Source organism: Ischnura elegans, chromosome 11, assembly GCF_921293095.1.
Source record: "Ischnura elegans chromosome 11, ioIscEleg1.1, whole genome shotgun sequence".
NCBI classification, from domain to species: Eukaryota; Metazoa; Arthropoda; class Insecta; order Odonata; family Coenagrionidae; genus Ischnura; species Ischnura elegans.
The window spans coordinates 59,699,128-60,215,757 of NC_060256.1; the positions used below are offsets into that span (position 1 = coordinate 59,699,128).

The following is a 516,630-nucleotide window of genomic DNA, read 5'->3' on the forward strand; positions in this document are numbered from 1 at the left end:
CTCAAAAGTTTGTCGAAAAAATGGAGACTACGTTGAAAAATAGGCTAAAGTGTAAGATTTTCAATGATGTGAAAATTAATAACAATTAACAAAATTTTCCATTTGTAAAAAATATGGGAACCTAACTTTTCGTACTACCCTCGTTATATGATATTGAAGCACAGAGTAGGTACTAGAATTTCTTCCACTTGAGGGCTTGTAGTTAAAGTAAGACAGGAGATGCAGAGAGAAAAAACAGCAAGCTGGGGATATGTGTCAATATAACATGGGCTGTTTATAACAAAATGGTATACATATTAAGCATTCCCAGTAAATGATGCCACATAGGATAGCCGTCAAAGAAGGAATAGGTGATAGTGAAGTTATCAGTCAGCAATGAGATAAAGAATGGTCACGACTAAAAATCTCATTTGTTTGCCAACCAGGAACCAAAAATCTTATTTATCATACAACTTTTTCAAAGATTCACAGGAAGCTTAGACATCCAGATCTCATTCTCCCCAGACATGGCAGAAATTTCAACGAAAAAAAGCTGCATTTTATAATAATTTGGAGATGGAGAACACGCTGAGCGATGTAAAAGGACGATTTTGCAATGTAGGCTTTAAATTTTGACTAAAGACACATAACGGAGAACAGAGAGGAAAATTAACACATCGCACACTTGGTGATTCACATACTTCCTTTAGGCAGACTTGCGCCGAGAAATTAAGAGCCGATAACACCAATATATAATCTCGTAGGTACGTACGCAGCTGTACACGGCGTCGTACAAAAATCCCTCTTACGCCACAGCGACAAGTCAATATGTATTACTTCACCGTATAATCAATTATGATGCTAACCACTTTTAATAATCATACGATAAGAAATGCGGATATAAAGGTGAAGAATAGAACACCATTATGTAATAGCACAATCACTTAACAGCGAACGAGGTGCACGGAAGCTATATTTTTCATAGCATTCCTATTGAAAGATAACGGAACAAAGACACACCACAATCATCTCCACGGAGTTAAACGACGGCAACTATTTACCGCGATTACAGATCAATCAATATCCACGGTAGGAAACATAGTATTCCGGAATGTCGCGGCCCAAAGTTCTGATCAGCAATGGTGAAATCCCCGAAAAGGGATTGAATTTACTCAAAGAAAAGTAAGTTGGATCGAGATGGCACCTCCACAACATCTGATAAATTTAAGGTTGTAAGAAATTTCATACGGTGCACTTACACTCTACAGGCACCTTACCTTCCATTTATAAAGTAAAATTTCTATGTAGACCACAAATTGGCGGTGTTCTTTACAATTTTCCAATTTCGCCCCTCTCCCCCTCTCTATCAATTAAACATCTGAATGCCGCTAGGCGCAAATTTTGTTCCCGCGTTTCTGACTCTCACTCAAATGACGAAACTTCGTCAAACAGTGAAATACAGTGAGTCCTCGTTTAACGTTGTTGATTCGTTCCTGAAAAAGTCGACGTTAAGCGAAACAACGTTAAGCGATGCAGTATTTCCCATAAGAAACAATGTAAAAAATTTAAATTGGTTCCTAGCCATGTTCCTAACAATCCATTTCTTCGTGAAGAATCCAGAATTTCCCGGGCGAGAATCCAAGGAGGCCAATTATCGGAGCCGTAACTTTAAGCAGACTTTGTGACCAATCGGGAGACACCTGAATCAGGCCAAAATGAAAAAAATCTGAATCTGACACTCGGAAGCACGAGGACGAAGGGCGAGTCAATTTTCGTGATGATATGAATTCTTTAACCCGGCGGAAATCGCGAGAAACATTCATTACCGATTTTTCACTTCAGCATGATAACGATTCATTCGAAACGAATTTTCATAACGAAAAGGTTGGGAAGAAGGCATTATTAAATGAAATATAAAAACTAAAAAGAAAGTATTTTTAATGGCGAAACATCGATATTTTCAGTAACAGAAGAAATTTTAACTGTAAAAACTCGACCTGCAAACCTAAAACTAGACCGATCTCTCCAGCAGTTGCACCTTCTTCAATTCTTTTAATAATACCAAGTTTTTATTCTAATATCGCCGTTTTTTCTTCACGTCTGAAGAACCACCAGGATAGCCACTCTTCTTCGTGGACATTTTTTTCGGTTGGCATCAGAAAAATATACGGATAATGGGTAAATGAGGCGATAATTATTCGCTCAGATGCATAGTTAACATACGCTACCCACGCCAACCTTTTCTGTCGAACGAAAATTACCAATCGCATTAATATGGTAATATTTACTATACATCAGATGCGCTTGCGTTCTATTCGCCATTCATTTTTTTTTCGCCGCGCATAATTTGAACAACGTTATCGCGAAGCAATAACGACGTTAAATGATGAAGGGTTTCAATTTTTGGACAACGTTATCGCGAAACAACGTTAAACGGGACGACGTTAAACGAGGACACACTGTATGTTGAGTAATCCCATGCCCGTGACGAGGAATTTGTAATCTTGAAATTTAAATATTTTCTAGGGCTGTTCATATACCCTGCTTCAATTTCCTCCTCCCTAAATTCGAGGGCGGATGCATGATTTTTTCCGGGGGGGGGGGTGAGAAAAAACTAAAGAGAACTTTCAAACTTTCCAAAAAAAATCTCAGTTAATGAAAAATGGGTGAGATAACGCATGGAAATGCAGAGTCCATATAGTAAAAAAATGTGCCCTAAATGGCGTCTGTATTCATATACAAATGCATTTGCTGCTGGGGAATAGAATGCTGTCCTTATGTCCGAAAGTCAGATATGTCTGTGAATAGAGGTTTTACCGAAATATTCTACAAAATGTGTACTTTCATTTGGGCTACACCTTGAAAGGATGCGGAGAGTTTTGTGTCTTCAATTGATTCTATCAGATGCACTGGTGGAAGGAATTCTCAGTTATTCTTGGTCATGTCACCCATGCCTGATAGGCAAAAGGTTGGAGATCAACGGAAGTTAATTCTCATTACAATTTGACAAAAGAGAACATTCTAAAATAAAAGTTAGGAAATCCTCCCAACTTAATATGTATTGTGGAAATAAAAAACACCTGAAAACATGGAGCGGAATTAAACGAGCCTTGGAATTTTTGATCCATCAATCCTGGCATTTAGGGGTGAGTGTGGTTCAAAGTAAGAAGGTCCTTGAGGTCACTTTCAGGCAAAATATTTTTGGAGGGTTATCAGCATCATCTGAGATACGGGAAAACGAGATCAAGAAAATTAAGATGGCAGCAAAGAATGTATGGATACAATATTAGGAAAAATAGATGAGGGTAGGTTAACTAGATCATACCAAAGATGAAAGGGAGAATAGATATTTTGGGACTGCCTGAGATGTAGAGATAGTTAGGACTACTGGAGTGATGGGTATATGATTATATATATAGTGGTGAGGAAAGTTAACTCGGGATAGATTTGGTATTAAGTAATATGCTTGAAAGAGAGTAGTAAGTATTGAGTTGAGGCATGACCCACCCACCTTGAATGCATGCCAATTAGAAATCATAGGGAGCATATGTGGATTTTGGGGGGGGGGGGGCACGTGCCCCTCCCAGACACTTGAAAAATAGACAAGATTTTTAATACGGTTATCATTACGTTCGATTTTTTTGTGTATTACGAAGCCTCAATCATTCAATTTCATATTAAAATAAAGAGAATATTTCGTACAGTATTAGGGTAGTTTCCTTCATCAAAGAAAACAAAAGGCACTGATTGCGATTCGTTGCTCACCATTAGTGCATTCATTATATACAAATTATTTGGTTTTAGAAATCCCAGTTTAGATGAATGCTAATGGTCAATTTTAACCTCATTTGAAAAAGGCCAGATTGGCACCCTTGCGATGCCCACTCCACGTGACGTCACAGGGACCTAGATTCTATACGATTAGTCAGGAATTATACATTATCTGAGATAACCAATGCATGCATTAGGCGAAGAGCTCAGGGAAACATTTCTTAATATTCACCTATTAAAATTGCATATGGTCAGAAAGTTTCCTTTGTTTGATAGGGGAATAATAATCCTTATTTAAGCCAAGCGCTACCTGCTAGCAGCCTGCATCATATCGGTGCTCAAAGCCTCACACCAAGGTGGCCTCACACGGTGGCAGCTGGAACCAGAATGACGTCACACAGGCTTTTCCCAGCATTCATACTTAGCTGTCACGTTTTCGTGGGCTTCAAAATTTTCACTTTTCATTTAATCGCAAAAAATAGATATCGTCCTTTAAAAATCAGAAGTGTAAAATATGTACTCCAGGAGTAATGATCTTTCGTTTTAGGCAATTAAAAAAAAGGAAACAACCCTATTGTTGTATGTTGTTTCTAATCTCACATATGAGAAGACCATTTGCCTGTCAGACCCTTGTGCTCCAGAAAGCTCCCCCCCGTATCCACCCTTGAGTGTAGATGATGAAGGATGTGAAGGAGATGGCTAATATGTAGTTGTTAAAATATCAGCTGCTAGGAGAGTTGAGGAAAGGGCTGCATCAAACCAATCTTAGCATTGATGACTGTTGGTGTCATCATCATCATCACTGGTCAACAATCCTAGGATTGGTTTGACGCAGCTCTCCACTCAGTTCTCCTATCAGCTAATCTTTTCACACCTACGTATTTCTTCTCTTTCACATCTCTCTTTACTTGTTCCATATATTTTGTTCGGGGTCTTCCTTTTCCATTCTTGCCTTCCACTTGTCCTTCGACGATTGTCTTCATCAGGCCATCATGTCTCAAGATGTGGCCTATAAGGTTTAATACTCTATTACCTTCATCTTGATGGAAAGAGTTTTAATTGACTATATATTAACATTTATCCTCAACCAAACTTTTCAGAGCATACCAAGACAATAACCATATTCAAGACAATTATTAGAAGCATGTTAAAATAATAAGTGAATCATCAAAAGTCATCCCTTTGAGAGTAGCTAGTAATAATATGCAAAACCATTTTATTTTAGGTGCGACCTTATCATATGCCCAGAGCTACCATATCCTTTGAGGGCAGATATTTTAAAACGTGTGAAAGGAGTTGACGCCATATTTTGGTTCACTAAGGTGAAGCTAGACAAGGAAATGATGGATGAAGCTGGTAAGATGAGATTTTCATTTTCAGGTCCCAACTTCGCCATCAACATCCTACTATCCACATATTCATGCTGTTGCCTGCACTCAGTTTTAAGTAATGGAAGTACATTCATAGTAGGTTTAAATTTTGATTAGAAGGATTGAGCAAATTTCATCAACATGTAAGTTAGAAGGCACCACTATATTTAATTAGCTTTTCTATATTTATATTATACCTCAGCTAGAATCTGATCTTTATCGGTTGTTCATTAGGCAAACAATGATTCCCATATTTCAGTCATGAGGTGACTTTAATTCTATCAAAAAAAAACAGAAACAGGGCTCAAAAGTTTGAACCTCCTATTTGAACAAAATATTAAATCTGACCTATTGTTTTAATTTCCATGCTCAGGGGAAACTCTGAAAGTAGTTGGGACTATGTCAGCTGGATATGACCACATTGACATTGCTGAGCTAAAGCGACGAGGGATCCTTGTTGGAAACACACCTAACGTCCTTGCCAGTGCTGTGGCAGAAATAGCTGTTGGTCTCATAATTGCTGCTGCTCGGAGATTTCATGAAGGTCAAATGGCACTTATGGCGTAGGTATCAAGGAACCATTCATTTTGAATTTTAATTTTGTCATTAGTCATATAAAGCTGTGGAAAACAGCCATTTATCTTCAGAGAAAATTGATGTTGATGAATATTCATACATGGTGACACAAAGCAGTGGTGCAGCGAGGGGGGGGGGGGGGGGTTAAAACCCCCCCAGAGCTCAGATAAATTTTTAATTTAAATCCATTTTACTTAATTGTATTGATATTACTAATATAATAGTGCAAGGATTAATAAAATATCCCTCAGAAAGCCGTAAAACTCACCATTTTCAACCATTTATCTTAAAATCTCGCACCTACCACTTATCCTGGTGGGTATACCATACCCCACACACCCTTGTATTAGGTAGTTTCACCTTAACCCCCCACAGCCTTAATTTCTAGCTGCACCCCTGACGCAAAGTATCACAAAAAAATCTTTTAGATGATAAGATGCAATTGAAGTTGTTGCTCACTCATACGGAGCCATACTTGAGTAAACCAAGAGACCCAAGGACAGCAGGTTTCACTGTTTAATCTTATCTATTAATGCATAATTAATATCTGTATTAAGAAATTCCTGGAATACTGGTGGCCCTCAATGGATGCTTGGGATGGAAGTCCGTGGGTCAACAGTCGGCATTGTTGGGCTTGGAGGAATTGGGCAAGCTGTTGCTCGCCGCCTCCAGTCATTCGAGGTCGGAAGGATTATTTACTGTGGACATTCTCCAAAAAAGGAGGGTAAGTATCATTTATGGATACATCCAGTGCTTATAGCCACATTCTTAATTAAGTGCCAAAAATAAGCTAAAATCACTAAACATAAACTTGCTTGAATTTAATGCAAGTTCTCATGGTTACATAACCAAATGAGGAAACATCACGTAAGGTATTTTTTAACAATCAATCAAACAACCAGATCAAGTTTTGTTCAACTACCTAATTGCCATAACCAATGAATGAACTAACTTGCCATGCCAACTCATGTACCAAAAAAAGCAAATCCTTCTTTATATAACAACATTTTCGCATAAACAAGCTCAGAAATGACTCCGAATGAATTAAAGGCACAGTAATTATTGAAATGATTCACAAAGACTAATCTTTTGGAGTAAAGCCTCACTTCAGTTTTTATAATTTTTGAACAGTATAGAGCAAGTAAATATGTTATTATATGATCTTAAATTGGATTGCATTCCTTATTTATTTCATCATCATCTCTACCCTTGCTAATAGGTTAAATTAAATTTAGCTATATACTGAGGTTTTCTTTGAAGTTATTGATTTCAATGTGATTTATTATGCGAACTTCCAATCCTGTGTTGAGGATAAATTTTCTGGTAATCATCGCCTGGCTTTTGTAGAGCTTTTGCAACACAAAAAAGGGTAGTAGGTTAACAGCAAAGATAGCCCAGTGGCAAACTTGAAAATCACATTTCAGAGAATTGAAATTCCTTACGTTGCCTTCCTTGTATATCCACTACATATATATGTATGCAAAGGATAATTTGAAACAACTCACAACCACGACAAAAAGAGAACACCATATTATAGCCCTCTATATTTCCAGGTCCAACAGAAGCGATAAACTAAGATATTTTGCCAAATACATAGATAGATATAGAAATTCGTTTTGCCCCAACACCATAAATACTGGTCGTAATTTTGTTAGAGCATTTGATTTTTATAAATAAACTGCTGGTGTCAAGGGTGGATCCAGGATTTTTTTCTGAGGTGGGCACAAGGGTCTGACACTCAAATGATCTTCTCATACTTGAGATTTAACACAAGATATGTACAGCAATTACTGTACGAAATATTCTCTTTATTTTAATATGAAAGTTATTAATATGAACTTAAATGATTGAGGCTCCACAATATACAAAATAAAACAAAAGAAACGATAACCATATTACAAATTTTGTTAATTTTATAAGCGTCTGGGGTTTGGGGAGGACACGTGCACCCGTGTAGTGATGGCTTAAACAACTCTTTTTGTGGAGCTGCCTCACTGCTCACAGCATACTCCAGAGAGCCGCTCGCACAGTGCGACTCAGCAAAGCGTTTCTGGGTTTTGGGGAGGGGGTTGGAGGGGAGTGGAAGAAAGGGGAAGAGGGGAAGGTGATGAGGGGGGAATTTCTGAACCAACATTTTAAATGCAACATTTCCTAGATCCCAATTTGAAATATTTACTTCAAATCAATCATATATTGAATAATCACAATGCTTAGCAGGACTAATTTCTGCCAATACGTTATACATATCTTTCATGGATGACAGAAAATGTATTCCGTCTCCTGTGCTTGGAGATGATGAAAATTTAAAAATTCTGTTGTAACAAAATATTCTCTCCGAAACTACATGATTATGTTAACAGTCCATAATTAATTTCCTTGATTAATCTTAGTTGTTTGTGTTAGAGCAAATTTTCATTTTTGTCTCGTATTACTTTCATAAATTTGCCGTTACTGAAAACTTTTATGTGAGCATCCACCATTTTTCTTTCACTATGCATGGAACATGCAGGAGAGAATAACGATAGGGATTATATGAGATTCTTTAGAGTAATGCCCAGACAATGAATCAGGAGAATCTTTCAAGCGGCGTGAAAAGATGAGCAGTGGGCTACCTGCAAAAAGCGCCATGTGCTCCCTTTGACCTGCCAAACGTGCAATGAGCCTCACACGGTAAATGTTTGTGGAAGGAGTCGTGTGCGTATGGAGTCCAACTTCCACCGCTCACGACTCCAACATGCAAGTGTGCCATGAGGGAGTCATGGGTGCCGGGAGTCTGACTTCGCCTCGCACAATTCCAGTGCACAGAGTGCGAATGAAGTCTGACTCCCGCCGCACACAACTCCAACGTCCACATTGTGGGCTGAGTAGGTCATAAGCGTCTTGACTTCGCCTCGCACAATTCCAGTGCACATTGAGGGGAGGGAGTCGCGACTCACTAAATAAGACTCTCTCGCCTCACAGCTCTATCTGCTGAGTCGCACATTTGAACTGACTCACTCGCACAGTGCCCATCACTAAACCCGTGCTCCCTCCCCAATTCGTCCCCCTATGGCTGGTGACTTAACCCCCCTGCCACTTGCCTTTTTAGTTGGCTTGGTAGTATGTAGTTGTAGATGCAAAATCCTGGGACCAATAAAATGCATCATTTCACTTGTCAGCAATCCTCCACTCAATTGCTCTGTCAGCTAATCTTTTCACGTATATAAATTTCTTCTCTTTCACCTTAATTAATTATTATCCATCCTAGAGAGGAAAAATTCCAACAAATCGACCATGATAACCTCTTCTAATGTCTATACTAAATAACTGCTCATATTATGGTGGATATGGTGATATCATTGTAAATATTTCAAATGCACCCTGCTTTCTCTAATAGGTGATGCCATTGGTGCTGAATTTGTGACCTTGGAAAAGCTACTGCAAGAGAGTGACTTTGTTATTGTATCTTGCCCACTCACCCCTGAAACCAAAGGGATGTTCAATGATGAAGCATTTTCAAAAATGAAGAAAACGGCAATTCTCATCAATGTTGCAAGAGGAGGTAAAATTACTTCTTTAACTAACAAATGTTAAGAGTGAAAATGGTTATGCACATTTGGCCAGTAAAGTCTTGTAGAATGAGTAAACACAACATCACCAATAACACATGGGCTATCAGACAAAAAGAGAAACTACTTTTTAACTCAACTAATGTTTTCAAACGAAAGGCATTGATTGCGGTTCTTTACACACCATTAGTGTATTCATAATGTACAAATTATTTGGTTTTAGAAATACCGGTTTAGACGAATGGCAAGGGTCAATTTTATCATCATTTGAAAAAGGCCAGATTGGCACCCATGCGATTCCACTCCACGTGACGTCACCAGGACCTAGTTTCTATAAGAGTAGATAGGAGTTTTACATAGTCTGAGATTACCAATGCATGCATATGGCACAGAGCTCAGGGAAACATCTCTTAATAATCATACCTATTAAAATTGCCTATGGTTGGAAAGTTTCCTTCGTTTGATAGGATATTAATAATCCTTATTTAAGCCAAGTGCTATCTGCTAGCTGGGTACTCTGCTACGTGCTAGCAGCCTGCATCGTAGCAGTGCTCATAGCCTCTCACCAAGGTGGCCTCACACGGTGGCAGGTAGAACCAGAATAACGTCGCATGGGCTTTTCCCAGCATTCATACTTAGCCGTCATGTTTTCGCGCGCTTGAAAATTTTCACTTTTCATTTAATCGCAAAAAATAGATATAGTCATTTAAAAATCTTAAAGCGTGAAATACGTACTCCAGGAGTAATAATCTTTCGATTTAGGCAATAAAAAAATAATAGGAAAATATAGGAAACCACCCTATTGATATCTGTATTTTCAAATTAATAATGTATGCATATTTATTTTTTTTTTTACAGATTTGGTTGATCAAGATGCATTAGTTCGAGCTCTGAGTGAAGGAAAAATCTGGGCAGCAGGACTTGATGTGATGAATCCTGAGCCTTTGCCCTCCAACCATCCCCTGACTTCCTTAAAAAACTGCTGTGAGTGATTTAAAATTCATTCTATTTTTCTCTACAATACTACTATGTACTTGAAAAGAATAGTATATTAAAATCTTCATTTTCCTTGCAATACATATTAAATCAAAATAAAATTTGCGTCGATACCTCCACTGTATAAGCGCTTACTGGATCAAACCCGCTTATCTAGAAGCCCAACAATACGCATGCACTCAGCTAGCAGTAGCTGGAGCACAAACGCTAACCTCCAAGTCTCCAAGCTTTGGAGGTGAGCGTTTGCACTCTGGCTACTGCCAGCTGAGCACATGGGTATTGTACCGGGCTTAATCCGATGGGTGATTGTTAAGCGCTTGTACAGTGGAGGTATTGGTATGGAGCACTCAGAGGTCAAAGTGATTCTAACTTCTCTCTCTTTTCTATTACAACATATTTCTCCATACTTATTCCAGTTCTCACCCCGCACCTTGGAAGTGCTACAGTGATAACAAGACAGGACATGGCAATGTTAACTGCAAGGAACATTCTATGCGGTTTGGAGGGAAAGCCACTTCCAGCTCCTCTATGAATACCAATTACGTATTCAATGCCTATGCATGTATTACCATCTACTTTTGTCAACACATTAAGTATTACTGAACAACTGATTGCACCTTGGATTCAAGAGAAATTAAAGTTTTAAAAATACATCTCCCTGTGTTTCATACAGCAGACTCCTGATTATCCGGCTGCGGTATGTCAGTGTTGCGGATTATCCATGCATAATTTTCACTCTCGCTAAATATTTTCCGCAATATTTATGAAAAATAAAATTGGACCCAAAATCACCGGAGTTACTGCATTAGAATGCTAGGATACACTGGACTTATTATTTCCATTAGATTCCCCTTCATTAAACGGAAGCAGTTGCGTGCTAGCTGCATTCACGGGAGCTTCGTGTTCCTCTTTCCAAAGCCTCACAGTGAGCGATCGCACTCCATGATCACGTATACACGTCCTGCAGCAGCTGCAACCTGGGCAACTTGTGCGAGATACGACTACGTGGCATGATGGCGTGGTGCCTGAAAGTTTTGTTTCCGACGTCGCGCAGTGGTTTTGAAGCATTTTTCCACTTTTCTGTATCCGTGATCATGCAGCCTCCGATGTGTAGTTTTTGAAACCATTACTTACGTGGAGCCGTAATAATACGAGTACAACCTTGTTATTGCCGCTAAAAAGATCGCATACAGGCGAAGAAAGCTCTCAATGAGACTGGGAAGCACTCCAAAATAACAGAATAACTGTATAAATAATAATATATTGTTTGTTTTACGTAAATTATGAATATGACAAGACATTAAAGTGAAAGTTTGGATTATCCGTATTTTCCGATTATTCGTGCCATCTCTCCCCATCATTAGCCCGGATAATCCGGAGTTTACAGCTGTATGTCATCAAATCTTTTATTGATGGCATTTGTTCATACATCTCATCATTTAAGGACAACATCCCTCAGATTCACCCCTGACAGTGGCATAGCCAAGGGGGTCCAGACCCCCCCAAAATATGAAACTACAATTATTTTCCTTCATAAAAGAAAACAAAATATTGAAAAATCATGAATTTACAAAATATTTTTTTAGCAAATGAAGATTTTTTGATTATGAAAAGTGTTAAAATTAGTAACTTAGTACCCTCCTTTTAAAAAATTTTCCTCCCAGGTTTTCGACCCTCCCTCCCCCCGAACAAAATTCCTTGCTAAGCCACTGACCCCTCTGAGGACTATGGAATTCGTAATACTGCAGTAGAAAATCTGCTGCTTTACCAATAGGGCAACTGACTCATCGATTCCAAAGGTGTTCCATTACAAGCTTTTCTAAGTCATGCAAGGGAACTAACAAGTCTTCTAGTGTCACTAAATCAAACTGAATTTTAACATGCAGAGGCACTATTTGCTGTCATATTGTGCCTGATATTTTATATATGTTATGTTCACTATCTCTCATCGAAAAACTTCAGCATTAATTGTAAAAAAATACTTCGGCCAATTTACGAGAGAAAGTAAATTGAAGTTCTGGAGATGGATTTATTATCTAGCATGAGCTGCACAAATTATGTGGAATTAAACATTGTACATATCCCGTATACATTACCCTTTCATGATGTTGTAATAAAAATATTGCAGGAGGTAGGAATGCTGTTCAAATTTCCCTCCCACTGGTACAATAGTAAATACCGAAACTCAATTTCCAAACTGTGGGAAAGTGGCGCCGCATCATTCGTTGCAATACTTTTGAATTAGACTGTTTATATAACTCATACTTTTTATGCTTTTCAGTTGATAACTAACTCCTTCATGCAGTGAGAGTTACTTACTAACAAGAGAAGGAAATCGAAATCTAGTAGCTTGGCAGTGATTGGTCAGGGCGATTCCATTCTGAATACCACTGTAGAGCATGTGTGTAGTGTGCTAGGACATGAAAGTGATTTTGAAGAGACTAAAATATAGGCCAAGTAGAGTCCTTACGATCCCATTTAAAACAGGGAAGATTTAGCCATGAATATAACAACAAAATTTATTAGCGTCAATGGCTGATCTCTCAGCAATTTATAGAAAAGAATTCTAACTAATCACTGTGCAGCAGGTTGAAGCTCAGTAAAATTAAAAAGGCAACAAAAATGATATTCTAATAAATACCTGAATAAAATAGTCAGACGAATCTCTGTTGTCCCTATAATTCAATGAATATGGATATTGAATCTCATGTAAGATGTCTCAAGATCAAGCTCCCCATACCTCAATCTTCATTAGAATCACTTCTGGACTTGGACAATTGCGAAGCACAACCCTTGGTAATGGATACTTAGGCCAAGGAGATCATGCACTGGGCTGCAGACTGGAGGAACCTAGGTCAGGATGGGAAAAGACTAAGAAAGCACACATCTAAACACCATTTGGCTCACATCCCAGGCTTCAGGGTTACAGCTATTACATAATGCATTTGTTTGTATGACAGTTTCATCAGCCCTCCAGCTGATGTCTTCGGGTGAAGAAGCACCAGTCAGGTGAAGAAAATGCCACGTAAACAAATTAAAAATGGATCATGTGTAGGACAAGCATCGCAGTGCAATGGCGCATTCAAAGAGAGGATCGGAACTCTTTCCACTCGTATGGGGCATTCAATGAAGCTATAATTTAAAATTTCGGATCCAGATCCGATGACTTCTGCGACCTAGGATCCGATGAAGGGCAATATCCGCGTATATTTGGATCCGAGGTATCCAATCCGACCATCCCTAATAATTATAAAAAACAAAGTTACAAGTCGACCATTTCGTCGGGTGGTAAAATAGATTGGTTTTACCCAAGTTAATAATTTGAGAATTTATTTATAAACCTTTGATGGAATACCAAGGGAGTCGTTATGTAAATACCTCTGTTGGTCAAAACCAGCCTTAAACGAAAACACTAATGTTTGATTGTGCATGAAGGCTTTGCATCCATGAGTTTTGGAGATATGTATTTATTTCTATTTGGTTTCTCGATCAATTCTAGCAGTCCATTTACACTTCAGAAATGCTTGTCTTTCCCTCTATCAAGGGTTGATACCTCCAGGAGATTACAATACCTGATACAGGCTCAAGTGTCAATTAAACCAAGGAAATCAGAATACCAGGCATAGACACAAATCCTACGTTAACTAAGCCTGTAAGTTTCTAACTATGTATGCATATAAAAATTTTCTGAGGAGTATGCATTGTCAAACATTCAGCAGAAGTAAAATAGCACCTTCCGCTGAAGGTAAAGGATCACCACTAATGCAATTAAACATTAACAGAACCATCCTGTATTCATCTGAAAATAAAAGCACAACGAGTCATATATAGATTACACTATTCATAGGATGATTTTTGATGCAACCAGATATCCTTAAACAAAATTTGATGATACAGTAGAATATCAATAACCTTATAAAACTAGAATTTAACCCCTAACTGATTATAAATGTGTCCAGATTTCGAACTGAACAAAAAAAAGGGTCAATAGACTTCCTCAATGTAGAAGTATCAGTCACAGTATGTGCCTGCCGTTTTTTGCAGTAAAAATTTCCGCTGCTGTACTTCTGTTGCATAACCCCTATGAGAGCTTTAAAACAAAATGATTCATGAGTAGGACAAGCATCGCAGTGCAACGGCGCATGCGAAGGTAGGATCGGAACTCTTTCCACTCCCTTGTATGGGACGCTGCATTCACTGAAGCATAAATTTAAAAATTCAGATCCAGATCTGATCCCTTCAGTGAATTTGGATCCGAAGTATCAGATGAAGGCCAATATCTGAGGATATTTTGACCCGAGGTATCCGATCCCACCATCGCTAGATATAATCCGAAGGAATAAAAGTAATTCACATCCCTTGTATGAATCACCAAACCAACCTTTAGGTTCATGCAGTGATCAAGAATAATAGTCACAATTTGCTAGTTGGTATTTGGAATTAAAGTTGAATACACAAAATTTTGAATGAAATAATTTATTACTTTTTCTTCACTGGATTAGGATTAAAATTCAAGTCCAGTTCATTCATAACTTCAGGAAGTTTTTCCATTAATTCTTCAGGAGAAGTTTTAAAATCATTTTCTATCCAATATTCCTTAAGTTTTGTTAGCACAGGACCCATTTTCTTCCCACCTGTGAAGTGCATACATAAATTAGTTGAGTGAGACACATCAGCGATGCTCATTTAATAAAGTAAACATTTTCGCAACATTCAAACCTGGGACTCCTTTCTCCAAAAGGATGTTGCCATTGATGGGGAACTTTGGCAATTTCCACTGATCAAATTCTTCTAGGGTAGGAATGTTTCCCTTATACTTCAGAAGTTCCCTTATCCACTCTCTGACATCATTTTGTTTAAATTTCGAAAGAGCAAGCAAAGTCTGATATTGCCTGCAATAGAAAAAGACTGCTAATGACACAAGTAATGCATTTTTAAAATATCAAAGTATAAAAATGTATGACTAGTACCTCAATGGGTTAGACTGCTCTTTGATGTCACGGTTGTTAACAATGAAAATTCCCAGATCACGTTCATATGCTGATAATTTGATACGTGCATGGAAGTTCATCATCTGTAAAATTATAATACCAAGTCATATAAAGCTAACTTCCAAAAAGTAAGATGAAAATTAAATGATAATTGAAATAATTAAAAACATATATATTAAGGAAAAATTATTATAAATGATCTCGCAGCTAGAAGAGTGGAGGCATACAGGAGTTAGAGTACATATGTATGTATAAGCCTGTCCATTACTGTAAAATTTGTAAGGTGGTATCAAAATATCCCCAACATTTTCAATGTTCTGTGGATCAGCCTCAGAACACTGCTGCCCCCTGGGTGTTCTTTACAAGTACTGTTCCTGACTAATAAAGCTTAGTTTTCGAATGAAGAGCATAATGGAGGGGAAGGTGGAAGGAGGAGTTGGTTGGTGTTTCTCAGTATTAACTGGTTACCAACTGCAGCTTATGCTGAGGCCAGTGCACTGGTTAAAATGGTTTGTATGACATTCGGAGGAAGCAATCGACAGCTGAGGTCATTTGTGCCACAAAGGAAGGGTAGGGATTGCAGAGTGGAGACCATCTGGCATCAGATTGGCCTGATCTTAACGAAATATAACGAGAATAATATCCGGGCTCACAGTGTGTGAAGCCAACAATCTAGCCACCACACCAACCTGATACAATGTTTACAGTCTTATTTTGTATCTCTATTGCTTCTGTGATAAGCCTAAGTCGGAAATATTTTATTTTGGTGAACATTGTTGTTTCCTACAGATAAATAGTGTGGTCTAGCCCAGTGTCCTGTCTTCCCTTAGGCAGCCACTTTCTCCTCTTCCCTCTACCACCTGATCTGGTTAAGTTATAGGTATAAATAAAAAAGGCCCACATTACCAGATTCTACAGAAAAAGCTGGAAAATGTTGGGGTCACTCAAACAATGTTGGGGAAACACATCGCATAAGTTTTTAACTGTAACCGTGGATACTGTTTGTCTGCCAATTTAATATGGTATATTGATATGGCAGTGGTTTTTCTCATTCCCAGCTCAGTTAATTCTCTCCCTACCTTGTTCATTCCACAACTTTTCTATTAAGGGCAACAGTAAATGAGAGCTAATGACACAAGCTCTAGTGAAACTTAGTTGACTTTTGTCTTTGTAAATATAAGAAAATACCTAACTTGTTTAATACAAATTTTAATAAAAAATAACTCAAATTTGTTGTCTGAGCATCATCATGAGGCCTGATCAGACGTTCAACCCTACAGCCTGACTGGCAAGAGTTGTGACAGCACAAAAAGAGGGGCAAAGAACCCTACGCCAGCACGTTTTGGAGCCAATCGCTGTCCCCCAAACGCACCTCACACCCTTGCCTAGTCATACAACGTTGTTACATGTCCATGAAGCACCAAAACAAGATTGTACCGCTAAAACAAGCCCTTTCTTTAGATCACCAAAACAAGGGATTCTTCCTTTGGGTCCTTCACGCTCGTCGTCCCTTCCGGCTCCTTTCTTCACAGAAGCCTTTTGTTCACATGTGACGTGGGCGTTTCCCTTTCTTGCCTGGCAACCTTGCCCCCTACCCCTAACTAGACCAGGGTTCCCACTCAATCTAAATTATAAAATTCACGGTTTTTTCCAGGTTTTCATGGTCTAAATGCCTTCAAATTCACGGTTTTGTAGATAAACCATTTTAGGCAGAAATATTGATCACGCAAAAATCATCAGCCGCACGTTAACTTAATTTAACAAACGAGAAAGACACCGTGAATGCAAACGCAGCAATGAAAGTGCCATCTTTCCTGACGTCACATTTCGTTTGCATAATTCACCTCCGGCTAAAGGTTGTGAGTGGGAGAATATAGGGACCAGGGTGCCAGGAAAGTTAAGAAGTGTCTGAATTTTCACCAGGGTTAGTGAACACTTTCGTTAACAGTCTTATGGCTATGGTACAGGCTTAAGGTCAATATGTCATCATGGAGCACTGACCAATAATTGTGCTTAGAATATACTTGTGCAGATAAATGCGTGGACAGTGTCGTGACTGACCTTGAAATATGGTCAACTAACACATTTTTCTTTTGATCTGTCAATCGTAGATCTAAAATCAAGTTTGAGAGTTCATGGTTAAATAAAAACACAGTACTATTCCACAACCTTATATTTTTGCAGTCTACTAGTTTCAACGTTACAACGTCATTATAATGATGTTGGATAATGATTGGATAATGACGTTGTAACGTTGAAACTAGTAGACTGCAAAAATATAAGGTTGTGGAATAGTACTGTGTTTTTATTTAACCATGAATATCTCATCGTTCCACCAAGTAACGCCTAAATCTGTTGATTTTATTCAAGTTTGAGAGATTTTTAAAAGATTTTATGACGACATTCACAGCTTTTTCCAGGTTATTTCACGGTAGACAAAATTCACGGCTTATTCGCGGTTTTAAGGTTCTCACGGTTGAGTGGGAGCCCTCCTAGACTCTTCTGCCTGTCATCAGAAAACTCTCGGCGGCCGGACTAGTCATTTTTTACTAAAACATGGATTGTAAAAGTTATTTCCATTCATAAACAAGAGCTGCTAAGGTCACCTGAATTCTCAGCATTGACCACATTTTGGAGAGACGTAAAATAAATGCATGCAAGGTATGGTGTGGAAAGAGTGAAGTCACTCATTAAGTATACCTAATATAAAAAATATGTATTGATTTAACAAACTCTGAAAATGCAGGAACACAGTTACCTCTTCTTCAGAGTGCAGAAGAGAAGCCACAATGGTCATAGGTTGCAATTTATAATTTTTGGACCTTTTCCACAGCTCAATCATCTCCACCTTGTTTGGTTCACTGGGAAGCCCTAGAAATGCATAACAGACTTAACAGTTAAAGAGTTTTTATGAATGTACCCAGAAATATATTTTACAAGAACATAGAAAGAGTAAAAGTCGGTTTGGGTATAAAGAGAATGGTCAGCCTTTTAATGAAATACGCAATTCCAATAAATATAAGATTTTTTTCGGCAAGTACCTATGAATGGTGCAATTCCTATTTCCAACATGGTATTAAATATTTCACCAGCGAAGTTCCCAGACAAAATTTTCTTTAACTCTGACCATATCCTTTCACCTGAGATCCTGTTTAATCCATCCAAATTTTCTTGAAGGGCCTTCAGAGTATCTTCCTCATGATCATTAGGGCCTTGAGCGATTCGCCCATAAAATCTGTGAGAATACATGCAAATAAATATTGCCATCACTACTTACACAAATAGAATGCTCAGAATTAGAATTAAAGACTTTAAAATAACATCCTACTAAATCTACTTTAAACTATATTTGATAGCATACTATTCTTAGGCAAATTCCAGTGGGAGTAATTCAAACAGTCCCACTATCTTCCTTTATTCACCTCTCTTTACTATACTCAGCCTCAGTAACGTTGGAAGTTAGAAACTGACTGACACAGTCCAAAGGTCCAGAGAATTTTATTTATACAATCCACTACAAAAGTACAGTAAGCTAAAGCTGTTAGAAACTTATTTATCTGGTTTAAACCTGAGGGAATTTCGTTGACACAATCTATCACATAAGTACAAAATCATATGTAAAGAAATAAACATTTCCTTTATTGGGAGAGTCAATTAAAAATTTTCAAAGGCATTAAATACTGATCATCTAATTCTCCAACGCTCAGGTGACCAGCACAAATTACACTCCGGGCAGGCAAGCAGCGGGTATCTGACTTATATGGTGAAAAGAGAAGGATCATGTAATGTGTTTGAATGAGGTTGATGAAGACCTTAAATCAAAATTTATTAAAATAATTCCATAAATGGTAGGGAAGATAAGTGACGTTAAAAAAGTCTTCCTCATTCACTGTTGTTCTCATAACTTCGAAATGAAAAAATATGAAAGTTGTCACCCACTATCCATGAGTTGGTGACATCAGTGACTTTATGACTCGTTCAGAGACCTATTCCTAGACGGAAAGAATCACTCACTTGAGAGTTAATAGCGACTAACCACATAAGATGGATGCATGAGGCTGAGGAGCAGTAGTGAGCCTTTTGGCCTAAGTCAGTACTTCATCATCTTATCAGCAAAAGGGTTACGGCCTTTAATTTTTCATCCCAAATAGCTCAATGCAACCACTTTACATTGGTTGATACCACTTGTGCAACTGGGATGCAATGCCTAGCTAATGATAGATTCATACTTTATAGGAGCATTTCAGATTTTACCTGAAATATCTCAAAATCCTTAGATAATCTTCCTGTATTCTTGTTCTTGCATCACCGACAAATGTAACCCGTTTCTTTTTCAAGTCTTCTGATCCATTGAAGTAATCATATACAGTCCCATCTAAACCTGTAAATATGCACAAAACTTTATTCTCAAAGATGTTCAAGGTGAGATGATGGTAAATATATCTTAAGTATGAGACTTTTTAAATTGACAGGGTTTCTATGTGAACTGACTTTTAAAAATTCTAGAACACCTAATTGCCACTTAAAAAATGTCAGTGCATAAGATTAGTCTTTCACTAAAAACTAAAAAAATTAATTACCCTCATAGGTATCAGGAGTATGAAATCTCAAAGATAACAGCCATAAAAATGGATATATTTTCAGCAATAAAATACAAACTATCAAAGCTTGTTTCAATCCCTGCAACCATTTTCGAACAATTAACACAACTAACTTTTAACTACAATTCAGTTATGCAAAAAAACCTATGAAACAAAGTAACATTGGCCACACACAAAATTAAACTTAACTTTTACTACGTAGATTTAAAGGAACACTCAACTAAATCTACACACTTCAGTACATAAAGAATAATTATCACGAAAGATTAGGGATGAAATACTTCATGACTGTTTACTTCCATACTATACTATGTATCCTTACATAGCATGTACTATCAGTCAAAAATGTTTCTCTATAAATGAAGTGAGCCACTTCCACTCCAAAATGAAATTTGACTTTCTCTACATGTAGATGTATTTTATTCAGCCACAACCATGACGATTGAAATGGAGGCACAATGACATACGATGTTTGCCAAGGGTTTGCACTGCATGACAAATTTTTGAATAGTGCACATTGAAAGCAGGCAAATGGGCTTGAAGGTAATAATAATAATAATTCTTCATTAATTCCAGGACATGTGGTCAACATGTATAGAACAGGTCAATTACACAAAAACAAATATAGACGATAAAAAGAAAAGTAAAATTAGATACTTGGATGTCATGACTGACAATTACAGCCCGTCATCATCCCCATTGACGTAAAAGTAAGTCAGGTTTTTTTCACCTGGCTCTTGAAGATGCAAACAGGGAAGCTCATGGATACCATATTTAATATGAATTCTCCAAATTAATGTGTGAGAAAGCAATGCTGACATTTTACACTAATCTGAGAATAACAGAATAGAGGCATATGCTTACTTTCAAGCCCATTTGCTTGCTTGCAAGTGCATAGCATGATTCAAAAAGGTGTCACGCCGCACCAAAACTCGGAAAAAATCAGATATTATGGTGCTTCTAGAGCGATTTCCATGTTCACGGACTTAGAATATCATACAAAAATATAGAGATTAAAACTTTGTTTAGGAGGAATGGCACCACTCCATTATTGAAGAAACTGTTTTGACCGATAGAACATACTTCCTTCAAATCATGGGCCATGGCCTACAGGAGCAAGAACTACTAGGAAGACTTAAGTCACTAATAATTGAAAGAAGATTTCATTTGTAATTGTCAACTTTTTAAAACAAAGAGAGAAATTAATTTTTAAATTGGAAAATAGAAATATTTAGACTGGATTTTCTTCTAAGAAGATGATATGAAACATTATAAAGTTATTACATCATCCTAAAATAACATTATAATAAGACATTTGCTTAGGGTTTTCAGGTATAATGCTAAAAACAGCAGAAAATATCAAACCAAATTTAACTTTAACTAACATTATATATGATTACTCAAAAAAACTATTAAAATTGATAACCGTTGATGCAGCATTCAAAAAAATTAAAATTTTTGGTACCTATTTGGAAAGAATTTACAAGATGGATGACCATGAGCAGGAAATGATAACTAAAGAGCAAAGAGCTTGACGTTATCTACTAAATTACCTAGAAACATAGAGTTGATTGTCAAATCCCTGCGATTAGCATCCAATTTCCAGTCAGTAGTAAATTTAACTTGAGCGTGTCTTCCATCTGTGACCTCATCAATTCTTAATGTGGTGACCTGAAATAAAAGAGGTTATCCTAAAAAGGATTGAGAACAAGAGATACCAACCATAATTTGATACTTACAAATTATTACTCTTGGAAACTACAGAAAACCAAAATATAGACCAGAAATACGTACAACATAATTCTCTGAGGACACTCGTAGGTATAACTAATAACTTCAGGCTTTACTTTGTGAAAACTATATTGGAAATAAAGAAATAAAAACTTTGTAAGGTTCACTGTTATTTAATTATGGGCACGACCCGGGTTTTGTAACTTGGTTACATCGTCAGGTGATCCCATTATCATCATTAACCCATACCACAGCCGGACTCAACGACCTTCCATAGACTATTGTGATTTAGAAAACTCAATGTACCCCGCTACCTTCTTTAGCTCTCGTCTCCTCACCCACTTTAACCCCGCCCTCCCCTTGCTGGTCAGATACCTATCCTCACAGGATATCCTTCCTCTCCTATTCCATTCCGTGCTTAACCCTCACCCCCACCCTTTCAACCAGTCCTTTTCCTTCCCGGTAGATGTCCTCACTGTCATTTGTGTACTTTGTGTATAAATATATGATGCATGCAAGATCAGTCACCTGACGATGTAACCAAGTTACGAAACCCGGGTCGTGCCCATAATTATATAACAGTGAACCTTACAAAGTTTTTATTTCTTTATTTCCGATACTCGTAGGGTTTGTAAGAAAAGGAGGGACAAGAAGTCAATCACCCACAAAGTAAAAAAATATTATAGCGAAACTGTTCAACTACATAAACCCTCCCTTGAACATTCCTCAAGGAAAGATTTACATTCTCTCAGAGCAAAGCTGTTTCCACTTGGATCACCATAATCCCCCCAAGAACATTGAAGTTCCCTAATGGAACATGGTGATCCCCCATTGCTACCTCTCTCGAACCTTATGTTCCCCCAGGAACAAAACTGTTCCCCCAGGAACAAAACTGTTCCCCCAGGAACAAAACTGTTCCCCCAGGAACAAAACTGTTCCCCCAGGAACAAAACTGTTCCCCCAGGAACAAAACTGTTCCCCCTGGAACACTGTGGTATCCTTTTGGGGAATGGTGGTGTAACACCTAATTTTGAGTGGTTTGTTTTGGTTGTTGGTGTGACGAAATAAAAGCAATAATAAGCAGCAGAGGTGGAGTGAGGTAATTGTTGGGATTGTTGAGGGCGCGGGAGGAGATGAAAAGGGGGGACTCGGATTGTGATAGTTATGGCGGACGGGTGTTCCCTTGCTCCCGAGTATGTATTATTTAAAGTGAAATAAAATATTTGTAAGTGACGTGTGAAAATAAGAGTAATTAATTGAAACGTTACAGTGGTAACAAGACATTTCCCTGGTATTGACAGAAATTACACTGGTTGATATTCGAAAAAAAAAAGAATTCCATCAAAACTGCCAATTTTGAGGATTGGATCTCCCAGTTTTCCCATGAATTATGTCTATTCCACAGATGGAAATGTAATACATCACTGATGGTAATTACTTTCTAATTTTAGCCGAGTAGTTAATTAATACGAATGTTTAACACTCATGAAAGGCAAACTTCAGATAGCAACTGACATGCGTTTGGGGAGACTAGTTGGTATGGAATAATGCTCTGCAGAATAAGAATAATTTCAGTAGGAGACCAGTAACGTCCAGTAGGTTACAGTTGAATGTACTACAAAACCTCTACCAAACCCAGTAGAAATTTCTGCCACAGAAGCCTTCCTTACTTGACCCTCGTACAGTTCTAACAGAGTTTAATGGCGCCAGGGGAAAACTTTTTTATTCGCCCAGCTTTTACCACAGAAAACAGGGAATTGATGAACTAGGATGAAAGTTAGCTTTCGTCCAATAGCCTATAGGTAGCCATGAACTATTAAATTTGAAGTGTAACCAGAAAGCAAGTCCAATGAGGGTTTTCATTGAGTAAAATTTAGATATTTAAACATCATTCACAATTGGCCCATAATGAAGCTTCCAAATAAAAATAATAATATAAGTATGTACCTTGAAAATAATATAAAATTCATACAACAGAATTTTTTACTTCAAGAGACAGAACGGTGGAGAGGGGAGACAAAATCCCTGGGCGTATCGAATGCAGATAATTGTTGTATACCTCAGGACCTCGTTTTAATCACGTATAGACAGCATAATCACGTAGGGAAATCAACTGGCTCAAATTTTCCGATAAAAATTCATTGAAGATACAAAAGCCGTATCTTGAAGAGGGCATCCTGCCTTGAGCATTCACCTTCTTCTGTAAATGATTATTTTGTGAGGGTCAAAAATAAAATGTTTGTACGATTAAAATTTTATTTACCTCGAAATTTTCCTTATCGTTGATCCTAGGCGTGATTGTGCCATGTTTTTCTCCGTTAGCATTAATTAATCTAACATTTTCAGCTGTAAACATTTCCTTCATTTCTTCTGGCGTAGCTGTAGTGGCAAAGTCGAGGTCATTGGGCACTTTACCGCTCAGCAAATCCCTGAAGACAGAAGAAAACTCGTTGAAAACATAATAAATATCTAATAAAAGGTATTGCGGAGTAGCTCATTAAAACAACAGCGCTACCTAACAGCACCACCGGCAATGCGAATTTCATAGCCATATTTGTCGAATATCTTGGCTAAATCTTCTAACTCCGGAGTGAATATAGCTTTGAATTCAGGTGAATCCAACTTCATTTTCACACAGCAATACCTCGAGTTGACGAAGAAGTATAAAGGGGTTTTTGAATTGTCTATTCTTCGAGGAGCATTACCCTGGAGATAAATTTATTACTTCAAGCATAAAAGCACAGTGTGTTACACAGCAATAAAGACTATTCACATACCAATAATTTAGGCTCCAAAAATCTGATGATTCTACATAGGGAGAGAGAACGAAAAAATGCAACCATAACCATCAATACCTAACGAGAGGGCAGAGAAGATAGATCTTAATTCAAAAATAAAGGGAACGAAGGCTACGTGAAATCTTCACGTTTACGACATGGCGCCGTCACTATACAAGCCGGAGAAAAAATTAAAATTCAGGGAAATAAAACGCTGCTGAAGTTAAATCTTAACTGCCACAGTCACTATCATTCACAACACATAAATAAATACAAAATCGACTTGACGAGCTCGAAATTCTTCCCCCCTTGCCGCAAATGACGAATTATGATTCGATATTGTTTTGAAGACAAAATAGCTACGAAATCGGGGAACAGAAAACATGCGAATAGCGAATGTCGAACTATCCGAAATACAGCTGTGTTTTGAGTTGAATGAATTATTCATAGTACGAACAATAGTATGGTCTACCGAAATACTTGGTGGTTATCACGTTCGGGGTTCTACTTCATAAGATAGTGTCGCCGGTATCTCAAGGCGCCTATTAAAATCGTAAGTCATGAGTTACTATCAACAAGTTTGATTGGGTTGTCATTCTTTGTCAACAGCAATCCTACTTTAAATACCTCTCCAATCCATGTTACTTGGCCATTTTGGGCTGTATTCATGAAATGCGTATGTAATTAAAAATTCGTTCCCTTAATTATATGTGTCCTATGCTTGGTGGATAATAATTATATTTTTTCGTGGTTGTGAAAGGCCGATGGAGTTCGAAAGTCCTGACGTCGAAAAGGATTTTCCAGGACTATATGCGTCTGAATCAGGGAAGAAAAGCAATGAGAGTGACTGTAAGTGACGATTGCATTGATAAGTCTTATTCATTAAACATATTTTTTCCTTTAAGGTAGCTGGTGAGTTGTTATTCTTTATGGGATTTACCTTGCTTGCGGTATATTATGTCTTCATAGTGGCGTTAAATTTCGTCCTTTGGAAGCAAATAACGCTATTTAGCATTAATTTTGGCCTAACTATTCTCACCTCAATAATTTTTACGAAAATAATGTAGAATCACTGGTTGCTCCATGCTCTGTACCCAACGTGTGGTAAACTTTGTGGTTGTAATACCGTCATGTTTTCATGGTTAGAATATATTGTATAAAATATTAAATATGATGTACCGGTAGTCATGTCCATACTGCCTGGCAGTTATGTAATATACTCCGTCCAGTTATATTTATCAGCAATATTGAAGTTAACTGAGGTATGAAATTATTTCACAATTTATGAATCTTTGAAATCAATACATGTGTGTTTCGCCATTTATTTATAATCTGCATGCTCTCCAGTTGTAAGCTCCTCCTCACTTGCACTTGATATCTTAACCTGTGCCTTGGCCCGAGGGATTAAGTTTGTAAATATAGGGCATTTGTTGGAGTGAGACATTTGGAGATTTGAGAAATTTAATTTTGTTGAGAATATTCATGCTCTTTCCTTGTGAAGTAATTTTTTCAGAGAAAATCATTCCAATAGTTCATCTGTATCTATAGTAGGAATCGTTTATGAAAATTCCACCTATGCCTGATATTTAAAACGTTTATACCTCAGAGAAAGTTATTTGCATGACAATGTTAGGTGAAAAGGCCAAAATAAATTAGATGATTCTCTCTAACTGGTAATAACTATAAGATCTCTGCAATTGAGTTTGCATGTTGTATTGGAGGCTGATTTAAAAAAAAGGTCAATATTTGCATCTGCTAGGCTTCAGTAGTTTTCAGTCTCTTGCTAACCACTCTTTTAATTGAGTTTACTTTGTTTACTTACCTTTGTTAACAAAATTTATAGCTACATAATGTTCCTATGTAGTGCCAAGATAATTTTTACTTTTATTGTATTGTGTACCCCAAAAAAAGAAAGGGGAAAAACATGGAGCTCTTTCATACACTAAGAATGCTGAATATCTGAAGGTAATTGATATAACAGGGCACTTTTGGTAGTGCTTCAGAAGAATGAAAGTCTTGAAACTGGACGAAAATATTTTTAGTTGAAAACCACCTTAAAAATAACCATCTTTCAATTTTTCCAGAAATCACCGGGGAACGGCTGCCCCACTCTCTATCCATCTTTGTTTTACCAATCAAATTTATTATCTCCTGTGTAAATTTTTACTATTGCCTAAATAAGAATATAAATCTTTTGATTCCTACATTTCCACCCTCCTTCGTGCACCAGTGGATGTGAAGCCGTGGATATAATCATACTTATTCTTGCTATGGCATTATTATAGTGTACTTAATAAGTGGTTCTCTGTCCTAGATAATTTATAAAGTATGGCTATTTTAAGCTTGTGGATATTATTGTTATTGCTTGCCATGAACTGAATTAGAAGCAAAATTTTTGCAGGAGTGGATGGAAAACCTAATTTAATGCCATGTTTAATTGAGATGATTTCACTATTTAACTCTTAATGTGCATAGTAAATAAGTCTAATGATTAATTGTCTATCTGTCCATATCTGATAATGAAATTGCCGTATGAATCATCATATTATTTGTAAGTTTTACCTACTAGCCATGCCTTTCATTTGATTTTTTTAAACCTGTTTTTCTTGATGCATTGCTTAATGGCATTTGATGGAACGTCATACTGTGTATCTATATGGTGATTTTCTCAACAGGTGTTGTTGGGTGCTTCAATTTTTTTAATTGTGTAAGCAAATATACAGGGTAGAAAAAAATTATGTCACAAAATTGTAACCCTGGATAGCTGATGCCAATGGGAGCCAAAATTACTAATGATGTTCAGGTCAAAAACTCACCATTTTTAAACTACAGAAACATTGAGCTAAGCTCTTGGATTGGCCTTGAGTTTGCCCTTTTGCCGAATGCTCTGGAAGACTCATGACTTTGATTGCTTTGCCTGCTGGAGATCCTGATTTATCCAAGGCATCCCGTAATAGGGCAAACTTGCAGCCAATCAGAGCGCTTAGCTCAAAGTTTCTATCATTTAAAATGGTGTATTTTTGAAGTAAACATCATTGGTAATTATGGTTCCTATTGGCATCAGCTATCCAGGGTTAAAATTTTGTGACATAATTTTTGTCCAACCTGTATATCTTTAGAAACTCATTGTGCACCTCAGAAGATTTCCGTTCATTAAAAATTTTCAATCATTTGCATTTTAGTCAGTGATGTTGAAGGCAAGGACAAACCATCCAAAAAGGAAATCCTCATTGGAAAGAGGAACAAGGAGAAGAAGGAGTCCAAAAAAGACCGGGGATATGCAGCGCTGGAAGGCGAGAGCTCCCCAGAGGAGGAGATAACAGATGCAGAATTGAAGTAGGTCGATGGCTATTTTTTTACAGAGTATTTTCCTTGGTTTGACTCAGTGGTGTATAGAGATCATCATTTGACCCTTTAACTGCGCAAATACGCTGAAATAGAGCTCCCCGCAGGCGCAAAAAAAATAATAATATTTTTTATTTTTGCATAGTTTTATTAATTATAACTTTTTACTTTAGGAAAAAATGTTTCAAAAATATTTAGGGCAATAAAAATAAAAAGAGGTCCAAAGGCTGTTTTACATGGTACACGGAATTGCACAATCTGACGTACATGCGAAGGCGCAATCAAAATTGCGTCGTGTAAAGCGGTGAATTGCTAGAACACATGCGAGAATGCGTGGATGCGAGACGGAAAAATAGCCCCTGATCTAATTTCGTTCATGCATTCGCGCAATTCCACGCCATTTTAGAAATTAATGCAGCTCTAACCTGCGGAATTCCGTGCCCCGTGTAAAACGGCCTTAAAAGATGTCCGCATGACATCTACTAGTCAAAGAAAGAACTTCTAAGCGCGCATAGACTAGGAGAGTAGAAGAATAGTTCAAATCGTCAATAGACGATGGGAGCAGTCTGCTAAGGCGATCGCTTATAGAGAATGGGAGCAGGTTAAGGGACCTAACCCCTTACATTTTTCCATGCATTGGCTACTATGTATTAGCTAATCTAAGCATTGAAAGTGCCCTGTAACCTTTGTGATGGGAGGCTATCACACCTTTCAGGACGCAGCAGGAATACTTGTCACACTCAGCGAGACAATTATGGTCCTATGGGTTTGCCATTCTCCACTTCTTGTGCGTCCCCTGCTTCGCTGTAACTTTTGATAAATGAATGGAAATAGTGGGGGAGGGGAACATTTAAAGTTAATTTAACTCATTTTAACCAAGGAAACTTCCAGATATTTTGTATTTAAATACAGCAGATTCCTGATTATCGGGCTGCGGTTTATACCTACATATTGCGACTTATCTGTGCATGAGTTTTACACTTCTTCGATGTTTTTCACGATCATTTAAAAAAAATAAATTGGACGCAAAGGACCCAGGATTTTTTACATTTCAATGAAAGGCTTCACGAGGCTTATTATTTCCATTATAATCCTCATCGTAAAAGGAAATTATTGTATTTAATTTTTGACAAGGAATGTTTCAAGTTTACTTGGACATCTGCTCTAGCATGCAGACAAAGATCAGCGGCAGAAAAATCTGTTGATTGAATTTAGAACATTCTTCAATGGTTAACCAATTGCAAATTAAGATAAATGTTGTCTACAATCTACAATTCTATATTTCATATTGCAAATGCACAATTATTGCCGTGGCCTCGCATTCAGTTGAATATGGCCCAAAGAAACCGAAGATTTCGTCGCACTCGGACATATTTATGCCGTGACTAGTCAAGGTCAAACTGGAGAGGAAAGGAATAGCAGAAGTGTAGCCAGCGGGGGAAGTGGAAGAAGAGATAGCATGATTCATAGCGAGGTACTCGCCTGGGTAGACAAATTACCAAAAGTCCAGGTTTCCTATAACTGCTGCTGCGCGATGAGGTGATCCTGTGCTAATTACCTTCAGCTCCGTGTTCATGTTATCTAAGCATCGCAGTGCGCAATCACGTTCAGCGGTCACAGAACTGCGTCCCGCAGCAGTTGCGTACTGGGCAACTTGCGAGAGACGCAACTACACAATGTGGTGCCTGACGTTGTAGTTTCCAATGTCGTGCGGTGGTTTTGAAGCATTTGTGCAAACCAATTTTCTGAATCCATGATCTCAGAGACAAAGGTGCGTGGTTTTTGGACATTTAACGGAGCAGTAGGAATACAAGTACAACCATTTTATCGCTGCTGAAAAGATCGTGGTCGGTAAAAGATAGCTGTGAATGATTCCGGAGAACAACCTAAAATAACAGACTATGTGCAACAATAATATTAAATTGGTTGCTTTAAATGAATTATGATAATTACATCAAATTTAAGTGAAAGTTTTGATTATTCGTGTTTTCTGATTATTCGTGCTGCCTCTCCACATCATTAGCCTGGGTAATCAGTAGTATGCTGTATATACAAATAATAACATTCATCGTGGAGTATCACTGTATACCGTGGCCATGTCCTCGTGCATGATTCATTAAACTTATACAGACCATGGTTCTTAATTTTTTCTTTATTTTTCCCATTTTTGATATGGGCGGAGCCTGCCCAGTCCCCTGCCTGTCACATATGCCCTTGGTTTGACATCTCACCTGATAGATTTTCGGAGGAAATTATGATTTAAAACCTGCTTCTTGCTGGAACGGAAACGAAATAGGAGAATTTGAATTTGGAATGCGAAATGACTGTGGGGAGAAAGTAGTAGAATTTTGCAGGAAAAAAAGAAGTTACTTATCACAAGCATATGGTTTAAATAACATTTTGGTTTGAGACATGCATGAAAGAGTTCTGGGAGAGACCAGCCCAGAACATAATGGTGAGGCAGAGGTTCAGAAACAGCACGAAAAACTCATGTAACTTCACTGCAGCAGATGCAATGTTAGGCCACAACTTAGATCTCTTGAAATGTGACGTCAAATCCAAAAGACAAAGGAAAACCAGAATGGTGAGATTATGGAACTTGGATACTCTGAAGGGGACCAAGAGAAGGTAATTAGTGGAGAAAAGTATCCAGGAGATAGGTGACTTGCAGACTGTGGACGGAGGGCATGATAGGATAAAAATGGGAATAGTGAATACAACAGTGAAGTCTGATTTTAGTAAACCAGGACTAGCCACGGCAATAACTTTGCAAAATCACCTGCATTGCACAAAGGTGCAAAATTCCACGGAGGTAGAAATAATTCACCATGAATTTCCGCAGTAGGGATTGAAGCCTTGGTAGCTTAACTGGCTAAAGCACTGGGCAGGAAATAGAGGATTCTGGGTTTGAATCCCGGTCAAGGCAAATGATTTCTCCTCTGTGGAATTTGGCACAGCAGAGAAGTCAATTAGATATGTATAGTCTACAAGGATAAAGAAACTCTGGTTCATAAGGTAAAGAAAATGAGGGAGAGAAAGATGTGGAAGTACATGGACAAAGAGTAAAGCAAAAGGATGTAAATGGAAATTACTTATAATTTGTAGCAGGTAACCAAGAAAGCAATGGAGGGTTGGTGGAAAAGGCAGAGTCAAGAAATGGAAAAGTTTGATGAGGAATGAGAGATTAGCATGCTGTATGCCAAGGTAAAGCCATTATTGGGAGACAAAAAGAGGGCAAACCATGTCTAATATAGGCCAAGAGTAGAAGGCTGCTTTCTAGAGCAGGAAGATATTGGACCAAGGATCTAGATGGGGAAATTGAGAGACCCCTTTGAGATATGAAGGCTAGGAAAGTGGTGGGGTTGAAAATATCCTGTAAGAGCATCTGAAAAATTTAGGGAAAAGTAGTTGGAGGTTTTCGGACTAGTACCCAGATGTATAATAAATTACTGTAGAGTATGCAAGTGGATCAGGTTCTCCATTGGAAAGAGGCTATAAAGGAGTTAACATTTCCCTCTCTGGTGCAACATAATGTACTAATCTTTACTTAGGCTATCATGAGTAGTAATTTTTTAAAGTTATATTCTAATGAATGGTAAAATAATTCTTGGAGTATAGGTCAAATGTATATGATGCAAAAAAGTTGTTAGCCAACGTTTCAGTTTATTTAAAACTATCATCAGGGCTTAGCTTTGCACATATTAATTGATAAAATTTATTGAATTTATTTATTGATTTATTTTATATCAATAAATATGTGCAAAGCTAAGCTCTGATGATAGTTTTAAATAAACTGAAACATTGGCTGACAACTTTTTTGCATCATATACATTTGACCTATACACCAAGAATTATTTTATCATTAATTAAATGAGGTCAAGATCAGAAGAAAAAAAAATGATTATATTCTAATGAATTTTATGGGGTGTATTTGAGGCTTAGGCCCTCTTAGAACTGCAGAAAATTCCACCTGTCTTTCAATTTTCACTCTATAATCTGATAAATTACAACAGGAATAAATTATGTACTTGTACAAATGTGTAATACTATTTTGTATTGTTAAATATTGCATTGCTTCTAATGAATATTTTGTACAAAATATGCTGACATCAGTGTTATCGACGATCAGATTTTCTTAAGTATGTATGTACTAGGATATGGTAACTTCTTAATTTTGTTTTGTTGATACTTAACTGTTCCAATTTAAATTCTAGAAGCCCTTCAAAATCAAAGAAGACCAAGTCCTTCAAATTCCCCAGTAAGAAGGACAAACAGAGGGATAAGCATAAAGAGAAAGAAAATAAGGAAAAGGAGCCCAAAGAATCTAAGGAGAAAGATGGAAAGACTAAATTAAAGCATAAAGAAAAGAAAAAATCAAAGCATTTAGTTGAAGAAGGAGTTGACATATCTGGTAAGGTTGTGACATTCAAGATATTTTCATAACTTTTTTCTGCATGAATTGTGTGAGTCGGATACTTGCAGTTTACTTTACTTGTCATTCAATAAACCTAAGAAACCTAAAAAGTTAAACCTTTATCCCTATTCCAAAAGGTGTCTCAGGTGATTTCTATTTTTGGTATTTGTAATGCTACTAATTTTTAAATGATGTTCTATTTACTAGCAGTTATACAGACTCAGCATTGTAAGGTAGCTGAGATAATTGGTAACAAGTTAAATAGAAGCGCATTTTAGTGAGTACAATATACCACGTTCATAACAAGTTAATTTGATTAGTAAACGGGGGGCACCCATTTCACCTGTGGCAACAAAAACAGTAACTCCAAAAATAGGTGTACAATGTCTATTTTTCCTGCCAGTAAGCATCTAAAGTTCAATTTATGCGACCACTCAGATTATATTTCTTGACACAACTCAACTGAAGGACTTTCTGCATTGCGGTAATGGGGTCTTAATGAAAGATCTGCAACATATATGCCATTGTTGTTGCATAAGGGGAGAAGACAGTTGGTGAACTGGGTTGCATGTCATTGATCTGGGACATTATTGAGAGCTCACGGAGGCCCCGTGCCAGACTGATAGGCACCACACTGGAGCTGGGCAGAAATCTCACCACAAACTAATGTATTTTCTTACAGTATTGTAATTCAACTATAAGTTAGAGTACAAGATGTGCCACATCTACATTACGTTTGGTCTGAGCATCGTCTTAGTATCAAAAATTCGTCTAAGCCACAATGCTAACTCTGAGTGTGATCCACAGTGTGACTGCCCCTTTGCGTTGTATTCAAATGCTTGCCTTGATGCTCTTTAAATGATCTCATCACTTTTTTTTGTTTTCATTTTGAATTTCTTGAAGAGGGTTCTAGGTTGTCAATCATTAATTCGTGCTGTATAAAATCCAGAGTGCAGTCTCAAGTGAGAAAAATACATCAACACTGACAGTTGATTCATTCACCAAATATTTATAGCCCCATCCACCATATTTTTCAAGAGATTATAGTGTTTTGTAGTACTTTTTCTTTAAACCGAATGCACAATGGCAGAGAAACAGTTTGCTAATTGAACTACAGCAGAGAGCGATGGTGTGGGTAGTAAGTGGAGTTAACTTGAAAATGTGCAGGATTTACCTGGGGTAGACTGGTCAGAAAATGTACGATTGGAGTACTATTTACTCAACATCAATCTAAGCAATCTCTGAACCACCGATTTCCGCCATCAATTGATTTTTTTTTCTGTCTTCTGTCTGTTCTTCTCCCAGATGAATTCAGCTCATGTCACCAATGAAACCAAATGAAACAGCAATTGTATCCTATCGGGCGTACCCATGGAGGGGCAGGAGGGGGCAGCGGCCCCTCCCCCCCTACAAGCAAAAATTGCAAATGTCTTTAAGGAAAATAATATTTTTTTAAGCAAATGATATTAAAAACTAATAAAGAGCTGTTACAGTTTCCATCAAATGTTGATTTCATTCCCCTTTTCCATGGTTAAATCTTACCTACAACTTGAACAACCATGGCTTGCCTCTCAACCACCCCTCCCCCCTAGTTTTGATCCTAGGTACGCCCTTGTTGGGAAATTAAGTTTTCAATTTTGAATTGAAGCGGGAAGTCCATGGGGGTAGGGGAGAATGCTTGAATGCTTCGTGAAGCTCCATGCAAACCTACCTTAATTGGTAGAATACTTGAATAAATTGCTGATGTTTTGAGAACTAGCCTTTATGTGTCACTGACTTATGCTTTTTTCATGAGGTATCCGGCAGTAGTGTTGAAGGATACTATTTTAATATTCTGATGTATGTATTTTCGTATAAATTTTGCAATGCACACACTCGTGAAAAGGTTACTTCATCCGAGACTCTACTACCTACATTATTATTTCATAATTAGTAATAAAAAATATTGTTACCAGTATTATTGCATTGGACAAAAATATTCATGTTAACATTATAAAGTGTATTAACTACATATATAGTATTTGCTATCCACCCCATGGTGTCTGATTTTTTTCTACTCTTCTTGTATTTGTAAGCCTCTTCAGGTATAGCCATCATCTCTGCAGTATGCTAGAATGTTAGCACTTATGGTATACCTTTGGTTATTTGTATTTTGATTCTACTCAAAGCTTAAAGATGTAAATGTGGGTAAACTTCTTGTATTATAGGGAAATTTGAGTTGTGAGGAAATTTTTAGGCAGTGAAAGAATTCTTTCACATTAATTTCATTTGTTACTAGGTGATGACTCTTTGAAACTCTTGAAAACTTCCTTTTGGAAGGAATAATTTAATGCTTCAGATGATGATCTTACGTTCCCAGGAAGTCACTGGTATTCATCATGTAGAAAGGGGACAAACCAATCAACTACACCATGGAAGAAATTGGAAGTTCTGAGTTGTTTAGGATCATACACTGGTATACTACTTGATTCTTGATATGGTTACGCTTGGAGTTTGTATTTTGGGTTTTTGTGCATTTGTTTATGGCTTAATATGCAATAGGTGCATATAAATTTTTTTTGTGGTCCCATCTTTGTAAATTTGTTCATTATTCAGTGGCATTGTTATGTCCCATCATGGCTAGAAATGTTTTTGCTTTTTGTCAATTGAGCACTTGTTTTTATTGAGATGCCCTCCTTTCAAGATGCCCTTACCCATCGGGATGTAGAATAAAATTATCTAATTTTGTGTAATTCTAAAATTAGTCCATAATTAGGTAAAGATATGTAGTATAAAAGATTGAGGGCATTACCTTTTAGTATCTGTACGCCAACCAGTGGTTTATCTTCATTTTGCAGTTGCTCCATTAAACAGTGGTAGTCCTAATTGTCAGGAAATAAAGCTTGAAAAACATTTATAGTGTTTGATTATGCATTTATAAAAATATTTACTAAAATCGTTGGTGGTATTGATAAACCTATCATGAAAATTTCACAGGAAATTAGTGTCTTGGGTTTTTTCAAAATGTTTATGTACCCATTCAAGCTTTATGGAAGGTAATATGTATTCCTGGAAATAATCCTTGCCAATATTTTTTCTAGGTGTTCAAGGGTTGGGGAAACCCTAGTGTTCTACTTAATGGAAAATAATTTGATCAAATCCTGTATAGAGCATTTACTTAAAGACAAAAATTCATTGTTATAGCTATCTTTTTGTTAGTGTGTTACATATTTAGAAAGTTATTTGAAGTACAATCTCAAGCCCATTATAAGGTTAACTTAAGTGATTTGAATACCCCTGAATTCCATTTTAAATGGTGCTCTATTAATGTAGGTTATGAATATTGTTAAATGAATAGAATCATTGGGTATTAAAAGTAACATACATTGAACATAGGGAAGTAGAAAAAGTTTGTTATTATTTTGACCTTTATTTTTCCATGTATAGTCTAAGAAATTTTTATGTTCTTATAAATAATTTTATGCACCATTCTAGTGGATTTGTGTATGCATAATAGGGTGGTTTCCTATTATTTTTTTATTGCCTAAATCGAAAGATTATTACTCCTGGAGTACGTATTTCACGCTTTTAGATTTTTAAATGACAATATCTATTTTTCGCGATTAAATGAAAAGGGAAAAATTTCAAGCACGCGAAAACGCGACGCGTAAGTAGGAATGATGGGAATAAGTCCGTGCGACGCATTTCTGGTTCCCCCTCCCGCCTTGTGAGGTGACCTTAATCGAGGCTCTGAGCGCTGATAGGACGCAGGATGCTAGCGGGTAGCGGAGTACCTTGCTGGCTGGTAGCGCTTGGCTTAAAAAAGGTTTATTAATACCTTATCAAACGAAGAAAACTTTCCGACCTTAGCCAGTTTTAATAGGTGATTATTAAGACATGTTTCCCTGAGCTCTGTGCCTCATGCATGCATTGGTAACCTCAGACGATGTATAACTCCTATTCTCTCGTGTAGAAACTAGGTCCCTGTGACGTCACGTGGAGTGGAATCGCATGGGCGCCAATCTGGCCTTTTTCAAATGAGGATAAAATTTGACCCTTGCCATTCGTCTAAACCCGTATTTCAAAAACCAAATAATTTGTGTATTATGAATACACTAATGGTGGGTAACGAATCGCAATCAATGCCTTTCGTTTTCTTTGATGAAGGAAACTACCCTATTAGTTGGGTGAATTCTCTAGCTGTTCACATGCAAATCCAAGGAGGAAGTGTATCTGTCAACAGGTGGAAATCTTGAGGATGATCGGAGACACTGAGAATACCCTAAGTGAATACATATGTGAAAGCGTATTGGTGTTGACTTTATGAAAATTAAAGATATCCATTATAATTGAAACAATCACCTGTATGATTTCCACTCCTTTAATCATCATGCTTCCGATTAAAAGAGGGTTCAGCGGGAATCTAAGCAATTCTCTTCCTACCCATCGAGGATATGTGATAGATTAATCATTTTCATTTCTTTATTTACACCACTGATGTGAACCACAGAAATCCGAGCAAGAATTATTTAAACTGTTATCTTATAGAATAATACTTTGCATCTTATAAGATGTTTACCTCTTCTTCTTTCAATTGATCCTAAATCATCCTCCTAATAATTCAAGTAATTAATGAATTTAAAGGCTACAACTTGATAGAAATAAAAAAAAAGGCTAAGTAATTATTATTTATTTAACTGCTTAAACAATTTTAATTTCATATGATTTTGCGATAAGAATTCCCCATTTTCTTAATTATGTCATTTGGACTATAAATATTATTTTTATGAATGAAATTAACTGTTAATGATTTACATATTTAATTTTAATAAGGGAAAATTTAATGAGAACTTACCTAAAATTCTGTGGCCATACATTGACGATTGGTTATTTTTCACCTGTATGCTGCCAAAATGTGCACAGTTTTTTTCAGAAGGCTTTCCCAATTGGCTGCATTATGCAATTGATGAGCTAGTAGTTCAAATAGCTGTTTTCAGGTTGGCTAATATGCTAACGGTGAAGTTCATTAATGGCATTCAAAGTACAATGTAAGTTGCTTTGAGCTATTTAAAATTGCTAGATTGAGAGTTAGGTAATTGGTACTTGTTTATGACCTCTATGATATTTGTCGATTATTCACTTAGTCGCAATGGCAATGTATGTATTTGTATTTACATTTACAGCATGAGGGTTGGAGGCAAACTGCCAAGACTTCTTTTGCTCCTCATTTTCAAGTTTCAGTCGGAAAAAAACTTTTTATTTTGGCTTTATTTCTTATCAGGAGAATTTTTTTTTGCTATCAACTTTGGCAGAAGATGCTCCCTTGTACTATCTCCTCATTTCCTGCTTGGAGAGTATTTGATGCTTTCATATGTCTGTCATGTTGGTTTGAAATTTCAGCGTTTTTTAAGCCATTCATTCCATGTCTTGTAGAATGCCAAAGTTGGTAAAAAAATCTGTTTCATGTTTCACGTCAAGTGGGGTTTTGTGTTTTCAGTGATGTGTGTGCATTATGTGAATTGTATTGTCTGCTTCATTGCTTCTTTAATTGGCAAGGCAGATAATTGTAAATGTATGCTGATAGCTCTCAAGAGATGAATGAATTGAAATTGGATGATAGCGAAACAAGTGTTTTTCAATCAGGTAATCTATCAACTACCTTGAATTTTCTATTCACGTGTAGAGAAAATTTATATCCTAGTTTGATATGGCATAAATAAATCTTTCATATGGTGATGGTTTTCCGGGTTTACACCGCGTTGATTCATGTTTTGCGGACGACAGTTTCAGGCGCGTTCCAGCTCCCGTCTTCGGGTCCAAATGATTTGCAGATCTGTGATCCTTATTTATTTATAACTAGTCAGGCGAATGTTGATTTTTAATTACATTGTTGGAAAAGCCGTTTGAAAGATGAGGATAAAGGATAGCCGTCTTCCCTATTGAAGTTCTTTGGGTGACTCGCTATTTCAATCGCCTCCCTTATCAGCCTAGGGAAATATTTACTTTCCCTGGCGATGATTTTCGATTCTTTGAAAAATATGACGTGCCCAGGTTCCGACCATGCATGCTCTGCAACCGCAGAAAGACGAAAATTTTTCTTTTCGGTTGCCTTAAGATGTTCATTTATTCTGCATTTGAGGGATCTAGATGTTTGCCCGATGTATGAAAAAACCCGGAAAACCATCACCAATCAACTAACCGCGGAAGCCTCCGTAATAATTTAAATCTTTCATATGTTGAGTATTCGTGAGATTGATAGCTGGCTGTACTTTGTGTATTGCAATCTTGCACAAATTAGTGGTAGCCTAGTGGGTAGAGTGCTTGGCTACTGATAAAGTATTCCTGGGTTCAAATCCCTGGGGAAGCCTTGGACACCCCAACACAAAAATCCTTGAAGTGCAAGGTGACCCAGGGAAAGGAGCTGCCCCCCCTACCCTGAATATGCAAAATTCTCTTGCTTGTGGCTTAATTTGAGGTGAGGTCTACCCTCACCAATCCAAACCAGCCTTTGGGTTGTATCTCTGAGTGAGTGATGCCATCGGAATGGCTTCACCATAGGAGGAACAATTACTTCTAATTTTAAATCAACTGATTTGGGTGTTACTTGTTGGAGCAATGAAATGTTCATGATGAAACAAAAACTAAGTACTGTTCCACATACTTATTTTATTATTTGCTGTCAACTAGTTTTGACGTCTATAACGTCATTATCAAGACAAACAGTTTGTCTTGTTAATGTTCGTCTTCAACTGTTTGTCTTGATAATGAGGGTATAGACGTTGAAACTAGTTGACAGCAAATAATTAAAGAAAAGTTTGTAGAACAGTTCTTAGTTTTTGTTTCACCATGAACTTCTAATTTAGTTGTTAACTTTCGGTGGCTTTAGTTGTGTTTGTTTTTTGGGTAGCTATGGGCACCAAGTGTTAATTAACACTCTTGTTATGAAAAAACACCTCCTGTTAGTTTTGGAAAGGAAATGATAAAATGTTTTTGTTAATTATTTAATTTATGCCTGTCATATTATTTATTCAATTATATTTTGGATTTAATCATGGTGAATTTTGTATCGATAATGAAAATTTGAGTCCATAATCATTAATGTATTTTATGAATGCTTGCCTGAATACAAAGAAAAGATGAAGTAATGCTATACATTTATGTCTCCGAAATGATATCATATACTTTTTTTATTGTTGAAATCCATTCAAACTTTTATTTCATTGCCCCTTATTGTTGTCTGTTTACTTCAGTGAGTATTATATTTTATGAATAATTACTTATCAGATTGACTGTTTTTGCATCTTAGTTCGAAGAGCAATGTGATGGAAAACAAAACAATCAGTTTGAAAAAAATAGATGTCTTAGTAAAATATGTATGCATTGACGTTCTTATGAGCATTATCACCAAAATTTTAATTGTGTGTTCGATCCCTTTGTTCTTCTCTGTAGAATTGGCTCCCGTTTTTGGTGTGAATCTTTCCATTGCCATTGAAAGAGGTGGATGTCATGATGGAGTTCAGCTGCCTGTTGTAGTGAGAGATTGCATTGATTATCTTGAAGAGCATGGTAAGTTAGCTCAGGTAGAAGTTTCTTTCCAAAATAAATAACTTCCATGGAACTTTGGCTTTCTTAACTTCTCCTCAGATCACTATGCTATTCACGTTCCTTGATTCTCTTGCTCAATTTCATAATGGTTCATGGTAATTGGACTTAGCAGTTCATCTAAAATGATAAAACTAGGTCTTCATAGAAGTCATCTTTAGTAATGAACCTAATGCCAGCACATAAGCCACAATTTGTGGGAAATGTGGTATATTTCCAGGGTATACACTAACCTGGAATAATTTCAAAATACTGCTCCGAAAAATGACCCAAAGGGAATGTCTAAAAGATTGAAATGGAATGTCTAAAAGGGCATCGTTTTGGTCTCTCATTTTGCATTTAATTGTAAAATACCTAATTATCAAGTTGGGAGTTAAGTTTTTAAGGTTTCCTTCAATAATAATATCGTATGAAACTTGAATTTTCAACCAATTCTCAAAGAGAATCAGATTTGACATTTTTCAGAATCATTGTTCAGGAGGTGATATGGAAATGAAGATCCTCATTTAGAAATTGTGGGTAGAAGAAGAAAGTGTAAAAAATATGAAATAATATTATGGCAACAAAACATATCATTTTCATGTTTACTGCATTGAAACTAAGACTTGTGCTCAAAGATATTTTAAGAAATGTCCTAATAGCAGGTGTAAATATTCCAAGTTTCGTATCAGTTCCATGTATGTATTACGTATGAATTTCCCAATGGTTACGCACCATTTCCTTGGAAAAATACTTCCTTTATTGTTAGGGCTGCTGTACACTGTGGCGCAGTGAGGGGAGGGGGGTATGGGGGATAAAACCTCCCCAGCGCTTAGAGAAATTTTTAAGTTAAATCTATTTTACTTAACTGGATTAATATTGCTTATAGAATAGTGTGAGGATTAATAAAATATCCCTCAGAAGGCCATAAAACTCATCATTTTAAAACATTTATCTTAAATTTTTTCTGGCAGAGGGCCCCCGCACCTCCCACTTACTCTGGTGGGTGTACCACACCCCCAGTCCCTCCAGTATTAGTTGCACCTGAAACCCCCCTTGCTGTAATTCCTAGGTGTAAAGCCCCAGGCTGTACATACATACTTTTCTTGGACGTATCTTACATTAATAATAAAACGTTATTGTACTTTTCCACATGGTTTAATTAATACGACCGGTTTCGTCGCAGAGGCGACATCATCAGGTACAGAATCCGTTATAATAACAGTTATTTTGTTCTTGTTTATCTGGTTGCTATTACGTTGGTAGGGGAGGGTTGCGTCGGGGTTGGAGCGTCACTCAGCTTCAGGGGAATCTCCAAGAGCGGGGAATAGTTTACAAAAATATTTTCATTTGCTAAAATTCCATTTTTTATATGCTTCCTTATCTCCAACTCCTCCAAGCAGTCCATCCTTCTTCCCTTTCCCTCAAGGTGGAGAATTTCCGGAACAAAATTGCTCCTGTGGTCACTCTCCCATAGATGTTTCGCAAAATGCGATTTTTCTAACTCCCCGTTTCTCAAATGCCTTCCGTGTTCCTCTGCTCTTACTCGGAATGAACGTCCAGTCTGGCCTATGTAATAGGTCTCACAGTCACTGCACTTGAGTCTGTAAATGCCACTTCTATCATTTAAGTCAATTTTATCTTTTGTATTGCATAATAACGCCCTTAAATTAGATGTGTTATAATATGCTATTTTAAAGTCTTCTCTGGGAAAAAGGTTTGCGGTTGCCTGTGAAATATTTCCATAATAACTCAGTTTGCACCAGCGTTTCTTATGCTCATTATGAATGGATGAATGGTATATCATTTTCTGTGCCCGGAGGTAGTATTTCTTCCTTAACAATTTATCTATGACACTTTCTTCGTATCTGTTTTTAACTGCAATGTTTTTGATGGTTTTGATTTCCATGTGTGGAAAAGTACAATAACGTTTTATTATTAAGAATGGATTTTCACAAAGTAAAGCCAGAAACAATCAAGTTTATTCGTATCTTACATATTTAAAGATGAATTGTCGATGAAGTGTGAATGGTCTATTGCTAGTGAAATTTAATTTCAATAATTAGACTGTTAGAGATAATATAAATACTCTTTAAATAGGACTGCATTTTTGAAATACTTACATCTGCTGAGAAATATGCCTGAGCCAACATTTTTCTGATAAGAAAATAAATTATTATTTTAGGTAATTATCTTTCATTTAGTCAGATTATTGCAAGTATTAGCTCATACCGTTAGGTACTGAAGCTTATCTCCATAAGATGTTGAAATAGCAACAAAATTTTAGTTGATCAACAACTTGTCCCACATTTTGCCACGTCCTGCATTTCAACCTTTTTTGTCTTCTTTTTGAAATGCAAATTTTTTCGTCATGATGGTGATTGCTGTATGTTTTTTGTTGGTTGTAGATAATGCTCATTTGTAGAGATGGGTCGAATAGCAGATTTCTCGAACTCGAATATTGAATTCGAATATTAAATCATTGCTCGAATATTCGAATACAGTGGAACCTCGTTAAAGCGAGTACGGGCTATAGCGACACCCCCGCTATTACGAGAGATAGCCGATGCACCGTCAATTGACCCTATAATAAGAGTGTTAAAAAATTCGTTTTTACGAGACCCTTTCGGTGTTGGCTCTCGCCATAGCGAGGGTTTCACCGCCGGAAGACTTTCATGAAGACTCCTTAACCTCTGTAATTGCTAGCGATCTGTTAGAAATGAAGTTAATGGAGTGCTCAGTCTCAAATTTATGTGGTAAACTGTCGTTCGATAAATATAATGATTGGCGAAACAATGCTTTCCATGATTTTTATTCAGTGCGGCGCTTATAAATTGTTTGAATAGTTAGTCGTTATTTGAGTAAGGAAATTTAGTGATGCAAAAAAACATCGCCTTTCGTCTGAATTTATGCTTACGTTTATCGGATAGATGTTTATCTGTCGCCGCACCACTCCTGTTCCTGTATATCTGTTTGCAACAGGTATATTGGCTATTATTTGCTCCACCTCCGGTAAAGCGACAATTCGCTATAGCGAGTGTTTATTAGTGCACCGTGGGGTGTCGTTATATCGAGGTTTCACTGTACTTTGAATACTAGAATTGTGAAAAGCATAATAAACGTATGTTTCTTCTTCTATTTCACTTGATGAATGTATAAATAAAGAGGTATACAGTGGAACCTCGATCTATTGTTTTTCAAGGGGATGGACGAAAAAAACGATGAATGTGGGAATGTTTGACTAGGTTGCCTATGCAGCAGGGAACCCAAGATTTTCGGAGGGATTCGGTGGGATTTTTGGATTTTTTCACCCGATCAGTTTTGGTTCCCGGTGTCGAACTCTTTTCACCAGTCAAATCCGTGAATTTGATGTAGTTTGTCAACTTGCCTAAAATGGCCCTGCATGCACAAAAATGACCTAGAGTTCTCTACATTTTTCCGAGTCAACTACCAACGACGTGCGTGCGACAGTGTATGGCGCGGAATTCAAAGTATTCGAGGTATTCGAAATTGTACCTTTAGCATAATTATTTGAGATCTCGATTATCGAATACTTTCTAGTATTCGATATATTCGAGTATTCAGGGTTACTATTCGCACCTCTCTACTAATTTGCTTTTCTCATATCATCATAGGTCTCAAAGTGGAAGGTATTCATCGTAGCCTGGGGATGAGGTCTAAGGTGCAGCAGTTGCGGAAATTGTACAATCAGAGAGAGGAAGTGTCCCTGTCTGGCCATGAAATATCTGTTGTTACTAGTCTGCTCAAACAGTTTTTCAGGTTAGTGACTATACTCTTGTGGTATATGTTGAAGACAAGATCTGCAGCTTTACCTGATGGAAGATCTGGATTTTTATAAAGGATGATATGGAGGTTCTTTCCTCATCAATGCCATTTTTTACCATTGCTCTAAGCACCCACACTGATCCACATTACACAGTAGTTACCTGTGAGGCATGTATTATGCAGCCAAAGACGTATACTTCTGGGAAGCCAGTGCTTCAATAATATTGTAATATTGGTACAGTGTGACTGTTTTCCTGGGTATTAAAATTTGCTGTGAAAAAATGCAAAATGAGGCTGTCCATTGAACTTGTGCAAGTGATACAGTTACTGGAGTGGTGGATTGTGAGTAGTGTGTTTAAATATGCCTCCATATTTTATTCAGAGTGTAAAAGAGGTTTAAATTTGGTTTTTTTTATCATTTCGAATTTTCTCATCAGTAAGCTTTAATTTTCTTTTCAAAACATAACTTTAGAGAAATTATTTAGCATATGATTATCTTCCCATTAGAGAGTTGCCTGAACCGATTGTCTCAAAGGCTGTGGAAGAGGCTGCTGCAGCTGTTGGTGGTTCGTCGGCAAGTAGTCAAAGTCTGGTTGAATTGAAGAATCTTGTACAGCAACTGCCATTGCCTAACAGGACTATTCTGGCCTGGATTCTCACCCATATGGAGCACATAGTTGATCAGGTGAATTGACACACTTATGAGTTCTTCAACTATCCTTAAACTATGTAAGGGTTTCACTTTCATAGGATTGCAAAAAATTCCCCTGGACCAGGAATCGATACACTGACCTTTGGCTTTTCAGGCCACTACCCAGACCTCTGAACTATCCAGTTTCCTTGATTTTTATTTGGTTTATATATTGTGTACTATAAGTTTATGTTACATTGGTTATTGCATAATGCATTACCTACCATGGATCGAATATATTTCTAAGAAATAAATTGAACCTCCATTCGTGTGGCTAGGAATTTTGTTCGGGGGTCCAAAACCAGGGGTGAAAATAAAAAAAAACAGTGTACCGAGTAGAGGGTTTTTAATTAATTTTATCACTTTTCATAATAAAAAAAACTTCATTTTACAAAATCTTATAACTCATGATACTGCAATATTTTGTTTTCTTTTATGAAGCAAAGTAATTGTATTCAATTATTTTTGGGGGGGGTCCAGACCCCCACCTTGCTATGCCACTGGCCCACTATGTAGTCAGTGGAGTAGCTTTTGAAGTCATCTGCTTGAGAACTCATGGTATGAAAGTGACTAAAGTTGTCCATAGGAGAAAAATCGTTATTCCTGATTATTGGGATTTGAGCATGATCCAGGGAATTGATATTTCTCCTGTGAAATTTTGGCACCAGTAGTTTAGGCGATATTTTCTAGTCTGTGTCTATCCAATGTTCTCTTCTCATTGCATTTTGGGAAACTGAGTAATGGCTTTGGGAAAGATAAAAATTTGATTAATAGGTTTTGCACTTAATTAGTGATCAGAAGATTTGGAGAACTTCTGCTATTGAATAATTACATTAATAGCTTTATGGGCAATACATATTAACTACTGTTAAAACATCTCATCATGTTATTACGTGCAGTTATTTAACCAACGAGTTCCTGTATTGACTCAAATCGAGATTAAAGAAGTTATCAAGTCAATTTTTGTCTTCAACTCTATATGACTGAAATTTCTATGTGGTAGCACATCTCATGTAATTATCCCTAGACTTTATTTAATAGATCTAAGCATTAAATCTCATATTGGGGGAAAGGCCATTACTCAATACTCTGCCGTGATTTTCCCAATTGTCGTTAAAGATACTCATTTGTAAAAAAGTTGCAACAATATTTTATTTATGCTTATCAATAGATATGTGCTTGCATTTTATCTTTTAATGTTAATGCTCTGATGGTAAAATTCACTTGGCAGGTTTTTTATGCCACTTGTCTGATTTATCATTTTAATTTTCATCAATTATGGCTTGTCATGAAGTTTAATCTTTGAATTTTCAGGAGAAGCACAACCGTATGGGTTTCCAAAATGTGTCCTTAATTGTCGGCCCTATGCTGATGGTTGGCCAACGTGCCTTGGCAGCTCTTTTTCATCATCGCCGTGCCCTTTTCGGAGAAGTCAACTTGTCAAAGTGAGTGGAGTTAAAATGCTTTGAGTTAACCTAGATGCAGACAGAATGTGTTATTTCACTTATACTTACAAGGGGAGCATGGGGTACCCAGCAAAGGGCAGGGGGGAGCAGGCCCCCCTCCCCCCTAGAAGCAAAAATTGGAAGTCTGTTTGCAAAAGCAGTACTGAATTGAAAAGAAAGCATTCAACAAATTTTCTTTAAACCCACGAAAAATGATATGTATTAGTATAAGATATGTAACTAACTAATATAAAACTATTCTTTCAAGGAAATAATCTCATAAACTAATGTCACAACTTGGTTAGCCCCCCCTCCCCCTAGACCATGGCTTGCGCCCCCTCCCCCCTAGTTTTGATCCTGGGTATGCCCTTGAAGGGGAGACCATGTACCTTCCTCCACCTTTTCCAATGCCATATTTTTTTATATAATGCGGCATGGCTTATGCCACAGGCATTCTCACTTGTTCAGGCCAGTTCCATTGCATGGGCCACCTAGTATTGGAGGATTCTGGACTGGGGTTTCTAAATACATACATACTTCCACTATATTTGGAATTGGGTCTCTTCGTTTCTTTTGACCAGTAAATCACCGCTGATAGCTGATGATGTTTTCATCTCTGGTAATGTGGGAAAAGTGCTATTCAATCTCGACGTTGACTGGAGATGTCTTTTGCAGGTACAAACCTCCCCTCAGTGCTGGATCGCCTTGTCCTGATTCTGTGGAAGGGATAGAGGAAGAGTTAGCCAAGCAGGAGTCGCTCCTTGGGCAGATACACAAAGAAATGAATGCTGGACTTGTGTCAAAGAAACGTGAGGAGCAGTTGTGGGAAGTTCAGCGATTTGTGACCAACCTCAAGGTGAGTCCGTTATTTTAGTGGAGCATTAGGTTTTTCTTTGTTTCAAATAGTTATAAATTTTATTTGTGTCAACATAATCACAAGTCAACAATCCTAAGATTTGTTTGGTGGTATACGGTAATACTGTATTTACGGTAAATACAGTATTTGTGTGATGAATAAATTAACGGGAAAGTTCTCCAGTGTTTCAATTATCGATTCCTTCCAGTACATGTAGCCTGACGCTGTCAATATTTCACAGTTGAAGCATGGTGTTTATTCTCATATGTTTTCCTTTCATCCAAACAGAGGAAACTTAGGCTGTTGCAGCGAGCTCATGGTAGTATGCAAAAAAGCCAAGAAGAAGAAGATAGTGGCCCAGAAAAGTCAGCGGAGGCTCCATTGAAAAGTTCTCGTGGTGATGAAAATGAAGACTTCAGGATAAACTTGAAACTTCAGAAGACCAAGCCCTCAATAGATGAAGAGCAGGAAGAGGTGGAGGGCAGAATGGAAGAGAGTGCAGATGGAGTTGGGACTGTGGTTAAATCAAATATCCAGTCAAAGCCTGAGCAAGATAAGGAAATGGTATCAGATACAACTGCCCCATCAACAAAGTCTAAGGATGAATCAGATGGCAGCAGAATTCAGACAAGGGGTGAAGATGATGAGGTTGATGGAAGGCCAGTAGTAGAGGAGCCAAGGAAAAATATAGGTAAAGAAATACTATTCATATCTATGCTATTCTATAAATACTTAACCTGGGGAATGTTCAATAAAGCAAATTGGAGAAATCATATTTTTTCATATGAAAAGTAATGCAACTAACTTATTTAAGGACAAAAAAATATGAGACCTCTCACAGAATTAATTTTCTTACTATCCTTGTAGACTTTGGCTATCAAAAGTCATTGATGTACTTGTCTCTTCATTTCTATGTATTGTGCTTTTTTCTTGATATCCTTTTCAATATTCCTACTCTGTAATAGAATTTAGATATTTATTAAAATTTAGAGGAGTAGAGCTCATCTCTGATACTTATTTATTTCCAAATTGTATAACAAATTACTCACCAAATGGCAGTATCAAAATGTTGCACTACTATCTTTCTCAAAGAAGTATATCATGCTACAGTACCACAATGCAGCAAAATGAAAATGAGCAGTGCTGAAAGGAATGGTATGGTAATTCCTAAAATGGTTGTAATGAAAAGCTATTTTTTGTCGTACTATCAGTCAATTCAGAAAGGTGAAACACATTCTGCATGTCTGTAAAGCAATGTATAGCCTAGAAACTCATTGAATTAGTCTTGATAGTGTAGAGCTAATAAAAAATTTCTTATTGTTGCTGAACAAAATGTGAAACATTTTTCTGGCAAACGTTTGGTACGAGCTGTATTATTTCCTTGTTACAATGTATTTCATTTTCATAGAATAATTGCCTCATGCTTTTAAGTCTTGGGGAGAAATCACTCCTTTGAATGAGAGGAATAACCCATGCAAGGTGTGTTCCATGCGGTCCTACTGGAAATCTGGCCGCAGAATTATTATTCTTATAAAAAAATCAATTCAAGCAATTCTGCATTAGATAGTCTCTTTCAATCTTTCTACCACTCATAATTTGTCAGGTACATACATACATGCTGATTTCTCTTCAGTATTATGCAACAGTGAACTTATTGTTACATGCTTATTTGCAGACAAAATTAAGGAAACAGTTACGAAGGAGAAAGATGTTATACCAAATGACTCCTCCAAGAGCAAAGAAGAAAAAGTTAGTCTCTCTGTTAAGGTATGTGCGATAACTATTTATTTACCTATAAATTAATTATGGAATTTTGAACAACAATGTGACATTGTATGATAAGTTTAAGTTTTATTTTTGAAACTTTATCAGTTTTTACATCAGAAAATGTTGTATATATTCGTAACGATTGATTTTTTCATGGATATCATATCGAGATTTGAGTTTCACTCTTTAATGTATTTTAAATGTTTCTGACTTAATTAAAAGATAATTTATTATACTCTGAAAATTTTTACTCAGTCTAATTAATAAAATAGAAATTTATAAAATAAAAATTTATGATGTACAAATTTATGAAAGGACAATTTATTGAATGGAATTCATTCATCGTGTATAGCTCAAGAATGTAGGTAATGAAAAAATATGGGTATCTTTATATGTAGTCCAAAGTCTACAATTTATTAAAGGTTTTATTACTTTTCTATGATAATGGAATTCCATGAAGTATTGTCTGCTCTCAGAAGAGAAAGGCTGAGTGGGAAACATTCTTTTTCAATTTTTAATTATCTTTCCCTTCCATCCACCAAATTCTGTTAGTGAAATTCAGTTTTGGACCTGAGTGAATGACATTGTTTTGGCTCTAAATCCTCCCTTTTTAAAAACTTTTTCTTGTCACTTTATTTTAGGCTCAGGTGCATAAGTACAGTGATTCGGTCACTAGAATTAGTGCTCTGGATCAGAAGCATGCTTATGTGGATCCACTTAGCAAATTTACAAAGGAGGAGCTGGAGAAAGCTGCTGCTCAGAGTGAAGAAATCTTGTACTTAAAGCTAGAGCATGAGGAGCTGTTGAAGTTGCGCGAGGAATTGCTTGGCCGCATTAAAACTGAAAGGTTGCTGGCACGGCGGCTGTCTGCCAAAGTGAATGTGCAGCGTTCCAGGAGGGGGGTCAAGTCGCAGCCATCTGGACCTCCCACTCATCCTCCTCCTCAGCTGATGAGGTGTGGTTTTTTTCTTTCCTCCATCTTATAACATACAGTACTGAGACTCAATATCCTGTCAGAAGTGCGTTCACACATTATGCATAGATTCCTTGCAGGAATATGACTTTATATTGGTTTGGACAGAATATACTATCTGCAGGCCCTACAGATTTACTATCTTTGATCCCTGAAGATAAAAAAAACTATATATATGATATCCAGTCTTTATTACCATCATTTTTTGAAAAATTTACTGGAATAGTCAAAAACAAAATGTTAACAGTGAAAATTTTTGTAAAAAGCTATAAGAAGTGCCTGGTGATGACACTACGGGAGATTCAAAAATTTTTAGGTGAAAATGACATGCAATACAAGGGGGGGACCCAAAAATAATTGGATGCAATTTTGAAAAATTCAAAATTTAATTTTTTGTGTTACAAACGGAAGTAACCTTTGAAGTACTTTCCATTTACACTGATGTGTTGATTCAAATGCCATGGGTGCAGTCCAAAACACACTACATTCGCTACCAGATGCTACAGATAGAAGTGCTCCAGAGCACTGGTCCATAGGCACTACGTTTGCTATGAGAATTTCTTTTCGGACCAGTCAGGAGTGAAGTCAAAATTGCGGAAATGAACGAGGGACCATAATCCACGACTTGGTTTCAATTTTCTTCCCCAATGATGACTTATCGTGGGGAAATCTCTCTGTAAAAAGCTCACAACCATGCTGTCGAAGTTTAGCGTGGGGGTTATTCTGATCGTTTACATCACGGATAACATCCTCGCAGAAACGAACTTTGTATATGTAGAGCTAGTGCAAACATGAGCACATGTTACCGATGAATGATTACCCTATGCTTTTCCACATCCAACACAAATATATCACTCGCTATAATGATACCCTCCCCATAGACCGTACTTGTTGTAATGGATTGTTGTTGTACTGTATTGACTTGTTACATTGAGAATTGGAAAAAGGTAAGGGGCAGAGATGAGCCGGTTGGGAAAAAGAAATTAAAATTTTGAGGCTTTAAGTGGTTGATGATTACTTATGAGATGATTCAGCATACATTCAGTGACATATAGAGCAGAGCAAAGTTAATGTGGTAAATGCTTCATGGTTTCCTTGTACATAATATGTTTATATGTATATTTTTGGCTTTTATTGTTCTATTAGCCATGAAATGTGAGGAAAGAAATACACATGCAAGTATTTTTCATACCTCCTGTTTTCTGAGCCCCTTAATGAACATTTATGTGAATATGTATGTATTGTTTGTAAAAAATAACACTCAAACTCTAACTAAAAAATTAGGAGCCACTATTTGATGGTAATTTTTTCTTTAATTTTTACTTAGCTGCTGTTGCATGTTTTCATAAAATTTCCATTAATATTTGCCATTGTAGTGAGGGGACAGTCAATAAAGATGGCTCTGGCAAAGAAGATGATGCCACAAAAATGGAGGAATCACTTAATCAAATGAAAAAAGAAAATGAAGCATTGGAGGTAAGTTCTTTGACTTTTATGACAATTCTCAATTTAACCTTGTTATTAGTGATGGGTCGGTTCGATTCCTCGATTCTTCGATTCCTCGATTCTCGGCCAAGAACCGGAATCGAAAACGAGTACTTGCCAAGGCGAAAAATCGATTCCGATTCCAGTAGTACTTCAAACAACAAAATAAACGACCGCGTTTCCAACAGTCATTTGAATTTTCGCGCCACGTAATCGTAATAACAAAACACATATCTTCTTGGGATGTGCGAGTACTCGAAAATTCAAGTCGATCGAGTAGTTGGTACTCGACTCGAGCATTCCGAGTCGCATTACGAATGTCGAGTCGAGTAGTTAAGGTTACAGTGCTTTCGAGGCTAGTAGGTCCAGCAATCTGGCGATAGGAAGCGCTATCATGAAACTCATGTAATAATGCAGTTTTTAAAGCCGATAAGTCATTCTAATGCCTTGGCCTGGTAGTTTCAGCTTGCCGAATACACTATAGTTGTCGACGTGGGCGCCGAATACCTTTACGCCAGCCGCAGCGGCCGATCGTCTTCCTACCCGGCGCACACTAGTCTGAAATCGGAAAAAGCTGGAATAAAGTCCAAAATGACCTTTTTGGGGATAGAGACTTGAAACTCAGCGTAAATACTCATAAATCATTACCAAATATTGCTTTATATGCCATTTCACATAAATACGAACCTTTAGTGAGATACAGAGGCCCAAGGATGACCAATTTTTCAATGCCACGCGAGATATCGTTTTTCCTCAAAAAATCTTTGAATTTATCCAAGTGGTTTTGCGTTGGTGTGAGTTTTATGGAATATAAAACGCAATATTCCTTTGATCTGGTGCTTTGCCTATACTTTCAATGACTTTCGAAGATTTTGGCTCTCATCTGTCGGGTTTTACAACGCAAAATGGCCGACCCGTTTTTCACGTGAAATTTGACATAAAGTAGACATTATCTTTCGTTTACGAAAAATATAACTCGGAAAATTTTAACCACAATATAAAGTTGAGATTTCTAAAGAGTACTAATAAGAAATCTTGAAAAAAAAGTTTGCGAAGAAGGAAATAAGAGCGATTTTTCAATCGCGCGTCAATGCTGAGCTACACGCTGCGGAACTTTAAGGCTCGGTAACAGGCCGATTTTTCAAGTTTTTTAAAACATTAGTCTTGAAAATCGTCATTTAAAGCATAGATAATCGTCTTCATTGACTTAAAACACTAAACTGAGGATGTTCGACGATAGGATGTTCGATGTATAGATCGACTTGACCATTTAGCGCATTACTCGAGTGAAAATACTAAAAGGATTGGATATTTTTTGGAACCATCCCACGCATAAGAAATATGCCTCGGGTATTGAAGTAAAGTGAAGAAATTAAGTCAGCATGCTTAAGAGAGAGAAAAAAGAACTATTTCCGTGAAAGACAACAACCGATACCCTTTTTCCCTTTCCACCTTCGCCGAGGTGAGTCGGGCGGTAGGGGGAGTTTTCACACCACAAGGCTCTTTTAGCCTTTTTTATTACTACGACCGTCCGATGTGATATTCATTTGTAGCGTTTAGTTTCTTTCTTGAACTTAAAGCAAGAGATTTTAAGGTTGATTAAATGACGTGAGAAGTATAGCATTTTTTTTGGCTCTACAAAACTAAAGTTTAGTTCTATAGTTGTTCGCTTCGACCACTTGAATTCCATGAAGATTCAAGATCCAAAAAATCGTTGATATAATTTTTAATAAAAATTCCAAAGTTTCCGAAATCTTGCAATTTTGGTGGGAAAGTACATGCCCAATAACACACATGTGTAGCAAAAGGCAATTTTCTGCAGGCAGTAATACTATAACATGGAGACATCAAAACCTGCTGGCTGAGCATGTAGAATAATTGGTTTTTCTGCTTGAGAATTTGAAAGGGCCAAATATTACATAGATTCATATACGTAGTATGTAATCTTTATTACAGCTATGAAAATTTCTGTACTCAGGTATATTCTGTTTTGAAATTTAGCTATTATATTTTAATTACATAGTAATTATTTGAAAGATGCTTTTGTCAACTGACTCTTTCACAGAGTAATATTTTTTAAAGTGGTTTTCTTGTTGCCTGGAATTAAGTGATATTTTTCTTGGAGCCTATGGCATCAGAATCGATGGAATCGGTATCGGTAGAATCGGAATCGAAATGTCAGAATCGGAATCGGGATCGGAATCGATAAAATTTTGGAATCGACCCATCACTACTTGTTATTATGTAAAACAAAATAATTTATTTCTGTTGTTGTGTCCATGTCAGTCTGATGTACAGAACCACTTAAATTCATGTGCTATTCCCTTCTGGCTTGTTAAAGCTTTTTCCATTACATTGATCCAAAAAAGAACTAGCCTGGTGGATATGAACTGTAGTTTGGAGTAGTTTAGGTTTGACCTCTCTTCTTAAATTGTGCATTTTGTTTGGAACCTTATTTTGCTTCAGTTTATGACCAGAAAGATAGTTGACCCATGTTAGAGCAATTTTAAAAGAGTGTACCTACTGTATGAAATACAATGGGAGAAAGTCACATAGTTGTGACAGTCCAGATGAGTAGGAGTCAGGATTAGCTATTATTATGAACTTAGTCCATATTTATAATTATAACACTGTTTAAAGTTGGCAGTTTTATTTTGTAGGACCTCGATATACAAAGGAGGATTCTCTTGGTACCCTCCCCACGGACACTTTACCACTGACCATAGTTTCAACACTGTTGTCTTTGATTATGACACCTGTATGTTGAATTTGCAGTGACTATGGTCTGTAATTACGTGTCAATTTGTAATGCATGAAGTGAATTTATTTTTAATTTAACCTTTTAACCTTCATTCTTGTTAAGGTTGTAATGGTGGAAATAATTTTTGCATTCATTGGTGTTTCAAAGTTTTAATTGGCACAGTCATACATTTGTAAATACAGTCAATTTATAGGATTAAATGTCGTGGAAAAACTTACCACAATCATTTTACACAAATTCCTCCCAATTATTGGTGAATGAATTTTCTACTGTTACTCAGCAACTTTGCTCAGTTTTAAATATGTATTTTAGTTGCAGTATGCTATGTTTTACTTGTAGATATAGGTAGTCTTATGTCATTATTTTGTAAAAGACCGAGTATACTACAACCACTGAAATACTTGAATTATCACCCATATATTTTATATTATTCTATTCCTTAGCCCTTCATCTTCGTAGCTCAAGAAAGGGTAAGGCTGTTATCCTTAAATTATGCTTTGTTTTCTTATGAAGATTTAAGGTGTTTTCGGTTCATGCCATTCCTTTTTTCTCCTGTGTCTAATCAGTGATTTCAAAATTGATATGTGAAGAGAAAAAGAGTTTGTAAGAAATAGGTATGGGGCTTAAATGATCACATCTGGAAGTTCACGTTACTGTAAGTAATTGAGAGGATCATGATATTGTAATCTTGTCGTACGCACATTAATTTATGTGAAAATTATGAATAAGTTATCAAGTTTTAAATGGTACAGTTGATATGAACACCACACCGATTTTTCCTACAAAATATGTATAGCTATTCCAAAATTATTTCTTTTAAAAACATGTAGCAAGTAGGAATTCATGTGTAGACATCTACCATCTTATTTATAGAATTTCGTTCTGTGATATTTCTCATGGCCTTCATATATACATTTCCTTAATCATGTGGCAGTGTGTTTAAATATTGCTAGCGGTACAAATCATATATGTGTTCATAAAATCATGCCTCATTTAGCTCAATAGTCTCATTCCTATAAGTGTTAGCCATATTCAAAATTGCGTCTAAACATGAAATTAATTCATCCTTATCATGTGCCTCATTCTTTAACAGCCAAGGGGAGTTTTTGAAGTTTCTTAGAAATTGCAAAGCATATTTCCAAATGATTGCATTTGTTTCTATTAAAAGCCATGAATTTGTAGTTGGCACTGTGAAATTTTTATCATTAAAATTAGCTATTACTGGAAATATTTCTTGAAATCATTTGCTTAAAAATTCTGTTTGGAGGGGAACTTTCTTGGGTTCTATTGGTTGATAATGTGGGTATGTGATAGAGTTATTTACCCACTTGACAGTTCTGCATGAAAAAATTGAAGTCATATTCTTTTCATGTATAAGTTCCAAGGCAGTATCTTTTCCAAAATGAGAGGAACAAATTGTTACCAAGTGGCTTGAAACTATGAATTTGATTGGAAAGGTAGTGCCAAAAATAGTGGTATCCTAATAATAAAATAAATGTAGTCCAAATTCTAATCTGTTCTTTCTTCTCACAGTATCTCATAAAATTACTAATCAGAAATATGCTAACTAAGGTATGGCTTATTGGACTTAATTTTTGGACTTTTATTTGTTTCCATATAACATTTGGAATTGGAAAATTTGTTTTGATTAAATATTAAAATTTGAGGATTCACATCAGATGCTTCTTTTAATGTAAATTTTTGATTCCAGGATGAGTTAGTATCAAATTTCTGTGTCAACTACTTTGAAGTCTATCCATCTTCTTGGACAGTTTATTTATGCCCCATCTGGCTACTCTACTACAGCAAATCTGGGGAAGCCATTTGGGGTATGAACAAAATGATGTCCAATAAGATGGATGATGACTGAAAGAAACCATTCACTGAGTATATGCAAGGAAAAATATGTATTTAAAAAATATTTTTAACAGCTTTTGAGATACTGTTTTGGATGATTGAAATCGAAATATTGTTTCCCTTGCACAACTACCTCTGTGCATTACTGAACTTCTGAGTGATCTTTCTATTGAAAAACTGCCAAATTTAACAGAGGAATACCTGTATGTTTTGAGTAAAAAATAGGTAAATTTATTTCATAATAGCACTTAACTTTCCATGATCATACTATTTTGGCAGGGCTAAAATGGCAGTCATACATTCATGAAGTTAGTCATTTTTGGTCTAGTATACCACATCCTCTTCTATATTTCTGGAACACTTTATGTCTCTTTCCCCTGCTTAAATTAATTCATCCTTATCATGTGCCTCATTCTTTAACAGCCAAAAAATTAGCTATCATGAAGAAAAAATGAAACTTATAAAATTTACATATTTATTGTAATTTTTTTATAAATTCTATAAGGAATTTATGTAGTTCCTTGTATTGACAGAGCATAAATTGTTTTTTTCCTATGAGTTGAATTATCTCAGCTGTATAGGATATTAAATATCATATACATATTTTACAAATATGTACTTATGTAATTATCTTCCTGTAAAATTTGGCATTAAAATATCATTATTGTGTTTCTCATACATTAAAATATGTAATAATGGATTGGAATGCATGGGAAAATGCATATTAGTTTTACTTACAAATTATTAATATTTTACTTTCTCTTTTCTATTGTTATTTTTGGTATGAAAAAGTGGTTCAGACACACTGGCTGTACAAATACCTTCAACCATGTGTATAGGGTAAATCAGATCTCTCCTTTGTTCTTTTGTCCCCTCCAGACTAAAGAAAACAACACTTAAGGCTTAACCACAAACCTGAAGGGGCAATAACTCTCACTTCAGGAGTTTCTCCTATAAATTTATTTCTTAATTTGACTATTATGAACCTTAGTGAAATGAGATGAAAACTTCCTCTGTTTAATTTGATGGCACTTTCTTTTGTTGAATTTATAATTTTTTACTAATTCATAGGTAAACATCATTGTGGTTGGTTAAGGAATCCCTTATTGCATATATTAGTTATATGTATCCGAATTGTTTATAAGCTATGTATGAGAATTCTTTTAATCTTCAGGGGACTAAATACATTACCATACAGAACCAGAAAAATCATAAATTATGTAGAAAAAGCTGGTGCTATGGGCAATGAATGAATACTTGTTGAAGTTGTTCCCATTTATACGTTTTCCCTATTTCAATCTCTTGTACACAGAAATTTAGAATTGAGTTTTCTCCTGGGGAAATTCCCATAATATTCGGGCTCTTCTAAATGATTTTAATTTAATTTGAAGTTGTATAAATAATATTTGACCATCAATGAATGATGATAAAATTGTTATTGAAGTGAGAAATATATAGTGTACACACATAACTGCCCCTAACATAGTTCATTATTTTTACGCGATCACACACATAATAGCAACTATAAATTGCTATTTAAAAATTATTCATAACATTCAACATAATATATGTTATCACATGAACAAATGGAAATTAGGCAATTTTTTGTTATCTCGGCAGATTGTTTTCATGATGTTTAATGGTAGATGATGAGATAAGGAAGTTTATGAATGACGGCAAAATCTGTATCATTAGAGATGCATCAAGTAATGAATTTCTGTGGCTGTATTAAATAAAGACATCTTAAACATGAAGGAAAACTTTGAAAGAGGCAACAAACTTCATACCTTCATACTTTGTTGCAAGGTTGTGAAAAATGCTTATAAATTGGATAATTTTGTCGGAATGATTTGATATACACTTAGTAAGATGTATAAAGAATGGGTTTGAAAGAATGTAGAAAAAAGAAACTAAGAATCTATTGAAAGACATGCATACACAATATTGAGTTTTTAAAAATTCATACCAAATAGCAAGGGAAACCCATGCAATAGAAAAAAATATGGTTGCAGAAAAAGAAATATGTAACGTGATAGGGAAAAATTTAATCAGAAGGAACACCTATTTCCGTTTTAATAGGAAATCACGTTGTCTGGATATGTAAAAAAGTGGCAGCTGGTGTAATGTATAAATTAAGGGTCAGATAGATCAGAAAGAACAAACATTATTGAGGAAAGGTAATAAAACAGCTAGTGTCTGCCTTGTGTGGAGAAAATACATGTTATGATGTACTTGAAAGGGCACTTAAATACATCAATACATATATATAGGTAAAAGCCAGAAATTAGAGGGTGAAAATGCTACCTGACTGGGACTCGAATCCAGAACCTCCTGGTTCCGGGAGGTTCTGGGTTCGAGTCCCAGTCAGGTAGCATTTTTACCCTCTGATTTCTGGCTTTTTCCATCTACCACAGCACCGTTGTCCTCGTCCTTTTTCTATTACGTGTTCCTATCCCTTTATTTCCTTGATTTCCTTTATTTGAATGTTTACGCTTAAGGTGTCGTGTGAATGAATGAAGTAGTCAATATATATAGGGATATTTACAAATGGAAATTAATATGTTTTATCACTTTTGCTGGACCATTTTGTATGTTCATTATGAGCATTTGAAACTAACTGCCCTTTTGTTATCTAATATATGAAATCAAATTTGAAAAAGAATTCAGGTAGAGGTCTAAGTAATGTTCTTATGCCTTATTACTTATTAGGAATGGAATTGGAATCATTCTTTGGAAAGAGACTAATACTTGATTGTAAGTCATTCAATCCTCATCAAATATATCTATAATGAACAGATAATTTAGTGAATCCTCAATTAAGTCATTCCATTTGATTTGATGCTAAGCTAAATGTAGTACATTTGAGGTTTAATGCTGAAGATGGGCTGACTGTAATCTTTATTATAATCAAAATTAAACTATGTCCTGTTGAAAAACCAATCAAATTGATGTTAGGTGAAAGAGAAAAATAGATATCCATATCAATGCATTGCAAAAATTGAGATTTAGTGGCCAGTAAAATTTGATTCTATTAATTTATTACAAAATTGGGGAACATGCATATGATTTTGTGTTTTAATCTTCCAGAAGCTACTTCAGTGGTTGAGTAAATATTTTGTTTGCTTCTGTTTGATTATTTTCAGCTATGATTAGTTGACACACAATTCATTTTTGGTGTTTAGAAAACATTGACTGCTTCTATGAATAATGTCCGCAATAGTTAGCTAATACTATGCCCTTACAATCACTCTTGTGAGTATTTTTTTAAGTGATTGGATTGCTCAGATAACTGTTGTCTTAGATAAACAATTTTATTGAGAGGACGGTAATTTTTGGACGCTTTAATTTTCAGTTTATTCTGGAGAGATACTGCTTATAAAAATGAAGTTTAGCTACACAGTATTGTAGTATTAGTCTGAAGTGAACTTGAATTCTATTGGGATTGTATTCAGGAAGGAAATACCTAATGCCAAAATCGGTGTTCTTAAATAATGGACTGACATTGTAATGTCGGGTTATAAATGTGTTCATTGAACTCATTCTTGAATTAAGAGAATAAGACTATTGCCGTATTGGTATTAATAAGTAATTCTTGGGTTTCTTGCCGAGTAAGAAAATTTGAAGCTAACGTTTCAATGGAACACGCTTCCATCGTCCGCTGAGCAGTAGTGAATTACAAGCCTTCTTTCCTGCGCTTAAACATCTCTTTAATCTTTGTGGCATTGTTCTCTCAAATTTTAGTGCTATGTTTAAAAATTTTGAAATATGATGACAAGAATTTGAAAGATTCATTACTGCCTCAAATTTTCTTACTCAGCTAGAAAGGTGAGAATAAGTTATTAGTATAATTCGCTGAGAAATGACAGGATCTTATAAGACTATATGGTAAATCATTTAATTATAAATTTAAAATGTGCTGGGACTAGTGATTGCTGAAGGTTATTTTAAATGACACTCGCACTTTTCTGTCTGAAATACTTATGCTGATTCAATTGTTATTTTTTTTCAGCAAAAGGCTGCCACATTAACACGACTGATTTTTGAGGAACGAGAGGCCTGCATTCGGACCAAAGTTCAGTTAAGCATTCTTCAAGCGCGTCAAGCTCAAGGTGCCCATGCTGGAGTGTGATATTTCTTGGTGAGCGTATTTTTATCCTGTTGATTGTCAGTCCAGTCAATCAAGTACTAGTCCGTGCTCATTTATCGAGGAATTTCATCTTCAAAAGTACTTCTATACTGTATCATATGAACTACTTTGCCTTATGGGAACATTATTTTGGGCATGCAGCTTATTTCTTGTGTAATATGAACATAGCATGAAAAGTACCAACTATGTCAAGCTTTCTCAGAAAATTATCTTTGCTTGAAAATGACTCGGTGGATACATAAATAATATTTTTATTGCTCTTGCTGCCTGGGGAAGGTTTCCCTAAATGCCATTGTAGTAAGGTTTGATGAATATTAAATTGGGGCATGACTAAAAATATATAAAACCTTATTGTTGCGGGGATTTGTGTGGCGTTTATTGTAATGATAAACATATCCCATGACCAGTGAGCATTTTAAAATCACTCTGTTGGACTTTCTTACGTGTGATTTAAGGTAAGAATATGACATAAATAATGTTTACTTTTTAGCTTTGTAAAACTAATTTAATATTTTTGAATGAATGGCTGTGTCCTAATGCACTTGTCATTAGCTACTTGTGGAAGAAGGTGATGTATTGTAAGTATGCATTGTTAAAATTCAACAGTTTATGGCGAATCTGTTAGTTGTGCTCATTACTTTTGGCAGCATATTTGTTGTAAATATTTCTCTTGTTGAAATTGTAAAAAAAAACTTAAGTGAACTATGAAAACATCACAATGTTGGACGATGGTTACGAAATTAAAGTTTATCTTTTAAAATATTTCCCAATGAGTCCTCTGCTATCACTGACAAAACAGTTTGTGGATTTTGCCTGGGAAATGAAAATGCTGATGGAATTAGGAACTGGCTTCGACCTTGGGGTCCCAGGAACTGCCAAGAAGACATCACAGCACCTCCGTCGGCATCATTCCTTATTTGAACCACTCTCAATCCAGCCGTGGAAGATACACACCTCCTTTGGCATGAGGAAAGTGAGGCGTATAAGTACACACCATAAAATAAAAATATCAATGTTCAGTTAATGAAAAAGAAGTGATTCAAATTCTGATTTGCACATGCACAATCACTGTTGCTAATGCTATGAAATAATCGGGGGCTGCTGAGTGTTTTTGATGGGATAGAAAATGACCATCGTTGCCAAGGAAGTGTTGACACACTAGGAAGTGAAGAAGTGATTAGTTGTGATACCAAAATGTAGCTAAAGTGCCTTTTAACTCTTGATTTGTCCATGTAAAATGTATGTGTGTCTGTGTTTTTGAGTGTGCACATGAGAACAAGTGTAGGTGGAGCTGTTGATGTTCATAAAAGACGAAAATGAAACATAAATTGTTTGGTATGGTCATTTCCATGGAAGGTTTCTTTTGAATCAATTTTTTATTTGTAAAAAAATTAACACTCAGGTCAATGTATTTGAAATGGTTCAGTCTCAGTATTCATGCTTTGACTTCACTTGGACAATTTCACTTCTGTGTGCTCTTTGGAATGGAAACATACCCTAGAACCATTACCATTCTCATGAGAGATTGGTACTGAATTTTGGAAGAAGCCACAATGCAATACGTAACTAAATGGCATATTTTACTGCTGCATTAGTAACTGGATCATGAAATAACTATAGAAGGAAAGAAAATGGAAAATCATATGAATAGTTGTTGTGAACAGTTCTCAGGTTTTTATCTGGGTTAGAACATCTCCATTGTTGTTGATGTTTCGATGAATAAGTAATTCATCAAAACATCGGCAAGGGTGGGTGTAGAGAATCTAACCCAGATAGAAACCCAAGAACTGTTTACGTCAGCCATTCGCCAGGAAAAAGTTAAATCTTTCATATATGAATAGCTCATCTCATTCGCTATACTTGCATATTTTCACATGCAAATTTGTCATCGAGGAGAATATAATAATGACGTGATAGGCATGTACAGATTTAATAATATACCTCAGAACTTAAAAGAGTGGAGAGCTCAGTAAATAATTTTTCTATTGCTCTTAATACAGTATTATCAATATTGTCTGAATAAATATTGTATGATAACTATTTCGCTTAACAGTAGCTACAATTCCCTCCACTTTTCAAAGTAATCTAAATTTTGAATTTTGAAATCTAAATGATCGTTATAAATTATTGATTGATTTTCACATCTTATTGGCTCCCTGGCTAAATGTAGTCATGGAAAAATCTTATTTTTCGTAAATCAGGGCTCTTTCTGAAGTTCATTCCCCTATGAAAAAATTGTATAAACCCGTTTCAAAATTTTATACAATTTATACAATTGCCATGGCAATGTATAAGATTGTATAAAATTTTGAAACAGGTTTATACAATTTTTTCATAAGGGTTCATATTCAGTTCATACCTTGAAGAAGAAGTTTTTCGTACGAAAACCCACATATTATGGGAAGGTATAACGTATAAAATGAAAAAGGCCTGTCATTTAAAATACCATACTTTTTATAGTCTGAATTATGTATATTTACTTTTATTCTGGTATCCATTCATTTCTGTACATTAAACCCATACCCTTTCCTACTACTCTTGTGTGGATTTTCTGGCAGCATTTACTTTAGAAAATCAATGAACAAAAATTGAGATACGTAACACATTTACATAAGCAATTATTTTGTATCACTGCTCAACTACCTATTTTTGGCAAAATGGTACGTTTCCATTTCATAAACTTAAAGCATAGATTTATGGTTGCCGTAAAGTGTCTTTGAGTGCAAGCTATTAACACCCTTGTCATAAAATCCAAGTATTAAACTGTTCTCACAGAGTAAAATTGTTTATGTGTAATGACTCTTGGAGCATACCATGGAGTAAAGCAAAGTATAGCTATGATTAGTAGAGAAACAGATACATCAGGAGTATATTATGGTAAAGTAAAGGAAACAAGTACGCAATTATAGTGAATTTTATGCATATTTTTTCCTTACTGTTGAGATAGCTTGTATTTTTGTGATGGTCCTATTAATGCTGCATACTGAATGAGTAAGAATAACCTCACTCAATGATAATAAGACTAAATGTATACTTACATTTGTTTATTATATGTAATCATTTCGGAAGTGTTGGCTTGGAATGGAAAGTCATTGAACCACCTGCAAAGAATTACATTTGTTTGTAAAATTGTGGAATAGATGTACATAAGTTGAAGAAATGATTGACTGACTTTCATTATTTAACTCCTAAACCAAACAGTAGTCTCCTAACTCCATTACCCATTTATAATCATATAATAATTTTATCAATAACATTTTCCAAGGTATTGGTTTTTCTGTGGTGATATGATCCACTCATCACCAAGTGTTCTGTGAAAATATCGACAAAGATTGGAAGCATGAAAGGAACAGAGAAATGGCACTTTTCCACAGGTTTATTGAGAGTATGACGCGTTTCAACCATTAGGTCATTATCAAGTACAGTACGACCTAACGTTCGAAACATGTCGTACTCTCAATAAACCTGTGGAAAAGTGCCATCTGTCTGTTCCTTTAATACTTACAGGATGCCATTCCACTATATTTTGCCTGCTTCTGTTACTTTTACATTGGTTTTGGATTGGAAATTAAAAATTGGCTAATTTTATTTTGAACATGAATTTATATCCTACAACACATCTGAGGTTTTCATATGAACCTCACAAATGTATAAGCTTCCATAGTATGACATTAATTATAACTTAAGTGGTAAGAATATATTTCAGAGTTCACCCTAATTACATCATTTGATAATACTGATGCAGCCATTTTGTGATATGATGCAAAGACACACAAATTAAATACTAAAAATTTTGCTGTCCATGTTTGTTAATATTAATGGCTTTTGGGGTAACCTTTGTCAAGACTTTAAAATGGCTAACGCTTCCTTTCCTAGAAGAGGAAATTTAGGCCATTTCAAACTATTGTCATGGGTTACCCCAAAAGCCATTAAAAATGATGCTTTCCACTTTTTAATTCTAAGTCTTAACTGCATATAATTACATTAAGTTCACAAGGCTATAGAAAGAAAAAAAATTGGGGAGAGGTTAATTCGAAGAGGGGTTACATTTTGGGGGATTCAAATGGAGGGGTACACATAAGACCATGTCTTTCAAATATTTCAGGGGGTTTGAAACCCAAGACCTTCCACTCGCTACAGCCTTCTTAAGTTCATTTATTTATGGCCACTGAGTGCATTACAGTGCAACCTCGATAAAACGAGGCCACATGGTGCTCCAATAAACACTCACTATAGCGAATTGTCACTTTACCGGGGGTGGAGCAAATAACAGCCAATATACCTGTTGTGAACAGTTATACAGGAACAGGAGTGGTGCGACGACAGATAAATTTATATTCGATAAACGTTAGTAAAAATCCAGACGAGAGGCGATGTTTTTTTTTGCATCACTAAAATTCCTTACTCAAACAACAACTAACTATTCAAACAATTTATAAGCGCCGCACTGAATAAAAATCATGCACAGCATTGGTTTTTGGTCATGGTGTCTGCCATCAAATGCTTTCTAATCACGCAACTCAAGGACGTGCGGGTATGCTGCTGTCTGCTTTCTGCCGCCCGAGGAACAAAAGAAAATCAAGCATTCGCAAATGTTAATGCCACAGTATTTTCACCAAAATGAACTACTTATTTATATCGAACGACAGTTTACTACATGAATTTGAGACTGAGACATGTTAACTTCATTTCTAACAGATCGCAAGAAATTACAGAGATAAGGGACTCTTGTTGAAGGTTTTCTGGCGATCTCTCCGGCAAAACATATGGCAAGTGCCAACACCAAAAGGGCCTCGTAAAAATGAACTTTTTAAACATGCTTATTATAGGGTCATTTGACGGTGCATCGGCTATCTCTCGTAATGGCAGGGGTCTCGCAATAGCCCGTACTTGCTTTAACGAGGTTCCACTGTAGTTCTAAAAATGCTAATAATTTACCAAATAATAGAAAACATGTAAATATTTTAAAGCACCTGTGAAATGCCAAAATTGCAGCGCATCCATTGGACCAAAAGGGGTATTCATCAGTTTTTGAAGGCTTTTTGCTGCCTGGAAGACCTCTCTGCATCCCTTTAACTTTCTTCTCCTTAGCCACAGTTGAAGTGGAAAATTCCTTCCTAGGTTGACTCCATGAGATGTTAATATCCGTGTTCAGTTGTGCAGTGGATGATATTGAAGAATTTTGCTTTTTAATTTCCATGGATGCATTATTGAGGATTAACTTTTCACTGCAATTCCTAAAGGCACGCAGAAGAAATGTATAAGGTGATAAACACAAGTATGCTTCTAATTATTCATCCCATTTAAATTTTCATTCATTAAATTCTGATTTGAAGTTAAATTGAACTGGTGGATACGAACACATTAGTCAATTTAGTTTTCATGGATATTTCTCTTACCTGTTCACGGGGGCAATCTCGTTATGATTGGGCAGGATGAATATCTTTTGAATGTGGTGAAAGCCTCTTCCCATGATGCCATTCTGGGTGTGACCCAAGTCAAAAGTATGCCCTAACTCATGGCAAACAGAACCAACTGCTGTGGCAAAGCACCCTCCGTAAGTCCCCCTAAAGAAATTTGACAAAACATCCAATGATACTCATATTTCATTTAGTTAGTATGAGACAAGTCTGGAGGCAGCATTAAATATATATCATATTGTATGCTAAGGTGTAAATTCAGGTTGTTCTTGGGGTGGTGGCTCATTACTTACTGCGGCGACTTGATTGAATGCATTACCTTGCAGCGAGAATGCGTATGAGGTCTGATATGCATAAGCAATTGGCTTTTTTATCTTCATCAATTATTTTTTAATATTCTCTATGAAGCTGGCAAAATTAAAACTTGCTTCAGAGAGCCACCTTAAAAATTGTAATATTTTAATTTTTCCAGAATTTAAGGGGCAGCCATCCCCTTCTACCTGACCCTTAATACATCACTGCGTCAGCTCATAATCATAGCAGACATCATAAAATCTCTACACATGACTCCCACATTACTATCTACTGGTTAATGTCTGGTCTATAAATGATTTGAAATGTAAGGCATTTCAAGCAAGGGAGCTAAAATACCATTCTACCATGGATATAAGCCGTAAGAAAGATAGTCAAGTACAATCCTTATACAAGCCAATCATAGCACGGCTGGTGTCAGTGCAGTATCTTGCAATGCAAGAAGTAGGTGTGGGGCAATGCAATTGACCATAGCCACATGTCCAAGAAGTGACAACTATGGGCAAGGCTTGGTGTATGTTAATAATAAATAAATACAGGAGTGAAATTTGAAACTAAATATTATTGGATGCTTAAATTTGATGTTAGCTGTCTCCTTAATAATAAAGAAATAATTCACGCCTACAAATAGGTGATACTGTCAATGCTAGTGGCTAACATCTCTGGATCTAGTTGAAAACATTGGAAATTATTGACAGGAACTAAAAGAGTATTACTGGATGTCATTTGGAGGTAAGACAAAACAATTCAAAAACGAGCTAGGGAAAATTCTTGGATAATCTGAAAGAACACGAGATGTGATGATGAGGCATGATAACAGAACTCAACTAATTCCACCTCCTCCATTCATAATTTTTGCCACTAGGCTTATGCCTCCCATTGAGGACATTTCTTACTGCTCTTATCTAACTGCACCCATATCATGGCTTTCTTCCACTGTCTATGTGGCTCAAGGCCGTATCCTATTATGCTTCTGCTACACATATATGGTGCCATGCAGTTCTACCAGCGTTCAGCCATGAGATGTGTGACTCCAAAGCACCACTGAGTTGCTTTGTATGGCCGGATCCAAAGAGTTATGAATATATGAGTTAACTAGGATGCGTAAGAAGTTTGCAAATTATTAACATTACAATTATCACAAGTAAAAAAGGAAATTCAGTAGAGGTATTCGTTATTAGGATAAATTTTATACAATTACATATCCACCCATCACTTCCCTATAGGGGTGCCGACTTACAAAAAATATTGGGGGGGCCCAAACCGGGGACCTTGCCCCGGTAAATTTTATAAGTAGTGAATTTTAAGTTTTTTAAGCATTTTAGAAGAGTCATATGATCAACATTAGAACACTGATCACTATAATCTCGACGTCTGGACACTCCGGGGAAAATCGACAAGCCTGACACATTTTTTCCTCCCATCTGTAACAAATTTTTGGGGGGGCTTGGGCCCCCTCAGGCCCCATGGAGTCAGCGCCACTGCTTCCCTACTTATCCACCTATCACTCCTCTCACACATTCCCTTAAAAGGATCTCAAGTTTTCGTAGAGAATTGATGGTGGGAAGAGTGCTCAAGTTTTCTGTATTTTGAAGGCGTAGTCTGCCATTGTGTACAGGGTGATGAACTTGGAAGGAGATGGCAGAGTAAAACTTCAAAACGTCCCTAACAATCAACCAATGGACCTGATAGGGAACCCACTTTTCCTACTCCCTTAAAATTCCTTGGTTACCCTTGTCTCTTATCCCTTACCAACACTTACTCTCCTAGTTTTCTAGGAACTTGTCTTAAAAGAATGAGCATTAAAGATAATGGGAAAGCATGGCACAAATTAAAAATTGAAGATCATCATGGCTTAGCCAAATTATGTGTTCATGGCATATTTTATCCTTGGTGTATGATCATGAATTTTTGTAAAAAATGTTTGGGCTTTCCTCTTCATTAGGATGGATATTTGACTCTCTCATCATATTTCCAAAATAACACCGGAAATAATATTTGAGACCGTTAAATACAGTACATATTAAAGAATATCATCACCTGTCATATGAAAAACTGAAATTCAACCATTTTATAGCTATGGCAATCACATACAAAGCCATTTATGGGGTTCATAGACATTTGATTTGGTGGAAATTACAGAGGAGAATTTACTCTATACTGCTCGTAGGTGCTTAACGTCCATGAGAAATACATAACCAGGCTTACCTGCGACAGCTATCATCAAAGTGCTTTTGGGTATCCACTGGGGTAGAATCTAGAAAATGTGGAAGAACTTCGGCAATAGTGCTGGGCCAGGTGTGAATTGATGCAGTTCCAAGCAGAGCAAGTCCTCCGGCCCCCAAGGCAATGTGGCCCTTGATGCGGCCTGCTCTTTTCTTACCACCAGCAGCATCATCAATTGGTGTTTCATAACTTTAAAATAAATAGCAAAGCATGATATCATAGTATCATCTGATATGTAGACATGTCAAGAGTTTAGGTATTGGAATTAGTCATTCAGGGCTACATGTGCCAAAATCTTTTCATTGGATGTTCACTGTAGTGTATTTCAAATATCTTGTAACCATAGTCAGACCTAGGGGCATATATGTATAATGCCTCGTTCACATTACGATTGTCCGAGCAATCGTCCTTACGATAGTTGGCCGAACTAGCCATGTGAATTCATGTCCTGACAATAGTTGATGTAGTTCCGAACATTGCCACTTTACGATGGTTAGGCGCTGGGAGACCGGAAACAGAAGCGACAAGAGAAAGATGAAAAGCTCGTGAAGCTTTATTTTTTTCATGGATTTGTCCTCTGAAGGAAGAATATGGGCGGAAGAAAAATTATTCAGTAAATACACGTTGAACACAGTAATATCTTGTCCCTGCATACCTCAACAGCTTTGCTGTCAATTTCCCGTTCACTTTAGATGTCAGCACTAGAGGGCAGCACAGGTTTTAACAATAGTCGTATGAATGCACGATAGTTCCGACAATCGCTCGGACAATCGTAATGTGAATGAGGCATAAGGGGGAGTGCTAAGGGGACCCAAGTCCACCCCTAAATGAGGATAATAAGGCATGGACATGGAATGCAGTGATACTCTATCTTATATATTATTCCATGAATGTAAATCTTGACCACTAAGATAAATAAGTATGTTTTTAATTTCTCTTGAGGGTTGGTCAATGAAAGAGTACACATTAGACCCTTTTTTTGCTACGGAGTCAATTTGCAATGGATTCAGCTTAAAATCTGAGCTGACTGCATACACTTTTTTTAAATTTAAAACTTTGCTAATTTTGTTTCCACTCGCACAACATATCACTAATTATTTAATTCTACACCAAATTTTTTTAAGGAAAAGCATTTCTGAAATGGCGACATATACCTGTGCTAATGCTCTTTTAATTGATTCCTGGTTCATAAATACCGTATATGTCTGAATATAGTCCCCCCTTTTTTTCCGAAATTGCCCGAGATAAAAGTAAAGGGGGGGACTATATTCAAACCCCTTTTTTTTTTACTTTTCCCGAAACTGAAGCCTCAAAATTAGGGGGGGGGGGACTATATTCGGAGAAATACGGTAATGCAGATTCAACATACAGCGGAATTCGCCTTGTGATCGGTCGTCCATGCTGTGGTGTAACTATGGGGGGGGGGATGAGGGGATAGATCCCCCCCCAAAGCCTCATTGAGTATTATAGTATTTTTTTCCCTCCAGTGATTATTTTCTGCGGAATGACGAGTGAAATGCAAATTTTAAGTGCGAAAATGATGTAAAATGTATTTCCAGGCATGCCATTTTTCAAAAATTTTTCTGTGGCCTGCGGGGATGTTCTGGGCGTGCTACGGCCAGACCCCTCCATTACCCAACCCCCAAAGCATATATCTAGTTATGCCACTGCATCCATGGATTAATATAAGACATGTCCATGGACATAATAATATATATAAATGCAAGGGTCTACTGAATTAGCTCCACACCAATTATATTGTCATCCTCTGGGCTTGAAACTTAATTATAATACACAGCGACAAAAATCAATCATTTAGTATTTGGCATGCATTTCCTATAGAAGTAATTCTCTTTGTTTGACCAAACTTTGATTGAAATTAAAACAATAACAGTACATTATTATTCAAACATATATAAGCATAAAATATTGAGTGGTGTGCTTATTTAAAAGGCATTAAGCTCCCTTTGGAATGAATTTGTACTGCTATTATTATGACTGTGTATTCTCTTTATATATTTGAGCTTTTAAAATTTGCCAAAGACAACCTTACAATTATGACTAGTAGGTCTGATGTACACACACACAACACCAGGCATAAAGAAGACCTTGAAACACCTTTCTATAGATTGTCAAAGTCCAAAAACAGTTTTAAAAACATGGCTATTAAGGCATTCAACATACTGCCAAGAGAGGTGAAACTAAAAGACACTAATAATTTTAAAAAAACGATCCAGAAATGGTTGCGTAGGAAACCCCTATATTCTTTTGAAGAATACATGTCTGGGGACTTCACAGGTCTTTGTGACTAATGGGCCAATTATTATTTTAATATGTGATCTTTATTTTCTTTCTCATGTAGTAATCCTTTTCATTGTTTGTAAGTGTATATTATATATATATATATATTTTATTTTTGACGATGTCTATTGTGATTTATATCATTTAACGACTAATAAATTGATTGATTGATTGATTGATATTATTGATCCATCATCTTAATTCATTGCTCAGCACTTCTAGCCTGGGTATGTGCAAGGAATCGAAGCAAGCCCGAATGGTGGAAATAACCAAATTGAATTTGTATCCTTAATGCTAATAATTAGCTTATCATTTTTTGTTTTAATAAAAAAATAATGAAGAAACAGTTCATCAATTAAATATGTCCTTACCGAGTGCATGAAAGGAAGGCTAAATATTTGGTCTGATGGCTGGCTAGGTTTGAGCTCATTAACTCTCGTGCCAAATGCTGCCATAAGGCTTCATGGTTCATACTAAGAGCACTGGAAGAAGTTAATTGACTTTTGAACACAGCAACTGTTGGATCCAAACAGAATATTGAAGAGCGGCCAAACCCCTTATCCTGAAGGCATTCCGATGTCACGCACTGAGCAAGATGAGCCATCAGCTGAACCCGCTTCAAGTTCTCCTGCTGAATTAAGATGACATGGATAGTGAGCAAGAGAAAATTTTTGCACAGGACTAAAATAATAAAAAAAGGTTATTCTGACTCAAGTGGGTAAATTTTGTACAAGGTAAAATTTGAAACAATGTAACCGTAAAATAATTGAAAATTGATAATAGGAGTTATATAGCCCACAAATAGCAATTAATGCTTGTGGTGCCTGTGAAGTTTACATAAGTAATTGACCAGCAAAATATGACACATCATCACCAAAATTTCCATGTCAATCCAAATTTTACAATCTAACCAAAAACAGAGCGAGTTCCTTGGTTGGAAAGTAAGTGAGCTATCCTGGCCTGTCAGATGCATCCGCTCGGTGTGTAATTGCATATCGAGCTATCCCAGTTCTGGCAGGTCTAGGCTTATGGTAGGCTCAAGCTAATCAGCTATATTAACTGTAACCTTTGAATTTGAATGGAGGCACGCTAACCAAAGCTTTAAAACCTTGTGGAGTAGAAGACTGCAGTTACCTGAAGCTAGCTCATATAAGACATGGATTTGGATACATGGTTAATATGTAAGCATTTACCTCCACATTTATTGACTTTAATACTGCTGTATTGATGCAATGCAATTTTATAAGAACCATCATCATATGGTGAGAATTCTACTAGTTATCAGCAATAATTCAAAATTTGTCATAATCATCAATTATGCCATTAACCACACACTTTCACTGAAGAGAAACTCGAGTAGATAAAATTTGTTCATAAAATTTTTCATTAATTCAGTGTGAGTCAACCAAAAATTCACAGTTAATTCAATGAGAGAAGTTAAAAATACTATACCAAATTTTTTTCTTCACTCTCTTCCTCAGAATCCTGGCAAGTGATCCACACAGGTAAGACCTTAAAACTAGTGTTCCTTTCCTCGTAGTAAATTTGAATTGCCAGTTGTGCATCATAGTGACATGTTGCACACTTCCAAAATATTTTTATTTGGTTTGGTCCGCGCTTCAAAGAGAAGAGAGACCTAAAATCACCCCACTCAGTCACTTCCCATTCTGAAGGCACCACAGATTCCTGGCAATCGTCACCTGTCTGGTGTAGTAATATTTTTCCTCCAGTACAGCGAGGATCTGCAGCAATGATCTGCCCTTTTAGAAGGCATATTGGATGCATAAACCTGTCTCCGTTGTTGACGTTGGAGAGCTGAATACAATGATGGTTCGAATTATCACCAACATTGGTGGTCATTATGGATAAGGAATTTCACAATGGCTATGAACCACACACTAAGAGGTATGGGAACTTGCATTTAATAAACCTCCGCTCAGTTACCATTGAGATGGCATTAAAATCACAAATTTCTGAGGTGTGAAATAAGTGAGTTGAAAAGATAACATTCCTCAGGTTTTGCCGGCGTTCCACATTTTAATCTATCGGGTTTTGAAATGGAAATAGTAAAGGAAGACTGCCCAATAAAATTGGACAAAAAATCACAAATACTGCAGTAATAACGTCACTTGCAGATGACCTACAAAAATAGACACAAAAGCTTCTGCTACACCAAAATGACTATCGCCAAGCGGCTTCCCAAAAGAAGCCGAGGTCGATATTTTCAGTTTCCGTCAGTAGAGTGCCCTAGTACCGTGTTGTGTATGTGACGTGAAAACGTAAACAGTGGCATTTGAATTGATATGTCTTTGAAGAATTTCAGATGGCTACTGAGGAGGTGACAGGAGGGAAAACATTTACCCTACTGGTTGATAGTTAAGGTCAGTATAATGCATGTTTCATTGATAATTTTCGTATCGGTTTATTCAGTATAAGTTTAGAGTTTGCGCACAAACCACCACCCTTTTCAAATGTTGTAAACTATTGTGAGACTCAGAAACCTTTAGTTTTAATCGAATTTGGACGTCTATTCATCTCACATATCGTATTGCACACTGGTGGCTCGTCATTTGACTTCACGAGCATAAAATGTGGAGTCTATTTATGAGGTGAATCATTTTGATACACCAATCACTTCACAAGGTGTTTTGGGATTTCAACTAACAAGCTGTGAATTGTGATTTCAAGGGATTGAAACGTGATAAAGCTTGCATACAGTTGTTTGTATGCGTTTTATAAAAATATATCTTTTTTTCTTTCTAGTTATTTTTCCCTTTTCTGCCATTGATACGTTGTTATATTTCAAGCACTTGAACACGAATCAAGGAGCCATTTTACGAACTCGTATGTAATTCCCTCGTATTTTATTGGAGGTTCTGAGGAAGTGTTAAGCTACCTTTGATTTTGTTTGCAATGTTTATTTTCTTGGTGAAACATACATGTGATGTCTGTGGGGGTTTGTTTTGGTAAAACATATAGAATCAACGTATCTCTACAAAGGGATATGTGCTAACTTTTTACGTTAACTGGCATCTAGATTATTGCTACTAGACTCTTGGCTTGCTGTGAAGTATCATGAAATGCTCTTCGTGACTGCAGTTTTTCCTGCTCCGTACACACGCGCTGAGTCTCAAAGCCTGATCGCCTGACGCTTTACTGCATTATCGATCGGCGGAGCAAGCATGATTCACATCATTTGCCGGGAAAAGAGCATTCAAGTCTGGCTGGAGGGAACTTGAGGTTCGATATTGACGCTAGAGTTGCAGGGTATGCTTGTTATCCGAAAGGACCACCAAAATCTGCCGACTTATGCTGTGATGCGGACTGTTTTTGTAGTTGAATAATGATGTTCTTTGAATCAATTGATGGCCTAGGAAGGAAGCACATCTCCATAATTCCCGAGGGGGTTCATTTGCATACGGTGCCGGCCGGTATCCATCCCTTTTTCCCTCCGCCCGCTGAGGCCGTGAATATTTATTTACAGACCATTAAGCTTTCTCGAGGAATTCTGAGCCTTTAGTGAGTAAATGTCCTCCTTACTTTTCTGTCGTATTTAGCCTTTGCTGCTCAAGATTTTGACCTTGGTGCAATTGGTTTAATGTAGTAGACCTTGAAGTTGAAACTTCGTAGCAAGATTGAGGCTAGTTTCCGTCAAATGAACCTTACGGGGAAATAAATGTGTGAGATTGTAGTGAGTGCCTGTATTTAAACTTTTTACGCATAGTCTATTCGCTATCTAAATCGTTTAGACTGTGGTCTATGTAATTTAACCGGTGTTTGCTTGTGAGAGTTCATTTGGGGAGAAATTTATACCATAACTAAAGTACCTCTCGCGTTGTTGATACGTATGGTTTTTAGGTGGCGAAACAGATTTTTACGCAGCAAATTATGTTCTAATGACGCAGTTCGCTTATTCTCTATCTCATTGTCAGTGTTGCGGGTTGTTTTCGACTAATATCGGGGAAGTAGCTGATTCAGTTCTGATGAAAGCATAGTTTTATTCTTGTGAGAATAATGAAGTAGTGGTGGTTTTATTCAGTTATTCGCCTCAATGAAACAACACGCATGGAATATATTATCGTAGATTTCCCGTAAAATTGATGTGGGAGTGTTCGTAACGATTGTTGATTTTGTACTCATCTCAAGTAAACACCTTGTGTCTTCTTATATTACAAACCATGATTATGTGTCATGCTATTTGTTGCGAATGAAAATAATTTGCTACTTTTTCACGTAGATTAAGTGATGTATTTTTATGGCCATGATGGGCGGACACTTGCCAAATACAGGCTCAATTGTTCGAATGTGGCGCCTTGTATCGGCGCCTGGCGCTTCGGGAAGCGGCTGTGGCTCGTTGTCTCGAAGTTGAGTAGTGTTTTTTCATGAGATTTTTTGAATTCCGCTTTAAAAATGCATTTTTGTTTTATAGTGATATTATTTTGCGAACTTACTTTTTATAAAGTTTACTCATTCGTAGGCTAAGGTTAACGTTTCTTACTTTTTTATTTAAACGGATAGGCGTGTGCGCTTGAAAACTGTAATGGAGGCAATTAAATGGTGAAAATCCGTATAAGGCAAGGAATTAAAACTTGATCAGCGGAAAGATACTGCAATATCGAAGTAAGATATGGAAAGATGAAATCGATCGAAAATATTTGCGATAATTCATCCTGACGAGGCTGATTAATCGTAGATTATCTCAAGGTGAATCGAATGTAAATTATTTACTGCGTATAATATCGCCGCGTCGTGGGGAATATTTCCATTTTGAACGGAGGCGCGGGTGGAGAAAAAAAATCGGTAATGCAAGAGAAAGGTCGATATCGATTATCATTGAATAATTGACGGTTCACTATATCTATCACAGTTTTCTATTAATTTTATTTTTTATTCATGTCCGACCTTGTTCAGGAAGCTAGTTGATTTAAAGCACTGAATTACCTCATTTTTACTTCAAAACTCAGGTTAGTTAAGGCCTGTTTACACGATACATTAACACGTACGAGTTAATGTAAGTACGTTTGCGTGAATGATTTTTGTGGACCGGAACGGAACATGTACGAATGCATGAACCAAATTAGAACAGGTTCTATTTTCCGTTCATGCATTCGCACAAGTTGGGTGGTTACACTGGTTACACGGTGCATTTTCGTGTTCATTCACGCGTTCATACATTTAGACATTAAGCCGTACGTGTTAATGTATCGTTTAGAAAAGTGTGAAGTACAAAATTCGAAGTTCATGTTGGCCGTGGCTTCGTCATTTAAAATAATTGGGGGGACGGTGCATTATGAGTCATCCTAATTGAGAGTGATAATTAAGAAAATGCAGGGAGGAATCGCTATTGAAATTCATAGAGGGGGAAAGATACGTGATGGGGTACCCTCTGAATGGAGGGGGGTACCCGACGGAGGGTTTCCGTTTGCGTCGTTGAAAATTTGGGGGGCTCTTAAAAATAAAGTAATCGGGACGTAGAGGAAAAATCAATAATTTAATTATCGGATGAAATTATCCGTGAATTTGGTCAACATTTTTGTATTTTTTTCAACCATACGTTTAATATTACAGCTCATTCAAGTTGCCTTCAAGATAGGCCTTCCGAGGGAAGTTTGGTTGTGATTTTAGTTAATATTCTCTTTTTTTGGTGCGAAGCGACTCTAAGGTTCTCTTTTTTCTTAGAACTCGGAATCTCCTCAAACCTAACTTGCCTGTCAAAATTAAGTGCATTTATTCATTAAATTTCGTACCCATCCCCACTCAGATGTTTTCTTCGGGGAATCAATTGGACTTAAGCGCCCTTTGAAAGTTTATTTGTAGGTCTCAGCAAAAAACCCAAAATAGATTACTTGGCTATAGTCTAAGCCTACGGTTGAAATATAGTTAGATATACATAGATATAGTTTTATGGATATTTAGTAATATAGTTATATAGAGAGATAGCTTTTGATGATTGATTCCTGTATTATATTAACTTTGCTTTTATGTAGATCATTTTAATTTAATATAATTATTAATAAATTATATCAACTCATTTCGAAAACGAATTTCCTCAGTTAAAACTCATACCGAATTAAAAGATCCTCTTTCTTCCTCCAACCCGCGCTAATTTGAATGCTTATTTTATCCTTTTTTATGTTTTTTTATGGTTAATATTTATTAAAGCTTCAGGTTACAAGTTTTATATTCAATGTAATGGCCGTATCGGCTGTTTTTGATTTATTAAATAAAAAAATGCGTGAACACCTATTAATAAATAACTGAAATTTCGATTTAAAACTTTTTCATGCCCTCAATCGTTTATAAATATCCATAGTGTTCAATATTTATGTATTTTTTTTCGTTTGGCACGATCTCTCGTTTTAAAGTATTTATGATGACAAGTTACGCGAGTGTGGCCCCACTATCTGCTGGATAGAAAGCTATTTGGTAACACGCGTATAATTGCGTTAGCCAGGATCATTATCGCGACTATCATTTCAAGCGTGTCCTGCATTGCGAAGAGCGATCTAACCGTTTGTTTTCATTCCTCTCAGGTGCGATATGCCTTCAAATTTATTTTGAACGAGTCCCGATTCCGTCGTCCAAGCAGTGCACGCGTCGTCCGCGAGTCGGCAGCACCGTCCAGATTAATCGGTGGTCTCTCGGTTTAAGGGACACACATCGGTTCGAAAGGGTACACGGTCATAATCAATGAACCCCCCATGACGGAGGGAAGTCCTCGGCGGAAAACCACGTGAGAGAGTTTTCGTGTTCCCCTGCGAAGCCAGTCTCCGACCGCTGTTGCTTCTGTGCGGGTCATTCAAAACCTTTCCTCCGCGAAGTCGAGTATCGTGCGCATCTCGGTTGTAAGCTCTTCTGAGTTGCGAAAATCATTGTTTTTTTTTAAACCTTACCGTTCGTATGTCAAGCGTTCTTCGCCGATTAAATGGGGACTATAGTGATGGGCCCGCAGGATATAAATTTTGGCAGCCGACTGCCGGTTCTGTTTAATGTTACGGGTGTGAAGAAGTTATCACCTGCTACGGGAGTGTGCTCCTGTTTCGGCGCTCTCGACTAGGTCAGAGGAGTGGGGGAAAGTCGGGAGGCAGGTGTTCCGTTGTAAAAAGTTCCGTGGTATATTCATCATGATGTTACTATCCTTCCTGGAGAAGCACTTCCACAAGCACCAGAAGGTGTTTCCTCTCGCCAAAAAAGGTAAACATTTACGCAAGAAAATATTATTATCGCACCTAAGTTCCAACTTAGTCTTTGTTTATCCAAGAGAATTGTGAAACACGTGTTTATTCTTTAGAAATTGCGCTCCAGCCTACGTTAGTATAAGCCATAAATTTCCATCCGTTAGTGTAAGCCATAAGTTTCCTTTAGTTTTCTTTGCCATCGCACGTGCGTATACATTTATAGCCGTTCATCGGGCAGAGAAGTTGCGTACCCACGCAATTTTTCACAATAGATTTGCATGGATTCAAACTTCCTCTGTGATTTTAAGTCCGCTTGTGCGTGAAAATTCATTTTATTTATGGCATTATCATGGTATTTTGCGCTGAGCGGCGAAGTGCTGCCTACCCACGTAATTTTTCGTCATAGATTTGCATAAAATAAGTTTTCTTTCGTGATTTTAATTTCCTCCGTGTGTGAAAGATTCATTAGCATTTTCATAACAGTTTTATGCTTATTGGTAAATTGTTGGCATTTGAAAGCCAGCAAAACAAAATTTTAATTTCAAACGTACCTCGCTTCTGAGAATGCCTGAATGAGCCTAAATTTATATTCAGTAATTCACGTGAGTACAACAGTATTGATTTCCATACGATTGTGAATGTTATCACATTAACCCTTACGCATATATAATAGTTTTTTGTGTTGTAAAAAATTCGAAAATGAATGTATGATATTCTCTGCGCAACTCTTTTCCTGTAGTAATTGTATTGGTATTTTAATATCTCTTGTATGTCATTGTTGTTATTTCCAGTGGATGATTCCCACTCGTCACCGTTTTTATATGAGCGTATAAACGGAGAATTTTTTCATGAAGTCCCGAATTTATGGCATATGGTACTTTGTATGCGCAAAATATTACATGTGCTGAAAATATACTGCGACGATTGGTAATAATTCCTTCACTCGTATAATTTTTCTCCAGATTCAGTATAGTTCACTTATTAATACAATGCATTAATTAGTAAGAATCCTTTGTTTTGCGTTAATTTAATAGAATTTATGTTGGCTGAAAAACGATTTCAAGTGACTCACCAATTGCCAACATTATATTCCAGTATATCTTTAAAAAATTTAGCGTGACAATGTGAACCAAAACTTCAGGCTTAGGAGTGATTGAAGGCTATCATACCAATGAGCATGTCTATCCAATGCACCTCCTACTTGCGTCTTTTTAACGAAGTTTATTTTTGATAATTTTGCGTTAACTTTTACGTTTCACTCACCCGTATTTATTGTTGTCATTAATCTGCGGTCAGGACTCTGCGTTACGTTTAACTTTGTGGCATATCCTTTTTCCCATGCGTTAAGACTTATCTTTCCAGATCTAGTTTTATTATGAAAATTTCCATCGGGAAGTATTGGAAAATGCTTAATGTCCATGTGTTTTGGGTAATTATGTCATATGATCATCTTACCTCTTGTTCACCTTAGGTCAGGGACGGACACATGCGGCCCACTTTTTAAAAAATGTGACTCAAAACTATTGACTTATTTTTTTCATTATTGTAGATGATGGGAGTTATGGAGGGAGTTTGGTACCTGAAGGTTAAAAGGACAAAAGTTATTGTGAATTAACCATTCAGTGAAAGTTCGGGTATTATATTTAATCAGTATAACACCTGAAGTTTCTGTAAATAATTAATAAGAAATTCTGTAAATACTACTACCGCGTGCAAAGAAGAGCTGCCAGGTATGTGAAAGGTCGTTACGATCGTGATGTTAGTGTAACTGACGTCTTAGATAAACTCGGATGTGAATCTCTGTCGGACCGAAGATTGAAAAATCGACTAAACCTTTTAGATAAATTCAGAGCAGTGTCTTTTCTAACGAAGTTAACCATATCTTAAGGACGCCAACATACTACGGAAGATCAGATCATATAAATAAAATAAGAGAGATAGATTGTAGAACAGACAGATTCAGAATGTCATTTTTTCCAAGATCAATAAGAGATTATAACGGCAGCGATATAACTCATAAGTAGATTGCATGACCTGTAGTGTAGCCTACTAACCTGTGTAAAACTTAATGCATGTTTCTTAATTTTATTATTATTTCTAACAGCATGTGGTAGTATGATTTGTTAGTATACGTGACGTTTTTTTGGACCGTGTGGTGTGCATGTGGTAGTCCAATTGCATACTGCATGCTGGTGATTGATCACCCCCTGCCAAACACCCTAGAGGTGGCTCGCAGGGTATTATGTATATGTAGGTGTATTCGCGTCCTACGTAGCCATTCCTCTTGATAAATGCAGCCTGCTTGTGTGAAAGGTTATCGATCCTTGCCGTGGATAATTATATTGTCGAAAGCTACCTTTGTGTACGGTCTCGAGGTGGGCGGAGAACAGCTATATTTATGTCCATATTTATTTCGCATAATTTTCGGTGCTTCTTTGCTGAGGTAAAATAAATTTCTACTTATTATGTCTCCGTTTTATTAATTTATGTGTGCATTTGATGGATTTGATGTTTTTTCTAAACTTTTAATTAATACTTATAATTTTTGTTGCTTTATGAACGTGTTGCGGATTATGGATTATGATAGGAAAAAATGGCCATTTAATTCAGGGAAATATGAATGAGTTTCTTTTCCTGATTCTTCAGACAATGTCGGAGACATTTCAATGTACGTTGCTGGGCTCACCGTAATCCGCATATTTCCCTCATCTTGTCGAAATATGTCGTCAAAATGTCATTTGACCTAAACTTTTTTTTAACCCTTCATTGCATTTTGTATCATATATGATACACTACACTCATTGAGGTATGATCTTATGTTTTCCCGGCGTATCAGTCGCAGAAAAGTTTCTCGGGTTTTGTTATTACTAGGGTTATTCTTCATCAAGGTCGGCATGGGCCATGAAATTAAAACCACGGTGAAAATTAAGATTTATCGAACGCATTTTAACGACACCATCCAAATATCATGCATTTTTCATAAAATCAAATTTGGCATATCTTGAAATGTTCGAAATTCGTAATAAAAATTATACCCATTGCCTAGAAATGACAGTGGCTGACCAACTAGTTAGTTTTAGTCCATTATTTGAAAGATAAATAATTGTTTCCCGGTTCTGAAGCTTCCTTAATGTTTACAAATACTAGTTCTAGAGTCCTCGACCGTAACGTTTAATAAATTGGTTATAAATATTTCTCTTTCTCTGCGCAAGGGATATTTTATTAACTTTATTTTATTTAAGCGAAGTTTTTATGCAAAAATAGGTAGCAACTTAGAGTTTGTACTTAAAACAGAAAGGGTGAAAAAGTTGTGTATCTTCACGTTATTTATTTCATTCTTTCGTCTTAGTATGATTGAAAGATACACGATTGTACACAATATTTTCCCTCGTGGTTCCTTTGGTGTGTTTTCTCGAGGTCATATCATTGGATAATTAGCAAAAATTTAATACTGGAGCAATTATATGATGATATATGAGGGAATGAGAAACCAATGGGTACAAGTGTTATTTTTGTTGTAGTTTCTTCGGGTTTCCCACTGGATGAGGTTCTCAGGGATGGAGAACCTCATCCGGTGGGAAACCCGAAACAACTTCAACATCATCATACGCCGGGAAAACCTCAGATCTTTTTTCAAGTGATATTTTTCTCAACATAGGAAGGTAAGAAAAGTTTCTCGGGTTTTCCACCGGTTGATGTCGTCCATGTCTCCCGACGTTTCGATCCGCGACTTGCCGATCATCCTCGGAAGACCCCCTGAGGATAATCAGCAAGTCGCGGATCGAAACGTCGGGAGACATGGACGACATCAACCGGTGGAAAACCCGAGAAACTTTTCTGCTACACTCATTGAGGTTTATTTATTTCTGAAGGGCACAATCTTTCCTCTCTAACCCATGGTGTATCTGATACGATACCACCCGTTGTTATACTATGTGTTTCTCGAAGCAGTCAGTAGGTGCTATAGGTGATCAGCTTCTCATTATGTAGAAGAAAGTCAGCTCACCCCACATGGCATACGAGTAAGAGAATTTACCCGTGTGATGTATTTATATGTAATTAGGAAGGAACGTGCGTCAATGAGAAGTGCTCGATGAGTATGTGAAATGAAAATCTTTTGTGGAAAATTTACAAGTCTATGAATAGCAACATTTCACATTTCTTACCACTGCTCCGATTCCCTTTAGTTATATGTACTTGTATTCTTTAACTTCAGGGATTTGATTTTCGGCATATTTTATTACCGTTATATTATATGTATATATATATATATATATATATAAGAAATAAATAAATAAGTAAATACTTATCCATTTAACGTAAAAGTTGTCCAAAACGATAATGTATTATATGAAATACATATTAAAATGTTTCCTTAAAAATTAAGGAAATACCAGAAAAAGTTATTAAAATGTAGTAGTTGAAGCATTTATAGATATATTTCATAAAGAAAAAATTTTTGACACGTATTTAGAAATTCATCCGGTTAAGGGGTAAATGCGTCCGGCTGTTATCCTTACATCTCCTGCCAAACGCCTATCAAGGTGGCTTGCAGGGCAGCATACATATAGATGTAGGCAGGCATATTGCCTATATTGGGGGGGCTTTGGTTTGCTCAAGGTGTCTCTTTCCTCTTTGCATCGATAACTTTTACATCTACATTGTACCCTGCGAGCCAACTCTAGGGTGTTTGGCAGGGGGTGACCAATCACCAACATGCAGCATGCAAGAGAACCGCCACATTCACACCGCACGGTCATAGAAATATTAAGCATGTCGACAAAATATACGTGCACATTTGAAGGAAAGACAACAATTGCTAATGGTTAGTTATTCCTATAGCAAATCCATGCAGGGGCGCTGCTACGAATTAAGGCTGGGGGGGGTTCAGGTGCAACTAATACCGGGGTCGTCTGGGGGTATGGAATACCCACCAGGATAAGCGGGAGGTGCGAAATTAATAAATTGCGGCTTTTCAAGATATATGGTTCAAAATGGTGAGTTTTACGGCTTTTGGGGGGATATTTTATTAATAATTACACTACTCTATTGGTAATATCAATCCAAGTAAAATGGATTAAACATAAACTTTAATTTCTCTGAGCTCTGGAGGGGGGGTTTATCCCCCAAACCTCCCCTCGCTACGCCACTGAATCCATGCAAGGTTAGAACTATGGAAGAAAAACAATTCGTGCAGTGAGTCGTCCTAGCAAGTGACGCCATTAATTCTATTAATCGGGACACCGTTGCTATCCTTATTAGTACGAGGGAAGAATTAAATTTTAAATCACTGTTGTGCAGTCTATTTCTTTTAGTTTCTTCTCGTGATCTTATCTGCCATAGTACGGCGGTAAACGCAGGATATGTTTCACGTCGCCTAATGTCACTTGTAGGTTCCTCATCGTGGTTAGTCAGTAGTATTTACAGAATTTCAGAAACACTGAAGAAACACACACGTAATTTTATGTAAAAGGGGATGAAAATATATAATCCCAATGGAGTAGGGTTACATCGCCCGCTTTTGTGAAATACCATTCGTTCTTCATCACTAAATTGAATGCCTAGGCCAACGAGGAACACTCCATTGTCTGCCAACCTATTACTCGTGTGATATTGCTTTTCCAAATGGCCTTAACCTCACGTGTCGCGCCGTGGAGACATAAGCGGCTTTCAGCCCGGCACCTACCGGCAATTACGACACATTCACAGCTTGCCAACTAGATAGAATAGAAAATAACATCCGAGGGAATTCAGCGCTGCGGAAGCAAATGGGATTATAGCTTAACTTCACTCCCGCCATCTCGTGCCATAATCAGAAAGTCCGTTTGACTCGGGGTGTGTATGCACTTGCACAGATTGGCGTACGTGTAAGGGGCACATTTCAAATTGCGCCGTGTAAAAGCGGTGAATTGCTGGTACGCATGGAAGAATATATGAACGCGAAATGGCATCTGTTCTAATTTTGTTCATGCATGCGCGCAATTGCACGCCATATTGAGAAAAAAAATTCAGTTACGAATTGTGCAATTAGGTACCCAGTGTAAAACAGCCTTAGAGCTGGACGGTATGAAAATTAATTTTTGCTTTTCTATAAGAAAAAAATACAATCTCCACTCATCATACTCAAAAGAATTCGATTCAGATTTAAGTTCTGAAAAGGCCCGCCTAGAGGAATCGCTGGTTATTTAAGCTTCGTCGTAACCGAAGTGCTCAAAATTAAATATTTGCCAATATTTTTAGTTTAAAATAGTTTTTCTTCGATTCATGGCTTTCAGCGACGTTAAATAGCAAAATGATAGCGCACATGATTATGAAAATCGAATATTTACGTTTCTAAACACGCTTTTATAGGCACATAGCGAATAGCAGTACCAAATGCATGTAACTGACGTTATTTGACTTCAGTTGCAACTTTCATTTCATACAACCTCGAAAAGTTGTATTTTGATGCAGCAACGTTTTATTTCTATCATAATTTTTCTTGGAACAAAGAAATTTACAGCAGTTTGTTTACAGAGCAACATCTACATTCAAGTTGCAATCAACATGTTCCGTTTGCTTTGATCGGTATCCCCATCATAGCCCGATCTCCAGAAGAAATTTGCAGAAATATAGCGTGGATATCCCGATGACATTTCCTTCATACATATATCTTGGTGTACCAAGGCCATTGGGATCGGTGGAAGGTCAAGGGAAACGCAACGCATCTCCTCGACCGATCGTGGTTTTTCATTTTTTCGTAACTTGCTCGCCTTGAACTCACTTTCAGCATGAAATTTTCATGAGTTGACTCTTGCCAACATTTTTTCTGCATCTTAAATGTGGTAATTTACCATTATAATTTCATCAGAGTTAAAATTTCGATACCCTAGGTTTATGTTGACGAATTTTGCCCTTAACACTTTCAGTAATTAATTAATTATTAAATTCTAATATTTAGCCGCTAGAGACTCGGAGGATGCGCGCTAGTCTTAGATTGCTGGAACAATTGGGAATAGATATCTTTAAAAGCGACACGGAGGAAATCATCTTGGAGCTCCACTATATTTCCAAGTCCGACAGAAGCGATATATTAAGAGAGATATTTTGCCGAACAGGTAGATATGGGAATTCGTCTTTCCCTCACATTAAACCATAAAGGACTTTGATAAATGCTTATCGTAATCTTGTTTGGGCATTTGCTTTTTATATGTAGACGGCTGGTGTCATAACATCCCCCTGCCACACGCCTTTTTAGCTGGCTTGCGGGGTTTGCTTGTATTTGGATGTAAATATTTCCATTGTGTTAGCTTTAGTGTTCAACGAATAATAAGTCACACAAAATAAAAAAAAAATACAACCTACCGAGCGGAAGTACTGTGTTCTCTGAAATAGTGTGAAGTTTAGAAAGCCCCAACCCCAAATGTTTGAATTTCATTTGGATGAGGTGAAATTCGACGACATCGGTGGCGGCTGGATACAATCCTTGCCTGGCACACCGAAGGTCGCGGGTTCGAGTACCGCGTGGTTTGCTTATCCCTGTACCGGGCATGGATGTCTGTTATAGTCCCTCTACGGAAAAATCTGTGGAATATTCTTAATCAGTGGCGTAACTATGGGGGGATAGATATTGGGGGATATATACCCCCCAAACCTCTGAGAAATAAAATAGTTATTTAAAACTATTGTCTAGTTTTCAACTTTAATAACTGCTCCTGCTTAAAGTTAAATTTTTAGTGCCAAAATTGTGAAAAATGTATATCCAGGCATGTAATTTTAAAAAATTCCCGAAAAAGCCGCCAGTCGCCACCCCTGGCCATTCCATCACATCCCCCCAAAGCATATTCGTAGTTACGCCACTGTTCTTAATTTTAGAATATTCTTTCATATTTGTAGGGACAGCAAGGCTTGGTTTCGCTGATGGTAGACTTCGTCGCCTTAATGACGTAGTTGGGATTTTTCCATCCTAATTCCTTCCTTCCCTATACCTGGAGGCGTCGCGACGCTTCACCCGGTTCCTGTCGCCCATATTAACGCTACTTATTGATACGGAGTTCTGGAATGTCTGGAATACCTCCGACATCTAGGTATTGCACGCCATCGCAAACATTTATCTCTTTGTTGCGCTCTTAAAATTCTCGTCAAGTGAATTTGGGATCTCGGCTGAACAGACTCACTTGGGCTGAAATTTAAAAAAAATTGAAAAGAACTGGGCTGGCTCAGACCTCAACATTATTTTATCATAACTTATGAACTATTTGGCATTGAGACATGTGCCTAGTGTCGGTGGAAAGGAAATTTAATTAAAAATTTCATTGAATTTTACGTGTCAGGGTAACGAAACTTGAAATTAATCCTCTCAAATTAATTTATCATCAAATTACGAATTTAATTTTTTAGTTTTCGATTCAAGAGAGATGGCAGTGTTTATGGGGTCAAAGTTGCGTCTACTTCACAAAGAAAACCGCCTTCGGGTTTCTCTAATTTTTCCAATTTCGAAATTAGATTACTTTAGAAATGTTTTTCTATTATAAACGTATTGGCTAACTTTTCAAAGTGTGTTGACATTCGCTCTTTCCTACCGAACTTGGCATTAAGGTTCCTTCCTTATTATACTAATATGGTTCAACTCGTTTAGCCTTTAATAGGTTTACCGTAAAGCGACGCCTCGTCACCTTCATTGCAAATATCCATTTACGCATACTTTACTTTCAAGGTCGTAGAGAGCGGGGGGGGGGGGGGGGGGGGGGGGGGGAGGGTAGTGGTTCTCCCTCGCCACCTCCAAAATACTTGGAAGTTACGGTTTTAAGCGTTCCTTGTCTAACTTGATCGTCCCCGAGATACACCCCTCCGCAGGTGAACTCACGCCCCCCCCCCCTAAAAGGGCAACGGCCTTATTTTCATGTTTCTAATGCATGGAAAAATTCTCTTCTAGGGCCAAATTTTGGCAGTGAAATGGCTCAATGGAGGGCCTTCGAGGCTCTATTATATTGTTATTGCATACTGTGGAGTAGAGATTAAGGCAAAATTTGTTCCCATTTAGTATGGTATTTGGAGGAGGCGACCGACAGCTGAGGTCATTTGCGCCATGAGAGAAGGGTAGGTAAGGAAGGCGTTGGCATTAGCCTGCTCTTAACGAGAGGCACCAAGGGGCCACGGCTAAACGTCCCATCCTACGGACAGAGTGTTGCGCTTGAAATGTCCTCCACACAACATTCAAGCAGGGATCGGGCAGTCTCTGAAAAATCTCTGCCGCAGCCGGGATTTGAACCCGTACCACCTGGGTGAGAACCCAACACTCTAGCAACCACACTAACCCGATCCTCTGTTCCCATTCAGTTGCAAAATTTAATAAAAAGACGTCATAATTACATAAATGCGAAGGAGGCACCTGTATAAAAAGGAGATCTTGGATAACGTAGGTTTATTTCGATATAACGATAGAGATGGTTATTTTTCATGCTTAGATAAAGAGATAACAAATAATTGTGAACCAGGCCAAGAGTGCACCCAGGATAAAAACTAGGGGGAGGGGGGCAAGCCATGGTCGTTTAAGTTATAACATTGTACATTTTAGCATGGAAAAGGTGAATGAAACTAACATTTTAAGACATTTATAACAGTGCTTCATTAGTATTTAAAATTATTTGCATCAAAAACATTTTAGTTACATGTCTTAATATAATATAGAAGAAAAATTGATGAAAACTTTCGATTCAATCCAGTCTGATTTTCCTTAAAGACTTAAGCGATTTTTGCTTCTAGGGGGGCAGCTGCCCCCTCCTGCCCCTCGCTGGTTACGCCCATGAACCAGGCTACAGTTTGAATGCTGTTCAGCGCCAGTCAGGGTTCATCACATCCTGTCACTAATTGTAAGTTTTCTTCGATGATCGCAGAGGCCATGACTTGGAGTTACTATTTTTTGTATTCTAAACTCAGCATTTTATCTTTAATAAAATAGCTATTCGAAACTTAAGGTGAAGTTATAACATTTCTGCGCTCGTATGTGGTATTTGTGTCTGAGTTTTACTATGATAAAAGTGTAAATTTTGGAAAAACTTCAGGACTGCATTCCGCTTTTACTGCAGAGTGTAAAAATTTAGAGGCACCAAGGGTGACCACTGCTTCCACTTCTCACCCTCGACCCCTGGCAACGGGGTCGAGGGTGAGAAGTAGCCTCGCCAAGGTTTTCCGCCAAAATTTGTGGTTGGCTTGCGTCATTTCAGTCTTGCTCCACCTCCGTTTTTTATGCTACCTTTGCGGGGGGAAGGTTTGTTTACTTACCTTTGTCCACTTTGATGTCCAGCCGGAATATTATTATTATTATTACATATTGGTGCAAGTAGGCTATTGCCTGGTGGCAGCATTAGATTTTCACACGTGAATAGTAAATCTACCTTTCTAATAACAATGTAAAAAACAGAAAAGACACCTATAGCAAAAAATAATGCATTCATTCTAATATCATACAACTAACAATTGAAGATTAGCCCAAATAACCCAATTTCAAACTGTCCATAAAATACATTAATTCTAATATCGTACTAATAACAAATAAATATTAACCTAATTAGCCCAATTTCAAACACTTCCTATTATACCACTATGTAAATAACCTATAAATGATGATCACTTATTCCTAAAAAAATTCCCATTTGCGGAGAAGATCTTAAAAATAACTTCAGGTAGGTCGTTCCACTCCTTTATTCCTCTAAACGAGGGCGGAAACTATCTTGCGTCTAAGGAAGTGAGGCGTGCTGTAGTTTGTTGCAGAAACGTAAGTTAATACTTAAATAAAATTTTAAACTATTCATCATTAATGAAAAATCCGAGGATTTGTTTGACCAAGGGTTAATTAGAATTCGTTACATAGGGCAACTGTCCTAGTTTTACGGCTTGATTATTGTTCGCTGACTTCATTGGAAACGGACGCGGACTTAACATATCAGCCAATTTTCGAAATTCAATATTATCGTATTTCGATATTGCCCATCCAGCATCTCCCATCCTTGGATGATCCCTCAACGTCATTATTAGCAGTCGACAATGTGACGATTGGTTTGAAAATAGCTCTCCATTCAGTTCCTCTCTAAGCTGATCTTTTTACACTTTCGTCACTCCTCTGCTTAACGTCTTTCATAACCAGTTCCATTCATCTCATTAGTGACCTTCCTTTGCCGTTCTTCCCGTCTACTTGTCTTTCAACGAATGTCTTCATCACAACACCATGTCTTACGGTGGTCGATGAAGTTATTCCATATATTTCTTAAGGTTGTTGAAAGGCAATTTTTCCCCTACTTTTGAAAGTACTTCATTAATTTTTGTAACCAGGAATAATGTTGATAAGTTTCATATTGCATTACCATTCCATTTTAGAAGTAAATTTTTTCAGGCCAAGAGCAGGCCAAGGTAAATTATTATATTTATCATTTCAGCTGCGGGTAAACTGACTATTTAACATTAGATAAATCTACGACTTATTCGTGCTGGTGAAAAATAAGCATTGTATTCGTGTTGGATGTATAATGTATATCTTATTATTTTAGAAATGTATTTATCATTTTTATGCAAGTTACTACTTAAATATTTTCGATACATGAATGATTTTTGAAATCGGGTAATAAGGATAATAATAGTCTGTGTGTGGAACGTTGCGTGATTAGTCGGAGAAAAGATATTGTTTCCAGAAACGTGCCGCTTTTTTGTGGCTTCCATGCATTTGAAGAGATATGGCATCAATGGGCGCAACAGAAAAAAATGGAATACGCACGTAATTTCATTTTCCTCCTTCGCTGCGTGAATTCCCCTCCCAAGAAGCCATCATGGTGCTGGTTGCCAACTTTCCGTGCAAAATGTTCGTAGCAAAGTCCTAAATTCGGTCACTTCTTGTTCTGGTGCTGGGATCCAAAAACGTTTGGCCTCTGTTAACTGTCGTTCTCCTAAGGGGTGGATAATTGAAGCTGAACTGAAAACACATATCTATCTTTGTCTTATCTACTCATTTCCCCGTGGCAATTAATTATGTTTTACCGACAGATATTTACTCCTAAAGGATCAGTGTCGAATCCGATAATATCGTGCTATCAGCGGCTCAAGGGCAACTACTTGGGATTGTTGCCTTAGAATGCGAAAGGTAAATCATGAAACCATGAATATCATGAAAAATCTGCATTGTGTCACCTTTCAATTTTTGGGCCTTTTTCGTTTTTCTGTCTCTTATAACTCCTATCCTCCTCTACCTCCTGTAACTTATATCCGCCTATAACTTATATCCGCCTATAACTTACATCCTCCTCTAAATACCTCCTTCATTGTACTTAAACGGCTGAACTTTTGTATAATCGTCCGTCAAAAACTTGCTTTGGAAGCTTTCAAAGGATTTAGTTTGTGAAAGTTATTAATTAATTAAGCTCGGATGCGGTGCATTCGCGAATGTTTCTTGTCTTGTAATAATTTTAGTTTTTTGAAAAATAGAGCGTAGTACGACTGGATTAGAGAGAGTGATGCGTAATCTTAACGGCTTTATGCTGGTTTTTATTCACCTCCTCAGTCTGGTCAATCCGAGTGTGACCTTACGCCTTATTCCTCCTTAGATGCGAAATCCATGCCTATTTATGATCGAACGGAGTCCCCCACTGGCCGCCTAGAGGACACAAGCGGTGAGCAAATCTGGCGTAAATTGCCATTTGCTCGAGTCGTGGCGCGTTGGTAAAGATCTGGGTCGCGATTCCGACTGCTTGAGCCTCCCGCAGTCCCCAATGACCATAATGGTGGTCACTGCCCAATAAAATTTCCTGCACGATTCTAGTTTCAATTTCTTTCTTTTTTTTCCTTTCGACCTTTTCATGGGAAAATGATCGGCGAGCGAATCGTGGCGCCACCGGCGCTATTGTCCGTAACGTTAGCGACACATTCGCTTGGCTTCATTAAGTTTTGCGATTGTTATACGGGTCAGATTACTTGCTTTTTTCTGAAATTTTATCGATTTCGCAATTTTTTTCTGTGGGTGCGGAAAAATAAATAGGTACACCTATTTTCCATAATTTCCGATTTTCTCTATTTTTCATGATCTCGTAATATTTTTTTCAGTGTTATATACAGGGTGGAGAAAATCACAAAAAGTAGCTGGTAAGCTATCACAAAAAGATAGCTGATTCCAGAAGGAAGCAAAATTACTCTTCATGTTTGTGTCGAAAGCGCAAATGTTTTTAACTACAGAAATTTTGAGCCAAGAGATCCGGTTGGGGAGTTTGCCCTGTCGCCAGATGTTCTGACAAAGGCAAAAGCAAATTTAGGCAAAATTAGAAAAATCGTCTCTTGGAAAATACCCTTGAAGTTTAACCCGCAGGGTTGTGAATATTAAAAGCGAGGCTGTTTTTTTTTTAAATTTGTGATGGTCATTAACGAATTGATCAGTTCATATTTGAATTGTTTTTTAGTATCGGGCAGTGGCGCCAACTCCATGGGGCCTGAGGGGGCCCGAGCCCCCTCAAAAATTCGTTATGGGTGAGAGGAATAAATGTGTCAGGCTTTTCGATTTTCCCCGGAGTGTCCAGATATCGAGATTCGAGTGGTCAGGGTTCTAATTTTGATCATAAGACTATTATAAAGTTCTTAAGAAACTTAAGACTCACTACTTAAAAAATTTCCCGGGGCAAGATCCCCGGTTTGGGCCCCCCCAATATTTTTTGTAAGTCGGCATCCCTGGTACCTACTGGGCATGGATTTGGTACTGCGACAGTGCCGATTAACAATGTTCAATACACTAATTATGGGAATCTTTGTGAAGGTTTGTGTTATCGCTTATGGATAGTCAGTGATTAGCTGTATATTATACTGAAACAATATTACAAGGTCATGAAAAATAGAAAATAACGAGAAATGGCATTTATGGACATTTTAGTTCTTATTTGAGGGAATTTTGGTTTTTGATCAAGTCTGCGTGTCAAACCTTTTATTTAATGTTCACACCCTCTTCACACATCCGCTTGTAGTCTACAATATATATTTTAGTACGGTTCAATGCAAAGGTTTGACTGAGTTTTGTTTTGGTGACTGTGGCGGTCAGAATTATTGTGGAAGTATCGCGCAGGTCGTTTCATTGGATTAAGTTGGGAAAGAAAAAAATGTATTTTATTATTTCATGAATTCACTCGATATTCTAGGATTTTGCTAAGCCCTTTACATATAAAAAAGTAACAGAAGCAGACGAGATATAGTGGAATGACATCCTATTAAATTGATGGTTTTAGGCGTAACTTTGTGAAGGCGATTCATTATGAAAAATGAAAAAGAAGAAACTTCGTGCTTTCACATGAATATTTACTCACACATTTACACGACTATGGTTTCAACGTTAGAGGTCACCTGATGATGACGTCTAACGTTGAAACCATGGTCGTGTAAGTGTGTGAATAAATATTCACGTGAAAGCACACAGTTTCTTCTTTTTCATGACGTCCTATTAGTATTGAAAGAACAGAGAGAGGGCACTTTTCCACAGGTTTATTATTCAAAGTACAAAGCGTTTCGGCCGTCAGGTCATTATCAAGAACAATGGCCGTGTTCCAATCTAGCGTAAATGCACTCTTGCGCTCTTACCAGCACTTTTCGATCGTCACATTTCGGAAGTGACGTCACGTAGTGCGATTCCAATCCGCTCAGGTTCTGCTCTGAAGAGCGCATAGTCGAAGAGCACGAGAGAGCGGAAGGATTCACCCTAACTCGCTCTTCAACCCGTCGTCTACGGCCGTTGAGGTGGAAGATTCGGATGGGATTTGATTCGGAGGAATGATTCGGTTCTTTAAATCGTTTATAAGGAATCGAGTGAATATCGAATCCGAATGAAACTTGAATAGATGTGAATGTAAAGGTGCCCAGCGACCGAGAAAGTTGGGAATTATGCATGAATTTTTAATTCGACCCGGAATTGTGGAAACTGTTACATCAAATTCATTTCACAGATATTTTTTTCCAGTTCCACACCCATTTTTGTATCTATCGCAGTGATCACGTAAGGTTAACCTGGGAAATTTCCCTGGAGAAGCTGGAATTATGCATGAATTTTTCTGCTTTAGCTGGACGCCCTAAATCTGTCAGCTTACTGTATTTCAAATATGATGACGGGTAGCTATTTACAGTGATTGTTATTTTTCATTTTAACGACATCTTTAATAATTTTTTTCAGATTTAAAAACCACTTCAATTTGTCTGAATGTTATGCTACACGAAATTAGTAGTCTAAAGTTAATAAATATGTCGCCTTTACCGTATTTTATTCGTTATAATTTCTGCAATTCCATTTGTACTTGATATTGACCAGACGGTCGAAAGGCGTCGTACTTTCAATAATAAATCCATGGAAAAGTGCCTTATCTGTGTTCTTTCAATGCCCTTTACATTTGATCAATGGCCGTAAAATTATTTATGTTTCCATTGTGACGATTTAATTTAATTAAATACATAGTCAACATACCGCTGTTTGATAAATGAAGGAGAATAAAATGAAAAAGGGGAAAAATCGAAAAGGGGTAATCCCCCTTTTTGATCTAATTGAATTCGAATTGCGTTTGTAAATATCCCTTCATCCGGAAATAATCGGATTTTAAGAGTTCCTGCGGTTTGTTTTGTTTTGTCTCACTTCTTGCACGATGGGCTGGGTGATTGCCTTTTTAATTCAAATTTATTTTTTTATTGGATTTTCTTTGGAAATTTGCATCTTTTTTTGTTTTTCTCGTATATAAAATTACATTCTATTGAGGTCAACTGATTCAGAGCCGTAAAAACCAATATCCTGTCGAATAGTCGTGACTGCGTGAGAACTCTGTGGCTTGATCGATTTCAGAGCCTGAAACCTCGATGTTTATGACCATCTTTTTGCTACGCAGTTGATGTTTGTTGGTATATGCAGGGTGTTCCATTTATCTTGACCACCCGAAATAACTTTTTGTCCAGATGCAAATTCAAAAATTTGTCAAGCAAATGTTCATTAGCCGTCAGGGGGACATTAATCAGCATGACTGCCTTCCTTGTAGAGTTGTTATTTACAAAGATATGAACAGAGGTTTGTCTTTTTTTAAATGGCACCCTATATTTTTTATTCGGAAATTCAACATTTGTTCACTGTCAACGTCAGCAAGGGGAGTAGTTCCAATACCCGCGTACCTGCACTAAGCGCTAGTGAGTCAGTCATTTTTCATAACACTGTGTTTATGCTAATGGTCCACTGTGCTACATTTTTGAATAAGTCTTCAGGAGAGGAAATGAATTGCCGAATAGAAAATGGATATTTGCTTGTCACATTTTTGAATTTACATCTGGACAAAAAGTTATTTCGGGTTGTCAAGATAAATGTGACACCCAGTATACATATACAATGATATTTTTAATATTGTATGTGACAGGTTACATAATTATTCAATCATCACGGTAGCATCAAGGATTTATACTTTTCACTTACGTTATTGAAAAAAGTTGTTCCATCATTGGCGACAATAAGGGAGGCTTATGATAGAAATTGCTGAACCCAAATTGTGCATAATGCCATACTTATATTTTTTTTAAGATATACTTTTTCCAGCAATTTGTACCAACCGTTTTACCGTTTACTTATAAATATCTTGATTTGACTTCAGTTGCGCCATTCATTTGGTAATTACTGAAAATGAAGTGAAATAACTATGTTGATGAGCCTGTAATTTATTTTTATTACGATCCTTGTGGTGTACGAACATTTTTTAATGCTGTCATGTCATGGTAAAATAAGCTTGTTAATTATTGCTCTGCAAAGAAAGCGTTTTTTTTTTACCTCCATCTTTTTGATTATTTTTTTATTTTCGCAAAGGTTGTAGTGACTGAAGTTTTTCCCTTAGCTTACGATTTATTCACCAAACTCGAATATTTTTTTTCGAATTGTCATTGCCATCCTCATTTCCTAGAATTGCAAATGTATGCATTGTCACACTTTGAAATTGCATTGGCACACTTAATACGGATTCAATTTTGCATTGCATGTAACTTCCTCTTTTCTATTCACCTATTTTTTCTTTAATTTCCTCTGTTGTCCTCGAGCGTGTATTGAATTGCACTCAGCAATCAGTACAGTCGCACCAATCCGTCGAATTGTGTCATGAATCGAATCTGTTTATCATCTAATTTTCGTATCCAGTTCACCGTCTATCCATTTGCAAATACGTCATCGCAGCTCGCTTGATATTCACCATTAAAAGTTCCTCGATGTTCCATTATAACATTACCGGTATATCGAGGGATCTAAGAAAATTTCTTTTGAACTGCACCTTCTTCGAATCCTCCATTTCTCCAGCATTTACCGTCTTGTACGACATCCTGATCACCAACGATAATGTTTCAGTTTTACCCGTGGGTATCACGTGCTTTTAGCGTGATATGCTTGCCCGTGCAAAGGAACATTTTTATCTTATGTCTTCAGGAAAATGGTCACGATTTCCTGGTTTAACCACAGATAAGTTCTCAGCACGTACCCATTTGAACGCGCTAGCTCAAAAAAAGCACACAGATATCTTTATCTGAACCTTTTTTCTCCGGAAAATTATTTGAAAGATGACTACTTCCCGTCTTATGATATTATCGGCCAACAAATGATATGACACGATAGTATGAAGAGGAAACAGAGGCATCCAAAAATTATCAATATTAACGTAAAGTGAAAGTTTTCTAACTGGGTAATGAAAGAGAAACAAATTAGCTACCTTCTGTCATCGGCCCATGACTTGATGACCAAAAAGTTTTCTTTTTTACGCCCAGACTGACATAGAAGGTCACTACCTCTTTAAAAAAAATTATGAAACCTCTATGAGCATTCCATGTACACCTTGATAATGATATTTATCGATCAAAATAATGGTAGTTACAAAAGTTTTGAAGTACGACTCGGTTACTATTTCCAAATTGGAGAAATGAAAACTATCTACTAACCGTCACTTTTCTGAATGGCTCTTTTCTCTGAAACGGCTTTTGTGAACGTGTCTGAAATATTATTTTTTACTTTTATGTCGCCTCTGCATACTTCGCTTATCTTTTCGAAAGTTGAATTGATGAAAGTTTTCATCTGTTGGGTACCTAGAAAAAAATTGGGCAGACATGCCTAATTTATCTGGGCCTACGAAACTAATCAATCTTAAATCAGAAAATTTACTTCCTATTACTCGGCACGAGTACTGTTACTTGTAATTTGGTCCACATAATTATGTTAGCTGTCCAGAAATTTTCTAGAAGAAGGTAAATATTTTTATAATGAGGAGTTTCAACCGCGAATTCTGTTCTCTAATAGTTTTCGCATGTCCCTACGGTCAAAAAATATCTTCTTTTAGATTGAAATCCTTCAAATCCAAGAGTAAAAATTATAGTACGTCGCTTGCCAATTAGTTAAATATTGCCTTTTCAGAGTATCATAATAAAAACTACCGAATATTGCAGTATGATTGTTAAACAAGGTAACATATTTTTCACTAACTCTTGCTTTACTTTGTGGTATTCCATTATAAGTTTTCCTGGATATACACAATTACTTATACCACTCGTAAATGTTCTTTAAAAATATGTTTTTATATGTTATATGTATTTTTATATTTTATATTTGCGCCTGAAGATGACGATAATTCATTGATACCCGGGTCGCGCTCTGATATAAAAAATAAGTGGTATAAGTAATTGTGTATATCCAGGAAAACTTAACATATTTTTACTTCAGTGACAGCAATCATTTGCAAATGAATCGCAAAAGAGATAGGATTTGAGGTATTTTTATATTAGCCTTGAGTCCACGAATTGTGGCACTCTGTAAATATTTCTCATAAAATTAATAGGGCGTGAAGACTTGAATGTTTTGCACACACATTTACTTTTATTGAACGAAGATTTGCCACGCGTATGTATACAGCTAATTTTCGAATGCAAATTTCAAAAATATTTCTTCTCTTGAGGATATTTTTAAAGTTGATAAATGCAATAAACTGTGTACTACAATAAAAAGGGCCCACCTTGAATTTTCCTGTTTTTTAAAACTGGCTTCTGCTCTTCGTTAAAAATTTCGCGGGTGCTCGTCACTATGATTAAAGAGCACGCCTAGAAGAGCACGCGAGAGCGATTCGACTGGGGCAAACAACAAAGTCCGCGGTAGCCGAACACGCAGCGCTTGGCCACACCATCGACCTCAAGGAAGTCAAAATCCTCGCCTAAGTAAAAGGTTTCAAGCAGAGATTCGTCAGAGAAGCCATTGAAATATCCAAAGAAGAAAAGAATAATTTTAACAGAGACACCGGTATTAAAATTAGCCGTACTTGGCAACCCGTAGTGAGAAAAAACAAGCAGCAACCCACCCCTCCGACCTCCGGCTCCCCTCCCCCCACCACCTGACGCAGATACCTATATAAAAGATTTTAAATTCCCAACACTTCATAATCCCTTGAAAAAGCGACCAGCATCGGTCGGGAAACGTTGGGGCCACCCAAGAATTGGCGCGGCGACATGGCTTCTGCTCTTCGCGCTGCTCACAATCAGAGATGAGGAAGTCATCGCGTGGGAGAGATCTTTTCCGATCTCGTCCAGGTGGCATCCACGCCTTCGACTACTGCGCACATGGGAGCGTTTATTTTCTCTGGCGATTGTTTCAGGAAAGCTCGTTTGAGGGTACGATAGATCACCTGCTTTATAGGATGCATAAGATAAAGTGACCATACGTCCCAGTTTACCCGGGGCAGTCCCGTTTTCAGAACGCTTGTCCCGGTGTCCCCGATGTTCCCCGGGACAGGCAAATGTCCTGGTTTTTGACTTGCATCTGTGTGGAATACTGAAACTTTTATTTTGCGTCCTTTTAGAAATTTTTTGCCCTGACAAAAAAACAACAATAAATTATAAATAATTATGCCACTAATGGTACTAGTGAGCTATCTTACTGTCTCTATCCCGATACTGAATCGAAAGAATATGGAGGGGGAAACACTGGTATCCGATATTCACGACGTTAGTGTCTTTTTTGTAATTTCTACATGTAGTTAACCGTAAACAACACAATTAAGTGGATGTTTGAAAGTCTCCCATAGTTAAATCACCTGACCATTTTAAAGGGCACTGTTTAAAATTTAAATACCTGCCCCAAAAATTTCGCGCGCGAAAATGCTTAGGTACGCTATGTGCCCCGCTTTGTCCCTTCCAAGATATGGTCACTTTACATAAGAGGAATCGGAACTCTGGGACAGGGTATACGTTCTGACGTAGGAATTTCACTTGCGGAAGACGGATATCGCTTTGAAAACGGCCTATAAGGACGTTATTTTTATGATCCAATTATATCCATTTTTTACCTTATAAGTGACACAGTGTGAACGAAACCCTTAGGGCGGGCTCGCGGGATACACTCCTGGGGCAGGGTCTATAAGCGCGAGCTTTTTACCTCTGCACCCAGAAGGGGGAGGACAGGAAGGAGAAGGGAAGTAGGCGCCGCCGCGATGGGAGCCCGACGACGCGACGCCTCCTGCGAGGGGATAGGGAAGGAAGGGAAGGGACGAGGAGTCTCGCACCGTCACAAGGCGGGCGGGCCCTACTAACAGCGAAACCAAGCTTACGCAATTAATATGCTACCAATCCTAGTAGATTTTCCTATGAGGAAGAAAAATCTATCGATCGAATCGGTAGATTTTATAAGTGACACACATTTCAAACAATTCGGGTAACAATTCTTTACCGAGAATCGAACCGCGGACCTTCGGATTTCCTGATCACTGCGCAGATCAGAACGCCGTCTCTGCTCATTTATTTCTGTGGCAATCAATGATCCATTGATAGCGCAGTGCCTGGAAAAGCAAAGGTCCGTGGTTCGATTCCCGATGCAAGGGAAGTTTTTAAATTAACGCTGCAGGGATGAAATATTCAACAGTTTGCTTTCATAGGCGAATGAAACCAGGTTTAAAAAATAAACTTAGTTACGGCCCATGTATTGAATTGGTAATGGTCAATGAATTAACTTGTGCGCTAGCTCATTAATTAGGCAAATACTCTGTCTGTGCATGGAAAAAGCAATTACATCCTTAGAAATTCTTTTCGGAAGATAAAATGAATGCTTTTATTTTGGAAGATATTCATTCATTACAATTGGCGTGCCTCGATGACAATATTACACTGGAACGTTTATGGATAATACCACGTTTTCACTCACTAATGGTTGTTAGAAAAGTCGGTGAAACGACTCTACCTTGAAGGACTAGATGCTGGTTGAAGTTTAATGCAGGATGAATCCATGCGAAAGCTGGTCATTCAACTCAAAACGATTACGCAGTCATTGTCGTTTTGGTCTGTTGCACTATCACATTTATCTTCACAATAATTCTCCTGGTCTTTCAACGTTTTTATGACTTTGTCCAGGAATATAACATCGTCATCCGTGAGTTTTGAGTTCAACCGCTGCACCCCGTATCCTCCATTTATACACGTATCACGGCGCACTTGGGAATTGTAGTGAACGTTGGAGATACCGAAATCTCCTTCGTCGATAATGGAGAGATCACCAACAGGTCCGTCTCCAGGGTAATGTCCCATGTCTCTCGAAACCCTTTGTTGGCGTGGTACTTGTTGATGCTGGAGGAATCCACAGGTGGCCCCTGATGTGTCTATCGGAAGAAAATAGGAGAAAGTGGAAGTTGAAAACGTGAGTTTTATTTTCCCCAAGTCGTTGAAGAAAATATATATCTTTAAAGAACCCTTCAATCAGCTTATGAGGATATAGTTTGTAGCACGTATTTGCTGACTCTTTCATATTTGTGTAGTAATTATAAGAAGTAATCCTATGAATAAATATAAATAGTTTAATGAAAAATAGAGACGGTAATTTTTCCATAAATTTGTTAAATGATGTACGATACGTTTCGATCGTCAGGTCATTTTCAAGTACAAAGTGCTTATACTTGAAAATTGTACGATATTGTACTTGAAATTGACCTGACGGACGAGACGCGTCCTACGCCATTAAATATATACGTGGCAAAATTGCCATCTCGCTTTTTCATTTTTATTTCAGGATGTCATTCCTCTACATCTCGCCTGCCTCCATTACTTTTAAATATAATAAAATATATATTGTTATGAATGCTAGGCTAATCGACTATGCCAATAATGCTAAAATATTGCGGTAGCTGTGAAATAAATTAACTCATATTTTTCATTGGCTTACGAGTACAATCATTGATGGATTAATACAATGCCTTGAGTCAATTTTTATAGCTTTAAAATGTCCATTAAACTTAAAATTGCGCCCTACTCGGATTCTTGTTGGCCATTTTTTGCTCACGAATTCTTTCGCAGTATTCCAGGTTGCGTTTAAATATAGTCCGTAGGTCTTTCGTCGATGATTTAATTTTTATAAATCTGAACTAGGCGTCATAGAACCACGGGTTAATAATTATTTCTATAATTTTCTTTAGCTTACTGAGTGGGTAGCTTTGTTACTGATTTCAGTAGCTACAATGAATTTTAAAATGGAACTGTTGGTAAAAAAACGATTGAAAAAGGTGAGGTCCTATTCTTTTTTAAAATTGAAGGAATGGAATTGCATATTATATCGGACGTAACTGATGCGTTAATGAGGAAGATCTTGGAAATTGGAAATGCTGCTTCAATATTTTCAAAGTAGGTATGAAGAATTCTGGGTATCCATGATACCCGTTGGTAATTATCGTGATTAACCAGTTACTGTTTGACCCATTTCTCTTTTCCTTGTGTTTAAAATGTTATGATTCTCAGCCATTACGTCAACTACTGAAACTTAAAATAAAATAAACTAGACGGGGATGAAAGCTACTGACAACGAGTGCTATTTACGTACTAGCTGCTCGGTTGCTGCAACGGGGGGCGAATGACAAAGAAGTGCTGGAAAATTTTGGCGTGAAGAAAATTTGACTAGGTTAGGTCAGTACAAAATATGTATGATGCAAATATTGAAAAAAAATCTGGGGAGGAATTTGTGGCAATTTTAAAGTATTTGACAATCTAAGAGTTTCCACTAAGAGATAGTAGGTATATTCGAGAGATTTCAAAAATTCATTGAATACTCATCAAATAATCGTAGACTTCGGGGAATTCTTCATTGTTATTGGGGACATTCACTCGCCTGCAGTTTTGTGCGGGGTGAGCTGTACCTCACCTGCCCATACAATAGGGTAGTTTAATTCATCAAAGAAAACGAAAGGCATTGATTGTAATTCATTCGTTTCCCCGTGGTACCTCTTCGAGGTGGTTCGTTCACTCACCGAAAGGCGTTGATGGCGATTCGCAATTGTTATTTCCGGAGTAGCAGCAAGGGCATGCGACGCCCAACTCCTCTTGCCACCGCCACGTCTGCTCCACAGTGTGGGTGACGCTGACCTCTTCCTCGCCTTCGGACGTGATGCATCGGGTGACTTCTGACCTCCTGACCTCGTAGTACAGCGCGCGTGTCCCCCTCTCAGCTTCGTGATTGATGGCGGAGATTTCCGAGGGAAACTGCGGCGACTCCAAATGCGAATTTGGACCTGTGGCAATCATGAGGAGAATCAGCATTTTTTATTGCGACTGTGCCATATCTGTGCCTAAAAACCTTTTAGATAAATTCAAGAGCAGTCTCTTTTCTAACGAAGTTAACCATATCTTACGGACGTCAACATACTACGGAGGATCTGATCATATAAATAAAATAATAGAGATAGATTGTAGAACAGACAGATTAAGAATGTCTTTTTTTCCACGATCAATAAGAGATTATAACGGCAGAGATAGAACTCATAAATAGGTTGCATGACTTGTAGTGCAGCCTACTAACCTATGTAAAACTTAAAGCATGTTTCTTAATTTTATTATTATTTCTAACAGCGTATGGTAGTATAATTTGTTAGTATACGTGACGTTTTATGTACCGTGTGGTGTGCATGTGGGAGTCCAATTGCATGCTGCATGCTGGTGATTGATCACCCCCTGCCAAACACCCTAGAGGTGGCTCGCAGGGCATTATGTAGATGTACCTTAATGAGTACTTCGCAAGTTTTACCTTTGTATGAATGTGATAGTATAATATGTAAGTATGCATAACATTTTTTTGTACCATGTGTTGTGCATGTGGGAATCCTGTTGCATGCTGTATGCTGGTGATTTGATCACCCCCTGCCAACACCCTAGAGGTGGCTCGCAAGGTATTTTGTAGATGTATACCTCCTCTAGACACTTCGCATTTCGGTATTACTTGTTTAAAAGTCCTGCTTTATTCTTGATGCTTAAGAGCGTAAAAAAGTAGACTTCACTCAACAATACTTGTCAAATATCGCATTAAAATTTTTAATTTGATAGAGTGAAATGATATTTTTGAAATTTGAGGTACAGGGAGGTGTTGGCAAGGTATTACTACGTACACCCTGAAAATTTTAAGGTTATAGCGTTAGTTATAAGCGAGCAATTAGTCACCACAAGATATCGGCCGAGAGAAAGAAAGGAACATGCGTCCTAGCGAGTATTACGTGTTTAATTACGCTAAAATTCTGAAAATTTCAAGAGATATACTGTAAAATACATTTCTTTTGAATTTAATCCTAGGTGTATATATAGCTTTGTGCCCGCATGCGTGAGTGCGCGCTCTTCCGCAAGTCGCTTGTTACATTCAGTGCTGTATTTTCAGGAAGTAAACGGTCAATGCCCTCCCATATCTCAGATATGAAATTTCACTTCAGGCTGCGTATAGGGGTACTTATTCAAGAAATTTTCATTTTAGAGATACAATGATGCTGTAAGCACTCTAAAAATATTAAGGCGATGGAGTTAAATTTTTAACTTGTAAGAAGTCAGGAAATCGAGAGAAAACGAGTGGTTGAACTGGAATGATGCGTTCTCGTATGTTTAAGTCGTTCCGCCTTGTTTTCTGTCATTGTGGAGATACCTTCGTGGATAGCTTCTCTGCAATCGTAACAATGACACATCTGTCTATCATTTTTTGAGATACGCAGTGATTTTTATCCTCTCTTGTTCGATAATTTTCACTGCTTCCTCAATGTTTACATATTTCCTTCCATCGAAAATCGAGCGTGGCGCTATGATCTCTCTTTGTGATCAATAGGCTGTGATTGACTAAATAAAGTTTTCGGGGATAGAATCCAGGTATATGCAACAGTGTTAAATGCAATGGGTCCATCCATAACTCGAAACTTGAAGCCATGACTTGGTGGAAGAGGTCCACAGTATAAGTAAAGAGACTATGTGACTTCCACAGTTTATTTAATACAGAATGACCCGTTTCGGCTGTCAAATCATTTTCAATTACTTAATGGCTTGAGAGCCGAAACCTGTATTCAAGAAATGGTGGAAGTCACATGGTCTAATTATTTCTATTAGGGACTATCCTTATCGCTGGAGCTGTTCCGGAAGAAGTTAATATAGCACGGTATTTATTTCGGAGATCTTTTAGTTATGAAGGAACTATTAATTTGCCTGTGTATTATCTGAATGTACTCCCATCTACATCTGCGTAATACCCTTCGAGCTAACTCTAAGGTGTGTGGCAGGGGGTGATCAATCACCAGAATTCTGTATAATCCCCGGCTCGTAAAATTAATAAGTCAAAGAAAAACATATCCAATCATTTGTCTCTGAAGTAGCTTTACAATTCATATTCTAAAAATTCGTTTCTACTCACTTGCAATTTTATTTGTTAGGGTCTGATTGAGAAATTATTGTGGGGAAAATAGCCAATGGATTAACAAATTAGCTTCGCTATATGATGCGGAACCAGGTTTTAAGTCGCAGTAATTACTCTTGTGATGAGATCGCTAATGTTTGGGCGTGGTAATGACAATATTACTAATAAGACTTAATTAGATATCTCTTCGGGGCGAAAATATTTTCTAACTAACTTAACGTTTCTAGCTAAACCGGCGTACTTCGTACCGCCTAATAATCAATGAAAAGTTCAGTTATATCATTTATAATTGAAGAGCAGCTTTGCTGATTTTAATAATTGTAGACTTATTTTAATAATATAAGGGAAAAATCAATAAAATTACAAAAATAAGTATGTGAATGGCTTGTAAGAATGACATTTTCTTAATGTAATCTACATAGGGTAGATCGGGACACGTATACACGGATTTTCTTCAATTAATTTTCCAATTTTTACGTTTTAACTTAAGAAATTTTAGACATTGTGGTCTTATAAAGCAGCTAATCAAGTCAAATTTATTTTCCATTATGTTGTTGGCCTATTAGTGTTTTAACAGTAAAAAAATGATTTTAAGTCCAAGTCTGATGGGTAAAATTGTCTACTTCTTCCCTCCGCCTTGATGTCCCATCCAAGGAACGAAGGGTTGAGCGTGAATCGTCCTCCGAACAACACTCAAGCAGGGTCTGAAAATTGTCTCTGAAAATTGTCTCCGGGATTTGAACCTGAGTCCACTAGGTGGAAAGCCAACACTCTGTCCACCATGTCAATCCGATCCCCTATATTTGGCTTCAATGAAGTAATTGACAACCTCGTTTATTTATTTACTCAAACTCAACCGTAGTCGTCCCTTCGACCGGTGACTAATCCTATTAAAAGAACGCATGCCTACCTTTCGGTAAAGCGGTCGTTATTGGTGACGGATTTTTTGCTTGAAACTCAAGCTGTCATTTTGATCTTTTCAGGATATGTGGAGTTGACCCTTATTAATTTTGAACGTTTTGTCTCAGTATTTTCTCAGATGCATTTTTTTATGGCTGAGAAAGAGGCAAATGTTGACAAATATCCACTGTGTATGCCTTGAAAATTTCAAAATTATAGCATATGCGTTTAGGAGCTGTACCTCAGCAAAAAATCTGAAAATACGACCGATGGTCGAGAGGCGGGAATAAGTCAGGGGAATGTAATAAGTCAGCAAGGTAATGAATCAGGGGTGGTCACCGGAGGCGTAAAATTTCGGGGGTAGGCCTATGCAGGGGCGCAGGCTAGGAATTAAGGCTGGGGGGGTTAGGCGCAACTAATACCGGGGTCGTCTGGGGGTATGGAATACCCACCAGGATAAGCGGTAGGTGCGAGATTAATAAATTGCGGAATATAAAGATAAATGGTTCAAAATTGCGAGTTTTACGGCTTTTTGGGGGATATTTTATTAATCCTTACACTATTCTATAAGTAATATCAATCCAATGAAGTTAGATGGATTTAACTAAAAAATTTCTCGAGCTCGGAGGGAAGGGTTTATCCCCCAAAACCCTCCCTCGCTGCGCCACTGGGCCTGTGTTCCCAAGAAGCCAACCCTTAAGTTGCGAGCCTGAGTCACCGTTAGGCCAGACCGACTTGGCCTCCTCCTGGGCCTGTGGAAACATACAGGCGCCTGGGATTTCGCTTTTTTTAGCTCCCTCAATGGTGGTGAGACGGTCTCGTGTGTCATTATACCTTGACTTTCTCTCCTCACCTTTGTAAAACTTCAGGGGGGGCGCCAAGGTGCCTTGGAGCTACTCCCTTGGATGCGCGCTTGAGAATAATGTTATCTGTGACGCCTATGGCTACGCTGTTTTAGTGTACAATTGTAGGTAGTTACAGTCCGGCCGCCGAGAGTCGTCCGTTGACAGCTAGAAGGGGTAGGGGGTAAGGTTTCCAGGTAAGAAAGGGAAACGCCCACATCACACGTAAACAAAAGGGTTCCGTGAGGAAAGCAGCCAGAAGGGACGACGAGCGTGAAGGATCCAAAGGAAGAATCCTTTGTTTTGGCGATTCGCAGAAAGGGCTTGTTTTGGTGGTTCAGACTTCTTTGGGTGCTTCATATGCATATGACAACGTTGTATGACTAGGCAAGGGTGTGAGGTGCATTTGGGGGACAGCGATTGGTTGCAAACCACATTGGGGCTGGGTTCTCCGCCCCTCCTTTTAAAGTGCCATCGAACAACTCTCGCCTTCTGGACTGTAATAATGAGCCTACGTACGCCGTACCCTTCTTAGCCTCCGGCCTCCTACTGGGCCTATGAGCACGTACTGGCGTCTTGGATTTCGCTGATGTCAACCTCAGACTGTTGACGCAAGTCCCTTTCCATTCGCTATATCCCCCCGCGCTAGCGAAGGTGCCTTGCATACTATTGAAGACCCATATCCGGTGAAGTTTTTGTGTAGGATTAAACTCGGTTGGCTCCGTCAATGGTAATGGAGATATTGTGTCATTAGCTGGGTTTTAATGTCTTTCATCATTCAGCCACTACTTCAGGACGATTTATCATCAGTCTCAACTTGCTGGCGTTGTTATATTTATCTTACGAGGGAGACTAATGTGTAAAATGTTTTTGATACTTAATTTTGATTAGGTGGGAGAGGAGCGGTTTGGCTGTAATGGCGAAAGGGTGGCGGAAATAGAGTACAATCTCTGTGGTGGCCTTGTGGTAATGCGACACGTCCAATAATCCTGTATGCACGGCTTGCGACCTCCATTCGGCTAGTATAATTTTGTCAGTTATAGATAAAATATTTTCAATAGATAGTATTTGTTTTATCATCATATATGTTTTTGTCAGTTCATAATTTTCTTGAAGTTTTGATTTCATGACCTACAGAATGTGGAAAAGAAATGTTCTTTGCAAATTCATAGGGATGTTTATTCTGCCTTAATCGACCATAATCGTTGTTATCATTTCAGTTATCTACCTTAACTCACACCCTAAGCAGTTGGGAGAGTTGGCGTAACTAAATATATTTAACTGCGAAATTGTACATTAGAAAGCTATTTATGCATTGTGCTTGCTTCCTGTTATTTTTCAATGACCCGGCATTTTCGATTTTCCGGCTAAGCCATGGCTGCTTTTTTATCGGATTACCAAGATGTCACTGTAGTTCTTTGATAAACACCTATTATTCTTTCAACTACCAATCTGTGTACTGTCTCGTGCTTTGATGGACTTCTAAAATGAAAATGGGTTCATTCATCATTTTAGTCACAGCCGCTCGTGATACAGTTTGAAAAATAATTAGACCCATTTCCATTTCTCGATCCGTCACTCACTTCTCGAGCGCAACACATTGACGAGCTTAATGTTTTCACAGGTAAGTTGATGTCACGTACTCCTGTTGATAGGGCAACCTCTTCTTAATTGCTACACCTCGGCCTTGCGCATTAGACTCGCATGCCTAATATAACTAATAACTTTAGTCATAACTATAATATGAAACCTTTCCATTATGGAAAATAAAAGATTTAAACTTTATTTAGTTCACTTGTATATTTTGATAGGCACGACCCGGGTTTCATAACGTAGTTACATCTTCATATCTAAAGATGTAACTTTATTAGATATTAAATCCGCTTCGTGCCTATTTAAATGTACAATTGAACTTTTTTTTGCTGTATATCGTACACTAAGTTGTTGTTTACACTCTTGTGAACCAGTCCTTCCATTCATGAGCGATTCTATACAAACGCTTTAATGAAGCGGAACTTTTATTACGTCACCAACTCAGCGTCAGCTTTCGTATATATTTTTTTACAATGAGACTTTGAGAGACTGGAAGAATTCTGAAGATCTTTTGTAGCCGTAACCTATCTTTCCTTTCTATACACCAATTATGTTTTTACTCAATGCAATTCCGGGTCTACGACCCAGTCGCCATCCCTGGAGGCGGAGGGGTGAAGTCCACATCTGCCTATCTGAAGGTCATGAGTTCGAGTCCTGCCTAGAGTTTTCCTATTGAGGGCACGGGTGTGTTTGAGCTTCCATTGTGTCACTATCACGAACTCTGATGTGAAATGCCCACCAGTAGCTGTTTTCGGGGATTTGAATGTATACTTTAAAAATAAAGAGCATTGTCTAAAACGTCTAGTATGCTATAAAAGAGGAATAACGTTACATTTTGCCTTACTGACCGCCAGGGCTGCTCGGAGAAAGGGCTGTTTAGTTTGCCTGTCCCTAGAAAGTCTTTTACACTCTGCTTTATGAAGGTTGGAGTGGTGGGAAAGAGAAAATAGCCCGAGGGTCCCCTAATCTCCTGGAGGCCTGGTTATAATAGCCCTATGGTGTTTGACTGACTGCCATGCTGGGTGCAGAACAATAGGAATATGCCTCGGACAGCAAGCGTCACTGCCAATTAGACTTCAAAGACGATGCACTTATGCTTTCTTCTTATGGGAGACGGCTTCTCTCTCAATAACGTTCCTATTTTGATTTACTGGAGATGTTGGGAGGAAAACACTGGAATTAGAATCCTATAAAACTGCGAAAATAAAATGTTGAAACTTAAAAAGCGCTACTGACAAAAATTGAAAATATTAAAAAATTTTTTTTTTCGAGTTTTTGACGCTTCATTTACGGGTTATTCGACTACGATATACGAGTACGGGGTAATTTTAAAACTGCGGCTATCTTCTCGCGAAAAAATATAGGAGTACTCCATGTCTTTTTGCCTTCGTTCCCTATTGTTTGATGCTGATAAACCCAATGGGCCTCAATTGTATTGCATGCTTTCCAAAAATATCGAACTCTACTCCAAGATAACGTATCACTACTGCTTGGTCGGTCGCATGTTGTTTGGTTTTCCTGAAGTATCACATATTTAAAACGTGGTATCGCTTTCAAATTTTTCAACGGGTATAGAAGAGAAACTTTTCTATAATCACTTGTACGCAATTATAGATTTAACTTAATACAAGTATTAATTTGATTAAAGATGATCAATTCGTCTGACAAGCTTTCAATCTCTGGAGGATCTAAATATTTATCCAGGAGGGGGGGGGGCTGAGGGGCCAATAAATGTTAAGAAGATACTTGAAGTGTATCATCTGCAAGTGAACATTCCCCCCGTATTTCCTCCTCCAAAATCCCCCGAAAAATGTTTCAGGCTACGGCATCGGAAAGATAGTTGGATGGATAACTTTTTTTCAAAGAAAACATACGATTAATGTGGTTAGCGTTTTTATCTGTAGTGCTTGGAAATGATATGATAAAGCAATTAATCACATAATTTAAGTAATTTAAGTATTACCTCATGGAATATCTCATCTTAAAATCTTATATTGTTATAACGATAAACATGGGGATGAATCCTTATACTACCAACGTGATACAGGGGAAGTAAACTTTAAAGAGCTTTGTGCCAAAAAGCGCATGTCGTTTGTGACGTAAGTTCAATAGCAAAGGATCTGAGATTGGCTGTCACCAAGTATGGAACAGTTTTATTTTTAAAGTGGTTGTCGCCCATTGAATTCGAATAAAATTTTGCTGATATCATCGTAAAACGCGAAAATAAATGTTTGGAGTGGTTGACTGACTACTAAGCTTAAATCACGACAATGCTTGTTTTGGTCTATAGAAATATGTTACGAAAAAATCAAGTTCTAACAATCAACTTGGGGAATTAATTCAGGCACTTAATGTTATGATCATTACCCTCTAAAGCAGAACATGAAACAGTGGCATTGCATCAGTTTGGCAGAACAATTATCCATGAAGGCATACAGAAATATATCGCACCCTTTTTCCCAAAACGTCCACTGCCATTGAAAGATTTTTGTCTTAATACTAGCCACAGCGGAAAGATAAAACATCCTGATTGCAGACATACGGATTATGAAAACCGGTGGGTCAATTGTATAAACGTCACAATCGTCAATCGCCTTATTGGGGCCGAATCATTCCTACGGCTATTCGTCAATTTATTGGTCGGCCGCGTCAAATCAACAACAGATTTGACGCCTTTGACATTTACATAAATGACCCGGTGACATATTCTTTTCACAGGTACAGTGCAGCACAGATGTCACTATGTATTCAAAGGAGGGAAAATGACTTTTCCAATGAAGCTATCCGTTCAGTCGACCTAGTGTTTGCAATGGAAACAGCAGCAGCTAGGGTACATCTACATAATATCTTGTGATCCACCTGTTAGTATGTTTGGCAGGGGCTGAATATATACCAACATACAACCATGCAGCATGGTTATGTTGACGTCTTCGTATAAAATAATGAATTAGCGATATCCTTACCTTCACAAAACTGATTTAACTCCAAAGGATCTTCGGTTCGTGTACTCCTCTGGTCTTGTCCTTGACCAAAGATATCTTTGCACAGCAAGTCGTCCAGGGAATCGAGCGTATCCTCCTCAAGGTACTTATAAGGTTTGTAGTCATCCCAGTCGATGTTATTACAGGGAAACGGAGCCATCTTCCCTGCGTTCCGTCACTTTCTCGAGCGTTTGGAAGGCTGTGGGAATGTTCGTCGGGAGAGTATCCTCGCTGATATGCCGCAGGAAGACTTGGTGGTTGTCACGCTGCCGGCCGGTATGTGCCGTGACCCGTTTTCGACGACGGAAACACTAGCTCTTCCCCTATTCTTCCTCTTGTCTGGGAAACCGGCTCCCAAATGCGAACTCGTCGCGCGCTATGACCATCTTAAAACTTGCTCGTTATCTGTCTCGGTGACGTCCTTGACGGAGAGAGAGAGTCGTCTAGTGGTGGGGGTATTCCTCTTTCTTCCCAACTCACCAGTTTTCCTCCTTTGCGCTATCAGCTGATATACTTCCCGGCATTGCGTTTATATCGCAGCCGGCATACCCATTCAAATGCGTCACGTTTGTATTTTTTCACCCTTCTTGGAGTACCCTTGTGGAAACTTTGCGGTTTCCATCGCGACCAAATTTATCCTCGTGGGGAAATCCTAGGCTTCTTGAATATCGAGTAGGATATAGATTAATCCAATAGCATATGCGTCGTATGCAGCGTATGTGTTGCATAGTGTATGTTTTTGTAAGTAAATTTTTAACCTATGGTGCATCTACATCTACACATTACCCTGCATCCACCTACAGGTGTGTTTGGCAGGGGGCGAAACATCACCAATATGCAACCATCACCAACATCCACCATGCACAAACCCATCACCATGGGGACTAGCTTTTGCTCATGGGGGGGGGGGGGTCTCTGTCCCCCCTTAAAAGGCCTTCGGCCTCTTATGTTCACTATGTAAGGTCATATACTTTTTGTCTGCCATTTGTTACTTGAGACTCATTTATTTTTCAGTTGGCTAGATTAGATATTAGGGCATTTCAATGAAAATGTCAACTTTATCTCTCAAATTAATATATAGGCTATAGATATTTTATCTTGATAAATCTACAGCTAAATGATTTTATTTAATGTAATATGTATTCGAAACATTATTCAGAGCCTAATTAAAAGTTTTCAAATTATGCTTCGATTCACAGTTTTGAAGATGCTTAAATATTACACAACTTAAGAGGTTGACCTGGTAGTAATTCAGTCACATGTTATAGGGTGGTTTCCTATTATTTTTTCATTGCCTAAATCGAAATATTATTACTCCTAGAGTACGTTTTTCACGCTTTTAGATTTTTAAATGACGATATATATTTTTCACGATTAAATGAAAAGTGAAAATTTTCAAGCGCGCGAAAACGCGACGCATAAGTATGAATGCCGGGAAATCTCTCCGTACGACGTATTTCTGGTTCTCGCTGCCGCCCTATGAGGTGACCTTGAGGCGAGGCTTAGCGCTGATACGACGCAGGCTGCTAGCGGGTAGCTGAGTACCCTGCTGGCTGGTAGCGCTTGGCTTAAATAAGGATTATTAATACCTTATCAAACGAGGAAAACTTTCCGACCTCAGCCAGTTTTAATAAGTGATTATTAAGACATGTTTCCCTTAGCTCTGCGCCTCGTGCATGCATTGGTAACCTCAGACGATGTATAACTCCTATCTTCTCCTATAGAAACTAGGTCCCTGTGACGTCACGTGGAGTGGCATCGCATTGGCGCCAATCTGGCCCTTTTCAAATGAGGATAAAAATGAACCATTGCCATTCGTCTAAACCGGTATTTCTATAAAACGAAATAATTTGTATATTATGAAGACACTAATGGTGGGCAACGAATCGCAATCATTGCCTTTCGTTTTCTTTGATGAAGGAAACTACCCTATTTTGGGCATATTTAGAAGGCATTTCGATTGGTAATTTATTTGGTTTCTGCATATGAAAATCACCTTTATAAATATTTTTTGATCGTGCGCAGTTAGAATTAGACATTTTTTTGTATTTTACAATTTTATCGAAATATCTTATGGCATAGTTTTCTATAAAGGTAATTCTGTCACAAATGGAATTGCCCATAAGCAATATTTCCACTTTCAAGTAACACGAGCGCATGGTACGTAGGTTACAATCTAAAAACAATTTTTTATAGAAGTGAAACGTGTTTCTGAAGGGCTTAAAAAATAAAATAAATTTCTACAAGTCAGACATAGTCCCTATATTATTCAATTCAATTACGAAAACGTTGATAGCATATTCCACTGTATCACTAAAAAACATGCTTAATATCTTAACATAACGACTTTACGAAATACAATAAACTGCAATTAACTACATTTTAATTGATAAATCATTACATAAAGCGAGTAAACACTGCAAAAAGTATAGTTTAAAATACCAGTTTCTGATTAAACTCATCCCAAAATGGATTCATATGGAGCATTGAATATTTCTGTTACTCTTACCAAACAAGTTTGATAAATTTAGTTCGGTATATACCATCAACATGGCACCCATTAGTTTGGTAAAACAACTGAGACCAAACGCATAATAAACCTGATGTAGCATGACCCGATGAAAGATTTTCCACGCAGAAAACCATTTTTCTGATTGAAAATCATAAAATTAGGAGTTAAGTGTAGGTTTCCTCAAAATAAATACAAAACAATCGGAGAAGAAATGTGCCTTTATAGTGTATTGAACACGGGCCCCCCACGCGTAATAACAGACTCTATCGACCAGGCTAATCGGTTGCCATGATAAATATTACAAGAACATTTCTTAATTATTTTTCACATTACTAGACCAATTTCTTGAAATGTGAATAAGTTGTGGCTGCGGTTTCCCTTCGTAAGCTTAAGAGAGGATAATACACACAATTGAATTACGTAAAAACTGACTATCGATATCTAGTGCTAATGCGCAAATTAGAGATCATTCGCATGAATTGGGGCTAGTAATACGAATTTTAGAAAAAGATTTTTTATCATAATCGCGAATGATACCACTTCAGGAATACCTCTCTTTAAAGTTTTAATGAGTCGGGATACACAAAAATCTCCAAACAGCTTTAATATCCAATATATTGCGCAATAAAATCGTCTGGTGAGTAGTATATGACAAGATAAAATTGCACATTAAAAAGGATATAAACGGAAAAAAACAACGTAAAAAATAAAACGTTATCGCTATCTCAATCAATGAAAAGAAAATCATTTTTGCCCACCTATCTTTTATGGAAGGTTTGTTTAGAAATCTTTCAACTGCAATCGTGTATCCACGATCATGCACTGCGTAACGTGTACAATGCATGCATGTTGGTGATGTGTCACCCTCTGCCAATCACCTCTGTTGGTGGCTCCCAGAGTATTAGGTAGAGGTAGGTGCGACTGTCCCGACTAAGTAAAGGGACTCTTATGAATGTTAGTTTCATTGGGGAAATGCGCTATAGAGCGATTTGCATATAAAATTATTGTTATTAATTACTTATATTTTGTGCGTGATCACTTGTATTTAATCTATTCGAATCGATTTCAGAAGTGCAAACTTTAAAAAACGATCGTCAAGTCATTTGTGGTAGTATAGGAGATTGTATAAATGATAGTAAAATTTTTGAAATGGTCTTTACATCGGGATGGCTTTGAAAATGTAAAAGTTATTCTTAATCTTTCTGGTGTATTGCGGCTAAAATGCATTTCTAAGTGGAAAATTTTAAAGAAATAACGTGCAAAACATATTTTTAGTGGTGCCTAAGTAAAGGAGGTGTGATGGACTACACTGAAATTAGGGAAATAGGTTCTAGAACTGTTTGAAAATAAAAGTACTATTTGAGAATTATGTTTTGTGTATGATGAATTTTATTCAATGATCGCGAACTTCTCTAGGTGTAAACTTTGTTAAACGAAGTATTCATTGCTTTGTGGTGGAAAATGGAGAATAGTTTAATGTTTATAGACCTCAAGAAAAGGGGTGGAACTTCTGTGTAACTTGCTTTTGGTCCCACTATCCACTTCAGTGGAGAATTTCGAAGCTTGTTTTGATCAACGATTATCATCTCGCCCATTTCTTAGCAATGAGTTGGATAGTAAATGGAGATTAAACTTTGAATTATTTCGAAAAGTTGATGATTCACTCTCGTAAGCTGATTGCATTTTTTAACTGCATGAGATTAGTTTAAAAATTTATACTTTTATCTCCGAGATAGAACCTAGAGTTGCATTATTTCCATGACTGCCATATCATATCGCTGAATTTTTGTAACTTCCTTAGTTGGGACCTTTGGTGTGTTGGGACGAACCACTATTTTGAAGCGGAAGTTGGATTGTGGAGGCTGGTGAGTGGTATGTCCCATTTGGTTTTATTTATTTATTTAAGGAGTTGCTCACATACAGCATTTCTGCCAATTTATAGTGACGCAGTAACAAGCATAAAATTTTAACATAAAAAATTTGAACAGAGAGCAGTGGCATAAGATAGTAAAGAACAAAATAGAAGGCACGAGGAAAGGGATGTGGAGAGGGAGGTTTATTTATTAGCCGAGGAATGGGACATGGCAAGTTTGATAAATGAGTTTAAGGGCAGAAAAAACGGGTCAATATTGTCTGGTAATGAATTGAGCAAGGAGCAAAGGCGGTGTTGGAGTGAGCGCTTAACGAGGGATAGTCTAGGGATAGGCGTATAGAGTAAGGAATGTGTACGAGTGGGTCGACAAGGCACTCTGAAATTTGTGGAGTTTTCACCGTAGAGAATATTGTTAGTTTCATTTTGAAACATTGTTTGATTTTGACTCCACGTATGGGTATAACTGAAGCAATATAATACGACTGATTCATTGCCCAGAAAACTGACGAAAAAGCTCAAACTTTCCATTGGCATTAGGTAACCATAATGACGATTTGGTTTTAGAAGAAATTAATTCAATTTCGTCTAAAGGGATAATGGTCGACAAGATTAATATTTCGTAGTTTATTTGCTGAAATAGAGGTGATTATATAGATATGATATATAATATTGATTGTATAGATATGATTATATTAGATATATTGATGATAGAGTAGGTATAATAATTGAGTAAATATTTCCACTTTTTAGCTTGGAATATTTCATTCATCGTTTTCTAGTCTCAGGTCCGTCTGCCGTGGCTAAGGGGATCCATGCGTGACATCAATGGACTACATACGTCCGTGATTACAGAATAACCCGGCCTAAGCTGGCCGTCAGCATTTGTATAATACCCCGAGAGCAACAGTACAGTCGGTGAAGTACAGTTAGGTGTTTACATTTTGAAATTGTCATGGAAATGATGCACGGTTGCTGTGGCGTAGCCAGGAATTTCGTTCGGAAAGCCAGAACCAGAGGGGAAATTTTTGGAAAAACAGAGTATTAAGTGGAAAGTTTTAAACTAATTATAACCTGTTTTAATAATCGAAAACAAACTTCAATAGTCAATGAAATATTTTGTAAATTCATTATTTTTAAATAGTTTATTTTCTTTTTTGATACAAAGTAACTGTTTTTTTATATTTCGGAGGACCCCCTGGACCTCTTACTTAACTATCCTGTTTTTGATTCCTCATTATATGCTCCAAATAGTTCATCCGAGGCTTCCCTTCAACGCATCCTTCAACGATTGTTTTCGTTTTCACGCTAAAATCACACCCCGTTGAAGTGCTGCTGTCTATAATGTAAATATCTACTCCTGCGTAACCTACACGAACATGCAGCATGCAATACGCGACGCCTTCGTGGTCATCGAAAAAAAAGAACGTTACACATATGTCAGCATGCGGTGTGAGATCTCACCGATAATGTATTGCTCCATACAAGTTGACACCGACCATGCAAAAAATGCAGTATTATTAACTGGATAAATTTTCATGCAGCTGCAGTAAAATATGTAGATTCCGAAAAGGAAAACAAAGGCGTATAAATCTACCTAGAAAGGGAAAAAATAAAAAATAAGTGCATTCGGTCGACCTAGAATAACTTTGATGGCACGTCTTTTAGTCTCCCTAATAGTCCTGGGAAAGAACGATATCTTAAATACCTAGTATAAATACTTTTTCGTATTGAACGACTTGTATTCCATCCATGGTCACTGGTAATTCCTTTGATGATGTTGTGAGGCTCGTCAAAGTCGTACAGCTTCCATCAAGCCATGTTTTCCTTCCACTCACCTTAGCTTTCAGGAAATTGCGTTTGAGCAGCATTGTTTACCTGAGAGGCGTTGCCCTAGTGATGGTATTGTCGCCGCTGACGCCTTCATGAGGTTCCTAGGTGCTATTCAGGAAGACCTCGAGACACTAGAGCGTCGACAGTGTCCGCACTATTGTCGGTTTAACGTCACTCGATTGCTGAAAATCAACACAAGTTCGGAATAGACCTGCCTATCTTCATTTTGTCCTAAAATCTCTGTATGGCCGACAGTAGCGCTATACTCACAAAAATGCTGCCCTGTGGTATTGTTGGGGGATCGGGTTGGTGTGGTGACCATATTGTTGGCTTTCCTACACGTGTGTTTGGTTTCTAATCTTGTGGGTGATAGAGATTTTTCATAGATTACTGTTACTGTGCTATGTGAAGGAGGTAGGCCTACATCGGTATGGAGCAAAACAAATTGTTTTCTTGAATGTTATTTAAAAAAGCTTAAAAAACAAAAATTGGGTGCATACGTTTTGGATTATTCAATCCTTATTTTTCAAGTCTACACTACTTTCTGATATTTGAGGAATTTTATTTTAATAACATGATATCACTTGATTCTTTTCAAATGATGTGAAAAATTTTTTTACGTCAGAAAATATTTCAGAAAATAACCCAGAATAATGCGAAAATTATACGCAAAGATTATATTAAGAAATACAGTATTCTTCAAAAAGCAAATCGCTGCGATGGAGGGCTGATATTATGCATTTCAGTAAAAGAAGGCAGCAGGAATGACGTCACGCGGGCTTTTCCCAGCATTCATACTTAGCCGTCGCGTTTTCGCACGCGTGAAAATTTTCACTTTTAATTTAATCGCTAAAAATAGGTATCGCAAATTAAACACCTAAAAGCGTAAAATAAAATCCTAAAAGCGTGAAATACGTACTCTATGAGTAATAATCTTTCGATGTAGGCAGTAAAAAAATAGGAAACCACCGTATTATATGATTAATGCAGTGCTGCATAGAACTTTCATATGAAAATACAGGATCAATCCCTTGTCTTGCTTTTCGAGCGTGATACAGTATAGAATAAAACAGTATGGTTAAAAATAATTGCTCTCATTTAGAGATTTAACATTGATGTTTGCATGGAGTTAATGGAAAAACTCAAAATTTGCGTTTGTTCATTCTGTATTTGACTTTGTTTAAAAGATGTTTTTTGTACGTAGTATGAAAGGTTTTTAAATTGTTACCCCAGTCATGCTTTATTTCAAAGACTTTGAAAAAGTTTTTGCAAAATGCACATTCTTGGCTTCTCACCTAAGAAAGTGCAGAACAAATATTGTTATAAAATATTGATGTAAATGAATTATAAATACTACTTTAGTTGTTTTTTTCATGTACGCACTTAAGCTTTGTTAGTATAGATTATCAAGGTAACACAAAATGAGCTACACTATATGTAAAGCATAATGTATTATTATTTTGGATGGTAGCCTCAAACAGGTTATCTTTCGCGGCTACCTAAAATTACTCAATTTTACTATTGTCATGTAATTTGTCTGTGGAGTAATAAAATTATTTATTATTATTATTGCACACTTACATTATAATGCAGTGCTTCATAGGACTTTCATACAAAAAATAGAGGAGCGATCCCTTAGGTATTGGCTTTTCGAGCGTGATACGCCCTCCGTCGAGGTAGTGCAGGTCGTCCCTTATAAGAGGGAGGAGGATTGATGGCGTGTGACGCGCGTCGTGACTGATGGAGAGGCGCGCTGTCTCGGTCGTTCCCTTTTTGGCAGCTCGTCCTGGTGGCCAGGTAGGACGCGCAGCCCTTTTCTGATGCACGCTGAGCTCGCTTGCTGATTCAGGGGGCGTGGTATCCCGGGGACCCCAGGCGAAACGGAAGTGTTGAGGAAGTGTTGGGGAAGCGTCGGACGGAGTGTTCGGGAAGTGGCGGGCAAGTGTTGGGGTAGCGTTGAGGAGGTGTCGCGGAAGTGTTCGGGAAGCAGATTATGGCCCACTTGGAACGCTTCCGCGGAAGTGTTTCGGAAGCGTTCGGGGAGTGTCGACAACGGTCGCGGTCGAGTGTCGGGGAAACGTCCAGCGAGCGTCGAGGAAGTGTTTCCCACGCTTCGGAAGCGTTCCGGGAGTGTCGGGGAAACGTCCGGGAAGTGTTTCAACCACGAAGTGGCGAGGAAGTGTTCGGCAAGCGAAGGGTCGACAGTCAGGTAGTGTTGAGGAAGTGTTCGGGAAGCTGCCGGGAAGCGTTCACGTACCGTTAAACGCTTCCTGAACACTCCCGCAACACTACCCGGACACTTCCCCGAACGCTTCCTTTTCGACAGGGACGGTCTTCTCTCACTCTGCCCACCCTCTCCCTCCACCTCCATGCGTCCATCTCCTTTAGGCTATCGCTCGAGGCAGGGTTGCTTTTTCTCCTCTCACGTAAACCTCACTTCATACCCAGGCTTACGAGAAGAAGTTGTTCTGATCGAGATATATATCCAGCTCAGCTCACTGTCAATAGAATACTGATTACCTAGCATCTTAGTACGCTCGAGACGACCGTTCTGAAGGAATCGTTGTGTTTAAGTGTTTACAGAATCGATGGCGGTAAGGAGCGTAGCGCTTTAGAGTGCGGAAACATGGATTCTACGTCTACTAATTACTCCGCCAGCTGCCTCAATAGGCGTGTGGCAGAGGGTGTTAGCCGAGAACAAATAATAAGGAAATACTTTAAATAAATTACGCCTAGCATTTATTAAAGTCCTTTATTGTTCGGGGAAAAACGAACTCTCATACGTATCCGTTTAATAAAATATCTCTCTTAATTTATCGTATATTTCGGACGTGGAAATATAATGGGGCTCTGTTATTGTGGTCTCCGAGTCGCGATATCAATTCCGTATCGCTCAAGCAATTTAACCCTCTATAACCCAATGTTGCTTCTAAGCAACATCAAAAATGTATACATTTTACGCTGTACTCAGGAATGTTTTAAACTACGTGTTCTTTTATGCTGTAAAGTTGAATGACGAAATATGTAGCTGCCACAAAAATTATGATTAAGGAGAAAATATTCACATTTTTACAATGAGAAGGCTTGAAAAATTTAATTTCTCTCAGAAGCAGCTCTGGGTCATTAAGGGTTAAGCCTAGCGCGCAGCCTCCGAGTCTCTAGCGGCTCCCAGCCTAATTCGTTTAACGTTTGTTTAACGCCCTCTGTACGCCCGTTGCAGTTTTTGACGAATGGCGCAGCTTTTCTATGTGTTTTATTAGGATCGCGGATTAAGTCTTTCTGCGTCGAAGTTGGAAGGGCATGATAAGACTAAGACGTTAGAGAAGTGGGACATGTGCTTTTCTATGAACAGCCGCCAGTGACTTATGGGTCCTGGAATCTCACGCTGTCCTCCCCGTGGATAATTTATTGATATTGTTTTCAACCGGCTTTTATGCAAAAGAATATCCTGCTGACGCGGAAAAGGGTAGTTTCCTTCATCAAAGAAAACGAAAGGCATTGATTGCGATTCGGTACCCACCATTCGTGTATACATAATATGCAAATTATTTGGTTTTAGAAATCCCAGTTTAGACGAATGGTAATGGTTAATTTTAACCGCATTTGAAAAAGGCCAGATTGGCGCCAATGCGATGCCACTCCACGTGACGGTTTCTATACAAGTAGATAGGAGTTTTAAATCGTCTGAGATTACCAATATATTGAGGCACAGAGCTCAGGGACACATCTCTAAATGATCACCAATTAAAACTGCCTATGGTCGGAAAGTTTCCTGCCTTTGATAATGTATTTACAATCCTTTTTTAAGCCAAGCGCTACCAGCTAGCAGAGTAGTCTGCTACCTGCTAGCAGCCTGCATCTCAGCGGCGCACATATTCTCGCCCCAAGGTCACCTCTCTTTGCGGCTGGGGGAACCAGAATGACGTCACACGGGTTTTTCCCATCATTCATACTTAGCCGTCGCGTTTTCGCGCTCTTGAAAATTTTCACTTTACATTTAATCGCGAAAAATAGATATCGTCATTTAAAAATCTATATGCGTGAAATGCGTACTCCATGAGTAATAATCTTTCGATGTAGGCAATAAAAAATTATAGGAAACCACCCTATTCTAATTTCAGAGGTGTTCGTCGGCAAAAGTTTTACTGTATTTGCGAATCGGAATACTTTTTCCTAACATATCGCTTGGCAACAGGGATGCCGACTTATAAAATATATTGGGGGGGCCCAAACCGGGGAGCTTGCTCCGGAAAATTTTATAAGTAGTGAGTTTTAAGTTTTTTAAAGCATTTTAGAAGAGTCATATGATAAAAATTAGAATTCTGATAACTCGAATATCGATATCTGTATACTCCGGGGAAAATCGACAAGTCTGACACATTTTTTCCTCTTACCCATAACGAATTTTTGAGGGGGCTCGGGTCCCCTTAAGCCCCATGGAGACGGCGCCACTGCTTGGTAAGGGTTCTTACTTATGTGTAATATTTAGAAGCCGTGTGAACGGCTGTGAACTATTCATGATTTGCCATGGGAAAAATTCCCCTCGACTGGGAATCGAACCAAGGACCTTTGGCGTTTCGGGTTACTGCGTAGAGCACTATGCTATCCAGGTTCTTGAATTCCAATTATAATTAACGTAGGAATTCGGGAATCGGATAGCGTAGTGGTCAACCCGGAAAGCCAAAGGTCCGTGATGAGATTCCCGGTCTAGAGGAATTTTTTCTCATGGCAATTAATGGATATTTCTTACTAATGTTTATATGATAGAAGATATCCTGTCATAAAAATTAATGGTTTTATTAATTTTTAGGAGCACAAGCGACACATTCCACTCAGTTTTTTTAGGGTGTGCTCTTTTGAGAATCAGTATTTTTTTTATGTTCATAGCTAGGGAGAATGTCATTCCATGCAACGCTTTAGGGAGAAATTCGTCATCATTGAAAGCCCTTTATTGAATCCTTTCTCGACTTTTATGTCGAAGAAGCAGCTTTAGTGGATTCAGATTTAATCTCTCCTGAAAGGGGAGCGTTCAGACGTATTTGCTGAACTCATTCCAGTGAGCTTCCTGCCTCGAGATGAGCGTTTCCTTCCGCGCTCTGTTAACTCGGGAGTGTCTCCTTTCAAATTCGTCCTGCTCTCGCGTTTGCCCTGCCACTCTTCGTCCGTCTCTGTATTCAGGAAACGCGTGAACGCAGCGAAATGTATATATCTAAAGAAGAGCCTTCGTTGGAAATGATTTTGTCGTGTCATTCTTCTTTTCCATGAAGAGGAATCATCACACTCTCACGGAAAGTCGTATTTTATCTTCATTTTATGATTTATTGCTTTGCTGAAACTTATAGTATCATCTTGAAATTTTTAGGATGTATAAAATAGATCCTAATTCGAAGAAGTAATCGGCGGAAAGTGAAAAACTTGATCAGGCAGCTCTACCACTGTCCTGGAGCCCTATCCAGTAACTACATCTCCTCGTTTCCGAAAATTCGGAATCGAACTTTCCGATTCCGTTTCTGTCACTCGGAAGCGCTTTTATGCTATCCGTTATGCCAAATGTACTGCATTGTTGAAAAGCGTTAATGCCTGTAGGCTTGTAAGCCATTAACGATTTTCAGCAACGCGTAGTTGCAACGCTATAAGGCGTTAACGCTGCTTTCGCCTGTAACTTTATTTAATTCCTAACTCCGTGCATAATCTCCCATTTCCCATAAGTTTTAGTATGCTTACCGTGCCAGTATTTGTAAATTACTTGTAACTTGTTACCAGCTTCTGCAGCACCACTTTCGCGGTAAAAATGTTCCATAAATTACCAGCTGGCACATCACTTTCCGATTTCGAGAGACGGAAAGTCATTTTCTGAGACTCTCAGTCATTTCGACCGCTCTCGTACGGGTTTCCGTGACGGAAAGTTCGGATAGACCTAAGTGGATAGCTCATTCCGAAATTATGACGTGTTTCCGAGAACCAACCACGAACTATCCTAGAGATTGCATTAGTGGACAGGGCTCCTGAACTCCTTTCTTTTCTATTTCTATTTCTTGTTCCACATTATCCCTTATCCCTAGATTATCACTCATGTCATGGAAATTTGATACCTTTTCTCTATACCTTAACGTCTTCACAAACTTTTCTTCGTCTCGCCTCTCTGACAATGAACAGCATCATTTCCTATACATTTTCTTACCGATTGTACATATTCTCTTTGCTTTATTTAATATATTTGATTTGTATTGTTATTGAGCCGCTGTAATTGGTAATATTTATGCATGTGGACATTTTCAATAAAACAAAAATAAAGTAAAAAAATGAGCTAAAGTAAATCATATTGAATGATGGCTATTACGCAACACGAAAAATAAAATTAGAATTAAGGAGTGAGAAACGACTTCATTCCATGCATGTTATTTTTTATAGGCAGTTTAAATGAGAGAAGCTCAAAATCTTAAAGAAGGCCCAAGGTATTTGCTGTGTGTGGACAATTCACTCCGCAATTCTTTCACATTTCATGCCACCTTTCCCATCGTCCCGTTCGCTCTTAAAAAATGCTCAAGAGAGAGATATTACCGGCCTGTTTAAGGGTTTCACTTAGCAAATGCCGCTGGCGTGCGGGAACCAAACGAAATAGGTCTAATTTCAGTCATGAATAGGGTGTATTCTGCGAATATTAGAGAATATACTGCGAATATTAGCTAGATGTGTGAAGAGCTGGTAACGGAGAGAGAGTTGTCTGTAATGTAATGAAAAGAGAAAAAAACATGAGCTGAAATTTATCAGTGAACTCGAGACAGGCTATTTTCAATGGGAGTTCTTTATATTCTAAAGCCAGGTTAACTCGTCTTAAGTTGTCTGCTGTGTTAGTAGACAATTAAGGTCAACTCATTGATGTGGAAGCGAAGCACGATGATGGCACTATTCTCTTCGCAGTACTTAGCAATCATTTTAGACACGTGCATGATTAATCAGTAAATTAGCTATCGAGAAATCAGTGGTCACTCTGACTTTGAAATTCCATCATCGGATTTAAACAGTGTACACGTGTAAAACTTTGTTCTTGATGATATTTGGATGTGTAATTCCGTTTGTGAAGTGATGAAGAAGTGCGTACACCATTCAAAGTTTTGTCATTTTCGTAATATATTAGTTAAATAGCACTATTTTGTAGTTTGCGAGTGATACACGATGTTATGCTAGTGATCGTAATGACTCCATTTTGCCTAACAGATCACTGATAGTAAAGAAAGAGTTCGAATGAATTTGCTTAGGCTTTTATTTATGGAAAGATATTAATGCAGAGTCTGACGGAAACTTTTTGATTACGCGAGATTCTTGTGATCTTCGTTTCCTCTTCATCGTAAAGAACGCTGATTAACGTCGAGCGGACAACATACTGTAGTCGCTCACTTAACCTTGATAATGACCGCTGGGTAGTATATGGCCTTTGCCGCTTATTATTGCGAGAAATCAGATCACGAATGAATTCCATTCACCGTGGGGGAGGATTCGCAATTGAAGCATAGGAGTATAAAAATAGTGACATAGAAGCTGGCAGTTTATTCTACCGGCTAAATGCTAGAGTATATTTTCATAAAAAACTATGGACAAAGGTATTGCGATTCAAATTAAATGTTTTATTTTGACGGCATATTCAATTAGTGGGCAGCATTATAATTTTATGTATAACCTTTAAGTTTCAATTTAAACAGTTTTAGAAATAATTCAGAACTTAGCTTTATGATGACAATTTCGTAAACTGTTAATTTTAGTACTTAACATAAATGATAACTTCAGGCTTTGATTTGTGTAACCTCTCCATATTGGAAATAAAGAAATAAAACTTTGTAAGGTTCAGTATTATTTTAATGCGGGCACGACCCGGGTTTCGTAGCGTGGTTACGACGATGTAACAACGTTACGAAACCCGGGTCGTGCCCATATTAAAATAATAGTGAACCTTACAAAGTTTTATTTCTTTATTTAATACTTAATGTTGTTATATATTGACATTTAGCTCGTGGTGCAAAAATATGATAGTATTTTTTTGAGAAATGTGCTTTATTGAAGCTCATTAGAAACACAAAATCCCGCTTGCAAATTTAGAAAATAGTCATCCAACATGATTTATGTAACATATTTTTAAGAACTGTATGGAAAATTTATTGAAAGGTATTTTAAAAATGTCCCTCCTGTACAGTATAACCTGTACACTATAATTATGGTAAATTGTTTACCTTTGCGAGATATGACTCGGCGTCTCGTTGTTTTAACTTAACAAATATTCTAGTGCTTGATGAATCGTTCGTGCATAGCTCACCTTAATTTTACGGCTGCTTTCTGAAGTTGATACTAAAGCGATAAAAAAGAAATATATTTGAATGCACAAGGAAGATTTTAGTGATCCTAGCAAAATATTCAGCTTCCTGATAAATTTTCTTTTAAATTTGCAAGATTGAAAGGAAATAACAAATGGTGCTATTCCACACATTTTTTAAAATTTTACATCTTCCCGCGCGTTGGTTTTCTTGTAACTGTCGCCATTATTCACGTTACTACTGTCATGCCACTACTACTTACTGCATTTGCATGTAAAAATGAAATGGTTGGGGATTTGAAGTTCAAAGTCATGCAAGCATAAAGGTTGTGTGCGAAACTTCGAACTCTTATAAGAGAATTTATATTACTGCGTCGTATTCCCTGGATCGAATGTCCGGCCTTGGGTATGCAAAGGTAATGCTCTTATCACCCAGCGACTTTGGCTTCCTAATCCTGTGGGAACTTTAATAGGGTTCAAGAAAGCGGGGCCTCTGCGGTCCATCAGGGATTTTTGAATTGGTGGAAAGGAGGCTCCAAAAATAGCATCTGATGAATTTTTAGAGAGAGTCGATTTTTTAAAAATCATGATCATTTTTATTCCGCCCAAAAATAATTTTCCTGAATTACAGGATATAATTACTAGGTATTTACCTACCGTTTATACACCTATGGAGGAAAAGTAACAAAACCACTGCTCCGAGTTGGTTATGGAATGATTTCACATGGATTGCTTTTAATTATTCATATGGCATGTAGCTAGATCCCCTCAATACCTATACTCACACTGACAATGAGTGTGTTAAGCTCTTATTATAATGAATGGGAAAGAAACTTATTTTTATATCTTGATTATATTCTATGATGTATTCGAGTCCTAATTCGAGTCATTTTTTGGAGTTTTTTTTAAATTATTTAATGATAGAATACTGTATTACTTTTACTCATACGGAGTCGATGCATGGGGTCGCAAAAAATGTCCAACGAAAGGAAAATGAGTGAAAGTTTTTAATTTATGTTGAAATATCGTTTCCAAATCATAAATATTGTCGGTGGATATCTCACTGATATTAAATAAATTTGCTATAAAAATATTTTTAATGCAATAGTTTCATTTTTACCGTGTGGTCTTCATTTCTACGTATACTAAAGTCTTCTGACTTCTTTTTCATCCTTGACGTATTAATATGACGCCCTTGCGTTCGTCATTTGTTTTTATTTATAGTTTATATGTTTAAGATTTGCTCTGGTCTTCGAAACTTATCTCTCAAGGTGTCTTTATATGTTAGTATTTCTTGAATAGCTTCGTTCTCTTTTTCCTCCAGTTCGTCAAAATACTTCTTAGCTATTTTTCGCACCACCTCTTTGGCTGCAGTTACTTGACTAATAGTGTACACCGCTCCATTACCCAAAAATTGTCTAATTTTAAATATAGAGCGCAGATGCCGTATCTCCATTCGATCGATTTTATCGATTTTTTCTTTTGTTAGTAAACCCCACCTCCTGCATACGGTAATATAATATTTATATATATAATATAATTTATTATCCCCAGTAGACAATATACAGAGTAGGTTATAAAATAGCCTACAATTAGTAATGTATAGGGTACGTCAAAATTTTGGCATACAAAAACAATGTCACTCAGTAATTATAACAAAGAGAAAAAAAACATAGGATACCATTAAAGGAAAAGGCACAGGAATGCAAATTAAAGGAAAAAAAACATATCTCAGTTTCAGGTTACGATAAACAAACAAAATTCATTTAGGCAACTTGTCTGTCAGAAATTCACTTAGTGTGTAAAAAGATTGCATTAACAAATATTTTTTCACCTTGTTTTTAAAACTAATAATACATCCAGTAGATTTGATGCTCTCCGGGAGTGAGTTGTATATTTTTGTCTCCTTTACAAATACACTGTTGCTGGATATCTTTGACATGTGGTGTTTTGCATGGATTGCATTTTTGTTTCTAGTACCATATGCATGTATGCTGTTATTGAACTTAAGAAGATGAAGATTATTTTTTACAACTACTGCAGTGCAGAAAATATACAAACTTGGGACAGTTAAGATGTTTAATTTTACAAATAGAGGTCTGCAGGGAGCGGTGTAATGGACTCCCATCATGCATCTTATCATCTTTTTCTGAATTAAGAAAACTATATTTAGTAGGCCCATAGATGCTCCCCAAAATATTATACCATAAGACACTTTGGAGTGAAAATTGGAGTAGTATATAGATTTTAGGGCACCTATGGAGAGAGAGTCTCGCAGAAATTTTGCTTGGTAAATAACAGAATTCAGCTTAGTAATTAAATTACTAACAGTTGCCATTGTATGATGATTGATATGAATGATTTGTATAGTATTGTTTTTGTTGCTACTGGCGTGGCGTTGCTTTTTAAGATGGGGTTTAGAGACACCCTCGCGCCTATGAATTTTGCTAATGTATTGTTTAGTTGGCGGCTCGTGTTTAATTTTCTGTCAAATTCTACGCCCAGATATGTTACGTGTTCTTCCCAGCACAAGGCTTGCTGTTTTATCCTGATTCTCTCTCGTCTTTCAGAGTTTCATTTTTAAGACCAAGGATGAAATTAATTCAGAATAAGCTACTTGATTTATCCGGGGTTGGAGAGCGGAAATCCAAATTCCGGTCAGGTTGTCTGCCTCTTACCCCTCCAAGCCTTCTTCCGCCATGGGTAATTTTAGGCTATGCTCCCCGAACAAGATGTTTGCATATCATGTCCGCATGTTAGTTTATTTTGGAAACGGTAGACTTGCTTATTGATGCTTCATTGCTGACCACTTCCGGATGCTTCATCGTTACTCAACGTCAGCCTAGTCCCAAAACACTCCAGTAAATACCTCTGTACTCAGTGCTCTCGCTGCAAGTAACTCTGTACGTAGGCACGCGCTTTGCCATAAAGTTTTGGATGCCGAGAGAAAAAAGTTTCCATGGTAAAAAGTTGCATTGGTAATGGCCGTTAATTAAGCAAATTCTAACTACTCTAAAAATTTGACTTTCAGTAGGTGCAGTGATTATGTGTCGAAACTAGACAATGGTTTTAAATAATTTTTTTGTTTCTCTGAGGCTTTGGGGGGATCTATCCCCTTACACCCCCCCCACATACGCACATACTAAAATAACTACTTTATATGCTAAATTGTTTTAGGAAAGGTTTATAGTCATTTAATGATACCGATATACGTTTTGAATGTACTGTCGTTAATGCTCTGTTGTCAGAAAGATTAGGATATTTGAACAAGTACTATTCATAATTTTCAGTATTAGGGAGGAAATGCGAAAGTATAACGCGTCAACGCAGTGCAACTCCTTGAGGGTTCTATTTGGCAATAGTTGCAGGTAAAAGTAAAAAATAATTATCTTACCAATTTTTGGCAATTCAATTCATGATTAAAACGTAGGCCTGAGGTTTTTTCATTGTAATTTCGTTCAAAAGAAGTGATGCAGCACCTTCGTCGCCCGACCTAATACAATTTCTACAAGAATATAATCCTGTTACGACAATTTCGTTCCATTAATCGTTCATTTTTACAAATTGTTATACAATGCCCGGCGAAAAATAGCAATGAATAAGTAAACCAAGCAATATCCAAACGAATGGCATATTGAGATTATATTAATGGGATTTTCTAGATAAATTTAAGGATAGGTAATTTTAATTAAGGGTTTTTCATGATATTTTATACTTAAAATAAATTTTATATTCGAATACTTAGGAAGGTTAGTTAGGTTAGGAAGGTTAATTTAGAGGACTATTGGGAGGGTAGGAAGTATGTACGAATTTAAATATGCTATTCTAAGTCGTTGGCGGTAGACATCTTAAATGCTAACAATTTTCGTTATTTCTGGGAGTCCAGGCCCTCTTATCAGCGTTGCATAAAAAATGCCGATTTTGATAGAATTTCGTGAGTAAGAACCTAGATCAATAGCAAAGAAATATGCTTATCTTTTTGCATGAATTGCAGTGAGAAAAAAGTCCCCTGGACCGGGAAGCGAATCACGCGGCAGTCTCAAAATATTACTTGTCTTCACCCACTCAGTGACTGAACAGGCTGTTTTGGGTAGTTTAAGGTATGGCTAAACCCATACTAATCCACAGAGGTGTGCAAAATCACTCATTCAGGACAGGGAGCTTCTCTTTGGATCACTCTTTTTTTATTCGGGACTTTCCAAAGCACGAATATCACAGTAGAGTATTCCCCGTTCGGCCACAGTTCGTGCTGTCTTCCGCCGCGCATTTCAATGGGGTAACGAAATACGCCACTCTAGTCGCTGACGGCGTAGCGATCCGATTTTCCCTGGAAAAATGCTGTAATTTGTATTTTTAACTGAAATTTATATTCATGGTGATATGATGTGTTTAAACAAAAAACGCAGTTAAACATTTACAGGCTTGTTATATTCCCTTGGAAATATAATGATATCAACTACGAGCGGTGGTCCGGCGGTTACGGTATTCGGCTCCGTCTATAATTACGATAGCATTTGTTTCGTGGCTTCAACTACTTTACGATATACTACTTCATGGACGCTGTCATTTATATGTATGAGCTCTCTGAGGTCCAGCGATTATCGCCTTTCCCACCATAGATGCCCAAATATTATCGAAATATGAGTGGAAATCCCAATAAGTAGGTAGCCCCAAAAAATATCTTAAATTAATAACCCTCCCTTAAAATTGAACAGTGCCCCATATTCTTTAATAAATGATGCCTTCAGAAGAAGTTAGTATCATTTATTTTAGCGTCAAGATGTTTTCTTAAATTCATCGAGTTTAAGGCCGTGAAAGCTTTAAGGACTTAGTTCTGTCTCAGTCAGATGAAAATATCCTTGAAAACGTAGAATTACCTTTCACTCGTCCGCGTTAAAAATATCTACTCTCTTAGCGTAGTATTTTTGTCTAACGGAGCTACTATATACGTGGTCAAAATCTTAAAATAATGGTGTAAGTTTTTCATCGAGTATAAGTCAGGAATTCAAGACGCAATGCGTAGTTTCCTGGTTGACCTTTTAGGAGAACGGATGAGACTCGGTCATTGACTGATGGTACAATTGCGTAACGCTTTGTGCACTTCGTTCTCCCGATATGATTCTGCTTTGATTCCTGTTTTCCTCGTTCTCCTATTCATTATCTCAGACCTCTTAGGATCTCTTTTCGTACTCGCTGTTTTCCGCCTCGCAGAAACTTGCAGTTTCCTTGTTTTAGTGACCCTTCAATTAAGTTGTTCCAAGTTTGCCGCTTAAGTGGGGGTGAAATTCACAATAATCTTCTGGGGAAAAAATCCATGGACCTAGTAGCAAACCGCGAGATCATTCAATTCTCAGTCCACGTAAGTGGTTCGAGGTTCGTTTCCTTTCAAGGGAACATTTTTCTCGCCGAAACTTATGGGAGTTTGGCCGATGTTCATGTAGAAAATTTGGAGTAGTACGGTAGTTCAACTGTAATTCTTTAAAAGAAATTATAAGATAAGCTAGAAAAGATAAGCTTTGGAAAAAAATTCTTATTCAGACATTACCTCATGAGTTTAAAACAAAAGCACCCGAATGTTGCCGTCCATTTTTCAGAAGTTGGTGACGCCATGAAAGTTCGGTTCATTATTTCGTTCAGTGAGAACCTTTCGTTGAGAGAAAGAATAAGATAAGCTAGAAAAGATAAGCTTTGGAAAAAAATTCTTATTCAGACATTACCTCATGAGTTTAAAACAAAAGCACCCGAATGTTGCCGTCCATTTTTCAGAAGTTGGTGACGCCATGAAAGTTCGGTTCATTATTTCGTTCAGTGAGAACCTTTCGTTGTGAGAAAGAATCGCTCGAAAGAGTGTAAACAATTGCGAACCACGCGACTCCATCACAAAAGGTTGAGAAGCGATGATAAGCTCGGCGAGAGTTGGCGATATTATCAACTCATCTGGGAATGGGTGCATTGCGTCGATTTTTCGTCGCGAATAAATCGAAGAGAAGGCGACGAATTGAAAATCGGAATCGGAAAATCGGCCTTAATTTTTATATTTCAAAAATTACCACTAACGGCGACAATACCAGCTTCGAAATCTAGTCCATTTGAAATAATTACATGTAAATGGTACTTAATGTTTCGAGTCCATTTGAAATAATTGGTATTTGGAGGAGGCGACCGACAGCTGAGGTCATTTGCGCGATGAGGGAAGGGTATGGAAGGAAGGGTGGAGAGAAACCCGGCGTCGGCATTAGCCTGCTCTAACCGATTGGCGCCAAGGGGACCACGGCTTAACGTCCCATCCGACGGACGGAGTGTTGCGCTTGAAATGTCCTCCACACAACACTCAAGCAGGGATCGGGCAGTCTCCGAAAATTCTCTGCCACTGCCGGGATTTGAACCCGAGCCCGCCGGGTGGGGAGCCAACACTCTAGCCACCACACCAACCCTATCCCCTTGAAATAATTACATGTCAGTGGTACTTAATGTTTGATGCTCAATTATATTTTTCGTATCCTTGCATTACTAATTCTTTTGCAATGCCGTCGTACATGCATCGCAAGAGGAGGACATGAATCAAAATGAAGCTCAATAAAATGTCTATAGAAAAAAAATATGGTCATTAAGCGTAGTGAAAAAAATGCTAAAAGTTCATTTGATTTTTTAAGTATACCGGGACTAGCCACGGTGATAACCTTTACGGAGGCTCCCGCAATGAATATTTTGAACAATGAATTTATGCATTTAATGCAATGAAAATGTGAACATTTTTCGCACAAGTTGATTTGATTGTTACGTTCCGGTGGCAGAAAATTTAACTTGTATTATTTCTCAACTGCCTTAGGCGCTTGGGCGTTTTTTTAATAGCTGAGCATGGCTTTCAAGCGGGATATTTTATGCCTCCACCTTTTGAAATGTCATTACCTCAGAAGAAAGATAATAAATGACGTTTATCAATCAGAACGCATTGAGCTTATGTGAGGGCGCTGAGTGCTCGGCGAAAGTTCTTGTGAATTTTCTTTTTTTGCGCTTTATTTTTTACGACCTCTTTTGATAGCGACGTATTGCCGAGGCAATCAAAACTTTTTCACGCCCGAGCTCTGCACGCGACTCCTTATCGACTTAGTCGTTTTTGACGCGAGATTTATTTCGTTTCTGAATGCCATGTGCTTAAACCAAGGGCATTTTGATGTGATATGATAAGGCATGGGATCAATATTTTCACTTTGTCCGCATAATCCAGTATTTTAAGATTTTTTCTTTCCAATTATAAAGGGTTTACTTGTAACGTTTTTTCTTTTCTCTTCAATGTTTCACAAATATTGGTTATTACGCTTTATAAACAAACTCGGAATGCAAAGAGACACCCGCACGCCACAACTATTACAATCCAACTCCCCACACACTCCATCCCGCGCCGTCAACAACAATTGCCCCACTCCACCTCTGCTGCTCATTATTGTCCGCTTCATTGTCCTCCTCCCATCAATCGTCACATCCAATCCAAAACAAAACAACTCAAAATTAAAATATGATTTAATGCTTTCCCGGCGAATAATGTGGGTAAACTTTTCTCGGGATTCCCACCGGGTTAATGTTTTAATATCGGCCAACGTTTCAAGTACCGTCTCGGCACTCATCTTCAGGGCTGAATATTGACCTGAAGATGAGTGCCGATACGGTACTTGAAACGTTGGCCGATATTAAAACATTAACCCGGTGGGAATCCCGAGAAAAGTTTACCGACAACTCGAAATTAGGTGTTACCCACTATGTAGGCTTGGGAAACTACTTACAAATATTCATTTTTATAGAAAGTATTGGAATTATATTGCATTCTCAGGAGTTGTCAACCGTAATGGCTGGCCAATGGACGGAGTTTGAGTACTATAAGTTTTGGTGTACGGTCGTTTATAACGCGGGGAAGAGGGCCTTCACGACCTTCTTCCCCGCGTTATATACGTCCCTACCCTGGGTCAACTATATAGTTCAAGTTCAACAAAAAAGAATCATGAAATATCAGATTCCTTCTATTATTCGTACTGTATCACGAATTTCAAACATATAAAAACGAGAAACATTAATTGATAACTAAACTAAGCCGTCTCCAAACCAATAGCATACATAATAGATCATATATAATGGTTGCCCTAGATCAATGCAAGGTTGGGTTAGGTAATTTTAGGTAAGGCCCCTTTAGGAATTTTAAGTAAGATCCCCTAAATAAATAGGGAAATTTTGAAATTTTAAGTTGTTTCCAGAACCCCTTAGGATACCGTAGTTGAAGGCATACATGTTTTCTATCCTCCCACTAGTCCTATCTTGCTTCCTAAGTTTTTAAGTATAACATTTATTTTCAATGGGAAATATAATTATATGAGGTGTCACTTACCCGTAGTGAAATTATGTAATCAAATTTGTACGTTACATTTTTAGGAATACAATATTAGTTATATACATATAAGGAGGTACGGTAGGAAGAAAAGGTTGGGGGGCCGTTGTCCTAGAGTGATTTGATATGCTAAATTTTTTTCTACCCATCTCAAAAGAGAAAGTTTTTAGTGAAGGCTTGCAATGAAATGTCCAGTTTTAATGGATGGCAAACATAGTTCTCAAGTTTTTCAGGTGTATAAATGATTAATTTGTCGCAATATTAAAATTTGTGGCCAATGTGGCGTACCATCGTGTAGCTCCCTCTCAAAACTAATTAAAGTATCTGGTATCTGGGTTCTTCTCAAAAGCCACCGGCCAGCGGAACAGAAAAGAAATGGGTGAGCAATATTGGGGAAAGGCGAGAGAATATCACTGGCTGTCTTTTTATTTTATGAATTTTTTGTCTCGGGTAGAAGTTTTGATCCTCTCTCATACTTCCGAGTAAATTTGACCGCAGAAATTTTTTTCTCAAATCAGTTGCAACCTCGCGTCGAAAGAATTTTTATCGTCCGAAACGTGTACTGTTGCCTTTATTCTTTCGGGCTATGGAGCTTGCGCTATTGCAATGAAGCTCTGTGCACCTATCGTAAATGCGGTGCACATAAATTTGTGGCAAGTGTTTGCTGAAATTTCATTCGCACCAAAGTTTTTATATGCTCATCAAAGTTCTGATATTTGCTGAATTTAGTCATGCTTGGTATTTGCGGCTGAACTATTTTTTGCTTAGAACCAGAATCGCAGAGAGACTGTGCCGGAATTCATTCCTCTAGATAAGGCTAGGAGTAGTAAAAATGTTAACTCTCCATTGGAAGGTCCAAAGATTGTGTGGTATTATTCAATAAGCCAGGCAGCTGTTGCACCATGGCTCCGGGTATTATTTTTTGAGGACTGCTTTCAATTGTTTCTGAGCTTATCATAAAGGTGATCATTTATTTAATTTAGTATTTCATCATTCGTTATTTAATTTTGTTATTAATTCATTCTTCATTTTTGCAAAGTTGGTATCAATTAATTTTTGTAAAAAATAATAAACTAGCCGTGATACTACTATATTAAGAGGATCGTTTAGGGAGTTATTATACAGTATGAGGAAAGGTTTTCCCTGTAGTAGAGTTCTCTTGAATGTCTTATTAAGTTTCTACATAATGTGGAATTAATCAATAAGCTAGGCAGATTTGAAAGTTTCTGGCCCAGAAATTTTCTAAAATGTCATTATGGCCCATGGATTTTTTTAAATGACTGCTTTCAGTCGTGTTTCTGCATATTATAAATGCGATTATTTATTTAATTTAGTATTTCATAATTCGTCATTCAATTTCGGTATTATTTCATTCTTTATTTTTTAAAATTTTGCATAAATTAATTTTTGTGAATAAATAGCCGTGGTACCACTTTAGTGAGGATCGTTCATGTAATCTGCAATATGAGGAAAGGTTTTCCCCTAAATAGAGGTCTCTTGAATGGCTTAAATCGAATAGTTTTACATTCTGTTCTCATTTGTGAATTCTCTCTTTTATAACCCATTATTCGGTTTCTGATCTGGAATCAATAGTCTCTTCTAAGCTTCTGAACACATATATGGCTTCACTTAATTACTCCAATCCTCTTAGTCCACATAACTTCAAGTATGTTTAATTATGCCCTGCAAGTTTTTTTTTAAAATTCCTTTCATCTCTAAGATCTTTCCTTTTCCTTAGCAGTGGTAATAATAGACAGTTCGTCCGAAACATTTATTAATTTCTATCTCATCTTGTATTCGGTATTATTCTTTTGTAGTAATTAATGGCGGAATATTGAATTCCTCGGTACAGGTGTTTCTAATTTATCGAAATTGTATCGAAAGTATTTCTTTATTAATATATTTTCCTATTTCTTCTTTATCACAGTATAAAGTTTTTGATATCAAAGATCAGTGACTTCTTTATGTTTGAGATCAAATTCGTATTCGCAATAAATCTACGGCGACTATTTTTATCAATCTCAAGTTTTAAAACATTATCCGGTATCGTTTGAAATACAGTTATTGATGAATAATTAACCTAATATTTATTAGCTTTTTCATGCGTCATTCTTAAAAAAAAGAAGAGATATGTTTATGTGGTGGTAGTTATATTGCTGAATTTACTTACGGTATTTGACGCGAATATGTGTGGTAGGGAAATATCTTTGTAATACGGAATATTATATGGTAATGCGTGAAGACATATGTCGGTTCTGCAAATATTGGAGAAATTTGTGAGATTCTGAACCTGTTGGCCTATTAGATCCGTTTTCAAGCGTTGCAGTAACGTGGTTTAAGATGAAGTTAGTCGTACATATAAAACAGCTCTAAATATCTTTTAAATATAATTAAGTTTTCGAAGGGGTATATTCTGCGTAATATTTCAATTAACGTAACATTTCGGCCATTTTAATAAAAAAATATCTTTATAAATATCTCTCAGTGATATTTTTTTTATTGGTGTCCAAATATTGGAAACCCGAATTATCCTAACACTTATTTATCATCTGGAATTTGCATTTGAGTTTTATACTTATTCAACGTATTATAAAACCCTGACGCTTGGAATTGGATGCCCAAAAATTGACTCGAAAAAACTTGTTATTGGCCTTTGTTGACCGAACAATCAACATCAAAGAGAAAAATAATTTAAAAGTACATGATAGTTCCTACCCCTGTTTTACAACAATCGCGGAGTCATATGAGGGGTTGCTCCTCTTGGTTTTCCATTTGTGTTCATATGCCTGCACGAGGGAATTGGTATTATCCTTTCGCATCTTTTAATGGTCTCTGAAGGAGGCATCGTGAAGCGTCGGGGCGGGAGGACCACAAAGGAGTGTTGAAGTGCACTTTCGTGCGCCTTTTCATATATTTTTGACCCATAGTAGGTCAAGCTTCACAATCGAGATCGCATGAGAGCGTATATAATTAATGAAGTTTGACGGCATTCTACGAGGTGAAAGTATTCATTAATGTTGTGGATTAATGAAGAAATAACAAAGCTATTCACACATTCTCAGTATACATTATGACATTTTGTTCACAAAACACATTTTTCAATGATTTTGATTGGAATTTTTTATTAAATTAGTTTATTTTCAAACCGTTTCCATGCACATGTGAATGCGCGAAAAATATGTGAGGAAAACCCGATTTTGCCATTGAATTACTTTTCAGCTAGATGACGAAGACATTTAAGACATGAGACAGTGATATAAAGGAGAGTATATGTGGAACTGCTGTACCACCGCCAAACTCTGAGCCATAGAGTGACTGATAAGAGAAAGAGAAATAGAATCTATTGCTTTGGGAACATATCCTCAGAGTACAAAAAATAATTTCAGATGAAGACAGATAATACAGCAGAAATATAAATATTATTACTCGTTTTGGTCAAAAGTTAGCTGCCTTACTTAAAGAGAAACTATTAAATGCATATAGCAATCGTTTAACTGAAAAGTCATAGCATAAAGATGCAATGTTAATTATCAAATATAGACACTATTAATGTTTTAAATACTTAATTGCTCTATTAATTTAATTAATCTTGTATATCTGCATGTTTTTAATATTTACAGTTTCTTTTACTACGGGAAACCGTGAAGAGAAATCGTTTAAAATTATTTAATTAATAAGACAGTGTACTAGAGAATAACTAACGGTCGAAACGCGTCGTTTATTACCTACTCAGTAAACTTGTTGAATTGTGCCATCTACGTTTCCATTGAATTCAAGAGACAGTTTTTTATATTATTTGATAATTATTAAATTAGTTATCCATGCATGTATCAATAGACGTAGGCTTCAAATCATCATATCGGGGAGGATGTAATGAAATTTAAACAAACTGGGTAAGCCGTTGTCTCAATACAAAATATTACACTGACAAAAACCGAGGAGCGATAAGAATAATTAAAGAAATTTGAAATGAGCATAAAAAGAGTGCTGACTTTGGTATTTGATTTATGCTCTTTTACGTTCGGGAATCGAATTAAATTTTTCGCATCTTTCAGAGTTTCCTTAAAGAGAAGACTCAAAATGTTTTGAAAAATCCCTGCAAGTCTCTCCTGTAGATTTTTGAACCTCTGAATATTCACTCACCTTTATTAAAATTCGCCTAAGGGCTCACACAATGAAAGTAGTTTGACGGAATTTTAATTAGCGTTAGAACTATTATTAATCATTGATAGAATAAAATAAAATTACTTTGTTTTATTCCACAATTTATTTTAAATAGCACGACCCGGGTTTCAGCATCTAATGCTGTCATACCTGACGATAGCATTAGATGCTGAAACCCGGGTCGTGCTGTTTAAAATAAAGTGTGGAATAAAACAAAGTAATTTTATTTTATTTTATTCTGTAATGAAGCGATTCCACAAAGTAGCGCCTGAGACGGTGTCTTATATTAATCATTGATTTGACAAATGAACAAGGTCGTCATCAAAATTTCATATTTCAATGCTTTTTATCGGTATCCACTTGGCATTTTTGAGACCCTGTCGATGCATAAATGAATGCAAAAAAATAAGTAATGAGGATCTAGGTATTGTCATTGATTCACTTTGAAACGAATTCTCGAAGCCTTTGAAAATAAGTGAGAACTCGAAGAAGAGTACGTTTCAAATTTAGATCCCATTCCTGGCCTTAATCAATTTCTGTGGCATTTTATGTCGAATGAGAGGATTCTGCGTTTTCATGCTATTTATATTCTACTTATACTTGGGTGGGGTAGTTGAACTCACCTGCACGCATCTTCGAGATTTCGATGAAGCAGAAGAAGATAGGGCGGGAGGGCCACAGAAGGGTCCTAAGAACACCTTTCAAGAACCCCCCGAAGATTTTTGAACCCCTGCCTACTCACGCACCACACTCGAGATGTGCCGTAGGGCTTATTTAATGAAAGAAGTTCGGCGGAATACTAGGGAGTGAAAAAATTTCAAGATCTCTGAATAGATTAGAGGAGAAAATTAAATTTTCATTTCGCTCTCCCTCCGCTTGATTTTTTTATCCTCGCATGAGGGGCGTGCTGGAGGCGTGGACGTTTTGAGTGACGCAGCTTTTTTCCGCCTTTGCCGATGTTCATTTTTTTCCCCTCTGCAGTCTCTTGAAACCATCAGGGTCCCCTTAACCTCCCACTTAATGCTGTGGGCGTCGGGAGAATGACCCTTCTCACTCCGTAGACTTACAGTTTGTCGAGACTTCAATATACCGAGACTTCAATATACCGAAACTTCAATATACCGCGACTCATCGACGTATGTATCGATATAAGAGGAGGCATCTGTCTGTATATGTCTTTATCGATGTAAGATAACGAATCACTCAACGTGGAATCGTTCGTAAATTTTTATTTTTTTATGCTTTATTACCTGACGTATTTTACGTCAACCTACCTCGATTCTAGATTGCTTGAGCAATTGAGAATCTGGATTGGATATCTGGAGCGACACAGAGAACATAATATTAGAGCCCCACTATATTTCCAGGTCCAATAGAAGCAATAAATTAAGAGAGATGTTTTGCCGAATGGATAGATATGGGAATTCGTTTTTCCCCCGAACCATGAAGGACTTTAATAAACGCTAGTCCTAACCTCGTTAGAGCGCTTCATTTTTTTTAAGCTGTAAACGGCTGGTGTCCTAACACCCCTTGCCACACGCCTTTAAGGAGGCTTGCGGGGTATTATGTTGATGTAGATAGATGTAGATTCATCGACTTATATCGGTCTGAATCGATATTAGTGGACACATCACTCAACATTAACAGTGCGTAATTTGTCTTTTATTTCCAGACGTATTACTCATGTACGATACTTAAAGTTAAGGCCTTCAATGAAGTCATATATCCGGGAGTTACGTAAAATTCAAACCTAATATAACTCAATTATTTTTCTTAATTATGCACTATGTTGTTGTCTCTTTTAACTTATTTATTCAACTGCCCTGGTAACTAGTCAACAACCTTTTTCTTACCCTTGACAACCCTTTGCTTATTTATAAACTTCAATCCTTAATGTTGTTGATTTAAATTAACATTTCGTTAAAATAATTACTATTAACTTCAACAAAACCTATTATGGGGAATAGAATAAATATATATTTGCGGCATAGCCCTCAGGTAGCTAAGATTAGTCAATGTTGGACGGTTTTCGGATTTGAAATTAAAAGAGACGTTTTGCTTCGCACTTGATAGGCCGCGCCGCGAAGACGTGGCGAGGTTATAGAATCCAGCGGAAAAAGATTTAATTCATTAACTAAATAAAATATGAAAGAAAGCTGGCCTATTCATTAAATACTGCTTCGTGCGAACGGATGGTAGTACACTTTTCTTACATGAATTCAATTGGGAGATTTCTTGGATATTACTCTATTACTTATACCACTGCTTTTTTACATAACGCGACCCGGGTTTCGATGAGTTATCTTCAGGCGTAAATTATGATGTATTTGTGTATCTATTTGTATGTATTTAATTTACGCCTGAAGATGATGATAGCTCAAGGAAACCAGGGGCTCGTTATGTAAAAAAGCAGTGGTATAAGTGATAGAGTAATACCCAAGAAAACTATAACGGAATACCACAAAGTTAAAAATGAGTTAGTGAATTCAATCGGGAGACACTGGAGACTCTGACTGGAGTGACGTGTAGAACATTATTTTTAGGGGTGGACGGATCCAGGATTTTTCTTGGATCCGGATTCGGATCGGATCCTTGATTTTCGGAGCCGGATCTTTTCGGATACAAATGCATTTTCAAAGTCCTGACGCTGAGATTCCCCCGATGATTGTTCAATGTCTTGGGAAGAGTCACACTATGTGCCAGTCGTATTTTGCCTTTTTTTATTTTCCGCGGCTGAAATTCTCCTACGTAACCTCTGCGAGAGCTTTCAAACAAAACAGTTCATGAGTAGGACAAGAATCGCATGCGACGGCGCATTTGAAGAGGGAATCGGAACTCTTTCCACTCATATTGCACTGAAGCTATTATTTAAAATTTCGGATCCAGATCCGATGTCTTCCGCGACTTTGTATCCGATGTAACCGATGAAGGGCAATATCCGCGGATATTTGGATCCGTAATTATTTTAGAACCGCATTACATTTTAAAGTCCGATTAAAATGCAAAACATGAGAGATAGATATTTTGGCGAACGGATATGCTTAAAAATTCGTTTTCCCCCCGAACAATACAAGGCTTAAGTAAATGCTTGGTGGATCGCAGTGGTCAAACCATTTCTTTTCTTTTTAAGCTGATGGAGTTTAACTGTGATGACCTTCCTTCCCGCGTCTATTTTGGCAGCTTTTAGGGTTGTACATAAATGTAATTACTTATTCAGCCCTTAATTTAGAAAATTTGAAATTATAAGCTTATTCAGAGGAGGCTTACCAGAATTCATAAAGGCATCAAATATTAAAAAAACGTCTCCGAAAAAAATTCTGATGTATAATTTACAAGTTTGAGGCAGAGGCCTAAAAGCCTACCTTCTATGGTCTGAAAAACGGCATTAGTTTTGAACAAGTATTTGTTTTTGTGTTGATTATTTCAGTTTGAAATTTTATATCCGTTTTCTTTAATTCTCAGTTTGAAGGAAAAAGAAATATTCAATGGAACATATCAGTAATTATTTCGTTTGCTAACTTTTTCGACTGCCCAAAATGGTACAGAAGTTGGGGGTTTAAATTTTGGAGATAGATTTTTGCTACTACGCTGCTATCTTGAGCGCACTTGCATGTAACTACTCGTAAATATTGTCGGCGCCAGAGCTCATGTAGTTGTTCTATTGGCAACTTAGAGACAAAATTGGCAACTTATGGCAAAGCCATGCTGTTGTTAAATAAAAACGTAACAGAATACCTGTATTTTTCAAAATCTAACAAAAAATAACATTTCAACATGGCAAACGAAACTATTGCATACTTTCTGTGAACATAGATATACGTATTTTGCTCTGGTAAACACTATTTTAAGCTTCTACTTCATTTGCTCGAAAAATATCACATGAAAGGTGATAGCAGAAAATAATAGTATAATTACTTTACTTGAATAAAAATACGTTGGTGGAGAATTTGTTTGCCAAAGCGATGTCGGGCTATAAAATTGACTTTTGAAACGCAGTTTCTTTAATTTGGCAGTATTTCGAAGAAATTCAACTATCTGCCCACCAATTTTTAAAAGTATTTTTTTCATCTCCCTTGAAATGTTCACGTTGTCGGACTCTGGCATAGTGGCGACCATTTCGCCGAAGCGTGCTTCCCTGTCATATTGTTCGATGAGGATTTTCTTGTGGTTGAAACTTGCTGAAAACTATCGCCAGCCTTTATTTTATTTAGTTGAAAATTAAACTTTTGTTTCAGAATTGCGTAAAGCGGAATCACTCCTCTAATTTTTTCCCTCGTATTAGTGTCTCCAAATTTTCTTTTTTATTTAAATTTTGAAGTAGTGATATCAATTTTTTATCGGAGTTGGCACGTCTGTGATGTGGTTCGATGCGAGGAATAGTTTGGCCTGGTGTCTTCATAAGGTATACCTGTGTGTGTTTTTTTATCTACCTTCCTCGGGCCTGGGAGAATAGATAAAAAAGGTGTTGCGGCTCCTGCTTTTGACGTCTTATGAAAATTACAAAAATTGTGGATATGAAACTGAAGAATTTTCGTTTCGTCCAATCACACTTTTCATTTCCCAGTTCCTAGTGGCCCAGAATGAAGTTCACCCATCGAAATAGTACCTATCTTGATTTTTTATTGTGGATTAATGATCTGAAAATTATTTTGGAATGCATAATTAATTAATATGTAAATTTGAATCCCTCCTTCGTGCTACACGCGGGAAAATGAATGCATGCTAATCGACCATCAGATTGGCCCTGTTTTTTTCGCTACCATTATTGATACCAAGGATTGATTATTAAAGTAGTTACATGGATTTCATAGTAAAATATGTTGTGAACTGTCATAATTATCAAAATATAAAAACTAGGATGCATGATACATTAAAATGATGTAGCACCCCTAACATCATGGATAAAACCTAAGATTTTTACTTTTTATTCCTTTTTATGTTAGAAAATTTTCATGATTGACATAAATGCACCTAGACATACACAGGCCGGGATGATTCGTGAAATCTTCTGTGTAAACCAATCATAACCGATCATTGGAGCCATCATTATTAATATCAATAACATTCGTGATTTCACTTTCTGCAGGTTATATTTGAATGGGAAATATTTTATACTCTTACTGTGAAAATCATGATTCTTTTTGGGATCCCTATAAACCCTATTATAAGCCCTATGGAAAACTCAATTATTTGTTTTATTATTTGCTAGCTATTAGACATTTCTTCCGCCCTTATTTTTGGTTTATAATCAAACTTCTTATTCATAGCCCAAATGCACATGTGTGGAAGTGCAACGCGAATTTTCTCTTCCGATTCTCTATATTGAATGAAATCTATTAAATTTCCTTTAATGAAATGGGAATTTGTTCAATTTTTCTCGCCAAAAACTGGAAATTTTAAATTTATTCATTTGAATAACATAATTTGTGCACCTGAAACTGTATCGAACCCACCCCGCCATTGATTTTTTAGCATTAATGTTGAACATTTTACAGCGATACTATGCATCTAATTATTGGTTCCCTCTTTTTCAACCCTTTTCGCTCCCCTCCTCCCTGACACTCAACCTCTCTCCTCCCTTCCCCACTCGACCAGGTGCGGCACCGACCATTGTAGCCGCCGGCAGTTCCTCCGCCTCCACCCGCGACAACAAGAGAGGCAGCGGAGGAGGAGGGGGAGGCGTCGCTATGGGCGACGACAGGCCCTACAAGGGGAGGGGGGCAGTTGGAGGAGGGCTATGGGAGAGGGACAGGGGAGGAGGAGGAGGCAAGAAGGCGGAGGGGGACGGAGGAGGGGCGGAGGAGGAGGAGGAGGGAGAAGTGGAGGAAGACTTTGAGGGGGGCGCGGCTGGCGGCAAGCGGAGTAGGGAGCGGGGACAACATCAACCAGCGTCCCCGGGAGAGGGGACGGCCATCGCCGGCGGCCGATCCAAAGGCAACCCCGAGGACCTGTCGGAGGCGGAGGCCGAGATGTTGCAGGTGAGACATGTGACATTTTTTATTCAGTCTAGCGCCCCGTTTTTTTCCGTACGCCTCGCCGTGCGTGGTGCTCTCCCAGCGTGTGCTGTTTGTATATGTGTGTGTGACTTGTAGTTTTTTCTGCGCCTGTTCGGAGTGGATCGCGTGCGCCTACTGGAATCACTGAGGTTTTTTATACACTCCTTCGCTGAAGCCCAAACTCCGTTTGATTTGCCGCAGTGGAGCGCTCCAATGGATGCAGCTGCATGGTACAGAATTCTATTGTTTTGAGGGGTGTGAAAGAGCGGTGTTGGAGAATTTGCGAATTGTGAGTGGGGAAAAAATGGTTATGTTCGCGAAAAATCGTAACGTTACTTTTTCCATGTGAGTTTCTTGCGGTACTTTGTCTGCTTGTCGGTGACTCACTGTGAAAGTGATAGCACTTTGGCTTTCGTAGCTATCGTTGGGTCCAACGGATAAAGATACGTTGTCGGAATGCAGTGGTTTGAGGTGTGATAAAAGACTGGTGTCAAATGTGTTGGTCCTAAGCTAGAGGAAAAAGAGTGTTCGCTAAAAAATCGGATTGTTTTGTTTTCATCCTGCATTTCACGCGTTATTTTCTGTGCTGGTTGAGCGCGCTGCAGTAATGTTTTGATTGTCGAAAATAACTTTTTAATTGTTGTTCTCGTTATTGGATTCTTGGTTTTTTCCATCGTTTTCTATCGCAAAAACGGGCAGCAATTCCGATTTTGAACTCTGTAAGATACTTGAGTTCCCGGAGCGGATATTGTGCGTTTTAAAGCGGTATTGTGTCTGTTTTTTCTGTGAGTTTGAAAACAGACACAATACACTGTCGCGCTTCTACCTGAAAGGGTTGACTTTCGGAGTTTCGACTCATTCATTGTTGGGTTCGTATGTTTCCATGGTGATACACGCTAAAGTTCATTCCTTTTTGAGTTTGCTGTCATTGTTGTTCTTGACTAACTGTCTCCGTCTCCCAATGCTACTCGTGCTGAAAAGTCTTTTGCAGTTGAGATATTACGTGTGATGTTTGCCATTCCTTTACTACAGCTGAAGCAATTCACAAGGGGAGGCATCCGGCTCGTGTGTGGTGAAAAATTTTATATTCTTGTTATTCGGAATGAATGCGAGTGAATACTGTTCTGCCGCTAGTGTCAATGGAAGCGGATTATGTTACGGACACAAAGAAAGCTGTAAATCGATCACATCAGGTTTGAAATCGAGCTCTGCCCACCAGTGCACGAAATACCGGTGCTAGCCTGCTTGTTAGGGCTTTGCCAATAGATTTAAAGAGAAAGGGGAACTTGCAAAAGGATATATATCTCAAAATATTTTTTAAAATGTATCCGCAATCGGAAATAATATCTGGTCGGCAGCAATTTATCCTTTTTCATGCGTGAGAATTCTTCTTTTTTTATACCGGGAGAATCTCCCACTTGAAAAAGCGGTCCTTCTCTGCAAATTATTGAGTAAGCACTAGCGACTTATTTAGTCCCTCATAGTGATGGCCTGAGCAATATGTTGATGGCCTCACTTTTTATTTACACCAAGAATGAAATTCGCCGTGAAAATTTTTTTTGGCTCAGCCGGGAATAGAACCCGTATCTTCCGATTGGCAATCAGGTATTCTACCAGGTTAAAGGCTTCATAATGGCCATTATGAAGCCTTTAACCCGGTGGGAAACCCGAGAGAAGTTTACTCTCATCATTCGCCGGGAAAGCATCAAATCTTTCTTCAGGTATTCTACCAGTTGGACCACCGAGCCATCTTCTCTCAAGGCGAATATCAGCTGATTTATCCAAATTAACTTTGCTCCCGTGCGCGTGACTGCGTACCAAGTTACTTATGTATCGCTTTTTTTGATTGCGATGTTTTATTTTCCGGTTATTTTTATTTTATGATTACCTGCCTGAACTTTTCTTGTCTCGTTTGAGTTTTTTTTATTGACATCTATGCTTTTTTGGTTGTAACGCACTGTTATTTTGCCGACTTTTGTGAAGTTAATGGCTTATGCTGACTAACCAAGTGATTGCGGTATAGCATTGTGAGAGTCGGCATAAGCTTCCTTCTAACAATACAAACAAAACGCACCAGAGCGCTTTTGGGGCATTACGATTCCATAATAGTGTGAAGGAAATTTCTTTTCCCTCTTATCTTGATGGGAAGTGCTGTTAGTTTTGATGCTGCATGACTTTTTCTGACGTCACCAATACCTCATTTGATGTGCTACCGATTTGATGTGCTTTCTTACGCTTGGAAATGGATTTTTAAGAAAGCGTTCGTAACTTTGAATCCCTACAGAATCGCCTCTAATAGCTTTGCTATTTTCTCTGCTTTTGGCATTTTTGTGACTGTTTTTACCAATATCACAATAACTTTAAATCCTAGTTCTCCAAGTTCAGTAGATGTGCAGCATTCGTTTTGTCTTGACGGAAATGTCTCGTATAAGTCCGGTTGAATCTATTTTTGTTTTTGAAGTTCAAGGTCGGAATTAACCATCATGCATTCGGAAAGAAAGAACGGAAGAGGTGGCTGTAAAAAAATATTCTTTGCGAAGGAATTAAAGAATCGATTATGACTCGAGTGAAAGCACTGAAAATTGCTCCATGTTTCTCTTTGAATTTCTATTTTGCCGGTTAGTATTTCACAATCTCTATCAATGGAAGAAATCTTGTCATTTACGATGGCCGTGAAAAAATTGGAAATTTCGTCTATGGCACCGACGAGTTGTGGGCTGAAATCGAAAAAAGTCGGGAAAAATTATGTTTTGTGAGGTAGAAATTTGAAACCTTGCAAAAATACTCACTAACGGTTGGCAATCAATGATTGGGATGCCAATTGCAATAAACATTCGCTCTCGTCTATATTCAGGCAGGAAAACATGACTCGCTTCCCATGGAACTGCTTCCTTCTATTATCTACCGATTTGATCGATAGATTTTTCTTCCTTATAGGAAAATCTACTAAAATTGGTAGCATATTAATTGCGTATTGCTTGGTTTCGTTAGTGGTAGGACCTGCCCGCCTTTGTGACGGTGCAGGATTCCTCGTCCCTTCCTTCCTTCCCCGTCCTTTCCTTGTAGGCGTCGTCGGGCTCCTATCGCGGCGGCGCCTCCTTTCCTTGTTCCCTCTCGTCCTTCCCCTTCTGGGGGCAGAGGAAAAAAGCTAATCGCTTATAGTCCTCGCCTCAGGAGTGTATCCCGCGAACCCGACCCAAGGGTTTCGTTACCATTGCTTCCTTCTATTGTTGTTGTAAATGGTACATTCTATTGGCGCTATGATTTTTTTAAATGTTAACTCCTTTTTATAGATTTTAATCTGAGTTGGTGTGCCTTGGCGTCAAAAATGTCAAACGTTAATTTTTACGCAATTTTTCAAAGGACGATTTTTTTAAGACCTACGGAAATATTCGTCTGACCGTGGTCTTAAAAGTTAACATTGCGGGTATGTGGGAAATTAAAATGACTGCAGTCTCGTGGAAAAAAGCGTTCAGAATTGATGAATTATTGAGGACGTTTCCTTCGGTGGGAGTTGGAAATTTTCCTGTCGCTCGGAAGGGTATTTTCTCGATGCAGTTGGTGTGGTTTAGTGTAGTGCGGGAAGCATGCATTTCAAGGCAAACCTTGAAATTATGGGTCCTCCATGAGCGGAGTAGCATGCCGTGACTACTGCCTTTCGCAAATAGCGGTTAAAAGCGGAGCGGAGACTTAATTATCCGGGGCTGTGTGTCTGGACGAAATCATTATGTGGGTCTCGTCGTGAGCCGAAGCCTGTGCACATGAAGATGATCGCAGCCGTGTGCAAGCTATTACTCCTGTACATGTTTGATTGAATTTCCTGGGTATTTATGTGGATTTCATAAAATTATTCTTGATGTAATACCGGATGTTTAATAAAGAATAGCGGGGTTATAACGCTTTATAACCCGTATTTAGCTAAACTTACGGCTATGAATCAAACATCAAATGAAAAAGCAACTCTAACAGTTTTGCATAAAAGGCTACAAGTGTTCATTGTGAGCAGTAGCTATAAGTTTAGCGTAATCAATATTATAAAATGATTTTTCTTCTTCTTATCTTGACTTCATTTAATTAATGGTAAAATAATTCTTGGATTATAGGCTATCTAATTTATAACACCAAGGAGTATGTATATGTATACTCCAGCAATTATTTTATCATTATTATGAAATGTTAAAACCTCGCTATTAATTTTGAATCACCCGTACATTTAGGCCGTTGTGACCATGCCCATCAGAATAATGTCGAATTAGATTAGAAAAAAGTGTTGTTGGGACAAAAAACTGATGTATGGTTTTGTATTGCATTAGAGCCTTGATATAAAATTAAGCGTTCGGTCATCAGCACACTAATTTTTTAGTTACTACCAGATTTATTCTACAAATGAAGTTAAATCACGTTGGATGTATGAGAATGTGCGTAAAATCTGAAAATGGATACGTTTTAAGAAGAGGGATTGAATTGTCCAGTTTTTTGTACCACTTATGCTTTTTAACGTCAGATTATGGGACCTGCAAGTTCTGGATGACCTGCAGAAAACCTGGGTGTGTGATTCCTGTACATCTCGGCAACGTGCTTCTCGCTCTGACTCCACGCCCTTAAAACCTGGCATAGGGAAATCTTCCGAAGAGCCTCTTGCTGACCTTGGTTAAGGAGCTACTTGATAGAGTAAAGCAACTTCAAGAGGGTTACTCGGACATAAAATCGTCTCTCTCCGACATCCAAAAGTGCATCACTGATCATGCGGATGCCCTCAAAGGTATTTCGGCTTCTCTCACTAGCCTTACCCAACGCCTTGACAACCTATCTGAAGACAACATCCAAATTTCAAATCGTGTTTCGAGTCTTCAAGTTCAGTTCAATAGGGCTGAGCAAGAGTGGCTACGAAATGTTGTTGAATTTCGTGGTGTTCCCTTCGTCGATGGTGAAACCCTTGACTCTATCGTCTGTAACGTAGGGCAAGCGCTTGGTGTGGACATCAGTGTGTCTGACCTTGATTATTGCTATCGCCTTAAATTGCATGGCAAAGGGTCTGATTCACCTAACCCAGTGATAGTCCGTTTTCTTCGGCATTCACTCGCCTCTAAGGTTGTCGCCGCCCGTAGTGGGAAGAGAAATTTCACTACCAAAGATATAGGCTTCAGCCTCTCTCCTGCGGCCCCAGTGTACGTAAATGAATCCCTTACGCCTTTCAATCGTAAACTGTACTCAGTGGTTCGCGACTTGAAGAAAAATGGCAAAATCAAGTATGTTTGGGTGCGCAATGGAAGGATTTACGTTCGCAAAGAAGACGGTTCCGAGCGCCTCACCATTTCTTCGACGGAGGATACTGATAAACTTTCTTCATTGGTGGATTAGCAACCAACTTGTCAACCCAAGGGCTGCCATCTGGTTCAAAGAGTTTTTCAATCTAACTGCATTAAGATATGTTGTGTTAATTGCCAATCTTTGTACGCCCACATTGACGAATTCAGACTTTACTTTTCCCAATGTTCTTTTGATATCATATGCCTCACTGAAACTTGGCTTAAACCCGACATCCCAGATGTCCTAGTGTCTTTGCCCAACTTCAATCTTCTGAGGCATGATCGTCTCGGTAAAGTGGGAGGTGGTGTTGGACTATTTATTCGCCAGGATCTTCAGGTCTCAGTCGTTGCCTCTTCTCCCTCAACTTACTGTTCCCGACCGGAGTATCTTTTTGTCGACATCATCAGCCCAAATACTTTAAAGCTATTATTATGTGTTGTTTATCGTCCTCCCAAAATTGGGTTCATGAGTGTTTTCGAAAATGACCTTCTTCGTTTTCTTCCCACCTACAACAACGTTGTGATAACTGGAGATTTTAACTCTGATCTCCTCCAAGTCAAATCTGATAGTCAGTATATTAGGAATTTTACCTTGTGTAACAATCTTCATTTAGTTCCGTTTACTGCAACTCATCATACAGCAACCAGTCATACTTTACTCGATCTGTTTATTGTTGATGACCCTGATAAGGTGATCTCATACTCTCAAATGCCTGTCCCCTTTTTGTCAGCTCATGATCTCATTCACATTTCCTATCGATTTAAACTCTATACCACACCCCCAAAGCCTTTTAAATTCCGTAAACTTAAAAACTTTGACGATTGTATTTTCCAGAATGAACTTGCGGCTTTGGATTGGAGCGATATCTTTAAGTCCGACTGTATTGACCTTAAGGGCGATTGCTTTAATTCTCATTTACTGAAATGTATCAATGCTCTGGCACCTCTAGTGACGTGCTATCCTAAGCGCGTTCACGCTCCGTGGTTTAATGAAGAAATCCGTAATCTAATAAGCGAACGTAATCATCTTCGTAGAATATATATTCGCACCAGAAGGCCTGCAGACTTCCAATCATTTAAGGATTATCGCAATATGGTCAAAGCCCGCATAACGGAAGTCAAACACCATTACTATACATCAAAACTCTCGAAACTCGGTGACCAAAAATCCATATGGCGTGAATTGAGGAACCTCGGATTAGTACGTCAGCGTTCCAATGCCCTGCCAGGTCATATTGACATTGATCAAATAAATCAATTTTTTACCTCTATGTCGAGTAGTACCAGCAACACTGCAACAGATGCACCGACCATTGACGACCTTCATGTTCCGTTTGATGCCAATAATTTCTTTTTTCAATACATCACTCCGGATGTTGCCCTGAAGCACCTTAAGAAGACGAAATCTAATTCCCCAGGTCATGATAATATTTCTATTATGTTTGTTCATAAAGCCACACAGTTCCTACTCCCATTTATCCTTGAAATCTTTAATTATTCCTTATCCTACGCACGATTTCCAGCTGCCTGGAAAAAAGGACTTATCACGCCCGTCAGAAAGGTCAACAAGCCCGAAAACCCATCTGATTTCAGGCCCATTTCTATTCTTTGTGCCCTCTCTAAAACACTGGAGAGGATTGTGCACTCTCAAGTCATGGAATTTCTAACATCATCTGGTAAACTAGACCCTTACCAATCTGGCTTCCGCAAGGGTTTTAGCACACAGACTGCCCTGCTTAAAGTCACTAACGATATTCGTCTCGCCACCGACGAGAAATTGGTAACCATTATGGTTCTATTCGATTTTAGTAAGGCCTTTGACCGAGTCAATCACGTAGTTCTCTTACGCAAATTAAAGTCCCTCGATTTTTCCAGCTCTGCCCTAAACTGGTTTAACTCCTACTTGACGGGCAGAAGTCAAGCTGTCAAGGGCTCAGGTGACGAGTTATCCCCATGGCTCCCGATTTCATGCGGCGTAACTCAAGGATCCGTCCTTGGACCTCTCCTCTTTACTTTGTACACCCTGGACCTGGCTAAGTCCATTAGTCACGCCAACTATATGCTCTATGCTGATGATCTGCAAATCTATATTCACTGTTCTCGTGACGAACTTCCGTTTTTTATCGAAACTATTAACAGTGATATTAGCTCCATCATCTCTTGGGCCAATACCAACTGCCTACAATTAAACCCCTTAAAAACTCAAGCAATCGTTTTCGGAAATTCAAGACTTTTAAATAGCATCCATCACGATAGTCTTCCACCTATTCGTGTTCACACGAGCATTGTTAAATTCAAAAAAACTGTTCGATACCTTGGCATCACTCTTTCCACTACATTAAATTGGGATCAGCATGTATTGGAAATGTGCAATAAGGGAAATAAAATTCTCTATGTATTGAAACTTCAAAAGAAAAATTTACCTGTCCACACGAGAATAGCACTTGTAACCTCTTTGATTTTTCCAATTATGGATTACTGTATACTAGTGTATTGTGATTTAACAAATGTTCTTGAAATACGTGTCCAGCGACTAATTAACAGCTGCATTAGATTTATATTCGACCTTCGCAGAGACGATCATGTTTCTGAGCACTTTGTTGCCTTGAAATGGCTGCCTATTGGCTCCCGAAGGAAGTACTTCCTGGGGTCTCTTCTGTTCTCCCTATTTCGTACTCAAACGCCTGAATACCTGTATAATTTATTCAGTTACAGGACTAGTGTTTCCCTCCGAAGAACCCGGTCAGACCTCAACCTTCTCCATATACCCCAAGCCCGTACCAACCTATACCTAAATTCCTTCCATATCACTGCTTCTAAGTTTTGGAATTCATTACCCCCCTTAATAAAACGCTCCTCCACCCCGGAATCTTTCAAGAGTAAACTGTATGAATATCTAAAACCGTAAATGTATTGTTTTGAGTTGTACAAATCATTGAGTTGATTAATTTTGCTTATGTTGCTTATGTTGTGATATTTCATAATTATTGTATTTTTGAGCAGAATGTTTAATTGTATTTAGGTTTTTTGCTCTTATGGGTTTCCCAGAGCATCAATAAAGCATTCATTCATTCATTCATTATGTCATGCATGAAAGCGCAGTATTTACAAAGAAAATATTTGTGTTTAGTTTTTGTTTATAGGAAACCTACGTAATTATATCGGGCTCTATCTCTGGACGAAATCATTATGTGGGATTTGTCGTGAGCTGTCCACTGCGGACATGTAGGGGGTCGCTGTCGTCTGCGAGTCATTCCTTCTTTAGATATTTTTTTCAATTTCCTGTTCTTTTCCTTAGAAAAAAACCTTATCTGTAAGATTTTAGAGACCGCAACATTTGTGGATTAATTAAAATCCCCTTTTAAGGGTATCTTACTTTCGCGTTTTAATTGGTGTGCGCTATCAACCCGTTCATTAATTTCTCAGCTACAGATTCCGTGCAACGCATACACGTAACTATGCTTTTATTAGTCAAATGTGAATGTGTTTAAATAATATACAAATAAAGTCATAGGTAAGGAAAGGAAGGGATAGGAACATATAATTGAAAAGGACGAGGACAACGGTGCTGTGGTTGATGGAAAATGCCAGAAATCAGAGGGTAAAATGCGGCATGCGTTTTGACCTTTCTTACCTTACCTATGAATTTATTTGTATGTTTGCGCGCAATTCGTCGTGTGAATGAATGAAGTACTTAGTATATTTAAAGAATAGTTTTTTAATTGAATTTATAACACTAAGGAATATGTATGCTTAATCTAGAATTAAACGCTAGTAAGATACTGAAGAACTTATGATAGCAATAAAATAAAGATTGGGGAACATTATAGACTGATAATTAAATATAACTTGTTCAATATGTGCCTATAATTTGAGATATTTTTTAAAGTCTTATTTATATTTTATTTACTTTACTTATCTAATTTATAACAACAAGGAGTATGTAAATAAGAGCTAACTCTGTAATCAGACGTAAGTAAATTAATTAAGAAAAAATGGTAGGAATAAATTGAAGATACCGTAACAATATAGGCTACCCATAAAATCAAACTTGTAGAATGTTGGACCTATAATTTGAGATCTTTCCTTAAGTCTTAAGTTAATACGCCTCATTAGGTAGAACAGTATTGATATCAGATGAAGTTTGGGTGATAGAAATATAATTATGTGCTCTGGGCGGTGTAAAAACAGTTTATATGCATCAGAAACAGAACGCACTCATGTGCTTTGTACTGTGAGTATTCCGGGTGGTAAAACACCCTTAATTGCAGAGATAAAACAGGGCTAAAAGAAGCAGTTGGAATTAGCCTATGTCATGTGTATTTTATGCATTTGTTCGGTGTCAACTTTTATTTTTATTCAAATATTTGCAATAATTTCTGACCACTGAAGAATCTCGGGTATCTTGGTATTTATGTGGTATATATCTCATGTATCACTGTTGGGAACATCTCTTTCTGGGTTTCATAGTCACTTAGGAATATCATCGCGTTACAGCGGTATTAAAATATATTTTTGGAAAAATATGATGTAGTGGCAACGTTTTAATTTACACTTATGTTAGTTTCAAGTTGTCTAATGCATGGTAGAAAATAACAGATGTGTTTATGTGGCAAAAAATGTTTCCAAAAGTTTTAGTGTCAGTATTGTTTGGGCTATAGATTCGTATGGGTTTCTTTAATCTCAGCTCGCTTTGATGACCATGAAGTCTAATATTATGCGCCCCAGTGAAGCATATTACGTCTCCAAGTTCAAGGTCAAAATTGATCACTAAGCCCTCGGGTGAGAAAGGAAACGGGTGAACCAAATATCGTTTGCTTTCTACTTCGATTTCACATACAGCGTTTGTTCTGTATAAGAAAAATATAACGCATATTCTCGTGCTGCTATTAAATCCGTTTCATTTTCGAGAAGTCTTGTTGTAACCTTCGTGGTCTATTACTTGCCTATTTGTCTATTACTCGGCTGTTTCAGTGATTCTGAGATAGTGAATATATGGAGTAACAGAGAGCCATTGCCATGGATATTCCTACGAACGAAATAGATGTAAGAAATTTTAAACAACCCAACATTTGTTGAAATTGAGACATAAAATATTTGGTCGCCTATTAGCAATTCTAGTATTACAGTACGTATAGATTCTGTGAGAATTTTATATTAAATTGCAACGTAGAAGTTAAATTTGTATTTTGTAGTTTAGTTTTGTAGTTATAGTTGTATTTTCTCCGCATAATATTAAATGGTGTTCTGCGGCGCCTTTTTTCAGAACGAGGGAACTTTCCTTTAAATTTAAAGCACCGTCGATCCATTGTTATCAAACCCTATATTTCGGTTATGAAGATATGGTATTCATCAGAGCTTCTATGAAGGTTCTTCTTCTCCCGTTTTGTCTACATTTTTTCTGTCTCTACTTTTTGCTTGTGTCATGAAGTGAGGCGATAGCAGAAATCTCACTTGAGATGCAACATAACGGCAGATTGGTTGTAATTTCTCAATCCCGCATTCAGACCACTTCTGTACTCGATTTTCTTTTAGTCCAACATTCTGGACACGTAGCTGTAATTACACGTATTTAGCGGAGGCCTCAATTCCCAATAACCTTTCTCCGTTAGCCTCTCGCTGATAAGTCACCCATTCTTTAAATGCCTACCTAGTAGAAGTACTTCAATTGTTTGCCTGTTAAGCCTCCGATAGTGGTTTACTTTTTGTTGTGAATCATGTGGTCTTATAGCTATGGATTCCAATACTACCATAGCTATTATTGAGAAATTTTCTTTAAATTTCCCTTGAAATTGTGAACCATAAATATTTTCCGAAGCAAAAATAATTCATAAACAGAAGACGTAATCATTAAATGTTGTTTAATGATAGTAACATTAAAGTGTAGTAACAGTAAAGTGTAGTAACGTTAAAAAAATAAAATACAAGCAAAAAACAACTCTTTGTGCGCAAATGAATGCTTATTTTTCAGTTTTATGAACTTCTGGTATTTAATTTCAGTCTACAATCAAAAATATTAATCGTTTTTCTGCTCTCCTGAAAAGTTGCTATTTTGGAGATACGTGTTGTTGGAACTTAGCCATCGATATGTTTCTTATCGTTGAGAATGGGTGGGTTTACACGGCATATTTGAATCATAATTTAATTTCTGACGCGGTAAAATCATGTACAGGTTAGGCATCATACATAATGAGTACCTGCGAAGTTACTTTTTATGGCTGACGGAATTATGTTTTCTATGCAGGGAAAGTAATATTTTTCAAGTCATCGAGCGTATTACAGTGAATATTCAGTAGTAATAATATCTGTTGCCCTTTATCTGTTCTCACGTTTTATGGATCTTATGAGATATTGGGCGTGACATTTGACTTTAATGTCTTACCTAAGCATGTTAGTCTTAGAGTTTATCGAAATAACTTTTAAATTATTTGAAATTTGCGTAGTCTATTTTAGACTTAGGTATTTATAGGTATTTAATTTTGGATAAGGTACTTCCATAGGGCCTGTGTGGTGCATAGAAATTTGATGGAATAAAAGTAGAATGTAAAAAACCGCTATGATAATAATCAGATTAATTTATAGACCTTGAAACACTAGAATTTCAATAATATGGTTATCACGGCAAGAATATCTTTGAGAGTGAGAGGAAGAATAGGATTGGAACTGTTATTTTGCCATTATTTAGATTACATGGCTAACATGACACATTGAAATGAGCCTGGATCGGTCCCGAATGAGGGTATTGATGCTAGATTATTTTAAAGTGTTATAATTGTAGAGCTAGATTATTGTAATGGTGGAGAAAGATAGAGTGACTAGTAATGCAGAGAAATTATTTATCAATACTGTATTTAAGTATCCTCGTTCGTGGGGTGAGGTTTCTCATTTGAAAATAGTCTCATCCATGACTACTAATTTAATTCATTTCACCATTCGATGCAATATATATATCGTAATTTCTAAATTTTTCTATAAAATTTTTCATACTTTTCTCTGTTTCTTTTCTTCAATCTCCTTCTGAGTTGTGGTAATCGTTGAGAATATTTTTATTTTAAATTCTTATCTCCCCTTTTCTGCAATGTTTCCATTAGTTTGTGTTGGAATCCCTTGCCGTGAGATATAATTTAATGCGCTTTCTCATGCATGAATATATGAATATTTTCCTCCGTGGAATATATTTTCTCTTATTCTAGCGATAAAATTCCCCTTCGCCTCGGAGTGTGCTTCTCGGATTAGCTAGCAATTTTGATAGCCATCGGACCAGTCTGCCTTTGAAAACTGTATTGATTTCTATAAAAGTGTTTTAAATTGGCGGTTTTACTTGAGTGCAGTGGCGTGTGGAGAACATACGGTCGGAAAACCTTGCGAATGTTTTCTTCTTCTAATTTTGTCTTATTTTATTTATTTATTTCCATGCCACCGAATAGAGTACATATTGGCCGTTTTACATTGGGGTGTTCAACTACTTTAAAGATTGCACGTGCACGAACAACCATGCCCTGGACTGGGGCAACCTACCCTGGCGGGACTCGATCCCAAGACCTCTTTTTTATTTTAGAAAATTTTATAATTTTATATTATTGAAAGAAAACACTGCCAAATCTCTGTCGTTTTCCTGCAGCTACAATGACTTATATATTACTTAGTTTTTTAAAATAAAGAGCTCAATTCGAAATGACTTACGCCTCTTTGATCGATAAATTGATTAAACTTATATTCATACGGTTATAACTGTAACCAGTTTTTCATTTTGTATCCCTTACTAAGGTGAATATATATAAAATTTTTGCCGTAGTTCCAGACTTGAAGCCTGGTGATAATGATTAGAGATCTGAGTTATGTAGCTTATGCATCATGTTGTGGAGTACCCTGGTTAATTGGATTTCGATGGTATCTCATGAGTTTGCATTTTGTATTTCAATGACATATTATTCTTGAAAATAATAGTTACCATCGTGAACATACTCCAATACTTTTTTCAGAATGAATTAAGTGATTTTTTTCTACCTTTAATTATCAAATGATGTATCCTCAATTTGCGGAACCTTGTTTTCTACTTGTGCGCAATGCCACTGCATGATATTCATTACCTGGTGTCTTCTTTGTTTATTTAGCTCTGATTTTGAGTCAAATATAACTCCTAATTTAATGAGAACTTTAAAAGAGTTGCTGTATCAGTCATGGTAATGTAATGTCGTTAAAATAGAGAAAAATGATTAATCTTGAAAATTTTATCATATATAACTGCCAGTATTTTTTATGAATATCGAAAATTATTCCAACCTAAATCATGCAACATAAATACGAAAATGAATTGAATCGAGGTGCTAAATAATTTCCATTGCTACAAAAACATCTAGTTTACCGGGAATCATAATGGAAATACTTTGTTTACGCACACGTTTATTTATCGTTATTCTGAATAAAAACATTTTTCGTGATGATATATGAAAAGTTCAAGCTAAAAGATTTCATGTACCTACGCACAAAAAATTGAAGTTCTCCAAGCCAATTTATATATCCAATTTGATTTGATTACATTTCTATATTCACAATGTTTTTTTAATGAATGATCCTTTATATAAATATTTAAGACCCATTGAAGCCATTATTTTTTGTGAAAAACTTGAATCTCCTCTTCATTATTGAGCAAACTAAATAATGATTGCAGAGGATAAGTAAACATCCGCCTTGTGTAGCCAAACTCAAATAAGATTTAGCCTTGATGTTGCTTTAAGAACCCTTTTTAAGAGAAAAGTAAGTTATCCTTAAACATTGAGACGGAAAGGTCACCGGTACAGACAGTGAGATATGTTATGCTTGACACCAAAAACGTGACAGGAAGGTATTAGTTCAATCGCTAATTTCGCATTTTTTTCACACCTTGTACGCTAGTTAGGTCGAAATTCACGTATAAACTTGAATTAAAGATAGCGTCATCGTTATTTCGAAATTTTAAAAAGAGCACAAAATTTAGAATTTACCCTACCGTAGGTGTAAATACAAATACATAATAGCTGAGTCTGGATATGAATACGAAAGACATTGGATATAAATTAGGATCGATTTTCTCATTCGGGATACAACGTTATTATAAATGTAAATGTACTCTATGCATTCTGGAAATTTAAGGATGACAGCATAAGTTAACACGTGAGGATATCTAGACAATAAATGGTTGAGAGGAATGGGTACTTCTTCCTCTTTTTTCGACACATATTATGCGTCTGTAAACTACGCTATCATCTGTAAATTTTCAGGATACATAGAATAAACCCGTCTAAAAAATTACCTGTATCCCAAGCATTAAAAAAATCCCTCAAGAAAACACTGAGACAAAATTTTCATAATAATGATATATAAAAAAATTACCTGTATCGCAAATATTAAAAAATAATCCCCCAAGATAATACTAAGACAAAAATTTCATAATAATAAAATAAAAAACTTCGTTTTTCATTTTATTGTTAAGATAAACTTCCACGAGGTTGAGCCTGAGGCGATAGAGATAAACGAAATTTTCATATTTAAGATGTAGTTAATGGTAAACAACGGTAAATTTTTACATTTAATTTATTTATTGAAGCATTCTACCCTTTAAGGTAGGTTTCCATGGAGTACTTAAATAGTATTCCGGCAGTCTTTCCTCCCTTCACGGACTTCCCTCTTAGGTTCACCTCAAGGCCTACTCCCTTTCATTCTACCTAAAAATCCTATTCTTTTCCTTCCTCTTTCTCGTGTACCCAACATTCTACCCTTTAACACTGTTATCAGCATCGGTTACCCGCTAAGTACTCGCTCCTTCCGTACCTTCTGTCTCCCACGTACCTCATATCGAAGCTAATTCTCCACACCCACCATATCCAGATCTTTGTCGTTCCCCATTATAGATCCCCGATAATTCCAGATGATAGTGTAAGTGTTAGACTGAACTGAGCAAACAGATGTCTACGCGCAAGCTATGTGCTCAAGACTTCAAAATTCCTATCCCATAAAACAAAAATATGAATGTACAAAACATCAATCTGCGCAATACTGATCTAAGGGTCAGAGACGTGGATACTAAGCAATAAAGAGGAGAAATCAGTGATAGTATTCGAAAATGAAATTTTACGTAATATATATCGATGGCTAAGGTCTAACATCGCGTATCTCAAAAATAGTAGCTTTTCAGGAGAGCAGAAAAACGATTAATTTTGTTTACTTGTAAACTGAATTTAAAAACCAGAAGTTCATAAAACTGAAAAAAGAAGCATTCATTTGCAAACAAAGAGTTATTTTTTTGCTTGTATTTTATTTAAAAAAATGTTATTACTCTTTGTTTAAGATACCTGTCTCAAATTGTCCGAATTTGAGATTCGTGTTGTTAGAACTTATCCATCGATATGTACCTACTTATGAACAGCGGAGGCGCAGAAGAATATTCAATTAGGAGATGAGAGAACTCTACAAGAGTAGCGATATAATTGGTGAAATCAGGGGTAGAAGAATAAGGTGGTTTGGCCACGTTCTGAGAAAAGATGACGAAAGTTAGACGAAGGAGGATCTAAAGGCCGTTTTACACGGTACACGGAATTGCGCAGTCTGACGTACGTGTGAAGGCGCAATCAAAATTGCGTCGTGTAAAAGCGGTGAATTGCTAGAACACATGCGAGAATGCGTGGATGCGAGACGGCAAAATAGCCCCTGTTCTAATTTCGTTCATGCATTCGCGCAATTCCACGCCATTTTAGAAATTAATGCAGCTCTAGCCTGCGCAATTCCGTGTACCGTGTAAAACGGCCTTAAAAGCAAATGCAGATGGGTGAAGACCGAGAGGATGACCAAGAAAGAGATGGTGGGACCAACTAAAATCTTATCTGGAGAAGATTCAGAACAGGAAGCAACGGGCAGAAAGAGGTGTAGGGAAATTGTTGGTGCTGCTAAATGTCAACTAGGACATAACTGGCCCTTGGGAGTGAATAATTGAGTGAGTTATACGAAAGAATATCCTTCTTACGCGGAATTCAAAATTGCCCCCGTGTCAGAGGTGTCCGTAAGCAAAGGTTTAATCACTGTATTTGATAAGTAGGAAGCTATTTCCTAACTTCTCGCTTGGCAAGGATTCTTACTTATGTGATAAAAACTTTTTTTTGAAGTTTAGAATTAAAAAAATGTATGAGTGGTTATACCCCGAGCGAGTAATCGACGCGAAAAAATCGAAACACTTAAGTCAAATTAATGGGTAAATAGTGTAGTTTGAGATAGAAATTGTATTTTTTGTCAGAAGCCGGTGACTCAACGTTTAAAATGATAGTCTCCAAGTAGGCTTCCGCGGAGATTATGATGATATTTAGTGATTTTTCCGGGTATTCTTTCCGGGTATTCGAAGGGCCGTAAAAAATAGACATTTCACCCAGTCAGCGGTGGCGGAACACCAATGGAGTGGACCGACACACAATATTGACTTTGACTACGCCTCTCTTTTGAACAAAGAAGGCCGCTACTACCCGAGAATAATCAGGGAGGCAATTGAAATCGCCAAAACAACAAAGAACTTCAACCGTGAAGACGGCTACAATCTCGCCAGCGCGTTTAAAAGAGTCTTCAAAGATCCTGACCAATCAGGGCACACCTCCACAAAAAAGGCGGCAAAGGCGGGGTGTTATAAGATGAACAACTTTCTGCATCGACACTTCAGTGGACCTAAGGAAGCCAACTGGAACGTTGGCGAAATATTGTCCTACAAAGTGGATAAACGCGGAAGAATACCCGGAAAAATCACTAAATATCGTTTAAAATGATACCCAATTCATCACTGTAGGTGCATTATTAACGGAGCATAAGTATTAGGAATGACAGAAAAAGACCTGTATGTGATAATATTCTGGTATTTTTCCTGGGAATATGTGTTCCCTATAGTTTCCATTTCTTTAAGTTTTCTTTTTAGTGTCTCGTACATGCGGTGTTTACGCGATTCCGGGATATTCGGTTTCGAAAACGGTCTCAGCTGGTGGTGTATTTACGGAGTCGATTCGTTTTATGTGGTCAGTTTTCCATTGAAATCAGTGCCGCGACCTTTTTATCCCCCCCCCCCATTCTTCCTCTTGCTTCTGCTGACCGAGTCTCATACGCCATCGATGGAACTGCGTCCATTTCGCAGTGCCCCGCAGAAGTTCGCGTCTCCGCCTGCTACCGACGTGGACTCGTCCGCCCCGTCGATTTTTTCGCATGGACGAACAATTTCGAATGGGTTGGATGTCTGTCATTTATCCCCTTTAACTGCCCGTTTAATTGCGGAAAGGCATCGCATTCATTCCGCGTGGATGGATTCGTAAAAGAATATTTTCTCTCTTTTTTTTACCTGCTTACATCAATCCCACGTGCATTCATACTAGACCCCTACATTTTCGCGTATTTACGTTGGCATGGTTTTTGTTTTCCTTTTGGATGGGGCAGTCATGCTGTACCCAAAGGGGGTTGTATAGAAGAGGCCCATTTCTATCCTTTAGAAGACTGATTTCTGTTGTCACTTCGGTCGCATTTTAATCGGGTTTCAAAAATGTCCGCGGCGCGGTGATGAGTGCAATGCGATCCACTTTTTTCCAATGTGTTGCAGGATAATGTCTGTAATTCATGGGATTAGCATTGAAAATTTATGCATTCGATAGATTACATCATCATATATATAAGTTTCAGTTCAAACCGCTTATTAAACTTTATTTCCCCGTGAAACTCGGATCTATTTGTCAGTCAGCGACGCGAGTGGCGATTTTTGTAAACCAATTTAAATGCGCGGTGGGTGACAACCGTAATAACTCATTTAGAGGCCGACTTGAGAATCCTCTTTTGTAATATCCGTGCTGTACTCTACGTAGTCACGATTTTATAGTATACCAGTGCTAGAATTTTTGTGACATTGCCCACTTTCACATATGTGTAATTTTTTCCTAGTGTCTCACCGTGACGCTGAATGATTCTGATCGCGGTTTTCTTCCTTTCTTCAGGGCCTTATTTCTGCCACCTAAAAATATGTCTGAAGGAGGGAGAATGCTGAGGAACAGATGTATTCGTTTAAGTTCGTTCTTTCGGTGAAAGCGTTTGGTCCGCTCCGTTGAATGCAGTAATACTAAAGGCGTTGATTTTCGCGGATAAGTAAGGTCGTTAACTTTTTGAATGGTAACAGAACCTTCGATTAAATATGGAAGTAAATGAATGAATGTGTTGTACGTAAGAAATACTGCGTGAACTCTTTGCTAATATTATTATTTATTTGACCGTCTCATGAGGAACGATAGCCTGATGAAAATTATTGTTGAAGGATAGGTGGAAGAGAAGAGCGGAAGAGCGGCCTCGGATGAGTTACAAATGGCAGGTGATGGAGGATATAAAACAGGACACTTATGTGAGTGTTAAAAGATTTAGTGACAAGAGAAGTGAATGGAAAGCTGCGTCAAGCCAATCTTTGGGTGGCCTAATGATGATGATGATGAGCTAATAAATGCTGTACCTAATTGAAGTGAAATCACGTGATTTATACGACAATGGCGCTATAATCGGCTCAGATAGCTGACAAAATTATTCTTGATCTAATGATAATTGAATTACCCTCGTTCTGTGTACCCCATCGGTTAACATTTATCGTGCGAACATTCCACCGAGAAAATGTCATTCGCCTTGACTGGGATTCGAACCCGGATTCACCGAATTCCGATCGAGTGCTTAAACCAGTTAAGCTACCCTGTGGTAATTTGTAGATTATTCCGGACAATATTGCGGGTGACACAATCATCACCGTGGTTAGTCCCGGTATGCTTAAAATGGTTAACCTTTACGGTTACAATATTGGAAAAGTTTCTTTGAATAACATTAATGTAAATTAATTGTTTTGGATCGCGTAGTGGCGTCCCTATCTCCTGCAGGAAAGAGGAAGAGTATATTATTCCGGTGTTTGTGATGTGAACAAAAGAAAGATATGGCTGTACTGGAGAGAGTACGGATTAGTGGGAGAGGAGAGGGAAGTGTTTTGCAAGGGTCGGAAGTGTTGGATGAGATGGGGAGACGGCGAAGAGTGTAGGATAACTGAGCGTTTAACGGAAAAGGGATGCTGAAATTCGTAATGGAGGCAAGACTGTTTGGTAAGCGTTTAAGGGAAAGGATTAGGAAATGTTTACGAACGCGATGAAGGGAGGCACTACGCATGCCGTGTTAAAGAAAGAAATGGGATGGGTGGAAAAGAGAGTTTTACCATTAACCTTCATGGCTATTCGCCCGTTTCCTCATGATCCTCTATATTATTTCTACTGTATAGATACCTTTTTCTCAACTTATACGCAACCAAACTCTACAAATGAGGTACCAAAATGCACAGAATTTATCAGAGGACATGCGGCGGTATATCTTACTCCCTAAATACTGCTATTGTTTCCTAAAATTGGTTTTTAAATAATTAAAAAAACAAAAAAAACAAAAAAGGTAAATATTCCTGACATTAACGGCGCACAAACTGATACATTTGTTCATTTGCAACATTATCTCGCATTCTTTAAATAACTTTTATTAAAATGCGGCTGATTCCACATTCAAGTCTCCTGTTGATACGTAAGTATGAGCCATCATGTGCGTTTAACAGAGGATAGTGTAATTACTTCCAATGTTGTGTTAAAAGAGGTCCTCTGACCTCAATTTGTACATGAACATTCCAATTAAATTTGTACATAAGACCCTGCCTTTTTTTCTACATTTTAAAATTAGACACGCGCCTATTCCTCTGTGGACCTGCATTGAAAATGGCGGGGGAAGCCCGCTGGGAGCGGGCGAAGCACGCTCGTCCTACTAAAATTCCATTCCGTTTCCTTAGATTATCCAAGGTCTTAGCCTTACCTATAGACACAAATTTGCCCTTAACCAGGCCCGTGCTGGACCCATTCTTACGGCGGAGGACGGTCATGGCCAGAGGGCTCCAGCAATACGCAGGGGTAGGAGCCTGGGGGTGTGGAATATAATAAATAAATTTTGAAATTTTAATCCTTACCATTTGAGATTGAATTGAGTCTTACCAGATTGAATTATTTTCATGTAAATTATTATTTTGTTTACTCAATACGTTGCGTACGGATGGCGAGAATTCTCGTCATTTTTTCCCAACCGTTCCGGACGGATGGCAAAGATTCTCGTCATTCAGGCGCGTCAACTTATACAATTTTAAAGCAAATTAAAGGTACTTCGTAGTACGTAATCAGTAGTTACTCGTTACTTATTATGAACAGACGTATCGTAATGTTTGATTGGGTTAAGTTATATTTTAAACATCAGCTTTTTAAGCATGTTTAAACCAAAGGCAGTTCGCCCATATTGACACATATTTTCAATCTGAACACCTCTACCCAGGTACGTCGTTCCCCTGCATGAAAATACCCCGGTACGCAACGTGTTGCTGTTTAATGAGACATCATTGAAATCAAGTTAATTGCTCAATGTTGGTATTCTGAGTGTTAAATTTGTCAGTTTCGGAACAGGAGGGCGCCTAAGATTTCGCGGCTAGAGGGCGCATCGGGATACGTCAAGAAACGGAAATAAAGAATAAAATAGATGCTACAAAATGCTACAAGCTGTAATTGAAAATGCTTTAAAATTAAATTGAAAGTGCTATTTTCACGTATCTCTACTCATAATATAACGACAGGATTATCATATCTGATCCACCAAGCGTTAGAGAGAAAGAATTGTTCCCTGCAGAAATAACCGGCAAAGAGTGTAGTGTTTCAAATATGATACAAAATGCAGTGAAGCGTTAAATCAACCTGACGCAGTCATCACTTTAGCCCTAAAATATACCTACTTAATAAGTTAAGGCTAAGTGCAGTGGACGATAAAATGAAAAATTTTATCTCAATACACCGAATCTCAGTGAGGCAGCGCAAACAAACAATGGTGCTGAACCGTTGTGAAACTGTGATATGTTGACATGCATAAAGCGTTGTCGAGTAGGTTGTCAGCATTTATATGTAAATAATTTTTTAAAAATTACGTTCACATTAAATGCGCAAAAGCACCTACTAATTCTATTTTTTTATTCATCCCAAAGGTTATAATTATGAAGCTTTACTGTCTTTCCAGAGCAAGTTTTTAAATTCTTCCGAGACATCTCAATATAATAGCCAGTCTTCATATCACAGGATTATTTCATTTTTAATCAATTTCGTGCGCTGTGGAGCTATTTTGATTGATTGAAAATTACTTTTCAGTTTTATTAATTACATATTGAGCCATTATATCCTGTTGCTGTCGAGTTTATCAATCTACTGAAAGCAGTACTTCGAAGCGTGAGGCATGGAGGGGAAATTGCAAATGAGGCAATTCTCACATTGGGGAAACTTTCCGAAGAGGTATTAGAAGCTACATATAAGGACACCCGAAAATTTCGTCAATGGTTCACCAGGAAGCATCCCAGAATGGCCATAAATCACCACATTTTCAAGACTTTTGATTTCGCCGGATCCATTTATGGAGGGGAATTGGTGAGAAAGGATTTTGGTAAATCCCAAAATTGGCAATTTGAGAATTCTGTTTCTTCGTTTATATGCCTTACACCAATTCTGAATGGTATAAATGAACAGTGAATATTGGAATACATATTTATTACCTATTCACGACTCTTTTTGAGGGACCTTTTCCAGTACTAATTCTTTTAGCTCTTCCAAATGTAGACGGCAATGCTGTAGTTTATTACAATTTTCATTTACATTATTGACATTTTCAGTTGGCTCTACCTTAAGCGAAAGAGTTCCTCCGCTAATATTACCGAGTAACCGTCGATAAAGTTTTCTCTAACTTCCTAGGACTCTTAAAATCTCCGCCTCCTCGCAGTGCGTAGACGTGCACGAATGGCGTGAAGCTGTACAGGTGGGACTACCCGATTCTCTGATATTCATGCAAAAATATAAGTGTTTATTCCCCGAAAACGGCGAGCGAGTTCTATTTTTCCCACTGCTCCGCCATGGGGGAAGGTTGAATAGGTGAGCTGCATTGCGTCGAACCTGTACGTATCGCTTAGATGAAAATCATCCACCCTGTGCACGTTGTGATGTGATAACTATTCTGTGGCGCGGTTCAAAATTAGAGGGTCCTTAAATAGGGTAGTTTCCTTCATCAAAGAAAACGAAATGCATTGAATGCTATTCGTTACCTACCATTAGGGTTTCCATAATATACAAATTATTTGGTTTTAGAAATCCCAGTATAGACGAATGGCAATGGTCAATTTTAACATCATTTGAAAAAGGCCAGATTGGCGCCCATTCGATTCCACTCCACGTGACGGCACAGGGACCTAGTTTCTACACGAGAGGATTGGAGTTTTACATCGTCTGAGATTACCAATGCATGCATGAGTCACAGAGCTCAGGGAAACATCTCTTAATAATCACTTATTAAAATTGTCTAAGGTCGGAAAGTTTCCTTCGTTTGATAAGGTAGTAATAAGCCATATTTAAGCCAAGCGCTACCTGCTAGCAGGGTACTCAGCAACCTGCTAGCAGCCTGCGTCGTATCAGCGCGCGCTGCAGCGCTCAAGCCTCGCCTCAAGGTCACCTCAAAGGGCGGCAGCGGGAACCAGAAATATGTCACACGGACTTTTCCCATCATTCCTACTTAGCTGTCGCGTTTTCGCGCGCTTGAAAAGTTTCACTTTTCGTTTAATCGCGAAAAATAGATATCATCATTCGAAAATCTAAGAGCGTGAAATGCGTACTCCAGGAGTAATAATCTTTCGATTTAGGCAATAAAAAAATAATAGGAAACCACCCTATTGTAGCAGCTAAATAGGTGGTTTGGTGTGATTCACGTAAAAAATGGAATGAAGGGAAAGTGTGTATGCATAGGTATCCGGTAAATACGACCTAAGTTTGTCATTACGGGGGGATCGGGTTGGTGTGGTGGGTAGAGTGTAGGCTTCCCACCCCCTGGGTTCGGGTTCAAATCCCGGCGGTGGCAGAGAATTTTCAGAGACTGCCCGATCTCTGCTTGAATGCCTTGTGGAGGACATTTCAAGCGCAGCACTCCGTCCGTCGGATGGGAGGTTGAGCCGTGGTCCCCTTGGCCCCTTTGAATAAGAGCAGGCCTACGCCGAGTTTTCTCCATCCTTCCTTACCTGCCCTTCCCTCATGGCGCAAATGACCTAAGATATCGGTCGCCGACTCCGAATACCATACTTTTATCAACACGGTCACATAATATGTGTATTAATTGCGACCCTGATTAAGGATTCCTCGTTGGATCGCTGATGATATGTTTACTTACCGATTTTTGTATTGTCTGCAACCTGTGATTATCTAACTTTTCATCAATTTATGGACCACTAGTAGTTTGAGTTCCCCCTTTAATTTTGATGAATTTATCCCAATATTTTAAACAAAAAGTAAAAGTTCGTAGTCATTTACCGTCCACAATTATATTTCAAAGAAAAAATTACTCGTGTTTATCCGCTTACGAGTAATCTCAGGTCTGCGTCATTGAAGATGAAGTGAGTAACAGTGAAAAACTAAGTTTTACTAATTGCTTGAAATGTTGGTTCACCAAATCTCGCCTTACGGGATTGAATTCTTGTACGTTTTATAAAGTGTTTCAACTAATTTTCCTGACCAAGGAAACACTGTCTGTCGGCTAATCATTAAAGCCTTAATCACTACAGCTTAAATTGACTCTACTTGGTCTAATTCATGGAGTTGAAAACTCAGGAAAGCAAAGATTCTCTTTGCTTCCATCTGCTTAAAGCGATGTAACTCGACTTATGATAGTAATTAGTTCATAAAGGCTTAAATTTATCTATAAATTAACCTGTAGAAATGTAGATATTTGTTAAAAAACTATCATCTTAAATAGGTTTCACGGTTTTTTCGCGGTTTGTGCTGTGATTGGAGGAATATGTAATTGATTAGTTCGGTCCGTTATCGATAAGTCAAATCACGCCTATTAAAATTTTTACATGCATTGAGGCATATTAAAAATAGGTTGCGCTCTTTTGATGCTCCTAACATTATTTCACGATTGGAAACTAAATCTTCCGTCTATTCATTGAAGTTCATTCGTGCGAAAATCCTCAAACGAGTATGTGCAACAGTAATCATCAGTTCGACGGACCAAACTAATGTGCCTCAGATTCCCTATTCAGACGTGTATTCAGTTCTCATTGTTATGTTCATTGTGTTTGGCGGAGGCCTGATTCCTTGCATAGGAAGTCAACCGGACTTCAGCCTCGGATTGCTTGCAACTGTGGCCGTTCCCATTCATTGGGGCGTTACAGTAGGTCTTAGTCTTTTGCAGGCATTTGCTGGCGAGGCTTAGAATGGCAAACACCGCCTCAACTGAGGAACTGTTTCTGGTTTAGGTGTGCAGTCATGCGAAGGGGCTTATCTTCTTCCATCTCCTCAGTTCGTGGAAGGAAGTTGCCGCAGTTTGAAGGATCAGGTTCCATCGGAGCGAGGTCCAGGTGCCTTCCCAGGGGAATTCTCGCCTCGTGACTTTGATTGTCTTACTACGAATACCAATAGGGCGGTTTCCTATTATTTTTTTATTGTCTAAATTGAAAAATTACTACTCCTGGAGTACGTATTTCACGCTTTTGGTTTTTTAAATTACGATATCTATTTTTCGCGATTAAATGAAAAGTGAAAAATTTCAAGCGCGCGTAAACGCGACGGCTAAGTATGAATGCTGGGAAAACTCCTTGTGACGTATTTATGGTTCCCGCTGCCGCAAGCGTGCTGACCTTGGGGCGAGGCTTTGAGCGCTGATACGACGCAGGTTGCTGGCAGGTAGCAGAGTGCCCTGATAGCTGGTAGCGCTTGGCCTAAATAAGGGTTATTAATACCTTATCAAACGAAGAAAACTTTCCCACCTTAGCAAGTTTTAATAGGTGATTAGTAAGACATGTTTCCCTGAGCTCTCTATCTCATGCATGCATTGGTAATCTCAGACGATGTAAAACTCCTATCTACTCGTATAGAAACTAGGTCCCTGTGACGTAACGTTAAGTGGCATCGCATGGGCGCGAATGTGGCCTTTTGCAAATGCGGTTAAAATTGACCATTGCCATTCGTCTAAACCGGTATTTCTAAAACCAAATAATTTGTATATTATGAGTACACTAATGGTGGGTAACGAATCGCAATCAATGCCTTTCGTTTTCTTTGATGAAGGAAACTACCCTATTCGAGTGTAACCAACATTAGTTTATACAGCTTACTAACTCAAGGATTCTTCATCCTGAATCTTACTTTTTTATTCTTTTTATAGTTTACTAGCCACCCGGCGTTGCTAGGGAAAGATAGTACCTAGAGAAGTAGGAAACTTGGAATAAATGGTCACATGGCAGGATTTTTATGCACGCTGAACAGTAAACATCAGAAGAACGATTACCTTATAACACACACGGGATCAGCTTATACCCCGCACCACAATAGTGATCGTGATAATAATATGTGTCTGTACGCGTGCAGAACTAAAACGTCTTGCGAACTCTTACCTCAGGATAAATGTTTGCACCGAGGGAGTAATAGGTAAGCGTAGTTCTATGGTGTAAGATAATCGGTAAGTGTAGGAAACGTACATTGGAAAACTAGATTGAGATTGGCACGAGGAGATTCCACCGAGGAACTAAAATAATATTATTTTCATGAAAATTCGTATTGGGTGGATCCCCAGTGAAATTAAAATTAATTTTTTAGGAAATCATATGCTAATACATTTTTGACCATTTTGAAGGATTCTTCCCCTTTTAAGCAAGTATAAGAATTTTTGTACTAACTTTAGCTTACATTTGCATTGCCTGTCCTGAGATTTCACTCTATTTATTGGTAAACTAGCATGCCACCCGGCGTTGCTCGGGAAGGATTGTACCCAGAGAAATGGGAATCTTGGAATTTGGAATTCATGGTCACAAGGCAGGACTTCTATGATTTCCCTTTGAGCGAGTGTATATTTGTGCCTAGCCGATAGGATGTCCAACCACAGAGATTGTATAACGTAACGTAACGAATGGTAATGAGAAAACGACGCAAAGGACGCATCGGTCGCAATCAAAAGTATCACTAGGGGGTTATGGGGGTATGAGACCACCTACGTATTAACTTAGGTCGCAATCCGTGCAGCCGTATGGAAACGCATAGCGGACACAAAAACAGGCATCATCTTTTATGTACATAGATATGTATTTTTTAAAGCCGTATATTCTAAGTTTTATATTCAATTTGCTGACCCAGCGAACTTCGTACCGCCTAAAAATCTCTGAACAGTTAAGTTACACTATTTATAAATCAAGAGCTGCTGTACTGATTTTAATAATTTACGTAATGCTGGACAGATGCTTGACTGACGCTGAAAATCTCGTTAAAATAGCCCCTAGAGAGCAGCATAAATGTTTCATGACAAGTGGTATTTTACTGTCAAGGATAAGGAAATGTACTTGTACAGTGGCGGAAAAAATTAACGCAAAGCTCGTTGGCGTCTGAGAGCGGCCAGTTCAGGAACTACTTGTCTTCCAAAATTTTGCCCTCGTAATGCTCTCATACAACCGGGAGTTTTAAAAGCAATATATCCTCATACCGGGGAAATAATCATACCCCTCGCATTATGACAAGGCGCAAAAGATCCAGCTACGAATTCTTCGCCATTTTTTCCGAAGTATGCTTCGCCCTCGACTCACCTACAATGGAATCTACTCTCGTCGGGACATCATTGGACACAGCCGAGATATTGGGCATTGAGACTGCCTAAGAACCCAATCGTTCCGTTGGTGTAGTGGGTAAAGCATCATGCTTCGAATCAGAGGTTCCACGGATCAAGTCCCAGTGACGAATGACTTAATGTTGCAAACACATACTGTGAACATTTTTCTGATCTTAACGCTTCGCAATAGCTATCAATAGAATTCGATAGCCATGCAACGTCCTATGGATAGATTCCATTGTAGGTGAGTCGAGGGCGAAGCATACTTCGGAAAAAATGGCGAAGAATTCGTAGCTGGATCTTTTGCGCCTTGTCATAATGCGAGGGGTATGATTATTTCCCCGGTATGAGGATATATTGCTTTTAAAACTCCCGGTTGTATGAGAGCATTACGAGGGCAAAATTTTGGAAGACAAGTAGTTCCTGAACTGACCGCTCTCAGACGCCAACGAGCTTTGCGTTAATTTTTTCCGCCACTGTACAAGTACATTTCCTTATCCTTGACAGTAAAATACCACTTGTCTTTCCCATCTCTAAAAAAATAAGTTGTCTTAATCGATTCGTTTTTTCATTTTCACTTGATTAAGGAAAAACGTGCCTTTTCAATTCGCTAGCACACATTATTGAAATAAACGATGCGTTATGTTTATTCTAAAAATTCATCAATTAGGAAGTTATTTGCAGAAATTTATCCGAAATTTGTTCCAGATGGTTAGTCTGCTCCGTTTCCAAAGCGCTTTTATTTCTTTATTAAGAAACTTCCAGGCGGAAAATGGGCCCTCAGAGATAATGAGGAGGCGGAAACAGCGATGGAAAGGAAGTTTTCTTTATTCATTTCGAAAACTTATCTCGAAGAAATTGATAAAAATCTTTCTTAGGTCCATCTTAAGTGAATTTTTTTCATGATTAATATTATTTTGCTTCTGTTTCTTATCCGGCCTGCCGCTTCAAGCCGGAGGTCGGCAACCTTTCCTTCCTCCAGCAAACAATTTTAAAATTTTTACATGTTTGCGCCGTACGCAAATATTAGATTTTCATGGGTTATTGTGATAAATAAGTAATTGGAGTTCACCCACCGTCCGTGCTGAATAATAATAATTTATTTTCTGTGCGTACGTCATGGTTTTGTTTCTTTTGTCACGGAATACCGACCTCTGCGTCCACAAACTACGTGTAATCCCGATTGATGTAAAGTTGTCGCCTTTAGTATAAGGTACAAGATAGATAATCGATTGAATTCTTCGACGTTCTCTTCTTTCACCGTGCTCTTTCACTTTGCCGGCGCTTATCAAACGTCAATTTTTTTCGTTCGTTCAGAATAAAAGACATTATTTTCAATTTATTTGCGATTGTTAACGCTCATAAATTTGAGTGCACAAAGGTAGCTCTCCAAAGATCAAATTGATATTTTATGGCTTTGAAACAATGCATGTTTTGGAGTTTGGGCAACTAAAGTCAAACTATTTTAATAATATTTACCTTCATGTTACAAATTTAATGACTGGGGAAATTTTTGTCCTTAAGTACTTAAGATATAAGTCAAAATCTTATTGCCCTCTTACAGAATTTTTTAATTAAGTCTGGTTAGTGTGAATAAATTAAGTCATCGAAGTAGTCTCCTTCGTGGCAGTGTATATGCCTTTACTTCTACAATCTGTCTTCCTAGAAGTCAGATTTTGTTTTGACAAGTTGTTTGATGAGATTTAATGTATTAATACAGAATTTGAATTTTTTGTTTCCGAGTTCAAGATTTTCATTGTGCAATTGTTTTATAAACGCGTTCTTATTCGGTCAGTAGAGAATAATATCTTAATGACCTAGGAAAACAATTTATTTTCAATGTATTTAGTATAATTATACCATTAAGTTGAAGTTGAGAGCAGCGTAATATGACGGAATTTCAGGGAAAACGATAACTGAGTATAATGCCCGATTTGTAAATCATACCCTTCGAAGTATGGACTAATGCAGTAATATAAATGCTAAAAAAATTGACCGTAGAAGTGGAAATTAAAATCTGTACAATTTTTTAACTGGATCACTTGAAACTGTAGCCATTTATCCTGTTTGCTAAAAAGACGGTTCGGGGCCATTTCTTAAGAAGACGCGTCACCACTGCTCGACAAGTCGTATTTTGTCGTTTTCCTGACGTCTTACGCGGAAAATTAGGCTTTCGTCCTGGTATTGTAACCGTTTAGTCGAAAACAAAAATCTTAACTGTGTTTTCACTGAGGTAATAGCATATTTGAGGCAATGGAAAATGTTGGGAAGGATCTACGCTACAAACCCTAAATTTTTCAAGAGATGCTTATTTTTGAACAAGTAATATTTAGGAAAATACACGGTTCAATCAGAGTGATACGTTCTTCAACGACTTGATATTGACCGTTAGGGTCTACATTGTGTTTTAGTACCAGTTTATTTATATTGTAATTGTGGCGAAATTGGTATTAATTTTTTCTCTTTCATTTTATGTGATATTCCCAATAGAACTTTCATGTGAGTTGAACCACGCTTCGCATAGTTATTACCTCCGCAAAATTATCGATATGCGTGCTTGATATTGGGGTCATCTATGTTTGCCTAAGTCTTGTGGGCATGATCACAAAGCCCTTTCCAGGATCGCACTCTATGAATTTATGCTCGTGATATGTCTCGTCCTTGCGAAGCACCCGTAAGCGCTTGCTGATCGCCATTAACGGCGGTTAAAGCAGCGACATGGGTCATAAATTCCTTGACTTGTCCACGATTCCCGTACTTTTACTTGATCAAATAGGTGTGTGTGTGTTCCTTTCTAACCCTTCATGCTCGTGTCAATATGTTTTCCCCTGGCAACGTGCAAAATGAGTCATCTTTAGAGTCTTTTTTTGTACCGCACACACACAGGACAAGTGAGGAATGAATTTATACGGCAACATAGGCCTTGGACACAAAGCAAAATCTTCATAAGGATTTATATGGGAAAGTTTGGCATATAAAGAGCTGGAAATGAAGAATGTAAGATAGAAGGACTATGTCAGCTTGGGAATTCTAGCCGATTGGAGAATTGATTGGAGAGCGGGCTCAAACCTTTCTTCGGATTAAAATATCATGTAATTCTTTACCAGCGAATAATTTTCTTGAAATCTTCTCGGTATTTTCGCCGTTTCAATTTTAATATCAATTTGATCTTTATGCAAGAATTTCGAGAAAAGCCTATTAAGGAGTGATCTGAAGTACTGCACTAGATTCGTGGACGCATAGCTAGGCGGACAAGAGAAGACAAGAGGCGTTCGAGATCTGGATATGGAGGAGGCGAAATGAAAGCTAACAAGTAGGAGCAACGAAGTGTCAGACATGGTGGATGAGGAGAGGAAACTACTTTGGAAGATATGCAGGTCACGGAGGTAGTGGATGGAGCGAGTACTGAGAGGGGAGAAGATGTTGAAAACCGTGTTAGATGAAAACATTTTTGGTAGGAAGGGAATTACATGAGGAAAATAATTGAGGGAAACAATGAAGATAAGGTGCCCTAAGGAAAACCGTGAGAAAGGTTTGCGTGAAGTCTTCTCGGGACATTACCGGTTTAATTCGTTATATATGGGCGATTTCATGAAAATGTCAACTTTTTCTGTCGAATTAAAACTTAGGCTGGAAATATTTTATCTTGATTAATCAACAGCTAAATGATTGAATTTTATGAAATCAGTATTTGAAACATTATTCAGAGCCTTATGAAAAGATTTTAAATTATACTTCGATTCACAGACCTTTGAAGATGTTTGAAAACATTACGCTTAGGAGGTTGACCTGGAAGTAATTCCGTCACATGTTAATTTTGGGCATATTTAGAAGGTATTTCGATAATTAATTTTGTTTCTGTATACAAGCACCACCTTCATAAAAGTTTTTTTGATCATGTACAGTTAGAAGTTTTGCAATTGTTATGTATTTTAAAATTTTATCGAAATATCTTATTGTATAGTTTTCTCTAAAGGTAATTCCGTCACTAATGGAATTGCCCATATCGTATCATCAATGTTTCAGCAGACTTTTCAATCGTCGCCATAGTGAATAAATAAATTTGAAAGAACAAAAAACGCTTCCTCGCTTGTTCGTGTTTGGGGCCCTCAGAGGAACAACTCGAGTCGACCAGGTTGGACGGTAATCGACAAGGTAATTTTTTTCTCCGGATAAGATGGGAGTGGGTCTGTGTTTGAAGGGACGTGCGATTTAGGCCGAGGCTGAGTGAAAGGAGAGTTGATTTAGGGTCTCGCCGTGTGAGGAGCAGGCAGAAGTCAGGGGCAGAAGAGGACAAGGGCCAGGGGGCGTGTACGCTTGGAGCTCTGCGTCGCAGCGGTGGAGAGAGAGGAAAGATCGGAGGCGTGTTTCTGGCAGGACCAGCTGAACGCCCTTCAAATTGGTACTCACTGCCCACTTGTTTCTGTCCGACCAAGTGAACCCAGAAAAAAAATTACCTCTTTGATTTTAATTTCTCGAAAATTAAAAAAAAAATATCCTTGTATGCGTCGGTAGGTCTGTTTTGGTTCAAACTTTCACTTTTTTATGCTGCAAAAAATAATTTTTCCGATTTTGGTGAATTTTTCTTCCCCAAATATCCGAAAACAGCTCGCAAAGGCCTCCACATTCAGGATCCCAGCAATTAGCAACTGTACAAGTAAGAACATCCATGCTCTGGATAGAGGTAACTTCTATCCAACCTTTAACTAACGTCTAGAAATTTTCAGGGTGAATACGGGTGACTCTCATTAAGAATTAGCCGGTGTGGAGGTTAACGCTTCATATTTGAGATGCAAGGGATTCGTCTTGTAGATTTCTCCTCTACACTTAAAAAAAATTGTTTTAAAATCCGTAGCACGTCAGGAAGTCGTAAAAAATTACGACCGGTAGAGTGGGATTTGTCCTCTCAAGTTCATCTTTAAAACTAGACGTATCCTCGTAAATACGAAATATGGTATAATTTGGCTATAACGTCATTTAAGGGACCACACAATTATTGACGCTGTATCATAGTAACGCTATAAAAGTGTTATTTAACTCTGACAAATATTTCTCGGGTTTGCATCCAGGTTAAAGCTTTTATGTAAGCCGACGTTTCGGAAGACGACTTGTCTTCCATCCTCAAGGCTGTGTTACTCTATCGAAGTTCAATTTCACACTGAGTGCTGCGTCAAACCAATCTTATGATTGTTGACTAATAATGATGATTGTTGAGCTATTTTTTATAATTAATTATTTTTTCTTATCTTGACCTCGTTTAATTCATGGTAAAATAGTTCTCGGAGTATAGGTCAATGTATGTAATGCAAAAAATTTTTAGCCAACGTCTCAGTTTATTTTAAACTATCATCAGGGCTTAGCTTTGCACTTAAAGTCCACATAAATGTGCAAAGCTAAGCCCTGATGATAGTTTAAAATAAACTGAAACGGTGGCTAAAACTTTTTAGCATCACATACATTGACCTATACTCCGAGGACTGTTTTACCATGATTTAAATTTTATGTAAAAAGTTATCAAAATGAAGTTTTTATGCAACGAATGCAGTATTATGTTCAAGTAAAGGCAAAATGTAGTAGGTTAATAAAAGTTACAAACTTACAAGCGTGTTTACATGAAGTTCTAACGCTGAAATATATATGTAATTTTCTTTTGGACTGTCCTTTGTTGCTTGGAGCCGGATTTTGTTGACGATAGGTATATACGAGGTTTTGGAACCTATTTACAATAAATCCGAGGATTTATCAATGCTTACACTTTAAGTTTGGCGGGTGCAAATGACGTTACGACCGTGGCCATGATAACCATATTTCACTGTACCTATATCTAAAAGTAACATATGTCCTTTCCTCATTACCAGCAAAAAGTCTTGAGAAATCAATTGAATGATCAGTTTACATTATGAGCTGTAATCGACGGTAAATTCCAGTTGTTTGCTCGAATAGAAGGCTAAGCGAAGCAGGGCTGGGCAGAATACAGGCCGATGAGTATTTGAAATTATTATTATAGTATTCTACCGATTAAGGTAGGTTTCCATGGAGTATTCGAGAAGCGATCTGGGAGCCTCCCTTTCCTTCCAGCACTGCCTTCTTTAATTCACTGTAAGGCCTACTCTCTTTCAATCTATCTAAAAAACCTATTCTTTTCCTTCCCCTCCCTCGTTTACCTAACATTCTACCCTCCAACACCATTTTCAGCATCCCCTCACCACTAAGCACTAACTCCATCCATACCTTCTCTCTCCTGCGTATCTCATCTAAAAGCTGCCTCTCCTCGCCAACCATATCCAGCACTTCGTCGTTCCTTTTCCTCTCCGTCCATTTCACCCTCTCCATTCTTCTCCATACCCACATCTCAAATGCCTCCAATCTTCTCTCGTCTTCTTTCCTCAGTGTCCACGTTTCCGCACCGTAGAGAGCTACACTCCAAATCAAACTCTTCACCAGCCTTTTCTTTAAACTCTTACACAACGATCCTCTCAGAAGCTCCTTCCTGTTCATGAACGCCTCCTTCGCTAATGCTATTCTCTTCCTGATGTCCTTACTACTGTATCCGTTTTCCTCTAACGTACTGCCTAAATAGTTGAATTGCTTAACCTGCTCAAGTTTTTCACCACCCACCTTTATCTTGAGTCTCACATTCCTCGCTCGTGATGCTTTACAAAACTGCATAACCTTAGTTTTCTTGTGATTAATCCTCATCCCATACTCCTCGCAACGTTCGTATAACGCATCCACTAGAGCCTGGAGCCCCCTCGCTGACTGGCTGATCAACGCTTGGTCATCCGCGAATCTCACTGATTTGAACATCATTCCTCCCACTTTTATCCCAGCTTCTAACTCATCCCACGCTTCCCTTACCATCTCTTCAGCGTACACGTTAAAGAGCAGCGGCGATAGAGGACAGCCTTGCCTCTCACCTCGGCCAATGCTTGCCCACCCAGATTCTCCGTCCGCTATCCTCACTTGCGCAGTCTGGGCCATATACAGATTACGAATCAGTCGTCTATCCCTCCAATCTACACCCATTCTCTTGAGAATATCCATTAGCTTCACCCAGTTCACCCTATCAAACGCTTTCTCAAAATCCACGAAACACGCATATACGTCCTGGTCATATTCTAGCCTCCTCTCCACGAGGGACCTCATTATTGCTATTGCATCACGGGTTGACTTCCCTTTTCTGAAACCAAACTGATCTTCGCCCAAATATTCGTTTGCCCTCGCCTCCATTCGTCTGTTCAATATCCTCAGTACTACTTTCGCCGCATGCGATATTAGGCTGATAGTCCTATAATCTCCGCATTCCACAGCTTTCTTCTTCTTCGGAAGCGGAATTAAAACCGTCTTCACGAAATCTTCCGGCCAACATCCCTCCTCGTAGATCCTGCGCACTAGTTCGAAAAACCTATTCTTACCTTCCCTCCCTAGATTCTTCAGAAGCTCACACGGGATATTGTCCACGCCGACTGCTTTCCTAGCCTTCATATCACGAAGTGCTCTCTCTATTTCCGAATCTAATATCTCCGGCCCAAGATTATCCTCCTCCACTGCACTTTCCTCCTCTAGAGTCAGTCTCTCTGGTCTGTTTATTCCGTCATACAGGTCCTCCACGTATTCCTTCCATCTACTCTGTACCTCTTCTCGCTCGGTTAGCATCCTTCCATATTTAGCCTTAATTTTAGACATGGGTTGTCCTCTTTTACCGCCCGATAGCGACTTAACTTTGGCGTACAACGCGCCTACTTCTCCATCCTTCTGGAACTTTTCCATTTCCTCACATTGTGTTTTCCACCAAGCCTCCCTTGCCCTCTTAGTTTCACGTCGTAATCGATTATTCAATTCCCTATACATTCTTTTGCCCTGTTCTGTGTCCACGTTCTTCCACTTCCTTCTCTCCTCCATTTCTTTTACCATTGCCTCCGTTATCCACGGCTTCTTTATCCTTCTACTGTCCACGTAGCCAATTGACTTCTCCGCCGCTTTGACTATTCCCGTTTTAATATTATCCCATCTTTCCTCGACAGTCTTGGTGCTGTCAATGTCCCGCATACTAATGTCCACTAGTTCCTGATATTCTCTCCTCATGCTCCCTTTCAGGGCTTCTACGTTCCATTTCTTCGTCTTCCTAACTCTTATAAGTCTTTTGAATCTTACGTTGCATTTCATGAGCACTAGATTGTGGTCCGAATCCGCATCCGCTGCAGGGAAGCTGCGCGAGTTTTTCACACTATTCCTAAACCTCTGTCTTACCATAATGTAGTCTATTTGATATCTCCCCGCATCCCCTGGACTTTTCCACGTGTACCTTCGCCCTTTATGATGATTGAACCACGTGTTTGTGATAAATAATTTGTTTCTCCTACAAAATTCTGCTGCTTTCTCTCCCCTGTCGTTCCGTTTTCCTAGACCAAAATCTCCTATTTCGTTTCCATCCCTGCCTTCCCCGACTAAGGCGTTCCAGTCCCCCATTACTACCAGATTTTTCGTACCCGGTGTGTCTCTAATTGCTGTTCATACACCTCATCTACTTCTTCCTCCCTATGATTGCTAGTGGGCATGTAAACTTGGACCACCACAAGGTTGGTGGGCCGCGCCGTATTTGAAATACAAAATGCAAAATACCTATGACTTATACCATAGGTATACCTATGGTTTTGGCAACTAAACTACAAAATGGTGTTTTAAATACCTTATAAAATACAAAATACATTTTAATGAAAAGTAAATGATATGAAAAAAATATAGCCTCCTCGGCACGCGATGGATAGTTGCAAACATGAAGAAAACGATTCTAACGAAAACGAAGTCATACCTGAATCATTATGTTACAGTTGTGTTATCAGAGCGACTTCAAAAGCATTTTACAAATGCATTTTTTATTTTATAATGGAAAAATAACAAAAATCTGTATTTGAAATGCAAATTACAAGATACAATGAGGTCGTGTATTTTAAATACCAAGTACAAATTACGAATGTATTTCAGGTACGAATTTTAAAATAATTGTATTTAAAATACTGCCCACCCCTGAAGCTAAGTTATGACAAGTAAAATCGTTGTGTATTAGGTTTTTCGTTTCCATTCTTAGGAAGGCGGCAGGCATCTTGTAAAATACAAAAAAAAAATAACTTTTTTCTTTTTTTTTAATGTGCGTCGTTTACCTTCGCGGTATTCTTTATTCCGAGCGGATATTAAAGCATCTCAAATGTTTAATTTTGACTCTTACCCCGCTTTTTCGACGAACAAAATACTGCTCTTAAACTTTATTACAGCTCATAGCTTTCAATTTCTAGCTGGGTTTGTATTGGGTTTGGAGGCCGCTAATGAATTATGCATCGAATGCGGAGGAAGACGCGTTTATTGATGATGAAGAAAATAAATCAACGGAAGAGAAAGGACCGTCATAATACGGATTTATTAGGAAATATATATCCCCTATCGAGGAAATGAAAAAGATGAATGAAGAGGTAAAGAGAGAATAGCTTTCTGAATAATATGACTTTATGACTGTTTGCGTCTCGCTGTATTGTTGTAAATAATCCTGAGGAATGACGTCTGCTTCAAATTTAAATGCATTTTTACGTCATCAGTCGCCTACGTATGCTACAATTTCCTCTATGTATCTCAAGGAGAGAATATTTTGCTTTCCTCGTGTTTTTTTAAAGCATCTTTACACATCTTGTGGTCCAGCGTGCAACAAGTACACTCAATTGTTTTCATGAGCAAAAATTCCTTTACCCATTATGTTCCAATCATTCGCGAAAGTTTAACGCTGGAAAGATCACTTTTTATCTCATTGATAATTGTATTTTTATTTTTTATCCTTTATTGTTACACAGGAATCAGCATTTCCCATACCATTGTATGTTATTTCTTATATGCTGATCATTTTGCTCCAGTTCTAAAAAATATCTTAGTCTTTAGCATTTTTACGGAGGTTCTCAGACTTTGATCAGGTTTTTTGAATGGATGTTTTATCCTCTCAAACATAGTTTATCTATTGGATTGAAAAGAAGTTTTTCTTCAATCAGTGTTATTGCCTTTTATTTTTTACCTTCTTCGAGGTTTACTACTTTAACCATGCATGCCTCGAAAGTTTATTTTTGTGATTTCAATAAGATGTTTTGCTGAATCTTAGCTACACGTGGAGGATGGCATGGAGAATTATGCTTAAAAGGACCATTTTTATCGTGATTATATGACTTGTGTTTAATTTTAAACAGCAGTGACTATAACTAGGCGTTTTGTTTGGCAGTTCCTGAGGTAAAATGGTTGAAGTAAGTTTTTGATGAAAGCGTGATCATCTGTTTCTTCGAACGAGTTTAGTTATTTATCTCAAAATACATCCTAATCCCGCACTTCCAGCTTATTATTTTCTCCTTTCCCGCTCACGTACCTAACATAACCTCATTAATTGAAAATGTGAGTATTCCGGGGCTCCTCATTATAGCCTAATTGGCAAATATTTAGGTCGTTATCCTTCCCAACATTTTTCACCCTTAAATATTCTGATCCGATTTTCCCTTCGTTAGCTTTCATATGTGCTGTTGCATTCTTTACCTTTAATCCCTTAGACGATAGAAAGGTGATAAGTAGAATCAAAATATGGAATTACTATGAATAGCGTATTTACGGCGTGCGGCAAAGGCTGTTAGGAGTGGAAATGATAGATCCCACGGAGTTGGGACCGACAGTTTCATTTTAGAGGGCCGCAATTGTAAATCTGCATGGCTAGGTAATACAAAAATTCAAATTTTTCTCAAAATATTTTTACAAATATATAGTTAGAAGTGTTTAGGTAATACCATAGAATATACTTACTCTATGGTAATACACTCCATTTATAAGATATTTTTTATCTAGAGTGTTATGATGGGTAAAAGCTAATGTAGGTGCAGAGGAACCTCTGCTTTCGGAATCCTTTAAGAGACAGTTTTGTATTCCCTAACACAAGGAATTTCTTTCGTTTAAGAATCGAACTTCATGTAAGCGGAAATTACAACCGGTCTGAGAATTGGGAACTGTGCCCTGACTGATTTATACGACCAACATTTATACACAAAAAATCGGAAAAAACTTGAGCATTTATGGAGAGTTAACCTGCGGAAGTGAATGCATCTTATTTTATTCGGATCGATATGGCAGCATAAAGGAATTCTTTCAGTTCCTTGAAATCCATCTCTAAAATGCATGCACAGTAAATAGCAAAGAATGAAGTTGTCTCCGGGCAACGCTTCACCTAAAGCCGCATCTCTTTAAGGAGTCATTGCACATTTATGTGCCCGTTACTGTCCGTCGGTGAGAGGTGTATAGGTATGTTTTCCTTGCTTCGTGCCCTGTGCCTGATTGGAACTATTTTTACTACGCGATTTTTCTTAACTTGCTTCGTCTGTTTCTCCGTTTCATGAATGGGATCTTGTGGTTGATTTTCAACCTACTTCCCATTTTCGGATAAGCTTGAAATTTTGCACAGCTGAGGACAATACTTAAATTAAATATCAGGCATTTAAAATTTTGTTCCATTATGCTCTAATAAAGTAACTTAAGTTCCTAATGGAAAAATAGTTTTAAGTTTTTTCAATAGTTGGCGATAGTTAAAAAAGTTTTGATAGAAATTTCATGAACAGCTCTGGTTCAATTGAATACATATTTAACCACTAAAAACGTGGAGGATATAAATAAAATTTGAAAACTAAAAGCCCGGTTTTTTCAAAAATTTATAAAATTCACTAAAAATTATAAAATAAGCTTTTAATCACTCGGAGAATAAAGCTTTGGTGTTAATTAGGATTATATAATAATATTTTGTGCCAATCCTCACTGCTTTCATAATTTTTACTGCGTATTATATTTTTAATTATGTATTTGACTAGCTGACCCGTAAAAATTCGTACCGCCGAATAAGAATAATTTTTGATTTATTATAATGAAATAAGGAAATATTCAATAAAACTACAATAATAAGTGTTACAATGGCTTGTAAGAAAGACATTATTCAGACATTATTCAATCTTTATTCAGTTTACGTGAGGCAGACCGCGGTATATGTAAGAGGATTTTTTTCTACGAATTTTCTAATTTTTATGCTTTACTTAGGAAATTGTAGTCATTCTGGTCTTATAAAGCAGTAAGTAAAGTCAAAATTTTATGCATTCCGTTGTTGGCCTCCTGGTATTTTAACCGTAAAAAAATTATTTAGGTCCAAGTATGTTCCAACGCTACACAGATGCTTGACTGACGCTCAAAATCTCGTGAAAATAGCCCAAAGGGAGCAGCAATAATGTTTATTCTGTTATCCGAGGCTCAGACGAATCCCAAAAACCAAATATCATGCAAATGGGTTTAGCCGTTCTCGAGGTATATTGTACTTTACCTATTATTTAATACTCTGTGCCGCATTGTATCGATCGTAACTCTTGCTACTATCTAGCTCATTCTTATTCAATCGTTGAGTTCATCTGGTGTGGATGTCTCGAGCTTGAGTTTCTGGTTTTGGTTTATTGGAAGGCAGCGAGAGTGAGATACTTACGGAAAGGGAGGAAGGAGCCCATTGGAATGAGGAGAAACCTTAAAAAGGGCATCTAGGAACGCGCCTTTTTCGATTTCCAGTCGTGTCGAGGCAGAAGTAGAGTGAATAGACTGCGAGAAGGGAATTTCATCGAGCGGGGAGGTGAATGATGGAGGGAAAAGAAGTCATTCAGTGAGTGTATCACTAAGGTGGCTCCCTGCCTAACACGCGGTTATCGTAAAAGAATGGTGCAGTTTCAGTAATTCATATGGAAGATGCCACATCTCACACCTTTAGGCTTTTTCTCGTGGGAGTACATCGAAAGCGTTTTTTTTTTATAGACAACAAATTCGCGACCATAACCGCTTAATGAACAGGATTAACGAATCTATGACAATTTTTGAAGGGGAATTGGATCGGGCATATTTGAAGAGGGAAAGGAGATTTTGAAATTCAGCGGTGTCCAGGAAAGTCATGATCATAGAGTTTATATTACTATGGAAATCCAGTACTTTAACCACTGGACCATATTTTCAGACCAGTGCGGGCTAATACGTATGTTTTGAATGGACTACATGGTACTCATAAATGTTTACCTGCGTCTTTTTAATTATTAGATATGAAATTAAGCTTGATATTAATTAACTGAGCTTGATTTTGCGCAATACAAGATTACATACAACGCGTAATGCATATCTTGCAGGCTAATACGTATGTTTACCTGTATCCTACCGACTGGGACGCCTCTATTTATTGCGACTGGTGGTAATCAATGGAACCATGGGAGTGAAGAATCATGTGTGGAGTATTTATGGTCATGATAATTCTTGGGGCAATATGTTCGAAAAACATGCCTTTTATCGATGTTGACCAGCGAAATTTGTCTACAAAAAAATGAGGGGGCACCCGGGTTTGAACCGGGGACCTCTCGATCTGCAGTCGAATGCTCTACCACTGAGCTATACCCCCAATGTGATGGTGATAAGCTTTATCTGAACAAACTTGGAATTGTCCCCAGCTGGAAAGTACATATTACTCCCGCTTGATTAGTCTTTTAACGTTACGTTATTAAGCGCTTAGGGTAATAAGTAAGCGTTTGGCACCCGCCTGTTACGTCCGGTGAGCTAATTTCAACCGGCTGCAAAAATAAACTAATAAGTGGATTAAGCCATTTCAAAATTGACAACGTATTTGTGACAGCTACAGGAAGTGCGGGTTTTCTTCGTCGTTTGCTCAGAATGGTAGAATGAAGCCATATGTTACGGTGGGCGGAAATGGGTTAAGTTGGGGGTTCAGACGCCTCCTGGCCCCCCAAAAGTCCGCCCATGACTATCAACGAGAAGGTCAACGAGACGGTTGGTTTGTAGAGGTGAGGGTAAGGATCACGCCGGTCTAAGGCAAGGGCTGTAAATATCATTTATTCAATGTAGGTGGGCCATTCATTTTTCCTGGGTCAACTCTTAATGCGAGAATTTTATTGTGGGTGTCCCAGACTTCACCCGGAATTTGAATCTGGGACCCTCCAATCAATCAACTGAGCGTTATGCCCATATATTATTTGATCTCAAAGAATAATTTTTTCAATGGCACAATTTCAGGTAGTTTTGCGTAGGATTTAAAACGAGTATATTTGTCTCACTGTGTGGGCCTTGACTGGGATAGATAGTACAAATAAGGCTTACAGATAAAGGCGAGATTTTTTTAGTGGCTCAAAAAAATGAATGATTCAACTGATCCCAAATGGTATAGATAATCCCAATAGTAGTTCTCATTTAGTATAGATCTTCAGTGTGGCAAGAGTATGGTTTATTGAAGCGTAATCCTATAAGGAAAGATAAAAACAATAATGACATGATAGGTGACCCGTATTTGGTACATTTAAGCCCCTTATTATTTTTTTTAAAGACTGCTGTTAAAGAAATGCTGTGATAAAAAAAAAATAGCGGTGCTTAGAATCGTCTTCTGCCTAAATTTGAAACTATATCCCAAAATGAAACTTTTACCTCTTTACATATTCCTGGAGATGAAATTTTTATATATGATACTAAAAAATTGTTGAAAAAATCGTGTGCTCTGCGTTCCCTGAAAATCTCAATATCACAAATAAATTTGAAAATTACACAACAATATTGACTATGATTGGAAATGATAAAATAAAAATTTGTGTTATATTGTAAAGTGAGAGTAATAATTAAAAACGTGTCAAGTTTATTTAATATAACAGCATTAGCTATTCTATTAATCCATGAAACATGCTGAAACTCTTCACCTTATGGAATTTGGTGTGGAAATGAGATTTCACTAGAATGCCATTCGTAGTAAGATGCTATAATAATAAATTTCGCACATACCACCTCTTCGCGAGTGTGGCTAGAATGAGTTTTTTTGCTAAGAATACAACGTCCTATGCAGAATCAATTATTCGGTCATCAAACTCACAAGATTCCTTCACCTTACTTGTACGACATTATTTACCATGTGGAGTTGGAATGGGCTGGAAAATATAAGCGGGAGCTATAATTACCTCGCGCGCGTTATTGATTTTCGGAGTACGCTCTTGGTAGACGAGGAAATCTGTTTTGCTCGCGTAATTTAGTGTAGGATGATTAAAATTTTCTTTGTACTTATTGGAGTTACTTCATTTTCAGCACAGCATTTATCAATTAAGATGGAATTAAGTGTAGTTCGACTCATTATAGCAAGAAATCCTTGCAATTCCAGGATGTTAAAGATCGCAAAAAAGTCTTGCACGGGCTGCGTTTGTGAAGGAATTACTCCCAAGAATTGTAATTTAACTGTCTGAAAGGTGAAATTAATTAACTGTCGATGAAATTTCACTCCCCGGGGTTTAATTATAAATGAAAACGTTCATCGGCTCTGTTATTTACCAACTTTTTAATTATAATTTCCTGGAAGTCACTACTCTTTGGTATCACTCTCAGGAAGTGGGTAAAACTAAAAAAAAGTTGAAAAGTCGCTTAGTTTTTCTTGTTTCTGTCAATTCAAAGAATGTTTTCGTGAGTCTGATCCAAATTTGCTCATGCATACGCCAATTTGGTTAAAAAAATTAAAGTGATTTTTAATTTTTACGTTATTTTTGTCGTATTTCGACGAATCATCTACTGCATTGTAGTGTTAGCTAACAACCTGAAAGTTGTACGGTCCTATGGGTGTGAAATATTTTTACTGTTACTGTTTTTTCGCGAAAAATTGCATAATTTTTTTTCTCAAAACGGTGGTTTTCATTTTTGTTTCATTTAATTACTTAAAAATAGTCGAATACGGCTTTTACGTTCCAGCTGTAGTAAGTGTACAATTTTTCTACGAGTACATACGCAACCTCATCACAAACTGTACAATCAGTAATGCAGGATTTTTGACAATTTCCAAGTAAATTTGTTTTCAAATCCCAATGGTGGCTATAGTTTGATTAGAAGGGCATATCGGAAATGTTCCTTTACTTCCTTTTAGGTGGAATCTGCTTACAAGCATGTTTTGCTGCGAGGTTGCGAGTGAAAAGTATTCGTGAAACCAAGCCGAAGACTTTGCGTCAGCGGGCTATTTATTCCTTCTCTTAAGCATTGACATAATGGAAAAAATTATCTTATCGCAGCAGTCTGTTTTTTGCTCATCGAATCTTTCGCGGTTCGGGGTCCCCCTTCTCTAGGTTGCGTTGAGGTCTGTTATTTTCCTCCTCGATTGGCAGATTTCCCCTTGGTATTCAGTTCCAAGGGATTTCCCCGTTCAAGCACCAATATTTCTCGGAAAAAAATCTTTTTATGCTTCTTATCTTGCTTTCGTCCACTCTCTCCAAAATCTGCTCTGAAGAGATTAAACCGTGAATATATCATTTAAGGCAACTACTTACTTATTTTCAACTTTTTAATATACTGTTTAAAAAATACTAACTTTCTGCCTTCTTAGTTGCATACTTGAGTATGTAAAGTGAAAGTCATCTTATTCACTTTAAAGTCACGAACACTCATCCTGCAGATTGTTCAATGGATATGCTTTTATTTCGAAACTTTTCCAGCTATTGGACACAACTGTTAGGATAGCTTAGATAATTTGAATTTGCGTTGAGGCAAATTGTATCGGTTTTTGTCCAGACGACCACTCTATTTTTTATTGCAGACTAAACTTTTTTTGTTAGCATTATCGCATGAGACACTTAATTTTCCGATTTCTAAGTACAATATCGTGAAATTGCTGTAGGGAAGTCCATTTTTGTGGCTAGAACTGGCCAAAAATATTAACCAGAGGTTATATAAACACAAAAAAAGGAAGCCACGGCGAAAAATTTTCCATATTCGACCGGAAATAGAACACGAATCTACCAATTTCCCTTCTTCCGAAGTATTTATTATTTATTTTATCCTTTGGTTTTTATGTTTTTGCTCCAGTGCGCGTGATCGCGTACAAAGCCATTTTTTATGTAGAATGAAAGCAAATTTTGTTTTGATTGCAAATTATCGACTTTAAGTAGCGGAATTTCTTAATTTTAATTGAGTTTGATTTCGGCGGAAGTGACGAAAGAGGGTCGGAATATATGCCACGTACGATAAAAAGGAAGGAATAGTTAAGGAATGGTGGGGGCAATGGAAAATGTCTTAATTAATATCCCAATCGATAACGAGCTCTTTGAAAAAAGCAATGCTTCTCTGTCAATCAGTTGCAAATATCATGGAAGAAATACGGTCTGCCAGAGTCAGGTATATTGTTGCTACCGTGTCAAAATCGTAATTGAGTCCTCCCTTCCTGTGTCTTTTAAATGTCGGCATGCTGTAAGCTCGAGTAGGAGTGTAAATTGCCCGTTTATTAATGCTTGACCTTGGACGTAGGTTGATTCTGTGATTTTTTCTGTAATCCTTTATCCTTACAGGCATAATGCCGCATCTCATCTGTTCATTGATCGGTCTATTTTTGCTCCCTTGTTTCTCGGCATCCTACTTCTGTTTTTATTTAATTTTTCGAGAAAACGAAAAAAATTCTCGATATTTTCTCATTTATTTGAAGGTCTGGAGATTTAAGTTTCCAATTTTTCCTCATTCTTTATGCTTGGCCATTATCATCACAGAGTGCAAAGTAAGTGATGGGTCGATAAAAATTTTCAATTTCTCTATAGGCATCATACCCAGAATGGGATTCAAGTTGGTACTTCAAAAGCTGAAGGATTAATTCCTTTATTCAAACACCTGTAAACGTGCACCACCGCGTATGTAACGGTCATTGGACTGACCTTCATACTCGCGGTGATTGTTATCCCGCTGTATGTGCGGGTATGATCGATGATGTTGGGTTTACTGCTATTGATATTCGCTTACTGCTGCACGGCTTAATGTGCCCAGCATTTAATAAATACCACTGCTGTATTTAGGCTTGGGATTAATTTGTAAAGGCCGCTATGTACGGTGAATGATCATGCGAATGAAATCATTCGCCGTGTATAGTGGAAAAATTCGCGAATGAACCGTCATGCGCGTGATCATTCAGTGAAAATTAGAACATGTTCTATTTTGCCCGCATGATCCCGTGAATGATGGCATGATCATTCAGCATTATCATTCGCATGGTCATTCACCATATATAGCGGTCTCAAGTTCATTACTATTTGAAATCACGGAATAATCAGGGTTTTACCGCATTGTACTATTTTCGGATATGCATTAATGAAATCAAGTTAACTTTAGCGTCAAAAATATTTTAAGAATGAAAATAAAAATTTGATATTTGCTCAGAAGATATGTATACTACGTCCTACGTACGTACATAAGCACATATTTTTCGAATTGTGGCTTTTGTTCGGAGCTAAACTACTCCTTATGAAATTTAATGTTCAGAAATAAAGCTTTTTGGTGATTGCAAAACACCTTGGCATCAACTTCGCCAGAGCAGTGCGCAATGTGATACCCTCATGGTAATTATTTGTCGTAAAGGTTCTTTGAAATATATTTTTTTTATCAATAAAATCATTTTCGATGTGGGTGATTTGGGATTGAAATAGGTAGAAATTCGTAATCGGTCCATCGTTTAAGGATGTGGTGCAGTTTATATAGGACTATTTGTCATCTGCTCATCTCTACATTCTTCTCCTTTTACTTACCCTACTCAGATTTCTTCAAATATCTCATTCTGTACATTTATATAGAGTTTATTTATCTGCTGTTTCCCACAAAAGTAAGTAGAAAACATAATGAAAAACTATGGGAACGTATTTCTCTTATCCCCTTTCATGTATAATAAGCTTTTTAACCTACTTGTACTGAGAGACGTTATTTAAGATATTTTGAGGTATATTTTGCGGCTGAAAGAGCTTGCGCACATAGCAGAGTCTCACCTTTCCTTCCTTTTTTATTTTTCGTTTGTATCTGTATTTCCACATCCTCAACTGCCCAAGTTTTTTTTACCTCCGGTAAACTTTTTTATGTGGCTGCCCTCGTTCAAGTTTACGTTTTTTGCTACCACAGCGCTGGAGGAGAATTTCTTGCAATCTTCCGGCATGGTCGGAGGAGTTCTCGTGATATTGCGCTTAGGTGTGCCACGGTCCTGCGCTTTTCTTATTTAACCGCCGGCTGTAATCAGCAAAAAGAATTATTAGATGTTGTCTCCCTTCCACACGTAACTCGGTTCTCATAAGCTGGGGAAATATACGATAACACTTACTTTCGGTCGTGAATTCCCCATACACTGGGTAGAATCTTCGGTAAATTTCAGATTTGTCATATTTCACTCATATATGTCATCCCAATCGAAGTAAATAGAATTGCGTTAAAATGTTGAAGAAATCGAAGAACTTCTGCGCAGGGGCGCAGCGAAGAATTAAGGCCTGGGGGGGTTTTAGGGTAACTAATAATTACGGGTGTAGGGGTATTGCATACCCACCAGGGTAAGCAGTAGTTGCGGGGGCCCTCCTCCAGAAATTTTTTAAGAATAATGGTTCAAAATGGCGAGTTTTACGGCTTTCTAAGGGATATTTGATGAACCCTAACACTATTCTATTAGTAAGACTGATCCAAACAAGTAAAATGGAATGAACTTAAAATTTCTCTGAGCTCTGGGGGGGGGGGTTTATCCCCCAAAACTCCCCCATCGCTGCGCCATTTCTTCTGCGCATGATTAGAACCCAAGTTGTTGACCATTGATGATGTTAGGTGTGACTTATTGCTGTTGATATTCGCTTAATATAGAATGGTTCATTGTGCTTCTATTAAATAACAGTTGTATTTTGGCTCAGAATTCATTCCATTGCTATTACGGAATCACGGAATAATCAGGATTTGGCTGGAATTATTCGCTAATGGAAAATATGTATATTATTTTATATATTTGTTGTTTTTTAAGTAAATATTTTTATGGAGAAATGTTTGTGCTGTTTTATGCGTTTCTAGCGTCAACACTAAATTTAGGAGAGTAAATGAAAGGGCATGAAACATACTATTGATCTACTGTCGACCAATGTTTCTGATGAAACTATTGTTACGAACCGTTGTTGGTGGCGTGGTCGTTGTATTTCTGAAGTTATCTGTGGGATTTGTGTAAGTATCTATTCAAATGTTTGCTATTTCACTGCTCGAAGTTGAAATGGAAATGGGAGATATATCTTTTTCCTCCATCACGAATGCCATTTCTGTTTGAGGATGTTTTTGATGTTTGAGTATGTGATGGCTTTCAAAAACGTTAACAGCATTTTTATGTAGCCTCCAAAATTTGTACGTGTATAATGTATGTATGTATTATCTCTAACCCGTCTTTTCAATAATGTTTTTGATTAGTAAATGGAGAGCCTGGTTGCCTGGATTCATCAGGAAATTTGTTACCCTGATAAAGTGAAAAAATCTCTGATTAAATAATTTTGAAGCATTAAAAATGAGTTTTACTGCATTGCATGTGAATTTTAATGAGGTTGAAAGAATAAGGCAGTTAAGCCTATCCCGTTAATTACTTCTAAGACAAGTTTACTGGTTTAAAAATATTTTCATTGGTCTACTGAAGCATTCTACTTCACCTCCAGCTCATGTCAGAATCAATTTCAAAAGCTGGTTATTTGAGTTGCTTGCAAGAGGTTGTATATATGATGGAAGTGAAAGGGCATTGTGATTGTCGATGGAATTATTGCAATTTTTAGCGTACAACACTGCAATTGTTCTTTCTGAATGACAGTTTCCTCGATCCCAATGAATATAATCCTGCATAGCTGTCGATTTTCCTCTGAAGTGCGTTTTCTCCATCGTCTATCGAGTAATGCCTCTGCAGGCGATATCGGCCGCCACGTGATGACGCGTCATGACGTCACGGCGAAGTCATCAGGCCTTTTACTTTAGGTGGCGTTGGTTAAGCCGACGTTTTAGTGCAACAATGGCGGCTTAGCAACCGCCGTGGTAACGGGTATTTTGAGTGGAATTTTCAAACGATCACTTAACGGGCCGGAGTTGAAGATCTGGTGCATATTATCGTGCATTTACGATTCAGATTCTTCTTTCACTCCCATGCTCGTTTCTCCACACATTTTGCGAGGCGTTTCGTGAGAGGAAGCGTTCCATGAATCGATTCATTCTTTTAATCAGAGCATCAGGAAGTTCTTATTCTCCCCTTATTCCGAGTGAGGCTATTCGTATCAAGGGGTCCTGGGAAAATTCAGGAGCGATGAACTTAAAGTGGCGTACAAATACACTTCCTTCCTCTCCCATTCACACGGGGTAGCTGTTGACCGTGGATATAGAGTTCAAGTGGAGAAGCTTTGAGGATGATCCGTGTTTTCTTATTTACTGTTACTCTCTGAATGCCGCTATATCATCTTCAAATAAGCCGAGCCTTCTCATAACTAGGGTTCCAGCACTCCCATATTCCTGATTTTTGATAATGGAATAATTGTTTTTTTTTGTGAAATTTTTTCATTACATTTTTTTACATTCATGTTTTCACGTTTTTTTTTCAGAAAAAATTGACAATTACATCCTATTAATTATTTTATTAATTAATTAGACTGCCATATTAATTTTGTTTCGTTAATCTATGATAGAAACTGAAAAATACCCCCTTTGGAGAAAAATAAATAGCAATATAAATTTCAATTAGATGAGTTCTTACGGTTTCTAAAATAATAAAATCCACAAAGTGTTGAAATCGGTCGATTTGTATTAAAAAGTCTCTGAACTTAACAAAAGTTTTGCATTATCATTGAAATGCCTCAGCTATCACAATGCTTCCTCGTCCATCATTGAGAAAATTATCTTTCCCTGCAAGTTTTGGCTTTCGTCCATCTTGAATTTTCTGCTGCGTACAAAGATTTTATTATATTCGATTTTATGACTGGTGGGAGAATAAGTAAAGTGGCGTAAAAACTTGAAAGGTAGACATTTATTGCTATGGAGCATTGGTCGATGTTTAATAAACATCGTTCATTAGAACTTCGGCCCGCGTTTCGGTACCTTTAGCGCTTGAAATATTTTCTGTGACTTGACAATCGTCTGTGTAGAAATTAAAAAAAAAGAAATGAGCTTCATGTTTCGGACGAGCTTACAAAAAATGCAAAGAGCTCTTTGGTAGCACTGGGGAATAAAAAACTTTGATTGATTTTATAGCTTCTTGGCAGAAGTTCGTTTGAATCAAGCCAAAGTTAATATAAAAAAATGTGAATCTCTATTTCCAGTCGACTAAGCTCTTTGAGGTATAAAAGGTAGGGGAGCTATACGGTGGTAATGCACTGAGGCACAACTGCGTGAGTACTTTGCTTAATTTTTTCTTAAAGCAATATGCAAATAATTTGTTATGAATGAATATTTCAACCATCAAAAATGGGTTTGCGCACCGAATAATTCGATATGGCGACATGCTTAAATTATACTTACGTATAATTTCATTCATGAGGGCAACGTAAGTGAATGAAAAAAATAACCGCTCTGATTAGCAATACTGTGAAACATGTTGACTAGGATGAATTATTTATATTCTGAATGGAATTGTTGATTTATAAAAGTTTAATTACTTATCAGCTCCAACTAATTTCCCTATTTTTGGATCAATTTGCGATTCCAGTCTATTTACATTCCATCATTACTTTTTCTTACCTATCCTGAATCATAGGCTGGAAATTTGCAGTACTAATAATTTAAAAAAAGCAAACCGTAGTAGATGATAATTATGGTACCATTCCGTGCCCATTTCATGCAGTTTTATACTGTTGAAATTTCTATTGACTGGACCCATGAGTAAAGAAATCTGTGGCAATTAGGATTTTTTGTTATATTTAACATCGCGTCTCAAAATTAAGCTGGAATAATTCTTAAGAATTTATTTGTCCGTTTAGGGAAGTCGGAAATAGTTTCTTTTTTTCCAGAATCACGCCATCAAAGCTAACATCCGCTAATTTGCGAAGTAGTCTGAGACGTGCTAATCAAAGGCATTTTTGAGTCTGGGTTTTTTCTACTCGGGACACATCACGCAACGCCTGTGGGTTTTTCTCAGTGAGCAGACGTGAATTTTGGTCCAATTAAGTCATTACCCAAATGTGTAATCTGAAAGCTCGTTGTCAGATGAAGAAACCTAAATTTTTTCCCTTAATCGTTAGATTTGATAAGGTCTACCATAATACGGCAACGATTCTGTCTACCTTTTCAGCTATTTTTTTCTAAATTATTTGAAAATAATGCTGGAGAAATAAGGAAATACTAGCGAATTCCATTGACAGTCGTAGGGAGGAGTACCTCATATGGTATTTTATTGCGACAGCATGTCAATTATTGGTGAATGCCATTTTAAGTATGATAACTAATGAAAATGATATGAGACTCACCTCTAAATCAAGTTGCACATAGCAGTTTCGTTGTTCGACTAGGAAGTTGTATTTGGAATATGTAGGATCAATCTTTTTATCTTAACCTCAAGCTGAGCGCCAGTTGAAATTGTCTACTGCCCGTGAGCACTTAACCTTTGTATAAAAGTTTTTTTTGTGCTTACGTACCCGAGCATTTTATCTTATATTCGGATAGGTTGCTGTACAAATTTTTGCTGAAGACAATCTTGGAAGTTTTTTTTTAATAAAATTAAGTATGAGATAAATATTGAGGTGTGATAACTTTAATATTAATATTTCTTCCAATCTACTTGCCGTCCTGTGATGGTTACGTTTACGTCAGAAGTAGAACTAGAGGATTTTAATCCTTTTCACTGTTATTTTAGAGCCACGGTTATTTTCCGGAAAATTGGATAGGTAAATGAAGTTACTTTAACAGGGGTACTGACCGTAAGAATGAAAATAGAATTATTAGTTGAAAGTAGTGATTATCTTGTTTCCAAGTTTTCTCAGGTCATTTCCATAAAAGTTTTCTTCCCCTTAATTTCTCCATTAACCCCTCTTAAAGTCCTCTATACGTGAAACTAATTGGAAATCCGTTATCAAGTGAAATGCATACTTTGTTTGTTGCTTAAAATTATGGGATATGGAACAGGTTTATATAGCTCTAATTGTCATCTCAGCTACCGGTATCATCCCAAAACCTATACAAAATAGTTTCAAAATACTCAACCTTCATCTAAATACATACATCAAATTGCAAAAGGCTGTAATAATTTCAACGTGTCATATCACGAGAAAATTTCTCAACGCAATTCGATAGTAGAGAGTTACCTTGGTGAGAACCCGTGCTCTTTACACTAAAACAACTCAGTGAAAACTGAAGAAACTTTAAAGGAAAAAGTAAATAATAATAATAACACTAATAAAGAAACGAGCCCGGTCTTAAAATATGATTGGAAAATTTAAAAAGAGTAGCAATTATGTTTTATTTAAAAGGTCAGTTGAGTGTAAAATGTAATCAGTCGAGTCGCGTCTTCGGGATTGTCTCCTTTCACTTCAGTTAGGTTCAGCATTCAGCTTTTCGCATTAGTTCATACCCATGACAGGACGGATCACTTGCGCTCCACTTATCGGATTTTTTCTTCATTTGCTGACGTAATGCTCGTTCAAAGGGTGCTCTATCAACTTGAAATTTTGAAGATGTGTGTATAGAGTGGGCCCTTAACCCCCTAGATACGTGGGCGTTTACTTCCCTGTCAGGGCCTTAGTTATTTATGTATATATACCCAGAAGGGGTTGGCCGATTCGGAAGGGATGGTCCTCATCCTCCTTGCATCCTCATCATGAAACTTCATCAACCTCGCATTTCCCCATCAATTAATATTTCCATGGAAACTAGTCTTTGGCAGGAGTTCTCGACTCGTTAGTAATCCCGTGGATGGGCGCGAATTTTCGATGGGAAGTCGATACTACTTAGTTTTGAGAAGGATGCTAAAAATCGAAACCGCACAGCGGCATGGTTGGGAGTTGATTTTCTGGTGGAAATCGAATGAACACAGGAACTTATTATCAATAAAATACACTTTTTTACTTCCACAATATATTTATAAAATTCCGACCGCTTTCGATTGTGACACCATTATCAATTGGAGAAAATATATGCCTTGGAAATTCAGGAGATAGCCTCAAACGGAAGCCTTGTTAACGACATAACCTTTCCCAATCCATACCCCTTATTAGTCATCACCATCCCAAATCCCCCACCCCCACAACCAGAATGACAAACTTTGTTTCCCCCCCTTCCCCTCCAGGAATTACCAATCCCAACTCTGAATCAATCCTCCATTAACAACCATTGTACGTGTAAACTTGCCCTCACCATATTTTTTTAATATTTTCTGTAGGTACTGAATGGTGTAACAGCCAAAACCGGTCGAAATTTTTAAAATAATTTCGTAAATTATGGGAGTAACAAAGTGTCTTTTATTGATAATATGGAGCCCTTCCAACCCGTACAAGCTTCAAGTTGCGATTTGATTTAGCGGGAAAACTTTTTAGTTTAGGATCTCCAGTTTTCTTCTGACGATTAAATTCCTCCATGAAATGTCCGTTTAAAGGGAGAAAACTCCTTGAAACGCTTAATATCTACGACTTTTTCAGTTGTAAAACGTATCCACAATCTGAAAAGAAGGATAGAATTTATTCTTCTCCGCTCTAATTTGTAAGTCCTTGTGGTGAAAAAAGATATCGGAAGCTTTTGGTTATTACCTTGTTTTAAAAGAAATCAATATTAAGCCCCAATCGCAAGAGAAGTTTATCATAGTACACCACCACATGTGTTATTAATCACGAGAGTATATTTATCAGAGCTATGCCGAAGGGCATGAAAAATGAAAATAAAGTAAAACATAACTTATATTTGCGCTGTATCGTCTGATATAATATGAAAGGCTATAATGCATATATATGAATTTTCCGGCCTCGGTGGCGGCGGGGTGTGAAGTTCTCGCCTGCCAGAGAAGAGGTCGCGGGTTCGAGTCCCGTCTGGGTAGGTTTCCCCTATCTAGAGCATGGCTTGTATGCGTGCAGTTTTAAAATTTGTTGTATACCCCGTCATAAAATGGCCCGATATGAGCTGCATTCGGTGGTTTGGAAATAAAAATAAAATAAAAAATAGTATTAATACTTGATAGGAAACATTAGAATCTTTGTCATTCTTTACAAAGAAATGTATTATTTGAATTCAGTACTCAATTCAGCAGTGGTACTATACATCGACCTTATAGCTTATATAGAAACGACGAGAAGATGAATTTCTATTGCAATGTGGAGTCCAAATTATTGATTTATTAATGAAAATATGAAATATTTTCCGATTACGATACTTTCGGCAGAAGTAATGAAGAAGCAGAAGCAGAGGGGAATATCGAACTGCATTTGGTAAAAAAAACAATATGTCAAGATGCAATCCTTTGAATAATGGGGGAAATCTGTAGTTCCTCAGAATCGTTATCAATAAATCGCAATGGTTGCCATCCAATTAATTACCTGCTTTTCTATTTATTTGATCGATTTTACTTCAATTATTCCCCACGAGAATTTTTTCGATCGATGCTGTATTGGTTTCATTCAGTTTCATCCCAGACCCTGATATTCCGTACAAAGCTAATGAAAATTTTATGTCTGCCGTGCCGAGGAACACTGTTATTCCTCCCTCGTGTCCAAGCTGTGTGGGCACTGTATCAGTGAGGTTCCTGACTGGAAATGGAACGTCGCATCTGTGTATTTTCTAACTTGATTTTATTCTTGGCATATTTTCGCTCGTAAACTCAAAATGGTAATTAATTTTTAGTTCATTGATTAGAATTTTATAAAAATGTTGTGGATTGGTGCGACACTAATTTATTATTTTTTCATCAAAATTAAACTCAATTTAATTTTCAATTTTTTAAAGGCGAGTAATGAGAGGTTCTTTAGTCTAATGAAGTAATTTTTACATTCTCATATGTTCTAGCTATCTGTCGCAAAATGTGACCTCAATCTAAGAAGGTCATCAATATCTAATATTTCGATTCGTTTCGGCATTACATTAAATACAAAGTGCTGTAAAATGGGTTAAATTGGTAATATATGCCACATTCATATCAAATAATTTTGGTTTTGTACATCGAGGATTTAATTTATTGCAGCAAAAAATTTTTTAGTTCTAGTTATGCACAAATTATTTTTGTTTTAGTTTGTGAAACATGATTTTTAATATGTTAAAATTATTTATTCGTTCTAAGCGTAATCGCAGGAATGAATGAATCAATATAACGGGCGGAAAAGGGAAAGCCGTTTGACTCTAGTTATAAGGAAGTTTTCATTTTAGATGGCGGTGAGGAAGAAGAGACGTGTGTTTTGCTGAGTAAACCTTCGGGTATTGTGAAGAGAATGTTTGTTAAGTTTTGTTTGGGTAAAAAAAGGGTAAAGACCTGTGTGCAGCGGATGCTTTCTTTGTGAACGGCGGTTATTCGTGGGAAATGTATTCGTGGGCGTGCGATGACAGGTTAACGGCCCCTCATTCGTGGTAATGGAATTCTAAGGAGGTCCCATCAATATCCAGGAAAATACTAGAGATATCGTCGCCACCTACCTTTGGCTGAATTGGCTTAATCGGAAGTCTAGAAATACATCTTATTGTTTTATACATTTTTAATCATGCGTGGCAAGGTTTTCGGGTTGATCTCCGCGTCGATTCATTTTCGTGACGCCATGGAATGCAGAATGCAAGAACACCTAAGGGCCACCAAAAATGGACAGTTTGGATTATCCGCCATCGCGGAGCACGTATGGGAAGGGCCAACACACAATGTGGACTTTGCAAATGCAAAAATCATCGCTAGAGAGAAGCATAGCTTACCCCGACTCATACGATAGGCTATCGAAATGGCAAAAACATCCAAATTCTACAGGGAGGACAGCTATTCGCTCTCAAACGCCTGGAAGAGACTCTTACCCAAACGGACCAATCAGAACGCACCTAGCCAAAATCAAGGCCTGCATATGGCAGGAAAAAACCTGCATCGAACACTTCGAACCTGAAGACTCCAGCCTCAACGCCGGCGAAACTGCCGACATGAAGATGAATCGACGCGGAGGTCAACCCGAAAACCTTACCACACTTGCTGCACCACTCCGCGAAAGTTTCCATCAACACATTTTTAATTATTTAAATGATGAAATTATCCCAATCTGTAAACTCAGTGCTTTAAACAATGGAGAATACTTATGGCATTCACAATACATAACATATCCCGGTTTGCAACTTATATTTCACCATTATTCACGTTTATAGGTCAGAAAACAAATATTTTCAAGCCCCATAAAAAATATCTCGGAAATGTGCTGCAGTTGAAACAGATGATAATGCATGAATTTTTTTTATTTCGAGAAATAATTTGGGGAATAGACAAAAATGTAGGTGTAGCTGAGTCAGTATTCACCGTTAGAAAAAAAATAAACAATACTTCCTATCGAGAGAAGCTTGAAAAATAAATTCGTTCTACGATCGGGAGTGCCTGTCATTATATCTGGAAATTATGTCACTGCCTATCAAGCTCTGAGAAGCGTCAAAAGACGTCCTTGGGTTGCATTAATCGAAGAAAGGGATAGAAGACACATATCAGCATATGCTGTATATGACACGTTCACTGACGTAAATAGTGACTACTTAGTTAAATGTGTTCGTTGAAACGTGCCCTTTTTTGTCACCACTTGCTAATGCATTATTATTTATTGTGATTTTGATTTATTCACACTTAGCCAGTAAATAAGGTGAGTTATAAAGTTTTATGGGGATTTTGGTGAATGAAAAGTGGGAATATATAAGGAACGGTAAATATATAGGTTGAACTATTATGCAGTGTAAATTCTAATTTAATTCCATTCTTTTAGGAGTTTCGCATATAGGGTTACCGGTCCATCTCGTAAAATATAAAAGGGGAAAACATGGCAAGCAGGATGAAAGAAATCGATTGGGCAGCGGAATGATTTATAATTCCATTTTTCCTGCAGTAATTGGGGGAGGTGAAAGAAGCAACATAAATTCTGGGATTCCTTAAAGCTGTCACTAAGAAGATTTAAGGCTTGTTTTAATTTCTTTTTGTTTTGAATGGGTTTTTATCTAGATGAAGATATTTATCATTGTCTCGTTAACAATATTAGTTGTTGGCTTTCAAATTTTTTAAAAGTCTTTTTAGTGATTGGGAAGGTGATATGCTACTCAGAAAGTTACCTTGGTCACGTACCCTGTTCTACTGCTTATATTGAATAGGGTAGTTTCCTTCATCAAAGAAAACGAAAGGCATTGATTGCGATTCGTTACCCACCATTAGTGTATTCATAATATACAAATTATTTGATTTAGAAATACCGGTTTAGACGAATGGAAAGGGTCAATTTTATCCTCATTTGAAAAAGGCCAGATTGGCGCCCATGCGATTCCACTCCACGTGACGTCACAGGGACCTAGTTTCTATACGAGTAGATAGGAGTTTTACATCGTCTGAGGTTACCAATGCATGTACGAGGCACAGAGCTTAGGGAAACATGTCTTAATAATCACCTATTAAAACTGGCTAAGGCCGGATAGTTTTCCTCGTTTGATAAGGTATTAATAATCTTTATTTAAGCCAAGCGCTACCGGCTAGCATGGTACTCTGCTACCTGCTAGCATCCTGCGTCGTATCAGCGCTCACAGCCTCGCACCAAGGTCACCTCACTTGCGGCAGCGGGAACCAGAACGACGTCACACGGAGATTTCCCGGCATTCATACTTACCCGTCGCGTTTTCGCGCGCTTGAAAATTTTCACTTTTCATTTAATCGCGAAAAATAGATATCGTCATTTAATAAATCTAAAAGCGTGAAATGCTTACTCCAGGGGTAATAATCTTTCGATTTAAGCAATAAAAAATAATAGGAAACCACCCTATTGTTAAATTTGCAAAAAATGTGATATTTTTCAGGTCGCATGTTGGCTTATGATCGTCTTTTACTTAATGCCCAGAGGTACCAATGTATTTTTTAAGTTTGTACGCAGTCAGGCTCATGTATGGATCTCGCTCACACCAAATTAACCACGGTAAAAATTATTTGCCTAAGTTATATTGTTATAAGAAATGCGTTGCTATGAAACGGTTTGCGGATAGGAGAGAGAAATGGAGAGCTGCGTCAAACCGAACTCTTATTACTCAAATACAGCTCTTATTGGCCATTTTATACCAGGGTATTCAACAAATGTAACAATAAACGTACACGAACAACCATGCCCTGGACCGGGGAAACCTACCCAGGCGGGACTCGCCTAGGCGAGGACGTTACCCCGCCGCCACCGAGGCCGGCGAAACTAGATAGATGTGAGCAGAAGTCTACAAAATTTATGACAAATTTAGACTAATCGCCAGAACAGAGGAATATTTGTTTTTATCTCATAAAAATCATACCACCGTAACACCTTCTGCATATATTAAAAGAGTTCCAATGAAAAACAAGATCGCGAATGTTTTTGAAAAATTGATCTTGTTTAGGGTACTGTTTGTAACAGGTCGCATCTACGTTAAATGGCACCATCATCATGAGCTAGCAATCCTTAGATTGGTTTGCGCATCTCTCCATTCCACTCATTTGTCTTCGACCCTTTTCATGATGACGTATTTCTTCTCTTTTACATCCTATGTAACCTGTCTTGTCTAACTCATTCTGGGCTGTCCCTTGCCCTTCTTCCCTTCCACCTGTCCTTTTACGATTGTTTTCATCAGGCCATCATGTCTCAGAATGTGGCCAACTAAGTTGTCCCGTCTTCTGCATCAGGTTTTTATAAAACCTTTTCTTTTCTCCCATTCATCTTAGCACTTCCTCATTAGTTACTCGTAAAATGGCATTTCAATTCATAATCGTTAATTATTTACGAGTGTTTACGCTAATTTTCCGGTCTCTAATCTCTTTTCTCCAACTCTTCTTAGCACTCCCTCGTTCTTTACTCGTTAATTGGCAGATTAATCCATAATTGCTAATTATTATGAGTATTTACGCTAATTTTCAAGTCTCTATCTCAGACTTCCCTTTTATCCCATACATTTTAGGACTCCCACATTAGTTACTCGTACATTGACGTATTAATCCATTGTTGTAAATTATTTATGAGTATTTACGCAAATTTTCTAGTCTCTAAAAGCCAATTTCGACTTCTGTCCGGCTTTTCCGATTTCCGGACCGCTAGGCTACGCCACGGAAACCTATATCAGAGAGGCATCTCAAGAACTTTTTCCATAGCGGGCCATTTTTTTGCCTTTGTTTCCTGCACGATCATCTTATCATGGGAAAAAGAGAGCCTCTTTCAAGGAAGAAGCAGGAAGTGCAGGGGATGGGAAAGGGTGAATAGAGTGTCGGTAAGTGCCCTCAAAGCGATCAGAAGGGCGATAAGTGCTATCTTTTTATCTTAGTATTTTTTTCTTGGAGCGAAGATGGGAGTCTGGAGTTAATTAGGGCGAATTTAGCGTGCTAAACGAAGCGTGGGAATGACAGGTTCCTTAGAGCAAACGGTCCTCGGAGTCCTCTGGAATCATGACGGGTTAGTAAACCCTGCCCTCGGTCGCTGTTTTGGGCGTTCACGTTTCCGTAATTTTACGGGCGAGTGAGAAAGTTTACGCGTTTCTTAAAACCCACAATCTCACCTTGTATCTTTTGGGTATCATAAACTCCATCTGGAATTATAATTTTCTTCCTCGAGTTGGAGGCTATGATAAAACATTTTGCTGTAGATGCGGATGGCCATACGTAATCTGATAGCTGTAATTACTCAATTTGGCTGTGGGTAAGAGCCCTGTTGGTCTAGGGCGAGTCAATTATTTTAAAAGAAAAATTTATTAAATTGTGCTGTAAATCTATGTGATAATTCGCAAAGCATTTGATCGATGACTTAATTTGGTTTTTCTTTTTTTAAATCGTTGCATCTTATACGCTACATCATGTATTTGGCTGTATGCTATCATTTGAGTGTTGTTTAAATTCAAATTTGGATAAATTCACATCTTAACCCGGCTGAATATCCGAAATCACTCGGCTTTTCAGGGTTAATCTGCGTTCTAAAAGTATTTTATTCTAAATTTTTACTAGATTACGAATAAGATAGGTGAAAAAATAGAAAATAATAGCTGTTCATTTTTGACACATGTCCAGCGACTCAGAGAGGTTGCTGTACCTCGATTGCTCTTCTCTGTGGATTCTTATCAAAATTGTCCAATTTTTGTTGATATTTCAATCGTGCATTCTGAATTCAAGATAACATTTTCCGTTGCGGTCTTTCAGCATAGAGTTATGCTTTAGGCTTGTGAATTGGAGAGGCATGCAATACTAATATTTCTTGACGTATGAAGGCTTTGGTAATACTTTCTGCTACGAAAACAAAAATAAAAAAATTAACTAGATTAAATTTACAGGATTGTTTTGGAAAGCAATTCGCTTAATATTGGTTAATATACGACAGGAATTAATAATTTTTAAGAAAAGAAAATAGAATTTCAACATATTTTAAGTTAAGTTACGATCCTTAGGTCAGATATTTCCGATGATAAACTCCTTAACTATAACCACTCTTTCTTTGTGTTCTTACTTCTCTGCTTGTTTTCTTTTGATATGATGCCCAATTTGTTAATAATTCAATCTCCTTAATTTTGTAATTATTTCAATTTTTCGTGCTTCAAACTTTTTTTGGAAATGGAATTTACTTCGTTTTTTGTTGAAATGTCAAGAATACTGTACTTTTGCCATCTTAACACTTTTTTTTCTTCCCCACTCACATTAATAGCTGCTGTTTTAGAATGATAAGATCATTAATTAATAAGATGCGAAGATCCAAGCATGATGGAGTGGAATTTTTCCACGTAAACCACATAAACACTTGCAATTTTCCGCGGTTATAAAATTAGTTTATGTTATCATTAATTAAGTAATTCAGCTGATTTGCAAAGAACGAAAAAGTATTGACCCACCCATTTATAAACCTTTGCCACAGCATTATTTTATACAATTATTCTTCATATCTACTTTTTACGTTAAGCCTCTTAAGCTCCCTTCTGGAAACTCAACAAAATTTGCTGAAATTCGACCTGCCTGTGATTGTAGAGGGCGATGAAGTCGTCAAAATCAAATCAACTCCTCTTGAATCTGACGAGCGTTTGCTGAAGAGGGAGCAGTGGATTGGGGAATAGGATGATGGGATAAGGTAACGCCCCCACCCGCCCCCTCTCATTCATGATTCATTCGAGAATGGCTATTGCTTCTTCCCAGGGGCGGTCAACACCCACGCATTCCACGGCACCGAAACAAAGGAAGGGAAGGAAAACTCATTTCAGAGCGATGAGGAAAAAATCACGGGGGGTCGGAGAAAATTATTATTTATATCATTTTCTTCGATTGAGTCTGGAATGGTCATAGCCTTCATTTTTATTGGCCATAATTATGAAAACACGCTTTATGGTAAAAATTGTCCTTTGTGACAATTTATGTGTTTTAAATAATGTCAGAACACGAGTTTCTGTTCACATTCTTGAAAATTTCTGAAAGTTCATTTTAACTTTATTTAAATCTTAAGTTCCATTGAAGCATACATGAATTGATGATGAAGAATGGTTTCATGTAAGTATCATGAGGATACTGATCCCATAATAAAATTTTTTCTATCACAGATTGTGTGTGTTAACTTTAACCAATACAGAGAAATCAATCTCACATTGGTTGAAAGTTCTATTTTATTTGTATTTCTGTGAAATTCAATCCAGAGGTGAAGTTAAAGCTGTTAGCATTTTCTCCTTCAATAATACTTAAGTATACATTTAAGAAGCTGGCTCTTATCATCGTAAATCTTAATTACCTCCAATCGTAAGGTCTGATACTGGTCTCCGTTCAGTTATCTGATGAGATAATTGTTTCAACCCTAAGTACTTCTCTCTAACATCCTTCAGAAACTGTGAAATTTGAACTTTTTGATATAAGCTCACACGAGCATTATAAATGATATAATTAAACTTCTTCTTGCCCTAGGGTGGGCATAAAAAAACTTAGTGATAGAGGAAAAAACGAAAAATATAAGTAGGGACCTTACGGGGGAAAGGTTATTTCTTACAAATTTTCTCAAGTGAGAAGAGGAGGAAAAGTCTTTTCCTCCTCTCTCTCTTTCTCTCACTTTCTCGGTTCTAGGCATATCTCCTCTTTTCTTTCAGTACACCTTACGCGCGAGTTTTATTCCTAATTCTATGTGAAAAATCATTATTTTTGATGAATGAATAAACATTATAATAGGTTGAAAGTCTGCTCTGAGGCTTACAAAAATTAGGTCGAACGAAGTGGATAATAACAGTACTGTGGTCAATTTTAGTATCATAGAAATTATCAAGTGATTTACTTGTAATTACTATATTTCATAAGCAGTGTTATCTATGAAGAATCACATTTCCATATCCATGGTGTAAATCACGCATACTTTCATTTAAAAAAAATTGATGGGCATAACAGTACAATTATTTGTCTCAGTAGCATTCTCCGAGCGAAAATTTCAATTTTCGTTGCTAGACACCTCTCTTCCATCCACTTACTTTTCATATGACTAGCTTAAACATATATCAGCATTGCACCCCATGGTTGGGTTTGCTAGTTGGGGGTAATAGTAGTGTAGTATCCTTCATCAAAGAAAACGAAAGGCATTGATTGCGATTCGTTGCCCACCATTACTGTATTCATAATATGGAAATTGTTTGATTTTAGAAATCGCAAGTTTAGACGAATGCCAATGGTCAATTTTAACCTCATTTGAAAAAGGTCAGATTGGTGTCCATGCGATGCCACTCCACGGGACGTCACAGGGACCAGGATTCTGTACGAGTAGTCAGGATTTTTACATCGTCTGAGATTACCAATGCATCCATGAGGCACAGAGCCAAGGGAAACATCTCTTGATAATCACACATTAAAAATATCTAAGTTCGGAAAGTTTCCCTCGTTAGATAGGGTAATAATTACCCCTATTTAAGCCAAGCGCTACCTGCTAGCAGGATACTCTGCTACCTGCTAGTAGCCTGCGTCGTATCATCGCTGTGAACCTCACCCCAAGGTCACCTCACACGGAGACAGCTGGAACCAGAAATACGGCACACGGGTTTTTCCCATCATTCCTACTTGGCCGTCGCGTTTTCGCGCGCTTGAAATTTTTCACTTTTCGTTTAATCGCGAAAAATAGACATCGTCATTTTAAAATCTAAAAAAGTGAAATTCGTACTCCAGGAGTAATAATCTTTCGATTTAGGCAATAAAAAATAATAGGAAACCACCCTATTGAACCCCAAGTGAAGTTCGGAAGGTTTCCTTCGTTTGATAGGGGAATGATATATAGGTATAGTCTCTTTCTCTCTCCCTTACTTTATCCTGTAATGATATGTTCAGTGGCGGTGTGGGGTGGTTGAGGGCCCTCAGCTGCGGCTCATGAGGACATTGCTTTCCCGAAAATTGGTTTTGACGCTATTCCGGCTATGAAAAACTAGATAAAAGTTAAGAAAAAATAGTGTAAAAAGCGAGAATTTCACAGCTTGTAAACTATAATAATGTATTATGGTTGCATTGTTTATTTATTGAATTTTTCCTTGTAATTGCTATGCAATCTGAAAATAAACTCTAAAATGACCTTTTCGAATAATCCTTTCAAGAAAGCTTCATGTTCCCTTTTATCTTCTGACACCTTTATTATTATTTATTTATTTAATCTTTTTACTCTCAGTATGTTGTAAATAAATCAACTAATGAAATAAGAGAATTTTATAATTGGAAAAAACTTTGGTTAAAGTATTGTGATTCTTTTTTTGTCACACCTTTCATAGACACTTCTCCATTAACACGAGCGTTCTGCGGGCCCAATAGGATCCGGGCCCTCGGCGATCGCATACCAGCCGACCTGGCCAAACCGCCCCTGGAAATGTGTTTACCATAACCAATTTTTTGTGAGTGTAATATTTGGCCACTTCAAAATAAATTCCAGAGGGAATTTGAAATGAGTAAGCGACTAGGTGCGGGGCCTGTGCGATAAATGGTGCGTAGCCGGTCATGAAAGGTTTATCTTGATAAGTGAATTTCCTTGAATTGCGGTCCCAACCTTCCGCACGCCGCGCGCTTGTCGAGCGTGGGTTGTTTTTCCATCTCCTCCCCTCTCTTTCTCCTCTTCCTCTTCCCTCACGCAACCTCGCGTGCTCGGCGAAGGGTAACTGGACGAGGGATACTTATCAGCTTGACTTCTTCACAAATACTTCTTTTGTTGTGTATTTCTTTACCTTTCTTTCATTGCGTACTTCCCCAAGCACACCTCTCGAGGGTTAAAAAAAATCCAATTTTGCCACGTTTCTTTTTTTTACACTTGCATGGTGTTGTGAGCAACGATTTTCAGGTTCAAGATAATGGAGAATAACATTGCAATTCTCTTCACCCTGCATAAACATGATGGCTTATGTCGGGTTATTTATGGATCACCGTACTGCAGAATATCCATCAATGCAGCTAAAGGATACATCAGCTATGGATTAGCATTTTGGCGTAACATGACCCATAAACACCAAGAATGAAGTTCCTCATGAAAAAATATTTGACTTAGGGAGGATCGAACCGTGATTTCCCGGTTGCCTGTCCGGCGTGTAGACCAGTTACACCACCAAGCCTTCTTCTAAGTGCGAACGTCGGGAAATCCTGGCTCGAATCCTGGCTAAGCCAAATATTTTTATGTGGCGAACTTCATCCTTGGTGTTTATAAATTTGCACCCGCGCGCAAGACTGCGTACTAAGTCACTTGTTTAATGTAGTTATGTGTAAAATGACCTGTTTTCACTATTATATCAACACTATTAGCAAGCCATTATTACCTCTCGGGTACGGAGAAATATAGTAGCTTTCGGTAGTTTGAAACACTCACCTACGTGGAATTATTTCTAAAACCATCTCATGGTTTACAAATGATAAAATATTATTGAATTTGCTGCAAATTTGTGTAGAAATTGCCCGTGAAAACGAATAAGGGCTAACGAAACAAGCTTAAATCTTAATTTTAGGAAGAACGCTTATGAAAATGAATAGCGGGGTTCAACGGAATAGAGCTATTTAATGGACCAGAAAATTAGTGGTCGCGAATGTGAGTAGGTGGAGCAGTTCAGCTCTTTGGGCAGTGTATGAGAGAAAAAAAAGACGCAGCAGTAAAGACATCACGGAAAGAATTGCGCTTGCAAAGGAGGCATTTATTTGTAGGAAAGAGCTGATGAGAGGATCGTTAGTGAGAGTTAATGAAACTTCTAGTTAAAAGAAATGACCGATATATCAGGCTTAAAGGGGTAATTCTCCCATAATCGTGCAAAATTATGCCCATGGACAGCCATTAAAAAACCAAAACTATTAAATCAAAAATAACTGGTATATTATTTTATGTACCCTATTCCTAATTTTAGTGACAAATTAGAAAATAAAAAATTATATTCTCCAAATTTAATGTCCTCGGACTATGATTCGTCATGTCCGTGGAAAGTCCCACTTAGGTTTTCGAAGAAGTGTTTATTGTTTGAACAACCTTTACTAAATGATTTATCATAAAATGTATGATTAAACAAGTTACTACAGCAGTATAAAAATTGCTAAAATGTATTTTGGCATTCGTCTAAACTGGGATATCTAAAACCAAATAATTTGTATATTATGAAGACACTAATGGTGGGTAACGAATCGCAATCAATGCCTTTCGTTTTCTTTGATGATGGGAACTACCCTATTTCAAAATCTTTTATCTCAAATCTATTTCACATGAAGTTTTCTGAGAAGTCTGGAATTATGCTTGAATTTTTCTGCCTTGATTGGCTGGACGCCCTGGAGAGCAAGTGTAGGTCTGTGATGGGGTGACGTAAACTGTGTCAGGGAAAGGAATGTTTAATAAGCGGGGAATATAGAGGAAGAGGATAGGATTAATTTATAGATTGACACGGAATAGAGAAGTGAACTGAAAATTGATGCCCGGCGTTGAAGGGAGACACACTGAGATGATTGGCAAAATATCCGTATAATCCTAACCTAACGGTGATAATAATGTTACACTAATAGTGTACTCGGAAAATCGTCGTGGCCTAGTTGTTTGAGCTTCGCTTGAAGGCTTTTGTGGTGACTCAAAGCTGTGGTGGATGTTGTGTGATGCCAGCTATTCACATTAGTACGCTCGGAATAGAAAATATATTGAAGTCGCTTAGTCCAAATAAATCTCCTGGTCCAGACGAAATCCCTTCTCGCGTATATAAAGAACTAGCCTCAGAAATTGCCAATTACTTGCAGTTAATATTCAGTAAATCCATCAAGCAACACGAAGTACCTAATGACTGGAAAATCGCTAATGTAACGCCAATATTTAAAAGTGGAGACAAGGAACAGCCATCTAATTACAGACCGATATCTTTAACGTCCATCTCTTGTAAAGTCCTTGAACACATCGTAGTCAGCTCGGTAATGAAACACCTAGACGCGCAAAACTTATTAATGGGAACTCAACATGGATTCAGGAAAAGCAGATCGTGCGAAACTCAGTTAGCGCTTTTCGCCCACGATATTTTAGTCTCCGGGGAAGACAACATTCCAGTAGACGCAATTTTTCTTGATTTCAAAAAGGCATTTGATAAAGTATCCCACGGAAAGTTAATGATAAAACTGAAATCTTATGGTCTAGACGAAGATGTCATTTCCTGGATTAGAGAATTTCTGAACGACCGCGTCCAAAGAGTAGTATTAGACGGTGCAGTCTCCAATGAGGTTAGAGTCACTTCTGGCGTTCCTCAGGGTAGTGTCATTGGCCCACTCCTATTCCATCTTTATATAAACGACATTGGCGAAGTAGTGCAGAGTAAGTTACGATTATTTGCAGACGACGCTGTAGTTTACAGAGAAATCCGTTCCAGCAAAGATATAGATGAACTAACGAATGACCTTGCTGCTATCCAAGCTTGGTGCGATGCTTGGCAGTTAGAATTAAATTTGGAAAAATGCGTCGTAATGAATTTCTGGAAGAAGAATAACTCCCTACAGCGTAACTATGTCATTCGGGGCACGCAGTTAAAGGCAGTTGAATCTGTGAAATATCTAGGGGTTAGACTCAATAATGATCTATCGTGGAATAAACATATTCGAGAAATAACCGGTCAAGCTTATCGTAAAATGGGTTTTGTTAAAAGAATATTAGGAAAGTGCGACGACAAAGTGAGAGAAATTAGCTACTTTTCCCTCATTAGACCACATTTGGAATACGCTGCCAGTGTTTGGGACCCTCATGAAAAAGGCTTAATAACAGAGTTAGAACGCGTGCAAATGAGAGCTGCCAGGTATGTGAAAGGTCGTTACGATAGTCTTGTTAGTGTAACTGACCTCTTAGATAAACTCGGATGGGAATCTCTGTCGGACCGTAGATTGAAAAATAGACTAAACCTTTTAGATAAATTCAAGAGCAGTGTCTTTTCTGACGAAGTTAACCATATCTTGCGGACGCCAACGTACTACGGAAGATCAGATCATATGAATAAAATAAGAGAGATAGATTGCAGAACAGACAGATTCCGAATGTCATTTTTTCCTCGATCAATAAGAGATTATAACGGCAGCAATAGACCTCGTAAATAGATTGCATGACTTGTAGTGTAGCCTACTAACCTATGTAAAACTTAAAGCATGTTTCTGAATTTCTATTCTATATTGTATTTCTAACAGCATATAGTAGTATAGTTTGTTATTATACGGGACGTATTTTGGACGGTGTGGTGTGCATGTGGGAGTCCAAATGCATGCTGCATGCTGCTGATTGATCACCCCCTGCCAAACACCCTTGAGGTGGCTCGCAGGGTATTATGTAGATGTAGATGTAGATCCGTATAATCCTAACCTAACGGTGATAATAATATTGCAATAATAGTGTACTCGGAAAATCGTCGTGGCCTAGTTGTTTGAGCTTCGCTCGAAGGCTTTTGTGGTGACTCAAAGCTGTGGTGGATGTTTTCTCGGGCCTCTTCCGCATCCATCCATAGTGTTTGGAATATATTTCGCCAGCATTCGAGTTCCACCCTTTCCCAGCTAACGAGCTAGGTTCCAGTTGTGCAGCTGCTGCAAACCAACTGCTAAGTTGGTGAAATACCGTCCAAAAATCTTTTATAGACGCGGAGGAAGACCCATGGAACCAGTATCTTGTATTTGGCTTGGAAAGTGCTGATGAATCTATATCTCCTTATAGCCGTAGACTATCTACTCTCATTTTTTTTGTTTTTCAACGGGATTAGAAGGTTATAAAGTACCATTCTCCTCTCTTATTTTTTATTCCCGATTATATTTATTATTTTCTTTTATTTTCGCATCTTTTTATTTCAATTTTATTTTCGGAACATAATTTCCCGCAATTACATACATATTTTCTCTGGCTTATATCGTGAAGTATTATTGAGTGAGAATGTAACTTTTTAGATAAGTAATCTGTTACAAATAAGCGAAATTTCTTCAGTGCACTTATCATTCAGAAATGCGTCAAAAGACCGTTGCGGTTTTTTCTGAGGAAAGAGTGTAAACGCGTCTGTTTTGGCTTGGTAAAATTTCTTTCCGCTTCGATGGAATTCGTTTGCTTGAACATTGAATTTAATGCGTTTATAAAAGCTATTTTGAGCTTGCCAAGTTTTAAAGGATAAAATTCATTATTCAGCCAAGCCTATTTCTATTAACGAAACTTCCTTGAACCAACTCCCCTAGGTAAAGTTTTCTTTGTGTTCAGCTGTTACCTTTACTTTCAATCTGACTCTATAGCATGAAAATGTGAAAGCTGTTTAATCGGGCAGGTCCACCATGATCCACCTTTATTAATGAAGATCAAATATTATTTCTGAACTTCATTACACGTCTCTGCTTAGCTTTGGTATGTTGGTGTATATGTTTTGGTATGTATGTATTTCATACCATTTCATGTACCATATTTCAGTTTAAATAAGCAATTTATCCTAAAAATTTTCTGCGCGTATAGGGGCTGATAATGTGGCAATTTAGTTAAGAAACTCATTCATTCTGTCACTGTCGCGGTATGAAATAGGATAAGACTTAGCGAGTTCGTTCCGAAGTGTCAATAATTTTTACTCTTAGTTTGAAGTAATAGCTAGCAATCATAAATCACCACATTTTAATTATAATGGTCTGTAATTAATCCTATGCTTTAAAAGAGACGTCAATTTTTTGGGAATTGATTCTTTTTAATGCAAGCACTGAACTCAATTGCTTCGTGAGTTACCAGACCAGCACGTACAACATCGTGATGATCAATTACTTAGCATAGTGCTTTCTATGTAGCAAAGTATATTCTAAATCGAAATAGGAAATCTGTTTCGAAGGCATGGTGCTTTTTTTGAGGACGCACATGCACAGATTGTATGCAAACTGCTTCAATTATTTGAAAACTGACTGTATACAAGCGGAAAATGTTTCTTCAAGGAGTGAAAAGTATTGCTGCATCGATGGACGGATGATCTCAATTGAAATGCTGCTGGTAGCTCATTTACTTACAAATTATGTTGAGATCGAAGAGACATCCCCTTTGATATTCCATCGTATGTATAAGGTTTGACTATAATGGGGAAATACCTTCTTAGTGTAGCTTTTACGTAGAAATATTTATTACTCACGTGGCTGCATCAAACAGGATTTTTTCTCGAGATAAATACGTTTCCGTGAAATTGACTACTTATCGGGATTCTGTGTTAGGTTCAAATAATGAAACCACATTAAATTTTCAGTATTTTTTATTTAGAGAAAATCTTTTTGCTCATTTCGTATTATGATGAGCGGAATACGTTTTCCTTTCGAGCAGTCTCTTTATTTCCTGAAACTCCAGAAATTGTCAACTTATATACGATGTAACTAGGAGTACTGGGAAATTTTTATTATGACGAAGGCTTCGTTCTGTTGACCTTTCACTTAATCGTGCCGGAATGTCTCAGCTGCTGAACAAAGGTCTTTTTTGTGGTAAGATTTGGAGTTCTAGCAATTACAAATCTGTGTTGGATTAATCGAACTCATAACTACTCTTATCTATGTCTCCTAAACGCTTAATGCCTTTCGGATGAGCGGTTATCAAGGGTCGTTTTCGGGCTCGGGATTTCCTTGAATGACTATTCAGATTTCTAACTGCTAAGATCACTTACGCCCTCAGTACTTCTTCTCGACTGTATAGTGAATATACATGAGCGTCATGGCTTCATGCTGGTCAAACAATAATTGATAATTAATGAACCAGCGGTTGGGGAGTAATCTGACTGTAGCGGAATCGAAGATCAATATTTATCTTCCACATCTTATCTTTTTAGCTGAATTTTCTGAGCTTCGTGGAACTCCCGTCGAAATGGCCCCAGTGATTTTATACTGCGCGTGTTTTTAATTGCATATTAGCATATGCTTGATAATTTGCTGACCTCTATGTAGTTCTTCTGGCATTTAGTTTTTCCCAAAATTCATGCTTTTTTGTCTTGACTCATAATAGTTCAAGTTGAAACCATTGATTTTTTCCGCAATTTGGTATGATTTTTGTTTAACTGTATGGGTGCGTTCTAATTGGAAACCTTTGATTAATGCTAGAAAGTTTTCGGATCGTGTGAATGTTATCTCAACACTAGTTAAGAATAGGAAAGTACCTGGTGCTACTTTGTGGAAATATGTGGCTAAGAAAAACTTTTTAGCTTCCAAATTAATCTAATTAGACGGACGAAGGTTTCGTCAAAGTATTTTCATTATGTTCTCATGGAAATGGAAACTTTTCGTGGCAACTTTGGACGTTTCAAAAAATTGTCTGTGGAAATTTATAATGTTTTTCTGTAAAAATTGTAAAGCAAATGCATTTTTGCGGACAGCTTTTGAGATGGATTTTAGGTTGTTTCTATGAATAAGAATCCGTTACAATATTGTTCTGGAATTAATGTTGATAGCGCATCAAAGATCAGGCAGAAGGCGGAAATATTTCAACTGAATTAATTTTTTTGTTGAAATAGGCATGCAGTATGTAATAAAATTATTTAAATTTACTGAACAACCGTAAGAGTTATACCCGAAAAGTTAGCGTTTCGTTTTGAGCCATCATAAATTTATTGAATCTAAATTATTTAATCATTACATGTATTTATCAATACATGTTATATATAAGTTGTGACATATTATTATTATATATATTTATCACAATCAATACACTTTTATTCTCCTGATTTCTATAGCGCACATTCAGCTTTCGTGAGTATTTTCACGAGAAAAGGTCCATCTGTTCCCTGCTCTGCTGGATAACTGTTTACAATTTCCCACGCTTCGTCCCCCCCCCCCCTCCCGACCCTCGTCTCCATTAGCAGATGGCTTCCTTTATGAACAGAACTCCCGTCCCATTCAGTATAAATCACCTTTGTCTCCCAAGTGTAGTCCATTTCGTCTCCTAGTTTCTGTCGTTTAATTGACCGTGGGCAGAACAAACGGTGAAGGTCAACAGATTGTCCTCTCCCCTTGCAATCCCCTCCCATCGTTTCTCTGCGAAAGGTCTAGTGGCCACTTTCTTATCACGTGTATATGCGAATGGTCATTAATTGGACATCATAGCATTGCTAGAACAGCACTGAAATTCCTACTGTAATACACAGTACCCACATGACATTTTACATATTATATCCAAATTTAAAACCCCTCAGGCGAATACTTTAGTCTCAACTACAGTTTAAGTGTATTTTACTGTCTGAATACGCAATTCCAAAGAAAATGATCGACAGCAACTCCTGATTTATTGCTTTCGAGCACTGAAATTCTTAGTATGATACACACATGTCATTTTACATATTATATCTAAATTTAGAATCACCTCTGACGTATACATTAATCTCAGCAACAGTTTAACCGTATGTTACTGTCTGAATAGGCAATTCCAAAGGAAATGATTGAATATAATTCCAGAAGTATTGCTCTCACAGCACAGCACAACTAGAGCCGTGCTGAGAGTGCAATCTGCACCAGGTAGCATCATCACATGGGGTGACTGCCTACTGTCGAAGCAGATATGATGTGCACTCGAGTTTTGAGTAGGAATTACTTAATGACCAGAAAATAACGCAGAAAAATTAATTCCACCGCAATTTTCGTTGCTCAGTTCTACTTTTTTCGAACTAAATTTGTATTGTATAAATGCATATTTTATTTACCAGACCATAATGAAAAAGAGTTCCCGATTTTGGTAATCCAAAACTCGGAAACAAGCTTATTTTATTGCAACCAAGGAAAAGTACTGATTTGATGCGCATTTATTATATAATCGATTTTTCAAAACTATGTTAGTTTAAAACTTAAGAGGTCTGATTCTCTGTTATGATTTGAAAATGCTTGTTTGATTTTTTTTATTTTAAGAATAAAGTTCATTTTTAATGTTGATGCGCGATTGTAGATGTAACAGCCGCACAATATTTCTTGCAAATCTACTGACCTCGAAAGTGCTGTGTGGGGATCACGCAATTAATCACTTCACACTGGTTACGGGATGGATCTTCCTCTTGAAATGCAGTTTCTATACGATTGGTGAGATAGGGAAAGGAATCCATTCCTGTTATTGATTTTCTTCGGTGATAGACTATACCGACGAAATTATTCAAGCATTCGGATTCAAGAAATGTATAATGACTCGAAAGAGAAATGAAATTTTACTCAAAAGGAAAGGTTTACTTTTCGGAAAACGCTCTCGAGGTTGTTCAGTAAAATCAACTCATTTTGGCATTTCTTGGCGGAACGAAGTAATATTAATAGTAGAGAAAAGCAAAAATAATGTATCGTTCCAGAACTAATTTAAGCTGTCTACTAGTTTCAAAAGCTTAGCGTCATTATTAAGAAAAACTGTTTGTCTTGATAATGACAGCATTAACTTATTTGTGGAATAGTACTCTGTTCTACCGTGAATTGTTCAGTAAAGTGATATCGTTTTAATACATTTGTATCGTCTTTTATAATAATAAAAGTAAATTCAGTTAATGTATTTCCAAATTTGGCCTCATCGTTGATGCTCTATCAATATTAAAGCAAAAACACCACAATGGCAGAGCCTTGAGCATGGGTTGTTATCTATAACACTTCCCAATTAATAAGCCTTCGTCGAATATTCTGGACTTTTATATTTATCTTTTCATCTCAGTTCCTCGTATTTTTAACTTTTGTCTTTCTGTCTACCACGAGATAACCCTCCTGAGGCATAATCCCATTTTGAATGCGCTTGACGCGTGTGAAGGCTTGACTCCCGAAAGATTTCATCTTCGCTAATTACTCTTTTATTTGCGTGGGCACGGATTCCTGAGAACTATTTTTGGCACGCACCGCAATGAGTTTAATCTCCTGCACGCACAATTCGCATGCATAATTCACATAGCTGAGCGGCGTATTATTGCGGGTACTTGGTAACACAATATGAATGAAAATGATCATTCTGCTGACTATGATTCTGGATGATAAACCCAGAAGTTTATTATGCAACATGGAATTCATGCATGATTCAGCGATAAAATTTGAACTCGCTCGCTCGCTGACCGGTAGCCATTGATTTGGCAAACTTGTGGTACGCAAATGTAAAAAATGCTTTTCAGAAAAGCAGGATTACATTAACGATGCATTTATATCACGAAGATTTGTTACCTTTAGATATATTGCATATTTGCGAGGGTATAATTAGTTGTAAATATGAACTTTATGCTCTACCGGTGCTGTGAAGCCAATATTGTAAATAAATATAAAAAATCCGGTGAATCGTTTTTTTCCATATAGGTAGACGTTGATGTGTAGGTGAGTTATGCTTTAGTTTCACCTTCAAACCTTTCACCGTCAAATTGTTTTTTCTATGCTCGGGAAAAGTTCAGTCTTCAGTCTTAATCAGTTAAGCATTCTACTCCTGTAGTTTGGAAAAATTATATTGCCATTTATTGAACTCGCATGGCATAAGCTGTGCTCATTAATAAAGCAGTAGTGTACATTTCGCTTTAGTTAACCTGGACTTTTCCATACTATTATTCAATATTCGTTGATTTATTATTCCTATCTCAGTGTAATGCATGTGATATAGCTGAGATATAATTAATACCAGCAGATATAATTTTTAGCTGTTTGTATTTAATCTCTTTTGCTTATTTTTAAAATCGTTTTTGCCCGGAATCCCTTAAATTTCGTTCAGGCACGGAAAATTTAAGGTTACGTCTCGATGGGGCCAGTATAGAAGTAGTTTCCTGGGCAACGGACTGTATATGCGACTTCAAACGAGTTCAATGAACGAATAATTAATGTTTACTTACGGAATATGGTAATGAGGACACTCTTTCTGAAGACGAGGGGCTAAGAAAACAAATTCAGGACGCGGTGGTGGAAGCGACAATTTTAGCTTCGTGAGGGACGGTTTCCTCGCATGAATTGGGGTGTATCAGAATATCTAATCGCGAGTTGCTGTATAAATCCATTTGTCCAGGGAGATAAGAGCGAAGTTAGTTCTCTCGTGAGCAAACTGCTTCGTTTGAAGTGTCTCCCGCGGCGACTGTATTTTTTCATTTTTTCGCTGGACAGATGTAAAACAATAGTAATGAGGCAAACGTCGGTGACGAAGCCAATGCTGAAATATCTATGCTCCGTAATTTGTACAATTAAAAGCGTGAAAAATTCAGAATTTTGCGGAAATTGGTGAAAGTTTAATGCCCTTTGAAATACTGTGGAAGTAGGAAGTATATTGGAATGGCGAAAAAAATGTTTTTAATATCATTTTTGTATTTGCGGTGCTGTGAAGCCAAGATTGTAAATAAATATAAAAAATCCGGTGAATCGTTTTTTTTTCATGTAGGTAGACGTTGATGTATAGGTGAGTTATGCTTCAGTTTCACCTTAAAACCTTTCACCGTCAAATTGTTTTTTCTATGCTCGGGAAAAGTTACCTTAATCACTTAAGCATTCCACTCCTGTAGTTCGCCAAATGATTTTTGTCTTTTAGACTATGGGTTGGTGTTTGTTAAGCGTCATATGGTTTGGCAGGGATGCATAGCTCGGTGAATTTTATTTGAGGCGAAATCCGAAAACAGCGAAGAATTATTGGCTGATGGGTTGGTTTCGTTATATCTTGGTAGCTCACCTACATTTTCTCGTCATATTATTAGGTAGTGTCGTGGGTTCGATTTGTTTAAGAGAAATAAGCATTAGGTAGAGTTTCTCATGCCCTTTCTATTTGTTATTTTAATGAGACTGCTTTTGACTCTCTTTTCGATCAAACCAAAGGGCGACCCGACCATGAAAAAATTATCATTGCTTTCTGAATTCAAGTCATAGGCGTCCTTGGATCACGAAGAGTATTCACTGCAAAAATAAGCCTTCTCATGCTGTGGTCACCCATTAAATATTTGATTGCTGTGAAGGAGGACGAGAGAAGACTGGAGGCGTTCGAGATGTGGGTGTGGAGAAGAAAGGAGATGGTGAAGTGGACGTTAAGGAGGAGGAACGACGAAGTTCTGGACATGGTGGGTGAGAAGAGGCGGCTTCTAGATGAGATAAGAAGGATACAGACGTAATGGATGGTGGGAGAACTTATCGTGAAGGGGATGTTGAAAACGGAGTTGGAGGGTAGAATGTTTTGTAGAGGGAGAGGAAGGAATAGAACAGGATTTTTCGATGGAATAAAAGGGAGTACGCCTTATTGTGAATTTATGAGGGAATTGAGGGTAAGCTGCCGGATTCCTTTTTAAATGCTCAATGCAAACCTACCTTAGCCGGTAGAATGCTTAATTAATGTTAATGGATACACCATCCATCAGTGATTTTTGTCGTGGATGCACCACGAATTGCAATTAACGGTGATGATCCTACATCAAGCTTCTGCATTTTCGGCAAATGGGTCCTTCATCTTCTCGGATAAAAATGTTCGCGGTTCTATACAATTTGCATATTTTACCCGAATTTTAGTATTCGTGGCGTTATTCACATTTATTCCACGGTTTTCCGAGGAGCCCTTAGCATTTGTGATAACCGCTGGTCGTTAATACCTATGTTGCTGAACTTGAAAGGAGATTTAAGATTTCTCTCGAAATCATAAGTTTAGAGAAGTGGACCAAGTGGCTGGAAAAAAATTATTACTCCATAATGTTGCAATATTTCCACTGGCCTTTTTCCTTTGAGTATAATTGGAGCCTCTGACTCTTTCCTCGCCGTATTTATCGGAATTAGCATCTAAAAATCCGAACTTTTAAGAAAAGCTTATGTCGATACTTGGTTATACATGAAAAAATGTCGGTAATGCTAAATTAATTCTGATATAGGTAAAGAAAACGTAGATGCATTAAATCGTAAAAGACGGTAAAAAATCGTAAAAACGATAAAAATAGAAAGGTATGCTATGATAATAACGTAGCAATTTCGGAGTTGTTCGCAAAAGGATGCTTCAACTGATGTCAAAGTGCAACGAGTTTGAAAATGGTTTACATAAGCAGATGACTCAAATTGGTATAAATATTGAATGAAATATGTAATCCTTTAAGATTCTCCATTGCGTTTTACTAAAACGTAAACGGTGTTTAATTAAAATTATTCTAAAATTCAAAGGTCCTTCGTTCTTTGTGATGGAATAAATGTCCTGTGATGGTGCTTCATTTCATTTGCGCATGAGTCAACACCGAGCGGATGCGTATCTTTTGCGCGATATTGGCGATTCCCTCGAAATTCTCAACTTCAGCGTCTACCTTGTGTCACCCTTATTTCTTATTAATTAATCACTCACCCTGGGAAGCTAGCACGTGTTAGGTACATATGCGGGAGCCACCGGTTGGCTATAGACACACTATTAAGTGTAATTACTCAGTAATTATCCTCAATTTAGCCTCTAAGCAGTTCTTCGTACCATTTACGTCGGCATACTCGTTTATTCCTGTGCTCGAAACGTGTTTAAGCTATCTATTGATTCCTGAAATCTCTCCAATCTTATATTGCCTTCCTGTGTCCAACTTCTAATATCCATGGTATCATGGAAGTTAAGAATCGGTTTGCCTTTTTATCTGGCCCATGATTAACCGTTGGTTTTTTTCGAATCTGATACGTAAATAATGGCTCGCATGTTTCCGTCTTGAGAAAACAAAGGCGCTTACGACTTTTACGTCCGAGTATCCAAGCCAGGCTATGCTTAGTAATTGCAGAAGATAGTGGAGTGTAATAAGAGAATCGTAAGTAATTTGTATTATTTGGAAGGATGTATTTTTCATTGTGTATTTAGGGATAATTAGAATCAAATCACTTTCTTTTTTTATTTATTTATAAAATAAATTAAAGCTTACGTATTTCTAGTTTTTTTACAATAACTTCTTCTTCTGAAGCTAAAGAGCATTTAACATTTACCACAACATGATGTTCATCTACATCTAGATAATACCCCGCAAGCTGCCTAAAAGGCGTGTGGCATGGGTTGTTAGGACACCAGCCGTTTGCAAATAAAAAGGAAGTGTTCTAACGAAGTTAGGACTAGAATTTATAAAAGTCCTTCATGGTTCGGGGGTAAAACGAATTCCCATATGTATCAATTCAGCAAAACATCTCTCGCTTCTATCGGATCTGGAAATATAGTGGGGCTCTAATATTGTGTTCTCCGTGTCGCTCTTAAAGATATCCATTCTCAATTGTTCAAGCAATAAGCCTAGCGCGTAGCCTCTGAGTCTCCAGCGGCAGGAATAATTAGAATCAAATAACTTTCTTTTTCATTTATTTATAAAATAAATTAAATATAATTAGCTTACGTAATTCTTGTTTTTTCCAATTTCTTCCTCTTCTGAAGCTTACGAGCATTTTACATTAATCACAACATGATGCTAGCGTCTTTCAGCAGTTGACTTGAAATGACGGACAACTTATCCGTTAAAGCATTAAGGTCCTCAATTTGTTTGCTGAAAATGGCTCAAGAAGAGGAAAAAAAACAATATTAAAGATCACTTTATTTTTCTAACTCTACTTCAGTCTATATTAATAAAAACTTTGTAAAACAGCTCCTTTCCATAAAGTTAAGCCTTATACGCTTACGCTTATGTGGCGTTCAAGAATAGTACATACCTACCAACATGAGATCCTGTCGCTAATTCAAAATAGGGCCTTGCTGGTATTAGTAACTTATATTAAGGGGTCGGTAATCCGAGCCCGGGAGGAAACTTCATGTTCCAAGTAGTGCTTATGGAGAGTGTTTATTTCTTCTGATTGACAAAAATATGAATTATTTACAGAAATATTTCGTGAAAATACAATCATTTGCATCGTACTCCGCCATACAAACCACCACACGGATTTCAAGCGCGAAAAGGTCACCAACCCCTTATTTACACATTTTATCCCGCAATATTTTTGTAGTAAAGACGGAACGAGAAATTCAGGGGTCTATGTGTAGGAGGCACAAGGTGAACGACACTGGGAGAAGTGCTTTTGGTATTCATCATAGTAAAGGTGACGGGGACACATTTTTCATCTGCGTTTTGATGGCATATGCTAACAGTAGGTATACTGCTTGCATAAATTTCATGCATTCACGCCCCTGAAGCTTCGGAAATGATGTTTTACTGTCATTCAACCCGTTTCAAACCTGCTCCTAATGGCTTTCTCAGTAGCGCCTTACGCTCTCAATCCGCCGTTCGCTCGTGTAGTGAATTGAAAAGTGGCCATTTTCTGTCCTCGTCGATATGGGCTCGTTAAAGAACTCTTTTCCCGTCTTTTCGCGTCCTAAAAATTTTAACGACATCATTCACTTACCATTTTACCTCGGCCCATCGGAGTGAAGCGTCTTAACGTACGGGTTCGCTGAACTTGATGCAGCCCGGAGATAACTTTCGCCTTGATTTAGCTTTGAATGGGCAGTTCTACTGGATACTGCTCAATCTCAAACATTTTATTCAATTCATCATGTTTGAATCGTATTCTTAAATCGTGTAACATTCCAACCGATCCACTAATCCGTTTGAGTTCATGATTGAGGTATAAGCCGTTCTAGTAATATTAGTAAAATTGGACATTGTAATATTTTCCCTGATTTTATTACAGCACGACGCGTCTCGTTGTTACGTTTTTAAGCACGTTTCTTGGTAAAAGAAATTCAATGGGAATATTGAAATATTTTTTTTACTAATGCTAATAGCTTCCCACTTCATCGTACCACTTATCATATGAGACGTTTTAGTAACGTTTCTCTACATGCACGCGTACTTTTTTATAATATTTCATCATTTTATTTTGTATTAAAACTTATATTTTTGTGTTGTTGATATTGAATATTTTATTGTGTTGTTGTCAAAACATTTTTTTCTTGTGAAGTCTCGCCATGATTTCTTTAACACGGAAAATTTAATTTTTGTATCACCGATATTTCGTCCAAATGACATTTTTTTAAAGCAGAACATTAAATGTATTTTCTTTTCTTTACTCTTAGGTTATCCTTTTCCATACTCCTAGTATGAATTTACAATTTTTTTCATTTTTTATGCAGCATATTTTTTCTCAACACAATGCAAACATCAAAAAAAATTTTATAAATGGCATTTACATAACTCAACTTGACTAGTTTCCACAATGCTTCCAACCTTTGCGCACTGAACTGCTGACGACACACCTTGATTAAATATTCACAATCTAAGCGGTATATCCTTAATAAATACATTTACCTATAAACAAAAAATATGTAAGACATGCGTAAAAGCCGGCACACTAAATATAATGCGTAATTTAGGCGAAGGCGGTATAGTGCTTAGAACATGTAAACTACAACGTAAGTATAAACGTATTAACTAAACGTAGTTAATATAGTCTAGTGGTCGTGATTTTCGTTTTGCGAAGTTGGTACGAGAGATCCCGTCGGCCATCTGACAGTTTCAGGAAGTTTTTTGCAAATATATTTCTTATTTCATCATGAACTTATAAAAACTCGTACATATTTAGATTCGTCACAAATTTTTTCTCTAATGAATGCCGTCTCGACAACGTCTTGTTACAAACAGCTTCGCTAACTCGACAAATCCGTATTTCTCCATAAGAGACCATTTTAAATTATCCAAATTTTACCGTCAAATATCTCACAAACAGCACAAGTAAATCCCATTTTTTCTTTGTATCCTTTAAAGTGCGTTTTTCAAAGAATATGTGGCCAAAGTTTCATCAAATTCTTGTTACTTTTACCGAGGCGCTCTAAAAATTATGCCTTAAATTTACTGTATGCCTACTCTGATAAAAAAATCGCCTCGTATACGTTTATTCTTTTGGCTGAAAGCCAGCCACCTTGACGCGATAGAATTCGCCGTAGTTGTCGTGGGCAATTGCTCCTCTTGGAGCTCGTTTCGCATTGACAGTCACCCCCGCCCGCCAGGCGAAATTAAGTCGTCCCCGTTTACAGCACCCGCGTTTAGGAATCTCTTGCTTGTTGCACGTGGCGCGACAGCCTTCATCTCAATTCCCAAACATGGCGTTTTAGAGGGAGAGGCAATCGGAGCTCTCGCTGAAACGAGTGACGTCCATTCAGATTGATTTGCGAAATCTCCCATTCAGTGTTCGCTCGGGCTTGATGAGGTCTCCTCTCCCTGTGACGTGGGGATGAGGTAGGTAAGTATAAATTCGGAGGAGGCAACCGATAGCTTAGATCGCTTGCGTCACAGGGTAGGGTGGGGATAGAAGGCTGGAGGGAAACCTGGCGTCGGAATAGGGTAGGTCATCAAAGAAAACGAAATGCATTGAATACAATTCCTTACCAATCATTAGTGTATTTATAATATATAAATTATTTGGTTTTAGAAATCCCAGTTTAGACAAATTGCAATGGTCAATTTCAACCTCTTTTGAAAAAGGCCAGATTGGCGCCCATGCGATTCCACTCGACATGGCGTCACAGGGACCTAGTTTCTACACGAGTAGATAGCAGTTTTACATTGCCTGTGATTACCAATGCATGCATGAGGCACAGAGCTCAAAGAAACATGTCTTAATAATCACCTATTAAAACTCCCTAAGGTCGGAAAGTTTCCTTCGTTTGATAGGGTAGTTATAATCCTTATTTAAGCCAAGCTCTTTCTGCTAGTAGGGTACTCAGCTACCTGCTAGCAGCCTGCGTCGTATCAGCGCTCAAGCCTCGCCCCAAGGTCACCTCACACGCCGAAAGCTGGAACCAGAAATACGTCACGCGGACTTTTCCCAGCATTCCTACTTAGCCGTCGCGTTTTCGCGCGCTTGAAATTTTTCACTTTTCGTTTAATCGCGAAAAATAAATATCGGCATACGAAAATCTAAGAGCGTGAAATTCGTACTCCAGGAGTAATAATCTTTCGATTTAGGCAATAAAAAAATAATAGGAAACCACCCTATTTACCTGCTCTTAATGAAATATGCCAAGGGAAACACGGTTTGACGGGCGGGCTGTTGTATCAATGAACCAATTTTTCCTCTTAGGCTCTTTCTGTAGTTTGCGATGGAGAACTAATGGCTAGATTTCAGTAGAACTTTTTAAGACAGTTATAATAATGCATTTTCCAGGATCAGGGGCGGATTAAGGAGGGATTACAGGGGTCATGACTCCCTCATCCAATTTTATCAAAAAATTTTAATTTTTATTAGTTTAATATATTTTTACTATTTGTAAAGAATTAAAGGGAGTGCACATGCAAATGCATGACTACAAGTCCCAAACGTGATAGATGTGCTATTTTTATTTGTCTTAGAATATCCCTAAACTCCCTACAATTATAGCGCCCTTCTCCCCCCTTATTCCACCCCCTACCCCCATGGGAGTATTCCATACTCCCCAGACCCAGGTCATCACCCCAGGCTTTTGATGCTCAATCCCAGGATATTTTTATTGCATTATGCTTCTGTATTCCGCTGTATAAATTTAGAAAGAGGAGAGTGTCCTTCTTAAGATTTCTAAATTTCTAACATTCATTCGCTTATGATTTTGAAATCCTAAAGCGGGCGTACTGTAGCCATCCGTTTCTTCCTTTCCAAAGCCATGTTCTAAAATCTCCATCTCGGGAGCCTGAAATTTTCGAATCAAATTCCACCAAGAATTTCTATCCCTCCATGTAAAAAAAAACAGTGGGCACTAGAGTATGGATCGCATAAATACATAAGATTCATGCCCTAAATTTGGAGTCGCGGCCAAATATAATGCAAGTTAAGAATAACTATTTTTAATTGGGTAGAATAGCATTACTCTTATTCCTGGTTTTTCATTGAATACTAATCGTTCAAAAATCGTTTTCGTTCAAAATACTCGCAGAAATGATAAAAAATTGATTTGGAGATCAAGGTCATTGCGCCTTTTTATTTTCCCAAAAGAATACTTAAATTAAAAAGGAAACCATTTTTTTCTATGAAGCTCTTTCTGCAGTTTACAATGGAGGTCAATTAGATTTCATTCCACTTTAATGTTAGTTATGGTATTAAATTTTCCAGTATATTTTTATTATATTATAATTCTGATACCCTGCAATGCATTCTTAGCTAGTAAGTTTAAATGCGTATGTTGTTCATGTTACCAGAATTTTAACTATTCTGAAATATCTCAATAATTTGCTATTTTTAATTCGATCTAATTCTTTAAACAATTGAAAGAGGATGATAAGTTTTGGAATTATTCTGCAAAGATACTTACCCGGTTTCTGGTTAAAATTATCTCAATAAAAATATTCTCTCTCAAAAAGGAATTCCATGCATTCATTCTGCCTTTTATCGCAGGCGCTTGCGAATATCGTTCAGCAAGCCATATCTATCGTGTATGTGTTTTTCATCGCTCAGATACTTTCGCCTCTTTTCTTTTTATTAACCTTTTTATGAATCCCCATGAGCTCTGTCTGTCGGATAAGCCTTTCTTTAGTATTTTGACATTCTCTCCAAATCTCAGGCGACTTTGTGACTGTGACTCAAGGTAGAGGATAAAAATCGTAGTCTCACCGAGTTTAGTATGGTGGTTCTTGTTGGATAATCTCGGTCACTGTGAAAGCTTACTCAAATATACTGAGTCATATTACGATCTAGAATTTACAGAGTTACATTCCATAGCGACCGAGGGAGTTCATGCCATTTGCTATTTTATGTTTAGGGACTGCTCTAAACGTTTATGTCCGGGATAAAGAGCTATTTCGCTGCTGCAATGATTTCTATATCGTTTCGAATGTAATGGCGACTACTTTAGATCCCAGGCAGCAGGATACCAGCTCACTATTTGACAGGAATGGGTCCGTATTGCCTATTATAGGACCGCAAAGCATGTCCTAGATTTACGTAAAAGGATGGAAAATATGGATAACGAACTTCACATGTGTCTTTACTGGTTATATCGCCCTCAAGAACCCAATTGTGGGTAATTCAACGTAAGTAAGTCAAGTAATTCAAGTTTTTCCTCAGTTAGGTAGTTCTTTTTATTGCTTATTTTACTGAAACCGTGCTGAGATATATTGATCCATCGGATAGGTGATTTATTTACGCAAGTCAGTAAACGAAAAACGGTTTTGGTCTTTCTTGGTGAAGTCGTTATGCTCAAAATGAGATCTGTATTAGGATCAAACTAGCAGCTGAAAGAAAACGAAAGGTTATATCGAGGATCTGTTGCTCAGAGCAGGATAGTGATAAACTTTTTTCGCACTCAGATTTTAATTGTGAGAGATTTAGTCATCCTCATTGGCATTTAAAAAATGGCCAAGTCAAATACTTTTTCAAACTTGGAAATGTTTATATGATCCAATTGATTCGTCATTGTGGAAATTCAAATATTGTGGAATAGAAAGTTAGTCGTCTCAAGGACAATAGTTTTTTTATGGGACAGGAATTTAAAACAAGTTTTTTTCTCACGAAGAAAAAAACAGCGAAAATGTGCAGAAATTCGAAGGATTGGGTGGTTTAATATTATTTTTTTATTGCCTTAATCGAAAGATTATTACTCCTGGAGTACGTGTTTCACGCTTTTAGATTTTTAAATTACGATATCTATTTTTCGCTATTGAATGAAAAGTGAAAATTTTCAAGCGCGCGAAAACGCGACGGCTAAGTAGGAATGCTGGGTAAAGCCCGTGTGATGTCATTCTGGTTCCAGCTGCCGCTATGTGAGGCCACCTTGGTGCGAGGCTATGAGTGCCGCTACGATTCAGGCTGCCAGCAGGTAGCACTTGGCTTAAATAACGATTATTAATCATGACTATCAAACGAGTCGGTTGATAGTCGTGATTAATAATCGTCAGCTATCTCGTCTCAGCTATCCATAATATGAATTCCTAAGCTCCATAATAGATGGACATATAAAGTGTGCGCTTGTAGCAAAAAGAGATAAACTTTATGAGGTCGATATTAGTACAATAAAAATCACAGATTACACCTTATTCACTAGTTATATATGTATGAGTATAGTGTAAGCTGGTGATGTACAATGGGGAACTTGCATGGGTCGTCGATTGCTCTAAAAACTATTTTGAATAAGTGAAATGGATACATTAGCTGGCAAAAATACCTAAAGTTTCTCCATATGTCATCAAAAGAAAAAAAATTGACTTTAAAATCGAGAAAAATATCTCTGACCCGACCACTGCGCGAAGACACCTGAGCGTTGTCAGGCGTGACGTCATAGCTTCCTAAACAACCGTAGGGAGTTGGGAAATACGCTTAGCACATGCTGTAAATTTTGTTTCGAGGGAGTATTTAGCCGCTCATCGTCACTTTATCTTGTTCTGTTATTCTTGGGCAAGTTTTCCTATTGCTATTGTGCCATGATTATTACTTGGGATATTAATAATGCGACATCGGGATGATGAAGTACAAGCGTTTCACTTCGTATGTTTTAGTTATCAGAAAAATGGATGATGATGTTGACGCTCGTTCGAATAGTACACCTGAAATTCATCTACATCTACATAATACCCTGCAAGCCGCCTAAAAGGCGTGTGGCAGGGGGTATTAGGACACCTGCCTTTTTTTAGGACACCAAAAATTGATGCCACGACCCTCATGGAATTTGTTATGAAAAATGATTGCTATACGTCGGCGGCAAATCGAGATGTAAAAGAAACTTGTAATACTGGAAGATAACTATCGTAAGCTTATGAGCTGTGCTGTTGAATTTGGCAACGTCGCATTAGCGGAGAAGGTAGTCCTATCCGTCCTACGGTACGAATTCACAGCAAAACAGTCTGCACACAATCCATATGTGAGATCGCGAATCGGTTCCGCTGCCAACACACACACACCTTTTATGGATTTTCCTATTTCAATAATATAGGTAAATCCATAAAAATAAACTAGCATATACCATAAAAATATAGTGGGAAATAGGTAAATACAGTTATCAAAAACTGAAAGTCACTACCATCACGTCAACTATTCATCACGTAAAACTTACAATAACAGAGCTCGTTATGATGAAAACAACTATTTATTCACTGATTTAAAGCCTTAAATTAGCCCACGCAAGTGACACAGGTGACTTTTCTCACTACTATTCGTTGAAATAATAGAATAACAAACTTCACAGACAGTTTTGATATGGATAGCTTAATTGCGAAATGTCGTGTCTACGGTGAACAACGGAACTGAACACGCCACTGACAATTTTTACACTACTGTTAGACATTTATCGATAGTGTAATAGCACTTTTTACAATTCAATCTCGATGGAACACTGATAACTCTTGGTCGATATTTTTCAACCCTGTCAAACTTGGTGCAATACAACCACTGGCACTGCGATTATTAGCAGTAGCTTAACGGGAGATGTCACGTTGAAAATAACACTATTTCGGCACAAAAATGCTCCTAGATGTCTCCAATCAGCGAGAAAAAGTTGCATTGACTGGAATTCACCTCATAATACATGCGCAGGCAGTTCTAAACGACGACTTCTCCACTACTTACCAATAAGTGGAGAAGTTATTGTATATAAAAGCATAGCGGACATTAGTAAACATCAAAATGGCTCTAGTTACATACATGAATGATATGCCGTCGATAACGCCAACTTACAATTAACGTATCCCCCTTCCAACGGCCATGGCTCAGACTCCTATAACGATGTTATTTAGGTGTTATAAAGTTTTTGATTTAACTGCTCCAGTTTTGTATTTTATGCCCTTACCTAGATATTAATATTATAAATAATACAAAATATGAGGGCTCTCGAGCCTCTATCGTCGGATATTTTGCTCAAAATAGAAAATAATCAACACGTCTCACAAACGAAGCTCTCACAATTGCTGGTAACAATTGCTTCGTGAAATGTTTAGGCACCTATGACGTCATCGAGGCTTCGTCGGCAGTGGCTTGGGGAGTGAGGGAGTTTTTGGCGCGCTTTAAAATTCATTATATTTATCATTGAATACCTCGTGAAGGAAATCTCAGATTTACGTTCGGTTTTCTTTGTTTAATATAGAAAATATTTCTAAATTATAATATAAAAAATTTCTGTCCGCCTGTGAAATAAAAAAATTCATGCAAGTTCCCCATTGTTACAAAAACGACGAAACGGTCACAATACTCTATTTCTGGAAATTTTATTCCAAAATTGGAGAGTTCATGAAGGAATTTCTGGAGGAATTTACGTACGATATGTTAATCCTACCCCCGGGAGGAAGCTATTGTATATATCCGAACGTACTTGTTTCTGAGTCACCCTTTAGGGAGGGATTTGTACCCGAGGCGCAGGTTAGGGTTGGCGGTGGTGATGATAAAATCGCCGTAATCCCTAGTTCAGAAGCCATTAAGACAACCTGTCCTTCTACATCTACATCTACAAATGTCTGTCTGTCCTTGCGCCTAATCAAGCTCTCATTTGCGCCTGTGGATTTTTTCTCGCCAAGGGCAAAGGGAAGTGGCGTATTAGCAGCCATAACCCATGGCAGAACAGCCTCCTCGTGCGTGTTTAAAATTGGCACCGCTCGTAAAAGTGTCACTTGTCTTGGCGGCCGTGTCAATTTTATTCAATACTTCCACCTCGCCCGGGTGATTGTTGTTACTTGGCAAATTACTGGATGCATAAAAAACACAAGGAGTTATTGTTGTTATGTTAAATTTTTTCACAAGCATGGAATAAATCCATTGAAATATACGTTAAAATAATACCCCGAAAAGGATTTTACTTGAGTCATCGTCATTAGTCAACAATCGTAAGATTGGTTTGACGCAGCTCTCCATTCCTCTCTCCTATCCGCTAACATTTTCATAGCGACGTATTTCTTCTCTTTTACATCCTTTATAACTTATCCTATGTAACTCATTAGAGGCCGTCCCTTGCCCTTCTTCCCTTCCACTTATCCTTCAACGATTGTCTTCATCAGGCCATTATGCCCCAAAATGTGGCCAACTTAGTTGTCCCGTCTTCTGCTTAAGGATTTTAGGAGGCTTCTCTTTTCTCCCACTCTTCTCAGCCATTTCTCGTTATTTATTTTAATACACGTATTTATTCTACCCTGCTGTTTGCCTCCCCGGTAGCGCTTTGCGCCGGCTGCAAGTATCGAGATTTTGGCATCCACGTATTTGTTTCGCGGACGACGACGAATCATCACCGTTTTGTTATGTTTCTATGCTTAGTAACAAATTTAGAAAATCACAATGTTCAAGCGAATGAACTCAGCGCCAAAGCCTTATGACATCTTTTTTCCTCTAGTTAGCCGGTTTTTTAATGATTGTTTTTCGGGATAATGTCGCGCGGTGACTCATTTTTTGTGGAAAACAGTTTCGGGCGCATTCCAGCTCCCGTCTTCGGGTCCAAATGATCTGCAGAGCTTCTATTCCTTAAATACTTGTAGGACTAGTCAGGCGTACGCTGATTTTTTCGGTTTGAATTCCGTTGTTGGAAGAGCCGTTTGAAAGATGAAACTAGAAGATAGCCTTCCTCCCTGTTGAAGTCTGTCTCGTGATTCGCTATTTCCATTAGCTTCCATATGAGCCGAGAGAAATATTTATTTTCTCTGGCGACGATTTTTGACTCTTGGAATATTATAACATGCCCAGGTTCTGACCAATTATGCTCCGCAACATCAACGTGATTTTTTTCTTTTTGGTTGCCTTACGACGTTCTTCTATTCTGAATTTGATGGATGTAGATGTTTTCCCGATGTAAGGTTGACCACAAGTGCACGATAATTCAACATTCCTTCATCAATGTCAAATGGTTGACGATCTTTTTCACTCCGGAGGAGATCAGAGGTCTTCTTTAAGCTTTTGAAATCTTGCGATCCTCTCTCAAGTTCCTGCGACGCATAGCAAGAGAGCCGTTCGATGTAGGTATCGATACCTCAACTGCATAAACGCTCAAAAATCGCCCACCGAATCAAATCCGCTCATCTAGATAGCCTTTATAGTACTAGATGAGCGGACTTGATTCGGTGGGCGATTTTTGAGCGTTTGTGCAGTGGAGGTATCGGTATGGCACCAGATTTATGTTCAGCAAGAGGTTCAACTTGGCGATTTTCAGAAACAAAATCGGAGTTGGGACGTTATTTCGGGAAATTTTTTAATTTATGATTCCGATGATAATATTAATGTGCAGAGACAGGCAGATAGTAAATACGGAATTCTATGCTGAGTTTGTTTGAGAAAATTTATGTTAAAGGTTTCTTCCAGGTCTTTTCCATTTTAGCCCGCTGTGCGGCAAGAACCGCATGATTCTTATTATAATTTTAAGTTCACTGATAGACAAATATAATTTTCCATAGTCGATTGCGCAAACGCTAAGGGATTATAATTATTAGAAGAAATAAATCATAAAATTGATGAATATACCCAATATTAAAGTGGTATTTCTTTATACAGCTAGTATACTAGCATCCTAGTAATTGGCCGCGTGACCTTTTAAGGCTTAATCTTATTTGGGCTTTGTTTTGTGGAACAGGGATGTCATAATGGAAGGAACTTCGCAAGTTGTAATCTTTCACGATATTAACTCATTTAATACCATAATCGTTTCGACGGTTAAATGTTATTCTCCTTGAAAATGTATCCAAACAAAAATAGTCTGCTCTATGACTTCGTGAAGGGTTACATATACCTATTCCGCCGTAATTTCCGAAATTTTTATGCCTTAAAATAATTATTTATTATTTTTATCGTGGGATTTTCGTAAATTAGATATAAGTCGGATTACTTTTAAAAATTCCTACCGTTGTAGGCTCTGCTTTGAGTGAAAGGAATTCCATGCTGGAGAAATAATGCTCTTAATAATCATCCACTACATTTATCTATTTACGTAGCATCCAATGTGTTTCGTTGATGACGCGTTATTATTAGGGATAATAACTCTTTACACAGGATGCCTATTATATGACTCAGAGATAGTTTACAAATAACTAATCCGCTATGTCCATAGTATAAATAAAAATTCAAATATTTGTATAATATTTATTCGGAACAGACAACTAATAAAATAAAACAAAGCCATTTTTGTCGTTTTTATTCATTCGTCTTCAGGGATTGAGAATTTTTTTATCATAATTGGAACTAATCAAATTTTCAATTTTATTTTAATCTATTTATTTAAAGTTGAGAAAGTTTAACCTCCTCAAAAAGAACGAAAAATATATATATTATTATGTAGAAAGTTCAAGAAATATTCGTCCATTAGTTAACGAAAAGAATTGATTTTTAAATTATTTTCTCTTTATGGTTGATTTTACTGACCTATTGCCAACAAAGTCCGGATTTATCTTATTTATTTTGCGTACAATTCATGAATGTGGCCTTTTTACGGTGGAATTTATTTAAATTAGATATCTGCCGCATTAAGTACATGGCGTATTTTTTCCTTGTCGTCATAAAACGCGTGCACTCCGACGCTATCTCTGGCGGTGCTGTCCTGTTGTAGAGTCGCGCTTTTTATTTGCCGATGCCGTCGTCGTCTTGGCAATATTCGTTGACCTGGTTCGGCTGCAAAGTATCATCTTCCTACTCCCTCTCCATGGCCCAGCTACGATATAGTTCTCTCGTCCTTTTAAGTGCCGTTCCCGTGTCTGGCGCGTATACGCGGGGGCTAATGAGAAAGCCCCCTTGCATGGGGACTTAATTAAGTCCGTGGACAGCGGAGAAAAAAACTGTGCGCCCTCTAACCTGGTCAATATCTGTGACACACGGGTGCTATAATACCCTTGCGAGGTCCTCTTTCTACGTTTTAGTAAACAATCGCCTGCTGAAACAGCTTTGATCTTGATTATTTAAGTAAGAATGTGAGGCGAAGACTCGGAAAGGGTTTGTTTTGGAGTACGTGTCTCTTGGAAGTGTAGGCACTCTGAAAAGTTTATGACGACGGGCGTTAAAGCTTTTTAATGTGGTGAATGAGACACTTATTAATAACTGGAATGAAGTGATTCCCGGAAACTTATGCAATATCAAATTGATGGTTTGAAGCGTAACTTTGTGAAAGCGATTCATTATGAAAAATGAAAAAGAAGAGTTTGTGCTTTTACCCTAGCGAAAAAACTGTTGTTGGGACAACTGTTGAATCCAACAGTAACTGCTGAATTCATCAATAACTGTCGGATTTATTAGTTACTGTTAGAGTTAACAGTCATTGTTAGTTTTAACAGTTACTGTTAGTTTTAACAGTTACTGTTAGTTTTAAAAGTTACTTTTAGTTTTGACAGTTACTGTTAGCTTTAACAGTTACTGTTTTAACAGTGGTCCCAATTTACTGTTGCATTATTAATACAGTTGCTGAATAACTACAACACAAAGGAGCCAATACTGCATAAAGCGAGGCCAGAGACGAACCTCGACACCTGAAATATTTGATAAGGCTCGTAAGGAAGAGATGGGGTTTGCTCTAATGAAACCTGCCAATCTCTGAATGTTAAACATTCTAACAGTCCGTATCTGTTGCAATACGTTAACTGGCAATTGTTGAAAGAGTTGCGACCGACGTATACCTCTCCTGTTCCTAATAGCTGTCCATCTGATATCCATCTGCGAAGAAATATCCGATCACCAGACCGGGATTGTTGTCCAATTTCTCTTCTTATAAATAACAACACAGAGTCTGAAATTAAAACAATTCCTTTAATTCTCTACCTGACATAACATTCGTTACATAAAAATAAATCTTTGCCTTAACAGTTGCTATATGAACAGTATATAAATTCAATGAGTCAGCTACAGGTGGTGGGTCACAAGAATAATAATAAATTGGTGAATTGCATGGGATGTAATTTACCAATTTATCTGAAAAATGACATGAAAAAGAAAATGATCGCTGATAATTCTAAGTCCAGAATCCCATGTAAATTCCCTATGGTGACGTCAGTTTCCGGTCCCCATCCCACTGGGACACAGTTACTTTTGGATTCAACAATGGTCCCAATCAACTGTTGAAATTTCAACAGTTTTTTCGCTAAGGATACATTCATTCGATATTTACACGACTATGGTTTCAACGTAAGACTTCATCATCAGGTGAACTCTACAGAGGTCCTACTGAATGATGGTCCCACCGGGTGATGACGTCTTACATTGAAACCATGGTCGTGTAAATGTGTGAATAAATATTCCATGTGAAAGCACAGAGTTTCTTATTTTTCATTTTTCATTATCCAAGATAGTGAAATAATGACTTTATAAGGTAATTTATCGTAGAGGGCGTAACTTGGTAGAAATCCATAATCGCAGGAAAAGAAGGATCAACAACTTTGCTATTTCCACATAATATTTTATTAACACCGACCATGGTTTCGTTACAGAGTAACATTATCAAGGTGGTAATGTTACTCCTTCATAATGTTACTCACCTTGATAATGTTACTCTGTAACGAAACCATGGTCGGGGTTAATAAAATATTATGTGGCAATAGCAAAGTTGTTGATCCTTCTATTCCAGCGACTTTATAAGGCTTTAGGTCATCATACTAGGCTGTACTTCGTGGATTAGAGCCATTAGAAAGAAAAAAATTCTTGGTTAATTCCAAACTTGATTATTAGTAAACTAAATACAGTATTCAAACTTTGATGTTGACATCTCATCTCAAAAACATAGTTATCGTATATTTGTTTTAGTTAGATTTGGTGACTGATGGTAAATAGCAATGTTGACTGCGGTGCAGGGAAATTTTTACGTACTCTTATTCTAATATGCTTTAAGTACACTATTCTTGCATTGGATCTTTTATATTATCAAATGGAACTAGGCGAGGTTTAAGCATATAAGCAATATAATTTATTTAATTTTAAAATTGACCCAAAATCCATTGAAAAGAAAATAGAATTCTGTAATCTAAATGAAAAATATCACTGCACTGTCGCAATATTGTGTCGGATATAAGAAGTGAACTTTCTTTTCTATTTTTTAAGTGTGTGAATAGGATTATGAGAATATAGACGTGGAATTCAGTGGAAGTATTCAGATGTAGGAGATTAGAGAAGTTAATTTTTAACAGGCATTCGGCAAGGAAGTGTTCTATTTGCTTAGTGATGAAAAAAAAAACCTTTGGTAGAGAGAATGCAACTTTAGGGAGGGATTTAGAGAAGTCTCACTCATTTTTTAGCGGAGGTGATAAATAGATCACTGAAATGTGAAGAGATAAGTTAGATGGAGATAAAAAAAATGAGAAGGAAGTGATCAGCCGTTCTGGAAAGAGAGGCAGGAAGTATCTCGATAGATACGTGGATTGGTATCGTTGGAAAATGTGGTTTTGGATGTAAAGGCCGTTTTACACGGGGTACGTACTTGCACGATCTGATGTATGTACGAAGGCGCAGTCAAAATTGCGTCGTGTAAAGCGGTGAATTGCTAGAACTCATGCGAGAATGCGTGGACGTGAGATGGTAAAATAGCCCCTGTTCTAATTTCATTCATGCATTCGCACAATTATACGCCATTTTAGAAATTAATGCAGTTCTAACCTGCGCACTACAGTGCCCCGTGTAAAACGGCCTTAAAACTATAGCGTCATTACTCTTCTGTTCATCCTAAAAGTATCTTAGGATAGATGAACTACCTTATATTTAATACTACTAGTTATTACTGGATAAATATTTGATTGATAATATAAGTTCGTTTCTTGAAACAATTATGCGTATGTATTTGTTGTGATAAATAGGCTTTTTGATATTGATCATAGTTCCATAGCTTATCGTCAGTATTCGAAAGGCAGGTATAAAGTTGTTCATCAAATCAAAGGGCTGATAATTTAGGCCTCATTGTCAAGTGAATCAGTGTTGTCGAGGATGAGTGAGTTGTTGGAGAATGTTATTTTTATGAATGTCGTCCTCAACAGTAATGAGCGATAAGATTAGATTCGCGTATCGCGGAAGTTCGGGAATGGTGTTGAGGTTTTTATTATAAGGAAATCTCATCACTAGGTATTCTATAGTTTCATCTTTAAGAATAAACGGTGATTTGAAGCTTGCGTTATTTGAGCAAGAATCTACTTGGAACATATTCTCGCTCAACATGAGCCCGGAGGAATGGAGTCTGGAAAAACCGGTAACTACCGAATTCAATTTTTGCTGTTATCTTTTGATCTTTTGTGATTGTTGTATTCACCTCATTGCGTAGGTAAGTTGTGGTTGTAACATTAGGCAATTTTTTCTTCTAGAGACCACTTTATTCTTTTCAAATAACATAACAAAATACCTTTTAACAATGAAGATTAAAAAAAAATGAATTAAAAAAAAGAATACGTTGCTATTTGACATGTTTCTTTCTCGATGCTTAGATTTTTGCGACGCGAAATGATCAGAAATGTAAATTTTTAATTTCCGAAAAACATTTAACTATTTTGGAATAGCAAGAATTAACTTATTTCTCCAAGTGATTCACTCTGCTTATGCATACTGTTACAGAATGTTTTCAAATTTTCCAACAGTCCAATTTTTTTTATAGGTACCGTTGCGTTAAAAAAATTGGGACATTTTATTTTTAAGGTACACGCTACTAAAGTCCTATTAAATCGCAGTTACCCGAAACTGCTCCTGTGAATTGCGTGTACGTTTATTAACTTTCAACCTACTTCACTTGCACGTTGACACGTGAGCTTAGTGAGTCGGCGAGAGGAATGGATGAATCTGATTAGGAGATTTCTATTGTTTCCCACTCCCAACATTTTTCGTCGTGCGACCCCGAGTCGCAACAATGGTTTCAAGTCACGCAAGCTCCTTCGGCATCGCCTCCCTTAAGAATGTGAAGTTACAGGGTGGAAAAGCATGACTTGTGTGTGTATGTCAGAGATGAGTAGAGGAACGATAAAAAGTAGGTGAGCTTAGTTTCAGCTGAATGAAGATATACCAAACCTTTGTAAATTTTCGAGATTTTTTCATTTGATACCACGCGTTTCTACGCTAAAGCTACATTTATAATTACATGAAAATTTACTAAGATTGAATATCTTCAATCAGCATGAATTGTGTCGAAGTGAGAGCCGAATCGATCAATTGAATTAGTTTCAGTTACTTTTTAGCATACTTAATTAGATATGAGTTTCATTATCACCGGTATTCTACTGGTTAAGGTAGGTTTGCGTGGCATATTTAATCCAAATAATAGGCAGTATCTTTTGAACATTTTATAGTAGACTTCATGCGTAAATGCTCGAGAACCTTTTTTTATTTTCGAATATTATAGAGTTTGTAAAATAAAGAGACTAGCGTTTTTCCATTTATCTATCCGTTGCCTACTTCTCGAACTATTCGCGGTGAAAAATCGACGGCTTTAACCCTTTTTCTGATAAGTTGATGACGTCGCGCGCTCCAACCGAGTTGGCCATCGTTTGTCAGTTAGCCTCAAATCCTCGTGTCGACCTACGAGGTTCATTGTTGTTTACGCTCTTTTGTGCGATGCCTCCCAACAATAAGCGTGAACGAGGTAGTGAATGCATTCAGTTGATATTGACGTAATGATCCCTCGGTGAAAGCGTATCGAATGCTACAGTACGCAGTATCGCTCTCACTTGTTTTCCTCCCTTCTGCTCCGTACATTGTTACATTTCATCTACATATTACCCCGAAAGCCGCCTAAATAGGCGTGTGGCGGGCATTTTTAGGACCAGCCGTTGACAAATAAAATGGAAAAGCTCTTACGAATTCCCATGCCTATCCATTCGGAAAAATATCTCTGTTAATTTATTGTTTCTAAGAAAAATTAACGGTAATTGACGGTAACGGTAAAATTATTGAAACTATTATTGGTAACTCAGTTCTATTTATTTTTTTCCTTAGTTTTACTTATTTCTGGTGCACGTGTATCGGGTAGTGAGGACAGCGGTGGAATGCACACGACCAGGGTTTACTCACGGCTCGCATATATTCGCGTGACTCCGTCCTGATAATTCTCAGATTTGCCTTGAATTAATGCGCCCCGGTGCGAATCTTAAAAGGGCCCGTTTCGGCAAAGGTCACGATCAATACTCACCCTTGGAAGGGAATAATCTTTGATCTCTACTTTAGGAGTGCAATAACCCGTGGTTTTTGTAATAAAATCCATCCGTTACGCGTGATACGAGTGCCTTCAAAACGTTTCTAACTGAGCTCAAGGAAACTCAGCGACGAAGTCAAGAAAATAACAGTTTACTGTAAACTCTGCTATTATTTTGAATCAATCGATTTCTATTTTGTAAAGACACCCTTTTTAGCGGGGATATCTTTTATGATATAAGGCAAAATGTGATGGAAGTTCTTAATATTAGTTAAAAGGGACATTGCAATATTTTCAGAGGTTTTATTAGAACGCGACGCGTTTCGTTGTTACAACAAAACGTGTTGTGCCGTTGTTTGAGGCGTTTCGTTCGGGCACTTAATAACGTTGTAACGACGAAACGCGTCGTGTTCGAATAATTCTGATGGAAATATTGCACTGCCTCATGTAAATTATATTGAAGGAGAATTATTACCAGCAAAAATACCTTGGATTCACATTAGTAAACAAGTAGTCATAGAGAAAGGTTATCGCAAACAGCTGCATGTTGCTAACATATGTTCTCATGTAAATAGAAAAGGTTTGAAGGAAATTTAAGTTGAAAGGTACAGTATTTTGTAATTAGGTTCAGCAAATTGGTTTTATGGATCCCATGTTGTAGGTATCATCCACACCTGGATAAAACCGGAAAACCAGAAATGAAAGCGGAAATCTTATAATGCTGTAGCTGGCAATGACTGATTGTGTTTTTATACGAATTATGTCGGATTATTCGAGCATGTTGGCTAACGTGGTAAGCCCTACTGTCACTGGTCAAAACCAACCTTTGGGTTGAATCTCTGAGTGTTTTGGCTTCAGTGGAATTTCTCCATAATAATTCCGTTTTTGGGATCCATTCAACGTGATTTAGGAAAATATGGCAACTTGATAAATAATTTGTTCAAACAATATCGTAATAAGTCTCACTTTTTGAAACGTCTTTGCATCAATTTAAATGATAGATAACAGAAATATGTAATTAGGGAAGATTTTAATTTTGTTTTGATTTACTTTTAACATTTAATTTCGAAGTCTTATCTCCTATCGAAAGTGTGGAGGCTTGTGAAAGTGTGGACTTTCTGCGGAGGCTTTTTGAATTTTCCTGCTTCTACGTGTTGAGAATTGTTTTTTTAAACTCAAACTTTCAGTTATCAGTTAAACTTGGAGAAAAATTAAGTGGTAATTACTACACTCACTCGACCGGTTTATTTTGGTTGCGTCGAACTAGTTCATAACATTTGCTATGGCTTTCAAAATTTTAGGATGCATAAAATATCCTCTTGTCAAAATTTGCCCTATACTCTTATTTAAAATTTAATCTCGATATTATTGCAGTTTTTTTATTTAAGATGCGGGAAATGTTGACAATTCAAGATATCCTGAAAATTTAAAAGTGGTAAATATAATTTAAAGTAAGTACGATGTCATCAAAAATGACTAAATACGACTTATCGCGCGGGCGTGGTGCATCTTCTCTGCATTGTCTTCATTAAATGAATAATGAACTCTTTCCAAGTACGTACCATATTTATTTTAGAGGAGACCTGCCGATATTATATCGAGGCCTGAGCTCAGTTACTTTTTAGGTCCTTCATCTGTATGTAAATTAGCGCTTATGAGAGACACAACTTAGCTATGCAAAGAGATCTAGCCCATGTAGACTCGAAATTAATCCTTTTGTAGCCTCTTGGTTCCTCTAACTTCTGGAAATTAGCTCTTTTGCCTATGCAATCTCGTTGAAAAGGGAGTGATGTATATGCTTTAATTAATATACTTTGTTTACCTATTCGGTTATTGCATTTTTTGATGCCCTGGGATTACATCCCAACTTGCATTTTAAGCCTTTTGAAATTTCTCTATTTAGTCTTTAACTACAGGGCTTGAAACATTGCGGCTTTAGGATGCAATTCTTCGAACCACATGGCTGTTTAGATATTTGTCTTTCCGTCGGTGATTACAAGAAATCATCATGTTTATCTAATCATCGTATTTTGTACTTGGAAGTTTTGTTCTTTCATGAGTATAGCGTTCATTGGTGCATAATGATACCTTGAGAGCTTTATTGTAACAGACCATTGTCTTTACTTGAGTATTACCCCTTTCTCCCAATTCAATTGCCTTATGTTTCCGAGGCAGAACTCGTATGACTGAATGAAAGTTTATTAATGCTCTGGGTTTCCCCGTAGTAGCAAATACAAACACCTTTCTGCCCAAGCAACAAAAATAAAAATACACCTGGCGCAATTATATTTGTAAAAAAATGGAAAAAAGACACCGAAACAAAAATTAAACCAAATAAAGAATGAGAACATATAGAATCGAACAAGAGGAAGAGAAAAATGAGGAAAAACTTCGGATAATTTCAGTTTATCTAGTCATCGTATTTAGAGTATTTACTAGTTTTGTTCTTTCATTCGTATAGCATTTAGGATGCAATTCTTCGAACCACATGGCTGTTTAGATATTTGTCTTTCCGTCAATAGCATTCATCGATGCATGACGATACTCTTTAGCAGACCATTGACCTTACTTAAATATTCACCCGTTCTCCCACGAATAGGAGTACGAAAGAATCGTTGGAAAAGGCTCTCAATGGAAATTTACCGCTGAATTCATTCGTCCTATTTATCAAAGAATTATTATTATTTTAAATCGCGTTTGCCTTTTCCCAAAATTGCCTCCTCTTATTTTCCTGGGATTTGAGGTTTACAGATGTGAAAAACGCGATAAGAAGAGAAGTAATAGTCTTTAAGCATGAAATAACATTCCTTCTCGCTCCCATCGCTACAGTCATATCTTATATCTCTCGTTATTCACCGAAGCGGGAATGATCACATTGGCACAGCTAGTTTTCCGGATATACTCTGCGTGACCTTCTCCTATTCGTTTTAAAATAAGGAATATGCCTTCCTTTTGTTCGCGTAGAAACTTCATTGAAAAGGAAGGAGCCTTGTCATCAGAATATGTATCTAGAGTGGCTATCACAGTTTCAATAAAAGACGGGTGGTTAATGTTGAAGAAAGCATATAATAGGGTAGTTTCCTTCATCCAAGAAAACGAAAGGCATTGATTGCGATTCGTTACCCACCATTAGTGTATTCATAATATACAAATTATTTCGTTTTTGAAACACCGGTTTATACGAATGGCAATGGTTAATTTTTTCCTCATTTGAAAAAGGCCAGATTGGCGCCCATGCGATGCCACTCCACGTGACGTCACAGGAACCTAGTTTCTATACGAGTGGATAGGAGTTTTACATCGTCTGAGATTACCAATGCATGCACGAGGCACAGAGCTCAGGGAAACATGTCTTACTAATCACCTATTAAAACTGGCTAAAGTTGGAAAGTTTTCTTCGTTTGATAAGGTATTAACAATCCTTATTTAAGCCAAGCACTACCTGCTATCAGGGTACTCTGCTACCTGCGTCGTATTAGCGCTCAAGCCTCGCCCCAAGGTCACCTCACTTTCGGCAGCGGGAACCAGAACAACATCACTCGGAGTTTTCCCGGCTTTCATACTTACCCGTCGCGTTTTCGCCCGCTTGAAAACTTTCACTTTTCATTTAATGGCGAAAAATAGATATCGTCATTTTAATATGTATTAGCGTGACGTACTCCAGGAGTAATAATCATTCGATTTAGGCAATGAAAAACTTATAGGAAACCACCCTATTGGAGTTAATGTGTACAGTTTATATATGTACATGCGCTAAATAAGATTTTCTCAAATCGAGAGAAACCACTTGTTTTGTGGGAAAACCGCAGACCTCTTCAATGAGTGTACAGATTTTTTTCTTAAGTTAGGACAGCATCCTACTAGACATGTGGTTACAAGAAAATATCCATAAATAATTAAGTTGTCTTGGCATTGAATAGGTGCATAGCCGAATCAGCATGGCCACTAGAGACACAAATGCCTGAATGTTCCCGATTAAAAAAAAAATTAAGTTCGTGCATTATAAAATTTCTAATGTCAATCGATGAAGTATTCCTTCATTTACTCTTGTAGTCATTACAAATAATTAAAATAATAAATGGCTCATAGTTTTGCGGACTGGAAGAAATTTAAAATTTTATTTTAAATTAGTATTAGGTGGTCTCCCTTCAAAACTCCTATCAGCCAATCATTTTATCTGTGCGCAGGACCTTTCTTCTGGATCTTTAACAGCTGGTCTTACAATGATCGCTCATAAAACTGGATCCGTGCTTGTGTGAATGTAAGTACATGTAAAAAAGTGACGATATTTGGAAAGACCGGCTTGTAGGATTAGATGGTAGTAGTGATATGTTGCTTTCCAGACTTATGAATAAAGTCAACCTGTAATTTAAACCATTAGGTAGGGAAATCATTTTCGCTTGCATTTCCGCAGATTTCCTGTCAACTGGTAGCAGACAGCAACCGTGTCTTTGAAGCTACTGTAACACAATAGAAGATCGTAGTCAATCTCAGCCCTGATAACGATGAGGGAGTTTCTCATCTCGTTGGCCTTGAGCAGCCTTTCCCCGGTGCCAAACCCGAGAAGATATCATCAATTACTGTCATACGTTTAGCAATTTAACTTAAGTTTAACCCTTAACCGGTGACGTGCGGTCTGAGAGACCGCTGCGTTTCTAAAATTATGAATATTTTCAAAATTAATATTTCAAAATATCTATAATTCTCGTTAGCTTCATATTTTTGCATAACAAGGACATCCCACTCTTAAAAATTAATGTTCCTTTTATTTAATTTTGTAAATTTGAATTTCAATTCGATTAGCGGTCTGTGAGACCGTACGTCACTAGCATAAGAAAGCATCAAGAATGGAATAAGCTGGATAAATTTCATAGCTACTTACTACTTAGCCTTCCAACTTTAACATTTAAGGCTTTTTGTTAATCTGGCGACATATTGATGCATAAATAGAATAATTATAACTCAAGTGCTTTGGGCATCAGTTTTTTGAACCTGCTTCAAATCACAATTTTTAATGACAAATTGGTTCGTATTGGGAGTGTAAAAATTTTAATATAAGTTTAAGAATAGTTAAGCATTCAAACAAAAATTAAACAAAACAATAACAATGGCGTTGCAACATTTTATGTATTTTTGATATATTGCGGTCTCCAAGACCGCACGTCACTGGTTGTGTAACAAATATTTCACGTCACTGGTTAAGGATTAAAGAAGAAAGTAAAAAAAACTCCACCCGAGAAAAAACTTACGTTTTACTAAAGCCTCGAGTCATTATCAGCGCAAAAATTACAGAATTCCTTTCTATTCTTGCCTTTGACCGATTCATAAAAAAAGAAAATTATTTAACGATGGGGTCAGCGTGGAATCAGATAACAGGAAATCCATATCTACCTAATGCGTTCTATTTCGTAACCCTGTGAGATAATGGTGATCAGATCGATTTTTTTGTCTATAGAGGAAAATGTGACGCATTCTGATGACTGGTTGAGGAAGCCGAAAGAATGCAATTCTTTTTAGTCACTGGGCTCGAAATGCATCTCGCCCTTGTCGCTGTTTTAGCGTGAAGGCGCAAGTTTGGTAAAATATTACACAACCATTTCTGAAAATCCTCATATTAGCAATACTTTTGCAAGCGATGTTGTCGCGATAAAATTAGACGTTTATTATAGGTGAATATAGAAAATGGTTTAAGTGTATTAAATGCACTCGTTTGAAGTGTTACGTAAAGGAACTCCTTAATGGCTATCAGGAAAGAATAGAACTTATTTAGTTGGTTAGGCCAGAAGATCACTGTATCGAAACCGTTCTCAAGTGAATAAATTACTGTGGAGCTAGCAAAGTTTTATTCTTTCATAGTTGTCGGTTTATTTATATCACTATCTATCCTCTGATCTATTCACTTAGCTATTTCCCGATAGTGAGTATTCCCATATCGAGGTTGTGGGACATCTCCTAGGCGAATAAATATATATCCATTCATCCGTCTGTCAATCTATCAGGAAGGCATACTTGGAATCTCCAAACCTGAAAAGCTTCGTCTGTACTTAGTTTTTATGGCGTCGTCTCATTGAGAAAAAATGATAAGCCGTAGACATTAGCAAGTTAAAGCGATGCCGTCATGATAAAAATTATAAGATTATTATAGTTGAATCTGCGAGGTACTTCAAGTTCATTTATAATTATATCACCATCTATTTTCCAACCTATTCGTCCATCTATTACCCGATATTGACTATTCCTCTATTGAGATGGTGTGACATCTCACTGAATAAATATATATCCGCTTATCTGTCTGTCTATCTATACTTAAGGAGGCATACTTGGTAGCTCCAATCATGAAAAAACTCCTTCTGCTCTTAGCTACTCTAGTGTTGTCTCAATGTTGTACGAAATAAACACAGAAGATAAGTAGAAGTTCATGCTAGGCTATTTTGAAATGTTTATCACCGTTCGATCTTGCAAACGCTTGCAAATTGAAAGGCAGCATCTTCTGGAGTTTCCAACCGTTTTTTTTTAAATCACAACAGTTTCGCCGTCGTTCCAGAAGGCGTCTTCAGCTATAAGTGGTGATGATCCGTATGATCCGCCTTAGGCCCGTCGCCAATGGACAAAGTGTCGGAACTCGGTAATTAAAAGCAGCTCTTTAGACGAAATCCTTGATAGCCGGCTCGGAAAGTAAGGTTCCATAATGTTTGCTTACATGCGTTTTCAGTAAAAAAAAATAGAGACCTTTACTCCAAGGTATACTATGAAATTCAAGAATAATATGAAGAGTTTTTATTTCTCCCACGTTTCAATGTACTGAAGATGACGTATTAAAGCCCGGGTTGACTTTTAAGTTGTTTTTGTGAAAAATTGCTCCTTTCAATTCCAATATGGACAAATTTCACTCCATTCGGCTGGAATAGTCTGATTTTATTATTTGAAAAGCATTGGTTTTGAGTTTTTAGCAGCAATAGAATCTTGAAACCTTCCATATATTGCTCAGGGAAAGCCCAAGTACATGTGTGTCGTGTGGAGGAGAGGGAGTATCTCAGTCCGGGAGTGATATTGGTTGTAGCACGTAATTCCCTCGGGTCAGGGCTGTTCGTTGTCCCTTCCGAAGGAGTTGTAGCCTTTCATGATTGCCTTCCGCGCGCCGCAGCCTTGCAGGAGAAAAAGAATGGCTTCCGATTCCCGGCTCGGAAAAGATCTAGTTACGCTAGGTTTAAAACAAGGAACGTTTTACGTGAAAAGGATCGATGTGAAGCCGAGAGTCGTTTTCCTGGAATGAAACTCGTGGCTATCCGTGATTCTTTCGTAAATTTGAAAGGTATTCGTATTATATGATTATTTGATGAATAACGTTTTGGAGTGTAGGTCAGAATTATATGAAAATTGTTTGCCAACGTTTAGAAATATTTCTTATATCTTCTTCAGAGATATTAATCATGACGTTTACTATGAATTAATACATGAAGGCATGAAAAATTATTACATAATTTTTACAATAATAAATTTATATTTTAATGATGCCTTCATGTATTAATTAATCGTTACCATCATCATTCATAGCACTGAAGAAGATATTAGAAATATATCGAAACTTTGGCAAACAGTTTTGCATATCATTCTCAGACCTGTACTCCAGACCAATTAAAAATGGAGGTCAAGAAACAGAAATCGATTATGTGATTCCAATTAAATGCAGACTGGACATGTATCTCGTATTATTTTAGCGGTGACATTATGTGAGTCTTTGAAAATCGCATAAGAACCAGGAGTATTTTTTGATTAAATGCTTTGAGGTAATTGCAAAAAATGCATTGTTAAATTTATTGTTCAGTATAATGGAAGACTACCAAAAAGTGTTACTTATAATGACCATTCAAATTCCATTCATAGAAGTGATGAAAGCATTTTCAGCAATCGTAATGAAAAGCATTTTTATCAAACTCGGGAAAAGAATTCTTGCACCGACAAAAGAGTGGCTATTTTTGGCTCGTAAACCTGCTGCCAGGATTGGAAAATATATGCGAAGACACCTGACCTACTTCCTTCGGCTGTTTTGAGCGCTGTATCTTTGATTCTATCGGTTGAATTTTTCGAATGAAGTGGTTAAACTTTTGTTAAATTAAAATAATATTTCCGCCAAAATTAAGATCAAAGTTGGAGAAGAGGTATGTGGTTTTATGCTGATATAGATCAGTACCTTCGAGGTAAAGGACACTGTGTCTGTTTTCCTAATTGCTTAGGAGAACAGTTTTAAGATTTTTTTAAAATTTAACCAAGAATTACTAGAAGGTTAGGTAACAAGTTTGTAATATTTTTATGTCAAAATGTTATTGGTATATTAACTAAACCTTCTAGTAATTACAGGTTAATTTTATTGATCTTAAAAATGCTCGCCTGAAAAATTAGGAAAACGGACATAGTGTCCTTTACCTTCGAGTTAAAGATATAGATTTTGGGTGTTTAAATTTCCCATTTTGTCCTATTTCCATTAAAGTTTCAGAATCATATCAAATCGGATCATTGTTAGCCCCAGCTATAGGTTACCACGCAGTCGATAAGCTTTCGTTTCGTATTAACTCTGAGCTAAGCAGAAATAGCGATCGGATACTATGAGTTCAAGATTTGGTTGGATGGACAGCTTAAGCAATTATTTATTAAATTCTTCCATCATCAATAAATGCGTCTGTAGTCCCTTGGGCTTGTATTTGCTGGTTTGATCTGACATACTTCGAAAATTTGACCTTCGACATATTGCTCTTAATAAGCCTACATTTTACGGAGATCAATATTGCATATGAGGATAAACACATGGCATTAATCTTAAAAGTATATTATGTACCCATACTTAGGCATTATCGAAGAATTTACGTCACAACCCCGAAAGATATCACAATTTTTATGGTATATAATTGGTATTTTTTTGTTAAACTTGCATCTGTCAGCGTACGTGCTAATAAGATTTATCTTACTGGGCTCCTTAAAGTCTGGAACTGTAAAATTGGAGTAAAAATATCTAGACTTTGAATCAACGAAAACAGAATTCTGTGAAGTTTATCTGTAAATTGGAGAAGGTTACAGTTGGCAAAATTTGATCTTCAAAGGCATCTATATTTTCTGTGACCTGCTCTGTTTTTGTGTTCAATTATTGTTTTAGGGTCATCGAAGCCGTACTGAATCCTAGCGTGATTAAGAGTAGGTCAAATTTTAAATCAATGTAATGTCTTTGTTATTCAAGTTCTACTTATATGAGGCGCTTAGTGTTTTGATTCCTCGTGAAATGTATTAGATCTTTAAAAAAATACTGAAAAAATTGTTTTCATGCAATTTATATCTTTTATTTTCATTTTATTTTCTGAAGTCACGCAAACGATTCATTTACGAGATATCAGGTCGGTTACTGGCGTGACTTTGCGTTTAACAAGGCCATCTCCCTCAGGATCCTCGCTGGGGTGTAAATTTTACCCTGCTATGTATCATTATGCACGATTATTTCCTCCAGTGAAACATGAGATTGGGGATTATTTCATTCCTGCTTCTTTTCGGCTGTTAATGTGTATAAATTCGCTTCGAAAAAGTTTTATTGCTCAGAGATCAATCCAAATTTTCAAGCCTTATGTCTGCCAATGAATTCTGCCATATAGGTAGAGTAATCTTCTATATAATAAAAGAATATGGAAGTTTTATGTCTAGTCAGCCATAAAGTTGTAAATATTCAAGCATACTCTGTAATACTTATGTAAATATTCACTTAGAAGTCTTTCCCAGCGTCAATAGACGTCACGCTATCGAACAGCGCGTATTTGTAATCATGCATGTTTAATCTATTTTAATTTGAGCTATTTTGCCTACTTTATCATTTGTGCATGAAATGGCTTTGTGCACAGATCATGTTTTTTAATTAGGAAAGTGTAGCCCTTGCAGACTGCATGACGTGAACTTTGAGTATAGCCATATGTAAACTTCTTTTGGGAATTCCCTATATAGTCTTCGTTTAAAATGGCCAAAATTTCTCCTTCCTACGCTAGACAATTCGTCAGGGATTCTGATTCTAGCCTCTGTTGCGCGTCAATATTCTCTCCGGCAATATGTGAGGGGGCTTCTGGAAAATTCTGAACGCGCGCCGTTTCTGCTTCTCGAAATCTTTGGTAGTCGTGCATCACCAATCCTCCGCCCTTTGTCTCTGTTGAAATCGACTTCAGATTTCTTATGAACTTCTCTAATGATCATTGTTGTGAAGTGCTTACCTTTGGTGAGGACAGTGGGATTTTCTGTATCAATGGTGTGGCCGAGGGCGTGATCATAGCATGATCTAGCCTTTTTGGGTAAACTTTTTGCATGTTCTTGCTTCATGGGCAGATTACCTTCATAAGTAGGACATAAGAAATGCAGGGTAATATATAGATGTTTTGGTTCGAATAAGAATGGACTTTTCGCAGATTATGCAGTTTCACACAAAAAAGTGACTATTGCAGTACATTTAACGTATTTTTTCACGATTAACTGAATGCGTTTCGTTGGAAAAGTCTTTCTTTTTCTAAAAGATCATTACTACACATTTGTTAATGTTTTACTATTATGGTCATAATTCACAGTGTCCGGCGATATCTGGTGGAAATGTTTTATATCCATGAGAATAAAATAAAATGGTAACCTTCCACACAATTATTATTGTCAAATATCAGACCAATCGTTCTTAGCATTGCTCAAAAAGCAGTTCAAGCAATTCGGTCGACAGACGTAGGTGTAGACTATTTCAACAAGTAGCAACTCAGTTGGGATAAGTGTGTGCGTTTGGGAGGTAAATAATGCTAAGGGAACTCAGAAGCAGGGATGTCAATAGAAACGAAACGAAATTCAGAACCAGTAAACTTTCAATAGTTTCATTCCCGGGAGCGAAATGTAGAAACGAAATGGATTTAAACCCGGGGAGCTAAACTCAGGGTCGAAACGAAATCGGAGTCAAAACTACTTCGGATCGAAACTAAAGTAAAACTCTGGTACGAAACGAAACGCAGATAATGTTTCGTACCTGAGGGATCACGTGATTCGCCTTCGAACGGTTTAGTTTCGACCCACACACCGAGTACGAAGTATGGCTGAATGAAGAAGAGGTTTGACCTACATGCATGCATTAGATGCATGGAGCACTAATATTTTTACCACTAACAGGAGAAAGGTGAACGCAAACTGGCTATTTGATTTTTAAGCTCAAATTTTTAACCTCTCTACAAGTATGTCAAACGTAATGGGTCGAAACTATTTATTCTCTTTTATCCCCCTCCATTCAACTTTTGGGATCGAAACTTAACTATGAGCAGCGGAGTTTCGATTAATTTAGTTTCGTTCCCGGGAGTTATGTTAGGTACTTGGTCAATACTAAACTCATTGGCGATTTTAATTTCGTGCGAGAAGAAACTGAACCTAGGCCTCGTATTTTCGTTTTCCTCAGGATCGAAACGAAACATTTTCGTTTCGTTTCACATGTCATTCCTGCTCAGGAGTGTAACTTTTTGATAAAGTGCATTTTGTTTCATGACATGATCCAGTATATTTTTGACCAGACCTCGTATCGTCCTATGTTTGCGTATTGTGCGAAGATTTTCGGATGAGAAAGTAGAAGAAAGGTGCTATTTCGCTCTCGTCCGACTGCACCTTGAATATGCAGCGAGCGTATGGGATCCGGTGCAGAAAGACTTAATCCGCGAACTGAATAAAATACAAAGGAAGGCTGCGCGTTTCGTCAAAAACTGCTATGGGCGTACAGACAGTGTTACCCAAATGTTTAGCGAATTAGGCTGGGAGCCGCTGGAAGCTCTTAGGCTGCGCGCTAGGCTTAGATTGCTTGAACAATTGAGAATGGATATCTTTAAGAGCGACACAGAGAACATAATATTAGAGCCACATTATATGTCCAGGTCCGATAGAAGCGATAAATTGAGAGAGATGTTTTGCCGAACGGATAGATAAGGGAATTCGTTTTTCCCCCGAACCATAAAGGACTTTAATAAACGCCAGCCCCAACTTCGTTGGAGCACTTCATTTTTATGGGTAAACGGCTGGTGTCCTAACACCCCCTGCCACACGCCTTTTAGGCGGCTTGCGGGGCATTATGTAGATGTTTGTGGAATCTCATGTTCTGTTTCTCTCCTCTTAGGTCCGATGGACCCTCATGGTCATCCTGTCGACGGCGTTCGCGTGCTACGTGCTGGGCGTGATGGGCGCCTCCCTCGCATGGGTGCTGCTGCTGCTCATCCTGGTGGGAACTATCACCCACGGCCGCATCTCCACGTACGTTCGATCCGTCGTTTGCCGGGAGACCCAGAAGGCGAGGAGGAGGTCGCGTGCAGCTCTCTGCCCTCTCGACGAGACCGCGGAGTGGGTCAACTTCCTCCTCAACAGATGGTGAGTAAACTCGATTGTTTCAGGCTTAGCTTTGCGAAAATCCATTGTAAACAATTAAAAAGGTATGGTACTTGTTACACACTATGTATTTAAGACGTTCGGTTGCGTCGCAGAGGCGACATCTTCAGGTACAAATATCTTGTATGATGTTGGGCACGATATGGTGGAAGTTCTTAATATTATTAAAATAAGACATTGCAATATTTCCACTGAGTTTTATTATTACACAACATGTTTCGTCGTGGCAAACAACATATGTCACACTTGATAATGTTGTTTGTAACGACGAAACGCGTTGTGTAGTAATAAAACTCAGTGGAAATATTGCAATGTCTTATTTTAATAATTTCAGGTACAGAAATCGTTATTTTTGTTGTTATTTTGTCGCTTATTTGGTTGCTATTACGCGTTGGTAGGGGTGGGTTGCGTTGGGGTTGGAGCGTTACTCAACTTCAGGGGAATTTCCAAGAGGGGGGAATGGTTGTCAAAAATATTCTCATTAGATAAATTTCTATTCCTTAATGTGCTTCTCCATAATGTCCTTTCTTATCTCCAACCCCTCCAAGCAGCCCATCCTTCTTCCCTTTTAGATGGTGAGTGCTTGTCTCAGCACTCACAAGGACTGTGAGCCAGGAGTTCGCTGGATAAATTCGTCCATTACCATTCCATACCTCTCAAACAAATGCATTAGTGCAATATTTCGATCCTGCCGCGTGAAATTCGCAAAAGATTTGGACCTTTGTCTTTCCGGGCCACTGCGAAGACCACTACGGTATCCACGTTCCTTAATTCCTATAACATCTAGTGCCATGAGCCTGGGTACAATTTTTTTCTCCTGGTAATTTATGTAAATGCATCAGCATACAGGTGGAAATCTAAATATTGAAAATTTCGGATGGAAAAACCTCGTAGATTTCACTTGCATAACTATAATCTCGACCATTTTCGTCGCTGTGGGGCATCTTCGGGTAAAAATACAGCAAAAGCACGAATGTTACAATAAAGGATAAAGGATGCTTTTCTTGTATTTGTATCTGAATATGTCGCTCAACAACGAAACTGGTCGAGATTAATGTGATCTATGTGAAATCTACAAAGCTTTTTGATTCAGCACGAAACCATTTACGAAGTCATGCCTAAAACTATCCATTTTATTTAAAAAGTCAATGCACTCGAGTTGTTAGTTGAGTCATTCTGGCACAGATTGCACATGAGGGTACCAATATACCGGTACCATACGCAGGGACAAAGTGTTAATTGGAGGATTTGACCGACAGCTAAAGTGATTTGCACCATGAGAGGATGGAGGGTATCTAAGAGTGGAGAGAAACCTGGCGTGGCATTTAGTCTGGTCATAAAGAAAGTTGCCGTGGAGATCCGACGGACGGAGAGCTATACTTGTAGGGCCCTCCACAAAGCACTCAAGAAGGGTTTAGACAGTCTGTGAAAAGACTCCGCCAACGCCGTGGTTTGAACCCGGGTCCACTGAGCGTGGAGGCCAACACTCTAGGCCAGGGGTGTCAAACACGCGGCCCGCGGGTCGCATGTGGCCCGTTCCCTTATAATCTGCGGCCCGCGGCACGATGACTTCTTCAATCGCAATCGACACTTCCTTTGCTCTTTTAAGGTTTACAGCTCTTGCAGTTGGAAGATCAAAACTTACTGACACTTCATGCATTATACCCACATGCATTTCTTCATGCACTTGTACAGGCAAAGATGTGTCAAGTATCTTGGAGTATTAGTACCAGGGATTAAAGTAAATAAACTCTTTCTTCTCTTTCAGTTGCCTTTTTAAATAATAGTAATATAGTTCCGGTAGTATTTTATATAATTCTCCTGTTATTGGTCCTGAAATACATATGCGGCCCTCGAGCTGTATGAGTTGGCTGATGCGGCCCGCCAAGGTGAATGAGTTTGACAACCCTGCTCTAGGCAGTACACCAACCCATTTCTCCCGGAGAACCTTGTTGGTCGAACATAGGGCGAGGCGTAAGACAAGGGTGTCTGCTGTCGCGCATTCTCTTCAATGTGCATGCCGAGAAGGTGGTAAGGACGGCTTAGGAAGTTTGATTTGGCCATGAAGTTGTCTTATTTTAAAGCGTTTGATTCCCGCACCAAAATATTACGAACCTTACCTGAGTTATTTTTTGGAGTTTCAAATAAAGAAAAAAAAAGAAGCATTTATCAACACCATTATTTTATTTAACTTACAAAAACTAAGTAACATATTATATATAATGAAAATTGAGTACTTAAACTAATGTTTTAGAATTCAGTATTCGAATGATAACTCCATGACGTTCCATGGCTCATCAGTGGCGAAGTTAACTGATGATGCTGCTTGTTGTGAAGCTGGCGACATCGAATGCGTGCATTTTTATGTCGTGAATAAATTGTTTGCCTTCAATTTTCACCTTAATTTTGGATTTCTCTTTTGTGGAAGGATTTATCAGAGATAAGGAATTCCTCAGTCTTTTTAGGGTTGTCTTCGTTCGGATCTCAGTTCTTTGATGTTATTCGGGGTATTAGAGGGCAGTTGTACGCCTGCAATACTTTTTTTAATTTTCATGAATGAGTTAGTGAGAGGTGAAGGGCTATATCTACCAGAAAATAGCGATTACAATAGGCACACGTTGCCCAGTCTTGGGGGTAGATTTTTTCATCTAATTTTGTGCAAAAAGTTATTTTTGCCTCACCTAAGTTAGTTGGCAGTCGAAAGAGCATAATATCAAAGTAAAATGTGAATCACCTACGTCGTTTTTTTCCTGAAATTATTCGTGGTTAACAACAGTGCACCGTTCTTTGATTATCTAGGGAGCCTATTTACTCCGTCTTTCTTTATTGCAATTTGGCATGTGTGTTTAAAGTCGAAATAATGAAATTTTCAAAATTTGTTCTACTTTTTCATTTCTACTTAAGGAAATTTCTGTAACGTTGCTGACAACATCGTCATGATGGTCTTATACAGTAATCGATGCTGTTATTATTCTCCGAAGCCTAGTGTAGTGACTTTCAACGCAAGATCTTCGGGCTTGGATGCCATTTGATATTGAACTCTTTCAGTTCTTAGCTAAATCCCGCTTGGATGCCAGTTCAAGTGACCAGTGTCCTTTCTAAACCTAGCGCCTATTCCGTAGTTACCTAGGAAGTGTGCTGTTAAAGTTTTCCTTAGATTCTCGTTGGATATTGTTGTAAAATATCGATATGTTTTTTGAATCTGTTAGTATTCTTTGTAAACCGACATACTGAAGCAGCTATATTGCAGACTTTATCGGGCTAACTGGTTCGGCAAATAATTTAGCCTGAATATGCCAGCAAAAAGCTGTTTGGAACTGCATCTAACTTTAAATAATGTGATTGCCGTCACAGAAATAATTTTAAAGATTTTGAAAACATTCTGTTGTTGACAATGAGAAAAATGTGTGATTTTGAATTAAGAGAAAGCAGTTTTTAGGGCAATACGATATCCATAATTAAATCAAATGAAAGGATAAGAAATTGCTTTCTCCTATACAGAGTGGAGAAAAATCGTTTGGCGAAGGCGTTTTTTTACCTTGGATAGCTGATGCCAGTAGCAACCAAAATAACAGTGATGTATTAACAAACATTATTATTAATTTGGGTTCTTCCTGGCATCAGCTTCACAAGACTAAAATTTCGTGGAAAATTTTTTCTCCATCCTGTACAGTCAATGGCACCCTTCCAATAACCATATGGCCTTCCACCATACACGCTTGTTCAACAGCCGCACAGGACGATTGTAAATGAGCTGCGAGATTTTTTAAAACAATTCTCGAACACTAAAGGATGAAGTTCGCAATGAAAAAATATTTAACTCAGCCGGGATTCGAACCCGGACCTCCAAATTGCCGGTCAGGATAAATGAATATTCGCTTTGAGAAAATGGCTCGGTGATGTAAATGGCTTACACGCCTGACCGTCAATTGGGAGATTCGGGTTCGAATCCTGGCTAAGTCAAATATTTTTTCATGCTGAACTTCATCCTTGGTGCATTGAACTTTGCACCCGTTCGCGTGACCGCGTACGAAGTCACTTATTTCATGCAGAGCAAGCAATTCTCTCTTATGATGTTACGGTGGCTAATGGGATCGGTTGATGCAGTTGTGCGTTTAAGACGAGATGGTTGAGTTGGGCAGGTTCTTGATGACGCAGCAGGCGAGTCTCGGTCCGGCGTTTCCGCTCACGAGGCTCTCGTCGTCTCCGCCGAGGCCGAAGTCGTCGGCGTTCTCGTGGATGACAAGCGAGCGGCCGATCACGCCCAGCTCGCCTCCGATCTCCACGGCCAGCATCTGGCCGGGCGCAGCCAGGCTGATGAACGCCACTCCCAGCTCGTTCGCCTCGATGTTGCCGAAGTCACCGGCGTGCCTGTTGATGTCCATCGGACCTCCGTGGGTGCTCTGCAAAACGATATATGTACAATGTAATGATCGTGAAGATCGGGAAGTCGTCGGACTAATGTTCCTCTGTTTTAAATATTTAAAAACCTATGGAGAATAAATCATTAAGTCCAAATAAAAGCCCGTTTTGGCAATAAACAGCGATAAATAAAGCACTAAAGGCTATATTGACGAATGTTAAAGTTTATCTAAAGAATTTTATGGTTTTACGATGAGTGAGAATGAACAACAAATTTTGAGCGTATGCAACCCGCGTGCCACCAAAAATGTCTGCCTAGGGTGGGGCGCGCTCACTCTTGGGGCCGTATCTCGGTAACCACTGGTCACAATAGGAATATATTTTAGGAGCAGCATGCCAAATGCCCATTGTATCGTTAGTTACCATAGAAAATCAGTTGAAAAGTACCAGCGCCTTCTTATCGCCATTCATATCCGAAAAACAGCCGAAAATACCAAAATTTCTCAACTTTGAGTGCGATGCGGCACGTTTTCCCGTTATCCAATTGCAATAATATTTTACAGGATATGTTTTTACACCAATTGGCATAAAATGAGGGGGTGTCCCGAAAGAAATTCGAAAAATCGAAAAATAAGGACCACCCTAATGTACATGCATGTAGATTATGTTGTTAGATCAGAGCTACTGAGGGTACTATTCAATGAATTTTCACTTAGTAACGCTGAAACTCCCTTAATCCCCACCGCCAACAAAAAAATGTGACGGTAATAAGTTAAAACATTTTTTCATATGCAGCTGAAGGAACAGACAATAGAAAAAGGACGAGGACAACGGTGCTGTGGTAGATGGAAAAAGCCAGAAATCAGAGGGTAAAAATGCTACCTTGTTCCTATCCCTTTCTTTCCTTACCTCTGAATTTATTTGAATGAACATCTATATAAATAAACAGCTATCCGACTGAAGCAGCAATTGCCCGTTTTATGAATATCTACCAGCATTACTACATTTGTTTTTTGTGAAAGAGACGTGAAAACTTTGACTTACATTAATTTTCATACTACGTGGCAACTCTGACTTACATTGAGATATGAAGTGAAACACTTTGCACTTTCCACATAAAAAATTTATTACACTAGAGTCGACATGTTTCGACATGTTTGACACTGAGTCTTGATAATGCTGCAGTGCAGCGAAACATGTCGACTCTAGTGTAATAAATTTTTTATGTGGAAAGTGCAAAGTGTTTCACTTCATATCTCATAATGGATCTCCACAAAGTATCTGCCTCATTCATCCAATTCTGACTTACATTAATTTTCATACTACATTATTAGTTTTAGTCCAATCATTTATCAAATATAAGTCATTGTATATCTACCCGGCCGTTGCTTATGATATTCTGTATTATTCTTTCTTAGTTGAAGCTAATCTTATTGTTAGTTGAAACCCTTTAGAGGAGAAAAATTGCCGTTATCAGGATACAACCTTAAAATATTTTCATATGAATTCATATCTTGGTCCTACAGCGCAAAATTAACACGCCTGTGGATTTGTATGGAGTGAAGTTTGCCCTCATATATCCAAGAAAAATTTCGTTTTGAATAACTTAGTGAGGGAGCAGCAGAAGTTACCATGGTATCCAAGTGGAGAATCTTTTTTAGTTGAAAATTTGAATTCTTTACAGAATTCCACTGTGCCTTTCATATCGAATAGATATTATGTTTGTGTATAATAAAAACACAATTTTCTACACATGTACTCTCGGAGTAATGGCCATTTCCTCACTAGGAGGAATAGCAAGTTGCTTATTACTTATGAGGGAGTTCGGAGACCCACTGGAAATTCAAGTGTAATAAGTAGAGATGTGTGAAAATCGCAAATGCGATAAATGCGATATAGATGCGATGTGCGCAAATAAATGCGACATAGATGCGATGACTGGACTTTTATGATATTTTTACGCAAATTTGCCTTTTCGATTGCAAAATTCGTACATTAGCGCAGTTGAAATGCTCCGCCGACACTCACCGCTTAAAGCATGTGAGCGACTGGCCAGCTGCTAGTTGGCTGGGACTCTACGTGGCCGCGAACTACAAGTGGGCGCGGGCAAGCTACACCTCCTCCACTATATGTCTTATTCCATAATTTATTATTGTTCTACAACATAATTATTTAAAATATTCTGTATTTTGTCATATAAATGTGTTTCACTACATTTTATCGTCATCTACCTCATTATGAAAATATAAAAAATAGACGCTACAAAATGCTATAAACTGTTATTGAAAGTGCGATAAAATAAAAATGAAAGTGCGATTTTCACGTATCTCTAGTAAAAAGGCGTTTTCCTTTTGTTTGACCTCGACCCTAATGGCCTGTTCTTAACTCATATACTGATAGGATAAAGTCAAGATAAAAGATTCATTTCCGGTTTCGCTTAAACTTTCAGTGCCATAATTTTATTTCATATGCCCTCTAATATTCGAAGATGTTTTATTATTTGGAGTGAGCTTCCACTGTCGAAGAATCAGCATTTTACTCTTTTTCATTTTGTGGCCTGTTTGGGTAATTATTTCAGGGGTTTTCAGTACTTATGCTTTGCTAGAGTGCCTATACTTACCAATTATTAATGCTTCATAAATTTATAGAGTATGTGCGTGCATTTTTTTGATGACGCAAGGATGTGATTTTTTTATGATTATGTGAGTGCATGACCTTGAAAATGGTCGCAGACTTTGATTTAAGTTATTAAAATATTTTAAGTGTAATTTATCGTTCCTTTTAGTAGCTTTTGGATGGGAATTGGCGGATGCCCGGGGAAATCCGATTATTTTTCACTCATTTATCGTATGTTCTATCATGAATCGAAGAAAAAGTGATTATTCGTTAAACGATACCGTATACGTAGTGAATTTTCAATTCATCCTCGAGGAAAATTTTGTATTAGGTCTCCATTGAGCTCGGTGTGTCGGGATGGGGTTAAAACGATGAGGGTGTCGTAATCTCTTTATATGGATGCACTGTGAAAGAAGTCAAGTGTGTTTTATTTCCACACGTGCTGATAGAATTGGCCTGACGAGACATATTCACACGAGCGCATGAATGTTGTTTTTTTAACTCAAGAGCCTTTATCGCATTTATATTATACAAACACCAAGGTTACGCTACGTAATGTGCGACTCAGAGTAAATATGATTTGTTTTATTTTCACTGCCTGCTTTTTTTGTATATCACTAGGGTGGCCTTTTTGTCAGGATTTAATTCTATGCGCAGCAGATTTTTCTTGAATAGAAAGCAAAACGGTGCCTAAGAGACATATTACGGTTTCTGAATCGAATACGACATCTTTAGAGATTGGTATTATGGACTGAAATATTGCGCTGAATTTGGTAAAAGGTGTACGTTTTCTATTCATGTGATATTATCCCTACGACCCAGACAAAAATTAAAATTTATTGTTAGATATTTGTTTATATTTTACTTTTTCCCATTTTCACTGAATGAAATATATTTGACAATCTCTGTAACCAAATTGACCAAGCTACTTAAATGTTACTCTCCTATTTCAGTGAGAGAGATCTAATTAAATCTATTTCGTAATGACGGAAATTAAGAAGTGGTTTCTGAAAATTGACTTACGAATGAATCAGTTGAAAAGGTTCATATTGAGAATCGGATTAAAACCAGTAATTTCTGTATTTAATCATTCTGAAAGTGTTAAAAATTATGGAATTGCTACTTCCTATAAAAAAGAAATAAAAGTGGAAATAAGTGAAAAATATAAAATATGTCATAGAAAAATATATTAAATAATTATGGTGAAATATCTAAATTCTGTTGTGTGTTAACAAATGCCGTTTCTCTGGTTCATATCAAAATTGTTAATTTTAAGTTTCTGCTATTAGTAATGTAACATTACTCCCGCAACACAGACAAATGCGCAAAATAATAATTGAAACCTTAATTTAACTGATAACTTCAGGCTTTACTTTGTGAAACCTATCCATGTTGGAAATAAAGAAATAAAATTTTGTAAGGTTCACTATTATGGGCACGACCCGGGTTTCGTAACTTGGTTACATCGGCAGGTGACTGATCTTACATGCATCTTATATGTATACACACAGATATATACAGGATTAGCGGGGTACATTGAATTATCCTCTTTTTCTTCCCCAACACCGCCACCTTCTTTAGCTCTCGTCTCCTCACCCACTTTAACCCCGCCCTCCCCTCGCTGGTCAGATACCTATCCTCACAGGAAAAAACCTTGTCCCAAATCAAGGCTGTCCTTCCCCCCATTCCATTCCATGCTTAGCCCCTTCCCCTGCCCTCTCAACCAGTCCTTTCCCTTTCCGATAGATGTCCTCACTGTCATATGTGTGTTCAAATATAAGATGCATGTAAGATCAGTTACCTGACGATGTAACCGAGTTACGAAGATATTTAGTGATTTTTTCGGGTATTCTTCCGCGTTTATCTATTTTGTAGGACAATATTTCGCCATCGTTCCAGTTGGCTTCCTCAGGCCCACTGAACCTGTGGACCTGAGGCAGCCAACTGGAACGTTGGCGAAATATTGTCCTACAAAATGGATAAACGGAGAAGAATACCCGAAAAATCACTAAATATCATCATAATCTCCGCGGAAGCCTACTTGAAAACCAAGTTACGAAACCCGGGTCGTGCCCATTATTAAATGATAGGTAACCTTAATTGGCTGATTGGGGTGAACATGGTTTACCGGGACAGCTTTTATGGGCTTTCAGTGCGTCAAGTAATGTGAGTCAAACAATAGCTATGGGTTAAACAAGACTAAAAACAATTCAATACGTAAAACAGGCTAATGGTTTAACCTCGTTGTACTCACGTTGAATGGATTGAAGTGCGGTCCCGCTTTGGAGCAGTCTCCGCCTTGGGCCGCGTCCCTGTGCAGGTGGAAGCCGTGCAGCCCGGGTTTGAGACCCTGCACGGTCCCCGACAGCACCACCGGCCCTCCCCTCACCTCCTGCGTCACGAACACGCCTCCGGAAATGTCGGGAGTCACGCCTTCCGCCGTCACGAGCACGCAAATGGACGTCCTCGGCGGGAACATTGTTGGAGGCGGCGGTGGGGGCGTGGTCGTAGTCGTAGTCGTGGTCGTGGTTGGCCTCATGGTTGTCGTCGTCGTCGTAGTCGTTGGTCTCATTGTTGTCGTGGTTGTCGTAGTCGTGGGTCTCATTGTTGTTGTAGTTGTCGTAGTCGTGGGTCTCATTGTCGTAGTCGTCGTAGATGTGGTCGTCGTTGTGGTTGTCGTGGGCCTTCTTGTTGTCGTCGTCGTGGTCGTTGTGGGTCTCCTTGTTGTCGTTGTCCTCCTCGTGGTTGGGAGCTCGAATGCTATCTGTGAAAGAATGGGTTTGGGCGTACATCAGGCTTTAATCTTTGCGAAAATGTCCGAAGACGCGGAAATCCGAATACCAATTACAGTTGGATAAAATAAATCATTGGTAGGAGAGTAGGTGTTGAAGCTTGTACGTGGAGGAACGGCTCCATATTATCAATAAATGATAGGTACTTTGTTACTTCCACAAAATATTTATAAAAGTTTCTATTTTATAACCGGTTTCGGCTGTTACGCCATTATCAAGTAGAGAAAACATGACCCGCTTTCCTTAAGTTAAGAGTTTTGATTGACGAGAGCCATGTTAACAACGTCAAAAAATATTAGATAACACAAAATCTTGCACTCGGCGGTTTAACATATATTCTCCTCCAAAGGTGTGATTCCCAAGTCAATCGAAAAACCGGTGTCGGATATATGATGTTTTTACACGTTTTTTTCATGCCTGTTACATCGATGGAAGCTTTTAATTGATTTTAACCCACATACCACCATGTCCGGTATAGTCCACAAATTTCCACAGGGAAGAATGATGCCTCGGTAGCTTAACTGGCTAAAGCACTCGGCCGGAAATCGAGGGATCCGGGTTCGAATCCCGGTCAAGGCGAATGATTTTTTCTCTGTGGATTTTTCGCCCACTTTCCACTGTCGGATCGGTTTGAAATATGGCACCCTTACTTGCTTCCGATGGCAATAATATATTTATTAATCAGACATTTGAAATTTTGTTTGTTGTGCTCTGATTAGGTAACTAAATTTTCACACTGAAAAATAGTTTTAGATTTTCTCATTAGATGGTGGTAGTTATAAATTTTATTTTAACCCTTGAATACGGGAATACTATCGAAGAATGAATCCCTTGGTTTTTTCCGTGGTATAGGTGCTATGCGCTTATGTTATGATTTTAGAGAAATATTTTTATCTGCTCTGATTTTTGCGAAAAAATGTCTTACACATTGACTTAATACTGCATCATTGAAAGGGAGAAATCCCAATCGGCGTCAAGTGTGGCTACACTCTTCTCTTACTTAAATCTAAACATTTTTGGACGTCTATCTGAGGCCCTAATATTTAAGAGCGTGGATTCCTTCAGGCCTATAAACGTGCATGGCAGCGTTTGCTGTTATATTAATGGCAAAAGTCGGCAACGAGAAATAAAAAAATAGAGGTTACCAAATAAATGAGCGATCGTTAAGTTTGGTAATGTGTTTTTATTTTGAAAGAAATCACTAGAGAAAATATTTTTGCCTGCTATAATTGATGGCTAAAAAATTCATTCTTTTATCCATCAAACTGAAATTTTGAACTAAATACCATGGATGAAATAGGTAAATGATAGGGTAGAAAATAAAGAAATACCTACATTTTCCAAGCCCCAAAAGATTTATTCCATGAAAAAAGTAAAGGAATAATTGCAGAAATATCATCCTATGATCTGCCTCTAAATCCTTCTATTTCACCTTCGCTGCTACTTATTCTTTCACGCCTTTTTGGCTATCTTGATTCACACCCTAATTCTACCTGGAATCCGTGTAATTGCCTTTTCGTCTATCTCGTGAGGGCTTCTCTTGTAATTCCTCAAACGTAGATAGTAATTTGTTCGCTCGTACCCTTCAAGGCTTATCTTTCACGAAGGTCTTACGTGTAATTCCTATTTTCAAGGTGTTGCTTCCATGTGCTTTGGTTCCCATGAGTAGCGTATAAAGGCAGAATTCCTTTTGCGTAGCGTAATTAAGCCCGATCCGTATGCGTCTGCCCTATCCTCCCATCTATAGCATGAAACGGCTTGAGGAACGGACGAGAAGTAATGTATTTGGTTTGGTACCAAATATGACACAAGTAGGTGCTTGGTACAAGCAACGCTCTTAGGGGATTGAGAAATTCGCTCAGTTGCCCATTTAGAGAATTTTAGTGCTCATATTGGAGTGGAAGCTTCCCTGAACTTGGGCTGAAGCATCGCGTGCATCCCATTTTAAAGAAGGCCGTCCTGCGTAACAAAGCGTATCTAATGTTTCTTAAAACTTCACAATTATTCAAATCTTTTTGAGTTATACCGACTGTCGTTCAAAGCAGTCGTTTTCGTCGCTCGGAAATATTTTTTAACGCAGTCAGACGAAAATAATTTGTTTGAATGGAATTGCTGTTAACTTGCGAATTAAAATTTCTGTATAAGTCCCTTATAATAGCTATGCTTACGTTTGAGAAGAAAAATGTAATTTCAGTGGGAATTTTAATCTGCACAGTAACATTTTTAGTCATCTATTTTTCGTCATGACATAACTGTTATTTTTTACAACTTTACGCATTTATAATATCACGTATATTTGGGCCAATCAACTCAGTTTTTGGTTGCGTGATTAATACCGGGTGTTCATAAATGAATATCGGGATTTTAACGCTTTATAATATTTATTACATTATACTTACAGTTATAAATTATATGTAAAATGAAAGAGCAACTCAAATAGTTTTGTTTTTTTTAGCAACAATGCACATGTGCGTGAAATGTTTCCGCCGCGATCCGATAGAAAGCGGTAGTAGCAAAGATGGCGACTAGTGAACAGGAAGCGTTCTGTGTTTTACAGTTTGCAAAGGCTGAATCTCTGAATCTGTGCAACGTGCGTTCCGTATTAAATTCGGTTGTGATCCTCCATCCTCCAGTGACAATAACATCCGTAGATAATATCATCAGTTTGAAGATACAGGCCTTTGTATAGGGAAGAGCACGGGACGACCTAGAGTTAGCGAAGAGACTGTTGAGCGAGTGAGAGAGTCATTCACTCCTAGCCCAAAGAAATCAGTCCGGAAGGTGAGTTAGAAATTCCTGTGTCGACTGCTTGGAAAGTTTTAAGGAATGGCTTACAATGACGTCCTTACCGTTTACAGTTATTACAGGCTCTAAAGCCCACAGACCACGGATTATCTGCCAACTTCATCATGGAAATGTTGTTTCATGATGATGATGATTTTCTGGGTCATGTTGTCTTCAGTGATGAATCGACCTTTCACCTCAGTGGACGTGTATACACTCATAATGTGCGTATCTGGGGTTACTGTTCAACACACGTTGCAGAGTAACTAAGATTTACTCTTTGCAAATTGTAAAACACAACGCTTTCTGTTCACAAGTCGGCATCTTTGCTACTACCGTTTTCTAGCGGATCGCGGCGGAAACATTTCACGCACATGCGCATTGTTGCTAAAAAAAACAAAACTGTTTTAGTTGCTCTTGTATTTGACACATAATTTATAACTGTGAGTATAATGTAATAAATATTATAAAGCGTCAAAACCCCGATATTCATTTATAAACACCCGGTATTTTGGCTGATGTACGTTATAACGAACTTATTAACTCAGTGGGCAGTGAGAAACTCTATACTTAGGTCCCGCCAATTTTAATGGACTTCAAGACCGAACGTACCACGTTTTAAGCTCACTAATTCATAAGTCATAGATTCTATGTATAGGGACAGTTATTTTCCTTAGGCCGCCTCGCTTTTCGAGGATTAATTTTGATTGCTTTCGTAGCCGTCACCCGGAATTTGAACCTACAGTCAGGAGGCCAATCAATGCTCTACTTACTATGCTGTTATAATACCCTTTCTGCTTGCGCTATCCGAAAACTACACTGAGAATAATAATGATTAATAATAAAATAACTATTAAGAGAGAAAAATCGTTATTGAATCAAAATAGTGTAGCATTCAGCTAAAAATATTTGCATAATTATTGATTGAAAAATGTATTTAACTAAATTAATGGTTTGAGGCGTTCGTATTTAACTAATTTGCGCCTAACTAATATGAGATACTTGAGCATCGTAGGATGGTACATTTAATGGCAGTATTTTAAAAGCAATATATGTACGACATTAGGTAGTAACATTAGAACACACATTTGTTATGAATCTAGTTGCCATGGCACAACGTCCCTGAGGGCGGTTTTGAATCGATTTTTACTTTCGGAATAAAACTAAATACCTTTCCTTTATTTTCGGTTCTGACTTATGGAATTTAGAATATATGCACCACTCGACTCATTCGTGACTTTTCAATTAGCTTTAGCATATAATATTCAGTATCTATCCGAAGAGTTCGGAATATCAGTAATTTGAGGTGATTCCTAATTTTTTGTATGTATAATTTATTGCCATGCAAATTAAACTTTAAGTACTTACCATTGGTCTCTCATAGTTGTACCCTTCATCTTCCTGGGCTAGCCGAGCATAGATAGGTCGCCAGTAATCTTGGGCCTGAGCTGCCGATGCTGAGAGAACTATTAGGAAGGCGAAACTCAACCGCCTGTAAAAAAAATAGAGCCCAGTTACAAGAATCATTAAATTCTTACGTTTTAATTTACTCATTCATTTCTTCTTTTTAAAATTGGCGTTTTCCAGCGATACTATGTGGAATAAGGTAGTTTCCTATTATTTTTTTATTGCCTAAATCGAAAGATAATTACTCCTGGAGTACGTATTTCACGCTTTCAGATTTTTAAATGACAATATCTATTTTTCGCGATTAAATGAAAAATGAAAATTTTCAAGCGCGCGAAAACGCGACGGGTAAGTATGAATGCCGGGAAATCTCCGTGTGACGTCGTTCTGGTTCCCCCTGCCGTAAGTGAGGTGACCTTGGGGCGAGGCTCTGAGCGCTCATTTTACGCAGGATGCTAGCAGGTAGCGCTTGGCTTAAATAAGGTTTAGTATTATCCTATCAAAACAAGGAAACTTTCCGAACTTAGATAATTTTAATGGGTGATTATTTAGACATGTTTCCCTGAGGTATGTGCCTCATGCATGCATTGGTAACCTCATACGATGTAAAACTCCTATCTACCCGTATAGAAACTAGGTCCCTATGACGTCCCGTGGAGTGGCAGCGCATGGGCGCCCATCTGGCCTTTTTCAAATGAGGATAAAATTGACCATTCCCGTTCGTCTGAACCGGTATTTCTAAAATCAAATAATTTTTATATTATGAATATACTAATGGTGGGAAACGAATCGCATGCAATGCCTTTCGTTTTCTTTGATGAAGGAAACTACCTTATTTGCTGAAAGTTTTGAATGCATAATGAATATCCTAAACTTAGTTTTTCCTCAGAATTTTGTATTAAATCACAACCGTGGTTTATGGTTAACGTGGCGTTAGCAAGAATATGACTTTAACCGCCAAAAAATTGTCGTGATTTAATAAATTTATTCTGTGGTAAAACAAAGTTTGAGTTATTCATTCGAAAAAATTCTTTTATATTTGTCATTTTCACAAATATGACAATAACCGAGTAAATTGATGAAAGATCTAGTGCTTTTTCCCGGTGAATGGACAAAGTAAAGTTTTCTTGGGTTTCCAGGCGGATGAGAGGGTCTATTTTATCCGATGCTTCGAGCTCTGACACGTTTCTCGTTATCAGGGAATGAATTCATCGAAACTTTGGAGAGAATGGGCACACTCACGCGGCTAAATACTCGAGAAAACCTTAATTTAAACGTGTATATGTTTTGGTGAGCAATGGATGATAGGTCGCGAAGTTCGTGAAAGGAGGGAGGTGATGTTCTGTTAGATATTTTGAGGAACGAAAAGAGTAAGTCTCATCCAAATCATCATTACTTCACGTACCTTGCCGTAAGTATGCAGGTGAATGCTGGAATAGCTCCTCTGCTTGTTCGTTACGATTTCAAGTGTTGTAACTCGACTAAGGACCGTCATTAGTTATGAACGATCAAATTTCTCTATAGTATGCATACTCAAGCTTAATGTCCTGGCAATCTTAATATTTTAGTGATAGAGGCAATTTTTCACAAAAATAGTTTAATTAATTTCGGTCTCGATACAGTATTTACGATGAGTTGGCACCTACTATATCGGAACGGGTAATTTAACTTTTTTTCGAGGAAATTTTCAAATATGTTCTATTTTTATAGTCTCAAATACTCATTGCATAGCTAGTAGTAAGGAGGACAACAATATGTATTGAAAATGAGAAAAATATGTAATCGATTTTTAGGAAAGAGATTTATATTTTATCCTGGATTCTTTGCAAGAGGAAGCCAAGTTGAAGATGATGTAGTAACATTGAAAACATTGTATGATGTTGTAGCATGGTATTGTAACATTCTTCACGTAGAGGATGATGTAGTAATGTTGAAACCTAGGTCGTAATAAATTTTATAATCGTGGAAAATTGCAAGTATATATTTCAACATGCAAAATATTTCACTCCATCACGCTTGAATCTCATGTGAATTTGTGAAATTAATGATAAATTCCACATCTGTTCTTCAATCCATAAGGCACTTATATTGCTCAAATTTAATTTATTTAATGTGTACTTGGTCATAAAATTTAATTGTAAGGGACCCAAAAATATAGTGGAAGTCATTGATTTGCTTGATAATATGAAGAGGAGAGCTAATTATTAGCAATAATGATAGATAATATTTAGTATTAATACGATTTCCTTGTTTTATTTTTTATTAAAAGAAGTATTCATAAAATAATGTTTTTTTTCAACATAATTAAACCTCAGTGAAGATTTTTAGCTGTAGAATTGACGAGGTCAATTGTTCCAGGAAATACAACGTAATTTTTATATTGTGATAATTCAGCTTTTTTTAGTGGTATTTTTAATTTTGGATATACTTTCAGGATATTGTTTCGCCATCTCTAGATTGTGAATTATCACGGTCGTTCAACGTTGTTAGACCGTTCTTTTGATTTGTTTGGGATGCACTGGAGGAATTTTACTTGGACTATGACACCGCGTAATCTTTTAACTGAGTGAGAATATTCGTGCGAATGAATGCCTCAGGGTTCCAGTTTTGAAATATCCTCATGCGAGGGTGCTGTCTGGCAGTCAAGTCACGTATCAGAAGTTACTGCCTCTTGGCTGCCCGTGAGGGGAACATGCTAGATGACTATTGCGCCTCATCCGCTAATGAGGTTTGAGTTTATTTTATGGGCGCTGTGACGATGAACCACGACACTGGGTTCTCCGTAATGACTCGATTGTCCTGACCCCATTCTGTTATCTCATAATCACCGCTTATCCGAATTTCTATTTACTGTTGATGCCGCTTTTAGAATTTAGGCTGCAATCGCGGAAGAGTAGTTAGGTAATTCAGAATATTGTTTTCATTAAAACTGAAAATCTTATTAACCCTTTCTAATCCAGAGCTGCTTCTGGGAGAAATTAATTTTCAAGACTTTTCATTTTATAAATATGAAAATGTTCTACTCAATCATAATTATTGTGAGCGCTACTTTTTTTGTGGATAAACTTTAGAGCACTACTACTCATAACACGTAGTTTAAACCTTTCCTGAATGGAGCGGAAAATGTTTACATACTTTATGTTAATTTGAAGCAAAATTGGGTTATAATGGTACTGTATACTTTCAGGCATTTCTTTTGAAAAGATGTAGTTTAATAATGCCGTTAAAAGACATTTCGCATCGTGCTGACTTTTGTAAAATGTATTTGAGAATTCTAAGGGTACTCGAAATGAAAGGTAGTTGTACTTAAACGATTACATTATTGTGGAAAAGTGTGTCAATTGGTACTCCTTATTTTCCATCTAAGGGTACTTGATTTTCCTGCTGTCGTTTCATCCACGTATATTTGTGTCGTAAAATAAGCAGGTAGCATTGATGTGGAAAATACGTATTTAATTGAACGCTATAAAAGTTTTTTAAATGCAAGAATTCGCCTCAAGCGATACCTTGTGGAGGTTTTTAATCTTCAAAACTAAATACAATGGGGAACTTGCATGAATTTTTTTTATTTCACAGGCGGCCAGAAAATTATTTTCTGAATACAACAAAGAAAACCGCATGTTTATCTGAGTTTTCCTTCGCGAGATATTTAATGATAAATATTACGAATTTTAAAGCGCGGGAAAAACTACCTCACCCCCCAGGCCACTGCCGACGAAGCCTCGATGACGTCAAAGGTGCCTAAACATCACGCGAAGCTATTGTTGTGATTGTTTGTTATAGTTGCCAGCAGTTGTGAGAGCTTCGTTTGTTAGACGTGTTGATTATTTTATATTTAAAGATAAATATCCGACGATAGAGGCTTGGAAGCCCTCATATTTTGCATTATTTATAATATTAATATCTGGGTACGGGCATAAAATATAAAACTGGAGCAGTTAAACCAAAAATTATATAATACCTAAATAACATCGTTGTTGGAGTCTTAGCCACGGCCATTGGAAGGGGGATACGTTAATTGTAAGTTGATGTTATCGACGGCATATCATTCATTTAAGTATGCAATTAGAACGATTTTGATGTTTACGGATGTCCGCTTAGCTTTTATATACAATAACTTCATCCGTTTATTCGTAGGTACTGGAGAGTTCGTCGTTTAGGACTGTCTGTGCTTGTATTATGGGGTGAATTCCAGTCAATTCAACTTTTGCTCGCTGATTGGACACATCTAGGAACATTTTTGAGCCAAAATAGTGTTATTTTCAACGTGACGTCTCCCGTTAAGCTACTGCTAATAATCACAGTGCCAGTGGTTGTAATGCACAAAGTTTGACAAGGTTGAAAAATATCGGCCAATAGTTATCAGTGTTCCATCGTGATTGAATTGTAAAAAGTGCTATTACGATATCGATAAATGTCTAACCGTAGAGTAAAAATTGTCAGTGGCGTGCTAATCTCCGTTGTTCCCCGTAGATATGACATTTCACGATCACGCTATTGAAATAAAAACTGTGTGTGAAGTTTGTTATTCCATTATTTCAACGAATAGTAGTGAGAAATGTCACCTGTGCCACTTGTGTGGGCTAATTTAAGGGTTTAAATCAGTGAATAAATAGTTGTATTCATCATAACGAGTTCTGTTATTGTAAGTTGTACGTGATGAATATAAGAATGTGACAGTGACATCCAGTTTTTGATAAGAGTAATTGCCTATTTCCCGCTATATTTTTATGGTATATGCTAGTATATTGTTTATGGATTTACCTATATTATTGAAATAGGTTGTAGCTTGTGTGTGTGTTGGCAGCGGAACCGATCGCGATCTCGCATGTGGATTGTGTGCAGACTGTTTTGCTGTGAATTCGTACCTTAGGACGGATAGGACTACCTTCTCCGCTAATCCGGCGTTGCCAAATTCAATAGCACAGCTTACTCTAATGTCAACAGCACAGTTTACTCTAATGTCAACAGCACAGCTTACGATCGTTATCCTCCAGTATTACCAGTTTCTTTTACAACTCGATTTGCCGCCAACGTATAGCAATAATTTGTCTTAACAAATTCCATGAGGGTCATGGCATAAATTTTTGGTGTCCTAAAAAAAGGCTGGTGTCCTAACATCCCATGCCACACGCCTTATAGGCGGCTTGCGGGGTATTATGTAGACGTAGATGAATTTCAGGTGTACTATTGGAACGAGTGGCAACGTTATCATCCATTTTTCTGATAACTAAAACACACGAAGTGAAACGCTTGTACTTCATCATCCCGATGCCGCATTATTAATATCCCAAGTAATAATCTAGGCACAATAGCAATAGGAAAACTTGCCCAAGAATAACAGAACAAAATAAAGTGACGATGAGCGGCTAAATACTCCCTCAAAACAAATTTTACCCCAAGCGCTCAGCGTATTTCCCTACTCCCTACGGTTGTTTAGGCACCTATGACGTCACGCATGGCCTCGGCAACGCTCGGGTGTCTTCGCGCAGTGGTCGGCTCAGAGAAATTTTTCTCGATTTTAAATGCAATTTTTTTATTTCTTTTGATGTTGAATGGAGAAACTGAAGGTATTTTTGCGAGCTAATGTATCCCTTTGACTTATTCAAAATAGTTTTTAGAGCAATCTACGACCCATGCAAGTTCCTCATTGCAAATTCCACACTTATGTTAATGTTTACTGACCTGGGTCTTGGCAGCTCCATTTCATTTTCTAATTCTAGGTCTAAGGCTCTGAGCTGCTCAAACCCGGGTCGATCAGCATTTAAATAAGTGTAGAATTTACAATTGTGTTTTACTGTGAAGCTTTTTTTTTCACTCGGTAAGAATGATTTACTTATTTGGAGCGGGTAGAATTTTATAAAGGCTCTGGCAGTGCTGTACCATTCATTAAATGGCATTGGTTATGCGATAATTCAAAGGAATTTTTTCTGATCATCATAAAAAACATATTAGTCAGGAATGAAATCAGTCAATGTGACTACGTAGGTTTCCGCGGTGTTCAGGATCCAATTTCTCCATGTTGCAACCGCGACACTGTCGTCATCACCAACAAACCCACGCGGTTGCACCGGAAACAGGGAGAAAATGAAATCAGTCACTTCGAAGATCGTCAATTATGCATCCGGCATTTAATTAACTCTCACCCCTACAATATATTGGAAAGGCATCGTACATACAAAATTCGTAAATTCGTGGGTACGTGATGATAGTCATGAATCTTAGAGTATGTAAGATTTTTAGGTATTTTAATCCCTAATCCGTAGCATTTGCACGTAAAACCTAAGCTTTTGGGGGGCTGATATTTGGGAAAGCTACACCGAACACCTTTGTGGATACTTTTATTGCATTAGGTACTTAGAAGTTTATGCTAGCTAGCACTATTTGGTCTCGACCAAAATGCTCATTTTTAACACACCATCCAAGAGGTACTTATTATAAGTAGAAATCGATATTTTTTAAGGCTGGTATTGTACGGTATAAATGATGCTGAAAGACAATTGATTTTTACTTAGCCGGATCGGCGCGACCGGAGTTGGAGCCCCTTATTCGCCAATTGGCGGATTGGCGGCGGTTTCTAGAACTATTTTTCAAATCAGTCTCACACACTTCTCTACAAAAACTATACCAAACAGTCACTGTTTTATCCGTCACTTTCAAAACTTCCATATTGTACTTTTGCATACACTGCCCTAACCATTGACTAGATAATTTTAAAATTTGTCATATACTTCGATGACTATTGAAAATCCGCTAGAATATTTAACCTCTCTTGAAAAACATTCATCCAAATTCTTTTTGTAATCCACTTCCATCAAAGTCATGTTCGAACGTTTTATGAAATGGTAACTTCGATAATAAATCCGATTTGTTGATAAAAATTTAGTAACCATAACGCGCGGGGAAAATAGTCCTAGAAACCGCCGCCAATCCGCCAATTGGCGAATAAGGGGCTCCAACTCCGGTTCAACCGCCGGATCAAATGGGGCCACAGAGGGGCCTAGACCTCTGGCCACCCCAGCCTTCCGCCAATATAGAAGTAAATCTCAGAATCGGAATAACAGAAAAAAATCATCACGTATGAGGGGATTCGAAAAGAAGCTGGGTTGCTTTTTGGATAAATTGTAGTCGCCAACATTGATGTTAATAAATGGTCAACGTTACTTATAAAAAACACTATCCGTTGGCGTTGTTAATGTAGCTCTGAACGCAACTAGGGGAACCTCCCGGCTTTCTACCATAATGGGCCCAGAGCCACCCACATGCTAAATCCGGCCCTGAATATTCATATGATGTGATCGCTTCATTTTTAAGAACAATATCGAAATTAATTTTAATGATTCCACAGGAAGCCCTCTCATTTGCGATGGATTTTCCATCCTCAGGGACGGATAGAGATCAAAATACGATAAGAATTGTCCCCTGCCAAACGTGCGTTTCCATGGGGTCGGAGAATCATTTTGAGGAAACAAGCCGGAAGGCTTTGACGACAAATGGAAAGTAGGTCGTCGGCTGATTTGATCCTGTAAGATATTTTCCCTCGGTAGAGCTTCGTTGGAGGGAATCGGTTGGGGAGCTGTGATGAATGGTGAGGAAGTTTATGCAAAGGGCGTCCCGAAATATGGCCCGCTAGGGGATAATATCCAGTCTGGCAGCTAAAGTGTTTCTATTTGTCATCACCAGAGCCCTCCATTCTCGCAGTTTTATTCGTGGCCAAAGCCCAGTTAAAGGCTATATTTCCGTTGCGTTTGTATTTTTTCCGCAGGGCAAAATAAAATTTCCTCCGTATTTGACTCGGTGTCAACCGATAAATTTCAGTTTTGCCTGCGTAGAGAGAAAAATTCAACCTCCTTCACTGTATTTTACAAAATTGGAATTTTTATTTAGAAAGTAACAACTATATAAAATTGCAGGAAAACGTTTTGACCATGTAAGTGTCAAGTATAAAGGCTCCGTGATAGGCTTAGTTTGTTTGGAAAGGCAAAGACAAAGAAATGGAAAATGAGCGATAGAGGACATCATTGTGTCTCCACGCTATATTAGCTGTTCCGACAGAAGCAATAGTAGTCAGAGTTCTGTATTGCCGTACGGATAGATTTAAGGATTCGCTTTTACCGTGAACAAAAAAGGTCATTGATAAATTCCAGACCGTAATCAAATCTCTCATAGCGTATACCTGTCAAATTATTTGGTATTACCGTAGTGCCTAGCTAATGCCATCATCTGCACAATCTTTTATTGTATTGCTGTAACGTAGACTGGCTTTACTCTCTCCTATCCATAAATTAGGATAATTCCATAGAGGAAAAATCATTTCCTTAACCGGGATATAACATGGGTCTATCGAATTCTCTTCAAATGATCTGCCGTTTGAACTACCAAGGCATATTCTCCCTCTTTGGGAATTCCGGGTTCGAATCCCGGTCAATGCGAATGATTTTTCCTCTTTGGAATTTTAGCATTGAACCTTTTTGAGGTTTTAACCCTAGAGGAATCCCGAGAAGCATTCATTGTGCTATTGGTTGTAGCCTAGGGAACGAGACATAGGGCCGTATTTTAAGACGTTCCTAGAGGAACGACTCTTCCTGTATGACGCGTTACTAGGGTAAAGTCAACCTCCAAGCGTTTTTGAAACGTACCTCTTCCTTTGTAGGACCAACTCTATCTACAAGCATACCGATTCTCTCCCTACTATTTTGAGCATGGCTCAGACCACCCTACTAAATTGTAGGAACGGTTCAAAGGCCTAATAATAATATAATAATCCTTATAATCCTGGAGATATTCTTACATCACTTGAATGTGAGCATATAATCGTGAATGGACCGATGCAAGAATAGACAATCTTCTATAACTATTTTCCCCTCTGGCGTGTACTATTTCCTCGTGTTTTCAATGACCACGCGCAGTTCTGTCCGCGTTGTATTATGTAACCCTCAAACCTTGCTTTCTTATCTGGGTCGGGGAAGCCGTTTTGAGGCTTCCGTTCCGGAAATGTTTGACGCAAAGTAGACGAAGAAAAAAATAATAATCTCGGTGCTGATTGGAAATTTTTCCCGCTCAGCCTTTCGTCATATTTTGAAAGTTGAAACCAGTGTCTCGATGAATGTGATCAAGAGGAGTATCTCTTCATCCGCTACTTCCGCAGAAACCGGTTCGTTGTTTTGCCTCTTCTGGCCTTTTATTCACGTGTTTTCGACCCAAAGTCAAACAGAGATTCTATTTTGCTCTGGTCGGGCCACGTCTTGAATATGCAGCGAGCATATGAGATCCGGCTCAGAAAGACTTAATCTTACTTTAGCTTAATAAAATCCCTTTCCTTAAACTATGCATTTACCTTCAGCCAGACATTACTAAGCCAAGAGCCCACTCTACCGTGTCAAATTAAAACCGAGACAAAGTAAGCAAACATCATTTTTCAAATTTGTTTCTGAGTATTCCCAAAATGTTTTCAATTTTCGAACTATTAATACGGGAATCAGTCATCTATTGAACCTAAAACAGCCAAGGCGTCGGCTTATATCGATACTACATCAATGGATATTGTCTGTATTACCATGACATCTGAAGCAGGAAGACTCAATCCGTGATCTTGATGAAATACCAACGAAATCTGCGCGATTCGTCAAACACTGCCACGGGCGCACAAAAAGCATTACACTCACGTTAAAGGAATCATTCTGGGAGCCGCTAGAGACTAGTAGGCCTAGATTGCTTGAGAAATTGAGAATAGATATCTGTCGGAACGACTCGGAGAACATCATATAAGAATCACACTAATTCCAAGTCTGACGGAAACGACAAATTAAGAGATATTTTGCCGAACGGATAGGTATGGGAATTCGTTTTCCCCCGAACAGTAGTGGACTTCAATAAGTAGTAAGACTTAATCGCTTAGTCCAAATAAATCACCTGGTCCAGACGAAACTCCTTCTCGCGTATATAAAGAACTAGCCTCAGAAATTGCCCCCTACTTGCAGTTAATATTCAGTAAATCCATCAAGCAACACGAAGTACCTAATGACTGGAAAATCGCTAATGTAACGCCTATATTTAAAAGTGGAGACAAGGAACAGCCATCTAATTACAGGCCGATATCTTTAACGTCCATCTCTTGCAAAGTCCTTGAACACATCGTAGTCAGCTCGGTAATGAAACACCTAGACGTGCAAAACTTATTAATGGGAAATCAACATGGATTCAGGAAAAGCAGATCGTGCGAAACTCAGTCAGCGCTTTTCGCCCACGATATTTTAGTCTCCGGGGAAGACAACATTCCAGTAGACGCGATTTTTCTTGATTTCAAAAAGGCATTTGATAAAGTACCCCACGGAAAGTTAATAATAAAACTGAAATCTTATGGTCTAGACGAAGATGTCATTTCCTGGATTAGAGAATTTTTGAGCGACCGCGTCCAAAGAGTAGTATTAGACGGTGCAGTCTCCAATGAGGTTAGAGTGACTTCTGGCGTTCCTCAGGGTAGTGTCATTGGCCCACTCCTATTCCTTCTTTATATAAACGACACTGGCGAAGTAGTGCAGAGTAAGTTACGATTATTTGCAGACGACGCTGTAGTTTACAGAGAAATTCGTTCCAGCAAAGATATAGATGAACTAACGAATGACCTTGCTGCTATCCAAGCTTGGTGCGATGCTTGGCAGTTAGAATTAAATTTGGAAAAATGCGTCGTAATGAATTTCTGGAAGAAGAATAACTCCCTACAGCGTAACTATATCATTCGGGGCACGCAGTTAAAGGCAGTTGAATCTGTGAAATATCTAGGGGTTAGACTCAATAATGATCTATCGTGGAATAAACATATTCGAGAAATAACCGGTCAAGCTAATCGTAAAATGGGTTTTGTTAAAAGAATATTAGGAAAAAGCGACGACAAAGTGAGAGAAATTAGCTACTTTTCCCTCGTTAGACCACATTTGGAATACGCTGCCAGTGTTTGGGACCCTCATGAAAAAGGCTTAATAACAGAGTTAGAACGCGTGCAAAGAAGAGCTGCCAGGTATGTGAAAGGTCGTTACGATAGTCTTGTTAGTGTAACTGACCTCTTAGATAAACTCGGATGGGAATCTCTGTCGGACCGTAGATTGAAAAATAGACTAAACCTTTTAGATAAATTCAAGAGCAGTGTCTTTTCTGACGAAGTTAACCATATCTTGCGGACGCCAACGTACTACGAAAGATCAGATCATATAAATAAAATAAGAGAGATAGATTGCAGAACAGACAGATTCCGAATGTCATTTTTTCCACGATCAATAAGAGATTATAACGGCAGCAATAGACCTCGTAAATAGATTGCATGACTTGTAGTGTAGCCTACTAACCTATGTAAAACTTACTGCATGTTTCTGAATTTCTATTCTATATTCTATTTCTAACAGCATATAGTAGTATAGTTTGTTATTATACGGGACGTTTCTTGGACGGTGTGGTGTGCATGTGGGAGTCCAAATGCATGCTGCATGCTGGTGATTGATCACCCCCTGCCAAACACCCTAGAGGTGGCTCGCAGGGTAATTTGTAGATAGATAGATAGAAGTACTTGGCGGAACTTCGTTTAGGCATTTTCTTTCTATTTCATTGCGCCTGGTGTCCAAACACCCCCTGCCACATGCCTATTGAGGCGGGGTAGTATGTAGATACAGATCTTAGACCAAATTATCGCTATTTGAAACAAATTCACATGGCCTACTGGCCTACTTCCCGCGTTTTCAAGGTTTCATCGGGAAACTGAGTACTTAAGTGTATTTTAATTTTTTAAATATAGGGAAGGGTGGTGTACCTAGGGCATAGTGTTCCTAGGAACACTTTAAACTATCGGCAAGTGCTTCGACCTATGGGCTATAAAGTAAGCCATTACGCGAAAGAAGCGCTAGAATGTAGCGTAGGTCAATTTGAGTTCATTTGGATTATGTTTACAAAGAAGACTATTTTGAAGTGTTTGACGCTGAAAAGTACAAATGTCTGTTCGCACATCGAAATCTTTTACCAAAAATTGATCACTCCAACAGTGGCTATTGTAGCATAGGTGAAGTCGACATATAATGGTGATTAGTATTAGCTACTTATTTGGTATTTTAGACGTAATATTAAACATTAAATTCAGGCGACATTGAAAATGGCTACCTCTTGTACCAAGGAACACAAGCCCATGATGTACCTTGGAACATGTTACTGTGTTTGTGATTTCTGTAGTCAGCCGTAATTTTTGGTCTAATATTATATAATTTGCTATTTTGTGTGAAATTCATTATATAATTGTACTTTAAAGAATGCTCTTAATTTAGGAGGGTTTAACCTAAGTTTATTTTTACTTGAAAGGAGTTATATTTTAAAATTGATTTTTTACCTTAGCTACGTTAATTTTCTTTACAAGGCACGTTAATGTGTTTTCAAATTTAATAAATAAATCGTATTTATTTCCATTTTTCACTTTTTAATTACTGTTCTACTAATCTAACTTGTGTTCCTTGGTACAATAGTTAGTGTTCCTAGGTAAATCAACATGGTGTACCTATGATTAATTAGAAACACTTTTAGAAGTCATGTTGAATTAAAACTTTTGGGCTATGTCGCCGCGTCAGATTTTGGGTGGCCCCAACGTTTCCCGACCGATGCTGGTCGCTTTCTCAAGGGAATCTGAAGAGGTGGGATTTAAAATTGGTATATATAGGTATACGTGTCAGGTCCAATTCGTTAGACCACCTGACACGTATACCTATATATACCAATTTTAAATCCCACCTCTTCAGATTCCCTTGAGAAAGCGACCAGCATCGGTCGGGAAACGTTGGGGCCACCCAAAATCTGACGCGGCGACATAGCCCAAAAGTTTTATTTCAACATGACGAGCACCCGCGAAAGTTTTAACGAAGAATTACTTTTAGAAGTTTTAATTAGATCCATGAATAATAAAGGTACAAGTCTAAAACTTAAAACTTATGAAGAGTAATATTGATAGATATAATTATTACAATTAGATTGAACATTCAGAAAATATATAATGATTTATATAAAAAAGTCGAAAAAGTGTTCCGTGGTACAATATTCTCCCCTACTCTTAAAATTTTATGGTGATGGAAAGAACTGTTAGAAAATCTAAATGCAGTGAGCTCGACAACTTCTTGAAGACGCCCATCTTACAAAATTTGACCGCGAAGGTTCTCAAAAATTGAAAATGCTAAGGGTAAGGTATGTTGCTCGTTGCATCTTCAAATTCTGCAATACCTACGTTTCGTACGCCCTCGGTGACTTTAAGCTAAGCCGTGAGAAATATTTCACAAGATTGAATTTTCTCCGAATAGCATCTTGGGATATCTTATGCCTTCGAATATTTTCACTGGTGCATTTTAGTTGGATTATTTATTAGAATCGTGCTCTTTGAATTTATATTCCATATATACATATAGGGTAATGATTGTAAGCATATGCTACATTTGAAGGAAACTAATTACCGGAAGTAACTAAAGAATCTCGCTTTAATTTAAGCTAAAAATAATTACAAGCATGAAATGTCGATCATTTTAAAATTCAAGTCCATATATATTTCTTGGAAACTATACTATATAATATTTTATGTTATATTATTACTTATAAGTACATTTATTCGTTAAGAATAGAATAATATGGTGCTTTAAATAATTCTAAGTTGGAGTTGGTGCTATTTAGAAAGAAACATTGAATATCATTTAAGCAAATTGTGAAGTTTTACCATGGAATATTTCGGTACGAAACGTGTTAAAATTTTCGCTCAGATCTTTACGTTTTAAGAACCTTAAACTTCCACCTTAAACTGAAAAGTCGCCTGAAGGTCGTGAGGGGTAAGGGAAGCGATCGGAAGCGGAAGAACTGATTTGCATAATTATAATGCGTCACAGCGCTTAACCACCGCGCAGACCTCCCCTCGAGTGGCGTGGTTACGTAGCGCGGCACCCTTGACGTCAGCAGTGACGTCACTTTTTTGCTTCGCCCGCTAAAAGGGGTATCTCTTATCGCTACCTCATTGTTAATCTTTGTCAGGCATGCGCGCAGGATATCTTCATCTGCAGCGACAGCGCCAACGTCCGGTGTGCTAGCACCTTCCGCCACACTACTACCGAGGCGGCTAACGGGGTAGGATGCTGATGTAGTTGAACAGAGCAGGGTGAAGTTGACGGGAGATGCCGTTATACCCAGGCTCAAGGCCGTTGCCAGGGGGGATCAAGGGGGATTGATCCCCCCCGAAATGAAAAAAATTAAATAGATACTTTATGCTCGCTTGGTACTCACACGACGATATTATATAGTGGCGCATGGATTTTTATGCGTGAATTTTAAGTCGCTGGAATTATGCATGAGTTATTCATGAATGTCTGCTCAAAACGGGATTTTCAACATCTTTTATTTCAAATTCATTTCACATAAAATTTTGCCAATTTAACGCCAATGTTCTGGCCATAAATGTGTTTTTTTAGTCATTTTAAGTGTACTGAATGGTGGTAGAATTTTTACAGCCGCATCGAGACTTTGAATGTCAGATAAGGCAACTGAATCGAAGTATCTAGACGCAGTTAAGATTCAAAAACATGAAGAATTGAATGGTAGGTGACGTCAATAACTACTTATGAGGTCGAATCACGAGTCTTGGCTGGCATACATTTATTTTATTCTCAACCAACCGGATACAGCTCTTATTGGCCATTTTATACCGGGGTATTCAACAAATGTAACAAGTGAACGTACAGGAACAACCATGCCCTGGACCGGGGAAACCTACCCAGACGGGACTCGAACCCGCGACCTCTTGCTTGGCAGGCGAGGACGTTACCCCGCCGCCACCCAGGCCGGCGAATTTAAATTTTGAATACAATGTGTGAATTAACTAACCTATTCCTTGTCCTTGTATATGCATTGATACATATAATATTTTACTAAAGTCTTGAATTAATTTAGGGTGTTTTAAAATTCTTATCTATCGCAGTAATGGCGTAAGGGCGCGGTTACACAATACGATGAGTTGCTGACCTGGCAGTAGACAGCTACTTGACCCGGGTACTCGCATGACAGTAGCTCGCCTCGCCTCGCCGGGGTCACAGAAGTTCGAGCTGCTTGCGTGAGAGTAGATAGTTACTGCACGTGTGCACTCGCATCGTTTCAGAGGTGTTTCAAACCCAATTCCTTGCGAATGTGTTCAAGCGAGGCTTCACGCAAATCTCTGTTCTTAAGGCCGTTTTACACGGTACACGGAATTGCGCAGTCTGACGTACGTGTGAAGGCGTCGTGAAAATGAAAATTGCGTCGTGTAAAGCGGTGAATTGCTAGAACACATGCGAGAATGCGTGGATGCGAGACGGCAAAATAGCCCCTGTTCTAATTTCGTTCATGCATTCACGCAATTCCACGCCATTTTAGAAATTAATGCAGCTCTAACCTGCGCAATTCCGTGCCCCGTGTAAAACGGCCTTTACAATTAGGATCCAAACAATTCTATAAGTTGATTTGGTCCTTGCATAACTCCGCAAAACTCTATATTTTGTTCGGAAGCCCATCTATCCGCCATTTATTGTTTTTTATCGCTAGTAAAGATACAGTAACTCGAAGAATGCACCCGTCGCGGTCCCGGACTTACGGGCTACTGTCATTTCGCAATACTGTGCAAGTCGACGTCACAAGCCAGGGCTTGCAGCATGGCGGGGAGGGCGAGTAAAAAAAAATGTTTTTTTGAGGTAACTCGGTTGCGATATACTGACCGACTCGCACATAATAATAACTCGTATGATGCGGTCACACTGTGCGGGTATCCGCGCTGCAGTAACTGACTAGCCCAGCTCGGATACTTGCTGTCACTGTGTAAACCAGGCCTAAGATTAACCTGGAATTTCATAAAATTTCCCTGGAAAACCTGAATTACTCTGGTAATAAATAATACAGGGTTACCAATTATGTTAATGCCGTTTTACACGGGGCACGGAATTGCACAGGTTAGAGCTGCATTGATTTCTAAAATGGCGTGGAATTTCGCGGATGCATGAACGAAATTAGAACAGGGACTATTTTGCCGTCTGGCATCCACGCATTTTCGCATGTGTTCTAGCAATTCACCGCTTTACACGACGCAATTTTTATTGCGCCTTCGCGCGTAAGTCAGATTGCGCAATTCCGTGTACCGTGTAAAACGGCCACTAAGCAACCGTTGAAGCTCTTCATCTTACAAATTACGTATAGCTCGATCCTCAGGCTTGCTTCCAAAATCGATGGATGCTCATCATCTTAATCATTCTGCCTTGGAGTCCATCCCCTTTAGCTCTCCCTCTTCACACATCCTTCTCCGTGTATAAAAACCTGTCCGCCTCCCTCGCCCCGGTCGTGCTTCTCATTCAAAAGACTTCATTCCCATCCCTCACACTCTCCGACCCCCACTCCCCCATCCCATCTTTCCACTCTACCCCCTTTATGTATTCACCCTTTCATCTTTCGTCGACGCCTTCACTTTCAGGAATTCCACTTCCCTCATCCTTTTGCGTGGAATTCCTGAACCGTATCGAACTTTGCCTTCCTGCATTTTCTTTCAGTTGTTCCTGTATTGTATTTCAATATCTGATGTTCGTAATGTTTTATGTTTTTTGTACATTTCTGTGTGGTTTTCTTTGGAAGTATCTTTCTAAGGCCTCGATTTTGCTTTCTGAACCCGGGAAGATAGAAAAAAATTGAAGTTATCATAAAAATGATTTTGAAAGCAGTCTTGGTTTTGACGTAAGGTATCATCAGGACCAAACGCAGGCTATTTTATTTATTTTATCGACTTGAGAAGATAAAACTTTATTTTAAAAGGGTGGCGTAGAATGATATTGACGGAGGTTGTCATTGGTCCAAAACACTGAGAATGACGCTGGCTATTTTTATCCCCTGATGGCGTAGCTGATTCTCTATGGAGTGACTTCATCGAACCAATTCGTCATGTATATCACAATGTTGTTATATTATTGGTTCCACGTGAAAATTGTCTTGGAGGCATAAAATTTGTTTGATAACACAGGCCAACAAAAAATTTTGTTTGAAAACTTTTTTTATTTCAATAGCTGATCTTTATAGATTTTGATGTGCCGAATCCAAACCTGGCCTTTGTTTTTTTGTATCACCCATAGTTTCCAAGGAATATGTATCTAATATTTAGTTTAATACCCCTATACTGGGAAATTAATGAAACACTGTGTTACATCATAAACTTGTTTGTATTTACTCTTCACCACATCGTGATAAAATTGTTTGTATTTACTACAGCGTGATAATACAGGGTTCACTTGTCAACTGGAATTCGTCTACATTTTCTTTCCCTTTTTTCCATGAAGCTTCTTGTGTAGCTTTTTCTGCGATGAATCGCTTGCTGAACTTCTCGGTGAAGTACCAACAGTAATCCCCATTATCTTCGTTCATTAGAACTACTTTTTCATTTTTATTATAACTATAAAAAAGCTGTTAAATTCCAAAACAAAATTGCGTGATTTCATAAATTTAACTGTAAAATGTGAATAAATGGTGGGTGATACAACTTTAAAACCATCATATTTGGATTCAGCAACTTTAAAAACATAAGAGTGAGGCATTTTCAGTAAAAAAGTTTTTTCATTGTTGGCCTGTGTTATCCGGCTTATTTCTTCTTCTGATTTCCTACCAGTTATATATAACTTCCTTGTCGTAGGGTTATAGTAGGGTTACTATTTTGACCTAGTAAATGCCTCAAACTTTTTTCAACCCTAGATTTCATTGTCAATTGAATCGGGTGTCTTTCTAAGAAAACTGCGAGAGGGTGAACGCGATGTCTTGTCTGAGTTTTCTACCGTTACTCCACATTATCCCTGCGCAGATCGTGGATAATAGCGCTCCCGTGAAAAATTTCACTCTCCAATGCATTTTGTTTCCTTTTTGAACCTTATTCCAGCCCTCTCCTCATTTTTTTTCGTGCCATTACTTCAGCAGCGTACGCTTTTGTGTCATTTCAACATAAATTTCTGCGACGTTGCTTCCCTGTGTTATTTTAAAACACATCTTTGCGTTGAAAGTATTGGGATTTTTTTATGTCGTGAGCTTGATACCCTTATTATTTAAAAAACTCGTCTGAACACGTATTTCTCTTCCCAATATTTACCCCGGCTTTTATACTATGAATATGTTGAGGGTTCATGCATCGCAAGAAAATGTCAGTAGAGAATAATGGAAAGAAGAATTAAAAGATCATAAAAGAACAGTACGGCTTAAACAGAGAACCGTGAATGCTCTGCCCCAGTAGATCCAAATGCTTATAAACTATGGAATAAGGAAAGAATACTACGCTTCCATTAATCACTCAGGGAAATATAAAAAAAATTACAACGTATGAAATAAGACGGTGAGTTTGAGATGAACGTGGTATTAGCAGAATAACAGTGGAACGTTGATCCCTTGCTCTACGAATAATTTTTTTTCATACGTTTTCATTTTGTTTAGATTCCCTGAGTGCTCGACTGAACTGCGGTATTAATTTCTTATTCCGATGTTTCTCAGTATTCGGATGAACTTTGGGATATCATTCACGCTGACACACCTCTTCTGGAAGCCGTTCTGTTATTTTCTGATCCTTTTATTTGTCTTTTCCTTATCTCCTCTGACATCTTCTTCGAAGTACATGTACCAACTCCTCTCTAATTCAGCCTTTGATCTTTTATGCGGGTTTTATTTACCCTTTTATTCATTTTTCGTGTGAATTTTTTTTTTCTAGAAGATTTATTTGTCGCTGAAATTATTCTGTTTTCGTCTATCAATTACGGACACACAATAGCGATAATATAGGTGTTGAATCAAGCGTAAATACTTGTCTGAATACGTCCAAGCGGTACATTGAGGGTTCTGTCGTTATTTGGCTTCTCTGCGAACAGTTAAATACCACTGCTTGGTTCAATGAATTCTCCACTACTTAGCTTAGTGATCCAACGCGGAGGTTGGTTTGGATAGGTGAGGACAGAGCTCGCCCCAGTCTAAGCATGTGATTAACACGTATTCATATTGGCCACCTCGCACTATTACGATTTTTACTTCGGTATGTCGGAAGCTTCACCTGGGATTTCAACCCGGTACCCTTCGTTTAGTAGCTATGCGCTCTACCCGCTCGGCTTCCACGCTTCCCTTTCGTAAATAAAACATTCTGTATTGTTCCGAATGTTTTTAAAGGAAGGAATTGAAGAAATAAAAACTTGGCTATTTCCACATGGTGAAATACTGTGACCATGGTTTCGTTACATCGTTATATTACCAAGGTGAGGAGCAAAGGTAAATTGATCAGTGAATATAGCGTAAAAAAAGATGGGGTGGGAAATTTCCGGGTTGATTGGTTGGCGATCGGGTGAAGGGGTGGATGAGTAAGTGGGTAAGTGGAAGAGGGGGAAGCATTATTAATTACATTTTTAAAGCCGCTAAAAACTAGTTTTTTGACGTTCATCAAATTTCAACTATCGCTACGCATTACTTTACGCGTTGGTATTATGCAGCGCATTTTTTTACAGCACATCTTACAAAGCACCCTATAAGCCACTATGATAGTTCATGGTGAAACAAAACCCATTCTACTAACAAACCAAGTACTATTCCACAAACTTTTATTTGTGGAATAGTACTGGGTTTTGTTTTACCATGAACATTTCATCGTTCCACCAAGTAGCGCCCGAACCAGTTGATTATATTCACTGTGATAGTGTTTGGCTGGAGAAATATGAATATTTCTCTTCAAGTATTGCGCCCTAAAAAGGCATTACAAAAGTGTCTATATCTCATAAATGTATCGACTTATAAATAACGGTTTATTACTCGAATTAATTGAATGTCAACCTCTGATTTGATCCAAATTATGCCGTTGCCACTTTTCCGTTAATCTATTAGAAATCATCGGATAAGGGGCATACTAATTGCTTCATTGAGGTAAATCTTATGAGGGTGTTTTTATAATTCATTTTTTATTTTAACACGTGTTCTATCTTTGTGATGACTTGAATTTATTTTCATCTCTCGTCATAACTTCGAGAAAAATATGGATCACAATATAACAGGTCCAAACAAAAACAAGTTGCGAGGACGACGTGGAGTAATCTAATCATAGCTCAGACAAAAATTCGATCATCCTCCTAGAAGTCCGAGATGAGAGTGCTGAAGTTATTGTTTGCGCTCGTCCAAAACTTTGTCTGAGTTCGAAGTTTTTCAGTAACGATAAAAGGCTGGTTGTAGCATCTATTGGTCCCGAGTTTCAGGTTGTGATATTGTTTCAGTATAACTTCAGTGATAGGCTAACTTCAAAGAAGTCTTTGGGAACTATGAGAAGCTCACGATCGAAGGGGCACGCTTTGAACTCATTCATTATTCTGCATTTGTCTTAAATTGATGATTGGAATCTCTCCTGATAAATTCCTCAAGAATCCCTTTCTATGGGATGTATCCATCTTTCTCGTAGGGATAGTGAGTTCTAGAAATTATTGTTCAAATCCTTTCACTCGCTGAGGGAGGGTAAATTTTCCACTGACTTTCGGAATGGCATTTCGATAGTAACAAATATCAATTCCTCATAAATGAAACATAAGTTACCCTATCTAAATACATCTTTTAACTAGCAGGTCAAATTTGATACAGAAAGAAAACCATGAAACGAGATAGAATTGATTATACTGTAAATAAGTACGCCTTTTCTGAGAAGTCTACCCCCAATTGAAGGCATAGTTGCAAGTTTAATATATTTATGCTATTTCTGTGTCGTTTTTCAGTGATATAGCTCTTTCATATTTTACATTTCACATTTACGAGTCACTTTTGGTCCAAATTTGTCGAAAGCTGCTGCGGTTCCCATCGTAAGTCTTCCAAAAGTTATTGCAGGATTATTAGATGAAAAATATCGTGATTTCTAACGTTTGTTGCTCTATTTTTAAAATACTAGAAATTTATGGGAAAGATTGGCTATTGCAAAGCCATAGTTTAAAAAAATCACTCTTCGGTTACTTGAAAATGCTAGAGGTTCTAGGAGTTAATTGTGGGACACGCCAATTTTGATTTTCTTTCTTCCTGTCCGTCCTTTCTCATCCTTATATTCTCAGTAGAGAAAAATGCTGAATTAACAGATGCCTGAAAAAAATAAAACGATAATATCGCTGATGGTATTGGTTTTTTATATTATACTCCGCTTAAATATCCATTTTAACCCAATAAATAGGAAATTCTATGGGGTTTGGGTAATACGAAGTATTAGCAAGCAAATCATAAATCTCAATAATAAATTCTCGGAAAAATATCGGTAAAGAAAAGGTATAAATCTGCACGAAGATATTATTATTGAATCGAGTTCTTACTAATTTTCATAATTTGTTATGAACCACTAATTTATTTTTATCTCATTAGTCCACTAATTTTATCTTAACCACTCATCTGGGTATGCCGTATATATTCGTCATGAGAGGTTTAACCCTCAGTGGGTATGCCGTATATATACGCCACGCCGATTTAATGCTCATTTGCAATGGGTTAGTTGTCATATTCCATTACACACCTACTGCAACTCGTAGATGGCTCCATTGAGGTCACTTTCTGCCCGGTAGATGATACATCAGACCTTTTTTTATGTACTTATGCGTCTCGTAGCATAGCTCTGTCGCTGCAGTGCGGGTTGCATTCTAATTGCCCCTTGACGTATTTTTATACCTTTATTTTCTCCGATTTTCATGCAAATGTATCTATTATTTTCACTCTCCTGCATGTATTTTATTGAAAGCTTTGCTATTTGTAAACGCTCCGTGCTGCTTCGGTCATAATTACCGATCCCATTCTCTTCACGCAGCTTTGGTCGATATGATTGAAGGAAGTAACTTTTTTCGCCGCTTGTAGCACACCGTATGTCAGGATAAACTACAAAGTGGTGTGAATACGATTAGCTTGCAAGTGCAACCATCTGAGAATGAAGTTTTCAAACTGAGAGACTATGTATTGTAATCCAGCCTTCTCTATAGATTAGCCTCCTCTGCGTCGGTCATAATGACTGAAGCGGCGCCGCAGTGGGTGAATTGGTCGAAAATACGGCGGCAAGGAGCGTGTAAGAAATCTTTTCCTTTTATACAAATGCTCGTTCACACCCCTAGCCGTTCTCACTTGAATGGATATGACCATTGCATCACAGATTTTCTCTTATTCCAACCAATTCCGCTTCTCTCTCGAGTCCTCTCATGTTTTGGCCTATTCATGCCTAGTTCACTGTGTTTCGTGACTATTCCTCACCAATGCATCTCATTTATCTCCCAGAATCCCACATTTTCAAGGTCCAATTCCATTGTCATATTCACGTGGAGCTAGTTAGTTTTATGATGGTGTGTTCCGTCTCTTTCTCTCGTATTTTCACAGGGAACACCCCCTTTCCTTATCCGTTGCCGCTGATGTCGTCGGCAGAAATTCGAAGTTAAAAGCCCCACAAAGCTCTTGTGATCTGCTGCTGAGCCGTGTGGCTTTGACTTGAGGGAACTTATATTCGGAAAAGGGATTGAAATACTAACTGCCATCCTCACCACCTGTCGAAAGTTTTTAGTCTTTTTTCTCGTCTCCTTCATCCTCCACTTTTTCGCTACGTGAAGCGCCAGGTCCCGATCAAATGATCTTTTATTGAAACTTTAAAACGGTGATACTCTCATCATTCCTTCTATTCGTGAATGCCGCCATCGCTAACAGGTCTTTTTGTGGCAGAGTCATTTCTTAGTCAGTTGTTCTCCCTGTGGAAGGCTACTCCGTACCTGCTTGGAACGGACGCCTGGGATAGACATGGAGTCTGCTGCTCAGACCCTGAGAGAACATGGCACTGAAAATCATCCTCGGCTTGGGATGGAACTGGTACCGGTAGATACTTTACGCCATTATGGGTATACACACAATGAAAGACGGGCTGATTTCCATTTTCGGAAGGATTTCCATTTTCCAAGTACTTCTTCAAGTATTTCTTCCGCTGTGGACATCAAGGTAATAGCCACGACTTAACCGACGACTTGGTAACGCTGTTCATGTGGCAAAAACTACATGTGTTTGTTCATATGGCAAAGATACATAGGAGAGACGTGTAGATCAATGAAAGTGCACATCCAGGAACACGGAAGAGCAACAAGAAATAAGCAATCCAGCTTTTCGCCATTGCGGAGCATGCATGGAGTGAACCCGGACACCAGATACTGTTTGACGAAGCAACAGTTGTTGCAAAAAAATAAATATTATCCCAGGCTAATAAAGGAGGCTATCAAAATATTCAAGACACCTGAAAACATGAATAGAGAAGACGGCTACCCTATCCACTACTCGTGGAAGAGGGTCATACGAGAAAAAAGTAGGTGGACCAATCAGCCTCCAGCATGAAAAATTGGTGCCAAGAATGCACTATATAAGTCACCAAAAATTGAATCCCGACATCGACCTGAAGACACCGGTTGGAATACTGGAGAAACTGTCGTCGTAAAGAAAACCCACGCGGTGAAACCCAGAAGCATGGAGACATCATCTAGACAACGCCGCGGAAAACTAGTCATCAACTTTGGTAACGGTATAAAAGCGGCCATGCTCATTAATCGCCAATAAGGAGCTATTAACATAGTTGAAGAAACGGAGGCGAAGGATTCTCACTAGACAAAATGATAGTGCACCCTCTCCAACGAACATGTGATCTGAAATAGCTAAGCAGCTGGAATGAACAGGTAATGGTGATTACCTTACCACCTCTGCTCGTGGAAAGGAAAGAATGGAAACAATACCTCGCCCGAAGAATATTGTCTCTTTTCTAGGTGATTTCTACTACAAAAGATGCAATTCAATTATTTCGCACCAATTCTTTCCGTCTCACAATTTTGATCATCTTAGGAATTAAAAATGCTATTAAATACAAGGGATCACTTTTTTGTCTGAATTTGGGTTAGTCTTCGTTCGTTAGTCTTCGAAAATTATTAATTAAATAATGTAATTCATCAATCAAACTAAGTAAAACGGTTGGAAGATGTTTTAACGTTAATCTTTGCTTTTCATCTAACTCCAGAAAAAATATGACTATCACTCCTATGACGTATAATGAGGACATGGCTGTTGATATCTGTTTTGCTTTAATCGTACACCGATTTGGATTTTACATTAACTCGAATCATACAGTCGGACCTTTAGTTTATGCTGGAATGAGCTTTATTTTCGCTTGGATTTTCACATGGTTATTAGTTCTTTGCGTGCTTTTAGGAGCTCAAGGTCGCACGAATTAAAAAGAGCTGCAGGGGCAATTTAACTTCGCTGATCATTTTCAAAGGATAAGAGACTTGGAGAAATATTCATTAATTTAATCTCTAATCAGGCTGTACCTTTTTTCCATGAGCGGAAAATCGCGAACTTAGAAGATCTCCGCTTTGAAGTCTGTCTATTATTCAGCAGTGTCTTTTCGGAAAATTCTCACGCAGCTGTTATAAATGTGACGCAACTAGGTTTATGTTTTTTAATTTATTCATGGGCCGAGCGCAAGAGACAAAAGGCCGATGCAGAAATAGAAAACAAATGAGAAACGTCACTCGTTTTCTCACCCCTGGTAGGGAATGGAGAAAAAATTTTAAATGAGACGAAACCTATATTTCAGCTTCTTTTGATGGCCATAGTAGAGGTGAAAGAATAGTCTAGTGGAGCCGCGTTAACTTAGAAGACCTCTGTTTTGAAGTCTGTCTATTATTCAGCTTTGGTTTTTTGGTTTTAATAATGAAATATAATAATAGAAAAACATATGGCGATATAGTGTAAACTTCACTTGGGGTTCAATAGGGTGGTTTCCTATTATTTTTTATTGCCTAAATAGAAAGATTATTACTCCTGGAGTACGAATTTCACACTTTTAGATTTAAAAATGACGATGTCTATTTTTCGCGATTAAACGAAAAGTGAAAAATTTCAAGCGCGCGAAAACGCGACGGCCAAATAGGAATGATGGGAAAAACCCGTGTGACGTATTTCTGGTTCCAGCTCTCTCCGTGTGAGGTGACCTTGGGGTGAAGTTCACAGCGATGATACGACGCAGGCTACTAGCAGGTAGCAGAGTACCCTGCTAGCAGGTAGTGCTTGGCTTACATAGGGGTAGTTATTACCCTATCAAACGAAGGAAACTTTCCGAACTTAGGTATTTTTAATGTGTGATTATTAAGAGATGTTTTCCTGAGCTCTGTGCCTCATGCATGCATTAGTAATCTCAGACGATGTAAAACTCTTATCTACTCGTATAGAAACTAGGTCCCTGTGTCGTCACGTGGAGCGGAATCGCATTGGCGCCAATCTGGCCTTTTTCAAATGAGGTTAAAATTGACCTTTGCCATTCGTCTAAACTGGGATTTCTAAAACCAAATAATTTGTATATTATGAATACACTAATGGTGGGTAAGGAATCGCAATCATTGCATTTCGTTTTCTTTGATGAAGGAAACTACCCTATTGTCCTACGTTCAATGGTAGCGTTCATAGACGAAATAAACGCGTAGCATTATTACGTCAACGAGAAACTCAGCGCGAAAGATGGGTGATTTATATGAGGCGTGAATTTTTCTGAGTACGCAAGGCCGCAGTCGTATATTTTACACTTCATTTGCAGTGTTTTCTTGAGTTTTTCCGTAAAACATTGGAAGAAAAGATTTCGGGGTGAATCACATGGTGAAAGGGACATGGATATGATAATAAATATGCTTTGGACCAGAAATTAAGATGGTAAAGGAATAGATCAAAATAGCTCTAGTGTGATCGAATATTTTTGTGTTGATTCTTTTTATCTAATATTTCAATATTTTATTATTGTGATGTATTAATTTTTCTCTTAGTTATTCGAAAAAAAAACCAGCTTTTAGAAGTTGATAGTTCAGTAGAGTGTCTGTATTTTTGGTTCAACGTAAAATCACATCACAACACTTAGCGTAACTATTAGTGGACAAGATGTTATATCTTTTAATTTTAGCTAATGGAATAGTATTTTGCATTGTCTATCGACATTCCTTGAACCTATCGGAAGTACCAAGAAAAATCCTTTGTCGATAATTCAGTGGACCGCGATGATACGCTGCATTGACACGATAGAATGCCGTTCTCTATTCGCCGCGCTACAAATCACCTGAAATCATCATGAAGCCAGGCTAGGACCTTAAAATATAGCCGACAATAGTGCATCTCGGAAGAGAAAAATGCTCAAACTTGGTAAATGACAGGATATTGGTTTTTGAAGTAGGGAAAGGTGGTGTACCTAGGGCATAGTGTAAACTGACGGAAACGACAAATTAAGAGAGATATTTTGCCGAACGGATAGGTAAGGGAATTCGTTTTCATCCGAACAGTAGAGGACTTCAATAAGTACTAGGCGGAACTTCGTTTGATCATTTCCTTTCTATTTGATAACGGCTAGTGTCCTAACACCCCCTGCCACATGCCTATTGAGGTGGGGTGGTATGTAGATACAGATCTTAGACCAAATTATCGCTATTTGAAACAAATTCACATGGCCTACTGGCCTACTTCCCGCGTTTTCAATGTTTCCTCGGGAAACTGAGTACTTACGTGTATTCTACTTTTCTAAATATAGGGAAGGGTGATGTACCTAGGGCAAAGTGTGCCTAGGAGCACGTAAAACTATCAGCAAGTGCAGCGACCTATGGGCTTTAAAGTAAGGTATTACGTGAAAGAAGCACTAGAGTGTAGCATAGGTCAATTTGAGTTCATTTGGATTATGTTTACAAAGAAGACTCTATTTTGAAGTGTTTGACGCTGAAAAGTACAAATGTCTGTTTGCGCATCGAAGTCTTTTACCAAAAATTGATCACTGTAACAGCCGCTATCGTAGCATAGGTGAAGTCGACATATAATGGTGATTAGTATTAGCTACTTTTTTGGTATTTTAGACGTAATATTAAACATTAAATTCAGTCGACATTAAAAATGGCTACCTCTTTTACCAAGGAACACAAGCCCATGATGTACGTAGGAACATGTTACTGTGTTTGTGATTTCTGTAGTCAGCCGTAATTTATGGTCTAGTATTCTAAAATTTACTTTTCTTTGTTACATTCATTACATAATTGGACTTCAGAGAAATTTAAATTTCATCCGTAAAATATGGGATGAGAAAATATGCCAATATTAATTACTTTTCTGATTAATTTAAATGATGCTTAGAGCTCGCAGGTGGATTTTTCAAGATGGAAGGATGCGCAATTTATAGGCTTTACACGGGAAGGGGTTATTATCATTCCATTGTATTAATTTCAATGGATGATTCAAAGTTTGAGCTCCGATTGATGTAACACTTCAACTGTTGATGCAATTTTTTTCAAACTTAGCTGTGATCGGAGATTTAAGTGCTGTGTGAAAAACAGTGTATCCGTTGCACTGGTTTTCGAAATGATATTAATAATAGTTACAATTTATTCTTCCAACAACAAATGTATTCATACAATATTTATGAGCATGTTCGGAAGTTAGGTGCCTTACTAGGAAAAAGGTATGTTTTTAGTGTACCAACAGGTTTTTACACGCATTGCTCAATTGACGTAAGGATATTTCATTGTGTATAAGATAATTTGAACAGAAAAATGAAATAAACTTTCTTTGCCGTACAACGCACGCACGCACGCATCGTGTTTCACTTTCTTTATTACGGTAATTCCTAGACCTTGACTGTCTTATAATTTTTTCAATTATTTTTAGTTTCAAACAAAATGGTTAATTCATGGCATAGCAGTTAGGTGAATTAACATATCTCTGATGTCAGAATAAAAAGAAAAAGCAAACCTCGAGCCCGGTCCAACGGGAGAAAGTGCTACAGCTATGAGGAAGACGTTTCGAGGGAAACGGAAGGAGGATGTAATAAGGTAGTGTTTTTTTTTGATGATTTATAGCTCTAATCCGGGAAAACTTGTCCCATTCCTCCATTCCCGAGGCGTCAATAAAAGAAAATTGTCCATATCAGAGTCTGTCGAATACTCCGGAAAGAGGCCAAGAAATTGCTGTTTTAAGGTAACGATCGACCGAGAGCCACACGGTCATTTACTCTACAAAGAGTGGAGTAATAATATTAATAATTCGTCTTTATTGGGCGAGATTGGGACTAGAAAATCCCATCTTCCGTCTAATCCCTCGTCATGCACGAAATATATTCAGGAAAATACATGGTCTAGTTACTCTTGAAATTAAATATAGTCAATTTAGAACAAGAGAGACGTAGAAGTATGCTTTTTATAAACTAAAAAAATGTAAAGTGACTATATTAGATTGACCGAGTGTAAAAAGATGTGAACAAAATATGTTAATGAGGGAAAAACTTAACTTTTCGTCAAGCGCAATTTGGAATTGCCGAGTTCAGACGCAATGTGCCTGACAGGCACAGATGTGAGAAAAACCTTATCAATTCTTAGCATGGCTCAGTGGTACACCTGTAAAGTTTAAAGCACTATCATTAGTGTAAACGAACACTTATTTGATGCTTTATTTGCTATGTATACACATCCTTTACACACCGTCATACGGCCCCGGACCAATCCAGCAAGGTGCGATTTAACTTGCTCTCTAGGCTACTACGTATTATTATATGTAATGTACTTCAGCATATGAATTCTATAAGATCAGTGTATTTTATTTTGCTAACTTATTTAGCTAATAATGCTTTTATTTTGCTTTATTGCGCCATTACTTTGTTTAACTATTCTGGATAATCTGCCACTATTCTGTCGGCATAGATGCGGAAAGTAAAAGGCTGCATAGAGAATGTCAAAACGAACGGCTACTATGAGCGTCAAGCGTGTTTCCGCCTAGTGGCACGCAGAAATGAAGAGAAAAAAAAAACACTCGCGCTGTGCCTGTCAGATCCATTGTACTCGACGGAAGGTTAAGGGCTTTCGTTCTTATTGAAAAAAAAAACACTGTAAGGTTGGATAAAAGCCTGAAACGATCATTCTTGTTGCAAAATAGTAATTTTGGGTACAGCGTAGCTGTGGAAGCGTCTTGGAGACTTCGGCATAAGGGTTCCCTAGCAACGGCACAATTCTAAACCAACACTTAGTTACATATTTCTGTGAATATGGTATAAAATATTGGCGTATATTAATCATTTATTCATTAAAATATGATGCAATTCTTTCCCAGCGAATTATTATGCGTGACGTGTTTTTCGAGATTTTCACCGATTTAAATCCCAAGAGGACTTCTTGAATATTGATATGTTGTCTTATATTTATAAATTTCATGTTAGGACGTATTAATTTCATTATTACATTTAATGTACAAATATAATCCCACGCGTTTCTATTAGTGATCGCATGCAATCGAAGCTGCTACCGAATCCCTAAAATTGATCTCTTCAATGAGTTATTCACTCACATTATTATATTCACTTAGTAAACGTTGTGAGTAAAATTTTAATAGATTCCAGCAGCGAGTGACTTTAGGTGCTTTCTGTTCTTTCTGATTTCATTGTAGGTAAGTTAGCGGAAGTGTTTTCGATTAAGTTTCCAAATTCCCACCTAAGTTAAATTCAGTTGATAATCTGAGTTTATATTTACCTTAAAGGCCAATTTTTTCTGCAGATAATGTTTTTCTCCTTCTGATTTTTTTAGGTTACACGTAGTGTTTGCGGTGAAATAAATATTCATGGATTCATGTGATGTGGCTACACGTCTTGCTCTTCCTGATTCTATTTTTAGAATTCTTATCGAAGTTCTTACCAATATAGTAGCAAAATTGCCCTATTTGGGATTCTATTCCTGGCATATCCTTCGTAATAATATCAATATTTCTGTCAAAATTGATTTCTTTAGTAGATTTATTCTCGCAGATAACTCCGGTGTTTCTCAAATTATCCCAAAAGTTCTGTTTTTACATATCATTCTACCAGATAGCGTTGTTATCGACACTTAATCCATTCGAAAGAAAAATCAGGACCAAGAGTGTGTTACTTTTTCCGCTGGTCCCTTCCTCGTACTCGCTAATGACATTTATAATCCATTTTGGCGTTGAATGTTATGCTTATAAGTGAGATGACCTTTTCTTATTCCTAATGCTTTGCAGACTTCACATCGTGTTCTTTTAAGCAGCCAAATACTTTTTTATTCGTTGCTCTGCTACCTATATCATCTTGTTTTTATTAAGAATTATTTTACAAAGTTCGTCATGCTGAAAATGCCGCTTATATGTTTTATATATTAGTTCTTAGTTGGTATCACTGCAGAGACATGTGAAGTCATTTTCTATTGCTTTTTTAGTCAGGTCTCTAGAAGTTAAGAAATGCACCTTGGTCAGTTTTAGTCCAAATGCTTTTCCACCTGAAATTTTGTTTAATATAAGCATAATAATCTAATCAGTAATGTTGAACATCTGCTTTTGTAAAGCATTTAACCATTTAATGCAGGAGATGAATAACAATGGATGATAGTAGGTACTTATTACATGTTCGCAAAACACGGAAAAATATATATCTTTTGTGCAGCATATGCTTCATATTTGGGCCCGTAGAATTAACTGATATTTATCCTTTAGTAGTCCTATTGATTTAAATAGGGTTAATTACCAAGAATCAGAAGAAGTTGCCCACCTAATGTGGAATAAAGTGGGCATTAGTTTGCTCTAAAATATGAACTGCGAAGCATCACTAAAACGGCTTGAGGTTGTTGGGGATTGTTCGATCGCTATCGATTTAGAAGGAATTGAATTGATGATAGCCCTGGAATGAAATGAGGGTAGGAAGTGGTTGAGAGGTGAAAAAAGATTTGTTTGAGTAAACATTATAAGCCCACCGATTTGGGTTAGAGTTGCGTGCTGATAATGCGCGGTGTTAATCGAAGTAATGCGAAGCGGAACCAGATTTTCGTGAACACGGAAGTTGAATTTTTTACCGTTCGTTTTCACGCTCATTTTTCGTCTTTATTTCAATCTATATTTTAAAAAAATATGTCTGTTTGTCTGTCCGCTATGCGTTTCCATACGGCTTCACGGATTTCAATCGAATTTGGTGCATAAGTGCATCCCATGCTCCAAAACCCCGTAGTGCTACTTTCGGTTACGTCCGACGCGTCTTTTGCGTCGTAATCTCATTACCGTTAGTTACGCTCGTGATTGTGATTTGCGATTTGACATCCTGCCGGGTAGGCACACATCTTGACACACTCAAAGAGGAAACATTAAAATCCTATCTGATAATGAAATCCAAGTTCCAAGTATCCCATTTCCCTGGGTACTAGCATTGCGAGCAACGCCGGTTGGTTAGGTCAGAGCCGTTAACAAATTAAAGAATAATAAAAAAAACGAAGTTCCGCGTAGAATTATTAAAAGCCCTTCATTGTGTGTGGGAAATCGAATTCCCATACGTATCGGTTTGGAAAAATATCTTTATTTCGCTCCATGCAAATTACATGTCTTCGCCCGCGCGGAAAAAAACCGCACGGTTTTTTGGCCAGTTGCTTTTCATACTGTACGATTTTAACCGTACAAAAATATTATTATCAAACGTACTGGCGACAGCTCCCGCACGACTGAAACCGTATAGTGTGAAATTGTGAATTTTTTTACGTGGATCACTATGCAGAAAGACGATATGGTATCCGTGTGGCCCCAGTGGCACAAGACGGCTGCAATGCGACTAAACATCGTGCCCGTGTTTTAACCGCACAATATGAAAGTTCTCGTAAACTTCTTCAGTTGACTAAAATAAAAAGGCCTCATAGGGTTTTATTCCGCACGTGCGGAAACGTATAATGTATAAGGAGCGTTAATGTATCTTTTCTGTGGGACGTGTAATTAAAGAGGGGTTCTAATACGATGCACTCCGTGTCGATCCTAAAGATATCTATTCTCAATTGTCAAACAATCTAAGCCTAGCGCGCAGCCTCCGAATCTCCAACGGCTCCCAGCCTGATTCGCTTAACATCTGTATAACGCTTTCTGTACGCCCGCTGCAGTTTCGACGAATCACGTAGCTTTCCTTTGTATTCTATTAAGTTCACGGATAAAGTCATTCGGCGCCGAATCCTAAGCTAGTAAATTCAATATCTATCGATTTAGCATCGATATAAGCCGATGTCTTGGCTGATTTTTGTTCGATATTTGACTGATTCTTGTATTAATAGTTCGAAATTTGAAAATATTCTGGGAGCTACCTGAATCGCATTTGAAAATTGCTGATTGCTTACTTTGTCTTCGCTTTAATTTGACTCGGTGGAGTGGGTTATTGACTCAGTAATGACTGGCTGAAGATAAATGCATTGTTTAAGGACAGGATTCATGCTTTATCGAGTATCGTTAATGCTCACTAATTCCAATGTAATGCAATCCCATATTCGAGTTAAATAAAAAAGCGTATTCTGCCATCTCAAGAGGATGTATTGCTCCCGCTCGAGAGATGTTATTTGAATTTTGTCTCCGCCTGTTAAAACTAGTAAACTTTAGTACATCCTATTGAAATACTCATGATATAAATCAAATACTTTTGTCAAAATTTGTCCGTGTGTCTAGCATGCAAAATTTACACCTGAAAAAGTGCCGAGGAAAATTTTTGAATTTCAGGTAAACAGTATAATAATACTAAATTTTGATAGACACTGGTATAGTACCTATTGGGTAACAGTTTTATCAATTTAAGAACACCGACTAAGGCTTCAACGTAGCCCGTCATTATCAAGGTAAATCTACTGTTAATCGTCGTTACTCATTAGGGAATTATTTGTCCAAAAGTTTCTCATTCCAAAAGTTTATCAAGCGGTCATTCAAGAGGGACTCATAGTGAACGATCAAACGGATATCAAATATAATGCAAGGAATTCAATGCAATACTTCTTTTATTATTCATTGTTCATCGCAAATGAATCGTGCCTAAGCTGATTTTTAATGGATGCTATAACAATCGTAAAGGAATCTTAAAAAATGTTATAGTGAAACAATTGTTATTGTAATTTAAATGTTTTTTCTTCAATAAAATATATAATTTAATAATTCCTGTTATGTAATGCGATATTTTATTCAGGCGAAATGATTTGAGTAAATCCGTGTGACACTATTTCAAATAATAATAGTTAAATAATATACATTATCATTAGATGTTTCAAACATACTTGGTTTTAACAAGTTTTTCAAACGCTCAACTAGGGAGAGTTTTTACAATACTTTGTGGACTGAAAACGAACAATCTATGACTATTTTGAAGTGAATATTTCATTCTGAAACACTCGATGAAGAATCTCTGGTTGCATGATCAGCATATTTGTACTGTAGATTACTCCTAAAGTAGTTCATGAATGACTAGTGCACGGCTGAAGTCATTCATGAACTCTGACTGCTCTCTAGTACCATCTAGCACCCCTGGCTATCGACATAGTAACGGTTCAACGATGAAACCTGTGTTGGTGTTCTTTAATTAAAAAAATATGGATCAATACTGTACCGCTGTTTGCTTTTATCAAAATTATATAATTCTTCATAGTAAACCTGAATGTAATTATTTGTATGCGTGAGGTCTTCTAGTTAATTCCACCCATTTAATTGGTTTTAAATCACCAAGGTTTCAATAAACGACACGTTCATCGTTATCAGCGAGATTGAATTATTTTGACTGAACAAAAAACGTTTAGATGTAACTATAAAAAACTCGTGATAGGCCTGAAAAATCTTATCCGCACGTTTTTTGTTGTCCAAACTATTCCTTTACCCTGATGACGAACTACGAGTCGTTCGTTGAAAAGTTGGTTGCATTGTTGCATTCAACGAATAAAACCGGTGGAAATTCCGAGAAGTATTCACGCAATTGATTCGCCAGAAAAGAATTACTTTATATTACTTTTTATGCTAAGTTTCCTTGATTATATAAAATACAATCTCAGCACATCTCACCGAAGACAATTGATTTCATTTATGTTCGTAATAACATGATTGTGTGGGGGTGCAGGGCAATTCCGAAGGCGAAGATTAAACTCCTACAAATCCTTAAGTCTTCCTGTATGAGTCACCATATTCGTACTACTCACCCAGTTAAATCCATCCCTCTTCCGTGAGCCGGTAGCTCCAAACGGTCCTCCGGCAGGTTAATCGGTTACTCTCACACAAGGTTTTCCTCGGCGCGCGGCTTCCACGTTGGGGGTCACCAACCAGACTGTCAAATTTCCGTGAATGCCTCCGACAAGGATCATTTATTAAAAAAAAAGGAGGAGCGGGGTCCGCACGGTCACGTGAAAGCGCCAGAGCCAGTTGATGTCTTCGCGGGGAAACCGTCACTCCCCCACCCCCTAGGCCCCCACCTCCTTTTCAAGCGAGGAGGAAGAGGAGGTTTTTTTTGGTAAGGGTAGAAGAGGTTCGACGAAGGCAGACTCAGGTGTGCAAGATATGCTTTATTTGTGCATATTTCACTAATCATCATCTTCGTAAGTCAACAACCTTAAGGTTGTACATCTACATAATATCCCGCAAGCCGCCTAAAAGGCGTGTGGCAGGTGGTGTTAGGACATCAGCCATTTACCCATAAAAATGAAGTGCTCTAACGAAGTTGGGACTGGCGTTTATTAAAGTCCTTTATGGTTCAGGGGAAAAACGAATTCCCTTATCTATCCGTTCGGCAAAACATCTCTCTTAATTTATCGCTTCTATCGGACCTGGAAATATAGTGTGGCTCTAATATTATGTTCTCCGTGTCGCTCTTAAAGATATCCATTCTCAATAGTTCAAGCAATCTAAGCCTAGCGAGCAGCCTCCCAGTCTTCAGCGCCTCCCAGCCTAATTCACTTAACATTTGGGTAACGCTGTCTGTGCGCCCGTAGCAGTTTTTGACGAAACGCGCAGCCTTCCTGGTTTGACACAGGTCTCCATTCCGCTCTCCTATCCGCCGCCCTTTTCAAAGTGACTTACTTCTTTTCTTATTTAGCCTTACAGTAGTGAGAACATCGTAGATACAGCAGTATGGACATCAGGAAGAGAATTGAATTAGCAAAGAAGGCGTTCATGAACAGGAAAGAGCTTCTCAGAGGTTCGCTATGTAAGAAATTAAAGAGAAGTTTAGTGAAGAGTCTGATATGGAGTGTAGCGCTTTACGGTGCAGAAACGTGAATACCTAGGAGGGAGGACGAGAAAAGACTGGAGGCGTTCGAGATGTGGATGTGGCCAAGGGTGGAGAAGTTGAAGTGGACGGAGAGGAATGATGAAATGCTGGACATGGTGGGTGAGGAAAGGCAGCTTTTAGATGAGATACGGGGGAGACAGAATGTATGGATGGTACATAGCGGGAAGGGGATGTTGAAAACAGTGTAGAGGGTAGACTGTTAGGTAAACGAGGGAGAGGAAGGAAAAAAATAGGATGTTTGGATAGAATGAAATGGCCTTACTGTGAATTGAAGAGGGAAGTGGTTGATGGGGAGGTAGGAACCCAGAATTCTTCTCAAGTACTCCATGGAAACCTACCTTCATCGGTAGCATATTATAATTATAATGTAGCCTTTATAACCTGTCTTATGTAACTCATTCGCGGGGTTTCCCTTGCCATTCATTCTTCTTATTATTCTTCATACTCTCCATACTAATTCTTTCTCCTCGGATATTAACCCCCTAAAAGCCTTCTCTATGATTTCATTGTTGGTATTCACGATGTGATTATTGAAAAGGGGACAGTGCACACTGCACACCCTTGTCTCACTCCTTTCCTGATTTTTGCTTCTGCACAGTTGGGTCCATGTTATCTTAAGTACTTGTTATTTTTGCAAACTGTGCACTGCTCTACGATCATTGTAGAACACTAAAATTTCTGTCGGAATTGTACAATTGAATTCCATTCCATGCTATCAAAGGCCTTTCCCAAGTCAATAGTATTCACTATGCGTTTTATTTCAAACCTACCGCGTGAACGGTGGTTTCATCCACCATGCATTCCCATGTTCCTTTCTTGCTTACATTTCTATGATTTCTATGTTCCCTTACCCGTATATGTTTCAGACCCTTGCGTTGCCATCCTTAATGGACCGCAAGAGGCTAACAAGTTGCACCGTGAAGTCGGTGAAGTCACATGGGAATTAAGGATCCTGGATAGCGTAGCGGCCTGCGCAGAAGACCGGAGAGCCAAAGCTCTGTGGCTAGATTCTGTGTCCGTGGTGATATTTTCCCGTGGAAATTAAAGTAAAATATTTATATATGCTCATTTCGTTTCGACCCGGAGGTTTCTATATGTAGGTGAGGGTAGAGCTTGCCCCTGAGTAAGCCTATCGCAATAATAAGGATGATTAACTCACATTCTATGTATGGGGTTACAACATCGTACTTCGAGAAATTTTCTTTTGGGGCTATGCAAAGACTTTACCCTAGATTTGAACCAGGGTCCCATCGATGTCGTTCATGTACGTAAACGGATACCCCCTTGAACTTAAACTTTACTATTTAGGCAGTTTATTTTAACATCTACCCGGGCCACTGACGTCGCACTGTATATTTTCACCTGAGGAGATTATTCATGATATTGTTTTGAGCAGGATTTGTCGGATTGCGCATGTGCAGCCAGACTCGTGACGGTAGTGGTCTTAAGCAAGCTTCTCATGACTCCTCCATGAAAGAGGTTTGATGCTGAGACGAATACTTTGCCCTAGCAACGCATCAGTTGTTTACACTATCGAATGCTTACATTATCCCCAGAATTTATTGCGTAATTTAAGTTATATGCCAAGTATCTTAATCACACTATCCGTACGTCGGTTTCTTACAATTACACATGCGCATATTTGAAAAAAAGGTTAAACTAAAGGATAAAACACAAATGCAAAACGTTAAAACAAATTTTACCTGACCAGGAACCAAAATATTTATCTTCCATTTTTGTTTTGTGGAAGGTTGTTTCATACCCGCTCAAGGGAACAAAATTTCGGCGTATTTTCGGCCATCATTCTAACTTCACAACTCTTTTTTGTTCAAAGTTTTATGTAGGTTTTCATGTATTTGATTCACCTTCTGTTTGTATTTATAGATGTGCGTAGTAACAATATCACCAGAAAAAGCGTTGAACTTAAATCTGCTGGTCTTTTCTCGCTCTGCGAAGTTAGGGTCGAAGAAACCCCGGGAGGAGATATTCCCAGGGGGGTCCGATATATTAGGTTCCCGGTTCTCCGTCCAGCTCCCTCCCAATATCCTCCGGAAATAAAATCGGAGGTCGACAGGGGACCCTGGTATCTGTTGGCCGAGCGTCCTAGGGACGGAAAATTTGGGTCTGCAGAAATTGCTGTGCTTAAAAAACTTTTTTCCGTTCAGTCGTCCTTAAAGAATACGTTTTTTCAAACCTTTCCCCTTAATTAAGTTTCTCTTCTGCTCATTCATTCAGAGCTTTAACACCAATGAAGGTTGATTCTAAGAGGTGATGGTAGAGCTCGCCGCATACTAATCCACTCTGTTTATATGACATCTTAAGGATAAAGTTTATTAAAACTTTTCTCTGCTAGCGTCTGTCATGGAACTGGTTCTCTCTGATCACTCAGTGTTACAAATTGAAGTTTAGTTATGATTGGTGAGGCTATAACTCGCCTAGGACTAAGCCTCTGGCGTGTGAATTTCACATGTCGAGGACAAGGTGTTAGTAAGTCTCCCAGACTCATACTGGAATGTCCATATACAAATTGAGGTCAGAGGGCCTCTTTAAACACAACATTGGAAGTAATTACACTATCCTCTGTTAAACGCACATGATGACTCATACTTACGTATCAACAGGAGACTTGAATGTGGATTGTGGAATCAGCCGCATTTTGATAAAAGTTATTTAAAGAATGCGAGATATTGTTGCAAATGAACAAATGTATCAGTTTGTTTGCCGTTAACGTCGGGAATATTTACCTGTTTTTTTTTAATTATTTAAAAACCAATTTTAGGAAACAATAGCAATATTTAGGAAGTAAGATATGCCGTCGCATGTTCTCTGATAAATTCTGTGCATTTTGGTACCTCATTTGTAGAGTTTGGTTGCGTATAAGTTGAGAAAAAGGTATCTATACAGTAGAAATAATATAGAAGATTGTTGAAAATATCCACACGCAGAAATTTTGCCAATTTTCATTGGCCTAATAAGAAAACAAATGGGTAAAATGTATCAAAGGGTAAGAAAATGTATAAGAAGTAATGCTATTGATTATCAAAGAGGTGAAATGGATCCAAGTTTGTGAAGACGTTCGGGGATATGGAAAAGGGATCCACGCTCGGAGGAAGGAAATTCAGAGGCGAGGGAAGGTGCTAAAAAAGTGAGCGTTGATTTAGTGATAATTTGGGGTCTAAGAATAATATGGAATAGGGACTGGGTGAGGTTAGGGAGGGATTGCACTCGGAAATTTAGAAAAGAAAGGAGTTCAGCCTGCCATGACAATCATAATGTGCCTAAGAGCATTTATAAGTATATTTTATTCATAGCTTAAACGTTACAGCTCAATATTGAAATGCATGGTTACATGGTTTACATGGTTGAAGAGAAATACGAGAGAATTTTCGGACGTGTGAATTTAGATTTCCGCGTAAATCTTAATTATCTTCTTGTTTGTGAATTTCCTGCTGTCTCGTTTGATTGTGTGTTTCATGAATCCATTTACATGAAGGAATATTTATTGCCTAGCAAAGAAAATTGGCCTCACTCGATGCCTTAACGTATTCTGCTTATCACAGAGCTTATTTATCAGGGACATGAAAGCACTCGAACTGTAAATTTCTTCTTTGAAATCTGAAATTATTATATTTCAAATATCCATGCGCATACCAATCCCTGGAAATGAGCCTAAAATGATGGAGTTCAAGTCACCTCTGGAATTCATGATGTCGGAAAATAGCGTCGTAATGAAGTTTTGAAGTTCCCTGAAATGCAATGCGGAAAACGGGAGTTGAGCAATTTTATGGGACGAGTAAAGTGAAAAGGTACAATGCATGCGAATGGAGCCCAGATCCTTGGTTGCGAATAATTGAAATTTCTTTTGGTATTTTTATCTCACATCCTGCAGATTAAATTTCGCAACCCGTGGTGGGGACAAGTTTATATTATATTTCATCTTAACTTTCAAATCGCCCATTTCCCTTAAAACATCATTCTTTTGCGACCGCGGCGTAGACAAAAGCTTACAAAACATAATAAATGTCCCCAGATGGGAAGATTAAATTTTCATTATTGCGTACGCTCCGGAATCGCTTCTCACCGCTGTTCTGTTGCAAAATCCCTATTCAGTATCTAAAGCTCTGTGTGAGCTTTTTTTGTAATCTTTCTCGTTTTTTGGCTGGGAGCACATGAACACACGAAGCATCATCACTTGCAAAAGTCGGCAGTCTTGGTTACGTATAATCGTGGAATTACGTCTATTCAGATTTTAGATTTTGGGAACGAATGCGATTATTTCTGCTTTGCTTTTTGCTGATAGTGATTTATTTTGTTCGACCATGTTACGCGACCATGCTCGGGAAAAATAAATTACCACGTGGAAAAAGCCAACTTCTTGTGCTTCAACTCCTATGTTCTAGGAACAGGCTCAACTCCTATGTTCAAGGAAGATGGGCAAAAAACTAACTCCTGTTAGTTTTTTGTTCATCTTCCGGTATCGCTTTGGGTCAGTAGATTACCATGTGGAAAAGGGGTATGCTTTGGGGGGATGAGGGGACTTTGTTGGGGGGATGTGGGGGCTACCCCCTCCCCCCTGTAAATGGAGAGTTCAGGAAAAATTTTGAAAAATAGCATGCCTGAAAATGCTCTCATGTTGGCTCTTTAACCCTAATACGGGCAACATATTTTTCTGGCGTAATCGGGAAAGGTAAGTCCAATTGACTCTTTTAACTTATGCTTTTAATTTAAACTATTAAACAGTGAAAAATATTACTTTTCACATAAATTTGTACATATTGTGCACTATAGAATCATTTAACATAAATTTGATTATTTTTTGTTCAACAAAAGTTTTACATTACTTATTAATTTCATACATAGTCAAACAGCGATTACAGTGAACATTTGACTAATTCTTTCTGTTTTCACTACATAAACCACCAAATATTTATCGTTACATGTACATAGTGACAATTTTACATTATTTTGACAATTCAAACCAAATATTTGTAAAATGCACATTACTTTTTACATTTCGTGCAAACAGACTCACCTTGCCCGGATTTGTGGGAATTCAGGGAAAAAAATTATTTCTAAGTTACTTTAATTCCGAAAGAAGCTTGAATTACTCTAATTTATAGGAAATATACAATTAGAAGAAGTAAAAAAAATTACAACATGCTGACATTTCAATAGCATAATAAAATTCTAAAAAAATGTGATGCGATGAGTCCAAGAGACTCACCTTGCCCGTGTTAGGGTTAAGCAGATGCAGCTATTATAGGTCAAATCCAGGCAAGATTTTAAAATAATATTTTGATTTCTCTGAGGCTTTGGGAGGGGGGGATACATCCCCCATAGTTAAACCACTGCTTTTGGTGATATATATAACGTAGCAAATAATGAATTTTGAATTCCTGTGAAATGAAAATATGATAAATCTGAACTTGCGTAATATTCTGGGATGGATGGAGTAAAAAGTACTCAGACAAATTAGTATTTCGGAGAATGTCATTAGCGGATATGATTTTAGGATTGTGTAGATGTGATAAATTATTTTATTTAACGAACACACGAAATACTACCGAACATGTGAAATCCACTGTTTAGCTCTTTGCCGTAACTGGGATTTGAATGGGAATTGATCTCTGAATATCCGTATAGCTGGACCGTATAGCCGTATACCTATTGTGGACATCCTGTTTTCCGTTACAGGCAATAATTCTGATCTCATGGAATTTTGCATTGATAGAATGTGAGAATATTCCTCCCAAAGGTTTTTTTATTGTACATAATTATTGCGTTATCCCCTAAATTGTATAAAATAAGGTATTTTGTTGTAAATTATAGTCCAATTAATGGAATCAACTGGACAAGGCCTCAATAGAATAGGATGAAAATCTGCTAAATCTGAGTTTGCGTAATATTCTGGGATGGATGGAGTAGAAAGTACTCATAAAAATTAGTATTTCGGAGAATTTCACTGACGGAAATGATTTTAGAGTTGTGTGGCTGTGATACATTATTATATTTAGCAAACTCACGGAATACTGCCGTGCATGTGAAATTCGCTGTTTAGCTCTTTGCCGTTACTGGGATTTGAATGGGAATTGATCTCTGAATATCCGTAGAGCTGTGATAACAGCTACATCACCATATTTAAAGCTAATTTTTGGGGGCATTTATCGTAGATATGCAACAAAAGTCATTAAAAGACCTATTGTGAACATGCTGTTTTCGATTACAGGCAATAATTTTAATCTCATGGAATTTTGAATTGATAGAATGTGAGGACATTCCTGTCAAAGGTTTTGTATTGTCCATAATTAGTGCGTTATTCCCTAACTTGCATAAAATAAGGTATTTGTTTGAAGATATAGGTGCAGTCAATGGAGTGTGTTGGAAAAAGCCTTAATAGAAAAATAAATGTCGATAGATTTGCATGTTTTTAATCATATTCAACTAGTCGAATCCTAAAACTTAGTATCATTGAGAGCGATATTTTATGAATAAATAGGGAATAATTATGAAACTCAGTATTTGAGATTCTATGATTCTTCCGTCGTACAGGAACTTAAATTTTTATTTTTGGACTTGTGTCAAAATTGAAAGGTAAATTTCCTTGCTGTGTGTGTACAATAAATTCACCTCCCATATTATATGAAGTGTGCATCCGACTATCACTCTCATTCCTTCATTTTTATGTTCTCGCATCGTGGAGAGCCTCAATCGAAATCAACTTTTCGCTAACATTTTCTGTACCCTTTTGCAAAACGATTCTTGCAGCAGCTTTTTCACGTTCATGATCCTCTCATGTGCTGAATAAAATATCGTCTTGAATAATACTGTATTGGAGCCTGTATAAATATTTTAGGGCATGTATGGGTGACAGATGTAACATGGGAAGTCTAATTTCTTTTATGGCCTTCAACAGGATTCAGTAACAGGAGAGAATTTTGAAATGTTCATGAAAATGACATCGTTTTTGAATGGAAAAGGCATCCGTAACTCAGAGCCCCAGATGTCCAGCCGGCCGTGGCTGATGCGGAAGACAGCGCGGGGATTAATTGGGCTTTTATCCCTTGAGGACAGACTTGTGTTTTCATTTACGTGAGTGTGAAGCTGTGTTGAGGGCGGAGGCGTAATTCAGAGCGAAGTGTTGACCATTAAGACCAACCCACTGTAGCCATCAAAAGTTGAAGTATTGGTCGAGGGTGAGCGGATTAAGCTCTCTGTGGTCTTTCAGTGGTGATCTATAACTTCTATAATTCTTCATGATACAACGCATACCTCTGAAAGGGCACATGATGGAGTATTTAATGGCCTAAGCCTATGACTGCGAAATTTGAGCTGCTATTGATAAGAAGGATGGCTATAGAAAAATGCTATATATCTATGCTCTTTTCCAATGAGAGGAAATAAACTTCCAAATTATTATTTCTGTTGAGAGTTTTATAATATAGTCTTAATTTATTAATATAGTCTTGGAATATATAGAAATTTAAAATTATCTGACGACGCGACGTTTCGATATTTTCGTATATCTTTATAGGTATATATGGTTACAATAAATTAATGCATGAAGGCATGAAAGATTTTACAATGTTTATTTTGCAATAATAAAAAAAATAAATTCTATTGTACATGAATGAAAAAGAAAAGACTAGAATTTAGACAAACCTTATTTGTACTTTGTTTACCTGTTGTGACCAGGCTTGTAAGAAAATATCTTGGTTACCATCAGTTTGGATTCAGATTTTTCATAATTTGTGGTAGTGTACAGTAAAATAAGTTTAATATAAAATAGCAATTCTAGGAATAATTATGACTAAGAGATAAGTTTATCAACATGAGAAGAATAAATATCTTGTACATGACTTACTGTAAGCTTTTTCACCGCCGAAATGCCTCGGAATTCGCTTGAATCTAAAAACTGTGTTTCATTATTACTTATTACTACCCTTTGCTTATAGCTGCGTGGATTTAGCTCTATTGCGTCGTTTTTTCACTCATTTTTTTCAACTCTAAAGTTGGTTTAGATAGGTGAGGGTAGGGTTATCCTAGGCTTATGGTCGAAGTCGTGTGAATATCACACATTCAGGATAGGGGCTCCAATTTCTTTCCTTGGGCTACTTCGCACTTCGAGGATATTTGTGTGGGGCTGCCTATAGCCTAATGGGGTTCACTCTTTTCTTCACTTGGGTTACACACTGCTGCGTATAAGAAAATACTGCCTCATGGGATCTTGATATATTTCGAAACTGCTTATCAAGCACTATTCTTGTCTTCAATAATTTTTTATAGTATATATACTTTCATTTATGTATTCATGCCTCTGTATTTGAAGGCAAAGAAGACAATTGAATTATTTTGTGCTTGGAAGGTAATACGCCAGATTTCCTATTAGATTAAATAACTGTATCTCATCGTATGAATCTTTTTCCTCAGTTCCCTATTCGTTCTTTTTCTATCATCATTAATTCCGCACCTTGGGCTGTAGATAAGCTTCACGTGCTGCCGTTCTGGACTTCAACTCTTTCGGAGATTTTCTCTTTTTGATATTTCCAAAAGCTGTTGTTTTCCTTGCATTTTTTCTGGATTTTATTTGTATCTTAGCGTGAATTTCATCTTTCCCGTCAGTCAATCTTGTTTTTCTGTCGACATTTTTCTGTTATCTGAGCGGCGTGGGATTCTAGTTACCGAACCGTGAACCTATTTTCCTGTTGCTTGGCTTGTTTTATGAAGTTATGGATGTAAAAGCTAATATTTTTCCAATAGTATATATTATATTTGTTTAATTTTTAGTATATAGCTTGACTCCATGAAACCGATTTATCAAGTAAATGATAAGATGTATTACGTTGTTTCCCAAAAAACGTATTGAAACGACGTGAGTTTCGAAGCATGAGTGCATCTTCAGGTCTTTATGAAGCATTATTTCGTCTAGTAACCTGAAGATGAAGTATTACTTCAAAACCCAGGTCATTTCAATAGTTTTTTTTGTTTGGAAACACGAATCCAGTTTAGCAATTTATATAATCTATGTGTAATTAACCCCAAAATACTTCGCTTATTTTGCTGGCCTTGGGCAACAACCAAGGCTGACGCTCTATCTGGGTAAAACTGTATGCATCTGGAACTGGTTGATTCATTAAGAATCGAATTCAATCTGTAATCGTAAATTCAAATTGAGAACAGCCTGGCTGAATTAAAAAAAAAACTCTTAAGCTACCGTATGAATTTCTCAACAAAGATCCTAAGGATTGGGAAACGACAGAAAGCTACCAAACAATTCGACAGCACATCAAAGGGTTGAAGGGGGTAATGATGTGGACGAGAGGGGAGTGGCCTTAATCACGGAATTCAATAGCAGTATTACTAAAGACGAAGAACAAAAGCAATATTTGTTGCAGATTGTTTCCCAATTTCGAAAAATGATAAATGAGGGTACGAAGAAAGAGCTTATTCAACTGAAATCTGGCTTTGTTGAATAATTTTCTCAGTAGGTTGTAACGATATTCCAAAATAAAGTTAAGATTGATTACCATACGTGCCCACATGATTTGTTCTACGAAAGGAGTTCAAAATCTGAATTTGAGAGAGAGAGAGTCACTGAAGCATGTGAACATGGTGGGCGTCCGTGGGTGAGGAGGAGAGGGGGGGAGGGGGACGGCCTCAGCTGTCTGTTGCACTTCGTCGCGCGAGCCGCATCGCTTAGAGCCACTCTTGGCGCCAGGCTGCGTGGGCCGCAAAGCCTAAACGGTGAAAGATACGCAAAATCCGACGAAACGTTTGCCCTGGGGGTCATAACTTAGCCTGATTACCCTCAGATTGACAGTTTTCGCGAAATCGTATGACAAATTAAGGGTGTTGGTATTTAGGCGCCTCTCGCAAACTAATTACTTAAAATTTTTCGAAAATCTTTTTTTGCCTTGTGTACCCGAGGGTCATCGAAATCCGATTGAAAATTTTGCAATTTCAAAAAAAAAAAATGTTTTTTTTTGGGACAACCTAATGTTTGTCCTGTCCTCCGTGGTTTGTTTGCCTGGATGTTTATCCTGAAAAGAGGAACCGGATCCCACCATCGACATCATAAGTCAATGATCCTAAAGACTGGTTTGACACAGCTCTCTATTCCGCTCTCCTATCAGCTAGCCTTTTCATAGCGACGTATTTCTTCTCTTTTACATCATTTGTAACCTGTCTTATGTAACTGATTCGGGGCCGTCCCTTGCCCTTCTTCCCTTCCACCTGTCCTTCTACGCTTATTTTCATCAGGCCATCATACCCCATGATGCGGTCAACTAAGTTGTCCCGTCCTCTTTTTTAAGGGTTTGTAAGTCTTCTCTTTTCTCCCTCTCCGTAGCACATTCTCATTACCTACTCGGTAGATACCGCTGTAAACTTTAAAAAAGAGCGTAAAGTTTTCATTTTTAAAAGAGCTAATTTTGATGGGTTTAAGAGTCATATGAAAAATGCTTTCCCCGAGTTTCAAGAATCAGTATTAAAGTTAAATGTAGTGAATACTTGGAAAGCTTTTCTTTCGCTCGTAACTTCGGGAATAAATAGCTACATCCCCAGTAAAATAGTAAAAGAAGGCAGCGAACCGAGATGGTACGACGCGGAAGTGAGAAAATCATTGAGGCGACAGAGAGCGTGTCATGCTAAAATGAAAAAAGTCAGCACGGATTTATCCGCTAATGAACGCGAGCTAATAATTAAAAAATATAGGATGACTAAAGCCGCCACGAAGGAAGCGTTCAGGAATGCGTTCACGAATTTTAAAAGAAAAACACTAGTAGAGCAGTTACAGGATAACCCAAAAGCATTTTGGTCATATGTTAGGGAAGTTCAAGGTAAACGATCTACCGTATGTTCGCTGAGAAACGACAATGGAGATGTGTTGACAAGAAGTTACGATAAAGCCAATTTATTAAATTCCTACTTTAAGAGCGTGTTCACGGAGCCTTCCGAAAACTCACCCGGGACCGATGACAATCCCTGTATTCATAAGATGCCAGCTATTGACATTAGTACGCTCGGAATAGAAAATATATTGAAATCGCTTAGTCCAAATAAATCACCTGGTCCAGACGAAATCCCTTCTCGTGTATATAAAGAACTAGCCTCAGAACTTGCCCCCTACTTGCAGTTAATATTCAGTAAATCCATCAAGCAACACGAAGTACCTAATGACTGGAAAATCGCTAATGTAACGCCTATATTTAAAAGTGGAGACAAGGAACAGCCATCTAATTACAGGCCGATATCTTTAACGTCCATCTCTTGCAAAGTCCTTGAACACATCGTAGTCAGCTCGGTAATGAAACACCTAGACGCGCAAAACTTATTAATGGGAAATCAACATGGATTCAGGAAAAGCAGATCGTGCGAAACTCAGTTAGCGCTTTTCGCCCACGATATTTTAGTCTCCGGGGAAGACAACATTCCAGTAGACGCGATTTTTCTTGATTTCAAAAAGGCATTTGATAAAGTACCCCACGGAAAGTTAATATTAAAACTGAAATCTTATGGTCTAGACGAAGATGTCATTTCCTGGATTAGAGAATTTTTGAGCGACCGCGTCCAAAGAGTAGTATTAGACGGTGCAGTCTCCAATGAGGTTAGAGTGACTTCTGGCGTTCCTCAGGGTAGTGTCATTGGCCCACTCCTATTCCTTCTTTATATAAACGACATTGGCGAAGTAGTGCAGAGTAAGTTACGATTATTTGCAGACGACGCTGTAGTTTACAGAGAAATTCGTTCCAGCAAAGATATAGATGAACTAACGAATGACCTTGCTGCTATCCAAGCTTGGTGCGATGCTTGGCAGTTAGAATTAAATTTGGAAAAATGCGTCGTAATGAATTTCTGGAAGAAGAATAACTCCCTACAGCGTAACTATGTCATTCGGGGCGCGCAGTTAAAGGCAGTTGAATCTGTGAAATATCTAGGGGTTAGACTCAATAATGATCTATCGTGGAATAAACATATTCGAGAAATAACCGGTCAAGCTAATCGTAAAATGGGTTTTGTCAAAAGAATATTAGGAAAGTGCGACGACAAAGTGAGAGAAATTAGCTACTTTTCCCTCGTTAGACCACATTTGGAATACGCTGCCAGTGTTTGGGACCCTCATGAAAAAGGCTTAATAACAGAGTTAGAACGCGTGCAAAGAAGAGCTGCCAGGTATGTGAAAGGTCGTTACGATAGTCTTGTTAGTGTAACTGACCTCTTAGATAAACTCGGATGGGAATCTCTGTCGGACCGTAGATTGAAAAATAGACTAAACCTTTTAGATAAATTCAAGAGCAGTGTCTTTTCTGACGAAGTTAACCATATCTTGCGGACGCCAACGTACTACGGAAGATCAGATCATATAAATAAAATAAGAGAGATAGATTGCAGAACAGACAGATTCCGAATGTCATTTTTTCCACGATCAATAAGAGATTATAACAGCAGCAATAGAACGCGTAAATAGATTGCATGACTTGTAGTGTAGCCTACTAACCTATGTAAAACTTACTGCATGTTTCTGAATTTCTATTCTATATTCTATTTCTAACAGCATATAGTAGTATAGTTTGTTATTATACGGGACGTTTCTTGGACGGTGTGGTGTGCATGTGGGAGTCCAAATGCATGCTGCATGCTGGTGATTGATCACCCCCTGCCAAACACCCTAGAGGTGGCTCGCAGGGTAATTTGTAGATGTAGATGTAGATGTAGATGTAGATCTACTTTATCTTCATCGTTCTTCGCTAGCACCACTTTTCGATTTCTTCCGCTCTTGAATAAAAGTATATTGAAACAAACGAAATCTAATACCTTGCCATAATTACCGTATTATTAGCCATCTAAAGCGCAGTGTCCTGCGCTGTAAACCAGGAGCGTCAACGGTCCATGGTTCGATATCTGGGATCCTTCAGTCTGCAGCTTAGCGCTCTATCAACTAAACTACCGCGCTCCGCAAGAAGACGGGTGTTATAAGTTATTTCCATATTCATGAGAGTGAACTTGAATAGCACAGAAAAAAGGGGCTGGTGTAGTGGCTAGAGTACTGCCTTCCCACCCAGTCGGGCCGGGTTCAAATCCCGGCGGTGGCAGAGATTTTTCCGAGGCTGTCCAATGCCAATCCACAGTGTCGACCAATCCTTACACCTTATAATGCCATAGTTGGTCAATTTGACCCAATATGATCTGGTTTGCATATTTTACTCAAAATATTTAATTCCTTCCCAGTTTCTTTATTAATATTGTTTAGAAAGTATTTGGGAGGGTGGTAGAAAATTTGATTGGACGAAAAATATGAAAATTGCAGTTGTTCAACAATTTCTTTGGTGTTATGAAAAACTAGCTTCCACAAATTTGTGAACACCTATCACTTTTCCTCTGATGGGTTTTTGAGGTTCAATGAATTTCAAGGGAATCAGGTTAAAAAAATTACAGTAATAGTTTGACAAAAAATCAGTATAAAATACACCGGTACATTGAATATAAAGGAAAAGTAGAAAGGCTTCAAATGGATTTGATAGTCTGGGTCAAAATGAGCCATCCGGACATAGCACGTATAAGTGATGAGAAGAAATAAAATTAAAATAATAATAATATCAAGCCTTACTTTTGTACAGTGAACCAAAATAAATAATTAAAAGTCATAAAAAAGGAGTCTTATATATTTCTTCGTTTCGTAATAATCAACATAAATATTATCTTTTGGGTCAAATAGACCCAGCCGGGCATTCTAGTGTTAAACCGTGATCCCCTTGGCGCCTTTCGCGAACCCTTTGCGGTCCAACGTCGAGGCTGGCTGGACAGGCCTGGTGAAAGCATCAGCTCCAACGTCAAGTTGAGCTCAATATCACAAGGTCATATACTTAAGGGGATTATACAAGGGCAATGTTTCTAGAGATACAACACATAGATAATTTTTAAAAGGCACCAATGAATCCTGTCAATTATTCCTTTTTTATATAAATTAATTTGGACCAGACTATTTGAATTGAAAAAATGGACCGCAAAGGGTTAAGAGCATGCTAATGCCTACGCTGGGTTTCCCTCCAGCTCATCCCTCTTGGCGCAAATGATCTATGCTGTCGGTCGCCTCCTCCAAATATCATACTATACCGAAATTCAAAAGTCGTCAAAGAGCATTAGTTTTGCCGCTCAAAATGCTGGGAACCTCTATTGACCCACAGGGTGCTTTCAATTCATGAGGCTCGTCCACTAATGTCGACTCACGGAAACTGTTTATAACTCTCCAATGCCTGCGCGTAATCATCGTTTGTTGACTTGTGTCGCAACAGTCGGCAACTCACATATAAAATCGGTTTCCAATGAATTATACCCTCGGGTTTTGATAATGCACATCGCAGAATGATATTACTATTAAATTCATGCAAAGAATTATTAAAGGATTAAATTACAAAGGATTATTAAATCCATACATAGGACTCACGTCAGTCGACTTGTGTCGACGTGTGTCGATGAATGGAAAGGACCCACAGTGTTCTCACTCTCCGCCTCTGATTCTATTGAAGGGAAACCATAGCGACCGTGCGAAAACAATCTTCGGCGTCACCCACACTCTCGGTTGGAGCGGTCTGCCTTTTGGAGTTTGGTCGAAATGAGATCTTTGCCGGGTCGTGGGGTGGGATATTGCGTCACTCCCCAACCCGCTCCGCATCATTTCGCTCCAAGCGGCTAATTCCCTCGGATCAACCCCATTCCCCGTCATTAAATCGGCTGGAGCAGAACCCTGATGCGAATCTCCCTCACGGACCGTGGTTTATGAACTGCCACCTCATTTTGAGATCAACATCAAACCCATCGTGGTGACCTTAAAGGCCTACCGTAATACGAGTTCATTCTCGTGTTTCCCTTCCCTGAATTAACCGTTGAAAATTGAATTCGTATTTATCGTCATTTTCTAGGAGTTGCCCTAGGCTATACTGGGTCTATTACTGCTATAATGAGTTATGAAGCCTTTGAAGCTATTCAACGTAAGGCTGGAAGGCGATACTTAGTGGAACTTGGTGACAGGAAACATAATGAAGATACACTTTTGTATGTTCCACAGGAGTTTTAATTACCGACCCAGGTTTCGACTGTACACTATGTCATTATCAAGGTGACATAGTGTAATGTCGAAACCTGGGTCGGTAATTAAAACTCCTGTGGAACATACAAAAGTGTATCTTCATTGTGTTTCCTTTGAAGCTACTTAGGTAACCTTTACCGTCCCCCACACAAAGCAGGAGATATATATGCTAGTGTTTTATAAAAATAATCCTTTGTATGAATTTAATAGTAATATCATTCTGTTATGTGCATTATAAAAACCCGAGCGTATAATTCATTGCAAACCGATTTTATATGATTCGATTTTTTAATGAAAAACTGAAAATAAAATAGCTTCTGCGTGTGGCAGGGGAATCATAGCCGCCTGAAACTCACAATATTTATTTTTATAGTAGGGAACCCTCTTGGGAATGATCAGACTCTAGGTTGGTGCTATAAATAGTATCCTCTGTCTGATGAAAACAGTATATTTCCTCCTTAATCTGCTCTTTCCATGATTTCAGGGAGAGATATTTCGTAGGGTATCTCAATTCCATTCCAACAGTGTTTTTTACGTGACACTATCACGTGGAGGACTTTTCGTCTGAAGGCGTTCGAGATGTGGGCATGGAGAATTCGTGAAAAGACATTGTTATTCCGCTGTGATGCGTGATTTGTTTGAGTACTTGTAGTGAAAATTTGGCTAAACGATATGGGAGTCTCCTTTTTAAAGGGAAATCGTTGTATTCTTTAGACTACTGGTAGTCCATCCCTGGGTATACGAGGGGAGACCCAAAAATAATGGGAATGAAATCGTTGCGCACGTAACTCTTATATTTTGGGCTTCTCCCACCAGATGGGTGTTATTTCATCATTTCTGAGTCAGTATGCGAAACGGCGTGGTGAAAGGAGAATTTATTCTGGTAATTTGCCGTGAAAAACTCAGATTCTTCATTACCTTTCTATAAGATTTCGTTAGCATTCATTGGAGTGAGCTCGTGAAATGCAGGACTTCTGCGAAATTATGTTCTCGTTGATCTGAATTTTTTTAATAACGCTGTGAATAAAATAGTTTGTATATATTTAAAATTTTCTCGGGTTTTCGCTCGGGTATTTTGTTGCAAGAGCGCAGACGTTTCCGGTTCCGACTTATCACTCTTTCTCAAGGCTACGTAAAAAAATAAAAAATTCTGTTCGCCGGGAAAGTGTGAAATCACATATAATTTGTATATACATGGTTAAATAAAAAACACGGTACTATTCCACAACTTTATATTTTGCAGTCTACTAGTTTCAACGTTACAACGTCATTATCAAGACTAACTGCTAATAATTGGATTAATAAAATAAACTGCTCTTGATAATGACGTTGTAACGTTGAAACTAGTAGACTGCAAAATATAAAGTTGTGGAATAGTACCGTGTTTTTTATTTAACCATGAATATCTCATCGTTCCACCAAGTAACGCCAAAATCTGTTGATTTTATTTGTATATAGTTTGCTGTCTGCATTTTTATGAACTACGGTTTACAGGATATGATTTGGAATTTCATGTTTCTATCTCTGGATTTGGGCCTGAACTGAGAAAAAAACTGGATTATATTTTGCTATACAGCATACAACGCGTAAACCATTTTGTGAAAGTTTGGTGAAGAGTTCTCAGGATCGCCAAGTGCATTCGCCGGGAAAGCACGAACTCTTTCTCCATTTTGTGAAAAACAACAAATATGGGAAAATTGGGGTTTGGAATTCGTCAGCATGCCCAGAATTAAGTGGGAATTAGTTCTGACGCTCTTATAGGGAAACATTTGTGTCAAGCACTCATTTAGTAATGAACGCCATTTGGGAAGCAGGGTATCTGGCGAATCGTAATTTCTTTGATGGCCATTACAACCGAGAGCAGGAAATAAATTACCATTAGTGGCTCATTTCTCTAGTGACTTTATTTTTTCTTCTAGCATGCGTGTGAACCGGGAAGCTATTCTCTATGAATTAGTATCGTGTTTTTCGCTAATGAAGGGTCATTGTGTTGATAATCTGCCTTACGGGGGTGTATAACCCTTGGCTCTGGATGTCTTCTAGGGCGGGTAGATTGTGATTGTGGGTGTATATGCTATTACCGCAGACGCTGTCTCGTATCTCGCCGCCCCACCACCAGGAGTCTCTCCTCGCCGACGTGCTAATTGCACCTTGGATCGGGAGACTCCAAATTGTAGGGATAAACGTTGCTGCTTCCAGACGGAAGTTCTTATTATGTGACGACGTCTGAGGTTGGGGAAGAGAGATTGTTATCTTGCCACACTTTTGGGTAATTAAGAAGTCAACAAACCAATTATGCGATTCCCCTGCTATTAATTCTTATATATCATGCTCCAAGCAGTAGGATGGAAAATTTGATAATGTTATCATGCAGGGTTGGAGATTTCCCGTGGTGAATCAGTTTAAAATTCTCCCATGCTCCGTAGCCATGCAACCATAAATGTTTGATTACAATTTCCGTTTCCCATGTCAGGTAAGATTATAGCGAAAACATGCTCGTGTTTAGGTCTTCGTCCGAAACCTATAATTTTGCTCTAAGATGGATCAAGTATGTCATTATGTGGGAAGAAACGATGCGGATTTTGGTATTGGATGTTTATCGTGCAATAATTCAATATTTTGTTAGTATAATGCCATTTTTTCAAGTATATTTCGTCCTAATAATAACTAAAAACTCTTCCAAAAGTAGGGAATTTACTTTTTGTGAAAACTCCGCTATTTATCTTGAATTTTATCCTTATGCATCCTCATAGGGGAGCGTGTAGCTTTTTGGGTAGAGCGTTAGGTTGCTGCAAAAGGTCCTGGGTTCTATGACCGGTTGAAGCCCTTGGACACCCCTAATGTAAAATCTTTAAAGTGTAATAGGTAATATAAACTGCACAAGTTATATGTATATATTTCGGGGGAGAATGATCTTTGTAAAGTTAGGTGCAGTTATTCTAGGTAAGCACAACCTAATTTGTTATGTTTTGTTTGAAGACTGAAAATGGAATTGAAAAAAATAAAGAAATAGGATTGAAATAATACATGGATACAAAGAACTTCAACAGTTCAAACCTGCATCTGGCTACAGTGCCGCTAGAGAATCGTAGGTCGATCGATTGTGAATAGTACACAACCAGTTGTTTTGCATAAGTTTTTAAAGAAATGAGATAAAACAATCAGCGACGTAGGATCATCCGTCACCATGACAATGCGAGCTCTCACTTATCGGCCCAAACAACTGAATACAGCGAAACCTAGGTTAGTGAACGCCTCTGATATCGAACAATTCGGTTAACGACCAAAAATTTCGCTAAAAATTTGCCTTGGATAGAGAACAAAATTTCGGTTAGCGAACGGATGTGTAGCGGCCATGTTTGTGTTCGGTGCTGTGCGATCCCAAATGGATACAAAGTAATGCAATGTCAACAAAAGTAAGTCTACTGGTAATACAATACCTATACAGGGTCGTATCCAGAAGTAGTAGGACTGTTTTTTCCGCGCGGGTGGAAAGATTGAGGGGGTCTGCAAGACTGGATGTTGTGGTGGGGAGCCTTGGGAACAGATTTTGATATTTGGCAGTCGCCTGCGTCCATTAGTTGAGTGTGGACTACTGTTTTTGTGACCTCCTGTTATGACCCCTCGTCGTTGGTTGCGATGGAGCAAAATTTAGAGCAGCGGTACTTCATCAAGTTTTGTTACAAACTCGGCAACTGAAACCAAGAAAATGCTTACGCAGGCTTACAAGGAGGATACCATGAGCCGTTCCTCGATATTTTAGTGGCACACGTTGTTTCGGGAGGGTAGGGAGGTCGTCGAGGACGGCAAACGCGCCGGGCGTACGTCAACCTTGAAATTGAAATCGATGTTGATTGCATTTTTCGACCGTCGTGGAATTGTCCATAAGGAGTTTGTACCTTCTGGACATACTGTAAATGCAAAATTTTACGTGGAAGTGCTCACACGGCTGCGAAATCGGATCACACGCGTGCGACCAGACCTGGTGGGGAAATGGAAGCTCCAACTCGACAAAGCACCGTGCCACGGAGCGTGGATTGTGAGGGATCTCCTAGCCGAATTCGGCGTTTCCACGTTGTCTCACCCCCCCTATAGTCCTGATGTGGCACCACCGAACTTCCTCCTGTTCCCCAGGATCAAGAGGAAGATCAAGGAGCATCGTTTCGACACGGTGGAAGCGGTCCAAGCAGCGACGACGAGGGCGCTGAACAGCATCTCGGAGGACGACTTCCGGAAGGCCTTCACGGCATGGAGGACTCGCTACCAGAAATGTGTGGATGCCCAAGGGACCTATTTTGAAGAGTGTTGAGTCGATGTTTAAAAATGTTCAATATATTAATTTAAAAAAAATCAGTCCTACAACCTCTGTATACCACCCTGTATAGCCTGTAACTTTCATATGATAGCGAGTCAATATGTGCTAGGAACCAATTATTCCTATTTCCTTTATTTCTTATGGGGAAAATTGTTTCGGAAAGCGAACATTTCGGATAACGACCAGCTTTCTGGAACGGATTGTGGTCGTTATCCGAGGTTCTACTGTATTTAAGTCGTCAAAGCATATAATCGATGGGTCATCCGCCAAACAGTCCTGATTTGGCACCCAATGATTCCTTTTTGTTTCCGTCCGTGAAGAATAAACCACGTGGTCAAGGATTTTATGCGTCAAAAGAAGCTGTTGATGCGTTCAAAATTCATGTTTTGGAGATACCTCAATCGGAATGGAAAAACTGTGATAAATATTGGTCCAAACAAATGCAAAAGTGAATCGATTATCGTGGAGAATATTTTGAAAAACAATAAAACCAATTTAAATTGCTTTTATTTATTATTATCGATACAGAAATAGCAACCCTCGTATTGATTGTTGAATTGGTCATGAGAGAAGAAGAGAGAGAAGTAGAATGGAAACTATTGTGAACTCTATGTGCAGACGGATAACAAAGGGAATCGCTTTTGCACTGGTCGCGTAGTCCAAATGCGTGGTGTACCTTTCCCCTGCTTAATCAATCCGTCCTCGCATCCTATCCCGCATAACAGACTGACACCCTCAGCGTTAACCTACGTGTCAATTCGTGACCTTCCTATCGAAGAGCCTTCGGTGCGTGTCGAAACGCGAACCTAACAGAAGGCATCCGCTATTGGCGCACGCTCTGCTCATTTGTTTTTTTTTTTTCATGGTCAGGGTCTCTCTATGGTTACCCCGTGACAGCTCCGTAGGCGTGAAGAGATGGAGCATCTCTTTAAAGATGTGCTTGGAGTTAGGGATGCCTATGTTTGGTCTCAGGGTATTACGTTGCGTCGCTTGAAGTGAGCTGCTTCGATGTAAAACACATATTGAAAATTTCCTGAATTGAGCTTTAATGGTATTGCTCCGAGAAGCTAAATATATATTTCCAGGAAAATATCAAAATTTGCTTACTAATTGCGCCTCAGTGACTGGCGGTCTCAAAAGCAAGGTTTTCTCTGCTATATATTTAGGAAATTGCATTTTAAAATCAGAATTTTTTTGCAGATTCTTATGGAATTACTTGTCTCAGAATACGGAAAATGTATTAATTTTTTGTATGCTCTAAGGTGAAGATGAATTTGTGCTGTCATTAAGATGCATAATTAATTTTAGCTTTGCCATAGAGGAAAAAATGAACTAAAATTAACGTTTTCCTACAGTTTTTCAGCATATAACAATGCAGCTACCAATTCAAAAATGGAAATATCTCGTAATTTAATCTTTTCTCGGGTTTCCACGCGGGTAAATTTCGTTGGCCTTCAAAAAGTCCTCCAAAACTAAAAAGAGCTCCGATATGAAGGAGGACCTACCAAAAAAAAGGATTATTAATACCTTGCTTAAAAAAAGGATTATTAATACCTTATCAAACGAAGAAAACTTTCCGACCTTAGCCAGTTTTAATAGGTGATTATTAAGACGTGTTTCCCTGAGCTCCGTGCCTCATGCATGCATTGCTAATCTCAGACCATGTAAAACTCCTATCCTCTCGTGTAGAAGCTAGGTCCCTGTGACGTCACGTGGAGTGGCATCGCATGGGCGCCAATCTGGCCTTTTTCAAATGAGGATAAAATTGACCATTGCCATTCGTCTAAACTGGGATTTCTATAACCAAATAATTTGTATATTTTGAATACACTACTGGTGGGTAAGGAATCGCAATTAATGAATTTCGTTTTCTTTGATGAAGGAAACTACCCTATTATAAGTCCTTTATGATCGAATGTAAAATGTATGCACTACCTCATTCTCTTCGTGGGGAGCACACTAAAGAAATATTTGTGGTAGAAGAAGCTAGGATTCGTCAAGCGTTTCGTGGGAGGAGCATGTGACCATATGGAATCCGGCGCAGAAAGACTGAATCCGTAAACTTAATTAAATACTAAGGAAAGCTGCGCGATTCATCAAAAACTGTTACGGGCGTGGATAAAGCGTTATACCGATATTAAGCGAATATTGCGGGAAATCGTTTGAGACCCGTAGTCTGCGCGCTAGGCCTAGATTGATTAATAAATTGAGAGTTGATATGTTTCTGAGCGACACGGAGAACATTATATTAGGACCCAACTGTATTTACGGGTACGCCAGAAATGATTAATCAAGAGATATAATTGCCGTACACGTATGTTTGGGAATTTGTTTTTCCCCAGAACTTTAATAAATGTTAAGCGGAGTTACGTTAGAGCATTTCTTTTTTGTATCGTGTCCTAACACCCGCCGCCACACATCTATTGAGGTGGCTTGCGGGGCAGTTATTATTAAAGTATTCTACCGATTAAGGTAGGTTTGCATGGAGTACCAAAGAAGTGATCTGGGAGCCTTCCTTTCCTTCCATTACCGCCTTCTTCAATTCACTATAAGGCCTACTCCCCTTCAATCTATCCAAAAATCCTACTCTTTTCCTTCCCCTCCCTCGTTTCCCTAACATTCTACCCTCTAACACCTTTTTCAACATCCCCTCCCCGCTGAGTACTCCCTCCATCCATACCTTCTGTCTCCTCCGTATCTTATCCAAAACCTGCCTCTCCTCACCCACCATATCCAGCACTTCGTCGTTCCTTATCCTCTCCGTCCATTTCACCCTCTCCATTCTTCTCCATACCCACATCTCGAATGCTTCCAATCTTCTCTCATCTTCTTTCCTCAGTGTCCATGTTTCGGCACCATAGAGAGCTACACTCCAAATCAAACTCTTCACTAACCTTTTCTTTAAACTCTTACATAACGATCCTCTAAGAAGCTCCTTCCTGTTCATGAACGCCTCCTTTGCTAGTGCAATTCGCTACCTGATGTCTTTGCTACTGTGTCCGTTTTCCTCTAATGTGCTGCCCAAATAGTTAAACTGCTCTACCTGTTCAAGTTTTTCCCCACCTACTTTGATCTTGAGTCTCACATTCCTCGCTCGCGATACTTTAAGATGCTGACAGATATATCGAGCTTTTTCGCTGATGGGTAGTATGTAGATGTAATTCATTTATAAACAATGGAGTGCATTATTGAAAATGCTGACAGATATTTCGAGCTTTTTCGCTAATGTTCGCGCGGCGTTATCGAAAAAAACTCAAGATATGGGTTACTCTATTCTATACGATGTATTTATGATAAAAATGAGTGCTTCATAGAGTTTTAGTACAAAAGTAGAGGAGCGATCACTCCTATTGCTTTCCAAGCGTTCTGCTCTCAGTCGAGTTCTTAAACCACCTTAAGAGAGCCTTTGTTGAGTCGGCCCTGGAGGCGATGTCTCGTCTGGTGCGGTTTGGTGAGGTCAGGCAGGTACCTCCTCGGCGATTTTCGGCCTCCTGCCAGGGTCCCGACCCTAAATTAATCGCAGTGCCTCCCCGCTCTCCCAGGGTTCTGGTGGAGCGTCCTAAATTGCCCCATCCCAAGCAAATCCCAAACCATTTCATTAGACGAAGGCTCCGAGAAGCATTAACGGTCTGGCCTCAGGCATAGAAGGGAATGACCGTGATTTTGTTGGGGTCTTATGGTAATGCGGCCAGATAACGTCCTTAACGATCGTGTTTTAAATGTTTTCGTGGATGGTTGTCTTGGGAAATTGACCTCTTAAAGAAGCGTGGCCAAGATAAACGTGTAGCCTACTTCAGAATACATTGCCCCGTCTGCTAATGTGTAGACGTTTAGCATTGCTGTGGATATGATCTATACGTAATTACTCATTCTATCACCCACGTTTTGGCCATGCAGAAAGGTTCCCCAGTCGTAGTGAATCCTTATTTTTCTTAGAATATAAATGTAATATATATTTATGAAATTGTTTTCCTGGAATCGATTGTAGTTTTTCCCTCCTATTTGTTCTAGTGAGATGATACTATCGCGAATTTTATTTTTAAAGTGGGATATCTTCTGGGAAAATGCGTATTAGCTATGAGATTTTCGTAAGAAAATAACTTGTTAAAATTTACTCTATAATTTCACTGTATTTAAGGGATTATATACGCAAGGAAATTTTATTTATTGACGCTTTTGACAGGGATTGTGTTCTAGTCATTCTGTCCTTTGGTATACGTTTTTTTGAGAACTTGAACTTAACCTAATGCATTTAAGTCTTGGGGTTACTTACACCATGGACGCTCTACTCCTGCTGAGAAGGTTGTTGAATCACGAAAGATATCTTAATTCTTAAACAGTAGGTGGTTACATTCAATTATTTTATCCGAATAATCATGTTTTTTATATCTTTAATTCTACTTATATATCCTTTTAATCATCTAGACATCAAATTACTAAAACGGTACATGTTAGTAAATATTTAGGCTTTTGGAAAACGTACATTTTAAAATCTTGACGCGGGTTACCATGAAGGCCATTGATATTACTCGAGAAATTTTAGTTTTTCTATGTTATTGTATGTACAAAGTATTATTGCTCCTCATCTTTTCAATCACTTTATTCATACCAAGAGATAACTCTGGTTGCTGTACTCTGTATGCATATATCATCTTCGTCGGCGAAGACTAGGAACTCTTAACCCAACGGGTCTGTGAACTCTAATTCAGTCGTATCCACAGGCCGTGATCACCCGTAAACGGTACAACACCCGATATGATTGAGGTTTCTCGAATTTCTTGTTTGCTTGCGCTAATGACTGCAGCGCCGTGTGTAATGCAGATTGAGTAGGGTGTTGTTATTCTTAGTGGCGCCCAACGAGTGGGCTAATCTGTGCAATTGAACGATGAAATGGTTATGGGATGATTAAATCCGGGGTGGAGGAAGGCAGAAGAAAATATTGGCGTGGATAATCACCAGCTCGTTACGAAGTGCTGAGTTAATGGGCTCCGCGCGAGGAGATTATGTATAGTTAATGGCGGAGAGGGACGAGATAAGAGCTTTGCAATGCGAATATCATCATAATATTATTATTATTATTATTATTATTATTATATAGTACAAGTTACAAGTTGGCTATTTGCCAGGTGGTAACAGGTTATACAAAATAAAAAGAAAAACAAAAATATAGCAAATGAGAAATACATTACCAAAATGAAACTGGAAAGTATTAAAATTCAGTGATATTAATTTTCCAATATTAATCCTCTACACCTCTTTTTGAAAATCCTTACGTTGTTAGGGTAGGGCTTAAACAGTTCTGCAGGGAGTCTATTCCATTCCGTAATCGTCCTGTTAAGGTACGAGAATTTCTTTACATTAGTCCTTTGCGGCCGGCATTTCATCTTGAATTGGTGATCATGCCTACCAATATAGCTGGGGTATTCAATCTTCCTCCGAAGTTCCCCCCATGCCTTTTCCCCTTTCAGTGTGCGGAAGAGTGCGCAAAGCCTATTTATTTTTCTTCTCCGTTCTAGTGTGTCCCATCCCAGTTCTTTCAGCATTTTACCGACACTTTCGGTCTTTTTATGTTTCCCCATGACGTACCTTGCTGCCTTTCTTTGCACCTTCTCGATGGATTCTGTTTGTCCCTTTTCATACGGGTCCCACACTAGTGACGCGTACTCTAAAATCGGCCGGATTAATGTCTTATACGCCTTCTCCTTTGTAGTTCGATCACTTTCCTTAAGATTCCTCATCACCCAATGTAACGTTTTGAACGCCTTTTTTGTTAATTGTTCGACATTTGCCTCCCACCCTAAATCTTTCATTAAATACACCCCTAAGTATTTACATCGGTCACTTTTTGGAATAACCGTCCCTGAATATAAATATTCTCTCCTAGGTCCATTTAGTTTCCTACTAAAAGTTATAAATTTACACTTTTTTACGTTTATGTCCATTCCATTTTTTGACACCCAAACTGTCATTTTATTTATGTCATTTTGAAGCACTTCTCGATCGCTTTCCCTATCTATTCTCCTGTAAATGATGCAGTCATCTGCGAAAAGCCTAATATGGGAGTTAATGCTATTTGGGAGGTCATTTATATAAATTAAGAATAAAAGCGGTCCAAGGACGCTACCTTGTGGGACACCCGACGTTACTTGTGCTTCTTCGGAGCACATTTCACCCACTTTAACCTTTTGCGTTCGACCCTTCAGGAAATTTTCGACCCAAAAATACAGTCTACTGTCTGTTTGAGGTGGTAATTTTCTCATTTTTTCTAAAAGCCGATTGTGCTCTACTTTGTCGAATGCTTTTGACAGGTCGACAATTATTGCATCCACTTCTATCCCTTCATCCATAGAGTCTGCAATTTCTTGGCAAAAACCCAGTAGTTGCGTTTCGCAGGAGTGCCCCTTTCTATACCCATGTTGAAAATTGAACAACCAGTCGGTGCTCTCCCATAGTTCCCAAAGATAATCAGCAATTATCTTTTCTATTAATTTGCACACTGTTGACGTCAAACTAACCGGTCTGTAGTTTTCAACCAATCCCTTATCTCCTCCTTTAAAGATGGGTGTTACGTATGCTTTTTTCCAATCCTTGGGTAGAACTTTGTTATTTATCGTAGCATTGAATAAATGTTTCACATATTTTGAAATTTCACTGCCTCCCATTTTGAGTAAATCTATTGATATGCCATCTGGCCCAACTGATTTATTCTTCCTCATTTTACTAATTTTTTTACAGATCTCAGAATTCGAAGTTTTAATGCATTTTACATTTGCGTTACATACTACGTTTGTTTCTCTCTGAAAGTCTTGGAAGCTGAGTTCCAAGCCCAAAGTGTCTACTTGCTTTGCTGCATGTGTGAAAACACTTGCGTACCATTTGTTCAGAGCATTTGCCTTCTCCTTGTCGTTAGTGATTAAATTTCCGTCCCCATTTTTCAAAACCGGTATATTTTCTCTGTTGTCCTTTCTTCTTCTAAGATACTTATAAAACCTGTTTCCATTATCTTGTGAGATAATATTTTGTAAAAAAACTTCCTTGGCAATTTTCTTTTCCCTGTTCAATTCTCTGCATAGTTTTCTATAATTTACCATTGAATCACTACTCAAATTGCGTTTTTTGTGACTCGACCTTACCCTTTTTTTTAATAACCTAATTTTGTTGTTGTAGTACTCCGGATCGGTATTTTCTTTGAGAATTCTTATCGGAACAAAAGTACGCAACCCCTCTTCTAGTATATCCTTGAAAGAATCCCAAATTTCCTCAACGTTTTTACCTTTGCTTACCCACCCCAAATATCTACTTCTCAGAAAACTCTGAAATGCATTGGTATCGGCTCGGTTGTATTGCCATACTGTTTTTCTTATCCCTTTGCCACTACACTTTTCCCAGTTTAGCTGAAGACATACAGCTGAGTGGTCACTTATTCCCGGAATAATGTCTACTTCCCTATTCAAGTTGTCTGGTCTCATCAGCATGACGTCTAGGGTGTTCGCCCCTCGGGTGGGTTTGTCTACAACCTGCACAAAGCCCTCTTCTTTTATGAGACGATTAGCAGTTTCCTGCGCCCTCCCTCCCCCGACCGTGGCCACGTCGTTTGACCATTCAATTCCCGGAAGGTTTAAATCCCCTGCTATCAGAGTATAATCCGATGGACTTTCCGAGCATACCTCCGCTAAAACGTCCATTGCATGCATTCCTTCGTTGGGACTTCTGTACAAGGCAATAATTTTAAAATTTTTCTTTTCGTTTCCACTCTTTAGTTTTACGCACATCATTTCACAATCATCCCTTACCCATTCCTGAGTGCTAATTAACTTTTTGTTTACACAAATAAATATCCCTCCTCCACGACTATTCCTGTCCCTTCTATATGTCGTAAAATCTCTTGGAAATATCTCGTTTGACATGATATGATCACCAAGCCAAGATTCCGTACCGACCACAATGTCGGGATTACATGCATCGACCAACGTTTCAAATTCCCTAACCTTATTTAGAATGCTTCGACAATTAACCTGCAAAATTGCTAAGCCCTTACCTGCATCTCCAAGACATTTTCCACCTCCTTCACACGTTAGAAGTTTGGAATCTTGGTGCTGTGAAGTATTGGGGATAGTGACATTTCTCGCCGATGTGCTGCACCTTAGCGTATTTACATCGCTGTAGAACTCTCCTATTTGTTCAACACCTCCTGATAACGTCTCTATTACGTCTGTATCACTTGCACTACTGCACCTTAGTGTATTTCCTTTCCCAGTATCCATATAGGGACCTTCACTCCCGTCTGAAACGGACTCACTCATTTCATTAAAATATTTTTTCCCTGTACCTTCCAATTCACCCTTCACAATAACTTTCCCACCGTGATCAACATTATGATCATCACCACCGGTTTATGTGAATTGAGGCCCCAAAAACTCCTAATAATGAGAAAAGTGATTGGGTTGGTGTGGTATGTGGAATGCTGGATTTAATAAGGGATTGCATGTTGGAAATTGGGTTTAATATTGGATTTAATATTTGCTGGATTGGAATTTGGGTTTAATATTCGATTAAATATTGTTCGCCAGCCTCGGTGGCGCCGAAGTAAAGTCCTCGCCTGCCAAACCAAAGGTCGCGGGTTCGAGTCCCGCCTGAGTAAGTTACCCTTATAGTGGGCTTGGATGCTAGTGAACGCTTGATTGTTAAATGTGATGAACCCCGATGTAAAGTTCTGTTTTTGGTGGTGTGTGAAATAAAGAAATACGCCGTGTGCCTTCCAATTCCCGGTGATATCGGATATTTTTCAAAGTTGATCTCTGCTTGAGTGATATGTGGATTGCGGTTGGCACTTCAAGTGGAATACTCCAAGGGGCAGATTTAGGGTGGGGATCACAGGGGTCTCGAACCTTGCCAAATTTAATTAATTTTTAATCTTATATTAGTTAAATAGTTTTTGTATCCTTGTGAAGGAGTGAAGGGAGTGTATGTGCAATTTGAAGACACAAAAGTGAGAGAAGTCTGAGGTTTTATCTGAGGTTTCCGCGGCATTTCTTCATACAACTCTTGGCTTCCGGGCGTTCCTCCGCGTTGAGTAGGTGACGACAGTTTCTCCAGCCATCCTGCTGGCGTCTTCAGGTTAGAAGGATTACTTATTGGTAGCTTTTGCTGACTAGCTTGATTAGATTCTGACCTGAAGACGCCAGATCTACGGAAAAACTCAACGCGGAGAAGCGCCCGGAAGCCGAAACTTACATGAGAGAAGTCTGAGTTGTATTTATCGTAGAGTGTAATACTCCCCTCTCTCTCGGGGAACGTTCCATACTCCCCGGACCGAGGTCATGACCCCTCGCCTCCCCCCCCCAATTTGATGCGGATTCCGCCCCTAAATACTCCGTCCGTCGGATGTGACGCCAAGCCACGGTCCTATTAGCGCCTTTTTCGTTGAGAACAGGCTAATGCCGACGCCGGGCTTCTCTTCTCTCCGCCCTTCCTTTCCGAAGTCCCAGAAGACCTAAGATGTCGGTCACCTCCTCTAAATACCAACCGACCGTATTGAGGTATTGAACGAACTGTATTTTTACAAAAAGCCCTCACTACTACGGTTCTTGTCCCTCAATTATTAAGCATTTCGCAAAATTTTGAAATATCGGGTCGAGCCAAGGCTTTAGATGGAGAATTCTTTCAGAGTATCAATTTTTTCACACGTAATGAGGGCCCAAACATTCTGAAAATTCGACAAAATTTGTTCAATTTATTGCAGTTTTTCGATTCGCGACCCTGACTTCTGCAGTCTGTGTTCTAGGGGCCTGAAAATGTAGCAATTGGGATTGTGAAATTCACAAATATCGCTCATTTTCAAATTGGAAAAAAATCACGTAACCTCTGACTCTACGATGTAGTCAATGAGGTTTTATAGGGATCCGTATAATAAATCGTAGCCACGCTCAAACTTGTATCTATTAAGTGATGGAATATGAAATTAGGCTCGTCTATATCTATGACATCTTGAATGGGTACTACCTTTCAATGGGCTATCGATTGTGTGCAGAGCCCTTGATTAATTTTCTCTTTAGGTGAATCGGACGTGAGTTGGCATTGAACATCTCAGATTATGATGGAAATTAATTATGTTTGAAAGGAGAACTTCCAAAACAATATTTATGTTAAATTCTTAAGATTATTAAAAAATGCAGCCTACAAGTATGCCGTCATCCATATTTTTAACCCTCTTTAACCATCTTTCAACCACCTTGATTAATTCCAGAAAAATGTGGCAGTAAAATTTCTCGTGTATGGAAAACCTCTACTTGAAAATAATCACTATGCAGTTATTTTTTGCAATCTTTGAAAACTCTTAAAGAAATAAAACTTATTTACAATTGGAGGAGGTCAACATTCATATAATTTTTCGTCAAAATCCGCTAGGTCAAGGGTCAACTCCAGTCCGAGTGGTGTGTAATGGCGTTTTATTGTTACGTACGCCTGCATTGTTTACTTCATTTTTAGTGTTATTTATGGTGCCCTTACTAGGGTAAAAACAAGCAACTAAATCAGCCTGTCGAGATTGTGTAATGGCATTTCGGATGGACAATGCGATTCCGTACGCGCGCGCCGCTCACGATGGTTACCAAGGGAACAGTTAGCGTCCGGTTACCTCTTGTTTACCGCTCTGATTCAGTGCCGAGCGTACAGCGTCATCTCATTTCCGTCTAACCAACGGCGAGACTGAGGAGTTCAAGCAAGCATCCTGCAATTCGTCTTGAGACGTTTGGGAGAGAGAAACACTCCTTACGCACTCAAGGGAATCTTATATTCTATTTATCGGACGGGGTTTGAATAGGTTCAGCTACTGTATTAGTTGCGTGTCTGTGTGATATTTTCGATTTGGGTGTCGTGACATGCATATAACGTTCTTTGAAAGGCTTGAAAATATAGCGACATTTGCATACCTGAACTATTAGGTTCTAGGAAAATAGCGATTTGGAAAAATGAAGAATGATAATTTAAGTATTCATTTTTAATCGTTTTAAATTATCATGATATTCGCGTGAAACAGGTTATCATAGAATGCATAATACGAACTCTTCTCAATTCGTTTTATGATGATAAAACGTCTTTTTTCCTCTGCCCGGGTATTATGTGTAGGTTGTTATAAATATTCTTATTACCCTTTGTAACGTGGGAGAGAGTCCTCTTTTATCCGTTACTAGCAGACCACCCGGCGTTGCTCGGGAAGGATAGTACCCAAAGAAGTTGTAAACTTGGAACTTGGAATTAATGATTACATGGCAGGATTTTTAGAGAAAGGAACAAAGCCGGAATGATAATAGGGTTGTTTCCTTCATCAACGAAAACGAAAGGCATTGATTGCGATTCGTTACCCACCATTAGTGTATTCATAATATACAAATTATTTGGTTTTAGAAATACCGCTTTAGACGAATGACAAGAGTCAATTTTATCCTCATTTGGAAAAGGCCAGATTGGCGCCCATGCGATGCCACTTCACGTGACGTCACAGGGACCTAGTTTCTACACGAGAGGATAGGAGTTTTACATCGTCTGAGGTTACCAATGCATGCATGAGGCACAGAGCTCAGCGAAACATTCCGTAATAATCACCCATTAAAATTACCTAAGTTCGGAAAGTTTTCTTCGTTTGATAGGGTAATAATAATCCTTAAATAAGCCAAGCGCTACCAGCTAGCATGGCAATCAGCTACCTGCTAGCATCCTGCGTCGTATCAGCGCTCAGAACCTCGCCCCAAGGTCACCTCACTTGCGGCAGTGGGAAGCAGAACGACGTCGCACGGAGTTTTTCCCGGCATTCATACTTACCCGTCGCGTTTTCGCGCGCTTGAAAATTTTCACTTTTCATTTAATCGCGAAAAATAGATATCGTCATATAAAAATCTAAAAGCGTGAAATACGTACTCCAGGAGTAATAATCTCTCGATTTAGGCAATAAAAAAATAATAGGAAACCACCCTATTGTACAGTACAATAAATACATATGTTAAAGCAAACAATGGAAGAAAAACGGTTTCCGAATACTCCGCGCGGGATCAGCTTACACCCCGCTTCACAGCATGTGGCATGAATCCTTGGAGTCATTTTTTCCGTTTGATAGTGCCAAGAATTGTGCCTACCCGGAAGGATATCCGACCACAGAAGTTCTTAATGTGACGTAACAAACGCTAATTAGAAAACGCCTTGGAAGGGCTTGGAAGCATAAGATTCACCTACGTAATAACTTTGGCTGCAATCCGGACAGCCGTATGAAAATACATCGTAGACAGACGAACGGACATCGTCTTTTATATATGTATTCGTTAGTTTGCAGCGAAATCCCATGGGTGGGCGCGTAACAAGCGGTCAGGGCGAAGTGTTCAAGATTGTCGTTGGGAATTCTCTCGGAGTTTATAAGATCCGTGCGAGAACGGGCGCGTTTCCCTGGGAATTGGTCGATGGACTTTCAAATCGATTTATTGCCGTGTTCGCGATTTTGCGTATCGGTTCCTTCATCAACCCCCACCATGGGGGCGTGGAAAAGGGTTGAAAGGAAGGGGCGCATTGATTTTTCTCAATTCATTCGGTCAAGGGGTTTGATGGTGCGGGATTATTATCCTTGCTGGCTGTCCATTAGGTGGTCTCGTCAGTGTCGGTATTCGACAGGGCCCTTTGGGATTGTGTGTCTGCTCGCCGGAGGCGTTATGGATCGCCTTTGGTAGTGGATATAATCGCCGTCTGGCTACGCTCACCTGTTTCCCCCGTTTCATAATAGCGGTAAAGCACATTGAAACGACCGTGGTCATTACCATAGGTGGTTCATTAGCAGTGGCAAAGCTAAAGGCATATATATGGGCATTTTAGCCAGGACAGACTAGGAGTTTTTCAGGAGGGGCAAAAATCAGTTTGCCCCCCCTGCCCTGATCCTCCTTCGCTCCCTTCCTCACCCACTACCAGTAAAATATAATACCTCCTTAAGCTTTTTTTTAGTTGCGGTAGTTGAAATTACGCCCCGTATGTTTGCTATTTAGAAGTTTTATTAATATTATTGTTTGATAATTTATAAATTAATAACTACTGATAACGATAAGTAATTAATTTTTTTTAATTAAATAACTTTTTAAATAAACCTTACAAATTTTGCCACCCCCTGAAAACTGCCGCCCGGGGTACCTGTCCCTCATACTCCGCCATAGTTCCCACCTGATTTTAACCCACTCGTTTGATCGTTCATTTGGAAGTCTACTGGCATCCTTATTCATAAGGTCAGTGGCATATTAAGCGGATTAGCCCTCCCCTAATATGTAGAATGATCGAAAAGGTAGTTATCTTCAAGGTAGCCCTCCAATGAATTTTTTTATTCAACCGGCTAAGCAATTTTTAATCCTTAAAAATGATCGATGAGCGCCTAAAAGCCACTCGTTTGCGTATATCACACTTCAGACGGATTATTGGTGCGTCAGGCGCTGTGGAAAGTAATAGCCTCCCTCCATCCATAACAACGACCTTAATCTACCCCTTTACATTGGCTTCCTCTCTCTCCAGCAGTAAATGCGCTGCGTGGCAATTTTACTATTCCTCAGCCTCTACGATTAACCTTATATATACTTCGGCCCTGTTCATTAGTCGGGTCATTTTTTTGCATAGTTTTTTTGGCATTGAATCTTGCAATACGAAATAAGCCACCCATAGCTTATAGTACAAAACCTGCTCTATATTTTACCGCATGTCCGAAGTGTCTGAATTTCACTCAAACCCCAAATCGCAGCTCATTAAACGAGTTGGGTAGATTTAAGGGAAACATAAGTTATTTCGGAGAAAACTTCCCCATTCAGCAATTTTCTTGAAAGAAAAAAAAAAAGAAAACGCGTCAATTGCCGCCCATTTTTCGTGAGTTAATGACGTTAGGGGAGTTCTGATTTACTTGCTCTTTCAGAGGATATCCCGTAATTAAGGGAAGCAATGGTTCGCAAGTGTTAATCCCAACGAAACACGCGAGACATGTGCGAATAGCGGGAGCTGCGTTCTGCTCTTCCGGAGCGTGTGGCGTCATCAACTTCTTTGCGAAAGAGCCTTCGATTTTTCGTCGGAGAAGTAGACAATGGATCGAAAAACGCAAACATAGGGTTGGCTTTAGTTGTCAAACTCTATGATACTCGGCAATGAAAAGAAATTGGTGCGCGAGCCAATTTAATTATCAGAATTATTTTCGCCCGGCTGGAAATCTTAATACTGGTACAATTACGACATGTTTTGTCATTGCTTTCAAAGAAATGTATCGCATCATATCATTTAATACGATGCGATGGTGAGATATCGTTCTAAAATATTGGATTTCACTCTCCTTCATCTGCCTTCCACCCTGAGAAGAATTCATACCTAATAGGGTTTTTTTACCACGCCATTTTAGAAATTAATGCAGGTCCAACCTGCGCAATTCCGTGCCCCGTGTAAAGCGGCCTTTTGGCAATTTTAATAGGTGATTATAATAAGTTGTTTCCCTGAGCTCTGTGCCTCATGCATGCATCGATAATCTCAGACGATGCATATTTCCTATCTACTCGTATAGAAACTAGGTCCCTGTGACGTCACGTGGAGCGGAATCGCATGGGTGCCAATCTGGCCTTCTTCAAATGAGGTTGAAATTGACCGTTAACATACGTCTAAACTGGTATTTGTAAAACCAAATAATTTGTGGGTAAGGAATCGCAATCAATGCATTTCGTTTTCTTTGATGAAAGAAACTACCCTATTGGTCAAAATAAAGGCGAGAACACATTAAAATAGGATATACAATCTCTGAAATCACAAATGCAGTTAATTTTGGTGCATGGAATGTAAAATACGGTAAGCATTCTTAAATATCACCATGTCAAGGCTTTTGTCATGTCGGTATTCTCTTTTAATTTATTCTAATGGACCTAACTCTCCGTGGAGGGATTTAGAGGAATTGTTCCGTGTCTGCATTGGCGTTAAACATGGGGTCAAATCCACGTAACTGTTCATAATGGGAGAAAAGTCGAGTGCGTGGGTGCACTCTTTTGATGAAAATTACAATCAAAGGTTTGTTTTATATCTCCATTTCTACTTTTTCTATGCAGCTTATGTAATTATTTACATTTTCATGTCAAAAAAGTTTACTTATTTACGATGAAATAGGAAATCGAAACCATGATAAAACCACAAATGGTAATTTCCACACTATTTTAATCAAAACACTCAACAACCGACCATGGTTTCAACACTTTGTGTCATTTTCAAGGTGTGAAATTTGAAAATGAGACAAAGTGTTGAAACTATAGTCGGTCGTTGAGTGTTAAATTAAATAGTGTTGAAATTACCATTTGTGTTTATATCATGGATATATCTGAAATGATTTTATACGTAGGAAATCAAAATCTTTATTTTGTGTGGAATATGTGGATTGGATTGCCATAAAAGAGATTGAGTGTGACTAAATACTCTACGGTGCTGTGAACGTCTGTGGAAGTCGTATTTTTTTGTGTACCAGTATTTCCTCTTCTTAAAAATTGGTGGAGATTTTCCGAGCTAGCGTGATGGTAAATTTATTTCTTTAAATTTTGGAGCGTATTCGCAACGCAATTTTTTCTGTCCATTCCGCCCTTTTTGGTTTTTTCTTTTGGAATGTTTGTCCAAGGGTATTTTAAATTCGTGTCCACTCCGCAGTCTCCAACCTTCCTTTTTGCAGATATTTCTGTTCCTCTCTTTCTTTCAATGCCTTATGTTAACATTTCTCTCGGCTCACCAATTTTGTTAATGCACTACAATTGCCTATTTTAGTGCATATTTTAGCTCCTCTAAAATAAATGTTGGCTCTTCCTTTGGTCAGAATCACTCGTGTAAATAAAGGGAATGTCTTCGTTCAGGAAGCTCAAACCCTTTTCTGTTTCTGACTCGCTTGGCATTTCTGGGAACTTCTCGTGGAGAGAGACCGGCGCGCGAGAGATGAAATTTGCAATTTCCCTCTCAGTTACATGCATTATTTTATAAAGGTCAAAGCGTGATTTATAAAACGGCTTGAGTTTCGTTTCGGCGAATTGGTCGAGATTGCTCTTTGAGCTGTAGTTATTTTCGTCGGTTTTTTTTCACAGCTCGGGTGAAGGGCGTGAACGAAAAGTTTATTCTGTTCTCGCAATTAGCGAAATCCACTTCGTGGGCGGACTTGATTCTCTCCGCTCACCGAGTCAATAAGACTGCGACTTTTCCTCCTATTTTGTCCGAAAATTGTCCGTCACTCTGCAGTTTATGGAAATTCAATATATATTTTATCGTTTATGAAAGCGTGAACACCACGTAGAAAATTATTTTAGAACTCGTACCGGTAGAATTGGTAATTCCATTCCAGAATCCACATGGAATAATTTTTTGTTCCATTTTTTTCATTTAGAACTCGTGCTTCGTTATGGCCATATGGTCATGCATCACGGAATCCTCTGATTTGTAGACATCAGTTGTTGTGCTACCCTTCTTTACCACTTTTTTTTGCGAATAACTTATTTTTGTAAATATTCATTTTTTTTAGATTTCCCTTCCAAAATCCGTTCCGTAAGTTTGATATCCATGTGAAGTTGGTTCTAATACACATATACATAAATCATAAATCAAATTATACATAATACATAAATCAAATTAGCAATTGTTTCCGAGGATAATGGCACAAATTTTCCTAGCTGTTGTTATTATCTTGTTGTCAAGTGAAAAATAATCACTGCATGGCTCGCTCGAGGAAAGTACACAGTACGAACCGAGTATTTGTGAATACATATTGCAGTTGTTCAAAAAATGTTAATTATTCTTTGTATTATTGTAGTCTTTGGAAGATCACAAACACCTTACTAGTAAGGGCAACCTACTCAGGCGGGACTCGAACCCGCGACCTTCGATTTGGCAGGCTAAGGCCCATATCGTCAGTCGCTCCTTCAGATCTCGTCTTCACTTAGGATTCCTTCGGCGGCCTCCTTCGCGAAGGACGCGATTACGTTCGAGAGACGATCCTCAGTGAAGCTCTTCTTTATCTTCCGACTTAAGCTGGTCTTTTGGATCATTTTCGTCGCTCATGGAATGTCCGGTTCTGAGATCCGTTCATCCAGTCAAACAAAGACAAAACATAACTCACCTAGCGTCACATGGGCCACAAAATATGCCGAAATGGAGCAAATGGGTAACGCGGAAAGAGTTTTTCTGTTTAATTTGGTAATCAAACATAGGGATATTCAAGAAAATAAGAAAACGGACGCAGTGACAGTTTGCATTGGAATCAGAAATTAAATTCACCGAAAATTCATAGATAATTCATACATCAAATATACAACAGACCGAAGAGTGGGAAAAAAGCAACAAGTTTCCTCAGTTAGATGATTAGTAAATATCAACTATAGTCTTTAGTAGTCGAAACGTACACCTAAACAATCCAGCATTAACGTAAGCCAACATGATGATTAAATAATTCCTGGGGTGTAGGTAATATAATGCAAAAAGTTGTTTGCCAACGTGTTGTTTTATTTTAAAGCCATCATTCCCTTTCCGAATAAAATTCCACTTGATTTTGGCAATTCCTCAAGTATTGCCGAGATAAGTAATCGTACGCGGAAAAAAGGTTTAGTTAGAACTATCGAATTCTGATGAAATTTATCACACTTTTCGGTCGTCATATGGCACATTGAAAAATTTAGTAACAATTACCAAACCAGTTTGATAAATTATATCAAACTGGTTTGGTAATTGATACCGAAATGGCCACAGCAGTTCGATAAAAACTATCAAAATCAAAAGATAATAAAACCGACGTAGCGTGCACAGTGGTAAGGAACAATATGTACCTGAGAACTACCTTGGAAAAAAAAACTGGAAATAAAATGATTTGAAACTAGTGGTGAGCGCGTTAGGCTACGGAGTGGGGAACACAAGTTCAATGCCATGTCGCGGTTATTTTTTTTGTAGTTTTCATTTTGATCATACGGCGACAATTTTTTCATTAATGTTAATTGCATCAAGCATAGGCATGAGAAATTTTTTTTATAGATATAGATAAGTATAAAACAGATAATTAAATATCTAATAGACAACTACAGTAGACATCTAATAGACATCTACAGTAGATGTCTAATAGACATCTACCGTAGATATCTATTAGAACTGCTGCTATTTTGACAATAATATATCTAATAGATATCTATGATAGATGTCTATTAGATAACTATTTATCTATCTGTAGATATCTATTAGATATCTAATAGATGTTTATTTTCTGTGTGGGTGTTGTTATTATCTTGTTGTCAAGTGAAAAATAATCACTGCATGACTCGCTCGAGGAAAGTACACACAACGAAATAACCGAGTATTTGTCATTACATGTTGCAGTTGTTCAAAAAATGTTAATTATTCTTTGTATTAGTTCAAAATTGAGTTAGCAAACATACTTTACCATGAAAATATACTTTGACACCATGAATTTTTATAGCAGTTACCTCGTTTGCAGTAGTATTACTATCTTTGAATACTTTATTTTGAATTATTATTAATTATTCTTTATTTACCTGTGAAAAATATGAAATGTATTTGTTGCATATAGAAAATTGAATTGATTGATTAAAAAATAACAGAATCACGTACTTGTCAGCAATTATAGCGCGTTCTCTTGACTCTTAGATCAAGTAAAACTTGACCGGTTGCGCTGAAAAATAATTTACGTAAAAAATGAAAAGTTCACGTACATGTCAACATATCGCGTCCTCTTGAATGTTAGATAAATTATGTTGCGTGCTTGCGTTGTTGTCATATCTAGGATGCAACACGTAAAATCGTCGGTTTGGTCATTTGCACTGTTACGTCATGGGGTCAGCGTCGCTTCTTTACAACTGACCTAATTTGTTTTTAGAGGGGGTCGTATCCGTGGTGATGTGCACGACTTGATTTGACCCAGGTCGGGGAACGTGAGTTTCTTCGCAGTCATCGAGGAAATGAAGTCGACCACATGTGGCGTGACTCGAAGGTGTAGCGTTATCGTTTTGCGTCACGCTTTTTGCTCACTGCCCTGCATCTATTCTCGTCTACATGCACATGATAGGAAGGAAGCCTCAAGGGTGTTGGCTGGGCAGTGATCTCACGGAAACAATGCTCTAAACTATTGGTAAATTAGAATTTACAGGCAATTTTCCGAAAGTAATGTAATATTCTTATTCCACGACCGGTAACGATGTGTTAACGCGAGATCACCTAATGGCAAGAAATGAAATCAAATTTTCTCTGATCAAATATAAGTGATCTGGTCTCGGTGTCGGTGGTGTAAACTCATAACTTGCTGCGCTAGAGATCGCGGGTTCGAGTCCCGCCTGAGTAGCTTGCTCCCATCTAGGGCATGGATGTTCGTGTATGTTTGGTTGTTAAGTTAAAAAACCCCTATGTAAAAGGCCAATGGTGCCGTTTTCGGTGGAAAAGGAGTAAATAAAAAATAAAAAAATAAAAGTAAGAATAGGGTAGTTTCCGTCATCAAAGAAACCGGAAGGTATTGATTGCGATTCCTTACCCACCATTACTGTATTCATAATATACAAATTATTTGGTTTTAGAATTCGCAGTTTAGACGAATGTTTATGGTCAATTTTAACCACGTTTGAAAAAGGCCAGATTGGCGCCCATGCGATTCCACTCCACGTGACGTCACAGGGACCTAGTTTCTATACGAGTAGATAGGAGTTTTACGTCGTCTGAGATTCCCAATGCACGCATGAGGCACAGAGCTCAGGGAAACATCTCTTAATAATGACCGATTAAAATTGCCTAAGGTCGGAAAGTTTCCTTCGTTTGATAGTTTAATAGTAGTCCTTGTTTAAGCCAAGCGCTACCTGCTAGCAAGGTACTCTGCTACCTAGTAGCTTCCTGCATCGTATCTGCGCTCAAAGCCTCGCTCCAAGGTCACCGCACACGGCGACAGCTGGAACCAGAAATACGTCACACGAGTTTTTCCCATCTTTCCTACTTGGCCATCGCGTTTTCGCGCGGATGAAAATTTTCACTTTTCGTTTAGTCGCGAAAAATAGATATCGTCATTTAAAAATCTAAGAGCGTGAGATGCGTACTCCAGGAGTAATAATCTTTCAATATAGGCAATAAAAAAATAATAGGAAACCACCCTATTATGCAAGAATTGCCATGAGAAAAAATTCCCCTGGACCGGGAATGGAACCACGGTCCTTTGGCTTTCCGGGCCAACGCGCAGACGACTACGCTATCCGTTTCAAATAGATTTATTTCCAGAAAAAAAAATTAGTTACATTTAGGGTTCATGCACGTACAAATTATTCCATCGATCAAAGGTATTATCAGTTCTTAAATTGGCAGCAAGTCAGCGTACGCTGCTTCCCATGTCTCTCCCCCCGGCGTTGCTACGTTGAGCGTAGGCGCATTACCGCCCGCCGCAGAGTCCTCCGCTGTTGAAATGAAAGTGAGAAGACAGGGGCGCATGGTGGGTGGCGCCCCGGCGACGTCCACGTTGCGGATGTAATGCCTCGTTCACATTACGATTGTCCGAGCGATCGTCGAAACGATAGTCGGCCCAACTAACAGTGTGAATGCATGTCCTGACAATAGTTGACGTAGCTCCGAAAGTTGCCACTTTACGATGGTTAGGCGCTGGGTAACTGGAAACGGAAGCGACAAGAGAGAAAGACGAAAAGCTCGTGAAGCTCTATTTTTTTAAGGATTTGTCCTCGGAAGGAAGAATATGGGCGGAAGAAAAATTATTCGGTAAATACACGTTGAGCATAGTGATATCTTGTCCCTGCATACCTCAACAGTTTTTCTAACTGTCAATTTCCCGTTCACTTTAGATGTCAGCACTAGAGGGCAGCACAGTTTTTAACAATCGTCGTGTGAATGCACGATAGTTCCGACAATCGCTGGAACAATCGTAATGTGAATTATGAGGCATAAGCCGCCAGACCCTGGGCCCACCGCCCGGCCTGAGAGTCGGAGCATGCAGAGTTGAGATATAAGGGATGAGAGGACGAAGGATTTGAAGAAGGGGAAGTGGAGGGTCAGCAGGTTGAAATCGCTGATGGAATCATTACCAAAAACATTCCATGTCCTAAAGATTTTCCGGATTGCCTGCCAATGCGGTGTTGTTCTACGGCAGCCAAGTACATGGTGAACGACTTCATCTAATTTTCCGCAAAATGAACGACAGGTGCTTAATTCCTGCGAGGGCCTAACACCTTTTACCATGAGCTTCGGTATAATTACCATGGGAATTAAAGAACCTGGATAGCGTAGTGGTCTGCGCATTGACCCGGAAAGCCAATAGGTCCGTGGTTCCATTCCCGGTCCAGGGGAAATTTTTCTCATGGCAATTCTTGTATATTTCACCACCGTTCACGCGGTCGAAGTATTACACTAAGTAAGAATTACCCTCTCTCCATTTATAATTTCTTCACTTCTTTTCTTCATTTCTTCATTTCTTCCTCTCTACTTTACTCAATAAACTCATATTGTACGCCTCTAGTCTTTTTTCGCACGGTAAAGTAGCCTCATTCCCAAGAACTCTTCGGCGATATCAGTGACGGAACCAGGATAGGGACAGTGGGGAGCTGATATTATGATTCTATCTAGTGTAAATTAGATACCCTAAAGGGGGGGGGGGCTATCGCCCCCTTATAGCCCCTCTCTGGAACTACCATTGGATTTTAACATACCAAAAGCGAGTAAAATAGGCGTTAATTTTGGAGCTAATTCGTATTTCAATTCGTTATAGTAGGTAAATATATCGGAAAATACAACAAAATAACTTTGTACAGTGGCAGTGACAGTACCTCCAAAAATTTCGGTTCTATCTTGTATGTGTTTCGACCCAATGAGGGGGGCTATATTCCCCTATTTCCCCCCCATAAATCCGCCACTGGGCGACATGATGCTAACGTGATCGTCTACGAGGACGTTTTCGTCGTCTTACGACAGGGGTCATTTTGGCCAAGAGGTGATGATTTGCGTATCCCGTGGAAGAGTCCATCTTGGTGAATTAGCGTTTACCTAAGCGGATTATGTGCCGTGTCGTCGAAATGCTTGATTGGTGCCATTAAGCGTCATCCCATCGCGAGGGAAAGGGATAGTTCTTCCCTCCTGCGCTCATAAATGATGTTCACGTATTTCCATTGAGTTTAAGAACCCCATTTTCTCGAAGTGGAATTCAGGCCTTCGTAAACTTCTGGCATTTTCGTTAAGAGCTGGTTGGTTAAACAGCTGGAATTTTCGTTAAGAGCTAATTTGAATTGGTAATTTGAAAAGAGCGCTATATTATTTCATGTAATGACGTGTAAAACTATTTAACTCATCATAAATTTATTTATGAACAATGTAGGTTTCAAAGTGCTGATGACGTACCATCATCTGGTTATCATGTGCCTCGTTGACACCCGTTCATTAATTAATTTGTGTAGAGTTACAAAGTATTAATATTCACTGAGCTAAGTCGATTCCATGAAGTTTCGTCCGAGACAACGAATTGTGTTCTTTTAAGCTGGTTCCTCCTTGGGTATATGATCATTGGCAGTTAATTAAGGGGACGCAATTTTTGTCCTCGACTGGTATTATTTTATTTTCTAACATAAAATAATACGTGTTTTAAACTTGCGCTAGTATGTCGACATTTTGAGGGTAAATGGGTAGATCCTTTTAAATATTTAATTGTGCCTAAAATATGAAACTTTTGCCTCAGGGAAAATACTGATATCCTTGAGATATGGGCAATATTGAAAGTGGTCTGCTATCTGTTGATTGATCTAACTTTTAAATTCGTTACAATATGCTTGCAGATACATCTTGAGACGTGCATTAATTTATGTTTTTGCTACGTTTACATATTTACGCATTGAAAATGTAACTTCGGATGCAGGTGCCAAAATATTTCGAGCATAGTAACATCCTGGAAGTTCCTACATGCATACAAGCGAACCCGACAGCCACTGGCCCAAGTAGGAGCTAGCGAAGATGCTTTCCAGGAGTGTGCCTATTGGCTAGTAACTAATGAGATCGGCTCGTACCATCGTGCTATCGAGAACTTAGGAAAACTTTTCATGCTGCTCTACCTCGTGGGGTGGATGGTGGCTTTGAACTTTTGGAGTTAGAGCCGAAGTATCGAAGGAGGGTTAGGGTAATGAGGGTTATTCTAGCGTGGTTATTGGAATTCGAGGGAACTTTATGTGATTATTACAATTTTTTCTTGACTCATTTTTTGGCACGATCTTGAAGTCGATAGACCGATTTCAATTCCACGAACAGCTTTGCGTGAAAATTTATCGGTGTATTGGTTTTCGTTCTTGTCTATTTTATAATGTCTTTGTGTGTGAGGTGTTGTTCTACGTTGGAATGGCAACATTAGTTTTGCTTTGCCAACTTTTCGGCGTACTTATACGTCTTCCTCATGGTATAAGCAAGATAATATAGAAAATCAGTTAACAGGTCGCTACGAAATAAAACAGAATTTGTTGAATTTTGTTAATATCGTAGCAACCTGTTAATTGATTTTTCTTATTGTTTTGTCGGTTAAGGTGCGTTTGGTGGGGACATGAAGCAGATAGTCCGAAGATGGGGTTGGTACATCCTCCGTAGGGCCCTTAATCTTCAACCCTTTCCTCGACGCGTTCGCCCTCGCTGGCCCGTGTCTTGGACCCTCCCAGGGGGGGGCCTCCCTCCCGAAAAGTGACCGCTATGACTGCAATTTGGAAATCAATCAATCAATCCAATAATCAAAAAATGACTGTTTGTATAGTACTCCTGTCAATCGTGCGATCAAGTACGTCTTTGAAGCGTGATTCTGCGATGAAAAATAACGATTTTGTTAACTTTGCTAAACACGTGGCTGTGGACCACCGGAAAATGGCAACAGCGCTTTGGAATGGGCAAAGTAGCGGGCTGTTTGAATGAGTTACGAGCATGGAGAATACATTATATAATCATGGTTACGTGTAATTATATAATCATGGTGTAATGTATTATATATTCTATATTCTATTTATATTCTATTCTATATTCTATTTATAACAGCATATAGTAGTATAGTTTGTTATTATACGGGACGTTCTTTGGACGGTGTGGTGTGCATGTGGGAGTCCAAATGCATGCTGCATGCTGGTGATTGATCACCCCCTGCCAAACACCCTAGAGGTGGCTCGCAGGGTAATTTGTAGATGTAGATGTAGATGTATTAATCATGGTTACGAGCATGATTTTGCCATCTGGTACCGCTCATTTGCACGCCAAGGCTTCAGTTAATTTACCTTCAGTTCCACATAGTCTCCGATTAGATAACCTGCGTCGACATAAAGGGTCAATTATTCCCTAAGTCGGATATTGAAGGGTTAAAGCAGTCGAACTGCTTCAAAAAGTCAAAAAACACCCGAAAGGTGGATAGGTTATGTGAGTTTTAGACGGTGACTGCGAGTCCCTTTACGTATTATATTATTATGCAAAATACACCTACCAGGGGTAACAACAACCTTGACCTCTTGGCAGCGAGTGCGAAATCAGAACTGAGGCTGTTATTATTGACCACAAGGCACATATTTTATACCTCATGGTTCATCTACATCTACATTATACCCCGCAAGCTGCCTAAAAGGCGTGTGGAATGGGGTGTCAGGATACCAGCCGTCTACGTATAAAAAATGAAGTGCTCTACAAAGTTGTGACTAGCATTTATTTAAGTCTTTTATGGTCCGGGGGAAAAACGAATTCCTATATCTATCCGTTCGGCAAAACATCTCTCTTAATTTATCGCTTCTATCGGGCCTGGAAATATAGTTTGTCTTTGATATTTTGTTCTACGTGTCGCCCTTAAAGACATCTATTCTCAATCGTTCAAGCAATCTAAGTCTAGCGCGCAGCCTCCGAGTCTCCAACGGCTCCCAGCGTAAATCGCTTAACATCTGGGTAACACTGCCTGTACGCCCGTAGCAGTTTTTGACGAAATGCGCAGCCTTCCTTTGTATTTTATTCAGTTCGCGCATTGAGTTTTTCGGTACCGGATCCCATACACTCGCTGCATATTCAAGTTGCGGACGTACAATTGCGAAATAGCACCTTTCTTTCACTTGCTCATCCGAAAATATTCCCACAATACGCTTGACGAATCCTAATGTCTTCCGGGCCATGCCTCAGATATTCCTTAAACGTGTTCCCCACGAGAGGTTCAAGGTTATGGTAACTCGCAGGTACTTCAATTCGTCTGTTGTCTCTAGGTTAATACCATGCACAGAATAAAAATGGTTATAGTTGGTCAAATTCCGCAAGAAATGTACCGACATGCATTTGTTCAGATTAAGTTAAAATCTAGAAAAAATGCGTCAACTTGTCTTTTCGATTCACCAGATTTTAGAATATCGTTATGAAATAGCTTGAGCTGTGTTTCGCATGAGCTACCTTTTCTGAATCCGTGCTGACTGTCATGGCGGAAGTTACGTCTGTCCAAGAAAGTCATGATATTGCTAACGACGATATGCTCAAGTATCTTGCCTATGATCGATGTTATTGAAATTGGACGGTAGTTGCCTAGGTCATGTCTGTTTCCATTTTTAAATATGGGTGTAACGCTTGCAATGTTCCAGTCTAGCGATAACTTTCCTTCTGATAGTGACCTCAAGATATTATCTCTTAGTAAGGATTGATCTGTGGAGCTAACTCCTTAGTTATTGAGCGTTGTGGAGCGTAATTTTCTATAACTTCAAGTTCCTTCAATTTATTACATGACGTAATGGACTTTCTGTACACGTTGTATAAATTGCTCTGCTTCCTAAGTTCCCTTCTGAAATCGTTGTTGAATTTATTATTTAATAAATGTATTTTTGATTTTGAATTTCAGTGTACAATTAAAAATATGAATAGTTTCTTTTGCTCTCCCGAAAGGTTGCTATTTTTGAGATAATTGTTTTTAGAACCTAGCCATCGCTCTACATAAGCAACAATACAAGTCATCTAATCATTTTTTGAGTTTTAACACTGCCGTTATAGTCTCTATTTGATCTTGGAAAAGAAGATATTCTGAATAAGACTGGTCTACAGCCTATCTCACTTAATTTATTTATATAAGCTGATTTCCTGTAGTATGGTGGCGCTCGTAATATATGGCTAACTTCGTCGGAAAATACACTGCTCTTTAATTTATCATATATTATTATAGTATTCTACCGATTAAGGTAGGTTTCCATGGAGTACTAAAAAAGTGATTTGGAAGCCTCACTTTCCGTCGAGCGCTACCTTCTTCAATTCACTGTATGGCTTACTCCCGTTTAATCTATCTAAAAATCCTTTTCTTTTCCTTCCCCCCTCGTTTCCCTAGCATTCTACCCTATAACACAATTTTCAACATCCCCGCTAAGTATTCGCTCCATCCATACATTCTGACTCCTCCGTACCTCGTCTAAAAGCTGTCTCTCCTCGCCAACCATATCCAGCACTTCGTTGTTCCTTTTACTCTCCGTCCATCTTACCTTCTCCATTCTTTTCCATATCCACATCGTATGTGAAGTATGCAACAGTCACCCAAGACTATCGTAATGATTTTTTACGAACCTGGTAGCTCCTCTTTGCACGCGTTCTAATTCTGTTTTTTAAGCCTATTTCACGAGGATCCCAAACACTGACAGCGTATTCTACATGGAGTCTAATGAGGGAGAAGTAGCTAATTTCTCTCGCAAAAATGAAAAAGACACGTGTAGATCTTTCTTGTGTGAAAATAAAATAATTATTAATGCGGGACAATTATTAAAATCGAAAAATGATACAAAGGAAACTCTTCTGGGGGCATCGAATGAATTCAAACGAAAAATAATGGGCAAATATGGCCATTATTTTAGCCCTAAGTCTTTCTGATTATTTGTAAGAGAGGTACAGGTAAATAGCGCTGTAATAATAACGCTATAGCAAATAATTGTTGAAAACCACATGCCAAACACCCTAGAGGTGGTTAGGCTGCGTGAGTTTTGGACGGTGATTGCGAGGCCCTTTATATATTCTCTCCAGAGAAAGGAAAGAAAATTTTTTAAGAATACGTTAACTATCGCACTGACAGGTATTCTTTGAATTTGTCACACATAAATGCTCACATATACTACTCAGTCCTCTTTCAGCCATTGCAGTTAAGTTTTTTGTAGATATGGACTCTAAAGCGCTAAAAAAAAAATGCACCCCATTAATGACCATCCAAAATGTCGTGCAATTTGCATTATACAGGAAGGGTTGCAGGAATGAAGGCGATGTAGGAAATTCCGATCTGGACTCTCAGCCTAATGAAAGTCGGTCAAGACTAGCTTGGGTTTCGAGCAGGTAGCAAAAAATTAGCTAGTCTAAAGGATAACTCCAAAACAAACATAATTTTTCCATGGGCATATGAGACAGCAATTCATACAATGAACTTAATCCGTCTTTGCCGAAATTCTGAGCATTAATCGGAACAGTACAATAGTATCAATACTGTACATTGATACTAACCAATGTTGCCCGGATCTTGGTAAGATTTCGATCGAATAAAAATCTAGCTGGAGGAATCGAGCTGGAGGTGGAGTATTTATAGCTGAAAAGAATTCAATCGTCAGCCAAGCGGTAACCGTAACAGAGACCAGGGTTGAATATTGAATCGTTGAGTTAATAAATGAACAATATAGTTGTTCCAAGCCGCCACGAAGGAAGCGTTCAGGAATGCATTCACGAATTTTAAAAGAAAAACACTAGTAGAGCAGTTACGGAATAACTCAAGAGCATCATGGTCTTATGTCCGGGAAGTTGAAGGTAAAACGATCGATTTTTTCCACGATCAATAAGAAATTATAACGGTAGCGATAGACGCATAAGTAGATTAAATGACTTTTAGTGAAACCTACTAACCTTTGTAAAACTTAATGCGTGCTGCATGCTGGTGATTTATCACCCCCTGCCAAACACCCTAGAGGGGGCTCGCAGGTTATTATGTAGATGTAGATGAACACACCGTATTCAGCTTATTAATTAAACACCTAGACGCGTAAAACTTTAATGAGAGGTCAACTTGGATTCAGGAAGCGCAGATCATGTGAAACCTCAAAAATCATCTATCGTGGAATAAAATATATTCGGGAAATAACAGGTATTAAGTAAATTGGGTTTTGTAAAAAAATACTAGGAAAGGGCGACGACAAAGTGAGATACGACGGCCATTCTATAAGTTTTTAGAAAAGGTAATAAAATCAAATTATACTGGGTCAATTGTTTTACATTGTTCATTATAGTCTTCTTTTATCAATATAAATTTGTCAAGCATTTTTTCAAGCATTATGAGCCGTCGTTAAAATTTAGAAACATGCATTAATGTTTAAGTAAGTTATAAGCTACAATATAACTCATGTAATCTATTTGTGAGTTCTAATGCTGTCTGTACAGTCTCTTATAAATTGTGGAAAAAATTCTGAATCTGTCTGTTCCACAGTCTATCTCTCATATATTTTTTTATGATTCGATCTACGTGGTATGCTGGCGTTGGTAAGATATGTCTACCTTCGCCAGAAAATACATGTCTCTTGAATTTATCAATTAGGGTAATTTTATTTTTCAGTCTGCGGTCTTATAGAGATTTCCATTCGAGTTTATCGAGGAGGTATTAACCCTAATAAGATTAACAAGAAGTACAGAATTTTACCGTACCTGGCAGCGCCTCTTTGAATGAATGGTCATTAACGGGATGCATTTTTGTCAGCAGTTAAGATTCCTTATATAAAAAAAACTTTATTTCATTTCTCTGGAGAAAATACGTTGAAGGGACTCGCAGTCACCGTCTAAAACTCACACAACCTATCCACCTTTCGGGTGTTTTTTGACTTTTTGAAGCAGTTCGACTGCTTTAACCCTTCAATATCCGACTTAGGGAATAATTGACCCTTTATCTCGACGCAGGTTATCCAATCGGAGACTATGTGGAATTGAAGGTAAATTAACTGAAGCCTTGGCGTGCAAATGAGCGGTACCAGATGGCAAAATCATGCTCGTAACTCATTCAAACAGCCCGCTACTTTGCCCATTCCAAAGCGCTGTTGCAATTTTCCGGTGGTCCACAGCCACGTGTTTAGCAAAGTTAACAAAATCGTTATTTTTCATCGCAGAATCACGCTTCAAAGACGTACTTGATCGCACGATTGACAGGAGTACTATGCAAACAGTCATTTTTTGATTATTGGATTGATTGATTGATTTCCAAATTGCAGTCATAGCGGTCACTTTTCGGGAGGGAGGCCCCCCCCTGGGAGGGTCCAAGACACGGGCCAGCGAGGGCGAACGCGTCGAGGAAAGGGTTGAAGATTAAGGGCCCTACGGAGGATGTACCAACCCCATCTTCGGACTATCTGCTTCATGTCCCCACCAAACGCACCTTAACCGTTTTGTCTTTGCCCTGAGGGAGACGCAAAAATATGCCGCAATGTTGCAAAAGCAAAAATAATCTTGTCATTTCAATGGAGACCAACCCCTCGACAACCAAACAAATTATAAACTTTTCTTGACGTTTTCTTTATATTGAGATACATTGATAGAGGCGATCAAAATTGCTCCCAGTGGATTTATAACTCCATAAATTGATTTCATTTTTATCTCTTTGTCGCAAGGAGCTTTTGATAGCATTTTTTACTGAGAGGAAAAAGTGTCAATACATAAATATCAATGCTTAAAATGATTATGTAAAAAATTTTAAGTGATCCGGGGAGTGAAAAACCCTTTTACGTCAACTTCTGCATGAGTATATAGTCGTAGTTTTTCTGTTTTCCATATTTCCCGCTGCACAATAAATTATGGCATAGTTTCAAGTATTGACGTAATGTTATTTAATATTCTAATTTCCGATACAATCGGTAACTACTGTATCGGTAAATAATATGGGGTCATATTGTCGTATTCGTCCATCCGTTTTATCTCTCGTTACATTTCATAAGAACTAGGCTGTGATTTGAATCTACATCCGCTGCAAGGAAGCTGCGTGAGTTTTTCACATTGTTCCTAAACTTCTGTCTTACCCTCATGTAGTCTATCTGATATCTTCCCATATCCCCTGGACTTTTCCATGTGTGCCCTTGCCCTCATCACAAACACAAAACTAATTTTGGAGCTTTAGACGATCCCAGAGGCTTTGGCCTGTTGGTGATGATCGCATGAACTACTCACTTTGGAAAATATCACGAGAATGTATTTTTAGTTTATGTATTAGGATCAGGATTTATTTATTTATTTCTATTCCACCGAAAACAGCACACATTGGCCTTTTAAATCGGTGTGTTAAAAACATTTTAACAATTGCGCGTGCACGAACAACCATGCCCTGGATTAGGGCAACTTACCCAGGCGGGACTCGAACCCGCGACCTCTTGTTTGGCCGGCGAGTACTTTACCCCGCCTCCACCGAGGCCGGCATTTTAAAACAAACTCGTGAATTATTGAAATCTTCGACCGATAAGGTAGGTTTTTCTCTTTTTCCCTTTCATTGACAACGTATTCAACTTTTCTTGAATGCGTCAAAATTCAGTGCACAATTTCGTGCGAATTTGTGTATGGAAGTACTATGCCTGATGCGTGAAGTAGTATCCGCTTTGAATTCGGCAATCCCCGTAGCATTGTGCGATGGAGCACCGTAACGCTATCGCGATTCCGCGAATAGTTACGCGCATCGGTTTGCCTGTTTCTCTCGACGCGGAGACGATTGCATGATTCCAGCGAACAGGGCGATAAATATTTGCACCTCCGTTGTGGTTTGTTGACACTGGGCGCGGCTGCTTCGGCTCCACAGAGGGTCATCGATTCCTTGCCAGCAGCGTGTTGAAACTGCTCTTTCAAATTATCGTCTATCAGCCGCCAAGGCCTCACCCTTGGATCATGCGAGTCCGCCAAAATAGTTTACCTTGGGTCAAACGTAAAGGTGCTGAAAGGCGACCGCGAGATTTCTCGGTATCTCTTAAGGAGGCTCAATACCTGAACATCATGCGATTTCCCAGTTCGCCTCTTAACATTGGCAAAGTTGCACTTAAATTGTACAGTATTTTCTAAGGTGGCGATGTTATCTTTTTATTTTTTTATTTAAATACACATTGCAAGTAGAGAAATCGCCTGGTGGCAAGTGATTAATAGCTTAAATGTGAGGCCTGTACAATCATAGCATTATTAGGCAAACAAAAAGAAACAATATGAAAAATACACCCAGCGAGAAGCGAAAATCCACAAAAAAATAATAATGAAAATAACAATGGTAATTAAAAAGAAAAACTCAAGTCTCTCACCAAAAGGTTCTATCTCTGTAATGAGAGGCTACCCTTACTTTGAATTTGCGACAGCACTAAGTCTTTTGAGATCCTTGTTAAATCTATCTGCTGTTTTTGGGTAAGGGTTTAAGAGTTATTTGGATAGTGAGTTCCATTGGTAATGTTTTCTATTCCCAAATACCCGTATTAATAAATGAAAATTTATTCGCATTTGTTTTTTGCTGCCGTAGTCTAATTTTGTAGTATTGATCATTTCTGCCCATAAAGTTGCCAAAATTGTGCTATCATTTATTATTTCCCACTTTGTCCTTATCCTGTGTCATGGTGCACTAGAATTTTCGAGTCTACATAGAGGGATGGATGAATTCTTCAAGTCATTCAGAGACGTTATTCTTTTTAATGCTGAAACTGAGGTTAAAAAGAGAACGAAAAGTTTTTCATTTTTCCGAGATTTTCAAAATATATTACTGCAGTTTCGATAAAAAAAATATCACGCAATATTTGATAATATGAGGCCTTCGTAATTAGAGGCTCAGATGTTTTTGCGAATGGTAACATAAACAGAGTTCAGTTCATCAATCAGGACATCAAAAATGGTAATGTAGGACAATAAGTATCCTTACGTTCTATAATTCAGAGCTCCATGTTGTTCAAATTGCAATCATACGAAAGATAAATGGTTATTTTTAGCAGTCAGCTACCGGTCGTAGCGAAAATTCGGTGCCTACTGAACATAAAATGTGAGGACCCTGTCGCTATATTTTGCTACATTACGCCAGAGGTTTTTTATCGGATTTTCTCCATGCATTTTCACGAAGTCACAAGAAATTGGATTTCCTCCAAAACGTGTTTTTGTAGGAACTTTTCTGTGTTTTATATATGGTTATTTACTGGTCAAAGGGTTCAATTCGATTCAAGTAAGTTTAGGCAACTCTCCTATTTTTACATGCTTTTCGCATTTGGCATTCAGCCATCTTTTCCCCGCCGAGAGGAATATCTCCACTGAAATTGGTCAAAGCCCATTTTTTCTGTTTATTTATGGGGTATGTAGGCATCTAGTAACTCTCCACCTCCCGAAAAAATGAGGCTTGCTATCTACCCTTGGAAAAAATCTTAAGTCGCAAAATAATTCTCATTGTAAAAGAAATTATTTTCATGACTTTGCAAATTCAGATTGCGGTGTAGCTATATTGTACATCAATTGATTCCCAAGTTCTGGCATGCTAGTGACAACTTTCGGCATTATTATTAAAGGGCAATCAATTCCACTCTTTATTACAAATTTCTATGTACAACGTGTGGGAGTGGTTTGAAGTATCATGATGAATGTGTGACGTATTGTAAAGCTTTTCAACCATAATCTAAATTATTTATTCAGTAACCCAGGAACAATTTTGTATGTTTATTTGCTCACCTTTATGTCACATGAATCCATTTTCTACCGAAATAATTCAATTCGACCGAGTTAAATAACTCATATTTATTTTCTATGAGTCACATAGTTGAATCCAATTTTCTTTTGACTGGATGCTGCTTTTACCAAACAGTGGTCCTAATTTTCCCGATGCATCTATTATGGTGACGGAAATTAAATTGTACACCATGGCATAGCGGTATTGACCAACAGTGACCATTGTTTCACCATTGTTTGGATTTTTATTCTTCTTCATTTTTAAAGAAACTCTTTGCTCCAAATTCTGCTTGGAATCCAAGATGATGGTTTGAGCAAGTTTACTGATCATTATGAGTAATTTAAATGATAGCACATTTGTGTTTCTGATCCCGACTTGGGTTTTACTGAATAGCGTGGATTTAAAATAATATACCCTGACTAATTACTTGGGCTAACCAAAGGAATTTGGCTACGGGGGTCATGAGACCGCCACAGGAACACCCACCCTCCTGGAGGTCGGGTGGGGGGGTTACCCTATCTTCTAGGGAGGGGGGTGCTTCTCCCTCGTAAAAAATTTTAAATTTAGCTTACGGAGGACTTAATCCCTTGCACTTAAATGACGAGTCTATCTCTCCAAGAAATTCCGATGCCAAATCGCTCAATGACGCCCGAAAATACTATCAATCATGGCGAGCGTAGCTCGTCATTACATTTTCATAATTTTAGCACCAATTAGGGGAACAATATAAATATTTTGAAAGTTTAACAATGTTCAAGAACAAAAACATCCATAATAAAAATGAAGGACTCATATTTCAATCAATATGATGCATTGGAAGGAATAAAAATGAGTTTATACAAGTAGCGGTTGCTGTATTCTCGATATTTAATATTCACTTTTATTACACTGATCTATGTTGATTACAGACGAAAAAATATCATTTCATAACTTACCATTCCATTTAACAAGAAACACAGACAAAATAAATAGAGGATAGGAGTACGATATTCAGAAAATAAATTAAAGTGGAAAGGGTTAAGCCTGATTCCTGATGATATATTTATATAGTAAGTACTTAATTTTTGTTTATTTTTCGATTTGTGAAAATTTTCCGGAGGACAACGAGCCCTCTTCTCTCCTCCTGGACCCTCCTAAATACTTATGGGTTGCTAACGTAACTTTTTATCTAATAAAGGTTAATATGTTGAGCAGTCGATAGCAATCATTAACTTTTTCTTCATATTATTTACCGAATTTTTGTCTTTATCTTATAATGGTTACTGTTAAGCAGCCGGTAGCAATCATTAAATTTTTCTTCATATTATTTACTGAATATTTGTCCTCATCTTACAATGGTTGCCATGTTAAGCAGCTGATAGCAATCATTAACTTTTTCTTCATGTTACTCACCGAATTTTCGTCATGTCTTTTCTAGGTGGATGTTCAGCTCTCCGAGTATCTTTCAAGTGATGAAAGGACGTCTGGAGCCGCTTTTGAACGACGCAAAGCCAGCTATTGTGGGTAAGTCGTTCTGTGTTGTAAGTCTTGTTTTCGTGAAAGACCGTGGACCGGAGTTGAGGATTTTGTCCTAAGAGGCTCAGGGAATTCCCTTTGAGAGTGGTTTAAGGGACGTCTACGTAGTTTTTTCTGTTACGACGAGGCGGGACCGTCTCCCACGCTCCTCTTCGTCTTGTTCCTTCATCTCTCCACCTCCCTCTGTAGTCTTCTTAGAGTCGCGAAAGATCAAGTCAAAGGGATAGGGCCGTTCCCTTGAGGTACAAGACAAGGGAAAAAGGGCTTTCCTCTGCCATTCCTTTGAAGATGGTAACACATTTATTTAATTTCCAGCCAATTACTTCGCGTGCTTAACTCTCTATTTACTCATAATCGGATAATTAAATTGTGAATTGCCGCATATTAATTTTTATTTAACCATAATCGCTCTGGATATGATTGAGGTTCAAATGCTAATGAATTCTTTTCGGGCTCGACACCTGGTTAATTCAGTCGTATTGGAGGCGTTTCGGAATAAACAGTGTTAATTTGGACATACAAACAGTAGCACTCGTTGAGAATGGTAGACAAGTCGTTTTCCGAAACGTCGGCCAATACGACTGAATTAACCTGGTGTAGAGCCCGAGAAGAATTCCTGAATATTATTCACCAGTAAAAATTTTAATCGTTCAACTATTATGTTCTCTGTGTTGCTCTGAAAGATATCTGTCCTCAATTTCTCAAGCAATCATAAGCATAGCACTCGGCATTCGAATCTCTGATGATTCTCTGGTGATAGGTCACCCCCTGCCAAACACCCTAGAGGTGGCTCGCAAGGTGTTATGTAGATGTAGATCTCCATAATTCATTGATTCAAATAAAAGCTGTGCAGCGCTCTCCTTTTGCTCGATGTAGTTTTTCACAGATGACGTAGAAAATGCAAATGCTGAAACTTGATTCGGATGTAAATCTTTTTTTTATGTTTAAAAAAAGTAGCTTTGAACCGAGAGTATTCCGGATATTAGCTTGAATCATGAGAAAAATTAGTACGGTAGTTTTTTTTTCATGCATTTTGCTTACTTATCACTGCGGAGTATATTATTTTCGCTCATTCTATTTCTAGGATCTGACGCAGTGCGATATTATTCCCCCGTGGCTGTTACTAATGTTCGACGTCTGATAATGGTTCGCTCACGCAACCCGTAATTTCGGATTATCTTTTCCTTTATCTAAAACATTGCTTTCGTCCTTATCATTTTGGAAGCCTTATTGTACCACGCGAACGACTCACGCTCTTGATCGCTCTTGAAAAGAGATATCTAATACCTTGAAATTACCATTATCAGCTCCTTTAGCGTGCATTTGTGAAATGCATGCTGGGCTGTAGACTGCTGTGACGCGTTTCTAAATATCGGCGTGGCTCTCACTATCTGTGGTACAATGGTGGTTTATGTGGTTAAGTGGTTTATGATCAGTACACGTCATTATGATGGCCCATTATTCACATCACTCAATTAGACTTTTCTCGCATCGATTACCTCATTTAAATCGATTAGTAGGTATCTTGTAATTTGTAGGGTATATCCATATGTATGTGCTAGTATCTCAAGTGTAAAAATATTTACTCCGTATCTCTCAGATACAAGATGGTTTTTGTGATACAGAAATTAACGGACAAAGTCTACTCTATTCACCCTGGACACTTCAAGATTATAATACAGTACGATCTCTGTAATCCGGCCTGGGGATAATCCGACACGTCCAGTAATCTGGCGTGCAAGGCTTGCGACCTCTCTTTGGCTATATAATTTCGTCAGTTAGAAGTAAAACATTTTTAAATGCATAAGTAAGTATTTGTTTTATTTTTATGTAAGTAGGAGTTCGTCAGTTCATAATTTGCATGACGTTTTGGCTACATAAACCTCTGAATCTCGAAAATAAATGTTCTTTGCAGAGTCACAGTGGTGCCCAAGATTCTGCCTTTATCGACCATAACCGTTATGTTTAATTTGGTTATCTACCTTGACTCACAGTATTATCAGTTCACTGTATGTATTTAATTACAAAATTATACCTTGAAAAGGTTTTTTTAATTGTGTTTTTTTCCTGTATGTTTGTAATAATCCAGCGTTTTCGATAAACCGGCTCTGCCACCGGAACGTATTTGTCGGATTACCGATATCGCTCTGTATAAGTTTAAAATAAATGATTTGTCACGGGAGGTGGCAAAATGCGACCGCCCGAAAGAGAATGATGCGTCATTTTTATTTATCGCAATGCGCATGTATACGAGATGTTTCTATGTCGTTCTATGTTGTTTTTCTATTATTAACTGGTAGTTATACTTGCATAAAAGCATATCTGTGTCCTTAGCACTCTCCTAGTTTATGTCTGACCGCGTATTGTCTTGAGTGCTTGGCCTGTGTACGGAGCACAAGCGCGTTTCTGATTAAGGTGTGCAGGATGAGCGCTGAACGCCTGATTTAGAATCACCCTGTGCCGTAAGTGATGGCTTGCACATCACCTCGTAGATGTAATTGTAAAGGAAACAGTAGGCATTGATTAATTGACTAAAATAAGAAATAAGAGAGGCCCATGAACTGAGCCTTGAGGAACTCCATATGCCGTATTTATTAATTCTTATTAACGACCAGCTTCGGTTGCTCGTCAATCTTCTGTTACAAACTTTTTGATACCGCACGTTTATATACACATGCACGAGATGTTTTCAGAAAATAACGGGAACTTAATTTTTGAATTCTCGCGAGTTTGGAGAGTCCGATTGTCAATTTTTTTACACTGCTGTGGGAAGGGACGTTATCAGGGCTGGAAAACTTGTATTACTCGAACTGTATTACTTGCATTATCGACTCGACTCGATGAAACGTTGGTATTTTTCCTGTAATGGAAATTTGAGACAGCAATTATTTGAAATTATTGAGACAGTATGATTGGATGAGAGTCGTCAGTATTTCAACGAATTTAGTCTTCCTTTCGCTAAAAGGTTAATACTCACTTGTTTCGCTAATAATAATCACTTTTATAGACCGCGAACAAAAAAAAGAAAAAGAAATATATAACAAAGGTCTTTTAAATTGAATCCAGAAGAGGCGATAAAATAATATTCATAAACTTATTAGTCTCAGTTTCCAACCACTGCTCGACTTTTGTGAAGACTGCTTACTTAAAAAATGAACTGTCGATTATCGAACACTATCATAGTTAATTGAGATCATTAAGGAATTCAGTTACTTCTGTAAAAAATGGTAAATTATTTTTCGTAAATAAATATGGCGTTAAAGAGTAATTAAGGAGTAATTTCTTTATCAGTATTAATATTTTGAAATTCATCTCTATTTTCCAGCTTCTTTAGTCCAATTCAATGAATGATCTGGCGCATTTTCTATAAAAATGCTCAACATTTGCAAATTGGTTTTATGTGGTAGTTGAGCCAGTCAGTTTAAAACGTTAACAAAAATACAACTGCCTAAGTTTAATATTAGCGAAAATGACTGGGTAAATTCGAAGGTAGTTTTATTAATAAATAACTGATCCAACTTACAAATAATACATTTTAATAACTTTAGCGGATTCCTTACTTCGACATTTTCCTCAACATTTTCGTGGGATGAATGAGTATTCTGTGAACTTAAAGAAACCGGTCTAATTTCCCTTGGTCTGCTGGCCAACCTTTGTGGCCAACTTTGGTCTGGTCGAAATTAGCCAACTGCTGCCAAATAAAGCCACCTTAAGTCATTTATGATCAGTAAATGGATAATTTTTAAGATTGAAAGTTTTAAAGTTTCTAATAGTAGCGAATAAGTTTGATTATATAATTTTACCGTTAACAACTAAGAAAATAATCCGTAAATATCGCCTAAATTTATTAAATGGCGACTGGTTTCGACGCTACTGCGTCAATGTCACATTTTGTATATATTTATTTTGTATATTTTATATATATTCCCCTGGGCGATAGCTCTAAAACTGCTAGGGTTAAATCTACATCTACATAATACCCTGCGAGCCACCTCTAGGGTGTTTGGCAGGGGGTAACCAATCACCAGCATGCAGCATGCAAGAGGACCACCACATGCACACCGCACGGTCATAGATAATTACGCACACTAGCAAAATATACATGAATATTCATTAAAAAAAACTTGCTGAATAAATAATGGGGAAATCAATTTAGTTCATTTCCCTCAGCATGATAAAAATTACGTTCCACTAAGTTGAGCCAGGATTGTGCGAAAAATTAAAAGATTGAGCCAGGATTTGATTTTAATTGTAATTTTTCTGAACCGTTAATCTCAAGTGTGTTGAGCCATGACCCCATGATTTTTCGGGTTGGGAATTTTCCTATGCAGATCGCCTCATGTCCGCATTCCGCCCTGGGGCCGGTTTTCCTCGAATCTCCGGAATTCCCAACGCTAAAGTTCACTTACCTTCCTCTTGGGGGACAAAGGACCTCCCTTATATATCCTGGGAATGCATTCCGCTTTCTTCACGGGCCTCCATGCGTGAGTGGGGAAGATTGATAGAGCCGCCTCTTTTGAGACGAGGAAGCTCCGAAAGATACGAATATAACGTTCGCGTAATACACTTTTCGAGCGCTTCTCCCGAGCCAAAAGCTTTCAGGAGTACAGGAATGAATTCAAGAAGTGGAGACAAGCTATCCGCATTTAACGTCTTAAAGACGAAGACTTCTTCGACGGAGAAGATTGCTGAAGATATGCTTCGCGACGCTATCAAAAAAATTCCGGGAGCTACCGTCTTTCACAGAGCCTCGATTGTCTACAGACTAGATGGAATCGTATGGAAAAAATGTATGTATCGCGAAACATATGGGGAAATGTAATTTTGAGAAAATTTTCATCTCCAACTCCAATCACAAACTGCATCTATGTGTTGACTTCAAATTAAGTGTAAAAAAACTTAGGAACTTAGTTAAGTTTAAAAAATTAGGAGCTTAGTTAAGGGTCTGTAAAGTGCCTTGCAACTAATGAAATTTTAAATACACCCTTTCATTGGCCGTTTTTTAATGATAGCAATTATTCATTAATTTTTATGTGTCCTTGGCCCATAAGAAAATAACTGTTCAATAACTGTGTCGTGTTTTACAAATGGCGTTGAAATTTGTGTAGTTTGTGTTCCTGCTGTCATAACTTCTTAGGGTTTGGAATCAGTGCATGGGCTTCTATATATTTTAAAACTCTTTTAACACTCAGCAGCGGTGCTTGCTAACAATTTATCTGTTTATACCGCAAGTGTGCTTGATTTCCTTGCAAAAATAATGTATGAATTAGAAAAAAGTAAGTTCTTTGATACGTTATGAGTGGAAGAAATTTTTATTTGTATATATTAAAAAAATATTTTCATAGTATAGAGCAATACGAGGAGGAAATCTCATCAGAGTTGTGGCAAGAAGCTTGCTGAATTGTTAAAAACGCATATTTTGACGAGAAAGGCTTAGTGAGACAGCGGCTAGATTCTTTTGAAGAATTTATTCAAATTTCTCTACAGCGTACTGTGGAAGAATCTCCACAATAACTCCAGACGATTGAAAATCGAGCCGTACATAATTAGAAAAAAGAATAAAAATCCAAACAAATGCACCCTTTCCGGACCGCCGATACAATAAAGACTATCTAATATAACAATAATGTCACTATGACACATTCATCGGAAATAGTGTTCATGCGCAATAAAACAGAAATTACGCATCCTGAATCAGCATTACAGTAATTCTGGCGTTACTAGTCCTTGGTTTATTCGCCGATCAAAGAAAAAAACGCATTGTACAATGGCAAAGACCAAATAATACACTTCTGAATGCCCCTACACCTCAATTCACGAGGTATATTTCCATATGATCAGAGGGTACTGAAATCGCATTAAACATTCGGCAAAATACTTATTTGACCACACTGTGATGTAGCAGAAACCTAAACCCTTCTAGTCCTTTATTAACATACGTTGCAAGAAGAAAAAGGAAAATCATACTACCAGCGAAAACATACGGACCGTACGACTGTATGCGGACATGACATGATAGAAGCATATCAAACATTCCACATCGTAGGCGGATTTAGGGAGGGTCACGGGGGCACGTGCACCCCCCTGAAGCTTAAAAAATAGACAAGATTTTTAGTACAGTTATCATTAAATTCGCTTTATTTTGTGTATAACGGAGCGCCAATAATTTAATGTAATATTAATAACTTTCATATCAAAATAAAGACTATTTCATACAATAATTGTTGTATTTTTTTAAATCTCAAATATGAGAAGACCTGTCAGACCCCTTGAGCCCCCACAGAAAAAATCCTGGATCCGCCCCTGTTCCACATTATACATACTACAAAGAGCAAAGTTCACATTGTGATTTAACAGAAACTTGCTTATACAATTGCAAATGGTTTTATTGTGTCTAGTTTAAAATTTTCGGGGCATTGAAAAGTGTACAAACTCTTCCAATTAAGGCTATTGTCTTGACTGACCGTTTTTCTGAACTTCCTCACTCTACAGTGACTATTTTATTTGTGAACTTTACGGCTGTGCTACATACCGGTTAATACGATCGTGACATTATATTCATAAATCGCTGGGTTTGCTGAATACGTCACCCAGTAAGGCCCGTAGAAATTCTCTTAAATGAATTTTAAACAGTTATGCTATCATAAGAGGTGACTGCAGAACCAACACGTTTGTTTATCCCTGTGGTTATGCTTTCCTCAATCGTAGTATTATCATATATTTCGTAATCTAGTAACAAAACAACCTAAAATTTTTAGCGTAGTCATCGTCTGAAAACATTGCTTGAAACATTTTTATTGAAACTGCATTGTCTTTTAATGCCGAGAAAATTACTCTACATTAAAATGAAATTTAATGCACTTTTCCAGAGTGCTTTCGTACCACGCGTAACTGGCACAAGACATCACTATTCATGAGGACCAAAATACTTTCGTGGAATACTCCATCCATACTCTTACTTTAAAAATGTAGTATTACTTGGAACGTCCGAATGTCATGCATTCTTATGTGGTCAGTGGTACAAGAGTAATGGTAAGTAGAAATTACGATTTGATAAATATTGATGTTAATTTTCTTCTTGATATTAAAATGTTGATGTAGAAGTAATTGCATAAAAAAACTTACCTTTCCACTCTGCATTCTGAGTTTTTAGAAAGCCATGCTGTAACGAAGAGAAATTAAATATTTGAATGAAAATGGCTTCACTGTCGACCGAAACTGATGTGAAATATGGAATTTAAAAAAGTATATTCAGAGAATATTCTTCATATATGAAGAATTTCACAGCTTCTTTTATCCACGTTGGTGGTTGCTTTCGGGAAATGCTGCGTAGTTAACATTGTCTGCTCGACGTTTCACTCCTCCTACTGGGAGCGTTTTCAAGCCCATTCTCTTGAAAAGTGCATCTAAATTTTATTTAATGTAGAGTAATTCTCTTGGAATTAAAAGACAATGAATTTTCAATAAAAATGTTACAAACAACGGTTTTAGGCGATGATAAGGCTAAACATTTGAGATAGTTTTGATGCTAGATTACGAAATATATTATAATACTATAAGAGCGATTGGGGAAAGCATACAAAAATAACATGTTGGTTCCGTAGTCACCTCCTATGATAGCACAACTGTTGAAAATACATCTAAGAGATATTCTACGGGCATTACTGCGTGACGTATTCGGCAAACCCAGCAATTTATGAATAATTGGGGTATTTGGTGTACCAGAGAAAAACATTTCCATCATAAACAGAAAGAGCCTTATCGAAGAATTTATAAATATCCGTGCATATATCCTGCAAATTTTAGACAAGCTAAGAATTGTATTCTTTGTTCTTTGTCTTTGTGCAATGCGTGATTTTTTCTTTGCTCGGCGACTGAACCAATGACTAGTAACGCCAGAATTACTGTAATGCTTATGCTGGATGCGTACCAACTACCAACATTAATATTCTTCGTGATATCTAGCATAATTTTACTCTTTATTATTAAAAATTTAGTCATGTGAAAATGTGTTTAAGAGAAGCCGAAGAGAGTTTATGAAAATACAGAATTAAATAAGCATTCAATTCGACCGCAAAGTCCCATCGAAACATCCATAAATGCGTATGCTTTTTGTTTTTGGTGGTGTATTCATTGAAGCGGCGACTCCTCCAGGCGTTTGTGAGAGCTTCATATCGGATATCCTGGTCAAATACTTCATTTCTATCTTTTGGAAACTTCGATCTTGATTAATCTAGTCGCTTGAGTTTGAGAACTTTCTTCGCAGCTTCGGCTCCGCTCAGGGATGTAGTTTCACGGATTAGAAGTTTGTGAGCGAGCCCTTCTGTGGCGAACCATCGGCTGTCGGAGGGTAACCGACCTCTCCTTGTCCTCTCGTGAAAAGCAATGTCGAACGCCGAAGTTGACGAAGTTACTCTATTTGATACTCATTCATAACTTTTGGAAGGTTTCCGCTGAAACTTAACGTGAAGTAAAAGGCATTGAACCAAATATAAAAGGGTAGTTTCCTTCGTCAAAGAAAACGAAAGGCATTGATTGCGATTCGTTACCCACCATTAGTGTATTCATAATATACAAATTATTTGGTTTTAGAAATCGCAGTTTGGACGAATGGCAATTGTCAATTTTAACAGCATTTGAAAAAGGCCAGATTGGCGCCCATGCGATGCCACTCCACGTGACGTCACAGAGACCTAATTTCTGTACGATTAGATAGGAATTTTACTTCTTCTGAGATTACCAATGCATGCATGCTCAGGGAAACATTTATTAATAATCGCCTAATAAAAATTGACCATGGTCGGAAAGTTTCCTTCGTTTGATAATCCTTATTTAAGCCAAGCGCTATCTGCTAGCAGGGTACTCTGCTACCTGCTAGCAGCCCGCGTCGTATCAGTGCTCAAGCCTCGCCTCAAGGTCACCTCACAGGGCGGCAGCGGGAACCAGAACGACGTCTCACGGAGTTTTCCCATCATTCCTACTTAGCCGTCGCGTTTTCGCGCGCTTGAAAATTTTCACTTTTCGTTAATCGCGAAAAAAAGATATCGTCATTTAAAAATCTAAAAGCGTGAAATACGTACTCCAGGAGTAATAATATTTCTATTTCGGCTATAAAAATTAATAGAAAACCACCCTAATCTTAAGGTCAATTAATCATAAGTTGCGCTGTAAATAAAAATCTCACCATGGAGAGGATGACTCAAAGCTCTTTCGCCACTTAACCAATTTTTTTGGCATATTCCTTTGCAATTCGTGTTTTATTTTTAGGGAAGGAGAGATTATAAATATAAAAAAACTTTTCTGCAAAATTTTTTTTTTCTGTTCCACCAAGAAAGTACGCTACTATTGGTGCAAAAAAGGTAAAACGCTGAAATTTAAGCATTTGAATGAAATTCTGCCGAAGCGCCATTGGGTCGTGTCATATACCGTTTTACTCATTATTCATTCTACTACAACAATTGATCATATAAAGGTTATATTGAAGAACATAAGCGGTTTTTGTGGAGGATTTACTTCATAAAAGTACCTAGAGGGGAAAAATCATAGCAACACAAAATAATCGCGAATATTGGCTTTTATCATTATCGATGCTTTGTTTTTATTTGTATGAAACACGGTTTAGCTTAGCTGTCACTTATTGACTGTTGACAATGCTATTAAATTATACATAAAGTAAAACTACAACGTGTCATTATTTTATTCGACGTATAACTACTGAAATACTTAGGAAAATGCTTGGTGATATCATTCATCGCAAATTAATCGTTCACATGATGGCGAAAGATCTTAAAATAGAAATATATATTATTAAATTATTCTGTTGATGAAGGTAGGTTCCATCTATATCTACTGCCTCTGCTGTATCTCATCTAGAAGCTGCCTCTCCTTACTAACTATGTATAGTACTTCGTCTCTCCTCCCCCTCTCCGTCCACTTCACCCTGCCCATTCTTCTCCACTCCCACATGTCGAATACCTACAGTCTTCATATTGTTTATAAGTAAACGTTTAGCTTCTACGGCCAAAAGAGTGAAGAACAGCACGCGAAAAACTATGAGAACGGTGAAATGGTCGTCGTCTTCATCTCAAGGCCAAAACATGTGATTGGTGCGCTTCATTGTTTTGTTTATATAGAGAACGACATCGTCATATTACAAAGAGCTTTTTAAAATTAAATTTTACACATTCTTTGAGTTTTTAAGTGACCGAAAGGTTTTCTAAGTGAAAGAAAGGATTTCCATTTCCGAGGTGTAGAAAAGAACATGAATATCGAAGTTACTTATGCTATATGAAAAGAATATTCAAAAACTTTTCATGTAAGGAAATGTTTATATTACTCCTTTTACGTAAAATAAACAAAAAAACAAAAAAAACAATTTGTTAGTATGAATTGCCGTGGGAATTGCTTAAAATTGATTTAAAATTACTACTGTCATGTTTCCAAAAACTTGCTTTTTACCACGTTTTATGACACTTGCTGTCTTTTGTGTGTCGTAGCCCTCCTGGGAAAAGTCTTGCAAATCAAATGTCGATCGCTTCCTGATTAGCTAGGTACAGTGCTGAAATTTCAAGGATAGCTCAGAACAGAATGTCAATGCAATGTTTTTGCACTTTTACCATGATCCGAACTGTACTTCGAGAAATGTTCAGAAATAAAAGTTAAATATAAATGTATTACAATGTTTATATGTTTCATTTTTTATAAAAAACATATTAAATTAAACATAAGAAAAACTGCATATGTCCCCTTTATTGTTGAAAATTTCAAATATATTTTATGAAAAGTTACTATACGTGTTAGAGAAACATTTCAGATGTCAAAAATGAAAAACTTGATGCGCGTGTAAGATTATATTCGCTTTCGTTAAGGGACTAGGACGATATCTATTGACCAGTAAGCAACAATTTTATAATATTACGTGCGCACCACATTTATGTCATCTGAAGTGTTCTTCTAAAATTTATTGTAATTTTCTCATCAAATATATTTTAAATATTTAATGATTTAAGGTGCCACAGGCTGTTTTTTCTTCTTTTTGATAAAACTTCTTTTTTATAGAAAATGGTATTTTTTTTAAACGCACATGATGACTCATTCTTACGTGTCAACAGGAGACTTGAATGTGGAATCAGCCGCATTTTGATAAAAGTTATTTAAAGAATGCGAGATATTGTTGCAAATGAGCAAATGTATCAGTTTGTTTACCGTTAACGTCAGGAATATTTACCGGTTTTTGTTTTTTTCTAATTATTTAAAAACCAATTTTAGGAAACAATAGCAATATTTAGGAAGTAAGATATGCCGTCGCATGTTCTCTGATAAATTCTGGCATTTTGGTACCTCATTTGTAGAGTTTGGTTGCGTATAATTTGAGAAAAAGGTATCTATACAGTAGAAATAATATAGAATATATTACAGTATTATTTATGGTATAAACAAGATATTTATTCAGAGTTAAATGTAACCCGTGTTTTCGAGGTGCACGCTGGAATCTCGAAGAGAAGAATAGGGGGATTTTTTTCTTCCGTAGCACCCACTCCTGACTGGTGGCCCGGGAACCCAGCCGTGTGGCAAACCCTGGCCGTAAATCAGGCCTGCCTCGATGGATCGAAACCCTAAGCTAAGGAACGCATGCCCTGGGCCGTTTCTTCCCCTGAAAGACTCCCACGCAAGGTGACAGGACTGTTCAAGATGTTTTTTCGTGAGAGGAATTGAATTCTACCGCCGCTGAAAGTCCTAAAAAATACTTAAAATGCAACTTTTCATGAGCCGATGTTATTAACTCAGGGTTTCTTGGTTGGATAACTATCACTTTCCGCCTGATTATTATGATTATTCGTCGAAACTCGGGTCGCTTTATTTAAAAAAAAGGTTGGCTTAAGTAATAGCTACCCAATCAAGAAACCTTCAATGGGAATACCACGCTAAAGTTCCTCATGAAAAGAACAATCATTTGCCTTGACCGGGATACGAACCCGGATCACCCCCTTATCCGGTCGAGTGCTTTAGCCAAGGCGATCCCGATCAAGGCAAATGATTTTTTCTTGGTGGAATTACGCTACACAATATGTGCATTGTGGGTAACTCTGTTATAGTAATCACCGTGGCTGCTACTACTAAACTTAAAATAGAATGCCACGCAGTTAAAAATGAGTTGGTTAATTTTTTTATTAACTCTACCACCACAGGTACTTTGTCGATTCACTTCACTGTAAGGCCAGCAACAACCCAAGCGAAGCTTAAATAAATAGAATATAAGTGAGAACTGCAGGAACAAGTGACTTTGTTCGTAGTCCCGCGCACGGGTGCAAACTTAAATTCACCAAAGGATGACGTTCGCCATGAAAAAATATTTGACTTAGCCGGGAGTCGAAGTTACACGGCCAAGCAATTTTCTCAGAGCGAACTTCGGGATCGGTTTTAAAGAACAACCGTTCCGGATGGGTTTTGTTCGGTAAAACCCATCCTGAAGTTCGCTCTGTAAAAATGGCTTGGTGGTGTAACTGATAGCACGCCTGACCGGTAATCGGGAAATCCGGGTTCAAATATCGGCTAAGTCAAATATTTTTTCATGGCGAACTTCATCCTTTGGTGCATTTAGAATATAAGTAAATTATTTATGTATTTCTGTTGTCAGGAAAAATCTTCAAGTAATGGAATCAGGCATGCCTGTATGGATCGCAACCCTAAGCAAAAGAACGCATCCCCTGGGCCGTCTCTTCCCCTGAAAGAGACCTGCCCATGGTGACAGGGCTATTCAAGATGATTTTTTTTCGTGGGAGGCAAGGGGTGGTCTGATGAGGCCGGCTGGCCGGCGATCGCCGAGGACCCCGAGCTCATGGGGCCCCCCACAACGCTCGTCCCTATCGTGAAGTGTATACGAATAACGTAATATAAAACACTCGGATTATTTGAACCAAAGTGTTTTTTGCAATTATAAAATTCTACGTTTTCATTAGTTGCTCTACACAGTATGCATACTTAGTGTAAGGAGATAACATAAAAAAATAAGTAAAATAAAGGCGTCAGAAGATAAAAAAGAACCTGATGCTTTTATGGAAGGTTATTCGAATTGGTTATTTTAGAGTTTTTTTAATATTTCAGTGCAGTTTAAGGGAAAAATTCAAAAAATAGATGATAGAACCGTAATACATTATACAAATTTAATAGCTATGAAATTCTCACTTTTCATTCTATTTTTTCTTTCGAAGTTCATATTTAAAAAAAAAATTATATAGTTTTTAAGAGCCAGAATAGCGTCAAAATCCATTTCCGGGCATGCAATTTCCTGAAAATTTTCTGAGGAGGACCCTCGAATACCTCTGTAAATAGGGCCCCATCATGAGGCCTAACCGAGGACCCCCTATCATCCACGACCACCCCTGGTGAGACGAATTGAATTTTCCCGCGACGCCGTGTGGCCACTGAAGGTCCTTAAAAACTGGAATATTACTTTCCACGAGCCGATTTTAAAACTCAACCACTTTAAGGCCTTAGGTACTTCATGAGTTCGTCCGTCGTCTTCACCAACAGGCCTACATCATCCCAAGTGAAGCATTAATAAATAGAGTAGAAAGTAAATTATTTATAAATTTATTTTGGCAGTAAAGTGGAGCAAAAAATGGAATAAGACCCGCCTCGATAAATCGAAACTCAAAAGAACGCATACCCTGCGCCGTTTCTCCCCCTGATAAAGACCTGCACTAGGGAATAGGAATGTTGAAGATGTTTTTTTCGTGAGAGGAATCGAATTGTCCCGCGACGGCGTGTGAAACATTATTCAAAACATTACTCTACTAAATTATTCATCGCCCGATGGTGCGCCCTGTAGCGGACGCGAAAGCTTGCAAGGCAAAGCGCAACACGCAGCTGCACCCGGAAGCCATTAGCAGCGATCTACTAAATTATCTTAATCTCAGTCAGTTTATTTCATTTAATTTCAACTCATCCAAACAGGAAGCCAAGTATCAAGAAATCCATAATTTCAGTCAATGTGTGATAGTATTTCAATTTGGGTAGCTCGCCGACTATGCTGATGGTCGTTGGTTCGAATCCTGTCGTACTTTAAACTGAAATTAACATGTATGTTATCTTAAAATTATACTATTTTAAGTTTATACACAACTAGTTATCGCCATTCACCGGAACTTCCATTACGAAATTTTCTTAAAAGAATTATAAATAATAACTGCTCAAAAAATAATAAAATGAAGAGACAGCGTAAAAATATTTCATTACCAGATTTAGGGGATCAAAATTAATAGGAGACAGCCTTTGTTGTTGCTTATTTGGGTATAACAACAACGTTATTAATTTTGGCCATTTTTTATAATTAGGACTACTGTGTGTCGGTTCGCTGCTGAATGTTCTGTTTACTGTTCATGAGCGATGATTTTATTTACTCAACCACTTCAGGTACTTCGTCAGGCTTTTTTCGTCCTCTTCATCAATTAGCCAAGATCAATTCTTGAGTTGGTTTGATGCATCCTTCCTCTGAATTCGTCTTCCAGATCGCCATGTCGTATTCACGCATAAGTATCTCCTGTGTTACATCCTTGATAACTTTGTCTTTCAAAACTATTTCGTGGCTTTCATTTTCCGAACTTATCCGTCCACCTGGCCATCGACCATTGCCTTCAACATACCATCATGTTTTATTATGTGACCAATTGAGTTATCCGGTCTTCTTCTTAAGGCCTGCTCACGCGATGCCTGTTAATGAGTCACGTACAAGTTAATATGCATGGACGTGAGAATGATCGCGAAAATTCACCGTGTGACCACCCAGGTTGAAAATAAAATAAATTGTACTATTATTGTTCATGCATTCGTATATGTTCCATTCCAGTCCAGCGAAACCGTTGGTGCGTAATGAATTTCGCAATAAGCCATGTCTATCTAGTGGCGTAGCCAGGAATTTCGTTCGGGGGGGTCCAAAACCAGGGGGGGGGGGATCTCACGGGATTTTTGAAAAACAGGGTACTAAGAAATGGATTTTAAACTAATTTTAACACTTTTCATAATCGAAAAAACTTTATTTGTTAAAGAAATATTTTTTAAATTCATGATTTTTCAATGTTTTGTTTTCTTTTATGAAGGAAAAGTTTTGTATTTTTATATTTCGGGGGAGGGTGGGGGGGTTCGGACCCCCCGGACCTCCCCCTGGCTACGCCACTGTGTGTATCCTATAAGTTGGAATTCAAGAGTTGAATTTGCGCTCGTATGCAATTCACAAATATTTGTGTTTTCTGAGAATTTCCGCGGGAACACATTTAGACTTGAAACGTATTCACGAGCGCATGATCGTTGTAGATTTTATTGCAGATTTTTAATTAAAGGCGTAGAATTCAGAAGAACTTGCATTGTAAGTCCTATTAATGGCAAATTTTTATTTCTCCATGGAATTTCATTAGCGAGTTCGTCCCTCCACTCGGCTGCAGATGAATATGTGATATTTATTAAAATTTACATGAAAATGAAGTGATTTAATTAAAATTAGTTTATATTAACATGGGAGTTATAATTTCACGTAATTGTTGAGTAAAAGTTACGGTTATGTACTGAAATTCTGGTATTTTTACGCACCTACTCCCCCTCAGAATTTTATCCTTGGAATTTAACCCTCCTTGGACAATTGGACAGTTTACCCTCCGCGGAAAATCTTACCCTCCGGACTTAAGAAGAACTTGCTACAGGATTCAAACGTTTTCAATTTGTGGCGAAACTTTTTCTATCCGGAGGTTACTAACATTCGCCTTGTTGAGAACTAAAACTCTCTCCACCTGCCGGTGACACATAATGAGGGAAAACTCCACGAAGACAATAAAAAACTGAAAAAGAGAACAATATATTTCCAAAATCTCATCATCGAGTAGTAAAATGAAATGACGACTGTTACTGTTGAAAAGTCGTCAAACTTGGCCGATGTGCAGCGATTGTGGGAGAGGTTTGAATACCTCACCGGTTGCTACGAAAGAAAGGTGATACATTGATGGAAGTAGGCTTTCGTTATGGATTCATCTTCTCAGGGTTTCGGGTTCTGCTATGTTTTGCGTTTGGCGATCGAACTTCCGTTTCCGTTGTTGTTGGCAGTGGAGCAGCGAGGGGGGCTCTGAGCTCTTGGGGATAAAACCCCAGAGCTCAGAGAAATTTTTAATTTAAATCCATTTTAATTAATTACATTAATATTGCTTACAGAATATTCTAATCCTCTATAATATATCCCTCTATAATAATATCCCTCAGAAAGCTGCAAAACTCACTATTTATTCTAAAATTTTTCTGGGGAGGGCCCCCGCACCATCGATTACCCTGGCGGGTATGCCATACCCCCAGATACCCCAGTATTAGTTGCGCCTAAAACCCCTCCCAGCCTTAATTCCTTGCTGCGCCCCTGGTTGTTTGCATCATCAGTGGAATATCTGTCTTCGCAAAAAAATTCAAGGTAAAAGTATGACTTTTTTTTTAACCAGAATTCAAGTACGTATCTTCCGAATCCGCGCTAGGTGTTGTTTCACTTAAGCTACCGTGGCATCTTCTTCCCCTGCTTATTGTTTGTTGATCTGGATAGGCGTTTTACTGCTCTAATTAAATATAAAAAAGATCGATTTTGGGCATCTGCGCTTGCGGCTGATATCGAAATTGCAAAATGCGATAATACTTTATGGATATCGACTATTATTTATTTATATTGGGGCTTGATGTAGTGGAATGTATCCGTAATAATGTCTCTGTGAGTTGAAACGCGTTGTGGGGTTCATGAATTCTGTGGAAAAACGCACCAGATATTCTACTATCACATTACGGGTCTGAATGCTGACTGCGACGATAGCTTTTATTCATTTCGATTGGAAATTTTATTTACATTAAATTCAATGAGCACAAAGAAGGAGAAGTATCAGTATTTTAATAGAATCTATTCAGAAGTATTTAATTCGCTATATCTTTCCATTTTCCAGGATAATACTGCAGTCGAAGGTTTCAAGTTTGGCCTCAGCTTTTGGCTACTGCATAGCTACTTAAGCCATTTTTTTAAGCATATTTACTATGAGGCTAATGCTGCCGAACGCAGAGTGTCACTTAAGATATCATATTTTTTGTGCACAGCGCCATCGTGCCGGGGCTAAAGGTTAAACTTTGAACGCTGACGCGTTCACCTTCTTCAAGAAAATAGTGATATGGTGGAATCCGAGTTCGGATTCCAATCAGGGCTAATGATTTTTCATCTGTGAAATTTTTCCACTTCCGGGTGACGAAAAGTACGTCTCTAGCTACTCGGCCGTTATTTCATGTAGTAATTGCTTCGTTGAATTCGAAAGATTTCAAGTCATTATTTAACAGGGTAGGAATGTGATAACCAGAAGTATATTTGTTTAGAAAATGTTATGGCCTCAAGTTAAAGTTAGTAATTGAAAATGTAGTGGCGATTATGGACGGAATCATTTCTTTCTGTCGGAGGGTTTCACTTCTTTTCGTAGCTCCTTGAGAGTATGAATTACCTATCATGAGTGGGGATTTTGGAGAACCTCGTCGGAAAATTAGGGTTTCACAGAAGAGCTAAATTCTTTTTGAAGACAACGTAAGCACGAAATCGTCTCCTTTCTCCTTGACCATGGCTATGTTCTTAAACCCAATCCCCAACGCTTTGACCTAGCCCCGGCCGTGGGGATTCCCCTCCCAACCCTAAACGCACACCTCATACCGTAGGTTACTTAGTGCGTAATATTTTTATGACCATGTGGGGGTCCTGTTGCATCACCGATCACCGATTGATCACCCCCTACCAAACACCTAAAGGTGGGTCACAGGGAGGCGTGTGTGTATTATTCACACGCCTGTGGCTTTGTCACAGGTGTGCTATATTATAACCTATCCACCTTTGAGTTGAATTGCTGCATTTGTACTTCATTTCTTTGTGCACTTAAATTTACTTCAATGATACTTTTTTTGCTACGTGCCATACTTAATGAAATATTTATTATGTAAAAAATTATTTTTTTACTGTCATTGCATTTAATTTTAAGGATGGTGTTTACCATTCTGGTGTTAACCACAGAAGCTACCCAAAGCTCCTTCATTTTTTCTTACCAAAGTTGTAAATTTTAGACATTTGGAGTAGTAAATTTTATTATTATTGTTATTAATTAGTGTTATAATTCTTTGTGGTTTATCTCTTCGCATCGTCCCTTATTCGGCCTCAGTGGCGGCGGGGTAAAGTCCTCGCCTGCGAACCGAAGGTCGCGGGTTCGAGTCCCGCCTGGGTAAGTTACCCTTATCCAGGGCATGGATGTTAGTGATTATTAAATGTTATTAACCCCGATGTAAAGGCCGAACAGTGCTGTTTCCGGTGGTGTGTGAAATAAATAATTAAAATAAATAAATATATATATTTGTTTCCAGAGAGCGTGGAGCTTCGCGAGTTCTCTCTGGGGGATGCCACCCCTGAGGTGACCGCCGTGAGGGGCGTGTACGACGCTGGCGGATGGGCCTCCTCCACCTCTTGCCGCTCCTCGCAGCCCACCACCCCCACCGCCGCCGCCTCCACCGCCCCCGTGTTCGCCCAGCCGTCTGGGGGCGTCCGGAGGCGAAGGACGTATTCCGGAAGGGCCTCGGTGTCCGGGTGCCCGGGGGTGGGCATGGAGGGCCTCCGGAGGGGACACCACTCCTTCTCCTCGCCCCCGCTCTCCTCCGCCATCCCCGGCGGTTTGCCTTCCGCCACCCCCGGGGGCGGTTCCGCCGCCGCGACCCCTTCCACCCCCGAAGCGGCTATCTTCGACAAGTTCCCGGTGCATCGGGTGGCCCTAGAGGCGGATTTGAGGTTGGATTCCGACGACTTCAGAATGGTGCTCAAGACGAGGTTGTTCGGCAAAGAGTGAGTATCACCAGTGGCGCAGCGAGGGGGGGTTTGGGGGATAAAACCCCCGCCAGAGCTCAGAGAAATTTTAAGTTAAATCCATTTTACTTAATTGGATTGATGTTACAAATAGAATAGGGTAAGGATTAATAAAATATCCCTCAGAAAGCCGTAAAACTCACCATTTTCAACCTTGAAATTCCGAAGCAATTTATTAAAATCGCACCTACCTCTTATCCTGGTGGGTATTCCATACCCCCACACACCCCGGTATTAGTTACACCTAAACCCCCCAAGCCTTGATTCCTAGCTGCGCCCCTGAGTATCACATCCTTGCTTTCCATCCAGAATAGGAACAAAAGGGGGGCTAGTTGGAGGTCCCGGGGGTTAACCTCCCAGAAGTAGTGGGGGTCCGAATAAAATAAATATTTTATCTAATGTAAATATGAAACCCAAGGGTACGTACTTATATCTAGGTCTTCCTCAGGGGATCTTTCCTTACATAATATTTCTCATGTAATCCCTGCATATTTATGACACGTTCTATCCACCACATCCTTCTGTAGCATATGGTACTTTCCTGGCCACTCTCTAACAATTGACTTTGACAAATTTACTGTGTGTTAAAGGGTTTGGAAATTAAATCCAGAAGCTGGGAAAATCTATGGACTTATTGGGTGACTTTTTCCCTGTTTCTCAATCAAATTCCCAGCACTGATTAAGGCTATAAATTTGTGGAAACACTTTCAAGGCACGTAAATATTTATTATTTTATATGAATAAATAACTATATAAACAAATTCTTCTGTTTATATGGAAAAATAAATAATGTTGGAGAAATACTATTTCATCAGGAGTGAAAAACATATAATCTTCAGGATAAAAGTGAAACGAATACAAAATATTATGAACAAACATGTTTACTTGAGATTAAACACAGGGCCGATATATCTGCACTTTGAGCATTTTAAGGCAAAAACTGAAAACCTATGGGTACTTTTAGCACCTAAAGTTTAATTATGTAGATATATAAATATAAAATTTTATTATCCTTCATCCTCTGTACTGATTGTTCCCGCTTTTTTTTTGCAGCGTTGGGATGGACTTGGATGTGGCTGTTGAGAAGTTGAGCGTGGCTGGGCGTGTTAGAGCCACTCTAACAATGGATGTAGACACTCCCTTTCCTCACTTCTCCCGATTGGTTCTCACATTTCTTCAGGAGCCGCACATTTGTTTTAGTATCAGAATACTCAAGGTTCGTACCATGTGTTTACTGATCAATATTTCTGTATGGAATATTCCATGGCTAATTTTAAAGAGAGGGATGCATGGTAGCCTAGTGGTTGGAGTTCTTAGCTGCTGATCTAGGGGTCCTGGTTTCATTTCCTGGGTGAAGCCTTCGGACACCACAAAATTAATCCCAGAAGTGGGAGGAGGCCCAGGCAGTAGGCTGTCCCAAAAAAACATTTTTTTTGAAATTTCAAAATTGTCAATCGGATTTCGATGACCCTCGGGTATACAAGGATAGGCAAAAAATGATTTTCGAAAAATTATAAATAATTAGTTAGCGAGAGGCGCCTAATTACCAACACCCTTAATTTGTCATACGATTTCGCAAAAACTGCCAAGCTAAGTGTGATCAGGGTAAGTTATGAGCCACAGGGCAAACATTTCGTCGGATTTTGCATATGTTTCACCGTTTAGGCTTTGGGGCCCACACGGCCTGGTGCCAAGAGCGGCGCTAAGTGATGCGGCTCGCGCGATGCAGCACAACAGACAGCTGAGGCCGTTCCCCTCCCCTCCCTCTCCTCCTCACCCACAGTCGCCTGCCATGTTCACATGCTTCAGTGACTCTCTCCCTCCCTCAAATTCATATTTTGAACTCCTTTCGTAGACCAAATCATGTCGCGAGCCACATGACTTAGCACCACTCTTGGCACCAGGCTGCACCCCTGTGGGTCATAAGTTACCCTGATTACCCTTAGTTTGGCAGTTTTTGCGAAATCGTATGACAAATTAAGGGTGTTGGTATTTAGGCGCCTCTCGCTAACTATTTATAATTTTTCTGAAATCTTTTTTTGCCTATCCTAATTTGTAAAGTATCTGCTTGGGTTTCATTTGAGTCTGTTTAGTTCCATTTTTAAATGGAGACTGATAGTACTAGAGTATAATTTGCATCACATCTGCAATTTTTTAAGCTCTGTTGGACTATGTTGTTGCAGGTATTTTTTTATTCAGAAGTCTCATTCTCTCCGTCATTATTCTGATCTTCATGTGCTTTAAAATACAGTCAACCTGTATGCTTATAGCAAATGCATAAGGTAATTTTTGTTATAATACTTTGACATAAGTAATTAATTGCTCACTTAAAATTTCAAAAGTTAGGTTTATGGTCTTTAAAAGATTGGAACTCATGTCTAATGAATATTTGCCTTATCTAAGACAAATATAAATTTGAATAAGTAATTGGAATGCATCATTATATTTTTTTCTGCTTGCATTTCAGTCCATGCAGTTAATGGAATTTCCTGTTCTGAGGGAATGGATTAACTCAGTGGTAATGGAATCGCTAGCTTCTTCATTGGTGGACCCTGGTCATCTGACCCTGAAGCTTGCCTCTAAGTGCCACAGCCGTCAGTATTATAGACGTAGACATGAACGTCAAAGTACCTGCGATAAACCTCCTTGTGAAGAAGAGGTTAACATATGTGCTGGCTTGCCAAACTCCAGTGCCAGTGATGGAGAAATCCTTGGTGTTCTGACAGCCAAACTGAGTGTGACTCCACCAAAGGCAGCTACTGAAGGAGGTTAGGGGAAAATTCTTCTATATATCTTATAGTACCTACATATTTTTGTTTTAGCTCTCAGGTAGCTTCAGTTAGTCTGTATTTTAATTAAAATATTTACAGTAATACAAAAACTAGGGTTTAAAGTAAAGTGGTAATCTTTCTCTTGTAGAATTTGTTATAAATATAAGTTATTTAAAAAAATAATTTTGGAGGATAATTGTGGAAAATTGAACAAATGAATGGAGGCAAGGGCAAACGAGTATATGCAATACATGTAGGTGACCACTCGACAGGTCAAACCACATACATACCTTGATATATGTACTATGTAATAATTCTGTAGACCCTTGGTCATATATTTTACTAACATGTTCGTTTTTCTTATTTTCTCTTCTATAATTTAGGGTGTGAACCAGCTAACTTGGATGATCAGATTTGGATTGCCATGACGTTTGATGACCAAAGAAAATCAACCACCCCTCGGGCTTTGTCTGCACACTGGATGGATTCAGTTTCATTCCTGATGTACGCACAAAAGTCTCCTTGCTCGCAGTCTCAAGATGGACGCCTGACTCCTAACTCTGTGAGGAGAAGGCACCAGATATTCACTGTGAAGGCTAAAAGTCGGCAAGGGCTCCAGGATGGGTCATCGACCACAGTTGCAACATTTGATGTTCCAATCGATCCCACCAGCCTTGAGTTCAGCCGGGGGTAAGGGCATTGATTTTTTTTTCAAATACCTGTTTATTCTTTTTTTCATCATGAAGAAATTGATGCTTCATTTTTGGTGCTTGTATCTAATCCATTTTTGGACTGAACAAAGCACGACGAATATTAAAAAAAATTATTTCATCAAGCCTTGTTTTCATAAAGTTCCAAGTCATTTTTAGTGGAAACCATTATCTGTGAAGAAAAACTTTTCAGCTGTAAAAATGGCCCTTTTCACTACCGTATTTATTTCCCTTTCTACAAATGATTAATGTGTACCTTATTGTTACTTTAGAAAAGATACTGTGGCATTGTGAGAGAATATATTCCTTTGCTATTTTAATTTGTTATTTAAATACTCCCCACTTTAAATTTATTGCTTTTATTCAACGTTACCACACTAAAATAATTATTTATTTTACTGATGACATAAAATAATTTTATCCACTTGAAAATGTTTAATTGAAGTGAAGTTTAGTTAACCATTCATAATACAGATGTACATATGTATAAAAGAACAGTTTTAAAGATTTTTTTAAAGGTCTTACACATATTTTCTTAAGTTACCCTTTCTTATTCTTATTAGTAGCCTTGGTAGAGATTTAATTCCTGGAGTCAAGGGTCAGGTATTATTATTATTACAAGAATAAACAATTACCGTATATGTCTGAATATAGTCCCCCCTTTTTTTTCCAAAAATGCGTGTGGTAAAAGTTAAGGGGGGGACAATATTCAAACGCATTTTTTTAACTTTTCCCGAAACTGAAGCCTCAAAATTAGGGGGGGGGACTATATTCAGAGGGGGACTATATTCGAAGAAATGCGGTATGTATTTATTTATGTATTTACATATTGCTGCAAGTAGGCTATTGCCTGGTGGCAGCATTAGATTCACACATGAATAACAAGTATACCTATCTAAGAACAAAGTAAGAAACAGAAAAAAGTATATTAACCATATTACCAATTTTGGTGGGGATAGGCCCTCTGAAAGCCTATGGTTGTTGCTGATGTCCAATCTATAATTTGTTTTTTGTAAATAACCTAGATCAGTATCACAATTTTTTTTAATTGTTGCCTTGCTGTGTTGTGCCAGTTCAATAGTGAACCATAAGGGCTATCTATCTAGCACTTGAACTCTCTCTTGTAGTTCATCCCATACCTTTTATATATTCTTCAACATTGATGTTTGATAGCCATGAAAAATTTTTTTTAGTAATAATTTATTTTACTTAACTTTTGAAAACTTCACTCCCTTTTGGTTTTATGTGTATGCTGACTATATTTAATCAATTATTCTTGTTATTCCAGCATTGATACCAATCTGTCGAAGAAACCAGGAGAATGCAGTGTCCCAGTGCCAAATATTAATCTGAAATTGGACTACACTCCCCTCCCTGCCGCATTCCAGTCAGATGAATTCAACAGCCCTAATTCTCCTCCAGCTTCTTTGAAGCAGCACCTTAGTATTAAGCCTACTGCAGGTAAATAATTCAATGTATTCATTTTAACATTTTCATACCTTATAAACCCATTGGCATCTCCTGAAAGCTTTATATACCTATGTTTTTAATCTCTCTTCTTTCAATAACATGCCAATGTGTGCACCATTATAATAAAGCCTTAGCATCAGTAGTGGATACATATACACCCCCCTTGCGGGGCTGCTCTCATTGCCAATCCACAATAGGGTGGTTTCCTATTATTTTTTTATTGCCTAAATCGAAAGATCATTCCTCCTGGAGTACATATTTCACGCTTATAGATTTTTAAATGACAATATGTATCTATTTTTCGCGATTAAGTGAAGAAAGAAAATTTTCAAGCACACGAAAATGCGATGACTAAGTATGAATGCTGGGAAAAGCCCGTGTGACGTTTGGCTGTTGCTGCGTGAGGTCACCTGGGTGCGAGCCTGTGAATGCCGCTATGATGCCGGCTGCTTGATGCCGAGCATGGTGGTAGCGTAGAGTACACTGCTAGCAGGTAGCGTTTGTCTTAAATAAGGATTATTAATACCCTATTAAACGAAGGAAACTTTCCAACCTTAGGCAATTTTAATAGGCGATTATTAAGAGATGTTTCCCTGAGCTCTGTGCCTCATGCATGCATTGGTAATCTCAGACCATGTAAAACTCCTATCCTCTCGTGTAGAAGCTAGGTCCCTGTGACGTCACGTGGAGTGGCATGGCATGGGCGCCAATCTGGCCTTTTTCAAATGAGGATAAAATTGACCATTGCCATTCGTCTAAACTGGGATTTCTAAAACCAAATATGTAATTTGTATGTTATGAATACACTAATGGTGGGTAATGAATCGCAATCAATGCCTTTTGCTTTCTTTGATGAAGGAAACTACCCTATTGTAATTTTTTTTTATCATAAGATATTGTCTCATATATGCGTATAATCAGTTTGAATGAAACTATGTATCTTAAATTTTGCATGTAACTTGATTATTTGTTATTATTATAAAAGTATAGGTAGCTCAAAATATCTTTTGAGTTTTTCTGTATCCATTACTGCTTAGCATTTGATATCCTCTGTGGTAACTATATACCTTGTGATATTTCTCTTCTATAAGTGAGCTTCTGGTTAACACTATGTGTATTGAGACTAACTTTGTGTTCATTAGTATAGCAATGCAAATTTGAGTGAGATTAAGATGTGATATGAGTCACTTCACTTCCATGTTACATTTTACTTGCATGTATCAAAATATTGAATTTGTCACTTTATCTGTTGTCAATCCCGGTATAGCGGTTAATGGAGTACCTACTAACTAACTATGCATTTATGAAAGTTGTGTTGGATTCATGAACAATCAGTGGCATTGCTTGTTTTTTAACTATATTCTAATTAAGTGATTATTTTTACTTGCAGTGGGTGGTGTCATATTTTTATGGATTCATGGAGCACAAGACTTATGCTCATCATCTGATCAGTACGATTGCAATCCCTATTGTAAAATTTTCCTCAATGGGAAGAAGGTAATAATGCTTTAAAAAAAATGTATTCACTTGTCACCCAAAAATATCAACTCCCAAAATTTAACTAAGTAACTTAATCTATGCGGTGATTATTTGATCAGCTTTAGGATTAAAAGCAACGATAATATATTCAATATATCGTTCATACCATCTTTCTGTAAACTGAGGTCCCGAAAAAGCCTACTTATTTATAGAATTATTGACTGAACTTGCTCTACTTGCCCATAACTAACTATTTTTGCCATCAATTATGTAATCATCCCTATGAGGCAATGCTGAAGTACTAATCAATTTAAAGTAAATACACATATCACAAGTTAGTGGCGTAGCGAGGGGGAGGTGGTGGGGGTCCGGACCCCCCCCTAAAATATGTAAATATGATTACTTTCCTTCATGAAAGAAAACAAAGTATTTAACAATCATTTCAAAAGATTTATTTGACGAATGAAGTTTTTTATTTTATGAAAAGTGCTAAAAATTAATTTAAAACTCTCTACTTAGTACCATGTTTTGGAAAAAATTTTCCCCCCTAATTTTGCCCCCCCCCCCCCCCCCCCGAACTAAATACAGTGGAACCTCGTTAAAGCGAGCACGGGCTATAGTGACACCCCCGCTATTACGAGAGATAGCCGATGCACCGTCAATTGACCCTATAATAAGCGTGTTAAAAAATTCGTTTTTAAGAGACCCTTTCGGTGTTGGCTCTCGCCGTAGCGAGGGTTTCACCGCCGGAAGACTTTCATCAAGACTCCTTTACCTCTGTAATTGCTAGCGATCTGTTAGAAATGAAGTTAATGGAGTGCTCTGTCTCAAATTTATGTGGTAAACTGTCGTTCGATAAATATAATGATTGACGAAACAATGCTTTGCATGATTTTTATTCAGTGCGGCGCTTATAAATTGTTTGAATAGTTAGTCGTTATTTGAGTAAGGATATTTAGTGATGCAAAAAAACATCGCCTTTCGCCTGGATTTATGCTTACGTTTATCAGATAATGTTTATCTATCGCCGCACCACTCCTGTTCCTGTTTATCTGTTCACAACAGGTATATTGGCTATTATTTGCTCCACCTCCGGTAAAGCGACAATTCGCTATAGCGAATGTTTATTACTGCACCGTGGGGTGTCGTTATATCGAGTTTGCACTGTACCTGGTTACTTTACTGCCAGGAGAGATGTTTCGAGAAAAGTTATGGTTGATATTAGATTTTGTATGAAGCTTATGTTGATAAAGGGAAATATTGATGAATTATTGTGTGCGACAAAAATTACCCATCTTTGATCCATGAAACCATTCCAGTTGGTATTCATGTATTCTTTTAGAGTTCATGGCATCACTGTGGAGGAGGGACTATTATTATATTGTCTTTATATATTCTTATTTTATTTTTTAAGAAGCCATGTAGTAATTTATTTTCACTTTACTTCCAGGTGAAGACTACGCATTTTATTCGTGGTTCTGCAAATCCCAGGTGGAACAGCCGCGCACAATTTCTAGTCTCTAACTACACTCAGGCGAATTTTTCTTTTTTTGTGTACTCGTGGAACCTGAAGAAAGCGGGGGAAATGAACAAAAAACTGGGTGCCGCTGGGAGTGGGGAGGAATGCGGGGATAGATTGTCTGGTGCAGGGTCCTCTGGGTCACGGAAAAAGAGGCATAAATCTCGAAGGAAGTCCACAGCCGAGTCTAGCACCCTGGGAGTCACTTCCATCTGCCTGGTCCATCATGTAAGTTGATAGCTGTTCAATCTAGGGTTTGTTCATCTTTCATTCATGTAAATATTAAAAAAAAAATATTGTTGTGCTGTGCAGGTACATACGTAATGGGAAGATTTGGAGGGCCTTTTCAACTTCCCCCCTGAAATAAAAAAAATATTAACCTTTTCCACTCTGGTGTTGAGTGACACTCCACATTGTCTATATCGCTACTAACTTGCATGTTGAGTGACACTGATAGGACACAGGATCAACTGATATCACTATGCATTCTGTGTAGCGGTGCGCTTGCGGTGTTTGTGGCCAGCTTCAGGCCGCACACCAGTATGCTTCTGGGTGCAAATGGGTTAATGAACTTACTGATGGGTAATCCATCCAAAAGTGCCTTACTTTTTTGTAGTCCGTCTGTAATTATCTGTTTTCCTTCTCTCTAGGCTAACATTATTTGGCGCAGATCCTTCCCATTAGCTGGTAGACCAACACCCGCTGGTTGTGCTCCTGCTACAGTGACAGTGTCCATAGTCTTTTGCCCTGTGAACTCAGTGGGTATGGTGGCTGAAAAGATAGCGAAAAGGACCAAAGAGAATGTCAGTTCGCACAGGGCGAGGACACCGTCCCCTTCTCCGTATGCCACGTCAACCACTGCCACTTCCTCCCTGTCTTCGTCCTCGGCATTCTCTTCGTTTGAAGACCCTGATGCTGATTCTGTCGCCAAAAGGCTTTCCCCATCCGTGGAAGAGGTTCCCTTCTATCGAGGGAAGAGGAACAGCAACCATTGGATGCAGCAGGCCGTAAGTATGAATGAAGTGTACAGCTGTACCTCGAAGTATGAGTGCATAAGCGGATCTAGGGGGGGCACGGGGGCACGTTAATAAAAATAATTAAAAAATAGGGAAGAATTTAATAAAGTCCCATTATCATTGCGTTCGTTTTGTATTACAAGGTAACCTTGTGCCCCCCCCGGAACAAAATCCTGGACACGGCCTTGCTTGTGCCCCCCCCAGAAAGAAATCCTGGATCCGCCCCTGTACGAGTGCCCTAACATACGAGATATTTGAGATATGACCTGTCGAGCGAACAAAGTTTTGCTTTGGAATATGAGTAAAATTGGAGAAACGAGGAACGGCCGGCTGCGGTGCTGCACACAACCCACCAGCCACCAGTTTACTGCGCCTTTGCTGTTATGTCACGCATCCCCCCAGTGTGCATGTTTACCTCGCTTTCAAAGCATCTTTGCTAAGTTTTTCTTTACAATATTTGTCATTTATAAATATATTTTTCTTATTCAAAAACAGGTAGCAAAATCAATTTGGGCAGAATTTTTGGGGCTGGAACGGATTAATGGCATTTCAATTGCTTTCAATTGGGACAATTGCTTTGAAATATGTGCAAATTGACGTACAAGCAAGGTTATGGAACAAATTAAACTCGTATCTCAAGGTATCACTGTACTTGTGGATGATTAGTGCATTGTATTCGGCAATTGCATATCTGGCAACCCAAGAGAATTGGCTCTTTAGTTGGGAAGATGGTCAACACAACAAAAATGGCTTTTATGTACCTTAATTTTGGGCTAACTTCCAGCACCAAAAATTTTTACCTGCCCTAATCTAATCTATGACAAAAACAATCATCACATTTTATTTCTTAAAAAAATTGATTATCATGTACATTTCTCGCTTGGTGATTCAATCCTAAGGTTGCTTTGGATTGGTGAGGTTAGTGCTCACCCCAAACTAAGCTATGATAAATTTGATCGCCTGATGATGATACTTTGTATTGAAATCGGTTGCATCAATAAATAATTGTGGAACCTGTTATTACATTTCCTTTCTAAGCTTTAATAATATACATTTCATGTATAGAGAGCTAATTCCGATCCATGTTCCACTTCCTTTTTGGAGTACTTTCATTTGGGACCCTCAGAAGGCTTAAATTATTATATTATTGAAGTACATATTCAAATTTCAATTCCAGCATAGTTTTATATCATGCTGTATGCACATGTGTAGTGTTATGAGGATAGAATTATGCATAGTGAAAATATTTTTTGATGTTTCTAAATTTCAGAAACTTCTTTTGACCCAAAGGGGTAAAGACAACATGGATGTTGATATGTCTTCATGCAATGAAGATCTTCATACCAAAAGTCAAAACCAGGCTCTGTTTGAACTTGGAATTATTAGGTAAGTGTGATCCTAGTGAAAGGTACTTGTGAAGGCCTGGCTTTTAATGGCTTATAGTCACCAACAAATCCAATCCATTGGTCCTATTTAGGGGTCAATCAGTTAAAAACTTATATTTTTCTTCTCCGTTTATAGTGTTAAAATAACTTTGGAGAAATATGCTATTCACTCCAAAACATTCGGTGCATTCCGCTAAATTCCATCGGGTATTTCTATCAGTGGGGATCAAAATATGAAGCAGACCTATCTCTCTCTCTCTATGGAATTCGTGATTTTCTGATTTTAATTAGAGCCATCTTTACATTTCTAATTAGAATTCACATACTATTACCAATGTGTTACTTGTACATGCAGGCATAATTATGACTACAATAAAATTCATTATAAATATTTGGCATTCATTTAAATATTTTCCAAACTGCAAATTTTAGGCAGAGTGGAGATTGATTGTCAAGACAAGAGAGTTGAAAATTTCAATTTGACAATGTTCAAATGTCGTGGAAATCATGGGAAATAGAAGGAGATTAATGAAATTTTTGGTGATTTTAAGAAAGGTGATTTTAAGAAACGCTCATTATTTGATTGTTATGGAGAAAATGTGTAGTTACATAAGCAGCTCATTCATTGACTGAAGCCTTGCAGTATGCTCATCCTCACAGGATGGATCACTACTATGCACTCAGAATTGGTAGTCGTATGGACTTGCCGAGAGGGTTTGAAGCCAATAGTTAAGAGCAATGAGCTCGTTCACCATATATTTATTATTGTGGATTGCGATAGAGTGTGAAAAATAAAGAGATCCATGTTTTTTTGTTTTTCAATCCATTGCCTTCTTCTCTAACCATTTTGGGCCTACCCCTTTTGCTCAAAATTTCGTGACGTCTATTGTAACGTCTACCCTGGAGTGCTCGAAGAGTTGTCGGCGATATAATGGGTGCCAGTGTGGGTAAATTAAGGGCTCCCGCTCACACTCGGAAAGGGTGGGGTTAGGAATAATTTCTTTTTAGAGATTTTCTTAGAGTAGGTGGTGACGGACAACTACTCACTGACTTGTACACCTGTTCATCACTGAGAATCAGGAGAGGTTGGAAAACAGGATAGGGTGATGAAAGGAAAACGAAAGATTAAGGAAGGAGAACGAACGAAACTATACTAGGGCTATCGCCGACTACATAAACTGAAAACATCAACCACGAAATCCTAACCGGCCTCACCAGATGCTAGGAGAATCTGCCGAAGTCCGACCAACTGACTACACCTTGACTCTCCCTGAATATCTCCCCTGAGGGGTTAGAGGGGGTTGTGACCTCCCCACTTCTCTTCTGACAGCGGCCTCCGTGGATCTCTATGGAAGTAACTAAAAAAAAAGAAAGAAAAGCAGTGGGTGCTCCCAAGCACAAGCATAAAAAAAGTCACACTAGACTCTTGTCGAGTGGCTCCCTGCTTCTCCACTTCTCAGCCTTGGGCATCCATCTCATGTGGTTCTTTGTCATTAAGACACTAATGAAAGATTTTTTCCATCAAAGATTGGGTCTCTCTGTATGACTTATTGAGTTAAAACTTTCAATAGGGTAGTTTCCTTCATCAAAGAAAATGAAAGGCAGTGACTGCGATTCGTTACCCACCGTTAGTGTATTCATAATAAACAAATTATTTGGTTTTAGAAATACCAGTTTAGACGAATGGCAATGATCAATTTTAACTGCATTTGAAAAAGGCCAGATGGGCACCCATGTGATGCCACTCAACGTGATGTCACAGGGACCTGGTTTCTACACGAGTAGATAGGAGTTTTACATCGTCTGAGATTACCAATGCATGCATGAGGCACAGAGCTCAGGGAAACATCTCTTAATAATCAACCATTAAAATTACCTAAGTTCGGAAAGTTTCCTTCGTTTGATAGGGTATTAATAATCCTTATTTAAGCCAAGCGCTACCTGCTAGCAGGGTACTCAACTACCTGCTAGCAGCCTGTATCGCAGCAGCACATTTATATTTGCCCCAAGGTCACCTCACACAGCGAAGTCAGGAACCAGAATGACGTCACACGGGCTTTTCCCAGCATTCATACTTAGCAGTCGCGTTTTCGCGCGCTCGAAAATTTTCACTTTTCATTTAATAGCGAAAAATAGATATCATCACTTTAAATTTATAAAAGCATGAAATACATACTCCAGGAGTAATAATATTTCGATTTAGGCAATAAAAAAATTATAGGAAACCACCCTATTATACTCGTGAAAACATGATGTCACATAAACTCATGAAAAGTGGGTGGTAACTTTTGTTTTTCCATTTTTAAGTTATGAGAAAATTGCTGTATGAGGAAGACAATATTTTTTGTCATAACTTATCTCTCCCATCCAACTGCGGAATTATCTTAATGGATCACATTTTCAGGTCCAAGTAAAAGAATCCATCGCTCCAATCTGACAGCACTCTAACATTTTCTCCATCCTGACTTTCCCTCTTTTCTGAACCAGAGCATTTGGAAATTTTTACTCCACATTCCTAACTTCAATGTCAACAAGATGAACAAGCTTGTCAAAGGTACTCTGGAGTGGTGGCTCAATTGCACTTTGATTCCCTGCATCTGAGAAGCTCATTACTGATAGGAAACATTGTTAGAAGCTATTAGAGATCAATAAAATATCGGAATATAAATACACAGTTTGGAAATATAGGAGAGCCTCAGAGTTTGTTTATGATGTGTATTTACCTATTTTATATCTTGTTTCAGGGCTAGTGATTTAGTCGCCAAAGACTTGAATGGTTTTAGTGATCCATATTGCGAAGTTAAAGTAGATGGGCAACTGAAGTATCGCTCAAGTGTGAGGAAGAAAACATTAAATCCTAGTTGGGAGGAGACGACGATAGTTGAACTTCCAACTGGCCAACAAACCCTTCAAGTGGTAAGTAGATCCTCCTCTGTACTTATTTTATTTCCCATGATATTTTAGTTTTAGGCTCATAAATTTTGTTTTTAAATGATTTTGAAAGGTGTGTATTTAATGTGGTATCAAGTTATTTAACCCTTTCACTGCTGTGGACGTACCTTGTACGTCCTCACGGCAGACTGCTGTGGACGTACTTTTTCTTCTTCCCTGCCATGCGGTCAGCACTTTCGCAGAAGCACTCCGAAAGGATGCTAATCCGAGACCCGGAATCCTCGACCAGCTCACCCACGCAGGACCGTCTCAGCGACCCTACCAGCGGGGGTCTCCTCCCGAAAAGTGACCACTCTGACTGCAATTTGAAAATCAATAAATCAATCCGATCATCAAAAAATTATTATTTTCATGGCACTCCTGCCAATCCAGCAATCAAGTACGTCTTTGAACCGTGCTTCTGTGATGAAAAATAACGATTTTGTTAACTTTGCTAAAATGGCCATTTTCTGGTTGTCCGCAGCCACGTTTTTAGCAAAGTTAACTAAATCGTTATTTTTCATCGTAGAAACACGGTTCAAAGACGTACTTCATTGCTTGATTGGCAGGAGTGCGATGAAAACAATCATTTTTTGATGATCGGATTGATTGATAGATTTTCAAAATGAAGTCAGAGCAGTCACTTTTCGGGAAGTAGGCCCCCCGCTGGTAGGGTCGAGGAGACGGTCCCACGTGGATGAGCTCGTCGAGGAAAGGGTCCCGGATTAGCGACCCTTCGGAGGGTGTACCACACCCATCCTGGAAGTACCTGCTCCATGGGCCCACGAAACCCATTTTAACCTTTTTGCCGCATGTGAGGAGTAGGTTTTCGGAGATTAAACAGCAGCGAAAGGGTTAAAAAAAGTAATAATGAAATGCAAAACAAAAAATTATCATGGGTTAAAATGAGGATAAAGCATATTTTATGGGTTTTACTCTTGGCAATGCTAGGCAGGGGTGCAGCTAGGAATAGAGGCTGGGGGGGCTTAGGCACAACTAATACCAGGGGTCTGGGGGGTATGGAATACCCACCATGGTAAGCAGGAGGTGCGTCGCCCTCTCCTAGAAAGGTTATAAGATAAATGGTTCAGAGTGGTGAGTTTTTCAGCTTCTGAGGGATATTTTATTAATCCTTACACTACTGTATAATTAATATTAATAAAATTAAGTAAAATGGATTTAACTTAAAAATTTCTCGGAGCTCTGAGGGAGGGGGAGGAGTTATCCCCCAAAACTCCCCCTCATTAGTCCAGGGGCTCTCTCAGGGTCTCAAGTATCAAGAAGTACTTGATAATGACCTGTATGGTTCGAAAGATGTCGTACGAACGAAATAAATCAGTGGAAATCAACGAAGTCTCCTTTTCATTTTCGATTATTAACTTCCACATAGTTGAGCCTAATACAATTTAACGAATTGGTCTCTCTCTGAATGCCCATGTCTTGAATTGATTTTCCAGGGAAATATTGTATTTGTATTTCAGTGGAATACTGAATATTTTGCTTGCCATTATATGTTGCCTAGTTTTACAACTTATATCAACCATATACATATTTCAATATGCCTTCCATATCAAGGTTTGAACAATACCACTTCCTTTTCCTTCTCTCATGACTCTACGATTCAGTGTGTTTGGCCTTCACACCTAAACACTTCAATTGAAAATGGCATTTTAATCCAAAGCATCAAATGGCAAAAGAAACTAAATGTGTTGCTTGAAAGTTTACCAAAAAATCGTCTGCCTACAGTTAATTTCAAAATGAACATTGTGATAATATTATGCTAGGCTTTTTAACATAGAATATTGATCATTTTTATGAAACACTAAATGGATTCTATTTCATTTTGTGCAATGGGTACTTCTCAACAGATTCCATGTAAACCATTACATGTTGAAAGAATTAAGCCAGTAAACCATTTTAGTTGAAGAAAATAGTCAGTAATTCCTTATTAACAAGGAAATTCATTCTCATGGAACCTGAAATCCAAATAATTCCCAGATGCTAAAAATTGCAAAAAGAGAATGCATTAGGTACTTCCAACAATCTAATACCTATTGCTACAAAAATTTCAACTCACTTCAAGACAAAATCATCTGTGTGAAGTCATGAAAGCTTTTAATAAGGTGACAAAATAATAGTTAATAACTGTGGCATAACTAGGAATATGTTTTGGGGAATGAGTGGGCTTTGGGGGAGGGATGAGGTGAGTTAATGGGGGCTACCCCCCAAAAAATGGGGAGTTCAGGAAAATTTTTGAAAAGTAACATGCCTGAAAATGCATTTTACATCATTTTGGCGCTTAAAATTTGACTTATACATATATGTATTATAATTTATAATGTATGTTAATACATAAAGATTCCAGACAAGATTTTTAAATAATTTTTTTGATGTCTGTGAGGCTTTGGGGGGGGATCCATCCCCTCATCCCCCCCTAGTTATGCCACTGCTTAATAATGAATCGCTACTGTACAGAGAGTGAATTCAATATATAACTGTGATTACAATTATATATAACATTGAATTGAATATTTGCAACTTGAATATTAGTTGTCATATTAATACTGAGAAGCAATGCATACCATCTAGGTGCCACAGAAAACAGTAAACCATCCAGTGCTTAATTTCTAAAAATTCATGTACCAGAACACATACCCGCACATGATTTTCAAATATAAGCCTCTCAATAAGGGAGAGACCCCTCCCGTAAAAATGCTGATGTTTTAAGAACTTTTAAGTAGCACATTCCCTGCTGTGGACTTTTAGACGAATTCGCCCATTGCGCTGATGTGTTTTTCTTTTGTTTCAATACTTGGATCCCTTGAGTTATGGTGTGCATTCGGCTATGTACGCTGTGTCGGTCATGTCATATATGCGTCGCCGAAGTAGCTGTGACGGAAGGCATGCTATGAGCTGCCTAAAGCAAGGCTTGTACTTCATGTAAAGACATGTACTTCATCTTCATGCTGCTTCAGTCATTATGACCAAAGCAGCACTGAACGTGTTAAAGTTACAATGAGGAATCATTTTTTACCAAATATTTAAAGAAAACAATGCCTTTTTTGACATAATCCAAGTTTCCCTGTGAGGTGCCGGAGTGCCGTTCTGGTTTTTTCCGACCGAAATTAAGAGCTGGAAACGTCCCTCACCTAAACAATGACCTTAACCTGGGAAAGGGCACGTGGGGTGTGTATCACCCCATGGTTCTTCTTTATTTGATAAGAAATATTATTAATATCAATTTAATTCAGTGGGCCTATTTAAAAAAGAACACAGCATAACTATATCATTCCAAGGAAAGAGAAAAAAATATTTTCTTTGGGGTGTTAATGACACCCCACGTTCCTTCTAATGTTACATTTCTCCATGCGCCCTCTCCTGGGTTAATCCACCCCTGATTAATAATTGAAAGTGTGTTTCGGATAGAGCTCTGGTGAAGAATGCTGGCTGAGCAAATACATATAGCAGTGGCATTGCTTCTGTGTGTCCATTGCTCTAGAATCACTTCTCTTTCAGGATTTATGGGACCATGATGTTCTTGGCAAGCATGATTTCCTTGGGAGGGTTACCCTCACGGCTGGAGAAGTCCGGCAAGCTTGCTCAATATACAACTTCTCTCAGATGTCTGAAGAACGTTGCACAGAAGCTGACATGACTGGATACCATCAATGGTATCAGCTCAGTGATATTAAATCTGGGTCGATCCAGCTCCGATTTAGACCCATAACTGATTTGAATGGCACATTATCTCAGGTAAACCAAAGTCTGTGTTTACAGTGCATCAATTCAACTCTGTTTATCTTAAGATTTTTATCAATGAGAAGGGTTTATATTGGATTCTACTGTAGGTCATTGATATGTTGATTTAATTGTTTTTCAATACATAATTTAGAAGATAATAATTCATGTGACCTCTCCATCTCAAGTTTATTAGTGGACCAAGGAACAGGTATGTTGTCATTGCTCATCTATAATGAAAACTATACTGTAGATGGGCATTGATTTTTCCCTGTTGATATCTAGTGCTCTGTACCCAATTGGAAGCGCTGAGCAAAATTCTTAAGTACCTATAGAGCCTATACATTTTAGATTATGCAATTGCTAGTACATAGTATATACTCATTCAGTTTTTTCAATCTCTGAGCTAAAATTGAATATTGACAATATTACCATTGGAAGTAAGTGTACTAGATTTTTATGCATAAAAAAATATTCACTCCCCTTCACTGAATGATTGAACTCGAACATTGGCAGAGATAGGTGAGGATAAAGCTCTTACTTGTCAGAGATACCCCTCTACTACCCAGTGTTTGCAATCATGAACAGGGGCAGATCCAGGATTTTTTTATGGGGGGGCACAAGGGTCTGACCGGCTTTCGGTCTTCTCATACTTTAGATTAAAGACAAGATTCAACAATTACTATGCGAAATATTCTCTTCGTTTTAACATGAAAGTTATTAATATGAAATTAAATGATTGGGGCTCTGTTACACACAAAAGAAAACGAATGTAATGATAACAGTATATAAAAAATTGTCTATTTTTTAAGCATCTGGGGGGGAGGGCACATGCCCCTGTGCCCCTGTTCCTCCCCCTAAATCCACCTATGATCATGAATAAACAAAAAAACCACAGCACCTGAAGGTCATTGTACCGTAGTCTGTGAAATTGAGGAAGGGGAGAGAAAATGTTCCCCAAAAAGTTGGAAGATTTTGCCTTAAATGTACCCCCTTCAAAATAACCACCTAAAATGTCATCAAAAAACCCTCCCTGAATTTTTTTTCTAGCTACAGCCTTGACAGTACACTTACTTTCTGCACATGCCTCAAACAATGTGGCTGCTTGGAGCTAGGCTGGGTATGAGAACCAATTCCTGATATGTGGGCTTGCTGTATGTATTATGTGTGTAGGGGTTGAGCTGAGCTTTTTTGTATAGTTTTCCCCTTCTCTCCTCTCATTAAGGGACTGCCGTCTCTGATGATGGATCTCATGCTTTTAATGTTGCATCTATTTATTCCTTCTTAATTATTCAATAAATATTTAACAGCAGATATAGTTTGTATGCAGCCAATTGCGATCAAATAGTAAATTTATCTCTTACCTTTTTATGTAAAAAAATTATGCAAAGTTTGTGTGTATATTTTCTGCTCTTTGAGTGGCAAATTGTTTGCACTTGTATTTATGTGAAAAGAAAAAATACTCCGGAATATAAGCATTAAGTAATACCTAGTCCTTTTAGGAAACTAACCTTTATGTATCAAAATCCAATTCTTTGGACCTGCATTGTATTTTCTTAAGTACACCAAAAAGACACATCAGCACCTATCACACTAGTGCTTATCAGTGGCGTAGCCAGGAAATTTGTTTGACGGGGGGGTCCAAAATCAGAAGGGGAAATTTTAAAAAAACAGAGTACTATAGAGAGGCTGTCGAACCAATTTTAATACTGTTTATAATGGAAAAAAACTTCACTTTTCAAAGAAATATTCTGTAAATTCATGATGTTTCAATGTTTTGTCTTCTTATGTCAAGCAGAGTAATTGTGTTTTTATATTTCGGGGGAGGGGAAGGAAGGGGGTCCGGACCCCACTCTCACTATGCCACTGGTGCTTGTGTATTTGAATACTGATTTATACAGTTATGATTTTAAAAAATCAAGATAGTCATCAAATGAAAAATGAATCTTGCTTTTAAGAACTAACTTTTTCTTGGAATTTGTATTTGTTTTGTTATATATTTTGTGTCCGGTGACGACTGTAGACTTGTACAGATTTAATTGCATATGAGCCTATGTAGTAGATAAATTTTTTATTGAAAATTAAGCAATACATAAAATTTGCTCAAAGCCTTGGTGTCAAGGGGTTGGTCAGGGTGAATCAATAATGCTTTATAATACATACATGTTTCTAATACAATTATGGTCATTGTAGTTATACACTATCATCAGTAGTAGGTCAATCAATAAGGACAACTTTTCTTAATTTTTTCTCAATCGATTGACCTAACCATGATTATTATTATACTCCAGACTGTTGACTTTGAAAATATATTATATGTACGTCATAATACGGTCCTAATGTTGGTTTATTGTACATAGTCCTCCTTTCTCCCTTTCCCAAGGTACTTCCTCCAATTCCTTTTTCCTTATGTCATATGTTCTTCGTCAATCCTTAGTACTTATGCCTGGTTCTTTCTCGGGGGACTTATACCTCACATAATGGCTATGTTTTATGGCATGGACTATCCACTGTGTCCTTCCCTGGCATATGGTGCTCCGCAGTTCCTTCTTCCCCTACTCTTTGGTACACCACCTCATTTCTCACTTTACCCATCCATTTGATTTTCAACATTTTCCATCAGCACCAGGTTTCGAAGCTAAAACAATGAGTTTCCATGTTTCACCAGGCTTTGAGTCTTTTCTGGTCAGATTTTTTGATTCTCCAAGTTTCGGATCTACTGAATGCCTCTGCTCATGCATTCAAAATACACATATTGGATTAAATATTACAAAATATATTGTAAAAAGTTTTATTATTTCACATTGACCTATCCCTTGGTACTAAGACTTATTCATAATAGATGTGGTTGGCAAGATGAATTCAACTTAGAAATTTTTCACTTCTGCCACCTATCATATAGAAACTGCCAATGCTTGATTCTCTTTTGTAAGCATGCTATAGTCAATTCATTGATTTGATTTCCAGGGTAACTCATCTGTAAATAGTCTTAGCACAAGTAGTACAAGGAATGAATCTGGATCTCCGCTGATGGAGCGCTCCGCAAGGACGAATCGGTTGCTGAATGGTCCGCTGGTGCCGCCACCTCCTCCACCCCCACCACCCAGCAGCCCAACGTTGCTGAGGAGACCTTCAAACAAATACGGCTCACAAAAAGGTAGTTCTGCATGCTGTGAAAGATCTGACGAGTATGATGTGAGGTATGATGTGGTGGAAGCTCTTAATATTAGTAAAATTGGACATTCTGTAAGTCGTCTTTGCCGACGGTAAAGGGGTTCGGGGGAAACAAAGCAGGGAACAAGTCCAAATTCTCACACAAAGCAACTTCCTTTATTCAGCCCAAAGCCTTACACTCTATCCCGCTGCCCAACCACAACTGCCTCCCCTAGCCGCCGCCAGCCCACGTCCCTGGAGTCACCGAAAGAGATCGTTCCTCAAGCGACTCTTCCGATGACAGCAGGAATGTGCTTAATGGCTGGGTCTCAAACGAAGTCCGTTCGAGGCGGCTCCCTGTCCGTCATCTCGCAGCTTTTAATAATCTTAATGAAACCGCGCTTACAATTGCAATATTTCCGCTTAGTTTTATTTTGGCACTATGCGTTTTGTTGTTACAAACAACATTATCATGTTTAACATAAGTCTTAAGAGTTCTTCCTCATAAAGGTCTTGGTGCTTGAAGGGAGGGAGTAAGGTGGAGGATGGTGTTTGGGTGTCAATAAGTGGGGATATTGAGGGTTTAGGGAGAAATGATCATTTTTGCTGTTAGATGTAATGGTAGTGTGGGAGAAGGCACTTTGAATTAAACACTAGCGCTGGGTAACGAAGGAACTTTATTATTGAGGCACCGTCACAATACAAGGCAAACTGGTGAGTCGCTGGCTTCGCGAGAACTGCCCCGTTGCTGGCATCGATGTATTTATATAACCCTCGCCCGAACATTCTGGAAGGGTGATCTGGAAGGTTCCCCCGTCCTCTGGAAGCTTCGGGCGAGAATCGAGGGAATAGCCGAGCGCCGGTTGAATGGTGCCACAGTAGCAAACTTCAGAGTGACTCCTTCCTTAAACCTTTCGCTACTGTTCAATCTCCAAAAACCTTCTCCTCGCATGCGGCGAAAAGGTTAAAATGCATTTTGTGGGCCCATGGAGCAGGTATTTCAATAATGGGCATGGTACACCCTCCAAAGGGTTGCTAATCTGGGACCCTATCCTCGACGAGCTCACCCACGCAGGCCCATCTCATCGACCCTACCAAACATTGCCTCCCTCCCGAAAAGTGACCGCTCTGACTGCAATTTGAAATTCTATCAATCAATCCGATCATCAAAAAATGATCGTTTTCATCGCACCCCTGCCAATCAAGCAATCAAGAACGTCTTTGAGCCGTGTTTCTGCGATGAAAAATAACGATTTTGTTAACTTTGCCAAAATGGCGATTTTCCGGTGGTCTGCAGCCACGTTTTTAGCAAAGTTAACAAAATCATTATTTTGATTATTATACGTGATTGCTTGATTGGCAGGAGTGCGATGAAAACAATCATTTTTTGATGACCGGATTGATTGATTGATTTTCAAATTGCAGTCAGAGCGGTCACTTTTCGGGAGGGAGGCCCCCTGCTGGTAAGGTCGATGAAACGGGCCTGCGTGGGTGAGCTCGTCAAGGATAGGGTCCCGGATTAGGGACCCTTCGAAGTGCTTTTGCAAAAGTACATGGCAGGGAGGAAAAAAAAGTGCGTTCACAGCAGTCTGCTGTGCGAACGTACTTGGTACGTTCACAGCAGTGAAAGGGTCAAGGCACTGGCTGTTGAAGTTGATGTTCAAATCAGCGAGGCGGCACTTAATTGAAAGATTGAGATGATGTTTGGCCTGGTATACATTACAACCCTTGAATAAATTAAATTAAAGATGAAATAAAAATTACCCCGTCTCTCACAACCCTCAATATCCCCACTTCTTGACACCCAGACCCCATTCCCACCTTACCCCTCCCTTCAAGCACCAAGACCTATATAAGGAAGAACTCTTAAGACTTTTGCTAACACTTAATAATGTTGTTTTTAACAACGAAATGTGTAGTGTCAAAATAAAACTCAGTGGAAATATTGCAATGTCAAATTTTACTTATCTGATGAGTTCCCAGCTGGATTGGATCGATTTTTTTTGGAGTTGAACCCAACCTTGAAAAGCTCCAAAGAAAAGGGCAAAGTATTTATGTGCTGATAGGAGGGAGTAGATAGGAAAAGCTCAAGGATAATCTGATAGAACTGAATGATAAAAATATCATTGACTCTTACACACTTATTGTTGGCTATAGCTGATGCAATCTTTTCTTCTCAAAGAAACAAATGGTGATTATAGCAGATTAAGTTTTTCCTATTCGAAAGAATGGACGTTTGCAACTATGTGACCAAGGGGATGAGAACTGACTATGCCCGAAGCAAAAATCTCAAGTATACCTCTACCTCTTGCAACCCAACACAGCTTAGTGATTAAAATCTGCACCTGATATTTTGTTGAATATTTTATTCCACCCATGTGAGACTTCAAGGAGGTGAGAAGATGATAATAAGATGGCAGCAAGCCACGGGAAAATGAGAGTTCAAAACATGCCAAATATCCCTGAAAAAATATGGCCTCATACAAAAACAAACATTTCATTACAATTACATGCACAATACATAACAACTCCTCCCAACTTTAAATGTGGCCATACCATAAGAATACACAAGGCCCTCTCACATGCCAAACAATTTCATTCATAATTCAGAGCAGCTCCTCAGATGTTGACTGCAACTGGGCGACATTTTCTTGGGCAGCTTCTGCAGCCTGGACCCTATCTACAACCCTCTTTAAATCTAGAGACTCTTGAGGCAAAAAGGGCCTCCTTCAACCTCATATCAGATAGGCCTACCAACACCTGCCCAAATAGGGATTCGTCTGAATTGGTTAACTCCAGTGGCGGCGCGTGCGTATACGCATGTTAGCAAGTGCACACCCAAAGATGAATAAATTATAAAAGAAAACTATTCCTTTGCAACGCGAAGGATAAAAGTACTATCTGCATATGCAAGAAACATGAGCCTCCGAACGCTACAGCTATCTCCTTTTCGAATTCACCGCACTACAAGTGTGCGATCCCGTGGCATCATGCCGGGCGCATTTTCGGTCTGTGCGATCGCTTGAGGGAGCGCTGGCGGGATGAGGTAAGCGGGGGGGTATGTGCTGTTCAAAGGGGCGATGGGAGCAGACTCAAAACCATGCGAATGCGCACGCGCATGTTTTTGGTGACTGACTAGCAGGTAGTGTAGTGGTGTAGCCGCCACCTACACTACCTGCGCCCAGGATCCTAGTCCGTCTACAGAGCCATCTGTATAGCCGTTTTCTACACTACTTCCTCATAGGGTGTAAGGAAAAGAGAATGAATTTCAACTACCGTCACTTGTAAAGGTGTGTTGAGAATAATTATTTTCATACATGCTAATATTATTTCTGTTCATGCAATTTTAAGGGTAGAGTGTACCAGTGATATGTTTTGCTTGCTATGTATTCTATTACGACGAAATATGACACTCATGGATTAGGATTAACATAATATAATTAAATCATCCTATATCTGCTCTAATGGACACCCTAGATAAATTACCACCAGCCGCCACTGGTTAACTCACATCCTTCCGCGAGCACCCGGAGGTATGAGAGAAAATCCTTAAAAGATTCTCCTGGGTTCTGCATCTGCTCGTGGAAAATTTCATGTAGCACCCACTTACATGGTTTTGGGTTTATGTACCTGTCCAAAAGTTTGGTAGCCTCACTGAATGAAATTTCTGTGGTGGAGTGCAGTTTAAATAATTTGATGACGTTTTTCAAAATAAATTTACCAGACACCGTAAAAAAAAATGGTCTTCTTCTTATATCATCATCTGCAATGTTGTTCCCCATAAAATAATAATACAGCTGTTCCTTAAAAACGCACCCGTCTTCTGCGTTGCCTAATGAAAAACTGGGAGGATTTCCAAGAGTTCCCATGAAATACAATCCTGACAAATTCACTATCACTCACGTGTAAAGTAAGATGTTTTTTTTTTAAATTACAGCGGCATATCAGCATCCCATCCTCGTCACCAATTGTTGTGTGCAGAATAATTATAGAAAGACTCAGATATGAGGCACAACGGATTTATTTGCCAGCATACAATAATTAAAGATACTGACCGGGCACGCATTGGACACCCGGAAAATAACTGCTGTCCATGGATGTGTGTGTGTCCGGACCATGATGCAACAAAAACAAAACACTGCTGAATTGCCCTGAAACAAGATGGCCTCATACAAAAACAAACATTTCATTACATTTACATGCTCAATACATAACAGAACTCATAGATTTAGGTTTTCCACCTCACGGTGCAATTGCAGCTGCTAACCCATTGAAGGATTGAGGTTAATGGGTGGGGGAAAGAATGGCATCCAGCATAGCATCTTGCATATGCATGCAAGTGTGTAAATTAACAAGTTGGCCTAATTGGATTCTTTAATTGAGAATAGAGCAGCATTAATATTCCTTAAATGTACTCATCCTTACATTTATTTTATTTTCTCCTATTTCAGATTCTCCATGACATCATATACTTTTTATTGGATGATTTCTGGATGTTGATCATTCAGAATGTATTCCTGATTAATTACAGAACAATATTTCATGTCTTCACAAGTAATGTTGTTTACTCTATCTCTTCCATAACTCTGAGAAGTTTTTATGTATTGATCCTTGGACTCATAGTGGTACTCTAAAAAACTAACTCTCTGTACTGTGGTGCTAAAAATCTGTGAATGAGAAAGTATTTATCAAAGTTGTTACACATTTGTCAATTTTGTTTATGTATGCATGTCTTATTTTTTTGTCGAATAAAATTTATCTTATCACTCTTCTTTGTTACTTCTGGTTGACATCTTTGTAGATAGCTTGTTTTTGCATGACTGTATTGACTAACTCGTTGACTCTTTTTGGTTTTTCTAGACAAAATGTGCACTTGTGACCACTTTAATCTAGAACACATTTAATAGGAATTCTTATCACATTCTCAAATCTGTTACAACTGGAAAATATGCATAAAGCAATGTTATGTCAAATAAAATGCATCGCCAGTCTTTCATTGCTTGGTTGGAATTGGAGCCTCAAATATTTGAAGTTATCAGAAAAAGCCCCAAGTGAACATCATATGAGACTCCCTAATTCCTTTTTCTGTCACATTAGTGAGTACTGAATACCATCCAGCCTTTGCCCATCCATCCTTGCCACAAATATGCTGTTTTTGCCACTGTTTCATTTGAATCATTATTAGGAATCCTGTACCTACCACATAAATGTATCATTTATTGGTATATTCAACCTGAAAATTGTGAATTCCAGTCCAGCATGCGTTAAAAGAATGATGTAAGTTGCTCATTGAAGTCCATTATTAATGGTAAAATATTGCCATTCATCTTCATTATGATGAATTTTTTGTGGACTGGGTTTAATTGCAAAAAAATTAATGCTTGGCTTCGTTAGGGCCCTCCAAAGGTACATATTTAACTGTCTGGGTCTACGTTCCCTTTGGAATTTTTCTCATTACATCTCCTTGAATCATAATGGATGCTAATTCAGTAGAATTTCAAATATCTGATTATTACATTAACCATTTGATGGATCATCTGTCCTTCACTTCCCTATGCAGTCCCCTTTACCATTCAACTGCTGCATGTTAAATGCAAGTCTTCCACTGTGTGCAGAAAATATCTAAAGAAGGCAGGGGTTCTCAGGGGAAACTCTGGGGGGCATAGGGCAATGGCATAGCCACATTGACACTCTGGCTTCCATATGATCAACAAAGTTAAGTAGTTTTTAGTCCAGAAGAGCATGGATGGGTATTTATACTCTAACTGGGGTGCTTTGGTATCGGGCTGGTGTGGTGGCGAGTGTTTTGGATTCCCATGCTGTGGGTCTGGGTTCCAATCCCGGCTGTGGCAGAAACTTATCGGAGACTGGCTGATCCCTACTTGACTGCTTTTTAGAGGGCACTTGAAGGACAGCATTCTTTATGTCAGATGGGAAATTGAGCCGTAAGAAATCAATAAGAGCTGGCTAATGTTGATGCAGGGTTTCCCTCCACCCTTTCTTGATTCTTACCCTTCCCTCAAAGCGTAAGTAAATAAGTGCAGTGTTCGTAGCTTTCTTGAAAAACCTATTGTGGTGCTCCAGGCTGTCTGCAAGTGGCTGGTAGATAAAGCATGGGGTTGGCACAGTGCACCAAGAATGATATTGGTGCTAGGGTATCTGACTAAGGCAACTCAGCGATTTAATATATCATTATTTGGGGGCCTATCAAGTTGAAGACCATTATTATCTCCTGATGACTCTTTTGGCGAGGTACCACAGGGAGGATAGTGGCAATTATGTGAGGGATTAGTAAAAGTTCAAATCACTGTGTCAATTTTTTTTACTGGGGATGGATCCGGAATGAGTTGGTAAGCCCTACAACATCTGTATTGACTGTAGGATAAGATGGCCATAACTCTAGTAGGAAACTTCATCCACTTCTGCCTGCCTCTTGGGTTAAAATTTTGACTTTTGGCGAAATAGTCAGTGGAGAAGTAATAATTGAAGCTAGATAAAACCAGCCTTCAAAATTGCACTGATTTAGAGGTATGGTTTGGGAGAGAAAAATTTCATGTGTATTGTATGCAGATGTTGGTGGTAGTATGGAGTTTATGTTATTCATATGCGTTGTTAATTTGAATTGTTGAGTTGTGCATGCCTAGAATTAGATTACAAGTTGCTGAAAACATTCTCCTATATGACATTTGTGAATGAATCAATAACATTATTTTTAGTTTTTTCATAACTCGATAGTTCAAATATCACCAATAATAATGTTGTCAGCAAAGTAGTACATTACACATACAATAATGATTCTGGAACACTAGCCACTTGAGCAAAAATTTTGAATTTGTGTAAGTGAATGGAGTAAGTTTGTATCAGTATAGTCGGTTATGATTGACTCTGGCACTAGGAAAATACAATCAAGTGTATTCACCTTTTGGTATTTTACCAGTTTATTCTCTATTTATGTATGCTTTTTTTAAAACTATGAATCCACTGGTAATCACCTGTGATCACCAATTTTTGTGGAAGTTGTACTGTAATCTGTAACTGTTATATTGAGGATTGCTACAGACCTCTTTAATTCTTATTTTGAATATCCATATAATGGGTGATCTGTATTGGCTAGATTGAGATTAGACATATAGACAGTGAGGGAGAATCAGGTCCTTCTTGGTTAATGATAAGATACGGAGGTGAGTATTGAACGAAATAGCTTATGAAGAGATGCTACTGATTCTGGGTAGCATTAGGATTAAAGAACTCATCTTAAAACTGTGGCATATTGTGGAGATATAATTAATATGTACACTGTTCATTACCGAGGTGATTGTGGTAGCCTTTACTCAGTTGCAAATATCTTTGTGGGTGGGGAATATACAAGTGGGCACTCCCTTAAAATCCTATAGGGTAAGTAGCACATATTGCAAGAAATGTTTTTTTCCTTTCTGCAAATACTCGAGTTATGGCCTGGTAGTTGGTTTTATACATACGTAGTTGCACCATCATGTCAACTTTCATTAAGATAAGAAACTTCAATATTTTAGTTAAAGCTGGGTACTTTATAATATTTGCCATTTTCTGACAACAACTATTTGATTCCAGCCCTGATCAAACATTTTTCTTAAGTTCTCCGATGTTTGATGTGGGATATTTTTCTATAACGCTGTTCTACTTGAAAAACACCTTGCTCCTCTTAGTCATTTTTAGTCTAAATCTCGTAAGTCTTATAGCCAGTACGCTCAACCCCACAGTTTCCCACAGGTAACCATGATATTTTTCATCTATAAAATCGTGGTTGTAGAGGATGTTAAGAGACACGTGTAGCAAATTTATGAAACAATTGAAAGATAAGTTTCAAGATGACTGCAGCAACTTTAAAAAGTATATGCAATCTGCATTAAATTCATCAGATGATAATGACTTTTTTTGTTGGAATTACATCAGTACCTACATCCTACTGTCATGAAAATTAAGTTAAAAACTATAAATCAACCACTCTTATTCTTAATTCAGCAAAAAAAACTCAATGCTTCCCAATTTTGGCCTCCATGGTGGCAGAGTTAAGTCCTCATCTGCTAATTCCTGAGATTACAGATTCTAGTCCAGCCTGAGCGGATTTATTTCCACTTAGGACATGGATGTGTGCAAAATTCTTCTGATTTGATCTCTGGAAAATCTAAATTCATGCAACCCCTTCTAGGATTTCTGGGACAAAATGGGCGAAGTGCAGTATTATGTATATGCTACAAAAAATAGCACAATTAATATTCCCATCAAAATGTGTTGTATGTATTTGGTACCGGTTAACGGCATTAAATATGTAAGATAAATTTTGATTTCAGTTTATATGACCCAAAGGAAAAAATTGAGGGATTGACAGCATTTACTTTCAGGAAAAAGTGCGAAAGATCCACAGAGAAAAAAATCATCCGCCTTGACCGGGATTCGAACCCGGATCCCCTGATTTCCGGTCGAGTGCCAGTTAAGCTACCGAGGGGTCATTCTTCCCTGTGGATATTTTTGGGGGATCCGGGTTTGAATCCCGGTTAAGGTGGATGATTTTTTCTCTGTGGATCTTTCGCACGATTGTGCATTGCGGGTGACTACCGTATAAGTTATCACCGTGGCTAGTCCCGGTATACTTTAAACTTCAGGAAAAAGGTTTTTTGCCCAAATAAGGGAAATCCTTATATGTGCATACTCACATCTGGTTTCTTAGGGAAAAAATGCTGCATCATAGGACTGGAACTGAAAATGTGTGATATGGTCCTCATTTGGAGGGGAGTGTGGATAATCCCCCAAGAAAGGGTCGGCCAACCTACTCATATCAGTCCCTTATTAGGTGAGAGAGACTTAAGAGAATTTTATGGAAAACGACACAGGTAAGGGCATCAATGGGAAATGGTAGGCTTTGCAACACTGCTAGTATACTCACAGAGTCAAGATGACTGATATAGGTGTGCAGGCTGTGGTGAAAACGATCTGTCCTTGGCAGTGGCGTAGTGAAGGGGAGGGTCCATCCCCCCCCAAAAAATATGATAAAAGTATACTTACTTTGTATCATAAAGGAAAACCAAATATTGAAAAATCATGAGTTTAGAAAAAGATTTCTTTGAAAAATGAAGTTTTTTTGATCATGAGAAGTGTTAAATTTAGTTTAAAACCGTCTACGTAGTACCTTGTTTTTCAAAAATTTCCCCCCCCCCCCCCTGGTTTTGGACCCTCCCCGAACCAATTTCGTGGCTACGTTGCTGGTCCTTGGCTGCCCATGTGAGAGAGTGGCTTTGGGAAAGGAAATAGCTTTCTGCCCTAAAAGTGTGAAATTTACTCACCAGTGGCTTAGTTTGGAGTTAACCTAGCTAATCCTTGGGTTGAATAACAGACTGAGTGAGTATGTGATATTTACTAAGGAATGTCAGTAGTATTGAAACACATATCATGACACAAAATGGGCTTTGATAAATCCAGTCAATACAAAGATGGGAAATTTCTAGCCCCCACCCATCTGTGAACACATCGAAATCAAGAGAAACAAATGTTATTACAATGGACATGCTGGCTTAAGTACGAGTAATACGTGGACTCAGTCATCTGCAATATTTCTCCACTTCTACCTTCCAGTCTGAAACCCCTCCCTACTTCCACTTCTACTTCTCGCTGATATAAATAAGAGGTAATATCAGTATAAAACAATATAAATAAAGCTAGCACATCGACGTGGAACATACTTAATATCCATGGAAATGCACCCTCTTACAGATGTGACATCTGATGCAAACAAGGATTTTGCTGTGGCATTTACATAATATCATTTGTATCTCTCTAGTTATTCCATGGAATCGTATATACTATGTGTGCATTATTTCTTGTGCTTGCTGAGTTGTCATCTATCACCGTTCCAATAAATAATTGGCTTGAAGTGGATCACATAAAGTCAGGCTAAAATTTCTGGTTCATCACTCGGCATACATCAACATGCCAAATTTTATCATTAATACATTGTGTATCTGTCTGTCTTCAGTCTCCAATTTGTTAGGATGGATGGTCAAAGCTGTACTGTATTTTCATATTTTAACAATACATATTTATTTTGTTCACTCAACAGTGGCTCCGCCTCCACCGATTCGCAACCACAGCTCCCTGCAGAAATTGAACCACAGCTCATCGACCGAAGGATCTCCACAATTTCGGACAGCCACCATCAATTCAACAATCAAAATGATGAGCAGATTGGATGAGACTACTGGGGTGCCAAGGGTCACAGTCACTGAGAGTCACAACGACAAAATGGGATCCCGGAGGTCTCTCAGTCCTCAAAGGAGTGCCACCCCGGATCCATATTTCCCAAAGAAGTCAGCAGAGTACAGCAGTTTCAGAGTAATGAAGCAGAAGGTTAAGCTCATTTTATATCTTTGTATTTCTAACATAATGCATTCCTTCTTCAGTCACCCTTGTGAAGTGCTTTGAATAATGTCTATAGTATGAACACGGTGTACTCTTTGTCACTTGTTTTCTATAGTTTTAATCACCATTAATTACTCCTGGTTGGCTACAATATCATTATTTTCATTTAATTAATTCTGATTTCTGCTGTGTACAATTAAATAAATATTTTCGATTGGGCCCCAGCCGGAATTTTCAAAAAAGAACCTAAACTTGCAATGCTACCCTGTTTTTTATAGTAATTGTTACTTTCTCTAAATCTACCACTGTATTGATTTGCCTCAGCCAAAACTACTAATGTAAATCTATAACATTGCTTCACTAGGGAAGGTAAAGATGTAAGAAAGAAAGAAGGAGAGGGTATTGGAAAAGATGTATTCATTATTTATTTTATATAAAAACTGAAATTTTAGTTGTAAAATCACCATTTGGTTCATTAAATTTCATCAACCTAGCTCTTAGAACATCTTTAAAAAGTTTTATGGAAGGTTACTGTACTTCTAACTGTAATTAATTCACTTTAAAATTGTAGATGGTACCTATAACAAAACCTAAAGGTAAATAAACTTTTACCACATTAATGTTTTCAAACATAAACGTTGGCACTACATATTTTAATACTGATTACCATTTTATTTTTACCTGCTGTGTTTTGATGCATTTAAATGCATGAACAACATTTTTTGTTATATCGTGATGGTTTCCTATGCCCATTTTTTTGCGTCACCTCTATGAAATGAATAAATTATTATTATTAAAAATTATAAAAAGTAATTGTAACCAGGTCCAATTCATTTTTCTTTATAGTTTACCCATCTCTGTCCATTGCCTTAGTTAATGAAGAACATATTCAAACATCAGGACAAGGCATTGGAATCAATCTGACCTAAACATTCTTTCTATTCAGGTTAAACGTGGGTTGAACTTGCGACGCTTCCGTTCGGAGGCGAACGTACGCCCGGAGGGAGAGGATAAGAAGGGTATTGCCACGTCTCCTGCGAATCCGCTGGCACCAAGGGGCTCCTCCATTACCCTCAGCATTGAGCCCCGTGGAGGAGGCGAGGCCGATGCAACGGAACTGCTCAACGGAGACAGGAACGCCAGGGGGAAGTCAAGGGACGGGATGAGGATGCTGGGACACGCCATGTCACAACCGAACCTCCTCCTGATGAGGAGGCACATGGGATTGATGACTTCCATCGCCAAGCCTGCATCCTCGACTACGTCCCTGCCAATGACTCCCTCCCCTTCACCGATCTCGTCACCATCGTCTTCTCCGCAGCAACCCGAGGCACAAAACACTTGCAAAAGACCCACAGGTCAGCAGCCCTTTGTTAGTTTGAGTTTGATATTTTTCATAATGAAAAGTACTTCTCTATTTTCTCGGTTATTTTTTCATTCCAACTGACCAAGGTTTTGGTAGATAATGCTATTTTCAAAGTTTCCATTTTCAACCTTGTAAATAGCATTATGTGCTGAAACCTGGGTCTGTTGGAATGAATAAATAACTGCAGAAATAAACAAATACTATTCATTATGTCATATATCAAAGTTGTCCACCGAATTATGCTAAAAATTTATATTTTATGAGTCTAACCCTGTTATTGCTACAGAAATTTAATGTTATTATTGAAAAAAAGTACCAGCATGAATTTAGTGGTTTGTAAAACATTCATTTAAAAAAATATGAATTTTATATGTAACTATGAGTCATCTCCCTCAAATAACTTACCTCTGCGAGATGAATTTGTGCCTGTATGCATAACGTTTTAATACCTAGCATTTAGATCGATATTTTATGGAATCATGTTTATTCTTTTCAGATTTGAATGTTGTACCAGCATCCCTCATGGGCTCACAAGATAATCCTGAGAATTACATTGGTGTGGAAGGAAGGGTTATCCAAGCACAAGGACTTAATGTTGCTCGAGTTGCACAGCTGTATTGCAGAGTGAAACTCTTCAGGTTAGAGCCAATTGAGTCACGTCATGTTCTTATTGGTTTGAAAATCCTGTAGTTTGGCCACTGCTATTATGGATTAGTTTCTATGCTAGTCATGGTCTGAAATTTAAATTCCTCTGAAGTTTTACCCACACTCGCTAAATTCTAGCTTGCCATATTTTGCAAACAAGAAATATTCTACCTTATCATGAGAATAGAAAATTTAAAAAAATATTACTATTGACTTCACGCCTTAAGAAGGGAACCAGAAAAAGGAAAATACATAGTACTTCCCTCACCACTGCCTCGAGAATTTCTTTACATTCCCTAGCACAGAGTTTTCACTCTGCACTAGTCTTAAGAGGATATGTCTTATGCCATTTGTCTTATGAGGAGAAATTGTTTGACATGGCTTAGATTTAACCCATGTTTCCGGAATCGTGGTCAAGACAGATGATTTTTTTCTCCCTTGAATTTTTGTACATTTATTGCACTTGTGGGCGACTATCAACATGTTGCCAGCGGTTGACAACAAAATTTTCCGCAGGGCCCTAAAAAAATTCCTAATATCTAAACCCATATACTCACTGGAGGAAATTGATTTCTCCACTATCAGCTTTTAAATGTACTTTTGCACTATGATTCAAATTGTATGATTTCTCTTTTATTTGTATCATATATGTACATTCTGCTGCCTCTTAAATCCAGGGTATTTCTTATTACTGTGTATTCTCATGAGGTGTATTAATTGACGACATCTACCACAATTATTATTGTGCTACAGATGAATAAAGATACTATTATTATTATTATGTAAAGATATACTGCTGGATAGTAGAAAATTCAACACTCAGGTTTTTTTTTTTGAGTGGTCACACTCACTTGAAAATTTATTCATCATTTCTTCAGGCCGACTATACCAGGGAGTAAGTCACCGTACGTGGCGACTGGCAAGACACTGGCCAAATCCCGCCTGCTGCCCTCTGTTCCCAACCCGCAGTTTGACTTGAGCTTCCAAGTGAACGATGGTGGGGGAATGGGGGGAGGAGGAAGGAGGGGGGGAGAGAGGGAGGAGGGGGTGCCGTGCAGGGCGGCCCTTCTCTTCGAAATTCGCTCCTCTGGAAACAAGGACATACTTGCCAGCAGGCGCATCACGCTACAGGAACTTCTGTCTGGTAAGAGTGGTAAAAATAAATGAATCCAATCCAAAGCTCATTTACTTGTGAACGTGAATTTTCTTAGATATTAGCACACTTTACCATACGAATGATGATTATATGGATGTGTAATTTGATTTTATCCTTAGATATTATAAATTATTATTTGTAGGTATTATAAAAATTTTCAATGCATTTACATAGCCAAGGGGTGGGGTGTGGGGGGTACGGAACTCCCCCACAAAACATAAAACACAATTATTTTCCTTCATAAAAGAAAACAAAATATTGAAAACTCATGAATTTACAAAATATTTCTTTAACAAATTAAGTTTTTTGATTATGAATATTGTTAAAATTAATTTGAAACCTTAGTTAAAAACTTAGTACATACTCTGTTTTTCAAAACTTTTCCCACCTGGTTTTGGACCCCTCCTGAATGAAATTCCTGGCTATGCCACTGTTTCAATGCGTTGCATATTTTTATGATACTACACATTTGATTGTTGATGCATTATTTTGTAGGAATGGACATATTTATCCCAATTTTCCATTGGACTTTTTTACCTCTAATGCTTATGCTATTTTTTATGGATGATTTAATCACAAAGGGATGGGTAACTGTGTAATCATTTGCTTTCTTTGAAAGTGAAAGGAATGAAACCTTTCCATTAAGAGGAAAATTATTCTCTCATTCCCTGGATGAACTTTTCAATCCTGAAATCATTGACACTGATAAAGAGGAGAGCCAAATCTATAGGATTATTTTCTGTGCAAGACCAATGATTTACATTTTGCTTGTATTTTCCATCATGGAAGACCATTTCTTTTCTTTTTCTTGGATCCAGCTGATATATTTAAAACCACACTTGAAGTTGCTCATTTTGTGTATTATTTAGTATAAAAGTGAAGCAGCTGTGACAGCAGTTACTGTAATGTAAATGACAGTAAAATAGAAGCCATCATATCAATCGCCTCTTTGCAGTGCAGCTCAAGTCCCGTGGTAGTGCTTTTCTGCTGTGATGCAAAATATGGTTGTTGGATCCCAACTGTCTCCTATTTTTCCTCAGCATATTTTATTATCCCTGCTTAACTGCAAGGGCGTACCCAGGATCAAAACAAGGGGGGGGGGGGGGGGCAAGTCATGGTTGCTCAAGTTGTAGGTTAGATTTAAGATTGGAAAATGTGAATGAAATCAAGATTTTAAGGAAACTGTAACAGCTCTTTATTAGTTTTTAAAATTGTTTGCTCGAAAAAATATTATTTTCCTGAAAGACATTTGCAATTTTTGCTTCTAGGGGGGGCAGCTGCCCCCTCCTGCCCCTCGCTGGGTACGCCCATGCTTAACTGGAAGTAATAGTAGTGCTTAGTGGAAATCCTATATCATAGAAGTTGAAGGAATGTTAACTTGGCTTTTTCCATATGGTGATTAATTTTTTCTGTCCAGTTGAAAAAAGTCAATTTTTTATTCCTTCAATTCCTAGTTAACTGGAGATTCACCTTATGCTGCTAGCTAAATATTGCTGGTACTTGTTCCAATTCAGAATTGATTAAAATTTCTCTTTGCTTCATCAGGTGCCCTTCCAGGATCAAACGAGGTTCGCACTTGGCTGTCTCTGAGCTCAAGTGGCGCATCGATGGAAGTGGAACTGGCTCATGGGAGGGAGACGAAGAAATCAACGGGGAAGGGGCTTTTTCGCAGCTGGTCTGTGCACCGTATTGGAAAAATATAAAAACACCCCTGCAGTCGAAAAAGAAGACAATTCCTTCTGAAGTGATCTTTTCAGAAGATTGTGTAAATAATTGGATGGCATGCGGTTTCATCCTTATGTGTTGTGCAATCAGATAGTACATGAAGTGAGTTCCAGTTCATGTTCTTTGCCCAGTATTAATTATCTTTAATTCCTTCTACAAACATTACCAGAACTCTCACATAAATTGTAATATTCTATCACTATGACAATATTTTCACCAATAAATACATATTTGTATTGAAGTTATTTTTTTGTAGTCTTGGTCACGTTAGGAGAGCTACAGTCATTGCTATATCCAAGAAGCTCAGAGTTTTTAAATGCCTATAAAATCTTATTTGGTTTGGCACTGGGTGAGCCTGTTGGCCTTAAACAGCCTTGCCCAGTGCCAAACCAAAGAAGATTTTATCAATAATATTAGCTGGGAAAGCCTACAAACTTTTATTTATTAAATATCTTTTATTTTAATCTGTTTCACCTTTTGTTTAGTTATCTCTTGTTTTGTGTAGTTTTAATCAGTGTGGTGGACAAATTGATGATAAGTAGTAAGCTGCATTAAGTATGGAAGTCACAGAGACTAGAAAATTCTTGGGAAAATAGACTAAACTTTCATTTGAATAACGGTTTTCAAAGCTGTGGTTATTTCATTTATTTTTATATTTATATAATGTCCTCCAAGAAAGATAGCTTTTCGTGTAACTGATTCATTTTTATTTGCAACTTCTTAGAAAATTTTCGTCAAGTATAGGTGCAATAAAATTTTAAAGTTTCTAATGTGAAAACATATCTTGCACTTGGAAACTTTCTCAAACAGTCGGGATCGCTAAGGGGCTTAATTCTCCTAGGTCTCCCTCACGGCAAGGGGGACCTCCTGGAATTTCCTATTGTACTACCCATTTCTCCTATGCCCATGGTAGGGGCCCATATGAAGGACCATCCCTTGGCAAGGAAGACAGAAGGGTCTTCCTGAATTATAAAGGTTCACTCCCTGCACTCAGCCAGGCTAGAGGGGAAAAATATTTCTTGCTTCTCTCCCGCATAGGCTGGTAGCTAAAATCACAAACTGCCGCAGCTGAAAGGTTAATGTTCATGGGGGTGCCTTTCTCTGAAATTCAGAATTTATGTGTATTGCAGCTGGTCCAGAGAAAGGACTTGTACCTTTTGCATACTTTGAATCCGTAAAACTCTTACTTACCTATATAGCCATAGGGGGATGTAGGGGAGGGGGGGTAAACGGGGGCAAATGCCCCCTCCAGACCCTCAAAAAGGTCTCATTATCATTGCTTTCGTTTTGTAATAAGGGGTATCCTTGTGCCCCCAGAACTAAATCCTGGATACAGCCTTGGTTGTGCCCCCCCCAGAAAGAAATCCTGGATCCGCCCCTGTCCATGGCTTTCTCCAGGGTGATCTCTCCCCTCATCTTTCATTACCGACCTTCTAGGTGAAAATTAGATAATATCTGTAGTGATGGGGGTGATCATCGTTATGTGTCAGTAGTACTCCTTCACTAGTGTTAGGTTGGTATATGAGAAGCATCACAGGCAGACAGACAAAAGCTTTAGATGGAAGGCATAGGTGTTTCTTGTTCAGATTAAGTAAGTTATTTTTCTTTAAAAGCAATGCTAAACACTTTTTGCAAGTTTAATGTAAGTTTTATTGTTTGGTAAGGAAACAATTCATTAGAACTCTCGTCTGGAGTGTGCGTCAATATCAGGGATGCTGACTTACAAAAAATATTGGGGGGCCCAAACTGGGGATCTTGCCTCAGGAAATTTTATAAGTAGTGAGTTTTAAGTTTTTTAAATATTTTAGCAGAGTCATTTGATCAACATTAGAACCCTGATAACTCAAATCTTGATATCTGGACACTCCGGGGAAAATCAACAAGCCTGACACATTTTTTCCTCACGCCCATAATGAATTTTTGAGGGGGCTCGGGCCCCCTCAGGCCCCATGGAGTCGGCGCCACTGGTCAATATGGCTGTGAGGTACGAAAATTGACATCAGCAGAGAAATCAAGTATTCGAAATGTTGTGTTTCCTAAAAATGACGAAAATCGAATGAATAATCCGGACGAATATTGAGGGAATCATAGCGAAAGTGGGAGGGGATAAGAGCTGCATCTACTGTACAAAACCGGCCAAGCATTATTTCCTATTCAGGGGCACAGCTAGGAATTAAGGGTAGGGGGATCAACTGGTGAGAGTAGAGACTAGCTCAGGGATCAACTGGTGAGAGTAAAGGATCCCCTCGGACTGAAGACACCAGGAGTCTGTGAAATTCCATGCGAGTGCGGAAAGAAATACATTGGAGAGACCAGTCGGACTGTTGAAACTAGAACGAAGGAACATCAGAGGTACTTACGGCTGGCCCAACCGGAAAAGTCTGCAGCGGCGGAGCATAGCATCAATGAAGACCATGCCATACAATGGATGGAGACGAAACTGCTATGCCGAGCACGTGGCTACTGGGACCGCCTTGTCAAGGAAGCCATTCAGATCCGCATCAACCGCAACAACTTCAACAGGGACACTGGTTTCCAATTCAGCAATGCTTGGAGACCAATAATGAAGTCCATTATATACGACAAAAATGGCGGGAAAACCTCAACAAGCGTGAACCAATCAGGTTACACCTGAACTCGGATGGAGTGTATATATACGGGAAAATTTTGAAGAACGGCATTCGGAAGATCCCCTGAGGATGATCAGCAAGTTGCGGATCGAAACGTCGGGAGACATGGACGACATCAACCGGTGGAAAACCCGAGAAACTTTTCTGCAACTGATACGCCGGGAAAACCTAAGATCATACATAAGGGTAGGGGGGTTTTAGGCACAGCTTATACTCGGGCGTTGGGGGGCATGGAGTACCCTCTAGGGTAAGCAGGAGGTGCGGAGGCCCTCCCCGAGAAATTTTTGAAGGTAAATTGTTCAAAATGGTGAATTTTACGGCTTTCTGAGTGATATTTTATTAATCCTTGCACTATTCTATAAGTGATATTATCCAATTAAGTAAAATGGATTTAGCTTAAAAATTTCTCTGCTCTGGGGAGGGTTTTATCCCCCAAACCCCTTACCCCTCCCTGCGCCAATGTTCCTATTAATCCTGATAATACAATAGTCGCGGTACAATAGGGTAGTTTCCTTCATCAAAGATAACGAAAGGCATTGATTGCGATTCGTTACCCGCCATTAGTGTATTCATAATAAATTTACAAATTACTTGGTTTTAGAAATACCGGTTTAGACGAATGGCAATGGTCAATTTTATCCTCATTTGAAAAAGGCCAGATTGGCGGCCATGCGTTGCCACTCCACGTGACGTCACAGGGACCTAGTTTCTATACGAGTAGATAGGAGTTTTACATCGTCTGAGATTACTAATGCATGCATGAGGCACAGAACTCAGGGAAACATGCCTTAATAATCACCTATTAAAAATGGCTAAGGTCGGAAAGTTTTCTTCGTTTGATAAGGTATTAATAATCCTTATTTAAGCCAAGCGCTACCTGCTAGCAGGGTACTCTGCTACTTGCCAGCAGCCTGCGTCGTATCAGCGCTCAGAGCCTTGCCCCAAGGTCACCTCACTTGCGGCAGCGGGAACCATAACGACGTCACACGGGGTTTTCCCGGCATTCATACATAGACGTCGCGTTTTCGCGCGCTTAAAATTGTTCACTTTTCATTTAATCGCGAAAAATAGATATCGTCATTTAAAAATCTAGAAGCGTGAAATACGTACTCCAGGAGTAATAATCTTTCGATTTAGGCAATAAAAAAATGATAGGAAACCACCCTATTGGGTCAGTGGCGGATTTAGGGGGGGAAATCACCCTTAGGTGCATCCATTAATTACGTGAAGCGTTTAGGGGGGAGAGGGGGTCAAGTCGATTCTCACCCGATCTCACGTGGGGGAGCCCTGGCAAGTATCCCGTAATTTTTTATCCGCGAGAAACAGTGTAAACTTGTGAGAAAACTGTGTCGAATTGAGCAAAACGTGATTTTATGTTTAAAATAATTAAATTATTTTGATTTAATAAATTCAACGCATTTGAGCATATATATTAACGTATTCACACTGAAAATACGCATTTCCAATCATCTCACGTGAAATTTGAGCCAAAACTCACGATATCTACCTAATAAGGGAAGGAGGATCCAGAAATCGCGAAAATCACATCGCGTAATAGGGTGGTTTCCTATTATTTTTTTATTGCCTAAATCGAAAGATTATTACTCCTGGAGTACGTATTTCACGCTTTTAGATTTTTAAATGACAATATCTATTTTTCGCGATTAAATGAAAAGTGAAAATTTTCAAGCGCGCGAAAACGCGACGCGTAAGTATGAGTGCCGGGAAATCTCTCCGTGTGACGTATTTCTGGTTCCCGCTGCCGCCCTGTGAGGTGTCCTTGAGGCGAGCTTAGCGCTGATACGACGCAGGCTGCAAGCGGGTAGCTGAGTACCCTGCTGGCTGGTAGCGCTTGGCTTAAATAAGGATTATTAATACCTTATCAAATGAAGAAAACTTTCCGACCTTAGCCAGTTTTAATAAGTGATTATTAAGACATGTTTCCCTGAGCTCTGGGCCACATGCATGCATTGGTAACCTCAGACGATGTATAACTCCTATCTACTCCTATAGAAACTAGGTCCCTGTGACGTCACGTGGAGTGGCATCGCATGGGCGCCAATTTGGCCCTTTTCAAATGAGGATAAAAATGGACCATTGCCATTCGTCTAAACCGGTATTTCTAAAATCATATGAATTGTATATTATGAATACAGTAATGGTGGGTAACGAATAGCAGTCAATGCCTTTCGTTTTCTTTGATGAAGGAAACTACCCTATTAATGGACGGCCCTCTATCCGGAATTTCTGGAAAAAATTAGCGGATGGTAATATTTAAGGTGACTCCTCGATTGAAGTTATTGTTCCACCAACTTAACTAGCATTACAGTGGCGTCCCACTAATTCGAACACGCTAAATGCGATTATCCGTTTAATCCGAACAGATCCAAGACAATATTTTGCGCATCGTGACAACAGATGACGAACTAATGGAGAGTGGCGACTGCCGAACGCACCATCCATAGTGTTTCCATGCGTCATGTCAGTCCTAATATCAGGGATGTCCCAGTCATGGTCCTTATATCAGGGATGTTAATGGAAAGTAAACGGAAGTCAAAACCAGTAAAATTTCAATAGTTTCGTTCCCGGGAGTGAAATGTAGAAACGAAACGAAATGGATTTAAACTCGGGGAGCTTAACTCAGGGTCGAAACGAAATCGGAGTCAAAACCACTTCGGGTCGAAACTAAACTAAACTTCTGGGACGTAACGAAACACATATAATGTTTCGCACCAGTGGATACGAAACCCTACGACGCGCCGCGGCGGGCTCGCCAGGTTACTCTCCTGGGCCCAAGTCTGAAGCCGAAGCTTATCACCTCTGCACCGCAGATGGGGGAGGACTGGAAGGAGGCGCCGCCGCCGCGATAGGAGCCCGACGACGCCTCCTAGGACAGGATAGGGAAGGAAGGGAAGGGACGAGGAAACAACACATGCAAGAAAACAACCTAGATGAAATGAAGACGCACAAGACTTGCAAATTGAACCAAAACACCTGGAAGATGAATATGAAGAATCAGAAACAAAATGCAGTTGAAAAAACGGTCCCCGAAAATGTTATTCAGTTAAAAAAAAGTGTCCTCAGGGGTAAAAATAAGAACCGTTGGGCTACAAATCCTGCTGAAAGAGTTGAACGAACTAAAAAACTGCACCTTTAGAAGACTTTGATAGAAAATGTAGGGTTTCTTAATTCTCTTATCATATTTAATAAAATATTAAAACAAGTATTTAAATTTATGTTTTTGCAATAATTTAAGGCCCAAATAAAGCGTTTTCAATGTTTTTTAGAAAAAAAAATAAGTTTTTACATTTCATATGTTTTTTAACTCTTAGGGGCACTCAGTACCCCAGTGTACGGTTGGTGTAACAGAAATGGAGGTGTACGGTTGCAGGGTTAACCAGGCGTGCTTATGAGTTAGCAGTGTATTGCTTTGAAGAAGGGTTTGGGAAAATACATTCTTGTCCAGTTTGCGGTCTGATTCACTGCATACAAGGGCGCACCCAGGATCACAACTAGAGGGGGGCAATCCGTGGTGGTCGTTCAAGTTGTAACACAGAAAAGGTTAATGAAACCAAAATTTCAAGAAAATTGTGACAGCGCTATATTAGTTTTTAAAATTATTTGCTTGGAGAAAATATTTATATTTTAATTTCAAGTTTTATATTAATATCACTTTTATTGGATTTTAAGAGAATATGTTCAAAACTTTCGTTTTGAATGAAATTTACTTTTGCTTTCAGGGGGGGGGGTGCCCCCTTCTACCCCCCGCTGAGTACGCCCATGACTGCATACGCTTGTGATTCGTCCTTCCGTTTCAAATCGTTTTTTTCACTATTATTCCGGCTAATCCGAACAATCAAGTTTTTAAGTTTTTCGAATGGGGTTAGGTCCCGATTAGTTAGTATCAGCGGGACTCAGACAACTTCAGTAACTATTACTAACTTATATTTTTCTATGAGAATGCTAAAAAGAAAGGTATTTCTATTAAACTACTAAAAATAGTAAATTAATTTTTGTCAAGCTAAAGTAAGTTTCACAGTTCCTTTATCAGTATAAAGCATAGAGGTTACCTCTATGGTATAAATGAAATGTTCTCGTATTTAAAACATTATCGATGAATACCTAGAAGTTACTTCTGTGCGCATGTATATTTTTTATTTATTTATATTTTTTTAATTATATTTTTACATCCATACCACCGAAAACAGCTCTATACGGCTTTTTACATCGGTTTTATCAACATGGCAACAATTTTACGCGCATAACAAAAGGTACCCTTATCCACGGCAACCATAAATATTTTTCTATGAGAATAATTTTCTATATTAAGGTACCTTACCCAGGTGGTACTCGAACCCTCGACCTCCTGCTTGGCAGGCGAGGCCTTTACCCCGCCACCACCAAGGCCAGCAGTTGTATTAATATTGTATTGCCGTATAATTTTCTGCAGGACAAGTGCCTCCTGTGCCCAGCAAAAAATGGAAATAAATAGTTTTAGCCACTTTTTTCATGCGTCCAAAAACGACGATAGGCAAATGCCATTATACGGGTTTCATTTCATGACCACGTCGTCGGCAGTGTCACCGTTGAGAAAATTCGGCGTCGCTGCGAATTTTCCGGCGTCCGCGGCGCGGTGCGCAAGTCGGCTCCCCAATAATACCTCTATGGGAATTTCGACCCCTTCTCATTTCGGCGGACTTTCATGAACCAAGCAAGGCGTGAAAAAACTTTTAATTAAAACCCCCTCTTAATTCGTATTATCAAGTTACATCGATCAGAAAACTGAGTCGGGAGAGATAGGGGGGACTTTTTTTATAATTTTTTTGTGACCACCCTGCTGAGGTCACGACGCGTGGAAATTTAATGAAGGGCTGCTGACTCCAAAAGCGTTTGGCACGGATGTCGTAGCGGTGTTTTATTTATGCCTCCTCAATTTGTTTCGGTACAGAATGCCGGCCGCCAAACCCATGCGAAGCTCTCGATAATGAGCCCATGCGCGGTAATAGTTCGGATGAAGGGTGTCATTTGCAATCTTCAAATGGGATTTTTTTCCGCTCGGTGACGATGAAGCTCAATGAGGCCCATAACGGCATCAGCACTGGGCTTTAACTCTTAGATCCTTAGATGCTCAAAGTGTTGATATATCATCCCCATATTTAATCTATTATTAATTTTTTATGATATTTTGAGTTAGTTTCACTTTTATATTGGAGATTATATAAATGTTTATCGCTCCTGATGAAATTGTATATTTTTCGCAGTAGGTATTCAGTGTTCTACAGAAAGAAAAAAATTTGTTCACATAATATTTGTTTTTATATACGACTGACGCTATCTTAAATCAGACTTCAGCTTTCTTGAAGTGAAAACGGATTTTTTAAGGGCTAAAACTTGCGGTTGGAAAGGGATGTCAACGGTTTTTTTAGCTCATACATCGGTTTAGTAAGCTAAACATTCAAATGCGTGTTAATGTGCGCCTTTGCTTAGTCTGGTGAGCTCTACCCTCACCTAATCAAAGCAACCATCTGGTTGAATAACTGAATGAGTTAGCGAGGGACGGTCATATCAAAACATTGAGTAGGCCTTAAGTAGGAGCGTATATTTATCCTGATGCTTAAATGCGAAAGTTATGTCTGAAAATTTCGTCGCTTACTTACTTTAGGGGCATCCATGAATTACCTGAGGCGTTTAGGGGTGGGGGGGGGGGGGGGGGCAAGCCGATTCTCACCCAAACTCACGTGGGAGAGAGGGGGGTCCTGGTAAGTATCAAATAATATTTTTTCCGCACAAAACAGTGTGATTATAGACTACGATCTTAGTAATCTTAAATACTAGTCTTTACCAATCTTAAATAAAAATAATTAAACGAATGATTTTTTTTCACAAATCCTACGCAGTGAAGCATAGATAAACGTTTTTACACTGAAAATACGCATTTTGAACAATCTCACGTGCGATTAGAGGGAGGGGGTCGAGCCAAATCTCATGATATCTCACTAAGAAGGGAGGGGGTCCGAAAATCTCCAAAATCACCTCACTTAATGAATGGACACCCATTTACTTTACGCGATCAGGCTCAGAGGACCAGTGGCGCAGAGAGGGGGGATTTTGGGGGATAAAATCCCCCCCCCCTAGAGCTCAGAGAAATTTTTAAGTTTAATCCATTTTACTTAATTGGATTGATATTACTAATAGAATAGAATGGTGTAAGGATTAATAAAATATCCCTCAGAAAGCCGTAAAACTCACCATTTTGAACAATTTACCTTAAAATTCCGCAATTTATTAATATCGCACCTATCGCTTATCCTGGTGGGTATTCCATACCTCCACACACCCAGGTATTACTTGCACCTAAAATCCCCCCCCCCAGCCTTAATTCCTGGCTGCGCCCCTGACCCCCCAAGCCTTAGGGAAATGAAAAAAATTAAAACTAAGGACTATTTTTGACTTATAATAACTTTAATCTGGTTTAAGTTCAATTTTAGTGCCAAATTGATGTAAAATGTATTTCCAGGCATGTCATTTTTCAAAAATTTTACCAGATTTTGCCTGGGGAGAGGGGTCACCACCCCAGGCCATCCCGTCCCTCCCCAAGGCATATTCCTAGTTACGCCACTGCAACTAAAGGCATGGTTACACGGTGCATTTTCGTGTTCGTTCACGCGCTCATACATTTAGACATTAACCTTTACGTGTTAATGTATCGTGTAACCAGGCCTCAAGGCTTTCCATTCTCTTCTGTCCTCCGCCACAGAGTATACTCTGTGCCTCAGCTATGTTCCGCCAGTTCGGCCAGGTTTCTAGCTGTTGATAGACTTCTCTTACTCTTTATCTATCCATCTCTTGCGAGGTCTTCCCACTGGTCTCCTTCTTTCTATTGCCATATCCATAATCTAACGATTTGATCGTTGGATCATTCTTCCTCATGGAATGATTCTCCAAAGTCGTTAGAACATTAATAGCTTTAGTGGGTTTCGCTGTTAGTAGGGCCCTCTTCGCTTCTACAGCGCTGAGGTGTTTTCCCCGTCCCGTTCCTTCCGCTCCTATCCTTTCCCAGAGGCGTAGTCGGGCTCTTATCGCGGCGGCGCGCCGCATCCATACAAAAGAACGGGACTGATCAGGGTTTTGTATGATTTAAAGTATACCGGGAGTAGCCACGGTGATAACATTTAAGGGAGTCATCCGTAATGCACAGTTGTGCGAAAAATCCATAGAGAAAAATCATTCTGGTCAAGGCGAATGATTTTTTCTCTATAGATTTTTCGCTCAGCGTTTTGTATAATCATATTCTAAGTTCACAAGAAACGAGTGTCGAGCTTAGTAGTATATGAAATGCATAGAGGCTCCTATTTACTGTTTGCAGTCTGGATTTTATTGCTTCTTGTAATATCTTATAGTAATTACAGTCAATTTTAATTGTCATATCGTGATTTATTCTCCTTCCAACAATTAAATATTCAGTTTTTGAAGGATTGCCCGATAATCCCACTTTTATTGCTACTGCTTCTACTAATTGCATTAGTTATCTTAGTTCTCCTTTTGTTTCCCCAATAAAAACTTTATACGCCAAAAATGAAATTGCTCTCTCATTCATCATAACACCTCCGAAATCCTAGTTGTCAATTTTCCTCTTAATTTTCTATGCAACAAAATTGAACAAAATTGGAGATTGACCAGCTCCCTAGCAAATTTCGTTGCTGCGACGAAAATTGCATTCCTACGATAGGAGAGATTTCGCAATATTTCCCACGAATGCGCCGTAGACGTCGGGAGACTCCAAACTACAGCAGTCGTCGGAAAAATTTCAAAGCCCTCCCTTTCACAGTGAGATAAAATCAGATACCTACGTTTCTCGTGCAGAGACCGGTATCTTTCTGCAAACGGGCGATTTTTTTCCACTAGCGGAGCAAGGAGCTGAGATCATGGATAGGAGGTGGTAATATGGCCTGAATAGGGAGAATATTTTCGTCCGACACGACAAAAAGGCAAGGTCCTTTGCAATTCCGACTCCGCAAGAATTCTCTGTTCTCTTCTCTTCCATTCGTGGTCATTACTTGTGGCACGGCATGTCTACATGTGCGTTTTTCAGAACGCCGTTAGAGACGTGGTGCATGCTGAACGTGAGATGCGTCATTATGGTATCAGGAGCAGGGATGGCAATAGACACTAAAAGAAAGTCAAAATCAGTAAAATTTCAGTAGTTTCGTTCCCAGGAACGAAATGTAGAAACGAAACGAAAAAGAATTAAACCAGGGGAGCTAAACTCAGGGTCGAAACGAAATCGGAGTCAAAACTACTTCGGGTCGAAACTTAACTAAAACTCAGATAACGAAACGCAGATAATGTTTCGCACCGGAAGGGCCACGTGCTTCACCTTCAAACAGTTTAGTTTCGACCCACGCACCGAGTACGAAGTATGGTTGAATGAAGAAGAGGTTTGGCCTACCGACATTTGATGCATGGGGCACTCACATTTTTACCACTAACGGGAGAACTGTGAACGAAAACTGGCCATTCGATATTTAAGCTCGATGTCTTAACCTCTCTACATTCTGTCATGAAATGGGTCGAAACTATTGTTTCTTTCACCTCTCAACTCAACTTCTTGGTTCGAAACTTAACTATGAGCAGCAGAGCTTCGATTAATTTAGTTTCGTACCTGGAAGTGAAGTTTCGTCCCAGATCGAAACTAAACTCCTCAGTAATTTTAATGTCGTGCGGGAACGAAACTAAACCTAGGCCTCATATTTTTGTTTTCCTACAGGTCGAAATGAAATATTTTCGCTTTGTTTCACTTGCCATCCCTGTTTAGGAGGAGGCGCCCGAGATCTAAGGTCATTTGCGCCATGAGGGAAGGGTGGAGAGAACCCGGTGTCGGAATTAGGCTATTCCTAACGAAAAATTTGTAAAACGGATTTGAAAAATATTCTGGTCATTATGGGTAGAGTAATGGGTGAATATCAACTGAAAATAAACAGAAACAAAACCATGATATTAGTATGCAGTAGAAGAGATGAAATCAAGGCTAACATTAAAATTGGGAAGTAAACACGGGTGGAGGTGTATGAATTCTGTTATTTGGGAACCAGGATCACCAGCGACGGAAGAATCAAGAAATAAATTATCAGCAGAATAGCCCAAGCAAAGAGTGACTTCCACTAAAAGGGAGACCTACTTACAGCGGGAAACTTAAAGATGGAAGTAAAGAAACAATTTATAGGAACCTACATGTGGAGTATGATCCTATATGGAAGTGAGGCATGGACAATGACAGCAGCGTAGAAAGCAAGGATAGAGGCCTTCGAAATGTAGTGCTACAGAAGAATGATGAAAATCAAATGGATCGACCGAGTCAGTAATGAGGAAGTACTAAGAAGAGTAGGAGAGAAGAGAAGCCATGAAGTGTTATTTTGGAATGCTAAGATTTTAAGATAAATATTAACTGAAAATAAACAAAGAAACTAAAGATATTAGTATGCAGCAGAGGAGAAGAAGTGAAGACTAACATTAAAATAGAGAAGCAAACACTGGTGGAGGTGGATGAATTCTGTTGTTTGAGAAGCAGGATCACTAGCGACGGGAGAAGCAAGAAAGAGATTATCAGCAGAATAGCCCAAGCGAAAACCGCATTTCACCCAAAGAGAAACCTACTTACAGCGGGAAACGTAAAAATGGAATTAAAGAAACTAAAATGAGAACCTATATTTGGAGTACGCTTCAATACGGTAGCGAGGCACGATCCATGATTCGCTCGGAGAAGAAAATAACTACTTCTCTTCATTTTATGGTAGAATGACCACAACAGGGTCGTTCAATCTGACACGAAAGCGCATCGCATTAAGTTATGCATAAAAGATGCCAAAGTTATCGCCCACTGCTCATCAGTCGGTGACGTAATGAGTTCTGGCTACTTAACTCGTCCGTGTTGAGCCGCTCACTGAGGGAAGAAATCACTAACAATGAAGGTAACGGTTGTCAACCACGTGAGTACAATTTGTGTGGTGGAGGAGGAGCGATGACACGCTCCACGTGAGTTCGTGAGTCATAATTTTTTTCTGCGAAAGAATGAGACCATCGATTTTTCGCCGCGAATAGCCGGAGATGCGGCGATGAATCGAAAAATAGATTTCGCTGTATTTTTAAAATATCTATCAAATCAACGATTCGAAAAAACATGGTGAACGAGTCCATATGGAGAATGTAAATGAATTTGTAAAGGGCCATATATCTATCTCAAAATTCTCTGCTCTATGCGTTACTATTCTCGGTCAACTTGAGACGCGGCAACACGTGCATTTTTCCGGACGCTTGACGCTTGTAGGTTGAACTCGAGGTAGGTCACATTATTGTGAATTGAATCGTGACCGTAAAGCTACCGTCACGCCGATGATTTTTGTTCACCTTTGCGATGCTCGGTGACGCAAATAACTATTTCTCTAACATTTTATTTTTCCTGATTTCATGGGCGACTGATTTACTGATACATGAATAAAAGTGACTGACACGGTAGCATTAAACGGATACATAGAAAATACTTGTAAATTTTAATAAAAATAAAATAGTAAATATAAGGTTAGGTAATTTAAGAAAGTAGATACAAAATAATGGAGACAATTGTAGGATCATGGACATTAAAGTACAAAATTTAAAAAAATTGAAGTTCGTCATTTTGTTTGACCTCATTAGCAAACAGTGTTGGTAAAAGTACTGAGAATAAGTAGCTTGGCTCAATTAATGTCACTTTTTAAAATGTTATTACGAGAAGAAATTACGAGAAGAAATTACTGATTTAAAAAGTAATGAGTTGAATTGCAGTTACTATTATTTCTTGTCCACTTATCCACTCCCTGGAAACTATCGAATAGTGCAGTAAAAGTGTGGATTAATTAAGTCATAGAAATTGCTAATGTTGCAATTTCTTTTGCGTTTCATACAATTATAGTAAAGAGTGGTGTAGCTGCCTGAAAGTAATTAAAATTTACGTGGAAGCGAGTGAAGTAATCGTCTATTACGAGTAAGTAACGACTATCATGAAAGTAACAATGCCTCTTTTCACCGCAAGGAGTAAATTACCAATATAAATTACATTTCGTAAGAAGAAATGGTTGCAACTAAAAATTACTGTAAAAGTAATCGTTATATGTAATCCTATTACTTCTACTCGATTAATTACCTATACAGTTGATAAATTATTACCAGTGGCGCCGACTCCATGGGGCCTGAGGGGGCCCGAGCCCCATCAGAAATTGGTTATGGGTGTGACTAAAAATGTGTCAGGCTTGTCGATTTTCCCCGGAGTGTCCAGATATCGTGATTCGAGTTATCAGGGTTCTAATGTTGATCATATGACTCTTCTAAAATGCTTAAAAAAATAAAAACACACTACTTATAAAATTTCCTGGGGCAAGATCCCCGGTTTGGGCCCCCCCAATATTTTTTGTAAGTCGGCACCCCTGAATTTATTGCTAAAAATCAGGCAAAGGATATAATGAGAGATAATAAACTGTTTCATGAAGTGATATTAATTTTCATTCTAAATCTTTACCAATAAGGTGTAGCTAAGGCATATTTTTGAAGAATTTGTAATGAATTGAATATTGGTATTTTTTATAAGAACTATGACGCTAATTGTTAGTGATTCTTAACCAAGGAAATTTGGTACTATCATCGTATGCATCAGAGATTATTCTTGAAAAGTTTTAAGTTCATGGCTCTTGAGCGCCACTTTTTGACTTTAACCTCCTTAGTTTAATTTCTATTAGGAAGGAAAATCTTTTTAAAACGTTTTTATAAACTCGCTTTATTGATGATCATCTTGTCCGGGTCAAATCTAACAACTCAATTTCAACCTACTTTCCGATTAGCTATCGAACTGAGCTTTTCAGGATAATTCAAAACTAGATGACAATGCAATATTCTAACACTTTTACTGTAATAGGTACTGTATCTAGATTTTTATTCAGAAAGTAAAGTTAAATATGGAGGTTTAGTTCAAGAAATTTCCACCAAAATCTGATGGCGGCGCTGTGATCATCAAAAAGAAGGAGAAAGGCAGAAAATCATAGCAAAAAATTTGTTACCGTCAAGTTTTATTGAAAATTTGTCGCGATTAAAACGTTTTTTTTTATAAAAATTAACTTTTTGTATTTTAATATCTTTTGACAACATGGGAAAAAGTGCTAATTTTGAATGATTTGCTCTAAGTTCCAACTCCTTAAATAGAGCGGCATCGGCTGAAGTCAAGTGATGTATTCGGGATTCCTATTATTTACGCAAAGAGTCGCCAAAAAAATTAAACAAAAGAGAACATAGAAATGGAACGAGAGGCCAAATTTGCACTTCAGCAAAATACAAACGTCAAAAATTATTTTTTAAAAGTTTTTATAGTAATCAACTTGACTAGTTTCAACACTGCTTCGAACCTTTGCACATTAAACTGTTTACAATGCACCTAAACTAAATATTCACGATCTGAGCGGTAATTACTAAATAAATATATTTATTTGTAAACAAAATATATGTAATACATATGTAAAAGCCGGGAAACTAAAGAAATTTGCGTAATTTAGGCGAAGTCGGTGTAGTGGCTTTCGTTTTGCGATGTTGGTACCAGGGATACCGGCCCCCATCTTGCCGGTTTAAGGCAGTTTTTCGCAAATATCGTTCTTATTTCATCATGAAATTATACTTTCCCGTACATATTTAGATTTGTCACAGGTTTTTGCGTATAATGAGTGCCGTCTCAACAACGTCTTGTCACAAACACCCTCGCTAGCTTCGAAAGAGCCGTATTTCTCAATAAGAGCTCATGTTAAACTATCCTAATTTTACCATCAAAATAAAAATAAATAAATAAATATCTCAAAAAACGGCCCTGGGAATCCCTTTTTCTTTGGATCGTTGAAGGTGTGTCTTTCAAAGAATATATTTCGTATCACCAAATTTTATTCAAATTTTTGTTACTTTTACGAAGGCGCCCTAGCTACCTTAAAAAAAGCAATTGTTTCATATTTCTATGACAACTTGAGAGTCGTGCGCATATTTTTCACAAAGATTAAATGAAAGGGCGCTCCACTTTGAACGCATACGCAAGCACGCATATCCATGTTCAAGTTACAATAACTTTGCGCATATTTACCTAGTTTGTTCTCTCCCTTGTCCTTTTCTCTTTCAATTTATCTAATTTCGTGAACTCTTAACGTTACAGTATACCTTCCATACATTTTGAAGAGGCATTAGAGGTACAGAATGAAATCGCTTAATCTTATTTCCTTGAAAATGGCATTTATGGACTTAAACCTATGTGGGTCGTAATAAAAGAATGAGGAAATTAGATAATAAGATTTCAGCATGTTAAATGACAAAAGTAACTGTTCTGATTTACAATTACCAGTGTCGTTACTGTTACTTATCATAAAAGTTACTGAATCATCAGATGTTTACGTATGGGTTCATATATGTTCATGTTTAAGTTACGATAACTCTGCGACAATTTAAATAGTTCGTTCTCTCCCTGATCATTTTCTCATTATTTTTATCTAGGTTTGTGATCTCTTAGCGTCACAGTATACTCTGCATACCATTTGAAGAGGTATGAGATGTACATAATGAAATCGCTTACTCTTATTTCCTTGAAAATGGCATTTATGGACTTAAACCTATGTGGGTCGTAATAAAAGAATGAGGAAATCAGAGAATAAGATTTCAGTATGTTAAATTACAATAGTAACTGTGCTTAGTTACATTTACCAGTGTCGTCCCTGTTACAAAACATTAAAGGGACTGAATCATCAGATGTTTATGTATGGGTTCATAATCATCATTGGATCATTGAAACCGCGTCTTTCAAAGAATATGCGACCAGAGTTTCATCGAATTCTCGTTATCTTTACCGAGGCCCTCTAGCTAACTTAAGGAGATGAGTGTATATGGAAGGTGATTTAGAGAAGAATTCGGGGAGTGGAGATGTTGATACATTATCTTGGAGGGTCACAGCTCTGCGGGTCAATGAGGGAGGGATGTCATTTTAAGGAGCGGAACTTCCCGTGTTTTGGGGTTCAAGAATTCCTCCTGGGGTCAAGGACACTGGGATGTGTTCCGTCCGGACGATCAATCAAACGTCCTCAACATCCCATCCGCGGTGGGTACATGACGTTCCACTCATTCCATATCTCACTTCTTTGTCTGAGTTGTCAGTTTCCTCTTTACCACATCTCCGTCAACCATGCCTTCTCAAGCAGAGGGCGCTTGTGAGGTGGCTTAACGATAGCGTTACATCGAGTCGAAATCTCCTCTCCACGTTTCGAAAACAACCACGTTAAGAGGACGCGTCACTTTCACACGAACGGCCCCGTTTAGGACACACGGAAAATAAAAAAAATATAAATATGTGACCTCTACGGGAAGGATATTTTTAAGCAGGAAAACCTACGAAAGAAGAAAGCTACCCTTCTCTGGCCTTTCTATAGCGATGCCGAGTCTCGGATAGACTCCTCAGTTATGTGAAGGTAAAACACCACATCCAAACTAGTTAAGGCAAGAAAATTTTGAAATACGCTTGAGGGTCTAGTGATATAGGACCGACAGAACAGAAGATGAAAACCAGGCTGAAAAAAACATTAAAGGTGCTACAGGCAAAACAAAGTCTGACTTCAGCTATCGCCTATGATGTAATGTCGGAACCAGGGTACAAGATCCCCTTTGTTGCGGCCAATTTCATTGCAAGAACACTTGCTTTTTATCCGAGGCTTATTGGTAAGGCTGTTAAGATGCCAAAACGGCCAATAAACTTTTAGAGAAATGATGGCTATCACCTGAACAGCTTGCAGGAAATACATCTTTTCTAAATATGGGAGTGGAAATCAATACTTGATAAATTTTTTCTTTTCTTTTTTATATTATATTTTCATATCATCATCATCATCATCATCATTGTTCAACAATCCTAAGGTTGGTTTGACGCAGCTCTCCACTCAATTCTCCTATCAGCTAATATTTTTTCACCTAGGTATTTGTTCTCTTTGACATCATTCTTTACCTGTATTTTGTTCGAGGTCTTCCTTTTCCGTTCTTGCAATCTACTTGTCCCTCGACGATTTGCCATCATGTCTCAAGATGTGGCCTACGAATAAGGTTGCTCCATCTTCTAATTAAGGTTTTCATGAGGATTATATTCTCTCCAACTCATCTTAGGACTTCCTCAAAACTAACTCGTTCGATCCATTTGATCCTCATCATTCTTCTGTATCACCACATTTCGAAGGCCTCTATCCTTGCTTTCTCCGCTGCTGTCATTGTCCATGCCTCACTTCCATATAGGATCATAATCCACATGTATGTTCCTATAAATTGTTTCTTTCCTTCCACCTTTAAGTTTCCCGCTGTAAGCAGGTCTCTCTTTTGGTGGAATGCTCTCTTTGCTTGGGCTATTCTGCTGATAATTTCTTTCTTGATTCTTCCGTCGCTAGTGATCCTGGTTCCCAAATAACAGAATTCATACACCTCCACTCGTGTTTACTTCCCTATTTTAATGTTAGCCTTGACTTCCTCTCTTCTGCTGCATACTAATATCTTGGTTTTGTTTCTGTTTATTTTCAGTTGATATTCACCCATTACTCTACCCATTTTCATATATTGGGTTAATTTTTTTCATTTACTTTTCAAATCCGAGGTATCAATGATGGATATTCCAACAGTCCATCCAGAAAACAAGGATAAATCGGATTCAGTATCCTGATGACGCTCTCAGCAGAAGGGACGAGTCGTTGAGCATAAAAATTTCATGCCACGCAATAGTACACCCGAAAATGGCTTTTACTGGCCCATTTCAGCCTCAATTTCTTGTCTTTAATCATGTGAACAGTAAATGAGTTGGAAAAAAATATTGGTCACAAATTTAAAACCTTTTTATCAGGAGTGATGAGGAGTTTTATCCGGAACACCATCGTCACACGCCATAAGAACCGCAGGCGCGATTCGAACCAACTATGCCGAGAACGGGCTCCTCAGGAGAAAAAATGCAAACATAAATCAGTGGTCTGGTAATTCTGCTGACGCATTTGATCAAAGTTTCCTGACGTATTACTACAGGAAGGAGTGTTAGTCCAGGGGAGGAAGTTAGTCTAATTTTGACTTTAAAAATACTCCTAAGTATAAATTTTCTATATCAAAGTTTATTGTATTATATTTTACTTCATATTTTACCCCTTCATTTATAAGTTTTATATTTCCATTGCCATTATCTTATGACAATTAAATAGAAATGACCAAACTAGTCCTCTAAATTTGAAAACAGTTTGGCTAATTTGGACTCACAGAGTATAAGGCTGGACGGGAGGAGAAAAAGTCTAAATGATTTTAAAATGATAATGCAAGATTTAAACAAGTTGCACGTCAGAAAAAGATGGAATGTGATCCATTAAAGTCACTTCTCAGTCTTCGTAATGCTCTTAATTCGTTCAGTGACAGGTGCGGGAAAAATCTTCTTTGCACAATAATCGGATCATTTTTCTTCATTCCCCTACGCTGAACTATATCTTCGATACTTGAACATCCAAATATCATGTCATGCAGATAATGCTCTATAACTAGTAAAATTAGTTGTGGTCTATCCTAATTTTACTTTCGGGGGTGAATGGTGGAAAAGTAGTTAAAACTTTGGACTGATAAGAATTTTTTGAATGGAAAGTCATGCATGTTCTTAATCTATCATCATCCTCTGTATCTATGGGAATTGTAATGCAATGTTAGTAGAAATATCCATGTTTACTACCAAGGAACTGCTAATCATAATTATGGGACTAGATATGGCCTATTAATATCCATCTCTTAACACAGGTTACAGCTTTACGAACAGTGTCCTACATGGGTATTAAGGTTTACAATAAGTTGCCCAATGACTTAAAATGTTTCCATGAATTTCGATGTTTTCAAGAATAAAATTAAGCAAAATCTGTTAGAAAAAAATATCACTCAATAAAAGAATATCTAGACGATGATATTTCAGTAAATATGTAAATATGTTCCCCATTGTTTATGAGAATACACTTATATTGTCTATTGTACTATTGTTGTTAAAAATTATGGGCCTTATATAATCTGTATATAATTTTTTTACTACCTTTGTGACGAGTCACCAACTTACTGTGGCTTAAGCCACAAAAATTGTGTCATGTGACGATAAACATTATTATTACTATTATCAAAGTTCACAATCCAGTCAATGGTTCTCAGTTCGATACCATCTCAAGGCGGATGATGCCATATGTGTTGAATTTTCTCGCTGAGATACCTCGGGGAGGAAAAAAAAAAACAATTCGCCAGCCTTCCTCATTCATCCGCGCTGATATGAAAGGCTTGAGCTCATTTCGGTCGGCAAAGTTGGGACGATTAGGCGTGGCGAACCGCGGCGGCTTCCCTTTCTATGCACGGAAAGGAGTCGGAGAAGGAGTTGGGAATAGTTTCCTGGTTAATCCCCGCTCACGAGCCCAAAGGGGATTGCAGACTCGTATTTCAGTCCGTGTTTAAAGAGGCTACCGCACCCTATTCACGGTCTACCGAACTTTGCAGCCACGTGCGTGGAAACCATGAGGCAACAGGAAGGGGAACATCATCCTAGAACCGCATTACACTTCCAGGTCCGGCAAAAAAGGATGAAATGCGATATTATGCCGAATGCCTTGGTACGATATTCTCATAAATTGGATAAAATAAGAAAAACCCAAATAAGAGATGAACTGGGTGTCCAGGCAGTCACTGACAAACTACAAGACTACAAACATAGATGGAAAGAACATTTACTTCGAATGCCAAATGAAAGAATTCCAAAACAAGCAATGGAATATCAACCATTTGGCAAGAGAAGTATAGGAAGACCAAGGAAAAGATGGTAATGTGGAGCCGGAACAGGCTTAGTAGCCTAATCCTGGAAGGAAGAAGAAGAAGCCTGGGTACGTATAGGAATCCGTTTTTCCTTGTGAACGACGAAAAAAAAAACTTAAAAAACGCTAGTCCGAACTAGGGCATCTACAGATCTGGATGGGCTAGTTCATCAATTTTATTATCATCGACACCAACATTATACTCCGCAAGCCGCATCAAAAGGCGCGTGGCAGTCGTTCACATATAATAGGTATATGCTCAAACAAAATTACGAAAACCATTGATTTAAGTCCTTTATGGCTTGGGGGAAAAACGAATTCCCATTCTGTCGGCACTGAAAATATGTTGGGGCATTAATTATATGTTCTCCGTGTCGCTCTTAAAGATATCCATTCTCAATTGTCCAAGCAATCTTATCCTAGCGCGCAGCCTCCGAGTCTCCAGCGGCTCCAAGCCTAATTCGCTTAACATCTGGGTAACGCTGTCTGTACGTCCTTAGCAGTTTTTGACGAACCACGCAGCCTTCCTTTGCATCTTATTCAGTTCGCGGGTTAAGTCTTTCTACATCAGGTCCCATACGCTAGCTGCATATTCAAGGTGCGGTCGGACGAGTGTGAAATAGCACCTTTATTTAACTTTCTCGTACAAAAATCTTTCCCCAATACGCTTGACGAATCCTAATTTCTTCAGGGCTATGCCGCAAATATTCCTTATATGTGTTCCCAACGATAAGTTCAAAGTTATCGTAACACCCTAACGTTACAGTGGGGGGTTCGGGGGTCCCAGGGCGGGCCCCGCAAAGGTTACGCTCTCGAGGACCGGGAACCAAGTCTGAGACTTATACGCCCGTGCCTCTCGAGAGGGGGAAGACAGAGGAAGGAAAAAGGAATGGAGGCATCACCGCGATGAGAGCCCGACGACACCTCCAGGGGAAGGATAGGAAAGGAAGGGAGGGGACGAGGAATCCCGCTCCGTCACAAAGGCGGGCGGGCCCTACTGACAGCGAAACCAAGCGAACGCAATTAATATGCTACCAATCCTGGTAGATTTTCCTATGAGGAAGAAAAATCTATCGATCGAATCGGTAGATACCCTAACGTTACACTTCATCTGCCGCCTTCATGTTGACAGCATCCACTATTTATCTATACTGACCGATATTTGGACAACCTACGCATGTAACGTATCGCCGTGCATTTTTATGAGATTAAGTTCGATTCTTCGTCCTTTCTGAGGATATATCCAGCCCACCTCATTCTCCTGCATATAAGTTCGCGTTTGACGTCTGGATTTTGCTAGAGATTTCGTATTTCATTGTTGAATTATTCTTAAATTGATCTCCTCAATTGTGTAATAATTGTGCAATAATTACCGTAGTATCTTATTTTCCAAAGATATAAATTTTTTTCACCTCTTTTTTGGGCATCTTCCACTTTTCGGGACCGTCAAGTGTCACTGGGGAAAATATCATTTTATCATATCCAATTTCGGGTTTTAAAAAGTGCTAATTAATCAAAAATAGTCATTTGAGTACGAAAAAGCCAGCCTTATCGAAGTTTGGTCGATTGCGAAATTCACGAGAATGGGTTGCGGTATTGGTGAATGTTTTGATGCCATTTCTTAAGTCGTTTTACCCAAGACACACTCGGGATGTAAGATACTGAAGCAGTGACCAGTATAAATGAAGAGAATTCACGGTGAATGGCGCTTTTCGCCTGAAAGTGAATTCCTATTTTAAAAATCCAAATTATTGAATTGAGGAACTGGCTATCCGCTAAGTTCCGTAGTCACGAGATGGAAATAATTTGCAGCAATGATTCAAATTAGCTTCAAAATCTCAACTGTTTTTTTCTATTTTATGTTATTGTGTGAATACCTTTCTCGCTTGGTGCAAAAATTTCGCATTCAAAAGCAGAGAGAGTAGTGGCAGTCTTCAAGGAAATACGAAGGCAGTGGACCAAGCGATTTTCGACCGAGTTCTGTAAAATTTATTTTCATATCACTATTAAACTTAATTTCATCATTCAGTTAATATTTATCCGCAATATATCACATTTTAGCATAATTTGCGAAATAATGAATTGGGAAATGTGTAATAATTATGAATTATCATGGAAAATTGTGATAGTAGTCTGACAAAGTCAGTAAATTTTTGTTTGATATTTTAATAGCCAATCTGTTGTGTGAATGTCTTCCTCGTTTGATACGAAAATTACGTATCCAGAAGTGGAGAGAGTAGTCTTCAAGGAAGAACAAAGGCTATGGACTAGGAGATTGTCGACCGAGTTGTGTAAAAATTAATTTTAGTGACTATGCTCTTTTGGTAAATTAAAAGTAGGAGAGAAAATTCTGTAAAATATGTAGTAATTATGAAATGACATGGAATATTTCTATTGTAGACTGAAAAAGTTAGTGAATTTTCGTATGATATTTTAATAGCCACCCTGTTGAGTGAACGTCTTTCTCGTTTGGTGCGAAATTCGGTGCTAACCGATGAAGATTTGATGATGCCAAAAATTTGTTTAAAGTGAGATAGAATGTTTTGGGAAATGCGTAATAATTACAAAATATCATGGAAAATTGTAATACATAATAGTCAGAAAAAGTCAGTAAATTTTTGTTTGAAATTTTAATAGCCACTCTGTTGCGTGAACGTTTTTTCCGTCTGGTGCGAAATTTGGTGCTAACCGAAGAAGATTTTCAAATTCCATTCGATGCCAAAAATTTATGTGTGAAAAGTGAGAATGAATGTTTTGAGAAATGTGCAATAATTATGAAATAACATGGAAAATTGCAAAAGCAGTCAGAAAAAGCCAGTGAATTTTTGTTTGAAATTTTAATAGCCATTCCGTTGCGAGAACGTCTCTCTCGTTTGGTGCGAAATATGGTGCTAACCGATGAAGATTTTCAAATTCCGTTCGACGCCAAAATTTTGTGTAAAGTGAAAATGAATGTTTTGATAAATGCGCAATAATTATGAAATATCGTGGAATATTACAATAGTAGTCAGAAAAAGTCAGTGAATTTATGTTTAATATTTTCATAGCCCTTCTGTTGCAAGGACATCTCTCTCGTTTGGTGCGAAATTTGGTGCTAACCGATGAAGATTTTCAAGTTCCGCTCGACGCCAAAAATTTGTGTAAAATGAGAATGAATGGTTTGATAAATGCGCAAAAATTATGAAATATCACGGAATATTATAATAGCAGTCAGAAAAAGTCAGTGAATTTTTATTTGATATTCTAACAGCCAATGTTGCGTTAATGCCCTCCTCCGTTGGTGCGAGAAATCCGCATCAAGAAGCGTTGAGAGTGGTGGTAGTCTTCGAGGTAAAGGAAAGGCACCGGACAAAGCGATTTACGACCGAGATGTTATAAACGCTCCTCTCTTCCAGGTGAGCTTGAGGGAGCGCTTTGCATATGAGCGATTTTCCTGGTATGGGAGAGAGAACAGCGTGCCTTCGGTCAACGAGTGCCCGTTTTGATTCGCCCTCGTCCGACGGGGCAACGCCAAACGTCCCGTTGAGAGAGAGAGAGCGAGAGACGAGATATTATCTGATCGCGGAGCGCGCGGCTTTTAATGCATGAGTTCACCGGCGCATTCCTGCATCGCATGCACCCGCAGAAGTGCACCTATGCACCCGACCGGCTGGGTACGGGACAATAGGGTGGCATAGGATATGAGTGGTATGGGCAGACACTGGGTACTGCCACCACAACCTGCATGACCCAGTCACTTCGTCATGCCCACCTCTTTTATGTTTTCCTATCCCTACGTGCCATTAATCATGCCCTCACTCTTTGCAATTTGCTAGCATGTCGCTAGAAGCACGCCAGCTATGCGCACTGATAGGAGCGAGTTATGCGTGCCTATATTTCCCCACAATTTTGCTAAAATTCTTATTCATATGCACTGCGTATTAAAGGAACAGCTCCAACAGATCAACCTTGATGTCGCCGGCCACAAAGCAATTTAAATCAGTGATTTGCTCGGATCGAACACTTAGGGATATATATACTGGGGTCTGTTGGAGGCAAAATGAAATTTCTTCAATGCATTTTACCGGTGAGATTTGCGTGCCAATTGTAGTCAGGATGATAATCGCGATTGTTACTCTTGAAATACGTTGCTAAAAACATTCATTCAGAACCTTCGCTAGGTGGCAAAAAGCGAGCAATTCATGGGATCCAGTTTTTTTTATAAAAAGACGAAAAGTGTTGGTAAGCCTGTACTTTGATATCAACCCTACCTTGCTGGGATATTTATGAATGACATCACGATGTAGTACTTTGCAGAGACAGCCCGGAGGTATCGAGCAAAGGTGTGGATATATTGCTGTTAGACAAGATGAAGTAAATCAGATATTTGCAAAAGCTTGAACTAGTCGCTTCGTCATGCTCAACTCTATCTTTTCGCCATTCCAACGTGCGATTAAATCATGACTCTATTACTTGGGATTTGCTATCATGATGCTTGAAGCAGGCTAACTGTACCCACTGATAAGAGCATGTTAAGTTTCGTTACTTCCGTAATATAAATCTCATTCATGAATACATAAGTGATTCAGGTGTTGGTTGTTGCTGGTGGGAGGAAGTGGATTATCTGCGCCTTAGTTCAAGAAAGTTTGAATGCTTAAGGTTGCAACTTTAAGTGTTAACGTGGCAACAACAAGGTTGAAAATTGCTATCATAGTTGTATCCATTAAATTAAAAATGACGGTCATTTTGATGATTTTAATTTAATTAACAAAAAAATCATTTACATGAAATGAAATAAATGGATACTCTGAAAACAATAACCTTAGCTCGTTAATGAGGCGGCATTGAATACTTGAAAAAGCAACTCGTAATTGAATGGAAACTTAGTTGAAAAAATTGAAAAAATAATCCCGAAGGAGAGGTGAATAAATATTATATTTCTCCTTGGACGAAAAATGTATCGAAGGAAAGTTTTGACCTGTGATTTCATTTCAAGTCCAAGAGAATGAGTGTACAATGAAATTAACGATAGGGGTGTGCGAGTACTCGAAAATTCCGAGTCGAGTAGTTGGTACTCGACTCGAGTGGTTCCAGTTCCATTACGAATGTCGAGTCGAATGGAGTAGTTACGGTCACAGAGCTGTCGGGGCCCGTAAGGTCCAAAATTTACCGACAGGAAGCGCTATCATGAAATTCATATATTGGTATCGTTTTTTAAGTCGATACGTCGTTCTAAAAGCCTTAGCCCGGGAAGTTCAGCTTGCTGTATACGTAGCAGTCAATCACAAGACATAGTCGTCGACGTGGGCGCCGAATACCATTTCGTCAGCCGCGGCGGCTTTTTGTAACTTTAAGGGTTTGGCGGACAATGTCGGTTTTTCCTGATTTTGACACAGTTACCATCAATGTTCCTCATTATTATTTCGTTTTTACTTCAGAATAAGGATTAAGAATAGAAAATTCACAAGAGGATTGAAAAAATGAGAATATGTTGGAGAATGCATTGCTGTATTGTCTGGTCCAGAAATTACCCTACTCGACTCGATACTCGCGAGCAGTTTTCAACTCGGCTCTATATTCGACCCGAGATCAAAAACTGCTACTCGCACATCCCTAATTAACGGTATTCCGAAATTACAGTCGTTAATGTACGTAAAATTCTTTGGAAAATTGCTTATTTTTTGGTTACTCAGTAGCGGAACATTTCCGCCGCGTCGATGAAGATATCTTGTAATCCTTTTCGTATGGGAACCTTTGAACAAAACTTGCATGACTTATGGGCTACAGGATGAAATAAAATAGACCTAATCACTAGCCTCTCCTACTCCTTTCTAGAGTTTTGATCGAAGATGACGCTGTAAAAGTATGCTGAAGCATGAAAAATCCTAAGGAAATAGTTTAAAAGGTACAGCGAAACGAAAAAATAACTACGAAGACGAAAATGTTTTGCAATATGATATTATGCAGGTGTTAATAATAGTTCATCTTTACCTTAGTTGCGCCATATTTTCTAAAATGTCACCTTTTCTCAAAAAATGTTCACCGTTCATTTATTCGCTTAAAAAGTTATTTAGAAAATTTCGTGCGCGCGATATGAGCCCGGAATTTTGAAAATAGTCGTCATTTAGCTGTTATTTTGATTTTCGTAAAAAGTTTCGGATTGACCCACATTTTCTTATGTCGCGTCGTCTGAAAAAACTACACCTATCCCTGGCATTTTTAATTAAATGATATCAAACATAATCTACGAATGATGAATGAAATCGGTTCGCTAATATGAATTTCAGTAAAAATAACACACTGTTAAAAAAATTATTTTTTTGGGGATAACATGCGTTTTTCAAGCGCAAATTTTCCTCGTAAGATCAAATTCATAATTATTGGTTGCGTCGAAAACGTTTTTCAAAATGAAGATTGTATCACCTCAATAAATTTCTCACTATTTATACGCTGTGAAATTTCATACAAAAGGCGGTAGGCACCACCTCACTCAGTGTCTCAACCCGAATGTTGATTGGGATAGGTTAGGGTAGAGCTCACCCCAAACTCACTCATAGGGGTGTGAATATCACGCATTTAGGGTATGGAGGCCTGTATATGTATCTTTCACTGGGTCGAATTTGAACTTGTTAAATTTTAATCTTGGCCGTTCGAAGGCTTACCCCGGGATTTGAACCTCAGACTCATCGATCAGCAGCCAAGCTCTATACCCACAAGGTTATGTTGTTTCCCCGTAGCTGCTAAGGGTCAAAACATTATCCCAAACTTGGGAGTGGCATATTAATACTCTCAGTCACACTCTCATGCAATTGGATAAAATTCGTATATTAATGGAAGATAAGGAATATTACTAGGGTTGCCGACTTACAAAAAATATTGGGGGGGCCCAAACCGGAGATCTTACCCCGGTAAATATTAAAAGTAGTGAGTTTTAAGTTTTTTAAGCATTTTAGAAGAGTCATATGATCAACATTAGAGCCCTTATAACTCGAATATCGATATCTGGACACTCCGGGGAAAATCAGCAAGCCTGACACATTTATTCCTCAGACCCATAACGTATTTTTGAGGGGGCTCGGGCCCCCTCAGGCCCCATGGAGTCGGCGCCTCTGAATATTACGATCTAAATTCAACGCCAATAGTGACGCATGCTCGCAGTGGTCTGACAAGACGCAGCAGAAGCACCGACCAATCGCCATTTACATTCCTAAAAATATTTCTTAAATATGCTTTGCTAGATGAATAATATAATAATTTAAAATAGCATTTATCGAATAAAACATTTTATACTTTGAGTTATATATAATTATAAGCCAATTGCTTGACCGTTTCTTAGTGGCGTATTCTGGAATTTCGTTCGTGGGGGGGGGGGGGGGGCAAAACCAGGATTTTAATTTTTTTTAAAAAATAGGGTACTAATTATAAATAGAGGGCTTTAAACTAATTTTAAAACTTTTCACAATCGTAAAAACTTCATTTCGCAAAGAAATCTATTAATTCATAATTGTGTTCAAATATTTCGGAGGGGGTGGGGGGAGGGTTACGGACCCCTCAGAAACCCCCCCCCCCTCGCTACGCCATTGCTATTTATCAGTGTATCAGCATCCAAACACCTTCTGTTCAAACTCGCAAAATATTCTCCTCATCTTTATACCACGTTTTAGTCAGGGTGAAGTGCCAAAGTATTTTCACCCGCTGTGTCTCCATAAAAATTTCGGCTCTGCGTATTCATGTGACGGCTCAACGTGGATGCATTTTCCGTTCACGCGATTTACGAATTTTCAGAGCGTCCGTTTAACTTTAGGCTTTACGCCGTAGTAAAAAACACGCCATTTGAAAGATGGCGACAATTTGCGTCCGCGGTTGGTCGTAGCCGTGGGAACCGTTTACTGTTCCGCGAGAAAAAGCGATGAGTGTTGAGAACTGTCACCATGGTAACCTCGGACGCGTTTGGTCGTGAATTTAGATAGCTTTAATGGGCCGAGCAGTTTTGCACACCGTGCCCTCAGAACTATTATAGCGTCCTCTAAAAGCGACCAGGTCGTATTTTTATTACATTTTATTTTTTTTTTTCAATAGTCCGCGCGCTACCACAATTCTTTTGTTTCTTTTTTACCCGCGTTTTATCCATCTATGGAATGTGCACGCTTCTTGCGTAGTAGTTGTATATATCATATATATTCTACAAACCCTGATTCATTCCCTTAGTTTTTTTTATCTCATTCTCGATCTAGCTGCCACAACACACAAAGTCTTCTAAGGAGACCTCGCTAAAACTCTCCGGACAAAACCCGTTTTCTCCGCTCAGTCTCTGTCGGTTATAATTTCTCCGCTTTTTGAAGACGGAGATTGCAGTCTCCACCGTGGGTGAATCAGAGGTCGCCCCAGTAATTGCTCACGGACGCTAGAGCACGCACGGAGAGAGAACGCTCGAAAGAGAGATAAAAAAATATAGTAACAGCATAGTAAAGAGGAAGAAAAATCGAAATGAGATTGCGAGTGTGTTTGCTGTTATTTTTTTGTTGCCGACGACTCGCGTTTCCAATCTTTTACCTCTCTCACTATCTTTATCTCTCTCTCACGCAGCCAGGTGCATTATATATATCTCGTGGAGGAATGACACGTACGCCCTCGCATTGCAAAGTAACCCATATTTTCTCCCCTTTTTCTCCCCGTTTGGGGAGATCTCAGTCAAAGCCCACACTTGCGTGTTACATCTGTCGGCACTTGAGAAATCGAACTCACATCGGTTTGCAGGATTGAGATTGGCATAAGGAGTTTTATTAAAGAGAAAACTTGATGATCAAATCGTTGGATATCATCTACAGCCAATAAGACAAATCGAGATTTCCATGCTTTGTTTTCTGGAGATTGTCTTTGAAAATTAGGATTTTTTCATAGGCTTTAATGACAAGCATAGGGAAACAGCTTAATCCCATTACAATATAGAATCAAGGTAAATTTAAAGAACTTGAATTATCGTCATGATAGAAAATTTTCACAGAGAAAACCATTAGTAATTTTTTTAATACAAAATTTTTCAGCCTGTCACCCTGTCCAGCTGACTTGAAACTTGAAACCATTCACAGGTTTCAAGGGTCTCTGCGGCGAAAAACTGCTATACTGCTCTTTTTTCGGAACTTGAAAATTTCGTATGCAACAGATATTTTAGAAAAAAAGTGCTTTGATGTTTAGTGAGCAACATTATATGTGCCAATCGTTTTTTGAAATTTGAGGTTAAAAAAGGAATTTGTTGAAGCCTGTTAATTGGCATTCAAATTCATATTTTGACGCATAACGCGAAAGAACCTTTTGTAACAAGAAAATCGCTGTGTACCAGTAGCGTTTTCTCTGTTACATTTAGAATGTATGCTAGGTGGTGTCGAAAGCCATCCTACGATGCCCTAGCGGCTGTAAGCTCTTCTACACAGAAGCCACCTGTGAAGATGAGCTTTATAACGCACACAGTGGTATGGTTACGACAGACACGCAACTGTTCTACGAATCAAAACACAAACATGTTATCTCGGTGACCTGCATTTCGAGCCGCTGCTTCCACATGGAAGGGCTCCAGTCTTTGTTTACAGACAGATGGATGATTTACTTTTACTGGGGCATTTCCCTCATAAGTAATGCAAGAAAACGTTTCTGCACTTCTGCAAAGGTTCCACTTTACATTATTAGAGTACAGGGAGGAAGGGATTGCAAATAGAATTGACTATAAAAATAGATTAATATTATGAGAATTTTTCGCAAAAAAAATACCGAGAGGAAATTTACCTATTTTCCCAAAGTATTCATTACGTTATTTTTTAAATTTACAAATATACTGCTCTTCTTCAAAGAGTTTAAACAGGATGTTCAACTGCTCACCTCCAACAACAGTCAACCTCCATTAAAAGTAAATTTCAAATTACTACAATGCTGTGCCTCGCGTAGATTTCGTTGATGATGTGATAAGGATTTTATGTAATAACATGTAAGTGCAAAAGTATTTTGCACATACATGTTACTTTTTATTTAAATTGGGAAATTTAATGCTTGGCCGTTTGTGTTTTCGTTATCATCTACATATTTAAGGAAAGAGAAAACTTCATTTGAATAAAACTAAGGTAATCAATGGTCTATTTTTTCATCGCAACTTAAAAGAGAGAAATAACGATGGTTTACTTAGTCAAGCATGTATACTTCCGTGGTCCTCTATTGACTTCATTGAATAAGTTGATCACGTAGTCAAAACTTTAAAGAATCTTGTAACGTATCTTTTGGATACATTTGCTCCCAAGAAATTTATTCGTATCTATAAGCCAAATGCAGGTTGGTTGAAAGCGGACATTAAATAATGAATGTCCGCCCGAGACTCAGCCTATTCAGAGTATTAAAGAGATATCAATGATATCAATACGTTGAACAGATGTCAACAAATGACTAAGAGAAATAAGAAACAGCTGGTGAGGAATTCAAAAAAACATTTTTTCAAACTGCTACTAGATCTAAAAATTCACCAACTCTTCTCTGTAAGCAACTCTACTCAATCGTCCTAGGTAAAAGTAAGAACTTCCCCTGCCCAATGAATGTATCCCTTGATAGTTAAAATCAAACATACTCACAGCTTCAAATGAAATTTTAAATGAGGTCAAGGAGCGAGTCGTACAAACATACTCCATTAAATCAGCCGCGACAAATAACCATATTAAGTAGTTTACTTGGAAACCTGTGATTCATGTGCAAGAATACTCCTCGTTTAAGTGCATCAAATATAAAGCTCAAGGCCTAGATGGTATTCCCCTTGAATTCATCAAATCATTACTCCCGTTAATTCTACCATATCTTACCAACATTTTCATCTCGTCTCTATCAAAAGATCATTTTCCCATTCAATGGAAATCTGCTCTGCTGAGTAAGAGTGAAATTTTATTCTCGTCTGTCTGTCTTGAACCTGATACAAAGGCATGTTTTTTCTCTGATGTGAGATTGTGGGTCCAAATTATGCAAATAATCGCTTTAACGTGTTAGTTGGAAACATTCCGAAGTTATTGGTTAAGCAAAATTTTTGCATAAAGGAAATTCCCCTGACGGGAGTGAAGGTCAGAGGAGTTTTCAGGCTGCAGAAGTGAACCTCATGGGTGCTACCTTGGTAGCTACCCACCAGTAATGTATTCATAACATAAAAATTATTTGGTTTTAGAAATCCCAGTTTAACCTCATTTGAAAAAGGCCAGATTTGCGCCCATGCGATGCCACTCCACGTGACGTCACAGGGACCTAGTTTCTATACATGTAGATAGGAGTTTTACATCGTCTGAGGTTACCAATGCATGCATGAGGCGCAGAGCTCAGGGAAACATGTCTTAATAATCACCTATTAAAACTGGCTGAGGTCGGAAAGGCTTCTTCGTTTGATAAGGTATTAATAATCCTTATTTAAGCTAAGCGCCACCGGCCAGCAGGGTACTCTGCTAGCTAACATCCTGCGTCGTATCAGCGCTCAAAGCCTCGCCCCAAGGTCACCTCACTTGCGGCAGCGGGAACCAGAACGACGTCACACGGAGTTTTCCTAGCATTCACACTTAGCCGTCGCGTTTTCGCGCGCCTGAAAATTTTCAGTTTTCATTTAATCGCGAAAAATAGATATCGTCATTAAAAAATCTAAATAATGAAATACGTACTCCAGGAGTAACAATCTTTCGATTTAGGCAATTCAAGAAATATTAAACCACCCTACTCTCCAAGGAGATCTATTTGCTTGGCAAAAAAAGTTGTTGTGGAAGTTGCAAGGATGACAGTGGGGCGATACACAAAAATTAAGCTAAAACACAATGAAACAAACAATCTACATAAACAAACAATCGCGCAAGCTCACTCACTCACTATCGGATTTGCTCTGAGGAACGAATTCCTGCTTAGGTCTCAGTCACAAACACACTCAGGTTTGCGAAGCTTCCGCTTACGCCACTCGCACCAAAGAAATAGAAAAAAATATTAAACTAGGAAAATCACGCTCACACTCGCGCACTTCGCGGAGTTGCTCCAAGGAACAAATGTCCGCGTGGGACACCCGCACTCACACACATAGGTTTCTAAGCCATCGCTTGCGACAACTGGCACGAAACCCTAGGGCGGGCTCGCGAGAATACACTCCCGGGGGCAGGGTCTGTAAGCGCGAGCTTTTCACCTCTGCACCCAGAAGGGGGAGGACAGGAAGGAGAAAGGAAGGAGGCGCCGCGGCGCCACGATAGGAGCCCGACGACGCCTCCTGGGACGGGATAGGTAAGGAAGGGAAGGGACGAGGAATCCCGCACCGTCACAAAGGCGGGCGGGTCCTACCATCAGCGAAACCAGGCATCAGCCATTGCTATTCTAACAACTTTGGAGGATTATCCTATGAGGAAGAATAATCCAACTATCAAATCGTTAGATCCATCGCTTACGACAGTGATCGTCAAACACACGGGAGTTGGGGATTGGTGGAAGGGTTTTAAGTGCCCAAGAATTATCTCCGACACCTGGTGTTTCTCCTGCCAAGCAGGCCTCCTCAAAGGAGAATGTGATGGTCAAAGGAGAATGGGATGATTGAGACAAACATTTTGTATTTTAAATGTATAAAAGTTTTTACATAAACCAATATTTTGCTAGTAAGTAGTTTCCAAGTAAAAGTCCCTTGATATTATGGGTTCCCGATAGCTATGAGATTTTAATGCGCATACTGAATATTCGATTATTCAGAGTGGGAAAGCATAATTTCTGCAGAGCTTTTATATATTTGCATCGGAGAATAATGATATTACCACGGGTAAATTAATTACATATTTACCTTGAATTTAACTTTAATTTTTGCTTTCCGACATATCCTGACAGAGTATGATAAATACCGTGACGTGCGGATACGGTTCAATATAGGGGAGACCTTAAAATCCTTTTAGGAGACCACCCTACTAATTTTAACGGTACAATTTTGTTTCTCAAGGAAATAGGTCTGTTTAATAAAATTTAAAAGTCCCTGCCTATTTTATGTAAATAAATTGTGCAGTAACGATCCTTACATTGTACGATTTGTATCAAATGATTGAGTAACGGTGCAGAATGACCTAGACGTCGACGCACCCAAGCGCTCAATTCTACCACTATTTAGCTTGAATTCATCTTCAGTTTTCCCAAAACAGCTCACTTAAGACCTTTACAGCGGTGATTCTAACGAACAACAGCGTAAGAACATCGCTAAAAACCATTTCCTGAATAGGGGTAACCTACCCAGGCGAAACTCGAACATGCAACCTCCGTTTGAACCGGCGCGCTGGAGGTAACTCAATGATCCTTTTTTTAATAATCCTACATGAACACAAAATTTCGACGAAAAACGGGGTCCGCCATTTTGCATCTTGTCGGCCACAAATACTACAACTGAGTCATGAAAGTTGACTAGAATTAACAATTATAAACCGCTTAATAATATTGTAAATGTTTGTTGTTGAATAACAACAGAAGGTGTGGCATTAGTTTTAACATGCTGATGCGGGCAATTTTTGCGAAAGTTCAACTTTAAGGCCAAGTAATTTGTTTACAAAAATAACCCATGAAAAACAGCTTGCGTTAAAAATGCAATAATGCAAAGACACTTACTGTGCAAAGTTTCAAATTATATGCTCAAAAAATTCTTTTTTGAGATTTTGTCCAGCTTTTTTCGAATTCAGCCCACTGTGCGGCGAAGACTTAACTCCGCTACCACTGAGGCCGGCAATTTCAAGTAATTCATATGTTTTCAACAAAGTACAGGTTTATCATAAAAGAATGCGACATATTTTTGTTCAATATGTAAGTCCTTAGTCGCTCAACAAGAGAGAAACTTGGCGTCAAAATTATCCTACTCCTAACGAAAGGCGCCAAAGGGATCACAGCTTAACGCCCCATCCGACGGACGGGGTGCTGCACTGGAAGTGCCCTCCTCAAGGCACTCAAGCAGGTATTGGGCAGCCTCTGAAAAATCTCTGCAACCCTATACCTACTATCTTCCTATGAAGTACTGAAACCGCACCATTCTTAATACACATAGGATAACCCGGTATATTGATATTTTACGCATTCTGATATACATCATTCTAGGCCATCCGTCTAGGTATAACATCCATTTGAAAACTTCGTAGAAGATATTAAGAAATTTCCTTTCCATATTTCCATTATATTAGTAAGTATACTGAAAGTCACGAAATTTCATAGGGATTTAATGGAAAATTAGTGATAAAATTTGATCTTGAACATGACGCATGACTGTAAGGCACCTTGAATTCCGCGAATAAAAATGTTCGTGGCTTCATAATATTTGCATTTTTTTTAACGATATTTAGTATTCGTGGCAGTATTTGCGAATTTTTCCGAGATTTTGGATGGTTTTCGTACCTTACTTCCGCATTAAAAAAAACCCAAGCAAAAATGAGAAAGCAAAAATTTGGATTCGCAAAAATCGAGGAGCTCAACGCATGAGTCATAATGACCCGTCCCTTACTCCCAGTGCTAATTTGCAGGGGTCCGACGCCGAGACCTCGAGAATCAAGTCTCCTTGTCAGCATACCGAGAATATGCCTACCGACTACGATATTTCCCACCACGCTTCCTGAGTTATGCCTTCGTGCGCCGTCGTCGCGAAAAAAGCAGCACAATTATAATTTCCCGCTTGCCATTAAGCACCCCCCTCCGCTACCCTTTGAAACCGCTCCGGCGCAATTAAACGGCGCCCCAGTCTGGACGCGAGCCAGCCTAGAGGACTTGCGTATGGAGGGGAGGTTCGTAGGGAGAGAACATCCAACACACAGAGAACGGACGCATATTAGATCCGAGGGCGAAGATATCGCTTAGATAGAGGCGAAGCGTCCCTTGCCCCCTCGCCTTTGGGAAGGCGGTCTGCTATGGAATGCAGGAGAGCAAGCTGCAGTTGAACCAGAGGGAGGGAGTCAAAGATACGAGAGAGAGACCCATTCAGAAAAGTCAGAAATTTCGATTCTGTAAGGAGGACGAGAGGAGATTGGAGGCATTCGAGATGCGGGTATGGAGAAGAATGGAGAAGGTGAAATGGACAGAGAGGAGGAGGAACGACGAAGTGCTGGGCATGGTGGGTGAGGTGAGGCTACTTTTAGATGAGATACGGAGAAGACAAGGTTTGGATGGAGGGAGTACTTAGCGGGGAGGGGGTGCTGAAAACGGTGTTAAAGGGTAGAATGTTAGGGAAGCGAGGGAGGGGAAGGAAGAGAATAGGATCTGTAGATGGATTGAAAGGGATTAGGCCTTACAGTGAATTGATGAAGTCAGTGCTGGAAGGAAAGGGAGGCTCCCAGATCACTTCTTGAATACTCCATGGAAACCTACCTTAATCGGTAGAATACTATAATTATAATGCCTTCCTCCATCAGTAGCGGATAAGTAGGGGAAAAAAACTCAAGGTGGGGTGCAAAAGATATCTTGAGCAGGGATGCCGACTGACAAAAAATATTGGGGTGGACTAAACCGGGGATCTTGCCCCGGGAAATATTAAAAGTAGTGAGTTTTAAGTTTTTTAAGCATTTTAGAAGTGTCATATGATCAACATTAGAACCCTGATCACTCGAATCTCGATATCTGGGCACTCCTGGCAAAATTGACAAGCCTGACACATTTTTCCCTCACACCCAAAACGAATTTTTGAGGGAGCCGGGGCCCCCTCAGGCCCCATGGAGTCGGCGCCACTGATCTTGAGCTACCTTGAAATTGATTACACACATGTAAAAGACAATGCAATCTCATGATATAAAAAAATACAACTGTGGTTCTGCAATGAGGACGGTCCCGTAAGGGGAGGGCGCCCCCCCGCCATATATATATCCGCCACTACCCCCCTCTCGACCGGTCTTATTGTCGTCCGCGCACAATCGCGCACGACTCCTACCGAAGATTTTGGAATATGCACTCTGAGTAAATGTATAAAATGACGCTCAAAGTGGCTGCGATAAATCAAAACGTGGATACCAACGTTGAAACCCCTTCCTTGATTATTAATATGTAAAACAGGAAAAGTCGGCAAACTAAATACGAAATAGATTTTTTTCTTCCCTTCAGCTTCACATAGGGCACCCCATGAACGTGACGTCGTCACACAACTGATGAATGAGAATCGCGGTTCCCCTACAATACCTTAAAAGGTAATGTTGAAAGCAAGGTCGCTGCATCCGATTGGCGACAAAATAATCGATCGTAAAATAAGCATACGATATCGATGGAGTCACACCAGCCACAGTTCCTAACTGTGATTCCTGCCGTGCATGTCGAGTGTTAGAATATACCACTATGTCAAGTTTACCATTTCTGAGCCTGATAGTACGCGATAATTTCGCATGGAGTCATGTTTTTTTAATTGTTTGGAGAGCTATTTCGGTACAATCAAAGGTTAAGGCAGCCTTGCATAATTCACGTAATTTGTTTGTGCGGCGTTCTCTGGTGTAAGGGCAACTACCATTTCTGACCGAATATTTCTGTTTATTCCCTCCTGGAGGACTATGAAATGAAGAAGAAACGGCTTGTGGTCATTCAGCACGAGTACTTCACACCGTCAGCATTATCCTGAGTGGGTAAGTAGAGAACTCTAATTACTTATTCCGGAGTGAGATGGGACGTGTATCAAGGTAATCAAAACAACCAGATATTTTCCCGTATCTTGTGTTAAAATTATCTGGGAGCGTGTTCGCTTAGCTTAAAGAGTGTTTGGCTTTTGTGCGATGGGTCACTTGCATAGCCTTGGGCGTTCCCAATAAAACTCCTCACTGAGCGATAGGACCCAGGGAGAGAAACTAATACAAGTACTGTAAGTCCTTGGAATAGTGTATCGTAAAAAATTTAAAGGAACAGAACAACTCAGTTAACATATACAGGAGCGTTTTCCGACTGCTGCACATGGGGCCATTGATAGAAATGGCTAAATCTGAGATCGCAACATGGGTCTTATTGACTGACGACAAAGAAAGCGTTTATTTCAATTGCGCATTTGATTTGGTTTCCATTGACATTGGAAATGATTCATTCATTGGAATGATTCAATTGGTATTACATTGGCATATACGAATGTTTCTTAGCCTACTTTATTTACTATATTTCTTGTCTTGAATATATTGATGAGTCAATATTTTATACAGTCTATCTCTATTATTTTATTTAGATGATCTGATCTACCTTAGTATATTGGCGTTCGTAAGATATGCCTAACTTCGTCAGAGAATCCACTGCTCTTGAATCTATCTGATAGGTTTAGTCTATTTTTCAGTCTACGGTCTGACAGAGATTCCCATCCGAGTTTATCTAAGAGGCCAATTACACTAATTAACGAGCCGATTATCTACAGCAATGTAAGCTTTACAAAGAGGTGAGGAACTGAAGACGAGTGAATTCACCTCAATGTTGAATTCACTGTATTGTAAGAAATAGCTACCATTCTCTTTTTAGGTAGAATAAAATGAACAAATCATATCTCAAGTACAATTAGCACATGCTTTAGACCCCCCTCCATCACTGTGTATTACGTCATCAGTGTTTTCATGGTAACTGCAAAGTGCATGCAACAAAATGTTTGCGTTGCCATAGCTCAGTAACTAAGGAGTTGTGACCCAATGTTTCATCATCATCATCACCGGTCAACAATCCTCGGATTGGTTTGACGCAGCTCTCCACTCAGTTCTTCTAGCAGCTAATCTTTTCACACCTACGTATTTCCTCTCTTTCACATCCATCTTCACTTGTTCCGTATATTTTGTTCAAGGTCTTCCTTTTCCGTTCTTGCCTTCCACTTGTCCTTCGACGATTGTCTTCATCAGGCCATCATGTCTCAAGATGTGGCCTAGAAGGTTGTTCCGTCTTCTTATTAAGGTTTTCATGAGGTTTCTCTTCTCTCCCACTCTTCTTAAGACTTCCTCGTTACTAACTCGGTCGATCCATTTGATCTTCATCATTCTTCTGTAGCACCACATTTTGAATGCCTCTGTCCTTGCTTTCTCCGCTTCGGTCATTGTCCATGCCTCATTTCCGTATAGGAGCATACTCCAAATGTAGGTTCTTATAAATTGTTTCTTTACTTCCATATTTAAGTTTCCCGCTGTAAGCAGGTCTTTCTTTTGGTGGAATGCTCTCTTCGCCTGGGCTATTCTACTAATGATTTCTTTCTTGCTTCTCCCGTCAGTAGTTATCTTTTTGAACAAAAAAGTGCTTAAAATTGTCTCCACCACCACTTCCCCAAGTACTGCAGATTCCTCCTGAAACACCATGTATATTTTTCATCAGATGTGTTCATCTTTCGGGGATCGGGTTGGTGAGGTGGCTAGAGTGTTGGCTTCCCACACTGTGGGCTCGAGTTTAAATCCTGTTGGTGGCAGAGAGTTTTCAGAGTCTACCCGATCCCTGATTGAATGCTGTATGGAGGGCATTTCAAACACAATACTCCGTCCGTCGGATGGGACGTTAAGCCGTGGTGAGAAAACACGTCAAGTTTAAATTTATTTATCCAATAGATTCTTGTTTTTCCCCATATTTTCATGAACTACTTTACGATATTTTTCTATTTTACTTCATTCTATTAGTTCTCTTAGGCTGCCGCAAACCAGTTGAGCCGGTCGAATTTTTTGTTTTACCTTAAGACATACATCTTGTCTTGTCGATTACGACAGTCTATTCGTCGTTCAAACGTTAGATCTGCAGTTGACATGAAACACGACCGTTTTATTTACTGTAGAGAGATTGAATGATTGTTCTGAGCGGTACACGACTCTGGCCTCAAATCTTTTAGGTTCTGACCTCTTGCTTTCCCGTACATGTTGTATTCAGGTTTCTAGCGCTGGGATTACTCTCCTGTACCATAGCTTCACAGCTTTACCTTTCCTCTACGTCTTTTTTTTCGGAGGAAAGGATATGGGAAGGTTGAAACTTTATTACACACTGGTACCATCCATTTAGATTCCAACTCGCAATTTATGACTTCTCGTCCGCTTCCCAACCATATTGTGCCATTTATTCGTCCAATTTTCTTCGGATTCATACAAAGATTTAATTGAACGCCGTCGCTTTCCACGCATTTAAGTGCGATCACTATCGGGAAATTTTTCATGGGATTCCATTAGTTTCATTAGATCATAGATGAAAAGTTTATTTGTATATCGGCGGGAACTTGGATTCAATTATCTAGTCGAGCGGTTCCCAACCGGTTGTGAGCGTAACCCTCTAGGGTACTAATAGGAATAATAAATAAATTGTTTATTACTCCAAAAAAATAAAAAGTGCAGAATACAATTAATTACATAAAACGGAGTAACTTTAGGTAGCCAAGAAGGACAACCTGTTTTTTGGCTACCATCAATTACATAGGGTCAAGCTGACAAATAAACATTTTAGGCACAACATTTGAATTGAAGTAAGTACATACATGTATTACATTGTTATTATATCATAGAAAAAAATCCTCCATTCTTTGCATTCTAAACAACCACGACTGAATATTTTTCATAATTACGCTATTATTTTTTGCTTTCAGACATGAATCAGGTAATAAGTTGTACACTTTTGGGCCTATAAACAAGAAACAACGTTTATAGAGCGTAAGGTTAGGCCTTGGTAAAGTAATACGTGATCTTCGTAGGGTACGCAACGAACTAGTCGGGGGTACGCCGAAAATAATCTGTAATGACGGATGCCAGGAGCTATGTATCTCTTAACCAGGAAATGTGTATATTATACATGCATGTACATTATATGCGGTATATACAAAAGTTTCTGTGAATACAACTATTTATAACTAAAAGTGTCACTTACCCGAAGTGAATTATGTAATAGAATGCGCACGTAACGTTTTTGGGGGCTCAATATTAGTTGTATGCATAAAGAGGGTTACCGGAGGAAAAAAAATGTGGAGAACCGGTGAAATCTAGTAAAATAAAAGTAATTGAAGCAGGCGTGATACAATTTACTACCATATGTTTATGGGCCACTCCCCACTCCTTACCATCCCATTCCCCAAATGCACCCCACAATGACACATCCACCTCCCTCCCTTCCTAATAGAATTTGAGGCTTTTATGATGTTCTTCCCTTAGTATTTCTGTTGTTGATCACTTGATTCCTACTTCCGCTTTTATCCAGCATCATCCCCAAATACTTTTTGTCGTTACTGACTTTTCGCCCTCCCTTTCTTGTGATATACTTGGTATTACATCAATGGGGTAGCCAGGTATTTCTTTTCAAATACAGGGCGGAATTTTTTTGAAACAAGCTATTAAGTATAGGGTTTTACACTAATTTTTAACACTTTTCATAATCGAAACAACTTCATTTGCCGAAGAAATCTTTTGTAAATCCATGTTTTTAAACATTTTTTGTTATTGTATGAGAAAAGTAATTTTGTTTTTAAATTTCGGGGGAGGAGGGGCTCAGGACCCCCCGGACCTCCCCCCTCGCTACGCCACTGTATTACATCACGCCGTATTAGCAGGTATTCTGTCTTGTGCTAGTTACTAGTGAGCCTATGCTGCATCAATCATCAAGATTTATAATGATGTAGCTCAGGTCATCCGCGTATTATGAAATCAGAATTTGATCATATGCAAAGTATTACGAATGTAAACTATTCTCCCACTCACACACCTACATTTCCTTTTCCACCCTCTCAGGGCTCTGCCAAGATATATTTTAAAAAGTGTCGCAGATAAACCGCAACTGTCTTACACATTTTGTATTTTTCAATTCTTCCGTAACTCGGCATCCAATTTATATTCTTGAGCTATTATTTTCATGGAGGCCCAACGTTGCCTTAATTAAGCTAGGATCAATTTCGATGTCCTCCTTCTATAATTTCTGTATGGGCATCTCATTTCTATGAGGCTTCGTGGATATTACTGCAATTCCCCGGTAATTCTGGGGGATAAAACCCCCCAGAACTCAGAGAAATTTTAAAATTTAATCCATTTTACTTGGGATAAATATTACTTACGGTAAAAGCATTTTTCAAACATTTGCGTTAGAATTTAGTTTAATTATGTGAGCCACATTGGAAGATTTGCAGATTTATTTTCCCTGTCCCAAACAGAGGCGCAGCGAGGGGGGGATATGGGGGATATATCCCCCCAGAACTCAAATAAATTTTTAAGTTTAATCCATTTTACTTAATTGGATTGATGTTACTTATAGTATAGTGCAAGGATTAATAAAATATCCCTCAGACAGCCGTAAAACTCAATATTTTGAACCATTTATCTTAGAAGTTTTCTGAAGGAGGTCACCTGCACCTTCCATATTCCATACCCCAGTATTAGTTGCTCCTAAATCTCCCCTAGCCTTAATCCCTAGCTACGCGCCTGGTCCCAGGTGACTTTCTGATTATTGTTGCTCGTATAGTATTTTCTACTTGTTTTATATCCAACTGTATAGTTCTCCCCTTTGTGTTTCTGAAAATTGTTGATAAATTTTATGATTATGATGGCACGGCGCAGAGATCTAAGGCACATGGACACTTAAAGTGACCTGAGAAGTATGAGGACAACTTTAATCATTCTCCAATTGGACATTAATCATTGGAAAAGGCGGTGGATACTTTTCCTGGAATTATATAACGAGGATGAGATCTGAAGGCATTGCGCCGGCATGACATAGCTTCGGGTTCGTTCTGGAATTTTGCTCTTTCAAAAAATCGCGGAAACCGTTCAAGTAGATCCCGCTGAGAATCTGGCGTCACGACTTGCAGTTCTCTGGGTCTCATTTCTCGAGTGTCAGGAGCTACCGAGATACGAGTCGATCATTTGAGCTCATTATCCGCTGTAAGATAAGAATCGGAGACATGGTTATTGCGCACTGCTCAACGGGGATATCACGTTGCGAGACCATTAGCTTTCCAGCGTGCGGGTCACTGGAGAAACTGTCTTGCCCTATTTCATTTCCCGGGGTCACAATTGCTTTTGGGCCGCATTCCTATCCTCGTAAATTGGTGTGTCTGACTCATCAGAGTCCGGAAATATATCGAGACTCAAGAGGAATTTATGTGCTTAAAAAGTTAGGAATAAAATTATTCCTTTAGAGAAGTAAATTCGAATTTAAATTTATTATTTTAAGAGTACGCATAAAGTGATGGAAAAAAGTCAATAGAAATGGATTTTTCCAGCAATCGATTTGTAATCAACATGAAAATCTCGACTTTTCAATCAAAATCAAAATTTGAATGAAAAGATTGATTAATCGAAATTTTATTTTTATTTTATTTTTTAAGTTAGTATGGAAATATGTTTATTATTCATTTAAAAACACTCATAAACTCAAACAAAAAGACTTGAATTATCAGTCTCATGTATCAGTCATGTAACGGTTTTTATTTCCTCTTCAAACTTCACAAATATTGTTATTACACTTTAAAAACACTTTTTATAAGTTAAAAACTCGGCAGCAAAGACACACCCGCACGCCACAACTTTTACAATCCAACTCCCCCTACACTCCCTCTCGCGTCGTCAAACAACAATCGCTGCATTCCCTTCTGCTGCTCATTATTACCCGCTTCATTGTCCTCCTCCCATCAATCGTCACACCAACATCCAACTCAAAACAACTCAAAATTAAGTGTTACAGTCTTATACAGTCTTGAATTAGTAAAAATATACGAATGCACGCACATTAAAGTTTTGAGATCACAAGTTGAATCATTCCGCTTCGCTAAAATTTTTGAAGAAAGACCGACTGATTGAAATGCTTTCTTGATGATCGAGGGATAGACTACCAATTTTTGCGGCCTTAGAGAAAAGTCTTTCACACGGGACGGATGACGTAATCATTGGCCAGTAGTGACGCAACTGAGGTCAAACGAAATGGTCGTAAAGTACATTAAAGAAACTAAAATACCGCACTTATTCCGAAAAAAAGCCTAAAGCGAAGGAAATAATGAATTTTTGAATGCAACGTTTCAAATGACGCGCTATTTACTCTGCGCTATGGTATGAGTGGTATGGTATGAACTGTTTATGTGAAAGTCGCTATTTCAATAATTTCAATCATATATTTGATCCTCTTGACGTTTTATATCTCATCTTCATCTCGTAGTAATATCCACTATTATACTTATTGTATGTCGTTACACTAGGCGAAATAGGGTGGTTTCCTATTATTTTTTTTATTGCCTAAATCGAAAGATTATTACTCCTGGAGTACGTATTTCACGCTTTTACATTTTTAAATGACGATATCTATTTTTCGCGATTAAATGAAAAGTGAAAAATTTTAAGCGTGCGAAACCGCGACGGCTAAGTATGAATGCCGGGAAAACCCCGTGTGACGTCGTTCTGGTTCCCGCTGCCGCAAGTGAGGTGACCTTGGGGCGAGGCTCTGAGCGCTGATACGACGCAGGATGCTAGCAGGTAGCTGAGTACCATGCTAGCTGGTAGCGCTTGACTTGAATAAGGATTATTAATACCTTATCAAACGAAGAAAACTTTCCGACCTTAGCCAGTTTTAATAGGTGATTATGAAGACATGTTTCCCTGGGCTCTGTGCCTCATGCATGCATTGGTAACCTCAGACGATGTATAACTCCTATCTACTCGTATAGAAACTAGGTCCCTGTGACGTCACGTGGAGTGGCATCGCATGGGCGCCAATCTGGCCTTTTTCAAATGAGGATAAAATTGACCATTACCATTCGTGTAAACCGGTATTTCTAATACAAAATAATTTGTATATTATGAATACACAAATGGTGGGTAACGAATCGCAATCAATGCCTTTCGTTTTCTTTGATGAAGGAAACCACCCTATTCAGAATAAGCACCGCATGTCATTTACGGGGTTGAATAGAAATCATACTTGTCAAGGTGCAAATTTTAGGAACAAGTTGTCCAATTCCTAAATAAATATGAATTCTAACTATAAAAATGCATTCCAATATTCTTTCTGTATGCTGGGCTGCGTGAGACTTGTGATGTATCAGGTTGTGCATTTAACCGACACAATTAAACTTATCTATGCCGTGGGAATTTTTTCACAGAATTAACAACCAATCCATGATTTTGGCTAAATGTTTAGGGTTTTCAAAGACATTATTGTCAATCACTGTTTAAATTAATTTCTTCTTGAAAACTCAACGGTGACTATATCGTGTCCGCGAAAACCGTCTTGTTTAAAATAAGAGCTGTTTTTCCGATATTCGGTAAACGCTTCTATCGGCTATTTTTCATTTGTGGAGGCTAGAATTATTAACGGTCGTTAAAATCTGAAAGGCCAAGGGTCAGTGAGATAGCCAGGTTTTGTTCGGGGGGAGGTCCAAAACCAGATGGGGAAATTTTTAGAAGACAGGGTAGGTACTAAGTATAGGGCTTTAAAATAAATTTAACACTTTTCATAATCGAAAAAATTTCATTTTTAAAAGAAATCTTTTGTAAATTCATGATTTTCCATACTTTTTTATATTTTCTGAAGCAAAGTAATTGCGTTTTCATTTTGTTGGGGGGAGGGGGGGTTCCGGACCCCCCGGACCTCCCCCCTGGCTACACCACTACCAAGGGTCAACTAAAGCCCGAGTTGGCGTGGTATGACCTATGAATTTATTATTATCTTTCAAAAATTTCGTATTACACTACACTGATACTACATTTATATACCTCGTTAAAAGCTCCTACTTTCACGGATGTTCATTGAAATCTAAACTGGCACCGCAATGATTCTTGTGTTTCTTGATTCAGTGATTCTTGTGGCTTGCAGATCAATGTGAAGGAATAGTTTTAGAATATGATCGAACAATGATACACATTATATGAAAATGTGTAAAGAAACCATTATTAAAAAAATGCTTATCTGCGTGCGAGCAGAAAGGGATATATTGAAACAAGATTTTTCTAAATAACGAAGTTATTGAAAATTCATCTAAAGAAGGCTGCAAAGAAATGTATTTTTGAATTCAGAATAGCTGCATACTACTTCATGTTGATGTTAAGAAATTTTCATTAGTGACGGTATCTCCCTGTTAGTGTAGCAACAAGTCTCGGAAAAATGGGAAGGCCTTGAAAATGGAAGACAAGTGGTCTTCCGAAACGTCGCGACGTTTCATTTTTGAGCTGCTGTATCTCAGCAACGGGTCAAATGTATGTAAATTGGCAATACACATCCATAATAAGCCGTAATTTATGAGTATTTATGCTAAGTTTTAAGTCTCTATCTCAAAAAAAGCAATTTTGGACTTTTGTCCGGCTTTTCCCGGTTTCAGACCACTGTGCGTCGGCTTATGCGACTGAATTAACCCGGTTGGGAACCCGAGAAGAACTCCTCAACAAATGAAAAGTTCGCAGGATATGTGATAAAACGACCCCCTCCACACAATTTCAACCTATCATCCCCAAACCCTTACCCCCGTTCCCTGAATCATGTGACCCAATTCCGACACCTCGTTCCGACCCCTCTACGCCCCCCTGTCCCCCCCTCGCGACCCTTTCTCGTCTGTACATGTCGGATTCCCACGTCGATTTGATGGCGTAATGAAATTTTCGATCTCGCTCCCTCTTCTCGCCCCTAGCGAAACACCTTATCTCTCCCAATCTAACATCCTGGCCCATACCTCTCCAGATGCCGAGGATGGAGAGTATACTGTGACGCTATGAGATCACAAAACGAGATAAATTGAATGAGAGAAGGACGGGAGAGAAAACAAACCAGTTAAATGCGCGCAAAGTTATTGTAACGTGAACATGAACATGAGTGAACCCATACATAAACAACTGATGATTCAGTAACTTTTATGATAGATAACAATGATTGGCATTTGTCATTGCTTAACTTTAACACAGTTACTTTTAAGGCTTAACGTTATGAAATCTTATTAACTAATTTCCTCATTTATATCGAACTACCTAGATTTAAGTGCATAAATGCCATTTTCAAGGAAATAAGATTATGCGATTTCATTATGTACATACATCTCATACCTCTTCAAATGGTATAGAGACTATACTGTAACGCTGAGATCACAAAACTAGATGAAAAGAAAGAGAAAAGGGCAAGGGAGAGAACAATTATTTAAATGTGTGTAAAGTTATTGTAACTTGAACATGGACGTATGTGGACCCATACATACACATCTGATGATGCAGTACCTTTAATGATATGTAACAGGGACGACAATGGTAAATGTAATTAACACAGTTACTTTTAACTTTTAACATACTGAAATATTATTCTCTAATTTCCTCACTCATTTATTTCGACCTACCTAGATATAAGGACAGAAATGTTATTTCAAGGAAATACGATGACACTATTTCATTATGTACCTCACATACCTTCCCAGATGCTGCGGATGTAAGCATACTGTGATGCTGAGAGATCACAAAATTAGATAAATTGAATGAGAAATGGACGAGGGAGAGAACAAACTAGGTAAATGTGCGCAAATTTATTGTAAAGTGAGCATGAACATACGTGCTCGCGAATGCGATCAAAGTGGAGCACTCTTTCATTTAATCTTTGTGGAAAATATACACGCGGCTCTAAAGTTATCAATTATTAGACAAGCGGGCGCGCTGGTGTATAAAGTACGCCAATCTTCGAAAACCAAGGATTTCAAAATTGTACGTCGTTCTGGTCTAGAGTAGCATCGTGTATTCTTACATTAGACCTTTATATCTGTATGGCCTATTGATGTACAAGCCTGAACTAATTTTTACAAATTAAGATAAAGTTAACAAAAATCGAGTGTTACCATATAAATACATACATATCATAAAGGCATATGCATATCGTGGACAAAGTACGCCACGAGCCCGGTCGTGTAAAATTATCAGGCGCGCCCGCTCGATGGGTTAAGGCATTTCGAGCGCCTTCGTAAAAGTGACAAGAATTTGATGGAAATCTGGTGATATGAAAGATATTATTTGAAAGACGCACTTTTAACGATCCAAATTCCCGGTGCCTTTTTTGAGATATTTTACGGTAAAATTATAACAATTTCACATGGGCTCTTATGGAGAAATACGTTTTTCTGAGCTAGTGAAGCTGTTTGTTACAACATGTTGTTGAGACGGCAATCATTAGAAACAAAATTTTTGACGAATCTAAATATGTATGGGTAAGTATAAGTTCATGATGAAATAAGAAAGATGTTTGCGAAAAACTGCCTGAAACAGGTAAGATGGCCGCTGGGATCTCTGGTACCAACATCGCAAAACGAAAACCATGACAACGACTTCGCTTAAATTACGCTAATGTATGTATTTAGTTTTCCGGCTTTTACATACGCCTTACATGTCTTGTTTATGAATAAATGTTTTTATTTAGGATTTACCTCTTAGATTGTGAATATTTAATCAAGGTGTGCCGCCAACAGTTCAGTGTGCAAAGGTTGGAAGCAGTGTTGAAACTTGAAACTATTCAAGTTGGGTACTGTAAGTGGCTTTAAAAAAATCATTTTTGACGCTTGCATCGTGCTGAGGTGCAACATTTCTCTCAAATTTCATTCCTAATTATGTATTATATTGCTTTAATTTTTTTCGACTTTTTTGCATAAATAATGAGAGATGATCACTTGACTTCAGCCGATGTCAATCTTATTACTTTTAATGAAACGACCATTCCTGACAATGATCTCTCATGAGCTCAATACACGTAGGGTCACGTTTACGATGTGCACTTTTTCCGACACGAGGAATAACTGGCGCGCCGTCATTCATGACATATCTATTTATGCAGTGACCGGGATGTATTTCTAGCAAGACTTTGAGCGTCAGTCGAGATTCGGTCTAGCATGCGGAAAGGATAAGATGTTTCCTATGAAATGGGGGCAATTTATTATTGAAATTATTAAAACTTACTCTCTCAAATCTTTTCGGTATTGTGAGAAAATTTACTTTTGCAAATAACCAATTAATGTTTCACTGAGAAATAGAAAAGGACGATAGAGAAAACTAACTACGTGGGTTAAACGTTTTCTTAATCGATGAGTTGCTTGAGTTAAATTCCCAGTTTTACCTTAGAGAGCATGTACAAATGATACTGATACCATGAAAAAATGTAAATAAAGTATTTGTGTTCCTGAACGATATTTTCATATTTTTAAAAATTTTTGAACATTTTCTAAAATGTTTTTCCAAAATATACTTCAATATTAATGACCCTTCGATGAGGTTAATTGTTTTCTTTTTATCAGTCCGCTTTTAAAATATTTAAAATTTGCAAAATATAATAAAACGTATATTTTGCAATTTTTTACACAGAAAATTTTCCATCTAATTTGGTAACCTTTGCTAATAGCCGGCCTAAAACTTTAAGGTAGAGCTTTTAGGCCTTTCTCCTTTGTATCATTACCAGTTTCCAAGTTTCTTTTTCAAATAAATATCTCCAACCGCCTGTAATGGGAAAAATGACCTCACCTATCGGTCGCCCTCTATAAAATAACTGGCTGACGCCTTCATTCCACATTCATTTGCGCCATCTTTGGAGAAATTCTTCACCGAGAGATGGGAGCGTTGCGATAAGGCGGGAAAAAGATCCCTTGGCGAGATATGTGGGGCGTTCTTGGGTTGTCTTTTCTTGCAGAAATGGGAAAAGGAGGCACCACAGGCGATGGGGTCCCTGTCAACTCATTCAGAGTCGTGAAAAGGGTTTTTCTCGTTTGTCGGAGGGAAAGCCTAGATCTCACTCCCCCACGAACCACCACCGCTAACATTACTGTGATATCTCCCTAGCGTCGTAAATATTCCTGTTTTTTCCAATTTAAGCATGGGAAGGAATGGGATAGCATCAAATGCGATTTTAAATTGCACTTAAAATATTAAATTAATCATCAGTAGTAAAGCGTATGTGATATTGTTAAGGAAATGACTGGAATATTTTAATTTACTTTCAAAAGTGTGGCCAAAGCCGAAGGAAATCATTAATGTGTATATTTAGATAAAAAGTATTGTTAGTTGAAGGGAAAATTCCTCAGTGATATCTTACTGGCTTTTCAAAAGCACCTGTTCATCCAATTTTAATATGAAAATATATAGGGTAGTATCAATGACAATGCTAAATCCCGCTTGAAAATCTTAAATTAACCATCGGTGGTAGAGCATACAGTAGAAGAGAAGAGATAGAGAAGTTTTTTTACGGCAATTACTCGAATGTTTTATTGTTTTGATTGTACCCTAAGCAGTCTCAATACCTTATATGTCGGCGGCGTCCACTGATGTCCCGGAGAGAGTAAGCTCCATTCAACGTGAGTCGAGCGACGGATACGATTATTTCCTCGGTATAAGGGGCTTATAGCTTTTAAAATTCCCGGTTGTATGAGAGTAATACGAGGGCAAAATTTTGGAAAAGAAGTAGTTCCTAAACTGGCCGCTTTCAGACAGTTTTTCGTTATTTTTTTCCGCCACTGTACAACGGATGAGCGTGATGAATTCCTTGGATTGTGTTAGATTCGGAAGGGTTTGCAAGGAAAAATACCGCACAGTCAGGCCATAAAAGCTACCGCTAGCAAAACCTTTGAGTTAATGTTATGATAGACACAAAGCCAATTCCCGATTAATAAAAAATTGGCATCGGATTTTCTTCTTGTCCAGTTATCGGAGGTGAAATATCATTGCTCTCAACTTTTCCCTAGAGAGAGTTGGCGGTATTGTTGCGTTATCCACTGCTTCGGTCCAATACATATGCTTAGTGTTCCCATAAGTGGTGAAATTATAAGCCGTGCGTGAAGGGTAATGGAGTGAAAAACGTAGAAAAATGGCTTTTATGACTAGAATTTTTACGGCAATTTTTAATTTTACCAGTTCAGTATACAATACTGCGGGGTGTGGGGTATGCATTACCTATTTGTTATTAAATGGAGATTTTTTGAAACCTTAGTTTTGTCCAAATGTATTGCATCTTTTCTAGGCGTCCGAAGAGTAGTAATCCACCTGTTATGTTCATTTTTCGGCAAAATTTGTTTATTTGGGAAAAAATTCCAATTAATGATTTGAAATTCTATGTAAATTTTCGTAATTTGAACAAACAAGTTTTAGCAGTGTTAGTTCACATTTTCTATGCCACTAAGAAGTAAATAATCTTTTACCTGATTTTATTTTTGCCGGATGCTCTTTTGCGCTGTAGCTAAATAACTGCTGGTTTAAGATGAATACTCGATATATAATGTGTGCACAAAACACTCGCTTGAGAGCGATATGTCTGGAACAATTGATATTTGTGTTATGGAGAAAAAATGGAAAGAAATCAATACGCTAGCATATGGATGCTTGTTCATCCTCTTCCGATTGTTCTGAAAAGTATTTAAAATGGATTCCTTTCCTTATCCAGGTAACGTGTGGTGGTTCTGCAACGGATGGGGAATGCGAGTAATAGCCGGGGAAGAAAACAAGGAAGATGGCTATCTATTGGATTCACCCGATGCCATGTATCCCGCTACCGGTATGTATTTGAAATTTAAATTCCATTTCCTCCACGAATATTTTGTAAAGTCGAATAAAAAACTGCTGGAATGAAGAAAACAAGGGTTCGCTTCCTGAAAAAACGGCAAGAAAAGATTTTTTTTATCAATGCTTGAACGACTTGGTGATTTACTTATCTTGTAATGACAAGACGGTGAAGTAACGCGTTTTTTTTAAGTCTCCGTCTCAGTACTTTAAATTTTTATGAATTCATTACATTGAATTGTGGATTTGGAAAGGCTCAAAATTGGTTCGTCAAGAATGAGCTGCTCTTATGAATCAGGGATTGATATCAAGTAATGCCAAGTTTGCGTATTAGCTTACGTAATTCGGTTTATTATTACCCCGAAAAATAAGTGCTAGATTCGATTATCACTGCGTACACTGCGCATTAATCGTAGTATATTTTTTCAGCCTTTCGATAGCTGCACTATACACTTCTTTGCTCCTCGATCATCTTTCTATTGTAATATAACTTCAATTTCAAATCAATATATTTAACATTAGTGATGGTATATTATCTACACTAAATCGCCTGTTTATTTTGTATTAAGGTACATATTTGGAGGAAAAGACAGTTTACTTAAGCTATTTGCGTGATAGAGAAGGTTATCGGAAGGAAGGAATGAAACATGACTTTGGCATCAGATGTTGTTCGTGAAAGGAACGAAGGGGACAAACGCTTTTAAAGTGCCATTTGACGGATGTAGTACTTGAAGTACCTTCCACCAAGCACTCGATCTGGGATTGGGTAGTATATTAACATTGCATACCACCGCCGGAAGCCCAGGCCTACGGGATTTGAAGCCACCTCTGCAGAAATAATACCATAATAATCCCAATTTTTATCTCCAGCTAAGGTAAACATTAGGTAATATCACTATGATGGAAAGTTTCTGGAAAATTTGGAGAGATTTCTGTAAAATCAGGGAGCTTGGTTATTGATTGGGCAACTAATGATACTTGGGTTTGGGGGTTACCCCAAACCCAAGTATCATTAGTTGCCCAGAGATAAGGGATCTGAGGGATATTTCATTAACCCTTACACTATTCTAATAGTATTATTAATCCAATTAAATAAAATGGATTAAACTTAAAATTTCTGTGAGCCCTGGGCAACTAATGATACTTGGGTTTGGGGTAACCCCCACACACCCCGGTATTATTAATATCCTAGTCTTTTGGTTTTAGTATGATATCGGTATAGATTCTCAGCTTCTTTGGGAAACAAGAATTACAGTTTTTGCAGTATTCGTGGTTGGATGTTGCGTATTCTTTCATTATAACTTAGTCTTTCGCGAGAAGCAGTTTGATGGTTCAGTATTTTTTGCCTATCAAAACCGAGGGCGGCTAAACAGCTTTGGGATTGTGGAGTACAGCAACTTCTATGCACACATGTCTACCTCTCGCCAATGTCGCTGCTTTGTGAATGATGGAATATCCCCGCAGTGGATAATATTAATGCTGTTTGAATCGTCAACTAGTTTCAACCCACGCGCCCTCTGTCGGGTGGTGTGTGATGTTCGCTGAAAGTCATATACTACTGCTGAGAGAACGCATATTTCCTCTCTAATGCAGTTCATCGTAAAAACGCCGAAATGATCCGAAATACTAGAATATAATTATTTTTTTCTTCTTATCATAAAATAAAAAAGATTCATCAAATACAACATCCCCATACCGTGGGATCATCTGTACTAGTAAATTATCTGAAAAAAATACGAAAGCATTCGATAAAATAAATTATAAAATTGCACACAAAAATCATAACGCTCTAAACAAGCCTCTGTACACAAAAATAAAATCTGAAACCCCTAAAAATCTAAAATGTAATATAATATATAAAATGTCATGCCTCGATTGTAACACTTACTATGTAGGACAAACATCCCAATATTAAAAAAATAGGATTTCACAACACAAGTCATCAGTAAAAGGTGGTATAACACTGTGTGCTCTTCCTAGCCACAGCATAAGCGATGACCATGTTTAATTTTGACAACGCCGAAATTTTAGATCGTGAGGTTAATTTGAGAAAAGACTTTTCAAAGAAATTATTCATATATCTAAATCATTTAACAGTTGTAATAAAAAAACAGACATAGAAAACCTTAGTAAAATTTATTTTTATTTAATTAATAAAAATTAATGGTAACTAGGTTTCGTTATAGCTTAGTAACGCAATATCAACAAATATAAGCAAAGCTAAGGTATGTCAAAATGTTTTGTGTATTTAAGTTATATTATTGTAAAAAAAACTCTATCGTAACATTTTTTTTTGTAAAATTATTGTATATCATTGTATTTTATATTGTTCTCATGTTTTATTTCATAGCCCTGATGATAGTTTAAAATAAACTGAAACGTTCGCTAAAACTTTTTTGCATCACATTCATTGACGTATACTCCGAGAACTATTTTACCTAGAATATAATAAAATGTATACCAATTTATGCTCTCGGTATCACTCTTGAAGCGAAACACGATTTACAACAATTGGCTCACCAAAAAACTCATTGTGTATATGAAAAATAAAGAATAATAACGCTATAACAATTTGTTACATAAATTATAGCGAGATCACAAATAAACAAGGATGTAAATTTAACAACATTCATAATATGTTGCAATATTTTATTTGGCACAGTTTAATTTTGCTCTGATATTTCTCTAAGTGTTGCCATATATTAATTAAAAGAATTTTGAGAACAAAGTCTTATTGAAGAGAATAAGGTGGAAAGATGTGGCAGCTTGAAGGAAATAACCAAAGGAAGATAGGCATAATTATATTCTTCATTATTGGAACCGATTTACCAATACATTTTGTTGATGAATACTTTTCGGCCTGTCACTATATTAAAAAAATATCGGCATACTGATATATCGATATATTTTTATGTATGGTTTTATATTTTTGGCTGTATCTTAAATTTGAAGCATTTCCCTCAATACTGTCGCAGTTTCAATTTTAATATTTGAGATAAAGAATTATGCTAGTAAAAGTATATTCTATGAGCTCTGAAACTTTGCAGATCATTAAGTAGGTTAAAAATGAGTCTTTCTTTGCGAAGAAGGTCGAAATGCTTCTGATATATCGATACATTTTAAAGCATGATTTCATACTTTCCCAACCGTCTCGAATTTGAAAAATTTCCCCTATTTTTCTCTCAGATATTCAATTTTTATATTTGAGATAAGTAAAGGTATAGTATCCGTGCTCTAAAAATTTTCAAGTGTTAACGTAGGTTTAAAACGCGTATATCGCTGCTTAGAAGGAAAATTAGCTAGCCGAAAGGGAGTAACACGTCCTTTTAATACCAAATGACGATGAATTACTTGTTCTCTGTTGTAAATCATGCATTTGAGTCGAACGGCAGGGGACAAAAGAGGAGAGAGTACTCGCAGGAAGTTAATTTTCGTTCGCTTCGTCTGAAACACTTGGTTAACGGAGACACAACCCGTCGATGAGGGAGGTAATTTGTCCCTCAAATGCTCCATGCGTCGCTGGCTGCATAATGGCAGCCATTACGTAGACGGGCATTTTGCCCGCCCGCCTCTTTGCATTTGCGCGGGAAAAGCCGCCGCCGTCGAGGGTAGGGTGGCATTGTTGGGTCGGAGCGGAAGGAGTCGGTCGGAATGGCTTTTATTGGCGGCATTTACGGCGGTCCAAACTGCGCGCTCTGCTGGGGGTCAAAAGAGAACTGTTTCAAATGGAAATGCGACTTTTCGACTCATCTAGAATGAAAATCTCGGTCCCAACATTCCGCGCTCAAGATTTCGAGGAATGCATCGGGGTTATTTTTTGTCGGGGTCCAATCATCTTATTTTTAATGATCTCTGTACCATGCAGTGTTTTTTTTTCATGCACGTTTTCTACGGTTGTGGAACGGATTGCAATAAGCAAATGCATCAGGTTTTTTTTAGCAACAAAAGACACTTTGTTACTTCCACAATATAAAAAAAAATTACGACAATTCCGAAGTTTTTTGCCAATGTCTAAACATCTCATTTTTAATGGTCTCTGAACCATGACGTGTCTTTTTATGTACGTATTCTATGGCTGCGGAAAGGAGTGCAATGAGCAAAGTTTTCGCGATGGTTGTGGCAATCTATAGCAAAAAAAGTGATGGAATATAGGTATTAGAGTCATGGTAACTTGGAAAACTTGAAATAGCAATGAACGACCGAGATGCCGACCGAAAAGGCATAAAAAAATGATGTGATCCCAAGATCGTAAGAGGAGATGAATTTCGCACCAATAAAATTTTCAAGCCAGAGATAAGAACCATGGATTTTTTTGCGTGAATCCGCTTCATAGTTTAAAAATATGCTTCTGTCATCATCATCATCATCATCACTGGTCAACAATCCTAGGATTGGTTTGACGCAGCTCTCCACTCAGTTCTCCTATCAGCTAATCTTTTCACACCTACGTATTTCTTCTCTTTCACATCTCTCTTTACTTGTTCCATATATTTTGTTCGGGGTCTTCCTTTTCCATTCTTGCCTTCCACTTGTCCTTCATCGATTGTCTTCATCAGGCCATCATGTCTTAAAGTGTGCTTCTGTAGCATGATAATATGCACATGTGATGCATATTTTAAATGGAATCGCGGGTTTACCCAAAAGAGCCGAGCTCGACATAACGAACCGAGAAAGACTAAATGATGACGATAAAGGCTGTAAATAAAAATTAATAATAAGCTTCACTAATTGATCAATGATTAGAATAATATAACCATTGGATATTAGTATCTTCTCGTTTTTTGAAGCCCATATTAACCTTAAATAATGGGCTCTTCCTTACGAGAGCGGCTATTATTGAAACGTTCTTCTTGGATTTTGATTTCAGAGAAAAAAATACATGTAGATGTCTCAATCTCATGATTTTTAATACCTATCTTGTAATAGTTAAATCTTAAACATAAAATATCCAGTGATTAACTGCGCTTTTATATTACGTGATATAAATAATCCAATGCTAAGTACTATAGGTAGTGCGATTTCACTTGGAAAAGAGACAAACGGTAGCCAATACAGATTTTCCCTCGTGCGTGCATAGATGGAAAAAATTCGGAGGTTAAAAGAAGTATTTTACTGCATAAAAGATTTTCGAACGCAAAGATAGCGGATGGAGTCTACGTATCAGTTCCGAACGATCTCCTCGAATTAAGACTGCTGCCAACTAATATCCCCTTCCACCCAGCCCCTTTTGTTTCTTCTTTCCGTCCAGCCAGCTCTAGACATAACCTGATCTCCCTCTACCACTCCCTCCTTGCGTCAAGCCATTGAAGAATAGAGAAGAGGAAAACGGAATCCCATCAAAAGTGGCCGCGAGCCCATATAAATCGAGCATGGCGTCTATAAGACATACCTATATCCGATGTACGCCGTCTTCGGCTTTTATCTTTTTCACGGAATCTAAGCTTCTTTCAGGTGGGCCTCGTTTTCCGTGGCGTGGTCGGTGAATATATCTCTCGCTACCATCTCTCGAGCTCGGTCTGCGAGCGAAGAAAGAAACGGCGCCTTCAGCGCTATTCTCCGCCCCCGCGCCAATCCGGTTATCCGCCGTCCAGCCGTCGCTATTTCCCCGCTTCTGCTCCGAAAGCAAGGGGGCAGTTTAGTGCTCTCATTCGCTCTCGGTGATCCAACCGCGAATATCGACAGTATACAGTGGGAAGCAGCGGCGCAGCTAGGAATTAAGGCTAGAGGGGGGTTTTAGGCGAAACTGGGGGTATGGGAGGTATGGAATACCCGTCAGGGGAAGCGAGAGGCGCGGGGGCCCTCCCACAGAAAAAAAATTTAAGATAAATGGTTGAAAATAGTGAGATTTACGGCTTTCTGAGGGATATTTTATTGATCCTTACACTATTCTATAGGCAATATTATTCAAATTAAGTAAAATGGATATAAATTAAACATTCTCTGAGCTCGAGGGGGGGTTTATCCCCCAAAACTCCCCCCCCCCTCGCTGCGCCAATGGAGGGAAGAGTTCTCTGGTGTCCCGCTATGAATTCGCCAGGAAATGCTTTATGAACAATGGATCATTTGACGCCACCCAATTATTGTAAATACAGTACATCCTCCACTTACGAACATTCGATTTACGAACTTTCAGAGACGCGAAAAATTCAAGCGCGCCCGAAATTTCAAATTTGGCGCCTTTGGAGTTGTCCGATGTGATACGGTGTGGCGTAGAGGAACTCGCGCTAAGGGCACTTCTAAACGAAGTATCGGGTAAATTTAAACCGTTGTGAAGTCAGAAGCTGTTCATAGTTTCCCCCGTTCTTCCTTCCCTCAGGTTGCGAGATTTTTTCGGTTCCTGCCGTGTCGCATGCGGAGCTAGCCTTCCTTGCCGGAGAAAACCTTCCTTGACATTATATTTTCAAACATCGCTGATCAATTCATGTTCCGTATGCTCCATGATTGGCAGCCCCTTACCTCATTTTGCAAAGGACCTAAGCTATCAGTGGGGTTCTCTGAACGCCAAGATTTACCTTGTTCTTGGGAGTATTATCTTCTGTTTACAGTAAATGTCAAATCATGCATTATGTGATAGAATTTTCTTCCCTTCGATTATCGGGCGATTTGCATAATATCTTACTTTACCGTTTTTGGTTTCTTCACTATTTTTTGAAAATTATTTAATATGAGAATTTACGTGACCTCAGTCTTTATACTCCCATATCTCTGTCTTTTGAATGAGATAATAGTGCAATTAGGATTAATGCAGGGTATCATGTTCTACGACTGTAAGAGAAGGACAGTTGAAGAGAGAGAATACAGGATATTAGGGGCATTTGAAAATTGATTTATCCATACCATACCGAGTACCATTCTTGAATCAACTATATCAGGAATGAGAGTGTTCAATGTAGGAATACAAGAAGCCGGAGTCTGATTTAAATGCTTGATAAATAAGAAAAATCGAGATTGGGCCTCTACACTTTGTTTGAGGAAGAATCTGCAGTAGGTATTTCAGGGCACAACTTAAAGCATAAATCTTAAATTGGGTGATATGGCGCATTCGTATCGTTGGTAATCGCTCAAAGCTCTCGTTTAATTAAGATCAATGATAAATTGTTTCAGACAATTATAATAGCACATTTTCGCCCAACCTTAATTATATAACGTCCTTAAAAATTCATAGTATTTAATAAAATGACGGAAAAGCTGGCCAACCAAGGAAAAAGTTTTCATGGTAACTGATAAGTGCATTCAAAAAAATGTTTGCGGTGCTATAGCTCAGTAACTAAGGATCCCATGCTTAAAATTGCCCTTCCACCACCTGAAATACTCCAGATTCTTCCTGAAACACCCTACATTATGGCGTGAATGCTGACACGTTTTTCGCAATAATTTATCTTTCCCGTCCATTTGTCGAATTCTGTTATTGGAATGCCATTTCAGTATAACGAGGGATTTCTCACAAGGGTCATCACCAGATTTCGTTCAAATTTCGCTCGGTGATAGAAAATGGATATTTATGAGGTAAAAACTTTGTTTCAGCCACCGAAGCTCAATAATTTTTAAGATAATAGCGACGGAAAGTACCAGTAAACTCCTACATATCGTGCAACCCTAACTACTATAATAGACCCTTATACTCCGTTGGTAGGACGAGGAGCACTACCGGTGTATTGTTGTGCTGTGAATAGGGGAGTTTCCTTCATCAAAGAAAACGAAAGGCATTGACTGCGATTCGTTACCCACCATTAGTGTATTCATAAAATACAAATTATTTCGTTTTAGAAATACCGGTTTACACGAATGGCAATGGTCAATTTATATTCTCATTTGAAAAAGGCCGGATTGGCGCCCATGCGATGCCACTCCACGTGACGTCACAGGGACCTAGTTTCTATACGAGTAGATAGGAGTTTTACATCGTCTGAGATTACCAATGCATGCATGAGGCACAGAGCTCAGGGAAATATGTCTTAATAATCACTTATTAAAACTGCTTAAGGTCGGAAAGTTTCCTTCGTTTGACAAGGTATTAATAATCCTTATTTAAGCCAAGCGCTACCAGCTAGCAGGGTACTCGGCTACCTGCTAGCATCCTGCGTCGCTCAAAGCCTCGCCCCAAAGTCACCTCACTTGCGGCAGCGGGAACCAGAACGACGTCACACGGGGTTTTCCCGGCATTCATACTTGGCCCGCGCTTTTTCGCGCGCTTGAAAATTTTCACTTTTCATTTCATCCCGAAAAATAGATATCATAATTTGAAAATGTAAAAGCGTGAAATACGTACTCCAGGATTAATAATCTTTTGATTCACGCAATAAAAAAATAATAGGAAACCACCCTATTGCTTGAATTTGGTCTTTCTTCCGGTCAAATTTCTGGTCTGAATCAAAAACTACATCGCATGGGTATCCATTTCCAATCACCTAGCAAATTTTGAACGAGATCTGGCGGTGATACTTGAGGGACTATACTTGTAAGTAAACTACCCCATAGTTAGAATCGCCCCTACCCTAGTTGGTGGTCGGTTAAGGTTGGTTGGTCGATTTTAAGAAATGCGAACCGTTGTTTATGGATTTCTTTGAGATGTTGCAAGGCGGTGTCAAGAGGAGGAGGTGGGAGGAATAATGGCGTGGTGGGGAGGACGTTGATCGTCCCGCGGACTGGAGACCTGGGAGGCAAGCGCTGTCGGTGGGATTCCTCCCTCTAAATTATTCATTTATTCGATTGCACCCTTCCCGGATGAGTTCGTGCTTCTGGATCCGTGTGATTCGGGAGGCAGCTGTCCTTCCTTCCCGGGGGTATCACCGCCGCCACCTCCTCTGAACCTAAGGGAAAAGCGATACCCTCAACCAGTCCTAAGGGTGGAAAAAAATACATCGCTCCCGCACCGAAAGATACGAAATTTTCCATTCTTCGGGGGAATTGTGACCTGTACTCCTGAGAGCTGGATGAAAAATTCACCAAACAGTAATGAAGCTCGTGTTTTCTTATATTATCAGGGCGTTCAAGCCTTGTTTTAAAACAGCTGAAATAAGCACAATTGATTCGGCTTTTACTTTGTGAAAATCCATGTTGAAATGAAAATACACAACCTTGGTAACTTTTCACTGGAAAATTGTTTATTGGTACGACGCGTTTCGACGCTGAGGCGTCATTCTCATGTACACTGTTTATAATATTGACAATCCAATAATCCTGCCAGAATTGGGTATTTTTTGGAATTGCCAATGTTATAAACAGTGTACTTGATAAAGACGCCTCAGCGTCGAAAGGCGTCGTACCAATAAATAATTTTCCAGTGAAAAGTTACCAAGGTTGTGTATTTTCATTTCAGCTGAAATGAGAGTTTTCAAATACCTCATTACTGATGATATTAAAATAAATTAATTAAAAATCAAGAAAAAATATTCCAAGACACGAAAATGATTTTGAAGATTGCTAAAAAAGAAATAAAATCAGGTTAAATGTATCCTAAAAATACGTAGTACACGGAAATAAATGTAATTCAAAGAAAGTTTCCGTGCGAAAAAAATGGGAAAAAATCAGACGCCGCAATTTCGCAAAACATTTCCTCGCAAAGAAATAAAATTTTCATGGAAAATCATGAAAATAATTGTGAATAAGCAGGCTTCTATTATAGAAAAAGGAGAAAGTAATTACGAAAAAAAAGCAGCGCAGACAAGACTAGATCTTGAAATATAGGCATGAGAGTAGAAAATTGTGGCCATTGGACTCTGTTAATACATATTTACATTTCAGTCAGAGGGGAATTTAAAGCCAAATATATTAACAACTTCCGGTCCTGGTGCCACTGGTGACAAAAGTTGGAGTGCGATTTAAGGCGTGGGGACCGGGTTCACATTAGCACTGATACTGCTACCTAGTGAAGTACCTTCTATAGTAATAAAAACTCTCTGTTAGGGAATAGTCTTACCCCAAGCCGAACTCCAGATACTCGGCATTATTATCTCGAATTTAAAACAAAAACTAACAGAAGGTAATCAATTTCGACCATTTTCTGTTGCTATTGATTTGAGGTTGATATTGATTTTCCAATATTTCAATGTTTAATGGTTAAAAATTTGTATTTGGACGGCGGGCAGATGGCAGACATTTGGATTTCCGTCTCAAATGTTTTAAATGGACCATACCACTTAAATTCGCTGTCAATGTGAAGTCCACCGAAATAAATCACTTCATTGATAGGGGCTTTTGGACTTGATTTCTCTCCATAGCCTCGAATCATCCAGTATTACTAAACTGGTCCAGTCAAGGGACGGTTACTATGCCAAAACATAGAATCCTCTGATTGTGATAAAAAAGCCAAGATCTCATATGCCTACAATTTGCTTTACTCCGATTTTATCAAATATTTCGTGTGTAGTTCAGGGAACACGCAATTCAGATGAATGAAGAGGAGGTATTAGCAGAAGTGACACTCGAAATGTTGTGTTTTGCGAAACACGGATGAATGATTTCGACATACTTATATCAATATCATTAATCAATAACATCGTTTACATTGTAAGCAATAATTATTATGATATGCCGAAATTCGTATTGGAAGGTATAAATGTTGAATGAATAAACATAAACTAAATTGTACTAGTTTCCTCGTATTTTTTGAATGCATCACTATACGTGAATGGTCCAATGTAGATGTGCCGTCATGATTATTTTCAGCGTTATCAAGAAATTTCGTTCGAAACAGGAGTGACAACTGTTAAATATATACCTTGGATACAAATGATAGGCAGAAAATGAAATTATGAAGTAAAGAGGTAGTTGATAATGGTTTACCTTGGGTGAATCTCATTTTGGCTGTGTTTTTCAAATATTCACCTGTGTAATGGTGGCACCTTACTTTTGAGAATGTAGTTGATATTGAATTAGATGAAGAATTCCTTTCATTTTGGTGGTGATTTCATAAAGTTACATAGGGGCCGAAGTGGATTCTATCTCTCTTGAAATCAAAAGAATAAATTATTATGATATGCCGAAATTCGTATTGGAAGGTATAAATGTTGAATGAATAAACATAAACTAAATTGTACTAGTTTCCTCGTATTTTTTGAATGCATCACTATACGTGAATGGTCCAATGTAGATGTGCCGTCATGATTATTTTCAGCGTTATCAAGAAATTTCGTTCGAAACAGGAGTGACAACTGTTAAATATATACCTTGGATACAAATGATAGGCAGAAAATGAAATTATGAAGTAAAGAGGTAGTTGATAATGGTTTACCTTGGGTGAATCTCATTTTGGCTGTGTTTTTCAAATATTCACCTGTGTAATGGTGGCACCTTACTTTTGAGAATGTAGTTGATATTGAATTAGATGAAGAATTCCTTTCATTTTGGTGGTGATTTCATAAAGTTACATAGGGGCCGAAGTGGATTCTATCTCTCTTGAAATCAAAAGAATAAATCATTTTATTTCGTCCGACATTGCGGAAAAAGACCCTTATCACGACCAGTGAGTTATGGAGAGGGATCGATATGCAAATAATTCGCTTTGAATTCTCTTGCAAACGGAGCGAGTTCGGAATTTTCCACGCGTGGGCATTATTTCTTCCGAGTTTTCACTGAAGTTTTCAAGCATTTTGGTGACAATGGGCTTCTGTGGGTGTTGTCTTCTTTAATCTTCAATTAAACCTCGGCCACAATTAAAATTTACGTATTTTTTATCCCACAGAATATTAAAAAATACCACCCAATTATAAACACTTATTTGTATGCTCTCTACTTCAATCTAACTTGATTGTGCTACTTGTATATTGTGTATATAATGCTTAACATCATTTTTGTTGTACATTCTATGATGTAATTAATTTTACAGTTGCTATAGTTTTGAAATAATGTTTTTGTACAAAATTGCTCTCGATGTTTTCCTTTGGATAATGAATATTTTTTTCATTTCTGCATTACGAATTTTCAAGTTAGCCTAATTATAGGCTTGTGTCTTCATAGGCTACCATACTTCCCTGAATTGAAATAATTACCTGCGTTAACACATGTATGGAAGAATAAATAATAATGTTATTATATAATTTTTAGCTCCATACAGAGAGCTTTCAAGAAGATCGTAAGTTAATAGTGTTAAGAAATGGCTACTGAGGAGAGTAATAGGGTGGTTTCCTATTATTTTTTTATTGCCTATATCGGAAGATTATTACTCCTGGAGTACGTATTTCACGCTCTTAGATTTTTAAATGACGATATCTATTTTTCGCGATTAAATGAAAAGTGAAAATTTTCAAGCGCGCGAAAACGCGACGGGTAAGGAAATCTCTCCGTGTGACGTATTTCTGGTTCCCCCTCCCGTCTTGTGAGGTGACCTTGATCGAGGCTCTGAGCGCTGATAGGACGCAGGATGCTAGAGGGTAGCTGAGCACCTTGCTGGCTGGTAGCGCTTGGCATAAAAAAAGTTTATTAATACCTTATCAAACGAAGAAAACTTTCCGACCTTAGCCAGTTTTAATAGGTGATTATTAAGACATGTTTCCCTGAGCTCTGCGCCTCATGCATGCATTGGTAATCTCAGACGATGTATAACTCCTATCTTCTCCTATAGAAACTAGGTCCCTGTGACGTCACGTGGAGTGGCATCGCATGGGCGCCAATCTGGCCCTTTTCAAATGAGGATAAAAATGGACCATGGCCATTCGTGTAAACCGGTATTTCTAAAACGAAATAATTTGTATATTATGAATACAGTAATGGTGGGTAACAAATCGCAATCAATGCCTTTCGGTTTCTTTGATGAAGGAAACTACCCTATTGGGAGGAACAAATAAGGATAAGCAACAAATATTGAGATTTCCTCCCGGAAACGTGAGATTATGTTTGCGCAACGCTAATTAACACTCGGTAATTTGGCTTCGATATTCGTGAATCCACTGTTTCTGGGTACGCGCGAAGTGGAGATTAAAGTGTATGGTCCAAACCGTTTCTGGAATGTAGTCAAATTGCGAGAGTGGAGCGAAGCGGAGATATGTGCATAATACGGAAATGTATCCCCAAAATCAGGATATTTTACTGTTCATCTAACACGCTCTCGTTCATTGGATCTTACGGACCGGAATTTTTCTCTACTGCTCCTGTGCGAGCAATTCCACCTTTTCAGATATGACAATAGTGCCCTTGGCTTGAAGAAAGGTAATAATGCAACGAATGCGTAAGAAGCTAGTGTATACCATTCCATTGTATGCGACGGAAAAATGGAAGTAAAGGATGCTAGTGCACACTGAATTAGGATCATAAAAACTAAAATAGAGGAACACAGATTGCCCTAAAACATCGGATTAAACTAATGCTGGAAACTTGGACCAATCTGTATAAAATAACACCGGCATTTGGCCGAATATCGATCTATTGAAGAAAAATGATGAAGAGAAAAAAATCGCCAAGTTGAACACGATAGGAAGATTGAAATATAAACTTTCGTTTTTCGGGTAGGATTAAAAAAAAATATTTATCTTAAATCCTACTGAATTGTCTATTTTTACTAATTGTTTCTATTTTGGGCAAATAGCCTCGTTCCTATTTTTATTTTTTGGTTAATTTTATGTTTTAATGCTTATTCTTTTCCAAACCATTTGTCAATGAAAATATTTTTTATATGAATGAAACGGTGCTTGGAGTTTAAGATTTGCTGAGAGCTTGATCACAAAATACTCTCCTAATTTTGAAATTTGTAAGGCTGATAAAACAAATTATAAGTTAGGCAAATAGTAATTCGATTTACAGTAGGGAGTAAAGTGATTTATAGTGCAGAAACTACGACATTTAGGAAGGAGGGCTAGAGAAGTATGTAGGTGATCGAGATATGTGTTTGGGAGAGAGAGAAGAAGCGTGGTTGACGGATAGGAATACGAGCGACGGAGTTACAGCCACGGTGAGCAAAGAAAGGGAACTTCTGAGAATAGATATGACGGAGGCTGAGGTTTTGTATGGACCGAGAACTTATTGTACACGAGGAGAGGGATTTTAAAAACAGTGTTTGGGAAAACTCTAGAGTAAGCAGTAATGGGCGGAATTAAATAGAATTAATAGATAGAATGAAAGGGAATGACCTTTACTGGGATCTTGAAGAGGGACATTCAGTTTCGTGATGGAGGGGCACATCGGGTGTTTCGTTAAATGCTCTATGTAATTCCACCTGTTACCGGTACCTGGTACCTAACAGGTACCGGTGTCTTTTGTTTGGTGTTGTCTTTGTTTATAAAGAATCTATTTTAGAACTTATTTTGTTGATGATCACTGATGTATTTTTCTATCATGAAACGAACTTGGTTTTCGTTATTCTCGTTTACCACCACTTAACGTGGACCTCTCAATGAGTATAAAACTTAACTGAAATGTTAGTAAAATTAGACGTTGCAATATTTTCACTGAGTTTTATTATGATACTACGCGTTTCGTCGTTACAAACAACATTATCAAGTGCGTTTGTACCGACGAAGCGCGTAGTGTCGTAATAAAACTCAGTGGAAATATTGCAATGTCTAATTTTACTAATATTAAAAACTTCCACCATATCATGCCTCAAATAATACAAGATATTAACTGAAATGGGTTGTCTGGTAGATAGAAAATTCTGGTTTTAAGCTGGTTCACAGCCTCAGGGAAATTCATTGCTGCAGACCGACAAGATTTTCCCATTCGTTGCTTACCCATGGCCATGTTGCGCGTAAAATATCAAGTATATTCTAATTTACGAATGAATTAATATTATCATGACGACCATTGCTGTGTTTAAGGGGCGGCAACAAGGTAGAACTAGACTTATAACTAGGTTTTCATCCAATTATTTCCGGGATATTCATGCAGTTTCTACTCCAAAAATAAATGTATCGCGTAAATACAGATATTAGTCTTTCATATCCGAATTCAAACTCAATTCACCTCGTTAATGAGTGCAAGGCTAAATAAAAAAACTTCTGTATATTTCGAGATTTTCCCTGAGATGTGCCCGATGTTCGACAGAATTCAAAGTATACGTCAGTATATCCTGTATTATAAATCTCACTTATGAACCCATTGCTGAGAAGGGTTTTCATACAAACATAAGAGACATTTTGCTAGAATTTATTACTTCTAGCTATTTATAATTTCCGCCAAAGTAGTGTTATGTTTACGATCTTAATAAACCTATCATAATTTATCTAAACTATACTCGAGACCAGTGGCATAACTAAGAACATGCTCTGGGAGATGGGACGGCCTGGGGTGGCCACCACTCCCCCAGAACACGGGGAAAATATTTGGAAAATGACATCACTGGAAATACATTTTACAAAATTTTGGCCCAAAAAATAACTTTAAGCAAATGCAGTAGATATAGTAGTAATAGTATGCAAATTAGACAATATTTTTGACATTTAATAACAGCATCTAACAGTTTTAAATATTTTTTCTCTGGGGCTTTGGTCTATCCCCTCATTCTCCCCCCCAACCCCCCATTGTTACGTCACTGCTCTAGACTATGACCGTAAATTCCTCCAGCAGAAGACCTTGTTAAGGGCGGAATGGACCCTGATAAGATTGTTATGCATACCAAATCTCAGAGAATCCGGAGCAAGAAGGAGGGCGTTGACTTGACACCAAATCTCATAAATGTAAATTTGATTGTGCGAACCAGGATGCTTTCCCGAACTTCCTGCTCACGCCTGAGACCGTTCATCTTACTCAAATAGGAGTAACCTCGGGAAAAAGTTTATTTCTCTGCGTTCCTCTGAAAATGCCAAATGATCTCAGTATAATACAGTGGTGAATAATAAAACTGTTTTGAAATCGGAATTTGGGCTACATTAAGCTCGAAAAGAATACATTACTCAGTGACCTATCAATATTACGACGGTTAAAAAAGGGACAGCTAAACACTCATGCTAGTATGGTTCACTATTTTTCTTGTCGTTAGATATCCGTTGCGGTATATTTCTTCATTTAGTCTTTCGTTGGCGTCACACCCCGCGGGTCCGCAGTGACAGATTTTAGGGGGGGTCACAGAGATCATGACCACCCCAAATTTTATCAAACTTTTTTAATTATTATCAGTTTAATAATTTATGTATCCTTGTATGTGCTTACCTTAACATTTCCAATTGTTTATTTGGACATTTTCTGTTATATGAAACATTAATATTATATAATTATTTTAAATTTCAAGTTGGCTATTTATTTCTTCTCCATCGTTAAACTTCTAAAATGTCTAAAATTGTTCAATTTCATCTATTACTGAGAATAAAAATGATACTTTCGGCTCCTAAACGCGAAAAAATGGGTATTTTACGAAATTTTGTACGTGAGAACGCCCTCCTCTACCGTACCACACCAGGGGTATTGCATACTCCCCGGACGCAGGTCATGAACCATCCCCAATATGATGGTGAATGAACCCCCCTATGGGTTCGCTGAATATCATTCCAATACTCTTGCCATGATGACAATCCGATCCTAATAATTTCCTATAATAATCAGTACAATATGTCAATATTTGAAGACGAGCTATATCAAAGGATATAGCGGGATACGTTGGTAAAATCTGCAATAGGCTGGATTCTTATTTGGGATTATGCACTCGAAAGTAAATATTTAGAAACCCCTTTAGCGAAAGTTTTAGATGCCTAGGTGGTCCCACGGTTCTTTTATCGTAAAAAACGTGTTTTTTCGAAAAAAAAGGTCCTGAGTGATCCTTTACTTTAAAAAATCTGAAAAAATTCATGAAAATATAATTTTATGTTCAAAAACACACTGATTTTTTTTCACAATTTTTGGGTCAAAATTGAGTTTAGTCAAAATATTTGAATTTTTAAAATTAATTTTTAGGCTATGTAAGTAATCTTTGGCAAACTTTTACATAATTATTTTTTATGTATTTGAAAAACAGAAAGAATGCTAGATATTTTTATGTTTCACGATAATCCTAACTTGCATTAACTATTTCATGACATATAAATGTATCGCACATTTTATTACCATATTACCGAATCCAATGCTTCTCATAGAGCGTTTATAGATGGTAAATTTGTTAGATGTATTTTTAATACAAAGTATTGACCAAAAATTATTGCATTTGGGAAATAAAACTATGATAAGACGAGTCTCGAATTACCACGATATTTGGAATTATACTTATTCTAAAAATTTGCGAAACCCTTCGTTTTTATCCGTAAAGGCCGTTTTACACGGTGAACGAACTTGCACAATCTGACGTGTGTGCGAAGGCGCAGTCAAAATTGCGTCGTGTAAAGCAATGAATTGCTAGAAAGCATGCGACAATTCATGGACGTGAGCTCAAAATAGCCCGTTCTAATTTCGTTCGTGCGTTCGCGAAATTGCACGCCATAAAGGGAAATAAATGCTGTTATAACCTGCGCAATTACTTGCCCCGATTAAAATGGCCTTATTGAAATGCTACTGCACAACCCCTCGGTGGATTTGAGCGGTATTTCGGAGACGTGGTCAGCTTTCGCAATCCCAATAGTACTTTGCCCTCACCTTGTCCTTATGAATATCCAATGGCTGAGGTAGGGTGTCGTGGGATAAGGTACTGGGATGGTTTGGTTCGCGCCAGCCTGGACCCCTGGTGCGCTGGGAATTCGAATTTGTGATGGGATTCAGGGGTGTGGTTATATTGGTCAGGCAACGAACATCAAAGACCCCTTCTTCCTTTTGAGAAAATTATATTGCTAGTGATAGGATTTCAAAACCATGTTTTCAGTGATTGCTTGTGACTACGCAAAAAAGGAGTTATAGAGTAAAATTTTAGCCCTTTCCGAATCTTTTCACTTTTTTATATTTAGTGACTCCCGGAATCATTGAAAGAATTGTAATTTGTAGTTTCCTATCATGATTAGCAAGTGAGTTGCAGGACCCCAATATTGTGATATTTTATGAAAATTAAACGTATCTATCAATAAAAATTTTCTACAACGCTATTTGTAATATAGATTCAGCATTTAATTACACGCAGAACAAATTATTTTTGATAGGAAAAGAATTTGCTAATGCGAGTCCTATTTGTTTGAAACTTCTTGCCATAGTATTTGGCTTTAAATTTTACCTAATCCATCTCCAAAAATAGCAACAATTGCGTAGACAAAGTAATTGTGACTAGACTCGGGAATTTTGAGAGAGGTCCAATAGCGTCTTATTAAGTCACGTGTTTAAAATATACAGAAACAATATAATTCGTTGGCTCGGGGGGTGAGAGTTCATTGAATCGACATAACATAATGAAGAGTGAATAACTTCACAATTCGAAATAAATTTATTAGTTGGCGACATATGTTTCGATGTGATACGTCATCATTTGGCATATTTGCATGTATATGATGCAAGTGATGACATGCATTTATTTCAAAAGCCCACGTACTGCAATATTGCCAACTTATAGAGGCCCAATAACAAAAAATATATAATATATAGCAAGAAACAAAATACATATAATGTAACGGGAATCAGATAAATAAAATATCCCGAGAATCAAATATATAAAATATGCCGAGAATTAAATACATAAAATACAATAGGAACCAAATCATATAAATTAAAGAATACAAGTACAGTCGGATTCAAAAGTATTGCAACAAACGGAGCGGCGCCACTTTCGCCCCAGTTTTGAAATCGAGTTTCGGTATTTTCTATTGCACCAGTGGGAGGGAAATTTGAACAATACGTGGCTCCGTAGCCGAGTGGGTCTATACTGTGCGCTGTAACTTCATGAAAATCTTACAAGGGATCAAGTCCGAAGTAATAAATTTTTTCTCTGTCTCTCTCTCATATCTCTCTCAATTTGTCGTTTCTGTCGGTACCGGAAATGTAGTGGCATTCTAATATCATGTTCTTCATCCAACATCTATTGAGTGTAAGGTAAGGGTATACCCTTCCTTGGGACTCCTTCCCCTGCCTTCTGACTGCCCTTCCTCTACAATCAATCAACGGTAAGGCAAGTTTAGGACTATCCTTCGTCCATCCTTCCTTGGAACCTCTTCTCTGTAAAAGAACATAAGCAGCCTTTGATAGCAAAGCTAGACGGGATGCACAACAAATATTTAAAAGTCCTCTAAGGAAAAGTAGTTGCTATAATCGTGTGAAAAGGACCTAATGTTTCTATGTGGCTGTCAAGGAGTCATGGCGAGAGTGATGTTCGGGATTTGAATGCCGATGTTATTTTCTGAAACAAATAAATAAATATATAATAGGCAAGGTTACCTTGGTAGCCGTGGGTCTCACGGTGTGTGGGTCCCGGATTCAAGTCCACATGAAGGGTAATTTTTTTCTGCCTTCTAATTTTAGAAATCACTCTTACAACTCATCCCCATTCGTTTAATTTAGTTGCGATTGTAATAGCTTAGTTGCGATAATTATGTTGCGATTTTTTTATTTTCATATTATTTTATGGATTTTTTCTTTTCATATTAGTCCTACCCTTCCTTTACCCTTCGTTGAGAATGGCCCAACCCTTCATCTGCCTTTACCCTACACTCCAGGAAGGATAGGGCCTACCCGCCAATGTTCTAAAATACGCTCCGTCTATCCTTGCTTAAGGGTACAGGAAGGGTAGTTTTAAGAATCAGAAATAAAAAGATAACTGAGAGAGATTTATATGTAGTGAGCTAGATATAATTGCAACAATAAAAAGCAATTTTTTAAGATGGATATCATCATCATCTGGAGTTTTGCCTGTTGGTAGGTCCCTTGCGCCAACGCTGTCTCCATTATTTCCTGTTTCTGGCCATTTCTTTTTAGTCGCTATATTTTCCCATCTTTAAATTGTCAACTAACAGCCGGTATGATAAAACAGCATGTTAACTGTAGACCAATTGATAAGACAAGTGATTGACCAAGACTGCGTTTGAGAGACAAAGTGCCAAAGGATGTAAAGAGATGTGGACTGGAAATAGAAATGACAGAAGAGTGAATGCGGTTGGTTTGCGAGGCCAAGAACCATCATGGGTTCACATGGCCACACGAGTGAGTAAGTTAGGTGGGAATCCATAAGCTCCTCAGGCCAGCATGGGAGGGAGAGATGGAACAAGAAAGAAAAATAACAATTACATAAATACTTGTCAAAAGTAAGAAAAGCGTACTTTTTTGTTTTGTCTATTTACTGCATCTTACACTCCCAACAGGTATGAGGCTAGCAATTTTCTCCTGGGGAGCTTAGCAATTCCTACACTAGAAAATCGTACACATTATTAAACCAGCTACACATATTTGTCATTGGAATCTTGCTGAAAGTTAAATTCGAGTTTTTTTTGCAGACATTAGATATGGAATATAACTAATGAGGCGATGGCAAAACTACACATAGGCCTAAAGTCTACCGATTGTGACAAACGGCAATGACTGAGTTTATGCCTAATAGCAAGTAGGCCAAAGTATCAGAATTCTATATAGAGTTTAATTTCAATAATTTAATTTTCTTTATTTCGCTTGTTCTAAATTAATGACTTTCAATACTGTACAATTATTGACTTTAAATAAAATATTGAATATTGTATGGATTTTGTTGCTTTATTGTGTACTATACTTTAAAATGTGCACATGAAAGAATTATTATACTGTGCTTAGCACCAAAATATTAAAGAAAATAACTATACTGTAAATAAAAAAGTCAATTTCTTCGAAAATATTTTGTCTTAGAGCTGTTTGCATTAAGCAGATGTTTGGGTTGCATGTGTCTGTATTAGCTGGACTCCAATGTATTTGGAAAAATGGAGTATTTGAGGATGGATTGCCCTGGGCTAGTGGTCTCCTCAACAGATGTATCAACGGCAGTTGCCGTAAAGGAAAAAATTTTGGTGGAGAGTGAAACCTCCAATGCTCTTCCCTCGCCTGACATTCAGTTGCAAGAGTTAAGGCTACTCCATCTTCATCGCAAACTTCTCTAAAAAAATCACCTCATGTTCGAGAGCTCATGTTCATTTCCTAAGGGGTCTTTCAGTCAGACCCAATATTACAATTCTACCAGGAAATTCTGTAAGTGGATGGAAAAGATAAGTTATGGCAAAAAAGGTATTTCTCATTCAGTCATTTTCTCATAACTTCTAAGTGAAAAAATGTAAAATTTACCACCTATTTTTCATGAGTTAGTGGTGTTGTTAAGTTCTGGTTCATTAATTCATTTAGATAAAGAGGTAGATTTCACTGTTCATTTTCATCCTTTTCAGTAAAAACAGCAATTCTTGATGAACCTTCCCAGCATATTACAGTTGAGGACCTCAAATCCGGAATCCAGAAACCCAGAACATTTGAAAATTCCTCTGCGTAGTGTTTTGACTTGCCACTCCAAGTGGCTTCACTTTATGACCATCAAATGATTCTAATATTAATGACGTGGGTTTCAATTCCACCTTCATCAAATTATCACTTTTACAATGTGCCAGTATTCTGTATTCTGTAAGGCAGAGCATTCAATTGAGCTCCGGTATCTAGTTTAAATTTGACGTTTACACCATTAATATTAATAATCTCAGACCAGACGTTCGAATCATCCGTATACTCAAACTGCTCACAACACTTTCAATTACAAAATCATTAAGATCGTGTTCAACACTTACGTCTTGGGCAGATAAGTCAACTGATTTTACTTTAGTATTATTATACAATTTTCTAACTTTAAATGCATTTGCAAAATGATTTTGCTTTCCACAATTATTGAAAATTTTACCAAATTCTAGACATTCTCCTTTTTTATGCTTATAATTGCACGTTTTACACAAATTCACTACTGCCTTAGGTAGGTACTTATCAGTATGCCTCACTGAATCCTTCAATGCTTTAGCTCTCGTTCTTTTCCTGCTGACTGCATCCACGGGTTTGGTTCCTTGCAGGGTCTCAGCCTGATGTTTCCCCATCTCAGCTGCCTTGCCTCTTTTATGCACCCTGAAAATTCGAAGTTGGTACATGAGTTTTAAGCTAGTAATCCGTCACAAAAAAGACCGATTGAGCTCGAGATATGCGTCCTCTTAAAAACTAACACTAAATACAAGCGCTGATGTTGGGCACTACGTGATAGTTTTTGTATGAGCACAATTTTTTCGCATGATAAATCGAAGCGGTTAACTAAGGCTGGCAATTGATAAGCAACGGAGCTGTGGCAAGGCGACATCACTGAAAATGAGTTCTAAGAGGTGTGTAAGGAGTTGTAGAAGACCGTAGCTGCTTTGCAAGAGTTAGGCAATGAAAACAAACCTGTCTAGAGACAAAATAAAAACCAAAGCTTAAAATATAGGAGTTATTCGAAGATAAGATCCTAGCTTAGGCTGAGAAGTTCATTCCTTGCCCTGGTTGGTTTGCGCAGGCCGAAGCAAGGACAAGAGGTGGGAGCTTAAAGGTTAGGAGGTAGAATGATATGTATTGTTATATGGGCACTTTACTCGAGCAGAGATGTTCAGATCCAGTTGAGTCTACAGGCCTTGACTCGCCCCAAAAAGAGGTAATGCGAAGTTGGGCCTAACCGGTCATATCAACGCGTGGAAAATAGTTGGAGACTGATTTTGAGTGGTAAATAGGTCTAACGCCTCAACATATGAAAGTTAATAGGAAATAAGTTACATTTATGCAAACCGAAGCTTTTTACTGAAGAAAATTGGCCACACCATTCCCTGCAGTTAATTTCATGCCCTAGAGAAATATTTCCGCCCCTAGCATTTACGGAAATGGCAATTAATATACCATGAATTTTTCTCGGACTTCCGACATACTGTTAGTGAGACGCGTCCATCGAAACGTTGGCAGAAATTGGGGAGCCTAACCCGGACGGAAACCCAGAGAGAAAAAGCCATCGCTGCAGCTCAACGGGAAAGAAGCAGCAGGAAAAAATACTTCTCAGGCACTATAAATTTCATCGTTTAGCCCAACTTGTTGAAATCGTTGCGGTATCGAAAATATTCACGCAAATGGCAGAAAATAATCATCAAGATGGACAGAGAATTTTGAATGATTTTGGGAATGTTATGTGAATTGGCATAGAAAATAGAGTAATTCGACACTTGAATAAACACTTGAAGAGGCATCGCGTTGGTGTTAGCCATGTGTGAGAGAGTTACTATATTACCTTTACCGTTATTCAAATCAAGGCCGCAGTCGTAACGTAGTGGGGATAGAACCACCCACGTAATTTCTGGGAAAATTGAAAATATTGCAATTGCTTTTAGGTGGCTTACCAATGAAAATTTTCGTTTGAACAGATGAATGAACAATGTTTAAAAATAATTCATTAAAACCACAAAGGCACTCGTCAACATATATCAGGCTTCATACGTAATATCACTGACAAGTATTGTACAACAAGGCGGTATGGAAGTTTATGAACCCCCTAAACAACGATGTACAACGACTGCTCCTGCCATACACATAAAATGTCCGGGTAGGGGGGGTTCATTATGAGGGATTTCGCATATGATCATTCTCTCTAGAATTTCGATGGGAAGAGGAATTGAGATCGCCCTGACTCTCCCACCGCTACCACGCCAATGACCTCAAGCTATTACCATTATTACATTGAAAAAACATTACGAAAATAAATGCTCGCAAATGCGGATGAGTTGATCTTTATCATTAAGTTCTTAATGTACTATGTGGAACTACCGAAACCGTAAATATATGGAAAGTGATAAGCAACACAAAAACAGCAATCCGATTGAATCTTAACGTACAACTCAACCACCCACTTAAAAGTGCAGCAAATTATTTCATTCAAATAATAATAATTTTAATGCTTTTAACAGTGTCATGGAGATCAGTTAGCGACCGATTTTTGCGTTCTTTAATTACACTGCAATTTGGCGAAAAAATCACATCTCAAATAGCGAGATTTTACAAATGCCTATTACTTTTTTTTCGATTCTTCCCACCCTCCAGATACAACCAGTAAAATAATTACGAACATTATCGTAAAAAGCCAGCATGACTTTTTCAAAGTAGGTTTATCCTATGAATTGTTCTACCGCCAGTAAAACATTTTCGTACTCACGTAAATGGCCATCCGAGGAGTTTTTATGTTTTTTTCGTAGTCTCCTTCGCACTGTCTTCTTTCCGTAACTGCTGAGGAATAGGGTGATCTTGACGAAGAGGGTTGGCTGGTTTATCAGCTGTCTAACCAAGAAATAAGTTGCTTGAAATGACACCAAGGTTCGTGACGATTAGACTAGAGGGGGGTTAGACTTGATAGGAGGCGGGGTAGGGCAGTTACTGAGGCCGTCGAATTAAGGCAGGCTCGACATCAAATAGCCATGACTACTGCCCAATTTTACGTCGCGGAGCAGACTGTTACGAGAGGCAATGGAATAATGCAATACTTTCGTGAAATGATGATAATCTTGCGGATGTCGTCTTTGAATGACCTTTGAAGCAGATTTTCCCCCTCCCACAGGATGATTTTTCTAGAAGGTCTATGCGCGAAAAAGGTTGGAAAAATTGCATCGTGACCCTCGCGTAAGGATACTGTTTTCCGCTAAAGTTATTCCACGAAGACTTAAAATTAAATTCGTTCTTCCGCGTAACGAATCAATTTTCTAATCGCACCTAAACGTATTATTAAATTAATAAGCAACATCAAATATTAAAATAAATAGATTTAAATATTTTAAAAGTTATTTATGTTATGCTGTCGCTTGCTTTTTACTGTTTTTTAAAATTTATCGGAACTATTTATTGTGGTGGCTAGTTGTCACGTGACGCTCGAATAGGCCCACAATGCTTCTCCTGAAAATCTTTCATCAGTCTGGCGGCAACTTGCATTGAGTTAAGAGGTGAGTACGGGAGTGTTCCCAAAAAGTTAACAGCTTCCATATTCTACATTCCTCTCCGGTGTTGATGGTGTGTGATTTCGACTTTAGGCATGTGAAATAATTCTTGTAGCGAGTGACTATGGAACCCGTAAAGTAAATTAATTTTACGGAAAATGGTGTTCAACGAAGTGCTGAGAACCAGTGACCCCGTATAGTCTTCAAGCTTATCAAGAGTAATCCTCATATTTTATTCGATGTTTGAGGCTACGTAATGTAATCGTTATCGATATGATGGTCGTGAATATATTTTTCGGAGGGAAGTTTCCATCGTTCGTTTACATGAACCGCTGTCGTTTTTTCATGTTTTGGGACTTGCAAAATACTTGCAGCGTATGAAATATCCATTTCTGTGTGTGGTGAATTTCTCGGCAAGCGTGAACCAAGGTCGTAAGACGTGCTCCAGAAATTTTATGACCGGGGTTTCAATGTAGGCTTTTGAATCGGCGATTCTCGGGACCGTACATTGCTCTATACCGTCATAATCAGTTGGTACTGACATTGTCTTTTCAAGTTTTCACCGGTGTGTTATATTGGTTGCGTCAAAAATTGTTAATCAAAGTATTCGTATATTCCATAACTATGTAGTGATGTGAATCAGAATCTGTAACATCATATCTTTTGCCAATCTTCGTTGGTATATTCCACCTTGCAGCCACTTATTCCACGGATTGGTCTAGGAAATTAGTACATAGATACATAATATGGAACGCTTCTTTGAAACTAAGGTTGGGCCATAGTTCTGAGGAAGTTGGAAATAAGAATTAGAAATTTGACGACAAGAAGTTATAAATTCTTTCCCTGTATGATTTGTTCCACCTGAACGGTTAAATTTACCGGAGCTGTAATGACGTCATCAACTCGTGAAATGTGGGCGTTACCTTCTCGTGTTTTTCATTTTTAACTGAGAATGGCTGAGTTATGAAGATTATTTTCCTCGTAACTTAATAATCTTCGGACTTTCCTGGTAACTAATACAATGTCCCCACTTCCATCTACCGAATATGTATAATGAATTTTGGTTTCGGGTCTGAAAAATCTACCCTACTGTGGCATTTTGCCTCCTAAGCACTGTAGCGTGGGTGACTACTAGTAGCGCTTGGTTCACTATTAGGCACGAAATTTTTAAAAATTCTCAGTCGGTAGGGATCGAATTCCAATAACTTTCTTTAATTTCGTTTATTTCTACTTGAGAAATGTATCAAAATGGCTCACTCAGATATTCTCGCATATTTTAATTCTTTCTAGTGATAATATTTATATTATGACTTGAGGTTTACAAAGGATAGTAATCGTTTGAATCGAGCACTAAGTCGAGGCGAAATTTAATTTGTTATTTTTCTTTCTTTACAGCAATGCAAATCCGTTGTCGCTGTCGATTGCGTGAAGTGAAATCAGATTTTGCGGGAAATCCTTACAAGGTCACATGGGAGAGGTGTGCTGATTAAGATATGGTAAGTCAGTCAAATTTTCGTTCATTTTAATTTTATATATCCTTGTTGGTTCATTCGCTTCCTTTAGCATTTGCTTCACTTATATTTTGTTTTTACTTGACATTGTCTCAATACACTCGCAAAGTAGAACTATGTAATGACGTAGTGACCATTCATTTGGTGATTCACGGGCATTGTAAACTTTTTCTCGACGTAGATTTCTCTGTCTGCTTTGTTCCTCCGTGAGGGAGGCTCCTAGGAAAAAATATCCAAAATATACTTAAAAATTTTATGCAATGAGGTGGCATTAGGCAGGGTCATGTATCATGAGAACATTCAAGAAACCTTTTCAGAATTTTGTTTCAATCATCAACGAATGAAACGCATGTTTCAGCTTCACAGTGATAAGTTAACAGTCGTCATGTTAATCCATTGCGAGGATTTACAGTTTTGTTCAGCTTCATTAAGATAAATAGGTTTACCTATAACCATGAATAATCATCATTAAAGCTTTATTTGAATGACTTGCGCACTACGATTTGCCCAGCTTACTTGTCTCCTTTGCCTCCTATGCACCATTCTTACTTCGATTTATTTCTCAGCTCGAGTGATACGTCTTTATTTGAGCTTATACTTGTTTTTGACACAATAGACCAGTTCAGGACTTCCTTTTATCGTCAATTTTGATAACAGCACTGACATATTTTTCCGTTTACAACCCGTCGTCCACTTATCGAGCAATTCTCGGTGAAAAATCGAAGGTATCGAGACTTTGGCAGAAAATTTGATACCGTCACAAATTAATGCGGAGCGAGTCACCGCCCCTAGAACTCTCGCGTTACAAGCGAAGTTCATTGCATCTCTGAACTCATGATATGTGGGGGTACCTTCTCGTATCTTTTCATTTTAAACAGAGAATGGCTGAATGAAGAAGATCAGTTTTCCTCGTAAGTAATCTTCCCACTTCATCAACCGACTTCTAATAATGAATTGCGGTTTCTTGTCTGAGTAATCGACCCTATTGTGAAATGTTGCCTTCTAAGGGCTGCAGCGAAATACTTAGCGGCGTGGGTTTCTAGTGCTTGGTTCACTGTTGGGCAGTCCAGACTCTCCTTTCACTTCGTGATAAATTTTTCAATTTCTCAATCGGTAGGCATTTAAGTCAAATAACTGTCTTAAGAGCCGTTTATTTTTACTTGCCCAATGCATGATTTTAGCTTACTTCGACTGACTTGCGCACTACGACCCGGCCTGTTCTCGTATTTCTCATCATGGCTAAAACTTACTTCCTTGTTATCATACACATGAGTAGGGTTCCTTTCCCCCAAAGTAGGCGTGAAAATACTTAAGACCTCTCATCTCTGCTGCCTAAGGAAGTAGGAGGCAATCTATAAGGATATCTGTAAGAAAAAGAAATTCTTGATACTGATATAAATTCATTGATCTAGGACACGTCACAAAATACCAAGTACACTTCTTCCACATTAATGCAAGGACGCACAATAGTTTCCACTAATTATTAGCATGTTTCAATCAATTACAGGTCAACATTGACTAATGATAATGACTCGTCATTTTCATTTGTTACAAAATATGATTTTGTTTAATTTTTGATTTCTTTTCTCTCGAATATCTGAAATTATAAATATGCCGAACCAACCGCAACTCAAATTTCGTTCTTTCAATAAATGCTCGCATAACTTCAGTTTTGAAAGACACATCAAATGAATGTCGTTTCAAAATCTTGAAGGGGAATTTCCATGACTTAAGGGATGTAATATGGAATGTGAGCTGAGGGTTTGTGGTGTGATGACAGGGGAGAACTTAGAGGTCTGGATTTGATCCTGTGAAACTAATTAGGAGTTTTCCTGTGAAAACATTTGTGGTGGTAGATCGGTTACTTTGCGATTTTTTTATTGACCTACCACATAGGGTCTAGATTAGGAGCAGACTTTTATGCACAATATATTAGGCGCAGCTTCCCCCTTTTACTTTTTCTCAGAACCTACTCTTCTGCATCTGTATACTACGCAGCAAGCCGCGTCAATAAGCGCGTGGCAGGGGGTGTTAGGACGCCAGCCGTTAACGAATAAAAAGGAAAGGCTGTAACGAATTTCTACCGATAATTTATTAAATTCTTTTATCGTGCGGGAGGAAAACTGATTTAATTATTCATCCATTCGAAAAAATATCTCATATTATCGTTTCTGAGGGACCTGGAAATACAGTGCTGTTCTAATATGATTTTCTCCAAGTCTTCCTATTCTTGTCGTGCCTGTTTTCCAAAGCGGAAAAAATGTCAAGCGAATTATGCCTACTATCTGTGGCCTGTCGCAACTAGACATTTACTTTTGAAGCCCATTGTACAGTAGCGAGTCGATTATTCAGTCATCTTTTTCTCCTACGGTTTTATTCATACCTGTCGCCATATTAATGCAAGCGTATAAAACCCAAATTTAATAAAACGTGTTTATCGTTTTAAGTTCCGTTGATTTTAACCATTAGCTTTGACTTGCAATGGTGAAATGCCTACCTTTTATTTTTATCATCAGTCCTCCATAATAGTTACATGTATTTCTCCTTAAACAATTTAAAAAGTTAAATACCATACATACATAAATAATTTTGGAGCTATAGTTGACCTCAGAGTCTATTGTCTGTTGGAGGGATCACCTTCAGAGATACAATCGTAATTCTGTGCATATTGCTGCGAAACAAGAAATGCCTTCCAGCTGAACTTTTGATACATTAGAAACACACAATAAATATGAACTAAAAAATGGAATCAACAATAAAAAAGGAATATGGTTTGAAAATACTTCTATTAGATATCCCCTTTAATATTTTTTTAGTATACAGCCAGGTTCACTTGCTTAAGGATGGTATATATGTGGTTACTCTCACAGTCGTATACATATTGTTACTCTCTTTGGTTGTTCTTAGCGAACTAGTGCAAATTTTTGGTCCCAGGAATAGAAAGCTGCCTTTAAAAAAATAACATTTGGTTTGGGCAATACACATGAAGTATTTGTTCGTAGATAGTATTATTGGGGCTTGTCCGAGACTTTTGGACTACCTCCATCCACCACGAAGGTAGAAAACCTTAGCATCTAATAGATTCATCAGTGTCTCAGGGGTAGTAAGTACCTGCAGTTTAACAATTATAGGAAAAGAGAGTGAAAGGCCATCTGCTCCGGCTGCTGGGGCAAGTGTAATTGCTCTTAGAGCTGTATGTGGACGCTTGAGCGAATTTTTAAATGCACTAGCCTAGCTCAACATACCATAATTTACCCTCGAATATACGAAAGCATAATAAATATTTTAAATTACAGTTAAAGAACACTTATTACGAATCAAGTAGTGTTTCATTTTACAATTTTTCAAACTATTTGCAATATTATTTGTATAATGCTTCCATTTTAGATGCTCGTCAATTGCTAAGCCATGGTATTCGTATTCCTCAACTCGAAACAGTGTGAAACTGTCAGCATGTCATTTAGTACGCTTGGAAGAACGTTACACAACATTAGTCAATGGGGAAGCTGCTGTATAAATTTAAACATAATTTGTGTTTTATCGCTTAATTTAAGTTTGTTCGATGCAAACCATTGGTTGATATCGTTTATTTCACATTTTATGCATTGCTGTACATCAATCCAGTTCACAATTTTGTAAGACAGGACTAGGTTATCCGCAAAGGCGGTTAGTTTACCACTGAAATTTAGATTACAGTGATGATTGATTTATAATAAAAATCATATTGGACCTAACGCTGATCCTTGAACCACTCCAGAACAAATATTTTCGGAACTTCTATGGTTGTTGTAGTACCTTAAAAACTTTAAGCGCGCAGTCAGGAAACTTTCGAAATGACTTTATAGAAATGCTAGGAATTTCTGAAAGATGTTGTTTATCCAAAAACATCTTGTATTTTATTGTATCCAAAGCTTTTTTATAAATATGCATACAGCAGTGGTTTATTTATTACATATAATGGACTGGAATCTCGGGGTGATAAAGTTTTTCAAGCGTCCTGTGTACTTTTACCTATCCTAATACAAGGTTCGTTCTATAAGTCCTTAGAATTTCCGAAAAATTGCTCTCTTAGTATCCAAAATTAATGTTATTCAGGAATTAGCACTTGTGACTTGTCAGCAGTTGAAGTTGACTTGTCAGCAGTATCCATCCCATAGTTTCTTTGTTGTTACCGATTGTAGAGAACAACTTTTGCTAACAAAAAATTATAGAGCTGAAAGGAGACTAAAATCAAACACATATAATAATTTGTCCAATACAATTTGTTTTTATACCTTTTTCTATAGCCATATTGAACGACCCTCGTACTATATCGACTGTCACAAAACTACTTCCTTTTCCGGAAAATTTACCAGTATTCTTTTTACAAGTTTTTCAAGTACGTTAGAATAAGTTTAGACCAAAGAAATCGGACGGTAATTGTGAATACCACGTAGTTCGACTATTTTGTGAACGGGAACAATAATTTCTTGCTTTAAGGATGCAGGGAACCTTACATTTGGCAAGCTTTGATTGAAGAAATGGCAGAGTACATCTGCATTGTCTTATATGATAATTTTATCATACCAGCATTTAGTTGATCCGGACGGGCAGCTTTTTTAAAGATTGGCTATTGGCAATTTTTAATACATCAGGCGTCGTGACTGGTTCCAAAAAGGAGTTTAGGCTTAGATGATTTTTACTATTTGATGAATTATCAATCATTGAATTATTTTTTACAAATGGATACAATTTAGGAGACTCAAATGTGCTAATGAACTCCTTCTTGAAGTCAATATCAATAATAACTGGGTCATTTAAGGTCCGATTTCCTTGTATTAGTTCATGCATCCGAAGTTTGTTTCGCTCTCGTTAATTCCTTGAAGATGCCCCACTGTGTCTTTTTATTTCGATTTACTTTGTCCAATTGTTTCATGTAATAGGAGTTAGCCGCATTACGGACACACATACACAGTTTATTTCTTATCTTTAGGTATTCTTTTCTCAAGCCGCTATTGTGCGGGTGATGACGTCGATTTTGAAAAAGATTTTTTTACGCGCAACTTTGCTCATCGAGGAGTCAGTCATCCAGGGCTTTAATTTTACGGCACGTTCATTCCTGACCATACTTAAGACTCATTTACACATGTTAACAGTACGTTTGAAAATGTAGAAAAAGTTTAGGAAATTTCATGTTCTTCATACAATACTTCCCGAGAATACAGTCGAACATTTTCATTTAATGATTTACGGCAGCAATACTATAGCGAAGTGACATTAGATGGTGTACTTTTCTTCGCGAGCAGAAAGATTGGATATTGGGTTGGACTCGAGAGTAATGCGTCATACCTAAATGCATAACCTTGGCTTGGAGGTCTACATTAAATGTGTTAAACCACCGAGTGATTACCTGATCTGAACAGGTAGCTCATTGTATAGTAATTCTGGTTGCTTCAGTCATTAAGGTAGTCAAGCCACATGAACACATGAGATTTGTAAACTGCTTGGAATCGCAGCTGGGCATTAGTAACTGAACATTCATATCACCGACCATTACTAATATTTTAGATATGCCCCTTGATTAGGGTTCAAAATCTAAAACAAATTGATCAATAGAAATTTTTTGTCCCTGTAGACGACAAAGAGATCAAATATACAAAACTTGCATGAAACATTGATCAACAAGCAATCAGTAGGGCTGTCATGGCAAGGCCTCAGTACGGTTGTTATGTCATGTCTTATAAAAGCTAACACACCTCTTGCTCTTTCAGAAGTATTACAACTTCCATAAGAATAGTACCTACCCACTCACTGTATATACATTATTTTAATCAGATTGTATTCCTATTTCATTCAAAGCTATACTATCGGGTAATTGTGACATGCTATTTAAATGTGAAAGTAGTAAATTAAAGTTTCGTCTAACACTTCGGATATTTTGATGGACGATCAATAGGGAATTCATTCCATTAAAGGCATTTACGGTAATATTTATATCCATAAAATTGACTTATAGTCTAGGTACACTTCTATATCATTGAATTATGAATCACAAAAGCAATGATCAAAGATGTTTTACGTCATCCATAATGCTAACTACAATTGCTGGCTCCTTTTCTACTTTTCTCAAATAAATTTTACCTCCACGAATCCAAATATGCTTACAGTGCTTATCATTCTGCGCCACCCCACCTTTCTACCAGCACAAAGGGTTTCATTAATGTAAACAATTATTATTGTTTTCAATAATATGCAGACACCCACCGGTCCCATTTTATTGATGGGGCCGTGTCGGTGACCACTTACAGGGTTGGCACTCAATGCGAGCTGCTTCCTTTGCTTTACGTCGCCGACGAGGTCGGACGCGGATGCAGCCCGGCTAGCGAAATGGGAGTCGAACTCCCGGGGCAAAAACCCTAGCGGTTACAATGCACTGAGGAAACTCTCGCACACGTTGGGCCGTCTGAGTTTTTTCTTTCGGGCTCAGCGGGAAGTACAAACTATGATGTGACTCACTTGAGGGGGTGTATATCGGCCACACTGGGAGGAACTTCTTTACTCGTGTGTCCGAACGCAATATGTGCTTGGAGAACCGTTAACCAACTGTTCAAAACACCCAATGGCACAAAAACATACATCAAATTTTCGATATTAAAATTATTCGGTTCCAAGAAAAAGGGCTTATTTTAGGTGCGGCCGAAAAGTGGGAAATGGTGAAAAAGAAAAGGAAGAAATTTGACTTACTGAACGGAAATGAGTTTTTAGTCACTCCCCCATCTTAATTGTACTCCCCTTACTGCTACCTAACCCCACTTCCTTCCCTAAAACCTTTTTTACCTCGTGATATGACGCAAGTCCAGAATTTAGGTTGCCTGTATGATGAACTCTTCTTGACTTACCGTCTGTGCGTCCTCCTACAAACCCTCCACCTACTTCCTTCTGATACTTCACCCTCACTATTTTTCAGTAACGGATATGGAAAAAACTCGAGGGGGAGCGCAAAAGATATTTTGAGCCTCCTGTACTTAACTCGTAATGAAGAATAATCAAGTCACAAAGTTTAAGATAGTTTTATTCTAAATGATTATACGCATGTACAAGACAATGCTATCTTATGATATAAAAAAGTTACAATTTAGGTTCTGAAATATTAGGCGATGAGGGCGGTCCCGCAAGGGGGAGGGGCATATGCATTCGCCACTGCTACTTTTGAAGATATATATTTCTGTCCGGAATAGTAATTTGTTTGTACCCGATTATGACTATATAGGAATCGAAACACGTGCTGTGAGGAGTGGAATGAAATTAGTGGGCAGAACGATATGTTTGCATCAATTCGATATTTTGTTCCGCGATATCTCCCCGGAAAAAGGTTGACTTCGCGGCATGGTATATCCTCTTTTCATTTTCATACGTGACTCACCGTTTCTGACTTACGAAGTTGTGGCTCTATAGCTTGCAAGTGCACTCTATATATTACATGTGCGGTTGTTGCGGTGAAATGTGGGAGGGTTTAAAATCGAATTAATTATTCTCTTTTACATTTTATAAAATAATAGAGTATACAAGAGTCAATACTGCATTTATAATAATAATGCATCTATCTACCTTAACACATTTCTTTCTAAACAGATTAAATCACTGAGGTGAAATAAGTCGGGGAGGTGGCAGTGGTTGTATCTTAATTTCCTTGCGGCTAATCACTGTCAAATATCCATTGAGTAAAATGCCAACTTATAGTATCGGCAATACTCGATAACTAACCAGCTACATTCGTAGTTGAAATCATTTTATAGCCCTAGGGTATGAAAATTATTTTAACTCACTAAAATGGGACACGTGGATGTCTATGATATTATTGAAAACGATTGTACATCACTAGGAGGTAGGATTACAAGGTCAAGAGTCGAATAGAAAAAAAATTTTACTTGGCACTTAGCTAACAGCTTACCATTTACGTGCTGATTCAGAATTCGGAGTTGAATTCCTCCTGTTTCCCAACTAGATTTCGTCTTAACCGGGTAGTAGTGGACAATTAGGCTATTATTTATTTCTGCATCTAATGCAGCAAAAACTTTATTCACTACTACTACCATATTTTCATCACATTGGCTGGGGATGCCATGAAATTTCGTCTTAATACCTAACATGCGTTTCGCAAGGCCATCAGAACGGTTTAGTGCGTCAGAAAGTTGCGTCTTCTGCACCACATTTTCACTTTCCAATTTGGATATTTGATCTAAAAATTTCTCTACTATCTTACCCTGCGATTCAATTAAGTTTAACCTTTCTCCCAATTTATTTTATGGCTTATGAATAGTGTTCCCTAGGTTTTTTGATCCGTTATATTTAGTTATTTTATAACCTCTATGAACAAATAAAATATTTCCTGAAGGGATTTACCTTCCGATTTACTTCTGTCCATACGGCATGTCTTTCGTAAATTTTGGCAGTACACGCATTTCCAGGATTGTCCTCTTGATTCAATGCCTTCGATGTCAGCGACTCCTGTAGAGAAAATCCATGGAATGTTTTACGGCAGGTATCGCTATTGATGGAAGTTGTATTCCGTGTAGATGTGTTACACTTTGCACACGAACTAATGCCAGAAAGATGTTGTAGGCATGGCGGATATCACTCCTGTAAGCTCGATTTAGCACACTTTTCTTTACACAAATAAGGCTTCCACTCAATGAAGGCAACTATTTTCACACATTTAGCCGGAAACTAAATGGCTCGCAACCGGCGATGCATTCCACAACGTTGGACGTTGGGTCAACCACACGGAGTGAGAACACATCCATACCCGACGGGAGCGGAACACGAACTGAATGTAGCCAATCTTAGCACCGGACCTCGTTGCACTCACTGCCCTTTAGTTTACATCTACATACTACCCCGCAAGCCGCCTAAAAAGGCGTGCGGCAGGGGGTGTTAGGACAAAAGCCGTTTACATATGAAAGAAAATGCTCTAACGAAATAACGGCTAGCATTTTTTTAAAAGTCCTTTGTGGTTCGGGGGAAAAACGAATTCATACATCTATCCGTTCGCCAAAATATCTCTCTAAATTTATTGCTTCTGTCGGACCTGGAAATATAGAGGGGCTCTAATATTATGTTCTCAATGTCACTCTTAAAGATATCTATTCTCAATTGTTCAAACAATCTTAGCCTATCGCGCAGCCGCCGAGTCTCCGGTGGCTACTTCGCTGGGTAACGCTGTCTGTACGCCCGTAGTTCTATTACAATTCGCGGAGTGGAGTCATTTGTACTTTGTTCAGCTCGCGGATTATGTCTTTCTGCACCGCATCCCATATGCTTGTTGCATATTCAAGGTGTGGACAGGAAGAGCGTAAAACAGCACCTCTCTTTCAGTTTTTCATCCGAAAATCTTCCCACAATACGCTTCACGAGTCTTAAGTTCTTTAGGGCTCTGCCAGAAATATTCCTTATACGTGTTCCCCACGATTGATTGTAAGTTATCATAACTCTCAGGTACATCACTTCGTCCGTTGCTTTAATTTTAATACCACAGTTTAATCAAGCGAAGGGGCACCGCGAAGTTTTCAGACACGGAAATGAACCTTTGATTACCGGAGTAACTAAAACAGTCGAACGTAATTAATTCCGTTACACAGAATGAAGGGAGTCATATCAATATTAATTCGAGGCTGTAGAATCTCACCTGGTTAAGAAGCTCGGCTGCACAAATCTAGTGGTACCAAAATGACAATCAGCGAAATGGAAAATGAAGGCAGGTCTCACCAGATGTCAAAAATTTCATATTGCTCCTCGGTAATCAATCACCTTCTCGGATGCCAGTGAAATTAACCCTCCACCACTTGCCCGTTATCGTATATTTATCCAATGAGCAGTGTTTGTAAAAGTGCTGAGAAAAAGAAACTCGGCTACATTGCAGTTACTTTTTAAAAGGTAATCATTTACGGGTATAAATTACTGATTTTAAAAGTAATCAGTAAAATTATATTAACTTCTTCTAAATTGTCCACTCTAAAGACCACTTGGCAATTAATGTCGAATATTGGAGTAAAAATATGGAAAACTAGAGTCAGAAATAGCTAAAGTTGCACTTTAAATCGCGATGCATACAATGATAACTATTGTAACAACACAAATGGGTACAAAACACTAGTGGTGTCGTATTTTGTACCCATTTGTGTTGTTGCTTACAACAGAAGAGTGGCTGAACCTAAGCAAGGAAATTATGGCACTCAAGGATTAGAAGTTATACGTAGGCCTAGGCAAATCAGTAAAATCTATAATGTTAGCGTCGATTAGAAGCAATTAACGATTACATCGATAGTACCGATTCCTCTTCCAACGTAAGTAGTAAATTACAAATAAAACTTGCATTTCGTAAAAGTAATTGTTACAAATACAAATGACTGCAAAAGTAATCGTTTTAAGAAATCCGATGCGTTTTACTCGATAACCAACCAAATACTCCGATGAGATACACTTGTGGTAATTATTGCATATTGGGTTATTCACTGCATAGATGAGGTATCAAATGAGATGAGAAACGTTTTGATCTGCCGTTCCAAGCACTCCAATGCACAAAATTCTAGCGATGAAACACAACATAGTACTCTGTTAACATTAAATAGATTAGCTCAAAGCCAGAGGTAGCACGCTGAATTATTTTTGAAGGCGGACGTGGAGATTCGCACACGACATACTCCCCTCTCGCACGCAACGGGCTGATAATGATTTTTATTGGTCGGATGACGAGACATTCACACTGCGAATTGTCAAGTAGAAGAATGCTTGTGCCTTCATCCGTAAGGGCCCACAAATATTTACAGAATATTAAATGCAATCTCTAGAAATGCAGATATTTTCCAGAAATCCACCTTTTTTTTAACAAAGTTTCATGACAGACTATAAAAATATGATTTTTTTCACATATAAGATATTTCAATTTTCTCTATTGCAAAGGTATTAATTCTTTATGTAAAAACAACCGTTCGTTATGTTATAAAAACATGTTATCCGAAATGTCACATTCGGGGACTTTCCTTGCCCTTTTTTCCTTCCACCTGTCCTTCTAAGATAAGATTTTCGTCAGATTATCATGGCTCATATTATTGCCAACTCAATTTTCCCGTCTTATCCTAACGATTTTAGAATATTTCTCTTTTCTCCCTTTTTTCTTGGCACTTCGTCATTATACTTACTCAGTCGATTCATTTCATATTCATCATTCGTCTATAGCACCTATTCGCTTCATCAACTATATCTTTATCATTCTCCGGTTGCACCACATTTCGAATGCTTCCACTCTTGACTTCTCTGCTGCTGTCAACGTCCAAGTCTCACAACACGCCATAACGACACGAATTTGAAATATTTCATGATTATTATCAATCAGCGATTGATAAATAGAATAGGTATTTACATCAGCATCGTCATGTGGGTAGATAGGCTACACCATTTTGAATTCAATTTCGAAAAATAGATATCACGACTAACAACGCATATTAATATATTTTTAATAAAATGAACGCTACAGTGAGAGTAATTTACGGTTTTTATTGATAATAGGAATTTATATCAACGCCGTCATATACGTAGCCAAGCCACAAAACTTCCAATACACTCGCGAATAATCGTTAGAGGTGGCTTACATTAGGATTCATTTGGATATAATAATAATAACAGAAAATGTTAGAGGTGGTTTACATTAGGATTCATTTGGTTATCGAGCGATTACTTCTCGAAAGTTATCCATTCTTCCCCCATACGTAGAATGTAAGTACTATCGTTTTCCAAAGTATGTAGACACCCAGTAGTCCTACTTAACTGATGGGGCCGGGTCGGTGAAAACTTGAGAGGTTGGCACATAGAGCGACCTGCATCCCTCACTCGTAAGCCTCGTAAACAACTAAGAGCCGACGAGGATGGAGGTGGACGCGACCTAGCCACCGAATCTGGAGTTAGGAGAACCATTAGCATAAGCCCAATCAGCATTAAGATTAGCGGATGGAATGTACTGAGGTAACACACGTCCACACACACGTTGGGCCGTCGGAGTGTTTTCTTTCGGGCTCCGTGGCGAGGTTTTTCCTATCTTTAGATTCACATTTGGACTCACCGTTTGTCTCTTACTACTACGTGGCTCCGTCGCCGAGTACGTCTATACTGTGCGCGGTTGTTGAGGAAAAGTTCCGGGGTTATAACTGAGCTCATCAGAGGCTTAGAAGTCTTGCACTGCAAAATGTTTTCGGACTTTTCGTCGCGTTGAGAACTCGGAGCTGACAGCTATTGTTGAGTCCTAGTTTATAACCGATTATTTATACGGATATCAGTACTCCTTTTTAAAACCTTATTTAGGCTTTATATGACAGTTGTTACAGTTTTTATAAGGTGTTCAAGTGGCCGTTGAATGCTGATACGCTGTAGTGAATACATTGTTGATGACTTAATGTCAGTAATACTATCGTAATATGGACGGGCTCTAGGAACCCTTTAACTATAAATGAAATGCGGGAAGGACAGACAGGGGTATACGTCATAAGAAAACATATGAAGCGAAAATAAAATGTTTGTGTGAAATATTATAATTGTCGTAACTAGATGATAAAGGAGGCTTCAATAAACTTGAGGAGCCACCTGCCAATAATTTGCCCTGAATCCCTTCACGGAGGGATTTCGATTTAATCTATCCTTTTACCTTATTATTGAGAACATGTTTTATATATACACGGCTTCCGGAAACACAGCTCGCGCTCTTTCTTCACGATGTTCTTCAATCTGTCGAATCGAAAAGACATGAATACACTTTATTCTTAAAATTTCAGAAAGAATTTGACACGGTACCTCAAAATAGGGAATTTGCATATATTTCAGATATAATCAAGAGCCCCAAAATTATATAAAAATATATGCTTGCATACCACGGTGAAAGTTTTATTTTATTTTATGACGTGGTTTGCGATATTTAATTCATCAAAGTTCACGAGAATTTTCAAAAATAAGTGAGAATCGAAAACGCCCGAGGATTCGCTGGTGGAAAAGTGACGTCATTATTCAGTACGAGGAGGCACGGCCATGGTAGAGGTTGCATACTTGAATACAAGCGACGGCGTGGTTATGATTCATTTATTGAAGTGCAGACGTATCGGAGTTGTTTATTGTGACTACAGGGCTATTATTTGTTCTATTTTTCTTTTACTGAAAGCGATAGATTGCATGAAGATGAAGGAATATGGTTATTCTTTGGCTGATCCTAGCAAGCTTCCTGTCACTGATTCCATCATGATACCAGGGTATTTTAGTGAAACTGTAGACTTCGTCGGCTTCGAATGTCGATGCCGAGAAATGGAAAGGTAGCTGATGTGCATCTGAAATGTTTTATAGTTAACAACAACGTGAGACTTGCATGAATTATTGGCGAAAGCGTATGTGAAATGTGTATTCTTTTGGCAGTCCGGTAGAGAGTCTTATGGTGAACTTATTTTCCACCTCGAGGCAGTTAATGATGCTTTCAACTTAAAAATAATTGTTTCAATTTAGTAACGATAATATGCACGAATTTCCAACACAATCTACCAGCTTGTGACTCAAAAACTCAGAAGCCACTTCCTATTTTGCAGAAAGAATCAGTCAATCGCACTTCGATCAATATAATAAACACAACGTGTTCAGGTGTTAATAAGTTAATTTTGTAATTAAGGCCTTCCTAATGTAACATTAAAATATGAACATTTTCCAAAGAGCGTTTTGGGAGCTTTTCTCGCGATATATCTGGAACCTACTCTCAATATGAGCTCATCGTCATTGCGAGCATTGCCACTTAAAAATTCCGTATCGGAAATCCTAGAGGGATAACCTTCACTTGCACTCTCACCATTTTCCCTGTGGTGCAGATCAGTGCTACTTTATACGATGGCCTGACAACCTTTAAATGGATCCTTGGTTTTTCCTGACAACCAAAATAAAATGCTGAATGGAAATTGCTGATCCACACATGTATTCTGCTTCTTCCTCCACATTTTCCAAATCAAGGGCCGCGGAGCATTCCTCTTGTGATTCAACTTTTTCTGGAAAGCAAGCAACGGCGTAGAATAACATCAAAGAATGCTACTATTCATTTTTTGTGACCACCTCTGTATTCCATTCTTTTTCCATCTACAACTTACTTTATCATACGTCTCCGATCCATTCTCGCAACAGCTCCCTAGGTTCCGCCGCGGCCCCGTTTGGCAACATGGCATTAATAGAGTTGATTAACATTCACAAATATCAATATTTTTATAGATTATGGGTCATAGAAAAATTACAAATAAAATAAAAGGTGTTTCTATCAGTTTTATTTTTTATTTCAGGGTAAACTACAGGACAAGATACTGTTTAAATATTTTCATTAATTTATAACAAAATATGCGCTTTAAAAATACCCAAAAACCATTTTTAATCTACACTGATGTTTGTAAATAATTATGGAAGAAGAGATCTGTTGACGCAGTAGTTTACCTTAGGTTGAGTTTCAAAGTTCATTAAGCTGACAAAACGGCTACTTATACGGTGCGCGGAGTCATTAATTGCACTGGTGTGTCTACATTTTTTAATTTAAAAAAATCGGAATTTAGGATAAAATTTCCTTTAAAATGACGTATAATTCATTATTCTAAATAACCAACCCATTCCCTCTGTCTTATCCCACTCCGATTTAGACGTCACTTTTGACCAAAAGTTAACCTTTTACGAGGATATAAAAACCGTTTTTAACAAGACTATGGCAGTGGTTGGGACCCTATATAGTCTGAGCGAGATATCCGAACCGAGTGCCTTAAAATCAGTCTTCATTGGATGTGTGCAACCCATCCTTGAATATTGCTCCCCCATTTGGTCAACTGCTTCTCCCACCACACTAAAATTAATCAACCGTCCACTCAATTTCTTTTTATCAATAGTTTGACATCGCATTCCTCACCTCAGATTCTCTTCACTTGCCGCAATACTTCATTCACTTGGATTATTACACCCCAACCACCGCAGATTGACAATATACATCAAATTTCTTTACAGCATCTTAAATGGGTCCTTCAGATCCAGTGATCTCCTATCCTTCTTTTCACTTCGCATTCCTGCTCGCAAAACCCGCAATACTGAACTTCTACACCAGCCCAATTTCCGTCTGGCAATATCTCAAAGATCCCTCTTTTTCCGCCTACCTTCTATTTTCAATTCAGTGTCCAATACTTCTTCCTATCTTGACATCTTCGCCTCCCGCTCTAATTTTAATAACCAAGTGAAAAGTCTATCTTTCTGACCTTTTGTATCTGTTGTATAAGCTGAAAATGATTGTTATGTATGATATTATTTTTTTTACATGTTCATTATTATATTTATATTATTTATCTTGTTTATAAGCCCAATGTAAAGGCCTTAGTGCTGTTTTTGGTGTGACATAAATAAATAAATAAAATTATAGCATGCACTGAAGCCAAGATATAAAGTTGCGAAGTACAGCGTCTCATCATTTTGACGCCGACAGCAGAAGAAAACGATATCTTCTTGGCTGGCACTGGAATGCATGAGGTTTAACGCTGCTCTTTATTTTCATGTTTCCTTCCTTGATTTTAAACATCATGGAATTTTCTATGTCCTCCCGTACCTGAAATTGAACAAGTGCCATAAGTAATTCGAGCCCATCGTATCCATCGATAAACAAGTATCTCGAAGTTTTTATTATAAGGCGGCCGAATTATAGAAAAATCTCAGGTTCAAGTCATTCAGTCGATGAAATATCGAAATATTATTTATATTAAAGTTATCTTCGCACACATAGCACACGGGTTTATCATTCCGTTTATTATACTCTTATTTCGTTCCGACCAACGGCATGTATCGCGGCTTATCTTCTAATTTCCTCCGTGGGAATGCAAACGACAATTTTTTTCTGGGGTGTTATTGCACAGAGGAACAATGCACCACTTGTAATTTTTCCTTATTCCAGCCATGTTCTCCTTTAAACGCAAATTAGCTCTTCCAAACCTGCAGCTACGACGTTACTGGGCTTGGATCTTGGACTCCTACTGAATTATGACGTCACGGCGTAAGATTAGTGGGGGCGGTATTTTTTATCCCGCGAAACTCGGGAGACTTTTGGGAGTCATTTTCTAGTGTATAAACTGAATTTTAAGCGGAAAAAAGTATATTGCGGTACAAAGTATTTACTGTAGTATGTCAGCATACTGTCTATAAAAAGTATGCAATTTCCCAATTAACTCCTATACTATTTACAAACATGCGGATTAGATGAAACAGTGGTAAACTGGATACGCGACTTTCTGAGTAATCGTGAGTAACAAGTAGTTCAATACGGAATTAGCTCTGATGTAGTTGAAGTGACATATGGTGCCCCACAAGGAAGCGTATCGGGCCCCCTTATTTCATTAGGCATATGCATAAATGACCTTTGCCCTAGCATTAACAGTAAAATACGCTTATTTGCTAACGACGCCGTCATCTATCGCGAAATTAGTGGCCACTCTGACAATGAAATTCTATAATCGAATTTAAACAACCTTCATTTGTGAAGCCAAGAGTGGGGACTTGAACTTAATTTGAGCAAATTCATGCCGGTGCAATTTTTTCAGAGTTCGTCCAACCATAACCATGCTAATTCTGTGGATGGTATTAACATAAAGGCTACAGAGGAAGTGAAGATGGCAACGTCGCGACGTTGCCATCCATCCCGCCGTATTAGTGATCACACAACGTCCATGTGTGGAGCCAAGAGTGGGGACTCGAACTTAATCTGATCAAATGCAATCTGACGGTGATTTTTTTGCTCGGGTCGCCCTACTATCTCCATGTATTTTCTGTGGATGTTTTTAACATTATGGTGACAGATGAAGTAAGGTATCTGGGAGTTGCCATAACCTCGACCCTATCTTGGGGAACGCATATAATGGCCTGTTTACACGATACATTAACACGTGCGAGTTAATGTCGGTTTCCATGAATGATTTTTGTGGATCGGAACGGAACACGTATGAATGCATGAACCAAATTAGAGCAGGTTCTATTTTCTGTGCACGCATTCGCATAAGTTGGTTGGTTACACGATGCGTTTTGGCGTTTATTCTCGCGTTCATACATTTAGACCCGTACGTGTTAATGTACCGTGTAAACAGGCCTTAAGAAATATTTTTGTAAGAGCCCTGAAGAAGCTGGGATTCGTCAAGCGTTTAGTGGGTGGATTATCGGATGAGAAAGTAAAAGAGAGGTGCTATTTCGCGCTCGCCAGGCCACACCTTGAATATGCAGCGAGCGTATGGAATCCAGTGCAGAAAGATTTGATTCGTGAAATTAATAAAATACAAAGGAAAGCTGCACGATTCGTAATAAAACCGCTTCGGGCGTACAGAAAGTGTTACACAGATGTTAAACGAATTACGTTTGGAACCGCTGTAGATTCGGAGGCTTCGCGTTAGACTTGGAATGCTTGAGCAATTGACAATGGAAATCTTTCGAAGCGAAAACGGAGAACATCATATCAGAGCCCCGCCACATTTCCAGGTCTTACAGAAACGATAAATTGAGAGAGATATTTTGCCAAACGGATAGGTATGGGAATTAGTTTTTCCCCCGTCGACAATAAAGGACTTTACTAAATGCTGGGCGTAATTTTGTTTGAGTATATCCTTTTTATTTGTCAACGGCAGGTGACCTAACACTCCCTGCCACACGCCTATTGAGGCGGCTTGCTGGTTAGTCAGTAGATGTAGATTTAGGTGATCAAAACAATTTTTAAATAATTTAAATTATGTTGTGGATTAGTTCTATAAAAGGTTAACGCACCGTCTAAATAACGCCCAGATGACGAGTAACGATTAATTAATGATAAATTTCGTTAGTGTATAAATTTTTACAAATGCGCTCATAAATATATTGTGTGCTTTCGAGTTAATACTTCTCTTTACGCTGACAAGAACGCATGTAATCTTCCTTTTTCATTCCGTTAGAATTTTTCACCTGCCCTCTTGTCGAGAGTCAGAAATATTGAAACTTTTAATTTAATTTAATTTAAAGAATTTCACGATACAGAGGATAATAATGGTTGCCGAAGAGAAGAAATTTGAGTAAAAGAACGCCATATGTTATGCACTGAGAGCAGTAATAGGAAAACTACATAATAGTAGTGTTCCTGTGTGATTAAAATTAGCTTTTCAATCATTATTTGTCCGTAGAAAACTGAAATATCAGTTAGTGCTGGTTTTTATGGAAAAAACGAAAAGGGGCTCCTTAGTTTAAAGCTGATACAATAATATAAATCTCTATCATTCGAATAATTTCATTGGGATTCGGGAAGTACTAACCATTGCCCAGGAAAATTACTGGAATATTTGTTGGAAAGATGCCATATGACAAAATTGATTCGAGTTCTTTGTATGCCGCCAATGAATAAATTCAGATTAATTTTACAGTGTCCGTGAGCGATAAATCATGCGAAGAAAGGAAGTTAGGACCCAAGGAACGCAGTAAATTACATTTTCAACGATAGTTTCATTTGAAATCACGGACCAAACTCCTCTTACATTAATATCATGTTTCTTAAACATTTATGGAAGGTAGCTTACATGCTTGTGATAAGCCAACCCTGCCAAACACTTTTTCAGTTTGCTGGCTGGATAAGTGTTTCTTTTTTTATAAGTATACCGGGACTAGCCACGGCGGTAAATTTGCGAGGGTCACCCACAATGCACAAATTGTACTAAAATCCACTGAGGAAAAAAAATCATTCGGGGGGATCCGGATTCGAATCCTGGCGAATGATTTTTTTCATCGTGGATTTTTCGCACAATGCTGGCTGGATATTATGCTGAGTTAGTATTTGACATCGGGATACATGTCTCACTCTCGTTGGCGCTAATTTAACTAAACCTTCAAAGGGCATCGGAAAAAATGTCACATTAAGCATAAATAAGCAAAGAAGCTGATTAAGTGTAGAAATAGTCTCTCGCGTACAGAAAGCTAGTACGTGATTCGATTCAGTGAATGAGGCTAATTATTTATGACATGAGTTATAGGATAAGACCGTGCTTTTATTATTTTTTAATCATATCCTTCACCACTGAAGTTGAAACGTTTGAAAAATTATAATATATTTATTCAATATTTAGCATTTCATACTTTTAATTTCATAATTTTTTCGCAGATGGAGTTTTCACGCTTATCTTTTACGTGTCCGAACTCGATACTAAAGCCTTTATACAGGTGAAAAATAAGAGAACAGAGTATTATTATCATATTATTCTCAAAGTTCCTCTCAATATAAATTGATAGACCCTCCACTTTCCCCTTGACTTGTGGGCACAACAGAGCCATATTTTTCGGACGTTAATGTCAAATAATGCTACGTTGGTTTACTATTCCACCTTCCTTATTTCCTGAAAGGCATTTCTTATTTTTTTTCAATATCTAAGCAAAATATACCACTTTCGTCTGTCAACTATATATTTACTCTGTATCATACAAGCCAATTCTTACGAATATTACATCTTTGGGGGTATCCATTAACCCTTTCGACACAGTGGTGTTGTTTCCTTAGCATGACTGAGCCCCAAGGGTCTCTTCCGTCCCCTCTGTACGGACCATTTTTGCAGGACATTGGTTAAGAAGGGTCTCGCGTATAATCACACTCTCTCAGCGCCAACCTTATTCGACTATTCCTGGCGGGGACTCCGCATTATCTCGGACTCAAAGTATAGTTGGTCTTCCTCCTTTCCGGGTTGATAGCCCTTGCAGCGGAATTGGTTCCGGGTCAACTCATGGTTAGTTTTTGTGAATTAGCTACATGGATAATTGTTTGCCCGTATGTTACAGATTTCGAATTCAATTCCTCGGTTATTTTCTGTGCATTGTCAACTTTTGAACGGAGCTATACCGTCCTAATTAACGAATTTAATGCATCAACAATTTCTATGTTTATTTTTATATCGAAATCGAGATATAAGTTAATATTTATGGTAAAATTTCATTTAAAATTTTTAAACGCTCCTTAAAAGGCAAGTAATTCACTTATTATTTTATATTTTTTTGAGGAAGGAACAAATGCTTATTTCAAAAACTGACCGAATGATCACTATACCTTACCACAAAAAGGGGAAGTAGAAGACGAGGTGTCCGGGTGCCTGCTCCCGGATTTCGAGGGTACGGCCTATGCCCCCGCTTTGTTGGGTCCCGATAGGACTTCGCGTAGCTGCGACCGGCATAAAAGGGCAACGAAACGGATAGTCGTTCGCCTGCGTAGGAAAATATGAGATGAAAATTTGCTGCTTTCGTCTTCCGTGTCATAAACCGCCCGAGCGAATATTTACATTGTTAGTAGCGAAAGGGTTAGTTAGATGGTTAGGGTCTTTAGGAGGGTCGAGGGGGTCAAGCCGATTCTCACCCAATATCACGTGGGGGGCCAGGTGGTCTTTGCAAGTGTCGCGTAATTTTTTTCATAAAAATGATAAAATATTGTTTTTTAATAAATCTAACGAATGAAGGTTAGATTAACGTGTTTACACTGAAAATACGCATTCAATTCTGTCGCGATAATAACGCATGGTTATGGGCCGTGGTTTTAAGGTATTGATTTTTATTTTATTGGTTCAATAGCATTTTACCATTAAAATAATCCGTGAAATATAGAAATAAGGTTCACTTGACTGCCTCCTTTGTCTCCAGTATCAATTCCAACGATTTATGTGAAGAGAGAAGGAAATTTTTATATAAATATTGACTCTGATCATTGATTAAAAATGAGCTTCCGTACTCATCCAAAATAAACGTATCCAAAATAAACTAGATAGTTAAATCGTGATCTCGGTGGAACAAAGCAACTTTGAATTCCAATTTGTATAAAACCAATATAGATAAAGAATCTTGCTGAACTTGTAATATACTAACATCGTGCGGTCAATAACTTCAATTTTTCGAGCTATATATTTAACTTTAGCTGTCTGCTTATTTTTAAAAACAAAAAAAGTTGACACGATGTAATATTTCCCAAAATGTTTGTTTGCTATGTATTTCTTTGGTACTGCTTACTCTACGAATTCTCTAGTGCTGCTATTAGAATAATTAAAGTTATATATTTCTAAGTCATTTTACATATTTATACAAATCTTTCACTGCTAAAATCAAGTGGATAAAAGAATTCCACATTAAAGTACAATAATTTAATCTGTTTACGAGAGATTTTAATATACCTACCCTATTCAATATCACTGTAGCAAGCTCCCTAAAAATAGCCTCTTGTTTAAAAGTCATTGAACAAATATGTGAATTTCTAGAGAATTTTTTGGGTGTCCTTCTTTTTAAATAAACAGCCTTTGTTTTAGCATCCATTTCCACGATTTTTAAAGACTGACGTGTATAATAGTTTGAGTCATTCCACCTCAATTCCAAAAAAAGCTTGTCCCGTAGGGTCTCAGATTTTGATGAATTCATGGTAGATATTTTATAGTTGACGCTGTAGGTCATACTACTATGATATAGATTACCAGTCTACGAGTACACGTACATAGAATGCTATTAAAAGTAATCGGAAAGCCGCACGGGAGAAAAAGTTAACGTTAAAATATTTTCAAAAATATCATTCAGGAGGCGATTTAAATTTAATTTATGTAATTCTAAGGTAATGAATGAGCCTACATTCTAAATAATAAATGCTTGGGCCAATTCTGAGATGATTTTTTTTTTGAGAAAAGTTGATTAACAATGTTTTAAACATTTAAATATAACAATAATAGGGAAGTGCACTTTATAAATATTTTACTCAGAGTGACTTCCGAAAGGACTTAGCTGTAAAAAAAGCAATAAATAATGGCTTTACGACAAATTGATACTTAAAATGTGGAGTTTACATGATTTAAGGCATTTTTTTGGAAAAAAAATCGATAACGTATTAAAACCACATTAAAAAAAGATCTCATGGTATTTAGTTTGAGGTTGATGTAGACCCATACAGATATCAAAATCTGAGACTCTTAGGGACAAACGCTTGTTGAATTTAGGTGGAGTGACCCGTATTTAATAATCTAACCCCCGAATTTAATTTAATTTTTTGGTCTCTCCTTAGGTGCAAGCCATCCCCGGACGTGATGGGAAGAATGAAGGGTGGAGCAGGAAGAATGAAGAAAAGAAGACGATTGCCTCTCGGGATCCAATGCTAATTCCTTTTATGTTATTCGGAGAGATTTGACTCGAATTTTAATCCACATTTTTGATTTTTCAATTTCAGAATGAATATTGAAGAATTAGAACACCACTCATCGACTTACGTTGAAGGCTGGGAAGAGTGCAGTTTTCCTCGGACGCTGGTCATTGCCGTATCAGCTTTTCATCAGGTTATCTTGAACATGAAATGGTTAATTAGGGCCGACCTGAACCACACACCTGGAGTTATGAGAGACTCCTGGTGGAAAGTGAATTCACACTCTATTATCAAAGCACGACCTCTAGGTAACAACAGTACACGATAGGTAATGACTCGAAGGAGCAAGTTCAAAAAGGTTTCGAAACACCGCTGAAACTAAGGTACCTGAAAGTGCACTTTAAAGTTATTTACTACGAATGAGACCGGTCCTGGTAGACAAAGAATGCATTCTTAGGTAGGAAATAAATGTGGGTATTTTTGTGTGTGTAGTTTTTTAAGGCATTTGGGTGGGTTATGTACTAACACCATTTATTGTAGGAGTGAAGAATGAAGAAACAAGACATAGCTGAGGCCCCGAAGATTGAAGACATCGCTGGGGCCTCGAAGAATGAAGAGTGAAGATAATGTATGTGTGTTTGGGGAATGAGTGGACATTCAAAATCCCTCGCATGAACTGAGAGTTTTTTGTACTTAATTGTAACATGTCTGTAACCCTTTCCCTTCCAGCCATGAAGACTGAAGACATCAAGTTGAGCTCGAAGAACGGCAAGAATCCGATTGCGTGTGTTTTTTAATCTATCGTGTGATTTCGTGTGATATTTTTCTGCGTGTGATTATTTATATTTTCGTGTGCTGCGAGTATTTTTCCGTTGCGTTGCGTTAGGGCTTGCATGTTAGTGTTATTTATTTATTTGTTTGTGCATGCACTAATCTTACCTCTTCACAGATTCAAGCCATCGATGGACTTCAAGGAAGGAAGGAAGAGTGAAGACTGCACGAAGAAGAGAAGATTGAAGACGCAAGTCTTCACAGAAGAAAGAAGAGGAGCATCGTAAGAAGACGTGTGCGATATTTGCGGCTTAGTTTTGGGCCCTTCTGGCCTATGAATAAAAATTTGCGTAAGGTTAGGCGTTTTTTCCGTGCGTTAGTTTTAGTTTTTTGTGCCGTGGTTTTGCATTACGGATTCCATTGCGTCATGCAGGAATGTGGCTGTGGCTAGGTAGGAAATTTATGATTTCCTATCGATGCCATTGTCACGTTCTTGTATGCTGCTTTGGAGTGGTGCAAATCCTCGGAAGGGTTATTTATTTGTGTATGCACTAACCCGCTCTCTCCCTAGGTCCGCAAGCCATCGCTGGATGTGAAAGGAAGAATGAAGATTCATCGGAAGAACAGAAGACAGAAGAGGATGGCATCGCGGGACCAGAAGAAGACGACGTCTTAGCTTTGGGCCCTTCTGGCCAGTGAACATAAATTTGCGTAAGGCTAGGCGGTTTTTCCGTGCGTTAGTTTTAGTTTTTTGTGCCGTGGTTTTGCATTACGGATTCCATCGCATCATGCGGGAATGTGGCTGTGGCTAGGTAGGAAATTTATGATTTCCTATCGATGCCATTGTCACGTTCTTGTGTGCTGCTTTGGAGTGATGCAATCCTCGGAAGGGTTATTTATTTGTGTATGCACTAACCCGCTCTCTCCCTAGGTCCGCAAGCCATCGCTGGATGTGAAGAGAAGAATGAATATTCATCGGAAGAAGAGAAGACAGAAGAGGATGGCATCGCGGGACCAGAAGAAGACGACGTCTTAGCTTTGGGCCCTTCTGGCCAGTGAACATAAATTTGCGTAAGGCTAGGCGTTTTTTTTGCGCGCGTTAATTTTAGTTTAGTTTTAGTTTTTTGTGCCGTGGTTTTGCATTACGGATTCCATCGCGTCATGCAGGAATGTGGCTTTGGCTAGGTAGGAAATGTGTGGTTTCCTGTCGATGCCATTGTCACGTTCTTGTGTGCTGCTTTGGGGTGGTGCAAATCCTCGGAAGGGTTATTTATTTGTGCATGCACTAACCCGCTCTCTCCTTAGGGGCGATTCATCGCTGGACATGATAAGGAGATAGAACACACTTGGAAGAAGATTGGATGGTGCACATTACCGAGCCGGCTTCTTGCGGCTCTACATGAGTTGCAGCAGATAAGGAGCGGTATGATCTCATAATATTCATTCAAATTTGGTTCATTTTTCCAATACAAATTTTCAAATTAAGGAGTTGCTTGAGAATGTTCAATTTTGCTTTCCTTAACGGAACTCAATTGTGCTCATGCTTATACTGAACTTCTAATTTGCCCAAAATGCAATCAAAATAAACAAATAAACTTAATATCCTCCTCAATTTAGTCATTGACTACTTAGTTTGAAAATTGTACTTGGTACTTAGTAACTGGAAGTGATATTTCATTGACCTATTAACTTCGAATTGAATTGAAAACTTATGAAATATATTGCAATGGGCAAAATATTTTTTTGTGCCAACATTTTTCTGGATGACTCATAATCACCTATTAACGTATTTTCTTTACAAGTGTTTTCAAGTCAAAATATCACCTCCCTTAACAGTTTCCGCAAAATATTTTCGCATTATAAAGCAGTGCGAATAACTTTTATTTGTAATTAGATTCTAATTATTTGTTTATTCATTACAATTTTATTTTGATTTTTCATTCTGAATCAGAATTATTTAACTATTTTTATCCTGTGAAAGGTTCTTCAAAATCAATCCTTAAGTTTTCCTATTTAAACAAATATATAGTTCCATTTAATTGGAATTAATTTTTTATTTTAAAAGGTATTATTAGTTAATTGAATATTATTTTTATTTCCCCTGCAATACGGGAAATGTTATTTTTCACTCGAAGTTTTTTTAATCTAATTAAAAGGTGAGCCTATCCACTCTCTAACGTCTATGCGCCATAAGAAAATTTATTGATTGATTCGGCCATGAAGCCGGTTTTCTAGGATATTGATTTGTCTCTTCATGAGTGTTCGTTTTTTCCATTGCAGAGTTCGTTGGAACGTCTTGTGTGAGTTGACTACTCGAAGCCTCGATGAAAGCACGTGCAAAAAGATCGAAAGAATGCAGCTCGTTGACGCAGGCAGACGGTAAGATTTCATTCATTCCTCTTCCAAGTTTTGAGTTTAGTTCAGAACCATTATTTAATGATCACATAGGTACACTATAATTTTTATATTCAGGAACCTCGATGATAAAAGTAATGAATGTGTGATAAAATAAATAAATATTTTCACTTTTTCAACACGAAAATATTTAATTAAACCGCACCAAAAATTAAGATCTTGTGCTTTTTTTGCAACACTCAAAATACTTAAACCCCGCGCTGAATATCAAGGCATTGATTCGTTGACGACGACGAAAGCGTTTGCTTTCATATATTTCGGTTTGTTACTTCATTTCCATTAAATTTAATAATTCGAATGAATGAGAGTTATGGGGATTTTCGTGAATCTATCATAAGTATTTACTTTTCTCTTTAATTTTCTCATTGTAATGTGGAGGTCGAGGTTTCCATATTAGCCTTGCTTTTGATAACCCAGCAACCGTCATGCGCGCTCAAGTACTTACTTCCTCGGAGACCCTACCTGAGGGAAACATGAGATTCCGGTAATATTTTCTACCTTTCTGAATTTTTCCGTGAATTTAATGAGCATAAGTGACATATTTAAAAAAAGTCGCAACAATAATGTCACAATGAATGATACTCTTTCGTGCTTAATTTTGGGTACTTAATTTCTGGTGACGCGTTTTTCTTGCTATTAAATATTTATTAATCCAATGGTGTCGGAAAAATCAGTATATATTTTTCATTATTTTCGGCTGTTTTTTTCTGAACTGATTCTTTGACCTCTGGTTTGCATGATCTTGAGAATTAACTTATATTATTCCTTTCGTATCAGAAGACTTAATTATAAAATTACATCCTACAAGAAATTATTAAAATACATCCTCCTGGATAGGTGTGGTGTCCTTAATAAGGATGCCATATTTGTAACTTCTGGTTTCGTCTTTTTAAATAATTTCAACGTATTGATTTTTATAATTTCATTGTTTTCCAATTCACATAATAGTACATATATTAATTGCAGAATGGTATATGGGCATTTCCATGAAAATGTCAACTTTTTCTCATAAATTAAAATTTAGGCTGGAAATAATTTATCTTTATAAAGCAACAGCTAATTGATTGAATTTCAATAAATCATTGTTTGAAATATTATTCACAGCCTTGCTAAAAGTTTTGCAAACTATACTTACATTAACAGAGTTTTGAAGATGTTTAAAATCATTACACTTAGGAGGTTGACCTGGCTGTAATTCCGTCACTTTTTAATTTTTATGAATATTTATAAGGAATTTCCGTAGTTAATTTTGTGTCTGTACATGAAAATCACCTTCATAAATGTTTTTTGATCATGACCAGTTAAAAATTTTACAATTTGTTTGTATTTTACAATTCAATCGAAATATCATATTACTTAATTTTCTCTAAAGGTAATTCCGTCACAAATGGAATTGCCCATATATTTGCTATCAATATTTAGTAATACCCATGAAGTCCAAGTAAGTCGTAAAAAAAGGTATATATATAACAGACTCAGCTCACCGAAATTTTTAATATTGCCCGATCATATCTTTAAAATGTTTAGAGAATAATGAAAATACATTGAAATATCGCCGATGAGATAAGCGTCAAATAATTTGGAATTACCCGCTCTTGCATTTTTTTAATTTTAAACATTTCTTGACAATTACAAAGTTAATATTTTCTCAACGTCTTCCTCGAAATGATATTTCTGAGCTGAAGTTAACTTTTTAGGTCCCCCCTTCGTTGGATTTTGAGAATTTTTTGTTATATTACCACAGGTCATGCTTGTGGACAACGACAGCGATTGCTTTCGGAGACAACTGTGGAGGTCCATGAAATGGACATCTGAAGGTTACTGCGCCGACAACTAGAGACTGGAGGATTTATCGTGAGGAAAGGAAGAATGAAGATAGGAAGAAAGAAGGCACCACGCCTGAAGATAGTTGTTTTTTTGCATTTTTTGTAGCAATTATTGTACAGGGTGTTTGTATATTTTTTATTTATGCATGTATTTTTTCCAGCTATAGTTAGGATTTGCGGCAGGAGAGTAGGGATATTATATTGCGTCCTACCGTCGAGTAGAAATAACTCAGATTAGGCAGGTCTTCGTATATCGTGGCCACGATTCCGTATTTAGGCGTTTAATTAATTCAGACGTATAAAGAAGTATTTAGGTAGGCAGGGCTGTATGAATGGATGAATGTGATTTTTTGAATGAGTGAATGGAATGTGATTTTATGAATGAGAGGGTGGAATGTGATTTGATGAATGAGTGAATGGAATGTGGTTTATGAATGAATGAATGATATTAGTAGTAGTAGTGCTTGATTTTTATGAATTGCTAATTCTTTTTTGTGTAGTTTTTTTAATTCTTATTAATTTTGGTCGTAGTGTAGTGCATGCCCCCCTCAAATCCAAACTGTTCCCTCATCGTGGGGAAGGGGTGTAACAGGGATAAGTCATTAATTTACGCCAAATGCTTACAATATTGCACCCTTATTGGGAATGTGATGGAGTATTTTTTCTTTCAAAGTTTATGGTTTCTCCGCATGAGTTGCAAATTGTAAATTTTATTTGATAACATGCAAATATGACTTATCCCTGGCTAAAACAGTTGGTGCATTTGTGATTTGTATTTAAATATGTGAAATCATTGAATATAATATATTATATGTTGGTGTGTTCTTTATTCCAGTGCTAAGTACTATTTGCATTACTGTTTTTGTGGTTTTTCGATAATATTGTACAGAGCCTTCTTTTATTTTTGTAACTATTGCTTGTATTTTTGCCAGCTATAGTTTAGACTTGGGACAGGAGAGTAGGGATTTAATATTGCATCTGACAGTTGTTAAGCAATGACTCAGAATAGGCAGGTCTTCGTATTTGCGACCATGAAAATATAATTAAGTAACACCTTGACCAGAATAAATTGTACCCATTGCTAAGGTCGATTTGTATTATTGTTGTTAATATATTTTCTCGATTTTTAATGATATTATTTTAATAGCAGTTGAAATTATTAATTTAATAATTTTAATGCTATTAAATGGTGTGCATGTAATTTCTTCCCACTACTTTGTACTGGTAAAGACAATAAAACTATTTTCTATATACCTTTGACTATGTTACAAAGGAGATGTTGTAAAAATAAAATATTTTAGTATCTTTGTGATTTGTGACATAAAATAAATCATTTTACATGTAATTTTTGTGAAAATTAAAGTGCTGGTACAAATCCATTAAATGGAATGTCGTTAAGGTATTGACAAAATTTTACATTCGTTAGTTGACAATTAACCTAAAGAAAGTGAACATTTTCAGAAAGCATCCATCAAGGTGCAATTACATTGGGCATATATTGGGTATATAACTATATTTTAATTCATTCAATTGTATGCAAATAGGCGATTTGTTAGCATTGTTAATCCATTTTTTGTAATGATAATAGGACATTGTTACACAAAAAAGATTAAGAACATGTATTTTTTTGGCTACAGTTTAGATTTGTAACAGGAGAATAAGGGTTATATATGAATTATATAATGCTGTCGATTATAAATAACTCGGACTAGGCAGGCCTTTGGTCATCGTGACAATGAGTCCATATTATGGCGTGAGATTAATTCAGGCGTGCATGTTGAGGTATTTAGTTAGGTAGGGCTTTAACAATGGATGAATGTAATTTTGTGAATAAGTGTAATAGTACTGGTAATGCTTGTTCAGTATGAATTGATTTTAATAATGTACGTTTTAATTTTTTACAACCATAGGGGTGTTTTGGGGGCATAAACATCCCCAATATTTCTCCCCTGGAGGTAACTACCTGCAACGCATCTACTGAGAAGACCACAAGCCCTCCAGCACTCCAATTTTCAAATTATGTTGTTACATTTCATTATGTATTCCCGTAATCAATTAATTGTTATAATGCTGAAAGATTATTTCATCGCTAAGTAGCTGAAAAGTTTGTGACGAGTGTATCGTTGTCTGATACCTCCAAAGCGACGAAAAAAGAGTATCAGTGCAGGCAAGCCACATAACACCCAAACTCTTCATACCTTTCTGGCAATGTGGCTGGCTGAGAACTCAGCAGCGATCTGCCAGATCAGTACAACCATGAAAATCAGAGCCTAATTTGCATAGCTAATTTGCATTGTGTTTTTTTTTAATATATAACACTGTTAGACAGTAAGATGGACGGGAAGGGGCTTTGGGATATCGGCCTCGAATATTTATACATATAAGATGAAAATATTCCAGGTTGGGCATACACAGTACAACACAATTTTATAAAAATCTTTCCTAAATCTGAAGAAGGTGGTAGGTGCCCCTGAAAATTTATTTATTTTCGTCTTTAAGTGTTTATTTTACTGTGTGCGCCCAACCTGGGACATTTGTGTGATATACACCTCATAGAAGAATTTCCTGAAGTATATACATATAATGGTAAGCAGGGGCGGATCTAGGAATTTCTTTCTGGAGGGGCACAAGCGCGACTGTTCCAGGATTTTGTTCTAGGGGGACAAGGATACTTCGTAACACAAAGCGAACGCATTGATAATGGAACCGTATTAAAAATATTGCATTTTTTTTAAGGGTCTGGGGGTGCACGAGCTCCCGTGCCCCCACTAGATCCACCATTGATGGTAAGTTATTAGTTATATTTATATATTGTCACTTCTTGGTAGGGTAAGGTAGCCACCCCAAAAAACCGGATGCAATAAGATCCAGTATTATATGTATAATATATTTTAGTGCAGCAAGAGCAATCTCACATGGTCACTAAGTGTAATACATCGCCGGCGAGAGGGGCGAGACAATTCCCGCAGCCGCTGCCGTGAGAACTCCCGTCCCCCATCCAGCGACGGGCTATGCTGCTATCACGCGAGGTTTGCGGAGAAGGCTCATCGCTGTGAGTCCCCATGTAACTTCGCGAAAAACATGTAGGGCAGTTGGTATACGCGGCAAGTGCCCTGCAGTCAGCCGCCTTTTCATCACTGACGCCACCTTTGAACTGAAAATTAATTGCGACAAAGTTTATGTCATATTTTTTAGATTACCTTTCGGTCAGTTCTTTTCTTCGCTGTTTATAAGATGAGTGTATCACTATGAAAGTGCTAATCAATTTAGATATAGTAGCTTTCCCTGGAGTAAGCGTTTTGGATATTTGTCATTTCCCTGCACTACTGCTCCTAAATTTAATTCAGGTGATGTGAGGATTTACGCATGTGTGGATCACCTCGGAGTCTAAATTTTACTCCTTAAAAAAATCAGTATTGAATTTTTCTTAGTCGCCACCATTATTATGTTGATAAAATAAATAACATTCATTTAATATATTATGTTAAAAAAATGAAAAAAAATATTGATTTCTTCGGACTTGATCCCTCGCAGGATTCTCATGAAGTTACAGCGCACCGTATGGACCCACTCGGCTACGATTATAAATGATTACGGTGCTACGTATGGGTAAGAGGTAAACGGTGAGTCCACATATGAATCCAAACATAGGAAATGATATCTGCGGAAAGCAAAAAGATAATTTTCTTCATTAAAAATTTTACAACGACAGAAGAGTTTAAGTTAATATGCGTTAAAGTGGATTAAAAAAATTGTAACTGCCATAACATGTAACAGAAAAAAATTATTGCAAAGAGGTTCGAAGCACCTACTTCGGATTACTACCGTAGTAAGTATTCTCCTTAACCACTGGTCTATCTCACTCGTTGACTCCGACGGGGATTCATTACGAGCCTTGTCAGGAAAGGGAATGAACCAGTCTTCTGGTGTCTTTAAATCAAACTGAATTTTAACACTCAGCGGCATTATTTGCTGTGATATTGCGGCGGATATTTCATGTGCATATTTTGCTCGCTATCGCTGATCGAAAAGCTTCAGCGTTAATTGTAAGAAGACAACATACTTCGACGGATCGGCCAACTTAAAGAAGTAAAATGTCGCTCTGGACGTAGATTTATTATGTAGCATGAGCTGCACAATTTATGTGGTATTAAACGCGACACATATCCCGCATGCATTTCCCTTTAATGATGTTGTTATAAAAACATTGCGGGAGGTGGGAATGTTTTTCAAATTTCCCTCCCACTGGTGCAATAGAAAATACCGAAACTCGATTTCAAAACTGCAGCGAAAGTGGCGCCGCTCCATTTGTTGCAATACTTTTGAATCCGACTGTACATAAAACTAAAGGGAATCGGAGCAGTGGTACAAATATATAATGTATAGCAAGAAACAAAATACATAAAATGTAACGGGAATCAGATACATAAAATATGCCGAGAACCAAATACATGAAATACAATGAGAATCAAATCCTAGAAATTAAAGAATACAAGTACATAAAACTAAAGGGAATTGGAGCAGTGTTAAGAAATGGGAAGTGTTGCTATTGTTGTTCAGAGAGGTAAGATAAGTTAGTAAAGACGTTCGGGGATAGGGAGAATGGATCAATATGTGGAGGAAGGGATGTTTTATGCAAATGTACCAGATGAAGACGTATTACATCGAAACTTAGGTCGGACAGATTAAATTAATGTGTAATTATGAATTATTTCATATTTAATTACGAAAAAAAGTTTTCAATCTTCATTGAGTCCAGGTAAATTGAATACAGTCGTGTGTCGGAGAGTCGTTAAAAAATTAGCTAATTATAAATTATATATATAATTAGAAAATATTTAATGTTACTGGTTGATGCGTATCTGCATGGAGAGTAGGTAGGTTGCTGTAGCCTGAATGAGACGATAATTTTTTCTCCGTCCCTTTCTAGTTATAGCTCCAGCAACCGCTCCAATGATAGCAGAAAACGACTGTATCACGCAATCATTTTCCGCGATGGCTCCATGGGGGGAATCTTATCCCTTTCTCCAGTTAAGGATACAGAGAAAACTCATGAGGGAGGGGGGGCGCAAAAGATATTTTGAGCTACCTATACTTTTATCGTAATGAAAAATAATCAAGTTACATGCAAAGTTTAAGATTGTTTTATCTAAACTGATTATACGCATATAAAATATAATGCTATCTTACGATATGAAAAAGTTACAATTGTGGTTCTGCAATGCTTGGCAATGCGGCCAGCCCCGCAGGGGAGGACCGCGCGCCCCCTGCGATCCCCGCGGCCCCCCATATGTATCTGCCACTGCCTTTTTCCATTACTCGGCACATCCCTTCGGTGGTAACATCTTTCGGTCATTCAGAACGCGCTGCCGCTAACAACGATTGTAACGCTACGCATGGCTTTTAATTGAACGGTAGTTGTAAATACGGAAAGTGACGGATAAATAAATAAATAAAGGTTAAAACAATACCATTTCAATATAATGTTTTTCATATGAATAATTATTAGCTAGTAGTTTCGGTGATTAAAATATGGAAGAAGGGACGGTAGGAAAGACCGGGTGATTAAAAAAAGATGGGTCGAAGGATCACTCTCTTGATCTCCGAAAACTTACATCTGGAGCTATCTCTCTGAGGGACGAAACTAATGATCGTGTGATTCAGGCTTAAGATGATGAAGAATTTTTAACTTGAAATGAAGAAAATGCGCTTGCATCATCAGATGAAATTCCAAGCGCTAGCTTAAGATAGTTATAAAAAAAATGAAGCTCATATTTACACGGGAAAATCACTATTATATCTATATCTACATTCTACCCCGCAAGCCGCCTAAAAAGGCGTGTGGCAGGGGGTGTTAGGACACCAGCCGTCTACATAAAAGAAGCAAATACTCAAACAAAATTACGATTAGCCTTCATTAAATTCTTTAATGGTTCGGGGGATAAACCAATTCCCATATCTATCCGTTAGGCAAAATATCTCTCTTAATGTATCGCTTCTGTCTTGAGAGCAGTATCATTCCTCCTCAACTTTCCGTCATTCCAAGGCTAAGTCGTCTAAGTTTATTTGTTCAGATTTTATCCGCTGGAATGTATAATGGAAGGGAGTGGAATTGAGGATGAGTTGCTGACAGGGGTAGCGTAGTGTTCAGAGGGTTATCCCTCCGGGGTCGTAGGTGTGAGGTGAAGGCTTTGGATATTGTGGCTTGCATACCATCTACAGTACGTATCGTACAGAAGAGACGCCGGGGTCGATAGGATTTCCTGTAAGGATTTATTTAATGCATTACTCAAGACCAACCTTGCAGGTATTAAATAATATTTGAAAGATATCTCGGGAAGAAATATAGAAAACATTGGGCAAGTGGGAATCCGGATGCCTAGGTAGTTTGATGTACGTACACGAAAATGTCAAGAGGAGACGATTTTTTTGGCATTATGGGAAGGCATTAAAGATATTTTGTTGACACCCTGGCAATACTTGTGCCATGTGAATTAATGCAGATTAAGTTTTCTTGGATATTTCACTAATAATGAATTATTTTTAATTATGAGTTAGTGAATTTCACTTCAGATTACTTTTCTTTCGAATTGGGCCGAATGCCCATAGCTTGTGTGTTCACTAGATATTTAATGGGTATATAATAAACGTGCGATGTTAGTTCAAATTAAAGCCCTTAATAAAGAGT

General features: G+C 38.1%; 6 protein-coding genes and 1 non-coding gene across 9 annotated transcripts; 3 read left to right on the forward strand and 4 right to left on the reverse strand.

Annotated features, from left to right (window-relative positions):
- Positions 1-901: 901 nt before the first annotated feature.
- Positions 902-10,891, forward strand: LOC124168323 (glyoxylate reductase/hydroxypyruvate reductase-like). The gene is made up of 7 exons (XM_046546495.1): positions 902-1,161; positions 4,976-5,106; positions 5,494-5,683; positions 6,254-6,420; positions 9,073-9,237; positions 10,103-10,228; positions 10,657-10,891. The coding sequence occupies exons 1-7, from the start codon at positions 1,091-1,093 to the stop codon at positions 10,770-10,772; spliced, it is 966 nt and encodes a 321-aa protein (XP_046402451.1). The 5' UTR covers positions 902-1,090; the 3' UTR covers positions 10,773-10,891.
- A 3,804-nt stretch (positions 10,892-14,695) lies between these two features.
- On the reverse strand, positions 14,696-24,648 carry LOC124168211 (CCA tRNA nucleotidyltransferase 1, mitochondrial). Its single transcript, XM_046546345.1, has 10 exons — positions 24,341-24,648; positions 24,079-24,269; positions 23,827-23,992; positions 21,386-21,503; positions 19,486-19,612; positions 18,273-18,466; positions 17,990-18,102; positions 15,211-15,314; positions 14,960-15,132; positions 14,696-14,874 (listed from the first exon to the last, which is right to left on the reverse strand). The coding sequence occupies exons 1-10, from the start codon at positions 24,410-24,412 to the stop codon at positions 14,720-14,722; spliced, it is 1,413 nt and encodes a 470-aa protein (XP_046402301.1). The 5' UTR covers positions 24,413-24,648; the 3' UTR covers positions 14,696-14,719.
- Positions 24,649-24,734: 86 nt separating this feature from the next.
- Positions 24,735-59,790, forward strand: LOC124168209 (ralA-binding protein 1). 2 transcript variants are annotated; one of them, XM_046546340.1, is made up of 15 exons: positions 24,735-24,893; positions 25,101-25,189; positions 27,523-27,676; positions 31,900-32,096; positions 34,459-34,554; positions 39,528-39,644; positions 43,295-43,439; positions 43,953-44,130; positions 45,451-45,581; positions 46,257-46,437; positions 46,726-47,128; positions 48,113-48,204; positions 48,846-49,159; positions 50,554-50,653; positions 59,290-59,790. In XM_046546340.1, exons 2-15 carry the CDS (start codon positions 25,105-25,107, stop codon positions 59,407-59,409), a joined length of 2,313 nt encoding a protein of 770 aa, XP_046402296.1. In that variant the 5' UTR covers positions 24,735-24,893; positions 25,101-25,104; the 3' UTR covers positions 59,410-59,790. The 2 variants fall into 2 exon arrangements, with proteins under 2 accessions (XP_046402296.1, XP_046402297.1); XM_046546341.1 differs by lacking the exon at positions 34,459-34,554.
- Positions 59,333-71,848, reverse strand: LOC124168210 (putative zinc metalloproteinase C607.06c). 2 transcript variants are annotated; one of them, XM_046546344.1, is made up of 7 exons: positions 71,139-71,848; positions 70,058-70,314; positions 67,368-67,574; positions 64,827-64,994; positions 64,401-64,664; positions 62,466-62,528; positions 59,333-60,384 (listed from the first exon to the last, which is right to left on the reverse strand). In XM_046546344.1, exons 1-7 carry the CDS (start codon positions 71,544-71,546, stop codon positions 60,168-60,170), a joined length of 1,584 nt encoding a protein of 527 aa, XP_046402300.1. In that variant the 5' UTR covers positions 71,547-71,848; the 3' UTR covers positions 59,333-60,167. The 2 variants fall into 2 exon arrangements, with proteins under 2 accessions (XP_046402300.1, XP_046402299.1); XM_046546343.1 differs by having other exon boundaries at positions 70,058-70,317.
- Positions 71,849-97,908: 26,060 nt separating this feature from the next.
- Positions 97,909-109,242, reverse strand: LOC124168212. The gene is made up of 3 exons (XM_046546346.1): positions 108,829-109,242; positions 100,123-100,383; positions 97,909-98,487 (listed from the first exon to the last, which is right to left on the reverse strand). Exons 1-3 carry the CDS (start codon positions 109,004-109,006, stop codon positions 98,135-98,137), a joined length of 792 nt encoding a protein of 263 aa, XP_046402302.1. The 5' UTR covers positions 109,007-109,242; the 3' UTR covers positions 97,909-98,134.
- A 32,490-nt stretch (positions 109,243-141,732) lies between these two features.
- On the forward strand, positions 141,733-405,854 carry LOC124167829. Its single transcript, XM_046545868.1, has 20 exons — positions 141,733-141,885; positions 248,331-248,578; positions 351,168-351,253; positions 369,665-370,136; positions 371,211-371,373; positions 372,625-372,925; positions 373,312-373,618; positions 374,927-375,099; positions 376,499-376,605; positions 378,038-378,334; positions 378,757-379,113; positions 380,393-380,508; positions 383,252-383,423; positions 386,955-387,191; positions 390,144-390,333; positions 400,423-400,709; positions 401,668-402,079; positions 402,584-402,725; positions 403,611-403,876; positions 405,434-405,854. The coding sequence occupies exons 1-20, from the start codon at positions 141,877-141,879 to the stop codon at positions 405,589-405,591; spliced, it is 4,500 nt and encodes a 1,499-aa protein (XP_046401824.1). The 5' UTR covers positions 141,733-141,876; the 3' UTR covers positions 405,592-405,854.
- Positions 182,323-182,394, reverse strand: Trnac-gca. Its single transcript has one exon. It is a non-coding gene; the product is annotated as a tRNA-Cys (tRNA).
- Positions 405,855-516,630: the final 110,776 nt, after the last annotated feature.

Coding starts and splice junctions, on each gene's coding strand:
- LOC124168323 (XM_046546495.1), top strand. CDS start 1,091: ATGTCGCGGCCCAAAGTTCTGATCAGCAATGGTGAAATCCCCGAAAAG. Junction 5,684..6,253: donor GGTCAAATGGCACTTATGGC/GTAGGTATCAAG, acceptor ATCTGTATTAAG/AAATTCCTGGAATACTGGTG. Junction 6,421..9,072: donor ACATTCTCCAAAAAAGGAGG/GTAAGTATCATT, acceptor TTTCTCTAATAG/GTGATGCCATTGGTGCTGAA.
- LOC124168209 (XM_046546340.1), top strand. CDS start 25,105: ATGGAGTTCGAAAGTCCTGACGTCGAAAAGGATTTTCCAGGACTATAT. Junction 27,677..31,899: donor ATAACAGATGCAGAATTGAA/GTAGGTCGATGG, acceptor TTTAAATTCTAG/AAGCCCTTCAAAATCAAAGA. Junction 48,205..48,845: donor AAGTTAGTCTCTCTGTTAAG/GTATGTGCGATA, acceptor ACTTTATTTTAG/GCTCAGGTGCATAAGTACAG.
- LOC124168212 (XM_046546346.1), bottom strand. CDS start 109,006: ATGGCTCCGTTTCCCTGTAATAACATCGACTGGGATGACTACAAACCT. Junction 100,384..108,828: donor GTTAAATCAGTTTTGTGAAG/GTAAGGATATCG, acceptor TGATTGCCACAG/GTCCAAATTCGCATTTGGAG. Junction 98,488..100,122: donor ATCGCCATCAACGCCTTTCG/GTGAGTGAACGA, acceptor TTCTTCCGATAG/ACACATCAGGGGCCACCTGT.
- LOC124168210 (XM_046546343.1), bottom strand. CDS start 71,546: ATGACCACCAATGTTGGTGATAATTCGAACCATCATTGTATTCAGCTC. Junction 67,575..70,057: donor GCCTTCCTTTCATGCACTCG/GTAAGGACATAT, acceptor TTTATTTTAAAG/TTATGAAACACCAATTGATG. Junction 62,529..64,400: donor GCAATTTTGGCATTTCACAG/GTGCTTTAAAAT, acceptor AATTCTTTGCAG/GTGGTTCAATGACTTTCCAT.
- LOC124168211 (XM_046546345.1), bottom strand. CDS start 24,412: ATGGTTATGGTTGCATTTTTTCGTTCTCTCTCCCTATGTAGAATCATC. Junction 19,613..21,385: donor AATCAACTCTATGTTTCTAG/GTAATTTAGTAG, acceptor GCATATTTACAG/GTTTAGATGGGACTGTATAT. Junction 15,315..17,989: donor TTCTGCACTCTGAAGAAGAG/GTAACTGTGTTC, acceptor ATAATTTTACAG/ATGATGAACTTCCATGCACG.
- LOC124167829 (XM_046545868.1), top strand. Junction 373,619..374,926: donor AGCCTTGAGTTCAGCCGGGG/GTAAGGGCATTG, acceptor TTGTTATTCCAG/CATTGATACCAATCTGTCGA. Junction 400,710..401,667: donor TCAGAGTAATGAAGCAGAAG/GTTAAGCTCATT, acceptor CTTTCTATTCAG/GTTAAACGTGGGTTGAACTT.